Genomic DNA, 490,000 nt, shown 5'->3' on the forward strand with positions numbered 1-490,000 from the left:
AGGCTCCCCCTTTCCCAAAAAAGTTCACATATAAGTGAGATCACACAGTATTTGTCTTTGTCTATCTGGTTAATTTCTCTTCACGTAATGCCCTCAAGTCAAGGTCTATCCATGTTGCTGCAAATGGAAAGTTTCCTTCCTTTCTCATGGCTGGATAGTATTTCAGTGTGTGTGTGTGTGTGTGTGTGTGTGTGTGTACATATACATACATACACACATCACATTTTCACACATTCATCCGTGGATGGACACTTAGGTTGTTTCCATATCTTGGCTATGGTGAATTTGCTGTAGTCAGCATGGTGCAGATATCTCTTCAAGATACTGATTTTGTTTCTTTCAGCTATATATCCTGGGATTGCTGGGTCACCTGGTAGGTCTACTTTTAATTTTTTTAGGAACCTCCATACTGTTTTCCCTAATGGCTGCACCCATTTACGCTCCCACCAACAGTGTACAAGGTTCTGCTTTCTCTACATCCCCACCAATCCTTCCCTGTTGTCTTTTTGGTAAAAACCACCCTAAGAGGTATGAGGTGATGTCTCCTTGTGGTTTTGAGTTGAATTTCCCTGATAACTCGTGATGGTGAGCATATTTTCAGGTTCGTTTTGGCCATTTTATGTCTCCTTTGGAGAAGTGTCTATTCAGGTCCCTTGTCCATTTTTGAAATTGGATTACTTGTTCGCGTTTTGTTTTTGTTTTTGTTTTTGTTTTGCCATTGAGTTACAGAAGTCCCTTCCTCAGTTTGAATATTAACCCCTTATCAGATACATGGTTTGCAAATATCTTCTCCCAATCCCATAAGTGCCTTTCATTTTGTTGATGGTTTCCGGTGCTGTGCAGAAGCTTTTGAGTCTCGTGTAATCTCACGTGTTTATTTTTCTTGCTGGTGCAGCAATCAAGGACCCAGTGACCTGGTGTTTGTGATAAGTGCCAGACATTGCACTACCTGTGGGTATGATACAAGGTACAGTCTGCCCCCAAATATATATGGTGGGCATGTCTCAATGCTTTAAGGACAGACATTCATGCAGGTGGATTGAAACAGACCCAGAAACACTATGCTTGATGGAAAGAGGGAGAACAGTGCACCTCGCGAAGAGCGGCAACTTTTAGAAAGTCCGCGAAATAAACAATTCCATGTCCACCTTGGACAAATACTGCAGGACACGTGTTTCTCCCGGTGAAGACAGTGTCTATTTGATTTTCATCACCTTTCAAAGAAAAAGTGGTTCCCATCAGCACTATGTGATTATGAACCTTGCAGATACACTTTATTTGGCAGTGAAATTTCTTTAAAAATGAAAGTTGATGGTGGGAGAGGGTAAGAAATAGAAGATTGGCTACATGTACGCAGAAACCTATCAAGAAGGAAAAATGTTACTGGTACTACATTAAAGCAGTAATACAAAGCTACTGTTTTGCCTGCTCTCAATCTAGATGTTCATACAAGAGAAGCTGATTTCCCCTTTCCTTCTCAGTGATCAAATACACATTCTTGTGCATCTAACCATCCGGCCAAGACAAAACCAGGCGGAAATGAAAGCAAGACTTCTGTCTTCAAGGTAGGTTCTGGGGGAGGCCCACGCACCTTGCTTTCCAGCAGGTGGAGAGACGTGACAGTTTCTTATACTATAGTGACAGAGAGACCTGCCAGGGCGCATGGCTTTAGCCCACCGAGTCTGGGCAGCTGACATAACTGTGGTCCCCTTGGGCTCTCTTTCTGGATTGTCCTATCTCTGACGGCCTGGCAGGACCGTGGTCACTGGGACTGGGTATTCCAAGGCATCGCAGTCATCAGAGAGGAACACCAAATCCTGAAAAAGATGTGCAAGGAGCAAGAATGTTACCGAATGTGGCCCCAGAGCTCATGCATGACGATAGGACTCCTGGTTATCTTCAAAGACTGTTCGGTTATTTCTTTTTGTGTGAAAACTTCCGTCCCTTATTCTCCCGAGGAGAACCGGCCACGTCTTCACGCTCCCAAAGAACGTGATATCATACTGCATTAGAAATATAAATAATCCTGTATTATAATTGTATCTTCTCCCTGTCTTCCCCCACCCCACCCCACAGACCAAGGGCAGAGGGGAATGAGGACGGAAATGGGAGTGGGGAGGGAATCCATGGCAAATCTTTGATTCACGAACAAATGGAACCAAATAGCTAATCATGTATCCTGAGAACTTACCCTGGGCCCAGGCCTGGTGCTAGGAATTCTCTGAGTGATCACTTCGCTAACGTCTTAGGACCAATGGAGTTCCTACAGCGACCCGCACCCATGGTTGGGGAGTCGTTATTACCAGTATCCTTCCAATGGTGGCGTGAGGTGGGCATCATTGCGTCTCTGGTTCACAAATGGGGAATGTGTGGCTGAGAGCAGGGACGAGTGGCTCCCATCTGGGAAGCAGGAAGACGGACCCGAGCTCAGGTCTGTCTGATGCGGAAGCCTGTGCCCCCGGGGATCACACGACTCTGCTTTCTATGTCTAGTGCTCAGGCTTTGGTGTTCTACGTTTTCTGCATTTTTCTGCCTCCTTCCCCTCTCCTACCAGAAGCCTCCTATTACAGAGCATCTGAAGCCCCTCTTCTGGAAAGTCTCCTCTGACCCCAGTGCTCGGAGCTCCCCGAATTCATAGCCTTCTCTTCCCATCCCTGCCCCATTTGGCTCCTGGCTGAGTCTGTCTCATAGGTTTAGCATATGGCCCTGGATGTTGTCCCCACACCACTGTGACTCATGGAGGGGACGGCCTTGTCCTGAGTGCCCGTCACTTACCAAGGGTGACGATGGTAGAGGAAGGGCTTTGTGAACTGAAAGCACCCCATAAATGTTTCTCCTCCTTTCTCCTCATCTCCGGAGCATCCCTGTCCCCCACCCTCCTCTTCTAAGAGCCCTGGGCTGAGCATCTTGGCTGATCACAGGCAGAGAAGGAATTTTCAGTAGTGCCACCTACTCTCCTGCAGAAGGAGTTCATGATGGTGTACAGTTTCCGCACTTTGTCCTTCAAGGCATCCACCTGGGCCACTTTCCAGCACTGGGGCGAAGCCACAAAGTCCCGCAGCTTGGCCAGCACGCAGTAGTTCTGGGAGCGGACAGCAGGGGTAGGGTCACGGAGGCGTCAGCAGCCAGAGGGACAGGAGTTGCGCGCCCCTGCGCCCTTCTGCACAGGCTCTCTCCCCACCCCATGCCTCCCCCAGGCAGGAAGACCCTCTTACATGTATATCCAGGTATAGCCTGGGCAGGTACCTCACACACGCCTCCTGCGGGAAGGGATACGGATTACCATGATGCCCACGGGCACACAACATCGGCTGGTCACAGAAGGCTCCCTGCCACCCTCCCAACAGCCATACAACCCCATACACACCTTCCTTGATCTGATTTTACACACACACACACACACACACACACACACACACGCATGGATTTGATTACCTATGCATGGTCAGAAAGCTGTAATACTATCCACGAGAATGTTATGGCAGTTGTTACCGCTAGTGGTAGAATGGCAAGTGATATTTATTTTCTTCTCTGTCCTTTGTGCTTTTTCCAACTGTTCTATAAAGCACAGTATTCCCCCCCCCCGGCCCCACTTATATGTGGGAGATATATGCCAAGACCCCTGTGGGTGCACAAAACCGTAAATAATACTGAACCCTATAGATCATATTTTTTTTCCAATACATAAGTATGAGCCCAGATAAAGTTTAATTTATAAATTAGGCTCAGTGAGAGATTAACAGTTACTACTAATGAAAGAACAATGACAACAACATACTAGAATAGACTGACCCTCTGACCATACGTCAGAAGGGGGATCATCTGCTCTGGGGCCGCAGCTGACCGCGGTTGACCACAGGTAACTGAAACCCCGCAAAGCAAATCCACGGATGAGGGGGGATCTACTATATATGCCTTTTATAACTAGGGAAAAAATTCACATTATTTAAGTTTTAAAATAAAATAAAATAAAATAAAATAAAATAAAAAAGGTGTCAGGGTATCATAATCCCACATCTGAGAAACATTACATTTTGTTTGAAGTGTTTACGCTGGGTGAAGAGACACTTTATATTTTTTCAAAGCTCTTAATGAGGTTTCATTTGTTTCTCTACGGGACAAGCGGTCAGGGGACCCGGGTTCTAGCTCTGGGCAGCTCTTCTGGAACCTCCTGCCCCCACCGTGCCCTGGGTCTGCCTGTTGAAACAGCAGTGATAACAGCACTAACGTTCCTGGGGCGACCCCCGCCCCGCGCACTGCGCAAGCCTGTCTCATTCACGCCTTTACCCTCACATCGCCCGAAGAGGGTGGCGGGCTCTCTACCCGCCCCCCTCCCCTCCACAGCCCATCACACTGAGATTCAGGGGCCGAGCGCTTTGCCCAGGGTCCTGCAGCAGGGACCCGTTCTGGGGGTCACCCCCTCAGCCCACGCTCACCATCTCCAGGCTCGGTGAGGGCAATGAGCTTAGTTCTGTGTTCCTCCTCAACTCCGGAGCTCTAGGCTCCTTGGGGAGCTTTTATTTCATTTTACAACAGATCCTCTCATTGCTGCTGGCAACTTACAAACAAAGACCTTGTGAGGTCTTGGATAGATTTCCCTTCTAGTCAAAACACAAGAGATGCAAACCATTGTTATCTTACTTAGTAGGATGGGAATAAAATGCAAACCCTTGAGATAAACATTGACCAGAAAAGAAAGGAAAAAGAGCGTGTGTGTGTGTGTGTGTGTGTGTGTGTGTGTTTTCCTGGCCCAAAGGCACGTTTTGGGAGACTGGGTCTGCACGGAGCCTCCTGGTGGGCGGAGGGCAGGTGGGGACTCACCGAGGGCTCCATGGCCTGCAAGCGCTGGGCGTCCCCAGTGACCTCCCGGCTCAGGCTCAGCATCCTGGAGTAGCAGGTCGGGGGAGCGGGCTGTGCCGCGGGAGGTCCGGCCAGAAGCAGCAGCAGCAGTGGGAGCAGCCCGGGCGTCATGGTGCTAAGGCAGCCTCCCTGCGCCCCTGTGGCCGGCAGGCGCCCCTTTAAGCGGCGGCTTGGGGGTGGTCCTCCACACCTCCTCCGCTTCCTGTGGGCCCCCGCCAAGGCCACAGAGCACACCCACCTGGCCCTGGACACTGGATCCTTTCAGACCTGAAGCCCCCCCCACCCCCCACCGCCTTGTGAGAGGAGCGGCCCGCCTGGGGACACCTGGAAAGGATGGGGGTGGGGGGGCCCTTCCTCTCCCACACCTTCTCTGCTGGCAGGGGCGCTCCTGAAAAGGCAGGGCCGGTTGGTGAGGGGGTGGGGGAGCACAGGAAGACAAGGACGGAGTTTCGCTCGGGGTGACGGGTGGGCATTCGGGCTCCGCAGTTGGGGTGGGGACCCTGTTGTTAAACCAGAGCAGAGCCGGGGGAGGGAGGGGGGCCGGAGGTGAGGGATTGAGCACCAGTGATGCAGGGGCTTGGGGTCAGGCAGCCCGGTGTCGACGTGTCCACCCACCACTGACCACCCAGAGGAAGCCTAGGGGGTCACTTACCCTTGGAGTGGCTGCGCCTCTGCGTCTGCAAGACGGGCTCTTCCCGTGCCTGTGGTTGGGGGGATGTGTGAGCACCCCCAAGCCGGGAGCACTTCAAGCCCCTGGCCCAGGCCTCGGTACAGAGCAGACCCTCGGGAAGCGTGGTTTCTCCGAATGTGCAGTGGCTCCTTTAGTGACAAGGCTCTACGGGTGACGCTCCTGTACAGAGACCCAGTTAAGGATGAGCTCTCCCCTCAGAGAGGGGCCCACTTCCGGTGACGCCCTTGGGCAGGTGTTTTGGCTCTTGCCTCCCTCTCATTGTCTGTGAAATGAGGATGACAGGAGCGCCTAGCTCAGAGGCCCACGGTGAGGAATAAAGGACACAGACCTGGTGTCACTGGCTGAGCTAATGTCACTGTCTCTACGCACACGAGTGTCCCTGTGGGGGCGCGGGCGCCGAAAACAGCCCCATCTTCCAGGTGGGAAAACTGAGGCTCAGAGGATTCCAGCAACTGGCCCGAGGTGGGAAAGCTGGAAGCAAATGGGTCGAGGCGGGGCTTTGTGCCCTGTCCTCCTGCGAGAAGCAAGATCCTCGCGGTCAGAGATGCACTTGGGGCCCTTGGGCTGCCCAAGGGGGACCAGAGAACAGGCAAGGAGAGGAGTTGTCACAGAGAGGAAGGTACCTACTCGACACCGAGCGTCACTGCACACCGTTTCTGTGACAGCTATCCCGGCTGTTGTCACAAGTGCCATGAGCCCCACGGAAAGTCCATCAAGTGGGTGGGGTCATTCCCATTTCCCAGACGAAGAAACAGAGGTCTCGGGGGACATGAAACTGGTTGAGGTCACAAGGCTCATGAGGAACCCGGGCCTGTGTCTGTAGGTCTCCCAGGGCTCTCGGGCTGCAAGGGAGGGTACAAAGGAGTGTGGTGTCCTGCCCCTGCCTCTCCCTGCGGCATCTGCCCCGAGAAATCCCATCCTGACCGGTACCGCGCATCCCCTGTCCACACACAGAGTAGCACCACCCCTGTCCCTTCCAGGCCCGAGGTCTTGTTTATCTAGCTTTCCGGTGTGAAAGCCCTGGGCTGGGATCACAGCCACGCCTTCCTGTTTTGCAAGTGGGAGTGGATTCTCTCAACACTTTTATCGACATGACCTGGGGACAGTCTCTTGGGCACCCTCCCGGACAGGATGGGACTGTGTGGGTTTGGAGCTGGGCGGGCAGCAAACAGAGAGGTGGTTTTCTTCTGGATGAAGGAGTCCCTCACTCCCTGCATGGAGTGCCTACGGCGTGGGCCTCCCTGGCAGACCAGCGGGCCCAGCCAGGGACGCCAGGCCTGCTTTGAAAGGCTCCAGGGCTTCTGGATGGTTCCATCGAATGAGCTTCAGATTCAGAGCAGGGAAGAAAAACAAGCCCAGGCACCCAAACAAGTCCTTGGACCATTCAGATGGAGAGGATGGTGTGCTGGAAAACAGGAGTCGTCAGTGCGTTTGAAGTCCAGATAAACATGTCGCTAGGAGATCCAGCCTTGTCTCACTCGGGACACGGTGAGCGAGCGGTTGTGGATGGGGCCCCTCGGGCAGATCAGAAGCTTCTCCTGCACCCTGAGCTCCAGATGCTGAGCTCACCTTCGCCCCCTTCCTGTCAAGTGCGCCTCCAGAGCCTGCTTGCATACCTCCCTGGATGGGGAACTCATTGCCTGCTGGGGCCACTCTCCAGGCTCGGGGCAGCTCTGGCCGATGCAGATTTTCCCCAAGGTGAAGGTGAGTTGTGATGACTCCCCTGTGCTCCCATCTTTGGCTTAAAACTGCTTTCCCTTCTTCCGCAGAACAGCCCTGTCCCGATCCTAAGGCCACCCCTGTTCTTCAGTCTGTGCTCAAGCACCCATCCTTGCCCCTCCAGACAGAGTCGGCTCTCTTTCAGAGCAAACGTCTCCCGCGGAAGTGGCTTCCGGATCTTTTCCCACAATCGCATCATGATTAACGTCTTTCTGCCTGGAGTAGAAATCCTCTCTCGCCAGCCCGTTTCAAGGGCTCCCCTGGTTCCCCGAGGCCTGGAAGACCTTCTGAGGTCTCCGGCCTCCTCTCCAGTCTCTTCCTGGTGGCGATGATGATAACTCACTCTGGAAGTGCTGCCTTGCTCTGAGGCCAGGGCAAATGTCAGTGTATGTATTTTACCGTCGTCATTTGAGGGCACCGAGGCCCAGAGAAGCCGAGTGACTTACTCCAAACCACACAGCATTAGTAGTCGCAAGGGTCTGTAGTCACCATACCCAAGTGGCCTTTAACTTTCAAATATGCTATTCCCTCTTCTTGGAACACCGTTCCCTCACCTAGTGTCCCGGGTTTGCTACTTCTCACCCTTCCATTCACAGCTGCAGTGCCGCTTTCTCCAGGAAGCCTGCCTTGACCCACAGAGGCTGGACTGGGTCCCCTCTGCCCGACCATCTCCCCCAGACCCATCACCCTCCCCTGCTCTGCCACGGCATTGTCCTCTCTGGCTGTTGTCTGTCTGCTTACCCATCCCCATGGGCAGAGCAAGTGTCCACTGTGTCTTTATGTCCACAGCATGGGGTCTGGGGCCAACACGGAGCACATGTTCAGTAAACATCTCCCTCCAAGTGGAGACGACCACCCCTTTATTCACCCTGGTGTGTGTCACTGGGTTTCATACCATCTGGGACGCAGACTGGAACAGCCCTTCTTGAGAAGTTTGATCAAAATGAGGCTGTCACCTCCTTATTCTGGGTCCCTCTTGGGTCAGTTAGGACTGTAGGTGGCACGTTACAGAAGACACAGCTTGAGAAGCCAAAGGCTAAATTTCTGGAAAGTGTACCTGGAAAGTGCAATGGTAGCATGGAGCTCGGGAATGGTTTGATCTAGGGACTCAATGACATCATTAAGAAATCATCTTTTCCTGCCTCCCTATTCCACGCTATGATGGCCTTCTGATGGGTCAGCTTCTTGAGGCTACTGTTCCCGGTTATTCAGTCAAACACAAAACCAGGTGTCTCCGTGAAGATATATGTGGATGTGATTAAAGTCCATAATCAGTCGGCTTTAAGGGAGGGACATCGTCCGAGATATTCTGGGTGGCCCTGATTCAATCAGTTGAATGATATCAGGAGTAGAATGGAAAATGAAGAAGAACTTCCCTGAAGAAGAACAATTTCTGCCTGTGGAGCAGCCTCGGCCCATCCTGTGAGTTCCTCTTTGCCTTTCCTGATGGCCTGCCCTACTCCTTTTGGACTTTCTTGTCTGGCCTCCACAAGTGTGTCAGCCAACTCTTTATAGTGAATCCCTTACTATGTCTTTCTTCTGCCTCTTTGGTTAAACCTTTCCTGACACGCATATTGTCTGCTCCATCCTGAAGCCAGGCCCCCGTGTGGTCACAAAGTGGCTGCCGATAGAGTGCGGGACACATGGTACGTCATCCCTGTCCAGAGATGTAACGTCTGCCCCTGACTACTAAAGAAAGGCTGGAGCTGGTAGCCGACCCTGCCCTTGCTTGTCTTGTGACCTAGCACCTTGATAGCCTGGGGCTCCTTTTTTAGGACCTCTAGATAAAAAGGATGTAACCTTTTCCTTCTCGCTGTTCAGACTGGCAGATTCCGATAAGTGACGCAGGTAATAACCAGGGGAATGCTCTTTGTTCCTGGCCCCAGGGCTGATGGGAGATTCCTGAGCCAACTCGCTGTTTTCCTGCCCCCTTGTTACTTGGCTCCGATGCAGAATCGCACCTTTCCCGAATGTTCCCTATGTTCCTGTCCTGGGTCTGCGACGGCAGCCAAGGTTGAAATGGCCGTGGCCGTTCTCAAATCCCCGTTGCCTCGCGTCCAAAAGGAAGTGCCCAGGGACAGCTTCTTCAGAAAACAGAGTCTGAGATGCTAACTTCAGAGGCTAGCGTTGGAGGCCACTTCTCTGGCAAAGGGGCCACCTCTGGGTCTCCGCGCTGCCTGCCTGCGTTCTGAGGTCAGAAGCCAGGATCCGGGGACGCCCGTGCTGCCCTGACCCGGCAGTGACAGCCAGGAGGTATTTGAGGTGGGGGTGGGTTGAACGACTAGCCACAACGTTACCCCCAGCGTTCCTGTTGATGTCAGTTTTCCTTTGATTAAAAGCAACACTTGTCCCCCTGTTTAGGTGATGTGTTTTTGAGCGTGTTACTGGTGATCTTGGCAAACCCGAGAGGAAAGTTGGCCCGCAGGGTCCCGAGTGAAGGAATGAAGACAAACACTAAGGCAGGGCTTGGCTTTTGGGCAGTGAGTATAAAAAGAATCCCATGTTTTAGACAACAGACCCCTCTATAAGCCTCCAAGACATGGAATCAAATTTTAATGGGATCCAGTGTACCGGACAAGTTCTCCCAAATGTTTTCCCCGGGCCTGTTTACGCAGCAGGGACTCAGAAGGAGTCTTTTAAGGAGAGTCCCGGTTGGCTTAGCGGAAAGAGCAGAGGCTTTGGAGTAATACAGACTTTCAGTCTCACTTCTGCAATGATGTGAACAAATGGCATTATGTGTGCAAATCTTGTCATCCCTCGTCTGCCTCTGACGCGTGGGATTTATAACATTTACTGCCGAGTTTCCGTGAAGATTAAATAAACATGAAGCAGCTGGGGTGGCTGTGGGGGCCGGGCTGTTCTTTTTCTTTATCTTTCCTTTCTTTGCTGCTTAGATAGACCTTGCTCTTTCTCTCCGTCTTGGGCCAGCTCCTACCTCGCCGCTCTGGCGCTGGTGATGGGCATGGGACCCACGTGCTTCCCTGGGGTCGATGGGCGGGGACGGGGAGAGAGCCTCTCTCTCATCCCACCGAAGTTTCCACTGTGGCCGAGGCAGCTGTGTCTCCTGCCCTGGGGCCGGGGTCTCCACCGGAGGGGCAGGTGTGGCTAGAATGTGCATGAGCAGAGCGGGCAGGTGGACGGAGGAAAAGTCTGGACAGAGCTACATCCCTGATCCGGTTCCAGAGGCAGAGTCCTGCAATTCCTGGGTGGACTCTGTGAGCTGCCCGGGCTCATTTCCGGCTACGGACCAAGTATTGGGTTTTGCTAGCTCTGGCTTCAGTGAGGCTTCCTCTCTGTCTCGCAGATGGAAGCGTTCTGGCTAACACAGTCCCGACCCGAGTGCCCAGCATGGCGCCGATGCTCACGACCATTGCTCTCTCTCCATGATTCACTACTTACGGCTGTCACGGGTGCTGGCCGCCAAATCCGTCCAGGCTCCTCTCTCCCAGACCCACGCTGGGACTGAGCGTCCTGCCCCCTTCAAGTTGCGCGTGGCCATGTGAGTTATTGTGTGCATTGACACAGAAGAGGACGTGATGGGCTTTACTTCTAGGCAGAAGCTTTAGGAGCCAGTCCATGCTGGGTGACACTCTTCCTGTCTGCTGTGGGACCGCCCGAGTCATAGATGGACGGTGGCTGTTCTCTCAGGCTCACCCCGAGGTGGAGAGGACCCAGGGCGGCAGCCCAGCCCACCGTGGTGCGGACTAATGCTTGCTTGTTGCCACACAAGACCTGGCCCAGCCCGACCGCGGTGGGTGGGCAGAATCCTACGATGAAACCCGGCGACACCTAGGGACCCCCTCCCTTGGAGCCTGGGCAGAGCCTGGGCATAGGACCAGGCGTCACTCCCGTGGCTAGGTGAGTTACAGGGCCAAACAGGTCTTGTCGGTGTCCCGGAGGGGACTAACCAGTAGGCTGTGAGCTCATCAAAAGGAAGATTACCCAGGCGGGACCGATCCAATCACATGAACCCGCTGAAGGCAGGGAGTGTCCTCTGGTTGGTGGCCGAAGGGGAGGTCAGAGAGGTTCCAAGCGTAGGAAGGATTGGATCTGGCATTGCTGGTTTGAAGGCAGAGAAGGAACGTGGTGGCGTTAGGAGCAGATGGCAGCCGTGGGTGAAAGACAACAAACAGGAAGCTCAGACCTACAGCCACAGGGACTTGGGTTCTGGTGATAACCCGAATGAGCCTGGGGACAGCTTCTTCCCCAGAGGCCCCAGATGTGAGTCCCTATCTGCGAGACCCAGTGAAGAGATCCCAGCAGATTCCACCCAGACGTCTCTGTTCTCCTGAGCCGGGAGCTAATAAATACGGGTGTTGTTTTAAGCCTTCGACTTTGTGGGAATTTATTGCCCAGCAACGGGAAGCAAAGACACTGAGCAGGACACTATTGTTGAAGGTAATTCGTAGGGCGTTATAATTTTTCACTTAGTAACACACGTGTAATATTCCCCCCTGCTGGCTGCCTTACGATGCTTTTTCTGTCAACGTCTTTGCCAGACGCGGGCTTCCTGGTGGCCCGAGTGGAGCTGGTTCTGTCTGTATTCCCCAGGCGGAGCCCAGGCCCGGACAGGAGGCTTGGAGATGTGAGGGTGACCCTCGGCAAAACCGCGAAGCTGATGCAACTCTTCCGTCGGCTCCCACGTCCCATGGTGCCTGCGCTGGGGACCCGGGAGCGACCAACAGCAGACAGCTACGGAGCTTGCTGAACGCCCGGTGCCCGTGTTAGGGCGTCGTGACACCACGGCGATCCTCGTAAGAATCCTGCAAGGCCAGTTCTGGAATCCTCACATCCCCATGTTACCGATGAGACACTGGCAGGCGAGAGGTTAAGCAACTTGCCCAAGGTCACATAATGAATGAATCGTGTGGTCCGCGGGCCGGTTCGAATCCGTGTTCCTACACACCTCCCTACGCCACCGCCCGAGAGAAGGGCCTTGGTAAATATTTGTTGAGGGGCAGAGAAAAGGCAAGAAGGAAGAAGATTGTTTACTGAGATGCCAACAAGCTGTGTGACATGGGGCAGCCCCCCACCCTATCTTGGAACCTCGATTTCCTCGAGAAATGAGGGGTGACTTCATTTAAGGTGACGTTTGGGATTTTTCTCCATTCCAAATGAGGTGATTCACTGCTTACCAGGGGCCTCTCTGCCCCGGGCCGTAAGGCTCCTGTCCCCCGCCTTGCAAGGCGATTGACCCCCTGGCTGTCAGTGTCCTCAGCCCCCACACAGAGGCAGACGTGAGGATTCAGGCACAATGGGGGATGCTCCCTCAAGAGTCTTCTCCCTCCCCAGATGCTGTCTCTAGAGCACTTGGAAAATTCCCTGCTGCTAAAGGACAGCACATTGTATGAGAGCACGTTGTGTTACCTTCAGAGGCCCGGATTTTCCCCCGTGGTTTTGTCGGTAGGACCCTGAATGCTTCACTTAACACATTCCGCCCCCCCCCCCCCCCCCCACCAACAAATGAACAGAACTGACTCAGCTAGACAGGGAACTGGTTATATCGAGGGCTCCCGGTCTACGGAAAATCTATACCTCAGTTTCCAACGCTAACGATTCCTTTTATAATGAAGGAGGACCCATTGCCTGTGCAATGTGGCGAACATTTCTAGAGCTACGCTAGATTCCCCTGTACCTGTGAAAAAAAACCTTTTTCTATTGTGGTAAAATCTACCTCAGGTAACTTTTTTACCCTTTTAACCGTTTTGAAGCGAGCGGGTCAGGGGTATTAGGCGGTTTGTCACTGTGGTGTTGCCATCCACCTCCAGAACTGACTTTCCCAGCTGCCCAGACTCAAGCTCCGAACCCCCAGGGGGCCCTCCCCCCCCAGCTCCTGGTACCCACCACTCAGCGTTTCTCTGAGAGGCCCCGCTTGATTTGGAGGTTTGAACGCAAACCGGAGGGCCCAACTCCGGGCTCACACGCTAGAACTGGGGGGCCCAGCGCGTTTCTGGCTCGCAGAGGGGGCTCCGTGCCCCGCGTGGCTTTTACTCTCCGGCTACCTGACTCGATCTCTCTGTTTCCTTGCCTGTGGACAACGCTGGTGGACTCCAGGGCTAAGAGAGGATTAAATGGTCAACTATGCCAAGCCCTTAGCCCGCCGTAGAGTAAGCAGTGTGGGTTGGCCACGATTATAATTTATGGGACTTTCAGCTCCAGAAACACAGTGTGCACGCAATACACGGGTACAGCTGGGACCCCTCTCCACCCCAGGAAGCGGCCAAGGACGTGGGCCTAGTGGAGGACCGGGAATACAGGGGCGCTGAAGGAATACACGATGCCCTTTATTGTGCACACACTCCCCACCCCTGCCCCGACGTGGCAGGCCACTTGGAGTCCCACGTCCCCATCGCCAGCAGGAGCCTGCATCACCAGCCGGGCCTGGGCCCCCACACCCCCTCTGCCGTCCAGTTCCCGGGGCCTCCAGCTTCTGTGGAGTCAGGCTTCCTCCCTCGGGAAGCTCTCTGAGTGCTTTGGCCTGTCTCCCTTCAGGAAGCCTCACAGCCAACACGGCCCAGGCAGGAAGCGAGTGAGCGTAACTCAGCTCTGGGGCGGAAAGCGTTCCAGCCCCTTCGAAACCATTTCAGAAACTGGCTGAGCCTCCTGGCTGCTGGCACGGCGAGCCCACCGGTGAGCCGTGTCAAGGATGCCCGCCTCCTCCTTTTCCTCTTTCTTTTGAATAGTTCCCTTTTTCCTTCACGACGAGGCCCTCGTCTCCGCGAGCGGGGCTTGCTCAGGGCACAGCGCGAGGAAAGGAAGAGGGCAGACGCCGTGTGTGAGGCTTTTGGATGCTTCTCCGGGGCTTTCTCCCTCCACAGCCCGCCTGAGAGCTGAGCACCCGATCCCCGTTGACAGTCAGAGCTCTGAGGCTCAAAGTCGCGCTGGTGGTGACCCGTAAGCTGCTGACAAAACCCGGGCTTTCTGAATCCCAGAGCGGATGCTCTTTACGGGTGGTCTATGCACTATCTTCATTTGCACGTGGTGTCTACGCATCACTGGCGTCTAAAAGGCACGGGGTGTTTTGTGAATTGAGAAAAAAATCACTGTGGCACAGGAGAGGCAGGGCCCTAAGCACGCTATAAAATTGTACCATCGAGACGTTTCGGAACAAAGACGGGAAAAGGCAAAAAAGGCAGATTGAGGAGTATGTTTCCAGACCGGTCACGGAGATCTCACACTGTTTACGTTGCTTTTCCTAATTACATTTCATCTTGCTGGGGCGTCAGACTCTTGTTTGTTGCTAATTCATTCGTTCAGTAGGTAATTGTTCCATAGCAACCATGCCTCTTACCACTACAGAGTTGGTCTTTTTTTTTTTTTTTTTTTTTACATTTATTTATGAGAGAAAGAGAGGGAGAGAGCGAGGGAGGGGCAAAGGGAGAGGGAGAGAGAGAATCCCAAGCAGGCTCCGTGCTGACAGCGCAGAGCCTGATGCAGGGCTCGAACCCACACACGGCAAGATCATGACCTGAGCCAAAATCAAGAGTCAGACCCTTAACGGACTGAGCCACCTAGGTGCCCCCGGAATTGGTGTGTTGAGAGAGGAGCCAGAAAATGTATGGAAATTATTAGTCTTACGGAGGGCACTATAATAATATCCTCTTATTTAAAAAAGATTTTTTAATGTTTATTTATTTTTTTGAGAGAGAGACAGAGACAAAGTGTGAGCGAGGGAGGGGCAGAGAGAGAGGGAGACACAGAATCCGAAGCAGGCTCCGGGCTCTGCGCTGTCAGCACAGAGCCCGATGTGGGGCTCGAACCCACGAACCGTGAGATCATGACCTGAGCAAAAGTCGAATGGTCAACCGACCGAGCCACTCAGGTGCCCCATTATACTATTCTCTTACACATGGGTATCAAAAGTGTATAAAACACACCTCTCAAAGGTATCATTTTCCCTCTGACACCTGGGCTTCTGACATGCTGTTCCTGTGCTTGGAAAGCCGTTCCCGGCAACCAGACTCAGACTCCTGGGCATCTGGATCCTCCTTTTCCTGACAAGGCATTTTCTGACTTTAAATAGGACGAGCCACCTGCTGTGTTCTCCCCTAGATTCGGGCACTTACCTGTCCTAATGCAAGTCACGGACCTTTTCTTGTTTACAATTCTGTACCAGCACATCTACGCTGCTCCCAGCTGGGTTCTGAGCACCCAATACAGGGATTCACCCCAGGAATGGTCCAGGTGCTCCCTCCCTGCCAAAGAAGAATGAGTAACAGAACAGGCTTTCCCAATAGCCTTCGGAAGCACCACGCCCCTACGGGGCTTCCCCACACAGCTTTCTCGTTTTCGCTACCCACGTCGCCCTGGTTTCCCCTGACGCTTGCTAAAACTTGATCCTCACCCCAAAAAACAACTTGGTGTCGTGTCAGGTGTTCTCCGGGGGATCTTCACATTTTCCTGCTCGAACCATCCTTCAAACACACGCAAAGCTGTCCTCCTAGGCTCATACTGCTTCAGCCGGTTCTTGAGTTGGCCGCTACCCTTGACCTGACGCCAGAGGGGACTCCTGGGTTCTCCTCCCAGGCCCCATCCTCCGACTCTGGTTCTAGACGCATTTTGCAGCCTCATCACGGGAGTCTTAACAGTAAGCTCGGAAGCACGGGGCGTAGTGAACTTTTTTGTCTGCTGGAGTCACTCTTCTTCCCACTGGCCAGCCGTGGCCCCCTTCCACTGACGCTAAACGCACACCTTTGTGGTTAGACATGAATTCGGTTATAGAGTCCCAGGAGCACCTCCACAGACCTCTCAAAACTTCTGCTTCCCTTTACAGATGCCCCCGGGGAGAGACCTGAGCGCGCGGCTGAGCACGGGGTGGGGGGTCGGGGCTCCGACAGCCTCGTCTCCATCACTCGCCAGCTCGGGGATTTCAGAGCGAAGCTCTCATGTCACAAGCAGATCACACGCCTTTCCCTCTCGATCTGATTTACAGGAGCCTGCAGGGGCCACTTCGTGGTGGGTCACCACCCTTGTTCACCGGAGAGGTGGTGGGTGAGCCGGTTCCTGAGTCTCGCTGTTCACACCTTAAAAAGCAGTCTTTTTACAGGACGGTTACAATAATCACGTGAATGTTCTTAACGAGCTTCTTATGATGCTCAGCATGCGATGCTTGCTCAATGAATGGGAAAATGGTGGCTAATGTTCTCAGTTCCTTGTAGGGACCAGAGCAGTGAGAGCATGCCAGGCAGACAGGAGGGAGAGGGGACAAGGCTCCCTGTGTGCATTGGGCCTGACTGTGGGGTGTCCCCACGGCTGCAGGCAGGTAGAGGAGGAAGTCTGCACGTTGTCAGGGTAGGGGAGTAGAATGGGGGCCTTTCCAGATGGCTGAGCTGGGCGTTGGGGGGTGGGTAGGGGTCCGTGGTGGCTTGCAACCCTCTTGGGAATTTCCCGCGTGTGATGTGAAACATGGAGGGCGGGGACAGATGGAAGAAAGAGGCGGGCCACTCCAGGTTTTGTTTTAGGTGGCAGGATTTTGTTTTTTAATGTTTATTTATTTACTTGGAGAGAGAGAGAGGGAGAACATGAGCAGGGGAGGGGCAGAGAGAGAGAGAGAGAGAGAGAGAGAATCCCAAGCAGGTTCCTTGCTGTCAACCTAGAGCCTGACACAGGGCTCGAACCCACGAACCATGAGATCATGACCTGAGCCAAAATCAAGAGTCAGACACTTAAGTGACTGAGCCACCCAGGTGCCCCGGTAGGCGGCCGTTTTAATAAGCTGGGGAACTTCCATACAATGCTTGTCTTGGGCAGCAGCAAGACGAATGGACCCCTACACCCACCCATCAAATCTTAAGTTTATTTAACTAGATTCAGTCACATATACCGTGCAGGTATTCTCAACACAGCATCACTGTGTCACAGCTTTATCCTTGGAGCAGCCTCTGGGAACAGAGCAGGGAAAGCAAGAGGAACCCACATTTCAAGGACAGGGGAGGGGGTGACAAGCCTCTGAGTGTCCTGGGCCAGTTCATGGGCCAACAGTGATCATTCTTCTCAGCAACCTTCCCTATGGCCCCCCAGTCAGGGCAGAGGCGCTGGCCACTCCCAGAAGATACTTGGACTCATATTCACTGAGCTAAGGATCTTTGAAAATATTTGTATTCAAAGTATACAAAATTACCACGTATTTGCGTGAGAAACACAAATTCATGTAATTGTAATTTTTTATGATTTCTTTATTTCTTTTATTTTTTTAACATGTATTTATTTTTGAGAGACAGAACAAGACAGAGCGCAAGTGGGGGAGGGGCAGAGAGAGAGGGAGACCCAGAATCCGAAGCAGGCTCCAGGCTTCGAGCTGTCAGCACAGAGCCCGAGGCGGGGCTTGAACCCACGAACCGCGAGATCATGACCTGAGCCGAAGTCAGATGCTTAACCGACTGAGCCACCCAGGCGCCCCTGTAAAATTTTTAAAAAATTACTCTCCGTGAATGTTTTCAGTTTTATTTTTCTCCTATAATTCTCAAAATTGTCTATTAAAACTAAAAGGCAGAAAGTCCATTAAATGAAAGAATAAAATTTTTATTTTATTTTTTAAATTATTTTTTAAATGTTTATTTAAGAGAGAGAGAGAGAGAGAGAGAGAGCACATGAGCAGGGGAGGGGCAGACGGAGGGGAAGAGAGAGAATCCCAAGCAGGCTCTGCACCATTAACACAGAGCTCGACGTGGGGCTCAAGCTCATGAACCGTGAAATCATGACCTGAGCTGAATCAAGAGTTGAACGCTTAACCTACAGAGCCACCCAGGCGCCCCAAGAATAAAAATTTTAAGTAAAAATTTTGTCAATCAAGATTGATTCATTACTTTGAAAATGTAATGAAATCTCACTGAATACGTGTATAAAACGAAACTTTTCGGTAGGTAGCAATTCAAGCGTTCAATGCCCATCTAGTTGCCAATATAAAGAATCTGGATCATCCTTCAAACAAATTATACCTACTCTTACACATACCCAGATATAAGCGTAAGATGAATTTTAATAATGCAAAATGTTCCTGAACCATCCGGCCAGTTGTGGCTCGGTCCTGGCCGATGCATGAGTGCTTCTGGGTCTGCTTCTTGGAACCAAAAGGAAGCAAGGAAAAGTTACCCCGCACTGAAGGAAAACACTGCTTTGTTGTACAGGAATCTTGTTGTGCCCTTCACAGCAGAGAGTCCGCACGTTAACTAATTTATCTTTTCTTGAGACAAAATCCTTAGGCTGCTCCAATCCTCTTTACACTTCAAAGCGGTCTCTGCCTCTTACAAATCTTGGAAGCGTTTGGGTGCAGCCACACTTTGTGTTTAGGAGACGACGCTGGAGATGCCCAGAAGCGTTTCCAGGTTCCTGCTGCGTGTTTAGGACTGCGGCAAGCTGTGCCAGATCCCGAGTGACCGAGGCCCCCGCAACTTCTTTAACACGCTGAGAGTGTGTCTGTGAATTTTAGGCCCTCTGAAGAGGGGGGGGCAGTGCAGGAACCCCTCTTGTCTTGGCCGAAGGGGATACCTTCTTTTTTACTAGATTCTGATTGAGGGTAGTTACTGTATCCCTAGATCAGTCTATTTCAGCTTAACTGGGTGATAAGCGTGATTTGTTTGTCAAAAACAAACAAAAAAGACTATTTTCTACCCTCGCCTTTAGAGTGTAAACTCTAAGAAGGAAGATTTTGTTCTGCTTTCTTCCCCCCCTTGAACAGCCTGTAGTAAGACCTTGAAGAATATACAGTGAATGACTGCACAAATACACAAAGTATCTTGATGGCTCACAATGTGCCAAAGTGTGACGGCTGCTTAGGACCCCACGCAGAGCCTGGGATAGCCCAGAACGTGAGAAAGGGTCAAATACATTATCCCCACCATGGAGGAGTTGCCATTTTGCTTGTCTTGCGCACAAAAGAGCCATGGAGGTCAGGGTCCTTCCACTGGAGGGGAGACGCGGTCCAGCTGCCCAGTAGAGGACCCTGGCTCAGCACACCTCTCTGAGGATGTCACCTCTCGGGGCTGACCTTGGCTTTGTAAGTTTCTCTTTCTCCAATAAGGTCTGTTCCTTCACCCACACCATGTAGCTTTGTGGAACTTGTCCAAACCTGGGTACACAACCTTTAGGATCTACCTGGTATAACGGTCTGTCCATCATAAACCCCCACCCACCCCATCTTATCTACCGTCTCAAGAATTGAAGAAGCAAATGCTCTTCAAGAACTTAGGCTAGTGGTGCAGGGGGCAAGTGTGTAAGGCTGCACATTCTAGACAGCATGATAAATTCTGTAATATGGAAGTGAGCACGGTCTGGGGGGAAGCCATGAATTTGAGACAAGGACTTACTCTGTCCAGGTCAATCTGACAGGGCCTCACCAAGGGGGTGATATCTGAGTGTTCGCACCTGGACACCTTCTTTTCCTTGGTTCACTCCCTTATTCCCCTGTGAGGGTTTTCTGGGGTCACCTTCCCAATAAAACACTACATTCACGTCCTCTTTTCAGGATTGTTTCCTGGGGAACTGGCCTAAGACTTACTGTTTCTTAAACACCAAATTGATGTCATGGCCAACAGAGTGCCATCATCGAGAGCTGTGCTGCAGAAATCCAATTTGGAGAACACCTCTAAAGACCTTCCTGCCTGTAACACTTCTTACTGTGCAAGGCAGGGGGCCAGGCCATGCTAAGGGGCTGGGTTTAAGTTCAGACTCCGTATCCGACCAGCTGCATGACCTTGAGTGATGTATTTGTCTCCAGTGGCTGCCATAAAAGTACCACAACCTGGTATAAAAACTTATTTTCTTGCAGTTCTGGATGACGTGAGTCCAAAATTAAAATGTCAGTAGAGTTGGCTCCTTTCGGAGGTTTCTGAGGGTGAATCTGTTGCGTGCTTCTCCCCCAGCTTCTGGTGGCCGTTGGCAATCTTTGATATTTGTTGGCTTGTAGATACATCACTCCAGTCTCTGCCTCTGTCTTCACACGGACTTCTCCCTGTGTGTCTCTGTCTCTTAATTTCCCTCTTACAAGAATGGTCATTGGGTCAGACCTCAGTCCAGTACAACCTTAACTTAACTTAATTACAACTGCCAAGACCCTATTCCCAAATAAGGTTACATTTATAGGTTCCAGGTCCTAGGACTTGAACATATCTTTTAGAGGGCACGATTCAACCTTTAACAGGCAAATTGCCTAACCTCTCTGGATTCACTTTCCTGTTGGTAAAACAGCGATGAAAATAGGCTGTTAAGAGGATTGAATGCTCAAATTGTGTCAAATGCTTAGCTCAGATCCTGGCACACATTAAGCACTTGGTCAGTGGCGGTTGGGATCACTGGTGAGTGAAGGTGTCAGCCAGAACGTCCAGAGCCCTGGGTCTACCAGATGGTCCCAGATCTTTCTAAGGCTTTGCAATAAATGAGCTGTCATGTCAGGGGCTGTCACACAGACACGTAGCTCATATAGGTCAGCACTTCACTAATGATGATGGAAAAGCTCAGGGGTTCCCTTCTTTGAGTTGGGAAATGGGGTTCAGAAAGGAAGAGCTGGAGTTCGTTCCCAAATAGTCTTGGAGGCTTAGCCGAGGTTCACATGGAGAGAAAAAGGCATAGAACTGGGATCAAAGTGGTCAGGGTTTGAACTCTGTGCAGCCATTTACTGGGTTTGTGCACTTGGGCTAAAAGCACCCCCGGACCCTGGCTCCTTCCCCTCCCACACCTGTGATCCATCATCCATTCCATTATTCTCAGGCGGCCATCAGCCTATACATTGTTCTAATTACTTCTTTCAACAAACAGTGCCTTTTCAGATCAATGAAGAATAAGGAAAATAAAATATTTTGTGGGTTTTTTTTTTATCATTCGTTCCTTCTTCAATCTTCTTCATTTCTTTCTTTTTAAAAAAAATTTTTATATTTATTCACTTTTGAGAGACAGAGGGAGACAGAGCACAAGCAGCGGTGGGGCAGAGAGAGAGAGAGGGAGGCACAGAATCGGAAGCAGGCTCCAGGCTCTGAGCTGTCAGCACAGAGCCCAACCTGGGGCTTGAACTCATGAACTGCGAGATCATGACCTGAGCTGAAGTCGGACGCTCAACTGACTGGGTCACCCAGGCGCCCCTTCTTCATTTCTTTATGTAGAACTGGGTTTGTGACCTATAACATTTTCCTTCTCCGTGAAGATCTTCTTTTAACATATTTTGTAGGGCAAGTCTGCTGGTGATGAATTCCCTCAGTTTTTGTTCGTCGGAGAAAGTCTACTTCCTTCGCTTTTGAGGGATAATTTTGCTAGCTATGGAATTCTTGGTCGGTGTGGGTGGGAAATGCAGAAAAGCATGAACAAATTGGAGGCCACTGCCACAACCATCTACCTACTTAACCCCTAATGGCCCGTGCCTTGATCATCACGGGATTTGGGGCTCTGCGTTGTGGATGTGCCCTGCAACTCGACATATGTCATAGTGGTAGCTGCCCAGGACCTTTTGAATGGGGGCAGGAAACTTCCCCTTTATGAATCCTGCTTACGTCTCCAGCAGAGAATCAGAACTCCATTTCCCAGCTCCCCTTGCAGCTAGGATGGAGGCATGTGACCAGATCCCACCAATCAGGACCAACCAAAGGAGATTTGGCTTCAGGAGAAAGAAAATGGCGGCAGTAGTTGTACCTTCTGCTCAGCGTCTCCAATGCCAGAGCCTGGACGCAATGGGCTCGTGTTTGTAGCCTGTTCAATGGCGTGTGACAATCATGGCTCCTGGCTGCTTGGTGCCCTGTTCAATTCTCTCGGCATCCCGGCCGTTACGTAAGCTAATGACTATCCTTCAATACTTTCCTTTTATGCTTGTGGGACCTTGGGTTCGCTCTGTTCTTTGTGACAAAGAATTCTGATAGTGTGCTTGTCTGCAAGTGTAACTTTGTTACCTGTGACAAATACCCTCCCTGCCTATCTCAAAGGTTTGTGTAATTACAATAACACATGCTAAAGCCACCTGGAAGCAGCTAGGTGCAAGAAGCCAAGGGACCGTGTGTGTTTTATTCCTCACCGAATGCCCAGCACTTAGCATAGCGCCTGGAAGGTGTAGGTGCCCCATGAATATTGGCTGAAAAAGAAATGCCATAACCCCCACAACTCACGCTGGTAAGAATCATCCTAAACACCCCGCTTCTTCTCCACACAGCAGGCCCCTTACGGCTCTGATTATGTGAATCGGGTCCAGGTGTCTCTGAAGTCAGAAAAGAAACTCCCCAAGTGTGGGCCAGACTAGAAGATGGCGATGCATCTTGATGAGCAATCAGGTGGACCTTGAACGAGGAGGATCAGGTTCTGCCAGCACCAATTCATTCAAGGACAGAAGGAACTGAAGCTTGCGGCTGGCATTTTGAGGCGAAAGCTTCTAAAATTCCCATTGATGGTCACGGAAATACTGGTTTACGGTTATACATTCAATACCACGGCAAGGGGGGCATTTTAAATTGCGCACTACAGATCCCTAGCAGGAATGTGAATGTATCGTGTTGAAATTGGTGTTGAGATGGACACAGCAGAGTCACCCAGTGATGGGGCTGTCCTGTGCTTGTAGGGTGTTGCCCAACATCGCCGGTCCCTCTCCACTAGAAGTCAGTAGCACTGCATCCCCCCACTCAGGACAATCAAAAATGTCTCCAGATGGAGACAAATGTCCCCTGGTGGGAGATCACCTCTGTTGAGAATTGCCGGACTAGAGTAATATTTTTTTTTTTTATTTCAGACAAATGTGTTTTATAATTAAAAGGGAGGGCTGTTCCCAAAGGTGTACAAAGTGGCAAGCCATTTTGTTTCCATATGTAATGTTCTTAGACGAGACCTGCCATTTGCTTAAGTATGCATTTTTAGATCTGATGGATTGCGCTCATATATTTGTATCACCCTCTTATCTCACACATAATAGCCATGGCTACTTGCTTTTTACATGTTATATCAGAGTATTTGCATGTCTTTTTAGAATCATGGGGTAACCGAAAGCGTTTGAGTGAGCTTCCAGATTATCTTCCAAGTGTTATCAAAATACTTTCACTAATATATTGATCAGTATTTCAGCCTGTTCCAGTTTCCTGACAAGCCCATCAAAATGTCATCAAAACTTGAAATCTAAACCTCCTTTGTTTTGAATCCATTTCTCATTGCTTATTCATAAATAGTCGTATCAAGAACAGCTGACCTCTTTTACTCATCTTGGATATACTCTTTTTTTTTTTTTTTTTGACCAAATCAGGAGCATTTGTATGTCTTGAGCCTTGGGAGGTAGCAGGACTCTCCTGGGTGTTTTGGTTTGAAGTTCACAATGATGTTATAAGATAGGAAAAGTTATCCCCATTTGGCAAACAAGCTGAAAGGAAATGACTTGCTCAGGCTGAATGATGGAACCATGAATGAGCGGCCCAGCAGCTAGAGGTGGGTCTTACTCCAGCCTGGAACCCTGACCCTGCCAGAACCCCAGGCTCGCCGCTAACAGGTGAGCAGTGCAGAGAGAGGGAGCGGAGCCAGACCCGGACACTTTGAGGATTCTGAGAATGAGGTGAACTTCCCTAAAGCGAACCAGGAACTTCTGGTCATGTTAAAGTGGGAGACGATAAAGACGGTTCTTTTCTACAGACCAGCTCTGGGGAGGTTCTGAAAACTCAGAGCTGAAAAACGTCTCCACGTTTCAGCCTGTGTCAGCTTGTACTCAGTCATAGTAACACTGCTTTTATTTCGTGAGGGTTGGTATGGGGACTTGCCCCTTTCGGTACCTGCCGGTGCCTGACAGGTGTTTGTTGAGTGAACGAATGAATAACTGAAAAGGCTCAGGACAGATAGTGAGGGAGAAGAGTGTATGTGACGTCTCTTTGGTCTCTCTCAGAACCTCCCCTCCCTATCCTTCATCTGAGACAATGCCAGTCACTGCTGTGTTCCCGAGTGATCCTCAGTTCTGAGAAACAACATAACAGAATTCTAGCATTGGAAGACTACTTAGACATGACCTCATCCACATTCTATCCGGTTCGTGAATCATCCTGTAGCGTTTCTGACATGCCCGTTAAACCCATTCCCCGGTTCATTTGCTCATTGAATCTTTCCGTTTGTGGGATGCCTGTTATGTGACTAGCTTGTTCTGGGTGTGAGGATGATGATAATGACAACGATGACCGTGGCATTCATCCCGTCTATATTGGTTAAGTAATGAGCTAAACCAAAAGAAACCCTTCAATTAATTTAACTATGATAGTGTACTGTCCAGAAGTAGGCAGGCCATCCAAGTCCAGCAGGGCATTTGGACTACATGAGGTTACCAGAAACCCAGGCTTCTCCTGTTTGCTCTCTTACTTCCTAGGGCGTGGTCCTCTCCTGAAGCTGAAGTTGGCTCAGGCTACCGTGTCTGCAACACAGCCTACAAGAGGGCAAGGGGGGGTGCCGTGGTTATGCACATCGCTTCTCACATCCTATTGGCTGGGCCCTAGTCACATGGCCATTCCTACCTGCAAGGGAAGCTGGGAAATGTAGTCTCTTGCCTGGTAGCCACGTGCTTAGCTAACACTGGCTATGTGTGTTGTAGTTTTAAGAAGAAGGGACAGATGGATACCAAAGATCAAGTCATAGTCTTGGCCATACAGCCCGACTCCTTTATTCTTTCAGTTTACACATAAGGAAACTGAGGCCCCGGGAGGGGAAGTAGCTTATCTGAGGTCCCTCAGTAAGGTAGCGGCCTGTTCCCTGCCTTGAATGCCACACACTTTCCACCTCCATGATATACCTCTTTTAGTAAATCATTATTATGACTCCTGCAGCATGTGACTTCTGCTTTCTAGGAGAAGAATGTTTTCTCCCTGATAGAGATTATGGGATAGATCAGTGGTTCTCAGTCCTTTTCTTTGGTCGGAAGTGGTGGATTCGTGGAGCCTTTTGAGTAACTATAGAAGATTTTAACTGTCTCCCCATAAAAATACTCAAACGTGTGCCCGCACACACACAGGTTCAACTTCAGCTTCAGAGCGTTCGTGTTGACTCCCCTGAGCCTCTACGAATCCCTATAAACCCACGTGGGAACACAAAGAAACGCACTCCATGGATGCTGCATCTGGCAGCTACGGGGCTTCCTGATTCAGCCTGGCTCACATTACAGCTAGAACTCTCTGCAAATGCATAATTCGAGGTCACCATGGAGCTACTATGCAAATTGTTTTAACACGAGGAGGAGGAGCTCCGGCTTGCTGGTCTACCACGTTCCAAAGTATGAAAATGCCTGCAGGGAAGTTTTGCAATGCCAAGAACTGCAAACGTAACCACATTAGTAGCAATTTACGGACCCTTATTTTGTGTAAGCGCCCACAGACACACACCGAGACTCTTAACGATAAAAAGGTTACTCTGGAAATTACTATTTTTTTTTTAAATCATTAGGGATAATTTGCTCTCCGAGTGAGATGGTTCCCAACAACAGAACGGGGTGTGCAAACCATCCCTTATCTTGGTGTGCCACAAAACAGCCTTTACCATTCTTTTTTCCTTTATAATTTACAATGCTGCCAAGCAGAACATATTGAAACAGAGTGCAAGCAGACGGTATTTACTCTAAGTGAACCAGAATCAAGTTTTAAATAAAATAGGCTTAACAGAAATGATAACAAAATCTGATCTAGCAGACTCTAAAAAAAAAATGGCTTGGCGCATAAAACACATCGCCCCGGGGAATCACATTAGCCTCTCTAGCACGATTGTGTTACATAAAATTAAAGGTTACAGCCGCTGGATCCAACTATGAATGCTTAATCATGTTCTCAATGAGACGAATAGCAGCCTCAGGAATCTACTCATGAAAATTTAAGGCAGAAAACGAATCCCAGTTCTTATTTCTGTGTTTATATTCGGGATTCGAGAAGTAACATAGACTCGTGTGCTCAGCCCCTTGTCAGGTTCACGGGAGCATCCCGAGGACCATAACCGTCATGATCTTTTCACAGCTGACCTTCTGCGAGAGCCAGATAGGCTTGGCACAGAGAAGCAGATGGCTTTTATTTCATTTATTTATTTTTGCACGGAGTCAGAAGACCATACGAAGCCTTATCAGTCTGTGAGCCAGGCCAGAGGCAATACCCAGAGCTGGCTTCCTCTGGAACACAGCCGAAACCGAGTTCAGCCATCCTCTCTTGAGGGGACTGGACGGCACTCGACATTGTACGGGAGGAGGACGAGAAAAGTGCTCACACCAGAGTAATTCAGCCAGACCGTGTCGGTCGTACGTGACCCGTTCCTTCGGCGATGGAAGAGTCCCGACTAGGGTTTCTGGAATCTTCCACCCTCAACTGTCTGTGGGGAGCTGCGGGCCCAAGGCCAAGAATGCCTGCGGCCCCCCTCAAAGCCTCCAGAGGGATCCCATCCTGCTGACAACTTCATTTTGGATTTCTGGCCTCCAGAACAGTGAGAGAACATATTTCCGCCGACTGAAGCCAGCGAGATTGTGGTAACTTGCCCCGGCAGCCGTGGGGGGTGAATGCAATAGCTGGGGCATTGTGGACAAGCCATCTGATCCTCCCAGCTCCCCCTTTTTTGGTCTCTCTGTAAAGCGGGGATGACAGTAGCGCCTCCTGATGTTACACACTAAGTGCCGAGATCGGCTCTGAAACACGCCTTGCAAAGTCAGGTGCGAGTTAGCGTTTGCAAGACTGTTTTCGAAATGAAAATAGTGTTTTTTGTTTTTTTTTTTTTTTTTTACTGCTTATTAAAACAGTGTGATTATAGAATACTTCTTCATAATAGCAATTATACAGTAATACAAAAGCCCTTAAAAGAGAAAATAAAGGGGCGCCTGGGTAGCTCAGTCGGTTAAGCATCCGAATCCTGATCTTGGCTCAGGTCATGATCTCGCAGTTCGTAGGTTCAAGCCCTGCGTTGCACTCTGCGCTGGCAGCGTGGAGCCTGCTTGGGATTCTCTCTCTCCCTCTCTCTCGGCCCCACCCCCCTCTCTAAATAAAGTTAAAAAAATAATCTGCGCTGTACAACTCCAGAAATAACCACTATTCCATAGGTCCTTTCTCTCGGTTTTGATGTGATGTCTAACTTATGGATTTAAACCTTGGGGGCACCGTTTTGCGACCGGTGGGCCTTGGCATAGCTTCTCTGTCCTTCAGTTACAGGGATGATGGTAACGTCCACCTGCCAGGTTTGCGGCGAGGACTGAAAGGGGGCAATCCACAGAAGAACTTGACGTAACAGGGCCTGGCACCTTGCCCGCCAATGGGGAGAGGAACCAGGAAGGGCTGGCCTGGAGGGCCGAGGCTCCTTAAAGTGGAGGCTCAGAGCACGGCAAGCCGAGAGCACTCGATACAACACGCACAGTTGTTGTGATCCTGGCCATTCTGCACGCTGAGGCTGTGTTCCAGCGACGTGCTCGCAATTTCTGCAGGATGCCCTTCTCTCTCGGCCACGGGGACTCTGCAGACGCCGCCTCTCTTCTTCCCCTGTGGCCTTCCGGACTCAGCTCGTGCACCATGTCTTCTGGGATGCCCTCTTTGACCTGGAGTATGCTTCAGCTGCCTCCCTCGTGGCCTCACAGCCTATGGTTCTATAGCCTCTGCACTGCCCCCCATCAAAGTGTGACCCACTCTGCCCTTGTCCTTGCCCCACACTAGACTTCTAAACTTCAGCTCCAGGAAAGCAGATCCCCTGTCTGACTCATATCCCAGGGCCCGGCCCATAAGAGGTGCTCAGAAAGTGCCCACTCGACAGAGGTGGAAAGGGGAAAGAATGATGTCCTGACTCCTCTCCGGGAGACCTTCTGCCTTCCCTGGTTCTCAGGGCTGGAACCAGTGCCTGCTGTGTTCCCACAGCCTCCTGGGCTTCCTTCCACCACAACACAAACCCCAGTTGCAGCCTTTGCGTGTGGGACCGTTCGTATATGTATTAGTCAGCTCTCTCTGTGATAATGCTGTGGCACAAACATCCCTCACACCCAAATCTCAGTGGCTCACAGAAACACATATTTTTCTTAGGAGGCTTGCGCTCTGCTTTGGGGATACGTGTGGGGTTCAGGCCTGTTCCTTGGGTCTCTCATGCTGGGAACAGAGGATCCCAGGACCAGCTCTTCTCATGATGGATAGCAGCAGCACGAGAGAGCTGAAACATGGGCCATCTCTTAAGGCCTTCACTCTCTCAGAACTGGCACACTGACACTTCCTCCCATATACCACTGGCCAAAGCAAGTCCTATGGCAAACCCCACATGAGCAGTGTGGGAGAAGTAGGAAACACCTCCTTATCCCAGTGAGCCACGGAAAGGACAGGAAGAGCAGGAAGAATTGTGAGTAGTCAGTATTTACACAATAGCTCATTATTGGAGATAGTAAACACCTCTTGTGCTTATTATGTTTCAGGCACCAACATCAATTCATTTATTCCCCATAATAACCCTAGAAGGGGGAGGTAATATTGTCAGTACCCATTTTATAGATGAACAAACCGAAGCCAGAGGAGGCTAAATAATTTACCCAAGTTAACTCCCCAGAGAGTAGCAGAGTGGGATAAACCCTGAGCAGAACAGGGCCCGGAAGCCAGGCCTGTGAACATTTCCTCCGCTAGCCTGTTGACCTAGATAGAGGCTGTATCGCTTTATGCTGCATTCAGTCTGGTGCCTGGTTTAGACAGGCCAATCCGTGTTTGTTGGCAGAATCAAAGGCAAGAAATGTTTAGTGGTCATTTATTACATACCAGGTACCGTTACCTGCTTTTGTAAATCGTTTCTGACATAATCCTCGCAGCAATCCTGGGGAGTTAATATCAGTCTCCCCAATTCACAGATAAGGACTCCAAGACGAAAATGAGGCTTGTCTGACCCCAAGGCCTGGCAGTTTGGGCCAATCTTAAATCTAGCCGGGTCGTGCTGGATGCGGCGGGCTCCATTTTTCAGCTTTTGGCTCTTGTCTCTGGGGAGTTTTTCGCTGTATTAGAAGGGAGACAGCCCCTGGCCCCCAGAACGCCTGCCAGAGAGAGAGACAGAGCGCGAAAGATGGGGGTGGTCGGGGGAGAGAAGATTGGGTGGGGAGTCTCAAAAAGAACCCATTCTTTCTACCAAGGCCCAGACAGTGACCCAAGGCGGCCAGCAGATGGCAGGATGTGGCCAAAGATCCCCCGAAGCCAGGCGTGCTGGGCGGGCTGCGCGGGCTGGATTGCAACACGCGGGTAACCAGCTTGCCCCTCAGGGAGGCTCCCCGTGGGTCTGCGCTCTCCCTACGAGCCTCGGGGTGCACTCAGAGCACCCAGCACTTAGCACCCTGGTCCCAGGCTCGTCTCCTTCCCCGATCTGGGCTCCCCAGCTCCCGCCGCCAGGGACCCACGCACCCCGATGCGAACCCGCTCTTTCATCAGACTCCGAGGCGGCGCAGTCCCAGGGAATCCCGAGGTGCAAGCCCGGGCACGCGTAGGCAGAATGGTTTGGGGCAAACCACGCCCCTGTGGGGGCCTCAGTTTCCCCATGTAGAATGAAAGGGGCCCTAACGGGCCTAGGCTTTACTTCCGTTCATTAAATATTCAGAAACACATGAAGAGGAAAGGCGTCTGTTGGGGAGAGCCGGCAGACACCCCCACTGCCCGTGTGCCAGCTCGGACGGAAAATAAAGCCCAGTGGGGCGTCCAGGACGGACCGAGACCTCCTCTCCCTCCAAACCTCAGTCCACCTGACTCCACAACTGGCGGCAACGATTTTTCTAACCGTTGGGGTGTTGAGAGGTGACGTGGAGCGGTGTTTACGAGGCGCTCGGGCTGGGCTCGGCACACAGTAGGCGCTCACAAACCACTCCACGGCGCGTCGGGAGCGCCCCTCCCCCGGGATCGCGATTATTTCCCCCGCCGGACCCACCCCGCACTCCGCTCCGCATCCCCCGCCCCCCGGCTGCGCACCTCCGCCCGGCCGGCCGCGCCCCTTGCTCTGGGCGGCACCCACCCCCCCGGGGGCTGCGCTCGCCCCCCGCCCGCCCCGCCCCGCCCCCTCCGCCCGCCGCGCCGCCTCCCGGTCCCCCCGCCCGCCGCAGCCGGCGAGGGGCGCGGCTGGGCGGCGGGGCGGCCGCGGGGAGCTCCGGGTTTCCGGGAGGGGGCGGAGGGGGAGCCCGCAGGGGAGGGGGCGCGGCGGGCGCGGTCCCGCCCCTGCGCGGCGCTCGGCGCCCCCCCCCCCGACCCCTCCCTCCGGCTGGCGCGCGCGGCTGCAGCCTGGGCTGGGCGCTCGCAGCGCGTCCCGCGGCCGGTTCCGCGCTCCCCGCTCCGCGCTCCCCGCTTGGCGCCCCGCGCTCCCCGCCGCCCGCTCCCCGCAGCCGGGCATGTAGCGGCGGCCGGCGCCGCGGCGGAATATGGGCGGGAACCACTCCCACAAGCCCCCCGTGTTCGACGAGAATGAGGAAGGTAAGAGGCGAGGGGCGCATCCCTCGGTGCCCCTTCGTGGCGCGGGGTTTTGGGGGGGGTGTGTGCTCGTCCCGGGGGCCGCTGCCTGCCCCTCCTCCCCTCCCCCCTCCCCCAGGCCCCGCGCGGACGGGGTGTGCAGCCGGGCTTGGGGAGCCGAAGGAGGAGCTGGACGCGGGTCCCGGGGGTGCTCGGCTCCAGCTTCCCAAGCCCAGGTCTCTATCAGAACCTGAGGCAGAAGGAGGCGGCCTGGGTGTGTGTGTGTGTGTGTGTGTGTGTGTGTGTCCACGACGCGTTTGGTCCCTGCGCGGGCAGGTTCCACGCTGCTTCCCTCCCTCGCCCAGGACAGCCTAGGGAAACTTTTCTTGCTTAAACTCCGTGATTCCAAAGAAGGCGTCTCGCTCGCGGCAGCCTCCCTGGCGGGGTTGGGGGGGGGGGGGGGCGCTGGTAGAGGTTGTCCAGTCTTATCTCAACTCCAGGGCTGGGCTTCCTTGTGGCGCGGGCCGGAGGGCTCCGGATTGGAGCCGGCAGAACGCCTGTTTCCAGTGCTGTGTGGTCGTGGGCAAGTTGCTTAACCTCTCTGAAACCTTTGTTTCCTCGCCTGTGAGATGAGAGTGATGTTACCACCTACCACCGTAGGATAGGGGATTGTTTGAAGCTCAGCCAGTGGTCATCCGTGTGCAAAGTGCCTTAGAGATGTAATCAGCACAGTAGGGTTGGTGAGCTGTTAACTCTGCCTTTAAAACCCTGTGATGGTTTTCTCCAGGCTTCTCCGTGCCCCAGAAAAGAGCTAGGATGTACAGAGCACATACTATGTGCCAGGCACTGCCCTAGGCTTTTCTGTGGGTTCTCACAGTGTTCACAGCAACCGTATGAGGTAGGTACTTTTGTTGTTCCATTTTGCTCTTGTAGAAAGGAATGTGGTCGGGTTCCTAAGGAGCGGAGCTGGCTTGGGGGGTGGATAGTCTGCCCTGGAGACAAGTGGATCTCATCGACACCCAGGCATAGGCTTGTGGGCACAGATCGCGGTTTCTAGAATGGCCAAGGCTATGTGGGTGGTAGTCACATGCTGGTCCAGATAGCCCCTCTCAAAAGGATACGTGAAGACAGTTAACATGAGTTAAGCGGGTCAGGCCTGTTTGGTCCTTTTCTGAAGGAATTCCTAGTTTAGTGGCACTGAATGATCCATGACCATCCGTGGTGATAAGGGCAGGGAGTGGGGCTGGTGTAGGCACTTGGGCACCCAAGGACACCTGAGGCCTTCCCGGTTCTGTAGTCTGGGGCACAGGCAGGCCAGGCATGGACAGAGCAGAGGTAGGCAGGGAGGTGGCGGAGGCCCTTGGGTGTCCCAGGAAGAGTCTGGACACCATGCAGCTGACCCTGCGCCCCAGCCAAGTTCACACTGACCCTGAACTTCTCCATGGAAGTCAAAGCATTCTTGACACTGAAAGTGATTTTGACACTGTAGGAGTACTCTGCTGTGGGGCAGCCTGCTTGGGGTGGCTGTGGGACAGGCCTGTCCCCTTTTCGGAGCACTTTTGTCCTTCGAGATTATATTCGGGGCTGCTCGCATCTGGGAAGATATATACTCATTGACAGGTGGAGAGCATGACTGGCGTCAGAAACCTTCTATTTGCAACAAGTCAAAGCTCTCCCATCTGTTTTGGGGAAGGGATCTATATTCGTCTGCCCAGGCCTGCCATCACAAAATACCACCGATGCTTAAACAACAGAATTTGTTGGTGCTGGTGGCTTCAGTAACAGAAATTTGTTTTCTCGCTGTCCTAGAGGCCGGAAGTCCAAGATCAAGGTGCTGTCAGGGTTGGTTTCTGGTGAGAGCTCTCCCTGGTGAGAGCTTGCGGATAGATGGCTACCTTCTCCCTGTGGCCTCGCATGGCCTTTCCTCCGTGTGCTTGAGGAGCTAGAGAGAGATCTCTGGTGTCTCCTTCTCTTCCTTTAAGAATGGCAGTCCTATCAGATCAGGGCTCCGCCTTGATGACCTCACTTAACCTCAGTTATCTCCTTAAAGGTCCTGTTTCCCAAGGTAGTCACACTTGGAGGTTAGAACTTGAACATGAAGTTTGGAAAGGACAACAAATGAGCCCGTACCAGGAGCCTTTCATGAAAGCCATGAACTTCCTACATAGAAGAAAGCGCAAACTTAACCCATCAGCTCCAATTATAGGGGTTCGTGGTTCTGGCCTGGATCAAAGCTTGTACTTTAAGGCTGTACTTTAGGGTTCTTAGCATGTTTCTGTCTTTTTTTTTTTTTTTTTTTTTTTTGCCTCCCTTATATTGACGTCTGTGTCTGTCCTTTATCCCAGAAAATGTGCTGTATAATATTGATTGGCAAAATAGTTCTATCTGGTGTAACCAACCTTTTGATTTTCCTGCTGTTGTCATTCCTCGTTCCAGAAGCAGATTGGGCCCAAGGTCGACTGCCTGTTTCAGGGCTTGTTGAAATACAAGGTTAGGACTCTCCTCGTTTTGCCAGCTTCCAGCCCAGTGAAACATTAACTTGTTTGGTTTTGCCAATGTATGCCTCAATTATTTTCCTGTGCAAATAAAGCACTGGTATTTGCCACCGTTTGAGTCAAATTATCCTGGAGGCATTTACTGACCATCTTTTCTGCACCCACCCCTATGATGGGCACCAGGAATATGAAGAAAATGAAGGCAAAATCCTAACCCTCTGGGAGCTTCTAGGGCAAATAAATGGCCAGGACGATGCAGGGAGCTCAGAGAGCTATGGTATCTTAGAAGAGAGTCTTTAACCCTGGGGCAAAGGGGAGAGGCAAAGAAGACTTTCTCCTGTTGAGTCTTGTGAAAATGGTAGGTGTTACCAGTAAGGGTGGGTTGGTGGAGCAGGGAAGGGTGTGTTAGAAGGCTGGAACAGGATGTGCTAAGGCAGAAGGTGAAGAGTAAGCATGGCTCAATGGGGAGGTTGTGGGGCGTGGCTAGTACTCCTGCGGTGTGGCCTGTGAGGCTGGGAGGCAGAGGAGATATGAACCCCGAGTGCTGGACCAGCTTTAAAGGGCCAAGTGGCCAACGGCTCGGGCTTGATCATTTAGGCATCTGGAGTCACTGAAGAATTTTAAGCAGGGAGCGACATGGTTCAGTGAATGAGCACGCTGTCCCAAACCAGAGCTGGTGGGTGGTTGACGACAGAAACACCTACCCAGGCGAAGCAAGTCTGGTTTGTAAGTAATTTAATGCTACCCCCTGGCTGAAGCTTTGCTATTGCATAATTGTCCCACGGCTCGCTACATTCTGATGGCAAAAGTTTAACTCGCATCTAGGTAATATTAATGACTGTGACTTACTAATGCCTTGCATGGACTACTTTTCGTACCGAATTGAGAATCCTCACCAACTCGGCCCGGGAGGTCTCAGAATCTGCATTTTACTAGAGAGATAAGTGAGGACCTCAGGAAAATCCCCTGGCCTGTGTGTGGGGGGCAGCTGGGACTCACACCCAGGTCTATTTACTTCTAGAGTCTGGCACCTGACCGCGTTCCCTGTGCCGCCTGGAGGCCCAGGGGAAACTTCGCTCTCCCAGATACATACGGCCACGCGGAATGAGTCCAGCACTCAGATCAGGCTTTGCGACGGGGCTCTTTGTACAGACGTTGATAGGAAGATAGTAGCAGTATATTCTGACGGTACTTGCTTGTTTACAGTAATCATCTCACGTATCATCTTTGCAAAAAGCATTTGTTGGGCAGTTACGTCACAATACAAATTCTGGGAATGGAAACAAAATCCTCCCCCGTTCCAAATTCATATAAAAATTGCATTGAAGTTGTTTTTCCCCCCTCACTATCCTTATCCACATCTAGACGTTTTTATATAGGAGTGTATCTGCCGCAGAGACCAAGATTTCTGCTTTTTCTCCTAGCCTTGTGTTTAGAGAAGCTTAAATCGCAACAGTGTCTTCAAATCGATATTTTAATGGGCTGTGATATCCCACCAAATGGAACTATTATAATTTACTTACGTATTTTCTTTTTGTTAGACAATGAGGCTACTTTCATTTTTCCATCTTTATAACCTAGTTCTTGAACATTTTGCACATTTTTTCCTTCTTTTAAATGAATTTCTTAAAATAAAGCATAAGGGGAGAGATTATGGGATCAAAGGGACTGAATACTTTTTGGAACTCCAGAAACGTCAATTATGTTTCCGAAGGGTTTTTATCAACGTGCTATAAATTTATGGCCGGCATTCACATTTGCGGGGTATCGATTTAGCAACCTCATAGCCAGCTCTGGGCATGCTCATTTTAGAATATCATAAATTAGAAGGTCATTTAAGACTAAGCGTTACTTCGGGGCACCTGGGTGGCTCAGTCGGTTAAATGTCCGACTTCAGCTCAGGTCATGATCTCGCGGTCCGTGGGTTCAAGCCCCACGTCGGGCTCTGTGCTGACAGCTCAGAGCCTGGACCCTGCTTCGGATTCTGTGTCTCCCTCTGTCTCTGCCCTTCCCCCACTCACACTCTCTCAAAAATGAATCAGTGTAAAAAAAAAACAATTAAAAATAATAAGTGTTATTTCTATATTATTGGGTCAGGTAATTTCACATGCAGCTTAGAACGTGAACACATCTTGGTCTAAGTAAATACACAGCAAAAGTTGCTCTTTCTTCTGGAAATATTCAGACACCTAAGGCAATTAAATAATCACCCCCTAGAGTTACAGTCATGCTTTAGCTGGAGACACTCTTTTGAACCTGGGGTGTCTCAGTCATGTGTGATGCATCAAGTATCTGATGTCTGTGCTGCGGGGTTCACTCGTGAATTTGCCTCAACTTTCTTAGTACTTTAGGCCAACTCCTTCATGTTACAGCTTGGTTTCCATACTTGTAACAACGGTGGCTTGGGTATGAGGTGGAAACCAAAAAGATTCCGAGAAAGTTCAGCATTGCATGCAATGAACTTTGCTCTTCTAATTAGAGTCTCTATAGAGGTGGAGGCTAGACAGATGCCATGTAAGGGATGTGGGTTTAGGGGCTCCGTGTTCATACCTGTATCCGGCAGGTGCATATTTAATGCAGGAGTCTAGGATGTAAACCTTAGACTTGAAGGTTTTTAAGATCTGGACAATCATCTCGATAAAGTCAGACGTATGTATGCCAACTATTGTATTTCATTGCTTCTAAGGCATTCGTTTTTCCACGTTTTCAGTCTCTGAAATTGGGGGTGCAGTTTGGCTAACGTGGTATTTGTGATGGAGCGCTAAATTTTTTTTTTAACTTTTATTTGAGAGAGATAAACAGAGTGCGAGTGGGGGAAGGGCAGAGAGAGGGAGACACAGAATCCGAAGCAGGCTCCAGGTTCTCTTGAGCTGTCAGCCCAGAGCCCAGTGCGGGCCTTGAACCTACGAACTGTGGGATCATGACCTGAGCCAAAGCTGGACGCTTAACCGACTGAGCCAGCCAGGTGCCCCTGTGATGTGGCTTTCTTATGTGCATGGGGTCATAGCTGTTCACACTAGTGTGGTACATAATAGGGCTAACCGAGCTTTTTCAAGTGACTGGAAAGATTCACATCATAGATGAATTGGCCGCATTTCCTTCTTGGTGGCACATAAAACCATGTGTATGTTGAACGTGGATGGCACCTGAGATCGGGTGGAATGTGGCACGGTAGACGAGCCTCCTTCCGTAGTAAATGACAGAAAACCAACATGAGGTCCTTTGAAGGGAATGGATCGGCTCTGGTCACTTGTCACCACCTCCATCACTACCATCTGGTCCAAGCCTTGGGCTGGCCTATTACAAGAGCCTCCCTCACTGGTCTCCTTGCTTTCGCTCCTGCCCCCCTGAACATCACCTCAGTGCAGCACCAGAGTGATCCCATAAAAGTGGGCGTGGGGCACATCGGACCCTGCTCAGCCCCCTCTCCTTCTGCCGCAGCAGCAAGGAGAAGCAGGAGGTCTTACAGATGCCCATCAGGCCTGGCCTCTCTGACCCCATCTCCCTCCTTTCTCCAGCCCACTTGCCTCCCTGCCGCCCCTCGGACGCACGGGCGCCCTCCTGTCTCTATTCTGTCTTCACACAAATGTCACCTCCCAGTAAGGCTGTCACTGACCACCCTGCTTACGATGGCACTCCCAACCCACCCTCCTGGCCTTGCCTTGCTTCACGGCAATTGTCATCATCTGCCGTACGGTTTATTTTACTTACTTCCTTAGGTATAGTCTGTCTTCCTCCGTGCGGTCACAAGCCCCCTGAAGGTAGGGACGTGATTGGATTTATTCACTGCTGTGTGCCCAGGACCTAAAAGGGCATCTGATACACAGCAGGTGCTCAATACATTCTTGAAGTATGGATGAATGAAGGTGTGCATCTCATGGCGGAACCAGATGCTCAGCGGATGTCGTCAGGGCTCTGGATCCTTGGATTCTCTGCTCTCTTCTGCATGGCTTTGGGCCGGCTCTCTCATCATGGGGGCCCTACCACCTCTGGGCTCGGAGCCTCACGGAAGAGGGAGCATCTCTTTTCACAGCTATTGCAGAACAAAATCCCAGGGTTCATTCTGACCTGTTGTGGTTAAGTCCTGAGCATTCTGGAACGAATCACTGTGACCGGGGAGAATGAGGCTCCACGTGGCCAGACTGGGTTACATGTCCAACCTCAGGGCAGGCGTTGGTAGCACTTGGGGCATCTGGGTTACGAAAGTATGTGAAGGATTTTCCCAAGCATTGCCGGCTATCAGCAGGAGCAGAAGGGCAGCTGGACGAGGGGCAGGCAGGTGAAATGGCCAGAAGCATCTGTTATTAGCGTGTTCTTTGAAACAGGTGTGGGACCCTCTGGCTCATCTCATTTAGTCGTCTGTCTGATCCCATGAGACCTTCCGACGAGCAGCAAGCACTTCTTTTTCCCCTTTGTGCCTGCAAGGCTGAGGACAGGGCCAGTGAAGGCGCATAACAGCTATTTGTTGAGTGAAGGTAGAGGGAGGGGAGATGGCTTTCCCACAACGTGCGCTGGAGTGAAGAGGGTGTTAAGACGGAGACAGGGTTTCTGGTGAGTCTTGAGGGAAGGGTTTAAATGCCTTGAGAGAAAAAGGATCTGTATTTTAGGAGGATCAAACAGCATAAGCTAGCACTGAGCTTAGGCATTTTCCTGAGAGAATTGGGAGGAACAAAATATTCTTAGCAGTGCTCAGTTGTCTAAAATCTGGGCTCGGAACAATCGCAGATGGAAATGGAGAAAATGTTCCAGAAGGAGCAGCGAGGCTAGAGGATCGTGACACCCTGGAAGAGTATTCTGGTACAGAAAGCAACGGGGCTTCCTCTCCCTTGCGGCATATCTGGGAGTTCCTCGGGACCGAGCCCCTGGACCTCTTCCTTAGCCCCTTGTCCTGTCTCCCTGCTGATCTTGTCGTCGCCCGCCTGCCTCGTTATCAGTGACCCCGTATCATTCCAGGTACAGTCAGGAGTTTTCAGAAAGGAAGAATGTACTACAAAGGATGGCCATCTAGTAAAAAGGCTAACTACGAGAAGCAGTCAGAGAGGACTCTGGGAGTCCAGAAGTAGCAAGTTCAGCAGGACGGCTGCTCCCTGCGGGGCTGGGGGTGAGGGAACAGGGAAGGGGCTGGAATCCCAGAAGCCTTGTCTGGACAGGCTGTGTTTCCATCTTTGGAGAGGGCCCGGGGGCCAGAGGAACGGGCAGCCTACGGGGGGGCAGAGGACCTTTGCGGAGGGTGCAGCTCATCGTTGAGGGCCACCGAGGGGAGGGCCGCCAGGCCCCCTGCACGCTGGCCTGCCAGTTGCCAGGTGTGGACAGTGGCTGCAACACGCAAGGAAGCCCCGCCCCCTGTTCCGGTCTGGCAGTGCCTCTCGTGCGCCCTCTGTTGGCGGTTCCCGGCGCGAAGCACCGCCCCCGCGTCACAAAGCAGTGGATTTGGAGCCGAGACAGTACATTAATAACTGGTATGCATTTCTTTTTTTTAACGGTAACTCAGTAATTTATTTCCTTCATTCATATTTCTCCTCTGGGCTCCAAGTCTGTGTTTCTATGTAATCCCACTTGGATGTCTGGAAAGAATTAATGCCTTAGATTCAAAATAGCCTCAGTCGAACTCACGTGCTTCCGGAGTTTCCCGGCTTACCGTGTAGCGTTATTATCTAGCCGGTTGCAGAGGCCAAAATATCTTGGCTTGTCCTTGACTCTGCTACCCGCCTTATCCCCCCCGCACGTCCAGGTAGGCACCTGGCCGTGTCGATTTTACCTCCCGAATATCTCCCAAATCTGCCCCAGCTTTCCAGCTGTACCCCTGCCACTTCCCACTCAGACATCGCCCCTCATCGGGCCCCCATGCCGCCTCCTAATCTACCTCTTGCCTTTCAGCACATCTTCTACCAGCTTCCATGACCTAGAGCTGCGACTTCAGGTCCCAGCTGTGACGGTCAGCCCTCTTTAGTGGCTTCCACTGCTCTCACGGTCAAGACTCAGACTGTAATGTGGTCTCCGAGGCCCTGTGGGGGCCCGAACCTGTGTACCTCTCCCATCGCGTCGTGCGCATGCGTTCTCCCTCACTGCAGGAGTTAAATCGCTCCGCACCCTTAAAGGTCTCAGCCCCAAACCTGGCACGTGGTTACTTTATTTTTTTAATTTTTATTTCTTACGTGAAACTCATCGTCACATTGGTTTCCATACGACACCCCGTGCTTATCCCAACAGGTGCCCTCCTCAACGCCCCTCACCCACTTTGCCCTCTCCTCCACCTCCCATCAGCCCTCACTTTGTTCTCAGTATTTAAGAGTCTCTTACGGTTTCCCTGCTTCCCTCTCTGCAAGGTTTTTTTTTTTCCCCCCCTTTCCCCCTCCCCCCTGGTCTTCTGTTAAGTTTCTCAGGACCATGCAGATTGCTACTTTTCTTCCGCTGGTAGTCAGTGCTGTTGTTTACACTCCTGGGCCAGAGGGCATCCCTTCAGTCTCTGATAAGTTTCACTGCCACTCCTGCCCCAGGGCCTTACCACGTGCTGTTCTCTCTGCCTGAAATGCTCCCCCAGCCCACCCCGCCCCCTTGGCTTGGTTATCTTCCACTCAGTCCTTCTTCAAGGTTCCTTATCTGATTTCCCACACAGGGGGGTCACAACCCCCCTCAAATTACCGCATGCTCCTTTCTGGCATTTGCCACAGTTGTAATTCTACCTTCATTCCTGTGAATACTTCACTAGTGTCTGGCCCCCCCCCCCCCCCCCCCCCGTGGGACCGGAGTCTCCATGAGCACAGGGCCTGTGGCTCTTGTAGTGTCTGGTCCAGGTCCCACCGCTTTACGAAAGGTCTGTCCTCAGAGCTGCTTGTCCCTGAGCAGTTTTTAGAAAACACAAAGAGAAATCACTGTTGTAACTTAGCAAAGGCAACAGGTTCCCTCCTGGTATGTGAAGAACAGCGCTGTAAGAGAGGGATGGTTGGCTCCGTTTCATCCCTGGGGATGTTGTGGTTTGGAGAGGTTAACTTGGTGCCTTATGTGGTAACATAAGGGCTTGGTCTTACTTCTTTCGGTGTCACTGGAAAGCTGTTTCCCTGATACCAGGCTTCCCCCAACTTGATCATTTGCATCCCACTCGTGGAATTATTTAATTTTTTTAACGTTGATTTATTTTTGAGAGCGAGAGAGAGACAGAGTGCGAGTGGGGCTGGGCAGAGAGAGAGACGCACAGAATCCAGAACAGGCTCCAGGCCCCAAGCTGCTGGCACTGAGCTACCAGCACAGGTGGAGACTCGGGCTCCAGCCCACCGACTGTGAGATCGTGACCGGAGCTGAAGTCGGACGCTTAACCGACGGAGCCACCCGGGCGCCCCAGCTGGGGAATTATTTTTTACCATGGCCGTATCGAGCTGTACCGTCAGTGTGGAGCCCGACGCTGTGGGGGCTCGAACCCACGAACCGTGAGATCATGACCCGAGCTGAAACCCAAGAGTCGGATGCCTAACGGCTGAGCCACCGAGGCGCCCCATACTATCTTCTATCTTGACTGGTTTTACTTTAACAGAACCTTTTGCGCAGGAACTTTATATTTCTAGCTTACATTGCAAACGGATTAAGACTTCTATAAATAGGAAGCAAGATAGAGTAGTGGATATAAAACAGTGATGCTCAGAGTAGCAAGACACGCGTACCTTTTGTAGATCCTTAGCTTGTGACTTGCTCGCTGGAATTTAAAAAAGTTTTTTAAAATTCTTATTTATTTTTGAAGGGGAGAGAGAGAGAGAGAGACAGACAGAGTGTGAGCGGGGGAGGGGCAGAGAGAGCGGGAGACACAGAATCCGAAGCAGGCTCCATCCAGGTCCCGAGCTGTCAGCACGGAGCCCGACGCGGGGCTCGAACTCGTGGACCGAGAGATCCTGACCTGAGCTGAAGTCGGATGCTTAACCCACTGAGCCACCCAGGCGCCCCTCTGTGGATTTTTCTAATGGCTTTATAGCGGACGGGTTTTCAGCAGTGCCGGACGGCGGCTCTGTGGAGGCAGGGCCTGCCCGGCTCAGGTGCTGGCAGGTTCGTGGGAAGGTTACGTCAGGCCCCCGAGGACAGATGAGCACCACAGTCTGGCCGTCAGGCTGAAGCTCCAGCCTGATGCTCTCTCTCCGTCAGTTGTCCTCTCCTCTAGAGTCATGCCCCAGCTTCCAGCCCAGCGCAGAGATGGGGCGTGGGCCTCAGGGCTTGTGTGTGTGTTTCTGGGATACACCAGGCCCCCTGCGTGGCTCCATCGTGGAGTCTTCCAGCAGGGACGCCCCTGGCCTAGCATGGTGGTTAAGAGCACAGACCCAGGGTCAGCCTCCTTGGAGCCCCGAGCGGCACTGCTACCTACGGGCTGAGTGACCTTGGGTAAGTTTCTTTTCCTCTCGGTCGGTTTCCTCGTCTATCAGATGGGGATTAAATGAGCCTTGCTCCATAAATTGTTTTGAAGGGTAAATGAGTTGCTCCGTGTGAAATGCGTACGACGTCGTCTGGCAGATAATCAGTGCCGTATAAAATTTACTAGAGAAGGTTACACTCCGTGACCGAGGAAGGTCACTACCCAGAGGTTTAAAAGCAGGGATCGGGGGGGTGGGGGGGCACACGGGTTGAGACCCCGAGTTTCCTGGGTATTGTCTGGGTGACTGCGGGCCGGGGACTTCACCTCTCTAAGCCTCAGTTTCCTCCTCTCGAGAATGGGGCTGCAACGTGGGGTTGCCATGGGAATGGTGTGAGGTGATGTCAGCACCGGGCGGTGTAAGATAGGACGAGTCTGCGGAGGGAAGTCAGGTGAGGGCTGCTGCTTCCTGAGCCCGAAGGAGGCAGTGACTTCATCCCTGCTGGCTGTCCGTGCCTGCTGTCAGGACCCTCCTTCTCATTTCCATTCTCCTAGGAAACAGCCCATTCCGACAGCCTCTGCCCTCAAAGCTCCCTTGCCCGAGTCCTTATTACATGTGTCAGGAAGGGCCAGGCCTGTTTTCAGAAGCCTGACTCTGGCAAGTCGTGTGGAACAGCGACCGCAGACCAGGCCCCTCTGGCTGGCGGTCAGGGCCACCTTTCGTCTTCTGTTGGTTAAATCCCTACAGAGGGTTTGGGGGCTGGAGTGGGGTTTTAGGGAGATTAGACCTTGGGCCCCTGCCTGGTAGAAAATGTCCATCCTCTTAGGCGTTTGAGGGGAAAGAAGAAAAGATTTCCGGAGGCCTTAGTGGCGTGGGTTGAATGGAGTCCCGCAAAATGAGTAAACTGAAGCCCCCACTACCTCAGAACGTGACCTCATTTGGACGCGGAGATGCGATTAAGTTAAGACGAGGCTTTTAGGGGCGCCTGGGTGGCTCCGTCGGTTGAGCGTCCGACTCTTGGTTTCGGTTCAGGTTATGATCTCATGGTTTGTGAGTTCGAGCCCCGTGTCGGGCTCTGAGCTGAGCGCGCAGAACCTGCTTGGGGTTCTCTCTCTTTCCCTCTCTGTCTGCCCCTCTCGCACGCTCTCTTTCTCTCTCAAAATAAATAAACTTAAAAAAAAAAAAGAGAGATGAGGCCATTGGTGTGGCCCCTAATACAGCAGCATTGGTGTTCTTATAAAAAGGGGATATTGGGGCACACAGGAGACACGCACACGAGGTTAGAAAGCCATGTGAACTGAAGGCAGAAGTTGGGATGTTGGGTAATGTACATACCAGACCAAGGGGCATGGAAAATTGCAGGCCGTCTCCCGGAAACTAGGAGAGAGGCAGGGATGCGATGCTCCCTCACAGCCCCAGAAGAAATGGCACCTCGATTGTGATCTTGCAGCCTCCGGAACTGGGAAGGAATACACTTCTGTTGTTTCGAGCCCCCCTCAGTCTGGGGTGTTTTGTTATGGGGGCCCTGGGAAACAAATACACCTAGTTTTACCATTACATAGTAACTTCAATGTGTCATTTCAGATAAGGCCCCAAACCACGTCTGGGAAGCGTTTCCAGAAAAGCCAATTCTGAGACCAGTCCTGAGGTTAGGACAGGTAACTATGGGAAGGAAGGAAACCACCGGGACCGCTGTGCTGGGAGAGGCCCTTCCAAGGCAGACAGGCAGCAGGTGCAGAGGCAAAGTGGGCAGAGAGAACTGGGTGTTCGGTACCCCAGAGTTCGTGGGGAGCAGTGTGAGGGGGTAGGGGGCCATGGCCTTAGAGATGGAACTGGAGACTACGGCCAGCGCCAGGCGTTTAAGAGCCTAGAATGTGTCTTAGCTCCAGCTGCAACAACAAACACCCCACACTTGAACAACAGACATTTGTTTCTTACAGCTCTGGAAGCAGGGAGTCCAAGATCAAGGTGTTGGTGAGAGTTCTCTTCTGGGTTGCAGACAGCTGTCTTCCCCGTGTGTCTTCACTCTGTGGAGAGGGAGGGAGAGCCTGTCTCTTCCTTTTCTAAGGACCCTGATCCCATCCTCGGGGCCCCATGTTCATGACCTCATCTAATCCTGATTATCTCCCGAAAGCTCCACCTACAAATACCGCCCCATTGAGGGTCAGGATTCCCATATATGAATTTTGGGGGACACAATACGCACAGATCCATAACACTGAGGAATCTGACTTCTATTCTTAGCCGGGAGGGCTGACTACCTAATTTGTGGGACTCAGTGTGGAATAAAGGGTGGGGTCCCTTGTACAAGAACCACAACATCGCCATTAAAGGTACAAAAATCTGAAGCTTTTTCCTTTCTGTCATGGCCTCTTTTTCTCTCAGTTTGTTGTGATGTGTTAAAAAAGATTTTTTTTAATGTTTATTTTTGAGAGAGAGCGCACGCGAGTCGGGGAGGAGCAGAGAGAGAGGGAGTCAGAGAATCCAAAGCAGGCTCCAGGCTCTGAGCTGTCAGCACAGAGCCTCACTCGGGGCTCCAACTTGTGAACCACCAGATCATGACCTGAGCCAAAGCTGGACGCTTAACCGACTGAGCCACCCAGGCGCCCCGTGGTGATGTTTTTAATCTGCTATTTAATAACTTTCTAGGCAAACAGTATTTACAATTTTAAATTGTCACGGAAAGAATATTTGCAAGGCGGGTTTTAAATGCAAATACACACTTAGCCCATGGGTGGAACTGTGAAAATTGCACAGTTCACGTTTCAAAGCACGTGCGTGCATCTGTGTTTCGTTCTTAGAACAGTGGAAACACTATGCAACATGAGCTCAACAGTGTCGATCTCACTCCTGGCTGTGTGCACGCGTGCTGGCCCTCTCTGCCTTCAGCCTACCAGCGCGGAAGGAGAGAGAGAAGAAGGAACCGTGGTTGTCCCCTCTTTTCCTTTCCTTTTGGGTCTTCATCTCAGTGTCCGTGGTTGGCTCATGCGTGGACGTAACGCGGGGAAGAGGGTATGATCGCGTTCCTTAGTGGCTCATGCTCCTCAGAACTGCTTCCTTTCTGCCTCTGAAGCAAGGTAGTTCTGGTTGGAACAGAATGCGTGGTCTCAGGGCTGTGAGTGCCCCTCACTACTCAGGTGTAGACCACACACATCTACCTGGGTCCTGCTGAACCTGCACACATTGTGGTTCCATCCATGGAATTCTGTGCCCGTGTGGCATTACAGGTGCTTGGTGTGTGTGGGAGCGGGGGCGGAGTGGGGGGGTGGGTCCACATTGGGCGCGTAACCTCTGCTCATGCGCATGAGCGTGAGGGTCATAAATGCTTGCGTGAGTGTCGATGGTGAACTTGAATCACTGCGTATTGATGTACATGCTAACAGAAGTACAGCTAAAGATGCTTTACAGATCTTCTAGCCCCGTCGCCCCGTGGAAAGTGCCAGTGAGTTCCTGCTTCCAGGTGATGTAGCTGATCAAAGTTAACAAAATCGTGGCACAGCTGAATTTCCTGCGGTTCACTTAAGTGGTCTGAGATATTGATGAATTCCATTTAAAATGTAATTATTTTTAAGCACACTTTTTAAACAAAATCGAAAAGTCGCTGCATGCCATGTTTAATAAGTTCCAACACAGTTTCTTAACCCTCCTCTCTAGAGTATAATTACTCCATCAATCTTCCCGGAGAATCAAAGGGAGCTTAACAGGAACACACCTCTCATGCGTTAAACCAGAATTGTGCTTGCTTTGGATTTGCATTTGAAAGTGATTTGCATTGGCATTTATTTCTTCCCGAAAATAACAAATGTTTCTGTTCTTCCCTAGGTATCATGGTCTTAAACTGAGATCGTAAATCTTTCAGAGCTGCTATTTGCCAATCCCTTTAACTTCTGTGGGGTGGTGCGTGGGGAGGGAAAGAAAACTATGATTTAGGATTATTTTTCTTTCTGAGCCAGCAAATAAGATACAAGAGTACAACCCCCTCATCCTCCCCCCGCCCCGCCCCCAGTCTCAGGCTCTGTCTTGCAGACTTAAATTTTCAATTGCCAACCCAACCCAAGGGTTTTACGGGGTTGTCTAGTAGGACCCGTACCCTGAGTGCTTCTCAGTTGAGCTCTTGCTTCCTTGCCTGATCCCCAAATCCTCCTCTTCCCGACTTCTCTACTTCAGCAAATGGCATTTCCATTCTTCCAGTTGCTCAGGCCAAACCTTTGGAGTCGTTCTTGACTTACACCTGCTCATCCTTGACTTTTCTCTTGTTGGCACATTACACCTGCCCGCTGACCCATAGTCCTGTTCTGTGTCCACCATTTCAACACCAAGCCACTGAGAAATCTAGAGCAGGGACCCACCAAGACTCAGGTCTGTCATTTGTCTGAGGCTCCCGCTCCCAGTTCTGTTTTTCTCAGTCTTTTGGAATTTATTGAGACGTACTTTGGTGAACTTGCCATGTGTTCTTGAATACATGTCTTGTAGTGCTTGCTGCCGTGCTCTGGAAGTGTCGCTTAGGGACGTTCACATCTCTTGTATCTTTAATGAGTTGTTGCTTTATAATAAAAAATGATTGCTGAGAGAGGAGTGTCAACATCTCTAGATATGATGGAGAATTTTTCTATTCTCCATAGTTTTGTCAGTACATATGACTTTTGAAGTATGTTAATAGATGCACATTGAGGGTTATTTTGGTTTGATGAACGGATGCATTCTGTCTTAAAGTACTGCTTGCTTTGACTTCTATGTGGTTGCGATTAATATAATCAGACCAACTTTCTAGTGCTCAGTGTGTGTGTCATAAATCTTTTTCCATCCTTTCATTTTTAATTTTCTGTACCTTTGAATGTAAGCATCAATTTAAACAGCTTCTAGTTGAATCTTCCTTTTGTCTGAAAAACTATGCCTTTTACTTGGAGTATTTAGCTTGCTTACATTTAATGCAATTTTTGGTGAGGTTGGGTATAATTCTGTCACCTTGTTATTTATTTGTTCCCCCTGTTTTTTGCTCTTTTTTCCCCTTTTATATTGTTCATCTAGTATTTTAATATTGTACTCTATTTTGACTGTTGGCTTTTTAGCTAACCCTTTTTACATTGCTGTAAGGATTACACTATGTATTCTTAACTTATCATGGCCTGATTTGAATTAAGATTATATAACTTCATATATAATGTTAGAATCTTAAAACAGTTTGATTCCATCTTCCAATTTTTGTCCTGTTTTTATCATATGTTTTTATTTCTGCATATAATATAAAAACCATGGTACCTGGTTATTATTTCTCTTTATGTATCAGTTGTCTTTAAGAAAAGAAAAAATGTTTTGTGTTTGCCTACATGTGTACTGTTTCCAGTGTTCTTGGTTAGAACCAATCATGCAGATTCAGAGTTTTACCTTATATCGTTTCCTTTCTGCTTGAAAAATTACATTTACCCCTCTGGTAATTCAGGTCTGCTAATAACAAATCATTTTCACTTTTATTTAACTAAAATACCTCTATTTCACCTTCATTTTTGAAAGGTATTTTCATTAGATATGTAATTCTGAGTTGACATTTTTGTAGCACTTTAAGGCATCATTCTATTATTTTCTTGATTCTTGTTTCTGATGAAGAGTCAGACATCATTCAAATCCCCATTATTCTGTATGTGATTTGTCTTTTTATCTCTGGTTGCTTTGAGTATTTTTCTTTTTTTTTGATTTTATAGTTTGCCAGTGATATGCCAACATATACTTCTCCTTGTATTTATTCTGCTTAGGGTTCACAGAGCCTCTTGCTTTGTGGATTGATGTTTTAAATCAAATTTGGAAAACTTTTGCCCAGTATTTTTTCTGTTTTTCTCTTTCTATTTTCTAGCACTCATATAACGTTGCATATCATGCCACTTGATAGCATTCCACAGATTGTTCGGGAATCTGTTCATTTTTTTCCTATGTGTGTATTAAATATGTTTTCTCACTTTGTTTTGCTTTGGATAGTTTTTTATTGTTCTGTCTTCAAGTTCACAGACTCTTCCTTCTGCATTATCCAGTCTACTCTTTCAGTTAAATGAATTTTGAAAATTAAGATACTGTATTTTTCAGTTCTAGGATCTTCATTTGCTTTCCCAGATTTCCCATCTCTCTCCTGAAATTCCTCATGTGTGTGTTCACCACATTCATTTTTTTTTCCCTTATAAATTCTTTAACAGTTCTGCCAATTTCAACATTTTATTTGTGTGTGTCCACGTCTGTGGGCATTGTTTTTTAGACCATGGGATACATTCTCTTGTTTCTTTATGTACCTAGTAATTTTCTTTATGTGCTAGGCATTGTAGATGGTACATTGTAGAAGATGATACATGTAAGACACTAAACTTATCTCAGGCACAATAAATAGGAGCTAGCATTATTATTTTAAAATGTTTTGTGAATACGACACCATTTTCTTCAATGAACTTTTTATTTCAGATGCTGTATTTTTCATTTCTAGAATCTTTGGTGGGATACTTTCTTCCCATGAAGAATGTGAGTTTTGTTACATCAGTACAATAAATTGCTGACCATTCATTTTGATCTTTAGAGTTTTGATTTCAGACTGTGTTAGGATGGGTGTCTTTCGGTTTCATTTTTCATTCTGGAGTATAGCCTTTGCTTCTGGGACCCGGTACTTACTCTTCCTGGACCTCTCGGGAACTCCAAAATTTGTGTCCTCACCTCTGGGAAGCTTCTGGAATTTTTGTTCCACTCTTTCAGTTTTCCACCTGTTGTTTCACTGGGCTCCTTGGAGTCTCACTCCTGCCCATGTTGAGAGTCATCCAAGGACTCCAGGCAGGATGTGTAGGTACATTGTGGGGCATTGCAATTAATTGTGTTGTCTTATTTCTTGAATATAAATTCCACGTGTGATGATTGAAGTAAAGAGCTTGAATGTCTTTGGAACTTTATAACTCGTAAGGCCTTGGCATTCCAGAGCATTTGCCCTAAGTTTTGTTGCTGGTAGCACAGCACAAGCATAGCAGTTCCACCAGAATTTCTCTCCAAAAAGTGTCAGCATTGTTAAATTTGTTTTCTCAATTTAGTAGATTTGATACGGGACTTGAGAGTTTCATGAAAGTCCATGGTATTGATGCCTGAGAAGAATGAACCCCTTTTTCACGTCTTTATTTACTATTTATAAGTTCTCTGTGAAAATTGCCTTTTTATATGTTTGTCCATTTTTTTCCTGTGGTATTTTTGAGTGAAAGATACATCCAAATAGGCTCTTAATTCACGTAAGTTACTATTTTTTGTCCAATTTTATTTTCTCCTCCTTTTAGGATTAGATTATCATGGGATACATTGAAAGCTAACCCAATTCTGTTCTGGTGCATTATTTTAATTCTTTTTACAGTTAATACGTGCTCATTATGGAAACATTAAAAACTTTAGGAAACTTGAAAAAATGGTCAACAGTCTTTATTTCGATGGATTTCCTGGTGTTTTCTTCCTGAGCACAGGGTCCCCTGTCCTCCACCCTCAGACGGAAATAGCCATTTTTCTTTCACTTTTCACTTAACAATGTCTCATACACATTTTTCTCCTCTTTTAACAAATATTTACTACTGCATCGCTACCTGGCACCGTGCACGATTCCATGCAGCTACAAGTTTGCTTAATGTTACCAGTTTTTATGGTGTAACATACCAACCCATCATTCAAATGCATACAGCAATAAGCGTTCGGAATTCTTGCTCATATTTCTGAAGCCAAGGCTGGAGACGCAGGAGCGATACGGGCCAAGCCCTCATGGCAATGGCACAAGGGTAAGAGGTCAAGCTCAACGGTACATGTGCTTCATACTTCTGCTTGTGTAGGACACCTGTTACTATCTGCTAGCTGAAGCAAGTCACATGACCAAACGAACCCAAAGTCAAGGGGTGAGGGTACATTCTGCTAACCGTGAAACCAAGGCATCCGCATCCACGTGTCTGTCTAATGCGACTGTGGGGGAGTGAGAAATTGAGACAAATAATCCAACTTACAACAGTAAGAGATAAATGTTACATTTCAACCAGTGTATATTATCCTGTCATGTGGATATACTGTAATTTTCTTACGTTGTCTCTTATTTTTGGGTCTTTAGGGTTTTTTTTGGGACTGGGTTTTTTTTTTTCTTATTGGCTAGTAAATGAAATTTACCTGCATATTCACGAGGCTGATCCATACCGATATAACCTGCATTTGGCATCTACCCCTAATGCTGTGGGACAATGTGCTAGAAAAATGTTGACTTTTAAGCTGGTGAACTGTGTACACAGTCATTGCAGGTTGCAAGATGGTAATGATGCTCATCTCTGCATGTGTAAACCTTTGCCATGGTTACAGTGGCCACAGTTAGGGGAGGAGATATTGATATCATGGGCTTCGTGGAACTTTTTGATCATTAAGTCTGGGTCCGAAGGGAAATATTTATTTTTTCATCATTCACACTTTTCCTGGGCAGTGATTTTTCTTTCTCGGAATCGTTACGGGAGGGCGAGGTCCCTGGAGGAAGCAGGTCAAGGGGAAGGGAGAAAGGGGGGCTTACTTGCTCAGACCTCACCATCTCCACCGTCTGATGCTGGAGGGCGCTCATATTTCTGGGCTGCGGGTCTGGGCTCTCATTCCACCTCCATACAGTCGGCATCTAGAAAACTGCGTGGTGCTCTACATAGTAGTCCCCATATAATATTCATTGAAAGAATCAGTGAGCCTCCTCATGTTTGTTACATACACATTTTTATTTTTTTTTAGAGAGAGCGTGAGCATGAGCGGGGGGAGAGGGCCAGAAGGGGAGAGAGAATCTTAAGGGAATCTTAAGCAGGCTCCACTCAGCACAGAGCACAACACAGGGCTTGATCCCGTGCTCCCCGGGATCATGGCCTGAGCCGAAATCCAGAGTCGGACGCCTAACCCACCGAGCCACCCCGGCGCCCCTAGTATTTGCTATATTTAGTGTGGTCCCCCCATGTCAGTTTACCGATGGCATGAGAACGTCACAGCTGTGAGACAGGACACCGAGTATAGGCAGAATCCCAGCGAAAGTAAGAGAATGTGTCACTGTCCTGTTTTCCCGTCCTCTTGTTAGTCCTACCTTACTTCTCAATCTCACCCCAGCCACCAAGAGTCCTTGTGTGCCAGCTTCCCCAGCCGGCTGTGAGGGCAGACACGCCTAATTAATTATGGCACCACTCTCACCGAACCCACATGAGCTTCGGAATCTTCCCCAAGACATCTCCAGGTAGCTTCTCTCCAGGGACCAGAGAAGGCACTCCCTGGTCGCGAGCCTCTCCCTGGTTGATCCATTGTTCATCCTGCACTATGGGTGCACCTCTCAAGCTGTCTTCAAAAGACCTCCTCTCCTCTCCCTTCTGCCCATGGTTAAATGTTCAAAATTCCTCTTCCCGACCTATTTCTTCACCTAAGACATTGAGAAGCTTTGTACAATAACCAAAGTTTCGTGCAGTGCTTAGCAGGGAGGCTGCTTAGAAAACAGGAAATTGGGTTCTTTTCTAACGTCAGGGTGTCTCAGGGCCCTGGAGGACCCACACCATTGTAATAGTTTCAAGCCTACTTAAAAAAAGTTTTTTTCATGTGTATTTACTTTTGAGAGAGAGGAGAGAGAGAAGGAGAGAGAGGCGTGAGCAGGGGAGGGGCAGAGAGACGGGGAGACAGAATCGGAAGCAGGCTCCAGGCTCCTAACTGTCAGCACAGAGCCCAACGCGGGGCTCGAACCCACCAACCGCGAGCTGAAGTCGGACGCTTCACCGACTGAGCCACCAAGGTGCCCCTCAAGCCTACTTGAGAGCAGACTCTGTCGGGAGCTCCTTTTACTAAAGAAACCAAAAATATTCAAAGACACTTGTTAAATACAGTGAGGAGCACTGTGAGAGGTGGAGGTACCTTTGCACTGGGGTCTTGCAGTGGGAGAGAGATTGGACTCAACTCTGAATGTATCGCGGGCAAGCGGGAAGTGACAGGCAAGGAGCAGGGTGAGGGTCAGGGGACGGAAAATTACTGAGCGGAACCGTGCAGGCTGAGCGGGGGGAGTCTCACTGAACCAGGCTAACAGGACTCTTGCTGAAGGCAGGCCAAGGGGGTCAGACGTGCCCTGGAGGATGCTGGCAAGTGAGGAACCCCGCCAGGTACTGAGGGTGATCAGACGTGTGGAGGGTGGGGGATTCTAGCTAAACTTGGACGCTGCAGACGTGAACGTGACAGCTCAAAAGTCAAGCCTCGGTGAAAAGTTCAGAGGCGCCTGGGAGTTTGGCGAAGGAGAGAACCTTTGTCCAGTAGGATGCCTGTTAAGTAAGGAGAACTCAACAAATCGTAACTAGAACTGTAAATACATCTCTCGTGTTATTTAAGGGGAAGTCCAGAAGGATGTGGCCCACGATACAGTGACGTCATTGAGATCTTGGCTCCTTCCGTCCTCCCCCCCGGCTGCACTCCCAGCTCTTGGCTCCTTTTCACAGTCTCGTCTCTCAAGGTCTCAGGACGGTGGCTGAAGTGTATCCCCACATGACCTATCCCCAAATGGCAGTGTCTAAAGCCGAAGAGAGTGAAGGAGGAAAGGGGGCTTTTTCTCCTCTGGCCTCTTATTAGGGAGGCCGACCCATCCCAGAAGCTACCCGCACATTTCCCTTTGTAGCTCATTGGTCATAAGTAGGCCACATGTCCATACTCCGGACCACTCACTGGCCCAAATGCCATAGTGGTCCTGGATTCACAAAGATTCACTCCCCGGGGCTGGCTCACGAAACTGGAACTTTCTTCCAGGAGGGAGATGGAATGGCCTTAGAAAAGACAAACTGTTATGTCTGGCACAGTCTAAAAAAATATACTGTACCTGCCATGATGTGAAAAGTGGAGGCTAACAGTTTAACTGAGTCAAACGTAAGGCCACATTACTGTGAAGTTTTCCTTTAGCTATGTAGTGGGAAGTTCTGGGGGTCCAAATTCTGGGGTGGGGGATCCCCTCGGTCTGTGTCTTTCCAAGCTCCAGATTCCGTTTGCCACCCCCCCCCCCCCCCCCCCCCGCGGTGGCTTTTGTTTGCTCCGGATGAAATATCGGCCGGGACACTTCTGTTGTCAGAGTGAGGGCCAACACTGGGGGTGTCGGGAGGCACTTTCCACCTCCCAGTCCCAGGTCAGGGCCATCAGCATTCCCTGCCTGGCCTCAGTCTCCCCTCCAGGTCCCCCTGCCACCCAGTTCTCCGAGGAGGTCAGGCTCTCTCTGCCTTTGAGATGAGGGCCAGCATAAGGAAGGAAGCACTGTAGTGGAGACGGTATGACCATAGTTTAGTGTGCCTTGTTTTATTTCCCAGCAACTTCTGAGATTAGAATAGCTCTCTCTGGGTGGGGGGGCTCCGTTGGTGAAGCATCCGACTCTTGATTTCAGCTCAGGTCATAATCTCACGGTTTGTGAGATTGAGCCCCTTGTCTGGCTCTGCTCTGAAAGCACAGAACCTGCTTGGGATTCTCTCTCCCTCTCTCTCTGCCCCTCGCCTGCTTGCACGCTCTCTCTCTCTCTCTCTCCCTCTCTCTCCGAATAAATAAGCTTAAAATGCAAAACTGTCTCTGTTAACAATGAAATGTTTTTCCTTCGTGAAGTTAAAATAATGAAGAGACTGCAGTTAGAAGGAAATAACATTCTCGTCACCCAGAGACAACTGCTATGCCTTAGTAATTTTTTGCCAAACTTCTTTTTTAACTGGTCTTTTAAATAATGTTTTTTACACTGTGGCCGTACTGTATTACTTTTTATGCTGCCATTTGCTTTCAAAACTATGCTTTAAGCTCTTTATACAAACTTTTAATGGCTTCACAATATTTTATCGTGTGGCTGGGCACAAAAATATGTTTCACCACATCTCTGTTGTTGGACATTTGGGCTCTTTCCAGTTTTTTATTTTTAGAAATAATAATGTATACACTGGGTACCTAAATCTTTGCATTTTTTTTTTTTTTTACAGTTTTCTTAGACTAGATTACTTAAAGGAAAATTAGCAAGGTGAAATTCATGAACATTGCTAAGAGTCTTAATTTTTATTCCCAAACTATTTTTCAGAAAATTTAAGCCGGTGGTTTGTTTATCACATCTTAGCCAGCAAAGAAAATTATAGTATTTTACATCTTTGCTAATGAAAAGGGCAAAAATTCCATCTCCGTGTTTTAAATGGAATTCTCTTGCTCAGTGAACTAGAATATTTTTACACACGGTTGTTGGCTGTGCATCTAAAATTGGAATTTTGATCTTCACCCCTAAACAGCCCCTGTCTGCAGTTCAGGGCTACCCCCACTCTTCTAGATGCTTCGGCCAAAATGTTGCTGTGACCCTTGGCATTTCTGTTTTCTGTCCCAGACCTGAGCCCTCACCAGTCTGCAGCAAATCCTGCTGTCCCGTCCCCTCCGCTGCCACCTGGCCCAGGCGGCTCACCTCTTCTCTCAATCACTACAGCTCCTGCGGTCAGGCCTCAGCACGGCAGCCCCAGTCATCCCGTTAAACTGCAACTCCAGCGCACAGAGCCCTCTGTGGCTCCCCATTGCAGTCAGTGACAAAGTCAGAGGTTCAAATCCTGCAAGACCCTTCATGAATCAGACGACCTGCCACCCCTCAGACATCATTGTCTGCTACTCTCCCATCATTGTCTGTTTGGCCCTTGAGTATACCAAGGCCATGCCTACCTCAGGGTCTTTGCTTTTACTGCCTCCTTCTGCAACATTTGCTTTCTTGTATTTAAACAATCCAGCACAGCCTCAGGACCTTTGTACCTGCTGCTCTGTCTGCCTAACATGCTTTTTCCCCAGATACCTGCATGAGTTGGTTTCCTTGCTTCCTTTAGGCCTTTTCTGAAATGTCATTTTCTCAGTGAGACTTTCCTGGCCTTCTTTTTTAAACTTCCCATTCCTCCTGACACTGACCTCACCCTTATCACTAACTGGTATATGATTTACTTATGTTAATTTTATGTTAATTGTTGTTGGCATTCCCACCGAAACTAATTTACAGTAAGGCAGGGATATTTTTCTTTCCGATACGCCCCTGGATCCCAAGGATCTAGTGGCCGGGAATTTACTAGCAGCGCTAAGTATTTGAGTGAATGCATGTGAATTTCCTCTCCAGTGCATTGTCTACTCAGATCTTTTGCATTTGTTTGTTTGGGGTCCCCATTAAAATTTTTTTCTATCATAAAATTAATACATGTTCATGATAAAAAAAAATTGGGAATAGTCCAAAATTCACCGGGGAAAAAATTACTGCTGTGATCCTAACTTTGGGAGAAAACCAGTGTTAATTTTTTTTTGGTATTTTTATTGAATTTATTTTTTTAATTTACATCCAAGTTAGTTAGCATATAGTGCAATTTTTACTTTATTTCCTGGGAAGATTTTTTTTCTCTGCATAACTATTTACAATTTTTTTTAATGTTTATTTATTTTTGAGAGAGAGAGAGAGAGAGAGAGAGAAATAGAGCATGAGCAAGGGAGGGGTAGAGAGGGAGGGAGACACAGAATCCGAAGCAGGCTCCAGGCTCCGAGCTGTCAGCCCAGAGTCAGACGTGGGGCTCAAACTCACAAACCATGAGACCATGACCTGACTTGAAGTTGGACGCTCGACCGAACTGAGCCACCCAGGCGCCCCTCATTTTGTCACTTTGAAGGCATCCCTTGCGGAGTTCGAGAGACGACTAAAATTCAGCTTCAAGTAATAGTTCTCTTTCAAAACATGTTTAGAAATCTGTATTCTGGGGCGCCTGGGTGGCTCAGTCGGTTAAGCATCTGACTCTTGATTTCCTCTCAGGCCATGATCTTGTGGTTTATGAGATCGAGCCCTGCGTGGGGCTCTGCAGGGACAGCGCGGAGCCTGCTTGGGATCCTCTCTCTCTGCTCCTCCCCCGCTCACTCGTGCATTCTCTCTCAAAACCAAACTTTAAAAGTTCTGTATTCTGTTTGCTTCAAGTGCTTTTTTGAAAAAAAAAAAATGTTTATTTTTAGAGAGAGACGGTGCAAGCTGGGGGAGGGACAGAGAGAGAGGAGAGAGAGAGAATCCCAAGCAGACTCCATGCTGTCAGCGTGGAGCCGGACGTGGGGCTCAGTCCCACAGACCATGAGACGATAACACGACTGAGCCCAAATCCAGAGCCGGACGCTGAACTGACGGAGCCACCCAGGTGCCTCTTGTGCTTTTCGAGATGTTTTCATTTCTCTTTGTGGAGTTTGTCAAAGAGAAGCCACTTGGTGTTGTGGGAGTAACAGGCTCTGGACCGAGATGTGTTTTCGGCGTGGACTTTGCCACTTGTCACCGAGAGACCTCGGGCCCGTCCCTCAACTTCTGCATCTCATCTTGTGCCTTAGTCACTTGTGCGTTAATTCTGTCTGCTTTGTGGTGAGAGTGAGATGAGATGACCAATGAGTGACCAAGAAAGACAGACGGCACATTCTCAACAAGTAGACACGAGCACCTCCACTTTAGTTTAGACAGGTAAGGACGAGACTTAGCCCATGTCCGGAAATGCTAATTGGAACAGTGTTTATTCAGCGTGTATTTAAATAGCGAGAGGAGGGGCTGGCATCCCTTTTGCTTCCGTGGATGTTGAGACCTTCCGTTCTCTTACCTGGTTTGTTGAAGTTTTGTGTGTCCATTTCTCCAAAAGACTATACTTTCAGGTAATAGACGCCCCCCCCCCCCAACCTCTGCTCTTAAATCCTTGTGGTTTTGTGGGGTGTGTCATATATCAGTGGATTCTTTAAATATTTTCATAAATCTCTCACTGGGCTGCATTTGTCCTTTCTTCCTTTCACTGTGGCTGAAGACGTGGCCGCCACCTGTCACTTAGCTGGCATTATTGTGTGTGCTTTACGTTGTACCCGCTGCCTGGACCAACCCTTTGTGTCATTCTTAGATGCTTGTCACAGCATTATGTAAAGCAGTGCAAGATGGGTAACACCCTAAAGAGTCAACATTCGTGGAAGGATTCTGTAAATTAAGATACTTGGCTGTAATAAAATATTTAGAAGGCATGCAAAAAAGATATTTATGAAGACTTTTAATGGTATGGAAAGTAACTATAATAATGACAATTATATTCATGGCAAGATTCCCAGGATGAAATGAAAATAAGATACACAAAATGCTAGGGAAACCTATGCTGACAAAAATTGCACCTGAGTAGACGGAATTAAGATTTTTGTTTTCTATTTCTTTACCTATTTTTATTTTCTTTCTAAATTTCCCTGTGTTAACAGATTATTTTCTTGGAAAAAATAACGTGCAAAAAATTGAAGAAAGCCCGTCTTTTTAAGATGGACTCAGTTCACTTAGTTCTTCTCCAGTTTCATCAATTAAAATTCTATTCTTTTTTTTTTTTAATTTTTTTTTTCAACGTTTATTTATTTTTGGGACAGAGAGAGACAGAGCACGAACGGGGGAGGGGCAGAGAGAGAGGGAGACACAGAATCCGAAGCAGGCTCCAGGTTCTGAGCCATCAGCCCAGAGCCCGACGCGGGGCTCGAACTCACGGACCGCGAGATCGTGACCTGAGCTGAAGTCGGACGCGTAACCGACTGCGCCACCCAGGCGCCCCTAAAATTATATTCTTAAACCCTGCCTCAGGGTAGAATCCTCTGGTTTTGTTTTCGCTTTGCTTTCGGTGAAGGTCGACTTTAATGCCTACCCTGGAGGACACAGTAAAATTCAGAAGCTCCTATGTATTGATAATCTGTAGTGTGATAGCAAGGGTGTTGTGGCATGATTTATGACAACAAAAGCGTCGGGAAAAGCACAGACTGAGTCCCCGTTTATTAAGTGTGCTTTAGCTCAGCATTTCCCAGAATGTGTTGTGAGCCACACTACTTCTTCAAGATTCGCTGTTTCTCTGGTCCAATTAGAGGAATCCTTCGGTATGGTTTACTCACTTAGGGCACATGCGGGAAAGTACTTGGATTAAGCGCCCAACTCTGGCAATCACTAGTTGGAATAGTTTGCTTAAACGTCCTAGGTCTTCGTTTTCCATGTCTACAAAATGGGAATAATACATATGGTGGGATTCAAATGAGATGATAAATAGAACTGCCTAGCACTTTTCTTGGTTTACACGTTACCTGCTGTTATCATTTTTTTAATATCCTCCAATCTCCTATACGTGCAGCGTCTTTAGGAGAGTGTGTTACAGAATCTGAGGAATCCTGAGGTCAGGAGCCTATGTAAGCAGCCTGTCCGCAGAATGTAACACCGGCTGCCCTCCCGTGGAGCTGGTGTTCTGGGGAACATACATTGGAGACATAGCTCAGGATAATTCTGTGGGAACAAACTGTAAAATCCCAAGGCCACCTTAGCCACGTTCAAAACAAGCGCCAACGTGTCATGAGTGAAAGTGGCAGAGTCAGTTGGTGGGAATGGACACTGGTGCAGCCGCTCTGGAAAACAGTCTGGAGGTTCCTCGAAAAATGAAAAAGAGAACTACTCTATGGCCCAGCAGTTGCACGACTAGGTACTTCTCCAAAGGATACAGTAATGCTGATTTCAAGGGGCACCTGCACCCCAATGTTCATAGCACCACTGTCAACTACAGCAAATTATGGAAAAAGTCCAAATGTCCATCGATGGATGAATGGGTAAAGGAGATGTGGTATATATACACAATGGAATACTACTCGGCAATCAAAAAGAATGAAATCATGCCATTTGCAACAACGTGGATGGAGCTAGAGTGTATGATGCTAAGCGAAATAAGCCAGTCCGAGAAAGACAAATATATGACTTCACTCATATGTGGAATTTAAGAAACAAAACAGGTGAACATAGGGGGAGGAAAGGAAAAATAAGATAAAAACAGAGAGGGAGGCAAACCATCCGAGACTCTTAATGATGGAGCACAGTGGGGGGTTGCTGGAGGGGAGGTGGGTGGGGGGATGGGCTGGATGGGTGATGGGCACGGAGGAGGGCACTCGTTGGGATGAGCCCTGGGTGTCATAAGGAAGTGATGAATCCCTGGGTTCGACTCCTGAAACCCGTACTACCCTGTATGTTAACTAATTTGAATTTGAATTTTAAAAAGTGGCCGAGTAAGGAACTCTGAAATTCTGAAAAAAATAAAACCGGTCAAAAGCGTCCAACGTTTTGGAAGTCTGGAAATTAAGCAGAAATCTGTAGAACCCATGGGGGCATTTATTCAAAAAAAGAATTGAATCTCAGTAAGAACAGCAAGCTCTGTCGTGTTTTAACTTACCATAGCCCCGTTTCCCACTTCCCATCTCAGCACCAGCCTTGAAAATATCAGCCCGTGTTCCTGGTGCTGGAGGGAGCAGTCCAGACCTCATTTACAAAGAATCGTTATTTAAATCTGCTTTCTCCCCGGAAGAAGACTGGCTGGGATTACTTATCTTTATTTTACTTGACTTGGAACTTGCCCATTGCTACCTGGGGTGGGATCAAAATCATTTATAGGCAGATGTTGTAGTCGTGGCTGCATGAGGCAATGGAAAATGGAGTGAATAATAAAGATTAACCCAGAGTCTTGGGTGGAAATGCTGGACAGTGAAATGCTTTGGGAATGAGGGCTTTGGAAAGCTCCTACATGTTCCTGGGACTCTGGAAGGCCACACGCGCTTCCAGAGCTGTGCACATGCTCGAGGAGGACACGAGAAGGTCCTAAAATTCTTAGGACCTTCAGAGTCTGCACCAGCAGGAAGTGAAGGCTCAGGGAGCATCATCAACTGCATGGCTGGGTGTTGGAGCTGTGCTTCAACACACACACGGGGGCCCGTATGCAGAGACGGAGAGTTTTTTTCAGTCCAAGAGCGTAAGGAAATATTTTCCAATCGTTAGCTGACCACTAAACTAATGGGACAGAGATTTCATGCCCACACATGACGAAAGATACAGACTGTACAGAATTCGTTCAGAGGAGTCGTGAAACAGACAACTAAAACACTAACAAAAACAAACCTTAAGATGGTGAAAAGGGTCTGATTTCCGGTGTTGCCACAACATAGTATTTAGTGTCCAGTTTTCCACAAAAATTAGCAAGGATCGTGAGGAAATAAGAACGTAGAGCCCCTACACAGGAAAATAAACAAAGTAATCAATAAGAACTGTTCCAAGGAAGCCAACAGATTGGGATTTCTAGGTAAAGGCTTGATTTAAATCCAGCCTTTAAAATATGTTCAGAGAGCTAAAGAAAACCACACCTAAAGAACTACAAGGAAGTGTGAATATCATCACCAAACAGAAGTATGTTTCACCAAAGAGCATATCAATAAAGAGAAATAACAATGAACCAAGTAAAATTATGGAGTTGTGTATTAAATATAACAATTCACTAAAGGGGTTCAACATTGAATTTGAGTAAGTAGAAAAAAGAAACCATGAATTTGAACATAGGTCAGTTAAGATTATCTGGTCTGAGGAATAGGAAGAGGAAAAAAAATGAAGAAAAATGAACAGAGCCTCCGAGACCTGTGGGGTGCCATCAGGTGTATCAACATACTCATATAATGAGAGCCCCAGAAGGAGACAAGGGAGAGAAAATGGCAGAAAGAATATTTGAAGATCTGGGGTGCCTGGGTGACTCAGTCAGTTGTGTCCGACTTTGGCTCAGGTCATGAATTTGTGGTGCGTGAGTTCGAGCCCCGTGTCGGGCTCAGTGCTGACAGCTCAGCGCCTGGAGCCTGTTTCAGATCTGTGTTTCCCTCTCTCTCTCTGCCCCTCCCCTGCTCACACTCTGTCTGTCTCTCAAAAATAAGTAAACATTAAAAAAATAATAAAAAAAAGAATATTTGAAGGTCTGATTGTCAACAGTCTTCCAAATTTGATGAAAATTTTTTTTCAAATTTTTATTTAAATTCTAGTTAGTTAATGTATAGTGTAATATTGGTTTCAGCAGTAGAATTTAAATGGTTCATTACTTACATGGAACATCCATTACTCATCCCAACAAGTGCCCTCCTTAATGCCTATCACTCATTTAGGCCATCCTCCACCCACCTCCCTCTATCAACTCTGTTCTCTGTCATTAAGAGTCTCTTACGGTTTGCTTCCCAATCTCTCTTTTTTTCCCTTACCCTGTATTCACCTGTTTTGTCTCTTAAATTCCACATGAGTGAAATTATATGGGATGTCTTTCTCTGCCTGATTTATTTTGCTTAGCGTAGTACACTCTAGCTCCATCCACATCATTGCAAATTGCGAGGTTTCATTTCTTTTGATGGTTGAGAAATATTCCGTTATATATATACATATATATGTGTGTGTATATATATATGTATATACCAATATATTCCACAGTTTCCATACAACTTGATGAAACTGTTAATCTACACATATGAAGCTCGAAACTCTAAATAATATAAATTCAAAGAGATACACCTTAGGTTAATCAGACTGTCAAAGGTTTAAGATGAAGAGGGTCTTGAAAAGAGAAAAGTGATTCATCATATGCAAGGAGTCCTCAATATTAACAGACAGTTTGATCACAAACCATGGAGGCTTAAAGGCAGTGAGATGAAATATTCAAAGTGCTGAAAAAAACATGCTGTCAACCAAGCATTCTATATCCAGCAAAACTATCCTTAAAAAATGAAGGAGAAATCAAGATAGTCCCAGATAAACAAAAATTGAGTTTGTTCCCAGCAGAACTACCCTTCAGGAAACACTAAAGGGAGTCATTCAGAGTGAAATGAAAAGGGACGGCTGGGTGGCTCAGTCGGTTAAGCGTCCAACTCCTGGTTTCAGCTCAGGTCATGATCTCATAGTTTGTGAGTTTGAGCCCCCCCATTGGGCTCTGCATTGATGGTGCAGAGCCTGCTTGGGATTCTCTCTCTCTCCCTCTCTCTCTGATCCTCCCTGGCTTGTGCGCTTGCTCTCTCTCTCTCTCTCTCTCTCTCAAAATAAAACAAAACAAACAACAACAAAACAAAACAAAGTGCAATGAAAAGATGCTAGACAATAACTCCAGTCTACGTGAAGAAATAAAGAACACCAGCAAAGGTAACTATATAATGGAATACAAAGTGCAGTATAAATATATTTTGTTTGTATCTTTTTATTCCATCCATACTAAAATACAACTACTCAAACCCATTATTATAAATCTTTGTTGGTAGACACACAATGTTTAAAGAAATAATTTGTGGTAATAACAACATGAAAGCATGAAGGGGCAAGTGTATGAGCAAAGGTTTTGTATATTTAAAATTAAATTGGTATTAATCTAAGCTAGACTGTTGTAATTTAAGATTTTAATTATAATACCTAGGGAAACCACTAAGAAGTTGCTTAAAAATATATAGGAAGCAATGTTATCTTGATGATAGTCAGACCTCCAGGATTCTGTAAGTCTTCTTTAACATATGAAAATTCCTTTAGAGACTTTCTTTATCTCTATCTTCCTAACTTAAAAGTATATAATCACTCACTCCTCACAATTGCAGTACAACTCTTTCCTCCCATGGGTCCTGTCCCCACGCTTTACTCAAAACACCTTTTTGCACCAAAAAAAAAGTATATATATGAAAAGAAATGATAAAAAAAGTAATTATAGTACACTAGGAAAATCTCTTTAACAAAACAAACGCAGTAATGGAGGAATTGAAGAACAAAAAAAGATATAAGAGATATGGAAAACAAATATTAAAATGGCAGAAGTAAGTCATATCTTGTCATAGTTATATTAAATAGAAATGGATTAAACTCTCCAGTTAAAAGGAAAATATTGGCAGAATGCCTAAAAGATATGATCCTCCTATCTTCTGCCTCCTGCTTTCTATTCAAAGACATAAATAGATTGAAAGTAAAAGGGTCAGTCCAGCACGAAGATTTAACAATTGTAAACATTTATTCATCTAATAATAGAGACTCTAGATACATGAAACAAAAACGGGCATAACTGAAGGGACAAAGAGGCAATTGAACAATAATAGTGGAGACTTCAGTACTCTCTTTCAATAATGGGTAGAGCAACTAGACAGAATTAGAAAGTGAACTGAAGACTTGAACAACACCATAAAACAACCACACCTTCGAGGCATATATAGAACACTCCACCCAACAATAGCAGAATACGTATTTTTCTTATTGTCTATGGAACATTTTCTGAGATACACCACATATTGGACACAAAACAAATTTCAGTAAGTTTAAATGTATTTAAATCATACAAGTATGTTCTGGGACCACAACAGAATAAAATTAAAAATCAATAAAGGAGGAAATTTGGAGAATTCACAAATACAGAAAAATCAAAAAAATATACTCCTAAATAACGAACATTGGAAAATAGTTTGATATGAATGAAAATGAAAGCCCAACATACTAAAACTTATAGGATGCAGTGAAGACAGTGCTCAGATGGAATTTTAGAACTGTAATACCTATATTTGAAAAAAGAAGAGGGGCGCCTGGGTGGCTCAGTCGGTTGAGCCTCCGACTTCGGCTCAGGTCATGATCTCATGGTTTGTGAGTTCAAGCCCCGCGTCGGGCTCTGTGCTGACAGCTCAGAGCCTGGAACCTGCTTCGGATTCTGCGTCTCCTTCTCTCTCTGACCTTGCCCCACTTGAGCTCTGTCTCTCTCTGTCTCTCAAAGATAAATAAATGTAAAAAAAATTTTTTTTAATAAAATAAAAAAAGAAGAAAGATCTCAAGTCAGTAGCGTAAATTTCCTATCTAAAAAAATAGACAAAGAGGAGCCAACTGAACACAAAGCAAACAGAATGGAAATAAGTGAAATAGAGAATAGAAAAATAATAGAGAAAATCAACAAAAAATTTGTTCTTTGAAATGATCGATAAAGTTGTAAAGACTTCAGTTACAATGACCAAGAGAAAAAGAGGGAAGACTCAAATTTGTAAAACTGGGAATGAAAGTGGTGACATTACTGTTGACCTTATAGAAAGAAAAAGGATTATGGGGCAGTACTATGAACAATTGTGTGCCACCAAATTAGAAAATCTTGGTGAAATGGATAAATTCCTGGGAACACGCAAACTATAAAACTAACTTAAGAACAGATAGAAAATCCAGCTAGCCTTATAACAAGCAGACAGCATTTGGTAGTAATCAAAAATCAGAATCTTTGAATAAAGAAAAATTAAGGATCAGATAGCTTCACTGATGAATTCTACCAAACCTTTAAAGGAGAACTTATACAGTTGTCTCAAACTCTTTGAAAAATGTAAGAGGAGGGAATACGTCCCAACTCATTCTTTGGGATCAATATATTCTAATATGAAAGCTAGACAAAAACATCACCAGAAAAGCAAAATACAGACTAATAACTCTTGATGAATATAGATGCAGAAATCCGCAATAAGATACTAAAACCTGAATCCGTATAAAAAGGGTCATGCACCACAATCAAGTGAAATTTGCCAAAAGACAACAAGTTTGGTTCAACTTAAGAAAATCAATTAATGTAGTATGCCATATTCATAGAATAAAAAATGTCACACAGTCATGTCAGTAGACGCGGAAACATCATTTGCCAAAACCCATACTTGCTCATTATAAAAAACATTCAGCTTACTAAAAGCACAAAAGAACTTCCTCAACCTGGTAAGAGGCATCTATAAAAAACCAAAGCTAACATGGTACTTAATGGTGAAAGATCACACGTTTTCCTCCTAAAATTAGGAACAGAAAAGGATATCTGCTCTTAGCACTTTCTTATTAAGATTTTATTTTTAAGTAATCTCTACGCCCGGTGTGGGGCTGAAACTCACAACCCCATGATCAAGAGTCACAATATCTACCCGCTGAGCTCTTACCGCTTCTATTGAGCATTTTCTGGAGATTCTGGCCAGGGCATTTGGGAAAGCAAAAAATAAATAAATAAACAAATAAATAAATAAATAAATAAATAAATAAATAAAAAAGAAGTAAGCAAGCAAATAAATGGCATCCAGATTGGAAAGGAAGATGTAAACTTATCTCTGTTTGTGGATGACATGATCTTATGTAGAGAAACCTCCACAGAATCTACAAAAAAAGCTCTCAGCATAGTTGTATAGTACAAGTTGTATGGTACAATACGATGCATATTAAAACGTCCTTCGTACTTTTGTACACTAGCAATGAACATTCCGAAAATGCATTTTAAAAAACAATTCCATTTAGGGGCGCCTGGGTGGCTGAGTCGGTTGAGCGTCCGACTTCGGCTCAGGTCATGATCTCACGGTTTGTGAGTTGAGCCCCATGTTGGGCTCTGTGCTGACAGCTCAGAGCGTGGATGGAGCCTGCTTCAGATTCTGCGTCTCCCTCCCTCTCTGCCCCTCCCCCGGTCACACGCTGTCTCTCTCTCAAAAATAAACATTAGAAAAATTCCACTTACAGTCACATCAAAAATATAAAAATACTTAGGAAGAAGTTTAATCAAAGAAGTATAAGATTGCATACTGCACACTACAAAATGTTGAAAAAATTAAAGTATACCTAAGTAAATAGAAAGACGTTCTATGTTCACAGATTGGTATACGATATTGTTAAGATGGTAATAGTTCCCAAATCGATCTACAGGTTAAAGGCATCCCGTATGCAAAAATCCAGTTCTGCCTCTTTGGCAGAAATGGAGAAACTGATCTTAAAACATATGTGTCGAAAAGTGAAAGTTTGACTTATTTGCCAGTTTCACTTTACATGGAAACCCCAAAAGGCTGCACCAAAAAGCTGCTAGAAGTGATACATGAATTCGGCAAAGTTGCAGGATATAAAATCAATGTACAGAACTTGATTGCATTTCTATACATCAATAAAGAAGAAACAGAAAGAGAAATCAAGAAATGGATCCCATTTATAATTGCACCAAGAAGCATAAAATACCTAGGAATAAGCCTAACCAGAGATGTAAACGATCTGTATGCATAAAACTATAGAAAAAGTTATGAAAGAAATTGAAGAAGACACAAAGAAATGGAAAAGCATTCCATGCTCATGAATTGGAAGAACAAATATTGTTAAAATATCAATACTACCCAAAGAAATCTACACATTCATTGCAATTCCAATCAAAATTGCACCGGCATTCTTCTCAGAGGTAAAACAAACGACCCTAAAATTTGTATGGAACCACAAAAGACTCCAGATAGCCAAAGTAATGTTGAAAAGAAAACCAAAGTGGGAGGCATCACAGTCCTGGATTTAGCCTGTACTACAGAACTGTATCATCAAGACAGTATGGTATTGACACAAAAATAGACACATAGACCAAGGGAATAGAATTGAGGACCCAGAACTGGACCCACAAATGTATGGCCAACTCATCTTTGACAAATGGTGCTGGGATAACTGGACAGCAACATGCAGAAGAATGAAACCGGACCACTTTCTTACAGCATACACAAAAATAAATTCAAAATGGATGAAAGACCTAAATCTGAGACAGGATACCATCAAAACCTTAAGAGGAGAAAGCAGGCAACAACCTCTTTGACCTCAGCTGCAGCAACTTCTTACTCGACATGTCTCTGAAGGTAAGGGGGGGGGGGGAAGAACTATTGGGACCTCATCAAGATAAAAAGCTTCTGCACAACAAAGGAAACAATCAACAAAACTGAAAGGCAACAATGGAATGGGAGAAGATATTTGCAAATGACATATCAGATAAAGCGTTAGAATCCAAAATCTATAAAGAACTTACCAAATGCAACACCCGAGAAACAAATAATCCAGTGAAGAAATGGTCAAAATACGTGAATAGACACTTTTCCAAAGAAGACATCCAGATGACCAACAGGCACATGAAAAGATGTTCAACATCACTCATCATCAGGGAAATACAAGTCAAAACTACAATGAGATACCACCTCACAACTGTCAGAATGACTAAAATTAACAACTCTGGAAACAGCAGATGTTGGCGAAGACGCGGAGAAAGGGGAACCTTTTTGTACTGTTGGTGGCAATGCAAATCAGTGCAGCCACTATGGAAAACAGTATGGAGGTATCTCAGAAAACTAAAAATAGAATTACTCTACGACCCAGCAATTGCACTACTAGGTGTTTATCCAAAGGATACAAAAATGCTGATTCAAAGGGGCACATGCACCCCAATGTTTATAGCAGCACTATCAACAATAGCCAAAGGATGGAAAGAGCCCAAATGTCCATCAACTGACGAATGGATAAAGCCGATGTAGTTTATATATACAATGGAGTATTACTCAGCAACCCAAAAGAACGAAACCTTGCCATTTGTGACGATGTGGATGGAACTAGAGTGTATCATGCTAAGCAAAATAAGTCCGTCAGAGAAAGACAGGTATCATATGATTTCACTCGTATGTGGAGTTTAAGAAACAAAAGATATGGCAATATGGGATGGGAAGGAAAAATAAGATAAAAACGGAGGCAAACCGTAAGAGACTCTTAAATACAGAGAACAAACTGAGGATTGCTGGCGGGGAGGTGGGTGGGGAAATAGTCTAGATGGGTGATGGGCATTAAGGAAGGCACTTGTTGGGATGAGCACTGGGTGTCATAAGGAAGTGATGAATCACTGGGTTCTACTCGTGAAACCAACACTACCCTGTATGTCAATGAACTTGAATTTAATTAAATAAATTTGAAAAAACAAAAACAATCAGCTATTTATTTAGTATTCCTTTTTAAGAATTTGAGAGTGGTTGACACATAATGTTATATTAGTTTCCTGATGTGCGGCACAGTGATTTGACAAATTTATACCATATGTTCTAAATGTATAACAAGTGTATAACAAGTGTAGGGGCTCCCGTCATCTTACAGTGCTATTTCAATATCGTTGACTATATTCCCTGCGCTGTGCCTTTTATTCTCGTGACTTACTCATTCCGTAACTGGGAGCCTGTGTCTCCCCCTCCCTTTCACCCATTTTGCTACCCCCTACATTAAATATTTTTAATGGAAAATAAAAAGTGTCAGTAAAGTGTGGAGAATTGGAGCCCTCGTAAATTGTTGGCGCGATGTAAAATCGTGCAGGGGCTATCCAAAAACAGTTTGACCGTTCCTCAAAACCTTAAACGTACAGTATGACTCAACGATTCTACTCCTAGGTATATACCAAAGAGAACTGAAAACACATGTTCGCAGAAAAATGTGTACCTGGGTGTTCATAATAGCATTATTCTTAGTACGCAAAAAGTGGAAACACCCAAATGCTTATCGGCTGCTGAATGGAGAGACAAAATGTGGGCTATGCATCTGAGGAAAATACTATTCCAGCTTTGATGAGAACAAAGCACTGACCCACACCATGGGCAAACTTTGAAAACATTGGGCTCAGTGAAACAGATTGGTCACAAGAAACCACATCTGGTATGATTCCGTTTATTTAAATAATCCAGAATTAGCAAATTCATAGAGACAGAAAGTACTGAGTGTTTGCCTAGGGAATGGGGAAAGGGTTGTGCAGGGGGAGGGGAGGTCAGGAGTGACTGCTGATAGGCACGGGGTTTCTTTTTGGGGTCTTGAGATTCTCTGGATGTAGAGGTGTGGTTGTACAACGTTGTGAGGGTACTCCAGTCCATGAACTCTATACCTTAAGATGGTGAGTTTATGTTGTGTGAACTATATCTCAATAAAAGTATTGTAAAAAATAATCAGACGAGCATGATAGTTAATTTTATGTGTCAACTTGACTGGTCATGGGGTGCCTGGGTGTCTGGTTAAACATTTAAACGTTTACTTCTGCGTGTGTGTTGGTGAGGGTGTTTCCAGAAGAGATGAACAGCAGTGGAGTGAGTAACGTGCATTGCCCTGCCCTACGTAGTTTGGGCAACATCCAATCCAAGGAGGACGTGAATAGAACAGGAGGGTGAAGGTAGGATTTGTCCTCTCTGCTTGACTGCTAGAGTGGACATCAACCTTCTGGCCTCAGGATTGCAGGTGCTCAGGCCTTCAGACGCAGACTGGAATCTATGCCATCAACTCTGCGGGGCTCAAGCCCTCCCACTATATTGCCAGCCTTCCCGGGTCTCTAGGTTACAGAGAGCAGATTGTAAGACGTCTTAAACTCCATAATTGTGTGAGCTAAGGCCTTGTAATAAAATTTTGTAGAGATACGAATATAGATCTCATAGATTGTCTTTTTCTGGAGACCCTGATGAATGCAGCTAGAACAAAGAAAAGAAATCAGCAGCGGCCATATAGTATTTATTTTCTGCTCCCAATTATTTCTGAATCAATAGTGCAATCTTAGGGCAAGCCTTGCAATTAATTCCTTCAGCCGGCCTGCATTTACTGCGCTCACACTAGCTTCTAGCCCCTCTAGTGTAGACAGAAATGAGGCTTGGGCTCCCCCTGGAGGGGCTCACTGCTTGGCAGGTGAGACAGACTTAAGTTGGGTCTCACGGCCTGCAGGGCAGTGCTCTTGTTGACAGAGACCAGCTTGGTTTGGGTGGGGAGGGCTTTGGGAATGAGGAGTAGGGGCATTTTCACCAGGAGTGGGCAGTCTGAAGGCATGTGAGTGGTGTGGTTGGGGTCCACGCAGCCGCGGCTGAGGGCCCACTGGGAAAACATCATCCTGACCTCAGATGCCAGGCTGGGGTTTGAACTGTAACTTAATGCTAAGTTGAAGGTTATATGGCTTTAAGAACATTAACAGATACGGCGTTCTAAAAACATAATGGGGTTTGTTTATTAAGATAGTATGTATTATTCTAGGCTTCCGTACTTGGTTTGGGTAAACATTGGTGAGTAAAAGAGGCATCGTCCTTTTCGGTGACAGCATGATTTATGATGGGGAACATGTATAATATGTTTCAGTAACCCATTCTGTTTTATTTTTTTAATTTTTTAATGTTTATTTGTTTTTGAGACGGAGAGAGACAGAACATGAGCGGGGGAGGGTCAGAGAGAGAGGGAGACACAGAATCCGAAGCAGGCTCCAGGCTCCAAGCTGTCAGCACAGAGCCCGATGCAGGGCTCGAACTCACGGACCGCAAGATCATGACCTGAGCCGAAGTCGGACGCTTAACCGACTGAGCCACCCAGGCGCCCCTCAGTAACCCATTCTTATTAGAATGGTTAAGTAGCTAGGGGACGTGTTGTGATGAAATGCTATTAATCACTCAAAGCCATGTTTGTTGGTTATTTTTTTTTTAACTTTTTACGTTTATTTACTTTTGAGAGAGAGAGAGAGAGAGAGAGTGAGATCGCGGAGGAGGGGCAGAGAGAGAGGGAGACACAGAATCCAAAGAAGGCTCCAGGCTCTGGGCTGTCAGCACAGAGCCCGACATGGGGCTTGAAAACTCGCTAACCATGAGATCATGACCTTAGCCAAAGTCACACACTCAACCAACTGAGCCACCTGGGCGCCCCTTTGTTTGTTGGTAATTTTGATGGGAGATGTTTAAGATGTAAGTGACAGAGCAGGTTACTGAGAAGCACTGATGAAAAGAAATGACTGCCGAGAATTATATCACTTGTTTCCTTTTGGTGGAAACACAAATAATGTTCATCATCTTTTCTATACTTTCCTATAATTCTTTAAGTAGGAAACTAGTTTCTATAACACGTGCAGTCACATAGTTAAAAAAAAATCCGTTAACTCACTCAGAATACTAAAAAAGCTAGACCTTTGGATCTATACTACAATACTCTTCAAGAATTTTCACATGGCTGGTTTGAAGGATGGAGAGTACTGTCTTTGCACTTTTGAATTTTTGTACTTTCCTGTAAAAATAATAATAAGATCTCCTCTCCTCTCTCAGCATGGTTAGCTGTTTGTGATGCTGGAGGAACCAGCAGGTGATCCGCGTTTCTGCACACCCACCGTTGAGAGTGACCACGTTATCCAAGAAAATTGATCTGCGGGTTTCCCTCACTCCAGATGGCATTTTGACAATAAAGATAAAGCATCCACACCGTCACGGCACACATCCTGCTCAATTAGACTCCCCCATCTCACCCTGGATCTGTTGAAGGGGCTGCTTTATTTTTAGATTTTTCACTTTGAATTTGAGGAGTGCCTTATTTTTTTTTTTAAATCAAGCTATAGGCCTGAGTGGTGTTTTGTTGTGTCGTAGCTTTTGGAAACTTGGCATCTTGGCACTTGCGGAAGCCAGTTGGGAGCCCCCTGTGGTTTATCTGACACTGTGGGAAGAGGGAGGGTAGAGTACACGTGTCAGCCCATGGTCAAGACTCTGACCCCTTTGGAGATGGCCGCTTCTGGGCCACTGTGTAAAAAGCCTGGGTGACTGCCAATGGGCAGGAAAATAGCAAATATTAACACTCGTGGCAACTAAAATTACTTCCACGATGTTAGTGAATTTGTGAAGGGGGAAGGACTAACATTTATTGAGCTCCTGCTAAGCGCCAGGCACATTGCATGTGGATGCTCATTTAACCATCACGGTGGCCCTACAAGGTGTTTTTATTCCCGCTCTGTAGAAGGTGAAATTGAAGCTGAGAAAATAAGGAGTTTACCCACCTCGTAAGTGGCAGAGCTGAGATTTGAACCTCCGTTGTTTCAATTCTAAAACCCTGTGTTTTCTTCTTATCCACACTGTGCTTTATGTATATGAAGTCTTAGTTAATCCAATTGGCTTTCTTACCCAATGGTACTTTTATTGTGGGATGGAAAAGGGAACGTGAAAACCATTGTGTCGCTAACTGGGGAAGCCTGCCTGGTTTCTGCCTTAAGTGGGTGTGGTCACACTCCATCAATGTTGGTTGAATGAATGAATGATATACTTCAAAGCATAACCCATAAAAATGGTACAAATGTTGCTTCTTGTTATACTCATATACGTACGCATGTACGTATGTATGCATGCATACGTGTATTTAATTTTGTTGTTGTGATAACACTTCACATGAGAGCTAAATTTTAAACAAATTTTTAAGTGTATAATATGCTACTGGTGACTCTAGGTTCAATGTTGCATAAAGAACCCCAGAGTTTATTCTTCTGCCATAAATAAATTTTATGCCCCTTGCTTATAACTCCCCGTTTCTCTCCTCTCCCAGCCCCTGGCAACCACCATTCATTCTACTCTTTGAGTCTGTGGATTTGACAATTTTAGATACCTTCTAAGTCAAATCAGTCAGGATCTATCTTATTATGACTGGCGTGATTCACTTAGCATACTGTCCTCAAGGTTTATCCAGACTGTCACATATTACAGAATTTCCCTTTTTTTTTTTTAAAGGTTAGTATCCAAAATACATAAAGAACACATACCACTCAACACTGCCAAAACAAATAATCCAGTTAAAAAATGGACAGAAGACTATATGAATAGACGTTTTTCTGGAGAAGACGTACAGGTGGCCAACAGGCACCTGAAAAGATGCTCAATATCACTCATCATCAGGGAAATTCACATCAAAACCACAATGAGCTACCACCTCATACCGCTCAGAATGGCTGAAATCAACAACACAGGAAACAAACATTGACAAGGACGTGGAGAAAGGGGAACTCATACAGTGTAACTGTTGGTGGGAATCCAAACTGGTGCAGCCACTCTGGAAAACAGAATGGAGGTTCCTCCAAAAGTTAAAAATAGAACCACCCTGTGATCCAGCAATTGCACTACTAGGTATTTACCCAAAGAATCCAAAAATACCGATTCGAAGGGATGTATGCACCCCGATGTTTATGGCAGCATTATCCACAATAGCCAAATTATGGAAAGAGCCCAAGCGTCCATTGACTAATGAATGGACAAGGTCGATGTGGTATATGATATATATACATACACACACATATAATGGAATATTGGAATATTACACATAAAAGAATGACATCTTGCCATTTGCAGTGATGTGGATGGAGCTAGACGGTATGATGCTAGGTGAAATAAGTCAGAGAAAGACAAATACCATATGATCTCACTCGTGTGTGGAATTTAAGAAAAAACAAGTGAACACAGGGGTGAAAAAAAAGAGAGAGGCAAACCAAGAAACAGACTCTTAACCATAGAGAACAAACTGATGTCACCTGAAGGGAGGTGGGTGAGGGGGATGGGTGAATTAGGTGATGGGGATCAAGGAGTGTACTTGTGATCAGCCCCGGCTGTTGTATGGAAGTGATGAATCACTGTATTGTCCACCTGAAACTAATATTATAATGCATGTTCACCAACTGGAATTTAAATAAGAATTTGCAGAAAAAAAGTCTGAATAGTATTCCCTTGTACTTATATACGACATTTTGGTTATTCATCACTTGATAGACATTTATGTTGTTGCTGCCTCTTGGCTACTGTGAATAGTGTTGCAATGAACATGAGAGTGTTAATATCTCTTTGCGATTCTGCTTTCATTTCTTTTGGATCAGTGCCCGGAAGTGGGATTGCTGGGTCATATGGTAATTCTGGTTTCAACTTTTTGAGGAACCTCCATACTGTTTTCCACAGCAGCTGTGGTGTTCTGCATCCCTACCAGCAGTGGCCAGTGGTTGAAATTTCTCCGAATCCTCACCAGTCTTGTTTTTTGCTTTAGTGTAACGGCCATAGTGACAGTTGTGAAATGGTATCTCATTGTAGTTTTGGTTTGCATTTACCTCATGTTTAGTGATGTTGAATATTTTTTCATATATCTTGTGGACATTTGTATGCCTTCTATGGAGATATGTCTACTCAAGTCTTTTGCCCATTTGATAATAGGGTTATTAGGGGGACGCCTAGGTGGCTCAGTTGGTTAAGTGTCTGACTTTGGCTCAGGTCATGATCTCACGGCTCGTGAGTTTGAGCCCTGCATAGGACTCTGTGCTGACAGCTCAGAGCCTGGAGCCTGTTTCAGATTCTGTCTCCCTTTCTCTCTGCCCCTCCTTTGCTCACACTCTGTCTGTCTGTCTGTCTCTCTCTTTCTCTCTCTGTCTCTCAAAAATAAACAATAAAACACTTTAAAAAAGAAATAAAATTGGGTTATTAGAGTTTTTTTTTAAACTATTGAGTTGTAGAAACTCCTTATATATTTTGGAGATGAGCCCCTTATCAAAAATATATAGTTTGTGATATTTTCTCCCATTCTGTGGGTTCTCCCTTTTCACTTTGTTGATTATTTGCTGTGCAGAAGCTTCTTATTTTTAATGTACTCCCAATTGTTTATTCTTACTTTTGTTGCCTGTGCTTTTGGTGCCATATCCAACATCTCATCTTAAAGATTGCTGTTAAGAAGTTTTCCCCTATGTTTTCTTCTACAATCTATGAGTTTTATGTTTATGTCTACAATCCCTTTTGAGTTGATTTTTGTGTATGGTGTAAGATAAAGGTCCAGTTCCATTCTTTTCCATATAAATATCCAGTTTTCCTAACATCATTTTTTTTAAGAGACTGTCCTTTTCCAATCTCCATCTATTGAGATGTCATAGATGTGTATTCTTGTCCTTGTCAAAGATCAGTGGGTCATATGTATGGAATTACTTCTGGGTTCTCTATTCTGTTCTATCGTCTTTATGTCTGTCTTTATGCTAGTAAATTCTAGCTTTGTTCTTATTTCTCAAGATTGATTTGGCTGTTTGTGGTTTCATATGAATATTAAAATTGTTTTTTCTGAAATTATTTCATATGAATATTAAAATTGTAAAAACTGCCAGTGGGATTTTCCTAGGAATTTTATTGAATCTGTAGATTGCTTTAGATAGTAAGGACATTTTGATAATAATGTCTACCAATCCATGAAACAGATGCTTTTCCATTTGTGTCGTGTTTTATTTCTTTCATTCCGTGTTTTGTAGTTTTCAGGATACAAGTCTTCCACCTTCTTAGTTAATTTTATCCTGAGTATTTTATTCGTTTTGGTACTGTTGTAAATGGGATTATTTCTCGAATTTCCTTTTCAGATAGTTCATTATTAGCGTATAGAATCACAACCGATTCTTGTATATTGATTTTGTATTCTTTACTGGATTTATTAGTTCTAAAGGTTATTTTTACTATATAACCATAAAAACGTAGTTTACAAAACTTAAAATCTGTAAAACTTCGTTTTTTTTTTTAAATATATTTAAGAGCATGTCATCTGCAAACAGGGACAGTTTTCTTTTTTTTTTCAGTTTTGATGCTTTTATTTCTTTTTCTTGCCTAATTGCTTTGTCTAGAATCACCACTACTCTGTTGAATACAAGTGGTGATGGGGGGTATCTTTGCCTTGCTCTTGATCTTAGAGAAAAAGCTTTCAGTTCCCCCCCCACCCCCCCGCTTTATGTATGTATGTATCTTTTATTGAAGTATAGTCGTCACACAATGTTTCATGTGTACAACATAGTAATTCAACTTTATATATTATGCTACGTTTACAGGTATTGCTACTATCTGTCATCATACAGTGCTATTATAATACCATCGACTATATTCTCTATGCTGTATCTTTCATCCTCATGAGTTATTTATTCCATAACTGGAAACCTATGCTTCTCACTCTCCTTCACTCCTTTTTGCTTATCACCCACCTGTGGCAACCATGAGTTTGTTCTCTGTATTTATTGGTCTGTTTCTGCTTTTGTTTGTTTTGTTTTTTAGATTCCACATATAAGTGAAATCATACGATACTTGTCTTTCTCTGTCTGACTTATTTCACTTAGCATAATACCTACTGAATATTATGAGGATGATGTTAGCTGTAGGCTTGTCATGTATGACTTTTATTACATTGAGGTAGTTTACTTCTGTTCCTAGTTTGTTTATCAGAGCATTTATTATGAAAGAGTGTTGAATATTGTCAGATGCTTTTCCTCCATCTATTGAGATATCATGTGATTTTTCTCTCTCATTCTGTTAATCTGAAGTATCACAGTAGTTGATTTGTTTATGTTAATCCATTCTTATATCTCAGAAATAAAACCACTTGGTCATGGTGTATGATCCCTTTACTGTGCTGTTGTATTTACTGTGCTATAGTGTTTTGTCGAGGATTTTTTCATCCATATTCGTCAGGGATATTGGCCTGGAGTTTTCTTGTGGTGTCTTTGGCTATGGTATCAGGGTAATGCATGACTCATAAAATGAATTTGGAAGTGTTTCTTCCATTTCAGCTTTTTTGAAGATTTTGCGAAGGATTGGTGTTAATTGTTCTTTAAATGCTTGGTAGAATTGACCACTGAGGGGCGCCTGCGTGGCTCAGTAGGTTAAGGGTCCAACTTAGCTCAGGTCATGATCTCACGGCTCATGGGTTCGAGCCCCACATTAGGCTCTGTCTCAACAGCTCAGAGCCTGGAGCCTGCTTCAGATTCTGTGTCTCCCTCTCTCTCTGGCTCAGAGCACTTGTGCTGTCTCTCTCTCTCAAAAATAAAAAAAATTCAAAAAATAAAAAAAAAGGAATTGACCATTGAAATCATCTGGTCCTGGGCTTTTCTTTGTTTGGAGGTTTTGATTATTGATTCAGTCTGCATATTAGTTAGAGATTAGTGTCGATTTTCTGTTTTTTCATGACTTATTCTTGGTAGGTTGTATGTTCCCAGAAATTTATCCCTGTCTTCTAAGTTTATCCAGTTTGTTGATGTATGATTGTTCCTGCTGGTCTCTTACGATCTTTTTATTTCTGTGGCATAAGATGTTATGTCTGTTCTTTCATTTTTGGTTTTTTAATCTGACACTTCTCTCTTTTTTCATATTTAGTGTAGCTAAAGGTTTGCCAATTTTGTTTATGTTTTCAAAAAACCAATTTTAGTTTCATTGTTTTTTTTCCCTGTTTTGATCTATGCTTCATTTCATTTATTTCTGCTGTAATATTTGTTGTTTCCTTCCTTTTCTTAAATTTGGGCTTCATTTATTCTCCTTTGTCTTGCAACTTGAGGTGTAAAATTAGGTTTGTATTTCAGAGCTTTCTTCCTTTTTAATGTAGGTGCTTATTACTATGAACGTCAGTCTGAGTACTACTTTTTCTGCCTCCCATAAGTTTTGATATATTTTCATATTTGTCTCGAGGTATTTTCTAATTTCCTTTTTGATTTCTTCTTTAACCCAATGATTGCTCACAAATATATTGTTTAATATCCACATACTGGTGAATTTTCCAGCTTTCCTTCTGCTATTAATTTCTAGTTTTCCATTTTTGCCAGAAAAAATACTTAATATGCTTTCAGTCCTCGTAAATTCGTTAGGACTTGTTTTATGACTTAACATGGGATCTATCCTGGAGAAAGTTCTCTGTGTGCTTGGAAAGAATCTGTATTCTGCTGCTGCTGGGTAGAACATTCAGTTTATGTCTGGTAGGTCCATTTGTCTACAGTGTTACTCAAGTCTTCTATTTCCTTAATGCTCTTTGGTCTCAATTTTCTGTCCATAATTGAAAGTAGAGTGTTGGAGTCTCCTACAATTATTAGATGGCTGCCTGTTTCTTTCTTCACTTCTGCCAATGTTTGCTTTCCGTGTTTAGGTGCTCTGATGTTGGGTGTGTATACATTTATAATTGTATTTTCCTTGTGGATGGACTGTTTTATCATTATATAGTGTTTAATCTTTATCTTTTGTGACAGTCTTTGACTTAAACTTCATTTTGTCTAAGCACAGCCACTCCTGATTTCTTCTGGTTATCTCTTATATGGAATATATTTACCCATTTCTTCACTTTTAGCCTAAATGTGTCCTTAAGTGTAAAGTGAGTTTCCTATAGGCAGCATATAATTGTGTTTTTTTAATTATTCTAACTGAAATAGGTCAGAGAAAGACAAATACCATATGATTTCACTCATACGTGGAATTTGAGAACAAAACAGATGAACATAGGGGAAGGGGGGTAATGAGAAGAGGGAAACAAACCACCAGAGACTCTTAACAAGAGAGAACAAACTGAGGGCTGATGGAGGGAGATGGGTGGGGGATGGGCTAGATGGGTGGTGGGCATTAAGGAGGACACTTGTGATGAGCAGTGAGTGGGTGTTGTATGTAAGTGACGAATCACTGAATTCTACTCCTGAAACCAATACTCTACTGTAGGGTAACTAAAATTTAAACTAAAAAATTAAAAAAGTCATTCAGCTCCTGTGTATCTTTTGATTGGTGAGTTTAATCTATTTACACTTAAAATACCTATTGATAGGAAAGTATTTATTATTGAAAGTGTGTTGGTTTTCTGTCAGTCTGGCAATTCATTTACCTGTCTTCCTCTCTTGCTGTCTTCCTTTGTGTTGCGTTGATTTTTTTTTGCATTGATCTGCTTTGATTCTCCTTACCTGTTGTGTAACTCCTGTAGGTATTTGTGTGTGATGTAGTTACCCTGGGGACCAGATAAACTGTTTTACAATTATAACAGCGTTTTAAGCAAACGACTTAAGTTCAAGCGCACATCAAAAATGCTATACTTTAATTTGTCCCTCTCCATGCTTTATGTTATTGTGGTCACAATCTGTATCTATTCATACTGTTTACCTTTCAAGATGTTTTTTCATTATAGTCGTCTTTAATACTTTTGTCTTTTAACTTGTACTGGAACGGAAGGTGATTTACTCACCGCTGTGTCGTAGTGCACTCATCTGTATACGTCTATGTATTTACCTCTCCTGACAAGGTTCATACTTTCTCATGCCATGGTGTACTCTTAAGTGTCCTTTTGTTTGATCTTGAAGGACAAAAGACATTAGTATTTTCTGTAAGGTAGTTCTACTGGTGATGAACCTCCTTAGCTTCTGGTTTTTTGGGGAAAGTATTTATCTCTCCTTAATTTTTGAAGGACAATGTATAGTACTTTTGGTTGGAATGGTTTCTTTCCTTTGGACACTTTGACTATATCCTGCCACTCCCTTCTGACCTGCAACGTTTTTGCCAAAAAGTCTGCTGATTGTTTTATGGGAATCCCCTTGTACATGACAAGTCACGTTTCTCTTGCTTCTTTCAAAATGGTCTCTTTATCGTTGACGTTTGACAGTTGGATTATAATGTGTCTCAGTGTAGATTTCCTTGGGTTCCTCCTAGGTGTTATCTTTTGGGCTTCCTAGATCTGGATGTTCATTTCTTTCCCCCAGAGAGAAATCTTAGCGAGTTTTCAGCCATTGTTTCCTTAAATAATCTTTCCGGCCCGCCCTTTCTTCCTTCTGGGATTCCTGTAATGCATACATTACTTCGGGGTTATCTTATGAGTCTGGAAAGCTTGGGGAGCCTGGGTGGCTCCTGGGTGGCTCAGTTGGTCAAGCATCTAACTTCAGCGCAGGCCATGATCTTGTGGTTTGTGAGTTCGAGCCCTGCATCAGGTTCTCTGCTGTCAGCATGTAGCCCGCTTCAGACCCTCTGTCCGCTTCTCTTCCTGTCCCTCCCCCACCTTGTGCATACATGCTGTCTCTCAGATAAAAAAAGTTATAAAAAAAAATAACAAAAAATGGCAAAAATAAATCCCTAAGGCTTTATTAATACATACTCTTTTTCTTTCTCGCTTCTCTGATGGAATTATTTCCAATGACCTGTCTTTGAATTCACTGATCCTTTCTTCGGCTTTATCTAATTAAAGCTGTACCCCTCGGGTGAATTTTCAGGTAAGTTACTGTGTCCTTCAGCTCCGTGATTTCTGTTTGGTATTTAAAAAAAATATTTTCTGTCTCTGTTAAAATTCTCACATTGTGCATGTGCTGTTATCTTGACCTTGGTGAATATATTTATGACAATTAGTCTGACTTCTCTGTCAGATAAATCATCTAACTCTGCCTCATTATGGTCAGATTCTGGAGGTTTATCTTGCTACTTTATGTGGAACATCTTTGCCTGATTCTTTATTCTCCTTGACTCTCTGTTGGTGTCTGTGCATTACACAAAGCAGGCAGCTCTCCCAGTATTTACCGACTGGCCTCATACAGGTAGGAGACTTCACCAATCAGCCTAGGCAGATAATCTGGGGGTTTCTACCCATTCTTTCCCTCGACAGGGAGAAGCTTGCAGCTGTGGCTTTTGTCCAGTTGGTCTTGTTGAGCCGGGAGATGTTTACCAGTCCAAACCGCCGACTCTGTTCCTAGGTAACTACACTATACCAGACCTGTCAGGGCTTCAAGACTGGAAGGTCAGATGCCTGTTCTTTGGGGATCCCTGGAGAAGTTGGTGTATTTAATGCACACATCAACTGTTTCTCTCCCCAGGAGGAAGCAGAGAGATGGTTGCTCTGTTTGCACACTCTGTGCTGAGCAGAGGAGTGGGTCTCTGGTATCTACCAGCCCAAACCATTACCTTTATTTTCCCTCAGGTGGCTAGACTTGCCAGAGTGGTATTCAAGACCGGAAAGACAAAAGCCAGTTCTCCAGGGACCCCCTCCCACCCCCGCCTTGAAAAAGTTGGGGCGCTGGATATGTGAGTCAACCCTCCCATGGAAGAAACTGGGAGCTGGGTGGTCTCCCTGACCCTGTGGCGCCGTGGGGGAGGGGGAGGCATTCTGGGAAGAGGATGTCTCAGATCTCCCTGCCTGTTTCAGTGATTCTGGTGTTGCTTCTTCCCGGGGCACAGTCGCCTTTCAGTTAGTTTTTGGATATATCAGAAAGGCAGTCTGCCATGAATTATTGATGAGTCAGCTTGTCTGTGGGCAGAAAGATCCAGGGAAGGATGCAGGACTTGCTATTCTGACTTGTTGATGACATCACTTGCCGCGTTTGTAGAATGTAAATGGTACCGTCCGACTCCTCCCTTGCTCAAGAAGACGCGTTAGCTCCGCCTAGAAGGGGGCCGTTTCGGTGGGAATTCATCATATCCACAAAGGAAGAATCTCCGACTGCCCCCCAGTGGGCTGTTAGGGTCTTCCCAGGCACCCCCTGTTCCTGCCAATCCTGTTTTTGTCACCGATGCTCCAGACTGCAGGCACTAAAGTACAGGTGGAAGGGGAATCTGGGAGCTGGGCCTATTTTCATGAAGCGATACATGAATTTTCGTCTCTAACTTGGTTGATTCTGATCAGATTCTTTTCAGAGGAGTAGAGTTTATAGTTTCTAAAGGCTTTAAAGGTTAGTATGCCAGTGGCACCCAGTCACTCACTCATTAGTCATCTGGATATGCGATTTAGATGCGTCTCTAGTCACTAATGAGTAAGAAAGCGATGTGTATCAGTTAGCTATCGCTGCATAACAAACCGCCCCGAATCTCAGGGGCTTTTCACAATAAGCTTTTATCATTGTGTAAGAATCCGCAAGTTGGCTGGGCAGTTTTGCTGATTTGGACTAGGCTCAGCTCATTTTGTGTGGGTTCACGCAGGTGTCCGCATTCAGCTGGAGGCTCAGCTAGACAGTGGCTGGTCTGGGATGGCCTTGGCTGGGGTGAATAATCTATTTTACACGGTCTCTCATCTGTCAACTGGCTAGCCTGTGTTTGTTCATAGATCATGCAAGGTCCCAGGAGAAGGGGCTTTGTTGTATAAGGCCTCTTGGCCCAGCCTGGTGAGGGGCACACTATGATTATCACCACATTTCATTGGCTAAGTCAAATCCTCAAGCCCGCTCAGATGCAAGGAGGGGGCAGGTGGGCTCCATCCCTTCATGGGAGGAGCCAAAAAGTTGCAGTGCAAAAGGTGTGCATGGCGATGGGTACAATGGGTGTTCAAGTCAGTGACTTAGAGCAGAGAGTTGTTTTCGTCACAGTAGTGTAGGACAAGAGTCAGGGCGTTAAGATCTCCAGGTATTACTCATGTAACAGAAGGACCCATGGAATAAGTACAGCCCCAGGGCTAATCCACCACTAGAGCACGTCTTGGTTGAGAGCCAGAAATATTGCCCTGGTTACAGAGCCCACTGTCAGCAGCAGAGAGTGGGTTGAAATGCTATCCTAGGAGTTTACAATGAGTATGTGGTGTGTATGTGGACGTGTGTGTGAAGCATTTGAACTAAATCTCATGGGTGTGCCAGCTACGTATCACAGTAATTCTGTAGGGAGTGCTGCTGGCCCCCTTTTACAGGCGAGGAGACTGAGACTCACCAGGGAAGAAACTCGACCTGAGGTTACCATAGGTATGACGTGGTGGGCCAAGATTCTAGCCCCCATCTTCTGAAGCCACATTGCACACACTCCTCCTGTTTTCCGGCTGCTCCCTCTGTTCCGAGTAGGTCTCTCATTAGTTCACTTGTGTGCCCTGGGGACTCAACAGTGCGGGGTGAGGGCCAAAGCATCCTTGTCTTTGTGGGATTCTGGGACCCAGGGGAAGAAGATGTTGTCAGATTCAGCCTCTGTAGGCGTATATTGAGCACCTACCGTGTGTGGAAAGTGGGTGTATCAGGTTCCTATTGCTGCCCTAACAAATTACCATCACCACTGACTTAAAGCAACACAAATTAATTTTTCCAGTAGTTCTGGTCATCAGGCGTCTGGAATGCGTCTCGCTGGGCTGGTATTAAAGCGTCAGCAGGGCTGCTGCCTTCTGGAGGCTCCAGGGGAGGATCTTGTTTCTTGCCTTTTGCAGCTTCTGTGAGTTGCCTGCATTCCTGGGCTTGTGGCTTCATTCTCGTTTCAAAGCCAGCAGTGGCCGGTTGAGACCTCTCATGGTACATCTCTCTGACTTCCCTGCTTCCCTCTGTACATTTTAGGATCCTTGTGATTACCTCGGGCCCGCCCGGATAATCCAGAAAAAATATCCCTAACCAGATGTCAGCCGATTACCAACCACAATTCCACCTGCTACATTAATTACTCTTTGCCTCATAAGGTGACATTCATAGATTCCAGCAGGTAGGATGTGGGCATCTTTGGGGAGCCATTATTCTGCCCACCACTGACAGATTGTGCTACATTGGGGAACACAAATGAATTAGAGCCTGTACTGTCCAGAAGCCTGTAGTCTGGTTGTGTGTGTGTGTGTGTGTGTGTGTGTGTGTGTGTGTGTGTGTTCGTTCACGGTTAGGTGGGAGGTGAAAAGGGGCATAGCAGTGTTGAGTCTAGGAGTTAGAGGCAGTGAAAAGAGGGAGACTGCCTTGGATCTGGGGTTACAGGGATAGAGGAAGGCAGCGTGGAGGAGGCGGTCCGTGAACATGGTCTTGAAGGATGGCTATGCTTTCAAAGAGTAAAGTTAGTTGGGAGAACATCCCAGACAAAGGGATTGGTCCAGACACCCAGCTACTACCAACAGGATGAGGGTCGAGTGTATGTCACAGTCCCCAGCTCAGCTGCCCTCAGGGGACGGCACTCACAGGAATGAGGGGAGCCTCCTTCCTGGTGGTTGGTGCCTTTATTTTCTGGAGGCATCTGTCCCAGCCGGGGCGGGGGGCCACCCCCCAGCTCCAGCACATTGTCGCCCCTGCAGGAAACTGTCAAGAGTGGCCAGATCGTTGCTTTTCTGAAGAAGCCAGGAATCTGGGTTTTTATGTGAAGTGTTTGGATCTTACAACTGAATGTCTAATTCAGTTTTTTAAAAATGAAAACCCCGAGGGGCACCTGGGCGGCTCAGTCGGTTGAGCGTCCGACTTCGGCTCCGGTCACGATCTCGCCGTCTGTGAGATCTGCTCGTGCTCTGTCTCTCTCTGTCTCAAAAATAAATGAAAACATTAAAAAAAATAAAAAAAAAAAAAAACCACTGAATAGGCCAAAGAGAAGTCAGAGGGTTTCCATGTGTGTCCTCTGAGGTGAGGCACAGAGAGGTTGAGTTATTTGCACAAGGCCACACGGTTGTGAAGTGACAAGGCCGGTACAGCCAGTGGTCCCTGGGTTCTTGCTACCGAGGTCCAAATTACATGAGCGGAGCTAAGCATCCTCTGGAGAGCTGGAAGGACAGCCGGCATGGGCCACGGGAAGTGTTCAACCCAGAATGGCCGCTGATCAGAGAGGCGGCATTGCAGGAACACGGGTGCACGAGGATGAGGTTCCTCTCAATCCCGAGATGCTGTCGCGCCCGGGAGATTTGGGGCACGCCCCGTGGCTTCCCAGGAGGGTCTGCACCTTTCCGCAGCAGGGGATCCAGTGCACGGATTCCGGACTTCGTGTATTCATGTTGTTTCTCTGAAAGGTGGGGGGCGGGGAGGGAAGAAAGAAGGAAGAGAATGAAGAAAGAAAGAAACTAAAACTCCCTCTTTTGTGTATGCCGAAAGAAAAGGCATTTGGCTCACAAAAAGGGAGTGAGTAATTAAGACCATTATTGATATGAACGTTCATTGGAAACTCCGTTATCGTTTTCAAGAATGGAGCGATAGAAATGACTCCTTTATCATCATCTCTGGTAGAATACAAATTTTATCCCATCTTGTACCCCAATTACAGATCATAATGACTTAGCCTTCTCAAAGAGGTTTTTTTTTTTTTAATTTTTTTTCTTTAATTTACATTTCCACCCTCTTGAGCTGAATAACTGTCTGTGCAATGGTAGAGATGCAACAGAAATTCCTGTCTGATGGGAACTGCTGTCGATTTACATCCAGGAGCAGGCTTTTCTAGCAAAAGCCCCATGTGTTTGCAAATCCCATCTTGCTAAGTGCTATGTGGTGATTAAGCTCTGTACCCTCAAGTAGGACAGGTCCGAGTTCATTTCATTTGACAGATACTTGTTGATAAGGTAACCTTACGTCCCAGTGTGCCCAGAGCTGCACTGTTTTTCCAGTGTCCCCTCAATGCAGTGTCCCTTTTTATTACCGTGAGTGTTCTGCTTCTAACACTAAAAAGCACATGGCCAAAAAAAAAAAAAAAATTAAAAACAACAACAACAAAAAAGAGAAAGATCAGTCGGGCAAGCATCCGACTTCGGCTCAGGTCATGATCTCATGGTTCCTGGGTTCGAGCCCCACATCCGGCTCTGTGCTGACAGCTCAGAGCCTGGATGGAGCCTGCTTCGGATTCTGTGTCTCCCTCTCTTTCCGCCCCTCCCCTGCTCCCGCTGTCTCTCTCTGTCTCTCAAAATTAAATAAATGCCAAAAAAAATTAAAAAAAAAATAAAAAGCACATTGGCCGTGTTAATGCTGGAGTTCCTGCTGTGCCGCAGACAGTATCTAAGCCCAGAGGGAAGGGGTAGACAGGGCAGACGCATCCCTGCCCTTTGCCAGTATAGTCGCCCCACCGCTTTGCATGACTCTGGGCAAGTTACTGAAAGTCACCTTGACTCGGTTTCCTCACCTGTAGAACACTGCTGGTTGTATTTAACTTGCGAGGTTGTCGTGAGAATTAGATGATCCATTCCTTGCAAAACTCGTAGCAGAGTCCCTGGCACAGAGAGAGCGAGCTGGAAACATGTTAGTTGTTGTCATTCAGTACCTGTCTTGGATGGAGGGGACTGTGCTTGATCCAATGTGTGGAGGAGAGGAGGGAACACAAAGACGTTCTGTCAGCCAGTGAAGGAGAGAGGAATATGCACCAAAAATGACAGACTCCAAAGGCATTAAGCACTTTTCTTAATGTTTATTTATTTTTTGAGAGAGAGAGAGACAGAATCCAAAGTAGGCTCCAGGCACTGAGCTGTCAGCACAGAGCCTGACGCGGGGCTTGAACCCACAAACTGGGAGATCATGACCTGAGCTGAAGTCGGACGCCCAACCGACTGAGCCACCCAGGCGCCCCTCCAAAGGCATTAGAAAAAATTTACTCATTTGTTTAACAAACAGTTTACATGTTTTCTACCAAATCCAGGCTTTGAGCTGGGTTCTGGGGACTCACTCGTGAACAAGAAGCAGTCCCTCGTTAACATGGCCTGACCGTGCTATGATGTAGCTGAGGCCCCCATGCAGTCTCTGCTTTGGTGAGACAAGTCAGGGGATGTGTTGGATCGTATCCTCTCGAAATCCAAATGCTGAAGTCCTCACCTCCAAGGCCTCAGACTGTGACCTTGTTTGGAGATAGGGTCTTTACAGAATAGGGTTAAAGCGGGATCGGCAGGGTGAGCCCTAATCTGATACGTCTGTGCCCTCACGAACAAGGGAAATTTGGGCACAGACACGTACACAAGGGGAACCCCATGCGGAGATGAAGGCAGGGATTGGGGGGATGCTTCTACAATCCCCCCAAACACCAAAGATCACCAGCCACCTGCAGAAGTTGGGAGAGAAATTTGGGACAGATTCCCCACCCCCATCCCCAGCCCACACAGCCTTAGAAGGAGTGCATTCTGGGGCGCCTGGGTGGCTCAGTCGGTTCAGTGTCCGACTCTTGGTTTCGGCTCAGGACATGATCTCATGGGTCGTGGGTTTGAGCCCTGCACTGGGCTCTGCTCTGATGGTGTGGACCCTGCTTGAGATTCTCTCTCTCCCTGTCTCCCTGCCCCTCCCACGTCTCTCTCTCTCTCTCTCTCTCTCAAATAAATGTTTTAAAAAAAGAGAAGGAACTCACTCTGCAACACATTGATCTCAGATTTGAGAGAGTAAAAGTTCTGTTGTCTGAGCCCCCCAGTCTGCGGTACTTTGCTGCCCCAGGGCACTGACACACCCTCCCAGTGGACCCAGTGTCCAGGCAGGTGTTGCTGGAGGAGCCAGGAGCATCTTCGGTGACGGGACCTACGACCTGCCACTTGGCTAGCATTCCTGTGGAGCTAGTCCGCTCTCAGAGCTGGAGTCCGGCCTGGTCCCTTGACTCGACTCCAGATCAGTGTTCCAGTGTGACGAACGCAGAAATCAGGCTCCAGACATGTGTTCTGAAGGAAGAAGATGTAAATGGCTTTCCACAGGCAAGTGATACCACGGGAACAGCTGCGGGAGGAAGAAGCAAAATTTGGCTTCAAGCGAACCACAGAGTTGGAGTTCTCGGAAATACACCTGCTCTGTCCTAATAAGCCTTCGCCACTTTGGGTTTCTGTTCCCTATCCTTTACTCTTTCCAGCATCATCTGGGGTTGGCTGTGGTTCCACCGACTGGCTGACTGCTGTGACCAACTTGCAGAAGGGGAGATGTTCAAGGGTGTACCACTCTGTCTCTAGACCTGTGTGAAAACTGTGACGCCTAAGAGGTGACCAGATACAGCCGAGCCCGGACATTCCCAAGGGGTCTGTCTAGGGTCCTTCATGAATTTGAGGGCTCAGAAACAAGGTCGCTGTTTTGCTACTGATTTTTTTTTTATTTTGTTGGTGAAATGTGTCAAACACAGACAGGTATGGAAATAGTATAATGCACACCAGTGTCTCCTTCCCCAGTGTAACAAACGAAACATGGAGACACATTTGAAGCCCCTTGCCTGTCACACTGGACAGCTCCTCACCTGCCCCAGAGATGACCGCACACATTTCCATGGGGATTTGTATAATTTGCCTAAGGTTATGTAACCCAAAGCAATGTATCCTATTTTTAAACTCTACCCAAATGAAGTCAGATCATTCTGTATCTTGCTTTTCTTACTTCCCATTATGCTTTATGTTTATTCATATGATGCAGTTCACTTATTTTAACTGCTTTACAAGAGTGTTCCCTGCGATTATGCTACAATTTATTGACTCATCCCCTTATTGATGGGAGATGCGAGCATTCTTCCTTGGGTTTCCTTGTGCGCACCCGTGGAAGTTTCTGAAAGACACATTCCACAGGATACGCACTGAAGAATTCTCGAATTGCTGGGTCGTAGGGTTTGCCATCTTGGAATTTTTCAGATATTAACAGATCATTCCCCTGAAGGGTCATGGGCACTCCCACCCACAAGTCTTGAGAGTCGCCTACACCTGTCAACACTTGGTATTATCAAACCCTAAATTTTTGCCGGTATGGTGAATTTTTTTAAATGGCATGTTCTGGCGCTAGTGAGGTTGAATCTGTTTTGAGATATTTATTGTTTCTTCAGATACCCAAAATGAGTAAGTACATTGTCTATTCATACCCTTTGCCCGTTTTTCCCCCAATAGGTTGAATTGTTGCATTGCATCAGTAATAGAGGGCATTCTTGTCTTATTCCTGACTTCAGTGGAAGTGCTTCTAAAGATTTCACAGTAAGAACGATGTGTATTGTAGACGTTTGATCTTAAGTATGGCCAGGTTAAAGAAGTTCACTATATTCTGAGTTTGCTAGGACTTCCATAAAGCTCTATGAATGGGTGCTAATTTTAACTTTTTAAGATACGTTGGGGCACCTGGGTAGCTCAGTCGGTTGAGCATCTGACTTTGGCTCAGGTCATGATCTCACAGTTTGTGAGTTCAAGCCTTGCATCGAGCTCTGTGCGGACAGCTCAGAGCCTGGAGCCCGCTTCCGATTCTGTGTCTCCCTCTCTCTCTGCCCCTCCCCCGCTCATGCTCTGTCTCTCTCTCTCTCAAAAATAAACATTAAAAAATTAAAAACAAAGAAAGTTTGTTTGTTTGTTTATAGTAATTGCTACACCCAACGTGGGGCTAGAACTCATGACCCTGAGATTGAGAGTTACATGCTCTTCTGACTGAGCCAGAAAGGGCCCCTAATTTTCACTTTTTAATTGAAATGTGAGACCTACAAAAGTGCACAAGGCCTAAGTGGAAAGCTTGATACGTCTTCCGAAAGTGGACACACCCATGTGATCAACAGCCAATTAAGAGTAGAATATTAACAGTAGCCCTTAGGACCCCTTCACGCCTCTACCATGTGTCTGCCCCTCGAAGATAATCCTTATGATGAATTATAAAGCTGTAGCTTAGTTTCTCCTGTTTCCGAACCTTATGTACGTAGACTCAAGACAGAAGTTATTTTGTGTCTGACTTCATTTCCTCAACATTGTTGGTAAGTTTCATTCATTTTGGCTTCATGTAGCTGTCGTTTATTTTCATTGTTGCTATGTTCCATCGTGTGGCTGTTCTACTTTGTATCTTTCTATTCTGACTTGATACACATATGATAATATGATAATACACATATGATAATGACAGTGGTCATTGCCTGTCAGTTTTGATTTGGGCTGTTCTGGTACGTGTTCAATGACGTTTCATTGCAGATTGAATTTACATCGTCTATCATTCGCGATACGATTTTTTTCATCTTTTTTATGAGTATTTTCATCTAGGTAGCTTCTTTTGCAAAATACCTATTCAAGTCTCTTTGCCAATTTTTTTTTTTTTTGATTGAATTTGCCTCTTGCTGACCAATAGGTCATATACTCTGTATACTCTGGATATAAGGCTCTACCACGGAGGTTTTAGCTCTCTTACAGAAATAACTTCCCCATTCTATATTGTGTATTTTACCTCTTAATGGTATCTTTTGATGAATGGACACTCTTGAATTTAATCTAATTTATTAGTCTTTTTTATGGCTAGTGCATAAGAAATCTTTGCTTACTGTAAGGTTATGAAGATATTTCAGATGGCAAAGGCTATTGACCATTGATATCCTTTGTCCTTTTTTTCTAGTAGATTGAATTATTACATCAGGGATAGAGGACATTTTTGTTTTGTTCCAGACCTCAGTGGAAATACGTCTCAAGTTTTAACATTACAATTTATGTTTGTTTAAAGTTTTTAAGTTTATTTTTGAGAGAGAGAGAGAGAGGATGGGGGGGAGTAGAGAGAGGGACAAAGTTTTTAAAAGTTTTTTTTTATTTTTGAGACAGAGAGAGAGGGAGGATGGGGGGGGTAGAGAGAGGGAGAGAGAGAGAATCCCTAGCAGACTCTGTGTGTCAGCTGTCAGTGGAGAGCCTGACATGGGGCTCAAACCCACCAACTGTGAGATCATGACCTGCGTCAAAATCAAGAGTTGGACGCTTAATCTGCTGAGCTGCTCAGCCCCGCTAAAGTGTTTTATTGTTAACCTGTGATCACATTAAGGAAATTTAGTATAGTCCCAGTTTTCCTCTAGAAAATGTATGGTCTTACCATTTATGCTCAGATCTACAAGCTACTTGGAACGAATTTTTGCATAAAGTGGAAGATAGAGATCTTTACCACACTTAATAAAATTAACAGTCAGTACTTAATATCATTCAGTCCATATTCAGATTTCCTCCATTGCCTAAAAATATGGTTTTTGTAGATTGTTTGTTGAAATCAGGATCCAAACAAAGCTCCTCTTAAAAAATTACTTTTTCATGCTATTTACTCTTTGAAGGGGGTGAGTTGTCCTGAAAAATGCTTCGTGTATCAGGTTTTATTATTGATTCATTGTGGTGTCATCTAATTTGTCATTTAATTTGTTCCCCCTAATAGATCCCAAGTTAGATAGGAAGGGTGGATTAGGTGTAACTCTCATAATTTCTGGCATGGATTTTTCACCGGTGGTGCTATGCCCCGTATCCAGTTTGGAGTTATGTTATGTTTAGTGATGCTAAGCTTCATGTGGGTTGGGTAGTGACAGTCTTATCCCTTCCTTGTGAAAGTCCTTATTAACTGTCTACCTAGTAATTTTACCACCTGTCCATGACCCTTGCCGGAGTCCACTATTGACTGACGAATTGCAAAATTGTCAATTTTAGGGGTGCCTGGGTGGCTCAGTCAGTTGAGCATCCGACTTCGGCTCAGGTCATGATCTCACAGCTCATGGGTTCAAGCCCTGTGTTGGGCTCTGTGCTGAGAGCTGGGAGCCTGGAGCCTGCTTCGGATTCTGTGTCTCCCTCTCTCTCTGCCCCTCCCCTGCTCATGCTCCCTCCCTCTCTCTCTCTCTTTCTCTCTCTCAAAAATAAATAAACATTAAAAAAAATGTAAATTTTAATTCGACCACTCCTTCTGTATTTAGTAAGTGAAAGAACTTTCCTTCATTCTCTTTGATACTTGGTTACTCTGAAGTAACATTCATATTAGATGGCAGACAAAATGTGTAACTCCTTCCTTCTAGCAGATCTCAGAAGAGTTGGTGTCTTTGCAAGTTTCAGTGTTGTCCTTCCCGTGAGTTTTTTTTTTCTCTCTCTCCATTTTTATTGAGGCTCATTATGAACTCACTGCTTTTCATATATGCATGGACAAAATGCATGGACATTTTGTTCATCGCAGTCTTATTTTTTATGGCTGTTTTTATTGAAGCATAATCTACATGTAGGTGGTTGCATGAACCATTAATGTACAGCTCAAGGTGTCTTCACAGGGTGAACATACCTGTATGACACTGTTCATGTCCAGAAATACAAAATGGGAAGGCATCTTGTGTTCATGGATTGGAAGGCTTAATGGTACTGGAATGTCCGTACTGTCCAAAGCAACCTACAGATTCGTTGTTATCCCTACCAAGATCCCAGAGACATTTTGTACATAAATAGAAAAACAGTTCCAAAATTCATGTGGAACCACGAAAAGCCACAGATAGCCAAATCAGTCTTCTCAAGAACAAAGCTGGAGACATACTTTTTTTTAATTAAAAAAATTTTTTTAATGTCATTTATTGTCAAATTGGTTTCCATACAGCACCCAGTGCTCATCCCAACCAGTGCCCTCCTTAATGCCCATCAGACATTTAGCCCCTTCCCTACCCAGCTCCCCTCCAATAACCCTCAGTTCTCTATATTTAAGAGTTTCTTATGGTTTGCCTCTCTCTCTGTATTTATCTTACTTTTCCTTTCCTTCCCCTGTGTTCATCTGTTGTGTTTCTTAAATTCCACATATGGGTGAAATCATATGATATTTGTCCTTCTCTGACTTATTTCACTTAGCATAATACCTTCTGGTTCCATCCATGTTGTTGCAAGTGGCAAGATTGTATTCTTTTTTTTTTTTTAATTTTTTTTCAACGTTTTTTTATTTATTTTTGGGACAGAGAGAGACAGAGCATGAACGGGGGAGGGGCAGAGAGAGAGGGAGACACAGAATCGGAAACAGGCTCCAGGCTCCGAGCCGTCAGCCCAGAGCCCGACGCGGGGCTCGAACTCACGGACCGCAAGATCGTGACCTGGCTGAAGTCGGACGCTTAACCGACTGCGCCACCCAGGCGCCCCAAGATTGTATTCTTTTTGATCGCTGAGTAGTAATCCATCGCACGCGCGTGCGCGCGCACACACACACACACATCCACATCTTCTTCACTCACTCATTCGTCAGTGGACGTTTGGGCTCCTTCCATAATTTGCTCTTGTCGATAGTGTTGTTTTAAACATTGGGGTGCATGCGCCCCTTTGAATTTTTTTATCCTTTGGATAAATACCTAGTCGTGCAATTGCTGGGCAGTAGAGTAGTTCTATTTTTAAATTTTTGGTTTCAAAATGTTATAAAGCGACAGATCCGAATAGGATGGTGATTTTCAGAGTTCTGGTCTTTCACCTCTTCGGTTAGGTTTATTTCTAGATATCTTACTGTTTTTCGTGCTGTTTTAAATAGGATTGATTGCTTAATTTCCCTTTCTGCTGCTTCTTTATTGGTGTATGGAAATGCAACAGATTTCTGTACGTTGATTTTGTATCCTGCAACTTCACAGAACTCGTTTATCAATTCTAGCAGGTTTTTTTTTCCCTTTGGTGGCATCTTTCGGGTCTTCTATGTATAGTATCGTGTCATGTGCAAATAGTGAAAGTTTTACTCCTTCCTTGCTGGCTGGAAATGTCTTTATTTCTTTTTTGTTGTCTGATTGCTTTCAGTACTGTGTTAAATAACAGTGGTGAGGGAGGCATCACTGTCGTGTTGCTGGTCGTAGAGGAAGAGCTCTCAGTGTTCCCCCATTTAGGATTATATTAACTGTGGTTTTCTCATATATGGCTTCCATTATGTTGAGGTGTGTTCCCTCCAAACCTACTTCGTTAAGGATTTTCATCGTGAATGTAGGTTGTACTTCATCAAATGCTTTTTCTGCGTCTATTAAAAGGATCATAGGGTTCTTACCTTCTCTTTTATTAATGTAGTGTATCACATTGGTTGATTTGCAATTATTGAACCACCCATGAAACCCAGGAATAAATCCCACTGGGTTGTGGTGAAAGATTTTTTTCATGTGTTGTTAGCTTCGTTTTGCTCGTATTTTACTGAGAATTTTTGTGTCTGTATTCCTCAAGGATATTGGCCTGTAGTTCTCTCTTTTTTTTAGTGGTGTCTTTACCTGGTTTTGGTGTTAGGGTAATGCTGGCCTCATAGAATGAATTGGGAAGCTGTCCTTACTTTTCTATTTTTTTGGAATAGTTTGGGAAGAATAGGTACTAACTGTTCTTTATAAATGTTTGGTAAAATTCACCTGTGAAGCCATCTGGTCCCGGACTTCTGTTTGTGTGGAGTTTTTTGATTACTGATCCAATTTCTTTCTGAAAACTATAAAACACTGATGAAAGAAATTGACGATGACACAGAGAAATGGAAAGATACTCCATGCTCATGGATTAGAAGGACAAATATTGTTAAAATGCCCATATTACCCAAAGTAATTTACACATTTAATGCGGTCCGTATCAGAATACCAACATTTTTCACAGAACTAGAACAAACGATCTTAAAATGTGTATGGAACCACAAAAGACTCCAAATAGCCAAAACAATTTTTAAAAAGAAAAGAAAGCTGGAGGCATCACAATTCTGGACTTCAAGCTGTATTACAAAGCGGTAGTGATTCAGACAGTGTGGCACTGGTACAAAAACAGACACATACACCAATGAACAGAATAGAGAACCCAGAACTGGACCCACACGGACATGGTCAACTAATCGTCACAGCAGGAAAGAATCTCCACTGGGAAAAAGACAGTCTCTTCAACAAATGGTTCTTGGAAAAGTGGACAGCATCGTGCAGAAGAATCAAACAGGGCCACTTTCTTACACCATACACAAAAATAAACTCAAAATATATTGAAGACCTAAGTGTGAGACCTGAAACCATAAAAATTCTAGAAGAGAACAGAGTAACTTCCTTGACATTGACTGTAGCATCTTCTTACTAGACATGTTGCTAACGGCCAAGGAAACGAAGTCAAAATGAACTATTGGGACCTCATCAAGATAAAAATCTTCTGCAGAGCAAAGGAAACAATCAACAAAACTGAAAGGCAACCTCTGGAATGTGAGAAGATATTTGCAAATGACCAATCGGATAAAGGGCCAGTCTCCAAAATCTGTAACAAACTTGTAAGACTCAACAACCCCAAACCAAATAATCCAGTTAAAAAATGGGCAGGAGACGTGAATAGGCATTTTTCCAAAGAAGACATCCAGATGGCCAACAGACACGTGAAAAGATGCTCAGCGTCGCTCATCATCAGGGAAAGGCATGTCAAAACCACAATGAGGTATCACCTCATACCTGTCGGAATGGCTAAAATCAACACCACAAGAAACAACAAGTGTTGATGAGGATGTGGGGAAAGGGGAGCCCTCTTGCGCTGCTGGTGGGAATGCAAGCTGGTGCAGCCACTCTGGAAAACAGTGTGGAGGTTCTTCAAAAAGTTAAAAATAGAACTACCCGATGATCTAGCATTTGCACTACTAGTATTTATCCAAAGAATACAAAAATACGGATTCGAAGGGGCACACACCCCCCGATGTTTATAGAAGCATTATTTACACTAGCAAAATTACAGAAACAGCCCAAGTGTCCACCAGCCGATGAGTGGATAAAGAAGATGGGGCATATATATATATATATATATATATATATATATACACACTAGAATATTACTCAGGGGTCATTTGTAACAACGTGGATGGATCTAGAGAGTATTATGCTAAGCAGAATATGTCAGAGAAAGATAAATACTGTATATTTTCTTTTTTTTTTAAATTTTTTTTCAACGTTTTTTATTTATTTTTGGGACAGAGAGAGACAGAGCATGAACGGGGGAGGGGCAGAGAGAGAGGGAGACACAGAATCGTTAACAGGCTCCAGGCTCCGAGCCATCAGCCCAGAGCCTGATGCGGGGCTCGAACTCACAGACCGCGAGATCGTGACCTGGCTGACGTCGGACGCTTAACCGACTGCGCCACCCAGGCGCCCCAAATACTGTATATTTTCACTCACGTGGAATTTAAGGAACAATGAGCAATGGGAAAAAAATAGAGGAAAACCAAGAAATAGACTCTTAACTATAGAGAATGCACTGATGGTTATGAGAGGTGAGGGGAGTGGGGGATGGGTGAAATAGGTGATGGGGATTAAGGATTATACTGGTCATGATGAGCACCGGGTGTTGTATGGAAGAGTTGAATCACTATATTGTATACCTAAAACTAATATTATACTGTATATTAATTAACTGAATTTAAATAAAAACTTAGAAAAGAGTAAGTGGTTATTAGGGATTGTCAACAGATGAATAGATACAAAAATGTTTTGGGGGCGCCTGGGTGACTCAGTCAGTTAAGTGTCCGACTTTGGTTCAGGTCATGATCTCATGGTTTGTGAGTTCGAGCCCCACATTGAGCTCTACACTGGCAGTGCAGAGCCTGCTTGGGATTCTCTCTCTCCCTCTCTCTCTCTGCCCCTCCCACACACTCTCTCTTTATGTCTCTTAAAAGAAATAAACTTTCAAAAAACTTAAAATGATCTGTATACATACATTTGAATTCTACCAGCCTTAGAAAAGAAGGAAATTCTGTAATATGTAACAGCATGAATATACCTTGAGGACATTATGCTAAGTGAAATAAATCAGTCACAGAAAGACAAATTTTGCCCGATTCCCTTTATGAGTTATCTAACATAGTCAAATTCATAGAATCAAAGAGTGGAGGCCAGAAGGTAGGAGGAGGGGGGATTTGGGCGTTACTAATCAATGGGCGTATTGCAAAGTTTGACTTATGCAAGATGAGTGAGTTCTAGAGGTCTGCTACAACGTTGTGTTTGTAGTCAACAACAATATATTGTACATTTAAAAATTTGTTAAAGAGAGTAGATCTCAGGTGAAGTGTTCTTACCACAAAAAATAAAAACAAACAGAAGAAAAATAAGTTGAGTCTCTGGCACACCAAAAAATAATAGCATAAATATAATGTTACTGGCCCCAAGAACCCCCCCCCCCCCTCCTGCTCTCTTCCACTTGCCTGCTCCAAAAGGTGACCATTGCTCTGACCTCATCACTTTCATTTGGACCTTTCCGGGTTTGGAACTTTGTGTGAAAGCACACCTGTCCAGTGTCTTCTTTTGTATGTGACTTTTTATTCACCATTATGTTTCTGGGGATCACTGTTACTGTTTCACCTAGTGGTAGATTGTTTATTCTTGTTGGTGGGTAGTATTTCAGTGTTTGAGTATGTTACAATCTGTCTGTTCTATTGAAGGGTTTTGGATTGTTTCCAGTTTGGGGCTGGAACAAGCCTTGTATATGTCATGCGCCTGTGTTTTGATGTTTCTGCAACTTCTTGGATATTTACTTTGGAATGGAATTGGTAGGTCACATGCAAACGCTCAGCTCTGATTTTCCTGAGTGTTTTACCAATTTCCACTCCCAGTAGCAACATGTGAGAATTCTAGTTTTTCCGCATCTTTGCCAACATTGAGTGCGGTCATTCTTTATAATTTTAGACATCCTTATGAGTATGTTGTAACAGTCCACTATGATTTCCATTTATAGCTCCCTGATGCCTAATGAGCTTGAGCACATTTTTATATGTATATCGACCATCTTTTTAAAAGAATTTTTTAACGTTTATTTATTTTTGAGGGGGGGTGGAGAGACAGAGAGGGAGACACAGAATCCGAAGCAGGCTTCAGGCTCCGAGCTGTCAGCACAGAGCCCGATGCGGGGCTTGAACTCGCGGAGTGTGAGATCATGGCCTGAGCCGAAGTCGGACGCTTCACCTACTGAGCCACCCAGACGCCCCCGGACTCTACTCTTTTTTATTCTGTGTGTCAGTCCCTCTGCCAATAATATAAAGCCTCAGTTCCCCTAAATTTCAAAGTTTAGATGTGTCATTTTAACTTCTCTCAGTTACTCTTCAAGATTGCAGTGGTTTCTCTTGGCCCTTTACATTTCCACATAATTAGAAAAGCAGGTTGTCCATTTTTCTTTCAGAAATGGCTACGGTTTTGTTAATGGGTGGAAAAGTTTGGCAGTCGGTTGACATGTGTAAAATACTGAGTTTTCCAGTATGTGAACATGGCATGTCTGTTTTGAAGTCTTATGGTATTTTTTCCCACGAGGCTTGTAGAGAGATCTTGCCCATCTTTTTAAAGATGTGGAATTAGTTAATGCTCCCTGAATGTGATTTTAAAGTGACACATAGGAATATAATTGCTTTTTTGCCTATTGATCTATTCTCTGTCCTTTCTAAGTTTGCTCACTAAGTGTATTAGTCTGTAGATTATTTTTGAGTTGCTACATATTGTGACTCATGTGAGTGAGAATGTTTGATATTTTCTTTTCCAAACCTGTACCTTTAAAAAATGTCTTTTAATATATATTTTTTTTATTTTTGAGACAGAGAGAGACAGAGCGCTAGTGGGGGAAGGGGGCAGAGAGAGAGGGAGACACAGAATCTGAAATGGGCTCCAGGCCCCAAGCTGCCAGCACAGAGCCCGACACGGGGCTCGAACCCACAAACCATCAGATCATGACCTGAGCCAAAGTCGGACGCTTAACCAACTGAGCCACCCAGGTGCCCCCAAACCCATACCTTTTATGTGTGTGTGTGTGTGTGTGTGTGTGTGTGTGTGTGTGTGTGTGTCTGAGAAATTGTCTAGGACCTCTAGTAAAATATTGAATAGAAATGGTGGTGATAAACTTTTTTCTCTTTTCTAGCATCTTTAAATGCATAACCATTAAGCATAATGTTTGCTGTAGGTGTGTTATAGATACTCCTTATCAGATTCAAAGGCAACTCTTAGATTTACTGTGTTTTACCATGAATGGGTATTGGCCATTAGCAAACATTTTTTATTCGTCAAAAAAAATTCGTTCAAATGCCTTTTCCCCCTTCAGTCTGTTAGTGCTATCTCTTTCATTTCTGGGATAAACCGAATCTGGTCATGATGTAATAATTCTTTTACATGTTGCTGGATTCAATCTGCTAATATTTTGCTTAGAATTTTTGCATGTATATTCATGAGCCAGATTGACCTGTAATTTTCTCCTTGTAATGTTCATCTCATGTGTTTGCATCAAGATTATGCTGATGTCATAAAACACATTGGGAAATGTTCCCCCTTTTTCTGTTCTCTGGAAGAATTTACATAATTCTGGTGTTCTTTTATACTTCCATGGAATAATTCACCATTGAGGCCATCTGGACCTGAAGTTTTATTTGTGGCAATATAGTTAATTGTAGATTCAGCTGCCTGATAGATACAGGACTGTTCAGATTTTCTATTTATTCTTTTGTCTGTCAACCAGTCAAGTGACTTGCAGAAGGGGTGATTCAAGTTCATGTTCAAATTCAAGTTCGTGTGACATTACGCATCTTTACATGCCAAGGCTTCAGGATCACCTGCAAACCTGAAATGTGCCGATGCTGAGGGTGGTTGGCTCCCAGGAAGCACGGTCATCTTTCTACCTCCTCGAATCACAAGTAGAAATCACGGGGAAAAAACAGGAGAGCGACCAAAACAGTAATTAGTAGAGAATAGTTATGTTTAAGTCTGAAACACTCATTAGTCTTGAAGAATGGAAACCTTGAAAGGCAATTTATATGCAAACACTCCCAGTGTTCCTGCTCCACACGCCTGCACTCCATCATTAGCCACCAAAGACCACCTCGAAGGAGGGTTTTTTTCCCCTCTCTTTTTTCCCCTCCTAATTGCCATCCCTCCCCCCACCCCCAGCTTCCTTGTCAAATTAATGCAGACGAAGCCACGTTCTTATCCAGAGTCTTGTCCGGCAACAACACCATGTGCTTTCTTGTCTCGCCAGCCCCTGACATCTCAGAGTCTCAGGACGCGAAAGCCAGAGCAAACTTCCAGATGCCGCGTACGACCGTCTCATTGTCCTAATGAGGGAGCCGAGGTCTGGGAAGAAGGCACATGTTCAGGCTTGATCCTTCCTTCATTCACTTACTCGACAGATATTTATCAATATGTATTGAACAACTAATTCACCTCGGGCATGAGAGAAACAAAAATAGGCAATGCCCTTGTTGGGACAGACAGTGAGCTGAGAAATACATAAAAATGAGAGAATATGATACATGTTAGGGAGCAGATACACAGGGTGCTGTGATAGAAAATGGTGTGTATGGACCTTCTTGATGGGGTGTGGTTTAGTTTGGGTTTCTCTAGAAATTAACCCTGAAAGGAGGAACCTTGTGCAGGCGGTTTGTGTAGGAGATGATCTCAGGAAACCTGGGAGGAAGGGAAGTGAGGCGTGTTATTGAGCAAGTTAGCTACCACCGTGCGCACCTGCAGACGTTGGGGAGCAGCATAGCCCATGCCTCAGAGTCGTCCAGCCCTGTGTTGAAGGGACGCGGGATAGTGATCCGCCCATGCCCACCAGTTGTGGGTTGAGGGCTGCTCAGTTCTGGGCACTCCCCACCCGCTGTGCAGAGCAGGACAGAGTCTCCTCGCCCGAGAAAGCCCTCCAGCCAGATGATGCGGCTGTTTGCAGTGTGTACGTTGTGATGGTAAGGACCGAAGGGGAATGGGTGGGGCACCAACAGGGTCTGCTACAAGGTTGTATAATTCGGGGAACACAGAGCCACAGAACCAATAGGATGGACGGATAGATAGACAGACAGACAGATAGATACAGGTTGGTAGATACATAGAGAGACTTATAAGGAATTGGCTAATGCAATTATGGAGACGGAGACGTCCCAAGACTGCTGTTGGAAAGCTGGAGAGCCAGTGATGTAGTTCCAGTCTGAGTCAGAAGGCCGGAGAAACCAGGAGAGCCGATGGTTTAAGTTCCAGTCTGAAAGCTGGCGGGCTTGAGACCCAAGATCTGATGTATCAGTTTGAGTCTGAATGGAGGAAGGACTGATTTCCCAGTTCCACACTGTCATCAGAAGGAGTTCTCTCTTACTTAGGTGAAGGTTGGCTTTTTGTTCTAAACAGACCTTCACCTGATTGGATGAGGCCCACCCACATTAGGAAGGATAGGCTGCTTTACTCAGTCTGCTGATTTAGTTGCTAATTTCATTCAAAATCACCCTCACAGACACACCCAGAGTGATATTTGACCAAATCTCGAGGCACCTAATATCCCAGTCAGTTTAACACATAAAGTTGACCATCACAAATGTGGTCCAAGAAGGTTTTTCTGTGGATGAGAGATCTAAGATGAGACTGGAAAAATGAACCATAGGTGGAGTTCTCAGAGAGCTGGAGAAGAGGAATCTGGGAGTAGGAAGGGAGGAGCTTGGCTGGTTCTAGGGGCCACCTAATGACTGTGACCCACCGAAGTGAACAGGATTAATTTATTTAACAGATACAGTAGAATGCCTACTGTGTGCCAGCCACTGGGAAGAAGGGAATGAAGGAAACATGCAAATATGCTAGTTTTTAAGGACAGACGCAGACAATAGTGAAAGGGGTAGAAATAGAGTAGGTCAGACGCAGCTTCTGTCAGCCTAGGTCCCTGAATGAGTGCAGGAAACAGAGCCACTGGCTGATCTGTGTGGACACATATAGGTGAAAAAATACCCAACCCATTCATTGTTGTGAGACATCAAGATTTGGGGTTTGCTTGTTATGCAGCAACACCTAGCCCATGCTGGTGCGTGAGCCATCTTGCTAAATGACCCTTACTTCACTCCATCCCTTGAACACACACACACACACACACACACACACACACACACACACAGCCCCCTCTGTCACTTAAAACCCTTAGGGTTTCCCATCACCCTCAGGATGAGGAATAGCATCTTTGTCCAAGCCTTGAAGATCCGGCATGTTGGTCCCTGCCTCTTCTCCACGGCTGTCTCTCGCCACTCCCTCCATCTCAGTGTCTTTTGAACCCCCTGTTCCTTCTGCTTCCGGGAGTCCCCTACTCTCCCCAGTCCCACCCCTCCTGCCTTACTTTCACCACTGCCCAACTCCACGTATCCATCCAGTCTCGGTTTTAAACTCACCTCCTCGTAAGAGCCTTCCCTGCCCCTGTGTATATTCCTTCCCACAACATGTCTTACACCACTCAGAACTTCTGTGAACTACAGGTGAAATCCCTATGCAACGTCAGGACTCCTGTTAGATTTTAGGCTCCTGGAAGATGGGGATGATGTTTGTCTTATTTCTTCTGGCGTCTCAGCACAGAGCACAGAGCCCTGACAATGTCGAATAATTAGCGCCCAGTAAACACGTATCGAATGAATAAATAAAACATCTTCCTGACCTTTCCCCCCAGAATGCTTTTATTAAACGCCAGATTTTCTTTCAAAAGGAGGCTCGAGCAGAGACATTGGACTCCCTCTTGCTCTGTTCACATCTTTTCGAAGAACTCCCTTCCGGCTTCCCATAAAAAGACTTTAGTCTCTAAGAAGCACATCCTCAGAACATGCCGTTCCTCTTGCAGTGGCCGGTGGGCGCTCTAATTGGGAGCAGCGTAGGCTCGTTGTTTTGTGGGCTGGTGGCATGCTGCATGTCACAGGTTGGAGCTTGTCATTTGTCTGGGAATACTTGGCATCCCCAGCTCTTCCTACAGCCCCGACGCCGTATTAATGAGCCACATTAGGGAGGGACCCAACCCCTCCAGCAACTTGGTGAGGCCACGGTCTGCCAGAAACATACTCTGCAAGTAAGAGAGTAGCTGGGGATCTTCCTGAGCCGCTGTCACATGTTTTCAGGGATCATTATGCTTTAATTTGGTTGGGAGCGCAGGGATTTGGGGAGTTCTCAAGGCCACCTCTCTGTGAGTGTCTCATTACAAGCCGTCCTGTGCGGCTGGTTAGCTTTGTCATGTTGCTTTGCTGTCCGAATGGGCTCTCCTTGTGCCCCTCCGGCCTCTCCTGTTGATTTGCACACAGTCATCCAGTTGAGCCAAACCCAGTTCCAATCCCTGGACCACCAGATCTCCCCGACGGCCCCCTGCCCTGGGAGGAAACCGTGTGTAAGTCTGAAAGTTGTGTTCCTAGCTGATTCTAGAAAAGATTTAAGTTGGCTCAGCCGGCACCTGAAGTGCAAGAGGATGGCACCAGTGAAAACATGAGTGAAGACCAAGAAGAAAAACGAGGACAGGGCAGAAATGGCACCAGGGGCCAAGCTTGAAACGTGTACCTTCAAGGCCCCCATGCAGATTTCAGCTCCCTCACGGCCAGTGGGAAGGGTGCAACCAGGACTGGTACCCATTTCACAGATCTGTATGGGGAAACCAGACGTGGTGCTGAGGAGAAGCACAGGGACTCCTGGCCGGGGGCGGATGGCCACCGGGCTCTCACTGTGGTGCTGTGGCTTTGCTGGTCGCGGGAGCCTGGCCAGGTTGCCTGATTCCCCGTAAATCAAGGACAAGCATCTCTGCTCTGTCCCCCTCCCAGGGCTGCCATGAAGGTCAGACAAGGGTGAAGACACTTTCTGGAGCACAAACAACCATACGTGCGTGCGACATCATTGTCTATGAGAAATTGATGGTATTAATTCGCCTCTTCAGTTATCCTCATGTAAAACCAGTCACCGTAATAATAACCTCAGTGGGTTTTTTGAAGGATGTAAATGGTCTGATTCATGGCCTGACTTCACTCATCTTAATTCTGTCCCTCCCCAGCTTTCTCTCATGAAGCAGGAGGGTCAGCCCCTCAGATTGAAGAGGTGAATGCATCCACAGTATAAGGACACGGTTTCTACATCAAACGTTGATTGATTCCATTACTTCCCCTGGCATTCAGGTTCACTCCAACCTGTATACATGGTGGCTGGTGTGGCCTGCGTGGACCTGCCTTCCTGCCTGTTGGATCTCGCCTCTTGCCTGCCCTTCCCATCACTCTGCTCCAGACACACACGCCTTTTATCAGGTCCTCGGGAACACCAAGCTTGTTCCTGCTCTGGGCCTTTGCACATGCTGATCCTGGAGCTGGGCATGAATGTGCTTCCTTGTTTCTGGATGCCTGAGGCTTCTTTCCCTCTGGGTCCAGCGTCAGAGGCCACCTGCTCAAAGTTGGCCGCCCTAGCCACCCGGAGAATCACTTCCTCCGCGACTGGCTGACTGCGCCCTTGCTCTGTTTTCTTTATGCAGCGTTTTGCCACTGGCAATACTCCTAGTTATTTGCTCGCTTCCTCTCAGTCTTCCTGCTTGGAAGGTCAATCCCACAGGAGTGGGGGCCCGGTCTTTCCCACGCACCCGGACTGTCTGCCTGTCTAAGGACTTGTGCACAAAGAGCTAGCATGACTTACGGACGCCTGGCCAGATGGCACATAGCTTCCCCTCCCCCCACCCTCCCGTACCATCTGGTCTCCAGAGGCCTGTGCGTCTCAACCTCTCCTGCACTCTCACTTCCTCACCCCTGCCTTTTGGACATTTCAGAGGCTTTTGGCACGTTTGCTTCCGGAATCCCCTCTCCTACTCTGAACGTCTCATGGAATGTTGGTACCACACATGTACCGCAAACCTGCCTATGTGCTATGTACCGGCTGTGCTTTGCACGAGCCAGAGTAGGACTCTTTTGCCCCCAGAACCAACTTTGCCTTGTGGGGACTGCATGCGGTAGGCCTCCCTGGGGGCGGGGCGCTTCTGCGCCTTCGGCGGGCTCCATGCTTCTGTAAGCTTTTTTTGTGTCTTGTATAGGACGTCCTGTTGGCATTAGGAATGAGAAGTTTCGTGCCCTGTTAGCTGGGAGAGCTCATGGAAGGAACAGGAGCACCTCTAACCACTGGGGCGTTAGGGAGATTTTATGCCAGGCGGGAATGGTTTGCATTTCCATGTGGACAGGAAAGGAAATCGTTGGGTCTTTTTCTTAGCAGCTCTCTAAAAAGAAGGGCTTTGGAGCTCTGCTCGACAGTGGGAAACATGAGAAGTCCAGAGAGGTTTCCTTTTTTTTTGCTCTCAAATATTGTCTGGGTTTTTTTTTTTTTTTCCTTTCTGACTTCTGTTCTCAAGGTTTTATCTCCTTCCAACAATCTGATACAACCCAGGCGTAAGCTCAGCAGTTTGCGTTATGGCTGTGCGATTCTGTTACAAAATGTTCCATTTTTAAAATAAATTAGGTAAGGACACTTTCAGTTCTGAAGGAATGCACTCAGCTTCTCGCTGGGAGGCAAGAACGTGGTACATCAGGCGACCACGTCCCGAGTAATGTTTTTATATGCTGGAAATAACGTGGTGACTTGAGCACAGAAGTTGCTTTCTTTTTTGCACAGGCTCCATAATTTCCTTGAAGCTTAATGATGCCTGCATCCACGTGCCCGTGTTGCAATATGCAGTCGTTTGAGAATCCCCACACGTCGAGATGCGGGACTCACGTATGCGTAGATGCTCGTTGACTGGATGCGTGTAATGTCTAGGGATACTGTGTGAAATCAGGAGAAATTCTGAGATTGCCTGTCTGTTGGTGACAGAACAACTAAACGGCTAGGGACAGGGATTGGGAACCCGCCAAGTGCTATGCTTGGCTCTGAGTGCCCTATAGATAGTAAATAATTTGATCCTACAGCAACCTATTGTATAGCTGATGCTCTCATTCCCCTTTTATAGAGGAGGCAGCAGGCCCCAGAACTAGGGAGGGAAGCGCTGGCTTCACATTCTGTGTGTGTTGTCACATCGTTAGAATAATGAGTATCGAGGGGGCGCCTGGATGGCTCAGTCGGTGGAGCACCGACCCTTGATTTCGGCTCCGCTCGTGATCCCAGGTGGTGGGATCGAGCCCTGAGTTGGGCTCTGCACTGAGTGTGGGACCTGCTTAGGCTTCTGTCCCTCTCTCTCCCACCCCTACTTGAGCTCTTTCCCGCCCCCCTTCTCTAGTAATGATGCCAAGAACAAAGGACAACATAGAACAGGTCCCATCAGTCAGGCAGGATGCTGGATGTCAGCTTCCTAATTTTCACCGTGAGTTTGAAGGTAAATGATCTTATTTTGCGAACAGAGAAACAAAGCCCGCAAAGGTTAAGGGAGCCCCAGGCCAAGCCGTGTTGATGGAGGGGCTGGGTCTCGGGGTTGTGCCTGCCTGCACCGGAGTCTGTGCTGGGTCGCCTTGTGAGAGCTGAGGAGGCTGACACTGCCCCCCACCCCCCGCCCCGCCACCGACCACAGGCAGGAGACCGCCATCCGCTCAGGAAACGTGTCCTACACACCACGTTGTGGCCAGCCACATCAAGGGGCCAGGGCAGCTGAGAAGGACACGCCCAGGCCTGATCTCCTGGGCCAGTGGAAAGGCCAGCAGGAGAAGAGAGAAGCATCCACAGAAATGTGGCAAAGCGGCTGTGTGTTCCCTGTGGCTCTTCATTCATTCATTCATTCATTCATTCATTCATTCATTTGTCGGTCCATTTACCATCATTTGACCAGGGATGCTGACCAGCTCATGCCTTTGGCATTTGGCCTGATGGACCCCTCTGTGGACCCTCCTCCCCTGGGGTCTTTCATGGACTGAATCGTGTACCCCCACCCTGACCCCCAATTCATATGTTGAAGCCCTAACCCCTAATGTGATTTGGAGGTGGGGTATGGGGAGGTGATTAGGTGGAGATCAAGTCTGGAGGGTGGGGTTCCATGGTGGGATTAGTGCCCTGGTAAGCGGAGGGAGAGAGGAGAGCTCTCTGTCTCCACCGTGAGGCCATATGTGAGGCCGCGGTGAGGAGAGAGCTTTTCCTGAGCCAGGGAGAGAGGTCTCACCAGGAATTGAACCTGCTGTCCTCCTGATCTTGGACTTCCCGGCCTCCAGACCACGATTAGTATATGTCTCCTATTTGTGCCCCCGAGGCTGTGGGGTTGCTTGTAGCTGCCCAAGCTGACTACGACAGGTCCCATGACACTCTCCCGATCCTCTCCCACCCCTCTGGGCTCTGTTTCTCCTGGGGGTTCCATGCCTTCAGCTGTCAGCATCCTCCAGGTTCTGTCCCCAACCCCTGCTCTCGACTCAGCGTGCCCCACCGGGACCAGCTCATTCCTTCCAGTGGTGCTCCGGCTCCCTTCCAGGTGCATCCTCCTGCTGTTCTTTATTCCCACAGGGATCCCCGGGTCAGCGTCCCCCAAACCAAGCTCACTTCGTTCCCCACACGTGGTCCTCTTTTCTCCCCCGGTCTCTGCCTCCTCTGGAGCCTTCGCTGTCTGCACCTCATCAGTGCTGTGGAGCCAGAAATCATCATGGTTCCCTCGCCTGCTTCCCCTCTGGCCACATCCAGGGTTCTCATGATGTGGGTCCTGTGTCTTTCTCAGCTCGCCTTTTCTCTCCCCCGTCCTGCCCCCGTCCAGGCATGCCACTCCACTCCCTTGCCTGGGTGCTGCATGACTCCCTGCGCTCCTGGCTCTCTTCCGTGGACCCACTGTGGTGGGCATAGAGGATTACGGAATGCAGTTTCCCCTCCGTAAGCCAGAGTCCCTTAGGACGCCTCGTCCCGCGTTTTGCCAGCAGCAGCATCCACGTCACCATCGCTGTCGTACTAGCCTGCTGGGACCAAAATCACAAAGCACCACCGACTGAGGGCTGAAGCAATAAAAGTGTATTCTCTCTCGGTCTCAGAGGCTGGGGAGCCCTGGCCCAAAATGTGGGCACGTTGCTTCCTTCTGAGGCCTCCCTTCTCGGTGTGTAGATGACCATCGTCACTCTGTATCCTCACGTGGTCATCCCTCTGTGCGTGTCTGTGTCCTGATCGCCTCTTCTTACAAGGACACCAGGCCTGTAGGATCAGAGCTCACCCCAGTGACCTCATTTTATCACCCTGTCTCCAAACGTGGTCACATGTGCGGTGCTGGGGGTCAGGCTTCAACCCCTGGGTTTTCGGGGGGCATGGTTCAGCCCGTAACCGTCACCATCGTCACGATCATGCCACCTTTGTCACCATCCCCTTGCCTCCCCCACGACCATTGATGGGTCATGTAGTACGAGCTGGGCCTAAAGCCTTTTATGCACAATCTCATTGGATTTTCACGGCACGTGCATTTTTCAGGGATGGAGAAGAGAAGTGAGACCAGTCCCCCATGTTGCCTACTCAAGAAGGTAGCTCTCTCGTGCCCCAGCTCTGTCAAAATGTCATTATCTCCTCAGTCTGTAGGCCAGGGGAGCCGCCATGCAGCCCATCAGCTTGGAAACCAGACTCATTTTTCCGACTTATGTAATTTGGCTCTGTCAGAGGGAAACAGTCCTGAACTTTTGACTACGTTCACGAGATGTCTGAGCGAGCAAAACGTTTCCCTGTGCTTTCAAGAGATGCACAATCTCTATCCTGCTCCTTTAAAAATTTTTTTAATGTTTTCATTTATTTTTGAGACAGAGAGAGACAGAGCATGAGCAGGGGAGGGGCAGAGAGAGAGAGAGGGAGACACAGAATCTGAAGCAGGCTCCAGGCTCCGAGCTGTCAGCACAGAGCCCGACGCGGGGCTCGAACCCAGGAACTGTGAGATCGTGACCTGAGCTGAAGTCGGACGCTTAACTGACTGAGCCACCCAGGCGCCCCTCTTTTCTTCTCCTTTAAACCAGTCAGCACTTTCTTGGCCCTGAAGCCTCCCAACACCCTCTGAGGACAGTCCCCTCCCTGCCCCTACCCCAGAGCCTCCCAAGTTTCCCCTCCACCCCATTCTAGCACTTACAGGGTGCTTGCTCACCCTCTTGGTAGGGAGGCATGGTGACTAGCATCGAGTTTGTTTGTTTCTGGTCCAGGGCCTGGAATAGAACCGGACTTCCAAGAAGATCCAGAAGGAAATAACAAACAGAAGATCTTGTAAAGCCAGAGGCCATGGGTATTAAGAGTGTCAAGGAGGCTTCTCATCTCCTTATTCTGGTTTGTGTTAGGCTAATCAGGAAGCAAGACTGTGCACGTGTGTGTTTGAGGGGACATCACTACGCTTTAGCTGTTCGTGATGGCGAAGTCATCATTTATTTGGCCCTGTAGGAGGCAGAATTTTACGATGGGCCCATGACCTTCTTACCCCTCCTCACTTCCATGATTATGTTACATTATATCGTAAAAAAAGGATTGTTTAGATGGATCTAACCTAATCCCACGAGCCCTCTAAAAGCAGAGAGTTCTCTCCTGACCGGTTGCTGAAAGGAAAGTAAGAGAGATTTGGTGCATGCGAAGGATTTAGTCTACTATTAGAAACCTCTGGATGCGGGGCGCGTGGGTGGCTCAGTCAGTTAAGCGTCCGACTTTGGCTGAGGTCGTGACCTCACAATTCGTGAGTTCGAGGCCCACGTCGGGCTCTGTGCTGACAGCTCGGAGCCTGGAGCCTACTTGGGATTCTGTGTCTCCCTCTCTCTCTGCCCCTCCCCTGCTCGCACACTGTCTGTGTCTCCCTCTCTTTCTCAAAAATAAATAAACATTTAAAAAAATCTTGAAGGAGCCAGGAAAGAAAGAGGAACCTCCATCCTACAACCACAAGGAACTGAGTTCTGCAAGTCTGCCTCCAGGCCGCCCTTGCCCTTGCCCTTCCTCACACCTCCCTGCAGGGCCTGCCTCTTGTTCCTGTGCAGGCAAACCGCTCAGTGATCTGACCACAGCCCTTTGCCAAAAGGCTCTTGCCTTGCCTCAGACGGAGGGCCAGGTTTTGGCCTGTGGCCATCAGTTGGAGGTGTTTTCCTCCAGTGAGTTGCTTTTGCATGTTTGTCAAAAATCTGTTGGGCGGATGATGTGGATCAATTTCCGGGGTCCCTGTTCTGTCCCTCTTTCACTACACCTGGTCTTGACTTTTGTAGCTTAATTTTGTAGTGGGTCTTGACATGGGATAGACTGAGTCTTCCCACGTTCTTGCTCTTCATGAAGATTGTTTTAGCTGTTCTGTGGCCAACACACCTCACTCTTAGGATAGTCCTTAGTCCTGTATCTCTCTCCCTCCCTTCTTGCCTTTTTTCTTTCCTGCTCGCATCCCTCCCTCCTTCTGTCCCTCTTGGTTTCCTTGTCGGTAATGCCATGGAGCCAACTGCCCCCAAACCGGTGGCTTCCACCAGCAAGCCTTGAACGTCCTCGCTACCCTGCAGGTTGACTCCGTTCGACTCAGCTGGTCCCTCTCGCTCGTCTGGGGATTGGCTGGTTGTCACTCTGGGATGGCTTCACCTGGGTCCTGGGCTACTGGCATTGCCAGGGTGTCATTGTTCGGAAGGTAGGCCCGCATGTCCTCTGGTGGGGGTAGATGAGTAAGGGGGAGGCAGATGTGCACAAGCACTTTCTCGAGCCTCAGCTTGAATCAAGCCTGCTAACACCCCGTTGGCCGAATCAGTCCACGTGCTGTGGCTGAATGGAGAAGGAGCAGGTGGAGAAGGACACTTTACCTCGTGAGCCAGAAGGTCACCTTGCAGAGGACATGGGTACAGGGAGGGGTCAAAAATTGGGGCAGTCAGTGTCACTCTTCTGGAGCCCTCCGCTCCTCCCTGTGCTTCTGCCTTCTGAGAGCTATCCTGCACCTGCCCACCAGACCCTCCCAGCCCAGCCAACTTCGCCATTAAAAATCGGGCCCCAGGAGTTGGAAATTTAGAGTCTTGCCGTGGTGCATACCCAACAGAGGCACTGAGGACATTTAAAATTTCCAGGACCTCAAAGATACGCCCATGGAGAATGTTTGCTTATGTTTAATGAGAAGATAAATCAAACCATAATCAGCTGAGTGCAAATATTGGCTTGTTTATTCCTCCTGTCTGGGTAAGTTCCTTTCAGTGTTCATGATGAGCAAAGCAGTTAGGCAGAAGCAGTGTCCAGGGCGCCTTTATCTCAGAATTGAGCATGAGATGAGTAATACTGTCTTCTGTGTGAAAAGGAGAGGCAGCAGACATTTTCTTGATTATTGGCTATCACCCCCTCCCCATTCTGCCGGCCAGTAGGTAAGTTGAAAAGTATCCGTGGACTCTAAACCACAAGTTAGGCTTGTAATCCTGCACTGTTCTTTCCCTAAACAGATCAGGAAATTGGTAACTCTGTTTGCAGGAGAAATGGTCGTGCTTTAAGTACTTGGAAAGCGCCCTCTGTGGAGCATTGCCCTGAGAGCTGGCATGGACCTAACAGATGATCTGGTTGTGTCACATCTTCCCAGGGGATTTGTTCTAAGGTTGCACAGCTGGAAGTTACTTTGAGAGGTGACTGAAGCCTGGTTAGCTTTGATTCTGCCCTACCAGACTGAAGAGCCAAGATGACACAGTGTGCCCAAAATATATTTTTGTTTCTACAACTCAGACAGATACAAGTGTGTAGGTACAGGTACACATGAATGTGGGCTCATTTGTGTGGTCATTCATTCTTTCATCCTTCCTTCCTTCCTTCCTTCCTTCCTTCCTTCCTTCCTTCCTTCCTTCCATCCTTCCTTCCATCCATCTCTCCATCCATCCATCTTCCTTCTTTCCTTCCTTCCTTCCATCCGTCTGTCTGTCCATCCATCCATCCATCCATTCATCATCCATCCATCTATTCAGCCATCATTTATTTAACCTCTTCTCTGGGCCAGGTGCTGTTCTGGGTGCTCTGGGTTGAATATCATCCCTCCAAAATTCATGTCTACCCAGAGCCTCAGAATGTGACAGTCTTTGCAAGCAGGGTCTTTGCAGATGTAATTAGTTAAGATGAGGTCATATTGGACTAGGGCCCTAATTCAATGACTAGGGTCCTTGTAAGAAGAGAAGAAAGATGGAGACAGAGCAGCAGGAAGGCCATATGACAATGGAGCCCAAGCCCAGGCACGAGAAGGGTTGCCCGAGCCTCCAGGAAGCTATATAGGAGGCAAGGAAGGATTCTTCCCTAGAGCATTTGGAGGGAGCACAGTCCTGTCAACACCTTGATCTCAGACTTCCAGTGTCCAGAACTGTAAGAGAGTAAATCTTTGTTGTTTTAAACGCCTCGTTTGTGGCTCTTTGTTATGGTGGCCACAGGAAACTAACACTGGGTGCAGAGGAAGCAGATTGTCTGAGACAAGTACTGCTTTCGAGGAATTATTAACCTAGCTCTTAGTCTCCTCTCTCAAACGTGTGTTTGATGCTTCCCTTATCACAGATTCCACATTTCCACCAGCATCCAAATGAGCTTCTGTCCTGAGATTATTGCCATATAATATTTTCCTGTATGAATTAGGGATGTGATTTCCTAAATGTTTTTCGATACAGTGTTTTTGCTGATAACAGTGCAGAGTGAGGGAAAAAAAAGGCCTTTGGGCTTTCTGAAACACATTTATCAACTAGAAAACAAAACAGTTTTTAATGAGGCTAAAAGCAGTGACTGCAGCTCAGTTTAGCAGATGCCATCGTCACCTCTGTGCTGGGGACACAAGCAAGAGTGTGTGAGAAGTCTGTGGGAACAGCAGAATGTCCAGAGCGGATACTGGCCAGGACCTGGGTCTGTGTCTTAAGCTGACCGTGAGTCCTCTGCTTAATCATGGCTGAGACCTGCACCTTAGGGACAAGGAACCAGGGCGGCTGTGTACCAAGACGGTCCCACCCAGGCCCTGAGTGTTGGGACACACCCACGAATGGGATGCCATGAGAGTTCCCAGGAGCAACCAGTAGTCTTGGGTGTTTAAAGTGAATTATGTACACATGGTTCCTCAGTATACTCTTTCTGGGGAGGGGGCTGTCTGTCCCAGCCCTGGTGCAGCCTGTGAGCCTGTGGCCGTTGAATAACTAGCTTACCTGCTGGCGGAGGAGGTCACGCACGAGGGTGGTCACCTCCTTGAGTTATGGGAAAGAGGGGAGCCTGGTATATCCACCAAATGTTTCCTTTTCAGGCACTGAGCTTTATCGTTCGGGATATTGTTACATTGAACTCTGATTTGCTCAGAATATTATTTGGGGATCTAGTGAACAGAGAGGTATTCATTTGATTTTTAAAAATTAGAAAAAAAATGTTTTTAATGTTTATTTATTTTTGAGACACAGAGGGAGAGCCAGAGCATGAGCAGGGGAGGGACAGAGCGGGAGACACAGAATCAGAAGCAGGCTCCAGGCTCCGAGCTGTCAGCACAGAGCCCGACGCAGGGCTTGAACCCACAAACTGTGAGATCATGACCTGAGCCGGAGTCGGACGCTTAACCAACCGAGCCACCCAGGCGCCCCTAAAAAATTATTTTTTACCGTTTATTCATTTCTGAGAGACCGAGTGCGGGCGGGGGAGGAGCAGAGAGAGAGGGAGACACGGAATGCAAAGCAGGCTCCAGGCTCTGAGCCATCAGCACAGAGCCCAATGCAGGGCCTGAACTCACTGACCGTGAAATAGTGACCTGAGCCAAAGTCAGATGCCCAACCGACTGAGCCACCCAGGAGCCCCAATTTTGTTTTTGTCCAGCAAGTAACCAATCCCTCCAGTACTGTTAACAGAATAGCTATTCTTGTCTCTACTGGAGGCCAGCCAGTGTGTGTTAACCTGCAAGGCTGTGTCCCTCCCTCCAACCCATCCTGAATTCCTTGCGGACATTCTTGTGGCTCAGTTTTTAGTAGAATGCACATCACTGGGGGTTATGTCTTTGTTCCCTGTGGGCATCTTGTCATGAGCAACGTCTGTTTGTGGGAGGAGTGAATACACGGTGTATTGCTGTATCTGCTGGGAGAAGGCTTTGTTTCTTCCAAACTTATCTCATGGGACCTTTTACCCTATTCTCACCTATTTATTCTCCTAAGAGTGACTCTGTCAGTTTTGGGGAACCACCTCAATTATGATGATGTTACGTGTGAACGTGAATTTGAGAAGAGTGTCCTGCTACCTTCACTGTATTATTGTCCCATTGACAACTCTACAAGGCAGGTGGCATTGTGCCCATTTCGCAGATGGCTGTGGGAGAGGCTGAGAAGTGAAGGGCTGCCTCTTCTTGGAAGCTGTGCCTACTCCCCTGTCATTGTTCATGTACTCCCATGGACTTGTCCCTTGCAAGACTCATCTGTTCATGGTCAGTAGCTCTTTGCTGAGCACTTACTATATGCCAGGCACCGTGCTAGGCTCCAGAGATACTGTAGCGAACGAAACAGGCAAACGCCCCAGCCCTTGGGGAGTTGACATTCCAAAATGGAGGTATGGGCAACAAACAGGTGACACAAGAACAGATATTTCAGGTCTTGAGAATTACTAGGGAGGAGGTGACCATGTGATGAGGTAGGGACACCCGGGGGGGGGGGGGGAGGTCACCCAGGTGGAGTGTCAGGGAAGATCTTTTACTTCTCCAGGGGGGAGACACCTGAGGAGGGGAGAGAGCTGGTGTTGGGGTGAAGCAGGACCAAGCATTGCAGCAGGAAGAACAGCAGGACAGTGCCTGGGTGGGTGGGAGGCTGACGTGCTTCTAGGGAAGGGAGAGTGCACAGGGGAGGCCGGGAGGCAGGTGAGGCCCAGGGTGAGGGGTGGGGATGTGTTACCTCTGGGATGCCAGTGAGCAGCCTAAACAGGACTTGGGGTGGGAGCGCTCGGATGGCGGGCAGAGGAGAGAAGAAAGCATTTCTTTGGCTCTCGGGCCTGCGAACCATCTCAGACCCCGGAGCCGACAGGTGAGCTCGCAGCGAGGCTCTCTCTTTCCGAGGGCTGCGGTGATCTCACGTCCTGTCTAAAATACCCCTACTGGGGTGCCTGCGTGGCTCAGTTAAGTGTCTGGCTCTTGATTTCTGCTCAGGTCACCGTCTCGCGGTTCGTGGGTTCGAGCCCTGTGTCGGGCTCTGCACTGACAGCGTGGAGGCTGCTCTCGGTCTCTCTCTGCCCCTCCCGCACTCCCTGTCTCTCACACACAAAATAAATAAACATACTTTAAAACACCCCCTACTGGGGCACCTGGGTGGCTCAGTCTGTTGACGGTCTGACTCTTGATTTCGGCTCAGGTCGTGATCCCGGGGTCGTGGGATCCAGCCTCGCGTTGAGTTCCATGCTGAGTGTGGAGCCTGCTAGAGATTCTCTCTCTTGCCCTCTGCCCTCGTCCCCCGCTCTTTCTCTCTAAAATAAAATAAAATAAAATAAAATAAAATAAAATAAAATAAATAACATACAATAACGTAACGTAACGTAACGTAACATAAAATAACATAACATAAAATAACTCCTACTGAATGCCCTGTGAGCCCGAATCGGCCCCTGGGAACCCTGGTAAACAAGGAGATATGGGCCCTTTGGAGTAATGCTTTTCCAACCTCTGCTGAGGTCTGGTGCATCCTTGTCCTGAAGAAATGTCCAGTGAGCTAGTGCGTTAACCACCCTCCTCGTTCGTCTCCACTCACACCCTGGTCCTGCTGTTCTGGGGCCTCGTCCTGCTGGTTCATGCCACTGGGTTCTTGCTTTTCTGGGAGCTTTTCCTGGGGTCTTTCCTTCTCCTTACCCCCTGCAGAACGCTTGTAATCCCTCAGACCCACACTCGGGGTCTTGTGCTTTTGAAAACTTGCACAGACCGTCCCTGCAGCCCGGAGCACGTCCCTCCCTAGGGCCTGGTCCTCACCCTGCTACTGCCCCGGCGCCTCCATCAGTGTCTGCGGGACCTGGCCGTGTCCCCTGCTGGGCTGCGAGCTCCTCGTGAGCCCAGTGTGTCCCCTCCAAAGTCTCTGCTCCCACCAGGGCCAGCGCACCATAGACACAGAGGTGGTCCTAGAAGTGGACGCACAGTGGGCCAGAGTCTCGTGACGGGAATGCCCCTGTCCCTGGTTCCCACGTGTGGACAGGCTGCTTGCTTGCTTCTCCCTTTCCTGGGCTGCTGGCTGACCACCCACTCCATCTGGTTTTTTGTTTTGTTTCAATGGATGGAGGTGCCTCAAAAAATTAAAAATAGAGCCACCTTGTGACCCATCACTTGCACTACTAGGAAGTTATCCAGAGGATGCAAACATGCTGATTCGAAGGGGCACCTGCACCCCGATGTTCATAGCAGCACTCTCAACAATAGCCAAATTATGGAAAGAGCCCAAATGCCCACCGACTGACGAATGGATAAAGAAGATGTGGCATATATATACAATGGAATACTACTCAGCGATCAACAAGAATGAGATCTTGCCGTTTACGATAATGTGGGTGGAACTGGAGGGTGTTAGGCTAAGCGAAATTAGAGAAAGATAAAAATCATATGGCTTCACTCATACGAGGAATTTGAGAAACGAAACATGAACAGAGGAGAAAGGACGGAAGGGTAAGATAAAAACAGAAGGAGACAAACCACAAGAGACTCTTAGATACAGAGAACAAACTGAGGGTTGCTGGAGCGGAAGTGGGTGGGGGAATAGTCTAGATGGGTGATGGGCATTAAGGAGGGCACTTGTCAGGATGAGCCCTGGGTGTCGTATGTAAGAGATGAATCCCTGGGTTCTGCTCCTGAAGCCAAGACTATACTGTATGTTAACTAACTTGAATTTAAATTAAAAAAAAAGTTCAGGTTCACAGCAAAATTGAAGGGAAGGTGCAGAGGCTTCTCACATGCCCCCTGCCCCCACACATGCGGAGCGTCCCCATCATCAGCATCCCCACCAGGGTGGTACCTTTGTTGCGGTTGATGAGCCTATATGACACATCGTCACCCCGAGTCTGTAGGTTTGTGAGGTTTCCCTCTTGCTGTCGGGCATCCAGTGGGTGTGGACAAATGTGTGACGGGTGTCTGCCCTCATGGCATCCTGCGGGGAATCTTTGCTTCCCTGGAAATCCTCTGTGCCCACTGCATCTGCTGGCGAAGCTCGCTTTAATTTAGCAGGGCTGTGACAGCTGCCGGGACCCCGTGACCTGGATTACCATCATGTGGCAGGTTGGTCTCTCTGAGTTCACAACTAACTTGGGATCTTTCCCAAAGCCCTTACCGCAGCCCCGGGTGACCGGCTCCCCCACTTCCTCTTCTCCCCAGGCTGCGCTCCGCCCAGCCTTGCCTGCTTGCTGTGCCCGGGGACCGCCACGCACATTTCCACCCAGGGCCTTTGCGCTTGCTTTTCCCTCCACCGGCGGTAACCGTCCCCTGGGTATCCTCGGGGCCAAAACTCAAATGCTTACAGGGTCAGGCCGGAGGTAGAGATGCGTGAATGGAGCTGGCTCGGACAGTGGTGAATCAGAGAGGAGACTGTTGTTCTCTTGCCAAAGGGCATCACAGGGCCGTTTTTCATAGATCTTCAGATGTTTGAAACGATGTTGGAAATCAGCATTTTTGGGTGAAGGCATACGGCCCCCCGTTTAGCTTTTCAGGGAGGCAGGAAAGGGGACGGTTTCTTGCTGTCCCTGCCTGATGCGTGTGATACTGAAATGCATACATTTTTATGGGATGGTGATTGGGGGTCACCTGCCATTAGAGATTGTTTGAAAGAGTAATTAGCCATCTTGAAAATTCACATTTGCCTCTGAATAAACTGCTTCGTGAATATAGCGTGTTGAAAGAAAAACGTGACATTCCTTAGAAATAATCGGTTTGATGGGAATGAGAAAAGAGCCCACTGGCTTGAAAGGTACATCAACCAGGTTTACCCAGGGTGCTAGTCACGGTCAGTAACTAATGGGCGCTAATACAGCTCTGGCTTCATCACCCCTGTGATGTTCGGTCATGATTTAATGAGAGTCGTGTCTCATAAAAGCGAAAAATGGGAAAAAACCTCGCATGCAGAATTCTAACGGCGATCATACCTACTATTGGTTGCCTTTACTTCAGGGCTAGCACTATTCTAAATATTTTACCTGTGTGGATTCGTTGTATTTTAGTGTATCCATTTTATAAGTAAAGAGACTGAGGCACAGAGAGGTTAAGTGACTTCCCCAAGGCCACCCAGCTTGTGAGTGGTGGAGTCAGAGTTCATATCCAGGCAGCCTGGTCCTTATGTTTATATCCCAAACAACTTTCTTCTGCCTTTTAGTAAGGTTACAATGAGGCTGGAAATCCAACAATAAAATAGTTGGCATATACCGAACCCCTGTGTGGCTGGCTTTGTGTATCAGAAACGAATGCTTCTGGCTTCCATTAGTAGCAAACTTGACTCACAGGCACTTGAACAAATAACAATGTATTTTTTTAACGTAGTAAGTTGAGAGGTAGGCAGTTGCTGGTATGGCCTCAGGGACTTTACAACAGGGAATGGCTTCTCTGCACCTTTGGCCTTTTGCTTGTGTTCGTTGTCTCATAACCACAAGGTGGCTGCTGCAGCTCCAGACCTCACATCCATATTCATGGCAGGAAGAGGCAGGAGGGCTGAAGGGCCACTCCACTTGTAACGGTCCCTTTTCATCAGGAAAAAATGCTTTCCCAGAAATACAGCGGAGGATTCTCTGCTGAGATTTTGTTCACCAGGCCTGTGTCACAAGGTCATTGCCAGTTGCGCGAATGTCTGGGAAAGTGGGGTGCACCGTTGTCCAGATAAATGTGGTGGCCCCTGGACCATCCGTATCACCTGGGAACTTGTTAGAAATTCAGATGCTCCGGCCTCTCCCCAGAAGCTCAGGAGTGGGGGCATGATCTTTCTTGAGAAGCCTCCCTGTGATTCTGATGAACACCACTGGACTAGGCCAGTTGTGACTCATTGCCTGGGGCTGTCCACACTGATCCCTTAACAGACCTGAGGTTTCCTTATGAAGGAAGAAGAGAGAGTTGAGTTGAGCCGGGCAAACAACCAATTCTCTCTTTTTTTAAAATGTTTATTTATTTATTTTTGAGAGAGAAACAGAGCACAAGTGGGGAAAGGGGAGAGAGAGAGGGAGACACAGAATCCGAAGCAGGCTCCAGGGCGCTGGACAGCTCAGAGCCCGACTCGGGGCTCGAACCCTTGAACGGCGAGATCATGACCTGAGCCGAAGTCGGATGCTCAACCGACTGAGCCACCGAGGCGCCCCAACCAGCTGTTTCATGGCCCGTGTGCCATTTCATTGTCCACGTGACGTCTTGCAGGCAAATGCCACTGTTCTCTTGTTTGGCTGAGGTCGCGTGCACACCTTTGCCCAGCACTGTGCCCCTTGTTTCTACCTTAACCCCACACGTGTCACAGTGTCACCCTGGGCCACTCTGTGTCTTGTGGTCTGAACAGACACTCCTTTTTTAAGAGCGTATCTTACCGTCTCCGAGCTGGCTCCAGCAATGCTGTGACTTCTTTGGGGGGGGGTTGCAGTTTAATGATCTAGAAACGTGACAGGTGACCCAGCTATGCTGGTTTTCCTAGGGATGTGGGACTTTCAGTGCTGAAACCAGGGGGGTCCCAGGCAAACCAGGACAAGATCTGAACTCGCTCGTCAACCCCTCCCATCCCCCGGCCAAGTTCTCCTGCTCTGGGCCAACAACCCTACGTGACAATGCAATTCTAGGCCCGTCTTTGGCTTGACACGGTCCCTGAAGCCATTTCAGACTGCTCACCAGCCACTGCAAAGCCCTCCCTTCTTCAGAGTGTGTTCACGTAGGCACCATTTATGTAAGTACCAGTATACCAGGCCTCAGGGAGATGCCAGATAAATGGAGAACACAGGCCATATGCTCAAAGCCATTTAAATCCAATCTAGTCCAATAAGCAAATAAACATTAAACGAGTACCTGTTTGGCTCATGTTATTATGTTGGAAGCCCCCACAGAGCACCTGTTTTTGTAGGGGATCCGGATGAGTGAGGTTATTTACAGCACGGTTAACACTGATTATTAAAATGATAACGGGTTTTGGCATTTGCCAGTTGGCTCAGTAATGAACACCCCTCTCCAGTTAGGAGACGCGACAGAAGGAGAGGCCGGCGGAGAATCAAGTCTTACCTGGGGTTGAGGATTGGGGCCCAGGAGGGCAGCCGCGAGGGCTCCCTGATGCCAAAGCCCAGAGTTAGCCAGACTCCCCCCCCACCCTTGAGGGGCAGTTTTGGACGCCGCGGGCCCCTGCACATGGGGGCTGGCCCTATGAAGCTTCTGGCAAGAAGGAGCAGAGGAAAAGCTTGCTCCCTGAAGACAGTTTCCAAAGAGAGAGCAGGATAAGCGGAAATACACAGGGGCTGCTCCTTGTCTAGCACAGCACTGGGCTCACACCTCCTTTGATGGGCTAGGAGGCGGGGGGTGTGCAGGGAACGGCCTTCCTAGGAGGGCTTGGCTCTTTGGTCTTGTCTCCTAACTGGAGCAGGGTGTTCATTACTGAGCCAACCGGCGAATGCCTAAGCTTATTATTATTTTCATAATTGGGGTTATCACGCTGTAAATAATCTCACGCATCCGTACCCCCTACAAAAAATGCGTGTTCCGTGGGGGTTTCCAACAGAAGACATGAGACACGTCGGTACTTCCTTGCTTATTGGACTAGGCTGGATGGCAGGGAGGACCGCCCTTTGTCCCCCAGCACAAACAGCGAGGACTTCTTGAGACGTTGCACTGTGCCGGGCACGATTCTCTGCTTTTGTGGGAAGTGGGCACTGTCGCACCCACTTAACAGGTGGGGTAAGTGAGGCACACGGAGGCCATGTGACTCACCGAGGGCTGTGGCAGAGCCGGGTTCTGGACCTAAGCAGTCTGACTTGGGCTGGGTTCTCCTGATGCCTGGACAGACCGGTCTTGCGGGAGGTCCAGAGAGAAAGGGCTGCATTGGAAGAGGGAGAGGCTTCCTGAGAGAGCAGGTGAGCCATGTGCAGGCAGGAGTTACCCCCCAAACGAGGGGTGTTATCCTGATGTCGCAGGGAGTGCTCGGAGAAGCAGGGACGTTTCCTGCCAGGTGGGGGGTGGCTGGCAAACCCTGGCAGCGATGCCTGCCCCGTGGGGCCTCGGGGCTCACGAGAGGATGCGCCCATCTCCCAGCTCGCTGCTGGGCACCTGGCAAACGCAGTCCAGGCACCTTGTTTTCTCTTCTTTGACTTTTGGTGAGGGGGCAGGAGGTCAGAGCGTAGGCTTTCCTTTCCTGACAAGCTATACACGAAGGAAGCCAATCCAGGTCCAAGAAGCAAGGTTTTGCCAAGTTAACCATTGACTCTGCCTCTCTGTTCCAAGCACGCTGGGCACCGGAGGGCACGCTGGATTCTGACTGGGGCTCTGTAGGGACACAGTTCAACCTAATTGTCCTCCTTCGCGTCCTTTTCATACACAGGGAACCGTGTTCGTTCACTTCCCCGCATCCTCGCCCCCGCAGCAGAGTGAACGAATCAATTCACTTCATCTTTTGTAAATGACGCATCTCTCCGAGTTACTGGAAACTGGCTGTAATTCAGCCTCATTAAAAACTGTTTACCGAACACTCCTGATGCACGAGCAGTCGTGGCTGGCGCTGTGCAAGTGGACATCTGCTTTCACTCAGCCCTTGAGTTGATGAGTACTTGCTGTATACTGACTGTGTGCTCGCACCGTGCTAGGTGCCGGGGACGCGGTGGGAGACGCAAACACGGCTTTTGACCTCAGGGGGCTTAGCGTCTAGTGGGGAAGAAGTGATCTTAATCAAATCCATGTAAAGTAATACAGAACCAGGTGTTTTGGAGGAAAGCCCCGCTGGGAGAGTGGGCCAGGGCAGCCGAAAATCTGGCGGGTGAGCTCGGTTTGCTCTGGACGGAGAAGGGTGAAGAGAGGGCAGAGTTCATAAGCGTGCAGTCAGGAGAAGAGTGTTAAAAGCCCAGGGGATGACTGTCGTAGGCACAGAAAAGAAGCTTGTGTGTCTGGAGCTTGGAGGGTATGGGGAATGTGGGCGGTGAAACAGAAGAGGCAAGTGTCTGGATGGTCCCTGTAGGAATTTGCTCTTTTCTTGGAAAGCAGCGATGGGACATATTGGAGGGGAGTAGAGGATGGGCGAGACCCCCTCCCTGCAGCAAAAACATATCCCGGGACGGGAGGGTCAAGAGTGGGGGAGGACTGGACCACAGGTGGACATATGGGAGAGAGAACCAAGAGGTACAGCGGACGTAACCCGATGAAGGACTAATGGGGGGTTGAGAGAGAGGGGCAGGGGGTGTAGGATGAGTTCCAGGCTTTGAGCGCGTGAGGTCGGGTGCATGCTGAAGCATTCCTCCCATGCTCCGTTTTGGACCTGTTGGGTTCAAAGTGGCTTTGAAGCTTCAAGACTTGCTGTGGGGTAGGCATCCATCAGTACGTAGAGCCTGGAGGCCAGAGAAAAGGTTCCTTGGAGAGTCCCTGGCAATTAGGGGGTGACTGAAGCCTTCGGAACCGGTGAGAAGAGGAAGGTGGTAGATGGAGGCTTGACAGACTTTAGTATTTCGTGGCTGGGATGGTGAAGCGGAGTGCGCGTGAAGCATGAGCTGAAGCATGAACTGGAAAACTGAGAGGGTGCATTTCCGTAGGAGCCGAGCAGGTGCTTTGAGAAGGACAGAGTGGCCAAGTAAAAGGTGTCTGTGGCCATGTGTTGTTGGCCTGCTGTGCTGTAGGGATAGGGTGGAAACCAGACCAGAGTAAGGCAGTAGGGGTAGCAAGAATGGGGAGACCCCCCGAAAACTAAGGCGGGGTGCTGCCGTGACAAATATAAGGCAGATGAAACCAGAAGCCATTCGGAATAAATGGGTGGGAATGTAGGGCGGACTTTCGAGAACCAGTGACAAGGTGTGGCCAACCTGATCTGTTTCTTTCTTTCCCTCATTCTCTTTTGCAGTCAACTTTGACCATTTTCAGATCCTGCGGGCCATCGGTAAAGGGAGTTTTGGAAAGGTAAGAATGATGGATTTTTAAAAACTTCATTAACAAAATGTAAAAGTCCCGACCACTAGGCGCGTGCGCACGCGCGGGTCCGTGTGTCTGTTTCTGTGTTGGTTGCTGGGCCCTGGGAATTTCCTGCTTGACGGGAAGACGCGGGCTTGCCAAGTTTGAAATGCGAAAGGAAGTCTGAAGAGTTTCCTTTGGATCTGCTGTAATTGCATTTTGAAAATTAAATTACCCCGGCAGTCCCGGTTTAGGTGGATTACAATGGTAATTATTTCAAGATTGCTAATGCTGTTTCTTCCTTGAGGATCCACATGAGGAAAGCGGAAAAACAAAAGCCACGCATTTAGGAGATGGCCAACATCAATGCTTTCCTGCAATGTAGGCATTCTGTAAGGAAATTTTCTTGTGGAAGGAATACTGGATGTGAGATCTACCCTCCTAACAAATTTTAAAATGTGCAGTATATCATTGTTGACTGTGGATACGATGCTGCACAGCAGATCTCTAGAGCTTATTCATGTTGGGCAACTGAAACTTTATCCCCTTGATGAGTACCTACCTCCCCGCTTCCTCCGCCCCTCAGTCCCTGGCGACCACCATTCCCCCTCTTCCATTCTATGACTTTGACTTTTTAGATACCTCGTGTCTACGGAATCGTGCAGTATTTGTCCTTTTTTGTGACTGGCTTCTTTCACTTAGCATGATGTCCTCAAGATTCATCCGTGTTGTTGCAAATCGTAGTGTTTCTTTCTCTTTCAAAGGCTAAATGATATTTTATTGTACCAATAAACCACATTTTTTTTTAATTCATCCATCTGTTGATGGACGTTTACATCGTTCCCCCATCTTGGCGATCGTGACCCATGCTGCAATGAACACGGGAGTGCAGATATCTCTTTGAGATCCTGATTTCAATTACTGTGGATAAGTATCTAGAAGTGAGATTGCGCAATCATATGGAAGTTCTAGTTTTCATTTTTTGAGGAACCTCCATGCTGTTTTCCACTGTAGCTATTACATTGCCACCATCAGTGTGCAAGGGCTCTGATTTCATCACCAATATTTTTTGGCCAATATATTTTTTTTTTTTTGCTAGTGGCCTTCCTGACCACTTGTTGTAGTTATGATTTGCATTTCCCTGATGATTAGTCCTATTCAGCCACCTATTAACCTACCTATTAGCCACTTGAACATCTTCTTTGGAGAAATGTCTGTTAGAGTCTTAAAATCAGGTTCCTAGTTGTGGGGTTTTTTAAACTATTGAATTATAGGAGCTCCTTACATATTTTGGAGTTGAGCCCCTTATCAGATATATGGTCTCCTAATATTTTCTCCCATTCTGTAGGTTGTCTTTGCACTCTTGACTATTTCCTTTGCTGTGCAGAAGCTTTTTAGTTTGATATACTTGTTTATTTTTGTTACCTGTGCTTTTGATGTCATATCCATGAAATCATTGCTAAGACAGTGTCACGAGGCTTTTTTCTTTCAATGTTTTCTTCTGGGAGGTTTATAGTTTCAAGTCTTAACATTTCAATCTATAGCCAACTTTTACTTGATTTTTGTATATGGTGTGAGGTAAAGCTCAATTTCGTTCATCTGTGTGTCAATATCCAGTTTCCCAGCACCATTTGTTGAAGAGACTACCTTGCCCCATTGTGTATTCTTGGTACCCTTGTCAAAGATCAGTTGACCACGTATGCATGACTTTATTTTTGGGCTCTTTATTCTGTTCCATTGGTCTCTGTGTCTGTCTTTATGCCAACGCCATGCTGTTCTGATTAATATAACTTTGTAATGTAATTTGAAATCCGTAAGCGTGATGCGACCAGCTCCATTCTTGCCCAAGGTGGATCTGGCTGTTTGTGATCTTTTGTGGTTCCATGTGAATTATAATTGTTTTTTTTTTTTCTCTTTCTGTAAAAAAAAGCCATTGGGAGTTCGATAGGGGTTGTGTTGACTCTTTAAATTGCTTTGCTATTATGGATATTTTGATAATATTAAGCCTTCCAATCCATAAAATGGACGTCTTTCCATTTGTTTGTGTCTTATTTAATTTCTTTTGTCAGTGTTCTATAATTTTCTGTACACCAGTCTTTCATTGTATTATTTGAATTTTCTTTGATGCTATTGGAAATGTGATTGTTTCCCTAATACCATTTTCAGATAATTCATTATTAGTATATGGAAACACAGTTGCTTTTTGTATGCTGGTTTTGTAGCCTGCAACTTTACTGAATGTATTAATTCCAATTTTTTTATGGCATCTTTAAGATGTTGTATACATTAGATTACGTCAACTGTAAACAGAGACACTTACTTCTTCTTTCCAATTTGGATGCCTTTTGTTTTGTTTTCTTTTCTTTTCTTTTCTCTTCTCTTCTCTTCTCTTCTCTTCTCTTCTCTTCTCTTCTCTCCCCTCCCCTCCCCTCCCCTCCTCTCTTCTCTTTTCTTCTCTTTTCTTTTCTCTAATTATCTTAGTTTGTTTCGTTTTTCGACTAAGTGCTCTGTCTAGGACCTCCAGTACTGTGTTGAACGGAAGTGGCGAGAGTTGGTATCCTTGCCTTTTTTCCTGACCTTAGAGGAAAAGCTTTCAGTTTTTCACTATAATATTAATTGTGGGCTTTTCGTATATGTCCTTTGCTGTGTTGAGTTAATTCCCTTCCATTCCTGCTTTGTTGAGGATTTTAATCGGGAAAGTGTGTTCACTTTGGTCAAGTGCCTTTTCTGCCTCTATTCAGACAATCCTGTGACTTTTCTTTTGTTTTGTTGCCGTGGGATATCACGTGAATTGATTTCCCTGTGCTGGGATTTCCCTGTGTTATGTCCCAGGGATAAATCCCGCTTGTTCGTGGTGTGCGATCTGCCTAAAGTGAGTGCCTTCGGATTTGATTTGCTGGTAGTTGATTGAGGATTTTTATATCCATGCTCATCAGATAGATTGGCCGGTGGTTCCTTTTCTTGTGTCTTTGCCTGGCTTTGTTATCGAGCTCATTACGGGCCCATAAAATGAGTGGTTGTGTTCCCTCCTCTTCCGTTTTTGGGAAGAGTTTGAGAGCACTGGAATTGGTTCTTCTTGAAATGTTTGGTAAGATTCAACGGCGAAGGCAACTGTTGGGCCTTTCTTTGTTAGGAGGTTTGACATTTGTTTGTGGAAAGTACATGTTTGTAATCCTCAACTGTTTCCAGTGACAGGCTGTTGGGACACAATGAAAAGAAGGCAAGGACTTTCACAAAACAAGAAAGATTCCCCAGGCCCAGCCCGTGTGTTCCCACTTACTCAGAAATTTCCTTTGGCAATATTTGCTTTGAGTACGTACTGAGTGCCAGGTATCCTTATACATTCCCAAGCAAATATTATTATTTCCATTATACAAGTGGAAAAATCTAGACGGAAATACCCAGACTTGGTAACTCCAGAAGACAAGGTAGTCCACTCGTTGTCACACAGGCCAGCAGTGTCCCAGCTGGGATGTGAGCCAAAGCCTGTTTGATGACCAGGCACCTGCTATTTTAACAGCTTCACACTCTTGATTAGACCATTCGGAACTCAGAGTTAAACTGAGATATTGATCTAAGAAATTGGGTAGAATCAGCCTTTTCTCCCTTGTTCCCTCTCTTCCTCTCTTTTTCTCTGTCCCTCCCTTTCCTTCCTTTTTTCTTCCTTCTTTCTTCTTCCTTCCTTCCTTCCTTCCTTTCTTCCTTCCTTCCTTCCTTCCTTCCTTCCTTCCCTCCTTCTTTCCCTCCTTCCTTCCTTCCTTTCTTCCCTCCCTCCCTCCCTTCCTTCTTTTCTTGGACTTTCTTTTGTTCTTTAATTAATTCAATGCATGAATATTTTTAGAAAAATTTTTTAATGTTTATTTTTGACAGACAGAGAGACAGAATGAGAGCAGGGGAGGGGCAGAGAGAGAGGGAGACAGAATCTGAAGTAGGCTCCAGGCTCTAGGCTGTCAACACAGAGCCCGACTCGGGGCTCAGACCCACGAACCGTGAGATCATGACCTGAGCTAAAGTCAGATGCCTAACTGACTGAGCCACCCAGGCGCCTCTCAATGCATGAATATTAATTGAGTGCCTACCCAGTGCTGGGCACTGGATTTTGATCCAGTCCTGACCTAAACAGACCCGAGTGTTTTCCCTTGAGGAGTTCACATTTAGAAAGGAAAGGGATGGCAGACAGGTAAATATGGATATCTTTGGTAAGATAGTAGTAAGTACATTACAATATAGGGGGGTATAGTGTTTGGGGAGGTAGTGGCAGAGAGAGGTTGCTGATTTACGGAGCTGAGCTGTCATAGGGTGGCCCCTAACCACATGTGGGTATTTAAATTTAAATTAATTCACACTAAATGAAATGACAGAAACTCACTTCCTCACACACACTCGCCACAGTTTGGGAGTGCCTAGTGGCCACATGGGGCTGGTGGTTACCGTGTTAGACAGTTCAGGTTATAGGTCATTTCCACCATCCTGGACAGCGCTCTCACAGAGGGTGGCAGGAAGTCCTCCATGGTAAAATGATGTGTGAGCACAATCCTGAAGGGAGTGAAGGAGTAAGACACACAGGTTCCAGCCAGAGGGAACAGCAAATGCAAACACTCTAGGAGTGTGGTCGGTAGTTTTGAGGAGCTTCAAGGTGGGGGGGCTGCTTTAGCTGAGGTCGATGATGTCAGTAAGGACCGAATCACGTAGGACCTAGTGAACTGTGGTGAAGGTGGAGAAGGGAAGGCCCTGGGGTTTGGACAACGTGATCTGTTTGTAAAGTTTGTAGAAGGTCATTTTGGCCGCCATGCTGAGAGTACCCTTTGGCCACCATACCGAAAGTACCCTGTGCTGGGCCAAGGTACATTTACCATTGTTGACCATTTAGACAGGTCACTGAAGGCAAGGGAAACGAAAGCGAAAATGAGCGATCGGGGCCTCATCACGATAAAGAGCCTCTGCACAGTGAAGGAAACAATCAACAAAACGCAAAGGTAGCTGACGGGGTGAGAGAAGATATTCGCAGATGACATTTCTTATAAAGGGTAGTATCCAGAGTCTACAAAGAACTTCTCAAACTCGACACCCAAAAAACAACCCAGTTAAGAAATGGGCAGAAGACACGAACAGACACTTTCCCAAGGAGGACATCCAGATGGCTAACAAACACATGAAAAGATGCTCAACATCACTCATCATCAGGGAAATACAAATCACAACCACCATGAGATCCTACCTCACCTGTCAGAATGGCTAACATTGAGTACTCAGGAAACGACAGATGTTGGTGAGGATGTGGAGAAAGGGGATCCCTCTTGCACTGCTGGTGGGAGAAACTGGTGCAGCCACTATGGAGAACAGTATGGAGGCTCCTTGATAAATGAAAAACAGAACTACCCTATGATCCGGTAATTTCACTACTAAGTGTTTGCCCAGAGGATACAAAAATACAGATTTGAAGGAGTACATGCACTCCGATGTTTATAGCAGCCCTATCAGCAATAGTCAAACTATAGAAAGAGCCCAAGTGTCCATCGACTGGTGAATGGATAGAGGTGTGGTATATGTATACAATGGAATATTACTCAGCCACCAAAAAGAATGAAATCTGACCATTTGCAATGATGTGGATGAAACTGGAATGAATATGCTAAGCAAAATAAGTCCATCAGAGAAAGACAAATACTGTATGATTTCTTTCATATGTGGAATTTAAGAAACAAAACAGATGAACGTATGGGAGGAGGGGGGGAAGAGAAGAGAAGGAAATAAACCACAAGAGACTCTTAACAATAGAGAACAAACTGATGGAGGGAGGGGGTGGCGGATGGGCTGGATGGGTGATGGGCATTAAGGAGGGCACTTGTCACGAGCACTGAGTGTTATATGTAAGTGATGAATCACATCACTGAATTCTTCTGAAACCAATGTTGTACCGTATATTAACTAACATTTATTTTTAACTAACTAAAATTTAAATTTAAAAGTGCCAAAAATAAAAATTTGGTCATAATAAAAAAATAAATCGTTGACCATTTACATTATCAAGTGAACTGGGTTGTTTGTTAATTTAACAGACACTCAAAAATAAAGATTACGTTTCAATATTAAAAAAAAAAAAACATTTTTAACAGACGTTCATTGGGCCACTGAGCAGGGCCATGTGCTGCATTATACTGTGTTCCTGACAACACTGGGGGTTTCCTGAGGACAGAAATCTTGTTGAAAAAGCAGGTATGAAAAACAGTAAATTATGACATGGTGTGGGTTGGCCAATTTTATGTGTTCCATGGTTAAGCTGTGATACCCAGATATTTGCTCAAATACCAGACTAGATGTTGCTGTGAAGGTAATTTTTAAATCAGATTAGCCTTTAAATCAGTAGATTTAGAGTAAAGCAGATGACCCTCCATAATGTGGGTGGGCCACATCCAATCAGTTGAAGGTCTTAAGAGAAAGACTGAGGTTCCCCTAAAGAAGAAGGAATTCTGCCTCCATCCAGGTGGCAACTCCAGGTTTTGGCTTTCCAGCCTGCTCACCTGCCCTGCAGAATTCAGACTTTACCAGCCACAATTGTGGAACCAGGTCCTTAAAGTAAATCTGTCTGTCTCTCTGTTTTTCTGATCTCACCGGTTCCATTTCTCTGGAGAATCCTGATTACTACATGGTGCAGTAAGAAAGGCAGGAGTTGGGGCGCCTGGGTGGCGCAGTCGGTTAAGCGTCCGACTTCAGCCAGGTCACGGTCTCGCGGTCCGTGAGTTCGAGCCCTGCGTCGGGTTCTGGGCTGATGGCTCGGAGCCTGGAGCCTGTTTCCGATTCTGTGTCTCCCTCTCTCTCTGCCCCTCCCCCGTTCATGCTCTGTCTCTCTCTGTCCCCCAAAAAATAAATAAACGTTGGAAAAAAAAAAAAAAGAAAGGCAGGAGCAGGGGCAAGCGGTAGCCAAGGTGGGGAGAAGGAAGGTTTGGGAAGAACTTACTAGCAAGAGGCCAGAGCAAAACTAAAGCCATAGGAAACGGTTTCAGAGGCATTTACTCTGCTTGGGGGCACTTTGAACCCCATCTGACCGTGTGAATGATTATTTGGACATAGTGCTCTAGATGTGACATGTGCCGCTTTAGAAATCCTGGTGAAACCCTCCGTTCCTGCTCTTATTCCGGGGCTCACCCCCCCGCCCCCCTCCCCCCGGGCCCCCTTTCCATAACTTACACTTCAGGGCAGGCCTACAGGAGGGAGATGACCGGTCCCCCAGGCCTGGACTGTAGGGTAGAGTGTCACTAAGGTTGGCGCTGTGTCATGGGGGGAGCCACGTGGTCCTTCAGACTGACACACGGGTCACAGGCCAGTTCCCAGATACACCCCTGGACTCCTCTTTGGCCCGTCCCCACGCCCCTGCTCTCAGCCTGCTGTCTCTCTTCTGGTTTGCCTCCCTCCCTCTCTGTTTGAAACTATTTTCCCCTCCCCCTCCCCCATGGTCTTCTGTTAAGTTTCTCAAATTCCACGTATGAGTGAAAACATATGATATCTGTCCTTTTCTGACTTATTTCACTCAGCATAATACCCTCCAGTTCCATCCATGTTGTTGCAAATGGAAGGATTTCATTCTTTCTCATTGCCAAGTAGTATTCCATCGTCTTTGTAAACCACATCTTCTTTATCCATTCATTAGTTGATGGACATTCGGGCTTTTTCCATAATTTGGCTCTTTGAATGACGGGAATCTACTGCCGAAGCCAAGAGCACACTGTATACACTGTATGTTAACTAACTTGACGATAAATTATATTTTTAAAAAATAAATAAAGTACAGTTGCCTCCGGAAAAAAATCTTAAAACAAAACAACAATAAAGTTGTCATGAGAAAAAAACTACAACAGTATATGGTGATGGATGGTAACACGATTTATTGTGGTCATTTTGCACTGTTTACAAATATGAAATCATTAAATTCTATGCCTGAGACTAATACGATGTTCTGTCAATTAAAAATTTTTTTTTAATTTTTATTTATTTTTGAGAGAGAGACAGAGCATGGACAGGAGAGGGGCAGAGAGAGAGAGGGAGGCACAGAATCCGAAGCAGGCTCCAGGCTGTGAGCTGTGAGCACAGAGCCCAACGCGGGGTTTGACCCACGACCTGAGCCAAAGTCGGACGCCCAACTGACTGAGCCACACAGATGCCCCTGTTCAATCAATTTTTTTCAAAAGGCTGGGCTGGGCTCTGAGAGGGGTGTTCCAGGGCTGACTGATCCGTCTGTGTGCATAGGGAGCACCCCATCCTTGCACGACATCCTCGGGCAAACAAGGATCTCCCCTGGGATGGCTACCACCCCTGGGACGTCAGCTAGCCAGGGTTTCTGGGTGCACAGGGCAGCTCAGCGCAGACGCTCGGGAGTCAGGCACACAGGGTTCAAATGCCAGCCTTGTACGGTCAGGTCCTCTGTTTGCTCGTGTGAACTAGGCATGTCGTATCTTCCGTGTCAGGCTGTGGGAGGTCTCAACGGGGTGGCACAGTGGAGTACCCGGCACAGAACCCCAAATGCTGCTTGGTAGACGGCGACCCCTCAGGGCTCAGGCAGTGTTCCTCCGAGGCGACGGGGAGTCGAGTAGGGGGAGCTTTAAGCGAATGTGCTTTTTTGGAAGTAGGTGACACGGTTCTTGCATGAAGGGCCATGTGTTGGGACCTAAGTGTAGCACTAGGGCAGGCAGGGCTGGGAGGTACACTCATGTTCCCAGGACATCTCACCGCGCATGACATCTGTCACTGTTGACAAATGGTGGGACCAGGCTTGGCAAGGGTCATGATCTTGCCTGGCCGTCATTCTCCTGGAAACCGTCTGGATCTGGCTCTAACATGACCCTTGTCATTGAGTTTTCTCTTAGTTTTCTTGTCCCTGAGTCTTGTCCAGTTGTTGGCAGTTGTCTGGGGCTGAGAGAACCCTAACCAGCTTAGGTCTGTTTCTTCCGTTCATCTGTTCCCTCATCCGCTTTCCCACCAATCCACCTGCCCACCCACCCGTCATACGGGGGATTCGTTCGTTCTGGGACCTGGTCTAGATTCCGAGGTCGCAAAAATGGACCAGATGTGGTGCCTGCTTTCGAGGATCTCTCGGATACATGCAGGATGCAGAGAAAGAAAGCGATACTGAAGGTCCAGTCTGAAGAACACTAATGGAGAAAATCCCGGGAGGTACAGGTGTACAGGGGTGGGTTTGGAGGGTGCCGAATCCAGACTTCAAAAAGTACCCTTTCTGTAAAGGACAGGGTTGACTGGATGCCTGTATAATATTTTCTATCACTTTAGTATGAAAATCTACAAAAAAATACAGCATAGCCGAAAGAATTTGATTTTATTTTACTTTTTTTTTTGTTTTGTTTTCTAAATTTATTTCTAGAGAGACTGAGAGAGTGCTGGCAGGGGAGGGGCAGAGAGAGGGGGAGACACAGAAGCCGAAGCGGGCTCCAGGCTCCGAGCTGTCGGTGCAGAGCCCGACGTGGGGCTTGAGCCCACAAATCGTGAGTTCATGACCTGAGCTGAAATCCAGAGTCAGATACTTAACTGACTGAGCCATTCAGGTGCCTCAGGCTGAAAGAATTTTATAGTAAACGCTCATAGCCACCACATACGTGCAACCAGTAACGTTCCACCAAACGTATTTTAGGAAATACCTCTCCTTCCGTCCATTTATTAATCCGTCTTGTTTTCTTATGTGTTTCATAGTCCATTGCAGATACTGCATGTAAAGGGCAAACCTAGCTAGCCTCCTGTAGCCCGGGAGTAAACTATGACCTATGTAAGCTTAGAAGGACCCCAGAGTGTGAGATGCTGAACCAGAGTTTGTTTTGGGCTTTCCTAGAAGTGCTGTTTCTGTTCCCTGGGTATTAGTTCTGCTTAAAACCACATTTGCCGAGTTACTGAGAAATAGAACTTCCTCTTAACTGCTTGTTTGAGCTTCTGTAAACCTGCTTGGCGTAATCACCCTTCCCCATTCTCGGGCACCGCGTCTTGTTCGAACAGATAGAAGACTAATATCGTAAACCACATGATGCGGCATTCAACTGGCTAGAGTCAACAAGTTATATTTTAAAATTCTTCAGGACTGGGTGATTGGTGCCCGTCTTATATTTTAAAAAACCTACAACATTGTGTAATTGGTGCCCACCATGTCCAGCTGCCACCCTTTGCAACCCAGTTGGTCGATACAGCCTTTATAAGACATTCCCAAAGCTTGCTCAGGGCCAGACTGCCGGGACCTGTTGTATTTCCGTCTGGCCCGGCCATAATAAACTTGTTTTGATCCTGTTTTTTGCTGTCTGGAGTTCATAAGTGATCACGACCTACAACCCTGCACCCTTCCCCAATTATTTCAGCCAAGAGATGTGTCTAGTTTTTCGTCTGATGGAAAGCATACGTACAGTGAAATGCACAAATCTTGTGTGCGTTTGCCAAAGTTTGAGAGAGGCATGTATCTGTGTAACTTGAATCTCCCCAAAGATGTAGAAGATTACCACCGCTCAGAATTCCCCCGTTGACCGCTTCCAGTCAAAACTCATCTTCACGAGAACCACTCCTCCTCCATGGATTAGATCTGCCTGTTCTAGAACTTCCTGCAAATGGAGTCCTACCATAAGCGCTCTGTTGTGGAAGGCTTCCTAACGTTTTGCGCTTTGCGTAACGACGTTGCAGCCTCGCTTTGTGAGGTTTACCTGTGTTGCTCGCAGCAGTGCTTTCTTCCTTTTATGGAAAATTTTTGGTCCACTCTATTCATGGATCAGTTTGGTCATCCATTTTCATCGTGCTAGACTCTAGGACCGTTCCTAGCTCTTTATTATTTTTCATGCAGTTGCTGTGAACATTTGTGTCATCTGTTTTGGTAAGCATACGGCCTCATTTCTCTTGGGTAAATATTTAGGACTGGCTTGCTGGGTCATAGACTAGGTGTATGTTTGGATTTGTACACAGCAGCCAAAAGGCTTTTTCCAGCACGGTCGTGCCCTTTTGTATTCCTCCCAGAAGCTTCACTCATTTTACATCTTTGCCAACACATTTTTGCTTTCTCTCTTCTGACGGGTGTTTCGTAGTATTCAGGGCGCCTTCAGTTAGCATTTCCTGATGACTAATACTGATGAGCATTTGTCTCATGTGCTAATGGCCAGTCTTGTATCTTCCTTTGTGAAATTTCTTTTCAAAACATTTTGCTGTTAAAAAAAAAATAGGTTGGGGTGCGCCTGGGTGGCTCAGTCAGTTAAGTGTCTGACTTCAGCTCAGGTCATGATCTCACAGTTTGTGAGTTCGAGCCCCGTGTCGGTCTCTGTGCTGACAGCTCAGAGCCTGGAGCCTGCTTCGGATTCTGTATCTCCCTCTCTCTGTCTCTGCCCCTCCCCTGCTCGCGCTGTCTCTCTCTCTCTCAAAAGTAAATAAATTAAAATTTTATTAAAAGTGTTTTATTAATTAATATTAAATTTTAATTAATTAATTAAAATATTAAAATATTTATTAAAAATAGAAATAAAAAGATTAAAAAATATTTGAAAAAAAAAGTTGATTGTCTTTTTCCCCACTTCTCCAAGTATCTTTATTGCATGTGGTGTTTTAAGAAAAATTTCTGGAGATATAACTGGCATATAATATTGAGTAAGTTCAGGGTGTACATGTTGATTTGATACCTTTATATATTGCATTGTGATTACCATCTAGCGTTAGCCAACGCGTCTGCCATGTCACATAATTATCATTTCTTTGTCGTGATGAGAACATTTAAGATCTAGTCTCTTTGCAACTCGTACGTGCATAATATTGTTGACTATAATCACTATGCGGTGCATTAGATCTCCAGAACTTACTCATCTTCCAGTTCAAAGTGTGTATCCTTTAACAACATCTCCTTAATTTCCCTACCCCTAGCCCCTGGCAGCCACCGTTGAACTCTGTTTTCTACCAGGTCAACTGTTTTAGATTCCATGTGATCTCCTCCAGTATTTCTTTCTCTCTCTGGCTTATCTCACTAAGCATGATATCCTCAGGGTCCATCCATGTTGTTGCAAATGGTAGGATTTCCTTCTTTCTCAGCGTTGAATAATATTCCATTGTATTCCACATCTCTTTTATCCATTCATCATTGATGGGCACTTAGGTTGTTTCCACATCTTGGCTATTGCAAACAATGCTACAGTAGAAATGGGAGTGCAGATAGATACCTTTACGACACTAATATTTGACAAAGGAGCCAAAAACACTTAATGGAGAAAGGATAATTTCTTCAAATGGTCTTGGGAAAACTGAATAATCACATGCAGAAAAATTAAATTGGATGCCTATCTTATATAGCTCACACACAAAAATAACTTGAAACAGATTAAAGACTTACGCGTGAGACCTGTTACTGTAAAACTCTCAGAGGAAAACGTGGGGAAAATCACCTTGACGCCAGTCTTGGCGACAATATTTTGGGTAGGACGCCGAAAGCAAAGGCAACAAAAGCAAAAATCCACAAGTGTGACTACATCAAACTAAAAAGCGTCTGCGCGGCAAAAGAAACACTCAACAAAATGAAAAGGTAGCCTACAGAATGGGAGAATATACTTGCAAATCATGTATCACATAAGGTGTTAATATCCAAAACCTATAAAGGAACTTCTACAACTCATTGACAACAACAACAAAATCCTATTAAAAAATGGGCAGAGGGTGGGGCGACTGGGTGACTCAATCGGTTCAGCGTCCTACTCTTGCTTTTAGCTTGGGTCATGATCTCTTGGTTCGTGGGTTTGAGCTCTGGCAGCATGGAGCCTGCTTGGGATTCTCTTTCCCTCTCTCTGCCCTTTCTCTGCTCATTCTCATTCTCTCTCTCTCTCTCTCTCTCTCTAAAGATAAATAAATAAGCTTTTTTAAAAAATGGGCAGAGGAACTAAGTCATCATTTTTCCAAATAGGACATACGAATGGACAACGGGATCGTGAATAGGTGCTCAACTAATCACGAGGAAAATAGAAATTAAAAGCACAGTGAGATGTTACCTCAGTCATGTTAGAGTGGGTTTTGTGGAGAAGACCAGAGATAACAGGTGTTGGCGAGAATGCAGAGAAGAGAGAACACTTGTGCGCTGTCTGTGGGAATATAAATTGGTTCGACCACTATGGGGAACAGTGTGGTGGTTCCTAAAAAAATTAAAAATAGAACTGCTATATGATCGAGCAATCCCATTTCTGGGTAAATATCCAAAGGAGATGAAAACAGGGTATCAAAAGGGATTGATTTCTTTTTATCATTGAGTTGTGGGGCTATATATACAGATACCAGTCCTTTGTCAGATATGAGACTTTTTTTAAACCAGAATATGGTTTTCCTATTACTTCACTAGCGGTGCATTTTGAGACACAGAACTTTTAAATTTTGATGAAATCAGCTTGTTAAGTGTTGTAGCTTAGGAGGTTATTACTTTATGTGACTTGCGTAAGAAAACTTGGCTTAAGAAAACATACTGAAGTCATGAAGACGTTTTACTGTCTTTATTTTCTAAAAGCTTTATGGCTATAGTTCTATGATTTATCTTGAATTAAACTTTTTGTATGTGCGAGGTAAGTGATGAGGTTCATTTTCTTTGTCGATGGATGTCCGTGTCTTGGAAAGACTTGCCTTTGCTCACTGGATTGCTTTGGTGACCTTGTATAAAATCAGATACCTTGTATAAGTGGGAGGTCTAGTTGTAGGCTCTTTATTTTGTTCATTTCACGTATTTGTTGATCCTCATGCAAGCCTTAATTATTGTAGGTTTATAGTGAGTCTTGAAACCAGGTTGTATATATCCTCCAGATTTTTTCTTTTTTTAAGATTGCTTTGAATATTCTAGGTATTTGGATTTTCATAAAAATTTTGAAATTGCTTGTCAATTTCTACAAAAAAACTGGTGGGATTATAATTGGGATTACATTAAATCTAGGATCAATTTGGAAACAATTGACGTATTAACAGTGTCAAGGCTTTTAATCCATGAATATGGTATATGTTTTTATTTCTACTTACCACTACTTATTGTTAGATAATCTTTCCTTTCTTTTAGTAATACTTTGTAATTTTGTGGGCAGGGGCTGCCGTTTTTTTGTATTAAAATTATTAAAATTTTCCTGAAATAGTTCATGAGGATTTTTTAGACACAATTTTAATGGGATTGTTTTTAATTTAATTGGTTGCTGCTAGATATAAACGTACAATTGATTTTTATATCGTAATCTTCTATCCTGAAATCTTAGTAACTCAATTATTAGTTGTGATAGTTGCTTTATATTTTTCTGGGGATTTCCTGTGTCAACGATGATGACATCTGCTAGAGAAGTAGTTTTAATACTCCCCCTCCCCAATGTTTTTTTTTAATCTTTCCCTTATTGTAATAGCTATAACCTTCAGTACATTGATGAGGAGAAGTCATGAATGTGAACATCCTTGCCTTGTTCTTAATGTTAAGGGGTAAGAATCACTCAATATTTAATTATTAGGGTTTTCAGAGATGCCGTTTATCAGATAAATATCTCTGGAGATATTTATCGTATATGGTTGTTGAATTCTGTCAAATGCTTTTGCTGCATCTGTTGAAATGATCATATTGTTTTCTCCTTATGTTGTTACTAAGATGAATTGCACTGATTGATTTTCAGATTTTAAACCAATCTCCCATTCCTCAGCTCAATCCCACTTGGGTATGTTTTATCCTTTTACATATTGTTGAATTCAGTTTGCTAATACCTTAGTAGAGAATTTTTAATTTATGTTCAGTTGTTCAAAAGGCATATTAACCTGCAATTTCAGTTTTTTGTAATGTTTTTGTCAGCTTCCTTTAGGATTATACTAGTCTCATAAAATGATTCGGGACATTTTCCTCCTCTATTTTCTGAAACAGTTTGTGTAAAATTGATGTTACTTCCTTAAATGTTTGGTAGGATTGATGAATGAAGCCATTGGGTTTTGGGGTTTTCTTTGTGGAAAGGCTTTTGACAACAAAATCAATTTCTTTCTTTAAAAAAATTTTTTTTTAATGTTTATTTAGTTTTGAGAGAGAGACAGAATATCAGCAGGGGAGGGGCAGAGAGAGAGAGGGAGACACAGAATCCGAAGCAGGCTCCAGGCTCCGAGCCATCAGCACCGAGCCCGATGCGGGGCTCGAACTCATGAACTGTGAGATCATGACCTGAGCTGGAGTCGGACACTCAACCGACTGAGCCACCCAGGCGCCCCCCAAAATCAATTTCTTTAATAGATATAAAGCTATTCAGATTTTCTGGGGTTTTTTCCTGATGTGGATTTTGTTAAGCTGAAACATTCAAAGAATTTAGCAGCTTTCTCTAAGTTAGCAAATTTGTTGGCGTAAAGTAATTTATAATATTTTCATTATAATCCTTTAAATTTCTATACCATCTGTAATGGTAATTCCTTTTTTATTTCTAATATTAGTAATTTGTGTCCTTTCTCTTATTCTCTTGACCAGTTTCTATATTCTTAGATTGTTAAGATGGAACTATCAGTTACAGATTTTAGACATTTAAAAAAATATAACTTTTTAGCTATAAATTTCCCTCTAAGTACTACTTTAGCTATATCACACATAATTTGTGTGTGATATGTTTGAAATTTGAAATACCATATTTTCATTAGTATTTAGTTTATAATATTTCTGATTTCTGTTGTGATTTCTTTGACCCATGAATTATTTAGATGTGTTTCCTTAATTTCCAAACATTTGGGTTTTTTTCTAAACTTCTTATTTTTCTTGATTCTAATTTACTCCATTGTGGTCTAAGAACATATCTATCTATCTATCTATCTATCTATCTATCTATAGATAGATATACTTATCTATAGATAGATAGATAAGATATACTTATCTATAGATAGATAGATAGGTATGAACATATATGTATGAACATACACATATGTCTAAGAACATATATATTCACATATACACATATATATACATATATATTTTTTAATCCATTTACATTTATTGAGACTCGTTTTATGCCCAGTCTATGACTTATTTTAGAATACACCATGCCTACTTGAAAAAAACATGTACCTTAGAGTCACTGGCAGTGATAGTCAACAAATATCAGTTGAAGTGGTTAATGTTATTCAGTCTTCTGTGCCTTTAGTGATTTTTAAAACCTTGTTGTTTTATCTATTTCTGCGACAGTTGTGTAAAATCTCCAAGTTTCATCGTGGAGATATTTCTGCTTTCTTTAGTTCTGTCGGTTTTGCTTCTTATACTTTGACTGTGTTGTTAGACACACACACGTCTGATTGTTATGTCCTTATGATGAATTGACCCTCTTATCATTGTGATATGTTCTTCTTGTCTCTGCTAATAGTATCTAGTGTTTACTTTGAAGCTTATTTTCTCTGAGATTAATATAGCTGTTCTATCTTATTGGTGCTTACTGTTTCCATGACATGTATTTTTTTCCATGCATTTATTTTCAGGTGTAGAATTTAGTGATTCATCACTTACATATTACACCCAGTGCTCATCACAACAAGTGCCTTCCTGAATCCCTATAACCCATGTAGCCCATCCCTCCTGTCTATGTTTTTATATTTAGCATATAGTTAGGTCTTGCTTTTCTTCAAGTCCATTCTGGCAATCTCCATTATTCAGCTGGAGTATTTAGTTCATTGATAGTAAATGTCATTACTGATGTGGTTTGATTTAGGTCTACCATGATTTTACTTGTTTTCTGCTTCTCTCTGTCTTTTTTCTCATATTGTTTTGGATTAATTGAATATAAAATCCTCATTTAATTTACCTATTGACTTTATAGCTTTACTTTCTCTATTATGTTTTAAAATTATTGCTCTAGGGATTATAATATATATCCTTAATTTATTTCACAGTCTGCTTAGCGTTAATATTTTACACTTCATATAAAATGTAAAAATCTGACAATTGTATAAGTCTACTTACCACCCCAGTCAAACTTTATACTATAGTAACATGTATTATAGTGTCTTAAATTATAAATCTCCAATATAATATTACATCTTTTTGCTTTAAATATAAATATGCATATGTATAATATTAAAAACATGGGTAATTTTGGTTTTTTTTAATTAGGAGGAAAGTAGTCCTTCATACTTACTTATATCTTTCATGAAAGCATGAATTTTTCTCTAATGTCATTTCCATTCGGCCTGAAGAATTTCCCTTAAATATTTAATACAGTGCAAGTCTCCTGTCAATGCATTCTCTATTTCATTTTATCTGAAATGTACTTATTTCATTTTCTTTTATGAAGAATATTTCTACCGAATTACAGACTATTGGGTTGACAGTTTTTTTCTCATTACGGGAAAGATTTTGTACCATTGTCGCTTGGCCTGCATAGTTTCAGCTGAGAAGTCATAAAGCTTTGAGTCATTACCACCTGGTATGTTGTGTGTCTCCTTTTAAGATTTTTCTTCAGTCTTTGACTTTCAGATGTGTGCCTAAATGGAAGTTCGTGAGGTTTTAAGAAGTAATTTTTCTCTCTCTCTTAGATTTCCTGTATTTTTATTTATTTCGACTGTATTGCCCTTTGCTTTATGCAGCATGGCCACTGTAACTGCTTTAGTGTCCTTTATTCTAATTCCAGCATCTTGGTCATCTTAGAAAATATATGGTTAACAAGCAATTAACTTGGTTTGATTCATGTGTGTCTCATAGGAAGGCACACAAATCTCAGTCTGCCTGTTTTTTTCCTTCACTACAGCCTGCCCCATACAGCGATCCTTTGGGGTCGGCAGAGATTTGGACAGACCTCATGTGCCATGTTTGAGGGTCCCTTTCTCTGGATTTCTCAGAAGATGGGTTGTGGCTGAGAGAACTTAGGAGTTTTGCCTGTGATCTCATGGATAGCGGCTGAACTTCCGTAACAACAACAGGCGTTTACAAATCCTACTGAACCTTTACTTTCTGTGGTTTATCATCCTCATGCTGAGCATTTAATGGCTTAAGGAAAAAGGAAGCATAGCACGGTGGGCATAGAAGCATATCATTTTTACCTTCACGTTATTGACGGTTTGGTCTGGAATTGTCCGTACCCCTTCATGGCAGCCTACGAAATCTGTATGCGTGTGGCCCCATGGTTTCTGAATTGGTTATATCCTGTCATCATCCTTGAAAGTTTTGTCTACATTTTCTGCCTACACCTGCGCTGCTGTTTAATGCCTGCTGGTTTGGTTCTCAGAACCTGTAGTGCAGAGCATAAATGTATTAAAATAATGGTGATCATGGATCTTTTGAAAATGCAGGCTTTCTAGAGGCTCAGTTTTGAAGTCATTCTTGGGTTGCCTCAGTTTCTCGATGATACCCAAATTCATGCAGAATGTACACAAACATCCAGGATTCAGGATGATGTTGGTTTCCTTTCAGGCAATAGAACCTAGCTTTGTTCTGCTCAAAATACCGAATAATCACTGCCTTTCATGGTAGACGCAGATGAAGTCTGGGTGACTTGTTAACCTCAATATGGAGGTGGACTGGTGTAGGATAGAGAAAACCACCCTCCTCATATTGAATGGATATTTTGGCTTTGCTCCCTGCCTTTGGCAGCTTCGAGATCTGGCGTGAAGAGTTTTCAAGCAAGACGTTTCATTGTTGAACTATGTCAATAGCCTTGGTTATCAGGAGAGAGCACATGCGAAGGCACAGAAATCTCATTTTACTTTCGTGCTGGGAGGAGTTGTGCTTCTTCCATGCGGTACCAAAGTAAACAGCTGTGGCCGATCCATTGATCTTAGTGAGAATTTACAGAGATTTTTAAAAAATAATAATCCTTCTATGACTGAATTCTTGGACAGGGATGGTGCAACAGATTAATGTCTATCTACCCAGTGGAAACACTTTAGGTTTAGGGTCATGCTGACCCTGATATGTATTAGCTGTGGGTCCTGGAGACAGGAAACACTCTGAAGCTTTGTTTTCTCATCTGTAAGATGGAAGGAGAACAGTAGAACCATAGAGAACTATAGGGGCTGCAGTTTCTGACCGTCCAGTGTGCTTTTCAGCCCCCTCTGTTGCCATCGTAACATCCCTTTCTCTAAATGAGAACACCTTCCCACTCCACGTGCAGCCAGGGCACCCCGCTCACCGTCCAAGAGGGGCACGTGATGTGGCTGTGCCATCCACACGGACCATCTTCAGCTAGACCAGTGCTTGCTCTGAGGAGTAGCCTTGGGACCAGAGACCAACCATTCGTAACCGTGGAATCAGCGATGAAAGGCTTGTGCTTTGCCCCTCGTGAATGACGTGATGTAAGAAAACACGTCTGTGTTCGTTGGTGGTTGGTGAAGGCGAAAATCTATCTGCAGAAGGAAAGAATGAGGCCTGTGGACAACGAAACAGATACAAGAGGTGGGTGGAGAAGAGAGGGTCCTCCTTGGGTAGGGTCCAGACTAGAGTGAGCAAGTGAGGCACCTGGGTACAACGTTCAAGGAGGCATTGCCCCCAGGGCCCTGCAAGTGCAGGTGCGTACTTGCATCCCATACTTGGTACTCTAGGCTCCTTGCTCTCCTTGCCCTCGGTGGCCCTGCTGGCGACTGTCTGAGCTTGAGTCCTTCCAGTAGCTCATATTGAAGTGCAAGCAGGTTATCGGGAGGTGAACCCTAAAAAAGACCTATAGGAGAAGGGGAGTGAGACACGGAAAGAAGGGCAGCCGTTGAGGAGTGTGGGATGAAGCCACTTAACTGCTGCGGCACCTGGACTCGCCTCCCCAGGGGACCACCGGGAGACAACACAGAGTGTGCCCTGGGGGCAGCTGAACGTAGGGAAGGTAATGTTTTTTTATGCACAGTTCCTCCTTCTTCCTTGGTGGAGGGCTGCTCCGAGAAGCATTACGCCTCCTGCACCTCTGGCTTGTCCCATTCAGAGCCGGAAGAGTCATAGATGCTCACAGTGAGCAGCCTGGAGGGTGTGAAGGCAAAAGAGAGGGGACACGGACAGGCGCCATCTTCTGGACTCTCCACTGTCCCGACCAGCTACCAAGACTGGCATCCTGTTTCGCTTACTTGAGATCATGTTGGGTTCCCAGCGTTTGCCACCTGCAGAGTCCGGACTGGTCAGAAACTTGGAGTCATTGTCCTGGGAACCGGACACCTGCTATCCTCCTGTTCCCCCAAAGGCCAAGTGCACTGGGCATTACTGTCTCTCCCCTTTACATATGGGATGAATCGGAAGCCTGGAGAGGATACCGCGGCGACACACAGCCTGTCTTGTTTCCACACGTCCCTCCCCAGCACTGAAGTTGGATTGAAACCTGCTTGCCTCACATGCACACCAGCAGGAAACCATGGCGGTCGAGAGGGGAGTCCCCATCACTGTCCAGCAGCAATGATGTTTTGTTTTGGAAGCAGCAGAGCGTAGAAGAAGGAGTGAGCGAGGTGGAGAAGTCTGGGCCTTGCTACTTCTGGCCATGTGAACTTGGACCCATCACATAGCTTCTGCAAACCTCTGTTTGCCCCGGGATGTCCAGAGCGTTCTTAAAGGTTTCATGTGAAAATAAGTGACAGAGACCGTGCAGCCCCAGCACCGTGCCTGGCACGTGGTTGGCATTTTCAAATGCCTTTTGTGTCTTCTTGAAGCCAGCATGCCTGGAGTTTTCCTGTGTGACCTGGTCGGTTCTGGAAGGTTTGGGCAGCCACCTGGAGCGACATGTCGGGGAGAAGACCTGGTTTTCCTAGCTGTGCCTGGTCATCGCACACCACATCTGCCTTCACCATCAGACTGAGATTCCTGAGAAGTTGGGGCTGGTGGTATTCATTGCCCCGAGCTGTCAGCACCTGGCTCAGTGCTCGGCAAGCGGTAAGGGCCTGATAAATGCTGCCTAGTGAATGGATGAGAGAGAGAAGAGAGAGCCTGTCCACATGCAACTGGCAGGGTGTGAAGCATGAACCCGATCCCGTGGTCACTGCTCCAAACGTCCAGCAGCTGCCCTTCTGCTCAGGATGCACAACCAGTCTTTCCACGCCAGCCCGCAAGGCCCCACAGTCTTGCTCATGCCTATTTTTCTGACACCCCTCTCTGCCCCTTCCATCTTCTTGCTCATTCCACTCAGCCCTTCTTCCCTTCTTCTGGTCTCCGGAGCTCGCTGAGCTTAACTCTAACTCAGTGTCTGCACGCTTGCTGTCCCCTCGGCCTAATTGCTCTCCACGGGTCTCTGCAAACCTCACTTATACCATACGGGTCTCTGCCTAAGTGTGTCCTCCCTTGGGGTCTTCCCTGAGCACCCGCTGTACTTGACCACCCACCCCTGAGTTTTCCATAACCTTTCCCTGTGTCCCATATCCTTTACCTGTTCCAGTCCCTTTGCTTCCGAGCACCTGTTGCTACCTGGGACTCCATTGTGTATTTATTCATGTGTCCTCTTGGTTATTGGTCTCATGCACGAGAACATAAGCTCTGTGAGGGCAGCAGCGTTTTCCTCAGTTCACTCTTGTGTCCCCCACCACCTTCTAAATAGTATATATACACACATACATATGTTCATGTATACACATGCATGCCTAATGCATAGGCATACTATGCACACCCACTAAACAGTATGTATGGATACGTACGCACAGGCACTGAGCAGTGTATATACGCACACACATAAATGTACATGCGTATATGTGTGTGTATATATATACAGATACCAGCAAGCAGCATATATAAACACATGTGCACGTATAAGTGCGTATATACACATCTATAAATACATATGCATATACACACATGCGGTATATATATGCACACACATGTATGGACATGGATAGATATACACACACACCCAGTAAGCAGTATATGTACACACAGGTGCATATACAGGCACATATACACACATCTGTAGATACATGTGCTTATATATACACACAGTATATATATATATACACACAGACATAAAGTATGTGAAGATATATACACATATACAGATATATACCCTTTAAGCAGTAATATATACTTCTTGACGTGTATAGATATATATGTATATACATATACGTATGTGTGTATGTGTATACTATACATATATATATATACTGCTCTATGTTGTACGTTTAATACCGTATATGTGTACTGATATATATATACTGTAATATTTAATATTATATATACTAATATGTTTAATATAATTAATAGATATTTATTATTATATTATATATAATTTTATATATTATAGTTATATCTTTTAGACATCATATATAGGACATATAAAAATATATAATATGTAATTTTAATACTATATGTAGTATTAAAATGTACAACATATAGCAGTATATATATATGTATATACATACGCGTCTATATGTATGGGTATACTATACACGTATACGCCTCAAGCAGTGTATACACGTGTATACCCACATATATCCATAAACATATACACACACCCACCAAGCAGTGTGTATATGCCTGTACACGTAGGTGTATATATCTATACCTATATGTTGTGTATATGATACACACCTACGCATGAATACATATAAGTGAATGAGGAACTTGGCAATTAGCCAGATGACCGATGAGGTTGGCTGTTCACCTGCTTGTCTCTGGGTTGGGGTCCTCGGATGTGTCTCTGTCCCCCCAGCTGCAGATCTGTGTCTCACATCTGGCCCTCCGGCTACCTCGGGTCCCCTGCAGCCTCGTTCCCTGCCCTCCGCATGCTCCCCTGACGCCTCAATGGTGGAGCAAGCACAGGCTGCAGCAGCAGAGAGCATCCGGAAGTGTCTCGAGAGAGAGAGGGTGAAGTGTTCCGCTCTGAGTTCACTTCGAAGTCAGTGGGGCTTAATTGTTTTCAAGGAAGGAAGAGGAACCTTTGGCAGACCCTTCTGAGAAGTTTGCTTCAAAAGTGTCTTTCTCGGGTTGGCCATTGGGCCCTCGGCTTGAAGAACCGCAGGGTTGAAGCAAAATAAACAGGAGTTGATTAAAATTCACGGAATAGCCAGAGGCAGTCTGCGCAGAAAATAGCAGGAAGTGGCACCGAGTTATATGATAATAGCTCTCTGTGTCCCTCAAAGGAAGGTTCTGGAGAAGACTGGGCAGGAGAGGCACATGATGATTCCAGACTCCGCTCTGCCTTACTGTGCAACAGTGATCCTTTCCATACCCAAGCACATTATTAGTTGTCTCCTTCCACATTCCACACTTTCATCTACGTGTACATTCGTAGTGTAAAAAAAATATATATCCGCTTGTTACCAGACTAACCCCTTTAGTGACCAGACTGCAATAAATCCATGCAGGGATTAAACAGATGAGATTTTCTTTTTTTTTTTTTTTAACGTTTATTTATTTTTGAGACAGAGAGAGACAGAGCATGAACGGGGGAGGGACAGAGAGAGAGGGAGACACAGAATCGGAAGCAGGCTCCGGGCTCCGAGCCATCAGCCCAGAGCCCGACGCGGGGCTCGAACTCACGGACCGCGAGATTGTCACCCGAGCTGAAGTCGGACGCCCAACCGACTGAGCCACCCAGGCGCCCCAACAGATGAGATTTTCTATATGTAAACTTGAACGTGTAGAAACATTTGACTTAGGTTTTTTTTGTTTGTTTTGTTTTTTTTTTTAGTGTTTTAGATTTTTTTTTTTTTTAAATCTTTTAAGGTTGCTGGGCCTCCAATATAATGGTAGCATACACAGCAGGAATCCAACGGTAAATGTTTACGGTAACTGCTCTGTCCTGGCATTGTTCCAGTTGTTTGTGATGGTTCTCTGAACAAGCTGGACAAAGACTAACATGCAAACGTTAAACAAACACGGTGAGGTGGTGACGATAATTGTTCTGCGGAAAATGCACAGCGCAGCAACCCGGGGCGGGGGCGGGGGCGGAGGGTGAGACTGCTTTCCTGGGAGGAGAGGACAACAGGGAAGGGTGCTCTGAGAAGGAGACATTTAAGCCAAGACCTGCCGAGAGGAAAACAGACCATGTGAAGATCTAGGGGAAAGAACATCGTAGACGAAAGGGACAGCAGAATGCAAAGGCCCTGTGGCAGGGACAGCGGGCAGTGGGGCAGGTAACAGCAGATGTGTGTAAGATGCCCAGCCAGCACCGTGGCTGCCTCCATGAGGGCTCAGAGTATATCGTTGCTCTCTTTAGGAAAACGCACAAGTTAATCAATTTACAGCACAAGGGGGTTAGAGAGATACGACTCCAGGGTCTGACAGAGCTGAGTTGGAATTCTGGCTTACGCAGGTGATTCTGGGCAAGCTGCCTGACTTCCTGCGCCCGTGAGCTGTCCCTCTTATGTAAGAGTCATTTTTAGAATTCTTAAACACGATGCTTTTACTAGAAGCGTTTATTGTTTGTGCCGACATCTTTTATAAAAGATGGAATCCATTTCTTTTTAATGAAATATTTAGTCATTTCATATTAATTAGGTCGTGTTTGGCTTGAAGCATAGGTTGGAGGAATTTGCCGGCTCCTGGGGATCGCTTTATTAAGAGCTGAATATCGCAGGAAATGCAGGCTCACTCGTGAATGGCTTTCAAGCATCGACCAGAGCAAATGATCCATTACTGGCCCATCAGACAGACTTCCCAGCTATCTTGCATTTGCTGACATCTTCCCATAAGGATGTCTCATTCTGTCCTCTGGACGAGCGTTTTCCGGCCTTCTTCGTCCATGGAGTGGTTCCAAACTTGCTTCACCCGAAAGGCCACGTTTCCAGCAGTAAGGGTGTCCTGGGGCACTTGTTCCCATGACTTTTTTTGGCATTTCCTGACACTGTGGTCTCCCCTGTCACTCGTGGCGGGGGAGGAGGGGATCAGCGAATACATAAGCAGTGACATTGATTTATTTACAAAACACAGGATCCGCTCTTGGAATTATCTCCAAAGCCGCCTCCGCCTGCTGTCAGAAAGACTCCCCTCCTCCCCAAACCCAGGTTTTCCACGAGACTTGCTTGTTCTGTCCCTCATTCCGTTGGTCGCAATTGTATCCCCGGGATCCACTTTTGAGTTTTACCTTCAGTAGCACCTTCACCAGAGGATCCAGAATAATGTTTGACCACATACCTGAGCACCATGGCCCGGCCCAGCTGACACATAAAGTTCCCCATCATAACAATTGTGAAATTGTTCCCGAGGCCTTTCTTGGACCACTTCTGCCCATCCTCCCGGTATTCTCTGCTTTTGCCCTCAGAACACATATGAATGACGATCCTCATCACGATATTAGTAAATAATGTAGAAAGCGATTACCATGCAGCCTTCATAACCACTCCGTAAGATAAGTACACTCCTGTCCCCATTTTGCAGACAAGCAAGTTGAGGAAGTTGCTGTCATATGCTAACGTGCGCCGTGACACGTGCGGTTTCCTTACACCCCCAGAGGGGTTGTGGTGATACAGTTCCTCCTCTCTCCCTCACTATCCTCCATTCTCATGAAGCCAGCCCTTGATGGCTGAGACACAGCCTCTTCAGAATGCCTTTCCCCAGTCCCATAACCTGGTTAGGATCCCTCTTCTGGGTCTTTCTGCCTCATAACCTCCCCCACATCACTGCCTTTTCCTAAATGGTCATTATCTATCCATTTAGTCCTTCAGCGGGCCACCCATATCAACCAGGTGCCTGCCGTGTGCTGGGCACCGTCTGGCCACTGAAGACAGAGCCGTGAACAGAAAAGAGAAAAGTCCCCGTTATCCTGGGGTTTATGACACAGGAGTGGGGACTGACCGTGGAGAAACCAATAAACCAAGATGCTTGTTCAGCGACAGGAGCCGGGCAGGTGGTAGAGGAAATGGGGACTGAGGAGGGGTCTGCTCTGTCACAGAGAGAGGTCTGGGATGCCTGCCTGATAAAATGGGTCGTGAGCAGAGCCTGGGGGAGGTGAGGGCCCAAGACTGGGATCTGCAGGGGAAGAGTGTGGCCCATCCAGGAAGGGCAGGGAGGCCGGGCAGGGAGTAGAGTCACAGACGCGCTTGGAGAGAAGGTGGGGCCAGGCCACGGAGGGCCCAGTGGCTAATGGTGAGTGACTTTGGCTGTTGTTGTTGAATGTTGTCTGCTGGTCCCGTTTAACCTCGAGTTTGTGGAGGGTGCCACATCTTCATAGCTGGCATGGTACCAGGCCCATGGCAGGCATTTAATAACTGTTATTCATCCAGATGAGTATTTTTCTTGAGGCCAACTTTTGGTTACTCCAGTGAGGCCACCATTGGTGAGACGCCACATGAGCCTCCTGTGGTGTGAAAAGTGTCCACATCGTTTGTATATTAGATGGGAATGTTCTCAGCAGCAAGAAACAGAAAATCTGCCTTCCGGTGGTTTAAACAAAGAAGGTGCTGTTTTTGTGTGTGTTTTTTTCTCACATAACAAGAAATCTGAAGGTAGGTGACCCCATGATAACAGGGTTGGCATCTCTGAGATGCCCTTGGCCTCATGGTCACAAAGGGCTGCTGCAGCCCCAGACATTACATAGGTGTTCAACGTAGGAAGGACAAGAAAAGTGGTGAAGGACAAGAAATTGGGACCATCTGTAGCTATTTCCTGTTATCCCCAAAGCAAGACATCCTAGAAGCCTCCAGCAGGCTAATAATATCTAATTGGCCAGAACTATGGCATCCACTGGCTGTGAGTGTTTATGGATCACACTGCCTCCTTGAAGAAAATTGTTGTCCTATTATAGAGGAAGAAGGGGGAGGATGCGTATTGTGTCGTTCGCCATCATTGTCTGCCAGAGATCGTCTTCTTGTCACGTAGGGTGTCTAAACAATGGAATCCAGCATGATCACTATCTTTAGTGAATGTATTTCATCCTGATTTTTTTTTCTTGCGTTTCCCCAAATTGGTTGTTTCCCAGAGTGTTGCTTCTGCGAGCATAGCCAGTGTGCTTTAATGCACCGTATAACAATTTATTCACTCCACGGCGTTTACTAAGCGCGGTTTAGCTGGGGGTGGGTGGGCACATAGAGATTAGCGGAGTCTGGCGGGGGACTGAGGTGGGGGGGCGGCTTCAGGGTGGCTCACGGAAGGGCAGTGCCAACCTTTGTACCCGCACAGCTCAGAGTTCCCAGCTCGGCTCGGATCTCTGATTCTGGAGTCACCTGAACCCCAGAGGCTGGCTTGCCTGAGCTGTAAGGTAGAGGTTAGAGTTGCTGACCACGAAGGTCACTGACGATGCAGCCAGACAGGGACTTTCCTGGAGTCCAGCAAGGGGATTCTCCACCAGCCTGTACCTCAGACTTTCCGGGGGAGCTTTTTAAAAACCACAAAATCCCAGGACCCTCCCAGACCTCTGGGTTTGCTGCAGAACCCACATCACCAGCACTCTGAATGGGAAGTCGGGCTGGGGACCCCCAAGCCGGGGCTGTGGAGGTTTCCAGTATGCATCGGCCCCCTTCACCCCTGGATGGAGATGGTCTGCTGACATGTGCCTTTCTTCCAGCAAGTCCCCTGAAATCCAGTCTAGCCAGCATGTGTTTATTTGTCTCGATAAATTGTGATTCACAGTGATAACATCAGTTCCTAATCAAATTAGAATAATGAGGAACGTTAATTGGGTGCTTGCCTTTTGGCAGCTTGGGTGGCTTTGGCCAAATTGCTCACTCTCTGCCTCATCAGCTGTCATTTCTCCTGGAAAGGGTTCTGCGCCGCCCTGAGAGGGAGCACTGGTGCCACTGGGGACCCACCTCTTCTATTTTGAAGTTGGAGGTTCTTGGACCCTGGCAGTCACATGGTGGAGAGGAGGAGCGCCCACCTCTCCTCTGGAGCACCTGCCATGAGCTCATGAGGCTGAAATGCTGCGTCGGATTCAATAGATTCCCACCCCCCCCCCCATCACGTGGTTGCCATGGGATTTGGAGCTGGGAGGAACAGAAGCCCCTTGTCTTACGCTGCAAATGCAGTGGCACAAGAATGCCAACCTGCTTGCGGCCACATGGGGCAGGGTGGACACAGTTGTAAATGAAATCCAGCTCCCTTGTGGACTCTAACTCCGGCCTGGAGGTCAGGGCCAGGGAGGCCTTCGGATCAGGAGGTGGTGATGCCTGCAGGGACTGAGGCGATGGAGGGCTTGGCTTGCAGGAGAGGATTCTAAGCAGAGGGAATACAGTATGCTCCTGCTGGGAGTAGAGGGCCAAGATGACAAGTTCACATGTCTGAGCCCCTGAGAATTTAGGGTTGGATAGGGAACTGGGCAGTGTGGCCCCTGCCTTCATGATGCCTGGGTTCTGACTATCAGACAGTGAATACGGATTTATAATCCCCTGTATGGGGGCATCTGGGCAGCTCATTGGGTTAAGTGTCTGACTTCAGCTCAGGTCATGATCTCACAGTCTATGAGATCGAGCCCCACGTGCGGCTCTGTGCTGACAGTTCGGAGCCTGGAGCCTGCTTCAGATTCTGTGTCTCTCTCTGTCTCCACCCATCTCCCTCTCTCTCTTTCTCACTCACTCAAAACTAAATAAACATTAAGAAAAGGAGTTTCCAGGGTGCCCGGGTGGTTCAGTCAGTTAAGCTTCCGACTTCGGCTCAGGTCATGATCCCACATTTCGTGGGTTTGAGCCCCGTGTCGGGCTCTGTGCTGATAGCTCAGAGCCTGGAGCCTGCTTCGGGTTCTCTGTCTCCCTCTCTCTGCACCTTCCCCTGCACTTCCTCCACTCGCATTCTGTCTCTCTCTCTCTCAAGAATAAATACACATATGTATCTCTATCCCTATCCCTATCTCTATCTCTGTCTCTGTCTCTGTCTCTGTCTGTCTCTATCTCTCCTGTATGGAGGACCACAGGATTCATAATCCCATGTAGGACTCAGCACAGGGTTCGTAATCCAGGGTGTGGAGCCACATGTGATTCCTAATCCAGTATATGAAGAAGCAGCACAGGATTTATAAACCAGCATGTCAAGTAGCTTGATAAAAAAATAGGGACTTCGGGAGCCCATTGGGAAGAGTGCTAAATACAGTCTTTAAGGATAAAAGGAAGCTTCCTAAAGAAAGCAATGAATGGGCAGAGTTAGCAGGGGAGACGGTAGGGGAGGAGGCAAGAAGGATAAGAAGATGGCAGCCGGGGTGGAGGCATTCTTCGAAGAAGTTCTAAAGGGTTGGAGACAGTTGGGTGGTGTGTGTATTTGTGTGTGTCACATGTCAGGGGTCACAGAGGCAGGGAGGGCTAGGAATGCCAAGATACAGACCTTGAAAATTTCCTGAAGGTGAAAGAAAGCCCTTGAAGGGCTTCGAGTCCCATTTTTCAGAAGCCTCCACTAGGCAGAAGGACGTCTGCAGAGGTCAGAGCAGAGGTGGGACCGACCGGTTAGGAAGCTATTACAGTGAAATTTTCTTGTCTGAAATGTCACGCGTTAAACTCCGAATAGCAGGAATCGCTCTGGTCACAGGGACTCATGTAGAGAGGACGCAGGCCTCGGGGTTGGGCTGGAATGTGGGGTGCTGGGAAGCACAGACTTGGGGAGCTGAGTGCCCTCGGCCCCTCCTCTTTCTCCAGGGCTCAGGGTTGGATTCCAGCCATCGGTCTGTCCATCACCCACCTGCCCACGTTTACCGGGCGCCTGCGTGGGCCACACGCTCTGCTGGGCTCCTTGGGGAGCTGCCTGGAGACCTGGTCAGTCCTGATGCCCACGGGCGGGAGAGTGAGGGTCACAGGGGTGCTTGGCCGAGTCGCTCAGCCACAGGTGGATGGCCGTGAGGGACATGTACAGACCGTTTCGTGTCCTCTGGTTGCCATAACAAAGAACCACGGGCTGGGTAGCTTAGAACAAAAGTGGATCTCGCTGTTCGAGGGCTCAAGGGAGGGTCCATCATGTGCCTCTCTCCTAGGGGGCAGCCAGCAAACCTGTGTGTCCCTTGGCTTGTTCACATGTCACCTCCCCAAGCTCTGCCCACACGGTCACATCACGCTCTCCTCTGTGCCTTCTCCCTTCTCTTCTCTTACTGTAAAGACGCCAGTCGGTGATGGCCTGTTCTCCCACTAGCCCCTGCTCCCCCCCGTAAGGGGTCACTCCCGAGTCAGACTGTCTGGCTTTGGCTGTCTGTCCTGACACTTAGGGGCTCGTTGGACGCTGGGTGTCCTCATCAGTGCCCTCGGGGCCCTCCATCCCGCTCGAGGAAAGTTGGAGGCTTTACTGGAGAGGCCCTCGAGCAGATTACCAGGGAGAGCGTTTGCCCAGCGTCCGGCCTGCAGTCCAGCGCTCGGCATGGGGGGAGCTGCCGTCACTGTGTCACGCTCCACCGTCGCTCCCCCAGTGCCCACGCACCTTAGATTGGGGGTCGCCAGGAGCAGCCTCCGAGGCTCTCGAGTCCGGGGCACCGGAGAGGTGACAGCAGCACGGGGCAGGTGGGTTGGGAGGTGAGTCAGGGGAGGAAAGGCAGCAAACTGCCCGTAAAGGACGTTCCATCGAGCCAGGTGCCCCGTGGGCCAGCTCTCCCTCCGACTCCGGGAGCCTCAGACGTCCCCCACGGGACGGTCAAGGGGCCGGGGGCAGGGATGCTGCTCCTGCAGGACTTGACTGTCCAGTGTCGCCAGTCTGCTGCCTGGGCAGCAAAGCGGGCGCTTTTGGCGGAGAGCATCCTTGAGCCCAGAAAAGCAGGGCTGGCCGGCAGAGGTGCGCACGGAGGCAGGGAGGGCCCGGGGATGCGGGTGGGCAGTGACACCGCATTTCTGGGGGCTGCAGGCATTGGTGTGTGTGTTGTCCTCCCGGTCTGTGCGCTCCTTGAGGGCGCTCCTTGAGGCTGTATCCGCAGCTCCTTTGCCAGCACACAGCCCTCGCTCGGTCTAAGTACCTGCTCAACAGGTGCTTCTGGTCCGGGTCTCGTCTTACCGGTGCGGAGAGGAGAGGTCGTGGCCTGGCCAGCCCTGCTCCGCCAGCAAGTTTCCGGGACAGAGACTCAAGCCCAGAGGGAGGAGTGTGGGGAGGGGCTGACGTTTTTTTTTTTCCTTTCCATTTTGGTAAACGTTGGCCTGAATGTTCTCCCCGTTGGCCGTTGCCCAGGTATGCATCGTGCAGAAGCGGGACACAAAGAAAATGTACGCGATGAAGTACATGAACAAGCAGAAATGCATCGAGAGGGATGAAGTACGGAACGTCTTCCGGGAACTGCAGATCATGCGGGGACTGGACCACCCTTTCCTGGTCAACCTGTGGTGAGTGACCGCACGCGGGGCTCCTGTGCCAGCCTCACTGTGGAGCCACGTGCTCGGGGGAAGCTTCTGCCTGGTGGAGGCATAGCGAGGACACTTGCTGCGCTCGGATATTCTTCGGGGTATTTTGCGGAGCGCGTACTCCGATGGCTATCTTGTGGGGTGCATGCTCTCGTGAAATCTGGAAGAATCTGCTTGCTGTTCTTAATATGTATTTTTAAGTATATTTATTTTGAGAGACAGAGAGAGCGTCAGCAGGGGAGGGGCAGAGAGACAAAGAGAGGAGAGAGAGATTCCAAGCAGGCTCTGTGCTCTCAGCTCGGAGCCCGAGGTGGGGCTTGAACTCACGAAGCGTGAGACCATGACCCGAGCCGAGACCAAGGGTCAGTCGGACGCTTAACTGACTGAGCCATCCAGGCACCCTAGCACCTGCTCACTTGAATTTTAATTCTGGTCTCTTGTGTGATGGATCAGAGTTGAAAATAGATTTCGAAGGGAAGGGTTTTGTATTTCCAAGAAAACACGTGGAATGTCGTAAGAGAAGCCCGAATAGAGGGGAACTGAACTCTTTAAAAAAATAGCTCCCATAGTGTTGATGGCAAAAAAGCCTCAGGAGGGTTGCCCAGTGTGGATGTGCTGAATTCCAGGTTCCGAATATGGCGCCCAAGGCCTGCCTTTATCCATGTTCTAGAACTTTCTCTCCATCCCCTCCCTGGCTACTGTCTCTGCTCTAAATTGGCATCCTAGAAATGCTGCCTGCTCGTGGTTTCCTGCCCCTGTGTCTTTGCAGTGGTATCTCCTCTGCCTGAAATTTCCACGTGCGTCTCACCCCCGTCTGCCTCTAACCAAATCCTGCACATTACTTTCATCCTGCTTAGAGGTCACTCGGGGCGGGAGCCTTCCCTAACCCACGGGCCAGCTCAGTGCCCCTCACCGTCTCCACCTGCTCTGTGCTTGACCCACCGGCACAGCCTTGCCCGCAGTGAGCCCGGATCCAAATCGCTGGCTTACTTGTCTGCTTTCCGAGGAATAGCTTGCTCCCTGAAGGAGGGGGTGCCATCTCTTGGTTCTGCGTCTCTGAGAGTCTCACACGGTTGCAGACATGTTGGAGGCATTTGCTCAAGGTTCCCTGAGCGGGATTTTGTTGAAGGGACAGAACAGGCTGTTCCAGGAAACACATTCTGCACCTCCATTGGACATCCTAAGTGACCCCCGATGGGGAAGTCGAGTCTAGCTCGTCTTCCTCCCACGGTATCACCCATTATGTCCGTTGTGTCTCACGCGCAGAGCCCTCTGAACAAGGGTGATGGAACAAGGGGACATCAGCTGTCCTGCTTGAGAAAACCATGCAGGCCAATGCCGCACATCTCCATGGGGACAAGCCTACCTGTATGGTACACGCTAGAGCCTGAGTAGCAAGTACAAGTCTCCAGGGAGGGACCCAGACACTTCAGTCGTTTGGAAACAACCAGTGAACCCCCTCATGTTGCAGTCACTCTAGAAGGAAATTTTTCAAAAGGAAATTTCTAATTTTGTTTAATGTTTATTTTTATTTTTGAGAAAGAGCATGAGCGGGGAAGGGGCAGAGAGAGAGGGAGACACAGACCCTGAAGCAGGCTCTGGGCTCTGAGCTGTCCGCACAGAGCCCGACGTGGGGCTCGAACTCACAAACTGTGAGATCATGACCTGAGCCGAAGTCGGACGCTTAACCGACTGAGCCACCCAGGCGCCCCTAAAGAGTAAATTTCTAATCAGAAAAGCAACATACGTTTATTGCAAAACACACAAAATAAAATCCATATGAAGGCAACAGTGATTCAGAATCCCACCTCCCCTGGATTACATTTTGGTGTGTAATTCTCTTTGTGTTTCTTTTCTCGTATCGATATGACCGTATATGTTATTGGTATAAGAACGAATGCACGACAGGGTGCCTGGGTAGCTTAGTCAGTTGAGCGTCCGACTTCGGCTCAGGTCATGATCTTGGGGTTTGTGGGTTTGAGCCCCACATCAGACTCTGTGCTGACAGCTCAGAGCCTGGAGCCCGCTTCGGATTCTGTGTCCCTCTCGCTCTCTCCCCCTCCCCTGCTCACGCTCTGTGTCTGTCCATCTCTCAAACATGAATAAACATTAAAAAAAAAAAAAGACTGAATGCATGACAATTTTGTGTTCTGCTTTCTCAAATTAATAGTCCGGTAGGGGCGTGATCTGCTTATTATTGCGAATTCTTTGTAAGTGATTTTTAGTAGTTACATAACGTTGCATAACATTCCACCATGGACATGTTCATTGAGACGTCTAGCCTGTGTCCTGGCACAGGGGCGATTTAGGGCTGTTTCCAGTGGGAATGATGCTTAGATGGGTAGGTCTGAGCTGAAGCCTTTCCAGGGGACTCCTTACAGGGGACCACAGGGGTCGGATGGACGCCCGGACGCGCGATACGTGTTAGGTTCGGCCCCTCGGAAGGCACCACCTTTCCGTGCTGTGTTTATGTGCTCCGAGTCCCGGGTAAATGTCACAGCCCCACGACTACGTGAATGCGCAGGGTAAGAGAGGGAGCTCTGTGCAGTTGCTGGGCGTTGGTGGTGTTGCATTTCCATTGGGAGCAAGAGGCAGTGAATGGCTGCTGGACTTCGGAGTCACGTCTTGAACTATGTGCCATTAATGGCGATAATAAATGCCCTGGCTTACTGCTAGGTCTGTTTGAAGAATCCACTGAGGGAGCGCAGTGAAGGTGTGCTTTCCGTGCACGGAAATACCGCTGACAGTAAGAGAGTACGTGCGCGCGTATGGGAATACGTGACAGTAGAAGGATGATGGGTGGGCAGTGCCCCTTCAAGCTCCGAGTGAAAAGAAGTGCCATGCCCACCAGTCCGTTGGGCAGGACGGAGTTCCGAATGGCTCAGGATTTATGCAGAAACTTAACCTTGCCCCCGCGCGCGACAGAATCGCTTGGGTTGTAGAGCTGGGAAGTCTAGAATTCCCACTGCCTGTGGCCTCTACATCTCGCTTTCCCCCGGCTCGTGCTGCCCACGGGTTGCCCCGACTTCTGTCAGTGGAACCGCCCAGCAGAGGGCCGAGGTCATGGTGGGATTGACCTGGCTCGGGTCCTGTGCCCATTCCTGAAGCAGTGGGGCGGGGGGAGGGGGTGGGTACGTCTGGGAAGGGAGGACGAGGGAGGAGCTACGGAGACCTGCGGAGGGAGACTGGCGCCTGGCTCCGGAGACTGGTAGAGACCGTCCCTGCCGCGTACGGAGCCTGCCACCTGTGCTTCCTGTCAGCAGGCTGCCGTCGTCCTAACGTCCTGCAAGGTGAGGGCTGTGGGCTCCCTTTGTCAGAGAGGGAGAGCAGCGCTCAAAACAGCTCACTACCTCCCGGAATCCATCGAATGGCAGTTCAAACTCAAGACCATCCCGCCGTGCCCTGAGGTTTTCAGTTCCTGCCGGGGGATGACCACGAGCATGTCTTGAGGAGTTTCCTTAACTTTCCCAGTCCTCCGAACGGCCTCTGTGGTTTCCGACTATCATCCTAACGCTGTCGTCCCCATCATACCGGTGGGGTCACTGACTCATACCGCCAGTAAGTGGAGGAGACAGGACGGAGCCCCGGGGTGTCTGGTGTCAGCCCAGACCCCACAGCGGCTGTGAGAAGGCCCCGGCCCCCTGCCCGACACCCTCGGGCCGGGGCCTCTGTTTGGCTGGCTCTCTGGCCCCCGCTGGAAGGGAGCGCCGTGTGCAGCTGCTCGTCGGGGTCCTGAGGACGCCGCCGCTTTGTATCGATTACAGGTCAGCTTTTCATCTCGGTTACGAGGAGGGTGAAGTTATTGCAGCCTCGGGAATCCTCACTGTGCCCCCTTCTCACTTGCTGGCGTGTTCCCGACCTGGTGAGGTGAAGGCTGGGCACGGATTCTTTGCATGGCAGTTTTGCGTCCGAGGAATAAAGAAGGCTGTGTGCTCCCGAGCCTGGGGTGATCCAGGGTGCTGTCCGGGGGTCCTGAAGCGATGCTGTTCTGCTCTCTGGGGCAGGGCAAAGGGGAAAGGGGACGCTGGGGAGGAGGGTGCGGGAGGTGTGTGAGTGGGAGGCCTCAAGACGTGGGGAGGAGAGAGACGGGGGGCCACGTTTCGGCACCTGGGCTCCGGGTCTGGCCTCCTGGGTTCTTGGAGCGGCCCTGCCTCCTGCAGGCTTCGAGGCTGCAATGGACTGAACCGTGTCCCCCTGTCCCCCAGCCCGTGCACTGATGCCCTGTCCCCCAGTGTGACCGTATGTGGAGACAGCCTTCAGGTGGTTATTAGGTGACATGAGGTCATTAGGGTGGGTCCCTGGACAGAATGGACCGTGGCCTTAGAAGATGAAACGTGTCTCTCTGCCATGAGGACACAGCAAGACGGCGGCTGTTTGCAAACAGGGAGGAGGGCGTCACCGGAACCCAGCCACGTCGGCACCTTGATCTCAGACTTGTCTCCAGAGCTGCAAGAAAATGACCTTCTGTGGCCGAAGCCTTCCAGGTCCCGGAATCGTGTTGTGGTGTCCCTGGCAGGGGAATACGGAGCCCTTGAGAGCAAACTGACTCTCTTCTTTGTGTTTCAGTTTCCTTACTTGTAAAATGGGGAAGGAAGGATAACTATGTCGTACGGTGGTTGTAAGGGCCAGTGGGGGTCCTCCCGAGCAGGTGCCCACAGGCTCTTGGGTGAGAGGCGGCCACTGGGTCTCGGGTCTCGGTTGGCATTGATGTTCTTAGCACCTGCTCCCTCGGGTTGGCCTCCACCGCTTGGACTGCTTACCTGTGCCCTCATTCTATTTTCAAAACCCGTTCCCTCTCACCCGATTGCCTGTATTTACTAGAGTAGCTGTTAAAATGGGGCATTTACGATGTCTCCGGTGACTCCCCTGCCCATTTTACTGCTGACGTCACTGTGGGAATGTCCTGGCAGGACAGGATGAGGACAGGCAGCCTACAATTATTTTACTTTACTTTACTTCATTTTTTTAAATTTTGTTTTGAGAGAGAGAGAGCACACACGAACTTGGGGGAGGGGCAGCGTGGAGCCCGATGCGGGGCGCATTCCCACGACCCTGAGATCGGACCCAAAATCAAGCCAGACGCTTAACCGACCGAGCCACCCAGGCGCCCCATTTTAAACAGTCCTCGTAGCAAGTGTGGATTTCTAGAACCTTCCCTGAGTAGCCACGGACTGAGTCAAGACACAGGTCTCTGTGCACCACTCGGAGCCAAGAAAGGACCACTTGAAGTAGAAGCTGATACATCTTTGAGTGTTGAGACTTCGAAGTGAAACTGTGCAAGGTGTTTACATGTGGAACTGCCCTGGCTGAAGCAGGGGGGCGGGAAGGACTTTGCGGGGGGGGGGGGGGGAGGACAGAGACTGGAAGCACCCCCCCCCCCCGCCCCCACCGGGAACTTCTGGTGAAGGATACAAGCCCTTTATAGTCATCAGTTGCTGAACAGCCTCATTTCCATAAAAATAATCATCCTTGGCCTTGACTATTGCTACAGCCTCCCAACTGGCATTTCGGCATTTCTCCGTTCAGCCACGGTTATCCATCACCACTGTGCCGTCCTGGCGTGTCTTAGTCCTTCCCGGCTGCCGTCACAGATTATGACAGACGAGGCGGCTTACACAACAGAACATATTTCTCGCGGTTCTGGAGGCTGGAGGTCGCGGTCAGGGTGCCGGCCCGGGAAGGTTCTGGAGAGAGCCTTTTTCCTGGTGTGCTGCTGTCCGTCAGTGTTCTTGCTGGGTCCTCACACGGGGCGAGGGGGAGAGAACACGCTCTCTCTTGTTTCTTCTTAAAGGGCACTAATTCCATCATGAGGGCTCCACCCAAAGGCCCCATCTCCAGATCCCATCCCGCTGGGGACTGGGTGGGGAGGACACAATCGTTAAGCCTATAACACAGGGCAAATCTTATCCACGTGCAAATCCGAGGTCGCCATATCTCTGCGCAGAAGCCGGCAATGGCATCCCAAACCCCACAGGCTAAATGTCTCCCCGTGACCTCGTGACCTGGCTTCTGACACCGCATCAGCCTCCCCCACTGACGCCAACCTCTGCTGCCATCTTGGTCCATTTCTGTTCCAGCCAAACCTACCGATTAGTGGCACCTGTCATTTGTCTTGCTGTTTCCGTGTCTCCGGGCCTTTGCACATGCTTTTTCTTTCCTGCCTGGACCATCTCCCTTTGTTCACTGTGAGAACTGCTTATCTTCCCCCAAGTATCCGCTCATTAAATGGGTATTAATTGGACCCTTATTGTGTACGAGGTACTATATTACTTTCTGAGGGTCCAGGGATGAAGAAAATCTTGCCCTCTTGGATCCTGTAGGCCAGGCATCAAGCCTCCTCGGCACTGCTGGCCACGCCCACAGCTGGTGTCCTCCCGGACGCTGTTAGAGCACAGGACAGCCCTGTCCCATTTGTGTGCTTGTGTGTCTGTTTCTACCACCAGCAGCCAGCTGCCTGGGGAATGGGCCACGCCTCTCCCCAGCACCTGAGGCTCGCTAAGTTCATTCATTCAGTGTCAAGGGCCAACATGCAATACGGCCAACGCTGTGCCCGCCTTGGTGACGGAACAGTGAGCGAGAGTCACTCTGCCTTCACAGAACTTGCAGACGAGAGAGGACAGACATCAAGCCACGGCTGATGTGCTCCCCTGCCCTCTTCCTTACGTCTTGAGTAGCCACTGTCAGCCTTTGGGGACCTGGGATAACTTTAAAAAATACAGATTACTCATGTCCCCCGTGAGCTGGAGTCAGGTGATATCCTGGCCCACCCGGGACACGCAGATGGAAAATGTTCACAGTAGCTTCTTCAGTCTCCATCACCATGGAAACTCCCTTAATGAAAGGGGGCAAGAGGTGATGCTGTCTCGTCCTGGCTCCTTTTCACAAACTTTACTGTTCTTGGATTTGGTAACATCGCTTGTAACTTCGGCTTGTGCTTTCAAGGGGACACATTTCCCAGGTTTTATGTTTAAGGGCCACAGGTTTGCTCTTCTGAAGGGGACAGAGTTGGGGCTGTGCCTGTGGATTGCAGGATGGCCCAGGCTGCTCTCGGACATCCAGAGGGTGGGCACTGGCCTGTGGAGAGGGCGGAGTGAGGAGACGGAAGTCTTGCTGTGCAGACGCAGGGTTCAGGCAGGGAGGAGCCGGGCCCGGGACACTGACCCTGGCGTCTCAGACAATCCCTGTGGGTGAATGGGGGATCCTGCAATCCACCCAGAAGGTCAGGGGGTTGCCCAAGGTCATGGGAAGAGCGAAGACATGCCTCAGACCTGCTGATGGTCTTTGGGGTTCTCTGCTCTCCCCACCTTCTGACCCAACAGACACCTTCATGTGCCCATGTCTCTGACTGCCCCTCATGTGTTGTTCTGTAGTTAGGAGTGTCCTTGGCGTGTGCGGGAGTTATGAATTCAGCCCACACTTCTTCAGTGCCTGATAATATCAGTAATACCACCTTTATCGATCACGTATGGTGCATGGCTCCTTTCCTATTATACCTTTTTTTTCCTAATGTTTATTCATTCTTGGGAGAGAGAGAGAAGACCGAGCGCCAGTGGGGGAGGGCAGAGAGAGAGGGAGACACAGAATCCGAAGCAGGCTCCAGGTCCGAGCTGTCAGCAGAGAGCCCGACGCAGGGCTTGAACTCACGAACCGTGAGATCATGACCTGAGCCAAAGTTGGGCGCTTAACGGACTGAGCCACCCAGGCGCCCCCTATTATATCTTCATTAATCCTCAGCACCGTCTTGCAGGGTGGATGTTACCCTGCCCCATTTAAAGTTCGAGAAACCGAGGGCTAGGGGCCTAAATAATTTATGCAAAGCTACAGAGCCAACAGGAGGCCGCGTTGGGACTGGAAGCAAGAATGTAGCAGTCAGTGCTTGACATCCCGCTTTCCACGGGGAAACAGAGCAAGCCGTGCATTGCAGAGTTCGCTGATCTCCGTGATGTCACGGCGTGCTGTGGACTGAATGTTTGTGTCTTTCCCAAATTCGTATGTTGCAGCCTGACTGCCAGTGGGATGGCAGCAGGAGAGAAGGCCTTGGGGCGGTGATTAAGTCATGAGGGTAGAGCCCTCACGAATGAGACGACTGCCTTTATTAAAAGGGGCCCCACAGGAGCCCCCTTCCCCGTCTGTGTGAGGACGCCGTGAAAAGACAGGTACCTATGAGCCGGAAAGCTGACGCTCAGCAGACACCAGATCTGTCTGCGGCTTGAACTTCTGGCCTCCCGGACCGTGAGAAGGACATTTCTATGGTGTATAAGCCACTCTCTGTGATATTCTGTCATAGCCACCCGAACGGACTAAGACATGGCTGAGTTCACGCTGACAGCATGAAGTCAACCAGCTTGCAAAACTGCTGAAAACGTAGCAGGTCTCGTGAGCCGGGATAAACCAGCTCCAGCGCGATCCCGAGAGTCCCAGATCTCACAGCAAAGCCGGTGCCCTCTCCAGACCCAACTTCTGGGATCTGGGACGGGGGGGTAAGCCTCACACACAGGAATGAGTCAGTGGCGAGCCCCACCCTCAGGGAAAGGGATGTCATAAGAGAATTAGGAAGGGGAACGTGGCGGGGTGTATTACTGGACAAAAAAAATGGAAAGTGGCAAAAGTCCTTCTCCTCCTAGGATGGTGTTCTTGGAGAGCCTCAGTTTCCCCATCTGTGAAACGGGGACGGTGGCTCCCTCCCTTCCCTGCTTTGTGAAGGCCAAGGCAGATGAGGTCCGGCGGGTGAAAGCCCGGCAATGGTGTGTGCAGTTCACATCCCAGAGAGACACAAACACCGCCTTGCGATGTCATGCACGTTCGTGGCGGGGCGGGGCGGGGGCGGGGGGACTCACCTGCTGCAGGGAGCGTAACTAAGTCGGAGGCTGTGGCTCTCTAGCTCCTCCCGTTTGGGCAGGTCATGTGGCCTCCTCCCTGTTGTCCTTCCAGCAGCCGGGGGCCGCCCACCCCGCCACCCCAGGTGTTTGCTCTCCTGGGACAATCTCTGGACACCTGCAGGCACACTTCCTTCCGATCTTGATCGCGGTGACCTCCTCTCTGAGTCTTTCTCAGCCCGCCCTGCCTGTCCCTGGTCCACTAGCCCTCTTCCTTGCTTCACCCGCTATGACACCTGGTTCGCCTTACAACACAAAATGCATGTGATGTCTCTATCTTGCTTGCTTTCCGTGTCTGCGTCACGTGCACACGGGAAGGAAGGCTGGCTCCACGGGGCGGGGGGCCGGCGGGGGGAACATCCGTCTGCATGTTCCCTGCTCTGTCTCCAGCACTCGGAAGCCTGTCTTGGCGTCCAGTAGGGGCTTCGTAAGTACTTGTTGAATGGGTGAACTGCATGGGTCAGTGTCCCCTTCTCCCCCCGAAATCCTACACCGAGAGCCATAGGTGGCCAGCTCCTTTGGTTTTTCACTGACCCACCCTGACCTGGAAACCAAAATCAACGGTGAACACTTCAGCCCCCAGGAACACTTCAGCCCAGCAGGAATTATTTTGCTGATCTGTGCACCGGCCGAACACATGATGTTTCCATCCCCCTCCTTGTGATCCGGAGTGAGTTTGTGGAGCTAGGGAAGGAAGGTGACCTTTTTCTATTCTGGGGGTTAATGCTGGTGGCGATTCGGAGAGCTGACATCTATTAAGCGCTTGCTGGATACCTGGCATTGCGCCAAGTGCTTCACGTGGGTTATTCGTTCTTCCCCAGGACCCTGTCTGGTGGGCGTGCTGGTGATAACGTGCAGAGCAAAATAGACACGACCTCGCCTGCGTGGAACGTTCCCTTCCCCAGTCTACAGGGGGGGGGACACGAGCAAAAATCAAGTAATGATCAACGTATGCGTAATTCAAGATTCTGGCAAGCGCTGAGAAGGAGGCTCAGGCCACTGGGACTGAGAAGTGAGGGGACATTTGGCATCCCTTGGTGGCATCAGGGATGCTCCCCAAGGAGGTGGCAGCTTTGGGGTTTCATGGCCCTGAAGACTCACAGCAGCCCTCCCTGGCAGGTATTGTTACGGATGGGGAAACTGAGGCTCAGAGCAGCTGAGCGGCTCCCTGTGCAGGCCCCACAGTTCCTGGGGGTGGAGCCGGGATTCACGCCCAGCCTGTCTGACTCCAGAGGCGACACTGTCTGGAACATGGCGCTCCTTTCTTTTTTCTGGCTGGTGCCATAAACGTTGCTTGAAGCCATGAAGGGATTTTGAAGGGAAAAAGACCTGCCCTTGGGATCTTATCCACTAACTGGAAAACTGATGTGCTCCTCCTCCGGGCTGCAGTCTTCCCAGCTGTGGACTGGAAGCCAAGGGCTCCATCCACTGGTTTTCCCTTGGTTTCCACAGGGGGTCCAGGAAGTCCCTTAGGGGTCCTGGAGCTGATGGGGTTGAGTGTGTAGGGACCAGGCTCCATCCTGCCACTTTCTACATTCCTAGCCTTTATTGTTAAAGTTTATTTATTTATTTATTTGGAGGGAGAGAGAGAGAGAGAGTGCAAGTATGAGCACGAGCAGAGGAGGGACAGAGAGGGAGAGGGAGAGGGAGAGAGAGAATCCTAAGCAGGCTCTGCACTCACCCTGTGGAGCCTGACACGGGGCTCAAACCCACGAACCATTTGAGATCATGAGCTGAGCGGAAACCAAGGGTCCCACGCTTAACCACTGAGCCACTCAGGCGCGCCTGCTTTCCCTATACTTATGTGTTACTGTTTTACCTTTGGTTTCAGTCAAGGAAGGATTTTTGCTGCTTAATCATTTGACAGCCAGGAGTCCAGATTGTGTCTCCTGCTCTGTGAGTCAGCTTTGACAACCCACAGGCTGCTTTGTGGGCTAAGAGCTGGGCCCAGGCGCAGCCAGCTTTGATAAGCAGAGAGGCATGACCCAGACACTGTGTTCAAGTTCACAAAAGAACGGGTTTAATGAAAATGCATCCCAACTTGTAAAATCAAAGGCAGCTCGTCAGTGGTTGAAGAAGCGTGTTGTGTTCTGCACCCGTGCTAAGTAATGTGCCCCAGGCCAGTGGCAGAAACCACAGGGGACAGGAAAGGGCCACTGTGCGTGCTTCCCGCTCAGCCGGGTGCCCCGCGGTGCCCAAGAAGTCAAGAAGGAAGTGCGGGCAGTAGAGACCAGAAAACAGATTGTGATAAATGTCTGCTCTCAGGAAAGTGTGTTTACTGATAAACGGTGTTGGCGCTTCTGCTGGGGGAGCAGTTTCAGAGGCGGCAGTAAACGAAAGTATCAGTTTAAAAGCCGCACAACCCATGGAGGGCACAGTGGGGATTTACAGGGTCTCCCGTCCAAAACGGTGCTCTTTTCTTAGAACGCCCATCCCCGGGAACCGTGAGGGTCGTTCCTCCTGCTCCTGGATCCCCAGCCAGACCTCTGCTCTGCATGCCTGCTGTGGGACCATCGTGTCTCCACACATCTCTTCCTACAACATAACATCCTGGCCCCCAGGGCCCCGGAAGGTCAAGGTCGAGTCTTTTGCTCTCCCCTGTTCCCCACCACTGTGTCCCCTGCCTGGCTGATCCTGAAGAAGCTGTGCCCACAGCCGCTGCCCTTTCTAAGACTCTGGCTGTGGTTCCCTGGGTAACAGCCATGGGGTGAGCCCTTCCCAGGTCTCTGTGGGCCATTGTCCCCCTGCCTGCCTCCTGGCCTCCACAGTGCTGGTGGATCCTGCTCTCTGCTCGTGTCACTTCACCTCTGCAAGACTGGACCTCATTCACCCTCCCCGCCTCCCGAGCCCCTTCCCTCCAGTAGATCGTGAACCTTCTTCCCATGCAAAAGAGAAAAGAAGGACGCAGTGGTGGGCTCGGTCTGTAGATCTGTAGATGACATGACGGAGATACGGTGGGTACAGTAACGTCCCCGGCATCGTGGGGCCAGTAAGGTGGAGAGTCAGTGTTTCGAGCCCGGTCCATCTGACACATGTGCAAGAAGGGATTTCAGGAAGGCTGCTGACTCAGAAGCCCAACGTGTTAGCTGGATTGTTGATACGCTGAACGGCAAACTTACAAAAGCAGCCACTTTCAGAAAGCCTTATCCTTCAGAGCCATCCCTGCCGAGCGCCTCCTCTCAGAAGGAGAAATCCTTGTTCCCGCAGCACGTGGCTCCTGCTCGTGTGGCCGTGTCATTCTTCCGTCGGAGCATCTTGAAAGAGGGGTCCGCGGCTCGTTGGTTCGTACACGGGAGGCGGGGCCAGACCGTGAGCTTCTTGTAGCTCGAGGCTTTGCCTGTCGTGCTGTCCTGTTTTGTTTATAAATAAAGAAATATTCTGTCTGTCTGTCTCTGATGTTAGCGTGTTTGCTCATTTCTTTGTAGACTTTTTGTTTTTCAGAATGTCTAAAAGGCCCTAAACCAGTATTAGACATATGTGGGCGCTTGATAATAATGGGTTATGTTGAATTGGATGTTTGCACCCAGTCCATGGCTTGGGGCATAGCGGATTCTCAAGGGATTGGAAGAGAAAAGAGAGAGGGAAGTTTGCAAGGAAGGAGGGAGCCACCTGTCCTCCCCAGTGGGTCCTTGAGGACAGGGATGAGGCCTTTTCATGTCTTTACCCATAGCTCCTAGCAGAGTGCAACATGCTTTGCACGCATGATAAATTACCCCCCTAACATGCTGAGTTTAATACACAAAGCATATGGGCCACAGCAGTAGAACAATGCACTTAAATGCTTCTTGCTCTCAGAAATCTTTTTCCGCTTTTAGATTTAATTATTTCCCCCCCTCATTCATTACAGAATGGTATTTTTTTGGTCGGCAGGGCATGCACGTTTGATTTGCCACTGTGGTTTCTGAAAGATAGGTCTGAGGCCATTAGCTCACACTAAAGAGGGAAATGGGGCATTTGTAAAACCTATTTCTACCAGATTCGTGTTCCTCCAGCCTCTGGGCTGCTGTCGCCCTGCCCCCACAACCTCCTTCCTATGCTAGCAACCTGGCATGTTCCAGGCACATCGCAACCAGTAAAACAGTTGTTGAAATGCCCCCGCAAAGCGATTATCCACTTTCTAGCGGGTAAATTGACTCTGTGAGGTCACGGAAAAGGAAGCGAAGGCCTCGTGCTGGTTCCTCATGGACCCTTCACGGTCACACGCACACCATCTTTGTATCGGAGGACCATTTGCATGCATGTTACAGAGTTAACATTTTCATAGCCATTCGGTTTCTCGTGTAATGGGAAATACATACCATGAAACTTACACGCTGTCCTTAAGTTACGGCTAAGTACCGTCGTCTGCCAAGGGTGTGAACTGGAGACCAAGTGGTTTGTTGTTTGACTGATGGGTAGTGGCAGAGTGGTGGAGACAGGCCAGCGTTGAAGCCAGTCTTTCTCCTCGCGATGATCAGGATGGAAGCGCGATAGGAGTGGGACTGAGTGGGCTTCCTGTTCCGCCTTTGACGGCATTCAGTGCCGTGCCAAAGGCACTGGGGTCATCTCAGTGGCGGCACCTGCGATCCACGGCCCACAGCCCCCGTGACACTGGATGTTGAGAGCCTGCTGTGGGCCGGGTACCACTCTGCAAGGGTCTTCTCTTTCTTTCCCCCCATCCTTCCGTCTTCTTTCTTTCATTCCTTTCCCACCCTATGGTTTTGTCCCCCAAATGGATTAAAGCCACTAACACCACCTCTTAGAAATTCAACGTAGGATATGCTGTCAGGAAGTGAGAAAGCAGAAGGAAGAACTCCTGTGGGGAATGCAGGCAGCGTCCCGGAGGCTCCGTCCGGGGCAGACAAGCAGCCGCTCCTCTGCGTGGAGTTGGGCTGGGGTAGCATTGCTCTTCTTCAGGATTATCTGCAACACCCACAGTAACGGCGGGTGCCAAGGGAGGCATGCTTCTCCCTACGCCCCATTCAAACCTCTTTAGAAGCAGCAGGCACCCAGTCCCCTGGGACCTCAGTTGGTTTGGAAGAAACCATGAACAAGTGGGCTTGAGAAATGGTCTTACCCTCAGGTTCTTGGGGCCAGGAGCCATGCCAAGTCAGAACTTACACATTCGGATGCCTGCATGGGCGGGCACGTAAGAAATGAATGAAGGGATTGGGTGTGGGTGGGGCGATAGGGGAGGTGGGGAGTGTGGCAGGCAGAGAGCTCATACTGCGGATGGGCCTTGGTGCATTGTCGCCCTGTGCGAATCACACAGGGCAGGGTGGTAGGGGTGCCCGGCTCTGTAGATCACCTGCTGTCCGGGGCTGACCCTCTGTCATCACTGGTCTTCCTCTCGGTCGCACTTTGCTACAAGGCATGGGGGTAGGTAGACTGACCCATGGTTTTCACGCTGAACTTTGGGGAGCCCCTTTGGTCCCTGGAGGGAGAAGGAGAATGTGCAGTGGGGATATTCCACTGTGGCTGGAGTCCTTTGGTCTCTTTCTCACCACTCTCTACCGCTTTCTTCTGGGCATTTGTCACCGTCAGAAATTATCCTGTTTATTTATCTGCTCTGTTGTGTATTTACTTCCTTCTCCAAAATGAATGCATCATTTCTGAGCCACGAGAACTTGATCACAAAGAATTCACTCCGGAAATATCATGAGAATGAGTGAATAATTGACTGAGAAGTCAACAGAGTCTGGTTTTCCAATAGTTGTGCCTCTTGTCTAGTTCGCGTCTTTGGTTGCATTGATGGCCTTGAGGATATTATCCTTTCATTCCCGGAATCGATTTTGAATTTTTTTATCTTTGGAATCGTTTTTGAATTTCATCAGATGCCTTTTGAAGAATTACCAAGATGCTCAGAGATTTGGTTTTCTTGACCTAGAGGTATGGTTAATTGTGTTATTAAATTTACCAACAGTGCATGATCCCACCTGGGGGAAGTCCTGCTGGGTTATGTTCCATGGTAGAACACGTGTCGTTGTTTTCCAGAGGACATGAGTGACAATAATAGCCATGTCTAAAGCACACTGCATTCTTGCTCATGTCAGTTTCTCTTTAAGGTGGCTGACATATACTCGTCTGTGTCATCCTGAGCACTTCTCAGGATGGAGAGCTCACAAACTCTAGGTATAATGAGGCATGGTGCCCAACAATGGTTAAATCCCAAAGTTAGCTGTTATTGTGATTATAAAACATGGCATCTCTGATGGTTTTCTTCAAATACTAATTCCTAGAAGTGAGCACACTGGATTGAAAGGTTTTTGGAAAATACTGTGAAATTACAGTTTATTCTTTACTTATTTATTTTTAATTTTTTAAATGTTTATTTATTTTTGAGAGAGAGAGAGAGAGAGAGAGAGAGAGACAGAGCATGAGCAGGGGAGGGGCAGAGAGAGAGGGAGACAGAATCCGAAGCAGGCTCCAGGCTCCGAGCCATCAGCACAGAGCCCGATGCGGGGCTCGAACCCACGAACCACAAGATCATGATGTGAGCTGAAGTCGGATGCCTAACCAACTGAGCCAACCAGGCGCCCCTGTTTTTATTTATTTATTTATTTATTTATTTATTTATTTATTTATTTATTTATTTTTATTTTAGAGAGAGAGTGCGTGCATGACTGAGGGAGGGGCAGAGGGAGAGAGAGAATCCCAAGCAGGCTCCATGCTCAGTGTGGAGCCTGACACAGGGCTCGATCCCGTGACCCCGGGATCATGACCTGAGCCCACATCAGGAGTCGGACACTCAACCAACTGAGCCACACAGGCGCCCCCCCCCCCATAACTGCGTTTTAGCATGTGCCCTCTTGATAAGCAGTCTGCAGGAATGCCTCCTTCACCTCCTTCCCTGCAGCGAATTGGATGGTACATTGTTTGAGTACACGTCTCGGATTCCCAGTAAGACTGATCTTTTTTAGAAGATTATTGATCATGATTTCAGTAAAGGTTTTCTGAATATTTGAGGTGGGTCCTGCAGGACAAGTAGAAGAAAGCATTGAAATTCACCGTGGGGGGGAATGGTCAGTGTGGCAAGAGCGGGGGTAGGAATGGGCCCCACACTCCTACCCCAGCACGGTCAGCTCTGTGGTCCACGTTTATTCTGACAGTCCAGGGGGTGACGACGTTGCACTCCATCCTAACGACGAGGCAGGATTTCAGGAAGCAGAAAAGAGGAAGAAGGAAGCCCTGGGTGCAGGGGCAGCGTGAGCACAGGTTCAAGAGCTTGGGCTTCACGGCACGTGCACACAACACAACATGTCCTCACTTCGCGTTTAGGTTGAGTAGGTCATGTGGGAGACACAAATGGCAGGTCTTGGCATCAAGCTGGTTTAACGTTCCTGCCGTGCGCCGCGTTGACACAGAGGTGGTTAATCCTGCTTCCCCTCCGAGTTACGCACTTTCGTATGAGGTGCAGCGAGAGGGAAAATCAGCCTAAACCACTCTGACAATTTCCATTTTGCCCACACCCTCAAGGTCTGTACTGGGAGTAATGAGATTTCTCATGAACCATGAGCCAGTCCCAGGTTTTGTGTCTAGGTGTTAATCTCGAAGGACTCTGGAGCCTCCGGAGATCCTTTATGGGGCGGTAGAATTCAGATGCGTGGCGTGTGATACCTGTCTCTACCCCAGGCCCAGCTAAAGTCGGGGGCACGCAATGAGTGTCATTTTAATTAAGGATGCAAGGTGGTTGTTTGTACAGAAAGAGCCCCAGGGAGGCAGACCTATGTACATCAGCAACGTGCGGGAAGTAGAGAGCCTAATAAGGTGTAGACAGGAGCGGTAGTATGGGGACCTCTTTTAATGAATATCTTAAGTGTTTGTCATTAGCCTATCTTTGTTGCTATGTGACCGTGCACTCCCGGATATCTGAAAACCAATTACCAGCCTCTGCGGCTTTGAACCGGTGCCTCCAATCTTGCTTACGTTATACATCAGCTCTCTCTCTGATCTTGCTTACGGTATAAATCAGCTCCTGAAATGCTCCGTTTTACCTCGCTGAAAGACTGCCTGTTCCAAATTAGTGGAGCCTGCTGTAATAAGATTTTATTCCACTCCTTTAAATTAAATTTTCTCTCCGCTCCTCTTTGGTTTTCCAACCTGACTAGGCTTTATGACGTTATTAAATTAGGTAATGTCACATGGTCCGCCACCAGGGCTGGACTCCCCGGAGCCACGCGCCAGCATCGGGTGGTTCCAGACAGCTGTCCAGGTGTTTGTACGTGCTGTTCCAAGTCCCTGAATCCCTCCTACGCCTGTTCACCGGGCGAGCTCTCTTTTGTACCACAAAACCGCGCCCTTTGCTCGTTGGTGAAGCCTTCCCTGACTCTACCCGAATGATGCCTTTTTTGAAGTTAGTGCATGAAAAAGATATTTGCTTTTACCAAGGAGCTGGAACGTTCCCTCATTCTGATAATGAAAATTGTGCGTCATCCTCTCCCCTCTGACTAAAAGGAAGCTCAGAGCTAAACCACGTTTGAGAGGCCACGTGGTGCCATGACAGTAGAGAACCCCCAGACAGGCAAGCCTGAATTTGAGTCCCAGGTCACTGGCTTCAGGACAGTCTATTGAGACTCAGTGTATCGTCTGTAAAATGGGACTAATGTCCAGTTCTTGGATTTGATTTTATTCATTAAAAAAAATTTTTATGTTTGTTTATTTTAGAGAGAGACAGAGCATGAGCAGGGGAGGGGCAGAGAGAGAGGGAGACACAGAATCCAAATCTGGCTCCCAGGTCTGAGGTGTCAGCCCAACGCAGGGCTCGAACCCACGAACGGCAAGAACGTGATCCGAGCTAAAGTCAGAAGCTTAACCGACTGGGCCCCCCAGGTGCCCCTAGTTCTTAGATTTTAAATGAACATTAGTTAAGTGACACGGTGCTTGAGCTCTTGACATGTTGACGAACATTCATTCTCCAGTGGTTGTGTTCATTTCCTGCTCCAATTTGATCTGTATTTCTCCGGTCTCCTGTTAAAAATTGTCTTGCTTTCTCCTCGACATTAAAATTCCTTGGTCCCAAATTTCTATTTTTATCATTTTGTTTTCCGCATTTATGTTGTAAGCTACCTAAACTCACCTGTGAAACTGGCCAAGACTCCCCGAAATAGGCTGCTCTGTTTTTGAAGGGGTTGAAATGGTCCCACGCGGTTTGCGAGCGAGTCACGGTGCCCAGGCTCCTCCCACGCTGTTTTTCTCCCTCCAGGGCTGGGGCGATGATGGAGCGGTCCACAGGGATGCCGAGACAGATGGACGAGTGCTGCTTTATTAATATGTTGGCAGAAGCCCCGCGCCTCGTCACATGGTGCTGCGAAAAGCAGGTTTGCAAAGTTGGGCTTGGACTGGACTAGAGGCCAAAATGGGAACCTCTTCCTCTAGCTCGTGGAGATGTGGGGATCCGTGAGCTCGGACGTAGCCGCAGAAGTAGGAAGAGTCGTGGTGGGCAGACCCTGAGTATACTTGCCCAGACAGTCCCTCTGAGCATCGGATCATTGAGGCGCCTTTACCAGCTGTGGGTGCTGGGACCCCACTCGGCGGGCTTCCAGTTGACCAGGACCCAGACTTAAAGGGTGATTCTAAGTCCAGGCAGGGTTGAAATTACTGAGCCCCTAGGCCCCTTAACACCAGGTGGTGCGTATTGAAGGGGTACAGGAAGCAGAGGCCAGACCCTCTGTGGGACTCTGTGGATGGAGGAATAATCAAAAGAGGGATACACACAGGCTTGCTTTTTTGAGACCCATCGGATGAATGTCAGGGTCTGACCAGGTAGAAGGAGCCTCCCCACCTTTTAAGGAGATGGGAGTGAGTGGGGAGGAGAGAGACCAACGGTGTTCTTTGAGACATCCTGGAGTGGCAGGGGTGTGAGCTTGCTGTCCAGAAAGGTGACAGTGCTCAAGGGGGACACCTGTGTCTGAGGGTGAAGCGAGCATTCCTGCACCCACCTCGCCGCCGGCCTTGGGAGATCCCAGTCCTGTGGTTGCCACCGAGGAAGCTGTCAGCCCAGCATCTTGCTTGAGGAAAAGTTCTGTTTGATGTCCACGTGTGGCTTGATGATTCTTGGGGGGCCAACTTTACCCTCCCAGCTGAGTGTAGCCTGGTCATAAAGTACGAGGAAGGGCGAGAAAAGGAAGCAAAGTTCTCCCGTGCAGGACGCTTTGGGGCGAAAGCCAGTGTGGCTGTCCACCTGCTTCTGTTGCTTAAGCTGACCGGCGGGAAACGTGGCGCTGTCCCTACGTGTGGTGCTTAACGCTCCCCGAGTGGAGGATCTGCCAGGTCCTGCGCTTTAGCCACAGGGCTGTTTGTTCCTATTTGTCCCCCGATGTCTGTTCCTTCAGGACCCTCCTCTGCGTCAGTTAGCTCAGCTTCAACTATTACTGTTCATCTTGGGCATGAACACCTGAGCTTGGTGCTAAATTAACGAGGCCAATGTCGACGTCAGCTTCTGGCTCTGTGGCTCCTCATGGGACTGACTTATGTATTCCTCCCAGGCACACACAGATCGTTCTCCAGGAGGACCACATGTTGGGCCACGAAGCAAGTCTCACAAAGCTAAGAAGATTGAAATCATACGAAATACCTTTACCGTCCATGATGGTATGAAACTGGAAATGAATCACGGGAGGCAAATTCGCAGCTACATAGACGTGAAATAGCATGATCCCAGACAACCGGTGGGTCCAAAGAGAAACCAAAAAGGAGATAAAAGAATATATTGAGACAAACGGAAACACAGCAAACACAGCCGAACGTAGGTGATGTAAGCAAAGGCAGCTTTGTCAGAGGGGAATTTTACGGCAATAAATGTCTATGCGAAGACCAAAGTGAGACCTCAAACCATTTTAACCTCAAGGAACTAAAAAAAGAACAAACTAAGCCCCAAGTTTGGCAGAAGGAAGGAAATAATAAAGGTCAGAGCAGAAATCGTTCAAGTGGACACACACACACACACACACACACACGGTGGAATATTCTTCAGCCTTTACAAAGGAGGAAAACCTGATGTTGGTGACAACATCGTTGGACCCGGAAAACATTATGGAAAACATTATCATGAAATTAGCCAAACACAGAAGATTAAGTATGTATGTTCTCACTCACGTGTAGAATCTAAAAGTCAAACTCATAGAAGCAGAGGGTACGATGATGGTGCCGAGGGTTGGGCCAGAGGGAAAGGAGCAGGTGATTGTCAAAGTGGATAGAATTTCACCCATGAAGATGAATAAGTTCTGCGGATCCACTACATAGTAAAGCACCAGTAGCCAGCCATACTGTGTTGAAGACTTAAAATTTGCCGCAAGGGTAGATCTTACGTGTTCTAAACCCACATCATCATCGTCTTTGTTATCACCATCATCCTCATCGTCATCATCATCATTATCATTGCAGTAGGAGGAAACTTTGGGAGGTGGTGGACATGGGTATGTTCCTGATGGTGGAGGTGATATCACGGGCGTATACTTACGCACATACTTGTCCAGTTGTGTACTTTAAGTGTGTACAGCTTTTTACGTGTTGATTACACCTGAGTAAAGCGATTATGAAAAACACACACATGAGCTTGTTTTTAGCCTCAGCTTAGCATGCCCCCGACTTGCAACAATGCTTTGGTTTGGAATTGTGGAAAGGGCTTGGCCTTTTGGCACATGGGAAATGGGAAATGGCATCCTAGCTCTACTACGAATCAGAGTGGCCTTGGGTAACTAGTTCAACCTTTCTGGCTTCAGCTGCGTTTGTCCCTAAAAAGATGAAGCTATTGTTGGGATGAATAAATTAAATAATTTATACACGGTGTATCCGACCTTAGAGGTGTTTCGCAACCCGTAATCTCCCCGCCTTCCCCAGATGCATCTGTTCAGATGATCTTTTAGTGCTGTTTTTCCCTCCTGAACGATTCAGTGACCAGGAGTTTGGTCTCTGACGGTTTCTCGCTCAGTCTTTCATGTAACAGGTCGCCCGCTCTGTTCCCTCTGCCTGGAGGGTTGATCTGTCTCTGCCCACTGTGGTTGTGCTTGCTTGAACACACCTCTTCTCTCAAAAGGGAGTGTGCATCACCTGTTTCCCCTCCCCCCCCTTATGTGTTCTCCCTACACGAGTTTGCCTCTTCCTTACAGTACTTAACTGCTGTTATGACTTTACACGCATTTAGGTCACGCTTTCCATTAGTGCCTGCTTCTCAGTGTTAAGCTCCGTGAGGACAGAAACAAGATCCTTTTGTTGCCACGTCTGTATCCGCAGTGCCTGACACACTGCTGGGACACAGTAGGTACTGAGTAATTCTTCACTGCAACCTACAAATTCTGTGTTTCCTTTCTAACTTTTGTATTTATAGCCCAATCTTGTTGCTCTTCACCCCAGTTTGAGATCATTCTTGTCCGTTCTGTCTGCCCACCCCCCCAGTTTCCTTATGCGTCACCTCCAACCTTCTTCAGAGGGCTGTCCTTGTCCTGGAGTTGCTGTGGTGGCTTGCAGAGCCAGAAGTGCCTCCCCGGTGGCCCTGTAGCCTGTGACTGATGGTCCCAGGCCTGTGATCGCCCAGCTCTCTAGCACTGAAGTATGATGTGCCCTCTGGAGCTTCCCGTGGGATCAGGCTGGGACCGTACGTGCCTGATGTCACCTTGCCTCCCGGTCCTGCTGGTTTTCCTCGGAGCGCTCCTTAATGAATCACCTGCGGATGAATCCTTATCTCAGGGTCTGTATCTGGAAAAGCCCAATGAAGACAAATGTATATCTGAAAGGGTAGAATCATGGGTAGAAACCTAGAACTCGAGAGCTGGACCGAGTCCTAGATGTTAACCGGTGAGATTCCCATAATCCATCTCTTTGGACATCTTCTTGAACATGTGCCCTGGGCTGGGACTGTCATGGGCTACAGATGGGTAAGCTGAGGCCTAGAGAGGGGATGTGGACCACAGAGCACATGAGTGGTAGTGGCAGGACAAGAATCTGAGTCTCCTGGTTCCTGGGAAAAATACAGTCCTTGGCTCTAAGTTCTTCCTCCTCCTTTAGGAAACTCTGGTGGCTGTAGGTTGGGGGTGGGGCTCTCAAGATTCCTCCCCTCCCTCCCTCTCTCCAAAGGCAAGTCAGTGTCCGGGCCACATGGAGACATGGAAGAGGAGGGGTGTTGCCCATGGCCCCAACTCAGTGGCTGGAGCCTTGAGGGCGTCTCCGGCTGGCCGCTCTCTGCCTCCATGGGCTCTGGTGATGGCAGGAGTGATTTTTCATCTTAGTTGAGTTGTGATTTCAGAGGTTTGAGTGTGGAGAGATGGATGTGACCGTGGGGGACCTGGGGGCAGAGACGACAGTAGACCGTGTGCCTCTGGGTGGCTCGAATCCTCGGGAAGCCTAGGACTATACAGACCCCTCACCCTCCACCTTGGGCCTTGGGGAAAATCCCTCCTGCCTTAGACCAATTCCCTCCTGATGCTCTCACCATCAGAAGATACTGGGATACAAGGTTAGGGTCGGGTTGGGAGCAAAGGCTTCATTCAGGCCACCTGGGTTGTCTCTACCTAGGCCAAAAGGAATATTCTTAGCTCCCAGGGGCTCAGCTCCATCCAGGCTGTGAGGGACCGGGACTTTCCCACTGGGGGGTTAGATCAAAAGCGCTGTGGTGTTAAGCCAAATGATTGGTTCCGGAGTGTCCCCTTTGCTGTTTCCTTCTCAAGTCTGTGACCGTGATACAGAGCCGTTAGAGACTCTGAACCAAAGTCTTCTCATACCATCGTGCCCGGCAGAAGAACAACCACTCACATGAACAAATCCCTTATATTCCAGTGACAGCTCTGACCTTCTTCTCTTGTAGAAATTCACTGGAATCTTCCTTTTGATCTCAACATTTTCTCAACAAAAGGATAGCCTTAGCTGTAGGGCAGGTGGTGGCTTCCCACGTGCATGTATTTTCAGGAACATCCTATCAAATATGCACCTCCAGCATCCCCTGCCTCTGTGCTGCATCACACAGCTGCTTCTTGGAAACAGTACGGTGGTCAGTCGTTTATGGTGGTTATCGCGTGGAGACGTCACCACGGTTCTCCAGCCCTGAGCTAACAGCGGAGGCACGTCATCTCCCACCACAGTGATTATCTCTCAGTGGTAGTAGCTGGTGGCCTGGCGAGCAAGGGCCCTGGCAGATGGAGGAGCTGGCGGGGCTGGAGGATGGGGGCCTCGGTAATCGAAATGACCGACGGTGAGTCATACGCACACGAGCAGAGTGGGAGCAGCTGTGGAGGGGGATAGGAAGAGGCCCATCTGTGGAGCATTTTCATAAACCCAGATCTGTTTCTGCAGAAATAAGGCAGCATGAGCCAGAACCACTCTGTACCTACATGGGCAGGGACACTTGTGAAGGGGAGGCAGAGCCAGGGGTCTAGGAAAGGAGCAGGTTGGGGGGGCGGTGAGCCTGGAGCACCTCTGTCTTTGTTCCTTGGCCGCCTTCTCTCCCTTTCACAGGTTCTTCTGCTCTTTTCTTCTTAATTATCTTTAAATGTTTCCCACTCTGGCCAGCTACTGCCGGGGCCAACGTGCTACTGTAGACTCAACTCGTTCTTGATTCCAAACTGCTTTAGATGTTTCTGGTTTTCAGTCTGGGTATGGTCAGCCAACTGTGGCTCACAGGCCAAAACTGGGGTGCCTCCTGTGTTTGTAAATAAAGTTTTATTGGAATACAGCCATGTTCATTTGTCTATATATTGTATATGGCTCCTCTCACTTGACACAGGCAAAGTTAAGCAGTCATAACAGAGACCGTATGGCTGCAGAGCCTAAAATATTTGGCCTGTGGCACCTAATCTGGCCCTTCCCCTCCTTCCTCTGTCTCCCTTCTCCAACTTCGTGGAGGACTAAAGCCCCTTTGGATTATCCCCGGGCCTAGGACCCAGCCACCCTGCCACTTATCCCAACCCAGGCTGGTGGGAGTAGACCCAAGAGGGAAACGGACCTGTTATTTTTTCTAGCCAACAGCAAAGGGCTGGTCTTAGCTGCCTGAAGCACTGAGAAAAGGTCCAGGTCTACATAGAAAGAGGAAAAGAGGATGGTGATCACTTTTTCCTGCCTGTTCTGGGAGTTTGAAGAAGATGTCATGTGACCTTTGTCATACATTTGTTGTCCTTCATCTGGACATTTCCTTTCCTTTCCCTCCCCGCTCTTCTCTTGTCCCCAATTCCTTTAATATATATTTATTCAAAAAGAACACATTCTGATTTGCTGTTATGTTACAGGCACTGCTGTATCAGTCAGGAGGGGCTAAGCCAGGCTGCAGTAACAAACAACCCCCAGTTCTCAGTGGCTTAAAACAGCAAAGCCCTCTTGGTTGTTCACGCTACAGTAATCCAACCCGGCCTAGCAGAAGGTCCTGGTCGTCACAGTGACCCAGGTCTGTAGGTCAGTGGCACATCTGGGGCATTGTCCATGTCGGGGCCAGAGAGAGAGGGCTCAGCCCAGAAGCGACATACACCCATTTCTGCTGATAACTCAGAATTATCGGGCTCCTTTCCACCACAAGGAGAGCGAAAATGTATTTCTACCACATGCCCAGAAAGGAAGGAGGACCAGATACTACTCAGTAGAATGAATGATCACCAAACACACGTGATACAGAGATAAATATGAACAAACTGCAGTCTGTGCCCTAGAGCAGAACCAAGTTTTGTATGTGACTTACTGAGTTTTTACTGCAAACACAACGCTCTGTGGTTGTCATGACGTCTGATCTTCACACAGCCATGGGGAGTTTTCTTGCTTACAGGTGATAAAACTGAGCCCCAGCAAGACTAAATGACCTGACTAGAGTCACTCAGCTCATAGGTCTAGAAGGCATAATCTTGACTTCAGAGGGAGAGCTCTGTCCGTGATGGCACAAGGCTACTCAGTCTCACTGCCTATAGCTCTGGCTTTGGATTTCTGCCTGTGGTGTCCCAGCCACTGGCCATGGAGGTGGCGCAGGGGGGGAAGATCCACTTAGGAACTCACTGATCATGGTGGGTAATGAGGAGAGAGCCGAATCCTGGCTTGACTCACCTAAATCATCCCATCTGGTAAATATCATTTTGTTCAATGTCGGATAAATCATCGAAATGCTTCACAAACATCCTTCATTAAATTCCAGTTTTAGAAACCACTTCCTTCCCTCTGTGAGAACTGTTCATGACTCCCAATTACCTTCAGGAATAAAATCTAAATGTCTTTGTTTGGGTTTTGAGGTCCTGCTCAGTGGGGCACTCCTCCTCCTCCCCTCCCCTCCCCTCCTCCTTGTCCAGGGTGTTCTGTCTCTGTCCCAGCCTCCACCCCTCCATGTTTCTTAGATGCAGAAGTTCAGGGCAGAGAAGGTGCAAGGCAGGGCTGAGACATTAACAGTGGGATGGATGGAGAGAGAGAGAAACTGGGGGACCTCGTACGAGGAAGTGGAGTGTGTATTTCTTGACTGGGACAACAGGCAGTTGAAATGCTAAAGACAATGAAGAGAATTACAGGTGCAGGAGAGTGAGCTCATGAGGCTGTTTTATCTTCGCCTTATTCCCATGTCCCAAGGAGGCAGGGACCCACCTTTGCTTCCCCTTCTCTCTTGTATATGTGCCTGGCACATAATTCATCATGCCATTCGGTAAATAGTTGTTGAAGTGAACTGATTTGATTGGGGTGAAATGACAACCATAGCAGTCTATGTTGAACGCCTACTGTGCTCTAATCTCCATGCTGTTCCCTCATCTACATCATCTTACCTAATTACCATCCACCCCCCACTCCCCCGGGGCAGGTATAACACCCCCCAGTCTGCATATGAGAAAATAGTTTGGAAGCTTAAAAAACCTTCTCCAAAGAAACTGAGTCAGAATGTGACCCCACTACTGTCTACTTCCAAAACCCAGACCCTCTCCCCTGTGCCATTGCCTCTCCCAGGACCATATGTTTCTTGTTGCTGATGCAAGGAATTTAGGTCAAATATGTGAATTTTTAGAGGCCAACTCCCTGGTTTGCATGTAACAGCAAAATTCCTAGAAGGCTTAAATTATGCATCACTGAAACAGTTCCATTAGAAAGTTAAAATGTCAAACACACACCCACAGCTCAGCACATATGCACTCTAGCAGCCATTTCCTTGAAAATAGCATCTTGTTACAAAGGCATAATGTCGCAGACCGAATCCCCAGCCTACATATGCAAATTTAGGTGCATCTGAGGAAAGGAATGCAGTCTGGTCAGGACCAATGACCCTGTGAGGACTGAGGCACCCCTCCTTCCATAGCCACAGGCGTGTGGCGCCAGGGAAAGGGGCCTCATTCATCGGGGCAGCTCAGTCATGGGAAATATGGGCACGCCCCCCGGATCGCTCTTCAGCGAGCCATTTCCTTCATCTCAGGATGGGGAGCAGCTTGGAGCTGGACTCATCTCCTCATGTGTTAAGTGGATGTAATGACTGCACCTACTGAATTGGATGGTTGCTGAGATTAAATAAATACACGTGAGGCGCTCGGGGCAGTGAGCAGGCTCTCAGTGCGTATCGGCTGTTTGTCATCGTCGTCCTCGTCACCATCGTCACCATCACAGTGCAGAAAGCTCACTGTGGGGTGAGCACTGACTCTGGAGCCAAATGCCCACTCTCTCGTTGATGAGCTGTGAGACCTTAGACAAGTTGTTCCTGCTGTCTGGACCTCTGTTTCCTCAACCAATGCGCATTGATCTAGGACTTTCTAAATGTCAGGTACGTTGCTAAGTGCTTTCGATGTATTATCTGGCAGCTTCCAGCAATACTACGCAATAGATAACAAACCGTGTCTCGTGGAGACCGAGGTCCAGAGGAGCTAAGCACATTGTCCCATGTCATTGTCAGTAAATGGCGGAGCCGGGTTCGAGCCCAGGTGTTTCTGTTTCCAAAACCCATACTCCTCACCGCCACAGGGGAGCCTGTCCTACCCCAGAGGGTTCTTGAGAGCTCTAAACAGGATCTGAAATTGTCAAACACCTGTAACAGGTGTGGACTGTGATGGGTGTTCAAACATAGTAGTGGAAACACTTTTATCGTTATGGTTATCAGCTGCTCCCGCTCCTCCTCAGCCCCCTCCTCCATGTCTTTTCCCCTCCCTCCTCCTCCTCCTCCCCCTCTCCATTCCTCTCCCCCCTCTCCCTCCTCCCCTCCCCCTCTCCCTCCCCCTCCTCCCCCTTCGCCCTCTTTCCCCTTCCCCCTCCTCCCCCTTCCCCCTTCTCCCCCTTTCTCCTCCTCGCCCTCCCGCCTTCCCTTCCTCCCCCTCCCCTCCTCCTCCTTCTCCTCCTCCTCCCCCTCCTTCTCAGCATCATCAGGCTTTCTCTAGAATGCCCTTGACCCATCGTGCATATTGCCCCTCCTCGTGCGGCACAACCACCCGGGCCCTGTGTTCTCCAGTCCTCTTGCCCTTGTCTGTGCTGTTGTTCCCACTTCCCTGTCTTTTCCCGTTCCCACCTTAGCCAGATCACCTTTCATCCAGATCGCAAATACTTCCCTTCCACGGAAACCGTGTTTGTCCCGCCCTCTCCGCAAACTAAGCCTGAACTGTGGCCCATTTGCATCCTTCGTGTGTGTGCGTTATGAACTCCACTTGTGGGTTTACTGACTTGTCAGTCATGCCCTTACTAGACCTCAGGCTTCCCGAAGGCAGGGACCACCTGTTGAGTTCTCTGTCATGTCCCTAGCCCAGCAGGAGGTACCACAGGCATTCAAAGGCAGTAGATGGGCATTTAATACATTCTTATATCGGTTCCTCGGAACACTGTCGATCCACAGCGTGCAAAACTGTATTCTACCGAGAGGTGTGTGCCTGATCAAGTAAGCTTTAGAAGTACTTCTTATATTCCCATTCCCGAAGAGCCATGTGAATAGTGACATGCCAAAGGCTCTGACAAGTCCTGCAGTGAGAACCCACTTTGATATTCCAACCTAGGAAACTTAACTTGCCTATTAATCTCTTTTCCACAGATGCCCGTTACTCTGCAGACCTCTTCCTTGTATATGTTGTAAGAAGTTAAGCAGATAAGGCTTTTCGGGTTCAGTGCTAATGGAGAAGGTTGGTAATTCTGGTGGAGAGAGAAAGAGAGGGCTTCCTTCATCTTCAGCTTTCTGGCAGTACAGCTGTCCTGTGGAAAGATTCATATCAGCACCCATCAGAAGTGGCCTCGTCAATAGTGGAATGACCCGAAGAATTACGTCCCCTTCAGTGATTTGAGGTCAAACCATGGGGGTCACTAGGAGGGAGGAGGGAGGAGCAGGGGACCTTGGGTCCCTGGCTTGTGGGGCTCAGTCAGGGGAGGAAGACGGAGAGAGAGAGAGAGAGAGAGAGAGAGAGAGAGAGAGAGAGAGAGAGAGAGACAGCCATGGTTCCCTGGAAGACATTGTCTCTTGGTTTGTTTTTTGGGAAGGAGATACTGCTCAATACACAGCATCTCCTACCTGCCTGGCTTCTCTTGTGTTAATTCGCTTCCTCTGCATAATGACCCCATGAGGTAGGCATCATCCCCTTCCAGGGAGAAATCAACAAAAACAAATGAACACACAATCTCTGTGTCACAGTTTAAAATGCAAAGTCTGCTGTTCGGAAAGTAAACAGACTTGCGTTTTCAACACTGAATCAGGCAAGCTCTCAAGTAACCAAATGGCAGGTCTCCCCGATTTTGTTTTTAGTTCCGTGAGTGGGGCTTCTAAAGTCCATTTTATAAACCAGCAGGTATTTGTTACCTGCCACGTTCCTTCCCCCTTCCTCACGACCTTGGGGGTTAATGTTACTACTCCCTTTTACCAGTGTGGAAACTGAAATTGAGAAGGTCATGATCATTCAACCTCCGTGCAATAAACCATTGCTTGGCTCCTACTGGGTGTCAGGAGCTCTCATAGAATATGCCCTGGGTGGAGCTTCTTTAAAGATACTACCTGCTGGGGGCGCCTGGGTGGCTCAGTCGGATGAGCTTCTGCCTCTTGATTTGAGCTCAGGTCGTGATCTCCGGGTTCCTGAGTTCGAGCCCTGCGTTGGGCTCTGTCCTGACAACTGGGAGCTTCAGATTCTGTGTCTCCTTCTGTCTGCCCTTTCTATCTCTCTGTCTTTGTCTCTCTCCCTCTCTCTCAAAAACATTAAACAACTTTTTTTTTTAGAAAAAGATATTACCTGCTAGTCTTGGTTGTGCATACACGGGTATCAGGCACTCTTTTGATGTGACTGACTGTGTCCCTCCAAAATTCGTATGTTCAGACCTAATCCCCAGCACGATAGTGTTTGGAGGTGGGGCCTCTGGGAGGGAATTTGGTCATGAGGGTGGGGCCCTTGTGAGTGGGATTCGTGCCCTTATAAAAAGAGGCCCCAGTGCGCTCCCTCGCCCCTTCCTGCACCCGAGGACCCAGTGAGAAAGTGGCTATGAACCGGAAAGCAGACGTCGCCCAGACCCAGAGTCTGTCGGCAGCTCGATTTGGACTTCAGCCTCCAGAAGTGAGACAAGTAAACGTGTCTTGTTGAAGCCCCCTGGGCCGGGGTGTTTTGTTATCACAGCTCAAAGAAGTGGTGTTTTATATATAGGTCATCGTTTTTAATCCTCACAATTCGTAGGCACGCACATGGGATTCGTGTTGACGTGTAGCAGATGGAGAGACTGAGGCATGAGATTCAGAAAAACTTGCCCAAGCAGACACAGCTACCGGGTGGCAGACCAGGATCCAGGTCCAGGGGTTCAGGGTCATGTGCCCAAGGAACGCTCAGCTGTGACGCCTCTCAAAGCAAACCTTCCTTCTCTACAGCCAGTGGCCTTGCCGTCAGCCTAATAAAGAGCTCTCAGGACATGGTTCACGATTCTCTGCTCTGCAGGGGTGATGTGTAGATGGCACGAAGGGTGCAAAAGATGTGGGTGAACCCCAGCCCCTTCCCCGTGGCCCCTCTGAAGAAGCCACACAGTAGCTGCTTAATCAGTTAACTGGCATCTCCCCAAGTCCGAACGCCCTTCCTGTGATTTAATCCCAACTTTACAATTTTGTTATCTTAGCAAAGGCCACTAGGCAATTTCTCCCACATTTGTCATCGTCCCTTAAAACACGATATAATTGGAAGTTGCTGTGCGGGGCTGAGGGTAGGGTGACATTTTATGCACATTCAATTTGGGCATAAATGTCATATTTGCACTAGACCGGGGCTGCTGGTTGTAAGGATGAAATGTTCACGAGTGACGAGCAGACCCACCAGAGATTTTGGTGAACGACAGGAAAGCCGCTTTTGGTGACCCGGGCAGAGAGACATGAATTATTGCAGGCAGAAGGTTCGCCCTGGTTCTCTTACAAGCAAATGCTTCCTCTCTCTGCCCTTTCTTATTCTGTATCTACAAAGTATTTTCTATCGCCCTGCTCTGACAGATCAAGCCAGAGCAGTATTCATTCATGCCTTCCCTATACATAATCCGTATATTATATATGTAGAGATGTGATTTAAGAGCTATTGTGAGTTAGCGCCTCTGTCTTCAGATGCTTCATATCCATGATTTTGTTTGGTTTTGATTTCCTTCCAGAGCTCATCCTGGATGTTGTTCCCCTCCCCCCCGCCCCTCCCCCATCCAATGCCCCAGCAAAGCCTCTTGGCTCTGACAGGTTATTACTCCCGCACCTATGTCACAAAACCACCCTCACACCTGTCCTGGGTTGTGGCGAAAGCCGACTGGTGATCTTTGGGCTTCCACGATTGCCCCTGCTGTCTCTTCTCCGTAGAACCACCAGGATGAACTTCAGAAAGAAAGCTAAAGCCGGTCATGCCATCCCTCCTTGTTCAAAACCATCCAGACTAAAACCCAAATTCCTTTCTGTTGGGGTTTGAGTCTAATAAATAGTACCTCTGCCTCTCTTTTCCTGCCCTGGCTTCGAACGAATTGAGAAATGAAGCCAGAAGTGAGACTGATGAGATCCAACTATCATGTTTATTGCTGATCAAGAGGTCGTTGTTGAAGAGCGTAGCTGGCGTCTGCTCAGTGATGGACTTCTAAAACACCCCCCAGTTCCACTTTCTCTCTGCTCCTGGAAGCCTGCCTCATTAAAATCACAGGGCCGCCTTGTCAGGAAAGCCTTCTCTGTCTTGTTTCTGACTGTAACCCTCCCATCTATGTTCATCCCATTTGCTCATTAAAATTTTTTTTCTTAATGTTTATTTTTGAGAGAGAGACAGAGACAGAGTATGAGTAGGGGAGGGGCAGAGAGAGATTGAGAGAGAGAGAGAGAGAGAGAAAGGGAGGGAGACACAGAAACTGAAACAGGCTCCAGGCTCTGAGCTCTCAGCACAGAGCCCGACGTGGGCTTGAACTCAGGAATGGCGAGATCATGACCTGAGCTGAAGTCGGACACTTAAGTGACTGAGCCACCCAGGCGCCCTGCCATATGCTCGTTCCTAACAAGATCGTCTATTTCCTTATTGATTGATGGGGAAGGGGTCATATATGTTGAATATCTTCTTAACGTGTGTAGCTAGTTTTTACATGTTATGGTGACTTTTGAAAAGCTGATTTTAGGTTTAATGGAATTAAATTGTCAATCTCTTTCCTTTTTAAGGTTAGCGTACTTTATGTCTGCTTTGACAAATCTTTCCCAATCACAGGGTCGTAATGAGATCTCCTTATATTTTCTTCTGGAACTTTGAAGGTTGGCTTTTCACGTTAGATACTTCAAGCTAAGAGGTTTCCATGTATGGTGTGAGGTACTGATTTCGGATATGCTGGTATTTAGATCCAGTGACGTTTGGTTCCTTATAGAGAACCCATTATTACAGCGTTATTTATTACAGTCCCACATGGATAGAATGTCTGTCTTTCCCCCAGTGACCTGTGGTCCCTTTGTCCAACCCTTATCTCAGTCACATTGTATGAATTATTATAATCTGATAATAATGCAAGAAGATTAAGAAGAAATTACATCTTTGGGGCGCCTGGGTGGCGCAGTCGGTTAAGCGTCCAACTTCAGCCAGGTCACGATCTCGCGGTCCATGAGTTCGAGCCCCACGTCAGGCTCTGGGCTGATGGCTCAGAGCCTGGAGCCTGTTTCCGATTCTGTGTCTCCCTCTCTCTCTGCCCCTCCCCCGTTCATGCTCTGTCTCTCTCTGTCCCCCCCAAAAAAATAAACGTTGAAAAAAAAAAACGAAAAAAAGAAGAAATTACATCTTTCATGAGCCCACAGATAATGGCTGTCTGTATCACAGGGGTTCTTAGCATTTCTTTTTGGTCTTTTGCTTATGCCTTTTTCATACGTTCAGGAGAGACTATATATATATATATATATGTATTTGAATTTTCATTTCTTCACATTTGAATTTTGGTTTTTCCGTATGTTTTGCTGCATATTGGAAAATGCTCCAAATTTATGTTTTTATTATGAGAAAGATGTGAAGGAGGGTTAAAATTTTAAGGAGAAGCCAGAGAGTATTTTCAAGTCAAGCGACCCCACATCTCGAAAGGCCTCATTACATAGTACTTTTCTTGTTGGTTCATGAACTGTAACAATGCACAGAAGGGCTTGGGTCATCCATTGAGAAGCTTGACACTGAGGCGTATGGGGTAGCAGATGTATTCAGGTCTCAACATCTTTCAGATCCTTTCGGTGGAAGCAAGCCATTCGTTGTATGGGACCATCACTGAACTGTTTATTTCAGAAGCAACCAATGACACAAGAAGATGCTGAAGTCTCTTCAGCAGGGGGTCAAGAACTCAGGAGAAGCAGTGTCTCAGCTGAGTTCTGAGTCAGCAGGGAGCCATCCCAGAAGCTTTAGGGGCAATGGTGTGAACTGTGATTTCTAATTAGGGAGTTGATGTGTTGGTTGTTATGGGGGGGGGCAGTTTAAAGGTATTAGTCATGTCAGTCCGATTTTACATCTTTCTCTAATTTGACTGCGGGGCTTCCAACATCATTTCGTCTCCAAACGATTAGCTATTAAGTCCGCTCTGAATAGGAGACGAAGTGTAAACTCGGAGAACCTCTCATGTGGGAGCGTACTCCTTTCGGCGTGTGGGGTTTCTGGAAGAGGCAACTTCTCTCCTTCAAGTCTCCTGAATACAGGGCTTCCTTGTTCTGTCGGGTAGTTTCCTTCTTGGATTTAATCGGGGTTTTTATTTATAGCCATTTATAAAATCTTCATTGCCTGGTTTCTCCCGGGGTAGGTTGGGCCAGCGTTGGTGTTTTTGTGATCTCCATTCAACCGTAGATGTTGTTTTAACCCAAACGACTCCAAGCTTCGCGACATTCCTTTAAACCTTCAGAACATCACTGTGGTGTCCCTGAGAGTCTCCAGGGTCTTAGAGATGCTAGGAACTCAGAAAGTAGCTTCTCTTACCTAACTCAGGAATCTCCTCTCCAGCGCTCAAGCCGACATTTACTGAGTGCTAATTCCAAGCCAGAAAAGACCCCTGCACAATTAGGGGCCTGTTGTGCCCCGGTCACTTTCTCAGGGGTGCTCTGTCATGAAACTTTCCTCACTATGAGAAATTCCCTCCTGGCCCTTATCCAAAATCAGCAAAGACTATCCACATACTGGTTCTAGTCTGGCCTTTTGTGGTTGCACAGGTGGGAGTCTGACTTCCTGGATTGTGAGCACCTGTCGTGTTACAGACCCACTTCTCCAACTTCATGTGTTTCAGAGTCTCCTGGAGGATTTGTTGAAGACTGCTGGCTCTCACCTCAGAGCCATAAGTCTGGATGGGACCAGAGAAGTTTCATTCCTAACACATCTCCAGGAGATGCTAATGCCACTGGTCTGGGGACCACACTTGGAGAACTTCTCTTAAAGACAAAGCATCCCTTTCTCTAGGTGCTAGGCATCTTGTTAGCTGCCAGGGATAAGCAATAAACAGCACAGGTAGAGCTCTTACACTCATGGAGCTTATGGTCCAGTGGGACTTACTGGAAATACAAACAGTAAGGCGAGGTGTGTGTTATGACAGAGAAAGGTTCAGAAACTCTGGGAATATAAGGTGGGGGACTTTATCTAATCTAAGGATCAGAGTCAGGGAGGCCTCCTTGCAGAAGTCAGTTTTGAGCTGTGACCTAAAAAAAGAAGCTGGGACTTGTAAAACTAAAGGAGGAGGTTGGGGCAGGAGAAAGAGGGGTTCTCTGGAGAGAGCACAGCATGGGGGAAGATGGGCAGTGAGATGTGTAGACAGCCAGGGCCCTGGACACGGAGAAAGGAAGGGGAGGGCTACAGGAGTTGGAGATGCTTTCTGCACTAGTTCACGGGCATGTTTTTATTCCAAGGGAAATAGGAAGCCATTAAAAATGCCATGGGGTTTTAAACCAGGTGGAGTGGGTGTGATTTTGTTTTCATTTATACAATCAAGTCTTATTTAGAACTCTTTTCCAGTAGCTAATGTAGGTTCATGGAGAAGCTTAGATGCTCTTTGTGCATTGAGAGTAATCCAGAAATATTAGTTCCCCAAAGGTGGTGGACGCATGCGTGTGTGTGTGCGCACGCGCATGCGTGCATGTATGTGTGTGGGTGTTGAACGCTGCAGCTTTTTAGGACATCTCTATGTATGTATGGGCCAATGACATGGTAAATAAATAGCTTACGTACAACAAACCCGGCTTACATAGTAGTGGGAACTGCTAATGCTCAGGTTGCTTGAGGCTGATTGTGTTGTTCCATTAATAACACCATGGCACTGGTGCCCTTAAGCGGTCACTAATTCAAATTATAGGAGACATGGTTTTGCAGTCTTTCAGATTTAAAGGCAAGATGATGATTGTAGTGTAACTTACAGCTCATAACAATATTGCTGACCTACAAAGCCAAAATATTTTTTATTCTCTCTTACTGGGAGGTCATTCTGCATTTTATGAGAAGGAGGGGTGAGGAACATGAAGGTCATGGGGCAGTGGGGAAGGAAGCGTTTAAGAAGGTGGCACCGACCACAGATTTTGCAACTGAAACGATACGGGGATGCCAGTCCCTTTCTACCTCATTAGTGTGTTTTGAAAAGCAACAAAACTTGGAAAGAGGGGATGTGCAAATGTGTTTAGGGCATTGGTTAACATATGGCTTTAATTACAGGATTTGGCCCTTGTACTTAATGGGGAGTTTCTTAGGGTAGGACAGAAATCACAGACATACCATGTGGCATCTGAAATATGGTTTTAATAATTTGGAGAAAATAAGATCTCATCAACATTTGGGCTTGTCTCTCTCTTTTTTTAATGAAATTTATTGTCAAATTGGTTTCCATACAACACCCAGTGCTCATCCCAACAGGTGCCCTCCTCAGTGCCCATCACCCACTTTCCCCTCCCTCCCACCCCCCATCAACCCTCAGTTTATCCTCAGTGTTTAAGAGTCTCTTATGGTTTGGATCCCTCCCTCTCTTAACTTTTTTTTTCCTTCCCCTCCCGCTAAGTCATACAGAGAAAGACAGATACCATATGTTTTCACTCTTATGTGGATCCTGGGCTTGTCTCTTAATGTCACTGTCCGGACTTGGAGAGAGCATTTGCTATAACTTCTAAATAGAGAGGAAGAGTGACCTGAGAGCTGCTCCTTCAGGTAGGGAAGGTGGAAGGAGCTAGAGTGTCCGTGTCAGTTAGCCTTAGATTTGAAAATTACTCTACTGAGCCACAGCCTTTGCTTTGAAAAGCAAGGAAAGTACTACCAAACTCACAAGATTTTAAGACACAATGAAATTTGTATATCTGAGAAGGTCTGGGCTCTTCTGAAGATCCTTCTTAAATGGAAATTTTTATTGTTATTATTATTATTGTTACTATATTTTGTTGTTATCTTTTCCCCTGTGATGTATCAGTGGGTCAAGTGCCTTGTCAGCAACCTTTCAGGGCTCTGTAACCTGCTTAAATCTATATGACTGTTCTTTTTTGATTACTTTAATTCCAGTTAACAGACAGTGTTATATTGGTTTCAGATGTACAGTATAGTGATTCAGCATCACCCGGTGCTCATCACAACAAGTGTACTCCTTAATCACCATCACCTATTTCGCCCATCCCCCCACCTCCCTCCCCTCTGGTGACCATCTGTTCTCTATAGTTCAGTGTCTGTTTCTCAGCTTGTCTCTCTCTCTCTGTATTTTTTCCTTTAACCTATATGACTTCTTTAACACGTAGCTCTGGAAGTTACACAGAGACATTTTAGGCTGCATTCTGTTAGTTAACATAAGCCAATGGACCAGCCCAGACTCAAGGAAGAGGAAACGTATCACACCTCTTGATGGGAGCAGTGACAAAGTTGTGTCCATCTTTAATTCACCACGCTTATTTGTATTTTTAAAAGATTGCTCTGGCTGCTGTGTGGAAGACAGATAGGGATGCCAAAGCAAGCAGTCTATTTAGGAGGCTTTAGGGAGAGATGATTATATCTTGGATTAGGTGTGTAATAAATAAGTTGAGAGGACATACATTTGAATGTAGAATCAGATAATGGATTCGGTCTCTAGGTGAAGAACTACAAAGGCCAGTCTATGGGATGTGAGGGATTCCTAATAATTGAGAATCCCAAAGAGAAGATAGGATTAACCCCAGAACTCTGGATATTCAGAAAGCATTAGAGCTGAAATGCTCCCTGGGAACTGTCCAGGGTCCTGAAGCACTCCCTCCATTGTTCATCCATTAGTGGCCTCGGTCTTTGTGTCAGGTACTGTGATCAGCACTGGGAGTACAGACACCCATAGACAAAGATCCTACTAGAAAGGAGAATTACAGGCCAATATCCCTGATGAACACGGATGCAAAAATTCTCAACAAATTATCAGCAAATCGAATCCAACAGTACATTAAAAGAATTATTCACCACAATCAAGTGGGATTTATGCCTGGGCTGCAGGAGTGGTTCAATATTTGCAAATCAATCAATGTGATACACAATATTAATAAAAGAAAGAGTAAGAACCATATAATCCTGTCAATAGATGCAGAAAAAGCTGTATTTGACAAAATACAGCATCCATTCTTTTTTTTTTTTAATGTTTATGTATTTATTTGGGGAGAGAGAAATAGAGGGAAAGAGAGCACAGCAAAGGAAGGGCAGAGAGAGGGGGAGAGAATACCAAGCAGGCTCTGCACTGTCAGCACAGAGCTCAGTGCAGGGCTTGACCCCATGAACTGTGAGATCATGACCTGAGTCAAAATCAAGAGTTGGACGACTGAGCCACCCAGGTGCACCTAGCATCTGTTTTTGATAAAAATCCTCAACAAAGTAGGTATAGATGGAACACACCTCACCATCATAAAAGCCATATACCAAAGACCCACAGCTAATATCATCCTCAATGGGGAAAACCTGAGAGCTTTTCCTTTGAGGTTAGAAACAGGACAGGGATATCCACTCTCACCGTTGCTATTTAACATAGTGCCAGAAGTCTTAGCCTCAGCAGTCAGACAACAAAAAGACATAAAAGGCATCCAAATCAGCAGGGAAGAAGTCAAACTTTCACTATTCGCAGATGACATAATACTATATATCCAAAACCCAAAAGACTCCAGCAGAAGATTGCTAGAACTAATACATGAATTCAGCAAAGTTGCAGGCTATAAAATCAACGTATACAAATATGTTGCATTTCTATACACCAATAACGAAACAGCAGAAATAGAAATCAAGGAATTGATCCCATTTACAATTACATCAAACACAGTAAGATACCTAGGAATAAACCTAACCAAAGAGAGAAAAGATCTTCTCTCTGAAAACTGTAGAACACTTATGAAAGGAATTGAAGAGGACAGAGAGAAATGGTAAAACATTCCATGCTCACGGATTGGAAGAACAAACATTGTTAAAATGTCTATACTACTTAAAGCAATCAGCACATTTAACACAATCTCTATCAAAATAGCACCAGAATTTTTCAAGGAGCTAGAACAAGCAATCCTAACATTTGTACGGAACCACAAAGACCCCAAATGGCCAAAGCAATCCCAAAGAGAAAAGCTGCAGGCATCATAATTCGAGACTTCAAGCTGTATTAGAAAGCTGTAGTCCTCAAGACAGTATGGTACTGGCACAAAAACAGACACATACATCAGTGGAACAGAATAGAAAACCCAGAAATGAACCCACAACTAAGCGGCCAGCTAATCTTTGACAAAACATGAAAGAATATCCAATGGAGAAAAGGCAGTCTCTTCAAAAGATGGTGTTGGGAAAACTGGATGGGAACATGCAGAAGAATGTTGAAAGTGGACCACTTTCTTATACCATACACAAAAATAAATCAAAAAAAAAAGATGAAAGGCCTGAATGTAAGATAGGCAACCATCAAAGTACTAGAGGAGAGAACAGGCAGCAACCTCTTTGACCTCATCTGGAGCAACTTCTTACTAGACATGTCTCTTGAGGCAAGAGAAACAAAAGCAAAAATGAAGTATTGGGACCTCATCAAGGTAAAAAGCTTCTGCACAGCAAAGGTAACAGTCAACAAAACTAAAAGGCAACCTACAGAATCAGAGAAGACATTTGCAAAGGACACATCTGTCGGTATCCAAAATCTATAAAGAGCTTATCAAACTCAGCATCCTAAAAAAAAAAAAAAAGCAATTCAGTTAAGAAATGGGCAGAAGGTTCGAATAGACATTTTTCCAAAGAAGACGGCCAGACGGCTAACACACATGTGAAAAAGATGCTCAACATCACTCATCGTCAGGGAGACACAAATCAAAACAACAATGAGATACCCCATCACACCTGTCGGAATGGCTAAAATTAACAACACAAGAAACAACAGAGGGTGGTGAGGATGTGCAGAAAGGGGAACCCTCTTAATGCTGCCAGTGGGAATGCAAACCGGTGCAGCCACACTGGAAGACAGTATGGAGGTTCCTTAAAAAGTCAAAAGTAGAACCACCCTACCACCCAGCACTTGCACCACTGGTTCTTCACCCAAAGAATACGAAGATACAGATTCGAAGGGGTGCATGCACCCTGATGTTTATAGCAGCATAATCAACAATAACCAAACTATGGAAAGAGTCCAAATATCCATTGACTGATGAGTGTGTAAAGAAGATGTGGTATATAAATGCAATGGAATATTACCCAGCCATCAAAAAAAGTGAAATCTTAATTTGCGACGATGTGGATGGAGCTACAGTGCGTTATTATGCTAGGCGAAATAAGTCAGTCAGGGAAAGACAAAGATCATATGATTTCACTCCTGTGTGCAATTTAAGAAACCGAACAGATAAACATATGGGAAGGGGGAGAAAAGAGAAGAGTGGGAAATAAACCATAAGAGACTCTTAATGTTAGAGAACACACTGAGGGGTGCTGGAGGGGCTGTGGGTGGGGGGATGGGCTAAATGGGCAAAGGGCATTAAGGAGGGCACTTGTGATGAGCACTGGGTGTTGTATGTAAGTGGAGAATCACTGAATTCTACTCCTGAAACCTATATTGCACTGCATGTGAACTAGAATTTAAATAAAAATTTGAAAAACAATATGATAAAGACTCATAGGGCATGGTTCCAGCTCTCAGTAAGTTAACAGTTCTTCTGTGATGATTCACAGGTAGGCAAGAAATGCCAGGACGGTGTGATGACTGATCAGATAGAAGGTACAGGAAGGGGACACCTAGGTCACCCTGCTGAGGCCAGATTGGGCTTTCTAGTGAAGATCTCTGAGCCGAATACTGAACTTCTCACATTTTGTTACCTTAAAATCCTTTAATCTGTCTTGAAATTTAAGTGGCCCTCATAAGTATGCATGATTTTGTAACATAACAAACATTGGCAATTTGGCAACCTGCCACTGGTTTATTTAGAATCGCCATGTGTTGGCACCCTCCATTATATAATATTTAAAAATCACGTTTATTAGTTTCACTACTAAACTCACCAGCAGCATCTTTAACTATTGGAAAGCTGTCAAACATGTGACGGATGCAAGTTTCTCAAAAGTCTAATTTTCACTTGAGAACTCAAGTTTTATCATCGGCAACAAATACAGTCAGACATTTTTTTTTCCCTGCGATGACAGTTACCTCATTCATCCCCAGTCTTGTAAGTCAGTCAGTTTCTAAAGTAAAGGTGGTGTCCCTTGAAAAAAGAGTCTAGTTCAGCTTGCGATTGAGTTGCAGAAGTGTTCGGTTCTGTTTTTCTGGGAAGAAATGTATTACCCATACTTCCCGCTTGTCACACAGGATATTCAGAAGATGTATCAAAGATACTTTAGTGAGGTTAATATTTTTCCCTGCTTCATCAGTGCGCTCTTAAGTGAAATTGGCTTTTATTTGTGAGTGCATGGCAGTGAAAAACAATGAGAACGGCTACAGTTTGGTGTCACTTTGATTTGTGCCAAAGTGCCATCGGTTCTACACATCGTTACATTCGCACTGTTGGTGAGAGTATGTCCCAGGATTCAAAAGTGTTCCAGTGCTTACGATATTTCAGGACCACTGTTGCAAGGTCTTTACATCAAAGACGTTCTTGGATGATTAGTTGGTGCTGATACCAGAGGAATAGAAACAAAGCTGTTTTAAGTCCAGCCATGTCTATAGATCTCAGCCATTTGTAAGACAGAAGTACAGTCCTACAGTTGGTTGGTTGACTCCCGTCTTCATGTTTGCAACTAAATATTTAATTCAAAGGGTTGCTGTGTTGTTGGAAACTGGAAATGCTGCCTTTTCAGCCAGCAGGTGTTCAGTAATGTCAATGGCGTGAGGCTCCGTTAGCCTCTGAACCCTCGTCTATGTTTCCCCAGCCAATGAAATATGTTAACATATCCCGTAACATGCCTCCGTGGCTTTTTGATTTTAAGGTTTGGAGAACTTTAATAAACAGCCTTTTGGCTTTTGTGGAACTTTAACATAATTAGTTTAAAATAATTAGTTCTTCTTTCTTTCAACTCTGAATGAGTGGTCTGTAATGATTCCATAGTTTGACTGGCACCACAGTACTGTTCTCAAAATACTGTATTCCATCAAACACAATAAGAGGCATGATTGATATCTATGAACTTGAGGGAGTGAAAGCAGTTTTTTTTTTGTTTTTTAATTTTTTTTAACGTTTATTTATTACGGAGAGACAGAGAGACACAGAGCGTGAGCAGGGGAGGGGCAGAGAGAAGGGGGAGACACGGAATCCGAAGCAGGCTCCAGGCTCCGAGCTGTCACACAGAGTCCGACGCGGGACTCGAACTCAGAAACTGCGTGATCATGACCCGAGCCAAAGTCAGTCGCCCAATGGGCTGAGCCACCCAGGCGCCCCAGTTTTGTTTGTTTTTATTCTTGCCTCATTCCTTTCCAGTAGATTTTTTCTTCCATGAGTCAGAGCTCTCTGAAATGACAGCTTCGTCTTTTTTGGCGTCTTTAGACCTAGATGATTCAGCTAGGGGTTGAGGAGATGAGTAGCCTAAACTTTTTAAAGCTAATTATTTATCCTTAAACATAAGAAAAATACACAGCTGACCCTTGTGCAATGCAGGTGTGAACTTGTGTGGGTCCACTTACACGTCGATTTTTTACGGCACAGGACTATAAATGTATTTCCTGTTCTTTATGATTCTCTTAACATTTTCTTACTGTATTGCAGGAATACAGTATGTAATACATATAACATGCAAAATATATGTTGATCAACGTTTATGTTATTTTTTGAGGGGGGAGGGGCAAAGAGGGAGAGAAGGGGGGAACTGTTTTTCTTGTTTTTTTCTTTTTTTTTCTAAATTTAAATTCAAGTTAGGGGCACCTGGGTGGCTCAGTTGGTTGAGCGTCCGACTTGGGCTCAGGTCATGATCTCGTGGTCTATGGGTTCGAGCCCTGCGTCGGGCTCTGTGCTGACAGCTCAGAGCCTGGAGCCTGCTTTGGATTCTGTGGCTCCCTCTCTCTCTGCCCCTCCCCCACTCATGCTCTGTCTCTCTCTCTGTCAAAAATAAATACATATTAAAAAAAATTCAAGTTAGTTAACACATAGTGTAATAATGATTTTGGGAATAGAATGTAGTGACTCATCACTTACATGTAACACCCAGTTCTCATCCCCAAAAGTGCCCTCCTTAGTGTCCATCACCCATTTAGCACATCCCCTCACCCAGCTCCCCTCTAATAGCCCTCAGTTTGTTCTCTGTCTTTAAGAGGCTCCTATGGTTTGCCTCCCCCTCTGTTTTTATCTTACGTTATTTTTCCTTCCCTTCCCCTATGTTCATCTGTTTTGTATGTTAAATTCCACGAGTGAGGTCATAGGATATTTGTCTTTCTCTGACTTATTTTGCTTAGCATAATACACTCTAATTCCATGCACATTGTTGCAAATGGCAAGATATCTTTTTTTTTTTTTTGATTGCTGAGTAGTATTCCATTGTATATATAAACTACATCTTCTTTATCCATTCATCAGTCGATGAACATTTGGGCTCTTTCCATACTGTGGCTACTGTCGATAATGCTATATCAACACTGGGGTGCCTGTGCCCCTTGGAATCAGCATTTTTGTATCCTTTGGATAACTACCGAGTAGCGCAATTGCTGGCTCATAGGGTAGTTCTGTTTTTAATTTTTTGAGGAAACTCCACACTGTTTTCCAGAGTGGACATATCAGTTTGCACTCCCAAGAGAGAGACAATCCCAAGCAGGCTCTATGCCCAGCGCAGAGCCTGATTCAGGGCTCAGTCTCCCAACCATGAGCTCATGAGCTGAGCTGAAATTGAGTCGGAGGCTTAACCAGCTTAGCCACTCAGGCGCCCCTCAACTGTTTATGTTATCAGCAAGGCTTCAAGTCAACAGTAAGCTGTTAGTAGTTAAGTTTTGGGAGTATCAAAAGTTACACATGGATTTTTAAGTGCACGGGGGCTGGTACTCTAACCTCTGCCTGTTCAAGCATCAACTCTGTTGTAAATTCATGTTCCTTTATTTTAGAGCAAAATATTACAAAGTTACAAAATAATAGTTATAGATAAGGTTTAGAATTTTATATTTTTTATTTTCTAGAAACTACGTAGAAATCATTTTCTAAATACTATTCCAAAACAGGACAACAATGTATAGTGTTTTTTTTAATGTTTATTTTTGAGAGAGAGGGATAGACAGAGCACAAGTGGGGAAGGGGCAGAGAGAGAGAGAGAGAGAGAGAGAGAGAGAGAGAAAGAGAAAGACTCAGAATCCTAAGCAGGCTTCAGGCTGTGAGCTGTCAGCACAGAGCCTGATGTGGGGCTTGAACTCACGAACCATGAGCTCATGACCTGAGCCAAAGTCAGATGCTTACCCGACTGAGCCATCCAGGCGCCCCCAACAAAGTACAGTTTTTGTATTTCCAAATATAAGGAAAAGTTCAGGATTTCAAATGAACAATTTATTGGATGATAATGAGTTGCAGATTACCCAAAAATGGCTAATAAGAACATGGTAGAAATTTTTAAAACAAACTGAGACCATCTCTGAAAAGGAACATATTTCTACATCAAACCTATTGCCTTAGAAAACTCTAGAAAACATGAGAATATTCAAGCACACATTCATTTTGATTTGGCATCACTGCATGTCATAGAGCCTTTGGAAAACTTCACCATATGCTCATGAGAGTACGCTTCACCATACGCTCGTGAGAATAAAATTTTAATATTATGAAAATAGTTTTGACCTGAACAGACCCTGAAAGGGTATTGGAGGACCACAGTTTGAGAACGGCTGGTGCAGAGCTTAGAGAGCTTGTATGGGATAGTGATACGGGATTTAAGAAGTGTCTGTGGGAATGCAAGCTGGTGCAGCCACTTTGGAAAACAGTATGGAGGTTCCTCAAAAAAGTAAAAACAGAACTACCCTACGACCCAGCAATCGCACTACTAGGCATTTATCCACGGGATACAAGTGTGCTGTTTCAGAGGGACACGTGCACCCCCATGTTTATAGCAGCACTATCGACAATAGCCAAAGTATGGAAAGAATCCAAATGTCCATCGATGGATGAGTGGATAAGGAAGATGTGGCATATATACACAATGGAGTATTACTCCGCCATCAAAAAGGATGAAATCTTGCCATTTGCAACTACGTGGATGGAACTGGAGGGTATTATGCTAAGTGAAATTAGTCAGAGAAAGAGAAATATCTTATTACTTCACTCATATGAAGACTTTAAGACACAAACAGATGAACATAAGGGAAGGGAAACAAAAATAATATAAAAATAGGGAGGGGGACAAAACACAAGAGACTCCTAAATATGGAGAACAAAGTGAGGGTTACTGGAGCGGGTGTGGGAGGGGGAATGGGCTAAGTGGCTAAGGGGCACTAAGGAATCTACTCTTGAAATCATTGTTGCACTATATGCTAACTAATTTTGGTGTAAGTTTTAAAAAATAAAAAATAAAATTAAAAAAATAATAAAAGAAACTCAAAAGCAAAAATAAAAAAAATAACTGTAGTCCAATAAAGAAAAGAAAAAGAAGCATCTGTACGCACGCACGTATGTAAAACACTGAGAGCAGGTTCGGGCACAGAGCGCTCAAGAAACATTAGCTGCTGTTATTTCAAAGGATAGATTAATCCACAGAAAATTTTCCATAAGGTTACTTGACAATAAAGAAAGTACTCAGAATGGAACCTTCCGGATGCTCAGTGTTTAAGGAATTGATTAACTAGAAGATTCTGGAATGGCAGAGGTAGAGGACACTAGGAAAGAGTGTTTGGCTGTCACAGGGATGGATGGAAAACTGCCAACCCACACATCTAGAGTCCATGGAAAAGGATATAAAAACTTGTGGAGACAGAGAACAAAAAGTAAAAGGTGATCAAGCAAGCCTGCTGACGAAGGCACGATTTCCCAGATCCTCCAGAGTTCCCTGTGGGGTGTGCAGCAATGAACATACTTGCCAGAGTGAGGACCTGCCACCCATGAAAGTCTCTCTCTCGCAAGGGTTTTATGCCCGTCTTTCGTACCCCTCATCGCACCTGCCGTTACTGGTTTCATTTGTGCCTTTCCGAGCTCCGAGAAGTGAAAAGCCTCATAAATGACTTCTGCTGTGCTCGAGCTGCCTTGCCCCCCACACAGGAGACACTCGGTAAATATTGATCGATCAAAGGAATGGGTGGTTGTGACCTTAGAAAGACTAGTCCTTGATGGAATGCCCATGGGTGGAAAGGAGAAGCCGGATTAGAAAGCGCTGAAGACTGATGGTCAGGGAAGAAGCAGAGGAAACAAGTGTCCACAAATCTTTAAAGAATCGTGACTGGGAATAAGAAGAGGGAGAGAAATCAATAGTCTTATGAAGATGTAGGGACAAGAGAGGATTTTTTAAGAGGGGGAGGGACCGGTAGAATTCTATCTTGAGACAAACGAGCTGAGAGAGAGAGAAAGAACAAAGATACAAGGTAGAAGGAGTCCTTTAATAAGGGTGGTAAGAATTCATTCATTCATTCATTCATTCACTCCTCAGATATTAACTGAGCGCCTGCTATGTGACAGGTCTCGTGCTGATTGCTTGAGAGGGCATTGCTTGAGAGGATGGGAGTGTGTCCCTGTCACGCGTGGATGTGGAGGTGAGGTAGACTTAGTGCCATCTTTTAGTAGTGGGCAGCTTGGGGCCAGAAGCTCAGCCTCTGTAAACGTCAGATTCCTCCTGTATGAAGTGGGTACTTTGCTGCCTGTTGTGTGAGGTTGTTTTGCAGGCTGCTGTCTATGGCGCCTGACATCCAGCCGGTGCAGGGCGGCCTAGCCTGGTGGTCACGAGCCTGTTCTCTGGAACCGTAGTACCTGATTTTGAATCCCAGCTCTGCCATTTTTGTTTCCCCTTGGAAAGGGAATGATGACAGTGTGTCTCGTCTTAGTGTTCACGGTAGCATGTGGCAGGTGCTTAGAACGGTGGTAGGTATGGAGATAGCACTCTATAAGTAGATGACCTTTTTCTCGTGCCTTCCTCTCTCCTCTTAGAGGTTTTACCATAACACTGTCCAGTGCCCTTCTGGACCATCTGAAGGGTAGCCACAATTTTTGAATATTAGTGTAGAAAAAGAACATTGTCCTCCTTTTTTTTTTTTAATGTTTATTTATTTTTGAGAGAGACAGAGACAGAGCATGAGCAGAGGATGGGCAGAGAGGGGGGAGACACAGAATCCGAAGCGGGCTCCAGGCTCCGAGCTGTCAGCACAGAGCCCGACGCGGGGCTCGAACTCAAGACTGTGAGATTGTGACCTGAGCTGAAGTTGGACGCTCGACTGACTGAGCCACCCAGGTGCCTCTGTCCTCCTTCTTTAGATTATTCATCGTAGACTCCATGTCAAACAACTGAGCAGATTTATCTGACGTCTTGTCCCCACGACGAGGATTAAAGACGCATGGAAGGTGACACCTTAGCCAGATAGGTCAGAGATTTGCCCACACTTGGCATCATTATCTTATAAAGCCAACTTATAACACAACATGTTATTTGTACTGGATACACTATTTGTCATTGTGGAGGAGAGTCTGTGAAGAACAGTCTGCTCCCATCTCGTTTTCCTAAAAATAGAATCTTCAGTTTGAACCTTTGAACCCAACAGTACTTCAGATTCTTAACCAGACTCATCACATCAGGTCCTGGGTATATAACTTCCCCCTCTTGAAAGGGAGTCTCTGGAAGGGAGACAGAGAAGCAGCTGGACACAGAGGAGAGAAGACGGGCTGTTGGCAGGCGGACGTGGGCTGGAGCCCTGTCCTTGTCACACACGGCTGTTCCAGTGGGCAGGGAGGGCTGAGCATCCGACAGGACACCCAGGAGGCCAGTAGGAGGAGACAGAACAGAAGAAGACTCCAGGAAGACGGGGATGGGGCAGGGTGACTCTGGGGTCATCTGCACTCTTACTGGCCGTCCGCTGTGGTGTGGACAGAACCATCTCTCAGGGCCGCCTGGTTCGTACCGAGGGAGTTGTGATTCTCAAAATTTACACTTATCCTCAGCTGCGGCCTGTCTCTGGGCCCTTCTCCTTGTTCCACGTTCACTGTCCTGAACCTCATGCCGCCTTCTACCTGGCACTATCTCAGATAATGTAAAGACCTACAATTGTGCCTCCTCACCAACTCTCCCCTTTTCCCAGACGAATAGCCTTTGCTCTTTAAAACTGTTTAGGCTGGGGGCACCTGGGTGGCTCAGGTGGTCAAATGTCCAACTCTTGATTTTGGCTCAAGTCATGGTCTTGCACTTTGTGAGATCGAGCCCCACATCGGGCTCCGTGTTGACAATGTGGAGCCTGCTTGGAATTGTCTGTCTCTTCTCTCTCCCTCTCTGCCCTTCCCCCACTTGTGTTCACTGTGTCTCTCTCTCAAATGCAAATAAGCTTTAAAAAAATCAAATCAAGCTGTTTAGCTTTTAGAAAAATTAAATACATAACGCGTGCCCATGATAAGTTTGTAGCTCAAAGAATTTTCAAAAACTGAACAACACATCCGTATAACCAGCACCCAGAACAAGAAAGGACATATCAGCACCCCCCCAGGATCCCTTCCGGGCTCTGTTCTCCAACGATAGCTACTGTCCTAGCTTGGAAAAGCATAGACTGGCTTAGCCTGCCTTTGTACCTTCTATAAGTGCAGTCATACCGTGGGTATGAGATGGAGACTAAGTGCCCCCAGCACCATGCCTGGCACACAGGACGGAGGCTTGTGTCTGCATCACTTCATTCAACACTGTGTTTTGAGGCTCCTCCAGGCTGGTGTAGGAAGTCTCAGATGGCTCGTTCTCGCTGCCACGTAGTATTTCGTTGTGTGGGTACACCGTGATTTATTTATTCATTCGACCATTGATGGGCTTTTCTGGAGTTATTTCCAGTTGGGAGCTATTACAAACAGTATTGCTATTATCTTCTGCCACAGTCTTTTGGTGCAAACATCTACACGTTTCTGTTGGGTACATGCCCTGAAGTGGAATCAGTGGGTCACGACACATGGGTGGAAATGTACTCATGTTCAGTTTCAAAAAAAAATGCATAGGGGCATGTGCACCCCAGTGTTTATAGCAGCGCTTTTGACAATAGCCAAATATGGAAAGAGCCTAAATGTCCATCAACTGACAAATGGATAAAGAAGATGCAGTTTATATATACAATGGACTGCTACTTGGCAAGGAGAAAGGATGAAATCATGCCATTTGCAGGAACGTGGATGGAACCGGAGGGTATTATGCTAAGTGAAATAAGTCAGGCAGAGAAAGACAGAGACCATATGTTTTCACTCCTATGTGGATCTTGAGAAACGTAACAGAAGACCGTGGAGGAAGGGAAGGGGGAAAAAAGTTACAAACAGAGACAGAGAGAGAGGGAGGCAAACCAAAACAGACTCTTAAATGCAGAGAGCAAACTGAGGGTTGATGGGGGGTGAGAGGGAGGGGAAAGTGGGTGATGGGCATTGAGGAGGGCACCTGTTGGGGTAAGCACTGAGTGTTGTATAGAAACCAGTTTGACAATAAATTATATTAAATTTTTTTTTTAATGTTTATTTACTTTTGGGAGAGAGAGAGAGAGTGGGGGAGGGTAGAGAGAGAGGGAGACACCGAATGTGAAGCAGGCTCCAGGCTCTGAGCTGTCCACACAGAGCCCGACGCGGGGCTCGAACCCACAAACCAGGAGATCATGACTTGAGCTCAAGTCGGACACCTCGCCGACCTCACCCAGGCGCCCCAGCTTAAAGAGATACTCTTCCGCACTTTGTCAAAAGCAGCTGTACAACATCATCAGTTCTTTATGCCCTTTGGTAGGACTGCGCTGCCCAGGACGCTCCCTGGTGAACCTGGTTTGTCGGAGGAGACATGGAACACATAAGCGGGAAGAAGAAAAAGAATCACTCAGAACCTCCAGGGGTTGCCAGGGACGTCCAGCCTGAACGAAGGCCCAGTCCTGCAGCCCTCAAAAGGGCATTCTCTGGCCGGCCTTGGTCACGTGTCTTGGTCACCTCTGGGCCGGGCCCTGTGGCCAGCGGGATGGGATCACCCGAGTGGCTAGCCGTGCTGTCCTGCCAGCTCCCTGCTGCCCTGCGGGGGGCCGCACCCTGTGCCTGGCAGCCGCATCAGGAGAGAGGACTGCTGTCTCTTCCTTCGCATTAGCAAGTAGCCAGAGGCGACTAGGGGCCGTGCTGAGCAGACAGACCTCTTCTGTCACAGCCACCGCGGCCTCAGAGGGCCAGGGTCCTCCGACACTGCAGCGAGCCTGCGTCAGGCTGCCTGGGGTGGGGGGCACCCTCGGGAGCATCCCAGGAGGGACCAGATCCGAAGATGCTGCGTGAACAAGGAGAACATCCACAGGCGTTAGTGATTAACGTCCTGCTTCCATTCCGTCCGCGACCGTGAAGACTTTTCCTCCCCGGGAGGCGCATAAGAAAGAACCCGGCTTCTTCGACGAGGTCTGCAGGCGCGGCTGGGTTGAACTGTCGGGGAGCGAAGGGCATGCACCTGTTTTCTCGGAGGCCTTGCCGGAAATTGGGAGACTGCAAATGTAGGTGGATGGAAAGGGCATCTTCGAAAGAAAAAGGGAAATGCGGGCGGGATCCAGATGTGAGGGTTAATGAGAGATTGTCTCCATGGAGGGGACCAGGCAGCGGCACGCTTTGACCGAGGACGTGTCACAGCAGAGTCACCTTGCCCCCCAGAGATGAGCTTGTCGGGGTGGGGTCTCTGCTGGCTGTCTCTACTGCCACGTGGCGTGTTTGGCGATGTTGGGGAATTAAAGTGAGTTTTCTGGTGAAGGGCCCCCTGGAGTCTTCCCCGGGACAGGATGGAAAGAGAACCAGAATGACTAGGTCCACATCAGAGTCACGGGGCATCCCACACCCCACAGATTTCTTGTTCTAGGTCATGGCTTTCTCAGTAGAAAAGGAAAGAGTTTAATTTAGAAATATCCAAGGTCGGGGCACCTGGGTGGCTCAGTTGGTTAAGTGTCTGACTCTTGATTTCGGCTCAGGTCCTGATCTCACAGTTCGTGGGTTCAAGCCCTGTGTCGGGTTCTGCGCTGACAGTGTGGAGCCTGCTTGGGATTCTGTCTGTCCCTCCCTCTCTCTCTGTCCCTCCCCTGCTTGTGCTCGCTTTCTCTCAAAACAAACAAACAAACAAACAAACAGACTTTAAAAACTATCCGAGGTGGTTTTAAGTTCACATTCTGTGAACGTGGGAGTCTTTGATGGAAACGTGGAAGGAGACTTAAAACATTGGGTTGGTTTCCTCTGGCTGCCATAGCACAACCCGGATGTTGTAAAACAACAGACACACGTTCTCACACAGTTGTCAAGGGCAGAGTCCGAAATAAGCCTTCAGCACAGCTAGGCTCCCTCTGAGGCTACAGGGGAGGCTCCTTCCTGCCTCTCCCAGCTTCTGGAGGCTCTAGGCACTCCTGGACTCGTGACCACACCTCTACAGTCTCTACCTCCATCTTCCCATGTCTCTTAGGAAGATACTTCATTGGGGCGCCTGGGGGGCTCAGTCGGTTGAGCGTCTGACTCTGGCTCAGGTCACGATCTCACGGTTTGTGAGTTTGAGCCCTGCATCGGGCTATCTGCTGTCAGCACAGAGCCTCCTTTGAATCCTCTGTCCCCCTCTCTCCCTCTGCCTCTCCCCTGCTCGTGCTCTCTCTCTCATTCTCTCTCTCTCTCTCTCTCAAAAATAAATAAACATAAAAAAAGATGCTTCGTTGGATTTTGAGCCCACCCTAATTCAGGAAGATCTCACCATGAGATCCTTCACTTAGTTAAATCTGCAAAGAATCTTCTTTCTGCATAAGTTCGTGTTCACAGATTTCATGTGGACATGTCTTTTTGAGGGCCATAATTCAACCCCCTACAGAAATTTTAAGTGACACCCTTTTTAAAAGAACTGTTTACACCATGGCTAGAAAAATCGAGATTCACTTGTGCCTGCTTGGCTTAAGTCCTGGGTTCAAACCCAGCCATTTAAAATTTCATTGTGATAAATATAAAGTTCAGCACTTAGAATCAAACAATTAATTGCCCAGAAAATGGTGGGAAGACCTGACTTGGCAATAGCTCATAAAACATTTAATTTAACAAAGACGTCATCGCACACAGTCCTTGCCAAGTAGGTGTTGGTTGAGTCATTCATTGAGCAAACGTTCTGATGTCTGCTCTTGTCAGACACTGGTGACCTTCTAGAGACAGAAGAATTACATGTGAGCCCTACCTGCCGCGGAGGGGGGAGCAGGCACCCAACAAGGCTTCTTGGCCGTGGATTAAATTAAGGAGCCTCGTCTGGTGATGGATGCAGACGGGTCAGCAAACAGGTCAGCACACATCTGTAGCTGATGTTTGCAGGAGGCATTGTAAAGGCTCATACTTGTGCACAGAGGAGGCAGGTATCTATCCTCTGGGGAAGGGGTAGGGAAGTGGCCAACAAATCGAGGTCAGTGACTGTGCCCACAGCGTTCTGCTCTGTAGGGGCCTCCATGGCAGAAATAGAGTCAATTCTAGGGAGCCTCCTGGTAGGACATTGCACTGAAGGAAGGTAAAGTGTGACGAGGGGCTACAAGTCGTCTAAGAAATTGAACCCTCTCTTTTAATAACGGGAGACTGAGGCAAATCAGATGGCATAATAGCGGGAGGGGATGACCAGAACACCTGGTCTGTGGGCACAGTGGCCTCTTGGGCCGGTGTGAAGAGAGGAAGGCAAGCCTGGGCACCCAGGATGGGGTTGGGGAAATGGACATACGTCCGTCACTGGTCCTGGCGGTATGCAGTGAGTGTCCCCTGGATGTCACAGCTTCAGGCATGATTTCAGCAAGTGGAAGGAGGTAGTGTCCAGAAAGTGGAGCAGAATAAATCATTCATTCATTTATTCGTTCACTCAGCAAGTGTGTGCTCAGGTCTAAATGCGTGTCTCGGATTGTGCCAGCATCCGACGATGCGGATAGGAACATGCCCATGTCCCTGATCTCAAGGAGTTCAAATAGTGGGGAATATGGATGAGTAAGTAACTATGAGGAATAAATTGAGTGCGATAACAGAAAATGACAAAGAGACTATGGAAAACAGGTAAAGAACTGTTAATGCTTTGGGGGAAAGTTTGGATCTGTCTAGAAGAGATGATGTTTATCCCGAGTCGTGAAGGGTTGGGGTTACTGAAGCCAAGCACCGAGGACAGAGAGAGGGAGGCAGAGAGCAGGACAAGTGAGCAGGGATGGCTGTCTGGATTTTATTCTGGGAAACCATTGGGGGGTTTTAGCTAGCAAAGAGAGAAGATCGTATTTTCTTTTGAAAAGCTTTCTCTGGCTGCTGGCTGAATGATGGATTGGAGTGAGTTGGGGTTAAGGTTAGGTTTGCCGGGGAGACAGATGTCAAGTGACTGACAGGCGGGAAGGCAGCATCGTTTCTTTCCAGATGATGTATCCTCCCCGGGTAGAGCTGGGCTGGTACCCTGAGGATGGGGGGATGGTTAAGGGTAACAGAGCTCAGCCCCATGTGGAGGTATGGCCATGTTGAAGTACCAGCCTGTGAGTCCTGCTAAGCATCCTGGCGATAGGAGGTCTGGGGAGAGAGACTGATTTTAGGGCTCTCCAGATGGGATGCCGAGCACATGCAGGGGACATCCTGTCTGCTCATCTGCCAGGCAGGGCTGAGTCTGGAGGGGGCATCCATTCTCAGGCTGCCCCGAGGGGTGACGCAGGTGCTGTGGGAAAGAGACTCGAAGGCAAGTTAAAAAGACAAATACCATGCTCATGTGATATCTTAAAAAAAAACCCACAAATGAACAAACAAAGTAAAAGCAGAAACATCTATAAATACAGAGGACACACTGGTGGTGGCCAGAGGGGAAGGGGTGGGTATGGGAGCGGGGGGTAAAGGGGAGGGGGAGATATACAGGCTTCCAGGTGTGGAATGAGTAAGTCGTGGAGACAAAAGACACAGCACAGGGAATAGAGTCAGTGATCCCGTAATAGCGCTGTGTGGGGACAGGTGTAGCCGCACTTGAGGTGAGCACAGCATAACATAGAGAGGTTGAATCTTGTACACCTGAAACTAATGTAACATCGTGTGTCAACTATACTCAGATTTCTTTTTTTTTAAATTTTTTAAAATGTTTTATTTATTTTTGAGACAGAGAGAGACAGTGTGAGCAGGGGAGGGACAGAGAGAGAGGGAGTCACAGAATCTGAAGCAGGCTCCAGGCTTGGAGATGTCAGCACAGAGCCCGACGCGGGGCTTGAACCCACAGACCGCGAGATCATGACCTGAGCTGAAGTCGGACGTTTAACCGACTCAGCCACCCGGGCACCCCTATACTCATATTTCTTAAAAGTATATCCAGTCGTGGGGCGCCTGGGTGGCTGAGTCGGTTAAGCGTCTGACTTCGACTCAGGTCATGATCTCACAGTTCGTGGATTCGAGCCCCATGTTGGGCTCTGTGCTCACAGCTTTATATTCTGTGTGTCCCTCTCTCTCTGTTCCTCCCCACTCATGCTCTCTCTCTCTGTCTCTCAAAAATAAATACACGCTAAAAAAATTTTTTTAAGTATATCCAATCGTATAGTTGGTTTAATATCATAGACGAATATCCACAATTATCTGAAAGGTAATTTAAAATACTCATACATATTTATGTTAAGCTGGATTTTTTTTCAAATACATCCACCAAAATAACAACTTAAATACAAGCAGATATGAAAATCCAGCAATCTTATAATGAGACAGACAGGAATGCAATTTGCATAAATGCAAAATGTTAAAAAGATCCACTCTTCTCACTACATAGTTTTATTTTGGAAGATAGGTGTTTTTTAAATAAAAATAATTCGATTTCTGTTAACATGTAAAAAAAGAAGTATATACAAAATATATAATAAGGAACTACACAAAGTAGAAACCAAAACTGCCCTACAATTGAATTCCTAGGAAGTAACCGCTATTAAAAGATTGTTTTAGGGGTGCCTGGGTGGCACAGTCAGTTAAGCGTCCAACTCTATCTCGGCTCAGATCATGGTCTCGAGGTTCGTGAGATCGAGCCCCACATAGTGCTCACTGATGGTGCAGAGCCTGCTTCGGATTCTGTCTCTCCTTCTCTCTCCCTTGCTTGTGCTCTCTCTCTCTCAAAAATAAACATGAAAAAATAAATTAAAAATTGTTTTATAATTATGGATTTTTGTATACATATATGCATACCCATTTAAAATGTTTAATATGAAGTGGGTCATAAAATAAATATTATGCTACAGCTTAAAAAAACTTGGGTGCTGTCAACTTTATTTATATGGCTATAATAAATCAGAGGCAGGGTTTTCTTTTTCTGAGTGACCCTGAAGGTTAGACCCTGATCTCTTTTTCTCCAACTTCATTCCCCAACTGCACATCTGGTCCCAGCAATTTGAACTACATGGTCTGTTCTGATGCGTCATGACTTCTCACACCTCTGCACCTTTATCTTGTCTGTTCCCTCTGTCTGGACTCCCCCATTCTCTGTAAGGCTAACCCCCCACTCTTCACCTCCTCCTGGAGGCTTGCTTTCCCTCAGGCTGCTGCATTAGTTTGTGTCCTTGATCTGTGTATCTCTCCTTCACAGCACTTACACGGTATTGCATTTGTCTACTTTGTAAACTGCTCACTGGAGACAGGGGCCATGGTTCATGGAGACTTCCTTTTGTGGCTGGAACAGTGATTCAAGCGTAGACTCCCGTAAATGTTTTTAAATATGGGAATTTGTCTATGAAAATGGTGTGTCTCTCCATTTATTGAAGCCTTATTTGCTGTTGTTCAGTATTTTTTTTTGTAGGAAGAGACCTTGCACATCTTTTTAAAATTTACTCCTATTTTCATGTTTTTAAAATTGTTGTTATAAGTCCTCTTTTCCTCATGTCTCGGGAGGCAAAGGAAATAAAAGCAAACATGAACTGTTGGGACCTCATCAAGATAAAAAGCTTCTGCACAGCGAAGGAAGCAATCAACAAAAGTTAAAGGCAACCGGCGGAATGAGAGAAGATCTTTGCAAATGACATCTCAGATAAAGGGTTAGTATCCAAAATCTATAAAGAACTTAATCAAACTCAACACCCAAAAAACAAATAATCCAGTGAAGAAATGGGTGAAAGACATGAATAGACACTTTTCCAAAGAAGACATCCAGATGGCCAACAGACACATGACAAGATACTCACTCAACATCACTCACCATCAGGGAAATACAAATCAAAGCCACAGTGAGGTACATCCTTACACCTGTCAGAATGGCTAAAATTAACTCAGGAAACAACAGATGTTGGTGAGGATGTGGAGAAAGGGGGAACTTTTTGCTCGTTAACTTATTAGTTCTAGTGTTTGTTTTCATGCTTTTTAATTTCTGCACGGTTTTCTACACTACATGTCATCTGTCACTAAGGACGATTTACTACTTTTTTTGCAATCTATGTTTTTTTTTCCTGCTCCCTTTCATTTTTTTAAATTCATTTATTTAAATTGAAGTTAGTTAACACATCATGTAGTCTTGGTTTCAGGAGTAGAACCCAGTGATTCATCTCTTACGTATGACACCCAGGGCTCATCCCGACAAGTGCCCACCTTAATGCCCATCGCCCATTTAGCCCACCCCCCCTCCCTCCAGCAACCCTCAGTTTGTTCTCTGTATTTCAAAGTCTGTTTAACTTTTATTGTAGTAGTCGTGGTGGTGCCGGTGCTGGTGCTGTTTTGCTCTTTTGGACTGACGATAATACTCAGGCAGTGTTAAGGTGGTAATAGCAGACATCCTTGCCTTGTTGTTGATACTGGGGAAAACCTTCAGTCTTGTACCCTGAAGGATGGCGTCAACCATAGGTTTTTCATGCATGCATTTGATCAGATTGAGGATGGTTCCTTCTGCTCCCTGCTGAGATCATGACTAGATCCTGAATTTGGCAAATACTGTTTCCTGCATGTACTGAGATGATCATGCAGGTTTTCTGTTTTAGCCTGTTACTATGGCGAATTGCACTGATGAGAATTTGAATGTTAAATAAACATTGCGTTCCTAGGAAAACCATCCTTAATCTTGGTGTATTGTCCTTTTGGCTAGATCCAATTTCCAAATATGATGTTAAGTATTTTTGATTTTTTTTAACGTTTATTCATTTTTGAGACAGAGAGAGACAGAGCATGAATGGGGGAAGGTCAGAGAGAGGGAGACACAGAATCTGAAACAGGCTCCAGGCTCTGCGCTGTCAGCACAGAGCCCAACATGGGGCTTGAACTCATGGACCGTGAGATCGTGACCTGAGCCGAAGTCAGACGCCCAACCAACCGAGCCACCCAGGCGCCCCTATGTTAAGTATTTTTGTATTTATGTTCATGTGGATGTTTACCAGTAATTTCTTGTCTTTTATTTATTTATTTTTTTAAAATTTAGGTTTTTATTTATTTATTTTGAGAGAGACAGAGGCGGGGCGAGCAGAGGAGGGGCAGAGGGAGAGGGAGGCAGAGAATCCCAAGCAGTCTCTGCACTGCCAGCACAGAGCCTGATGCAGGGCTTGATCTCAGGAGCCATGAGATCATGACCTGAGCCGAAATCAAGAGTTGGACGCATAACCAACTGAGCCATGTGGGCACCCTCAGTAATTTCTTGTCTTTTAACATCTTTTAAAGTTCTAGAACCCAAGTTATGCTGGCCTCATAAAATTAATTTGTAAATGCTTCCTCCTTTGTTTGCTAAAGAATTTGTGTATGACTGGTGTTGAGTTTTGCGTAAATATTTGTACAGATTTACCTGTGAAGCCATCTATTCCTAGAGATTTCTTTGCAGGATTTTTTTTACATTAAAAAAGAAATTTATTTATGGATATTCTCCATTTCTTCTTGTGTCAGTTTTGGTAACTTGTATTTTTAAAGAAATTTTATCTAAGTTCTCAAACTTATTGGTATAAAGTTGGTCGTAATGTTCCCTTATTATCTTTTTTTAAATGTTTCTAGGACTTGTAGTATTCCTGTTTTTATTCTCGATGGTAAATTCCGCTTTCTGTCCATTTTCCCCTCTCGATCAATGTTGCTAGGAATTTTCCAATTTCGTTAGTCATTTCAAATAAAGGTCTTTTGATTTGCTTTCTCTATTTCATCTCCTTTATACTTAATTGATTTTTAAAATCTTATTTTTGCTATTTCCCTTCTCCTCCTTATGCTGGATTTAATTGGCTCCTTCGTTTCAGCTTCTTGTGGAAACAGCATGGATTTCACACCTTTCATCTTTTCTAATGCAAGGATTTAAAGCTATGCATTTCCCTCTAGACACTCCTTTAGCTGCACAAAGTAATGTGTTGGTTTTCATTTCATTTAGTTCAAAGTGTTTTAACTTCTTCCTTATAATTTCTCCTTTATATGAGGGGTTGAATAGTTGATGACTGCCTAGGTGCATTTAAGTATTTATTTATTTATTTAGTTAGTTAGTTAGTTAGTTAGTTAGTTTTTTGGTTTCTTTTTAAAAATTTATTTAAATTCAAGTTGGTTAACATACAGTGTAGTCTTGGCTTCAGGAGTAGAACCAATCCATTCTTTTCTTACATATGACATCCAGTGCTCATCCCAAAATGTGCCCTCCTTAATTTATTTAATTGAAGTATAATGAACATGCAGCATTACATTAGTTTCAGGTGTACAATACAGTGACTCAACAGTTCTATACATTACTCAGTGCTCATCATGATAAGTGCACTCTTTTTTTTGTTTGCTTGTTTTTCATTGGTGTTTAACATTTACTTTTTTTTTGAGACAGAGAGAGACGGAGCATGAACGGGGGAGGGGCAGAGACAGAGGGAGACCCAGAATCCGAAGCAGGCTCCAGGCTCTGAGCTGTCAGCATAGAACCCGATGCGGGGCTTGAAATCACAGACCGGACCACAAGATCCGGCCTGCTGAGCTGATGTCAGATGCTCAACCGGCTGAGCCACCCAGGCGCCGCACTCTTAATTACCCTTTATTTTACCCCTGCCCTCCCCACCTCCCCTCTGGCAACCACCAGTTTGTTCTCTCTATTTGAGTCTGTTTTTTCTGTTTGTCTCTTTTTTTTTCTTGGCTTGTTCATTTGTTTCTTAAATTCCACATATTAGTGAAATCATGGTTTTTGTCTTTCTCTGACTTACTCCTCTCAGCATTAATACCCTCTGGGTCCATCCATGTTGTTGAAAATAGTTTTCCAGAGAACTCTCTGTTACTGCCTTCTCACTCAGTCTGTGGTGATCAAAAACATAGCCTATTTAATTTCAACCCTTTGATATTTATTCAGCCTTACTTTATGGCTTATGATGTGGCCCATCTTGGGGGATATTCCATGTGCACTCGGAATGAAGACGTGTTCTGAGGTGTCGAACACAGTATTCTACAAATGGCCATAAGGTCAAGTTGGTTAGTTATGATGTTCACGTCTTCTAATCCTTGATTCTTTTGTCTGTCTGTTTTAAAAATTACTGAGGAAGGCTGTCAGAATCTCCACATATATTTGTGAATTTGTCGATTTCTCTCTTTCATTTTGTCAGATTGTTTCATGCATCTTGAAGCTCTTTTATTAGGTGCATACAGGCTCAGAATTGCCATGTTTTCTTGGAGAATTTGTCTTCTTATCGTTGTGAAATGTCTTCTGTATCTCCAGCAGTATTCTTTATCTTAACGTCTGCTTTGTCTGATATGATTAGATCTGTTCCATTTATTTTAAGGTGACGTTTTCATTTTATGTGTTTTCCTACCCTTTTACTTTAAACTTTTTTGGCTGTTCATACAAAGTGTGTTTCTTAAAATCACCATGTAGTTAGTTTTGCTTTGTTGTTCATTCTGACAATTTCTTCCTTTTGACTGGCATGTTCAGTGAAACTTGCATTTAATGTAGTTATTCATATGGTTGGATTTAAGTATCCCATTTTGGCATTTGTTTAATATTTATTCCATTTGTTATTATCTTTTTATGCTTTCTGTTGGGTGAATAACATAATTTTTTTATCCCACTCTATCATCTGTTTTTTACCCGTAGCTCCTTTTAATGGTTACTCTAGAGATGATACATTTTTAAGTTATCACCGTCTGCTTTCAAATTTTATTGTAGTCTGAATTAACAACATAAGAACCTTACATTATTAAATTATTGCTGACCCCCTCCTGCCCTTGGCCTTTGTTGGCCTAGAGTATATTTCCATATGTGGTCTTAAGTCCCACAGTCATTGTCATTTCATTTTAAAGTAGTTGATGGCTTTCAGGGTGCCTGGGTGGCTCAGTCGGCTAAGCCTCCAACTTGGGTTCAGGTCATGATCTAATAATTGTCTGTGAGTTTGAGCCCTGCATCTGGCTCTGTGCTGACAACTCAGAGCCTGCAGCCTGCTGCAGATTCTGTGTCTCCCTCTCTCTCTGCCCCTCCTCCACTCATGCTCTGTCTCTCTCTCTCTCTCAAAATAAATAAACAAAAAATAATATAAAAAATAGTTGATGGTTTTTAAAGAAGTATACCATATTAGATAGACAGGTAAGTATGCAATTATTTTGAAATTTTCCTTTATATATTTTATATTTACCAACGTGTCATTTTTTTAAGATTTAAATTCAAGTTAGTTAACATACAGTGTAGTCTTGGCTTCAGGCATAGAACCCAGTGTTTCTTCTCTTACATACGATACCCAGTGCTCGTCCCAAAAAGTGTCTTCGGGTGTTCATCCTTCCTTCTTGCTGATCTGGCCCTTCCATCTGGTAGGCATTTCCCTGGAGCTTTCTTTTAGCTCAGCTTCTTTTAGTGTTTCTTAGGTGCAGGTATGCTGAGGATGAATTCTCTCAGCGTTTTTCTGGGAATGTTTTTATCTCCCCTTTTTTATGAATGGTATTTTTATTGGATGTGGCTTTAGTTGACTTAGGTTTCTTTTTTTGCCACATGAAACTTGCCCTCCTGTCTTCCGGTCTCCGTTTTTCTTGGTGAGAAGTCAGCTGCCCTCATGGGAGAGTTAACTGAGTTGCCATCCTGTCTGCCTCCCCACCTTCTCTGACGTGTTTCTCTTTATCTTTGGCCTTGAGATGTTTGACTCTCTTGTGCCTAGACCTGGTTTCTGGGGTTTTTTTTCTTTCTTTTTTATTTTTGTGTGTGTGATTCTGAAGTAATTTTTTTTTCATTTTCTTCATCTTTCTCTTTTCTTCTTTCTTTCTTTCTTTCTTTCTTTCTTTCTTTCTTTCTTTCTTTCTTTCTTTCTTCTTTCTTTCTTTTCTTTCTTTCTTTCTTTCTTTCTTTCTTTCTTTCTTTTCTTTCTTTCTTTCTTTCTTTCTTTCTTTCTTTCTTTCTTTCTTTCTTTCTTTCTTTCTTTCTTTCTTTCTTTCTTTTATTCTCAAGTTGGCTAACAAACATTGTATGCAGTGTGCTCTTGGTTTCAGGGGTAGATTCCCGTGATTCATCGCTTATATACAACACTCAGTGCTCATCCCAATAAGTGCCCTCTTCAATGCCCATCACCCATTTCCCCCTCTCCTCCGCCCCCCTCCCATCAATCACCTACACGATACCACACCTCTCCTCACCTGGTAACTGCATAGACCTGGTTTCATCGTATTTGCCCTTCTCAGGGGACTTGGAACTTCTTACTCACTTTCTTTTCCAATACTTCCTTCCTGTTCTCTCTCTTCTTTTTTCTGTGACCCCTATTACATGTATGTTAATCCACTAACGTCGTCCCTCTGACCTTGAAGCTTCTGGTGGTATTTTAAAAAATTTTTATCCCTTGTTTTGCACATGTGTGTATTTTAGTCTGGATCTTCCTGTTGCCCTGACTTAAACTTAACTTGATTCTTTCCTCTACCTAGTCAGGTTTGTTCCTAGGCTCGTATAATGGCCTGTTATTTCTGACTTTGTATCATTTATATCCAACTTTTCCATTTGGCTCTCTGTTTATAGTCCGTACGTCTGTTCCAAGTCCCCATCCCCTCACACACATTGCCTATCTTTTACATGAAATCACTGAGCACTTTGACCATAATTATTTTAAAGTGTCTCTCTTATACTTCCAGCTTCTGGGCCATGTTTTATGTGCTGCCATAGACTATTTCCCCAACCATAAGCATTTTTTAATTTTTTGTGTGTTTTGTAGTTATTTTATTGCATCCAAAGAAATTTTACAGGAGCAGTAGATACTGAAAGTATTTACAAGAAATTGTTCCAGAGCAGGAGGTACTGAATTAACTAATATTTATGTCCGGAAAGGTGTATGCTCTTATGACAGGCCATCATAATTACAGCCTGGGTGGCTCCATCAGTTGAGTGTCCAACTCTTGATTTCGGCTCAGGTCAAGGTCTTGCGGTTCATGAGTTTTGAGCCGTGCATCAGGCTCTGCACTGACGGTGTGGAGCCTGCTTGGGATTCTCTCTCTCCTTCTCTCTCTGCCCCTCCTCACTCTCTGTCTCTCATAAATGAATAAACTTAAAAAAAATTACAGTCTGAAGTAATTTGGTCTATAGCTGAGTGGGATCTCAGCTTTCTCGGAGTTTAATTTGGCTCAGTGTACCCCTGGCGTCAGATGTTTTGGCTGCGGGATCAGGACTTGCCTTTCTGTTGTGCTTGGCAGCTGAGCACTAGTGAGATTCTGGAAACCTCTTTCCACTTCAGCAGAGCTTCCAGCTTTCTGGACAATGGGAGAGTTCTCTCTTTGCTTCACAGCCTGGCTTCTAGCTGTTTGTATCCCTGGATACAATAGTAGTGAACTTGGGGAAGGCCCCATGTGCCTCATAGAGAAAGGGCCTCGCAGCACCCATCAAGCTGTCCCCTGAGCTTGATGTAACCCCCTGGGACAGAGCTGGCGGGTAGATCAGACACGCTCGGTGGCTGGTGCTCCTTAGGTTGTAATGCATCGTACCAGCTCACACACATGGCTGTTCCAAGTTCCCTAAAGCTTCACTTCATTCCCCCCGACTCCCATCTGTGGGGGGGTCCTCCTCCTCCTGGTGCCCTGCCAGGCGTGAGCACAGCTGTGCTGTTTGCCTCTGCAGTGCTGACTCATCACTTTCTGGAACTTGGTTCACGTACGTTTCTTTACACCTCAGCTCTTTCTCACAGTTTAGAAAAGCCATGATGTTAACTGCGTCGCGGGATTATTTTTGACATTTGAGTCGAGGGAGGTCTCTTGGGAAGCTCTATATCCTACCGACCAAAGGACCTCCGAGACTGACCCCTTTGTGGTATACCCCTTTTATACTTTAAATTCTTTTTCTAGACCATTGTTTTTGTTTTTCCTTATTAACATAGAGTTCTTTATACAACCTGGATATGGATCTTTTGTCAGTCAGGGGCACTCCAAATGCATTCTTGAAGAATGTAACTTATTTTTTTTAACTTTTTAAAAAATTTTTCTTTTAATGTTTATTTCTGAGAGAGAGACAGACAGAGAGAGAGAGAGAGAGAGAGAGAGAGAGAGAGAGAGAGAGAGCACGAGTGAGGGAAGGGCAGAGAGAGAGAGACACACACACACACAGAATCCCAAGCAGACTCTGGGCTCTGAGCTCTCAGCACAGAGCCTGACGCGGGGCTCAAACCCACGAACTGTGAGATCATGACCTGAGCTGAACTCGAAAGCTTAACTGACTGAGCCACCCAGGCGCCCCTAAACTTTTTTACCCTGCATTTTGACACATAGAAATTTCAGGGTTTGTTTTTTTTTTTTAAGTTGATTTATTTATTTTGAGAGAGAGAGTGAGGGCATGTAGGGGAGGGACAGAGAAAGAGGGAGAGAGAGAACCCCAAGCTGTGAGCACAGAGCCTGATGTGGGGCTCGATCCCATGAACCATCAGATCGTGACCTGAGCCGAAATCAAGAGCTGGCACTCAATCTACTGAGCCACCCAGGCGCCCCAAGAAGTTTCCGTTTCAATATAGTAAATTTACCGGTCTTTTCCTTTGTTGGTTGTACTTTTCCACATCTGGCTTCACTAACCTATAAAAGGGACTAACCTTTGTCCCTTGTCACGTTTCCATACTGCTGGGGTCTGTTCCTCTGGTCTGCTTGTTTATCCCTCCACTAGGCACTCACTTGCTTTCTCGTTATAGCTTTATTTGTAAGAAGTTTCAGGTTCTGCTTGGTAACGACTTTCCATCCTGTCCATCTTCAGATTTTATCTTGGATATCATCATAATCCCATACAGACTTACAATCAACTTGTCAAGTTCCATTAAAACTGGTTTTGACAGGAAACACATTGAGTTTATAGATTAATTTGAGGAGAGCTGACACTTTTATGTTATTGAATCCATGAACATGTTCTTTCTCTCCATTTATTTATGTCTTTTATAATGCCTTTCATCCAGTGTTATAATTTTCTCCGTAAATAATTTTCACCACAAACAATTGTATGCCAATTGTGGAATTTATTCCTAGGTATCTCATATTTGTGTATCTTTTTAAAACTGTATATGTTCGAATTGCTTGTTGCTCGTGACAACAGCGCAATTTACTTTCCTTCATTGATCTTGCATGCAGAAATAGTCTAATAATTTATATTCGATGATCTTGGGTTTTTCTAGGTAAGCAATCATATTACCTGCAAATAATGATGATTCTCCTTCACTAGTTTTTATGGTTTTTGTTTTCATTTCTCATTATACTGTTCTTGGCTGGGATCTTTGGTACAATGTCTTAATCTGATCTTAAATAGAGTGATTTTAATATATCATACTTGTAGGTTCAGAAAAAAGAAAACCCTTCATCAGATAAATTCCTAGTATGTGGTTTGTGAGTATTATGAATGAGGGTTGGATCCTGCAAATTTTTCCTGCATCCATTAAATCTCTATCATAGTTTTCTCTTTTATTCTGTGAATATGGCCTATTGCATTGATTGATTTCATTGTTGTCTGTTTTATAATAGTTTCATTGAGATATCAAGTCACACATTTAAAGTGCACAATTCGGTGGCTTTTAGTGTATATAGTTGCACAACCATCATTATAACATCATTTTTTACATTTATTTATTTATTAAATATAATTTATCGTCCAGTTGGTTTCCACGCAATGCCCAGCGCTCATCCCAACAGGTGCCCTCCGTTGAGGAGGGCATTTGTTTATTTATTTTCATGGAATTATGGTAGACATACAACATTATATTAGTTCCAGGTGCAGTGCAGAATGATTTGACATTTATATATGTTGTGGAGTGATCACCACGATCAATATCATCATCGACAATAAATCAACAGATAAGCTAGCTGCCATATCGCCATAGGAAGTTCTTACGGTATTATGAACTATGTTGCCTGTGCAGTATGTTGCATGCCTGTGTCTTATTTATTTCCCCTCCACCCTCCTCCCCTCTGGCAACCACCAGATTATTCTCTGTATTTTTTAGTCTGTTTCTGTTCTGTTTGTTCTGCGTTTCACATGTAAGTGAAATCATGTGGTATTTATCTCTCTGTCTGACTTATCACACCTACTATAATACCCTCTAGGGCCATCCACATTGCTGCAAATGGCAAGGTTTTATTTTTTACGGCTGAGTAATATTCCAGCATATATAATATGTATAATCTATATGAACCACATCTTTATCCATTCATTTATTAGGACACTTACGTTGCTTCCATTTCCTTATTGTAAATAATGCTGCAACGAACATAAGGGTGTGCTGTCTTTTTGAGTTCGTGGTTTTGTTTTCTTTGCATAAATACCCAGAAGTGGAATTTCTGCATCATATGGTGGTTCTGTTTTTCACTTTGAGGACCTCCCATACAGCTCTCCAGAGCGGCTGCACTGGTGTGCATTCCCATCGACAGAGCAAAAGCGTTCCCCTTTCTCGACATCCTCACCAACGCTTGTTATCTCTTGTCCTTTTGATAATAGCCACTCTGGCAGGTTTAAGTTGACAGTGTGGTTTTGATTTGCATTTCTCTGATGATGGGTTACATCAGATATCTTTTTATGTGTCTGTGTACCTTCTTTGAAGAAGTCTGTCTTCAGGTCCTGCCCATTTTTTAATCAGAGTGTTTTTTTGAGTTGGAGTGGTAGGAATTCTTTATGTATTTTAGATATTGACCCCTAATTGGATGTGTCATTTGCAAATATCTCCTCTCCTTCTGCAAGGTGCCTTTTCATTTTGCTGATGGTTTCTTTTGCCGTGCAAAAGTTTTACGTAGTTCCATTTATCTATTTTTGCTTTTGTTGCCTTTACCTGAGGAGACAGATCCACAAACATATTGCTGAGACCATGTTCAACAGCGTCCTGCCTGTGTTTTCCAGCAGGAGTGGATTTTTATTATATTGAAACATTTGCATAGGGTCAATCCCAACCTGTTCCTGTGGTATTATTTTTCTGTGCGCTGTTCTTTTTGATTTCCACTTCAGGAAGTTTTTGCTAACTATGCTTGTAAACAAGAGTGCACTTGTCTGGACTTTGGTATCAGGATGTTACTAGCCTCATAAAAATGTTTGAGGATGGGGGCACCTGGGTGGCTCAATCGGTGAAGCATCCAACACTGGCTCAGGTCACGATCTCACGGTTCATGCGTTCGAGCCCCACATCGGCTCTCTGCTGTCAGTACAGAGCCGGATCCTCTGTCTCCTTCTCTCTCTGCCCGTCCCCTGATTGCACTCTCTTCCTCTCTCTCAAAAAGAAATAAACATTAAAAATACATACATACATACATACATACATAAGAGGCTACTTCTTTTAAAAAATATTTGAGGATTTCCCCCCACATCTCATTATTTTCATCTATAAACACTTAAATTTCACCTATAATTTTTTTTTTAATCGTTTCTCCCTCCAAAAGGTGTTCGTCCTCAATTCTGACAGGCACTAAAGAGTGTGAACAACTTAAGTAAGTTCTTGAACCTAGGGGGTGGCAATCACGAGGGGGAGTACCTTTGAACACCAAAAGTGTAGGAGGGCAGGCCTATCGTTCTACGCTTTCGGAGGTGCCTTGTTTCTGTCCTTCCAGAGTCCTGGCCAAGGAAGATAATTTTCCTTTGGGTATCCTTTCCCCGATGAATTCTGTGTAGCTCTTAGGTTTCTTTTTCCTATACTGCTATATCACTGAGAATGTAGCCCTAAGAGAGGCCTGGCTTTATTGGATCTCAGTTCCAACTCTTCTCACATGGGCCCAAGGCCTTGGCTCTGTTGGATGATGGAAACACATGTCTCTTTTTTTCTGAGATCAGCAAATGTGTCCGGGCCAGCCAGGGATTGAGTTTCAACCTACCTCTCTTATTTCCAACTATCTCGTCCGTGTTGGCAACCTCAGCTATGGATGTATTTATTTCATCCAGCATTGCTAAGGTAACGCCGTGGGTGTCTTTGGGACATGCAACCTGCCATATTGCTAAGAAGCCACATCTTGATGTTCCCATTTTACAGGTATGAAAATGAGGCCCAAAGTGATATAAAGTGCTTTGTTAAGTATAACAGCTGCTGACTGGAGTAGGTGGAACACAGACTTAGGCGGCTACGTGTCCAAAACCCATGCCCTCGGTGATGCCTGTTGTCTCCCACACTGAGGAATTCAGGTGTGCAAATGTCCTGTGCTTTCAGGGTCAGTTATGCCCCTGGGGCAGCTGCGATGCTCTTCTGGAACTCTCATGTTGCAAAGAAGGGGACCTGGAGACACAGTGTGCCCTTGTGTATCTTATGTTCCTTATTTTGCTATTTTGAGTCAGAGAAATTCAGGTGTTTCTGCTTTTTCTTTCTAAATATAGGACCGCCACCGCAAAATGATGCTGGTCAGTGTCATTGCTCATGTTAGCTGAATTGGTGATTTGGGAGACCCTCACCACCCCCCCTTTTTTTTGATGCTTTTATTTATTTTTGAGACAGAGAGAAAGCACAAGCTGGGGAGGGGCAGAGAGAGAGGGAGACAGGAACCGAAGCGGGCTCCATGCTGCCAGCAGAGAGCCAGGTGGGGGGGCTCGAACTCCCAAGTGATGAGATCGTGACCTGAGCTGAAGTCAGACGCCCAGCTGACTGAGCCACCCAGACGCCCTGAGACACTTACCCTTTCATGCAGTGAGTGCTAACGCTGGATATTTTAGAGGTTTTCCAAACTCCCGAGTATAAAAATACCGTGCCCTGTTACAATAGTATTTCTGTCATGCGTGGCCACCACTGCTCTTGCTTTTCCTCCTTCTATGGCTGCTGCTGCTGTAGGCAGGCTTTTCACTGAACTTTGTGGTTTCCAGAAGGTTCTACCTTAATTATCTCGTTCCCAAAAGAATTCAGGCCATTGGGTGGTACCCAAATATAACAGCTGCCAGAATGGGTCCCAGCGAGGTTGATAATTTTAAGGTCAGACATGTTAAGAGCCGAAGCTGAGACTCAGAAGTTTGTTGTATACGTGGGTTAATGAAGGAACTGTGACAAGCGGTCTGGTGTTACTGTCCCTCCCTCCTTCCTTTCCTTCCTGCCTTTCTGCATTCTTTCTTTTCTTCACTTAATACGTATCTGCAGAGCACTAAAGGCAGACAGTCTCTTGAATCTTTATTTTACATCTTCCAATCATGATGAAAAAACAAATAACGTGTACCATCTTAACCATTTTTAAGTACAGAGTCCGACATATTCACAATGTTGTACAACCCATCTCTAGAACGTTTTTTGTCTTGTGAAACTGGGATTGAAACTCTGTCCCCGTTGCACACCAACTCCTGATCCCCCTCTTCCCCCAACCCCTGGCCACCCCTGGTCTACTTTCCCTCTCTGTGAATGTGACTATCCTGGGGACCTCATATAAATGGAATCGCAGCCCTTGTATTTTTGTGACGGGCTTTATTTCACATAAGGTCCTCAAGATTCATCCATCCCATAGCAGATTGCAGAATTTCCTCCTTTTAAAGGCTGAATAATATTTGACTGCGTGCGTGTGTGCATATATATATGTGTGTGTACATGTATATACACAACATTTCGTTCATTCATTCATCCAGATGAAGTTTGTATTGCTTCTACATTTTGGCTGCTGTGCATAACGGTGCTGTGAACACAGATGCGCAAACATCCCTTTGAGATGCCGCTTTCAATTCTTTTGGATACATACCCAGAAGTGGAATTCCTGGATCCCACGGTAATGCTACTTTTAAGTTTTTGAAGAATCTCCATTCTGTTTTCCGTAGTAGTCCTACATTTTACATTCCCACCCACAGGACACGGGGCTCTGATTTCTCCACACTGTCGCCAATTTTGTCTCTCTCTCTCTCGTTTTAAATTTATTTATTTATTTTGAGAAAGAGAGAGAGAGAGAGAGAGTGAGGGTGTAGGGGAGGCGCAGAGAGAGAATCCCAAGCAGGCTCCGTGCCGTCAGCACAGAGCGTGACGTGGGGCTTGATCTCACGAACTGTGAGATCGTGACCTGAGCAGAAATCAACAGTCGGATGCTTAACTGACTGACCCCCTCAGGTGCCCCCTGTCTCTTTTTTAAAATTTAAAACATCGCTGGCATATAATGTTTCGAGTGTACAACATAGTAATTTGACAATTCTATACATTATGAAACGCTCACCACAATAAGGGCAGTTACCACCTGTCATCATACGCTGTTATTACAATGTTAATGATTATGTTCCCTGTGCTGAACTTTTCATCCCCCCGACTCATTGATGGCAGCCATCCTAATGGGTATGAGATGGTATCTTATGGAGGGTTTCATCTGCATTTATTCTAATTTTTTGCACACACTTTCTTTAAACCCTACAACAATTCTATGGGGTGCCTGGGTGGCCCAGTCAGTTCAGGTCGATTTCAGCTCAGGTCATGATCTCACGGCTCTTGAGTTCAAGATATGCGTCAGGCTCTGTGCTGATGGCTCAGAGCCTGGAGCCTGCTTTAGATTCTGTGTCTCCCTCTCTCTCTGCCCCCTCCCCTGCCTTGTGCTCTGTCTCTGTCTCAAAAATATATAAAACATTAAAAAAAATCTTTAAACCCTACAACAATTCTGTTCACTAAGTACTTCCATTTACATGGTATTTTTGAGGAAACAGAGAATAGAATGTTCAATGAGGTTATTTCTGTTAACCCTAGAGATGCCTACGGACCATAGTCTTTGGGGATGTGATCAGACCTTATGATTTTTAGATTCTTAGGGAAATGAAAAGTGGAATCAAATTACTTATGGGCTCGGAAGCAACTCTGTGAGGGGAAACACAAAGCTTTGCTTGGCTTAAGTCAACACGAAGAGAAAAGCATATCCCTCACAGCAGATCTCATATCCAGAGGCTCCATGGGCTTTTCAGGAGCTACGATCCACGATTCATAATTAACGAACCACGATCCACTGGGCCCTGCCTCTGGAGGCACAACAGGTGCCGGAAAGGGTAGATAAAATTCTTTCAAATCATTGGGAAAGGATTCACCCCTTCCCTGTCGGCCAGCTAGATTGCTTCTTGAAACAATGCTGGCAAAACTCCTTCCAAAGTACAGTTTTATCTGGAAAGTCAAATGGCTGTGGAGGATTCTCCTTTGCCTCAAACCTATACTCTTCAGCAGTGTAGAGCATTCAACCAGCTGAGATTCACCAGTAACTGTGACAGAACAACCCCCTGCGAAACAAACTAGGGCTTAAAACGGCTGCCGTTGATGGAGCTCATGATGCTGTGGGTCAGAACTTGGGGCTGACTTGACTGGGCTGTGGCCCGAGTGGTCCCAGCTGGGGGCTCTCCTATCTCTGCGCTCAGTCATCAGTCAGCGAAGTGGCTTTGCTTCCGGGGGTTGTTCTGGCTGTTGGCTGGGGAGCCTGGGCCACGTGTCCCCCGCCCCTCCAGCCGGCTAGCTCAGGATGACTCCCAGGGCAGAGTCAGTAGAGGGTGAGCCCCGGCACACGAGCAGGCTGCAAGTCCCACAGCGTCACGGGTGCTGTGGTCCCCTTGGCCAGTGCAGGTCACATGGCGGCTGGAGGTCGGTGTGGGGAGTTACGGTGTGGGGAGAGGGGATATCAACACAGAGGGGCCGTTGCTGCACCCAGTCCATTATAAAGTGCCTCTTTGCCTGTGGCAGTGGCATAAGGGATGGGAATGGGATTTCCAGTCACATAAACCTTTCCTTGGTCTTGGCTCTGCGGCCTGCTCAGCAGGTGACCTTGGCCACTTCTCCAAGCTCCACTTCTCTCCTCTGAAAAATAGTAAAGCATCACGGACAGTTTGCTGATGACATGAAATTGTAAGCTAGCAGAGAGGAAAGCACCTGTGGTCTGTGACCATAAAGCCTGCTTTCTTTTCTTCCTTCTAGCATCGGTGTGTAAACATCTGAAGCTAAATTGATTACATCTAACCTTTTTAAAATCTTCTTTTACTTGTGTGCCTCACTGGAAACTCCTTTCCCGATACTATCTCTGCTCTATCTAATGTACTCCTTAGTAAACAGTTTTGCAGATGTTGGGATGTGATCTTTTTTCTCCATTTCTGTGTAACATCCTTCATTAGATTATCAGCGCTCCAAAGCTTGTAATCCTTCCCAGTCCCAGGGCACTGAAATGTTTTCCAGTTTGGTCTCCAGATGCCTCCACGGTGACCCACCTCACTGACCACAATTGTGCTCATCGAATTTCACCCCCTCAGAATCTGCTGGGATACAGCAGATCCTGTCTTACAGGATAAAGTCCAAGCCCGGAGCAGGCACTCTAGATCCCACGTGGTCTGGTCATTGCAGCTCTTCTCAGCTGCAACCCTTGCTCAGATTCTTGCCTTTCAGTGTGTTCCTCCTCCACCCGAAATGCCTTGCCCTCTGTTTCTTTAACTTTTTTACTTATGATCACTTTTCACTGTTTTATTTATTTTTGAGAGAGAGAGAGCGAGTGAGCAGGGGAGAGGCAGAGAGAGAGGGAGACACAGAATCCGAAGCAGGCTCCAGGCTCCGAGCTGACAGCACAGAGCCCGGCGCGGGGCTCGAACTCACGAGCTGTGAGATCATGACCTGAGCCAAAGTCGATGCTTAACCGACGGAGCCACCCAGGTGCCCACTTTAGCTTTTTAAAAATATATATAATTTATTGTCAAATTGCCTAACATACAGTGTGTAAAGTGTGCTCTTGGTTTTGGGGGCAGATTCCCGTGGTTCATCACTTACGTACAACACCCAGTGCTCATCCCAACAGGTGCCCTCCTCAATGCCCATCACCCATTTTCCCCTCTCCCCCACCCTCCCCGCATCAACCCTCAGATGGTTCTCTGTATGTAAGAGTCTCTTATGGTCTGTTTCTTTTCCTAGTCCACTCCTGTTCATCTGTCCCTCACTTCCTCCAGGAAGACCTCCCTGACTGCCCACCCCAACCCCACTAACTCTTGTTTTCATCGTTGCTTCCACTGAACTCTCAGAGTCCCCTAGGTTCGCCACTGTCAGGTCACTCACCACACCTTCTAAAAACTACTGGCTTACCTATCCGAAACTTCCACCAGTTTCTGAGCTCCTTGAGAGCAGAGACCAATAATGAATAATCAAATGAATGACTCATCCTTCTCCGAATTAGAGTTCAACCAGGAGCTTCCAAGTCCGTGATCCATTCACTGTGATATGTGAGATGTCTCAGGCAGCAAAGAGCATGGTTTATTTAGAAGTAAGGAGCCAGAGGCGAGTGTTGTTTCTAATTTATATGAAACTTCCGTATAGTAGAGCTCATTAAAAGATGTCTTATTGTAATTGATGGGAAGGGTGAAAGAAGCAGGTGTCATCGTCACATTCGAAGACTTCTCAGCCTCATTATTCACTTTCAAAGGATGGATCGGAATGAACGAATGCGGTGTTTCTTGCCCATGGTCAGGAATAAAGGCATCAGTATTTCGTGTGCTATCATTTTGCTCCCAGGACTATCCTACTCTGATTCCTTTTCCTAATCCCAGCTGATAGAAGCAAGTACCTGGCCTTCTTCCTAAAATGAGTCACTGAAGACTTTCATGTTAAATTGAGTGGTGCCTTTATAGTGTCCCAAATATTCTGCTGTCAGCTGTGTCACTGGAGGTTTGGTCACCTTGGAAAACCTGCCTCCCCCAAGTGCAGTTAATGGAAAGGGTCTGTCTGTTTTCTACCGTAATTGGGGAGGCTGTAGGCTGAGATGGGGGAGCAAAGGCTTTGGAGCCAGGCTCCATCACAGCCTCACCATAAAACCTCAGTGTGTTCAAAATCCCATGAGCCTATGCCCTCGTCTGCAAGGTAGATTCAGTGGAGCGCATCTACAGTGCCGGTTGGAGGTTGGTCCCTGAACGTCTAGATCCTTTGGGCAGATAAGTGGCCTTTCCAAGGTTCCCATTGGTGAGAAATGGGATTCAGACTCAGGCATTCTGCTTCTAGAACCCAAACTCCAACAACTCTCCTTTCCTCGTTCCTTCTCTCCTTCCATTTTCCTTCCTCTCTCCCTTTTTCTTTCCTTTCTTCGCAAACTATTCAATGGATGCTGTGTGTCAGAGCCTATATTGAACACCAGGGACATAGTGTGGTTGAACCACTTAAGTGTGGCTCTGGCTCTTAAGGAGCTTACAGCTTAGTGGAAGTGAGAAAAAAATTTAATTACAAAATTGCAAGAAGATAAGATGGCGGTTATTCTATTGAAGTAAGGGGAAATATATCTGTATCTTCAGGGGCTAGCAAAAGCCCAAAGCGACATAAAACTCATAATAAATCATAGGCGTAGTGTTTATCAAAATAATTCTCACAGCATGGTTTCACTCTTCTTTGATCCAGATATCAAGCACAGGGGTAGGTTAACAGCCTTGTTTCCCAGGGTCTGAACACCTGAGTTCTCAGCCTGGCTCTCCCACTAACTTGTTTTGTGACATTTGATAAGAGGGCAAGCCTTACATAAGCACCAGTTCCCTTACCTGGGATATAAGACTGGTAATCCTGCCCTCGCTGCTTCTCAGTAGGTCATGCAGAGGGTAGGTGCTGTCCGTGGGGGGATACAAGTTGTAAATGGGTATGTTTAAGACTTATGTTATCAAGTTCACCCTCTTTGAACTTCTTCAGTCCGGACATCTCCAACCAGTGCTCCCTCTTCACTTCCAGGAACAGGACAGGAAAGGAGGAGTTTCTGTGGTGAGATGCTTTTCTATGCTCAGAGTCAATGCCCTTTATCCCTTTTCCCCTGACGTAAATTCCTATTGGACACCTGTTATTATTGATCACAATAGATCCATTTTGTGAGTGTCTGCCTTGTGCTGGGACCTGTACTAGACATGCTGGGCAAGGAATCTCTGCTTCTTACAAGAACCCTGTGAAAGCAGCTCCAGTCCTCATTTTACAGAAAGTAAAACTGAACTCATGGGTACAGTGTCCCATTATCTGTTCCCACTGGAAGAAGCTGCATCATCTTCTGTACCCATGGTAACAACCACCAGTGCTGCTGTACTTCATCTCCGAGAATGATACTGGGCAGGTAGATGATGTGTACCTCCTTCAGCCCTGTGTCTTCCTTTGTCCCTAGCCCTCTCGCTGATCTCTTTCCCTGCCTGTCCACTCTGTTATACTTACCCACGCCGTCTACCCTAGGCTGTTAATGTCACTCATTCACTTTTAGGAGAGGAGAAAAGAATGAAGAGAAAGAACCTGGGCTGGAGTCACCCCTGGATACCAATCTCAGTCGTCCCACTTCTAAACCTGTATGATCTTAAGCAAGCTCTTTTTAGCCCTTGACTTGGTCTCCCCACCTGCAAAACAGAGGCAGTAATATCATAGAATCGGTATGAGAGCTACATGCCGTGACTAATGCAGTGCCTGGTATATTGCCTGGCTTTCAGTAGGATCTGAGTTAATGTTAGTTTCTTTCTGTCTCACCCCAATTGTTGTAACCTCACGCCTGGTCACCATTTCCCTTTCTCTCTAATCATTTCTCCTTTTAATCCTTCTGCCACTGCTTCCACCTTTGTATTCCTAAGGATTTCCTGTTCTGCTCCTGGGCTCCAAAACACCTACCAAAATAATTACAGGCTCTTCACTCTAACTTGTCAGGATCTACAAAATTTGGTCTTAACATCCTTTTCCAGTGCTATCTCCTGGAAATCCTCTGGAGAACCCAGGACTCTGCACAGGGTTCATCCACTTGCTGTTGCTTCTTGGATGGTTATGTTCCCCCTGCCTTAGAGTGTCCTCCCCTCCACCTCTGTCTGAAGAAAGCCTTCATAGAACTAAGCCTGTTCCTCTGACTAGATTTATTTTTGAGACAGAGCATTTCTCTGGGGAAAGGGCAGAGGCTTTTTCATCTGGAATCCTCTGAACCTGGCACAATGTTTATAATTTCTTTCATAGATATAGGACTACTCAGATTTTCTATTTCCTCATGTATTAGTTTTGGTAAACTATGTTTCTCTAGAGTTTAAATTCATCTAAGATTTTCAAATTTATTGTCACAAACTTCTTTATGATAGTTTTAGTGTCTGTAGGATCTGTAAGGATGCCTCTTTCATTCCTGATGTTGTTTGGGTCTTTTTCCTACTTTTAAAATAAATGTTACCAGAGGTTTATCAATTTTATGTGGTTTCCAAAAACTAACTTTTATTTTCATTTGTCTTTAATATTGGGCATTTGTTTCTATTTCACTGATTCTGCCTTTTACAAAATTATTTCATAATTGTGACTTCTAATGCTCTTTTTCTGATTTCTTTAGCTGTATAGTGTATCATTGATTTTTAGCATTTGTTTCCCTAACAATGCACATAAGGCTGTAATTTTCTTCTAAGCTTTGCTTTATCTAAATCACAAATTTTATTATTCTTATTGAAGAATAATTGATAATATTATATTCATTTCAGGTATACAACATAGTGATTCTGTATTTATATACAGTATGAAATTGTCACTACAATAAGTCTAGTTACCATCTGTCATTATACAAAGTTGTGATAGTTTTATTGACTATATTCCCTATGCTGTGCATTACATCACCATGAATTTTCGTAACTGGAAGATTGACCCTATTAATCCCATTCGCCTATTTTATCCATTCTTCCACCTTCTCCTTTCTGACAGCCATCAGTTTGTTCTCTATATTCTATATAGAATATTCTCTACCTTCTAAACAGAATATTGTTTCATTTGTTCATTTTGGTCTTTAGATTCCACATATAAGTGAGATCATATGGTATTTGTCTTTCTCTGTCCAACTTATTTCACTTAGTATAATACTCTGTAGCTCTGTCCATATTGTTGTAAATGGCAAGATCTCATTCTTTTTCATGGCTGAGTAATATTCCCTCACACATATATACTACAGCATCTTTATTTATACACCTACTGCTGGACACTTAGGTTGCTTCCATATCTTGGCTATGTTAAATAACACTGTGATTATAGAGATGAATATGTCTTTTTAAATTAGTGTTTTCATTTCCTGAGGACAAATACCTGGAAATAGAATTGGTGTATTGTATGGTTGTTCTAGTCTTAATTTTCTGAGGAGCCTACATATTGTTTCCCACAGTGGCTGTACCTATTTTCATTTCCGCCAACAGTGAACAAGGGTTCATTTTTCTCTACAACCTTGTCAACACTTGTTATTTCTTGTCCTTTTGATACTAGTCATTCTGACAAGTGTGAGATGTCTCACCATGGATTTGATTTGCATTTCCCTGATGATTAGTGATGTTGAGCATCTTTTTATGTGCCTGTTGGCCATTGGCATATCTTTTGTGGAAAAATGTCTGTTCAGGCCCTCTTCCCATTTTTGAATCAGATTGATTTTTTATATTGAGTTATATGAGTTCTTTATATATTTTGGATGTTAACCTCTTATTGAGTGTATCATTTGCAATTTTTTTTCTCCCGTTCAGGAGATTGCTTTTTCATTTGGTTGGTTGTTTCCTTTGCTGTGCAAAAGCTTTTTCATTTAATGTAATCCCAGTTGTTTATTTTTTCTTTTGTTCTCCTTAGCTACGAAGATAGAACCAAAAAAATCACTAAGATATTACTGCCTAAGTTTTCTTCCAGGAGTTTTATGATTTGGGATCTTCCATTTAAGTCACTAATTCATTTTGACTTAATTTTTGCATATGTGTAAGGAAGTGGTCCAGTTTTATTCTTTAGCATGTAGCTGTCCTGTTTTCCCAACGCCATTTATTCAAGAGACTATCATTCTCCATTGTATATGATTGCCTCTTTTGTCATAGATTAATTGACCATATAAGCATGGGTTTATTTCTGGGCTGTCTCTTCTGTTGATCTCTGTGTCTGTTTTTGTGTCACTCCCATACTGTTTTGATTACTATAGCTTGGTAGGATTGTCTGAAATCTGGGAGCATGATACCTCCACTTTGATCTTCTTTCTCAAGAATACTTTACCAATTAGGCTTTTTGTGGTTCTGTACAAATGTCGCGATTATATGGTCTAGTCCTGTAAAAATGCCATTGGTATTTTGAAAGGAATTGCATTGAATCTGTAGATTACTTTGGGTAGTGTGGACATTTTAACAGTATTAATTCTTCTAACCCACGGACTGTTATGTAACATTCCATTTGTTTGTATCATTTTCAATTTGTTTCATCAACGTCTTATAGTTTTCAGAATACAGTTCTTTTACCTCCTGAGTTAAATTTATTCCTAGGTATCCCATTCTTTGTGATACAATTGTAAATGGAACTGTTTTCTCAATTTCTCTTTCTAAGTTCATTCTTAGTGTATAGAAATGCAACAGATTTTTGCATATTAATTTTGTACCCTGTTCATATGTTTTTGGTGGGTGCTTTAGGTTTTTTACATACACAATTATGCCATCTGCAATAGTGAGTTTTACTTCTTCCTTTCCGATCTGGATGTCTTTTATTTCTTTTCCTTGCCTAATTGCTCTGGCTAGGATTTCTAGTACTATGTTGAATGAAGTGGCAAGAGTGGGCATTCTTCTTAGAAAAAAATGCTTTCAGCTGTTCACCATTGAGTAAGATGTTAGTTGTGGGCTATGTCATATCTGCCCATAGTTGTGGGCATGTCTTTATTATGTTGAAGTATGTTCCCTCTAAACTCACTTTGTTGAGAGTTTTTATCATAAATTGCTATTAAATTTAGTCAAATGCTTTGTCTTCATCTATTGAGATGGTCATATAATTTTTACCTTTCATTGTTTAATGTGGCAATCACATTATTTGATTCACAAATATTGAAACATCCTTGCATAAATGGAACAAATCCCACTTGATCATGGTGTGTCATCCTTTTAAGGTATTGTTGAATTTAGTTTGCTAATATTTTGTTGAGGAAGAGTTTTGCATCTGGATTCATTAGAGATACTGGCTATAATTTCCTTTTTTTAATAGTGTCTTTGTCTGGTTTTGTTATTGGGGTAATGCTGGATTCATAGAATAAGTTTGTAAGCATTCGTCTTCTTTAAGTTTTTGGAATAATTTGAGGAGGATAGGTATTAACTCTTTATTAAATGTTTGGTAGAATTCACTTGTTAAGCCATCTAGCCCTGGACTTTTTTTTTTTTTTTGGAGCTTTTTAAATTACAAATTCAATTTCATTGCTAGTAATCAGTCTGTTCAGATTTTCTGTTTCTTCCTGAGTTACCCTTGGAAGATTTTATGTTTTTAGGAATTTATCCATTTTTTTCTAGGTGGCCCAGTTTGTTGGCATACAATAGTTCGTAGTACTCTCATGATTCTTTATATTTCTGTGGTATTGTTTGTAACTTCTCTTTTATTTATGATTTTATTTATTGGGGCACTCTCTTTTCTTTTTTTTTTTTTTAAAAAATTTTTTTTTCAACGTTTATTTATTTTTGGGACAGAGAGAGACAGAGCATGAACGGGGGAGAGGCAGAGAGAGAGGGAGACACAGAATTGGAAACAGGCTCCAGGCTCTGAGCCATCAGCCCAGAGCCTGACGCAGGGCTCGACCTCACGGACCGCGAGATCGTGACCTGGCTGAAGTCGGACGCTTAACCGACTGCACCACCCAGGCACCCCATGGGCCCTCTCTTTTCTTAATGAGTCTGGCTAATGGTTTATCAATTTTGTTTATTGTTTTGGTTATTGTTTTAACCAGCTCTCAGTTTCATTAATCTTTTTTCTTGTTTTTTTTTCTTTTAGTCTCTATTTCATGTATTTCTACTTTGATACTTGTTACTTCCTTCTTCCTATGTATGAGTTTTGTTTGTTCTTTTTCTAGTTCCTTTAGATGTAAGTTTAGAGTGTTTATTTGAGATTTTTCTTATTAGTTGAGATGGGCCTGTATTGCTATAAGCATCCCTCTTAGAACTGCTTTTAACTGTATCCCACAGATTTTGGAATGTTGTGTTTTCACTTTCATTTTTCTCCAGGTATTTTTTGGATTCCTCTTTGATTTCTGTTTTGACCCATTGGCTGTGTAGTCATCACATATTTGTGCCTTTTCCAGGTTTTTTTTTTTTGTAATCAATTTCTAGTTTCGTATCATTGTTGTCAGAGAAGATCTTTGATATGATTTCAGCCTTCCTAAAATTTATTGATACTTATTTTGTGGTTTAGCAAATGATCTCTCTTGAAGAATATTCCATGTGAACTTGAGAAGAATGTGTATTCTGCTGTTTTGGGGTGGAATGTTATGTATTTATCTGTTAAATCTGTGTGGTCTAATGTGTCATTTAATGCCAATGTATCTTTATCAGTTTTCTGTTTGGAATATATATCCAGATGATGTAAGTGGGGTGTTAACATCCCTTACTATTATTGTATTACTATTTCTCCCTTTGTGTTCATTAAATTTTCTCATATTTATGTGCTTCTATATTGGGTCCGTACATGTTTGAAATTGTTATATCCTCTTTTTGGATTGATCTCTTTATCATTATGTAATGCTCTTTCTTATCTCTTGTTACAGTCTTTGTTTTTTTTTTTTAACTTTTTTAACATTTATTTATTTTTGAGACAGAGACAGAGCATGAACGGGGGAGGGTCAGAGAGAGGGAGACACAGAATCCGAAATAGGCTCCAGGCTCCGAGCTGTCAGCACAGAGCCCGACGCGGGGCCCAAACTCACGGACCGTGAGATCATGACCTGAGCCGAAGTCGGCCGCTCAACCGACTGAGCCACCCAGGCGCCCCTACAGTCTTTGTTTTAAATTCTCTTTTGTCTGTTATAAGCATTGCTACCCTAGCTTTTCTTTTTTTTCATTTCCATTTACATGGAATATTTTATTTCCATCCCTTCACCTTCAGTCTGTGTGTATCTTTAGATTTGAAGTGAGTCTCTTGTATGCACAAAGGCACATGATTGGAGCATTTAGTCCATTTACATTGAAGGTAACTATTCATAGATATGTATTTATTTATTTATATGTATTTATTGCAATTTTGCTAATTGTTTTCTGGTTGTTTTGTAGCTCTTTACTGTTCCTTTTTTCTTCTCTTGCTCTCATCCCTCATCGTGTGATCACTTTCTTTAGTGTTAGGTTTGGATTTCTCTCTGTCTGTGTCTCTGTCTCTCTGTCTCTCTCTCTCTTGTATTTCTGTTATAGGTTTTTGGTTTGTGATTATCGTAAGATTCATATGTAACAACATATGATATAGCAGTATTTATTTATTCTCAAATTTTACATATGTAGAAAAATTACTTCAAATATAGTATTTCCAGTTGAATTGCCTTTGTGAAATTGAAATCGTTCAGAAATAATGGTGTCCAGTACTTTCTCAACTAATCTAACACAAACACTAGAACAAATAGTCTACTTTAAGTTGGAAATCACTTAAGTTCAGACACATTATAAAAGCACTACATTTTTACTCTCTCCATATTGTATGTTTTTGATGTCGTATTCTATATATTTTTATTTTGTGCATTCCTTAATTATTGTAGATATAGTTGATTTTACTACTTTTTGGCTTTGACCCTTCATATTAGCTTCCTAAGTGGTTGAACCACTACCTTCACTGTATGTTTACCTTTCGCAGTGAGATTTTTTCTTTCATATGTTTTCTTATTTCAAATAATGGGATTTTCCTTTCTACTTAAAGACATACTTTTAATATTTCTTATAAAGCCAGTTTAGTGATGATGAAGTACTTTAGCTTTTTGCTTGTCTGGGAAACTCTGTGTCCCTTGCAATTCTAAATTCTAGCTTTTCCAGGTAGTGTATTCTTGCTTGTTTTTTTCCTTTTTTTTTTCCCCCCGCACTCGGAGTATATCATGTATATATCCCTTTTGGCCTACAAAGTTTCTGCTGAGAAATCAACTGACAGTTTTATGGGGTTGGCTGATACATAACTACTTGCTTTTCTTCTGCAGCTTTGTGTGTGTGTGTGTGTGTGTGTGTGTGTGTGTGTGTGTGTGGTGTGAAATCAAAATATTTATTCAGATTTATGGACTCAGTCCATGGAATTAAGAATCACTGACTTTATTTTTTTTTTTAGAATTTATTTATTTATTTATTTATTTATTTATTTATTTGATGTAATTTATTGTCAGATTGGCTAACATACAATGTGTAAAGTGTGCTCTTGGTTTTGGGGATAGATTCCCGCAATGAACCACGGGAATCTTGCAACTTTTAATACTCTCTTCATACCTTTACTTTTTGACATTGTAATTATTATGTGTCTTGGTGTGGATCTCTTGGGGTTCATCTCTTTTGGGAATCTTTGTGCTTCCTGGACCCAGATGTCTGTTTCCTTACCCAGGTTAGGGAAGCTTTCAGCTATTATTTCTTCAAATAAGTTTTCTGCCCCTTTCTTTCTCTTCCTTGTCCTTCTGAGACCCTATAAATGTGAATGTTCTGTGCTTGATGTTGTCTCAGAAATCCTTCAAACTATCCATTTTTTTTTTAATTTTTATTTCTCTTGCTGTTCAGTTTAGGTGATTTTCACCACCCTGTCTTTCAGATTGCTGATCATTCCTCTGCATCATCTAATCTGTTGTTTATTCCCATTTCTCTTGTTACATTTTTCAGCTCTGATTGGTACTTTTTTATGTTTTCTCTTTGTCTGAACTTCTGACTCTGTTCACCCATTCTTGTCCCAACTTTAGTAAGCATCTCCACAACCATTGCTTTGAACTCTTTACTGAGTATATTGCTTATCTCCATTTCAATTACTTCTTTTTCTGAGATTTTGTTTTATTCTTTCATTTGGAACACATTCCTCTATCTTCTCATTTTGCCAGACTCTTTGTATTTTTGTGTGTTAGCTGTTTAGCTACATCTTCTAATCTGGAAGGAGTGGTCTCATGTAGGAGATGTCCTATGGGGCCCAGAAGCACTATCCCCTCTGTCCACCAGAGCAGGGTGCTCCAAACATGTCTCTTGTGTGGGCCACATGGACCCTCCTGTTGTGATGGAGTCATGAGTACTGTGGGTATGCTGGTGGGCAAGGGTGGCCCATGACCCAGCTGGCTGCAAGGCCCAGCTGTGGCTGCTGTGGGCATGCTGGTGGGTAGGGTTATCATCCTGTTGGCTGCAAGGCCTGGCCAAGGCACAAGGTCATGAAGGGCTCTCAGCAGGATGCACTCCTGGGCACTAGCAGTGGGAGGATTTGGAATAGCATCTGCCACCTCCGAGATCAGCAAGGCACAAGATAACAAAAATGGCAGCTAAAATGGCTGCTTCTGGAGTCTCAGTCCCCAGAGAGAGGCCCACTTGCTTTCTGCCTCTTAAGCAGGCACTTCAAGATTAGTAGGTACTTCTCCTTCACCTATAGCCTATGTACTTTTTGATACTTTCACTGGTTTCTGGGTCACGTGAATCTCTGCACAAGCCCTTGAAGAGCAGGATTTTCCTTTTCCTTATGTTCCATAGTTTTCCTGGACATTCTCCCCACTGGTTTTCAAAGCCAGCTGTTGTGGGGGCTTGTCTCTCCTGTGCAGGATCTAAGGGTTGGGGTGCCTACTGTGGATCTTGAATCTCTCGCTCCTCGGGGAAAGTTCTGTTCCTTTGAGATCCCTCGTGGCCATGGAATTCTGGGCCTGTGGTTTGGTTTTGTTTCTTAGCATGACTGTATCTCTGCCTCTTCTACCCGTGTTGGTCTGCCCCTTGTGCTGGGGGCTCTGTTCATCAGTTTCTTTGTTCCCTTCAGAGGGAATTGTTCCATATGTAGTGTTAGGTGTATTGTGTCTGTGGGAAGGGGGGAGTTCAGGAGCTTCCTGCGTGACCATCTTGAGTCTACTCTTCCCACACAAATTTTAATATGTCATATTTTCATTATTATTCAGTTCAAATTACTTTATAATTTCCATGGTAATTTCCACTTGACTCATGAATTTTTGAGAAGTGTATTTTTACATTTCCAAACATCTGGGGGTTTTCTAGTTAATATTTCCTTATTAAGATTGAGCTTAATTTAAGCGTAGCCAGCATGTGGTCTATATGGTTTCGGTAGACTTAACCAGAGTCGGGTGTTGCCGTCTGACCTCACATGTGCTATGTTCTTTGATAGAGTTTTTCATATTTTTCCCCACTTTTTAAAGATTACAAAAAATAAAGGTAAAAGATAAGACTCATGAAATGAAATGGGTGTTATGATCCTGGCTTTTCTTTAATGTTTTGTTCAAGCCTCGCTAAATGTTCCATATATAGACTTCTCAGTTTATTCCTAGTTGCCATCATTCACTAAATACATATTTATTGAGCACCTTCCACACCGTAGGCACTGAGTAAAGAGGTTGGAGATCCCAGGGAGTAAAATCAGACGTCATCCCAGATTTCACAGCCCAGTGGGGCAGACTGACATTAATTAAATAATCAGCATAATGGTGTGCTACTTTAAACTGAAGTAAGAGCTCTGAGGAAAATGCACACAGTTCTCTGGGATCATATACCAAGGGAATATTGCCTGTTCAGGGTTGGTTGGGGAGGGGGCAGGTCTGTTACATATCAAGTTGTCATTGTGTGTAGAAAAACTAATGAGATTTGGTGTGTAAAAGACAACATTAATAGCTTGCATCAGCAAAGGTTTTGTATTATTTTGAGACCATTACAATCATATGCTTTTCTCCTTCTGTTAATTAATAATCACCTTATAGAATTTTTAAAAAATTTACTCTTAAATTAAGGGATAGCAGACATAAAGCAAACTACGTTAATCTTAACCGTACAGCTGAATGAATTTTTACATATGTATGTACTTCAGTGACAATCACCCAAATCAACATGTGGAGTAGGACATCTGGGAGGCTCAGTCAGTTAAGCGTCTGACTTCAGTTCAGGTCATGATCTCACGGTTCATGTGTTTGAGTCCCTCATCAGGCTCTGTGCTCACAGCTTGGAGCCTGGAGCCTGCTTTGGATTCTGTGTCTCCCTCTCTGCCTCTCTCTCTCTCAAAAATAAGTACAAAAAAAATTAGAGAAAAGATGTGGAGCATTATCACCATCCCAGAAGTTTCCCTCAAGTTCCTTTCCAGTCAATAACTCACTAAGAGGTTATTGCTTTCCCAGTCTGTATCATTAGATGTTTGTGTGTCCTCTTTTTTACACTTATATGATAGAATCATGGGATACGTATTCTTTTGTTTGCTTTTTTCTCTAAACATAATGTCTTTGAGATCCACCTGTCATATCACAGTTCTTTTCCACTGCTGCAAACTGTTCTTTTGTATGATTATTTGTTTAATGATTCTACTACTGATGGAACTTGGGTTGCTTATAACTTGGAGCTGTTGTGAATATTCTCATCCATGGCAGACACGTGTGTTCATGTCTCCTGGGAAATTTGTACATCATAGGGTGTTGTTGAAAGGAGTGTCGTATGCATGGTACGTAAGGCGTGTGAGGATGTTGTGAGCCCCAGTGTCATGTGGTATGTGAATGTTACTGCAGTTGTCTATTACTCTGAGATTAGAGGAAGAAAACTGGAGACTTTGAGCTCTGGAGATGACACTTGATCTCATTAGTCCTCCCATCCGTGTTTTAGGTGCAGTCATGGAGCCAGAGAGAGAATGTGCCAATTCCTGGGAACACCCAGGAATTTGCCGATGGTTCACCTCGCAAACTTGTCCTTTGTGAAATTTAATTGACAGAAAGTTTTGCAGACTGAATACTATTGACAGAGTGTCCATACTTGGACTTCCAGGAGGAGGACTTGAGGTTTTCTAGGGAAGTGGGGGGCATGGAGCAGGAAGGAGTTTGATACATAGAAGCGTGGACCCATGGTGAGCGTCCATCAGGGGCCCTCCTTCTGACCCCACCCTTCTTTCCCACCTCCCCACCAAATCCTCCAGCAGTGTCCTTTGGTGCAGACTTAGATTACCACAAATTCTCTGGCGGCCCAGCTGCTCTCTGAGTGCTTGTTCACGACTTTTCTAACTTTACCTTCGGACATGCTGTCCCCTGAGTGAGTGACTCTCTCATTGGGTTCCTACAAGCCGTATGTTAGCTGAACTCAGTTTGGACACACAGTGGATTGGCTCCCCTGATGCATGCCCCATTGAACCTGACCTCCTTCAGAATGCATGCATGTAGTCGTTAGTTTCCTGTCTCCTTCTTGGTGAGGTGGTAAGACCCGTGAGGGTGCGGGTTGTGCCTGTCTTTACCCCACTCAATGCTCGGCTGCTAGTACAGAGCCTCATGCAGGAGGGAATGGGCCTCTATGAATGGCCCAAAGCAGACACCCAAGGAATGAGTGAGTGAATGAATGAATGAGCAAGTGAACGAATGCCAGGTGCTGCCCAGAACATGCAGCTCCTCTCCAGTCCACCATAACCATTCTCTTCTAGGCACCATCACCTCAGCCTTTAGTGGTCTCCCTACTTCTGTCCATGGCCTCCTGCAGTCTCTTGTCAACACAGTAGCCAATGGGACCTTTTTACCTCATATCATGTCAGTCTTCTTCTCAGAATCCTTCAGTGGCTCCCATGTCATTGACCCAGCAATAGCACTGCTAAGAATCTACCGAAGGGACCCAGGAATGCTGATGCATAGGGGCACTTGTACCCCAGTGTTTATAGCAGCACTCTCAACAATAGGCAAATTATGGAAAGAGCCTAAATGTCCATCAACTGACGAATGGATAAAGAAATTGTGGTTTGTATACACAATGGAATACTACGTGGCAATGAGAAAGAATGCAATCTGGCCTTTTGTAGCAACGTGGATGAACTGGAGAGTGTGATGCTAAGTGAAATAAGTCAGGCAGAGAAAGACAGAGACCATATGTTTTCACTCTTATGTGGATCCTGAGAAACCTAACAGAAGACCATGGGGGAGGGGAAGGGGAAAGAGTTAGAGAGGGAGAGAGCCAAACCATAAGAGGCTCTTAAACAACTGAGAATAAACTGAGGGTTGATGGGGGGTGGGGGGGAGGGGAAAGTGGGTGACGGGCATTGAGGAGGGCACCTGTTGGTGAGCACTGGGTGTTGTATGGAAACCAATTTGACAATAAATTTCATATTAAAAAAAACTATATATATATGTATATATATATGTATATATGTATATACATATATATATATAATGAGGACGAATGTGGGCCAAGGGGTCAGACTTTGAGTTCAAATACCCGTTCCTCTGTATTGGCTGTGTGACTATGCTAAGTTACTTTGCGTCTCTGTGCCTATGGATGAGTTCACTGAGAATACTAAATAGGAAGCACTTAGAGCAGTGCCACAGCATAGTTAGTGCTTAATAACTGTAGTTATTGGCGTGGAGAGGATGGAGTCAGAGAAGAAAAACAAAAATGGTGACATTATTGACAAGTATCAGAGCTTCAGGGTGAAAAGTACAGGCTGTACAATGCTGGGCTCAAGTCCTGGTTTGCCATTTACCTGCTGTGTGACCTCAGGCAGGTTATGTAACCTTGCTGAGTCTCAGTTTCCTCCTCGAACTTTGGAAGAATCATAGTTTGTTCCTTGCAGGTTTGGGGAGAATTGTGTAATTTGAACAGTGCGCGACACACACCCAGCTCTCAGTAAGTGTTGTTGATTTGTGTCTGTTTTACTAGCTTCCGTATGCTAGCCAGGCTTACAGAACTTGCCTCCCCGCCCCCTCCTGGTTTCCTGTCTCAAACTTTACACATAAAAGATAAATTCTTGAACTTCTACTGGAACAGTTTCTTTTGAAGGCACCTTTCTCTCAATAGAGGCAGCCTTGACTCCCCCATCTGAGGCCCCACATGTCAGGCTTATTCTTGATTCTTTTCTTTCGCACCTCACACCCAATCCATAGGAAACCGTGTCTTTCTCTTTATGATGTCCAGAGTCCAGTCACTTCTCACTGCCTCCCAGCTCCCATCATCCAAACCACCATCATCTCTCCCCTCGGTGGTTGTCACAGCCTCCTGCCTGTTTGTCCTGGTTCTTCCCTGGCCCGTGTCGGTCCATTCCCAGTGCAGTGTGCAGAGCAATCCCATTAAGACCTCAGCCAAGTCACGTTTCTCCTCTGCTCGCCACCCAACGAGCTAAAGCCAAATTCCCTGCAGTGCTCTGCAAACCCCAGCATGCTCTGGCCCTGTGGTCGCTCCAGCTCATCTTCCATTTTGCTCAGTCTCTTCCAGGCTTGCTGGCTTCTGTTCCTCAGGCATGATAAGCACATGCCTGCTGCAGGGCATTTGCACTTGCTGTGCCTTCTTTCTAGAATGCTCTTCTCTCAGTTGTTTGCAGGGGTCCCCCCCCCCTTCCTTCAGGTTTTCACTTAGATGGCACCTTCTCAAGGAGACCTTGCCTGGCCACCCCAGCTAAAACGGCAACCCCAAAATTCTGCACACACCCCTTAAATTTTTCCCTATAGCACCTAATAATGACATATTTAGTTTCATCTTTTTACTGACTGTCTACCTTATTTAGAGTGTAAGCTTCAGGGCGCCTGGGGGACTCAGTCAGTTGAGCATCCTGCTTTGGCTCAAGTCCTGATCTCATGGTTTGTGGGTTCGAGCCCTGTGCTGACAGCTCAGAGCCTGAAGCCTGCTTTGGATTCTGTGTCTCCCTCTCTCTCTGCCCCTCCCCCGCTTGTGCTCTATCTCTCTCTCTCTCTCAAAGATAAAACATTTTTTTAAAAATTAAAAATATATATAGTGCAATCAACACTGTACAGAGACGTAAACAGGCCTTCCAGACTCAGAACTTAACTCTGCCTGGGACAATCAGGAGAGGCTTCTCAGAGGAGGTACCGTTCATTCTGAAGCTATTGGAGAAGTTGGAGCTCTTTAGGCTGCCAAGTTTCTTTCTTTCTTTTTTTATTTAATAGTGTTTATTTACTTGTGTGTGTGAGAGAGAGAGAGAGAGAGAGAGAGACGGACAGATGGAGTGTGAGCGGGGGAGGGGCAGAGAGAGAGGGAGACACAGAATCTGAAGCAGGCTCCAGGTTCTGAGCTGACAGCACAGAACCCGACGTGGGGCTCGAACTCACGAACGGTGAGATCATGACCTGAGCCGAAGTCAGATGCTCAACCGACTGAGCCACCCAGGCACCCCGAGGCTGCCAAGTTTCAAGGGGCCTCTGGTACGGGTGACTGTTAGGATATAACAGCAGAGAGTTGGGGAAGCAAATGGCTTATTTGGAAGGAAAGATGTTTCACACATGTCAGACAGCCGAGGTGGTGCACAAGTCAAGAGAGGTAGTCTGTGTTGCAAGTTGTTTCTTAGGTCACGGAGTCTGAGGTAGAAATTAGCAAGGGGGAGCTTTATTAGGGAGCACCTGATTAGGGAATGCCCTGGGGATCAGCTTCTGGGGAGGGGAGCAGATGGAAGGAAGGAAGGAAGGAAGGCAAGAAAGGAAGGAAGGAAGGAAGGAAGGAAGGAAAGAAAGGAAGGAAGGAAAGGAAGGAAGGAAGAAAGAAAAGAAAGAAAGAAAGAAAGAAAGAAAGAAAGAAAGAAAGAAAAGAAAGACAGACAGAAAGAAAGAAAGACAGAAAGAAAGAAAGAAAGAAAGAAAGAAAGAAAGAAAGAAAAGAAAAGAAAAGAAAAGAAAAGAAAGGGCTGAACAGAGGAGCATCTGGCTTGGGTGCAGGCCTAATGAAGCCTCACGTGACCCGCTGGGCATTCTGAAGCTGGTCAGCTCTTCGGAGGTATCCCGAGTTGGGCGTGACAGGGCCAGGATTTTATGCCCACGCTTTGGCCCGTCAGTGGTTGTGGGCTCCCCCAGCAGGGGTGACTTTGGTTAAAGCAGCTCTTTTTAGCTGAGGCAATTCTAAAAACAGCTGATGGTTGGTGGCAGACAGCAGTTAGAGGGGAGAGTGCTGTCCTCTGTGGGGGTCTGTGTCCTGGCCTCCATCACTGCAGCCTGGCCCTGCACAGGAAGACTCTGCCCTGCAGGCTGCAGAGAGCCATCAACAGCCTGTGAACATGGAAAAGACATGCTTCCAGATTTATTTGTTAGAGCCTCTGTGGCTCAGGTGGAGGAGAGAGGAAGGAAGCAGTGAGATCGGTTAACAACTTATGGCTTCTTGGGTGAGTGCTGATGAGGCCCTTAGCAACGCTGGCTCCAGTGGAAACACAGGTTTCTGGATAAATGAGAGTACTAAGTCACCATTCCTTAAGGGCCTGCCGTGCATCAGACTCTTGAACCTGTTGTCAACTTTCACAGTAATTATGCCAAGTATGCGTTTTTACACAGGATAAAATTGAGGATCAGAGTGGTTCCGTTTCTTAAAAAAAAAAATCACACAGTAGTAAAGAACCAAGCTAGGAATAAACCCCGATTTTATCGTGCTTAACATGCCTCACTGTTTGTTATGAATCAGCACCTAGGACAGCTCCCCAAACATGGTAGAGGCTCAGAGTGGTAGTCATTGTATTGTTCTCGTCACTGCTCTCGCCAGCGCGTTATCTGGATAAAATGTAGCAGATGTGCATTTCATTAGCAGAACCAGCACTGAGGATTGCTGACAGCTAATGATGATCCTGACGGTATTAGCAGCACACATATTCAAATGCAATTAAAAACTACAAATATAATAATCAAATGTAAATGAGCAGCACCAACAATTACTCGTGCATATACAATTAGTACACACAGTAATTTAGCGGAAGGCATAACGCGATCCTTTTCATTGCCTCTAACAAATTGCTGATTCCCCGTCCCCCCCGCCTCCTTACCCTCCTCTTCTCTGCTAACAGTTTCCTCTCAGTATTTGTCCACTCTCTCTGTTGGCAGACACGAGTCTAATTAGCTGGACTCTTTCAGAGCCAGGAGGCATCCTGTCACAGCTCAGAGGAGGGGCTGGCACTGTCGCCCGCCTAGAGCTGGTGGACAGAAGCACTGGAGAACGTAGTATCCTCTCTTGCTGGAAAGTAATGCTGCTCGTGGAAAATGTTGACCATCCTCTTGAGCAAATATTTGTTGAACAACCCCTGTGTGCCAGGCCCTGTGCTGGGTACCGGGAAGGCGGAGGTGGAGGTGCATTGGTTCATGTCTTTGGTAATTTATCTGCTAATTACTTGCTGACCTCCTGGTGCATGTTAGCATCTGGGCCAGGCGGCGGGGACACAGAGAGGAATAAAATAAGGCTGATGTTTTTAGTGAACTCACGGTCTTTTGGAGGAAAGCAGAGAATCAAATAGGTAACTTCCACACAGCATGTTGCGTGAACAGTAGAGGTTAGGATTAGGTACTAAGGTTGTGTGTGCGGTGCACCTGCCAAAGGCTTGAGCTGCCTGTGATAGGATCCTAGAACTTCCTCTTACAAGTTGGGTGACAGCGGCCACACTGACTACCCACTCTGTGCATATTTACAGTAGTGATGTCAACAGAACTGACTCACAAAGGTGGGTGTGAGATTAAATGAGTCAGTACTCAAACAGCACTTAGCACAGAAGCCAGCACATGACAAGTGCTCAGTTAATGTGATCATGTCCTTATCACTGCTTTTGGAACTCAGAGGAGGGAAGGGCTGCCCCTCTACCCTAGGAGTTACTGAGTTCAGAAAGGCAAGAGAACGTCTGAGACAGGGCAGTACCTTGCGCTTGTCTTGTGGAAGGAACATACTCTGCCACTTACTGGGTCCGTGTCTGAAGCAATTTGACCCTGAATTTTTGCCTGTGTAAAGTGTGGATGAGAATACAGGCAATCCTCATTATTCATGGATCCTGTATTTGCAAATCTGCCTACTCACTAAAATTTATTTGAAACCCCCAAACCCATATTTATGGCACTTTCATGGTCCTTCATGGATATGAACAGAAAGAAAAAAAGATTGAGTCAACCTGGCATGCAAGTTCCCAGCTGAGGTTTAACAAGGGGACACTCTGCTTTGTGTCCGCTTCCATACTGTCAACAAGTGTCCTTCTTGGAGTCTCCTTTGGGCCACACTTTTCACAGGTGTATGCTTTTTATTGTTGCTGTTGTTATTTTAAATGGCCCCCAGCCTTGTGCTGCAATGCTGTCCAGTGTTCGTAATCACAAGAAGGTTAAGATAGGACTGACAGATTGTTGCCTGTGTTAGAGAAGTGTCATTCAGGCATGAGGTATGGTGGGCTTGGCTGTGAGTTCAGTGTTAATGAATGAGACATATTTGAAAGGTATCTTTAAACAGAAACTCACAAAAGCATGGTTATGAATTGATTGGTTGCTGAGAATGTTGTGGCCAGAGGCTCACAGGAACCTAACTCTGTAGAAGCAGTGCTTTGGTATTCATTAATTCCATGTTGACAGCAACTTCATAAGGACCACGAATGATGACAGTCGGCTACATCTTCTTTGCAGCCATATTACAGGGACTAGTGTGGTACAGAAAGCACCCAGCACAGTGCCTGGCTGGGATCAGGCTCTCAGGGAGTCTGTTTAAACTGACAATAGCTTTACACATAAAGGAACTGAAATCCAAAGAGCCAGTGGAGTTCATAATAGCTCCCAAGCTAGAGCTTCTTTCCCAGCTCAGTGCTGGTTGGGGAATCTATTATATGCTTTACCTATTAAAACCTATAGTTTCCAGCAGACATATAATTTGTTTAAATGTTTTAGGGAAATATATATATAATTGCACCTATTGTAAATGTACAGCTTGATTAATTGAACACATTCATGTAACCAGCATTCAGATCATGAACGAGATATTACTGGCATTGTGGGAGCCCTTCTTACAGCCCTTAACCTCGCTGACCCTTTCCCAAGGGCACCATTAGCCTGACATCCAAAGCATAGACAACTTCTATCCGTTTTGTGCACTTTATATAAAATGGAAGCACAAAGCATGTTCTGTTCAGTCTCTGGCTTTTTTTGTTTAACACTACGTTGGAAAATTCACCCGTATTGCTGCTTTAACAAGCAGCATTCTGTATTTTGTGCAGCAAAATGTATTTTGTGCATTTTTATTGCTGAGTAGTGTGCTATCATGTGGACATGCCACAGTTATTTTACTATGAAAATTCTATAGGTGGTTTCCAAATTTGGGCTATTAACAGCACTGCTATGTGCTTTCTGGTATGTCTTTGATTGAACATAAGTACAAACAAAAAATTCCATTTAAAAGTATAAAAGTCAAGATTTCTGGTCCAGATAAAATGGCATAGACTCATTTATTCCCACTTAGCAAGGACTAAGTACAACTATAAGTCCTTGGAATAATAGAAGATAATTAAAAGATATCTCTGAAAAGTGTTAAGAAGAAGGAAAACTGGTTTGGGAGCCAGGGAAAAGGAACAGCACAGCAGCAGAATGTCTTTTGTTCCTCATCCAATGAACAAGGTGACCCAGACTCTGTCTCCTGACCTCCAACCTAGAAACAGCAGGCATTCCAGGCTCATTTCCCTCCTAGGCTAAATATACACAGTAACCACAGCAGAACTGGTGAGGAGGAATCAATCACCAATCAGAAGCCCCACTAAGATAAGTGGCCAGGAGAGGTGCTTTCCTTCACTGCAAGGCCTGAGACTCATCCCTGGAGGAGAAGGACCAAACTGCTGGGAGCAGCAGGTAGTCTGGTCCAGTAAGTCTCTTTATCTTTGTGGGCCCAAGGTTCCCTCCCTCACCAAGAGACACCCAGTTTCTGGTCTAGAGAAGCTCCTTCTATCCCCTCAGGAACCACAGCAAGGAACCATGGGAACCCCAGCAGCATCAGATGAATCAGGCAGACCCAAACATTGCAAAGGCTCTGAAAACCAAAATGTCACTGGAATCACAGTCTGAGAAAGAATACCAAGACCCGCCTGCATGCTAAATCTAAACAGGGTGACGATCTCCCAGAATAAAATATTTAAATACAACCCAGAGTCTCCTAGTAAAAGATGACAAGTATAAGACGACATGCCCATGATACAATCGGAATTCTCCCATTGTACCAAGAACCAGGAAAATTACAACTTGAATAAGAAAGACAATCAAATTATGCCAAAGGTGAGATGAATCAGATGTTGACATTATTAGATAAGGATATTAAAGCAGCCTTCATAAAAATGCTTCAGCAATCAATGACAAATTCTCTTGAAACAAATGAAAAGTAAAATAGAAAGTCTTAGCTAGGAAACAGAAGTCATGAAAAAGGACCAAAATAAATTATAGAACTAAAAAATACAGTAACACAAATTACAAAGTCACGGGGTGGACTCAAGGTGTCAGAGATTAGAATCCCTGAACTCGAGGACAAATCAGTAGAATTCACCCAATCTGGACATCAGAGAGAAAGTAGACTCAAACAATGTTTTTTAAAGAAGAAAAAGACAAGGTTCCAGAAGGAAATGGGAAAGAGAATGTGCCTGAAAGAATAATTGAAGAAAAAATGGCTGATTTTTTCCAAAATTTGACAAATGACCTAAACAATGAAACTGTGAGAACCTCCAAATAGGATAAACACAGAGAAACCCACACCAAGGCACATCATGAATTTCTGAAACTAAGACAAAGAAAAAATCTTGAGAACAGTGAGAGAACAATGTCATATTACCTATAGGGAAGCACTGATCAGAGTGTCAGCAGGTTGGTCCTCTGGAACCGTGGAGGGGAGAGGGAAGTGGCACAAGTTTGTTCAAGTGAAGAAAGGAAAAAATGGTCACTGCCAATTCTATAACCAATAAAGCTGTCTTTCAGGAATGAGAGGGAAAGAAAGACTTTTTCAGATGGAGTAAAACCAAAATAATTGTTAATGAGCAGTCATGCCCTTAAGGGTTAGCTTAAGAAATTCTCCAAACAAAAAGGAAATGGTAAAAGAATTTTTGAGCACCAGGAAGAGTTAATAATGCAGAAATATGGGTGTGTATAATAGGTTATCCTTTTCCTCAGGAGTTTTATAAATCATATTTGGTGATTATAGCAAAAATTACAACACCATCTGATACTCAAGACAATGATATTTAAAATGGGTATGGTAAAGGAGCCTAAAAGGAAAGTGTGAGGTTTCAACCCTACACCGAAGTAGTAAAATTATGATAACAGTAGACTGTGAGAAGTTATGTATGTATATTATACTAGCCAGAGCGACCAGTAAGAAACTATGCAAAGAGGTACATTCTTTAAAACCATACATATAAGTAAAGATGAAATATTTAAAATGTTCAAGTAAGCCACAGGTAAACAAGAAAAAAGGTAAACAAGAACCAGAAGTAACCCGAAAACAAAAATGTAGACTTAAGCATGAACATCTCAATAATTACCTTAATTGTCAATAGTTGAAGTACACCACTGAAAATGAAAAGGATGACAGAGTGCATAATAAAACACAATTCAACCATCTGCTGTTTTAAAGAAACTCATTTTAAATACAGCAAAGGTTGGTTGAAAGTAAAAGCATGGCAAAAGATGTACCTGGCAAACATTAATTAAAAAAGAAAGAATGACTATGTTAACATTTGATAAAGTAGACTTTAGAGCAAAGAATTTTTTTTTGCGTCAAGGAGGAGCCTGACACAAGCATAAAAGAATCAATCCAGCATGAATACATGACAAACTTAAATATGTATGCACCAAACAACAGAAACTCAAAAAACACGAAACAAAATCTTATGTAGCTGGAAGGAGAAATGGACAAATCTATAATTATAGTTGGGGACTTCCACATCCCTCTCTTACTATAACTCCCTTTCAAAAATCAGGAAGGACATAGAAGATATGAACAAAACATTTAATCAGCAGAATCCAATTGATGTACATAGAACATTCAACCACTAACAACAGCAAAATATGCTTTTTTTTCAAGCACTCATGGAAAATTTACCAAGATAAACTATACTTAGGGCAATGAAAAAGAATTACAGTCATTTTGAATATAATTTGATTGTAATGGAATCAAACCAAAAATCAATAAAAAACACAAAAGGAAAATCTCAAACACTTGGAAGTTAAACAACAAACTCATTTATAACCCGTGGATCAATTAGTGAGTCTCAGAGACAACTTTTAAAATACATTTAACTGCCAATCCATGAGCACGGAATGTTTTTCCATTTCTTTATATCTTCTTCAATTTCCTTCATAAGCTTTCTATAGTTTTCAGCATACAGATCTTTTACATCTTTGGTTAGGTTTATTCCTAGGTATTTTATGATTCTTGGTGCAATTGTGAATGGGATCAGTTTCTTTATTTGTCTTTCTGTTGCTTCATTGTTAGCGTATAAGAATGCAATTGATTTCTGTATATTGATTTTGTATCCTGCGACATTGCTGAATTCATGTTATCAGTTCTAGCAGACTTTTGGTGGAGTCTGTGGGGTTTTCCGTGTATAATATCGTGTCATCTGCAAAAAGTGAAAGCTTGACTTAATCTTTGCCAATTTTGATGCCTTTGATTTCCTTTTGTTTTCTGATTGCTGATGCTAGAACTTCCAGAACTGTGTTAGACAACAGCGGTGAGAGTGGATATCCTTGTTGTGTTCCTGATCTCAGGGGGGAAGCTCTCAGTTTTTCCCCATTGAGGATGATATTAGCTGTGGGCTTTTCGAAAATGGCTTTTATGATGTTTAAGTATGTTCCTTCTATCCCGACTTTCTCAAGGGTTTATATTAAGAAAGGATGCTGAATTTTGTCAAATGCTTTTTCTGCATCGCTTGACAGGATCATATGCTTCTTATCTTTTCTTTTATTAATGTGATGTATCACATTGATTGATTTGCGAATGTTAAACCAGCCCTGCATCCCAGGAATGAATCCCACTTGATCATGGTGAATAATTCTTTTTATATGCTGTTGAATTCAATTTGCTAGTATCTTATTGAGAATTTTTGCATCCATATTCATCAGGGATATTGGCCTATAGTTCTCTTTTTTTGCTGGGTCTCTGTCTGGTTTAGGAATCCAAGTAATGCTGGCTTCATAGAATGAGTCTGGAAGTTTTCCTTCCCTTTCTAATTTTTGGAACAGCTTGAGAAGGATAGATATTATCTCTGCCTTAAACGTCTGGTAGAATTCCCCAGGGAAGCCATCTGGTCCTGGACTCTTATTTGTTGGGAGATTTTTGATAACTGATTCAATTTCTTTTCTGGTTATGGGTCTGTTCAAGTTTTCTATTTCTTCCTGTTTGAGTTTTGGAAGTGTGTGGGTGCTTAGGAATTTGTCCATTTCTTCCAGGTTGTCCAGTTTGTTGGCATATAATTTTTCATAGTATTTCCTGATAATTGCTTATATTTCTGAGGGTTTGGTTGTTATAATACCATTTTCATTCATGATTTTTATCTCCCTTTTCTTTTTGAGAAGCCTGGCTAGAGGTTTATCAATTTTGTTTATGTTTTCAGAAAACCAACTCTTGGGTTCATTGACCTGCTCTACAGTTTTTTTAGATTCTATATTGTTTATTTCTGCTCTGATCTTTATTATTTCTCTTCTTCTTCTGGGTTTGGGGTTTCTTTGCTGTTCTGCTTCTAGTTCCTTTAGGTGTGCTGTTAGATTTTGTATTTGGGATTTTTCTTGTTTCTTGAGATAGGCCTGGATTGCAATGTATTTTCCTCTCAGGACGGCCTTCGCTGCATCCCAAAGCATTTGGATTGTTGTATTTTCATTTTCCTTTGTTTCCATATATTTTTTAATTTCTTCTCTAATTGCCTGGTTGACCCATTCATTCTTTAGTAGGGTGTTCTTTAACCTCCATGCTTTTGGAGTTTTTCCAGACTTTTTCCTGTGGTTGATTTCAAGTTTCATAGCATTGTGATCGGAAAGCGTTGATGCTATGATCTCAATTCTTCTATACTTATGAAGGGCTGGTTTGTGACTCAGTATGTGATCTATCTTGGAGAATGTTCCCTGTGCACTTGAGAAGAAAGTATATTCTGTTGCTTTGGGATCCAGAGTTCTAAATATATCTGTCAAGTCCATCTGATCCAATGTATCATTCAGGGCCCTTGTTTCTTTATTGGTCCTGTGTCTAGATGATCTATCCATTGTTGTAAGATGGGTATTAAAGTCCCCTACAGTTACCACATTCTTATCAATAAGGTTGCTTATGTTTGTGATTAGTTGTTTTATATATTTGGGGGCTCCCGTATTTGGCACATAGAAGAATAAATATTGTTGAAATGTCAATACTATCCAAAGCTATCTAAACATTCAGTGCATTCCCAATCAAAATTGCACCAGCATTCTTTTTGAAGCTAGAACCAGCAATCCTAAAATTTGTATGGAAGCACAAAAGACCCCGAATTGCCAAAGTAATATTGAAGAAGAAAACCAAAGTGGGAGGCATCACAATCCCAGACTTTAGCCTCTACTACAAAGCTGTAATCATCAAGACAGACTGGTTTTGGCACAAAAACAGATACAGAGACCAATGGAATAGAATAGAAGCCCCAGAATTGGACCCACAAAAGTATGGCCAACTAGTCTTTGACAAAGCAGGAAAGAATATCCAATGGAAAAAAGACAGTCTCTTTAACAAATGGTGCTGGGAGAGCTGGACAGCAACATGCAGAAGAATGAAACTAGACCACTGTCTCACACCATTCACAAAAATAAACTCAAAATGGATAAAGGACCTGAATGTGAGACAGAAAACCATCAAAACCCTAGAGGAGAAAGCAGGAAAAAACCTCTCTGACCTCAGCCGTAGCAATTTCTTACTTGACACATCCCCAAAGGCAAGGGAATTAAAAGCAAAAATGAACTATTGGGACCTCATGAAGAGAAAAAGGTTCTGCACTGCAAAGGGAACAATCAACATGACTAAAAGGCAACCAACGGAATGGGAAAAGATGTTTGCAAATGACATATCGGACAAAGGGCTAGTATCCAAAATCTGTAAAGAACTCACCAAACTCCACACCCAAAAAATAAATAATCCAGTGAAGAAATGGGCAGAAAACATGAATAGACACTTCTCTAAAGAAGACATCCAGATGCTAAACAGGCACATGAAAAGATGCTCAACATCACTCCTCATCAGGGAAATACAAATCAAAACCACACTGAGATACCACCTCACGCCAGTCAGAGTTGCTAAAATGAACGAATCAGGAGACTATAGATGCTGGAGAGGATGTGGAGAAATGGGAACCCTCTTGCACTGTTGGTGGGAATGCAAACTGGTGTAGCCACTCTGGAAAACAGTGTGGAGGTGCCTCAAAAAATTAAAAATAGATCCAGCAATAGCACTGCTAGGAATTTACTCAAGGGATACAGGAGTGCTGATGCATATGGGCACTTGTACCCCAACGTTTATAGCAGCACTTTCAACAATAGCCAAATTATGGAAAGAGCCTAAATGTCCATCAGCTGATGAATGGATAAAGAAATTGTGGTTTATATACACAATGGAATACTACGTGGCAATGAGAAAGAATGCAGTCTGGCCTTTTGTAGCAATATGGATGGAACTGGAGAGTGTTATGCTAAGTGAAATAAGTCATACAGAGAAAGACCGATACCATATGTTTTCACTCTTAATGTGGATCCTGAGAAACTTAACAGAAGACTGTGGGGGAGGGGAAGAAAAATAAAAGGTTAGAGAGGGAGGGAGCCAAACCATAAGAGACTCTTAAAAACTGAGAATAAACTGAGGGTTGATGGGGTGTGGGAGGGAGAGAAGGGTGGGTGAGGGGTTTTGAGGAGGGCACCTGTTGGGATGAGCACTGGGTGTTGTCAGTTGAGTGCTGACAGCTCAGAGCTGGGTGCTGACAGCTCAGAGCCTGGAGCCTGCTTCGGATTCTGTGTCTCCCCCTCACTTTGCCCTTCCCCCACTCACACTGACTCTCTCTGTGTCTCGAAAAAGGAATAAATGTTAAAAAAAATTTTTTTTAAAGAAGTCCCCAGGCCCAGAAATTTACACTGGAGAATCCTACCGAACATTAAAGAAAACTTAACACCAACTTTACACAGTCTTTTCCAGAAAAATGAAAGAGTGTAAAACACCTCCCAAGTGACCTTATGAGGCCTGTATTACCCTGATACCAAAACCAGACAAAGACAGTACAAACAAAGAAAACTACAGATCATTATCGCTCATGAATGTAGACTCGAATGTCCTCAACAAAATAGTAGCAAATTGAATCCAGCAACGTCTAGAAAGAACCATACACTGTGACTAAGTGGAATCCGTCTCAGGCATGCACAGTTCAGCATGCAGCATTAAATTAGTCAATATACCTTACCATGTAAAGAACCTAAAGAAGAATGATTTTATGATCTTTCAACTGATACAGAAAAAGCACTTAAGAAAGTCTCGTATTCATTCATAATAAAGACCATCAGCAAGTTAGGAATAAAGAGAAACTACTTGACTGGATAAAGAACATTTATAAAAAACCCAGCATCTAACACCAAACTCATGGCAAAATGGATTCAGGAACCCACACATAGAATAAAACCATATAGAACTAAATATACACACAGATGAGTACAAGTAAAGTAGGTGTTTTATGTCAATGTCTCCACCAGGTTTTGATATCACACTGTAGTTTTGTAAAATGTTACTATTTGGGGGACACTGGGTAAGGGCCACATAGGATCTCTCCATATTTTATCCCTTAGAGCATCATATAAATCTAAAATTATCCAATAAACTTTAAATTAAAAATTGCAAATGTCATCTAATGATAGAATTCTCTGGAGAAGACTCTGGGTTTGTATTGTATTGAGAAGAAGCTATTTCAAGCTTAAGAACAGAAGAGGTTGGGACATCAAGGACTTAGTTTTGCTTACGAAGGTGTGGCTAAGCAATCTTGATGAAATTCTTGTGAAACGAGTACTTCTCCTTCATGCCTGCTCAGTGTGCCCTGTGTCATACCCATGCCACCAAATATCCTCCTGTTTTTCACTCACGGGCTGTAAATGCGTCACGTATTTAATTTTATGTTTGGTCAATGTACATGTCCACTGGTCGTAGTACAATCAAGTGGCATTGAGCACTGCTGAAATTACTTTTTATGTTTGTTTCTTTGGGGTCGCCCCCTCCTAAATGAAGGCTCCCTGAGGACACGGTTTTGTCTTTTCCGCTCAGAGATGTATTCCCATCATTCAGAACAGTGACCAGTACAGAATATGGGCTATTTCACTATCTTTCAAATGTATTTGGATTTTTTAAATCCTCAATTTCTTTCATTTTTTGGATGTATAGCTTCTATTCTTTCTTTAGTTTTTAAAAATATTTTGAAAATACCTATCTTCAGCTCCTTTTCAGGTTGTTCCTTTATCTCCATTTTCTGGGATGCTAATTTTTTCCAATCTGAGGTGCGGCTGAGGTTTGTGATAGGCAATCTTCTGCAGATTCTCCCTGCGTCTCTGAGATGTAGAAATGTTTCACCTTTTCTTTTGCTGATGTCTTAGAGTTTTCACTTGTTCAAGTTTTTATGTTAAATTCCTGTGAGACAAATAGTGTGAATTTAGGCTTCCAGATACATTTGATACAGACTTTTTTGGTTCTTGCAGACTTCTCCCACTTTTCCAGAGTGGATGGCAAGGTTTTTGGGTTTTGTTTGTTTGTTTATTTTATTTTTGTTGTTTTCATTTTGGTTGGGTTTTGTTGTGGGTTTTGTGTTTTTTGGTGTTTTTTTTTTTTGGCATTTCCCCATGTGTATGGGAGGTGATTTAACTGTTTTCCTTAAATCATGCAGCCCTACAAGACTCCCTGCCTCATGGAACATTCCATCCTATTTTCTTACATTTAATGTGGGCCTAACACCCCATCTCCTTCCCCCATTTGGACTAATTCTACCTTACCTTGAAGGTCTATTCTTTGTGAGCCTTTTGACTTCATCTCCCACTCAGCCCTCTGACGTGGAGATCCCACTCGGTTTCTGGCACTTGCCTTCTTTAACTTTCTTCCTTTTGAGCTTGTGCAGATTGTTTAGAAGTTTGGGTTATTTTTTTTTATTCAGAACGTACATCTCCTTGGGTTGGGAGAACATTCACCCCATGTCACCTTAGTCTCCTGGCTCTTTCTCTCAGTCTTACTTCTTACAGTTGTCCCCTAACATAAAGAGTGTCAGCCAAAACCACATATGCCCAAACCTCCAATACGTCTCTGAGCCAAGCAACCCGTGAGCCAGGTGCTCAGGCTTAAGGAAAAAAAGCAGAAAACTGAGCCAAGCCCCAAAGTACAGCTGTTCAAAGGCCAAGATGTCCACAGGGAACAAAGCTCAATGAAAGGAATTGTTGGCTGCCTCTGGCTTATGTTCAGTGCCTATGGTCTTGAGTGGGAGGTGTTTCCTGAACTGATGAGAATAGATACCCAGGATTTTAATTAGTACATAAGGCAACAAAATTCTCAGCAAGGAAAGAATGACCTTTTAAAACTCAAATATGCTGGTGTCCCTTCACTGATTCAGATTTTTGATTCGCTCCCCATGGCTTTCAGGATGTGGTACAAATCCCTAGACTGGCCATGAAGGCCCTTCATGTTTTGACCACATCCACCTCTCCTGTCTTGGCTCCTTCACTCCACTGGCATCCTGTGCCCTGGCCTCAGAGGATGGCTGGTGTTCCCCAAATACCTCCCCTGTGCTTTCTCCCCATGGCTTCATGTCTGCTGTCCTTTCTGCCTTTCCCCTCTCACGTCATAAGGAAGCCCCCCTTTCTCCAAGACCAAGCTAAATGTGTGTAATAATATAAATGGTTTTAAACAACTTAAAACAATTGTGAATGACCCACGAGGTTGGTTAAACACAGGATACAGCTTCTAGTGTGGAATCCAACACAGCCATTAAAGATGGCCATGTGGACTCATAGAGAGGCGGGAAGACCTACCAGCAATATCTGGTTAAGTATTTTTTAAGTTTATTTATTTATTGATTTTGAGAGAGAGAGAGAGAGAGAGAATATCCCAAGCAGGCTCCACACTGTCAGTGCAGAGCCCGACATGGAGCTTGAACTCACGAACTGCAAGATCATGACCTGAGCCGAAATCAAGAGTTAGGTGCTTAACAACTGAACCACCTAGGCGCCCCTCTGGCTAAGTATTTTTAACAGCGTGTGTCATATGATCCCATTTCACATCAAACACATGGAAAGCGTGTAAGATGGGAAGATCTGACAAGAAAGACACAATCGTAATGGTTACAGAATGTATCTCTAAATGGTGGGGGCTAAGTTCATGTTCACTTAATACTAGGTACTTTCCTATTTTCTGTTACTTTTTTTTCACAATGAACCTCTGTTATTTTAGTAACCAGGGTAAAACCATTGAGTTGTATTGTTGTGCAGACTTAGCACAAAGATCAGTTTTGCCCCGAAGCCTTCTGTGACCACCCCACCTGCCCTAAATTGTTGATGATTTCCTACCCACACCCCTGTTTTAGACCTTTATCTCATTAAATTGGATTGTGGAGCTCTCTTTCCACTAGACTGTGTGCTTTTAAAGGGTAGGAGCAGCATCAGTAAAGGTCAGAATATGTATGAGGCACCTGGGTGACTCAGACAGTTAAGCGTCCGACTTTGGCTCAGGTCATGGTCTCACGGTTCATGAGTTTGAGGCCCTGCATCAGGCTCTGTGCTGACAGCTCAGAGCCTGCAGCCTACTTGGATTCTGTCTCCCTCTCTCTCTGCCCTTCTCCCACTTGTGCTGTGTGTGTGTCTCTCTCTCAAAAATAAACATTAAAAAAAATGTTTGCTGATGTGAGTTGTGCTCATTACGGTAGTCAAGAAGGGATCTTCTCCCTAGAGGAGGGTCCATGGGCGTTAATTCAGGCTCATCTATTTCATCCATATCATCATGGAGTGCCTCAGACTTAGTTTGGCTTCCACCAGGCAGTGGTTCTCGCCGATGACAAGATCATATTCTGTCCAGCTTCCTAAGGCCATGGCAGGTCTCCTGGCTGATGTGTGCCCAGCAGCCTCCCACTGCAGATATCCAGCATTCTGCTGGAGTGGTGTTCATGTCCACCTCTTCAGAGGCATGCAGAGCTGGTATCCCACTTTCTGTCCCTAACACACGAGCATCTCAGAACTACCTCCGTCCATCTGTGCAAAAGCACTCAGACTAGCAAATCACCACATGATGGAAAATGAAGAGTTATCAGGAGAGCGTGTCTTTGTAGGGCATGACTTGTTATTTTTCCAGAGAGTTGATTTTCCATATGCTATATGCACATGTCTTAGGGGCACTGTTTGACTTTGACACATGAGCGAGTTTGAACAGTTTTAAGAAAAGTGCCCACGTAGCCCACACTTTTATGAAGATATAGAACGTTTCTATAACCCCCAAATTTCTTTTTTGTACCTCCCTTGTCAATCCCCATCACTGCTTTCCAGCAAACCACTGTTCTTATCTCTGCCTCTATGGATGAGTTCTGCCTTTTCCAGAATTTCATGTGAGTAGAAAGCGCCTGGCTTTTTTCCATCAATGTTAATGTTTTTGAGATTCAAGCATATCCGTGTGTGTAGCTGTAGTTCATTCCTTCTTGTTCCATGCAGCACTCCACTGTATGAAAATACCACACTTGATCGTCCTTTCTCCCGTTGGTAGACATTTGGGTTGTTTTCCTTGTGGGGCTATTATGAATTAGGCTACGATGAACATTCCTGTAGAAGTCTTTTAGTGAACATATGCTTTTGTTTCAATTACGTAAACACTCAGAAGTTGAATTACTGAGTTGTAAGTAGGTGTGGTTAACTCTGCAAGAAACTATCAAAGAGTTTTCCAAAGTTATCATAAAATTTTACACTCCTCATGGTAATTTAAGAGAGTTTAGGTTGCTTCACATCCTTATTAACATTTAGGGTTGCCTGTCCTTTTTAATTATCGCCATTCTAGTCAGCGTGCATTGTATTTCTCTGTGGTTTTAATTTCCTTTTCTCCAATGAGAAATGCTAAGATGCTGATGATGCTAAGAACTTTTCATCTACTTATTAGCTTTTATATAATTCCTTTGTGACGTGCCTGTCCAAGTCTTTTGCCCATTTTAAAAATTAGGATGTTTTTAAAAAAATTGTTGCATTGTAGGAGTCGTTTCTAAATTCTTGGTGAAAGTTCTTTGTTAGTTCCATATTTTGCGACTACTTTATACCAGTCTGTGGCTTGCTTTTCATTTTCTTTATGGTGTCTTTGATGAGTAAGATTTAATTTGGACCAACTACAGTTTACCAAGTTTTCTTTATGTTCATTGCTTCCTGTCCCCTAAGACTTTTTACCTACTCCAGATCACAAATGAGAGTCTTCTGTGTTTCTTCTATGAAATGTATTCAATTCCTAGAACTGTTACCTATCTCAAATGATCTTTTGTGTATGGTGTGAGTCAGTAATTGATATCTCATCTATCTCCTGTGGTGGACAACAAGTTCTTGTGGTCCTAAATGTTAGAAGAACATTTCTCCAATGACTTTCTTTGGTCTTTTGTTAGAATCTGAGGAATGATGCAAACCAGCCATCTCAGAATTATAGCACCTGAGAACGTAGGAACATTTGTAGGACTCTACGGGTACTCAAGAGCTACTCCTAAGAAAGTATTAATTCTTTGGTTCTTCCCACGTGTTGCGTACATGGCCTTCTGCAAGTCCAGATCAATGTTTTTTGGCACAGAAATGTAGATACTGGCAAGTAGAAGTACCTCAGAACTGAATTGGTGGCTCCAAGGTTCATGGGCAGATACCTTTGCTATTGAGATCTGCTGCTACAAACATCCTGGACCACACCACGAACACTAAGGTACTTCTGAAATATTTAGAGCTGGGGCAGTGTTACTTTTTTTTTTTTTTTTTTTTGGTATATATACTAACCTTTTATTTTAAACTCTCTCAATGTATTTATTTATTTTATTATTTTTTAATGTATAATTTATTGTCAATTTGGTTTCCATACAACACCCAGTGCTCATCCCAACAGGTGCCCTCCTCCATGCCCATCACCCACTTTCTTCTCTCCCCCACCCCCCATCAACCCTCAGTTTGTTCTCAGTATTTAAGAGTCTTTTATGGTTTACCTCCTTCCCTCTGTTTTTTTTTAATTCTCTCAATGTATTTATTTATATTTTTATGTATATATACTAACTTAAAATTAAACATGCATTAAGCCTTTCCACAGTCTTGTGACTCTAAATTAACCGTCTTCACTTTTTTGCTTCTGGTCATTTCAGTCTTTGTCCGCACTGACCTATTTCTATATAATGTAATTGTTGTAGATTTTGCATTTTTTTGTCCTCATTAGTTTCCACTTGGTGTCATACCCCAAGTGTTTTCTCTGTAACTACATAGTGCTGGTTTTAATAGCAGGATAATATTCCATAATATGGATGTACCAAAACCTATTACCCATTTTCCTATTGTTAGATAATAGAATCAGTCCAATATTTCATATAAAGTGGTGAACATCTTTGTACATAAACGTTTTCTCCTTATTTTGACTTAGTTCTTTAAGGTAACTCTCTGGATCTTAGATTACTGTGGGAAAGGGATGGGTGGATAGGTCATTTTTGTTTGCTAATATACATGTAGTCCCCTGGTAATACCTGTGTATTAAATACGTTTGGGGTTTAAACCAAGAGGATGCTACAGTGAATTATTTAACAATTTTTCTAATTACCTACAATTAGTAGTAACAAAAGCAACAACAACATATAGAGGCAATTTCTTGTGTTTGGATTTTGACAAAACATGTTCAGAGCTGGCTCACAATCTGTCCCTGGAGAAATTAACTTTTTGAGATAGTGCACTTATAAAACTCTCTTTTGCAAACTGAGCATATAATGTGGGGTTAAAACAAATAGTTATCTTCAGAGCTGTTGAAAGTGTCTGGGGGATGGCCGAGGGTAAAGGGGTTAGGTCTGGTTTCAAAGAAGATCTTAATTAATGATCTGGAAGACTGGGACAGCAGCTGGTTAATTAAATTCACAGATGGGACTCAGCTGAATGGTGGTGTGAACTCTGGGGAAAGGTGAAGAAATTAGATAAAGAACTCTGTTGTAATCACCACGGATCACAAAGTGAAAGTGAAAATTTTCAGTAGGCTACATCAAAATAATATGGTCTCATATTAATCTAGTGTTTTACCTCAATCACAGCTCGCTCCTAGCATGGCTGGCTTAGAGGACGTTGAGTTTGGAATGGCTGTCTGGGTGTGCATCCTTCCCCTCTGTCTTTGTGACCTTCCACAGTTACCCTTGACATTTCTGAGGCTCATGTCCTGTCTGTAGATTGGGAATAATAGTTATACTGACCTTGTAGAGTGAAATAAATGAGACAAAGAATGTGAAAATGCTTGCTCAAATCTAGTTACTTTCCTTGTTAATCATTATATTGTGTACCCTAAAACTAATATAACACTGTATGTTAATTATACTTAAGTAAACATTAAAAAAACTAAAGTTACTTGTAATTCTTTCAACCTCCAGCATCTTTTGCCTGAACTTGGATCATACATCCACTTTTAAATGTAACAACTCAGGAAACAACAGATGTTGGCCAGGATGTGGAGAAAGGGGAACACTTTGGCACTATTGGTAGGAATGCACACTGGTGCAGCCACTCTGGAAAACAGTGGGGAGGTTCCTCAAAAAGTTAAAAATAGAACTGCCCTATGACCCAGCTATTGTGCTACTAGGTATTAATCCAAAGGATACAGGAGTGCTGATTCAAAGGGGCACATGTACCCCAATGTTTATAGCAGCACTTTCAACAATACATAAATAATGGAAAGAGGCCAAAAGTCCATCCACTGATGAATGGATACAGATGATGTGGTGTGTATATATATATATATATATATATATATATATATATATATATATACACACACAATGGAATATTACCTGGTGATCAAAAAGAATGAAATCTTGCCATTTGCAGCAACATAGATGGAACTATTATGCTAAACAAAATAAGTCACTCAGAGAGAGACAAATACATGATTTCACTCATGTGGAATTTAAGAAACAAAACAGATGAACGTAAGGGAAGAGAAGGAAAAATAAGATAAAAACAGAGAGAGAGAGACAAACCATAAGAGACTCTTAAGTACAGAGAACAAACTGAGGGTTATTGGAGGGGTGCTGGGTGGGGGGGATGGGCTAAATGGGTGATGGGCATTAAGGAGGGCACTTGTTGGTATGAACTCTGGCTGTTGTATGTAAGTGATGAATCACTAAATTCTACTCCTGAAACCAATACTACACTATATGTTAACTAAGTTGAATTTAAATAAATCAGGTCAGTCTTTATATTTTCAGAATTGAATGAAAGGAAAAATATTTGTTACAGACTGTGACTTTGATTCCTTCCCTGTCCCCCACCCCCCACCCCCCATTGCCCCTAGTTTTCTCAGCTTAGCAACACAATTTCTTACGTGGAGGATTGTGTGTGCCTAAGCCTTAAGTCTGAGTAGGGAAGGATCCTGTACCTTGAACATGCTTAATTAACAGCTCCCCAGGGAGAGAGTGGGAAGATGAGAGCATCCTCATATCTCAGGAAGGAAAAAATATATTGAATGACTTTGAATGACTTGTCCAAGGTCACAGAGCAAGTAAGTCCCATGGCTGGGACTAAAATCAAGTTTATTCACATATTCTGGTTGTGTAGTTCCCTGGATGTCTCATCCGTTTCCATAGCCAAAGTGGAGAGAGAGAGAACACATTGCACCAGCGTGTGGGGAAGGAAACTGGAAAATGGTCTGCTTGTTATTGTAAACGGCAACCTACTCCAAAGAGATGCCGTCTGTGCCTCTTTTCCTAATGAGAAGAGAACACTTGAATACCTCATCCACCCTGAGTTCCACCATCTTTGGGAGGAAATGTGGCAGTTGCCAGACGGCTTGCATCTCTGCAACTTCTCTCTTGGGATGGAGAGTAAGGAGCGTGGTGATGGGCTCCGCGGGGACAGCTTGCCAGCTGTGCTCAGGGCGTGCATCGGGAGGTTGCCTTGGCTGAGGTGCAGGACAGCAGTTGCTTTAGGAACCGTTCTGTCCTGACTGCCAGCAGCCTGTGGGCTGAAAATGCTCTGCAGCCGCAAGGAAGAGTGAGCCAATTTCACTGCTGTTTGCTGTTCATCATTCTAGAGGGAGGAAGGTAAAGAAAGCTTCACTTTGATATTTCTCTGTGTGCTGGAGCCCTCCACTCCACACCTCCCTCCCTTGTGTGTAAGACTCCAGCTGATCTGGCCCCTGCCTGCCCCAGCAATCTCACAAGAGCCAGCCCTCTGACATTCATTTTGCACTGCAACATGCTAAGCTAATTCCCCACCCGGGCCTTTTGTACTTGCAGACTCTCTGCCTGGAATTCTCTTCCCCAGGATCTCTGCATGGTTACCTCCTCTTCAACACTCAGCTCAAATCCCTCCACCTCAGGGATGTATCCCCAGACCTATATCTATGAAGCGTTTTCCCTCACTCACTCTCAGCCCCTATCATATCACTGTCATTTGCTTAACACTATCCGAAATGGTCTCATTTCCATAATTTTTTTTTTCCTTCGTGTTGATTGGCTGTCATCTCCAACCAGACTGTAAGTTCCATGAGTGCAGGAGTCTTTCTGTTCTGGTCACTCTACCTTCCTGGCATCTAGAGAATTTTACAATTAATTCTATAAACATTTCTTTTGGAAAATCTATTTTATCAGAAAGTAAACTAAGGGCTTTGGCCGTAGTGCAGTAACAGGGACCAGATTTATACTCTTGCCTGAAACAATCAAAGATGGGAAAAATGATATAAAGCATAGAAGGACATTAAAAGTTATAATTGTATTCACTATGTTCCACAAGTTAAGTGGACACATGGAAGATATAAAAAAGGCCTGTTTCAAACTTCTAGAGATGAAAGCTGTAGTATTTATGTGGAAAATACATTGGATAGAACAAACGGCAGATGAGACATTGCAGGAAAAAGGACTTAGAGAACTTCAAGATATAGCAGAAGAATAATTCCCAGTTTATTCTGAGTCCAACCTTACCCTGATATGAAAAATAGACAAATGCATTATAAGAGAAAACAGAATATATATATATATATATATATATATATATATGTACATATATATATGTATGTATATATATATATGTATGTGTGTGTGTGTGTGTGTATATATATATATATATATATATATATATATATGAGCAGATCACTATTCCTCAGTAGTATAAATGCAAAAATTCTTCACAAAATTTTAGAAAATCAAATCCAACAATATATGAAAAGAACCGCACAATATTTCGAAGTGATATATATCCCAGGAATTCAAGATAGGTTTAATATTTGAAAACCAATCAAGCAATCAGTGTAATCCACCATATACACAGACTAAAGAAAATATGATCATCTCCTTGCATATAGAAGAAGCATTTGACCAAATCCATTTCTGGTAGAACCTCCTAACAGACTTGGAGTGGAAAGGAACTTCATCAAGCCAATAAAGGGCATCTACAGAAAACCTACATATACCATATTTAATGAACAGTGATTGAATGTTTCCTTTTAAAATCTGGGACAAGAAAATCCACTGTCACTGCTTCCATTAAACATTGTACTAGAGGTTTCAGCCAGTGCAATAGGGCAAGAAAAAACATACATAAAACATTCAGATTGGAAAGGATGAATAAAACTCTCTTTATTTGCAAATGACATGATTATATTGTTTATATAGAAAATTTGTTAGAATCTACAAAAAAGTCCAGAACTAATAATTGAACTTAGCAGGGTTTCAGACAAGATCAAGATATTAAAATTAACTATATTTTTATATGCTAGCAATAAATAATCAAAAATTTAAAAAAAAATTTAAAAATGTGTAATATCAAAATGTGAAATACTTAGAGATGAATCTGAATAAGCATGTAAAAGACCTAACACAGGATACCACAAAACATTGCTGAGAGAAGAGAAAAGACTTCAATAAGCATACCTTATTCATGGACCTTAAAATTCAGTATTGCTAATTGTCAGTTCTTCCCAAGTTGATGCACAGATAATACAATCTCAGTCAAAATCCAAGCAAACTCTTAGGGTAGGAATTGACAAACTGATTCTAAAATACATGGGGAAATGCAAAGCACCTAGGATAGTGAAAATAACTTTAAAAATTAAGAACATAGTTACAAAGCTAATACCATCTGATTTCAAGACTTATTATAAATATACAGTAATCAAGACAGTGTTGACATCAAGATTGACAAACGGATCAATGGAACAGGATCAAGGGTCCAAAAATATATCTGCAAATACAGGGTCAATTGATTTTTACAAGGCCCCTGCCCTCATGAAGCTAGCTTTCAATGGGTGAGGAGGGACAATATTCAGAAAAAATAAATAAATCAGTTAGGTGCTATTAAGTGGTGATTAGTTGCTGCTACCTATCCTTAATGTTCTTTCATTATCACAAAGAAATAGAGTGAATTGGTTCTGTTCCAATTTGTCAGATCATATTTTATGGTAGATCGTTGCTTTCCAGTTATGACTTCAAGAGTCTGTCATTTTCATTTTATTTAAAACTGCCACTAATCAATTTTTATGCAAGTACCTTCTAATTGCAAATACTTCTGTCTCAGTACCTGAGCTCTCTAACCAGCCTGTACAGGGGAGTAAGAAGATGCCTTCTCAGAGAAGGCACACTCTCTTCCAGGATTGTTTTGCCCCCTCCCCATCTCCTGAACCCCCATGAATCCCTTGTTGGCTCGTGTTCCCTCTTCATGTTCGTGTTCACTCCTCAAATCTTAGCTTTGATGTTTTGCTGACTGCAGTCATTGTCCCTCCATCCATTTTGGCTTGCGGGCTGAAGTGAAGCCCTTCCCTATGGGAAGAACCACCATGTGAGGGGTTCACACTGAGTATAGCTGGGGCCCAGAACACTGGTCGTGTGAGGACAAGAAGTCAGCGCTCACATTCGAGAAGTCAAGAGGGGCCTCGTGAAGGATTTCCAGCATTTTAAATAGGACCAGTTTTGTGGCCATGTGTTGGTCCCCCCCACCTCTTCTAGGTGCCCCGGCACATCATATCTGTCATCTGTTATAGTGGTCTCAAAGCATTTTTTTTTCACCTAAGAACAAAGTGAGAACACAGTCAGCCTACATTTTAAAAGACATTTTATAATTCTTATCAAGTTTGATGCCTTTTGAAAAATTGAACGCACTTGTTAAAATTCACATCCTACCTTGGGGAGTTCAGGGAGGGACCCTCTCTTAATATGCTGTCTTGTCACAGAAGAGTTCTGTTTCTCTGGGGCTGCAGCTGGAAAACAGAGAATTTGATGTTTCCAGAGTCTCTTATGTCAAATCATGGAGGAACTCAATGAAAGGATTGTTAGACATCATACTTCTTTGCTGAGAAGGACTTAAAATGCAGGCGAATTCTTTTTTCTGTCATTTATTGTTTTAATGAATAGTGATTTCATCTGTTTTTCAGACTATCTCCACATATGCATCTTCTCATATGTTTCTCATAAGCACACTGTGATTTGTTAATATTTTTATAATAATCGTACTACAAATAAGGGAAATGCAACTCAAAGACTTGATGTACTTGGCCAGAGAGGTACAACTGGCAAACGGTAGGCTGTGATCTCCCCCTCTGCTCTATCCAAAAGCCCAGCTCTGTGTTTTTCTGCAGCACCACCCCTTGCCTCACAGTGAGAACAGAAGCCTGTGGGGTTTTCCAATTTCCTTGCTAATTGACTCATATAGAGGATTCTCTATAAATACTTGTTTAATTGCCATGCATTTGGACTAGTTCCCACTGAATATGAGTGCCAGACTTTGGAATTGGCATGGATCTCTCCAAACTTTTATCTCACTGAATTTCTTCTCTCCAACTCTAAATCCTTGTAATAAATGTGGGGCATCAGAAAGGCAGCAGGTTTACTTGTTTTTGTTTTTAAATAGGGTATAACACACACGTTCAGTTTTGTACTGGAGGACTGTCATGTTGTATATGCAGACTGTGACATCGGTGCTCATTCCAGGACTGGCTTCAACCTGCTGACTTCATTTGAATTATTGTTTGTACAAGTGTATATCTCAGTTTTTATTTTCAGTACAGGGCATCAGAGGAACTACTAGGAAACAAGTCATTTCCAGACCAAAAACAAAACAAAACAAAACAAAACAAAAACCTGTCTGGAGTTTTTGTCTTTGTTTTTACTCAGTTAATTCATTCTTCTTAAATTGCTTTCAAAGCATGAGAGCATCACAATGAGACAGTAATAATTTTAGTGGAGTGCCAGCAGATTGGTTAAAATGGACGTTAAGATGATGACTTTGATTCTTCATTTGCTTGCAAGTCCATTCTCAGACACACTGTCTTCCATTTGTAACGTGGATGAATCTCTTTTCACCTGCCTACCTGGCTGTGATGCGAAGATTAACATGAGGTGTTTTACTTGTCCAAAAACAAAAAAAAAACGATACAAAGAGCTGATATGAATTTTCTTATTGTAGTAAAATACACCTAAAAGTTACCATCCTGACCATGGTTAAGTGTACGATTCAGTGGTATTAAGTGTATTCACATTGTTACACAACCATCACCACCACCATCCATCTCCAGAAGTCTTTCCACTTGCAGAACTGAAACTCTTTCCCCATTAAACACTATGTCTCCATCCCCTCTGCTCTAGCCCCTGGATCCCAGCATCCTTCTTTCTATCTCTAAGACTTTGACTACCCTAAGTATCTCTTATAAGTGGAATCCTATAGTATTTGTCTTCGTGTGACTGGCTTACCTCATTTAGCGTAATGTCCTCAAGGTTCAGCCCGGTTGTAGTAGGTGTCAATATTTCCTTCCATTTCAAAGCTGGCTGATAAGAAGGTATTTCTTTCTATTATTTTGGTATTTGCTCTCTATGTGCCTTATAGCTCTTTGTGTCTCCTTTGGCTGTCTTCTTTTGTGTTTAACTTTTGTAGTAAACATTTAAGTTCCTGTTTCATTGCCTTTCGTGTGGTTACCATAGGGGCTACATTTAATATCCTAGAGTTGTACTGCTCTAATTTGGGTTCATACCAGTTGCCTGTAGGAGCACACACAAAGTCTGCACCTTTACACCCTCCCCGCCCTGCCCCTTTCAGGTGTTGCTGTCCCCAAATCACATATTTATACATGGTGTGTCCAACAACTTAATTTAATATTTTTTAATGTTTATTTTTGAGAGAGAGAGACAGAGACAGAGTATGAGCAGGGCAGGGGCAGAGAGAGAGGGAGACACAGAATCCAAAGCAGGCTGCAGGCTCTGAGCTGTCATCGCAGAGCCAGATATGGGGTTCAAATTCACAAACTGTGAGATCATGACCTGAGCCAAAGTCAGACACTTAACCAACTGAGCCACTCAGGTGCCCTTTAAAGTAATATGTTTTTAAAATACATCGGTCTCTGAAAAGATATAGAATACAAAAGGCAGAATTGCCAATTCCAATTGTAATAATACTAGCTTTTAGGCTTATAATTGCTTTTCAAAAATGTATTAATCTCTTATATTGTTTAGAAAACAGAAGTAGGGGTGCCTCGGTGGCTCAGTCAGTTGAGTGTCCAACTCTTGATTTCGGCTCAGGTCACGATCTCAGGGTCATTAGACTGAGCCTTGTGACAGATTCCGTGCTGAGCATGGAACCTGCTTGGGATTCTCTCTCTCCCTCTGCCCATCTCCCCAGCTTATGCTCTCTCTCTCTCTAAAGTAATTAATATTTTTTAAAAAGAAAACAAGAAGTAGAATTACAAACTGTTACAATTCCAGCTTTTATACTTACTCATGTATTTACTTTATTGAGCCTTTATTTCTTCATGTGGGTACAAGCTACTATCTAATGTCCTTTTATTTCAACCTGCAAGACTATCTTGATCATTTCTTGGAGGAAGAGTCTAGTGGTAATGAACTCTCTCAGCTTTTATTTATCGGGGAATATCTTATTTTCTCCTTTACTTTTTGAAGGATTGTTTGGCTGGATATAGGATTTTTGGTTGGCAGTTTAGTGTTTTTTTTTATTTATTAGCACTTCGAATATATCAGCTGCCTGACTTCTGGCCTTCATAGTTTCTGCTGAGAAACCAACAGATAATCTTATTGAGGATCCTTGAATGTGGCAAGTTGCTTCTCTCTTGCTTTCGAACCCCATCCTTATCTCTCAACAATTTATAATGAGTCTTGGTGTGGGTCTCTTTGAGTTCATCCTACTGGAGTTTGTTGAGTGTTTTGGATATTTATATTCCTGTGTTTCATCAAATTTGGGAAGTTTTCAGCCATTACATCTTGAAATATGCTCTCTGCCTCTTTTTTCCTTCTCTATCTGGGACCCCCACATTGTGTTGGTCCACTTGATGGTAGCCCACAGGTCACTATGTTCTGTTTGCTTTTCTTTTATTTTCTTTCTGTTTCTTAGACTCCATAATTTCCATTGTCCTATCTTCAGGTTTACTGATTCTTTCTTCTGCTTGCTCAAATCTGCCTCTGAATCCCTCCAGTGGATTTTTCATGTCAATTATTGTATGTTTCAGCTCCATAATTTCTTTCTGGATTCTTTTTAGGGTTTCTGTCCCTTTGTTGCTATTTCCATCTTGTCGTATAGTTTTCTTGACTCCACATTTTCCTTTGGTTCTTTGAGCATCTGTAAGGCCTTATTTTAAAGTCTTTGTCTAGTAGGTCTGCCACCAGATCTTTTTACAGGGACAGTTTCTGTTGTGTTTTATTTTTTCTCTTTTGATGGACCATAATTTCCTGTTTCTTCATAAGCCTTGTGATTTTTTGTTGTTGAAAATTGGACATTTAAGTCTAATGATGTGGTAACTCTGGAATCAGATCCTTCCCCTTCCTCAGGATATCTTGTCCCCCAACCCCCACATAGGCTGTCTCTGTGCCAACGATCAGCCCCAGGTGTAAACTTAAGGTTTTCTCAGGTTTGTTTGTTTGTTTGTTTCTGAGCCTGCACCTTTCCCTGTGCATGCATGGTGACTTTTCAATGTCCCCTTGCGTATGTGGTTTTTAAATGGCTAGTCTTTAATCTCTGGATCCCAAAAGAGGAAAAGAGAAAAATAAAATGGGTGGGGGGGGAATGGGCACTGGCCCTTTAAGTCCCCTGTAAGTCACTTCAGTCACTGGGGGGCAGGGGGCAGGTGCTGAAAATAATGGGGGAAGGGGCAATAACAGTGCCACCCACCTCTTCACACCTCTCTGATTTGAAGCAGCAATCAGCAGTCAGAGCACAGATCTGCAATATTTGCAGAACAGGCTCCTTGTTGCCCATCTTGGCTTTTGCAAGCCCTATGCATGTCACTTCTGGAATGTGTGAGCAGTGGGGTGGGGACTCTGGGGCTGGGGCTAGGGGATGGGTAGCTACTACTGTGATAAGAGCTAAAATTGACTGAAATTAACCACAATTTACCATCCAAACCTTCTCCTGGAAGTTGTACGTTTTCATGAGACTCTAGAGTTCCAAAATAGTTCCATTAGGTAGATTCTCCCATCGCAACTGTTGTCTGGGTGGGGATAGAGATTTCTGGTTCTCCATATTCTACCATCTTCCCAGAATCAGGTTCTGTTTCTTAAGGTGGGTAGTGGCTACACGGTTTATTATTCACCAATCACAGATACATGTGGTATATATATTTCTTAATTATTTGAAATATTTTTATGTGATGAAAAAATTGAACAAGATTAAAATAAAAATAAAATTTAATTCTAATAACTAGACTTTTAAAACAGACTAGGTAACAATAGTATAAAGGATATAGAGGAAGAGATAATTATAGTGAAGCTACTTCATATAATTCAGTGTTTTGTTAAGTAAGGTATGGATGTTGAATTTAAATGTAAGCACTAAAAGTTTAGAAATAGACCATATAGCCAAAAAGAGAAAGAAAATCAATAAAGTTCAAAGCAGACATAGAGAAGAAAAAAGTATGAAAAAAAATGATAGAAAACACTGTACGAAAAGATCACAATGATTCAAAATGTATCAGTTACCACCATAGGTGAAAGCAAGCTGATCTCACTAAATATTCCCTAACCCTCCATTTGGACATTTAAAAAATCTACGTATAGCCTATTTACAAGAGTCACAGAAAAAAAATGAAGATAGTAAAAAACTGAATATACTAGGATATAAAAAGATAGACCAGGGAAAGAATATAGGAAAAAATTGATATCCCAGCACAAAACACTTTTTTAAGGATAATGGTAAGAAACGTTCACGTTTCTGAACTTGTATGCTCCTGATATAAAACTGAAAAATATGTGAAGCAAAAATTGCTGAAGTTACAAGGAAAAATAACAAACCCAACATTTGGTGAGAGACTCTTAGCTCACCTCTCTCATTGGTGAATCAATCAAAGGGTTAGTAAGACACAAATTAACGAGTAGAGCTAATGCATAGAAATAGAATTCCGCAGGAAACAAAGGGAAGAGTCAATGCATTGGATGGAATAAGGCACTATCCATGTATGTCCATGTCACGAGGTTGGTCTCCACTATATAAATAGCAAAGGAAAGATCAAAAAGTCCTGTAAATAAATGGGCAGCAAGTAAAGACAGTCAGTGCACAGAGGACAAGGCCCAAGTGGCAAATGAATCTGTGGATAGATATCCGCTTCATTCGTTGTTATGGGCTGCCTTGTGTCCACTCAAAATTAATGTGTTGACGTCCTAACCCCCATTATCTCAGGATGTGACTGTATTTGTAGATGAAGCCTTTGAAGAAGTAATTAAGGTTAACTTAGGTCATTAGGTTGGGTTGGTATCCTGATACGATGAGGCAGTCTGGAAACAGACGTACGCAGAGGGACGGCCATGTGAAGACATAGAGAGAAGATGGCCGTCGACACACCAAGGAGACCCCAGAGGAAACCAGTTCTGCCCACACCTTGATCTCCTTCTTCTAGCTTTCTAAATTGTCAAAGGATAAATTTCTGTTGGTTAAGCCACCCAATCTGCAGTATTTTGTTATGGTAGCCCTACAAACTAATACATTCATAGCCATGACTTGCCAATTAAAATGACATTGAGGAACATTGCACAACCAACAAATTGGCAGTAAAACTAGAATGTTTAATCACATCAAGTGATTCATAAAATGTGGGAAAGCAGAGAAATTAACATAAATTGTATTCAAGTATAAGGCCTGTGAAGAAGTACACAAATTTTGTCCACATTGATTTTCACATGAGAATGTACCTTGACTCTGCAGCCCTCCAAAGTCCTGTTTCGCTTCTAGTTAGTGTCCCCTTCCTCAAAGGCGACCACTTTGGGGACTTCTAAATTTAAAAATTAAATTGCCTGTTTCTTAATTTTTTAGAAACAGAATTATGTACGTATTCTTCTTGCTTCTTTTTCTTAATATTATATCTGTGAGATCCAGTAATTTTGTTGTGTATAGCAGTATTTCCATGATATATTTACACTACTATTTATTGGGGCATTCCTCTGTTAATGGACGTTTAGTCTATTGAAATAACAAAAATGAGACTGTTTCCCCTTTCTGGCATTTACAAATACTCTTGCTGTGAACATTTTGGTGCATCCATTTTGGTACAGACAGGTAAACATTTTTGCTGGCACATACGAAGCAATGAAGCTGCTGGATCATTGGGCTTATGGATGTTCAACTTGAGCAGTTTTCCAGCTTACACTATATTAGTAGTATGAGAGACAGCATTGATCCCCATCGTCATCAACTCTTAAGTCTTAATATTGCCAGTAGTTCCTATTTTAGCCATTTCGTTGAGCGTGATGAGATGTCATACTTTAATTTCTCTAATGAGGCTAAACATTGTAACATTATACACACACACATACATATATATAATTATATATAAATACAATAGTTACATATATATATATATATATCTCTCTCAATTGTATAGTCTCACTTTTTTTGAAGCACCATTTAAGTCTCTGACCCATTTTTACTTCCACTTAAATGGATGAATATGATTTTATTCATTTTCTTTTTAAAACTTTTTAAATTTTTAAAAAAAAATATTTTATTTTTTATTTTTTAAAATGTACATCCAAATTAGTTAGCATATAGTGAAACAATGATTTCAGGAGTAGATTCCTTAATGACCTTACCCATTTAGCCCATCCCCCCAGCCACAACCTCTCCAGAAACCCTCAGTTTGTTCCCTGTATTTATGAGTCTCTTCTGTTTTGTCCCCCTCCCTGTTTTTATATTATTTTTGTTTCCCTTCCCTTATATTCATCTGTTTTGTCTCTTAACGTCCTCATATGAGTGAAGTCATATGATTTTTGTCTTTCATTGACTGACTAATTTCACTTAGCATAATACCCTCCAGTTCCATCCACATAGTTGCAAATGGCAAGATTCCATTCTTTTTGATTGCCGAGTAATACTCTGTTGTATATATATTCCACATTTTCTTTATCCATTCATCCATCGATGGACATTTGGGCTCTTTCCATACTTTGGCTATCGTTGATAGTGCTGCCATAAACATGAGGGTGCATGTGTCCCTTCAAAACAGCACACCTTTATCCCATGGATAAATGCCTAGTAGTGCAATTGCTGGGTCGTAGGGTAGTTCTATTTTTAGTTTTTTGAGGAACCTCCATACTGTTTTCCAGAGTGGCTACACCAGCTTGCATTCCCACCAGAAATGCAAAAGAGATCCTCTTTCTCCACATCCTTGCCAACATCTGTCGTTGCCTGAGTTGTTAATGTTAGCCATTTTGACAGGTGTAAGGTGATATCTCATTGTGGGTTTGATTTGTATTTCCCTGATGATGAGTGATGTGGAGCATTTTTTCATGTGTCAGTTGGCCATCTGGATGTCTTCTTTGGAGAAGTGTCTATTCATGTCTTTTGCCCATTTCTTCACTGGATTATTTGTTTTTGGGGGTGTTGAGTTTGATAAATTTTTTATAGATTTTAGATACTAACCCTTTATCTGTCATTTGCAAATATCTTCTCCCATTCTGTCGGTTGCCTTTTAGTTTTGCTAATTGTTTCCTTCACTGTGAAGAAGCTTTTTATTTTGATGAGGTCCCAGTAGTTCATTTTTGCTTTTGTTTCCCTTGCCTCTGGAGACGTGTCGAGTAAGAAGTTGCTGCGGCCAAGATCAAAGAGGCTTTTGCCTGCTGTCTCCTCGAGGATTTTGATGGCTTCCTATCTTACATTGAGGTCTTTTATCCATGTTGAGTTTATTTTTGTGTATGGTGTAAGAAAGTGGTCCAGGTTCATTCTTCTGCATGTTGCTGTCCAGTTTTCCCAGCACCACTTGCTGAAGAGACTGTCTTTATTCCATTGGATAGTCTTTCTTGCTTTGTCAAAGATTAGTTGGCCATACGTTTGTGGGTCCATTTCTGGGTTCTCTATTCTGTTCCATTGATGTGAGGGTCTGTTCTTGGTGCCAGTACCATACTGTCTTGATGACAGCTTTGTAGTACGGCTTGAAGTCTGGGATTGTGATGCCTCCTGCTTTGGTTTTCTTTTTCAAGATTGCTTTGGCTCTTTGGGGTCTTTTCTGGTTCCATACAAATTTTAGGATTATTTGTTCTAGCTCTGTGAAGAATGATGGTGTTATTTTGATAGGGATTGCACTGAATATGTAGATTGCTTTGGGTAGTACTGACATTTTAACAATATTTGTTCTTCCTATCCAGGAGCATGGAATGTTTTTCCATTTTTTTTTTCTGTGTGTGTGTGTGTATCTTCTTCAATTTCCTTCATAAGCTTTCTATATAGTTTTCAGCATATAGATTTTTCACCTCTGGTTAGGTTTATTCCTAGGTATTTTATGGTTTTTGGTGCAGCTGTAAATGGGATCGATTCTTTGATTTCTCTTTCTGTTGCTGTCTTGTTGGTTTTTAGGAATGCAGCCAATTTCTGTGCATTGATTTTATATCCTGCAACTTTTCTGAATTCATGAATCAATTCTAGCAATTTTTTGGTGGAATCTTTGGGGTTTTCCATATAGAGGATCATGTCATCTGTGAAGAGTGGAAGTTTGACCTCCTCCTGGCCCATTTGGATGCCTTTTATTTCTTTGTGTTGTCTGATTGCAGAGGCTAAGACTTCCAATGCTATGTTGAATAACAGTGGTGAGAGTGGACATCCCTGTCTTGTTCCTGACCTTAGGGGGAAAGCTCTCAGTTTTTCCCCACTGAGGATGATACTATTGTTGGGTCGTTCATATATGGCTTTTATGATCTCGAGGTATACTCCTTCAATCCCTACTTTCTTGAGGGTTTTTATCAAGAAAGCATGCTCTATTTTGTCAAATGCTTTCTATGCATCTATTGAGAGGATCATATGGTTCTTGTCCTTTCTTTTATTGATGTGATGAATCACGTTAATTGTTTTGCAGATATTGAACCAGTCCTGCCTCCCAGGTATAATTCCCACTTAGTCGTGGTGAATAATTTTTTTTAATGTATTGTTGGATCCAGTTGGCTAATATCTTGTTGAAGATTTTCGCATCCATGTTCATCAGGGAAATTAGTTTATAATTCTCCTTTTTAGTGGGGTCTCTGTCTGGTTTTGGAATCAAGGTAATGCTGGCTTCATAGAAAGAGTTTGGAAGTTTTCCTTCCATTTCTATTTTTTGGAACAGCTTCAAGAGAATAGGTGTTAACTCTTCCTTAAATGTTTGGTAGAATTCCCCTGGAAAGCCATCTGGCCCTGGACTCCTGGTTTTTAGCAGATTTTTGATTACTGATTCGATTTCTATATGGGTTATGGGTCTGTTAAAATGTTCTATTTCTTCCTGTTTCAGTTTTGGTAGTGTATATGTTTCTAGGAATTTGTCCATTTCTTCCAGATTTCCCGTTTTATTGGCATGTAATTGCTCATAATATTCTCTTATTATTGTTTTTATTTCTGTTGTGTTGGTGGTGATCTCTCCTCTTTCATTCTTGATTTTATTTATTAGGGTTCTTTCCTTTTTCTTTTGATCAAACTAGCTAGGTTGATCAAACTAGCTAGTGGTGTATCAAGTTTGTTAATTCTTTCAAAGATCCAGCTTCTGGTTTCATTGATCTGTTCTACTGTGGGTTTTTTTTGTTTGTTTGTTTGTTTCGACAGCATTAATTAATGCTCTAATCTTTATTATTTCCTGGCTTCTGCTGTTTTGGGGTTTTATTTGCTGGGTTTTTTTTTTCCAGCTTCTTAAGCGTAAGGTTAGGTTGTGTATCTGAGACCTTTCTTCCTTCTTTAGGAAGGTCTGGATTGCTGTATACTTTCCTCTTATGACCTTTGCTGTATCCCAGAGGTTTGGGGTTGTGGTGTTACCATTTTCATTGACTTCCATATACTTTTTAATTTCCTCTTTAACTGGTTGGTTAGCCCATTCATTCTTTAGTAGGATGTTCTTCAGTCTCCAAGTATTTGTTACCTTTCCAAATTTTTTCTTGTGGTCGATTTTGAGTTTCATAGCATTGTGTTCTGAAAAATATGTATGGTATGATCTCAATCTTTTTGTACTTACTTAGGGCTGATTTGTATCCCAGGATATAATCTATTCTGGAGAACGTTCCATGTGCACGGGAGAAGAATGTATATTCTGCTGCTTTAGGATGAAATGTTCTGAATACATCTGTTAAGTCCATCTGGTCCAGTGTGTCATTCCAAGCCATTGTTTCCTTGTTGATTTTCTGATTAGATGATCTGTCCATTGCTGTGAGTGGGGTGTTGAAGTCTCCTACTATTATGGTATTACTATCGATGAGTTTCTTTGTGATTAATTGATTTATATATTTGGGTGCTGTCACATTTGGCGCATAAATGTTTACAATTGTTAGGTCTTCTTGGTGGATAGACCCCTTGATTATGATATAATGGCCTTCTGCATCTCTTGATACAGTCTTTATTTTAAAGTCTACATCGTCTGATATAAGTATGGCTACTCCGGCTTTCTTTTGTTGACCATTAACATGATAGATGGTTCTCCACCCCCTTATTTTCAATCTGAAGGTGTCTTTAGGTCTAAAGTGGGTCTCTTGTAAATAGCATATAGATGGATCTTGTTTTCTGATGCATTCTTTTACCCTGTGTCTTTTGATTGGAGCATTGAGTCCATTGACATTTAGAGTGAGTACTGAAAGATATGAATTTATTGCCATTATGATGCTTGTAGAGTTGGAGTTTCTGGTGGTTTTCTCTGGTCCTTTCTAATCTTTGTTGCTGTTGACTTTTATATATATATATATATATATATATATATATATATATATATATATATATATAAATTTGTTGCTGTTGATATATATATAAATTCATCTTTTCTCCCCTCAGAGAGTCCCCCTTTAAATTTCTTGCAGGGTTGGTTCAGTGGTCACAAACTCCTTTAATTTTTGTTTGGGAAACTTTTTATCTCTCCTTCTATTTGAATGACAGCCTTGCTGGATAAAGAATTCTTGGCTGCATATTTTTCTGATTCAGCACATTGAATATATCCTGTCACTCCTTTCTGGCCTGCCAAGTTTCTGTGGAGAGGTCTGCTGCAAACCTCATCTGTCTTCCCTTGTAGGTTAGGGACTTTTCTTCCCTTGCTGCTTTCATGAGTCTCTCCTTGCCTGAGTATTTTGTGAATTTGACTGTGATATGCCTTGTTGATGGTCGGTTTTTGTTGAATCTAATGGGGGTCCTCTGTGCTTCCTGGATTTTGATGTCTGTGTCTTTCCCCAGGTTAGGAAAGTTTTCTGCTATGATTTGCTCACATAACCCTTCTACCCCTATTTCTCTCTCTTCCTCTTCTGGGACCCCTATGATTCTGATGTTGTTCCTTTTTAATGAGTCACTGATTTCTCTAATTCTTAAATCGTGCTCTTTTGCCTTAATCTCCCTCTTTTTTTCTGCTTCATTATTCTCTATAAGTTTGTCCTCTGTATGGCTGATTCTCTGTTCTGCCTCATCCATCCATGCTGCCGCTGCATCCATCCGTGATTGCAGCTCAGTTATAGCATTTTTCATTTCATTCTGGCTATTTTTTACTTCCTTTATCTCTGCAGAAAGGGATTCTAATCTGTTTTCGACTCCAGCTAGTATTCTTATTACCGTGATTCTAAATTCTGGTTCAGACATTTTGCTTGTATGTGCATTCGTTAAGTCCCTGGCTGTCGTTTCTTCCTGCTCTTTCTTTTGGGGTGAATTCCTTCATTTTGTCATTTTGAATGGAGAAAAGGAATTAATGAGGTAGAAAAATTGAAATTAAAAAAAATTAAAATTAAAAAAATACTAAAATTAAAAATTAAAAACACACCCACACACAAAAATTGACTAGATGATGCTAGATTCTAAGTGTGTTTTGATCTGGGTGTTGAAAGTGGTTTGACAGATTAGAGAAAAAAAGGGGATGGAGGGAAAAAAAAGGAAATCATTTGAGAATTTGAAAAAATGAATGCACTGAAGTAGACTAAAATGCGATGAGGGGAGTAAAGTAGAATTTGAAAAAAATATACACAAAAGTAAAGAATATAGTAGAAACAAAATAAAAATATTTTAATAGAAATTGAAAATATGGATTTTTTCTTTTTCTGTATTTAAGAAAAATGAAAAGAATCAAAAAAGAAAAATACTAAAAAAGAAAAAAAATCATTTGAAAATTGGAAAAAGTGAATACACTGTAGTGGACTAAAATAAAATGATGGAAGTAAGATAGAATTTGAAACAATTTACATAAAAGCAAAAAATACAGTACGAAAGTTAAATGAAAATATTTTTAATAGAAATTGAAAATAAAAATGAAGTTTTTTCTCTTTCTGCATTCAAGAAAAAGAAAAGAAACAAAAAAGAAAGAAAGAAAAAAGGAAATTGAAAATTTGAGAAGGTGAATACACTGAAGTAGACTAAACTAAAATGATGGAAGTAAAATAGAATTTGAAAAAATGTACACAAAAGTAAAAAATATAGTAATAAAAATTAAAGAAAAGTGTTTCTAATAAAAATTGAAAATGAAATGATTTTTTTCTCTTTCTGTATTCAAGAAAAAGAAAAGTGTAAAAGAGAAAAAAAAAAGAAAGAAAGCAAAGTGAATAGATGAAGCTGCTAACAGATTGAAGTAGGACTGAAACTGCTTCGTTTTCCCCTAGAGGTCAGTGTATGTAGCTCTTTATACTCAATTAAGCTGGTGGTGAGGCTTGTGTTCTTGAGGAGAGAAGTTGGCCCATTTGGGCGGGGCTCGGTGTAACTCCTCCGCTCTCCACTAGATGGCGCTGCTAGCCTACTGGGGTGGAGTGTCGCGGCGCTTGTAGGTGCGTATGCGCATGCGCGGTAAAAATGGCGCCACCCAGCCAGCCAGTCTGTTCTCTCGGATCAGCAATCGCGCGCCCGTCCTCTGTCTTCAGCTCTCCTCCACGCCCCGCTTTTCCATTCTCCGTGACCAGGCCCCAGGCAGTACTTCTCTCCCGAGTTTTGTCTCAGATGTGGCTGTTTTCCCCGGCCCCTTACTTCCGAAGGACGGTGGCTTTGACCGTCTCCGCCCCTCTGCGGGAGGGTCTCACCGAGCAATGGTCTAATGTTGGCTGCACCCAGGAATGCCCTCTGGACCCTACTGCTGCCGGTGCCCCTAGACTGCAGCCAGGTGCCGGCCTGTCCCAGAAAATGTTCGCGAGACAGTGTAGCAGCAGCGTTTCAGGGACTGTGCAAAATCACAACATACGTCTGGCACGAGGCTTCGCCCTCCACGACCTTGTTCCGGCACCAGCGAATGTGGCCGTTCTCTGGGGTCTGCTGGCACCAGGTGGCTTCAGCAGCCTCTACCAAATGTCCTTCCAGCGGTGGAACCGCTTTTCCCCGTGTGGCCCGAGAACCTCCCGGACCCCACTCTGCTCCTGGGGATTCGCCCTTCCCACCAGAGCACCGCCAGGTATGGAGCTGCGGAGTTGCAGCCTTTGCGCTCCCCTTGTTTACAGTCTTAATGGAATTTAAACCCTCTCCTTTCTCCTTTCTCCCTTTTTAGTTTCGTCCCTGCGGCTGTTTCCAATGTTCCACTTTCTCTCCAGCTGCTTTTGGGGAGGGGTGCTTCACCCGTATTCTCCCCCCTCCCCAGTCTCTGTCCTCTCTCTGCCCGCAAAAGTGGTTCCCTACCCTCCGCGCCTTCTTGCTCCCCAAACTCCCCTCTCCACACCCCGTACCTGCTCAGGAATTGTCTTCTTAACTTCATTTTCAGACTCTTCATTTCCAGCATGTAGAAATACATTGGAGTTGTTGTCTGCTGATCTGTTCCATGTGACCTTCGTGATCCCGTTCATTCTGAAAGAATTTCCTTTTTGTAGATTCTTTAAAATGTTCCATGTGAGGTATCAGGTAATTTGTGAATGGAGATAATTTCACTTCCTTTCTAATATAGGTATCTTTTTTCCTTTCCTAATCGTCCTGACTAGAGCTCCAGTACAGTGCTGAATAGACGTGGTGAGAGCCGATGTCCTTATTCCTTATTCCTTAAAGGGAAGGCATTCAGTCTTGCCCTGTTAAGTCTGATTTGATTGTGGGTTTTTGGCAGATGACTCTTATCACGTTGAGGGAGCTTTATTCTCTTCCTAGTTTGTTGACCACTTTTATCATGAAAAGGTGTTGAATGTTGTGAAATTCTTCTGTGGCTACTGAGATGATCATATTCGATTAATATCCTATTTCATGTTGACTTTTGTATATGAAACCAACCTTGCATTTCTGCCATAAATTGTATTTGGTCATGATGTATAATTGTGTATGTGGCTGGATTTCTGTTCATAGTATTTTGTTGAGGATTTTTGTGTCTGTATTTATAAAGGATATTGGTCTGTGGTTTTTCTTCCTTGTGATGTGTTTGAGTTTAGTACCAGGATAAAACATGCCTCCTACAATGAGTTGAGAAGTATTCTCTCCTCTTCTATTTTTTGGAAGAATCTGCAAAGGATTGTTGCTCATTGTTCTTTAATGTTTGGTAAAATTCACCAGTGAAGCCATATTATTCTGAACTTTACTTTGTGGGTGGTTATTATTACTATTGCTAATCCAGTTTCTTCACTCACTAAAACTCTAAATAAAACTGAATAAAAATGTTCAGATTTTATATTTCTTTTTGAATAAATTTTATACTTTACATATTTCTATGAATTTGTCCATTTCATCTAGGTTATCTGATTTGTTGATATAAAATTCTTCATTAAGTTTTTTTTAAGGTTTATTTATTTTTGAGAGAGACAGAGACCGAGCGTGAGCAGGGGAGGGGCAGAGAGAGGGAGGCACAGGATCCAAAGCAGGCTCCAGGCTCTGAGCCGTCAGCATAGGGCCCGATGCGGGACTCGAACGCACAAACCATGAGATCATGACCTGAGCTGAAGTCGGACGCCCAACCGACTGAGCCACCCAGGTGCCCCGATATAAAATTCTGTATAGTATTCTTTTATAATCTTTTTATTTCTGTAAGGTTGGTAGTGATGTTTCCTCTGTCATTCCTAATGTAATACTTTGTCTCTTTTTTCTTTCCTTCCTTAGTCTAGCTAAGGATGGCAATTTTGTTGCTCTCACGAAGAACCAATTTTTGTTCCTGTTGTTTTTCTCTATTGTTTTTTTACTTTCCCTTTCATTAAATCCTGCTCTAATCATTATTATCTCCTTCTGCTTGTTTGGGGTTTATTTTGCTTTTCTTTTTTCAATTTTCTTAAAGTAGAAGCTTGGGTTATTGATTTGAGGTTTTTCTTCTTTTTTAACGTAGATGTTTATAACTAAAGAGTGTTTAAGCTGCATCCCGATTTTTATATGTTGCAATTTTGTTTCCATGCATCTCAAAATGTTTTCTGTTTATAAACTTAAAGATAAATTTCCTTGTGATTTCTTCATTGAACCACTGGCTGCTTAGCATTGTGTTGTTGACTTTCTACGAATTTGTGAACTTCCAAACTTTTCTTCTATTTATACCTAAATTCATTTCTTTGTCATCATGGAACATACTTTATATGATTTCAGTCATTTTAAGTTTATTGAGACTTGTTTTATAGTCTAACACATGGTCTAGCCTGGATAATTCTTCATGTGTACTTCAGAAGAATGTATATTTGGCTATTATTGCCTGGGTGTTCTATCAATGGTACTGGAGTTTTTTGTTTTTGTTCTTTAGGATCTAATGCAGTTCAAGTCTCCTATTTCTTTATATTTTTCCTATTTTGTTTATTCACTAACATTTTTTTAAGTTTGTTTATTTGTTTTTTATTATCTTAAATTTAAATCCAAGTTAGTTAACATATAGTGTGATAATAATTTCAGGAATAGAGTTAGTGATTCATCTCTTACATGTAACACCCAGTGCTCATCCCAACAAGTACCCTCCTTAATGCCCCTCACCCCTTTAGCCCTTTTCCCCACCCAACACCCCACCATCAACTCTCAGTTTGTTCTCTATGCTGAAGAGTCTCTTACGGTTTGTCTCCCTCCCTGTCTCTATGTTATTTTTGCTTCCCTTCCCTTATGTCCATCTGTTTTGTATATTAAATTTCACATATGAGTGAAATCATATATTTGCCTTCCTCTCACTGACTTATTTTGCATAGCATAATACACTCTAGGTCCATCCACATTGTTACAAATGGCAAGATTTCTTTCTTTTTGATAGGTGAGTAATATTCCTTTGTATATTTATACCACTTCTTCTTTATCCATTCATCCACCGATGGACATTTAGGCTCTTTCCATACTTTGGCTATTGTTGATAGTGCTGCTATAAACATTGGGGTGCATGTGCCCCCTCAAATAAGCACACCTGTATCCTTTGGATAAATACCTACTAGTGCAATTGCTTGGTCGTAGGGTAGTTCTATTTTTAGTTTTTTGAGGAACCTACGCACTGTTTTCCAGAGTGACTGCACCAATTTGCCTGCCCACCAGCAGTGTGAAGGAGATCCTCTTTCCCCTCATCCTCACCAACATCCATTGTTGCCTGAGTTGTTAATGTTAGCCATTCTGACAGGTATGATGGGGTATCTAATTGTGGTTTTGATTTGTATTTCCCTGATGATGAGTGATGTTGAGTATCTTTTCATGTGTCTATTAGCCATCTGGATGACTTTTTTGGAGAAGTGTCTATTCATGTCTTTTTCCCATTTCTTCACTGGATTATTTTTGAGGAGGATGTGGTCTTTGATAAGTTCTTTATATATTATGGATACTAACCCTTTATCTGAGATGTCATTTGAAAATATCTTCTCCCATTCCATCAGTTGCCTTTTAGTTTTGTGATTGTTTCCTTCACTGTGCAGAAGCTTTTTATTTTGATGAGGTCCCAAGAGTTCATTTTTGCTTTTCTTTCCCTTGCCTCCAGAGACATGTCAAGTAAGAATTTGCTGTGGCTGAGGTCAAAGAGGTTTTTGCCTGTTTTCTCCTCGATTTTGATGGCTTCTTCTCTTACATTGAGGTCTTTCATCCATGCTGAGTTTATTTTTGTGTCTGGTGTAAGAAAGTGGTCCAGGTTCATTCTTCTGCATGTCGCTGTCCAGTTTTCCCAGCACCACTTGCTGAAGAGACTGTCTTTATTCCATTGGATAGTCTTTAATGCTTTGTCAAAGATTAGTTGGCCATACATTTGTGGGTCCATTTCTGGGTTCTCTATTCTGTTCCATTGATATGGGTGTCTGTTTTTGTGCCAGTGCCATACTGTTATGATGATTACAGCTTTGTAATACGTCTTGAAGTCTGGGATTGTGATGCCTACAATTTTGGTTTTCTTTTTCAGGATTGTTTTGGCTATTTGGGGGGTCTTTGTGGTTCCATATAAATTTTAGGATTGTTTGTTCTAGCTCTGTGAAGAATGCTGGTGTTGTTTTAGTATAGGTATTGCATTGAATATGTAGATGGCTTTGGGTAGTATTGTCATTTTAACAATATTCTTCCAATTCATGAGCATGAAATATTTTTCCTTTTTTTGTGCTTTTTTTCAATTTCTTTCATAAGATTTCTATAGTTTTCAGTGTATAGATTTTTCACCTCTTTGGTTAGGATTATTCCTAGGTATTTTATGGGTTTTGGTGCAATTGTAAATGGGACCAATTCTTTGATTTCTCTTTCTGTTGCTTCATTATTGGTGTATACGAATGCAACTGATTTCTGTGCATTGATTTTATATCTTGCCACTTTGCTGAATTCATGAATCAGTTCTAGCAGTTTTTTGGTGGAATCTTTGGGGTTTTCCATATAGGGTATCATGTCATCTGCAAAGAGTGAAAGTTTGACTTCCTCCTGGCCAATTTGGATGCCTTTTATTTCTTTGTGTTGTCTGATTGCAGAGGCTAAGACTTCCAAAACTATGTTGAATAACAGTGGCGAGAGTGTCCCCCATTCTCCTAATCAGCATGCCTTAATGTCTCCTATGGAGATCCCACGGAGACAGGAACATGGTTTCTGTTCTGTATGTGCATTATCTAAAACACATAGACCTGTGACTGACTGACGTGTCTGACGTGTCATGGGTGCTCAGTGAATATTTGTTTCGTAAAGTATCTTGTGTCTGTAAGCACAAGAAGAAATGTATCGAGAGCCTCATTGTAGCATTACTTACAACAATGAAAAAGCAAAAACAATTTATGCATGATAATATGATGTAGGATGATACCATATTAAAAATGAGCCAAGTAAGAATGAGTTGTGAATGAGTCAAACATCACAAGTTCAAAATACATGAAACGCGAATTGATACAGCTGAAAGGAGAAGCAAAAAATATCCACAATTTTCGCCGGGGACTTGGACATTCATTCCTAGGTAGAAAGTCAGTGAAGATATAAGAACTGAAACACTGTCAATCATTAGCACGTGACTGACATTTACAGATCATTTAACAGTAGGATATGCGTCTTTTCCAAGGGCCCAACGGATCATTCATACAGATATACCAATTCCTGGGCCGCAGAAGGAACCTTGACAAATTTTAAGAAATGAAATGACAAAGCATGTTCTCCACCCATAACAGAAACAAAGTAAAATCAGTAACAGAAAGACAGCAAGCAAATATCTAAATACTGAGAAGTAAGCACAAACCTCTAACGATTCTTGGGTCAAAGAAGAAGGCTTAAAAGAAATAAGGATACATACGTGTATGAAAATGAAAACACAACATATTAAAATTTGTGGAATCCAGCTACGACACGGATGGCAGTGTCAATAGCTCTAAATGCTTGCATTCGAAGAGGGAAAGGTCTCAAATTAATCATCTAGTGTTGATCTCAAAAAAAAAAAAACAACTTGAAAACAAAGAGAAAAATAAACCCAAAGCAAGCAGAGGAAGGAAATAATCAAGAGTGGAATCAATGAAATTGAAAATAGGAGAGCCATAGGAAAAAAAAAATCAATGGAACAGTCAGCTGGTTCTTCAAAAAATAATTAAAAAGACTGATAACCCTCTGGCGAGACTGACATATATAAGCTGAGGGAAGAGACAAGTCACGAACATCAGAAATAAAACACAGGCGATCACTGCAGATCTCGCAGCCATGAAGAGGGGAGTAAGAAGCACTGGGAACAATTTTATACTCATACATTGGACAGCGTAGAAGAAACGGACCAATTCTTCAAACCCCACAAAGTACCAAAACCGAGCCCAGAAAAAAAATTAACCCCATAATCCTGTAACGAGGAAATAAATTGAATTCATAATTTAAAAGCTCCTGAAAACAAAATCCCCTGCCCAGATGGTTTCACTGGATAATTCTATTAAATATTTAAGGCATTAGCACCAATTTTTTATGCGGTCTCTTCCAGAAAATGGAAGAGAAGTAAATGCGTCCCAGTTCATTTGATGAAGCTTGTATTCCTCTGACGCCCAAAGCAGATAAGGACAGTACAGTTAAGAGAATGCTGCAGACCATTCATGAATACAAATGTGTATGGGAAGCCCCCCACGGTGTGAATTACCATAATTCACTTCCCATTCTTTTACTCAATGCCCCTTTTTTAAAAAAAAATGCAGGTTATACATTTCTTTTGGAACTCCCCCGAGGGAGAGGTTTGGGTTCTGCTCTGCCCTGTGCTTGCTTGCTCAGACTGGGGAGGTCAGGGCTACCTGCTCACAGCTTGTCCGGGTGCTCAGCACACGTACTTCTCCATTCCACAGTTTTCCTCTCTGTCTCTTCCATCAGTCTTGCTTTGTTAGCCACTGGCAAACCTTGAGAATCATGCGGGATACAAATGACATGAAATGATGCAGCTACAGCAACGGTGTTCTGCATTTACACAGGTCGACACACGGTATGGTCTGCAAAGCTCTGATGCTTAGCGGCAGCTGGTAGGAAACCTGGGCTTCCCTTCACCTTTGCATGGTCCTAGGAGTCCTCCTGCCCCAAACTGCCTGGACCTGGGGAGCCGGATGGCGTTTGAGAGTGTCCCCTTGCTGCCACTTGGCCCGCAGGGGGCAGGTGGAAGCCAACCAGCAACACTGGCTTCTGGGAAGGGGGGACAGGGACAGAATCAGCTTGATGTGGAGAACAGTGGGGGCCAGGATGTATGAATGGCTTGAGCTCTTGTGTGGCTCAATTCAAATTTTTTTGTTCAAAAAAAAAAGGTTATTGTGGATGTTATTAAAGACTTCTGTGTATCAAGCACAATTCAGATTTGATAAGCTCCTTGTTATGTGTACAGAATGAGCGGACGGAAGGCCCAGCATCCCATTATTGGATGCCTGAGCCTCAGACGGCATTTTTAGCCTTCTCTTGCTGCACATTCAGTCGCTGAGAATCACCGGCAGTGAGCGTGGTCGGCGAGCCCTCCTCCCTGTCTGCTCCCCCTTGGAGACTGGACTGCGAGGAGACGGTCTGAGAGATGCTCGGCTCCGTGTCCTGGCGGGTGCCACACAACAAGGACGCAGGAGGTAAACGTCAGAGACACGCGACTCGTCCCGGCCGCTAGGGCTTCCAGAAGACTAACCCACAGGGCGTCCCCCGGCTTGGCCCCTTTAACCCAGGGAAGAAAAGTAGAGAAAAGCGTGTGTCTTAAATGGCTGAGTGGCACCATGGTGCTGGGGCACTAAGAAAGGTTTATGACTTCCTGCCCTTTCCTTCCCATGCCTCCCCTGCCACCGGCAACACGTGGTCGGCTGGTGGCCTCCTGGCGCCAAGTAAGAGCAAGGTTAGCTGAAACAAGAGGAGGGGGTGCCTGGGGGGCTCCGTCGGTGGAGCATCCGACTTCGGCTCAGGTCATGATCTCGCGGCGCATGAGCTTGAGCCCCACATCGGGCTCTGTGCAGACAGCTCGGAGCCTGGAGCCTGCTCCAGATTCTCTGTCTCCCTTTCTCTACCCACCCCTCCCTCGCTCTCTCTCTCTCTCTCTGCCTCTCTCAAAAATAAATAAGCGTTAAAAAAAAAAAAAGAAAGAAACGAGGAGGAGCTGGGTCAGGTGTTCCCACTCGGATTTCCCCCTGGACACAGCAACTCTCGTATGCACTCATGTGTCTTCTCACCATGGTTAACGTGGCTGACCTTCAGTGCACAAGCTTCCCGACACCGGTTCTAGAGGACCCGACGTGCTATTGACGAAAGGGCATCACCCAACTGGGGACAGGTCAGCCTCTCTTGGCCTTGGCTTCCTCTGTTGGAAAAATGAGGGGCGTAATGCCCACCTTGCATGGTTAAATGGGGTGAGGGCTGAGGGATGATGGGAGGTCCATGGAGAGCACCCTTCCTTCCCACCTGAGTTTGGGACCACTCAAGAGACGCCCTGGGGCTCAGGCACGTGGAAGTGAAAGTATCAGCTTTGTTGCAGACACAGTTGATTGAAGAACTTGGCTTTCGTTCTGCACCCAAGGGCTCGCTAACACTTTGGCTTTGAAATGGAATCACCCTATGGCTATGGGGTCACCTTGCAAGCCCCGTCTCCATTGGCTAGGTCTCTGGCCATTACAGGGAGCAGACCGAGTATAAACCCTCTGTGGGAAGACCCAGAAGCCCGGCGGGATCCCAGAAGGAGCTGAGCTGAGCCCACTGGCAGCTGCTTCCCAACAGCTCACCAGACGGTTCACTTCTGCTCCCTGCACAGGAGTGAGGCTTTGGAGGGAGACTGGGAGAGTCGCTCTCAGGCCAGTGGGAGGTCCTGGTCTCTGGGAGGAGGGGGGAGGCCAGAGCAAAGGAGGCTCCAATAAGCAATGACTTCGACCAAATGCAGAGCCCAGCACCCAGCAGAGACTTGCCTCTAGTCATCCCTCCACCTTCCCTGTCTCCTTCCGTGCTGCCTTCCCCCTCGCCCCAGCCTCCTGTGGAGGGAGTACCAGATTAACTTAACGTGCCACCCAGGCCACGGGTAATCTGTTTGTGACCCATTCATTCCGAGTGTATGATGCTCTGGGCAATGTGCTAAACGCAGGGGGACAGTGTCAAACAGGCCTGATCCCTGTGCACGGAGATGGCTGGCTGGTGGGGAGAAGAGACCAGGAGACAGAGGGTCCCCGAGCCACGAGGAAGGTGCTGCCAGAGCCTCAGGCAGGGATTCTAGATTCTGGAGATGGGTTGTGTTAGTTCAATTCCCAGCCCTTCCATTTCCTGGGGAAATGTTCTTTAACCTCCCTGAGCCTCCGTGTCCAGGTCTGTCCAAGATGGCTCCTGCTAGTACCTACCTCAAAGGGCTGTTGGGAGGATAAAATGAATTAACACACATAAAGCACGTAGAACAGTACCTGGCCCATGGTAGGCGCCTTATCAGTGCTATTATAGGGCACCAAGGACCAAAAGGAGTGTCCCCCAATTCAGTCCTCCAGGGTTAGGGAGGAGGGCTTCTAAGAACATGAATCCACACCATGGTTTCTCAACCACAGCCCTGTGGACATTTGGGGCCAGGCCATTCTTTGTGTGAGGGGCCACCCTGTGCCTTGGAGAAGGCTTAGCAGCGTCCTTGGCCCCTACCCCCTAGGTGCCAGTAGCACTGCTCCCAGTTGTGACAACCCAAAGCATCTCCAGACGTCGTCCTATGCCCCCGGGGAGCAGCGTTGCCCCTGGTTGGGAACCACTGCTCCGCCCTGAGAAGAGAAGGGTGGACGAGAGCAGAGAGGTGGTGGCAGGGACCACACTGAGCTCCTTGGGAACGCGGGAGCGCGGGGTCCACGTCCAGGGTGAATCTGGATCCGCAGCAGTGGGTTGATCCAGGGCACTAGTCATGGCCATGACATCAAATCCCAGCCCCCTTCTGATGACCCCAAACTCAAGCGAGCCATCGAGGGCGACCTCTTCCACTGACTCCCAGCTTCTGGCACTGGGCTGATGCGTGAGAGAAGCCTTCTGAGGATTCGTGGATGCGTGGGCCATCCCACACTTGGGACGCGGTCCCTGAGGGCATTCACCGGGTGTCTCCTCTAGATGTATCTTTCGGTTAAGAAAGCTCTTCTGTGAGCATGACACCAGACCACCTCTCTTTTCTGCATGAGGTGCTGCTTTTACAGACTCGGACCTTGATGCCTTCAGTGTCTCTTGAACATCGTACAAAAAAATCCCTGTTAAGCGTGTTACTCTGTAGAGGTACTTCATGCAGATCGTTGTTTGCCACATTTCAAAATGCCATCGTTGTAAGAATCTAGTGGGAGAAAGTTCCTTCTGGCTTCGCACCAGGAATAATCATGCTTTTCCTAAACAACTGATTTCTTGTTTCCACGTTGACCCTGGATCATAAGGCTGATCGTGTTTCTCTGCTTGCCGGAAAGGTTAGACACACATTTATGGCCTGTTTGGGGCCAACACATGAGCTCGCTGACCATGAATTGGGGTATTTTTGCCTGCTTACAGTTTCTTGAATCCCTTTTTTATTCTTTGACCTGATCTATGGCTTACTTACTTTTAATTTTGTTAAATGATATGAATTTTGCAAGAAACCTTTAAAGCTTTTTGGAGCAAGATTGGAAATTAAGGAACAAATTTTTTTTAAACCAGACACAGGGTTCTGCGTGCTGGTATATTTCCGCATCCAAGCCAAAACTGGTGCCTTCCAAACTCCTGAACTTCTTTGATGTTGGAAGGAGAGCCTAATTGATTTCTCCATGGCTCAGGGTTACCAGGATAGAGTGCAGGTTTCTCATTTGTGATCTCCATTTCCATGACAATGTGCAGCATTATTGTGAGAACATACTTATCATTCCAGCCCAAGAGGAGGCAAAAGGAAGCATTGCACAAAGCTGCAGAGATAAATGAAAGGTCATTTTCTGTTCTCCAATAACAGTGCTGAGTCTCCTTGGGGATGTAGAGTCCATGGCCCAGGGCAAAAACTGGATCTGTGGCGAGAGAAAGCCACAACAACCTGAGTTATTGCTTAAATTTCTGTTCTCTTCGCATGTTGGATTTCCTCTTAAAATTCACTCCGGTCTGCAGGTTTCTCTCCTAGAAATTCACGTTGCCCCTCCAAAGAGTTCTGACGGAATATCGAATGAGATGCCCTTTGACAGTTTAGCTGTGAACAAGGGTGCAGAACTCAACTGGTTATTCATGTGATGTTTCAATAGTCCTTCAACTCTCAGAATACAAATTGGGCATCTGTAGGAGGCATTTAGAGCTAATTCCTGTGGTTCCTTTTTGAGCATCTGAACCCTCCTCTCCAGTAGCAAATACGCAGAGAGATGTACCAGCTGACTCTTTGGGTTCCAAATGACAGAAAGACCGTGTCAAGTAGCTTAGGTCAGAAGGCGCGTCATTGTGCATGGTGAGTGTAAGGTTCAGGCTTCTGTCCAGGCTGGAGCCAGCATCTCCAACAAGGCTTCTCTCTGTGTTTAGCCCTCACCCTGTTTGACCCTCTGCCGCTTCCCGCTGCAGGTGGGTTGTACCCCCATTTGGGGCAAGAGGGTTTCACAGCGTCTAGCCTGGCAAGCCCAGAGGAGAAGGCTTTTATTTCATCCGTCCCAGGGAGCACCCCAAGGGGTCCTGATGAACTGACACCAGCAGCCAGGGGACGTGTGTAAATACCTCCTAGTCAGCCCAGGCCATGGATCTGCTCATCTCTTTGCTGAAGGGGAGGAGCAGGAGTCATCAGACAGCGCCAACAGGAGCCCCTGAAGTGAGAGGGAGAATCCCCAGTGAACCCGAAGTGTGGGCATGACAGGCATTTTGAGACCAGACTTTCCACAAACTAGCGATGCTTTTCACAGATGCTTCTTGAATGGAAACAAAGAGCCCCACTTCATCGTAGAGTCCGGTATTACCATGATGCCAAATCTGGGCCAGCGCAGTGGCAGGTAGGAAAATGTGGGCTAGTGCCATCGGAACACTATGCGAAATCCTAAATGAGATATTGGCCGCTTGAATCCAGGAAACACACCCAGGTTGGGGGAGCACAGTGCGTGCGTCACAGCACCACCTAGTGGTGTGTGGTTGTAAATGCGCTGGGGAGAGACTGGGTCTGGGGTTCGTGTGCCCGTCTTCTTGTTGACTCGCTGGGTCCCTTCTTCCCTCTGGGCCCCAGTTTGCTCTTCTGTCGAACGAGGGGAAGAGCCTGGATGGCCCAGGTCTCCTCTTGTTGACTCGCTGGGTCCCTTCTTCCCTCTGGGCCCCAGTTTGCTCTTCTGTCGAACGAGGGGAAGAGCCTGGATGGCCCAGGTCTAATCTCCGAGGGTCTGAGTCAAAGGTCTAAGCCCCCATGAAAACAGTCTGTCATTCTGTGGTTATATCTCAGGATTCCCTTAACTTCCCACGGTTCTGTATGGAATGTGAAAACATTTTACAAGGGTGAGATTCCTCTTTCGAGGTTTGAACACCATTCTGAGGTTCTATATATTGGCTCTTTAGTCCTGAAGAAGCCTGAATGCATTTTGTAAACACGAATTGAGTAATGTGTCATTCTCTGTTGCTGAAACAAGCAAAGGGACAACACCCCCAAAAAAACTCCCAAGCTGCCGGTCACTGCTGGCTGTCCCTGGTTGCTCAGCCAGGGCGGTTGGCTGGAGCTCCTGTTTTCCTTCTCGTGGCCTCTCCGTGGGGCTTGGGCTCTGGCCGGGTCCTGGAAGGCAGTTCGAGTAGAAGCTGCTGGTTCCCTTCAGGCCTGGACGCAGACTTGCCAGAACATCACTGCATTCAGTGGGCGCAGAACCAGGCTCCGTGTGGGGAGTCACGTGTGGTGGGAGGGAAGAGAGGGACGTTGGGGAGGGGGGGGGGGTGCAGCTTTGCAGAGTACCTACCTCAGGTCCCAAAAACACCTAGTTAAAGCAGGTACTAAAGACAAAGTAATGTATACACTGGACTATTACTCAGCCATTAAAAAAAAAAAAAAAAAGAATGAAGTCCTGCCATTTGCAACAACATGGATGGGTCTAGAAAGTATTATGCTAAGTGAAATTAGTCAGGGAAAGACCAGTACCATATGATTTCACTCTGATGTGGAATTTAAGAAACAAAGCAAACAAGCAAAGGAAGAAAAAAAAAAAAAAGAGGGAGAGAGGCAGACCAAGAAACAGACTCTTAACTGTAGAGAACGAACTTACGGTCACCAGAGAGCAGGTGGTTGGGGGGCTGGGGGAGATGGGGAATGGGGATTAAGGAGGACACTTTGTTGTGATGAGTACCTGGTATATGGAAGTGTTGAATCACTAGATTGGACACCTGAAACTATCACTACACTGTATATTAATCAACCGGAATTTAAATAAAAACTTTAAAATTTTTCTATTCTATTTTTAAAGTTTATTGATTTATTTTGAGAGAGACAAGAGAGAGTGCTCAAGCAGGGCAGAGAGAGAGGGAGACACAGAATCCGAAGCGGGCTCCAGGCTCCGAGCTATCAGCGCAGAGCCTGACGCGGGGCTCGAACTCACTAACTGTGAGATCATGACCTGAGCTGAAGACGGCCGCTTAACCGACTGAGCCACCCAGGCACCCAGTTTATTTACTTTTGAGAGAGAGAGAGAGAGAGAGAGAGAACGTGCACAAGTGGGGAAGGGACAGAGAGAGAGAGGGAGACACAGAATCCGAAGCGGGCTCCAGGCTCCGAGCTGTCAGCCCAGAGCCCGCCGCGGGGCTCGAGCCCACGAACCGCGAGATCGTGACCGGAGCCGAAGTCGGACGCCCAACCGACGGAGCCCCCCAGGGGCCCCTAAAACATCTTAAAACTTAAAGTCATGTGTTGATGTCTGGCATTGGTTAAAATGCCATTTGTCTGCGAGAGCCCTGTGACTTCGGTGACACCAGTGCCTCTCTCTGAGCCTCAAGTTACGCTTCTGTAAAACGGGGGCATCGGTCCAGAGGACGTTGGAGCACCTCTGTCCCCTAACCTGCTCTGTCCCTCTGCACTCCTAGGTACTCCTTCCAGGACGAGGAGGACATGTTCATGGTGGTGGACTTGCTCCTGGGCGGAGACCTGCGTTACCACCTGCAGCAGAACGTCCACTTCACGGAGGGGGCGGTGAAGCTGTACATCTGCGAGCTGGCGCTGGCCCTGGAGTATCTGCAGAGGTTCCACATCATCCACAGGTGCCTGGGCTGCCGGAGGGGTGCCTGGGGGCCGTGGCCCGCTGGGAGGCCGGGCGGGGCATTTCCTCACCGACGTCTGTCCGAAGGGGCAGCAGGTGGAGCTCAGGAACATCAGAACAGCCTCTTCCCGCCCTGGAAGGCAGCCCACTCCCTTGTCACCTGCATCTGAGGCAACCACCCCGCTGGGGAGAGACGTGGCTGGTAGTTGGCCTTTGCTTCTCCGTTGCAACGTGACTTCAGGAGGCTGGAATGTTCTGGTCCCCCAGTGTCACGTTAGAAAGGTCACGTGGCATTAGTTGGGAGTCTGAGGGAATGTACTGTCTTCCTTTCCATACGTGAAATCGGTGCTGTGCCGCGGGGAGGATTTCTTTCTCCTGGGAACGCCTCGGGGCTGGCCCTGGGCTCTGGGTATAAGCTCTGGGTTTCTGCTCCTTGCTCAGAACCCTTGCTTCCCGCTGCCCGTGCACAGCTCCGCCATTCCAAGCAGGCCGGCAAAGCAAGTTTGTCTGCAGAGGCAGGAGGCCAGCCAGAGGCTTCCCAAAGTGATGGTGTCCCAAGCAAAGTCTTCTCGCTCTTTCCAGAGGAGGGGGCTGGCGTGAGTGGCTCCAGATTTGTTCACCTCGGGTCTTGCGCCGTGCCTCACTGCTCTTCTTATGACGTGTGATTTTGGAAGACATGGCAAAGAAAGACTTGACCTTCTAGGTAATGATGGTAGACTAAGCATGCACACACACATACACACACAAACACATCTACAGTGTGTTCCTCCTGGAACTCCAGTAAAACGGCAGCAAGAAGGTTCGGTAAATGACAAACTCACAAAGATGGGGAAGACTAAAGAGGAGACTAGAGAAAAACATGGCGGGGGGAGGTTCTGAAGGAAAACGGAGAGTGGTGGGTGATTAGTGTCCAAGAACGTAAATTCCAGGTTGTCACTGGGGACAGCCGAGCGCTGATGGACGCTGAAGAGTGCTCCCTAGGGGCAGGGACTGACCGTCATCAGTATATATGGAAGGAAGAAGGGAAGTAAAAAGGAGGCTAAAGTAAGGTGAACTGTTTGAAAGCCTTTTAGGAAGTATTGAGAACCCAGAGCTGCTTGTCCATTGTGAATAACTCGATGGCTGAGGAATCGTCTGAGTAATTTTGCCCAAGCAGACAAATAATGTTTGCTCCCTAAAGATGCAAAAATTAGCGAGGGTTTGCACTGAAGTACACCAAGCTTACTTGAGTTAGGACATTGTATTGAAAAGAGTGTATTGGGAGACCTGGGTGGCTCAGTCGGTTGAGCGTGTGGCTCTTGATTTCAGCTCAGGTCACGATCTCGCCCTTGGTGAGTTCAAGCCCTGCGTCAGGCTGTGTGCTTGACACCGCGGAGCCTGCTTGGGATTCTATGTTTCCCTCTCTCTCTACCCGCCCCCACTCGTGCTCTCTCTGTCTCTCCAAATAAATAAATAAGCTTAGAAGGAAAGAGTATACCAACCAGATGCTAAAATATACAACCTCTCCCCATGCCAGCTGGGCTCCAAGAGTGGCATGTTCAGACCTTCCTCCAGGCAGGAAACTGTGATTTCAGTAAGGGGTGATCCAAGAGCAAAGAGACTTGACTTCACAGCTTCCCCAGCACCACTTAGCACGTAGTTCACAGCCAACAAGCCCCACTCATTTGTCGTAAGCTGCCAACTAGGTAACCGATGACCAAGGGTTATAAGACATATGGAAATCTCCTGGCACAAACAGTGAGGTCCAAACAATGAAATGGAAAGAGGAAAAACAAATCTTGGAATAAATAGACACCATGCGAGGAGGAGAGAATAGCAAAATAACCGTGGTCAGTATTTCCAGAGGGATAAAAAGATTTTTGCAATTGTATAATAAGAAATGTATATATAATAAGAAATACATAATAAGAATCACCATGTTTATTTAAAATTTGGAAAACATTGGAGCTCTTCTAAATTAAAAATATGACAGTAGAAATGAAAAACTCAAAAGATGCGTTAGAAGACAAAGTTGACATCCCTCATACTATAGAAAGATAAATAGAAAATACGAGAGGGGTGCCTGGGTGGCTCAGTTGGTTAAGTGTCTGACTTCGGCTCAGGTTATAATCTCACAGTTTGTGAGTTCAGGTCCCACGTCGGGCTCTGTGCTGACAGCTCGGAGCCTGGAGCCTGCTTACGATTCTTTGTCTCCCTCTCTCTGCCCCTCCCCTTCTCTCTCTCTCTCTCTCTCTATGTGTGTCTCTCTGTCTCTCAAAAATAAATAAACATTAAAAAATTTTAAAAAATGAAAATACAAGAGGAAATAGAAGAAAATGAGACAACCGTCTGGTAATCCTAACCTCAGATGAGAGAGAGACAAGAGAGAAAACATAGTGGGAGAAATGATCAATGAAATAATTATTGAATATCTCCTGTACCTGAAAGAGCTGAGTTTCCAGATTGAAAGATGCCCATCAGGACAAACCCCAGGTCCCATAAGCTTCCACAGATGAACAGCAGGCTATAAAGGCTGAGGAATCAGACGTGTTTGGGGTTTATCAGGTGCTAGAAGGCAGCAGACACATGTTCTCAATCAAGTGTGAGGGTGTACATTTCCAGAAGTTCAGGTCTCCAAAAAATGTACCTTACATTTCCTTTTTCTCAAGGAACTATCAGAAAAAGGTGGACTCCACTAAAATAAAGGAATAAATCAGGAAGGGGGAAGGAATGGAAAATGTGTGGCTCCAGCAGAGGAGAGAGGCATAGGGAGTCTCCAGGATGGTGATAAAGGGAGGTCCCAGGATGTCGGTTGTGCCCACGGTGTAGACCCTGACCAGTGCTGACTGGAGTGGATCGAAATACCCTGGGGCAGACTTCTCCAGGAATCATGGGCTGGTGGGATTCCTGATGCCTCTGGATGCCTTGAGAGGAAGTTATTTAGTTGGTGAAACATCTGAAGTTGAATAAATGAGAAGTTTAGGAAAAAGCTCAACAATACATAAAAGACAGTTATTAACTCTAGGGAATGGAGGCATTGTACAGGATGTTGTCTGTTTGTAGCACAGCTTATTACGTGAATTTGCTCCATACAATCATAATCAGTGCAGCCCTGAAGGTCAGTCTAACCAGAAGTACAACACCCCACTGGGGAATGGCTGGAGGGGAAGATGACCGTGTCTTCTGGGGGCTGGGGGCATGGGGGGGAAGAGTGTTACATCCTCATTTTCCACAGTGGGAGGCCAATAGATGGAGCCTGAAATGCAAAAGTTATCTATTATTTAGAGAAAAGGAGCTATGTCTACCAAAATTGTCACCTGGACAAGATGGATGGATGGATGGATGGATGGATGGATGGATGGATGGAGAGAGAGAGATGGGGAGAAAGTGATAGGTGTTGTTTCTATATTAGATCACTTTCAGAACCATTGATTCCTTGGTTATTTGCATCCCTAATTTTGATACAAATGGCTAACATCACACAACGAACAAGATCAGGAAGGAGGAAGAGGAAGTTATGGTAGTAGTCGTATGTAGTCGTAAAGGGGTTGTTCAGTGTAATGCCGCGTGTTCGCTGCAGGCCCGCTGTCCATTTATGTGGCCATTCATCGGCCTTTGCATGCAGCAACCCTGGCTCCAGACTCTGTAAGCACTGTGCTGTATTTGTTGAGGAAGGTCACCCCATGCCGCCGTCGCCTCTGTGCACCGGCAGGGTTCTTTGAAGATGCTCAAAGGACCACGTTCTTGGCCGGTCCGTTTTACAAACGTCATTCGTGAATTATCACAGCCGCTGCTGTACTAGTGTGCAAAAGATGATCAGTTGGCCTCGTTTGCCCCAGACACGGAGTCACGTGGACGTTGGTGAGATACGGGTACCAGCCTCCCAGAACAGAGCCAAAGATAGGCAGGAAGTGGAACTGTGACATATGAGCGTGATGGTGGGAACCACGTTTTCATTTCAGCCAGTGTTTTTAAGTCACTGTACTTAAAAATCAGATCATCTGCCCTCAGACTCCAGATCTGCCCTGGAGAAAAGGAGAGAGCTCACAACTTAGAGAAATGTTTAAAAATCCACCTACCTTACCATTTCTAAAATGGTAGACTTGGCGGGGATTTGAGTCCACTTTTTTCCCTCCTGTGTAATTCAACAAGTCCCTTCACCGTGCGTTCAGACTTGAAATTATGGGCTGTACACGCTGGGCGTAAGGATATATGATAATGCTGTGCAATGTGTTGCGTTCATTCAACAGATGAATTTATGAATCCCCCGCTCCTTCCGTGCTAGACATTGCCATCGCCACATTTTTTTAAGTAAGCTCCCCTCCCAGGGTGGGGCCCAAACTCATGACCCTGAGATTAAGAGTCGGCAGATGTGCCGCCTGCCAGCTGAGTCAGCCAGACGCCCCCTGCTGCCATATTTATACAGACAAATGGATGTTGCTTTCTTGAAAGTTGCCACACGTGGAAGTTGTAGAATCATTCTGCCAATGCAGGCCTCGGTTGGATCACCAGAAACTTGTGTCTTCCGTCTTGGTGGCCTTGGGCAAGTTACTGAACTCCAGCTGCTTATTTGGACCTCAGTTTTCAAATCTGTAAAACGGACCTGATGATGCCGACTTCATTGGGCCGTTGTGCAAATTCCATGAGCAAGAGGTCATAAAGCATTTAGCTGTGCCTGGCAACTTGTAGCAGCTTCATTCTCTTTGCTTTGTCTGGAGAAGTGACTATGGAACCTGGTGTTTACTCTTTTCTCATATACTCGGTGGTGACAAATCTTCCACCTTTGAGGATGGCGTTATAGATCTATAGAAAGCACAAGGTATTTCGGAGTATACCCCTTGAGTTGGAAAGTGTCTTGCGTAGGGGAATATCATTTAGTGTTGAAAATAAACCATTGTTCTCAAGCAGTTAGAGATCTACTTTTTAGAGTGTATGTGTCGGTCCTTCGTTCTTCACCCAGGAAGATGGCCAGCCCTTGGGAAAAAATGATGAGCAGCCCTCCTAGATGGAAGAGGCAACCATTCTGGGGGTCAAATTATTGCAATTCAGGATGGGGACCCACACCAGGGGCCACACAGTGGCTACGGGAGCCCCGAGGAAGGCACCCAGCCCAGACTGGGATGCAGGGTGGGGCAGGGGACACAGAGGAAGCTGGGGAGGCTTCCTCTGGGACATTCGACTTGTAGTGATTTGAGGACAAGGAGGGATTAGCCCCAAGGAGGAATACAGGAGGCACCGGGCAGAAGCACCCGGATGTGGGAGGCCTGGGCAGAGGTGGGGGCGGGGGGTGGGGGGGAGAGACTGCCCTGCTCAGGTTGGTGAGGAACACACCCTGAGGCCCTTGCTGGTGTCATCCACAGATGGGCTGAAGCTTGGCAGTGACATGGTCCAGCTGGTAATTGAGAATGGCCTTTCTGAAGGCCCCAAAAGCACTTCCCAAGAAGGATCTTCAGCCAGGGCAGGGTCACTGGACGAGGTGTCCAGAAGGACCAATCATACAAGGTCAAATGAATGGCAAAAGTCACAATGAATCAAGTTTATTGAACTTCTGTATGTCGGTACATAAATACATATATACACACATATGCACACACGTGTGTTTATGTGTACGTGTGCATATGTATGCAAATGTGTGTGTTGGATAGATAGATAGATAGAGCACACACAAATATCAGCTTATTTAATCCTGGCATCAATCAAATGGGCTAGGGGCACCTGTGTGGCCCAGTTGGTTAAGCATCTGACTCTTGGTTTCAGCTCAAGTCATGATCTGAGGGCTCGAGGGTTTGAGCCTCACTTTGGGCTCTGTGCTAACAGCACTCTCTCCCTCTCTCTCCCTCTCTCCCTCTCCCTCTCCCCCTCTCCCTCTCTCCCTCTCCCTCTCTCTCTCAAAATAAACTCTTAAAAAATAAAATGGGCTAGGTACTACAACCAGCATTTTGCAGAGAGATTGGGTGATTTGCCCCCTGCCCCCAACTGGAGATGGTGGAACCAGGGTTAAGCCAAGACAGTCTGACCCCAGATCCCATGCCGATCCCCGCCACGCCATTTATTGTTCAGATTGCCTTGAACTGCTTACAGCGTGCTGATATGAATGAGTGTTCATGCACGTATAAGCGTGAACATAAGCACTTGAGAATCTAATGACAAATGCCCCCAAGGCAGGCTCTGTTCCATGGGTGTGTGAAGCTTCTGGTGGTTGAGCTCCTACCCCCAAGTCACACTGTTAAAAAGCAGCAGGATTGTGGTTCGAAGTTGGAATATGGCTTGTAGTCAGAGTCTCTCTCCATCACACCTTACTGCCTTCCCAGACGCAAGAGGCAAGCCAAGGTTATGTCCTGACTAACTGATGTCCTGTCTGAGTGACCCCTAGACAGAGCCAGAATAAGGACCAGACCCTCCCTTCCTCAGAGGGCGTCCCCACTGCCTTTATCCCGTGCCCCACCCTGCTAAGCCCACCGTCCACTTCTTTCCTAGGATGCAATCCCAGCTGGGTGACCGAGTCATTTACCATGTTTCTGGGTAACCAGAGAAGAAACCTGCCTGTCTGCCCACTCCCTGGAGGCAGATATCTTTTCTACCTTGTTCATCTTTGGATTTTCAACACCTGACTCGTTGCCCAGCATGACCATTTACTGAATCAGTGAAGTAATGAAGAAAGGAAGGAAAGACAGACTTCCTTGAAATCACTCGCAAATACAAGTTCCCGTTCGATAAGTCCATCTCCATTCCTTGCTCTGCTTCCTGTAACTTTTCTGCCCGTGGGTCCCTTGACATCTGAGACGCCAGCCTCTCCAAGGTCTCTGCTGGGGCCCAAAGTCGTGGGCCACAGACGTGCAGCTCCTTTGAAATCTCATGTTTGAAGGTAAAAACGTCTTGATGTTTTCCTGTCTACCCCATTATGTAGTCGTGATTCTTTTGATGTATGATAGTTTACTTTTCATCCAAAAAAAAAAAAAAAAAAGGAAATGAATAGTAATGGCTTCTTAGAGTCTCCATGGTCCGTGGTAGGAGCTGTGGCATTCCGTCCATCCACTTGGGGAAAATGAGCCGATTGGAAGGGAACTTGTGGCTCAGGTGAGGGTCAGGTCATCAGGAATTCTCTCCTCTTCTGGCTGTTTTACATCCAATTCTGTGGCACAAATACGAGCCTATGAAGGGCAACCCTTTGATTGGTGTTTTGAACCAAGAGTGGTCTAAATGCTGACCAGAGTGGGTTTGGGGCAACATCTTCAAGCTCCTTTTGGAGAAAATTTTCTCCAGTGGGGTGACTTCTGTCAGATTTTGCTCTGCCTGCCTGAAACCCCCAGGACAGGGGGTTTTCTTCCCTTGGGAAGCTCTCCGGATGAAGCGTGGCTGGCCTGTACTGTGCATTCCTGTGCTTTTGGCCCTGATTTTGCCTCATGTGTAAATGAATGTACAGTCTCAACACTTAGCAGTCCCAGCGATGGCTCACCTCATCGGGCCCACAGTTGTCCTTCTTCCCAGGACAGGAGTCCCATCAGGTGCTAGAGAAACCTCTCCAGCCTTGCCTTGGAGTTGGGGGCTGAATGGACTCAGCCTTAACAAAATACCTGCTTACTGTCAGATTTTTCCCAGGAATAATTTGTTTGTAAAGTTTTTTACTTTGGGAAAAACCTTTTATCTCTAGGACCAATAATAGTTTAATCCTGAAACACCAGAAAGCTTCTTCCTTTAGTTAAACTAGCATTATCAACCCTTTTTGCTACAAATTGCTTAAAAGTATACAAATACTGATTTTTATAAAATGTATCTTTTTTTGTCACTTCGTTGAATACACTGAGGAAATAAAGAAGTGAATCCTTTTTTTTTTCAATTTTTGTTTTTACTTATTTGTTTTTGGTGTGGAGTGTAGGGTTACACCCAGATCTTATTTTTTTAATAAATAATATGTGTAATAAAGTTCAAAAGATTCAAAAGAATGTGCGTGAAAGATAAGGGACAATCCTTCCATTAGTGTGAGCATTTCCACTGATTTAAAGCACATGCCTTGGGGCACTTGGGTGGCTCAGTTAAGCATTCGCTTCTTGGTTTCGGCTCAGGTCATGATCTCACAGTTCGTGAGTTCAAGCCCCACGTTGGGCTCTGCGCTGACAACACAGAGCCTGCTTGGAATTCTCTCTCTCTCTCTCTCTCTCTCTCTCTCTCTCTCTCTGACACTCCCAACTCGCTCTCTCTTTTTGAAAATAAAGAAACCATTAAAATAAATCACATGCCTCAAACTCCCTCTTTAAGTTCACCGTTCATGTTCGCCACGGACAATTTTATCTTAAAAATATTAGCATGTAAGAAGGCACATACCCATGGGATTTTTGACATTTTGTGTCTTTGGGTGGGAATAAGATGAGAAAGTGAGTCCTTTCCAGGGCGGGGCTTGGAACTGAGCCTTGTTCACATTTATGTGCAGTTAGCATTTAAATGTAGTGGGTAGTCCCCATATTTAGAACACGTCATTGGAAGTTACAAAACAGAAACCAGCGTGCTTCTCGGATGCTACCCCCATCATGGCCATCAACATTTGCCAGGCGCTTTGCATGTGCCAGCTCTGTTTAAAGTGCTTTGCAGGTGTGGCCACATCTAATCCCCAAAACAGCCAACTGAAGTGGGTCCCGTTATCAACTGCCTTTATACAGGCGAGACCACTGGGTCTCATGGAGAAAAGTAACTTAACCTGGGAGCAAACAGTAGGTACCCCCCGCCCCGTCACCACACTCTCACTGATAGCCCACTTCTCCACTCATTTACAAGTAAAATCTGTCCACTACCCAAGCTTTCATGAAGGAAACGTCCTGTGACTAACGGATAGAAAGGCGAAACTCTTTGGCTTTTGCTCGCACATGCAAATAAAACTTTTACTTTAAGTGACCGTATGCAACCTCCTTCCTCCTTGAAGTTCTTGGCATTCCCTGCGAGTTGCTTATTTTCTTGTGCGCACGGCACCAGCATCCAGTAGGTTTTGCATGAATTGATGGGGAGAGAAAGTGTGCCCTTAGTTTGCATTGCTTGTGTGTTTATGGTTTAAAAAAAATTTTTTTTGGTAAATAGACTCACGGTCTTAGGTTTATACCTTCTGAATTCTGTAAAGGTGAACTGAGAATTTGGGAAAATTGCCCATGTGCCTTTCCCAAGAAACTGTTTGCAACATGAGGCTGGGATGATGCTTTTCATCGGCCAATCCCAGTGAATTGGGAAATCAAGTCTGTCCAAGTGATAGGAATAGAGATTATGCCAAGTGTGGAAATATGGCTGGGCTGCTCATCCCATGTCCTCCTTTGGCAAAGGCTCATAACTCATGTCATGGCAATGTAGGTGAAAGATGGGAAGAGCCAAGATTTTCTGAACCAGTGGCTTCAGGGGCTTTAGTTGAGTTGTGGGCAGTAGACTGCCCTTCTTGGCTCCCAGTTTGGATCATATCTGATGACCAGTGGAATTTGTAAACAAACAAACCAAGCCTCTGACCTAAGCTTGCCGAGTGGTTGGACGCGGGAAATGTGATTGTGAGGAAGAGAAACCCAGACTCTGCACCTGACCGTAGGGTGAGGGGTCAAGGGCACCCCATGTGTAGGCAGGATCGTGGTCCCCCACTCACCACCGTGAGGGCTGGCGCTGAGAGGTCTTGTGTCATGTGCCAGGTGCAAACAACCTTGGGCAAGTCCATTACCTCTCTGATTTGAGCTTGTCTCTCTTTTTTTTTTTTTTAATTTTTCAATCTTCATTTTTGAAAGAGAGAGACAGAATGCATGCAGAGGCGGGGCAAAGAGAGAGGGAGACACAGAATCGGAAGTAGGTTCCAGGCTCTGAGCTGTCAGCACAGAGCCCGACGCAGGGCTTGAACTCACCAACCATGGGATCATGACCTGAGCTGAAGTCAGACACTTAACGGACTGAGCCACCCAGGTGCTCCAGGGCTTGTCTGTGTTAACAGGAGGAGTGATCTCCTCCCACAGGGTTACCGGGAAACTGAAAGATGTGGGGCTCACCTTAAACCCAGGGCAATCACATCTCGAATTACTTAATTGAATTACATCTTAAAAGACCTTATTGCTGAATAAGGTCACATTCACAGGTACCAGGGTTGGGACTTGGATATACCTTCTGGGGGTGGGAGGGCACAGTATAACCGACCACAGTCACGTTCCAGCTCCAGGCCGCTCCCATGTGAAGACACCACCTTTCTCTGGGTGACTTCTCCTCGGGGCATCCACGTGAGCTCTGTTCATACTTCAGTGAGGATTTTTCTCAGGCTAATTAATGTGTACAGGGCACCTGCTCCACAAGATGCTTTCGGAATCACCTCTTTCCTGGTTACCTAAAATAGGTCCTGGCACATAGTAGGTATTTATAAGTGTTTATACCTTCAATGAGAGAGTGAGGCCCAAGGAATTGAAAGAACATATCCTGAGACTTGGTTCTTTCTGCCCTGGCAGGCTTTGAAGTACATCGAATCTCTGGTTGACATTCATTGAGTTAGTAAGTACAGTAAAACCTTGGATTGTGAGTAACTCGTTCTGTGAGTGTTCCGCAGGACGAGCAAACATTTCTAATAAATTCTAACTTGATAAACGAGTGGTGTCTTGTAATACGAGTACTACGTGATGCCGAATGTCACATGACCACAACTGAGTCAATGATTCTCTCTCTCTCTCTCTCTCTCTCTCTCTCTCTCACTTACTGTGGGATTGTGGGTGATCGTCTCCCATGCTTGGATGCTCAGTCTCAGGTGTGGTGTTTGGCAGAAATCAGTGATTTTTCAGAGCGTTGGAAGGTGCCCACAACTGACACTAGTGTATTTTTTTTTTTGGTCACTTCGAAGCACCTGTGGACAGTCCTTTGCTTTTCCAGACAAGAGTGAGCTTAGAAGTGCTTTGCTCCGTTCTAGGTCAGGCTGCCTGCAGATAGAGACCCTTTCCTCTGCTGCCTTATTGCCAGTTACATTAAATGCAGTGTATGACAAGAGTTTATTAATACTGTAGTCAACATCCACGAGAGCATAAACAAGGGCCCCCATGCAGAAGAAGATTCCATTGAGCTAATAGACAGCAGTGATTCCGTTAGTGATGCTGAAAGTCGTCCTACACAGTAACCCTCCGCTCTTGTCTCCCTCGCACCAGCCACAAAGGTTTTCAAAGGTAACTGCAGGTCAATTTATTTTTCTTTATATTTTGTATTTTCTTTATTATTTTGTATTGTGTTACAGTATTGGAACCATTTTTATGTGAATATTTTTGGGTTGTGGGACGAATCATCTGAGTTTTCATTTTTTCTTATGGGGAAATTCGCTTTGGTATACAACTGCTTTGGATTACAAGCATGTTTCCAGAACGAATTACGCTCGCAAACCAAGGTTTTACTGTATTTAATTGGCACTTACTGTGTGCGGGACAGTGCGATAGAAACCCTGATACATAAGTATGTGGTCCCTTTCTTCAGAACCCAAATGCTTCTTAATTATGCACTGAGCACCTACTGTGCGCCTCCCCCCTGGCTCACAGCTGGATTAGGTGACAGATGTAAATAATGACCATCTCAGCCAGTGTGGGAAGTGCTCGGTAAGAGCCATGTGGAAAGCGATTCAGAACACAGAGGAGCCAGGATAAAATTTGTCCCTGAGGATCATCCAGACTTTTGGGGGGATGATGGTACCTAGGTTGGGCTTTGCTTTTGGGTATTTCCCAAGACAAAGCATTCTAGAAAAACGTTCTCTGGGAAGTCTGAATCTATATTTGCTGGTGGCAAAAACTGTAACAACCCTTTTGGAAATATATTTGAGAATAAGTTTCAAGCACTTTGTGAATATTCATACACTTCAACCCACTGATTTCACTTCTTGGAATGTATGGTATGGCTCCAGTCTGGCCTGCATACGAGGTGTGAGGATATTTAACACAGCACTACTTATGATAATTGATCATTCTAAAATAACCCAAAGGAAAGAAATTGGCTTCATAAACGGTATACCTCCCCTTTGAAGACTTGAGACGGTTGTGCACCCGTATGTATAACACGAACTGTGAAAACCCTGCAGTACTGGGGAGCCTGGGTGGCTTAGTCGGTAAGTGTCCGACTCCTGATCTCAGCTCAGGCTTTGATCTCAGGGTCGTGAGTTTGAGCCCCGTGTTGGGCTCCACACTGGGCATGAAATATACTTTAAAAAAAAGAAAAGAAAATGAAGCAATATTAAAAGCAGTTATTGTTATGATCTTTAGAGAAAATTTATAGTTTATGAAATTGTGTAACACTGTTATCAAACAGAAAAAGATTCGAAGAAGGTTTCCCCTTGTGCTGGCATTGAATGGAGATTTCATCAAATCCCTTTCCTTCTTTTCTCCATTTTGAAATTTTCTGCAATGAGCTAGTTACCCTTCTCTTTTTTTTATTTGTATCTGGAATCTTTTTTTTTTTAATATGAAATTTATTGTCAGATTGGTTTCCATACAACACCCAGTGCTCATCCCAACAAGCGCCTTCCTCAATGCCCATCAACCACTTTCCCCTCTTCCCCACCCCCCCACCAATCCTCAGTTCTCAGTATTTAGGAGTCTCTTACGGTTTGCGTCCCTCCCTCCCTCTCTAACTTTCCCCCTTTCCCCTCCCCCATAGTCTTCTGTTAAGTTTCTCAGGATCCACATAAGAGTGAAAACATATGGTATCTGTCTTTCTCTGTATGGCTTATTTCACTTAGCATCACATTCTCTAGTTCCATCCACATTGCTACAAAAGGCCATATTTCATTCTTTCTCATTGCCACATAGTATTCCATTGTGTATATAAACCACCATTTCTTTATCCATTCATTAGTTGATAGACATTTAGGCTCTTTCCATAATTTGGCTATTGTTGAAAGTGCTGCTATAAACATTGGGGTACAAGTGCCCCTATACATCAGCACTCCTGTATCCCTTGGGTAAATTCCTAGCAGTGCTATTACTGGGTCATAGGGTAGACCTATTTTTAATAGTTTGAGGAACCTCCACACTGTTTCCCAGAGTGGCTGCACCAGTTTGCGTTGCCACCAACAGTGCAAGAGGGTTCCCGTTTCTGTACATCCTCGCCAGCATCTGTGGTCTCCTGATTTGTTCATTTTAGCCACTCTGACTGGCGTGAGTTGATATCTGAGTGTGGTTTTGATTTGTATTTCCCTGATGAGGAGTGACATTGAGCATCTTTTCATGTGCCTGTTGGCCATCTGGATGTCTTTAGAAAAGTGTCTATTCATGTTTTCTGCCCATTTCTTCACTGGGTTATTTGTTTTTCGGGTGTGGTTTTTGGATGCTAGCCCTTTGCCTGATATGTCATTTGCAAATATCTTTTCCCATTCCATTGGTTGCCTTTCAGTTTTGTTGATTGTTTCCTTTGCAGTGCAGAAGCTTTTTCTCTTCATGAGGTCCCAGTAGTTCATTTTTGCTTTTAATTCCCTTGCCTTTGGAGATGTGTCCAGTAAGAAATTGCTGCGGCTGAGGTCAGAGAGATTTTTTTCCTGCTTTCTCCTCTAGGGTTTTGATGGTTTCCTGTCTCATATTCAGGTCCTTTATCCATTTTGAGTTTATTTTTGTGAATGGTGTAAGAAAGTGGTCTAGTTTCATTCTTCTGCATGTTGCTGTCCAGTTCTCCCAGCACCATTCGTTAAAGAGACTTTTTTCCATTGGATGTTCTTTCTTGCTTTGTCAAAGATTAGTTGGCCATACTTTTGTGGGTCTAATTCTGGGGTTTCTGTTCTATTCCATTGGTCTCTGTGTCTGTTTTCGTGCCAATACCATGCTGTCTTGATGATTACAGCTTTGTAGCAGAGACTAAAGTCTGGAATTGTGATGCCTCCCGCTTTGGTTTTCTTCTTCAATATTACTTTGGCTATTCGGAGTCTTTTGTGGTTCCATACAAATTTTAGGATTGCTTGTTCTAGCTTCGAGAAGAATGCCGGTGCAGTTTTGATTGGGATTGCATGGAATGTGTAGATAGCTTTGGGTAGTATTGACATTTTAACAATATTTATTCTTCCATGAGCACGGAATGTTTTTCCATTTATTTGTATCTTCTTCAGTTTCCTTCATAAGCTTTCTATAGCTTTCAGCATACAGATCTTTTACATCTTTGGTTAGGTAAACCCCACAGACTCCACCAAAAGTCTGCTAGAACTGATACATGAATTCACCAAGTCGCAGGGTACAAAATTAATGTACAGAAATCAGTTGCATTCTTAATACACTAATAATGAAGCAACAGAAAGACGAATAAAAAAACCGATCCCATTCACAATTGCACCAAGAATCGTAAAATACCTAGGAATAGAGCTGGTTACCCTTTTAATGAAGAAAATCAAGATGTAAATAACTTTCTCCCTAAAGGGAAGGTGCTTCTCAAACCGGAGCTTTATTTTTTGTTAGTTGTATTTTTATAGCGGCAATGTTTTATTTATGCATACGTCAATCTGTGAATTCAAATGCAGTGTCCCTTTTTCCTATAGAAATTAGTGTATTTTTAATGCTGATTAAAATTATGTTTCATATACATATATTTCCAGTTCTTTGCTGAAAACTACATGATTGAGGAGAGGCAGTATCTTGGAAGGAAAGAAAATACATTTGATAAAAATTCAGAGTTATAGAAATCACTTTAACATCACCCTAAATTTTGGCACTTTGTGCTTGGACTCAGCTCTGTCCCGTGTCATGTCTGTCACCCATGCGCGTTGGATTGGACTGCCCAGTTTGGAGTCCTGACGCCACCACGCATGCCAGCTGTAAGAGCTCAGAAAAATTCATCTCATCACGCCTCAGTTTTGTCACCTACAAAATTGGCTTACATGGAAATGGAATGAACGAGCCATTTAGAACTCCTGACATAGTGCCTGTCTGGCACACTCCAAGCCTTCGGTGAGATCCATAGTAAAACAATAATGACCAATAAGCCTACGATAAAACCGATAGGACCTGTTTTTGTTGGTCTAAATGTCCTCCCAACCCTTCCCTGCCGTCACTGTGCCAAGAACAACCTGCCATCCTCCTCAGGTCCAAGAGGGCCCACATCAGCCGTGCCTCTTCATTACTGTGGTACTGGGGTCTTAGCAACTGGAAAGAAATCTTCCGATGGAAAAAACTGGAAGGCATGCAGAAGAGTCACTTGGGATGGAAATTCCAATTCAATTTCAGGAGTAACCTGGTTATTTCCGGGCACGGAGCTTGGTTTCCCTTCTGTTACAGGCCAGCATTGTGAGAATTTATGGCTCCGTGATGATATAAAAGTGATGTACAAGAGAATCTAATTTATCCCTTAAAGGGGCTCTTCCATCTGCTGGGTGTAAATTGCTCCTGCAGTTGGGCAGAGAGTGTTTATGTTCGATAATAAATTTTTGAAATAAGGACCTGGGTCTCAACTTAATGTCAGAGAAACTGGAATGAAATCTGGGAGCAGAATATGAAAGCAGAAAGCAAGCCTCCAAATGGATTCAATAAATTAGAGGCTGTTTTACAGAAGAAGTTCAAAACCAATTCAATGAATGCAGTGTCAGGAAATCGGGTCAGCATCGTTGGAAATGTCAGCACGCAGCAAAAACACGAAGATTTCTGAAGCCTTGTTCCCATGCTGTTCCCCTCAGCTCTGAATCCCTTCCCTAACTGGTATCCTTCATTCAGTCAGTCAAAAAACAGTACCAGAGAAAGGTCAGAGCCTGGGCATTAAGGACAGAAACAAAACTCTCAAGAAGCCTCAGTCCTATGGGAGGAGCACATTGTTATTAGTAAGAATAGTTAGCATGTTTGGGACCTCACCACCATGTGCCAGGATATGTGTACGTATGTATATATGTATATGTACAAGCACACATATACACACATATGTACACACAGTTGCCAGTGCATGGATCTTATTACAATTCAGTGTAGTCCCTCTCCCCTTTTACACATGAGGAAAAGACAGGGGTGGGAAAGATATGAATCATAAGAGAGATAGGTGGGGACACAACGCAATAGTTCTGAGAAGTGGGAGATCACGTATGCTTTATGCCTTGCTCGGGTTTGGGGAGGAAATGGGCTTTGAAGTCTGAACAGCATTTTAACAATAGGGACAGATGGCGGAGAGCATGTTTCCAGGAGGACTTAACACAGAAAACAGGTTGGTTTACTTCAAGTCTCTTTGTGCAGGACCTTGAGTGCAAGATTATTAAATGTGGGCTCTATCTTGTGACAGTTACCACAAGGGTTGTTGAAATCATTCCTTAATGTTATGTGGGGATTGAGATAAGGAAAGAAGAAAGGAAGATGGTGCAGATTTTCCATATTTACAGGTTGGTGTGGCATTACTCCTTTGTGCTAAACCTGACAACTATGCAGTCACCACAGGTATTCATTCATCCATCCATCCATCAGTCCATCCATCCATCCATGAGTCCGTCCATCCATCAGTCCTTCCTTCCTTCCTTCCTTCCTTCCTTCCTTCCTTCCTTCCATCCATCCATCAGTCCATCCATCCATCCATCCATCCATCCTTCCTTCCACCCATCCATCAGTCCATCCATCCATCCATCCTTCCATCCACCTTCCTTCCTTCCTACCTTCCTTCCTTCCATCCATCCATCAGTCCATCCATCCATCCATCCATCAGTCCATCCATCCGTCCATCCTTCCTTCCACCCATCCATCAGTCCATCCATCCATCCATCCTTCCTTCCATCCACCTTCCTTCCTTCCTACCTTCCTTCCTTCCATCCATCCATCCATCAGTCCATCCGTCCATCAGTCCATCCATCCATCCATCCATCCATCCATCCATCCTTCCTTCCATCTACCCATCCACCCTTCCTTCCTTCCTACCTTTCTTCCTTCCATCCATCAGTCCATCCATCCATCCATCCATCTATCATCCATCCATCATCCATCAGTTCATCCATGTATCCATCCTTCCATCCATCCATCCACTCAGTAGTGACTTACCAAGTACCTACATCATGTCAGGCTATGGATGCAGCACTAGCAGTGCATTTGACCTGATCAAGTTTCTGCCTTCTTTGTGCATGTGTTCTAATGGAGTGATGCAGAAAATGAATAAACAAATACATATGTAACATGTCAGAGGATGACAAGTGCTGTCAAATTCTGTGGCAACACAGAGTGAACCACGGGTGGGGGTCTGGCTTGCTTCGGCTTTAGGAGAGTGGTCAGAGGAAGACATCTCTGATACAGGGGCGTGTGAGCAGGGAGCTGGAGGAAGTGAGGGGTGAGGTGTGGCAATCTTGAGGTACCCTTTCGAAGGCAGCGGCATGGAGGCCCCGAGATGACAGCGTGCTGGGTGTGTCTCAGGAACAGCGAGGAGATCGGCATGACCGGAGCAGTATGAGGACAGGGAGAGTGGTGGAGGGGAGGCCAGGGAGAGAGGTGAAACAGAGGGTAATGGGATTTAGCAGCTTCAGCTTTTATCCTGAGAGAGTGGAGAGCTATTGCTGGGCTTTCAACATAGCAGCGGCATGACTTGATCTATATGTTCAGTGGAGGTGGGTGCTTGCTGCTCTGTACAGGATCATTCTGGTTGCTATGTGGGAGCTGGACTGGCGGGGGGGCAGCCTTCCCTCCTATAGACAAGGAGAAGGCAAGGCTCTTGTTGGACATCAGAGAAACAAGTCGATGGAGGCTCAGATGATCTGCCCTAATACCCCTGTTGGCCACACCAACCACAGTTCAGTTACCTGGAAAGAGAGACTCAAAAGAACACTTGTGGTCCATTTGGCAAGCCCTGCTTCGAGATGCCAGATCCAATGCCTCATTCTGGGGTGACAGAATTGGGGCAGAACCACGCCAGTCCTCAAAGTACTCCACACCTAGTGCGGGGAAGATCCGACAGGCTCACAAATTACAACAAAACAAGGCAGCGAGCTCCGCATGCTTTGCAAGAAGAAGCTCTAAGTCAGGGACAGTGTCACTGTGGGCCCACCCTAGGGAGGAGGTGTCGGCTGAGATCAGACAACCCTTTGCGCAGTAGGAGGGGGTGTGCTCTGCTGTGAGGGGCCGGCTGTCTTCTGATAATTGCAGCTGTTGCGTATGGGAGGGCGTAACCAACGCAGGCAGAGCGGGATCAAATGTGCTTGGAGGCTCCGGGTACTTTGGGTGGGTGTCAACCAGATAGCTTTAGAGCCAATAGAGGGTGAAGCCGGAAGGCTGAACTGGAGTCCTTTTCATGGTTTTTCTTTCAGTTGTAAAATACTCAGCATGTAAAGTTTACCATTTTAGCCATTTTTAGCTATACAGTTCAGTAATGTTAAGTACATTCACACTGTTCTACAACCAATCTCCAGAACTTTTTATCTTCCCAAACTGAGAATCCAGAGATATCCATTAAATAACAACTCCCCATTCCCCGCCCCTTCCCCCTGCCAGCCCCCAGCACCCCCATTCTACTTTCTCTCTCTACGAAGTTGACTGCTCTGGTTGGTATCTCATGGAAGTGGAATCATACAGGATTTGTCCTTTTTTGAGTGGCTTACTTCACTTAGCGTAATGCCCTGCGTTTTCATCCATGTTGTAGGAATTTCCTTTTTTTCTTTTTTTTTAATGTTTATATTATTTTATTTTTCTGAGAGAGAGGGCACGAAAGGGGAGGGACAGAGAGAGAAGGAGAGAGAGAGAATCCCAAGCAGGTTCCACACTCAGCACAGCGCCCAGTGCAGGGCTCGATCCCACAACCGTGAGATCGTGACCTGAGCCGAAATCAAGAGTTAGATGCTTAACCAATGGACGGAGCCACCCAGGTGCCCCAGGAGTTTCCTTTCTTTTTTCTAAGGCTGAATAATATCCCATTACATGGGTAGACCACATTTTGTTTATCCATTCATCTGTCTGCGGACATTTGGTTTGCTTCCATCTTTTGCCTATCGCTAACAATGCTGCTCCGAGCAGTTTTGAGAGATGATGCCCAGGAGTGGAATTACTGGATTGTGGGGTGACTCTGTTTTTAATTTTTTGAGAAACTGTCTGGGCTGGAGTTTTCTGATGAGGAGCCTCACTGCTGGGCTAAAGGATTCAGGCTTTCTTCTGTAGACCCTGGGGAGAGGAATAGCACACTCAGGAAAGATGCGTGTAACAGCCACATGCAGCAGACATTCTAAGAGAGAGAAGCTTAGGTCAGGGCAGCCGGGGATATGGCCACGAGTGTTAAAGTCGTGTGATACTTCTGTGAAAGGAAAACTTGAAATCAGTGTGTCAGTTTGCAGGATACTAACCATTAGAATTAACCTCTGGTACTCACACTAATGAGATTGCTTCCTTCTACCACCGTGGAAGGAACTTGCAAATTCTCAGTGGTTTGAGGCAGGAACCGGATTTTTTTTTTTTCCTCTGCGGTGGTAAACAGACTTCCTTTTAACGTGACAGATTTCATCACCATCAAGATATATGGAGCCCTGTGAACTATTTTTTCGAAAAAGCAATAAAAATTGTATATCGCAGGGAGCAACTTTCAGAGCTGAAAGCAGGAATTTTACGTGGGTTCCTTGACTTCAAATGGGTATCGCAGATACGAAGGCGCAAACAAATCATACACGGTCAGTGAAGCCCCAGAAGTCGAATGGATACATTTAAGCCCCTATCTGCTCATGAGCTGTTTGCACATTAGCAGGTACTGTCATTGTGGGAACCCCCCACCCAAATCTCTCTTCCATGTTCACTGAGGTTCAAAATCCTGGTTCACCTCTCTGCCTCCGTCTGTTATCATTGTTCACTTGGCCTAATTGATACATACATACATATATATGTATATATAGGTCAGGATGCAGGCAGAAAATAGAGACCACCTGAGTATCTCAAACAGAAGGAACTTAATTCAGGGAATTGGTGACATGGATGTATTTCTTCTATATTGAGGGGCAAATGGATGATGAGGCAACATGGAAATTAGCAGCAGCAGGAAGTTGCTACATACCCTGAAGCTGGAGGGACACAGGGACAGAGGGACGGGGAAGGTGCTGTCATGGAGCCCTGGATCCAGATCTCTGCAGTAGCTGGGCCCTCAGAGGACCTGCTCGGTGAGAGCTGGAGCTCAGCAGTACCATTGAGGCAGGGACTATATGCCACAGGCTGGGATGAAAACACAGAGAGAGGCAGCTCTGCCCAGAGTGGTATCCTGGCTTCTCCCCAACTCCCACTCTCCAGTTATCCCTAGAACATTGTTGTTATGATGTCACTTCCAGCTCAAGTGTTATCCTTTTCACAATGGCTGTGATTTTGGAGGGAAGCACATGGCTTTGAAGCTCCATGTTTTGCCCTCTCTGCTGCCAGAATACCTTGTACAGTCTTCCACTATCACATGTCCATCCTTATTGTTGGTTGATGTCTTTCTCCCCCTTGGTTTCTGTCCCCACAAGCTTGGAGCCATGTTCCCATTATCAGTGTAGCCCCGAGGCCTAACACAGTGCTTGACTACCAAGAATGTGTGACACATGACCCTAGAATCCCTGAATAATATTGTACACATTTTCCCACCAAAAAAACCCACTCAAACTGATAAATGAACCCAGAAATGTTGCAAGATACAAAATTAATATACAGAAATGCATTGCATTTCTGTACAGTAATAAGAGTAGCAGAAAGGGAAATTAAGAAAACAATCGCATTTACAGTTGCACCAAACAAAATAAAATATCTGGGAATAAACTTAACCTGTACTCTGAAAACTGTCCAACATTGATGAAGGAAATTGAAGATGACACAAATAAATGGAAAGATATTCCATGCTCATGGATCGGAGGCACCAATTAATATTAAAATGTTCATACTACCCAAAGCCATCTACAAATTTAATGTGATCCCTATCAAAATACCAACAGCATTTTTCACAGAACTAGAACAAATAATCAAGTTTGTACAGACCCAAAGTTTGTATAGACCCAAAGTTTGTATAGACCCAAAGTTTGTATGACTCCAAATAATCAAGGCAGTCTTAAGAAATAATAACAAAGCTGGAGATGCCACAGTCCTCTATTTCAAGATATACTACAAAGCTGTAGCAATCAAAACAGTATGGCACTGGCACAAAAATAGATCCATGGAACAGGATAGAGAGCCTAGGAACAAGCAATTATATGGTCAATTAATCTATGACAAAGGAGGCAAGAATATGCAGTGAGGAAAAGACAGTTTCTTTAACAACTAGTGTTGGGAAGACTGGACAGCTACATGCAAAAGAATGAAACTGGACCACTTTCTTACCTCATTCACAAAAATAAACTCAAAATGGGTTAGCGACCTAAATTTGAGACCCGAAGCCATAGGCAGGAATTTCTTTGACATCGGCTATAGAAACATTTTTCTAGGTGTATCTTCTGAAGCAAGGGAAACAAAAGTAGAATTAAACTACTGGTACGACACCAAAATAAAAAGCTTTTGCACAGTCAAGGGCACCATGAACAAAACAAAAAGGCAATCTACTGAATGGGAGAAGATATTTGCAAATGATATATCCAATAAGGGGTTAATGTCTGAACTATACAAAGAACTTCTACAGCTCAACACCAGATAAAATAAATAATCCAACTTAAAAATGGGCAAAAGACCTGGATAGACATTTTTTCAAAGAAGACACATAGATGGCCAACAGACACATGAAAAGATGCTCAACATCACTAATCATCGGGGAAGTGCAAATTAAAACCACAATGAGATGCCGCTTCACACCTGGCAGAATGGCTAAACTCTAAAACACAAGAAAGGACAAGTATTAGCAAGGATGTGGAGAAAACGGAACCCTAGTGCACCGTTGATGGGAATGTAAATTGGTGCCGCAACTATGGAGAATAGCGTGGAAGTTCCTCAACAAATTAAAAATAGAACTCCCATATGATCCAGTAACTTCTCTACTGAGCTTACCCAAAGAAAACTAAAACACTAATTGAAAAAGAAATAGGCACCCCTATGTTTACTGCAACAACCCAAGTGTCCATTGACTGATGAATGGATAAAGAAGATGTGTGTGTGTGTAATGTGTATACATATAATATATAATGCATATATATACATAATGTATATTACATTGTATATATATACAGTGTGTGTGTGTGTGTGTGTGTGTGTGTGTGTGTGTATAATAGAGTATTAGCCATAAAAAAGAATGAAATCTTGGCTTTTACTACAACAGGGATGGACCTAGGGTGTATTATGCTAAGTGAAATAAGTCAGAGAAAGACAAATACTATATGATTTCATTCATCTGTGTAATTTAGGAAACAAAAAAGAAAAAAAAAGGAGACAAACAAAAAACCATACTCTTAAATACAGAGAACAACCTGGTGGTTGCCCGAGTGGAGGTGGGTGGGGGAAGGCATGACGTAGGTGAAGGGAAATTAAGATTACTCTTATGATGAGCCCTGAGAACTGTATAGAATTACTGAATCGTTATATCGTACACCTGAAACTAATATAACACTTGCTGTTAATTCTAATTGAATTAAAAACAATTATACACCTTTTATATAAATACATGCTTTACATAAATGTTTTCATAGCTTGAATTTTAACTTTAGAGAATCTTATATTATTTCATCTAATTCATGCAACAATCCTTCAGCTTGGGCTAAATGTTATGATTCCGCTCATTTTGCAGATAGAATGGAGGTTGAGGGAGAGGCTGTGACTTGCCATGACCACGGAGTTAGCCAAGGCTGGAAGCAGGTCCTGCCACTCGTGTGCCGGCTCCGGGTCCAGGGCCTCGGTGACGTGTCTCCTGTGGGCTCTGGGCAGACTTTGCACATTAAACACGGACTCCAGCCTCGGAGCCAGCCCCATGGCCTTGGCTCGGGTTCTGTACCTGGCATTGCCTCTTTTAGAAACTATAAGAGTTGTCAGAGGTTGAGGCTTTTAGGCCAACACAGAATGACTTCCGGTTCAAGGCTCCGAAGAAGAAATCATGCAGAGCAGAGGTGCTGCAACCTGCCAGAGTTAGACATGGAGAAATGCAGTGGGCCAGCCCCCCCTCTCGTGACTGTTCTTCGTTTTCTTTATCGTTTGATGTGCTTGCTAATTGTGGCACATGTCCCATCACCTGCGAGCTTTTGTGGCGTGAGAGACGCTGCTTTGAAGTGTTTACTCCATCATTTAACATAGAAAAATTCCACATTCCTTGCTAATTAATCTCAGTTACTAAACCGGAAAACTGCGTCCTGGCACGAATCAGAAATTATCAGTTTCGAAATACGCATCCTTCTCTCTCCACCCCATCTCGCTAAGTGGAAGCTCCCCCAATATTTGTGTGAACGAATGAATGAATGAAAGATACCCTGACTCATCCCCCTGCTGGAGATGTCTTTTTAAAACAATAGAACCGTGGAGGTGCCTGGTTGGCTCAGTCAGTTGAGCAACTCTTCATTTTGGCTCAGGTCCTGATCTCCCAGTTCGTGAGTTCGAGCCCTGCATCTGGCTCAGTGCTGGCAGCATGGAGCCTGCTTGGGATTCTCTCTCTCTCTCTCTCTCTCTCTCTCTCTCTCTGTGTGTGTGTGTGTGTCCCCCCACCCCCACTTGCGCTCTCTCAAAATAAATAAAACTTAAAAAAAATCAAAAAACAAATAGAACTGTGTCACTGTGCTTCTCAAAATTGTTCACTGCCTCCCCCTGCCTTCGGAGTAAAGTCTGAATGTCTTGTTACCGTCATGATTCGATCCTAATTCGCATTTTTTCTTCTAGTCCTGTTAAGCCCCTAAGGTATGGCAACTTGTCAAAGTTGCTTTGAGTTCAGACTGATAGAAGCCCAAACCCAACCAGTTTGAGAAAAAATGGAAATTTGATTTAAAAAATCTGGAAATTCAGCATATCTGATGTTGTTGAGGCTCAGTCTGAGAGAGAGGGAGAGAGACGGACAGAGAGAGAGAGACAGACACAGAGAGATCTTGCTCTGTAGGTCTCTGCTAGCTTCATTTGGTGAACTGGCTCTTTTCCATGGGCAGCAACCCCAAACTACCATCTGCCCAGCTGGACCACCACAGTGCAAGTGAGTCTTCTCTTTTTTTTTTTTTATTTTTTTAATTTATTTTTTTAATTTACATCGAAGTTAGCATATAGTGCAACAGTGATTTCAGGAGTAGATTCCTTAGTGCCCCTTACCAATTTAGCCCATCCCCCCTCCCACACCCCCTCCAGTTACCCTCTGTTCTCCATATTTATGAGTCTCTTATGCTTTGTCCCCCTCCCTGTTTTTATATTATTTTTGCTTCCCTTCCCTTATGTTCATCTGTTTTCTAACGTAAAGTCCTCATATGAGTGGAGTCATATGATATTTGTCTTTCTCTGACTGGCTAATTTTACTTAGCATAATACCCTCCAGTTCTATCCATGTAGTTGCAAATGGCAAGATTTCATTCTTTTTGATTGCCGAGTAATACTCTGTTGTATGTGTATACTATGTCTTCTTTATCCATTCATCTGTCAATGGACATTGGAGCTCTTTCCATAATTTGGCTATTGTTGGTAGTGGCGCTACAAAAAATTAGGGTGCATGAGCCCTTTCAAAACAGCACACCTGTATCCCTCGGATAAATACCTAGTAGTGCAATTGCTGGGTCATAGGGTAGTTCTGTTTTTAGTTTTTTGAGGAACCTCCGCACTGTTTTCCAGTTTGCATTCCCACCAGCAGTGCAAAAGAGATCCTCTCTCTGAAAGCGGTCTTCTCTTTTCACCAAATTCATATATTAATCCCAGAGAAACATCTGATTGGTTCTGCTTGAGTCACATGACTATCGCTAAGTAATTCTGGTAGCCAGAGGGATGGAAGACTGTGATGCAGCCAACTTGAACCATGCATCCACCCCCTCTGAGCTCTGTGGGCAGCCCCTCTGGGGCCACAGTGGGAGGGGTAGGAGCTCCCCAAAGCAACCAGAAGAAGAGGGCAGGAGGCCATGCTAAGCAGAAAACACATGGTTCTCTAGTCCACACGCACACACACATACATACACACAGATACATACAACGCACACATGCACACACATACATACACATTTGCACATATGCGCACACACATACACAAATATGCACACACATACACACCCATACGCACATATACACATGCACGCACATATACACATACGTGCTCACATACTCACATTAGCACATATGCACATACCCACACATACACACATATACACACATACACGCACACATATGCACACATACACGTACATACACACACAGACCATTAGGGCTTGTTCACAGTGTTCTCAGCCTGAATGCCTCTCTTCCATGAACGCTTCCTGGGGAAAAAATACTGCCTCTTCTGGGAAACCTTCCAGATTCTTTTCAACAATGTAGTTATTCCCTCTTCTTTGTTTCCACTGAACTTTTGCATATTTCTATGACAACAATGACTTATTTACATATCTGCCTCCTCCACCAGACTGGGGGCTTAGTGTGAACCCTTTATGCACCTTGCTCCCTTCAGGGTAGAACACAGTGCCTGGCATACAGTAGGTTCTAGAAAGACCTAGAAAGAGTGAATGAATTGAACAGTAAGACTCTCAAAGATTTCTTGAAATTAAATCCTAAATACAAGCTATTTTCATTCTCATTGAAAGATTCCTTACTTGTCTGCACCATTCAGCTTGCTTATGTGCATTCTGAAAAAGCTGCATATGAAGTCACATTCTGTTCTCTACAGCGAAATTCGATGCTGTGCTGGGGAAGAGATTTTCATGTTTGAAAACCTTCCACTTCACCAATTGCATGAAAATCCAGAGAATTCCCATGGCAGGGGGCGGGGGGACAGGCAGCAGGTGCCATTCCTAACGTTTTAACACAGATGTCCCCCGAGGGTATTGGAACATTAACCTGGGAGCTCCTCCCAAGGTTGGCACTACTCATTTTTCGAGATGGATTGGTGAGTCAGGGGGGAAAGAGGAAGTTCTTAAGAGTGAGGGAAAGAGCGGGTGTGTGTGTGCGCGCGTGTGTGCGCGTGTGCTCACTGCAGAGGTGTGTTTCTACACATTAGACCGAGGAGGGCGTGGGACTGTAAAGGGCAGCATAACAGGTCTTGATTTAGAACTTGGGACTCCACACTGTCGTGCTCAGCGATGTTTGCTGATGTGTGCTGACTTTCTGGACAGCTCACAGTCGTACCGATGTGGACGTATCCTCTTGCTGTGTATTTATTTCTGTAAGATGTATGCATCCCCCGAATCTACTTCCAGAGGAGGCTGGTGGCTGATAAATGGGAAGAGAACATGAGAAGCCATGAGCAGGGGATCCAGCCTCGGAGATTGAACCCAGTGGTGCGCTCCACGGAAAATTGCTTCAGTCCCGAGCCTCGAGCCCATTTTCTTCCTCGAAAGTGGGTATGGTGCTGGGAACCTCAGGGTTGCCGCAAGGACATTCCTAGCATGTGTCCTGTCCGCTGCTTGGTCCAGTTGTTGAGTTAAGCCACCTGTTACCTTCCTGAAGGCTTGGAGAGGCAGATAGATTAAAGCAGAGTGAAATCTTTATTAAAGAAAACTGAGTTTGGAGGTTGGTTTTCCAGTTTCTCCCTGGGTCACGGGAACAAGTTTATCAATCTCTTCAGTCCTCGTTTTCCTCATCTTCAAAACGGGGTGAGTATTGGTTACTCCTGGCTGGTGGTGGAAATGAAGTGAAATCGTGCGTGAGGAGATGCTCAGTGCCTGGGAGGTACCCAAGCAGCACGTGCAGGAAAAGGAGGTTCTCATATCAGCCCCACTAAAGGGGACAAGAAGCACAGATGGCCCCCTCCCATGGCCCAGGTGACAACTCAAATGGCATCAGTCGTACCTGACTTCCTGGCTGCCTCTTGTAGTGTTTTGCATTGAGTAGAAGCACCTGGCCTTTCACATAGATGGACCGGGGGCCAGATCCTGACCGTGTCTTTGTCGAAGTTGATGCCAAGTTCCTGGACTACTAATTTCAGAAGACAGGTTGCAATAAGCAATACAGATGGTGGTCCTGGTGACAGCTGCCCATGACAGCACACCCGGTGCACCACGGGGCCTGTTGGCTCTGTTACGTGCGCCATCTTGTTAACCCTCGCGCCCACCATGTCTGTTGGGCGTTAGTTGCCACTCCCCTCCCTTAAGGAGCTTTGAGCATGGAGGTTCAGGGAGCTGAAGTAGCTTGTGGGAGGTGATGAGGCTAATTTAAGTGGGGGAGGAGTTTAAGCCCGCATCTGCCGATTTCAGTGCAGGGACTCTGCCCTTCCCCTTCCCTCCATATTTAGATGGTAGTTTCAGAAGAATAAAGAAAAGCACCCTTTTCGCCTGGAAATAATTCACATTTCCCCTAGAACTAAGATTTAAAAAAAAAAAAAAAGCAACACATGGGCTTTTTGTAAGACATTGACGATGTTTATTTTGTCGATGCCGGTCAAAAGGCCCATGATTCAGAAATGCTCCAGGGGAGCCCCAGGATAGCTCTTTATGCCCTTCCATTTGTCAGATGGAAGATGCTTAAATTGTGTGGTCCCAGGGGTCAGAAGTGGAACACGACAGTGAACATGGCAGGAGGCTGGTTGGATTCTCCATCACGTAAAGAAGGATTTGGAGCTGTCCAGCCCTGTGGCCGGCAGCCTCACCCAGCAGTAAGTATGTAGTTGGCTTTCACTGACCCCATTTCATCGGGGGCTGGAGGACCACCGAGTAGGATGCTGGAGAGAAGGCGCATCCAGGGATAGAGACCTAGGCGGGAGGGCTGGCAGCCCCCCTGTACCAACAATGAAATGCTAGGTGACTTGTCCATACCCACACACTTCAACCACAGACTATGTAGGTTCCTTCTTTGATCCCACATGCTGGAGACCCAGGAAAGAGAGGAACTGGGGGTATATCAGAGGCAGACCCTTCCCTCCACCCTCACATTCCTGGGCAGAGAGGGAAAACAAAGGACAGCACAGCTAAGCCCCTTCCTACCTCGGTGTCCTTCAGTCACGCCTACAGTGATGGGGGAAGGCAAAGCTCTGCATCTTATATGAGAATGGAGTTTTAAACTCTAGATTGGACTTTGATTGTCAACCTTTCCTGGGACGTAATGGAATTTCCCCAAAATGGGAATCTGCTCTGCAACAGAGAAAGGACATTCGCTATGGCACAAATGGACAAGGGTTTGAGAATAAAGACGACCTGACTTAAATAGCCTGATAAGCGGAGATAGCATAAGACACTGGCCGTGCTCACATTTCCCTCCAGAAGTTGACTTGTACTTGGCCAAATGCAGCTCATGGCAGGAGAGGAAAAAGCACAGCTCCCTTCTCCGTGCAGGCATGTTGCACCTGATGACTCCCCCACTCTGCTCTCTTCTGTTGCTTATGTGAGGATTTGGTAAGCCCAATGGCTGTTGGTGATCAGAACAGTTGTGCCAACGGGCACATCCACTCCTTGGGCCTGGTGGCCATTTCTCAGGCAGCATGAAGATCTCAATCCTGATCCCATGAGGGGAATTCCCCAGATATGGGCCAAGATTAATGCCTATGTAGCTGCGAACCAGCACAGTGAATAGGATTGTGTTAAGCAGATCAGTGGTGGTTCTTACAGGCATCTTCTCCCTCACTGGGGCACTCTCATGGCTAACTCAGCACCTGCTATATTGGAGGCATGCCACGTTTCTGAAGGAATAACAAGTGAAACCCTTTGGAAACCCTTGAGGGAGAGTTAAATCCTAAAGAGTGACTGATGGCATCTGACGGTAAAGATTGTGATCTGGAGAGTGAGTCAGAGGTTGGTTTACACTTCTGGGGTGAGAAACAACCTTTTATTCAAGCAGAAGTGACCCTGCAACTCAGTTCCATAGTTCAGGATGTGCAAACAGCTGCTGAGCTTGGATTCCTACCTGGAGAGGCAGGTGCCACAGGGTAACGTCACTGGACTGGCCGCCGTAGAACCTGGGTGGGGACCCTGGAGACACCACTTACTGGCCGTGGGACCTCAGGTGAGGTGTTCATCTCTGTGAAAGAACAACACACTTGTTAGAATGGTAAAAAAGACTCTGGGCAGGTCTTTTGTAAGAGGCCAAGGCTATTGCAATAAAGAAGAAGGATTGGGCTTAACTCCAAATACAGGAAGGGACTGATGGGGACTTCTAGCTAAGAAGCAGAATGGAGGATCATGGATGAAAATTTGCTAAGAGGAAACATGAAACATAGATTTCTGTCTGAACCAGCTCAACGATATTTTCGCTGAAGACAGATGAGCATGATCAGATATGAAGGGTGGGCATGAAGAGTTGGATCAGCTTTCAAGGATGGGAGTTATTGCCAAACTGTCTCAGCAGAATTCCTGCTGAAATAGGACCCTGTGGGCCAAACACAGGGCCCCAGGACAAGGTCTGGTGCAAAAGAGGGCTCAGAGGAGCCAATCTAAAGTTGAGTCAAGAAGACAGTCTTCGTCACTCTTGGGCTGTCTCTTGTCTTACGGCCCTCACAGGGTGGCTGGGAAGATAACACAAGGCGGGGCAGTAGATGGGAAAGAGGAGGCTGGATTCCAGCCCTTAGGTTGGAGGGGCTTTGTCATGACCACTCAGCGCCTCCACTGTGCTGTGGAGATACTCATAGACCACCTGACAACTGGTGGAAGTCACTACATTCCAATAAACCTTGATGTACAAAAACAGGGTTTGTGCTCCCAGAGGTAGGTTGCTGACCCCTGTCTGTAGAGGGAGGGGAGCCTTTCTAATTAATACAAAAGTGCTGTATAGGTGCAGTGTTCATAGGGCTCCCATTCTGTTTCCCCCACATTATCATGATTATCAGTATTTCTTTTATAATCCAGTCCTAATGTATGTGTAGTAGAAGCCACTTCGCAAACCCTTATGCAATAAAGTGGATATAAATTTTTTCAAACATATTATCTTGTGGGATGATCCCAGGATTCTGATCTCTGGAACTTGGGGCATGGAGAGCAGGGAGGGCAGGGAGGGGCAGTGTCCCAATAGGTGACAGTACCCTACAGGGATGACATCCCCTCCATGCAGAACACAGCCAGATGATGATAGAGCTGTCCTCTGGGAGCCACAAGACACTTCTCTCTGTCCTTGGAAATAGGCCAACAGGTGGCTTGTACTTGAGTTGACCCCACTCATCCCTGCAGACAGGGAAGCAGATAAAGCAGGTGGTCCAGAATGAGAGGACTGACCTCATTGAGGAGAGGTGAGCACTGGTGGTCAGAAGGACTTACATTTGAGAATGGAAGACAAAGCACTGGGGACCATGGTAGCCAGCATGAGGCGGAAAATGTGGAGGCAAAGGGTAGGGGGCCGATCTCGGTGAATTTCTGGCCGATGAACAAGACTTTGAAACTGCCACCTGGTCCTCCACCCCCACCCCACCCCCCAGGTTCCTGCCCCCTCCGTTCAGCCAGGTTGTGCGTGGACTTGGTTAATTTGCTGAGAACACCACGGTGCCATCCATTCTTTGTGCAGGAGTCTTGAAGCTTCGGGCAGGCCAGGACTCAAGGCATCTTGCTCTCTTAGCTCTAGTTCACATTTGAGACCTTGTCATCGCTGTTCTATATTGGCGTCCTATGGAGGGAATTGTCATTAATCTAATGTTTCATCCTAGGCTAGAACAGGACATTCGGAGTGTTTAACTGGGAGAAGATGATAGCTCTGCTCTCATCTTTTCTGGGTCAGTGGACTATTTAATAAGGTTTCGGCTCCATCCCTATCATTGCTGCAGTCACTGCATCCAACTTTTAGCTCAAGCCTCGAGCAGGAGAAAGGAGATTCCATCAGGCTGATATCCCAGCTCTTCCTCTCCACCACACATCTGTATTTCTTTCCTGAATTCAGACTGATTTTGGCAGGGCGTTTCATGCTCCAGAGCATGAAAGCAGAGGGGTTTTTTTGCAATGAGCCCGATAAAGCGTAAGATTGGGTTCAACAGAGTTGAGCTCCTTCAAGACATGAGACCCACAGCTTGTGTGGTGAGCCCTCGTTTCACTCACCTGAGGTCAACAGAGATGAACTGAATGCTGCCTAGTAGACCCACATTTTGTTCACACCAACTGAGAGATGTGATTAGAGCTTCGGTAGGGTCAGCCCTGGGGACAGGAAAGGCTTTCTTGGCGGGGGGTGGGGAGCTTTAGCTGTGGCTTGAAGCATCAGCAGGAATCACCCAGGAAACAGAGAATCATAAGGAGGCCTCAGTTTGTGAGTACTCTTGCATATAACTTGCCCATCTGTCTCAGTCAGGGCTCCCAGAGAAACAGAGCCAATAGGATGGATGGATGGATGGATGGATGGATGGATGGATGGAGAGAGAGAGAGAGAGAGAGAGAGAGAGAGAGAGAGAGAGAGAGAGAGAACTGGCTCGCATGACTACAGAGGTAGGCAGGGCCTCACATCCATAGGGTTAGTCCTCAAGCTGGGCAGCCAGGAGAGCCAGTGGTATAGTTAGCATCCAGAGGTCAGCGGGTTCAAGACCCAAGAGAAGCTGATATTTCAGTTCAAGTTCAAAGGCAGTCAGGTGGGAAACAGTTCTCTCCTAAAAGGTCAGCAACCTTCTTGCTGTAGTCAGGCCTCCACCTGATTGGAGGAGGCCCTCCCACATTGGGGAGGCAATGTGATTTACTCAGTGTATGGGTTCAAATGTCATTCTTCTCCAAAAACATCCTCACGTGCACACCCAGAATATCTGGGCACCAACTATCTGGGCACCCCATGGCCCAGGCAAGTTGACACATAAAATTAATCATCATAGGCCCTATAGCCAATGACTGGTGTCCTTACCAGAGACAGAACTGAACACACAAAGACACAGGGGAGAGAAGGCCATGAAGACAGAGGCAGGGAGTTCAGTGATGCAGCCACAAGCCAGAGAACACTTAGAGCCACCGGAAGGACCCTCCCCTAGAGCCCTGCTGACCCCTTGTCACCTGCTGCGGAAGGCAGTGGTCCTGCTCTCTGCTCTTTGTTAAACAGAGATTAGCAGGTGTCTGATGTTAAAAAGATTCCAGATCCAACTGAGAAAGCTTTTTGACCTAATGAGAATTGGTAGAGAAGAACTTTATCACCCCGTGATCCAGTGCAACAGAATGAGGTCACGTGTGCGCCTAAAGTCACCGCCCAAGGCCTGTGGTCCTCATAGCCTTGCGTGGTGGATGTCTGGGCTGCACTGGCCCAGCCTACACCATCCTGCCTGCCCATTTCCAGCCTCAGTGCCAGCACTCTGCGCCCGCATCAGGCCTCTCTGCCTGTGCAGATCGTTTATCCGTGGTCCCACAGGACACCCTCCCCCTCCCTCCCCATGCACACCTGTTTCCCCAGCCTCCTCCCCAGGAGAACCAGGTCCTACTGTATTCACCTCCTGTCTTCCTGGAACTCCTATCAAATATTTGCGTGTCGGACTTGCTAGAATTATCCCCTGTGCTTCTCTTTCTCCCCTTATTTTCCGTCTCCAGGACTTCTTAGGCTCCTCCCTGGGAAATGTCCTTGACCTCGGAACCTTCCGAGCCCGACTCTTGGTTTGTTTTTCAGTTCTCCGACGAGAGCCTCTCTCATTTGCTGATTGTTCCTTTTCCATAGCATCTTGTGTTTTATGGGCGCAATATCTTCTTCTCCCTCTCTGAGGGTATTAGTTACGGTTATTTCCAAGTTCCCTCTCCCCTACATTTGTTCCTCTGTCCTCTGAGGGCCTTTTATCTGTTTATTTTGGTCATTGTCTTTCATTTTAAAGGTTTTCCTCTAATGACTGCTGGCCACTGGTAAGTGCTCCCTCATAATAAAGGGCAAGGTGGGAAAAGGCTGGCTGGTGGCAGGGGCCGTTCGGGGGGGGGGGGGCGGGCCCACAGTGCAGCACAGACAGGTGCCTCCCGGGCCTGGTTAGGCAGCAGCTGGCCATGCCCGTGTCTGCAGGTATCACCCCAGCCCACTCCTCATCCCAACCCTTCCCCCATTGCACCTGCGTCCCCCTCCACCCCGCCCACTGCTCATGGGGCTCCCGGCATCCTCCCAGTCTACCCAGAGTCCCCTGACCCCCTGCTTCCAAAATGCAGCAAGTCTCCTCTGAGTTGTCCACCCTCGGAAGGGGCTGTGAACCCCCCCCCCCCAGGCACACCCACAGCCCCTTTGCCTCCGGCCAGCTTTTGGCATCTTTGTGCTGATGGAGCATGTGGATGGCGTTCCTCTACGTACCGCGGTCAGGCTTCATTCTAGGAGGTCGCGGGGCTTCTGCGTGGTGTGGGGTGTTCAGAAATACCTTCACATTTAAAAACATGTCTCCGATGCCTAAAATTTCACCATTAAAATTCATACTTCTTATTGAGGCATAACAGAGAGTTCTCAAATTTGAAACATCAGCAGAAGGGGTAAAACATGAAGAGCTCAGCTTCGTGGGGTTGAGCTTCTCAGACTGCATTCCAGGCTGATAGAGAAACGGTTCCCAACCTCAGATCCAGTGTGTCCTGTCACACCTCCCACCAAATGCCTCCTTGGTATTTTTCTTTGCCGATTCTTTGTCTTTCATTTAATGCACGTATTTTTAAAAAGACTTTACATAAGTATCTTAAATGGCCAATATTACTTGCTTTTAATATAAATGTAAAGAAAATAAATGAAAATGAAATAGTACTATAAGGTTTGGGTTAGATTGGGAACCCACCAAGAGTATAAGCAGAGTCCTACTCTCTCTTTCTGTGTAAAAAGGGCACAGGGTGGCACCTGGGTGGCTCGCTCGGTTAAGCATCAGGCTTCAACTCAGGTCATGATCTCATGGTTCATGAGTTTGAGCCCTGCATCGGGCTCTGTGCTGTCAGTGCAGAGCCTGCTTTCAATCCTGTCTTCCCCTCTCTCTGCCCCTGCCTGTCTCTCTCTCTCTCTCTCTCCCTCTGTCTCTCATAAATAAATAAACATTAAAAAAATTTTTTTAATACTGCAGATATAGGGCCGCCAGGTTGAGTCTTGCTTCTTGACATGATCAGGAGAATCTAAAGAGCTAAAATGTCTGGTAGGGTCCTGTCCACATAGCACCCAAAATAATCATACTGGCCACTGGGAATGTTACACACTTTGTGAAACACTGGCTAAGTGGGAATGGAACACAGGCAAGGAAAAAAGTGGTGAAGAGGAGAGTAGAACCAGAGGTCATTGTGATGGTTCTCAAACTTGAGGGTGCAAATCCACGCTAGGGGAGCAGACCACCGGCCAGGTCTCCAGATCCAGACTTCCTGTGTCTGGGTTGGGGTCCCCGAGTGTGCATGTGTGATCAGCATGCCTGCAGCTGGTCGGTGGAGCCTTCTTTGAGAAACACTGGTCCAGCAGGTGGGGTTGTGGCTAGGAGTCTCCGTGGAGCCCCATTCCAAAGCCCCAGGCTTCATTTCCGTCTCTGGCCCTCTCCGGCATGGGCCCTCAGCACCTTGATGCCCGTCCCCAAGTGGAAGATGCTTCCCCTACAGGAGTATGACAGTTCTGCCCAACCATTGGGAGATCTGGGAGAGGGCAGGTGATAGGCTCTGTGCAGCCAAGTGAAACCACTGGGTAGCTCTGGGCTGTGCTGGCAGACCTCAAAGAGACTTCAGGGGTCAATGCTAAGGTCAGTAGGAAAGGAACACCAAGAGGAAGAAACCTCTGGATTCAGCCCGAACCAAGCTCTCTCCTCCCCACGTTTGCTGGTCAGTGATAACCATGAGGCTGAGAGTACCCAGTTATTGCGATGCTATATGGATCTTTCACTATTCCTTATGAGATAATTACCAGTTGTCATTACCTTATGAGATAATTACCAATCTCATAGGCTGGATTCAAACCAGCCTGTGGCGTTGGCTTCTCTACTAGCCTGGCTGCCCCCCACTCTCTGTTCTCCATCTTCCCAGACCTCTCACCAGGGTCCCCTTGAACTCCACTACTCAGTCTACAATTCTCTGTGATATCTTTATCCTTAGAGCTCACTGCATGCCTCCTTCCTGACTTCAGGGAAACTGGCTTTTCCTGAACCCCTATTCCTCTTACAACTGTCCAGAGTAGGCAGCTCCCACCCCCATTTCTGTACCCCAAGGTCAAGAGGGCCCTCTCCTCTTCACATAATCCCATGAGAGGGTGTTTGGGGCTGAACTGTGTTCCCTACAAAATTCATATGTTGAAGCTTTAACCCCAGCAGTTAAGAATAAGTCAGAATATGACTCTATTTGGAGATCAGGCCTTTAAAGAAGTAATTGAGGTAAAATGGGATCTTCAGACTCAGCTCTAATCCAGTCTGACTGGTGTCCTTATGAGAAGAAGATATTTAAACACAGATGCACACAGAGGGATGACCATGTGAGGACACAGAGAGAAGACAGCCATTTACATGCCAGGGAGAGATGCCTTAAGGAAGTCGACCTGCCGACACCTTGATCTTGGACTTCTAGCCTCCATTCCATAATGGGGATATGAAGACACTCCATTAGGAGGACATAAGTTTCTGTTGTCAAGCCCCCTGGTCTGTGGTGTTATGTTGTGGCAGCCCAGCAGACCTAGACAGAAGGCTGGTGGTCCTCTGGCGCGTCCTTAGGATGATCTTGGAGCTGAATCTGATGCTGGGAACCACTCAGTGCATGTTCCAGGGACTGATCGTGTTAGCACCACTGGGAGTACAGCGGGAGCCACCATCGTCCCAGCAGGACGTCACGAAACTGCTCACCATGAGGCTGCCTGAGTCACACACCCACATTCTCATGCCCAGGGCATCTCCCAAGCCCACTTCTTGGTTTTCAAGGACAAGTTGGTTATGTTTATTGTAGTAAAGCCATCCCAAAATAGATCTGTCCTCCAGCTGGTCACGAGCAATTTCATGGGCTCTTCTCTTATCAAGTAAGATAGAAAATGGAATGAGGTAGGCTGCTTCTGAGCCACCATGACCCTGTGGCCACACATCCCTCCCCTATGTGTCTAATCCAGACCCTCCTGGCCCCCTCCCGAAGTTCTCCAGTGCTAGTCAAGAAAACAAGAGGCCAAACTTTTGCATTGAAATTATACTATGAGATAGAAGGATGTTGCTCTGAAGATATATGGGAATTGGGGAATTGTACTGATGCTTTGTCTAATTGTGTGAACAGATACTGTAGAGAAAAGCTTCATGTCTAAGGTGAGGGCAACTTAGGCAACCACTCACTAATCAATATGACCTTGAGCCAGCAACTACTCGCCAAGCCTCATTATTTCATAGGAAGCAGGAAGCGCAATTCCCACCTCACAGTGAGACTGGCATCGACTGAGAACCTACTACGTGCAGGTGCCTTTACCTAGGGATGGCTGGGCCACACGGGGCACCATATTCAGTAGTGCCTGTGCTTGGTATAACATTCTTCTGTAGCCACCTTGAAATTCTTGCTAAGATTTGGACAAGGGCCTTGCATGTTTCTTTTCACACTAGACGCCACCAATTATGTAGCTAGTCCTACTTTTACCTCCAGTCATGTAATCCTCACAGTATCCTGCAAAGTGGAGCTTAAGGTCTTTGTGGTAAAGAACTTGAGACTTGGAGAAGTTCAGAAGCCTGCTCAGTAGCCCAACAGCCTGTTGACAGCATCACCATCACCACCATCATCATCACCATCATCATCACCATCACTATCTCTGGTAGCTCATGGTCCATAGCTCATCATCATCATCATCACCATCACCACCACCACCACCACCATCATCATCACCATCATCTCTACCATCACCATCATCGCCATCATCACCAACACCATTAACACCATCACCACCACCATCATCACCATCACCGCCGTTGTCACCATCACCATCATCTCTGGTAGCCCACCCCTTCCCCAGCTCTCTGCCCCATTGCCCAGGACAGATCTTGAACTGCAGTGACACAATGTGAATGACCATATTTATCACGTGTTTTTATTTCTTGTCTCTCCCTACTGGCAGGCAACCTCCATGAGAGTAAGAACTTGCCTGGGTTTTGTCCATTCTAGTCCGAGTAGAGAGCAGCACCTGGCACATAGTGAGCTCTGAACACGTGTGGTGAGTGCAAGGAATCAGTGATTTCTCAAGACTCCATTGCCAGGAACTGTGCTGTCACTTTAGGTCTTTGATCTTAATCTTTACAGCCATCCCTCAAGGAAGGACAAATGTCCCCAACTGATGGGTGAGGATTCTAAGACTTAGAAAGGTTAAGTCACACTTCTCATCAGTGGCAGAGCCAGACTTTGAACCCACATCTCTCTGGTGCTCGTGAAGGATCAGTTGCTCGTGGTATGCTGGGTCACCTGGGGGTCACAACGAGCAGCAGCCTTGTCATCTGTAGCATGAACCCGAGAAAAATCACCCCACCCCCAAGGGATTTTAGACTAAATGAGATGATGTGTGTACAGCATGTAAAAGGTGGTCAATACAGGTTAGATGCTGACCACCTTTGTCTCCTGCACCCTTCCCACCATCCTATACGGAACTCTTGCCTCACACCTGCCTTGCCCAGAGGTATAGATTTTAGGAAATGGCACCTACCTGGATTATTTGTAATCAAATTCTGAATTCTTTTTCTGAGAGCTTCTCTGCCCCTGCCTGCCTCCACCTTGTGGCTCCCCGATGTCCTTGGGACCTTGCTAATATGGTTACTGGCACAGGTTCTGGCAACAGGTGCCTAGGTTTGAATCAGGGGGCTAATGGATAGATAGGTGGATAAACAGATGATAGATAGATAGATAGATAGATAGATAGATAGATAATGTATATATTTTAAGGGATTGCCTCAGACAGTTGTAGAGGCACAAGTCCAAAATCTATAGGATGGAGACTCAGTAAAGAGTTACAGTTCAAGTCCAAAACTGTTGTGGAATTTTTTTTTTTTTTTTTTTTTTTTTAGCCAGGGGAAGTCAGACTTCATTCCATTCAGGCCTTCAACTAATCGGATGGTTTTCTTATTTCTAAATTACTTAAAATTTTTTGATATATTAATTAAGCTCTCACCATGGTGCCCAGATTAGGCTAATTCTTTTGTATCCATTTTCTTTTTTTGAGAGAGAGAGAGAGAGAAAATCTTAAGCAGGCTCCATGCTCAGCACAGACATGGGGCTTGATCTCACGACCTTGATATCGTGACCACCAAAATCAAGAGTTGGACGCTTAACCGACCGAGTCACCCAGGTGCTCTTACCCTGTGGCATTTTCAATACTCACAGCAATCCCGAGAGGGCGTGATGACTGCCCAACCTTACAGAAGAGGAAACTGAGGTACAGAGAGTTTATGAGCCCCAGGGCCAGCTTGTTTCAGATAGATTTAGGGTCCCTTCCAGGGGTGGCAGACTCAGCCCCTGTGGCTCTTACACCTTTTGGCTGTATGCCCCCTTGGACAAGATACAGAGAGACTGGGCCCTAAAAATAGTAACTCTTGAAATACTAATTCACTGTAATGCTCCTTGTGTGTGCTGCTTTCTACCCAGGGCTCCCGCGTTCCTAGTGCAACCAGGGAAGGGAAATCCCTCCTCCTCTGTTTCCACCCTGAGCCCTGCCCTCCCCTGTGGGTGGGTGTCAGTGCTGTATGGGATTCCTCTGCCAGCGGATCAGCATTGCTTTAGAGCTCCGGGAAATCAGTCACTCCTGCATCCACTGTCACTCGTGCACCCCTGCCTCGAGCCAAGGATCGCCTCCCCAACCCCCAGCCCATCAATCGAACTGAACATTCCTGCTCCCAGAGAGCCCCAGGGCTCAGCAGCTGTAACACCAGCATCCCAACTGGTTCCCAAAGGAATCAGAGCCCACCACCGGGGCCCTGTGTTTTAGTGACCCTGTGCCGACGCGCCAGGGCTCGTAAGACTAAAAGTTCCCCCACAACCTTCCCCTGAACTCAGCCCCCCACCCCCCCCCCCCCGCCCGATGCGAGCCAATTCAGATATCTGAGTTGCTCCTTTAGCAGAGCAGGGCTTTCAAGCCCCAGGAGGCATCAGACCCCCCCCCCCCACCCCGCAACTGGGGCTTGTCCCCAAAATGCAGGTTCCCAGGCCTCGCCCTCGGAGGCTGAGGCTGCGCCTGGTCTGGGATGGAGATGGGAGGCTGCGTTGGTCCTAAGGATCCTCGTTCCCAAAGTTGCCAGACTGAGGGGCAGTGGTGAGAAACGAGGAAGGGGAATCCGCGGAGGCAGGTGGTCGGGAGCACCGGGGCTTGCGTCCGCTCCGCCATCCAGACTTCTGTTAACCGAGTGCGTTTTGTGGCAGACGCTGTTTTAGGTGCTGGTGACATACCAGCGTGGGAGGGGAGGGGGGACGTCCTGCTGTGAGGAGGGGGGGACGTCCCTGCTGTCTGAGGTTTACATCGCAAACAAGAAAGACACACCGAGAGCAAGTGGGTAAGAAGGTCAGGTGGTGATGGGGTATGGAGAGGAATCAAGGAGGGTGAGCGGGAGGGGCCGGCAGAGGGGGGGAGTCACAGGGTATGGGGGACGGTCCTCCAGGCAGGGGACTGCAAGGCCCAGGCTCGGTGGGACCTTGCTGGGCAGGCAGCCCCCCTGGCCGAGTGCAGGGAAGGGAGTGGAAGGGGAGCGGGCGGATCCTAAGTGGTCTTGCTGCGGGGGAGTCCGGAGAGGGCGGTGAGCCGAGAGCGCCTCCTGTGGCTGCTACAAGGCAGTGCGCGGGGAGGCGGGGCCTCAGTGTTGAGGAGGCGCTCACGTTGGGGGCGGGTGTGAGAAACCGCAGAGCCAGTGGCGCCCCCCCCAACCCAGGCTTTGGGGCAGAAGGTGTTGGGGGTTTGAAGAGAGAAGCACATAACGTAGCCCCGAAGAGCGAGAGGGAGCAGGTGGGGAGGGTGCCATCAGGGGCCAGGGGGCCGTGGGAAGGGAGTTGCGAGCCAACCCTGGGTCCTGGTTGCGCTTTCCTGCAGCCGTGTTCAGCCAGACGGTGCAGGAGGGCAGCCGTCAGAAAGCAGAAGGTAACTAGGGTCTGGGTTTGACCTGCTGTACCGGGATCAGGAACCGAGGGTTGGGGGAGTTGGCGTGGATAAGGACGGAGGACTTCTGGCTGTGAGAGCTGGGGATGCGGGGCCTGGCGGGCGGACAGTGAGGGGGCAGCGAGATCATGAGACTGTGGATGCGGTGGGTGAAAGACCCAAGACTCCGGGCACCCAGCCAGAGTGTCAGGTGCGCTGGAAGGTGGCCATGGGTGGTCCAGAGCGTGGTGCCCGAGAGGTCGGGGGCGTGACTGTGGGGTGAATGGTGGAGGCAGAGTGGGCACCGAGACCTTTGCGGGACGGGAGGTCAGGGACTGAAGACTCTAGGTGCCCGGCCACGTGGCTGCTGCATCAGGAGACTCACACCTGGGGTGCGTGGCACGGAGGCAGGAAACCAGGGACTGAGTCCCACGCAGGGGCCTAACGCAGGGAAGGGAGGAGACAGAGTTGTCAGATGGCCCCAGTTTCAATGGCGGTGGAGTTGAGGCAGAAGGAGGGACAGGACAATGGGGAGCCAGGGGACACCTGCCCTCCTCCAGCCTGGAGCCCCCAGGGGTGATGGGAAAGTGTCCACTAGAGAGGACTGGGGTGGGGGCAGTGTCCCCGGTGGATAGCTCTTGGGATTACAGCAGGCAGTGAAGGACATGTTCCAAGGAAGAGCTGAGCTGTGAGTTCTAGAAGGGGCAGCGGAGGGACTGGGAGCCAGGCAGGTTCTGGGGCTCCCTCTCCACTCTTACAAATGGGGTGATTACATCAGGGAAGAGGGACTTTTCCAGAGGCCCGCCATACTCTGGGCAACTTACCAAACACTATTAGGTTCCATGTTCTTCAACCAGAAACTGGGAATAATGACCCTTGTCCCAGGGCTGTGTGGGGACAAGCTGTGAGGTGCAGTCAGATCACAGCCTTCTTGTTCTCGAGGATCCCCGGGTCATTGTGTCACACTGAGACTAAAGATAGAAGGTTCTGGTCCCCCCCCCACCTTGCTGCATCCCCCCCGTGCCATCCCCCCTGTTGTCCACAGTCTCCAGAGATCCCCACCCAACTGTCTCTCTCAAACAGGACCCTCCACTGCTCTCCCCTGATTTTCCCCCAGTGCCACGGTGCACGGTCTGACTCTGCCTGTTTACCTCCTTATGGCTACAATGTAAGCCATTGTTTATTGACTCTGGGTACCTTGTTTTGTTCACTGCCGTACCCTCAGCACCCGGACCATTGCTGTCAGAGGGTGATGTCGATAAATGTGCTAGAATGCCCACAAGAGCTCACATCCGGTGTGACCCCAGAGCCCGGCCCGCTGTGTGGTGGTAAACTGTGGTCTACAGGGAGGTGGGCTTAGGAAAAGCAAGTTCTCAGCGGTACAGAGAGCACTGGCCTTGGAGACAGATCAACCCTGACCTGAGCCCCATTGAAATGCACCTATTTGTGATTTAGAGAAAGCAGTTGAGCCTCTCATTGTAATAAGAAACACAATTATTTCTTAGGTGTCTTTTAGCCCTGAAATACCTTTGTCAGTGACTCAGATAAAATCCACGCTATTAGTTTTATGACAGTTGGGAAAACAAAGTTCAAATCCCACTTGCGGTGCCCTTCACGGGGGGACCCATGGAAGTCGGCAGGCAGAGGGCTGACCAGACGGAGACTCAGCAGTGCTCCAGGCACGGGAAGCGTGTGCAGACACGGGGGCAGGTGGGTCAAGAGGCTCTGCTTCACCCAGAACGTGGACCAGAAAGAGCCAGAGGTGGGCATCAGAGGAGCTGGGTTCAAATCCATTTGCTACTTTTTAAAATTTTTGTTAACATTTATTTATTTTTGAGAGAGAGAAAGAGAGGCAGAGCGCAAGCAGGGGCAGAGGCAGAGAGAGGGAGACACAGAATGCGAAGCAGGCTCCAGGCTCTGAGCTGTCAGCACAGAGTCTGACGCAGGGCTCGAACCCACGAACCACGAGATCATGACCTGAGCCGTACGAAGGGGGAATTGCTGGTGCTCTCTAGACTTCAGTTCCTTGTTCAGAAAGAGAAGATAATGCCAGTTCTCTAGGGCTGTGAGGTGGATTAAGTGAATTACACATGGGAAGGGCTTTCATGAACTGTAAAACCGAGCACACCCGAGAGATGCTCCTAATCGTGTTGGTCCGCTCTGCTGTCTTCCTTTCTGCCGCATCCTGTTTCCTCTGAACTCCCTCGGGGTGGGGGTAATCATCACCATTTATTGAGCACCTACTATATGCTAGGGACTGAGCCAGGTCTTTTGTGTACATGATTTCTTTTTATCCCCATTTTACAGATGAGGAAAACTGAGACCCAGGTGGTAACAGAGTAAGGATTTAAACCATTGTCCGTGTGTGAAGGGCCCAAAGTTTTATCCATCGGCACAGGATGTCTGGGCAAGCGTCCTGTCCTTTGTCGCGCTTTTCTTGTTTTCCGTTTGCCGTGCAGTGGCTCTTGCCTTGAGTTGGCAGTCTGGCGGAGCGTGCTGACTCCGGGACAGACTGTTACAATTTGAATTCTAGGAGCAACTGGAAAGTGATAACGCTGGGTTGGGTGGGTCTCCAAGGTCTTCGTGGACCCTTCCTGACCTGACCGGGAACGTGAGCCCCTCATTGCGTCTAGGGTGGCATGTTGGGTATGTTGTCAGGCTCACCCGTCCATGAAGGAATTAATTGAGCCCGGTGCATCCTTGACCATGTTTGTGAACGCTGAAAGCCTCAAAAACCTCCACGAGATATACTTGGGGATAATTAGCTGGATGCAATTGCCGTAGTAACCAAGTTTACATCGAGGCCCCATGGAGAGACACAGCTCTTGAACTGGATTAATCAATGTCAACCATGCTGGTGTTTGTTCTTTGCAGGATTAAAGGGAAACGAACAACCCCCACGCACGGTTTGACCGGATGCTCTTTCTCCCCCAGATAATGAAGAGAAAGGAAAATGGCTGGGGTCGCAGCATGAAGTTTTAGCTAGATGCCAGACAGAACTCCCTTACGAGGCTGTGTGCACATTTAAAAAATGCTTCTGTTAAACCAAGACGTGGGTCTCTAACTGGTCTATCCTGGCTCTACCACGGACTGACTGTGGCTCAGGGAAACGTCTCACTGCGCTCAGCCTGTTTGACTATCCGGGACCAGAGGGATCACAATATTGCCCATGAGTATGAGTTCGTGGGGGCTGCCATAGCAAAATAGCCCCAGACAGCGTGGCTTTAAAAACCAGAAATTTACTTTCTCACGGTCCTGGAGGCTGGAAATCTGAGATCAAGGTTGGTTGTCCTGAGGCCTCTATCTCTGGCGTGTACGTGGTTGCCTTTTCCCTGTGTCTTCATAGGATCGCCCCTCTGTGCATGTCTTAATCTCCTCTTATAAAGACACCAGTTCAATTGGATTCGGGCCTGGCCTCGTGACCTCATTTTAACTTAATTGCTTATTTACAGACCCTGTCTCCAAATACAGTCACGCTCTGAGGTCCTAAGGGTCAGTGCTTCAACACCTGACTCTGCAGGGGGACACAACACAGACTGAATCATGCCCCCGCCCCCACAATGCCATGTCTTAATCCCCCCAAACCTGTGAGTGTGACACCTTTATACAGCAAAAGGGACTTTGCATGTGTGACTAAGTTAAGGATCATGAGCTGGGAAAATTATCCTGGATGGTCTAGGTGGGTCCAATATGACCACAGGTGTCCTTATGAGGAGGAGGCAGGAGGTTTGGAGTCAGGAGAAAGGGGTGTACCTGCGGAGCAAGAGGCTGAGGGGAGGCGAGGAGGGGGAGCCAGTTAAGGAACGTGGGTGTCTCTAGAAGCCAAAGGGCAGGGAAACAGCTTCCCCCCTAGAGCTTCCGGAAGGAACACAGCCCTGTCGACACTTGATTTCAGCCTTTGAAGGCTCATTTTGGACTGCTGGCCCCCAGAACTGTACGAGAAAGAAATCCATTTTGTTTTAGGTCACTAGGTGTGCAGTAACTTGTTACGGCTGCCCCAGAAAGCGCATCAGGTTTATGAGGGCAGATGGGGCCGCACGTGCTACGTGCCCGGAAGAGGCAGCCAGACTGACATCAGTCTGGGGCACGGGGCAGCAGGGAGGGGCCGTGGGCCAACGAGACACTACATCCCATAAACTGGGTGGCCTGAGGCATGAATTGATTCTCGTACGGTTCAAAGTCCAAAATCGGGGCGCCTGGGTGGGTCAGCTAGTTAAGCATCCGACTTCGGCTCAGGTCATGATCTCATGGTTCATGAGTTCGGGCTCCACGTCGGGGTCTGTGTTGACAGCTCGGAGCCTGGAGCCTGCTTCGGATTCTGTGTCTCCCCTCCCTCTCTCTCTGCCCCTCCCCTGCTTGTGCGCTCGCGCTCTCTCTCTCTCTCTCTCTCTCTCTCTCTCAAACATTAAAAAAAAAAAATTTTTAAGTCCAAAATCAAGATGTCAACATGTTTGTTCCTTCTTGGGGCTGAGAGGGAGAACCCAGCCCCTCCCTCTGTCCCGGTGCCTGGCCGTCCCGGGCGACCTTGGCCTGCAGATCTCCTCTGCAGTCTTCACCTCTGTCTTCACACGGCCTTCTCTGTTTGGATGTGAGTCTTTCCCTCTCTGTATACGGACACCAGTTGTTGGGTGTGGGGCTCTCCTCAAGCAGTGCCCCTTCCTCTTCATGACCTCTGCAAAGACACCATTTCCAGGTAGACACGAACTTGGGGGACACTCTTTGATCCACGGCAGTAGTGCGGGAGGGGATTGCAGTCAAACCGTGTCCTAAAACCTGCGGGTTGCTGGGTATGGGGGAGGCTGTGCCACTGAGAGACAAGACCGGGGACAGCTGGAGGACACAGGGTGCCACGGGGGTCTGCTCTGCTGGGCCCTGGCCTCTGGCCTCTGGTAGGGCATGCTAGACGCGTGTCCACGCATGGGCCTGGGTCTGTGACAATCACGCTGTAAGTTGTGTCCTTACGACTGACTTTTCTAGGTTAAAATGTCTCCCCTTCTCCTCCTCCTGCTGTTCAACTACACTGGGGTCCTTGGTAGTTTTCTTTAATGCCCTCGGCTGATGGATGCCCACGTTGACAACCACATCTCAGTGTTCACCTTTTATTTTTGAGATTATGTTAGAACTGGCCAGTGGCACTGGAGGTACCAGAGGGCCATTAAGGGGATTTATGTCAGAAGGGACAGAGTCAGATTTATGCCTCGTAAAGCCATTCGGGTCATAGTAGAAAAGAAGTGCGTCCTCGTGTGCGGGCGTTGTTGTAAGGAAACGTATCCTGTAATACCAGTAACGTAATCGTATTTATCAAATCAGATGTTTATTACGCGCGTGCTTCTCCGGTTATTACTTACTACTGCCTAGTATCGATTCTGGAAACTCCTGCGTGGTTTTTTTTTTTTTTTTTCTTGAGATTTGTTTTTTTCCTCTCTCAGGCAGAGAACATTGATCTACAGATCAGGCCACATGCAACTGGGGTCTTATCTGCTAACATGTGAACTCTGACCTTCTGTGAATAGTTCTTTCTTCATCAGTACGATGGGAGCAGTGACATCCGCTAGAGATGTGTCAGAACTAAGTGAGGTGACATACGAAACGCTGCCATTGTACTGATGCAGAGTAAGCGCGGTCCGTGTGAAAGGCACGAAATGTGCGTGGAATTGCCCCCGGCATGCCGCTAGCTGGGGGGGTGGGTGCAGGCTCCGCTCAAGCCGGCTAGGACGGAGGTCAGCAGTCAGGGTGAGCCCCACCTACCCACCCCGAGCCCCAAAGATGGCTCCTTATCTGCCCCCAGGGCCTGTTGTGTTAGCCCAGCCTGACCTTCGAAGCGTCTGGGCCTCACTCTGCTAACAAAGAGCATGGCACCCATGGGGATGGCCCTGGGCTGACCACTCCCCTGAATCCCCACCGAAATCAAGTGGGTCACGAGTGTCCGGCCAGACCAGAAGGAAAGCCCAAGAATTCGCTTTGCGTCCTAACCCACCTAAAGTTGGCTTCCTCCTCAAATAATGCCCCTCACAGGTGACCCCCGCCTGCCTCTGTAAGCTCGTCTCCCCTGACCACAGCCTCTGCCGACCCCCCCCCCCCCCACCTCCCGGGCCAGGCCAGGTCTGTCCTCCCTGTGCCCAGAGCTGCCCAGACGTCCTCCGTGGTGAACAGCGGGGAGTCACAGGAATTTCTGGATCAGACGACGGGCTTGTTGAATTTGGGTATTACAATAAAGGGGAGTTCCTGCAAGAGGATGTACATTGAGGTGCTCTAACGACACCAAGAATGCAAGTGACTGAAGCAGACAAATCCTTGCCGTAACTACGCGGATTGTGTGTCGTCCGACTTGGAGCGAGGAAAAGCGGGCCCGCGGTGGCGGGTGGAGCGCCGGGGCCATGGGGCCGGCGAGAGGGGCGCTCAGGACTCACTTGTTCCCACCTCCACCTGCCACCTCTGTGCACACCTCCCGCGTCCGCCTCTGGCGGTGAGATAGCCGCAGCTCTCATTCCCAAACGTGGCCCTTCTTCCATCCGGTTTTTCTTCGTTGCCGCGGAGGATTGCTGACGGAGGGCCTTCTGAAGTCCCTGCAGAGGGACACATGCAGAAATGTCCTTTCCGCCCTCCTTTGCAGTCAGGATCAGAGCCACTTCTGTGCTGGTTTTTTTTTTTTTTTTTAAATAGACGGTAAATTTCGTATTAAAAAAATAAATAAAATAAAATAAAATATCCCAGCTGACATTTTATGCTTTGTTTTATTTGGGGGCTGGAGAATAATTCAGGAGCAAGAACCAGGTTTTATAGCCTCGCCTGCGTCCTTTCCATCAAAGTGCCATTTTGCCCGGCTCTGAAATTATGGGCCTGTCCTCAGAAAACATCGTCACGGCCTTCCCATCCACGCAGAGCTCCTGACGCGCGTTCCGAACGCCCGAGCCCATTTGGAAGGGGATGATGTGCTGGCACGGAGATATCATCAATGAGAAAAACAGAGCGGGAGGGAACGGCCCTGAGTCCCGCGGCCCTACGGCTCTGATAAGACGCTCTGCCCATAAAATGCTCTTATTAAATCCCAAGTGACTCGGGCTCTCTGGCTCCTCTGCGTGGCTTTGCCAGAGTCTGCCCGGTGATGCTCCTCTGAAAGACATCGCATTCACTTTCCCAGAAGCCAGGCGACGGGCCCGAGTGCTCCCCAGCTCCATTTAAACAGCAGGGATAGTGACCTGCCGCTTATTTCTGCACTCCTTCGGCACAGGGAGGCCTGCCGTCAGTAGGGCCGCGTTGGATTTTTCCAGCAGCAGTCAGAGAGGGGGCGATTTGCATCTTCCCGGTGAGGGAGCGAGGCTCATGTTGCCCCAGATCATAGTGTGTTGGTTTTCCATTGCTACTAATTTAGCAGTTCACATGGTTCACATTTATTCCCTCAGCTTCCGTGGGTCAGGCCCCCGGCACGGCCGAGCTGGCCCGTCTGCTCAGGGTGCCACAAAGCTGCAGACTAGGTACCCACGGGCTGTGCTCGTTCCTGGACCTCCGCCAAGCTCCCACGGTCGTGGACAGACCAGAACGCGTCCCTGCGGCTGCAGGCTGAGCTCCCGTTTTCTCGCCGGCTCTCAGCTGCTGGAGGTACCCGCGACTCCCGCCCTGGGTCCCGCGCACATATGACAGTGCCCATCCTCAGAGCCAGCGAGGGAGGATCCCTCACTCCAGCCTGATGGCAACGGAGTCGGAGAGAATGGAACCTTGGGGGTGACACCTGTCTCCTTCGTCACATTCCCTCGGCTGGACCCGCGTCATAGGTCAAATGATCCGCTCTCTCTCGGGACAGAGTCGGCCACCTCACCTGCAAAATGAGGGCTTGCTCCCAGGTTGCCCATGACTGATGCTTTCTTGATGTCAACCTAACGTCAGGTCTTCTGGAAGTCCTTCTGTGACCTCCCACCAACAGCAGGACCGCTTTTGGTTTCTAGATGTTCAAAGCACTCGTCCCAACTTGTGACGGGTCATTTATTCACGAGCTTCCTGGCCCGTCTCCCTTCCTGGAGCTCAAGCTCCATTCAGCTGGATCCGTCTTGTTGGCTCTTGTGTCCCCCGTGACCACAGAGGGGACACCCCATAAATGCTGGAGAACCATTGATTCACCTCCAGGCTAAGAGCCGGCACAGAGGGAACGTGTGCATGTGTCAGATTTACCCCGCAGCATGAAGGGCGTGGGAGCACAGGCAGGGGTCGTCCTGGTGGGTGGCCCCAGGGGGCAGGGCTGGGAGCCCAGGCTGTCTGCTCCTGAGAAGGACTCACCGGACAGATAGCCTCTCTCTCTAGTTTTCCAGGCTGCTCACCTCTGTGCCCTGTTCGGTCCTCTTGATGTGAGAGATGGTGAACAGGGATTTTCAGGGGTGGCGGCAGACTCTGTGGGCAGGGGCCTGTCTGAGGTCAACCTGTGGTCTGTGGGGGGACCCTGGCTGCCACTGGAGATCGGCCAGCCCCCTCCATCAGCTCCCCTTCTGCCGGCTGTGTTAGCTTCCTAATTACCACAAAATCTGTGGCATAAAACGACATGAATTTATTATCTCACACTTCTGGCCAAAAGACTGAAATTAAGGTGTCAGCCACACCGAGACTCTCCGGAAGCTCTGGGGAGACATCGTTCCTGCTTCTTCCAGCTTCTGGTGGCTCCTGGTGCTGCTGGGCTTATGGCCACGTCTCTCCAAATGCTGGCCGTGTCTTCACAAGCTCTTCTTCTGTCCTTCATGTCTGTGTGTCCAAATCTCCCTCCCCTCTCTCCTGAAAGACAGAAGCCATTGGACTGAGGACCCACCCTAAACTCAAGATGGTTTTATGTTGGGATCCTTAACTAATCCCACCTGCAAAGGTGGCGTTTCCAAATAAAGTCACATTCTCAAGTTCTGGGTAGATACGAATATTGGGGGGGACACTATTCACCCCACTCCACGAGGTGACGTCTCCTTAGGTCTGCCCCCATCTCGCGTTGGCTCTGACACCCTGATCCCTACTGTCTGAATGTACCTGGCTGTTGCTTCTCCAGCAGCCCCCTTCAGTCTTCCCGGCTTCGTGGCCTCACTCACTCCTGCACTACAGCATCTATGCCGCTGAGGCACGTGGCACCCAGCCCACGCGTGTCTCAGCCCCGTGGATTCTGAGCTTCGTGTGGGAGGGACTGTGTGCTGAGTCCCTGCAACCCCAGCTCTCGGGCGTTTGCAAAATGTTGGTGGGAAGAAAAGGAAGAGGAGGAGGAGAGAGAGAGTGATGAAGAGAAGGGGGTAGGTGCAAAGCCCCGAGAGAGCACCTTTAGCATCAGAGGAGGCCATGGTCCCTGCAAGCATTTTGGGGCTTATGCTCCGTGGGCCACGGCCACCTCCTCCCCCATCCCCACCCCCCAAACAAGGTCACGCCAGGCCTTACAGGATCACTTTAACATTCACTGTTCTGTCTCCATTCTTTTTTTTTTTTTTTTAATTTTTTTTTCAACGTTTTTTATTTATTTTTGGGACAGAGAGAGACAGAGCATGAACGGGGAAGGGGCAGAGAGAGAGGGAGACACAGAATCAGAAACAGGCCGCAGGCTCCGAGCCATCAGCCCAGAGCCTGATGCGGGGCTCGAACTCACGGACTGCGAGATCGTGACCTGGCTGAAGTCGGACGTTTAACCGACTGCACCACCCAGGCGCCCCCAAGAGTTGTTTTTTTGACAAAATAAACAAAATTGATAAACCTCTAGCCAGGCTTCTCAAAAAGAAAAGGGAGATGACCCAAATAGATAAAATCATGAATGAACATGGAATTATTACAACCAATCCCTCAGAAATACAAGCAATTATCAGGGAATACTATGAAAAATTATATGCCAACAAACTGGACAACCTGGAAGAAATGGACAAATTCCTAAGCACCCACACACTTCCAAAACTCAAACAGGAAGAAATAGAAAACTTGAACAGACCCATAACCAGCAAAGAAATTGAATCAGTCATCAAAAATCTCCCAACAAATAAGAGTCCAGGACCAGATGGCTTCCCTGGGGAATTCTACTCTACCCGACATTTAAAGCAGAGATAATACCTATCCTTCTCAAGCTGTTCCAAAAATTAGAAAGGGAAGGAAAACTTCCAGACTCATTCTATGAAGCCAGCATTACTTGGATTCCTAAACCAGACAGAGACCCAGCAAAAAAAAGAGAACTATAGGCCAATATCCCTGATGAATATGGATGCAAAAATTCTCAATAAGATACTAGCAAATCGAATTCAACAGCGTGTAAAAAGAATTATTCACCATGATCAAGTGGGATTCATTCCTGGGCTTCAGGGCTGGTTCAACATTCACAAATAGTTCCCCTTTTCTTGAGAGCCCTACTGGGAGGTGCCCTCCGTGGGGACCAAGTGTTTGTTGGTTTGAAACACAAACCCTTGACCCTGGGTCTTCTGCCCTTTGTTTTAATTTCATAAGTTTTCAAGCTTATCCTTCCCGTGGGGACTCCATGAATCATCTCTGTCCACTGTGGATGTTTTGTGAACTTGGCAGTGGTGGGGGCAGGGCAGTGAATTCCATTTTCAGAATGCTCATCAATATTCAAGGCTCGAAAAGTCACAGTGGAACTAAAAGTTTAAATATATAGGTTGAGTGTTTCTTTCATCCCCAAAGCCATAGGCACTGTACCGCATGATTACAAATAACCAGCGTCTCTATTTTCAGGTACAGTTACTAGTTGATAAACTCAGGAGCAAATGTTTTCTATTTTGAAGCAAGTTGTTATTAGTCTCAGAGGATTGGACATTTGTTATAAATGAATGAGTGGGGTTTGCATTTCTAAAGGCTGTGGTTTCAATACCGAGCTTCGGGGAGTGTATGCATGTTCATGATAAGTACATGGGGGCTGAAGGTGTCAATTGAGTTTCTCAAAGGCTTTTGTTGTTGTTGTTACATTTATTCTTCCATTCCTCCCTCATCCATGTTTCCTGTGTGTTGACAAAGACTCCTCATCCTCAACCAAACTTCATGCAGGCTCTTCCGAGTTCTTCTGCAACTCGTCCTCCGCTTTCGGGCTTTGTTGTTCACCTTTGCATTGTCCAGTGTTAGGGAGGACCGTGATGTTGGTTTTGCCAGAAGCGTCCATCCTCCACATCTGGTCAGGTGCCTCATCCCCCAGGTGATGTCCAGTGCCCCAGCCTGCCTTTGGCAAGAGTCCTCTAGCAGGTGGCTTTACCCAGAATCCCCCTCCCTTGATGTTTCCAGTTAGTAACTTTGCATCCATGACCCCCACCTGCTCCTTGGCTGTAAATTCCCACTTCGTCCGTGATGCGTTCAGAATTGAGGCCAGGTCTCCCCTGCTGCAATTGTCCTGAGTATAGTCTGTTCTTGCACTCTGGCTACTGTCCAGCTCTGATTTTTCTCTGACAGAGTCTACTGACAACAGGCATCGTGCTAGGCACGTGGTGCAGAGGTGAAGAAGGCAAGCTCCTGCCTTGAATAAGCATGACTTGGAGTAGGAAGCCCTCCGCTCTAATGGCGATGTTCGGCAGAACTTTCCAGAAAGTCGCCCGCCCCCACCCTAAAAAAGACCAGCAAACTTTCTCCCCAAAGGATCAGATAATAATTATTTTAGGCTTTCGGGGCCACATTAGTCTCTGTAGTACATCCTTTTGGTTTTGCTTTTTGTGTGTGTTTTGTCTTTATGACTCCTGAGAGATGTAAAAGCCCTTCTTAGCCTCTCAGGCTGCACAAAAACTGGCTGAGGGCTGGGTGTGGCTGATCTCTGACCTAAACAAGTTGACAGTCTTCCTGAACCTCCTTCCCGTGTCTGTAGAGCAGAGACCGTCACCCCCAGGGGGGTTACATAACCAGGTGGGAGGGCTACAGTCCATCAGGAGGATGGGGAGCGTCGATGCAGGTGCTCAATGAGCAGATACTCCTAGGAGTCTCAAAACCAGAAGTTGTCAAGAACATTCAGGAAGAAGGTATTCCCACAGTCGACTTGCAGTTCCAGGAAACGAGAAGGAAGCAAGAGCACAGGTGCTCTGTCATCATAGTAATTACTCCCCTGCTCCCTGAGATGTCGTGCCAAGGGAGAGACAGGCATGCTGGGTGTTGTCAGGCGTTTGTCCCCAAGTGTCATGTTTGTTATGTGCTCATCAATAGACTCCAGGAATCACATTTTCAGCCTTTTTGTTTTCTCTTACAGAGACATCAAGCCAGACAACATATTGCTGGATGAACACGGTAAGCCTGTTACGTGTGTTTTATAGGGACACTTGCAGCGGGGAGTTTGAGGCTCTGGGAAACCGGGGTCCTGGGGCGTTGGATTTGAGGGTTGGCTGGAAAGCCTTTTTTTGGTTTAATTCTGATGGGTGAACATCTGTGTAATTTCCGGTCCGTGTCCTGAGCAGTGAGCCGAGCCCAACGTATTTGAAGGTTTCATGGCCGACCGCATAGCTGTTCTTGTCCTGATGTGAGGAGGACGGGGCAGAGGTGGGAATGAGATGTAGGGCTGGAGAGCTCCCCCACCTGTGGACCTGTGGCTTCAGGAAATGTGCTTACCTCTCCGAGCCTCAAGCTCGTCTTCTGTAAGACATAAAATGGTGTCCGCCTTCCAGATTCTCACGGAGATCAAAGGGCATCATATGTGCCTCACAAGCCAGAAATCCGTAATCCGTAATCCGCCACGCTTTCCCTCATCCCGGCTTCTCGAGCTTTCATGTGCGTATAGACCCTGATTCAGTAAGTCTCAGGTGGGGCCCGGATTCTGCATTTTAAGAGCTCCTGGGTGAAGCCAACGCTACTGGTCAGTGGACCCCATTTGGAGAAGGAGGGCTGCCTATGTCCAACTTTGGTCTCCTGGGAATCTCTGCGGGGACTTGGTAAGAATTAAAGGCCATTCCCTGTCTTGCTTCGGCAGGCCTGGGCCTCTGTGCTTTGGCTCACTCCCAGGGATGTGACGCCCATCAGAGTCGGGCCGTAACTCCAGGGCGTGGCCCAACAATGCACAGTCCGGCGGCCGATCTGACAGTCACCTGTAGCCTTGAACACTGACTTTGCTGACGTGGCTTTGGGGCCTCAGCCCCCAAGGGCTTTGGGGAAGACGGGGTGGAGTCAGCAGCTGGGGAGTTTTCTGAGGTGCTCCTGTGTCGTGCAGGGGTGAGACTGCTGCCTCTTCTACGCAGCTCCTCCCAGCCTCCCTCCCCGACCCCAGGAGGTGGAGGCTGTGGCTCCTTCTAGAAGCCTCTCTGGAAGCCTGTTTGTGTCACCCGTGAGGCTCAGGGAATCCTACCTCATTGTGTAAGCTCCTTGGTATCAGGAGGTGGAGAGCAGGAGTGGTGGAACCTGGGCTCGAACCTCCTGCCAGAAGCTGAAACCGGCCTGGGTGCTTTGGGGCGGTGGGTTGAAATGCTGTGCTCCGGACCGGAGGGTCAGTGATGACCTCAGGACACCAGGGGGCCTGGGCAGAGCTGAGGATACAGGTCGCGGCTCCAGTGAGCGTATACAAGTCAGGATCCCCGGATGTGGAGCTCAGCTGACCCCCCCCCCCCCCGGCTCTCCGCGTGTCTTCGGCAAGTCACTCCACCTCTGTGAGCCCTGGCTTTCCCAGCGGTAAGGCAGAAGCGGGGCGGCGTGGCGGGCACGGCGACCGTGGAAGACAGACAGTGAGGGTCCACCCCTGTCACGCCAGCAGGACCTAAAAGGTGCTCCCTCAGCTGCTCCCTGCCCCTTCTCTGCTCAGGGCAGGGTGGGTGGGATCACAGAGGCAGGTGAACACGACTTAACCGGAAGAACTCAGCCATTTTATCTGTGAGGAAATGAGACCCAGGCCTGTGCGACTCCACAGTTCATACGTGATCCGGCCACTGGGTCCTGTGGCCACTGCACGCAGAGACACAGGCATGCAGCCGTCCCTGTGTCTCCTTGTTCCTGAGCTCTGGATCTCCATCCATCCCTCTCCTCCTTCCCTTTTACACTCATTCTCAGCTCTCCACTCGGCCCCTTTCCCCTCTCCTTCCAGACCAGACCTACCCCCCCCCCCCCAGATCTCTGAGCGCCCCATTCTTCACCCCTCCCACATGGTTTCACGTGTCCTGACCCTGCCTCTGGCTTTGCAGCATCCCACACACTCCCCAAGGGCCTGTGGACCGACCTTCTTGACCCTTCTCTAAGCTCCTGTTTCACAGGGCCGTCCCCTCTTGGTGTTGAGACCCAGCGCTGAAACACTACTTCATACTAAAGAGTGAATGACACCTTCCCCCACCTCCAACTTTTAACATTCCTTTTAACTGCCTTTTCAGGCAGTGCAGGAGGGAAATCGAGAAGCAGGGAATTCTCTACAAAACACACAGGTCTTCTCTCTAAGAGCCTGTGGTCATGGTCCCTCTTTTCCTGATTTACATTAGGAGCCACTCATCAGCTTTTTTTCCCTCTTAGTTATTGTTGCCTTTAACTGTACTGAGGTGTGACTGGCAAAGAAGACTTGTATATGCTGAGGTTGCACAATGTGATTTTTTTAAAGGTGTACAACATGGTGCTTTAATGTAGGTATACATTTTGAAATGATTAGCCCAATCACGTTAATTAACATATCCATCACCTCATCTTTGTATTTTGTGTACGGTAACATTTAAGATTCACCTTCTTAGCTGAGTTCAAAAATACAATCGAGTGTTCCGAGCCACAGTCGCCAGGATGAACATTAGATCCCCTAACCTTGTGCTAATTGCATTACAAAAAAAGTTTACAAAACGGATGCTAGTGTTGCTATCTAAAGAGTCTGACCGTGGATCTCATCGACTGTTTTCCCCGTTGGCTGTGTTTACAATGGAATATAAACATAATGAAATACACACATTCACAGTTTCTTAATAACGTTCAAGTTGCTGGTTACACAAAATCCGAGGCTCTCAGACCAGCTTTTCTGCTCCCTCAGTGTCTCCTATGCTTTCTGATCCTTCAGACTGGGTTTAATCCTTCCAGACAGGTACTGGCATTCTGTCCTGAGACTTGGGGTCTCTTGGCCAGCAGCAAAGGCAGAGACAGATCATACCTGGAGCAAAACGAAGTTGAAGGCAGGTAGAACATCTTAGGGGGGTGCGGGGAGGAGTGTCGGGCGTGCGTTAGGCCTGAGGACAAACAGCTCAAGGAAATGGGGTCTTAAAGTTGCAAAGGGGACGGGGAGGGGGAGGGTTACGTCCTTTTCTGTTGGGAAAATAATGCTGCGCAATCAATAACTGCATGACTTTAACGCACAAACAGGAAGCATCTAGTAAGCTCCCAGGTCTGCGGGGGTTAAGCTCTTACAGGCAGGGATCCATCCTAAGACTGAGGTCAGGTGGGGTCAGCCAGGCTGGTGACGTTGGCCGTGCTCACGCCTGAGGGTTGCCTGCTTCCGGCTGGCACATCCCGGCCTTGGCCGGGCAACTCAGCCCTGCCCCTCCCGGCTCTCCCTCCAGCAGCCCAGCCCTGCGTGGCCTCTCAAGGCTGCAGTAGAAACAGGGGCACGGAAAGCCCGGCCCCTCGAGCTCACCCCTGTGTCACATTTGCTCCCGTCCCAGTGGGCAAAGCGTGTCATGGGCTGACCTAGAGTAGGGGTGGGGGCACTGCACGGCGCATGGCTACATGGGTGAGACAGCAGGGGAAGAGCTGTGTGAACCGATGCCATCCTCTGGAGGAAGCAGGTGAAAACGGAAAAGCTGCCGGCACAGGTGGGCCAGTGAGTCTTGCCACCTGAGTCTTTCCCAGGCTTCGCCAAAGACGAGCAAAGAGTCAAGCGTCAGAAAACCCTGCCTTTCTGCCTGGGTGGCCCTGAGGGCCCTGGTTCAGCATTCGCTGCTGTCGACTGAGTTCTGGAAAGCGACACCTTCACTTTTGCGCACCTGCCATAGGCTGCCCGTCGTGCCAGGTGATCCAAAGGACACAGGCCGAGCCCCACCCACGGAAGTGATTCCTCTTGCAGGAGACGGTGGTGCGTGGGGGGATTTTCAAGGTACCTGGTGGTTCTGAGGTCAGTGCTGGGCCAGGGCAGGGGCCGGGCCGTGCGAAAGCAGAGGGACTGGGCTGCGGGCTTCCTGGGTCCTGCTGTGTGAGGGGGGGGGTTCACAGGGCACTTGGGGGCGAGTGGGGACGCTCCGCTGCAGGAGGCCATGAGACCCCACACAGTTCACGCTTTCACAACTGGTGGTGGAGGGTGGAGCTCGCGTGGGCAGGAGACACCTGCCCTCAATCTTGGGCATCAGGTGACACAGCAGCCACGGCAGCCGAGCTTGCTTTCCTCTCCTTGTATTAACCGTGCCTTTTCTTCCTGACTTCTGATGCCCGACTTCTTCACATTCAGGGCCACTATCCACCTGCCCCAGTCACCCCAGGGCCAGGCCCCAGACGAGCAGAGACGGTCCCTGCACCCCAGAGCTGCTGAAATCATGCAGGCTGACCAGTCCTAACCCTACCTGCCCTGCCTCACTCACTCCTTCCCACAGAAACCACCAGAAAGCCCCCTGCCCACGTTTTCGCCCTTCTCCCTCAGCCTCGTGGCCGACCCTGATCTCCTCCACGCGGCCCCCATGACGCAGTGGGCCCCCTTCTCTTGGGTATGTCCGAGAACAAACTATCCTTTCAGTGGCAGTTGTCTCCTGGTCTGTTGGCCTTACTGTACCTCAGGTGTCCCATTAACTGATGTATTTTAGAGCAGTCCTCAACTGAACTCGTCTCAAAGAATTCACCCTCCATTGCTGACATATTTATTGATGATTGTGAGGGGCACTCCCCGAAACGGTAGCAGACAGGAGCACAGACTCTCCCCCTCCCTCGTCAAAACGCTTTCCAGGCTTCCTCCGTCGCCCCTGGAGGCAGAGACCCCAGGGCAGCAACAAGGTGGGCGCGCATTGTTTCTGAAGCCTCGGATCCAGGGACTGGAGAGTGGAGAAGGAAGTGTGGGGGGCCGGGGGTCTTTCCAAGTCGGAGGGGCCACAGCGTGTCATTATGTAGACAGGGTCCCGAGCGTTTCAGGACGGAGTGCGGGAGTGGGGTTGAGATCTGCTCTGGGGGTCCTTGGGAGGTGGTAGGTAATGCGCTTCTTTTCAGAAGGGCCGCAGGGAAGGGTCGGTCCTCGTGCAGCACGATGCCAGGGGAGAGTCGTTTAGCCTCAGTGCGGGAGTCTCTGAAAGCCCCCAGTACACAGCCCCTGTCTCAGTTTCCTACGGCTGCTGCAACAAAGTCCCACAGATGGAGAGCTCCAACAGCAGAAATGTATTGTCTCCTACTGTTGGAGTCTGGGAGTCCAAGGTCAAGGTGTGGACCGTGAGCTTCTGCCGGTCCCCGGGCTGGGGCAGCGTAATTCCAAACTCCGCGTGGCATTCTCCCCAGGTGCATGTCTGTGTGCAAGAACACCAGGCTTACTGGATCAGGGGCCCACCCCACCCGCTTCCGTGTGACCTCGTCTTACCCAGTTACATCTGCCATGGCCCTACCCAAATGGAGTCACCTCCTGAACTAACGGGAGTTAGGACTTCAACATACGAATTTGGAGGGCGGGGGAACATCTCAGCCCCATCGTCTCCGTATGGGATTTTAACAAACGAAAAATAAAGCAAGGAGGTGGCAGATAGGGGCCAAGATATCACCTCTTTGCTGACAAACGCTTGGCTTTGTGTGAGTCAAAAGGGCTTCCTTCTCCAAGACCCCAGCGAGGGGAAGATTCACCTCCCAGATCCACACCCACGTGGGGTAAGAGACTGTTCATATAAGACCAGCAGAGGGGCCCGCATCTGCCCAGGCAGAGCTAAACTGAGTAAAGCTAATTTGTTCATCCCCACATGACCCTTCACATAACCTCTCTTCCTCCTTTGGGGGACAGTGAGGAAGGGGTGGAGAAGGGCCAAGGGTCTACGGACGTGAGATCCTTCCTTGTGAAATCATGAGTTTCTAGGTCTCTGGGGACACAGAGTCCAAATTCCTGCTCTGCCTGATGATCCCCTTAATTGCTCCTGATTTCCAGAACAGTGTTGGACACCGGGCTGGAGGCCCATGTGGCCTGGCCCCCGGCTTCAGGGTGCACATGTGTGTGGAGGGGAGGCTTTCATCCTGGAGGGAGTCCAGGAGGGTGACCTGTGGGGATAGCGGCGACCTGACCATCCCCTGACCTGGAGGGAAGGCAGTTCCATCACTGGCCAGCAGCACACCCCTTGTGCACACACCGGTCTGGGTGGCAGTGCCCTCGCGAGAAAGCGGCTTGGTGAAGAAGGGGGGTGGTGAGCCTCGGGGTCAAACCCGCCTGGGGCTTGGATTCTGGCTCTAAGACCTCGGGCTGGACACTCAGTTCCTAGCTGCTCACACCAGTGATGAGGCCACCTTAACAAAAGTCCTGCCTCCGCGAAGACCCCTGTCTATCCAGCTCGTCCATCCTTTGGCTTTGCCCCAAACAGCTGACCTCTGCTTTCTTTCCACCTTCCGAACCTCTCCTGAGCACAGCTCGCTGGCAGAACACAAATCTCACCCAGAACCCAAGGTGTAAGAGAGTCAGGAAATGTGGATCTCCCCTTCCTCTGGCCCTTGGAATACAGGAAGTGGCAAAGGACGGAGTGGAATGTGGTGAACGTAGCACAATGTATGCGCTTGGTGAACCGCTAGTTGTACGCCTGAAACGAATGGAACATTGTGTGTTAGCTATGGGGAGGAAGGGAAGTAGGGAGGGAGGAAAAGAGAAGGGAAAGGAAGGGAAGAAGAAAAGCAAAGAGAAGAAAAGAGAGAGGGAGAGGGAGAAAGGAAAGAAGGAAGGAGAAGGGAGGGAGAGAAAGAAAGAAAGAAAGAAAGAAAGAAAGAAAGAAAGAAAGAAAGAAAGAAAGAAAGAAAGAAAAGAAAAAGAAAGAAAGAAAGATGGAAAGAAAGAAAGGAAAGAAAGAGAAAGAAAGAAAGAGAAAGAAAGAAAGGAAAGAAAGAGAAAGAAAGAAAGGAAAGAAAGAGAAATAAAGGAAAGAAAGAGAAAGAAAGAAAGAAAAAGAAAGAAAGAAGGAAGGAAGGAAGGAAAGAAAGAAAGAAAGAAAGAAAGAAAGAAAGAAAAGAAAAGGAAGGAAGGGAGGGAGGAAGGAAGGAAGGAAAAGAAAGGCTGCTAAATGTCAGGAGATCGTCGCCAGCCTGGTCCTACAGAGTCGTACAGAGCAGATCACAGCTGGAAAAGCACTATGAAAACCTCCCTATGAATGGTGTTCATTGTAATTAATTTATGTGATTGCATGAAATTACATGCCCAGCCAGAGTGTGGAAGGAGAGTGTTTTGGCCAAGTAGCCTTGGCTACCCTGCAGGGACTCACCCAGAAACCTGGTGGCTGGAGAGAAAAGAAGAAACAGAACCATGGAGAACCCCTCCCACAGAAGCCTTGGGCGAGGTGGATTCCCTGGGGCATCAGATGAACCAGGCTGCAAATGCCGGGGAAGGCTTTACGAAGTCCCAGTCTATCCTGGGGGAAGTCCCTGAACTGGTCGGGGCGTGAGAGGGCCCCACATCTCCGCCACGGGCTCAGGAAATCCCAGAAGGCTGTTGGCTGCGCACAGCAGGGCCTGGAGCACACAGAAGGTTCTATGGCCCTGAATCCCCGCCCCGTGACCAAGACACGGGAGGAGGTCAAATCAAAGAAGAAGAAAACCACACTTCTCATCAGGCAGACATGTTCTGAAACAGTCAGTCTTCCTGCTGCCGTCAGCCAGATGAAGCCTGGATAAGCTCGTGCCCTGGGATTTGATTTGGTTTCTTTTTCTCCCTTTCTTTCTTCTGTTGTCCTGCAGTAAGTCCGCTATGATCTCTGTGAAGATAAGGAGGAGGGGAGAGCGCACGGGGTGTGTGATCCCAAGCGAAAGGTCAGGGCCAGCGTTATGTCACAGTGACATCTCAGAAGCACAGTTATGATTAGCGGGTACACCGGAGCCTGCCCTGGGGAGGGGGCTGCAGCCCACGGCCGTGGCTTCATCCGGCGGCTTCTGTTCCACAGCCCTAGTCTGGCCCCTGCTCAGGCATGATGTAGACCTTGTAAACCAGCGAAGGAAGAGACATGTTCACAAGAGACTTTGCTCCAAATCCAAGTCTCATGAAAGGGAAACGGGGGGGAGGTGGGGGGGGGGGGTAATGTGGAAGGTGATCCCCTTTTGTGGACTGGACTGCCTTCCATTCTCTCTCCAGGTCTATCTCCCCCTGGTGGGCACTGCCTTAACACCCACTCCCGGGAATTCACAGGGAGGTATGGTGTCCAGGAGACAGATCTAGAGAGAAGTCACTGTGCTCCCAGACACAGCCTGCCATTCGGGGGTTGACTGTCCCCTCTGAGCAGCACCCCCAGGCATGGGCTCATAGGTCCCAGTAAGATGAATGTGCTGCCCGGGTGCATTTGGTTAATACCCACGTGGGGTCACTTCATTATAGGGGCCGAGAGGGGAGAAGGGAAGCAAGGGGCATGGCGGAACAGAAGTAGAAGTTTGTGCAGTGTAGCTGCGGAGGGGGTAAATGAAAATGCAGCGCATTTCACGAAGACTTTGGGTGCCTTTCCCCGGAACGGATCGGGAAGGTGCCAGAGACAGCTTGCGAAGCAATAGTCATGGCACTGGTAACGCTCAGGTGACTCTGGGTGGTGACAAGGCAATTATGGCCCCAGTGAGGGACTGTGGGTGGGACGTCAGCACCGCTGACCATCCCCACCCCTAAGTTCATGACACAGATAACCGACATTGGGGTTTCAAGCCCCTCCCCGAGACATGCAGGCAGGGTGCGGGCCATAAACAGTTGCTGAATGAATAAAGAAATGAGTGAGACTTGAAAGTGACTTGAAAGTCACATGGCTGTTGTGTATTTATACTCAGAAAATAGCCCCGGTTACAACTCCTTATAGCACCAGCTCTGACATTAGCACTTGTGTTTACGGAAGTCATGGAGGGGGTGGCTGGTCCCACCAGCTGAGGTCAGGCTGAGAAAGTGACATTGCTACAGTCATAGCAGCCAAAAGTTGACATGGAATGTCATCTACTCCTGTAAATATCACTCTAGGCAGTAAGGGGGGGAAAAGGGAACAGGATTTACTTACCGTATCTCTTTCATTCAGTCTCTCATTTGGTCAATCAGTCAGTCAGCAAACACTTGATGGGTTCCTTTCCCAGGACAGCCCTTTGCTAAGGTACTGGAGGCGGAGATGAACAAGGCAGGATTCCTGGCCTCAAGGGGACGGTCAAAGTGACAGATACAGTGTGGTGGATGCTAGGAGGGACGTGACAGTGGAGGGCCGTGGAGGGCCGGGGGGAGAGGCCTGAATCCGTCTGCTGTGGACAGAATGCTGTGCCCCCCACCCCCTGCTTAGAATTCATATGTTGAAGCCTTAACCCCAATGTGATGATACTCAGAGCTGGGGCCTTTGGAAGGTAACTGGATCTGGATGAGGTCATGAGGTTGGAGCCACCACCATGGGATCGGTGCCCTTATAAAGGGAGGAAGAGGACAGAGCTGTGCCTCTCCACCATGTGAGGTTACAGCAGGAAAGCAGCCATACAAACCAGGAAGAGGGCCGTCACCAAGAACCCGACCGACCGTGCCACCACCCTCGCCTCAGATTTCCAGCCTCCAGGACTGTGGGAAATAAATGTTTGATGTTTCAGCCCACCCCCCACCAGCCTATGATATTCTCATAGGAACCTGAGCAGACAAGACACAGTCAGAGATGCCACCCCCTGTGGTAGTGAGCTTCCTGTTGGTGGAAGGATACAAGCAGAGGGTAGATGCAAAGTCTCGGGGCAGGTTTTGAAGGATGAATGAAAGTCTACAAGGCAGAAGAGAGGGCCGAGCATTCCAATGGTGTCAAATGTGTGAGCTCCCTTGCATTCAGAGAAAGGAGGGAACCTTGGCTGCAGCATGGCTTCTGATTGTTGCTGCCACCATTAAAACTTGTGCTGATGGGCCTCACACAACATCTTGAGCTCCTTCTCTTGCTGAGTTTTGAATGTTTTCGATTTAAGGAAAGCAAATAGCCTGAAACTCAGTTCATATTTGCCAAGTTTCTCGTAAATTTCCATTCTCCTGGGAAGGAACCCATAGGAGACCTCATATGGCACTAATTTTCACTTTCCCACATCTTTACTCGTTTGTTAAAGGAAGCCCAGTAGGGAGTAACAGCTCATCAATTAGCACTGTTGGGGGCTGGGAGGAGGGACCAGAAAGTGGAATTTGCTGTCTGTCGCACCTGCTGTGCGTGAGTCCCAGGTGAACCTCAGCAGGCCTGCCCAGAGCCCTCGCCCGCCCCGCCCCTGCAGAGGGCTGTCTGGTGCAGCTATGCAGGGGGCAGCGTGGGGCAGAGGTAAACGCTCACCGACCAGGATGAGGCCTGAGACCAAGTCCAGCTTCCTCCCAGATCAGCTGTGTGACCTTGCACAGCACACTGGCCTCTGGGACTTAAGGTTACTCTCCTGTTAAAAAATGAGGGTAGTCAGACCTTCCTGACAAGCGTACTTCAAAGCTTACCGTGAGGTTTGGCACCAAGTCTGTTCCAGTCATGCGACCCTAAAAACCAGTGGCTCAAACTAGACAGGCTGCATTTTTCTCTTCCCCACTTTGGTGCTTGGCCCCATGTCCATTCACAGCAAAGCGATGTTCAAAAGTGAGTTGGATATGTGGCTCCTTCTCAAAACTCCCTCACTTGGAGTAAAAGCCACTGTCGTCTCCCCAGCCCTGGAGTCTTGCACAGTCTGCCCCACCCTGCCCTGTCTGAGCTCCTGTCCCCCTTTCTCTCTCAGGCGTCCTCGCTGGCCCCTCGGAGGGGTCTGTATGTGTCTCAGCTTCTGCCAACTACGGTCTTCCCCTGATGGTCCAATGGCTTGCTTCCCCCTCAACCCCTGTCTTCTGGCCTTGTTCAAATGTCACATTCTCAGTCCCTAACTGCTCTGTTTAGTGCTTACAGCTACCCCATGATGTACTTACTAATATTAGTTCCACTCACCAGATGAGGGACTGGAAGCTTCCAGAGTGAAATAACTTGCCCGAATCTCATAAGTGGCTGTGTCAACCGTGATGCGCAGCCAGTCACGTATGGCAAAGAGGAACTCAAATAGTCCCAAGCAATGAAGGGTGTTTTTCAGCTTATACAGCTGAAATCCAGTGGAATGCGGCTTCAGGCAGGGTTTGATCAGGCTCTGGCACCATTTCTCATCTATGCTTGCAGCTCTACCTTCTCCATGGGTAGGCTTCATCTTCAGACTACCTTTCTTTATGGTAGCAAATGGCTTTTAACAGTTCTGGGGGTCATATCCCCACCTTACACTGGCCAAAGACAGAATATTACTTTAGGTACCTCCTGAAAAAAAAAAAAAAAAAGAACTGAAAAGTTTTCATTTCTTGAACTCCCTGGAAAATTATCTCCCCAATTTTTAGGTCATATGCATAATCCTGAGTCAAATGCTAAAGTGGAGGGTAAGGTCAACTTGACCCAAAGCCAGATGTACCAGGACCAGTAATTGCTAAGACAGGAGATAGGAGTGACCACAAACAGCATATGCCTACCAAAGGAGCCCAACCACTGGTTCTTAGGCAACCCAACTCCCAAGGCTATGTTCTTAACCACTCTGCTCCAAGCCTCTTAACAAGGGAAAGAATGCCATCATTGTGTGCAGATAATGTGCTTCTATGCCTGCAAACACCAAGACTCCACTTCAAGAGCTATCATTAAGAGACAAATGAACTGCTTTCCCAAGACTATAAAATAAAACAAAATGGAAGTTCTTTTTTCTCTCTGTTAGAAGTCCATGATGTTCAGAGGGGCGGAGCCTCCTTCTATCTTGTTCCTCATCTGTGTGGCAAAGGATGTTCTCCCAAACCCACGTAATAGGCAAATGGAAGGAAGGTGGGAGGAAGGAGGGAATGAGAATTCTTTCAAAGGAGATATCCTGGAAGTTCAAATATCATTCTGCTCGCCACCCTTTGGCCAGAAGCTGGTCCTGTAAGCACAGCCAGCTGCAGGGGGGGCTGGAAGTCAAGCCTTTAGCGGGGTAGCCCTGAACCCAGCTACCAATCCTAGTGCTGTCTGAGAAGGGAAGATGGGATTTTGAGAGATAACCAAAGCTTTTGTGATGGAAGATTGACAGAGAAGCCAGTTGGAGATGAGGAAGCAAAACCCAGTAGCTTTTCATTCTACCGAAAACAGCCAGGGAGAAAAAGAAATGGAAAATATCCTCGTTCAAAAAAGTGACCAAAACTACGTAATACCTGTCTACAAGCGAATGTACCCAGGAATTTACAGAGCGTAAATGAAGAGAACACTCAACATATTTTGAAGGAATCAAGATCTGGATGAAAAGCCGGGCATGACCCTGGGTGGAAAAACGACGTGTCCACACTCCTCAAATGAATGTATACGTTAATGGAATTCCCGTCACACTTCATGGAGGGATTTCCTAAAACCGGGCACAACTCGTCTCAGAAGAATAAATGCCTGAGAGTCACTACAAAAACACTGGAAGGAAACACGAGTGCAGGGGAGGCACTCCTATCGAACATTGTAACAGCCTACACATCTACTGTAATTAAACTGATAGAGTCCTGGCCCAGCGGTAAACAGTAGGTCAGTGGAACACAAGAGAGAATCCATAATCCTATCTTTGTATATGTAGAACTTGATAGAAAATGAGGGTCACATTACAAGTTATTGGGAAAGGTGAAATATTTCAACAAATATTGGTGAGACAACTGGCCATCCATTTGTAAGAAATAAAACTAGAATGTTACAACAAATTATTCTATATGATTGGGAGATTTTTTTTAATGTTTATTTATTTAGAGAGAGCGCAAGTAGAGAAGGGATAGAGAGACACACACACACAGAATCCGAAGCAGGCTCCAGGCTCCAAGCTGTCAGCACAGAGCCCGACGCGGGGCTCGAACTCACGAACCGCAAGATCATGACCCGAGCCGAAGTCGGATGCTCAACCGACTGAGCCACCCAGGCGCCCCTGGGAGATTTTAACACAAAAGATCTAGAAGTATTCTAAGAAAATATAGAAGGTTGTACAAAATATTTGGGGGTGGAATAGGTTTCTGGAAAATTAGAAGGACAATATACTCAAACTATAAAATTAACTTATTATTATTTAAATTTTTAAAACTTTCATGTGGCAAGAGGTACTGTCAGTAGAGTCTAAAGACAAACAACAAGCTAGGAGCAAATATTTGCAGTACACAGAGCACAGTGTAAATGTGTCTAATAGACACAGCTCTTGTTGAAAATTGATTATTGGGCCTGGATGGCTTAGCCGGCTGAGCGTCCGACTCTCGGTCTCAGCTGGGGTCATGATCCCAGGATCATGCGATGGATGGAGTCCCACATCAGGCTCCGTGCTGAGCGTGGAGCCTGCTTAAGATTCTCTCTCCCAATCTCACAGCTCGTGAGTTCGAGCCCCACGTCAGGCTCTGTGCTGGCGGCTCGGAGCCCAGAGCCTGCTTCGGATTCTGTGTGGGTCTCTCTCTCTGCCCCTAACCCACTCGCATTCCGTCTCCGTCTCTCTCAAAAATAAACATTAAAAAAAATTGTTTTAAAAGATTCTCTTTCCCTCTGCCCCTCTCCCTGCCTCTCTCTCAAAATATTTTCAAAAAAAATTTTTTAAAAGAAAATCATTCAGGATTCTAGACAGTTCCCAGGGAGTTGGTAACTGATCATGTGAGAAATGTTCAGCATCGGAGCACCCGGGCGGCTCAGTCAGTTAAGCATCCAACTTCAGATCGGGTCTTGATCTCACCATTCGGGAGTTCGAGCCCAGATCGGGCTCTCTGCTGTCAGTGCAGAGGCCTCTTCCGATCCTCTGCCTCCCTCTCCTTCTGCCCCTCCCCTGCTCATGCTCTCCATCTCTCAGAAATAAATAAAAACATTAAAGGGAAAAAAAAAACACCTTAAAAAAATGTGCAGCCTCATCTTCAGTGAGATACTACTATTCCTTGCCATGTGATTTGCAACAAGTAAAATCATTGAGAACAGTGCTGGTAACAATGCACGGAAATACTCACTCCCATATCCTGTTTAGGGTACCATAAATGACAACTTTAGAACATAATATGCAAACCCTTTGATCCTGCAGTCCCACTTGTGGGGATTTATCCGGTCAAATGAAAGTATCTGTATGTATGTAACGCTATGCTCAAGACCGCTAGGGCCGATACAGTCACAAGACAAACAAGTAAGCAACCCAAACTGCAAACCTATAGGGCGATTGGTGAATAAAATATGATACAACCACACTATGGGATGCTTTGCAGTTATAGGGCCACAATTTCTTATTTGAAACTCTTGGGGCCAGGTATGTTCTCGTATCTCGGAATTTTTCAGCTTAAAAATATATTTATGTTAAATAACATATACCTTAGTAATATGAAAAGAATATATGTCTAATAGATAAAAATACTTAAAAGCAACACATAGTATGTATTTTGTAACACCCCCATAGGGGTTAAATGAATCACCAAGGGGGATCAAATATATTTGGTAATCAAATATATTAACATTTTATAGCAAAACATGAATATTCACCGTAAGTGGAATAAATAGAACTATGAAGGGAAGTTTCAGGTCAAGTTTTATCACCAAGTAATCATCAAAATTATTGGATTTCTTTCCAATGGAGAACAAGGGTAAGGCCGTTGAGGACAGACCTATGTACATAGACCTGTGAATGGAAAGATGTCATGATGCATGGCTAAATGCAAAAGTAACTTCTGGAACAGCCCATGGACTTTGATCTCATGACTGTAAGGACAAACCAATATGTGTGGAGACACGTATGCAGAAAAGGGAGAAAGGACAGAGAACCAGGTGACTCCTGGTGGTTACGAGCGGGGGCGGGGGAGCGGCTCAGATGCACATTTGCAGTCTTTGACTTACTCTAATCAGCTGGTGTCACTTTCATAATGCAAATACTAATATTTTTTAAAGAAAGGGAGAAGTGAAGGAAAACCAAATTAAAGCCATACTGGAGGGTTTCAGGGTCCTCTCCGTGTGGTGGCTCTGCATGGAAGCCTACAGGTGTGCGGGCAGAAATGACCGAGACCCTCCCGTGCCTCACTGTCAACAACGGGACTGTGGATTTGTTTGTTAGTATTAGAAATGGGCCTGGGAGGGGCACCTGGATGGCCCAGTTGGTTGAGCGTCTGACTCTGGCTCAGGTCATGATCTCGCAGTTCGTGAGTTCGAGCCCCGCGTCAGGTTCTACACTGACAGCTTGGAGCCTGGAGCCTGCTTTTGATTCTGTGTCTCCCTCTCTGTGCCCCTTCCCTGCTTGTGCTCTTTCTCTCTGTCTCTGTCTCTGTCTCTGTCTCTCTCTCTCTCTCTCTCTTTAAAAAATAAATAAAACATTAAAAAAAAAAGAAACGGGGCCTGGGCAGGTGCGGGGGGCGGACCGGCCCTGGCTGCAGAAGGTGGGGTTTGAGCCACACCGAGGCGGGATAACACAGCTATGAGCAAACACATACGAGAAACCACCCAACGTGTGTGCCAGCCGCTGTAGCATTTTGCTTTTCTTAATCCCTGCCTCCTCCCAGCCGCTCTCTGGGGTGGGTATTTCGCTGCCACCCTCCCCACTTTACAGACGAGGAAAATGAGGCCCAGGGACACTAAGTGCCTCGCCCAAGATCAGACAACTAATCACAGCCCAGCTGAGACCCAAAGCAAGTCAGTGTAGCTCAGAGTCTGTGCCCACCGCTAGGCCGCGCTGCCTCCCTGCGGGTAGGACGTGGCACGGACGCCAAGTCCAGCCCCAGAGGCTGCGGCAGCTGCATGTTCTAAGGAAGCCCCCTGGGTGGGCACATGCTGCGTCCGGCCTCAAGGGGTTCCCAGCAAGGGCCTGGCTAGATGACTTAAGCTTCACCCACAAGCACCCGAAGGGAATTGGACATCCTCACGGAGTACCCGGCTGCCGCATCCCACTCAGGAGCTCTGGACACAGCGTCTGGCAGAAGCCTGCCCACACATCAGGGCTGGCAGCTAAGCCTGAGATTGGGGATTTGCACGTGAACCCACTGGTGCTCTCTCTGTCCACTGCGTCCGATGCTATCAGGCGCACGTCTCGAGTGAGCCTCATGGCACCTGCTCTGGCGGGTGTCTGTGCACCTCCTGGGGGTTCCCCCCAGGCCCTCCCAACGTCAGTTTTCTGTACGCAAGCCACTTGGGTGTTTAAGTCCCAGCATCCCGAACACAGCTTTCAGGTTTTCAAATCCAACCATTTTCACATGATGTGATGACAAACAGAGAAATGTGATTGCGTTTACGTCTGGCATTCAGGGGTCTCAGGGTTGGCTCTGGTATGTACCAAGTTCCCCGGGAGGCCAGTACTAACTGTCAGAATGCTACTCTGTCCCTCTCACCCCCTTCCTTCCCTGCTTCTCTTCACCCCCTTTACCCCACATCTCCTGTCTCCTTCCTTCTCGGTCCTTCTTACTTCCTTCTCAGGCTTCTTAAACACTTACATATGGGTGCGCCCAGCCTCTCTGTGTCCCATCTGCTGCCATTACTTTAGGCTCGATGGAAGGTGGTCTCAAATACCCAGCCACCTCCCCACTGGATTCCTCAGGCCCCCACTGACCATAGCAAACAGCAGAATGAGAGTGTCCTCTGGGCATGAAAACCCTCTCTCCACCCTCTCTCCTCGCCATGGCCACTCAACTTCCTGGGTGAGGGAGTCCAGACTGACCCTTTTCATTTATTTACCGTGAGCTTTTACTCTCTGGGTCAGTGCCTCCAAACTTTTAATCCATAAACGTTTGCATCATGTCCTCATTAGATTTGTTTACTTAAAAGTAATATGCATATGTCACCAAAAATTCACATTGTTAAGACTGGCAGAGGGGCGCCTGGATGGCTCAGTTGGTTGAGCGACCAACTCTAGCTTTCGGCTCAGGTTGTGATCCCAGGGTCATGGGATCGAGCCCTGCATCAGACTCCACACTGAGCGTGGAGCCTGGTTGAGATTCTCACTATCTCTCTCTCTCTCTCTCTCTCTCTCTCTCTCTCTCTAAACAAACAAACAAGAAAAAAAAAACTTGCACATCACTGAGACATTTTTTGTGTGTATGTGTATATATACCTACACATTCAAATGGTATTAACTGTCTCCATGTTATTAATTAAATTCTCAAAACTTATTCATCTTACAGCTGAAACTTTATACCTTTGACCAAACTCTCCCTATTCCTCCCAACCCCAGACCCTGGCAACCACTTTCTATTCTCTGCTTCTGTGCGCTTTTTTTTTTAATGTAGATTCCACATAGAAGTGATACATTCTGTATTTGTCTTTCTCAATCTGGCTTATTTCATTTAGCATGTGATATCCTCAGATCCATCCATGTTGTCAAAAAAACGCCAGGATGTCCTCCCTTCTCATGGCTGAATGGTACTCCATTGTTTATACACACCACATCTTCCTTATCCTTGCAGCCATTGGTGGACCTTACATTGTCCTAAATTTGTCTAAGTTTGTCTACTGTGAATAATGCTGCCCAAACTAGACATTTTCAAAGTATCAGATAAAAATAGTATTCTGTATAGAAGTTCTAATATGTTCTTGTACCCACCATACAGCCCACAGCTTTAAGTAGACAAGGAAATAGCCCAGCCGTCTGCAGCTCTTGCTAACTGGGGTTTCTGTTTCTCTATCTCCAGGACATGTTCACATCACAGACTTCAACATAGCGACGATCGTGAAAGGAGCAGAAAAGGCTTCCTCTATGGCTGGGACCAAGCCCTACATGGGTGAGTGTTCCAGGCCCCTTTGGGGTGTTGTAGGCCCAGTGCCTGAGGCATCAGCATTCCTGTGCTTCACCCCCACCCCACCCCCACGCCTACCTGCCACCCCCACACCAGGCCCCATCCGCTCCCGGTAGGTGCCAGGCACTCTCACACTTTTGTCTTTGCTGTCTTCCCTGCCAGGAAGACCTTCTCCTCCTGTGATTTCTAGAGGACTCCTACCCAGATAGAAAACCTTGCTTCAGGGGAAAAAAAAAAAAAAAAGGCAGACAAAACCATTTTTTTCTTTTTTATTAATGTCCAGTGGTGTTGCCAAAATATAACTTTGGTATTGGTCATGTGGGGTCTATATTCTTAGGTACACAGTGTTTTTCCAATGTGTTTTTTCAAGTTGGTTTTTCTTTAAGACCTTTGATGGAAGTATCATTTTTAGTAAGCATGCTATCTCCTTACTTTGTTTTCTCCAGGGACACCTACTGTCTGAATGTGGGGCCTTTACAAATCTTCAATATTTTGTGATTTTCAAATATTTTGTATCTCTTCCTTTATTTGTTTAAAACTTTCCTCATTTTTCTCTTTCTCCTTCTTTTAAAGATTATCTGTTGTGTTTATTTGCTTTGTGTGCTTTCTAGGAAAATATTTATTGCAGAAGTAATTTTCCCTTTATTTCTATTTTTTTCCTGAATTTTCTTGCCTGATTTCTGAGTTTTTTAAATTCCAATTTATGTTGTTCTTTCATGTCTTGCATAGTTTTCTTAATGTCTATATTAATTATTAATTCTTAATGTCTATATTAGTTATTGATGACTGTGTAGCAACGCAAGTCAAAACTTAGTGGCTTATATCATGTTCACTGATTGGAAGAATTACGACTGTTCAAATGTCCATACCACCCAAAGCAATCCACAGATTCAGTGCAATCCCTATCAAAATACCAATAGTGTTTTTAATAGAACTAGAAGAAATAATTCTAAAATTTGCATGGAACTACAAAAGGCCCCTGAATAGTCAAAGCATTCGTGTCAAAGAAGAAGAAAGCTGGCAGTATCACAGTCCCAGATTTCAAGCTATACTGCAAACTGCAAACTGCAGTAACCAAAACAGTATGGTACTGGTACAAAAACAGACACAGAGGTCGATGGGATGGAATAGAGAGCCCAGAACTAAACTCACACATACACGGTTAATCAGTCTATGACAAAGGAGGCAAGAATACACAATAGGAAGGTGACAGTCTCTTTAACAAATGGTGCTGGGAAGACTGGACAGCTACGTGCAAAAGAATGAAACCGGACCCCTTTCTTACATCATTCACAAAAATAAACTCAAAATGGGTGAAAGACCCAAATGTGAGACCTGAAACCATAAAACCCTTAGATGAGAGCACAGAGAAACACTGGCCATAACAACATTTTTTTGGATAGGTCTTTTCAGGCAATTAAACTATTGGAATTACATCAAAATAAAAAGCTTCTGCACAGTGAAGGAAACAATGAGCAAGATGAAAAGACAACCTACAAAATGGGAGAAGACATTTGCAAATGACATATCTAATGAAGGGTTTGTATCCAAGAACTTCTATTGTTGTATAATGATAATAATTCCATTAAAAATGGGCAGAAGGCATGAATAGACATTTTTTTCCAGAGGAGACATCCAGATGGCCAACAGGCACATGGAAACATGCTCATCATCACTCATCATCAGGGAAGTGCTAGTCAAAACCACAATGAGATGCCGCTTCACACCTGTCAGAATGGCTAGTAACAAAAAGACAAGAAATAACAAGTGTTGGTGAGGATGTGGAGAAGGAGTCTCGTGCACTGTTGGTGGGAATGCGGACGGGTGCAGCCGCTGTGGAAAACAGTATGGAATCTCCTCAAAAAAAAAATCAAAACTAGAACTACTATATGATCCAGTAATTCCAGTGCTGGATGTTTACCCAAAGAAAACAAAAACACTAATTCAAAAACATATAGGCTCCCTTCCTGGATTGCGACATTATTTACAATAGCCAAGATACAGAGGCAACCTAAGCGTCCATCGATGGATGAATGGATAAAGAAGATGTGGTGTATATACACAATGGAGTATTACTCAGTCATAAAGAGGAATGAGATCTCACCATTTGCAACCACATGGATGAGCCTGGAGGGTATTATGCTAAGTGAAATATAGAAAGACAAATACGATATGGTCTCATTCATATGTAGAATCTAAAACACAAAACAAATAAACAAGCAAACAAAAGGCAGAAACAGACCCATCATTCAGAGAACAAGCTGATGGTTACCAGAGGGGGAGGTAGATAGGGGGAGGGGGAAGTGGGGGAAGGGGAGAGGGAGGTACACACTTCTACTTAGGGAAGAAATGAGTCACGTGATGAAAGGCACAGCATAGGGAACATAGTCGATGGCACTTTCATAGCGTTGTATGGTGACAGGTGGTAGCTATACCTGTGGTGAGCACAGCATAACGTGTACAGCATAACGTGTATAGCATTGTGGAATCACCTGAAACTAATGGAACACTGGGTGTCAACTGTACTTCAATGAAAAACAAAGAAAGGATGTTTGGAGATGACAAAAAATACGTTTGGAGAATGATAAATGAACATTGTTTTAGAAAACACTTAGTGGCTTAGAGGAGTGACATCGTGCTGTGTCTCACAACCCACCATTTGCCTGAATGGTTCCTCTGCTGGCTTAGGCTGGGCTCACTCATCCACTGGGGGCGGAGCTCAGCTAGGACAGCTGAGTTCAATGGGTCTTTCTCTATGTGGCCTTGCATCACTGGGGGGACTGAGTGAGCTTGCTCACGTGGTGGCAGTGGTTTCCAGAAGGAGAACCCACTTCCCACATGCTTTCAAGCTTCTGCTTGTTTCACATTTCTTGACATCCAATTGACCAAAGCAAGTCACATGACCACGACCAGAGACCATGTGGGAGGGGACTGCAGGGGGCATGGATACCAGAAGGGCTGACTCATTGGGTAACCATTAATGAAACAACCAATCACATCTTTTAATGCTTCTGAAATAGTAGGTCACGGTTTTCCTCTGTTTTGATATAGAGGGTCGTGCATCTTTCTGATCCATCGTCATTGTTAAGTGAGTTATTCTGCTCTTTATTTTCTTTCCTCTTAGGATAACTTTGCATGGAATTTGACTTTGATACCTTTCTGTTTCTTTATTTTAATGTGAAATTAGTTTTCCTAAACTTTTGGATGATGATGTGGTTCAGGCGAGCTTTTCTTTTCTTTCTTTCTTTTAATTAGATGTTTATTTATTGGGGCGCCTGGGTGGCTCAGTCGATTAAGCATCCGACTTCAGGTCAGGTCATGATCTCGAGGTTTGTGAGTTCGAGCCCTGCGTCGGCCTCTGTGCTGACAGCTCAGAGCCTGGAGTCTGCTTCAGATTCTGTGTCTCCCTCTCTCTCTGCCCCCCCATCCTCTGTCTCTCTATGTCTCTCAGAAATAAATAAAAACATTTGAATTTTTTTTTAATTTATTTTAAGAAAAAGAGCGCAACCAGGACAGGGGCAGAGAGAGAGGAGAAAGAGAATCTTAAGCAGATTCCGTGCTCAGCACAGAGCCTGATGCAGGGCTTGATCCCATGACTCTGAGATCACGACCTGAGTCAATATCAAGAGTCAGATACTCAACCGACTGAGCCTCCCAGGTGCCCCCAGGGTAGCTCTTCTAATCGAACATCTTCTGTTGTTTTTAAGAGTGTCCAAATCCACTGGGACTTGCTATCTGGGACTTCCTGATCTGTTCTCCTTCCCCACTTTGATCTGGAACATCTCTTTCTTTAGTCCATGGGGGCCCCTGTCCCACTGAGCTTTGATTCCACTTTCAACAGTTTCTCCTTGGGGCTCCTTCTAGAAGGAAGCTCCAGCTGGACGACAGACATTTGGGGTCCCAGACTGACCTGCCCCCACAGAGCACTGGACTGGATAGGCTCTTCCATACTGTAGCCACTGTTCTCAAACTGGCCAGCTAGGCCTTCCAGGAAATTCTTGCAGGCTGTGTTGGCGCTCTCTGTTCTCTAGCCCATCATATCCAGTCCTGTGTCTTCTCTGTTTCCCTCTGTTCAGAAATCACTACCACGGGAGTCTCGTCACTATTGCTGGTTTGTTTTCACGCACTTACACTTAGGGACTTGTGGGGAGACAACTTAGTTTTGTAGGAAGTGTCACGCATGGGTTTTGGCTTAGCTGTTTATCTGCTCTGTCAGTTCACATGCGTCGATGTGTAGAGATTCAAAACTATGTCATCACCTCCGAGAATTCACTACGTGTGTCGTTCATCTTTTACTTATTAAATAAGTGAAGTTTGGCCACAAATAATGGTAAAAATAGTCCTTCTTAGTATTTGCTACGTGCCCAGCCATTGAGCTAAGTGCTTTCCATCCACAGTCTTATTTAATGTCACAAACAGGCACAATTATTCATTCCCATTTTAGAGCTGAGGAAAGACGTCGGTGATGAGAGTCAGACCCACGTCAGCGTGAACACCAGAAGGCATGCATTCAAGGGAGCCTGTTCACTTCAGTTAGTCCCCTTGGGATGCTGAATCTTCACACCGATACGGCTTTCACCGATACGGTCTTTCTGATATCCCTTTACAGAAGGTTCCAGAGCTGAGGCTAGTCTGTCCAAGGAGGCCACTGACTTAACAAATGGCTGGGAGAACAGGAGTGGGAGGGATGTTAGGGCTGCCTCCCAGGCTTCCATCTTGCACAGCGATGTAGACTATAGTGATGTCCTCTGTGTGGGAAGCACAACGGGGCCCACAGGTGTGTGGGGTTCCAGGAAATTGAGTTTGAAATTGAGGTGTCTGGGAAATGCTGTCCAGGCTCCTGGAGTGATGTGGACAGGATTGCGGACTGGGGAGTTACCAGCACTGAGATTCGGCAGAGCCGAGGCAGTGACAGGGTCCCCCAGGGAGGACACAGAAGAGAGGAAGAGTGCCAAGCCTGAGGCCCAGGGGACACCATGCCAGGAGCAGCCAATAGAACTGAACGAGCCATCATCTCCAGAAGGGCAGTGAGGAGGCAGAAAGGACATAAGGAGAAATGTGTCCCATTTGGAGCCGCCTTCGTAACCCTGTAAGTTAGTTCTGACTTCCTTTAAGCTATTCCCCAAAAAGCAGACTGATCTCCAGGAGTGTAGACCGTAGGCCACAGGAGAAATTCAGGTTAGTATTGTACCAGCCCTTTCTTCTCTGCCTCTGCTCCATCGCCATGCATAGCAGACTTTCCGGCACCTCCTCAGAGATGCCACCGGGCCTGCCCCAGCCTCATTCCCTGACTGCCCAGTGATGTCCTGGCTCCCAGCCTCTGGGGAAGCAGGCAAGTGGTGACCCAGCTGGCCACTCTCCACAGGGGCCCCACGTCCAAAAGGGAGAAGAAAAGCAACACGTATTGTGACCCTGCTACATGTTTGTCATTGCAATTATCTATTTATTTATTTTGAGAGAGAGCGAGCACAAGCAGGGGAGGGGCGGGGGGGGGGGAGAGAGAGAGAGAGAGAGAGAGAGAGAGAGAGAGAGAGAGAGAATCCCAAGCAGGCTCTGCACTGTCAGTGCGGAGCCCAATGCGGGGCTTGAACTCACAGACCGTGATATCGTGGCCTGAGCCGAAACCAAGAGTTGGACACTTAACCACCTGAGCTACCCTCGGAAGATCCATGTGAGGTTTCTACATCTCTCCATTGTATAGATGAGGAAGCTGAGGCCCAGGGAGGTTGATTCACCTACCCAGAGTTACACCGCTGGCAAGTCAAGGAGCCAGAATTTGAAGCCACGTCTGTTCGGATCCAAAGTCCACACTTTTGCCACACACCAAGCTGCCTTTTGACTCGGAGTTCCTGCGTTGCAAAGCCGTGTTTCTCACACAAGACAAAAGTCTATCGTCCCAAGTGTATGTGGGATTCGGGGCTCCTGGTTTCCTTCTATTTAAAGGAGCTTCAGCCCTATGTTAATGAACACGTGAACAGGAGAGAGTTTTACGGGATTTAGCAGGCACAACTGATTTACCCAGTGGATCTATTTTCGGACACCATGGGAGTTTACTGGGGAGGACGGGGTGAGGGAGAGAGCTCTCTCAATAAATTCAAACCCTACAGCTCCCACGGCTGTAAACTCCTGAGGTCAAGTGGCAGCTTGGTCGATTTTGTTCACTTGCGTGATTCAGTTCAAAGGCCCAATAACAAGCTCCCAGAATGTTCCAAACACAGATTCAGAGAACAGGCTGATGAGTAAGCTCCCAGAGGTTGCTCATGAAGGATGATCCTCGAAGAGGCATTTGCATGGAACTGAATTTTCATTAATTAAAAGAGCAGATGGCACTCACAATCAGGGAAAAATAGAAATCTCTCTGAAATGTGCCAGATTAGAAGTCAGAAATGTTCCAGCGGCCGCCCAGGGCTTCAGAGTTTATTCATCTGTGGTGAAATGAAGAGTCAAGTGTTCATTCAGCGAATATTTACAGAACATTTAGGAGATGAAGGGCTCAGAGATGAGTGATGTTCTCCGGGGCCTCGGAGGCTCCCCGGCTAGTGGGGCAGACAGACGCGTGGGCACAGGTGTAAACAGGACCCTGTCAAGACAGATTCCTGGAGAAGGTGACAATCTGAGTTAGACTCTGAGGGTGCGTTCTGAGTTTGCCTGTTCGGTAAGGACAAGGAGAGGCCGTTTCAGGCAGGGGCAACAGCCAGGGCAGAGGCACAGAGGAGGCAACAGCATGGTGTAGGGGGGAAATATGCAGTTTTATTTTTTTTATAGCTTATGGAAAAAGACAGGGTGGGGTGGGAACCAAGATGAGGGTCTTGAGTTGACAGTACTCAGGCCAAAGATGAGGGTCTTGAGTGCCATGGTAGGGACTGCGGAACGAGCTGAAAGCCAGGAGTGGGCCCAGGTGAAGTGTGGCCTCAGCGTGGGGCAGTCTGGGTGTCTCACACTAGTGGCCGATCTCGTTACCCAACATATGCACGTTAACATGCTCAACATGGCAAGTCCTCAAGAAGTGTTGGCCGCCAGACCAACTGATAGTTTCCTCATCTGAGAGATGGGGTGGACGGTTCTCAATCTGCCTCAGTAAGTTGTCTGTGAAGATTTTGTGCCGTGGCTGTAGAAGGCACGTAACGTAATGCCTGACAAACAGTAGATGCACACAACTGGTAGCTGGTAGCGTTATTGTTATTATTTCCATTATTTCTATCGTTATTGTTTAGATGGTTGATTATTTGGTATCAGCTTAGCATTGGGAATCCAGAGCCTGGATTGGGAATCCCCTTGCCTTACGGAGCTCACAGTCAAGCGGGGAAAACGGACCCTAAACAGCTCCTGGTTCACGATCAGAGCAGGGTTGGCTGGAGGACGCTGGGTGCACTGGGGGACCAGTGCCAGCACTCACCAAATGTTAGTTCCCTTCCGCAGGAGGCTGCAGTGAGCAGACAAGTGTGGCTTTGGAGCCATCATGATGATGGGAGTATGTTTCTTGTTGAAATGATTGAGGCTAGTGAAGTTTGCTGACTCTTGTGTCAGAGGGAGTAACAGAGCCAGCATTCAGACCCAGGCCAGTGAGGCTCCAGTGCCCAGTGTCTTTCCTGAGAACCTGTCATTCATTCATTCATCCATCCACCCACCCATCCATCCATCCATTCAACAGAAATCTGTTGAGCACTTTCTATGTGCCAAATAGTGTTCTATGGCTCTAAAATACATCTGAGAACAAACAGATAATTTTCCTGCACGCATTGGCTTGGCTATTTGTAAGGTAGATAATCACTTTAAAAATCATCAACCTGATAAATCTGTAGTTCGAGATGTTTACTTTTGAGTAACAATATTCATGCAGGAAAATACACTCTTTTAATGTACAGTTCTGTGAATTTGGACACAGACAGTCATATAAGCACCACCGCAAGAGAGTCTAGAACAGTTCCATCACCCCCAAAATTCCCTCATCCCAGTCCCTGGCAACCAGTGATCAGTTTGGACTATTCCAGAAAGTCATAGAAACGAAGTTGTATTGTCTATAGCCTTTCAAATCTGTTTTGTTTTCCTTTTTTTTTTTTCACTTCAAATGATGTATTCGAGATTTATCCATGTATCAGTAGCTTTCCTTTTGATTGCTAAGTAGAATACCACTGGATGAATATACATGATTAGTTCATCCATTCACCAGCTGAAGGACTTTTGAATTGTTTCCAGTTTTACATAATTATGTATAAAGCCACTGTAAACATCGGCATTCAGGTTTTTATATGAACTTAAGTTTCCACTTCTCTAGAATAATTAGTTAGAAGCAGGATTGCCGGGTCATATGGTAAGGGTATGTTGAACTTTCTGAGAAACTGGCGAGCTGTTTTCCAGGATGACTAGACCATTTTACATCCCTCTAGATCCTCACCAGTGCTGGTTATTATCCTGTGGTTATTGTTGTCCTATTAATCATTCTATTACGGAGGTGGTGGTTCTAATTTACAATTCCCTAGTGACTAATGGTGTTTTACATATTTTCATTTGCTTATTTTCCACCTAGACACCTTCTGTTCATATCATTTGGCCATGATTCGGCCATAGTGACTTTTCTTAATCAAGCTTTTTTGAGAATTCCTTATATATGCTGCATATTAGTCCTTTATTAGATATCAAGTTTTGCAGAAATTTTGGCCAGTCAGTAGCTTGTCTTTCTATCACCTTAATAGAATATTTTTAGAAGCAGAGCTTTAAATTTTGATACAGTCCAATTTAAAAAAAAAGTGTGTTGATTGATTGTGTATTTGGTGTTGTATCTAAACATCTTTTCCTCACATGAGGTCACAGAGATTTTTTTCCCTTTGTTTTCTTGTAAACGTGTTATACTTTTGGATTTTCTACTTAAAGCTACATGCATTTTTAATTTAGTTCTTCATATGGTGTGAGGTGTGAATCAAGCTTCATTTGCATCCAGCTGTCCAATAGTTCCAGCATGCTATGATGAAAAGACTGTTCCTTCTCAACTGGGTTGACTTTGCAGTTTGTCAAAACTCAATTGGCCATAAATGTGTACATCCGTTTCTGGATTCTTTCCTGTCCCATTGGTCTATTTGTTTATGCCCTACCTGAGATCATACTTTTCCCCATACCTTTACAATAATCCTTGAAATCAGGTAGGGAGAGTCTTCCAACTTTTTTCTTCTTTTGAAAATCATTTTGGCTATTCTAGATCCTTTCCCTTTTCACTAAAACTTCAGAATACACTTGTTAATTTCTACAAAAACAAAACAAAGAAACCTCTGGGTTTTTGTTAGAATGGCACTGAATCTACAGATGAGTTTAGACAGAAGTGACACCCAAACAGTGTGGAGCCTTCCAACCACAGAGTATCTCTCCATAGATTTAGGATTTCTTGGATTCTTCCATCAATATAGTTTTCAATGTACAGATTTTGTACATATTTTTTTACACTTATACCTAAGTATCTTATGGATTTTGGTGCTATTCAAATGGTACATTAAAAAAAAAAAAAAACCTAGTTACCATCTCCATTCACCAGCAGACGGACACTTGGGCTGTTTCCATAACTTGGTTATTGTAGATAATGGTGCTATAGACATGGGGGTGCATGTAAGATGTGGCATATATATTTACAATGGAGTATTACTCAGCCATGGAAAAGAATGAAATCTTGCCATTTTGCAATGATGTGGATGGAGCTAGAGAGTATTATGCTAAGTGAAAAAAGTAGGTCAGAGAAAGACAAATACCATATGATTTCACGCATGTGGAATTTAAGAAACAAACAAACAAAAGAGCAAAGGGAGGGAAAAAAAGAGGGAGAGAGGCAAACCAAGAAACAGACTTTAACTACAGAGAACTAATGGTCACCAGAGAGGAGGTGGTTACGGGGATGGTTGGAATAGGTGATGGCGCTTAAGGACTATACTTACCATGACGAGCACTGGGTGTTGTATAGAATTGTTGAATCACTATATTGTACATCTGAAACCCATATTATGCTGGATGTTAACTAACTGGAATTTAAATAAAAACCTTAAAAATTAGTTATCAATCATTAATTACTGATCTATAGAGATACAGTTGAGTTTTGTATGTTGACCTTGTATCCTGTAACTTTGCTGAACTCACTTCTCAGTCCTAGCAGCTTTGGCAGTAAATTCTTTGGGCTTTCTATGTAGGTAATCATGTTTGCAAATCAGGGTAGTTTTATTTCCTCCTTCCTAATCTGCATGCCTTTTATTTTTCTCTTGTCTTGTTGCTGTAGCTAGAACATTCAATACACTTGGCCTTGATCCTGATCTTAGAAAGCATCTCGTTTTTTTACTGTTATGTTGGTATTAGCTATAAGGTTCTTTGTAGTTCGTTATTCTTTACCAGGTTAAGGAAGTTCCATGTATTTCCAACTTCCTTGGGGTTTTTAAAAATCATAAATGCATGTTGAATTTTGTGAAATATCTTTTCTCAACCCACTGAGACACTCATGTGGTTTCTATAATCTGTTGAAAGATTTTGACTGATTTCAGAAGGTTGAACTTTCCTTATATTTCCATAATAAATCTCACTTGGTCATAATGTATTTTCCCTTCTATATAATGATGGAATCAGTTTGCTAATGCCTCATTTACAATATTACCCCTAGCTTTATGAGTTTTTTAGTTTTCTTTTTCTGGTAGCATCTTTGTATGATTTTGGTACCACAGTAACACTGGCAGTGTAAGTTGGGAAATGTTCTGTCCTCTTCCACTTCTGGAAAAACTGTAGAATTGGTATTCTTTCTAACATATAGAATTGGTAGAATTGGCCAGTGAAGATATTTGGGCCTAGAGTTCTTTACAGGAAGCTTTTAAACTATGAATTCAATTTCTTTAATAAAGATGGTCTATTCTGTTTATTTCTCCTTAAGTCAGAAGAAGAAAGTAAATATTGGTTAGGATTTGGTCATTTACATCTTTCAAGAAATTTCTCCATTTCATGTAACCTTGCAAATATTTGGGCTCACAGTCATTTGTAATATCCCCTGGTTACCTTTGTAATGAGTGTAGATTCGGCAGTGATGTCTCCTCTTTCATTCTGGAATTGGTCATTTGTGTTTTCTCTGTGATTTTCCTGGTCATTTTGGTTAGAGGTTTATCACATGTATTCATCTTTTTAAAGAACCAGTTTTTAGTTTCATTGATTTTCTCTGTTTTATTGATTTCAGCTCTCATCTTTTTTATTAACTTCCTTCTGCTTGCTTCGGGTTTAATTTGTTCTTTTTATTTTTTTTAAATGTTATTTATTTTTGAGAGAGAGAGACAGAGACAGAGCATGAGCCAGGGAGGGGCAGAGAGAGAGAGGGAGACACAGAACCCGAAGCTGTCAGCACAGAGCCCGACATGGGGCTCGAACTCACAAACTGCGAGATCATGACCTGAGCCAAAGTTGGACGTTTAACCAACTGAGCAACCCAGGCGCCCCTATTCTTATTGATTTTCTGTCTATTTATCATTAAGTGTTGAAATCCCCAACCGTAATTGTGAATTTGCCTATTTTTCTTTGCATTACAGTTTTGTCTCACATAGTTGGATGCTCCGCAGTAAGGTGTGTACATTTTTAGGATTACTACATCTTCTTGCTAAATTGTTGCGTGTGTCATTACATAACATCTTCTTCCATGTTCTGAAGTCTGTTTTTTTTTTTTCAGTTGGCCTTAAATGAACTTTTTAATGTTTGTTTATTCGGTTATTTATTTTTAAATATATTCATTTAAATTCAGGTTAGTTAACATATAGTGTAATAATGGTTTCGGGAGTAGAATTTAGCAATTCCTCGCTTCCGTGTAACACCCAGTGCTCATCCCACCAAGTGCCCTCCTTAATGCCCATCACCCATTTAGCCCATCGCCCCACCCTCCTCCCTTCCAGCAACCCTCAGGTTGTTCTTTGTATTTAAGAGTGTCTTTGTGTGATATTAATATAGCCACTTCAGCTTTCTTTTGTTGATGTTTGCATGGTATTTCCAGTGGGGTGCCGGTAAATGTTTAACAACTAGCTCTCTGGTAAAGAGGAAGAAAGTCACTGATTTGTAGATTTTGCTGATTTTTGTGATGTAAGTCCACCCACCATGACTGACTTCAAGTTATCAGTGTGACATCATCGAACACAGAGTAGGAGAGAGATGAGCTGGGATAAGCCTGTTCCAGAACACCCCTGATAATATCTTTTTCCATCCATTCATGTTTAACCTGTATCTTTGTATTTTAAGTACATGTTATGTAGGCAGCCTTTTTTTAAGCCAATCTAATAATTTCTGCTTTCCATTGATATTTAGACCATTTACACTTAATGTAATTAGTGAGACGGTTGGATTGAAATCCATCACCTTGCTTTTTCTTTGTTCCACTTGTTCTCTGTTCATTTGCTGCTCTGCTGCTTTATTTTGGATTCGTTCACCATTTTGTATGATCCCACTTTAATTCCCTATTGGTTTACTATTCCTACCTCTTTTTAAAAAATCATAGCTAGAGGTTGTCCTATATTTATAATATACACCATCAATTAATCTGCATCTACCTTGAAATCATACCGCTTCATGTGTAATGTAAGAATCTTACAGCAGGGGCACCTGGGTGGCTCAGTCAGGTGAGCGTCTGACTTCAGCTTCTGGTTCTGATCTCACGGTTCATGAGTTCAAGCCCCACATCAGGCTTGCTGCTGTCAGTGCAGAGCCTGCTTTGGATCCTCTGTCCCCTTCTCTCTCTGCCCCTCCCCCACGTGCACTCTCTCTCTCTCTCAAAAATAAACATTTAAAGAAATCTCACAGGGGTACCTGGGTGGCTCAGTCGGTTAAACGTCTGACTTCAGCTCAGATCATGATCTTACAGTTTGTGGGTTCAAGCCCTACGTCGGGCTCTGCGCGGACAGCTCAGAGCCTGGAGCCTGGTTTGGATTCTGAATCTCCCTCTGTCTCTGCCCCTTCCCCACTCATGTGCGCTCTCTCTCTCTTTCTCTCTCCCCCTCCCTCCCTCCCTCAAAAATGAATAAATGTTAAAAAAAATGGTTTAAATCTTACAGTAATATACTTCCAGTTCCTCCCACCTATCTTTTGTTTTATTGTGCTGTAGATATATTATTAATTGATTTTATGTTTGCTTCAGACAGTAAATTATATTTTAAAGTGGTTAAAAATGAAAAATACTGATTTGACATTTACATTCCTTTTACCCACTTCCGGTATTTTTTGTTTCTTTGTGCAGCCTCAGTTTCTACAGGATATCAAATTCATTCTACCTGAAAGGCTTGCTTCACCAATTCTTATCGTGAAAGTCTGCTGGTAGTGAATTCCTTCATTTTTTTATTGTTTGCTGCAAAAAGTCTTCATTTGTGTACATTTTTCTTTAATTTTTTTTCAACGTTTTTTACTTATTTTTGGGACAGAGAGAGACAGAGCATGAACGGGGGAAGGGCAGAGAGAGAGGGAGACACAGCATCGGAAACAGGCTCCAGGCTTCCAGCCGTCAGCCCAGAGCCCGACGCGGGGCTCGAACTCACGGACCGCGAGATCGTGACCTGAGCCGAAGTTGGACGCTTAACCAACTGCGCCACCCAGGCGCCCCTTGTGTACATTTTAAAAAGAGATCTTAAGAGAATTCTGGATTCAATTTTTTTTCCTCTTTCGGTGCTTAAATATGTCACTCTCTCGCTTATGGCAATGTTTCCGACAACAGATTTGCCATAATCCCTATCTTTGCTTTCCTGTGGGTCATATGCCTTTTTTCTTCAGCTGCCTTCAAGATTTTCTCTTTCTCTTTGGTTCTAGATACGATGTGCTTATGCATGTTGTTTCTATTGTCATGTTGTGTTTATCCTGGTTGGTGTTCTTGGGGCTTCTTAGACATGTGTGGTTTGGTGACATAATTGTTTGGACAATTCCTGATTATTATCTCTGTAAACATTTTTTCTGACCCGTTCTCTCTCCTCTCCCTCGGTCTCTCTCTCTACTCTGTTTCCGAGATTTCAGTTACATGTATGTTAGACCTTCCATATTTCCTCTTTATATATTTTGGTTACTAACCCTTTGTTGGGCATATCATTTGCATATATCTTCTCCCATTCCATATATTATCTTTTAGATTTGTTGATTGTTTCCTTCATTGTGCAGAAGCCTTTCGTTTTGATGTGGTCCCAATTGGATTCTCTGTTGTTTCTCCCACTTTTTTTTCTCTTATTGTGCCACTTTGAATACTTTCATTTGACTTACCTTCAAGTTCACCTCTTTTGTCCTTGGCTGTTTCAAGTCTATTGGTGAAGCATGTTGGAAGCATGCCTTATCTCTGGCACTATGTTTTGATTTGTTTTTATTAGTGTTAGAGTTTCCATCTGATTCTTTTATAGGTTCCATCTTTTGATTGAAATCCCCATTTTTTAATGTGCACTGTTTTGTCCACTAGATCTTTGAGATGTTTTCAGTTCCCTGTCTGTTAGTTCTCACATCTGATTCATATCCGAACATGGTTCTGTTGAGTGCTGTGTCTCTTCACACTGGGTTTTTGTTTTTTCTTTCCATCGTGTGTCTTACAGCTTTTGGTGAAAGACTGGACATTTCACGTAGGACAGTGTTTATACCTGGAAATGGATGTGTCTCTCCCACGACTGTGCCTTTAGTGTTGTGTGTATGGAAGAACTGAGTCAGCCTAATCAGGGGTTGAGCTGAGTCAGGGTCGGTATGGTTACTCTCAACACACCTCCTCCCGAGTTAGTGTTCCCTCAATGTTCCTGTTCTACCTTCCGCTTCAGGCTTTCTCTATGGGCCTGTGCCTTAGAGAAGGTCTCACTCCTGTTCCTTCTCTTCCTTCTTGTTACTCGATACTTGGTCTGGTTGGGGGCAGCAGGGCACAGGTACATGTTCCCTGTTGTCTTGGCTCAGCCAGTCTTCGCTGGGCTCTGTTTCGCCCAACATCTTGTCTCGGGGATGGGTCTTTCTCATTGACCCTGCCTCTCTCCCAGCAATGGGAAACCGTGAATTGTCTGAGCCCAGGATGATTTTCTGTCCCTTCCCAGAGGTAGAGATTTTATTTTTCTGTTCCTTGCCTCTCACGCTCAGTGAGAAGTCACCTGTGCCCTTGTGGTCACAGAATCTTCCGCCCTTCCTGCTTTATAAGGCTTTTGTTCCAAAGGGGCATGGGGAGCTGGACCTCGGAAGAGCTCTGTGCCCTCCGGAAGCAGTTGCTTTCTCTTCCCCAATCCTGCATCAAGGCAAGCTTTCAACAGCCTCCTTGTCTCTTCATGAATATACAGTGAGGTCAGCAGAGAAGAGCCTGTGAGGAGAGGTGAATTCCCCTTGCATCTGGAGAGTGGTTCTATTCTCTTACTTAAGCCTGCACACAACCCTCAGCAATTCGGTAATCACTGTAACAGAAGTCTCTCACCCTATGGTAGGTTCGGGGGGGCATTTTAAAGAGCATTCATTTTCAGGGCGCCTGGGTGGCTCTGTCAGTTGAGCGTCCACCTTTGGCTCAGGTCATGATCTCAAGGTTCCTGAGTTCGAGCCCCGCATCGGGCTCTGTGCTGACGGCTCAGAGCCGGAAGCCTGCTTTGGATTCTCTGTGTGTGTGTCTCTCTCTCTGCCCCTCTCCTGCTCACACTGTCTCTCTCTCTCTCTCTCTCTCTTAAAAATAAATAAAACATTAAAAAAAATTTTTAAGAGCATTAATTTTCGTGGATACACAGAGAATCTTGGAATCCTTTAAGGGACAGACACTATATAAATGAACTTTTCTTTTTTTAAGTTTATTTATATTCTTGAGAGAGCAGGAGGGCCAAAGAGAGAGGGGGAGAGAGAGAGAATCCCAAGGAGGCTCCAAGATGTCAGCACAGAGCCCAACGCAGGCTTGAACCTACAAACCATGGGATCATGACCTGAGCCAAAGTAAAGAGTCAGATGCTTAACCGACTGAGCCATCGAGGTGCCCGTGAACTTTTCTGTCAGCATAACGTGCTGTGAGATCCCCAGTTTCACATACTGACTGTGTAAAATGCCCCGAGTCTAATTCTGTGCTTCCAGTTAGAACACCATTCTCTAGGAAAACTTCCAAAGTCCTTTTTCTTTTTAAGCGACTAGTTTACTCTGACATGTTTAGCATGAAGTCGTTTTCTGGTTCTGGCACGTCATTTATTTTCATATTTCCTTATTAGCCAATCACACCTCCCTTCTCTTCCTTCTTGTGTAGACTTACGAAGTCCTAATGGTCAACACCTGAACAGTGTCTCAATGCTTTCATTTCAGTTGCTAATAATGCTGCTGGTGTTTCCAGAAGGAGAGAATTGATCAGACTTACGCCGTAGTTTTGTTTCTTCTCGAAGTGTGTGACACCTGAATTCATCTGGCTAGCTTGAGAGCCAAAGAAATATAAATGACCCCCAAGGGATCCAGGCAAAAGCCGGGGATGCTGCTTATCTCTGCTTCCCACAGCTTTTCAGCACGCTTTAACGCAAAGAATTAGGAGGAAGCTCTTGAATCATTTGGGGAACACGTAAAACATGGACCTCCGTGAGCTGGGCTTTCACTTTCGCAAGCATTTCATTGCTCATGCAATAATGAATTGGTATAACGATAACTGGGTCCCGTCTGTTGAGAACTTGCTGTGTGTCTGTCCCTGTATTAAATGCATCGCTTATGTTAGCTCACCATGGGGTAGGGGCTTTTATTATTCCACGGGATCTGAGACTCATACAGGGGTTGAGTCCTCGCCCAATGACAAACAGCTGGCAATGGTAGCCACTGAGACTGGAAGCTAGGACTCTGACCAATTTCTCTGCTACTCGGATGCACTGAGCATCCACTTCTAGACCACCTCCGTGCTAATCCCTGAGCATCAGGGGCTGACTTAATCATATATCCCTGCCCTCCAAGGGCTCACATCCCAGTGAGGAAGGTGGAAATGCATGCCATTAATTAAAATATAGCATGATCAGTGCTGCAGGGAGGTACAGACCAGGGTTTGCTGAGACCCTAGAATAGGAGAGGGTAATAGGGAAGAACAGAGGAACAGCATGGTACTCAATGAACATTCCACAGGGGGAGTCAAATTTGGTCTGGGTCTTGAAGGATAAGTAGGAGTTTGTGAGTATAAAAAATAGAATAAAGATTATGAGACAAGCCACAAAAAATTAAAAATAAAGTATATCCTATTTTTTGCAGTTGGGCAAAATGAGCAGAATCAAAACAGGGCCCCAGGACGAGGTCGGGGCCGGATTTTAGGAATTCTCGTGCTGGGGCGCTTGAACTTTATTCTGTAGCAAATAGAAAACTTGGAGTGATTTTAATTCAGAGATTTGAACTCATGCATAACGACAAGACAACAATAGTAAAATTAGGTGGCATTTATTGGCACTTAATCTGTGCTCAGATGAAACTTCATTCTGTCATCACGATAAGATTATGGAGCAAATACTGTTTCTCCTTGTTGCCGATGAGGGATGCTGAGGCACAAATATGAGGTGACGTAGCTTGTACAAGGCCACTGGACCCATAAGTGTGGGAACTGAGGTTCATTGTCAGGCCTGAAAAATTTCTACACTCACACCTTTAACCCCTCTGCTCCGTTGGTTCTACTGACTCAGATGGAGGTGGGATTCGAATGCCAGGCTGGAGTGGGTGAGGGGCCCTGGTGAGTCCCTGTAGAGACAAAACAAGAACAGAGTAGAGAGGAAGTTTCTGGAAGAGAAAGTGACAAGTCTTGAGCCAATCAAATGATCAGAAGCAGAGACTGAAGGAGGCACAGAGCCCGGGGACTCCGCGGTTCTGACTCGTGCAACTGAGCCGACCGTGGGCTGGAGCTGAGACCCCAGGAGGAGGGCAGTTGGAGAGGAAAGAGCTTGCTCAGGTGGGTTGAGTGTGCAGTGCCCGTGGGACCTCTAGGTGGAGGTGTCCAGGAGGCAGTTGGCTGCACAGATCTGGCCATCCCACCGGCCAGGACCTCCAAGCTGGAGACGGGGTCTTGCCAACGAAGAAAGGACCAGTGGGCAGGACACCTGGGTTCTGGTCCCAGCTGGACTGGAAGTCACTGAACCCCTCCAACTGGTTTCACCTCCTTCATCTAGAAAACGTAGGGGAGGGAGGAAATTACCGCGAAGGTCCCCTCTTGGCAGAAACGTGGCAATTGTATGTTCCCAGTCAAGGAGGCAGTTAGGTTTAGGAACAGATCCCGGAAGCCCGTCGGCTTGTGGGCTAGACATTGGCTAGTGTGTCACACTCCAGGACAGCAGTCCAAGCCTTCAGCCATACCCACAAAGCTAAGCCAGCAGGGTGATAATTATAACTTAGGAGGTTATGGTATTTTTTTTTCCATATTTTTAGTCTGCGTGGTTCTCGTGGGGTGACAGGTCCCACCACATGCGTGTTTACATTGCCGGGGAAGGGGAGATGTTAGCGGGAGGTGAGGCTGATCTTTCCGAGCCACTGGGCTGCGTGGCTCCCCAAGCCTGCCCAGCGTGCTTCTTTGTGCGCTCACAAGTGTTCATGGAGTGTGCAACACGCTCTGGGCTTGTGAAAGCTCCTGGGGATGTAACAGGAAAGGAAACAGACGCTGTCAAGGAAGGTGATTCGAGGATTTTAAGTCCTTTTTTATCAACGTGCAGGTTCACGGTGAACCATTTATTTATTTTTCTTTCGGGTGAAGTTGTAACCCTAATTTCCTCAAACATAGAATCCCAGGATCTTCATAAACGCTCTTGGTTTCAGTCCCGGTTGAATTAACAGATTTAATGCAATGACCTTGTAGAGATTTTGGAATATACAACACATAAAGTAGCAGCGCCTGGGTGGCTCAGTCGGTTGAGCGTCTGACCTTGGCTCAGGTCCCGATCTCACAGTTTGTGGGTTCGAGCCCCACGTCGGGCTCTGTGCTGACAGCTCAGAGCCTGGAGCCTGCTGCAGATTCTGTGTCCCCCCTTCTCTCTCTGCCCCTCTCCCACTCACGCTCTGTCTCTCGCTCTCAAAAAATCAATAAACATTTTTAAAAGTTAAAAAAAAAATTTTTAAACATATAAAGTATACATTATGCATGTGGATGAATGCATGTGGATTATTTTTATTTTCAGCATATTTCAGCATAAACGTGGTGTAATTTGGTGGAAGATGTCTGGATTTTGAGGGAGACCCAGCAAGGTTCCGATCATCGTTCTGGATGACCCCAGAGAAAGGGGGAGGGGACGCTGGGTTCAGATAAGGCTCTGAGTCTCCCGGCTGTGCCCCCAGGCCCGTTACTTAACTACTCCAAACCCCAGCTTCCAGGATTGAAGATCCTAATAGCGCTGCCTCCCAAGGCCCTTCCAAGGATCAAGTGGAGTGTGAAACTATAGTTCATGCCCTGTAAATATTAGCTTTGCTGAGGAGTAAATAATCTATGTGAAAAACCTTGAAGAACTTATAGCACGTGGTCGATGTTCAGTCAATGGCCACGTTCGTATTGCAGCTCTCGGTGTCGTAAGTAAAATCACAACTCATGGAAACAAACGAACAGCTGTACCGCGCCCTGGGCTGGAAGTGGTAGGGATGGTGATCCCGTCCGGGCTTTTCCACTCACCATCTCCACGGCCCTGAAATTACCCCTTTACCCACTCAGTTTCTCCATCTGTGGCTTGGGTGCTTTGGGGCTGGGTGGGGATAACGTGTGAAGGAACTTTGCACCCTAGAAAGCTCTGCGTGACTGATTTGTGCATCGCGATGGTGGTTAGAGGTGTCGCTTCCAGTGGCTGAAAATAGATTCGGGGGTGGCCCTTTCCCCACCAGGTCATTGCCAGAAGTTTTAATCAAGAAGGACTTGAGGAATTTCGTTCATCTCTTAAAAAAAAAAAAAAAGTTTATTTATTTTGAGAGAGAGAGTGAGTGAATGAGAGCAGGAGAGAGGCAGAGAGAGAGAAGGAGACAGAGAATCTCAAGCAGGCTCTGCGCGGTCAACACAGAGCCTGATGCAGGGCTCGAACTCACACACCGGGAGATCGTGACCTGAACTGAAACCAAGAATCAGATGCTTAACCGACTGAGCCGCAGAGGCACCCCCGTTCATCTCTAATCCAATTTAGGGGTACTCAGACTTTGGATCCTGGACATCCTTTCTAGGCAAGGTCATAACCAACTCCTCTCACCTGCTTGGTTTGTCATTTGCTGTCCCCGGGAGGCAGGGCTGCCCCTCCACGGGGCTGTCATCACTCACTGTCCTCCAGGGAAACCCCAGTCCTGGCTGTGGCAGCGTTGACCCATCCCATTCCTTCCTGAGCCAGACTCAACAGCAGCTAGCTCAAATTCTGTGCTCTTTGAAGATTAAATAACTTTATCCTTGCCAAATTCTTAAAACAAGGCTTGTTGGGGGTGCCTGGGTGGCTCAGTCGGTTGAGCGTCCAACCTCCGCTCAGGTCATGATCTCGCGGTCTGTGAGTTTGAGCCCCGCGTCGGGCTCTGTGCTGGCAGCTCCGAGCCTGGAGCCTGCTTCGGATTCTGTGTCACCCTCTCCCTCTGCCCCTCCCCTACTCATGCTGTGTCTCTCTCTGTCTCAAAAATAGACATTAAAAAAATTTTTTTAATAAAAAAATAAATAAAACAAGGCTTGTTGGTACAAGCAAATGCTCCGTAAAGATTAGCCGCTTTTATTAGCAATGTTTTAAGAGCTTAGAACAGTGCTTGGCCCGGCGCCTGGGTGGGTCAGTCGGTTAAGTGTCCGATTCTTGATTTCGGCAGCTCAGGTCATGATCTCAGGGTTCATGAGTCCCAGCCCCGTGTCGGGCTCCGCACTGATAGTACAGAGCCTGCGTGGGGTTCTCTGTCTCCCTCTCTCTCTGCCCCTTCCCTGCTCACTCTCTCTCAAAAATAAATAAACATAAAAAAAAAAAAAAAAAGAACAGTGCTTGGCACATAGCAAGGTACATAGTTTGCTGTTTGTATTATAATCATTCCTTTATTTGGTCAGTCAACACACCCTTCCCACGTGTCTTCTTCACGCCAGAGATCCAGGAAGACCAAGGCCAGAGACCGTGACAGGCCCTGCCCTCGGGGAGCTCACAGTCTCCTGAAAAGCAGACAGATAAGCAAAAATGCATGGCGGGTGGAAATGTTGTCAAGGAGAAATGCCTGGGGAAGGTGGGGTGAAGAGGAAAACCAAATCTAATCTGGGGGGGTCCTAAGAAAGAATGATATCAGAGAGGTGTTTTGAGGAGTACAGGACGCATGTAAAGAACTTTGCAGCGTCTGGTACCTAACAGCTTCCTGGAGGCAGTGTCTCTGGAGCTGCACCCTTTGTGGGAGAGCCTACTGAATGAGGGGAGAGAGCAAGAGACAGACAGACAGACAGAAGGGGAGTTCTAGGAACATCGAGCAGCATGCAGATGAAGGCCGGGGTGGTGTGGGCAACCCCAGGGGCATGGTACAGCTCAGAAGATCTCCGGGCAGCACTAAGAACCCTGAGTGCCAGACCCCAGAAGTCCGGCTCACCTAACCGCACAGGTTCCAAGCCCTAGTACCTTGTCTCGCTCCACTAAAACTTAAAAAAAGACTCCAGGATCAGGTCAAATTTCCAAGCCACGTTTGCTATTGAGTTGGTCCCCTTCGAGAGCCAGCAAAGCACATGAGCCCATTAAAGGCTCTGAGAAGTCCAGCAGGAAGGAACGTGGTTGAACCTCGTCTTTTCCCGGACACGTTTGACCTCAGAATCCTTCCTCCTCCAAAATGTATTCGCCTCACGCGGAGCTGATGGTATTCCCAGGAGCACAGATCATAAGACAGCCGTGAGGTCAGGGAGACCTTTAAGCTGGGTGCAACTGTGGCCTGCGTCTCGGATCAGAAAGCCAACTCCCCCGTCAGAATTGAGAAGGACAGACTGGAGAAGACGACTCTGGAGGCCTGAGGACTGGGGGGGAGGCCGCTGCAGGAGATCTGAGCAAGGGCTGTAAGTCCACACAGAGGAGGAAGCGGGTATAGGAGCTGTGCCTGGTGGAGTCACCTGGCTCTGATGGTGGAATTTAACTGTTACAGTGGTGCGTCCCCTGAACCTGGGAGTCAGGATCAGGGTTCTAGACTTAACAGCAGGGCTAGCGAGGGGGTGGCTGAGGCAAACCATTCCTCCCCCTCAAGCCCTGTGGCCAGTTCCAAAAGGGAGGGGACGATGCAAGATGGTTTCCAAGGGACCCTTCGCTTCTGTTGTGCTGACACTCTAAGGCCACCAGCCATCTCTACTTCTGAGGCATGGTCCGGCTTTATGGCATCAGGGGTGAAAGAGCCAACGGATGTGCATTTATTAAATGCCTACTGTATACTTGGCTGAGCGCCAGGCCCTGGGAGGGAAGGAAGGCGTAAGGGAGCATCAGGACCCGTCCTCACATAACTCCTGGCAGTCACCTTAGTACAGGAGAAAGGACTCTGGAGTCAGAAGACCGAGGGAGGCGAAGCCCAGCTCTGCCACACCAGCTAGATGGCCTGGGGCAAGTCCATGGCCCCTCTTAGTGATCTCCTTGGGCTGTACAACAAAGTACACAAACACAAGAGAAGGTCACTCCCTCGACGTTCTGGAGGCCAAATCGTTACCAAGACGTCAGCAGGGCTGTGCTCCCTCGGGAGACTCTAGGGGAGGACCCTTCCTTGCCTCTTCTGGCCTCCAGTGGCTCCAGGGGTTCCTGGGTTTGTGGCCTCTCCAGTCTCTGCCTGCTCCCATGGCCCTCTCTGTGTGTCCAGCCCCGTTCTTTTCTCTCCTATAAGGACGTCAGTAATTGGGTTTAGCGTGGGCCCTACAATTTATCTTGAGATGATTTTATCTTGAGGTCCTTAATTATATCTGCAAAGAGGCTGCTTCCAAATAGAGTCCCATTCACAGGTACCAGAGGTTAGCACTTGGATATAGCTTTGGAGGGATAGTATTCAACCCACAACACCCCTTCATGCCTCTACTGTCTCCTCTGAAAATGGAGATCATTATAGCACCTGCCTCATTGGGTGCCTGGGGCATCATAAGACCCTCGGCCTGGACCCTGGACAGCTGGTTGTTCTTTTTCCCCCATCCACATTCAGGAGGAGTCTCGTACCTGACCTCCAGCTTTACATCTGCCCGATGCTCTCGCTTCGACGCACTGTGATTCCGGGCCACCAAAGCGCTCATTTCGGTGGCATGTGGATTATGACAAAAATGTTTTTCATGTTCTGTCGTCAGCCCCAAGCGTGCACGGGAGGCAAGAATGTCACTGTCTCTGGGAGTGCAGTCACGGGCCACAGACATTTGTCGCTTGATGGGTCATGACAGCCAGGACGGAATGCTGCTTGTACCCTGAATTCTGAATGGGCTGGGGCTGCTGGACCTGTCAGGGATTTATGGGGAGCACGTCCGTGCACACAGCCATCACTGCAAGTCGTGGGCGCGTCCCTGCCTCCTGCACTCACTGAACCCACGGGCTGGGCCAGGAGCTGTCCAGGCCCTGGGAACGCACAGACAGCGCGATGTTCCAGAACACTCAGCACAGACAGAAGAGGCCAGGTGCACAGACTGAGATGCAGGGAAGGAAGTCCCTCAAGATCGGAGCCCAGCCTCAGGCTCATGGTCGGATCCGGTGGGTTACAGAGGAGCACAGCTCGGTGCTAGCACCTGCGAAGGAATTAAGTATCTGCTCACAGGATGCCTAATGAACAGGCAAGATCCCCACCTCTGAAGGCAGGTCGATCTACAACGGAAAGAACGAGCAGACACAAAGATGCTAAAAATGTGCAAGTCAGGGTCTGGAGACCAATAGGTCATGAGGATGAAGTTTAGGGTGGCCCCCAGGCTTCGGGGTGACGGAGTGGACGGCGTTGAGGCTAAGCGTGACAGGGAGAAGAGATTTGAATGCCAACTCTACCAATGCAAGCCATGCCTGAGATTTCCGGAGCGCTCACTCTGGACCAGCCAGGCATCGGGCTGAACCCTTGGCACATCGTGTCGTATTTAATCCTCATCACGGCTCGATGAATAAGCCGTTCTTATTATCCGCATTTCACCAAACTGAGACAGAGACGCTTAAGTCACTTGCTAAACTCCTTTCCAGCCACACCGACCTGCTTTCGGTTTCCCAGCACACCACATCAGTTCCCTCGTGAGGCTCAAATAACCCAAGGGGACATTTGCTCAGGTTCCCAGTCCTGCCTCCCCCCAGTTTAGGCTGAGTGACTTTTTGTGCTTACAGAAACATCGATACAAACGTTACTTCAAACAGGGATTCTGCCAGTGTATAAGGCACACCTCAGCTTGGCACCTCCTGGCTGTGGGACTTCCTTCATGCCTCCGTCCTTCTCTGAGCCTCATCTGGAAAATGGGCCCCATGCAAACGTGACCCTGGGGGCTCTTGTGAAGAGGAAAGGAGAACCCATGGGTGAGTGTGCCCTCTAAGATACGAAGCAAGTGGAGAGCATCGCCGGGGCGGCCGGTGTGTGGCGGCTGGTTGGGGGCAAGTGTCCAGCAGCCCAAGGGCCCAGATTCCAGCGTCCGTGTCGCCTGCCTCGTCCAGCCCTCCCCGTTCCCATGCTCACTGAAGGCCATTCTGAAAACTGAGTCGCGACCTCTTTAATCACAGCACATTGTGGTTCCAAGGGACAGATTTCGGCTGCTGTGACGACTGTAAAATGGAATTACGTCTGCAAATTAATTTGCTGGAAAGGATCCACATTTCCCAAAGTTTTTCTGGAAGCCGAGACGAGCAATCACAGCATAGATGCCCTCCTGGCCTCGTTGATTTTGGGGCGAGGCAGTGAGATGACCCCACCACTCGGCACGTTAGGGCGCCTCAGGGCCAAGGGACCCCCCAGCACCACAGCAGTGCCCTGAAGAATAAGAATCAGGGCCCAGCACACTCGGCCGTCCAGCCTTCACTTTTCGCTCAGCTGAGGTGAGATGGATTCACAGACCAAAACTTGCCGTTTTAAAGGAGCAATTCTGTCGCATGGAGTACATTCTCAGCACCACCCAGCCACCACCTCTGTCTAGTTCCAGAACGTCTTCATGTCCCCCCGAGGACACCCATTCAGTGGTCACCCCCCATCTGCCCCTCCCCCATCCTGGGGCACCCGCGATCTGCCTTCTGTCTCTGGATTTTCCAACTCGGGGAGGTCCTCGTAGATCCCACCTATGCTAAACTAAAACGGTTTCCTGAGATTGGCAGCAGGCTCAAAGGGTCCCAAACGTCCCCGGTTGTCGGCATGCCTGACCCGGCGTCAGTGCCAGAAGCAGAGTGACATTTGTCAAGGTGCGGTTTCTTCCTCTTAGCTGAGATCTTACCCCACCCGTGTTCGTGCTGCCTGGGATTCCCGCTCCCCCAACCCACCTCCCCCCAGCAGACCGCCTCCACCCCGCACCTGGTGCACCCCACTTGGTTTTTAATTTTTTAATTTTTTTAAATGTTTCTTGAAAACTCCTTTTATTTAAAAAAGTTTTTTAACGTTTATTTATTTTTAAGAGACAGAGCATGAGCAGGGGAGGGGCAGAGAGAGAGGGAGACACAGAATCCGAAGCAGGCCCCAGGCTCCGAGCTGTCAGCACAGAGCCCGACGCAGGGCTCGAACTCACGGACCGCGAGATCATGACCTGAGCCGAAGTCGGACGCTCCACCGACTGGGCCACCCGGGTGCTCCGGAGCACCCCATTTGGGTACCTCCCCGGGGGACACACCTGTGTTTCCGGGGATGCCCGCATCTTGTTCTTGAACCCGCTTGTGGCTTACAGAGGGCAGGAACCACGTGGTGCAGTGGACAGAGTCCCGGCTCCGCCCTCCGAGAAGCTGGGTTACTGTCCCCATGTCCCCTCTCTGAGGGCTGGTGAGTGTAAACTGTGACGTGCAGTGACATCGTCTTTGTCCTGTCTTTGGCAGCCCCGGAAGTGTTCCAGGTGTATGTGGAGGGAGGCCCCGGCTACTCGTACCCCGTCGACTGGTGGTCCCTGGGTATCACGGCCTACGAGCTGCTGCGGGGCTGGGTAAGATGTGTGCCTGCACGGGGAGCACGGGGAGCAGGGGCTCAGGTCCACCCGGACTGGGGTGCTGTCGGCCAGCCGTTCGGCTGGGGAGGCGCGCACGCGTGAGGAGTCAGAGGCCCCGGGTCTCCGCCCTGATCGTCCGTGTGCCTGGGGTCCCTGAGCATCAGAGGGGCCCCAAGCGAGCTCCTGGTCCAGCCGCCTCACTCTGCTGGCAGGAAAAGGACGTCCCAGCGGGGAAGATCTTCCGTCAAGGCCAGCAGCTCAAATGCCCCGAGCACCTCGGCATCGTGGTTTCAGACGCTGCCGTCTTTCATCCCACGACCCTGCATCCGTGCCTGGCCCTCCAGCTCATTTCGAGGCTCTTTCAGTATAAGGCCCTGTTCCTTTCCCCTTTATGTGTTTTCCCTGTATCTGCCCTGAGCACAGAGGTAGATGTCCCATAAAATCGGGGCGTTCGGTACGTACTTTTGTTTGTATTTCACTGAATGCGATAGCCAAAGACAAGTAACGGCGACTAATAACTCATTTTTACTTTGGCGGACAGAATTATGACGAGCTCATTTCGAGGCGTTTGTTCTCTGCACAAGAATCGTTTGCCAACAATGCCCCTTGACCTTGGTTTCCCTGTTGGTGCAACGGGGTAACAGCCTTCGGTCGGTTTCATGGAGCTGCGGTTACCGCAGGGTCTCTCAGTGCTGCCGGAAGGAGACGTGGGATTTGCGTGTCACTTGCCTTGTCCAGCAACAGTGTCCCTGCCCAGAGCCACGATTTTCAGTGCGTCACAGTCATTTGTGTCCACGCACATCCAGGCCAACGGAAGTGCACTCCCTGAAGGCAGGGGGCGCCAGTGTGTGTGATACAGGGTGAGGAAGGAAGGAAGGAAGGAAGGAAGGAAGGAAGGAAGGAAGGAAGGAAGGAAGGAAGGAAGGAAGGAAGCAGTTTGCAAGCTGCCAAAGCCATGGGAATGCAAATATTATTATTTTCCATCCTGTAGTTTAAGCAACTATTGTGTGCTCCCGATCTCCGTGACCTCCTCTGAATGCCTCAAAAACATAATTACTATATGTGATGTGTCTAGAATTTAAAATATATATATGTGAATATATATGAACTTGTTAGTTTTCTCAGGCACTGAATGAAAAAAATCCATCTTATTTTTGGGTGGTTCCTTGGTCATCTGCCGGTTTCATTGGTGCTGGTTTCATTGAGAGTCCCTAACGCTGTATGACCACAGGACACAGGCATCCTTCAGATGCTCTTTGTCTGATATCCTCAGTCACACAGATAACCCTGGGTGAGCGGTTGCCCCAGGCATGATTGGGTGTTCACCAGCGGAAAGTCCATTGTCTGTGTTAAATAAAAATCAGTCGGGTACATTTGCAGATCTAATTGGCTTTATCGTTTTCTAAGTGACGACATTTTGGGCCCGTGGGGTTTTTTGTTCTTTTTCTTTTTGTTTTCATTTTTGTTTAACATCTGTCATTCCTCACGGGTCAGAGCAGTCAAAGATGAGGACTTGACAAAAAGGCCCAAGGATAGAGTGGCTCTTGCTGGTTCCAAGATGAATTGTGTCACTTTTAATTCGACTGAGTTTTCTACTCAGAGATTCAAATGCCATGTTCAGGAGAAGAAGGACAGGCACACAGTGGGATTGGAGCCTTCGGCACGGGGACAGAGTGGTTGGTTCAGTGAAAGGACACCTGTTATGTGCTCGTGTAAACCTTTCTCACAGATGTCTTGGTCTGGCTTCACCTTGGAGAGGTTTATGCAAATACTCGGCTGTTTTTCTTTTTTTTATTTTTTCTTTTTCCATTTTTTTAAATTTATTTATTTATGTATTTATTTAATATGAAATTTATTGTCAAATTGGTTTCCATACAACACCCAGTGCTCATCCCAACAGGTGCCCTCCTCAATACCCATCACCCACCCGCCCCTCCCTCCCACCCCCCATCAACCCTCAGTTTGTTCTCAGCTTTTAAGAGTCTCTTATGCTTTGGCTCTCTCTCCCACTCTAACCTCTTTTTTTTTTTTTCCTTCCCCTCCCCCATGGGTTTCTGTTAAGTTTCTCAGGATCCACATAAGAGTGAAACCATATGGTATCTGTCTTTCTCTGTATGGCTTATTTCACTTAGCATCACACTCTCCAGTTCCATCCACGTTGCTACAAAGGGCCATATTTCATTCTTTTTCATTGCCACGTAGTACTCCATTGTGTATATAAACCACAATTTTTTTATCCATTCATCAGTTGGTGGACATTTAGGCTCTTTCCACAATTTGGCTATTGTTGAAAGGGCTGCTATAAACATTGGGGTACAAGTGCCCCTATGCATCAGCACTCCTGTATCCCTTGGGTAAATTCCTAGCAGTGCTATTGCTGGGTCATAGGGTAGGTCTATTTTTAATTTTTTGAGGAACCTCCACACTGCTTTCCAGAGTGGCTGCACCAATTTGCATTCCCACCAACAGTGCAAGAAGGTTCCCGTTTCTCCACATCCTCTCCAGCATCTATGGTCTCCTGAATTGTTCATTTTGGCCACTCTGACTGGCGTGAGGTGGTGTCTGAGTGTGGTTTTGATTTGTATTTCCCTGATGAGGAGCGACGTTGAACTTCTTTTCATGTGCCTGTTGGCCATCCGGATGTCTTCTTTAGAGAAGTGTCTGTTCATGTTTTCTGCCCATTTCTTCACTGGGTTATTTGTTTTTTGGGTGTGGAGTTTGGTGAGCTCTTTATAGATTTTGGATACTAGCCCTTTGTCCGATATGTCATTTGCAACTATCTTTTCCCATTCCATTGGTTGCCTTTTCGTTTTGTTGGTTGTTTCCTTTGCAGTGCAGAAGCTTTTTATCTTCATAAGGTCCCAGTAGTTCATTTTTGCTTTTAATTCCCTTGCCTTTGGGGATGTGTCAAGTAAGAAATTGCTACGGCTGAGGTCAGAGAGGTTTTTTCCTGCTTTCTCCTCTAGGGTTTTGATGGTTTCCTGTCTCACATTCAGGTCCTTTATCCCTTTTGAGTTTATTTTTGTGAATGGTGTGAGAGAGTGGTCTAGTTTCAACCTTCTGCATGTTGCTGTCCAGTTCTCCCAGCACCATTTGTTAAAGAGACTTTTTTCCATTGGATGTTCTTTCCTGCTTTGTCAAAGATGAGTTGGCCATGCGTTTGTGGGTCTAGTTCTGGGGTTTCCATTCTATTCCATTGGTCTCTGTGTCTGTTTTCGTGCCAACACCATGCTGTCTTGATGATGACAGCTTTGTTCAGCTCTCTGTTTTTCATACCGGAAACAATCACATTTAGTAAAAAAAGCTATCCCAGAAAACACTCCTAAGTTTACCTCTGGAGTGTGTAAACATAGGGGTTGTCCTTCCTTCTCAAATTCCAACACTGGGTCAGTGTCAGTGACACTGTCATTATCCACCTGTTTGTTCCTTGATGGCCTCCAAAGCCAGGGAGTTTTTCACCTCCAAAAGATGGAAGTCGTGATGGGAACTTTCCAGTGTGTGCTCTCCGATCTAGAGCTGGAAAGGATGAGATATGTGGGTGGGAAATGGATAAGACCAATACAGCCTGCTGGCTAGGGACCCAGAAATACTCTAGACCCAACCTGGGAAACAGCTGTCTCTCCCGCAGTGCTCTGTAGGGAGAGCCCAGGAATCGAGTGTCATTAATCGAGTGTCATTCTCTGCATAAATGCAGAGCATCCGGGAGCCTGGTTGGATCTTGCAGCCTGGACCAGGATCATAAGGAGGCTCTCTCAGCCTGATCCCAGTCTTCACCCTGCAGGCACGCTAAGTGAAAGAGAGATCAAGAAAGTGTCACCCTCTTAGAGCACAGGCACCTTGGTCACCCCAGACGGTGACCACACCCTCTGATTAGAACAGGGGGAGGAGAGGTGTGAGAAGGAGGTTTCCTGCCCACAGACTCAGAGAAGGGACTGAGGATCTCAGCATGGCCGATATCCCCAGGCATCCCTGACAGGTGATTACCACCTACGGGCTGATTCCCCTCTGCATCCAGGGAGCTCATAGAACCTGTTTCATTTTTTGACAGCTTGCAAGGCTAGAAAGTGTTTCCTCTCACCCACCTGAAAGCCGCTTTGTCCTAGCAGATAAAGAGGATCCTAGAGGAATTCACAGGGTCACACCCTGGCCCTGCCAGGTGCCTCGTCTGTGATCTTAACCAAAGCCAATAAACAGATCAGGTGCTTAGAATCCTCATGTCTCAACTGGGAAATAAGAAATTAATAATATCTACCCAACAGGGTTGCTTTGAGAATTAAGTCATTTCGGTGATGCAAATTACCCTGCATGTGCCTGATGAATGTCAGCAACTGTCTGCTTCCTGCTGTGATTCCTGCCCCGGGTGGGGGGCGGGGGGGCTGCCAGCAGCAGGCCTGCGTCCTCTCTGACTCAGCCCCTTTACAGCCGGAGACGGGGCACGGGGAGTGGAGGCTGGGTCCCGCCTGGTTGGTGAGCCCCGGCCGGAAGGCCCAGGGGCCCGGGGAACAGAGGTCCGCGTCCCTTCCCCACTCTAGGCGCCTCAGTGCTCTGATTCCGGCTTGGTCACTTCGCTCCTCTGAGTCCCAGCTTCCTCCTTCATCAAATGGGGATTATGAGGCCGACCCACAGGGTCACGGCGGGGATGACGTGAGAAAACGTGGGCAGAGCACACGCAGAGTCTGGCACCCAGGAAGCTTGCTGATTATCACATAAGTATGCTCCTGAGACAGGTCGATGAAGATAAAGTGCTGAGGACTTGCTCAGAGGAGCGTGGGAGAGTGTGTGAGGGAGCAGACGCTTAAGCCGGGTCACATAGGCGCCGCTGGAGGGAACAGTGTGAGTACAGATGGGGAAGGGCCGCTGAGGTGGACACAGCAAACATCTCTGACTGACCAGCAGTCAGGACAGTCAGAGGACGGCCCGTAAAAGACCCTGAGAACAGCCGGAGGCACTGGGCTTCACCCTGTAGGCATCATGGTGCTGTCTGTGGCCGCGTCAGCACAACGGTTGAGCGAGGGTGTCCTTCGGAATCACACGTTGCTGGGCTCACCTCCCGGCTTCGCTGCGCAGTCTCTGAACGATCGGCGGTGAGCCCACTTCTCATCTATCGGGTGAGGGGACAGGGTTCCTCGACTTCGGCCCTGTGGACGCTGGGGGGCCGGGAGTGCTCTGTGATGGGGGCCGTCCTGGGCAGCGCAGGACGTTCAGGAGCACCCGGGGCCTCCACCTAGCAGAGGCCGGCGGAAATCTCCCCTCTGCCTCGCGACAACCAAAAACATCTCCAAACGTCAGCCAATTTAAATCGCTCCTGTTTGCGAACCACTGCCGTGTGGTAACCAGAACCGAATGAGGCTCCGCGTGCACTGCATGGCACGGAGAGGGCTCTCGATGTGGGCAAAGGGTGAGCCCCCAAACCCCACCCGTGGTGCCATCCCAACCGCCTCCCTGACCTTGTCTTTGACCCCTGTCAGCACTTCTCCCTGTGGCCGGGTAGAGAGAGAAGGTTGGGGGTGCAGAGAGGGGATGAATAAAGAGGGAGGGTGTGTGGAGCTCCCCTAGGGGGTGGGGTGCAGAACTAAAGAACTTGGGGTACGCGGGACGGGCAGGCTCGACCGCAAAACCGGGGAATTACTGGCACGTGAACCTGAAGGAAGGAGGGAGGTGGTCCTGGGGTTGAACGCTGACGTCTTGTCCCGTGGTAAAGCAGAGAGAGCACTGTGCCAGGAGTCAGGACCTGGGAGGAAACAGACTCTGTGACCTCACTCTCCAGGTTTTACGTCTCCATTAAGGGAGGGGAAGGAACGGGGGTTTCGCGTGGTTTTCAGGCCGAGTTTCCCGGACCTCTGGCACCCAGCACAGGTAGTTCAACAGTTCTGAGGAGGGGGACGTGATGTCTCTGGCTTTGGACGTTTCATAGCCCGAGGACCTGTTCTTTGCTTTCATCTGGTCCGCGTTTGAGATCTGGAGGGAAGAGGTGTGGGGGACACACACACACACACACACACACACACAAACATTGGATTGGACGGTCCCTAAAGCCCAGCTCAGCTCTGGCTGTCCAAATAACAAGTCTGCAACAATTCTGTTCCCCCCCCCCCTCCACTTCTCAGTCAATTGGGGTTTTCTGTAAACCGGGGGTTCTGGAATGGAGACACACATGCGCTCCATAACGAGTCTGTCCGGTGTCCCGCTGCGAAAATCACTTTCGCCAGTGGTTCACGTGATTGCTTTACCTTAGAAATGCCACTTGCTTTCCTGAGTCAACACATCCTAAGGCCGGTGCGTGCGAACTAAGCTTCCATAGAAGTCTTTACCCCAAGCAGATGGAATATCGATCTGAGTATTTGCCGATATCCTTGTAGAGGGAGCTGGGTTTCTCTACAGCCGTCTGAACGGACGAAGGCTGAACCTAAAGCCGCTGAGCGTATTCTGCGCACGGTGTTCCGCGCTTAGCTGGGAACGTATTGAACTGCTGTGTTGGCCTCGTGGCTTGTCGGGGTTGCCATTATTATTGGTCTGGCTCCCTCCAGAAGTGGAGAGAAGGACAGAGCTAGAGAGTGACCGGCTTGGAGGTCGGGTGGCGAGGCAGATGGATCACGCTTGTCGCTGGCTGGTTCTCCGGTGGGGCACTCGGCATGGTGAGCTCTGGTGGCATCGAGGAAAGAGCAGCAAAGGAGATCCTGCATCTCTGTGGGACGCGGCAAGGTCCCCGTGGGTCTCGCAGCCTCAGTGTCCCGACTCCTAAGATGCGGAGGTGGGAGTGCTCCATCGCCTGAGGTCCTCCAGCCTCCAGCAGCTGGTTTTCCAGGTGCGGCTGGGACAGGGTGGGAGGCATGGTTTTCTCCAAAGGCAAAAAGATGGGAAGAAGCGATCCTGAACCGCCCAGAAACCGACATCTCCGCTCTCAGTTAATGCTCATTCCTGCGACTTCTAATCATGGTAGCCGTTATGGGGGCAAAGGCAGAGGCAGGCAGCAGCCTCGGGAGGAAATTCTGAAACGTCCATTACTGGAACTATCCTCCACTTCCCATTAAATTGGAAGACGGTGTTTGAAGACATATAGTAAATAATGTTAGCACATCTAGGTAGCCGGCCTTTCTAGGCAGCCCCAGGTTTTGCTTTTGATCTACATGTTACAGGGCAAAAGGGAGAGTTCCCAGCTTGATTGGCAGATGAAAGAGGAGGCAGCCAGTCCGGAGAAGGTGCCCTTCTGGGTGGACACATCGCAAGTCACAGGCACGCTCCCGTGGGCAGGCGTGTTCCCCAGGGGAGCCCCGTTTGGTGAAGATAAAGACGTTCCAGGGAACGGTCATGCACCCAGGGCTCAGGACCCCCTCACCTTCTTGGCTGGCGGCTCCTAGTGGCAGCAGCCCCGTGGGAATTCAAGTTCCACGGGATTGGAGCCCACACCCTGTGAGCCCAGTACGGGCTCTGACCCACAGCCGGTCTCTAGTCAGTGTTTGTGGATGGACAGGCTCATCATGCCCGTCACTGGGCTCTGAGGTCTGCTGGACGGCCGGGGCCCACCTTCAAGGACCCCACCCCTACAGGAATCCCACAGCAGTCAGGTTCACGGGGACGGCGATGAACTCCTTGCTCTCAGTTTCTCTAGTTGTTACACCACCCGTGCTCCGAAGTGACTGCCGATGCCAGCCCTGAGCCTTTGACCGTATGCAAACCTCAGAGCATCTTGGCCCATGAAGCTGGGGGGAGGGTAAAGAAGGGGAGGGAATTGGGAGGGGGTCGAGGCAGAGGGAGTGAGCTGATGTTCAGACACTGTCCCAGCCATGTCCCCAGGGTCCCACTCAAGAAAGACTAACCAAGTTCCAGGTCTTGAGAGGTTCTTACAAGCAACAAACTGCCCAGGGCAATGTTTGGAAAACAAGTCAGGAGGTTTGATGCTCTGCTGAGCTGGTCAGTCGGAGAACAGAGTTAGGCCTCCTCACTGTCGGGGTGGTGCGGGGGGAGGGTGGTAGATAGAAGCCCTGCCTCCCCACATCCATCCACCCCACCAGACCCAGACCTGGGTGATTCCAGCCCGCTCACTCCCAGCTGGTTCAGCCAGCACAGGGAAAGGTGGAGGTGAGGCCCACCGGCAGGCAGGGATTTCGACCGGAGGTGAGGCTGGGAGTCCAGTGGATGATGAGAGCCACCCCACCCCCAAGCCTGGCGTCGGGACTCGGGAGTTAGGCTGTTGGATGCGGATCCTGCCTTTGTCACTTAGTGGCTACGTGACCTCCCTCGCCAAGTCATTTAACCTCCTGTGGCCATAACAAGAGCACCCACCTGCCGGGTTCGGGCACTACCCTACAGGTCTAATCCCTGTTGGCACGTGGGTCTGGGCCACCTGCTCTGCCGTGAAAGAGGAACACCCACTGTTCCGTAAAGGGAAAGAATAAACCACCCCCTTGTAAATATACAGGTTTAACCACATGGGCGGCGTCTTCCGGTTGGCCCTCTCTCTGATTCCCTCTCTGGTCCTTTGGTTGCAGAGACCGTATGAAATCCACTCGGCCACGCCCATTGATGAGATCCTCAACATGTTCAAGGTGGAGCGTGTCCACTACTCCTCCACGTGGTGCAAAGGCATGGTCGCCCTGCTGAAGAAGGTAAGGGGACAGCCCCCAGCCTGCCAATCCCAGGGGCAAAAGTCATTTAGTGCAGAAGCAGGCATCCCACCAAATTCTGGAAGGAGAGAGGGAACAGAATGCCAGTGGTGGAGTTGATCAAGTCAGTAGAGCGCTAACGCCACAGCGTGAACGTGGGCACCCATCCAGTGAGTTGGAGAACCACTATCCTGAATGGGGATCTCCCATGCGGCACTGGAGTGGAGTATCCGTTTAAAGTTTATGTATTTATTTGGGGTTTTTAAAAATTTTTCTTAAATACTTATTTTTGAGAGAGAGCGAGTGTGTGAATGGGAGAGGGGCAGAGAGAGAGGGAGACACAGAATCCGAAGCAGGCTCCGGGCTCCGGGCTGTCAGCCCAGAGCCCGACGCGGGGCTCGAACTCACGGACCGCGAGATCGTGACCTGAGCTGAAGTCGGACGCTCAATTGACTGAGCCACCCAGGCGCCCCTATTTATTTATTTTGAAAAGAGAGAGAGAAAGAGAAAGAAAGAGAGACAGAGGGAGCACAAGCAGGGAAAGGACAGAGAGATAGGGAGAGAGAGACAGAGAGAGAGAATCCCAAGCAGGCCCCGTACTATAAGCGCAGAGTCCGACTTGGGGCTTGATCTCAGGAACCGTGAGATCACAACTTGAGCAAAAATCAACAGATTAATTGCTTACCGACTGAGCCACCCAGGCGCCCCTACAGGCTCTGTTTAAATCTGCACCCATGGTTTGGGGCAGCCCTGAGGAGGAGGCTGCCATGACCAGCAGAGGTGACCCTGCCAGGTGCCCTCACACTGGTGTGACCGCAGCCCACCGGCTGGGCGCAGCTGGGACATTTCTACAGTGTCGGGGGGCGGGGCGGGGCAGGCGGCAAGCCGGCAGTGGAGTTCCGACTTCCAGCTCCCACCTGTGGGCAGCCGGGTGCCAACCCCCCCCCCCCCTTAGCACATGCCACGTCCTTACAAATCTCCTGGGGTCCCACCCTAATCGTGATCTGCAAGTGGAAGAATTGCGTGTGTTTGCTCTTCCTAATCTGAGAGGAGGAAACAGGCAGGCAGCCTCCTGCAGCCCGCCGGAGTTCTTTGTGCAAGGCAAGCCGGAATGTTTTCGGAAAAGCTGAAAGCCCCGTGTGGGTGCAAGGTCATAACCCTGGGGCTGCTTTTTATGCCGCACCACCCCTTAGTAGTAGAAACTCTATTTGAGGAGACACTAAAAATCATACCCTTGGCCACAAATGAGGCCACGCCATCAGGCCACAGAGGCCACCGCTTAGCCGTCCGGGGATAAATTTTATTACAGTTTCAAACGCTCCGCCACCAAGCTGACCCTCTCAAGATGAGGTGGCCAATTCTCTTTCTATTTAATTGGAAGCCTCTGCAGGCATCAATGAGCATGGGCTGTGATGGGGCGCCAGTCCTCGAGGACCGCGTGGTGGCTGAAATCCAGTCCCTGCCAAAGAGCCCCTTGCTGGGTGACCGTGAGGAAGCAGCCTGACCTCTCGGTTCCTCCCCGTCACTCAAAGAGGTGAGTGTAGGTGACGCTCCCGGCAAGAGCAACCCAGAGCACAGTGTTGATGGCACACGAAAAGCAGAAGCACCTTCAGGGCGCCTGGGGGCTCAGTCGGACACAACTTCTGCTCAGGTCATGATCTCAGAGTCAAGGGATGGAGCCCCAGGTTGGGCTCCGCACTGAGCGTGGAGCCTGCTTAAGATTCTCTCTCTCTCTCTCTCTCTCTCTCTCTCTCTGTCTCTCAAAAAAAAGAAAAAAAAAGCAGAGGCACCTTCATTTTCCCAGGATTCCTACCTTCAGAGTCCCCGCTAACCTCAGCGGGGCGCACACCTCAAGCAAACATGTTTAAGCACTTCTGCCTTCTGCCCGCAGCTCCTGACCAAGGACCCTGAGAGCCGTCTGTCCAGCCTTGGTGACGTCCAGAGCGCGCCCTACTTGGCCGACATGAACTGGGATGCGGTGTTCGAGAAGGCGCTGACACCCGGCTTTGTGCCCAGTGTGAGTGAGGGTCTCATCCCATGCCACGCCATCCCTCTGCAGGGTCCCCTGCCCTGCTCTGAAGGAACACCCAGAAGCTGGTCCGGGAGGCCTCTGCCGGCCGTGGCCACAGGAGTGCCGGAACGTTCCCATTGCAGTGAGACTTAGTGTGGATTTGGACCTCATCTGCCAGGTTTCTCTCCTTGCAGAAGGTCTTTGTGGGCACGGAGTGTTCTTTGTTTTATGGAGTCACACCCACCGTGTGCATCACCTACCCATTCATCCGGCCACCCACCGCCCCACCAGCCTGTACCCGCTGAGCGCCTACGGACGCAGGCCGTGTGTGTGGCTTGAGGAGGTGACTGGAAAGAAAACACTCTTGGTGCCTGTTGTCAGGGGGCTTGCAGATGAGAGCAGGGCTCCTCAACTGTGCTGTTGGGGGCATTAGGGCCAGATGATTCTTTGGGGGGGGGGTGGGGACCGTCCTGTGCATCCCTGGACTCCATCCACAGATACCGGTAGCATTCCTCGGCTGTGACACCGAAAACATCCCCAGACCTTACGGGGCATCCCCTGGGGACAGCTGCCCCCCACCCCCTTGACAGCCTGCGGGCTAAGTAAGGGTTTGTGCAAAGAAAAAGCCAATAAACCTACAAAGGCACATTTAGTGACCCAGAGCTGGGTCCTTGAGGGACAGTGCGGGGTCTCGGCCAGGAGCACAGGCTGGAGACTTGGGTTCACTACCACGTCTGTGACCTCGGGTGTGCTCGGGAGTGGGGTTCTTCACCCAAAATGAGGAGACGAGAGGGATCCATCCCACGCTTGGGCGGAGTAAATGCCAAGAGGCCTCCAAAGGCTCGGAGCAGCGAGCCCTCGGTCCACACCGCCCTCGGAACCGCTATTTTATTAACAGATCGGCCGGGATTCTGGTCTCGGCTCCCTCGGTTGGCTCCCTCAGAATGTTCGCTCTGGATGTGCCAGAGAAATACACTAGCATCCTTGGTGGTCCCCTTCCACCATGCTCAGGCCAGGTGGATGAAACCCAGGGATCTTGATGTGGTCCTTTATACGGAGCACACATTGCCTCAAACAGCCTCCCTGTTGCCACGTGAGCCATCCCCAAGGCTGGGCGCAGGATGCCCGGATGACCCTCGGGGCCAAATGCCTGCGATCGCCTGTCAGCCTTTGTAGACCTCACCTGCTGCCCTTCCCCAGCCGCACACAAGCACGGTCGTGCACACTCACCTACTCACATGCACGTTTACACTCGTGCATACTCACATGCACCCATGCACACTCACACTTGCACACACTCGTGCAAATCTCATACTCATGCATGCTCACACTCATGCACACTCCCACACAATCACAGGCAGAGGACCCTGCTTCAGCCACACCCAGACGCCTACGGTTGTCCCCTGTGGCCACACTGTTTCGTAGCTGTGAACCTGTGCTCATGCTGCTTCCTCCTCTTGGGGGGACAGGGGCTCCTCTCCTTGTCCCCCTGGCAGTCTCCTGTCCCTTCTTCCAGACAGCATCAAACCCAGGGACTGGCTCATTTGAGGGTCTCAGTAACTGCCTTCTGGAAGAGAGAAAAACTTAAGCATTGTCTCCGATGGGACATCCCCCAGGCCAGTCCTCCTCCCCTCCCCCCCCCCCCCCCCCCCACTTACCTGGAGTGAATCGCAGCCTCCCTGGTCCTGCACTACACAGAGGCCTGTCTACGCTGGCCGCTAATATCATTCTATTACAGTGACTCTGCCGTCCCCCCCGAGAGCTTCAGAGGGCAGGGCCCACTTGCCTCGGCTGGCCTCTGCCTGAGACACACTCCAGAGCAATGGGTAGCCCTAGAAGGCACTAGAAGCTCTCAACGTGTCATTGTCTTAAGTGAACGAGTGATCATAATCCTCCAGGACTCAGTGTGCTGTGTGTTCCAGGCACCGGCCTAAAGTTTCGCAAGCATTATCTCATACAGACTCCATAACAGGGGAGTGGTCTTACTAGAAGTATTCTCATGTTGAGGAACTTACCCAGGTTTACTCAGTGAGAAATTAACCTCAGGGATCTGTATCCAGAGCCTGAATTAGAATGAATGAATGAATGAACGAACGAACGAACGAACGAACGAATGGCAGATAAATCAGGCCAGGAAAGACTTGGGCCTAAAATCCGAGCGGCTTTTTGGGGAGAAGTCCCTGTGCACCTCCAGACTGTGGATGATATAACCACTAGGCTGTATTGCCTGACGGGACTGGCGTCCTGAGCGACAGCCACCAGCTGGATCTTGGGTCCACGGCCCAGAAGTCAGGGGCACAAAACTCCTCCTGACCCAAGTGGGCGAAGCCCCGCCTGGCTCCAGCGGAGGGGCAGGCGGGAGCCAGCTTGGGGAATTGGGCAGATATGGGCCAGAAATAGCATTTTAAAATTAAATTATTAAAAATTATATTTATAGAAGAGGTAGTCCTGACATGAAGATGTGTGTGTGATAAGTGAATAGCATCAGATTGGGAGACTGAACTGGGCCCTGGCAAAACACGAAGCTTCGCGGGAAGGGGGCTGAGGAGGAGTGTGGATGTTAACAGGGCCGGGGGAGGAGACATGGGGATAAATGAACCATGTCTGCCGCGAGAAGGTGTTGCTTCTCTTCCCCAGAAATAAAACGGAAGCAGCACACCCCACACTGGTAGTTAGCCATTACTTGTTGAATGAACGATCGACTGAATGAATGAATGAATGAACACAATCCAGTGGTGGGAGCAACCAAGACAGACCGTGTTTGCTTTTCCGCTTCCTCTCAGAAGGGGAGATTGAATTGTGACCCCACATTTGAACTTGAAGAAATGATCCTTGAATCCAGGCCACTTCACAAGAAGAAGAAGAGGCTGGCAAAGAACAGGTCCAAAGACGGCACAAAGGACAGCTGTCCTCTGGTGAGCGGATCCCCCGGGGGCAGGAATCGCAGGGTCCAGGGAGCCTAAAGGAGGGAGGGGCTGCTGTTTAGCCTAACGGAGGCAACTCACTTCGCCTCTCCAGACGCCTCCATTTGCAGTCACTAAGATGCCTCCGCGATTGGGTGGCTTTTCATAGCACAAAACGGAAAGATCGGGCGCCTGGGTGGCTCAGTCGGTCATGCGTCCAACTTTGGCTCAGGTCTTGACCTCACGGTTGGTGGGTTCGAGCCCCGCGTCGGGCTCTGTGCTCACAGCTCAGCATCTAGGGCACCAGGAATAGCGCCCCTGTGAGCACAGAGCTGTCTGGCATCTGTTGTCAAAGAGGATGGGCACCTTGGCAGGACGTTCTTGAGATTCTCTGCTCCGCCCGCCATCCCGCTTCTTCATCAGGTCTCATGAACATTCAAGCGATTAGGAAGCCACTTCGTGATTTTCCACCCCTATTCCATTCTAACCTGACTTTCAGGTTGGATGTAACGGCTGCAGACTTAGGTCGAGACGAACATCCTCATCGACCGGGTTCCCTTCGGCACAGCCGCCCATACAGTCAGGGCCCCTCCAGGCACGTCGCTCGTGCCCCGCCCCCGGCATCTGCAGCCCCATTGAGGTCAAGCTCTGGTCGTCACGGCCTTTGTCGTGTGGCTCCCTGGATGGTGCCCCGTCATTTACTCTCACCTCTCTGCTCTTTGGCAGAACGGACACCTGCAGCAGTGCTTGGAGACCGTGCGGAAGGAATTCATCATATTCAACAGAGAGAAGTAAGTCCCCCTCCGGCTGCTGCTGGGCAGAGCCCTCCCAGATGGCACGAGGGCTCCCCGGAGAACGGTGGTCCCTGGAGCCCAGCGAAGCCAGCCACGGTGCTGGAAGGGAAGCAGCAGGTGGCCCCGAGTTCTAATCCCGCCTCCGCCGTGCGAGCCGGGCGCCAACTTCACCTGTCTGGGCCCCGGGGTCTTCGCGGGAAGGGGGGGGGGGTAGCGCGCTGAGCTGGCACACAGGGAGGCTGGTGCAGAGGGCGCAGGCTCTCCCGACGGTTCGGTGCCCGAGCTCTGGATGGAAATCGCCCCGGGCCTGCCACCTCCAGAGTAAACTGAGGCAAGTCTACACCTCACTGAGCCTCATCGTCAGCACTGACAAAATGGAAATCCCTCCTTGCGGTGTGGTTGTTGGCAGATTAGATGAGATTGTGGATACGAAGCCTGACAAGGTCGGAGTCCTCTTGCAAAGATTACCGTTACCGTTATTATTCAATGGGGTGAGCTGGTGTGGGCCGGACGGGGACTCTGGCATCACGGGCTGGCGGGAGCCGGGACGACACCAGGTTAGGAGGGGCTCTGGTGGGTTCTGAGCTGGCGGCATGACCGGGGCCGGTCAGCAAAGGACGCAGACGGCTCAGGCTCGATCCCAGCAGGATGCTGTCAGGAGCTCATGCAACTGGGACTGATTAAAGCAGGATTTGGGCAGGAGTGGGCTCGTGGGGTGGGGACTGAAGCCCCACACGTGGGACTGGACGCAGACCCGTTCCATGTGACCGACACCGAACGAGGCCTTGGGCTTGCAGAGCCTAAGGGACGCGCTTCCCACGCTCCGGGAGAGCCAGGTGGGGAAGTGCCAGCTTGAGCCCTGGACATCACAGGACGGCGCCACGTTTGCTCCCAGCAGGTGACAGCAGCAGGAATGTGTGCCAGAGGGCAGCCCAGGCAGCGGCTCTCACACCAGGTGCCAGGCTCAGCCGGGCGTCGGGGAAGCTTCCCAAGCTGCCATGCCCCGCTGAGTCCTGAGGCGGGGGGGAGGGGAAGGGCACGGGGCCCCAGGAGTGAGGACGGTACACAGAAAGGCAAAACGGAGGGACACAGCTGGTGAAGAAGTTTGATCTCCCGGGACATCACGGTGTCAGTGGAAGGTGAGGGACTCCGCCCAGGATTGCGTGGGTTCCGGCCAGTGGGCCGCTGGGCAGGGCAGGGCCCCATCCTGCACGGAGCACCGGGACGGGCGAAGGAGCAGCAACCCGACATTTGTCCCGGGCGGCCACAGCTCTCCGACTAGCGGCCGGGTGCCCAGGTCAGCCCAGGCGGGCACACCAGGCCAGAAGAGCAGGCCTCGCCACTGGGGGCCCATGTCTGTCCAGTCCCCCTGTTCTGGCCAGCAGGACGCGAAGGGCCTCTGTGACCACAGTCCGTCAGACCTGGGGAAGGTGGCAGCCAACATGTGGGTGCTTTCCGAGCTCACCACCCTTTCCCTGCGGTGGCGCAGGGTCCCTTCCCCGGCCTAGAACTCTGGCCCCAGGAACTTCTGCTCACACCAGCTCGAGCACATTGGACCGGGGCTCCAGGCAGCCTCGTTCTGGACCCTTCCTCCACTCAAGCATGGACTGAGGCGTCCTCAGAGAGCACCCGATGGCAGACGGGAGCCCGTGAAAAGGCTGAGCGGTGGCGGACCCGAATAGGCAGCCGTGGCGGCCGCACTGTCCCGTGTGCCGGGAGACGCTTCATCTGGAATCCAAAGAACCCAGATCATTTCCTTTCAAATGAACATGAAAATGAGATACCCCTCCTTGGGTTATTTACGGGTCACATCTGGCTGCTCTTAGCAGAACCACCACCCTATAGTGGCTTTGACCAGTAAGATGTTCTTTCTCACGGGGAAAAGTGAATTGATGGGGGAAGTCGCCCGGCCATGCAGAAGACCCCTCAGAGATTTGTGGTCATGCATTTAAAGGGAGGCTGGCGCGGCTGACAGGAGTTGGCAAAGCAAAGAGAGAGAACAGAGTCATTTTCCAGATGGGGCGGGGGGGCGGATGGGCGTGTGCAAAGCAGGAGACAGGAAAGTAGACGGCTGGCCTCAGGGGTGGCTACAATGCACCCTGCCTCCCTGCTCACCTGGGCTGCCCACCCTCTCCCTCCCCAGGCCCCGAAGGCTCTGCCAGGCTAGCTCCCACCTGCCATGTGCAAGTATCCAGATGAAGGGCCCGGCTGCGTACCCCGGGATGCTGTCTGAGCACCGCGTGGGCCCCTCCGGGTCCAGCCGCATCCCTGCTCCACGATGAACGTGGGAAGGGGACCACGTTGCATCCACCGCCACCCTCTCTGCTGCAGTTTCTCATCTGTACAATGTCTCCATTCGCGAGCACGGTGTGCCCCAAACCAAGAGTCTTCCTTCTAAACCAAGAGAAAAAAATGGGACCTGTCTGTCGCCCACCCCATTCTGCAACCCCGTGTTTAAAGCACCTGCCATGTTGGCACAGAGGACCTTCCTGTCTGACATCAGCCAGTGGCCAGTGGCCTGACTGGGTAGGGGACCCGGAGATGCTGAGCCAGGCTCCCCGTCACATCCCCTGGGGCCTCACCGGCCCCGGCAGCCTCCAGCGGCTAGCGGCTGTCGCTTTCCTTGTCGGCAGACCAGGCCATCCGCTCACAGCACACTGGGCCAGGCTGCCGCTGTGCATTGGGCTGCAAAGGGAATCAGCAGGGAGCGCGTGGTCACATCGGAATCTCCCGGCTGGGGGGGGGGGTCGGTGAAGCATCTGACTTGGGCTCAGGTCCTGATCTCATGGTTTGTGAGAGTTCGAGCCCTACGTCAGGCTCTGTGCTGACAGCTCAGGGCCTGGAGCCTGCTTCTGTGTCTCCCTCTCTCTCTGCCCCTCCCCTGCTCATGCTCTTTCTCTCAAAAATAAACAAACATTAAAAAAAAATTTTTTTTTAAATCCCCCAGCCGGGGGTAGGGGGTATTAGCATGTAGGGTTGCCACACCTGTTATGTGTTGAATTGCACCCCGCAAAAAGATATGTTGGAGCTCTAGCCCCAGTATCCTAGAACGTGGCCTCATTTGGACCTAGGGTTGTTGCAGATGTGGTCAGCTGAGATGAGGTCATGTCAGAGTAAGGGGCCCATCATCCAATAGGACTGGTGTCCTGATAAGACGAGGCACAGACACAGGGAGAAGGGCACAAAGTTCGCCAGCAGCCTCCAGAAGCCAGGGGAGGGGCCTGGACCAGACGCTCCCCACAGACGCTGGCGATGCATTACAGCTGCCTTAGGGAACGGATACAGTGCCCTCTGAGCCAGAAGCTGAGAGAATAGGCCTGGCGATCTGCGTTTTAACATGTTCTTGGTGTCATGCTGATCCGTACTTTGAGAACTTCTGCTAAGAGAGACCAAGCGTGCCCACACGGGGCCTCTTCTGGTTGGTTCTGAGCTGGCCACAAGAATCCCGATCTAAAACTGCAGACCTTCCCAGCCGTCTGTCTCCCTTGCTCTGGGGTTGGTGACCTGCATCTCCGAGCCCTCACGGGCTTAAGGGCGCTCCCGGGGGCCTCACCCCTGCACGGCTGCCTGGACGTGTGCTTCGTCAGCTAGAACGAGCTCTTGAGCAGACAAAAGTTCCCCTCCCCCCATGCGATGAGGAAGCTGTCCTCAGCAGGCAGCCCCCGGGGGCATCAGCCAGCTCCTGGAGGAGATTCGCACTCAGTCCTTTAACAGATGTGCCCTAATCTCGGCCTGGACCCTGAGACACCAAAGTGGGTCCAGCGGGCCCTGTGTCCTTGCCTGCTCGTAGCTAGCACAGGCCACCGTGGGGATGCGGAGGACGTGCCCCTGGGCCTGACCTCTCTGGGCCTCAGTTTCTAAAGAGAGGGCAAAATTCAAATTCGCACTGCCTAATATTCTAGAAACACAACTTTATTGCTGAGCTGAGACCTCAACTGGCAAGAGGCCGCCGAGCCAGGTGGAGCATCTGTTTCAGGGACTGGTCCAGGGATGCGAAGGCCTGGGCAGCTGAGGCTCCCATTAGTTTGAGAAATGGCGCCGTGGGTCCTGTCCTCCTATTTCTGGCCAGAGATTCGAGCTCAGTCTTTCCAGAAGGTCTTTTCAATAGCATTTGGCGGAGGTTTGCAGAATAAGGAGCCCCTGGTGAGAAAGGAGTTTCAGGAGCTGAATTGCCTATCTATCTGTGTCATCTTGTAAAGAAATCAGCATTTTAAAAATCACATTAAAGCCACGTCTGGAGGCCCTAAAAATGTTGTATTTAAAAGATGTGGGCTACTGCATGTGTGGTACTTAGTGATACTGTTAACGATGGTCAGTGACGTTGGTGTAGGACTTTATGGCTTCAGATCATGTTCCTTTAATCCAGATTTGTCAGCCTCGGCCCTGTCAACGTCTGATGACTACTGACGTCAGTTGTTTGATGTGGGGACTGCCCTGCCAGCTTTCGTGGCCTCTGCCCATTAGACACCAGTAGCACGACCAAAACTGACCCCAGACACGGGCTGATGTTCCCCAGCAGACCAGTTGCCCCCAGTTGGGGGTCACTGCTTACTCCTTACTTGCCACACTTTTCCTGAGGGGCATATTAGCGTTCCCAACGTCTGCAGGTCTGAACTGGGATATGAAGGATTTGAAATCTGATCTTCCAACCCCAGACCCTGGGCTCTTTCTGCTGCGTGTGTGTTCATCCAGCTCTCCGGGAGAGGTTTACTCAGCATCTCCCGGGGGTTGGATACAAGTGGGCATAGCCGGGAGCAAGGCCCTGTTCTCGTGGGGCTCACGCTCAGGTGGATTGAGGAGCTGAAGGGAGGGGGTACTTTCCCTAAGCGGCGTCTTTGAGGTGTGCCTCCAGCGCGTCCAGGCGGTGCAGCGGCTCGCGTGTAGCGACACCTTTTTATTGGGCACCTGCTCCATGCGATGCAGTCAGTACGTCCATCATGTGGGCCAGGCGCTTTTACTCCCCCATGTAACAGGGGAAGAGGAGCAGACGAAACGTGAGTCGAGGGCACATGACTAAGAGGGCTGGGGTTCCATGGAGGTAATCAGGCTCCGGGGTCCAAGCACTAAATCGAAATGCAAAACGGTCCATCGCCCTGCACATTTAATGTGGAACAAGGAGTTTCCACTAGCTCTGTAGATGGCGTGTGTTGGTGAATCCGGACACGTTCCAGGTGCAAGATGGTACAGGTTAACGTGACAGCGGTCTGTCCTGCTTCCCCATCCTGAGAAAACACAACAGCGAGCCACTGCAGGCTCGACTGAGGACGAAGGTGGGAGGCCTGGAACAATGACAGATGAATAACCAAAACATGATTAAAGTTTGGTGACCTCATCTTCCTCGGGGAGGGGGGCTCCCTGGAGACCCCAGGCAGTGAGATAGGGACCCTCTATTGCGGCCTGGAACTGTTGGGGGAATGGAGGGTAAGCAGCGTGAAGTTACGATTCACTTCAGGCTTGGGAACTGGATGAACGGGGCAGGCCCTGGTCCTGCTGCCCTCGGGGCTGTGAGCATGGGGGGCAAGTGGGGTGGGGCGGGTCCCAGCCTCTCTGCCCCTCGGCCTGCGCATCAAGGGCTGGCCTTGACTTTACAAGGTCTGTGCCATTTGCAGAGGACTTTGACTCCCCTCTGATCTCCTCCCCATGGGGAAGGCAGGAAAAGGTTATATCTGCATCTCGTGAATTAATCAGTAAAGGAGGAACCTTCACCTTCACCACTGGCATGTCCTCTACCCCCTTTGCTAGGAAGAGGTGAACTTCAAGGACCCCGCATTCCAAAGTCAAGGCCAGTGCATTTTGGTTCTCTCTAGTCTTCGGTCCAGTCTGTGTGGCCCCGACGTCATTTATAGGTGAGCATAGCCAGGACAGGGAGCCAACAAAGAGCGGAGAGCACCTCCTTTCTAAACCATGGGGTGGCGGGAGCACCCGCAGCCCTCTGCTCATTCTGTTCTCGTCACGGCTCCATTCACGGGATTTTTTTTTCATACCATTTCACAGTCAGAGAAATCGATGAAAGCCTCACTCTGACTGTTGTGGCATCTCTGAATCTCACAAGAGTCTTGAGGCTTTACTGCCCACTGAGGCAGAGAAGAAGAGCATAGACGACTGTGGCGGGTGAGGCCAGGCTTTCCGGGATCGCTGCTCCGTGAAACAGGGTGGCGCCTTTCCAAAGCCCAGGAAGACGGTCAGGGAAGATCAGCTCAGCGACCTGGAACAGCGGGAGGAATTTCAGCCACAATTGAAGGGGGCCCGGCAGGTGCTTGGATTGCAGAATCCTGATAGTTGCATGAAAACTCTGGATCAGGAAGTCACACGGGAGGCGGGGCCCTCTGCCAAATCCTTTAAGAGAAACTGAAGCCTGGTTTAAAAAGGGCTACTGATCCTGGGGCATGTGGGTGATGCAGTCCATTAAGCGTCTGACTCTTGATCTTGGCTCAGGTCATGATTTCACTGTTCGTGGGTTCAAGCCCCGGGTCGGGCTCTGTGCTGATGGTGTGGAGCCTGCTTGGGATTCTCTCCCTTTTTCTCTCTGCCCCTGCCCCACTTGTGCTATCTCTCTCTCTCTCTTTCTCTCTCCAAAATAAATAAACATTTTAAAAAAATTTTAAGGGCTACTGATCCTGACACATTCACCCCCCAGTGAAAGACCCCGGAAAATACAGCATGGCAGGTTTCCAGTGGGCCAAGAGGCAACACACGGTCCCTCACAAATAGCTGAATCCATACAGCCCTGTTTCTCTTAGAAGCACATGCTGTCACTGGTCTCCTCAGACTTCAATTATTTAAAGTCCCATCTTCTTTCACCTGCAATTAGTTCTCCAGAGTAAAATATGCCCATTTTGTATGGGAATATTTATAGGCCTTATTAAGTCCTTTGTGAAAGGAGGCTGTGTATGAATTTGAAAATTAGGAACAGGGATCTAATGGTCTGTTTTGAAGTAAATACTGTTGTTGTTTTAATCCTGGTCTAATTTTCTCTCTGTGCCATCTAAGAATCTCATTGCCAGCCGATTAAATGAAAGAATACTATTGCTTTGTGAATATATTGAAAACCTGTTATATGCCATGTGCTGGGCTTGGTACAGTTACATTTCATCTGAAATAAATCCTCACCATAACCTTGATTTGTAAATGTTGACATCTAGAGAGAAGGAGTCAGGTGCCTGAAGTCAGCGGTCAGTGTTTTTGCAGAGTTGGGATCCCACATAGTCCGGGGTTTCTCAAGCTCGTATTCTTTCCACTGACTCTTACCTTTAACTGTTTTAAATGTCAGAACTTTAATTAAAATATCCAAGGGAAGCAAACAAATGGTGTCACTCAGAATGTATGTAAAAAACAGAATACAATGGAGGAGGGCACCTGTTGGGATGAGCACTGGGTATTGTACGGAAACCAATTTGACAATAAATTGCATAGTCAGAAAAATAATAAATAAATAAATAAACAAATAAACAAATAAATAAATAAAAACAGAATACAAACAGTAAGATGGTCTGAAATAAGTGCTTAGAGGCAACTGGCAACTTCTCTGCGGGTCCTTAATGTTAATGCCCTCCGCTTTCTCTAGCTCTGGGCCGCCCCCAGAATCCTTATGAAAAATCCTCATGTTTTCCGCCTGAAATGGCTCTTTTGTTGGTTGCCTTGTGTCCCCCAAAGGGGTATGATGAACTCCTGACCGCCCCCCACCCAGTACTGTATTTGGAAATAGGGTCTTTGCAGAAGTAATCAAGTTAAGATGATGTGAAACTGGACTAGGTATATCCAATGACAGGTCTCTCTAAGGAGAGGGACATTTGAAGACAGAAGTGGCCACAATCTGAGGGATGCCAGGGATCGCTGGCAAACACTGGAAGCCCGAAGACACAAGGAAGGATTTACCCCAGGCCCCTGCGGACACCTCGGTGTTAGACGTCTGGTCTCCGAAACTTTGAGGGAATATATTTCACGCAGTTGCTGGTACATCACCAGGGAGCCGTGAGGAGCATACACGCCTTCCAGGGACCAGTGAAGGCTCCGTGCTCGGCAGTCATTAACCCTTGATTCCTCCCAAATTTTTAAAAAAAAATTTTTTTTCAACGTTTATTTATTTTTGGGACAGAGACAGAGCATGAACGGGGGAGGGGCAGAGAGAGAGGGAGACACGGAATCAGAAACAGGCTCCAAGCTCCGAGCCGTCAGCCCAGAGCCTGACGCGGGGCTCGAACTCCCGGACCGTGAGATCGTGACCTGGTTGAAGTCGGACGCTTAACCGACTGCGCCACCCAGGCGCCCCGATTCCTCCCAAATTTTAACCAAAATGTTAAGCGTGCCTATTAGTCTCAGAAAAGTTATTTTACAAAGAGTGCAAACTAAAAATTGTAGTGACTTCTGAAGTATGGACGTTTGACATGTAAATGAATTAGTGATATTTTAATACATTTAATAACCATACACTTATGTGCCATTGCTTCCCCTGGAAGACTTGTGGCCCTGGGAGGTCACAAAGACAGACACCAGCATAAATGGTGAATTCTCTTGAGGCCCTCGTGGCTGCTAGGGTTGGAAATAAAAAAAGCAAATGGCTTAGGTGAAATGGGACTCTCGCTCGTTCCTCCTTCCAGGGAGTCCTGCTTCTCTGTACATTGAGGTCGTTTTCTTTTATGGTAAACCCGTTCTTTCCACACAGTGGAAGACACAGTGCGGAGACCTCGAGCCTCCCACCTCTAGCACCAGACCCAGGAAAGCAGACAAAAGAGGAAGCTGAAGGAAAGTCACCAAGGAGAAAGCTTGCTGGATCTCAAATGCAAGAATCCCAGGACATGGCTCTGATTGGCCCCACTTGGGTCAGGTGACATTCCCTGGACCAATCAAGTCTGGCCACGGGAGGAGGATTCTGATTGGCACCGCTTGCATCAAGTGCCTGCCCTTACCCCATCAATAGCTAAGAGGAGGAAGGTAAGGTCTATAAAAAGGCGTCAGCTCCTGTCTCGGCCGAGTTGTGCAAAGGCAAAACAAAGGCAGTGCTCTCCACTTGGAAAATGGATTGATAGGGTGGAGTTAACTGAGGCCGGCAGAGGAGAGAAGAAGGAGTGGCGCATGTTGAGGGCTAGGGCAGATTAACAAAGAAAGGGCAGGTGATCCCCCTTGACTTCCCATCTGACCTCCTCTTCCTCTGGGAAGGTGGAAACATGGCGACCGTGCATGGATGGGGGTGGGGAGGATAAGCGGACAGACGGAGCTGATGGCCCAGGCACGGAGGTGAGCGGCCCCAAAGTGTACCTCTCCCTCGGGCCCCTCAACTGTCAAAGAGTTCATTCCTGTCTGGAGCCACAGGGTTTCCAACCATGGCAACTCTGCAACCCAGAACCAGACTGAGGCCATTATTCACCAACAGACCGGTGGCTGGACCTCCAGATCCCCTCTCTGAGCCTACACCGCATCTCGGCGGCTCATAATGAGGGTTTGTTTCTTATCTGCACCGAATGTCTATGGCAGGTCGGGGCGGGGGCGGGGGTGCTCCTCCCACAGCGCCATCATCCTCCTCACTCAGGACCCAGCCAGCAGCAGCATCGCTGGAGCATCACAGTGACAGAGGAAAGAGACTCTGAGAGGGTCTGGCAACAGCACTGCTCCAGTCTGTTGGTCGCACTTTCTACTCACACTCATTGGCCAGAATGAGTCACACAGCCCGCCCAGCCCCGGGAGCCCCGAAGCGAGATCCTGCCAGGCGCCTGGAAGCGGGCAGATCAGAACGTTTGGTGACTGTCCATCCACTAGGCTGCTGGCTCAGGCCTTTCTTGTGCACCCAAGCCAGTGGGGACCCAGGAAGTCTCTCCCGTCAGCCTGCTCAGACACAAAAGATCAACCTCACCTCTAGACCCAGAGAGGAATCTGCTCGGGCAGGAAGAAGCACGGGGCTGGGAAGGCGGGAAGAGCGGGGTCCTTCACTGGAGTCTGGGCTCAGGTCTGAAAAGCGTGTGACCTACCACCAGCTGCTATAGCTTGACGGCCCTTTCTCCTCACCAGGGGTGCTGTTGGTTCTTCTCCAGAAGGTGGATGCAGGCACTGAATGAGGAGGTGTCGAATGAGAACGCACACCCGATACATCTCAATCCCCATCACCCCCACGGGATGGCTGTCCCTGCTGTTTGCCCCAAGCCGATCTGCTTGCAAAGGGGTGGAGAGAGGGGGAGGATAGTAAGACAATCCGCTCCACTTTGCTATCTCACACCCTTGGTGCACACCCTACGTTTGCTTCAGGCAGCGGCAGATAAAACAGAATTGTAACAGCTTCTGGCCAAAGGCTGTTATTGAATGTGTGAGATAAGAATTGCAGAGAAGGCTGTCTTCCCAGGAAGTGATGAGATTTCAAAGTAGAACAGCCAGTTACGCTGAGTTTTTACCGAAGGAAGAGACACCTTACAGAGACCGGAAAGCTGTTTTTTCAGCCCGAATCCCAGAGGAAATACTCCCAGGAGACTTATTTGAAAAGGCCCCTCTGTATGTCCCACCGCTCACACAGTGCGGCGGATTGGGGCTACACGGAAGCCACCGCGTTTCCACCTGGACACTGGAAGAAGGGGGAAGAGGGGACACGGCCACCTCAGCTGGAACAGTGACCTTCCAGTGTTCCCAGCTGCTCAAGGAGACGGTGCAGGGAGCCCCTGGGGAACAGATACCCCAGCTTGACTCCCCCTGCTCCTGATCTCTGCAGCCCCCCACCCCTTGGCTAAGCTCGCTTAAGCCAAGGGCGTGGGAGCCTTCAATATGCACCACCCCCACCAGATTCCTAGGCTGCAGATTCCCAGGCTCCCAGCTGGGTTGAGTGGATCTGGGGGGACAACGGGAGATGGTCAGCCCCGGGGGCTCCTAAGAATTGAAGACAGAGAAGAATTCCAGAGAGCGCACCAACGGCCAAAGGAGAGCAGCTGGCATACGGCAGATCTGTCTTGGTTCTAGGTGGGAGAAGGTTCTAAGGGTCTGAGCTATTTCCCCGTGCAGGAAATCTCGGGCGGGGTGAGCAGCAGGGTCCTGCCCAGAGTGGACTCTGCCAGGGATGCCAGAGAAGGGATTCTTGCGGAGTACACGCCAGTGACTATTTATCTTCCTTTCCACATCCACCTCCCAACCCCACCCGATAACCTTTGTTCGGTTTGGCATGGGCTCTTCCAGAACTTCCCTGGAACTTCAACTCTGGTTTTCAGGAACCACAGAGAGGCAATATACATAACAGCTAAGAGCACAGGTCCTGGAGTCAGACTCACCGGGTCTGAATACTGATCCCTGCTAGCCTTGTGACCTTGGGCCTCATGCCAGGGCACCAGTGTCCTCATCTGAAAAATGGGATGTAAATGCCAACTTCCTAGGGTGGTTGTTAGGACAAGTGAGTTCACACGTGTTAAGTACTTAACGGCCTCTGCTACGTAATCCGTGCACGCTACATGAGTGCTGGCTAATGTAATTCATTACATACAGAATTACCAGCCCATGTCCATTAAGTGCTGGGTCAAACATGATTTTGCCATAATTTTTAATTCACACACACACACACACACACACACACACACACATAACAACCTGTCCCAACTCCCTCAGCTACAAGAAAAAAGAGCTTCATGCATGTTAACTCAGGTGAACTGTTGCCCACAAGGGCTGAGACTCACCAGTTCTGCAAATGACAATCCAATTTGTGTCCCGTGAGGACACTTGTTGTTTCATTTAATTACAACTGGCCTTCTTTCCCCCTTGTTGATGGTGACACAGAGCCTGCCAACCGCTGGGCAAGCACCCTGCTAATGAAGGGTGGCCATTTATTCCTTTGTTTGGCCCACCCATCCTTCCGGCACGTTGACCGTGTGCCGGGTACTGTGTAGACACAGACGGCCGTCTCCAGTGGATGAGAGACAACATAACAAGGCAGGAAACCTGGTTCCGGTCTCTGGTTCCACACCCTGGTCTTCCCTGGTTTGTGGACCCCTCTGCACCCCGCCGTGACTCCTGGGCCTGGATTCTGTCTTACTCAGCCCGTTGTCCTGTTTCACCCACTTTCTGGGTCCTGACGCTCAGCCATTCCGTGTGTACCCCATCCCAGTATCCTCCACTCCTCCAGTTCTTCTGCCCTGACCCCCTCCCCACCCAGGACGTGGCCTACAGAACCATCTCTGGGGGCCTCCATGCTTGGAGGCTTCCATCAGAACTATGACAGGCAGTTAACTTTTACTTCCTGATCCTCAGTTTCCTGATCTGCAAAATGAGAGTATCTCCACAATGCGATCATCATCATCATCATCATCGCAAAAATAGCTGCCCTTTAGGGATGCCTGGGTGGCTCAGTCGGTTAAGCATCTGACTTCTGCCCAGGTCATGATCTCGCGACTCGTGAGTTCGAGCCCCACGTCGGGCTCTGTGCTGGCAGCTCGAAGCCTGGAGCCTGCTTTGGATTCTGTCTCCCTTTCTCTCTGTCCCTCCGCTGCTTGTGCTCTCTCTCTCTGTCAAATGTGAGTAAACATTAAAATTTGTTTTTAAATAGCTGCCCTTTATAAAGTAGCTGCTATGGGAAAGACGGATGGCACACAGTGGTTCATCTTCTCCTGTCCCTGTGCTGCAGATGAAGAGAGAGAGAGAGACTTGAAGAAGTTGCAAGTCCCCAGCCACTCGGCCAGTGATGGCGAAGCTTGGCCTCTGATCTAATTCTGCTGAGACTCCTAAGCCTGCACTCTCCTGATACACCCCTTTGCCTCTCCATCCACCTTTCTACACAATCCAGGAAACATACATGGGGAGAACCAGTGGGATGATATCAATAGGTGTGAAAACGCTTTAAAATGGTTTTCTTTCTCGAAGCTGATGGCACAAACGAAAACCCGGCTCTCATGTCAGAGGCAGGGCCTTACCTGCGGAAAGCCCGTACTGGATGGATGTTGGGTATTAAGCCGACTGCATCCAGCCTGTGTGATATAGCTTGATTTTAAATTACTCTGATTGCTAATCATTTTATTTTACTCTCTCAGATGCTTTGCCTTTGAAAAATGCCTCCAGCCCGATTTATTACGAATTTTAATGTGTGTCCTCCTCTCCTTGGGCAAGGTTTGCTATCCTAGAGTGCTTCCTTCTAGCATCTAATGGTGGAGTTCGGGGTGGGGGGGGCGGGTTGAGGGAACTTGTGTCTGTCACTCGGAATTCCGGCCACAAAGCTGACAATTAATTTGATAAGTTGGCTGAGAAAATTAAATGTTCCTGCCATTGCAGGGATAACCAGCCAATTTGCATCAGCAGACTTGAGCTCTGCCTAGTAGGATATGTAAAAGCCTTTTTCATTTCTTCCCATTACAGATAAAACCGGGCTGTGGGCTAGTCATAGAAGTGAGCTCTCAGGGCCACAACCATATGGTTTCGTATCTCTTTCTCGGTTCACGGATTCCTATTTCAGCAACACGAGCCATTCTAATTCCTTCAGAGCGTGGAAAAATCATTCCACGCTCTCTTCCCTCCAGGTCCAGATTGGACGGCATAGGAGTCAACGGAAAGAGCATGGGTCTTGAAGAACGATAGCCCTGGGAGTCCAGCCTCCCAAAGTCACGTAGCTCGTAAGTGGCAGCCCCAGGGATGGAGGCTGGCTCTAAGCCCAGACCCTTGGTGCTACGCTGTGGCACTTCCTTCCAGCAGAGACTTCATCACAGTGAATGTTCGCTGTTTTCTCTCTGCCCTGCTCCACAGCCCCTTCAACTGTGAGCCACAGACCGTGCTAGTGGAAGGGTAGGGGGATGCACGGGTTGGTGGTGGGTGGGTAGGTGGAAGTGTATTGAGCAGATGGGTGGGTGGCAATGATGAATGGAAATATGGGAGTGGATGGATAAACGGATAGGCAGAAGGGTGATGGGTGGATGGATAGTAGATGAATAGGAGATAGATGGGAGGGGGGTGGATGGGGAAATGGGGGTAAATCAGGAGATCGACAGATCAGTGTATAGTGAATGGATGAAGAAATGGATGGATGACTAGATAGATAATTAGGTGGATGGGGGGATGATCAATGGATGAGGCAGATGGATGGGTGTTGGGTGTTTATAGGGGAGGTGAGTGGCTGGGTGGTAAATCGGTAAGGGTGTGAGGGGTGGACAGGTGAGGAGGGATGAATAGGTGGGGTTGGGGGTGGGACAGATGGGTGGACATAATGGAAGTGGATGGATGGATGGGGGATGGATGGATGGATAAACAGATGGAAGGGCGGATGGATGGAAGGGTGGATGGATGGATTGGTAGATGGATGGATGGAAGGGTGGATGGATGGATGGATGGATGGATGAACAGATGGAAGGGTGGATGGATGGATGGGGGATGGATGGATGGATGGATGGATGGGGTAGGTGAATAGGCAGATGAGTAAATAAGTGGATGAATATATGGATCGGTGGGTGGAAAATGGATGGATTTTCCTGGGTGGGTGGAGAATGGATGATGAATGTTGGTGGGTGAGGGGCATTGCAGATGTAGTTGGAAGAATGCAGGCTTTGGTGTCTCCCGGAACTCGAGTAGAATCCCAGCTCCACAGGCTCTAGGTGGATGGGGGGATGCCCAGAGAAGGGTCCCTCTTCCTTGATTCGGCCACCTTGGTTCACAATGAATCTGATGGTAGGTTGCCAGGGGCACGCATGCCCCGTACTTCATTCAGTTAGTGCTGTAGGGTCCAGTACTCACGGTCACAGTATTTTATGTATGACGCTCCACAGAAGAAGGCGGACTTGAAGCTGCTGGTTCTACTCGTAAATAACTCTGGCCAAAAGAAGGGGCCAGAGTGCCTAAACCATCAGCTCCAGAGAGGATGCTGGTCCACACAGCAGTGTTCTGTTTGTTCTATTTCTGTGCCTTACCTCACTCCTGTCCCTTCATTTCAGAACCCCTGCCTCCCTCCCGCTACCCCCATTCCATACAAATCCTTAAAGCCCAGCTCAAACAGGAAACCTTCCCTGCCCCAACAAGATTTCCAAATCCACCTCTCCCTCATCTGCTCCATTCTTTATTATGCAACTTTTGAAGCTATATTTTGTGTTATAATTAGAGAAGGACTGGGGTGTAGAGACAGCAATGCTACCTCTGCTGTGTTTGAACATTTAACAGAAAGTGGTAATGGGATTCGTGTTTATCTTGTGATACACCCAGAGAATTACATGGTATTATAGTTATGAACCAAAGAGGAACGTCCTGCTTTGGAAGTGCAGGCATCTGCCATTTAGGTTCTTAGCCATTTGAGTTTTCGACTTTTCCCTAGTTTTTATCTGATTTTCTTTCCAGGAGTGCCTGAGAGAGTCCCTTAAAACAAAGGAGAGGAAAGAGAAGGGACAGGGGAGGAAGGTTCCCGGGAAGTTCCCAGCCCTGCCCAGGAAGTCTGACCACCCCCTCTCCGCATCCTAGAAAGACTCTCCCTGCCCCACCCACTTTGTCCTCTAGACCCCAGGCCGCCCTCTGGGTGCTGACGCCTCCTTCAATAGGATGATGACTGCGAGCCCTAACCATCTTTCCCAGGTGTGCTAGCTGGACAGCTGCGAGCCACAGGGGCACAGGGACCGCACACCTGCTCCTCGGCCCTGCGGGTGGCCCAAGGGTAGGAGGCAGTGGCCACCAAGTTTCCCGTCTTAAAAATACTGTGTTGTTGCTGGTACTTCAGCATTACCTGAAGAGCTCACTCCAGCCCTCACATTGTTGCAGACACTAGAAGACCCCACCAAGCGTGCGCACGCACTCACACACACACACACACAAACACACACACTGTGACCTGTCAAGGCCATGACTGTGTTGTAGTCACGTGCATGTTTGCCGAGTGAAGTGGCTGTTGTTTACATCTTTCATAGGTCCACACTCTGCTGGACGGAAGCCACTAATGTTAAAAAGTAAATTCAGTCTGAAACCTGCGTCCTTCAGAACAAGGAGAATTGTGGCAATATGGGGCACCTGGGTGGCTCAGTCAGTTAAGCGTCCGACTTCAGCTCAGGTCATGAACTCGCAGTTCGGGAGTCCGAGCCCCACATCGGGCTCTGTGCTGACAGCTCAGAGCCTGGAGCCTGCTTCCGATTCTGTGTGTGTCTCTCTCTCTGCCCCTCCCGCACTCACACTCTGTCTCTGTCTCTCTCAAAAATAAATAAACATTTAAAAAAAATTTAGAGGCACCGGGTGGCTCAGTCGGTTGAGCGACTGACTTTGGCTCAGGTCATGAACTCGTGGTTCATGAGCTCGAGCCCCACATTGGGCTTTGTGCTGACACCTCAGAGCCTGGAGCATGCTTCAGATTCTGTGTGTCTCTCTCTCTGCCCCTCCCCCGCTCGCACTCTGTCTCTCTCTCTCTCTCAAAAATAAATAAACATTTAAAAAAAATTTAGAGGCACCGGGTGGCTCATTCGGTTGAGCGACTGACTTTGGCTCAGGTCATGAACTCGTGGTTCATGAGCTCGAGCCCCACATCGGGCTCTGTGCTAACAGCTAGGAGCCTGGAGCCTGCTGCTTCGGATTCTGTGTCTCCCTCTTTCTCTGCCCCTCCCCTGCTTGCACTCTGTCTCTCTCACTCTCAAAAAAAAAAAAAAAAAAAAAAAAAATTGTTTTTAAATAAAAATTTTAAAAAATTTAAAAAGAATTGTGGCAATATTATTATTTCCAGCCCCATAGTGGATATTTCACACACATGCTCTCTGATTCCCTTAGCCTCCTGCCAAGTGAATGGGATAATCCCAGGTTTACAGAGGGAAACTGAGGCCCAGAAGAAGACAGCAGCTTGACCCACGGTGCCCAACTAGCAAGTGCTGAGAGCTGTGTTCTTCCTGGTCTCAGACTTCTCCCTCCCTCCCTCCCTGAAGGTCTCCATTTTATTTTTTGCCTGCACCATGCACGCGGTGACAGTTCTAGGATCATGCGTGAACGTGAACTTGAAGGTCACAAAGAGAATGATGTTGACGTCTTAGATGCTGTGGAGGGTGGCCAGCTGTGAAGAAATGCAGGGCTGAGACTCATGCCCCCTTAACAGTTTGTCGTGGGCCATTTTGTAAGGCTGGGTGCTCATCTGTTTGGATATGTATTTGGGGTATAAGTTGATTAGTGGCCATTGCCCGTTTAGATGGTAAACTCCGTGAGGACAGACAAGAGGACTACTTTGCTGGCCAGGGTCTCCCCTGCTCCCCTGCATGGTGGCTGATACATCAGTGGGCATTCGATCACAGGCGTGAATGAATGATGCGCGGGGGCTCATCACCAACACCGACGGTGTGAGCTTTGCAAATCGCATCCATGATCTCCCGCAGACTTCGCAGGGAGTCATAAGGCAGGAATCATTATCCCCATTTTCCGGAGATAGGGTAACTGAGGCTCTGTGTGTTAAGTATCTCACCGGAGTGCACCCGACCCAGGCTTCGATCCCAGGCCCGCCTGGGCTCCAGGGCGCCACACTCTGGGCCCATAGCAGCCGTGCCTCCCAAGCCAGGGGACGGCGTGGGCGAGGGCTTCCCAGTTGCCCTGTTTGTCCAAACGCGTCTCCCGGACCTCCCGCCACCCTCCGTTCTATGCCACCAACTCAGGTCTGTGCTGTGTTTATTTGCAGGCTGAGGAGGCAGCAGGGGCAGACCAGCCAGCTCTTGGACACAGAGGGCCGAGCTGGGAGCCAGACCCAGGGCAAGCTCCAGGACGGCTGCAACAACAACATCCTGGGCCACGCCTGCTCCCGGGGCTGCAGCAGCTAAGCCACCGCCTGCGGCCGCCTGACGGGACTGTGCGCATTCCCGTCCTGCCCACCGGAAGCCCCTCTCTGTGCCACGATGGTCCCTATCTCACTCCTGGTAACACCAGATGCAGAGACAGCCCTGGGCTTGGAGCTGGGAAGCCCGGGTTCTGGTCGCAGGTGCCTGACGGATTCTCTGCGTGACTTCGGACAACCTTGCCCTTCCTGTGCCTCAGTTTTCTGCATCTGCCAAAGGGGTTAAAACAGCTGTCTGTCCCACTTCTACAAGGTTATTGGGAGAAACCAAATAGGTAGGAGACATGCAAAATCTGTGACATTTATGAAATTGTTTACACAGGCAAAATAGAACCTTGATATTTGAAGTCCACTCCCATCCCGCAAGGCAACTAGGCACCCCCTCCATTCCCACGATTCCCACATCCTGGAGCAAAACCGGAAGTGTCTTCATTTGCCGCCTCTGGGAGGCCGGTCTTTCTGACCCTCTAAGGTGGCGTGGCCGCGCACCAGCCTGGTCCCCTAGGTCCTGATGCTACAGGTGCGTGTCTGCCCTTCTTCACAGAAGACCGCCTCCCACCTGTAATCCCAGCAGGCCCCCCCCCCCACCCCGCACTGGCATGGCAGGTGGATGCCCTTCAGAAGGTCAAGTCACTGACCACCATTTTGAGAGTTCCTCCCAAACCCAGTCCCACCGCCAAATTCTGAGTCCCCGTCCCCTTTCTGGGCGTCTTTCCTGTGAAGGGTGGGAAGTGGCCTCCTCAGCATTGTCCTAAAGAGGGTCCCCAAGTGCCACGGATGAGGTGGCTCTGTATTGAGGAACAAAGAAGCGTGGGTCACCAAGAAGTTGAGTCTAGGAGGACAGTGGAGTCGCACAAGGAACAAACGGCGGTGGGACCTGTGCGGGCAGCACTCTGCCCTCTGGATGGGGAGACGCCGTAGCGCCGGGGACCGAGCTTCCGCGCGGCGTCAGGCTCGTGCTCGGAACCCAGCCCTGCTGTTTACCAACCGGAAGACCTTAGGCAAACGGCATAATCACTTCGGTGTCGTTTCCTTGTTTCAGAGCGGCGGTGATGAAGCCAGCCTTGCAGGGTGGTTACGGGAGTCGGTGGCATTCTGTGTGTCCCGTGCCCAGCACAGGGCACCCACTGCATGGTAGGCACTTTGTGCCCGCGTCACCGTCATCGTTTGCAGAGACTTCCCTACGCCACTCGTTTGGCAGGTCACTTTCCGCAGAAACGAGTCCGGTGGTTTGGCTTCCTTGAGCTTTTGTTCCCGGAGTCTTGGAACTCCGTCCATCCCTGTCGACATTCCGCTGTGGTTTTAGTTTTCCTTCCAACTTCCGGTTTTTACTTTTTACATCATCAGTCCACCCTCGGGGCCGTCCGTGCCATCTCTCCGAAATCTTAAGAGACGTTTTAACGGAGGGTGTGGTTTTCTGTCTTTAACCTTCAAAAAGGAGATGCTCCTAAGAGTCCTCCTTTCAGCCAAGCCTACTCCTCGATTCCGTTGCCCACGTCAGTCTGCTTGTCTTGCGCACTCGTCGTTCTCCGTCCCCCACCGGCACTGTCCTGTTCCCTTCAGGCAACCGCAGGGCTGCTTCTCTCTTCACTGTGACCCGGGCAGCACTTAGGATTTCTTGCTGGGCTGAGTTCATGAATTAGGGGGCAGGAGCTAGAAGTAAGCCCAAGAGACACCAGATTTCCTGGCTGTGTTTAAGTTGATGTTGTTTCTTGTTCAGAATAAACTATTTCTTGGGCATTCCTTCTTGCGACGTTGTTCCTGTTCGGGGTTGGGTGGGGAGGGGCCGTGTTCCTCTTAGAGCCAAAAGGCTCTAGTTGAATTGGAAACATAGAGACAGGAGGGGGAAGGACACCAAGTTGGTAATGTGTTTACTTGACTCCCAATAAAATCAAACTCGATCCCAATTTGTATTATTATCATCGTTATTACTCTCATCATCACCATCATTATTTTACACTATAAAGGTGCAATCCGTTTATTAGAGAAAAAATACAGAAAGTTTTCCACCTAGAGCAAAAAAACTCTTAAAATTTCAAATTACACAGCTCAAACCTCTATACAGCACATGTGCGGGTGCTGATAAACCATGTACTCTAAAGCACAGACTTCTGGATTTCCCGCCTCCCTGCTTTTGCCCACCCCCTTGTCCCTGCCTGGGATGCCTTTCAACTCCCACACCCGCACATCAAAATACATGCCTCTCCGGGGTCAATTCCACCCCTTCCACGATGGCTTCTGGTCTCCTGACCACACTGACTAACCCGAGCCAGACATGACCTTTTCCACGTGCTTGCTCACGCACTTTCACTTTCCCTTGGCTCTGACGGCCATTAACTGCACAGTAAGGCGACTTTTGCCCATGGCTCATCCTCCTTCAAGCCGAGAGAGGCCAAGACCTATTCGTGGCTGTGTCTGTGTCTCAGCCTCCATATTCCAGGCCCAACTCTGCTGGCTCATAAGAGGTCATCAGTAATTTTGGAATGAATGAGATGAGAGCAAGCCCAACGCTAAGTGGGGTGGGGTGGGTGAAGCTTGCTTTGGGCATCCTCCTGCCTGCCGTCTGGCCCCACTGTACTTCCTGGGTATTTTTCTCTCCACTCTCCAGTGCACTCCCAGGGGCTGCCCTTCTCCACCCTCCACCCAGTGGAGTACGCAGTCCCTACCCACCCCCTCAGAGCCATCTCCCCTGAGTTCCAAGTTCCAAAAGACTTTTCCCTTCTCCCTCATGCAAACACCCATTCCCAAGGAGTAGCCCAGCCCAATACTGCTGAGCAAGCAATCTGATCAGAGAAATTTGCACCGAAGCAAGAATTTGCAGGAGGATCGTGATTTGCAATCTGGGCATGATAGGACAAGCTGGAGACGGGCGGTGGCAACAGGGTTTCCTTGCCTCCCTGGAAATACCTCGTAGGCTTCTTGTGCCAGTGAGTAAAAATGGTGCATATTTAGAGTAATAGTAAAGCCAAAGCTGGATGGTGTGAATCCCTTCCTGTTCACTGGCAGATATTACAGTATCTTGTCCCAAACCCTCTTTCCCACGCCAGGTTCTGAATCCATCAGGGCGGGCTGTGCTCTGCTGGCCCCCAGCACCGAACTGCCTTTCAGCAGGTTCTCAATGGATGTGGAAGGAGTGCAGACGCTCCCACCTCGGCGCCCAGCTCTGGCCACGTTTAGCAAATGCCTATCGCTCTGATGATTCAGCCCATGCGCTGTGTCTCTCACCATTTCCTCTTCCTACCGGGAGCATGAAATCATGATGAGGCCTCTCTCGTGTTTAATTACTGACTGTCAACAAAACACACACAGCTTTTTCTTCCTGGGTAAGCACGGACAAACATGATTAATGGATTTCCCTCTCAGTGTCTCTGCACCTCGTGTTGATTCCACGTTCCCCAAACACACACTTTCTAATCCTTTCCTCTCCGCAGCGAGAGTGACACATTACACGCAGACTCTTCCCAGGCGTCAAGGCCGCCATTTTGTATTGTCCTGATTCTTGGAAGCTATTTGAACAACCATGTTCTATACTTAATGGCATTTCCTAATAGAAATTCATTTCGCAGGTCACATTTAGCCAACTCTTAACAATTAAGGGTGAGAGTGGGGCGCTCTCAGATGATGTTCTGGGCAGGGTGAGAAATACCTGAATCCTGTTGTGCTGACAGCCCTTCGCCATGTCCCCAAACCCCATTATAACAGATTCTTAAAGGAGCTCATGAAACAATAGCAAAATAGGCATCAGTGAACAAGCGTCCCTATCAACACCAAAGCCCCAGTGCAGAGCCCTGTGAGAAGCTCAAGTTGAAGCAAGAAGACCAGGATTAGGGTCTTAGCAAGACCCTCGACTCTTCTCAAATTTTGACCTTGGCACCATCCAATTCAAGGACGCCAAGCACAGCAGCTCCAGCCATTAGTAATAGTGGCCCTATCAGTGACTCAGATTCTAACCATTCAGAAGAGAAATTCCTCCTTCTTTGTGGGGGAAATGGGCAGGCTTTGATCACAGCCACACCTAACAGAGGAGAGTATGTGAAAATCACCTTTGGACAGTCCTACTCTATCGGAGACCAAAATCAAATAAGCCCAAGTTTTACTCACTAGCCTCCTCCACATCTCTTTTGATAGAATTTCCCCACTCTCACCTACTTCCCACTCTTTGAGGTCGCAACCAGAATGTAATGGCGGACCTGCTTTCTTGTATTATGCTTTATGTCTATACCTCTTGAAGAATTAGTTCCATGTCCTATAGGTTGTTGCTAAGGTCTTTTTTGCCAAGTCCCAAAGGCATCAAAGAAATCTGGTCACCTCCCAAGAAGAGCAAGTAATTCAATATGGCTTAAGCAGGAAATTACATTGCCACAATAGGTGATTTCCTCTTTCCAACCACTTTTAATCCACTGGGCGGTTGCCACAGTGACTGGTAATGATTCAGCTATAGGCTACTTCGTCAGTCTGGGTCCCAGAGAGGAGACGTGTAGCAGCACGGCAGTCCACCCGTGATGGATGTGTGCTATGTGTAGGTCTTTGCTGTTTGAAGCCACTGAGATTTGGGGGATATTTGTTACTGCCACACAAGCTAGTCTATTCTGACTGGTTCGGTGCTATCGCCTCTCATCAGTCCTGGTCTCAGAACAATGATTATCGAGAACAGAGACCCAGAAGCTCAAGGAAAAGCAGATTTGTGAGAAGGACCAGGAGGAATCCTACTGATGCCATCTGGAGCACTTCAGATGCCCTCGTGGGAACTGGGGGGTCAGCCGGCAGCCACAGTTGCCACCTTGCTCTCTGAAGCTGCAAGAGCTCCCCCCTCAGCCCCACCTTCACATACGCATGCTGTGCTCTTGCCCTGCTCTGCACACTTGCTTTTCCAGCCGTTTCATCACCCTGCGCAGCTCCCAAGATTCATCATCTCACCGTTTCGGAGCCTACGGCCACCTGTCTGAATCCTCTGTATCCCTTGGTACGAGTTCCCCAGCGGAAGAGTGCGACAGTCCAGCTCAGTTCAGAGACTCCTGGACCAGTCAGGTGAGGCCGTGTGGGCACGAAGGACAGATGTAGGACACTGTGACATTTACTAATGGCTTTATTTAGCTAACAGGGACCCGAGAGACAAGATTAGGCTCATTTTTGAGAACAGCGTGGCGTTGAGTATCTGGTGTTGATCTTGTAACTTAATTTCACCATTTCTCTATTTCTCATGTTTTATCTTGTAAAGTCTATTTTTTAAGCAATTGGGTTTCTTCCATATGAGCCACCTCGAAACCTTTGTGGAACAGAAGAGCAAGACACAAATGCAGAGGACTTGCACACTTGCTCATGCATTCAGTAAACTCTTACTTGAGAAACCCGACTTTAACCGCCTGGCACACAAAAAAGTACTATCCCCAGAGAGTCCAGGGGAGGGGAACTCCTGGCACAGAACGGTCCACAGATCAACGATACCACCAGGGTCCAGGTTTCGTCCGCCCTTCTGCACGGATATCCCTAATGGGTTGGCATCATCTTCAGGCTGGTGACCCCACAGTTGAGCACATCACACCAGACACAAGAGCATTCAGGGAGGTAGGATGGATCCTGTGTTCCCGGAGCTTTCTCTCAAAAAAGGGAAGTCTTTCCCAGAATCCCCCAAGCTTTCCCTGATGACTCATTGGTCAAAATCTGGTCTCATGCCCATCCTGAACCAAGCGTTGGCATGGGCGAAGGAAGTGCTGTGAGTGGTTTAGGCTGGATGAAGGAGTGAGCGACATGGGTGAACAAAAGGGAAAGTCCATTAGGAAAGAGGAGGGGGGAACGGGTTTGGGCTAAGCACAGGGCTCTTAGCAAAGGGAAACTCAAATTTCACTGGATTTGAAGAAAATATTATAGTTTTAATATTTAAACACACACACGCGCGCGCACACACACACACACACACACACACACAGAACTTTCTGGCTCTGATTTGCCAAAGAGAGACAAGAGGGGCCATAAATAGTGATCTCATATTTCATTCTTCCATATTAAAATTCTATCCTATGAGGGGCACCTGAGTGGCTCAGTCAGTGGAGCATCCAACTGTTGATTTGGGCTCAGGTCATGGTCTCACGCTTGGTAGGTTCATGCCCTGTATCGGGCTCTGTGCTGGCAGTTCGGAGCCTGCTTGGAATTCTCCTGGTCCTCTATCTCTCCCTGTCCCTCCCCACTTCTCTCTCTCTCTAAATCGATAAACAAACATTAAAAAAAAAGATTGAAAAAATTCTATCCTGTGAAAAGCACTCCTCAGAGTCGTTTGTCCTCTGCAGTGACAGTAAACTGCAGGACTTTAAAATGTTAGCGGTGATAGACAGCGCTGATGGCTGGGGCAATGGGGGACCGGCATCTGCTGAGAGCCGACCACCTGCCAGGCCCGGGGCCAGCCCCTCTGCCCAGACCGTCCCACTGGGTCCCCAGATCTCTGCAAGGCCAAAAGCATCAACCCCTTTTCAAAAGAGGCAAACTGGGACCCAGAGAAATCCTATTTTGTGGCCTCTTCCCAAATCACAGAGTAGCTTTCCATGTGATGAACTGAAAAAGTGCCCCTATACATCTCCAATGCTAAAGATGAGTTGGAGGAAGAGGTTGCCCTGACATTCTGCATCCCCCAAGCCCCAAAGCCCTTGAGAACGCACCAAACTTGGCTGAGACCCCAGTCTGCCCCCAATGAAGACAGCGGCCAGGGGTAGGTTATGGGTAAGCATGGCCGTTATCCTGGAGCGTGATGCCCTGAACCTAGAGACTCACTCCTCACAGACGGGACACGGAAAGGGAAAGGCAGTGATGTGGTGGAGGAGAAACCTGACAGGCACCACCTAAACCAGGTGGTTAGAGAACACCTGCAAAAAGTCACACTGGTATCAGGTGACACTGGCGGACGTGATGAGAAGCGCACTCCGTTCCCACACTGGACTTCCCCCAAATCCATAACTCCAGTCTGTCGCAGACTTTGAGTCTGGAGTTGTCTTGTCCGGCGAGAGAGCGGACGCAGAATTAATTGCGAGAGAGCCTAATGTCCAGGGGGAGACGAGAGCCCAGAGTAAGGGTCCTTGCTCTGTTTTTATTAGGATCAGAAGGCTTACAAATGTGATGGACGTACCGAAAGAGACAACGAAACAGTCAACGTTAACTCGTGTGTGTGAGAGAAGGGGGGTTTCGAAGATGTCCGGCGTGAGGGTTTAGGGCAATACAAAACAAAAGCGCAGGGCCCAGCAGATGGTTGTTTACGGCAGGCACGAGATGCCACGTCTGTTTACCTTCACTTGCCCACGGAACAAGGCAGATAGAGCATGCTACCTCAGGGTCCACAAGGCTCCCTTCTTTCACTGATCAGCTCTGCTCTGGGCAACTTTGCCCTGCTGTGGTCTCTGGCCCTGTTTCCCTGTTTCCCTATTCTGGACCCTCCGTCCTGTGAAAGCAGCTTTCTGCTTTTGTACTTTGCTGGGGACGCTTCTGCCCTGTTTACCTAATCTCGGATGCTTTCATCCTAAGTCTTGTTAACTCATTGGTGCAAGCTCAGAGAATTCCTAACTTATTCCCCGCACCAGTCTAGTCATAAAAAAACACCAGACAAACCACAACTGAGGAGCATTCTACAGAATGCCTGACCATCGCTTGCCAAAGCATCGTGGCCGTGAGAAATGGGGAAATGTCACGGATCGCAGGAGACAAAGGAAACGGGGTGCCCTCAGCTGGCCCATGGAACAGAGGAAGGACATTAGTGGAAAAATTGGTGAAATCCAAAAAAAACCCCAAAGGCCTATAGTTTCGTTAATGGTAAGGTAGCAATGCTAATTTCTTAGTTTAACAAATGCAGCGTGCGTGTGACATTAGGAAGAGGCAAACGGACAGTATACAGGAATCCTTTTATGTCTACCATCGAAGCTCTTCTATAAATCTAAAATCATTATCTGAAAAATGTTTAGGGCGCCTGGCTGGGTCAGTCGGTTAAGCGTCCGACTTCAGCTCCGGTCATGATCTCACGGTTCGTGGGTTCGAGCCCCACGTCGGGCTCTGTGCTGGCAGCTCACAGCCTGGAGTCTGCTTCGGATTCTGTCTCCCTCTCTTGCTGCCCCTCCCCCACCCATGCTGTGCCTTTCTCAAAAATAAACATTTAACAATGTTTTAAAAAATGTTTAGATATGTCAGCAAAAGAGCTGGGTATCAGCACCCCCAGCATTGTTACCTCCACACCCACCCCACTAACTGCTGCATTTATTTCCAAACTGCAGCTGACTTCCACTTTCCAAAGAAACAGAAAAGCCCGACGAGGCTACACCTCCTAATTGCAGATGGCTGGTGCTTAGGTAGAGTTTGCCTTCGGAAGGAGGGGCGCTCTGTCTGCACCAGTGCATACAGACTGACGTCAAGCCGCTGGCCGACAGACCCCGCGCACAGGTGAAAGCCCGCCTCAACCTGCCCTCCGTGGGGGAAGCCGAAAGATCAAACACAGTCACACACGCACCCGGCAGAGAGCCGCGGAGCCCCCTCTATCCGCCAGCTCGGTCCTTCACGGATACACCAGAAGGACAGGCGGGATCGGCAGACCTTGGGGAAAACATCACCCCGGGGGGGGGGGGGGGCGGGATAAACACAGACCCCCCCCCAAAGGAAAGCGCCCACTCAGAGAAGAGAAGAGACCCCTGAAAGGCTGAACTCGTATCTTCAGAGAGATTTGAGATGGTATCGCAGCCACAGAACTTGAGAAGAAGCTATTCCGAAAACACGGGAGGAATACGGAAGAGTTCCTGGAAAAGAAAAATCATTGCCAAAATAACAAATTCAACGGGGGGCTGGAGGAGTAAGCGGAGGAAGCCTCCCAGAGCTGAGGGTAAAGAGAATTGGAGCAGGATCGGGTGGAGAGGCTGTGACACACGGGACCTGTCACTGTGGTGACAGCGAGCGTGCAGAGCGATCCCTACACGCGGGACAGCCTGCCGACACACGCTCACACAGCTTTTACAACCCAGTGAGGGGGACGCAGTCACTTCCTGTCTTACGGGCGGGGACACTGAGGCACGGGAGGGGGCGTGACTTGTGGAAGGCACGCAGCCAGCGAAGGAGACAACCAGACCTCAGACCGAGGCCAGAATCCTTCCCCCCCCCCCCGCCCCGCCCCTCCCCTCCCCCTCGGCTACCGTCGCAGCTGGTCACCAAACCACGTGGCCTCATAGGACGTTACAGTCACAGAAACAGAATCAGCGTGACTGCGTTGGTTTACAGATTTTAGAATCACACCACGGACAGAGCACAGCCGCCTTCCCTACGTTCAGTCAAGACAACCGACTGCGGTGTAGCCGACAGAAGTCGGACGTGCAGCGGGGGGGGGGAGAACTACAAGGGGCTAATCAGCTCATTTCCATAACGAGAGTCTCCAGGCACAGTGGAACATCGATAAAATACGCAATAGGGCTTACTGGCATCCTCGCTCCGTCCGGCGACATCTCAGGATAGTTTATACTCGCTACCTACGTACACGTACGTACGTGTGCGTGCGTAACAGATACCCCGTGAGGCTTAAGCGGGGGTGACGCAAGCTAAGGAAACACGCCGTAGCCCCGGGGAGTTCCGGCCGCGCTACTGTGGTTTCTAAGGCGTTGCTGTCACTGTCCTTGCGGCCGACGTGCCGGTGACGGTGGCGGCGCCAAAATACCCTTCCGCCTTCCCTGCCTCTGCTACCGACTTCCGCACCGACCCGCGTTCCGGCCAGCCGGGATTTGCTAGCTTTGCGAGGGGTTGGTGCCCCGCGCCTGGTGTTTGCACAGGCAAGAGAATTTCTCTCCCACTTCCCAAGAGGTGACGTTATGGCAGCAGCGTCCAGCGCCTCTCCGCCTCATCCCTGAACCAGGCAGGCTTCCCGGGGACCTGAGCTGCCCACGGTGCGCCCTCCGCTCAGCACCGCTGACCGGGTCTGGGTTAAATGCACACCCGTCTCAGATGTGTGAATCGCCGTGTAACGTGGCCGGTAGGGTAGGAGGAAACCCGTGGGGCCACTCAGCTCAGGGACACGGACCAACCCGGCCTTTGAAGACACGTTCTCATTGCCACCTGTCACACTTCGGGAGCTTAATTCATTCAAAGTTGGTTGTGAATTTTGTCTTCAAGACACCTACAAACTCATCATGATATAATTCAGTTTAAGTTTCACCTCCCCAAAGAGGCTCTTCCCTTATTTCTACGACCCACAGGGATCTCACCTACCTGTGAATGTTGACAGCAGCAGACTTATTTGTATACCCATATATACCGTGAGATACGGGAGCCCAGCTACACGAGGAGCTCCCTCAGGCTGCAAGCATATTCTAAACGTCATCTGTCCCTTCATCTGCTATCGGAAGCAGTAGGTGTTCAATAAATGCTTATAAAATAGGGGCGCCTGGGCGGCCCAGTCAGTAAAGTGTCCAACTCTTGGTTTCGGCTCAGGTCACGATCACAGAGTCATGAGACGGAGCCCTGAGTCAGGCTCCGTGCTGAGTGCGGCGCCTGCCCAAGATTCTCGCTCTTTCCCTCTGCCCCTCCCCCACCTCATACACGCGTGCGTGCACGTGCACACACACACACACACACTCTCTCTCTCTCTCTTAAATAAAATAAACGCTTATAAAATAAAATACACTGAGAGCCTAATAGTTACAAACATTCTCACATGGCTCAGTTTTTACACCACTCTGCCTCTTTGAAAAGAAAATATTAATTGAAATATGCATTCCAGAACTTCTATAGGATGCATGGATGCCCTCGATGGAGACAGAAACGGGGAAAGCTGATTAAGGCTTCATAAAGATGGCCCTAGGCCATCTTTTAAATAGATTTAAAATTCTTTTAGTTTTCAAGATCCATCAAGTCCCCTGCGTTTGATATTAACTTCTTGCCATTACATGCAATTCAACAGAAGTGTAAGTCCTTCCCATAGGACGGGCACTGGGCTGGGTACCAGGATTCTAAAGCTGAACAAGATGAAACGCCAAGGGGCTGAAGGTCCATTAATTCTCCGATGCTTTACTTTACACACGACACTGATCCGGCAGCCTGGGGGCCCAGGGACCTGAATACCTTCCGGGACGCTTCCCACAGAACCATTTCTCTGGCTTTGGATTGTGTGTTCCCGGCTCCCCCTGCCCCACATTTCCCTAGGATCTCTCAATTCCTGGATTTGCCAGGAGGTTCCACGTGACTGAGGTTCCCAGACACCTGGCCACCTCAAAAAGTAAATTCCTATTTTAAAAAGTGTGTTAGACGTCTTACGGTCTGAGCTACATTTGTGCTCATCTTGTGAATCAGATCCCACCAACTGACAAACGTTGACGATGCCATTGACCGGCACTGAGAACTCGCAGCGAGCCTGCCGCCCTCACGTGCTCTCCGCCACATTTTGTGGTTTCGTGCACTATCTCAGGCCCCACGCGCTCGGGGGCGGCCCTATCCTGCTGGTAGTGGCCCCCGCATCTCCGGCCGCTCAGCACGCGTGCGCACCAGCTCATAAGGGCTCATGCTAGCCCCGCGAGGGTTACCACGATTACCGGCCCTGTTTGCAGAACCTAAGACACCCAGCGGGGAGAGAGACAGCCAGACAGACAGAGTGTGAGTGAGTGAGGAGCAGAGAGGGGGGAGTCACAGATCCAAAGCAGGCTCCAGGTTCTGAGCTGTCAGCACGGAGCCCGACCCGGGGCTCAAACTCCCGAATGGTGAGATGGTGATCTGAGCTGAAGTCGGACGCTCCACCAGGCGCCCCAAAGTCCACTGATTTAAACGTCAATATCATCCAAAACTCACCCTCACAGAAACATCCAAGATAATGTTCAACCAAATACCTGAGTACGTGGCCCAGCCGAGTCGCACATAAAATTAACCATCACACCAGATGTCACATAGTAAGATCTAGGACCCAGGCTCCCCAGGCACAGCACAGCCGTGTTCTTAAAAGCTGCGGGGGGCGGGGGGGGGGGGGGAGCCTCTGTTTTCACCGATTCTGCTGCCCAGCCGCTCCGCAGGTGAACAGGGATTGATTATGTCCTGCTTCTTTCTCAAGCGGAGTGTCCCTGTCCTTTCTCCCCGGGGGGGCAACGTCCGTGTGACCAGTGCTGTCTCCGGACTAACCTAGTGGACTGACTTCAGCTGCTCATAGTTACTGGCCTCAAGACTTTTTCAAACACAGCCCTCGGGCCGCTCGAGGCAAAGAGTGTCAATCAATCTGTTTCCTGGGCTGCTCGTCCTGAGTGGGTAGCCACGCCTGCAAACCGCACGGGGCGAGCCCGGAGACCGCCAGCTCCTGCAGGCGTGTGCCAGACACTCTAACGACTTAAGCCCTTCCGTCCTCACAATCCTAACGGCGGGGAGGGGCTCTAATCGCCCACCGTGCAGAAGAGGAGAAAGCAGGTGAGCCCTGCTCACTCATTCACTCACCGGATCTGCATGCGCCTGTGTTCCAGCTGCCAGAACACCCTGGTGACGAAGCATCCTTTCTCACGGAGCGGTCACTGTGCGGAGGGGAGACAGGCAAATAAGCCAACAAGCCAGCGACACAGTACGTTGCAAGCTGACGAGTTCTGTGGAGAAAAATAAAGCAGAGGTGGGTATGGAGGAGGTAGGGACGGGGTTGCAAATTTCAACCAGGGAAGGTTTCACGGAGATGACAACATTTGAGTGAAGTCGTAAAAGGAGTGAGGGAGCAAACCATGTTGATGTTCAGAGCAGAGCCTTGCAGACAGCGTGATCAGTGAGTGCAAAGGCCCTGAGGCAGCATTAAGTCTGACTGCGACAAACTGACTGGAGCAAAGCGAAAGGGAAACCATGGAAGAAGAGGTCAGGCAAGAAATGGTCCAGTTGGTATGGCTTTCGAGGGCAGAGAAAGGAGCCTGGCTTTCTCTCTGTTTGAGATGAGAAGGCTTTAGAGGACTGAGCAGGGAAAGCACGCGTCCTGACTCACATCTTTATAAGATCAAAGAGATTAAGAAACTTGTCTCAGGCCATTGCAGCTGGTAAGGGACACAACAGACCAGTATGTCTAACTGGGAAGGCTGATTCCCTCCTCACCACAACATCAGCCAGAATCGGTTTCCATTGCTTGTGACTAAGAAAGCTGACTGGTAGCGCTATGTGAAAAATAAAACAAACGTTGCAGGAAAGAACGATGGGTGTGAGTTCATTTAAGGTAAGGTAGCCAAGTCTCAGAAGGCCTTCTCGCAGAGGTAGTATTTGAACTGAAATCTGAATGGTAACAAGGCAATTCATGGAGGGTAGAGTGTTGACGAATAGGTGGTGCAAAGGTCCTGGGGCAGGATCCAGCCTGGCACACTGGAGGGATAGAGGGAAGACAACCGTGACTGAATTATGGTAAGCAAGTTGGGGAGAGGTTCAAGACGAGGTCAAAGAGGAGCCAGATCCTTCAAGGCCTCACAGCCCATGTTAAGGAATTGGGATTTTACTCTTACGAGTGACGAGGAAGGAACTGGGGCGCCTGGGGTGGCTCAGTCGGTTAAGCGTCCGACTTTGGCTCGGATCATGATCTCGTGGTTTGTGGATTCGAGCCCCACGTTGGGCTCTGTGCTGATAGCTCAGAGTCTGGAACCTGCTTCGGATCCTGTGTCTCCCTGTCTCTGCCCCTCCCCTACTGACGCTCCGTCTCTCTCTCTCTCTCTTAAAAATGAATAGAAATTAAAAAAAAAAAAAAAGAAGAAGAATGATGAGGAACCAGTGGATTTTAAGCAGGGAGTGATTTGCAGTTTTTAAAAGATCAGTCTTGCTGCTCTGCGGAGAACAAGCTGGGGAAGGGCTTACAGGCTGCCTGACCTGAACCTCAAGTTTCCATAAGGAAAATGGTACATATTTAAGGGAGCTGTTTGTGGTGTGAGACACTGATGTGAGTGTGTTAACCCCACGCAGGGAGGAATCTGTAAGCAGTCTCCATTGCCGTTCATGGACTCTGGGGCAGTGCCTGGCGTCCATTAAGTATTGGCTGAAGGAATGGACGAATGCAGAAGCTTTAAATATACAGGCGCCAGATAACGGTGAGAGGACCGTTAAACCCTAAAGCCTTTCCCAAGAGACCCTACCCCTTGACAACAGAGCCAAAGCGTTCCGGGGATATCACTTCCAGGGACTTCTCTTCTGTGAAGCATTCCCGTTCAGGGCTAACAAATTCCCTGTGATCTTGCCGGGGGGGCTGGAGGGAATCGCTTCCCACTAATTGATCAAATTCACATGGTCGGGCTTCATGTAATGTCAAATACCCCCCTGCGCACCCCGCCCACAATTACCTTCCAGACCAGACCGCACGGAGTGGTGGGTGGGGGGCTTTTGTCGTTTTGGTAGCCTCGCTGGTCACCGAGTTTTGATATCCCGGTTTTCCTCCTGCATCTCACGATCATCTGTCACCAGGCACAGCATCTGGTGCGGGGGGGAAAGGCTGGACTCCTATTCCAATGAACAAAGGGAAGCGTTGGTGGCCATTAGCACAATGGTTTCACCGTCTGCCAACCCGATTCTCTACGGCAAACAAGGAGAGATGTTGATTTCCCTCCCCCCCACCTTTGCCAGCGGTGAAGAAGCTGCAAGTTTCAACCGTGTCTCCCTCCCGACAAGCCTGAAAAAACAGGCAACAACAGCCAGAGGTTCCCCCAGCACCAGTGTAAAGGTATTAGGGACCTCCCGGACGAGCCCCCACAAAGGGCCTGTGGATCAGGGGTGGTGGCTAAATGTCCCAGTCCCCCCGCGGGTCACCTCCAGTGAAGGTCCCCCAGTGCCACGTCCACGCTGAGCACAGACATCTCGGCTCACAGGGCGGACGGGGGAGGCCGGGCCCCGGGACCCCAGCGCTGCTCTTCCGAAACGCAGCCTCGGCTGTAACTCTCACGCGCAAGCGGATTTCCCGCAGCGCGTGCCTCCTCCAATCACTTCGCTCCTCCAAGTCAGAGGGTTGCGTCCGTGCATCTGATTGGTGGAGCCGGATCCCGCGCCTGCCCTGAATCGCAAGGGGAGCTGGGAAAGCGAGTTACTGACTTCCAGTGAGGGGAGGCGGGGGTGGTAAGGAGGGAGGGTTTCCGAATTCAGGAACGGTGTCCCCAAGACGAGGCAGCAGCAAACAGCACGATATCCGCTGCATCCGCTGCAGCCCTTCTCTTGGACAAACGTCGTCGTCCACAGTGGCTGCCACATAGCGGGTGCTCAATAAACGGTGGCACCTCTTTCCCCTAGCCGTGCTTCCCTGCTCCCACACGGGGTCTTAGCTGGATGGGAATCTTCTGCTTCCCTTCCTGCGCTTGGAGTTTCTTCCCAGGGACTAGTTCTCCAAAACTAGAGCTTGGAGGTGATGAACAACCGAATTCAGCATACGGAGCTCCACCTTACCCAACTTTAGCAACTGATTTCAAATATAGACACGTGCAGATAATCAATGCAAGTTTATTTCAAAGACATTTTCCCTGAAAAAAAAATCTGGGTACTAAGAGTCCGGCTATTAGGTCAGAGCCTTAGTGCCACTCACCCAAGGTTGGGGGGCTTATAAAGCTCATCTGTATGGCTTGATTTTCACCGAATGTGTTTATTTATGTTGTTTGTTTATTTTAAAAATCTATCGAATCATTTAGACGCAATAAGGAAAAATAGTTTTACATAAAGGCCGTTTTTTTAAGAAATACATTTAATAATTGAGAAGCAATTCGGGAAAATATTTTTACATAAAAATCAAAAACATGTGCATGACAAAACCCATAAGAATTAAATGACAAATGTTATACTTGGCAAATATCTGGAATTTAATTTCATATTAATAACAAAGAGTTATTATCTCTAGTGTATAAATCTCTATAGAGTTCACCAAAACTAGAGGAGGAAGAAACACCCTAGGGAAAAATGAGCCAAGAAATGAATATGTAATTTACAGAAAGACAAAAAGAATCATAATTGTATGAAAAGATGCATAATCTTGCTGAGATGAGACAGGTAAATTAAAGCTACTTTAGTCGAAAGTTTACAACCAGGCTATAGTAACAAGGACCAGATTAGCCTACTCGCTTGGAAAAAAAAATTAATAGGCAAAAGGTACAAATAATAGTTTTCAAGGGCCACCTGGGTGGCTCAGTCCATTAAGCACCGGACCTCAGCTTGGGTCACGATCTCACCGTTTGTGGGTTTGAGCCCCACGTCGAGCTCTGTGCTGACAGCTCAGAGCCTGGAGCCTGCTTTGGATTTTGTGTCTCCCTCTCTTTCTGCCCCTCCCCTGCTTGCACGCTCTCTCTCTCTCTCTCTCAAAAATAAATAAACATTAAAAATGTTAAACCAACAAACGGACAATAGTTTTCAAGACAAGGGACACTAGGCAATGAAGGACAGTGACCTTGACAGATAGGAAATAAATGAAGTTAGCCCTATAATTGCCCTCAATTTCTGCCTTGAGAGACATGCTAGGCACTGCTGCAGGGAAGGGAATCCAGGTGGGGCCCTGGGGCTCCCCGAGTTAAGGAGGCAGTGCTCAGAAGCCAGACAGTTCAAGGTGTCCACAGATTCTGGGAGGAGTAGAGGAGAGGAGAGAACTCCAGAGATTTGCAAAAGGTCACTTTCAACTACTCAGTACAGTGCTGTCAGCAGGTGCCTGTGAGAAAGCTATTTGAGGCCAGAGAAAGAACCACCCAAAAGGATTAGAGGGATTAGCATTCAGTGCCCACAGGGGGCTGGGAATAGTGCCAGCCAGACTTGAAAACTTTGAAATTCAGGAATCATCCTGTAGAGTACTTACATCATATGATGTATTCCCAATGATATGGGAATAATTAACCCTAAACTAAACACCATTGTGGCCCCATCCAATAGATCTTAAAAACCAGATGGAAAGGATCAAAATATTTCCAAGTGCGTAACTGCATCTTAGAACAAATCTTAAGGGTTTTTTATATGAATACAAAAATATTTAGCACCTAACAAACTAAAATGATTGTCATTCAACTAAATAATACCAGGCATGTAGAGAAGCAGGAAATGTAATGTAAAATGAGGGTGAGAAGTAAGAAATCAACTGGACTCAACATTCATTAGGGGGGAATTTATAGCGCTAACTTCCTAGATTAGAAAAGAAAAAAGATCTCTACTCCAAATCTCCCCTAAGGAACTGGAAAAAAAAAAAAAAGAGCAAATTAAACCTGAAGTAAGTGAAAAAAAAAAAAAAAAGGAAAAAAGAGAGAGAGCAAAACTTCCAGACTCATTCTATGAAGCCAGTATTACTTTGATTCCTAAACCAGACAGAGACCCAGTAGAAAAAGAGAACTACAGGCCAATATCCCTGATGAATATGGATGCAAAAATTCTCAATAAGATACTAGAAAATAGAATTCAACAGCATATAAAAAGAATTATTCACCATGATCAAGTGGGATTCATTCCTGGGATGCAGGGCTGGTTCAACATCCGCACATCAATCAACGTGATACATCACATTAATAAAAAAAAAAAGAGAAGAACCATATGATCCTGTCAATCGATGCAGAAAAGGCCTTTGACAAAATCCAGCACCCTTTCTTAATAAAAACCCTTGAGAAAGTCGGGATAGAAGGAACATACTTACACATCATAAAAGCCATTTATGAAAAGCCCACAGCTAACATCGTCCTCAATGGGGAAAAACTGAGAGCTTTTTCCCTGAGATCAGGAACACGACAGGGATGCCCACTCTCACCGCTGTTGTTTAACATAGTGCTGGAAGTGCTAGCATCAGCAATCAGACAACAAAAGGAAATCAAAGGCATCAAAATTGGCAAAGATGAAGTCAAGCTTTCGCTTTTTGCAGATGACATGATATTATACATGGAAAATCTGATAGACTCCACCAAAAGTCTGCTAGAACTGATACATGAATTCAGCAAAGTTGCAGGATACAAAATCAATGTACAGAAATCAGTTGCATTCTTATACACTAACAATGAAGCAACAGAAAGACAAATAAAGAAACTGATCCCATTCACAATTGCACCAAGAAGCATAAAATGCCTGGGAATAAATCTAACCAAAGATGTAAAAGATCTGTATGCTGAAAACTATAGAAAGCTTATGAAGGTAGTTGAAGAAGATATAAAGAAATGGAAAGACATTCCCTGCTCATGGATTGGAAGAATAAATATTGTCAAAATGTCAATACTACCCAAAGCTATCTACACATTCAATGCAATCCCAATCAAAATTGCACGAGCATTCTTCTCGAAACTAGAACAAGCAATCCTAAAATTCGTATGGAACCACAAAAGGCCCTGAATAGCCAGAGTAATTTTGAAGAAGAAGACCAAAGCAGGAGGCATCACAATCCCAGACTTTAGCCTGTACTACAAAGCTGTCATCATCAAGACAGCATGGTATTGGCACAAAAACAGACACATAGACCAATGGAATAGAATAGAAACCCCAGAATTAGACCCACAAACGTATGGCCAACTCATCTTTGACAAAGCAGGAAAGAACATCCAATGGAAAAAAGACAGTCTCTTTAACAAATGGTGCTGGGAGAACTGGACAGCAACATGCAGAAGGTTGAAACTAGACCACTTTCTCACACCATTCAGAAAAATAAATTCAAAATGGATAAAGGACCTGAATGTGAGACAGGAAACCATCAAAACCCTAGAGGAGAAAGCAGGAAAAGACCTCTCTGACCTCAGCCGTAGCAATCTCTTACTCAGCACATCCCCAAAGGCAAGGGAATTAAAAGCAAAAATGAATTACTGGGACCTTATGAAGATAAAAAGCTTCTGCACTGCAAAGGAAACAACCAACAAAACGAAAAGGCAACCAATGGAATGGGAAAAGATAGTTGCAAATGACATATCGGACAAAGGGCTAGTATCCAAAATCTATAAAGAGCTCACCAAACTCCACACCCAAAAAACAAATAACCCAGTGAAGAAATGGGCAGAAAACATGAACAGACACTTCTCTAAAGAAGACATCCGGATGGCCAACAGGCACATGAAAAGAAGTTCAACGTCGCTCCTCATCAGGGAAATACAAATCAAAACCACACTCAGATATCACCTCACGCCAGTCAGAGTGGCCAAAATGAACAAATCAGGAGACTATAGATGCTGGAGAGGCCGTGGAGAAACGGGAACCCTCTTGCACTGTTGGTGGGAATGCAAATTGGTGCAGCCACTCTGGAAAGCAGTGTGGAGGTTCCTCAAAAAATTAAAAATAGACCTACCCTATGACCCAGCAATAGCACTGCTAGGAATTTACCCAAGGGATACAGGAGTGCTGATGCATAGGGGCACTTGTACCCCAATGTTTATAGCAGCCCTTTCAACAATAGCCAAATGATGGAAAGAGCCTAAATGTCCATCAACTGATGAATGGATAAAGAAATTGTGGTTTATATACACAATGGAATACTACGTGGCAATGAGAAAGAATGAAATATGGCCTTTTGTAGCAACGTGGATGGAACTGGAGAGTGTGATGCTAAGTGAAATAAGCCATACAGAGAAAGACAGATACCATATGGTTTCACTCTTATGTGGATCCTGAGAAACTTAACAGAAACCCATGGGGGAGGGGAAGAAAAAAAAAAAAAGAGGTTAGAGTGGGAGAGAGCCAAAGCATAAGAGACTGTTAAAAACAGAACAAACTGAGGGTTGATGGGGGGTGGGAGGGAGGGGAGGGTGGGTGATGGGTATTGAGGAGGGCACCTTTTGGGATGAGCACTGGGTGTTGTGTGGAAACCAATTTGACAATAAATTTCATATATTGAAAAATAAATAAATAAATCACTAATATCTGGGTTTTTCTCAGTCTCTGAAACTATGATTGTCTACAGAGCAATCACATCTCCCTATGCAGTCCACGGTGCAAGAATTGGTAAGAAGACTTAATTTTATGATTTATGATTATTATGGGAAGTGGGTTTTAGATACTCATAAACCAGGAAGATGATTAGAATGTAAATTATGGAAACTATTTTCTTTATCCCAACTCTCTGATTTTAGATACCATTTTTGTACTCTGAGCTGATTCCAGAGGCAAGAGAGGCAAATTTTAACAAATTTGGAAGCTCCTGAAAAGCACAAGGGGAAAAAAAGAAAGAAAGAAAAGAGGGGCGCCTGCATGACTCGGTTGAGTGTCTGATTTTGGCTCAGGTCATGATCTCACGGCTCATGAGTTCGAGCCCCGCGTCGGGCTCTGGGCTGACAGCTCAGAGCCTGGAGCCTGCTTCCGATTCTGTGTCTCCCTCTCTCTCTCTCTGCCCCTCCCCCGCTCATGCTCTTCTCTCTGTCTCTCAAAAATGAATAAATGTTAAAAAAATTTTTAATAATAAATAAAAGAAAATCATCTGTAAAGAACTCTCCAGGGACAAGTCATTTCTCACAGCGATAAAAGGAAGAAGGACTCCTTGGAGACAAGGCTGATTCTAAGACTGGGCCAGTTTCCACGATGGGCCAGGAGAATCTTGTGGTGCCAGAAAGAAAGGAACTGCACCAAAACAAACAAACACACCCGCAATGATGGGGGGGTCTGTCAAAGGGACACAGCAGCCAATGGAAATAGGTCCCGGTGGCCAGGGCCAGAGCTGGAACGATCTGACCAACAAAATAAATACAGGAGCACTGTGTTCTAACCCAAAGTCTAAAATAAACATCATGAGTCCAAAGGGATATTAAGACATACTCAAAGAAACAAGTAAGTGGGAGAGAAGAGATAAATCTGCTAGCACAAGAACTCCCAATAATTTATACGAACACCCCACCTTCCAAGAGCACCACTGTCCACTCCCTAAGTGTGGTCTGTGCCTAGTGACTTTCTTCCAAAGGGGACAGTATGGAAGGGGCAGAACAGTGACTCTCTCTAGTGGAGAATCCTGCCAAGCCCTCCCCTCCTCCAGGCAGGCGAGGGCAACACGAACAGCGAGAAGTCGAGTGGATGGTATCTCCCCTTGACGTGATGTGATGAAGCGGTATTTTACCCCTGTGGTCTTCCTCTCAAGAAACCATAGCCCCGGTCTAATCATGACAAGACCATCAGGAAAATTCCAACAGAGAAAAATTCGACAAAATATCAGACCGGTGCTCCTCAAAACTGCCACAGCCATCAAAAACAGATGAACATAAGGGAAGGGAAACAAAAATAATATAAAACCAGGGAGGGGGACAAAACAGAAGAGACACTTAAATATGGAGAACAAACAGAGGGTTACCGGAGGGGTTGTGGGAGGGGGGCTGGGCTAAATGGGGAAGGGGCACTAAGGAATCTACTCCTGAAATCACTGTTGCGTTATATGCTCACTAATTTGGATGTAAATTTTAAAAAAATAAATTTAAAAAATATATAAATAAATAAAACATCAGAATAATAAAACAAATAAGGAAAATCTAAGAAACTCATAGCCAAGGGGAGTTTAAAGAGACATGATGATGGCAAGTTATGTGATATCCTTGAGTGAAAAAAAAGAACAGAGCCGCAGTGACGTTTGGGACAACATAAGGCAGATCAGGTGGCACTGAAGCTCCCAAAGGAGAGGAGAAGAAAGGGGGACAAAAAATTATTTGAAGGTATAAAGACCGAAATGTTTCTAATACTTGATGAAAACTGTACAAGTCCCCCAAAGGCCAGCAAACCCCAAGGAGAAAACCACACAAGGGCAGCCATGGCCAAATTGCTGAAAACCTCTGATTAAAAAAAAAGAAGAAGAAAAGAAAAAAAGAGGCTGCTCTTACATTAAAAAATTTTCAAACAGGCAGAGGGGAAAAAAATACAGATTACGGAGAGGACCATTAAACCAACACAACAAACGTTTTGTCAGAACCAATGGAAGCCAGAAGACAGAGGGATATCGTTAGAATAGCGAAAGAGAACATTTTAAATGCTGCAAACCTAGAATTCCATACTCAGTAAAAATATTTTCAAAAATGAGGGCAACAGACTTTTGACATAAAGGGTGAGAAGATTCATCACCAAGCAAACTTGCACTAGAAGAAATGTTACAGACATTATGTAGAGGGAAAATGATACAAGATGGAAATATGGATCTAAATTTTTTTAAAAATTTTTTTTCAACATTTATTTATTTTTGAGACAGAGAGAGACACAGCATGAACGGGGGAGGGTCAGAGAGAGGGAGACACAGAATCTGAAGCAGGCTCCAGGCTCTGAGCTGTCAGCACAGAGCCCGACGCGGGGCTCGAACTCACGAACTGTGAGATCGTGACCTGAGCCGAAGTCGGACGCTTAACTGACTGAGCCACCCTGGCACCCCTGGATCTACATTTTTTAAAAAGCACCAGAAGTTGTAAATATTGCATGAACACAAAATACAATTTTCTCATTTTATTTATTAAAAATTTTAAAAATGTTTATTTTTGAGAGAGAGAGATAGCGTGTGAGTGGAGGAGGGGCAGAGAGAGAAAGAGAGAGAGAGAGAGAGAGAGAGAGACAGAATCGGAAGCAGGCTGCAGGTCCGAGCTGTCAGCACAGAGCCCGACGTGGGGCTCAAAGTCACGAACCATGAGATCATGACCCGAGCCGAAGTCGGACGCTTAACTGACTGAGCCACCCAGGCGCCCCCAAAATACAATTTTCTCATTTTAAATCTCCTTAAAAGATAACTGCTTCTGCAAAGTAAAATGATATTGGTGTATATGGGAGTTGAACACAGATAGAAGCAAAATGTGGCAAATAGCATCAGAAAGGATGGAAAAGGGAATCCTAGGTATACAGTATAAGATTCTTATATTATTCGTGAAGGCAGATAGGACTATTTGAAGGTGGAAAATCATTAGTGAAAGAGTATATTGTAAACCCTTGGGCAGCCTCTAAAAAAAGACATACAGAAATTCAATAGAGAAGATAAAACTGAATCATAAAAGATGCCCAACTCAAAAGAAGGCAGGAATGGAGGAAAAAGAGAGTAACATTAAAGACTGAAAAACCAAACAGCAACTCGGTAGACTGAAGCACAGTCACAGCTGTATCAAAGAAACACATGAAATATAATGGTCCTCACATCCCAGTTAGAATTCAGAGACTGTTGAAATTCACGGTCTGCGGGGAGCCAGTGTGGTTCATCTCCTGGGGCTGGGGGAAGAAACCCCTTTCCCTGAGGACAATTCCCAAATGAAGGTGAACTCCGTGGTAGCGGTCAGTGTTGTGGTTGTCCGTGGTGTGGCGGCTGGCATTGCCTTTGGTGAGCGAGGGCCAGAGAAGCAAGGGCGCGCACAAGGCAGGGACGGGACCGGTCCTTCTCGCTCCCTACCTGCAGCTGCGTGTTGGAGAACGGAAGTCAATGAAAAGCCTAAGCAACTGTCTCTACTTCTGGTCCATCCTCCACAAGGCCTTTACCCTCCTGAAACACATTGGATAACGGCACTCCTCTGTTTAAAAACTTTCTAGGACAGGGGTACCTGGGTGGCTCAGTCAGTTAAGCGTCCACCTCTTGCTTTCGGCTCAGGTCACGATCCCGTGGTTCGTGAGACTGAGCCCCACATCGGGCTCTGTGATGATAGTGCAGAGCCTGCTTGGGACTCTCTCTCTCCCCCTCTCTCTGCCCCTCTCCTGCTCTCACACTCTCTCTCTTTGCCTCTCAAAACAAATAAACAAACACTAAAAAAACTTTTTAAATAAATAAAAACTTTCGGGGCGCCTGGGTGGCTCAGTCGGTTGAACGCCCGACTTTGGCTCAGATCATGATCTCGCAGCCTCTGGGTTCGACCCCCATGCTGGGCTCCGGGCTGACAGCTCAGAGCCTGGAGCCTGCTTTGGATTCTGTGTCTCCCTCTCTCTCTCTCTGCCCTGCCCCTGCTTGTGCTCTGTCTCTCTCTCTCTCTCTCAAAAATAAATTAACACTAAAAAAAAACTTTAAAAAGAAAAGCTTTCTATGACAATAACAATACCTAACGTTTATTGTGTGTTCCCTGTGTCAGGCACATTACAGGTATCATTTCATTAACTCTTTAAAATAGGTGAGGAAACAGATCCACAGAAGATCGGTGGCTTCCCTTGGGCCACCCAGTGGATGGCAGATCCAAACCCAGATCCACCTTATCCTTTGTCATACTGTCACTCAATGGTTCCTCGGAAAGTAGGGGCTCTTTCTACAGACATAGCCAGGAAAGCAGTCAGAGGACAATTCATGGAGGTCTTAGAAGAAACAGAGTCTTTGGAGGTCTTTCAGCAATGGAGTGACTTAGATATGGCTACCATGGAGCAAAGTGACTGGGGCCAGCGTGGAGGGAAGGAGGTGCTAGTTCCAACCAGGAGAGAGGTGGTGATACCCTGGCCTGGGCAGAATAGGGGGCAGAAGAGGACACAGATGTCAAGGCTAATGCAATGATACAATCAGCACGATTCGGACACCATAGCTGGGGGCTCAGAAATGGGAAGGTGTCTAGGCTGACAGCTTGGAACCACCCGCCCAGAGAGGGGACATCCATGCGGAAACGGGTTTTATAGGAAGCTGATGAGTTCAGGGTTGGACATGCTGAGGTTGAGACATCTACGAGGGGTCCAGGAGGAGATGTCCAGCAAGCAACAGACGTAAGTGTCTCAAACCCAAGAAGTCTAGCCTGGAGACAAAGATTTGGGGTCATAAACATAAAGCTGTTCCCAAATATCCCCGGTCAGGTTGGCTCTCAATCCCAAATCCCACGGCATGGTTCTCATATATCTATTTAATCCCTTGTATTTAATACTTATTTATTTTTGTGTCTGTTGACTCTCTCAGACTAAACTCGTCATCGTAGACAGAATCCACAGGGCGCCGAGCTGCAGGCAGGTTTAGCCGTTTTCTCAATTTCATGCAGCTTATAAGTAAAGGAGCTCAAACTTGAACTAAGTCCCCTCAATCCAAGTTCCCTGGAGCTTCTCACTCACGAGTAAGTTTCCATGTATTGTGGCAGGAACAGCCCTTCTAGCGGGGCCACTGTCTTCACCTAGAGAGTCAACAGGAATGAAAGGAGCCACAAAGCTCAATTTTGTGAGCAGGTAAAAATATAATAAAACAAAGAAGCTACATGTATTGTGTGCCAACAGGGTATTGGACGCGATAGACCTAAGAGCCACTATGCGCACTCTTTACGGCATCTTTACTCTAAGGTAGGTATTAGGACCCCTGCTTTACAGACGAAGAGGCTGAGCTTCAGGGCAGTAAAGTGACTTGCTCAGAAGTTGCCCGGCCAGGGTTTGAATCTGATTTACCTGATCACAGAAGCACAGGCTTCCCCTAGCCTGTCTTCACGTTTGTCACGCAGTAGGTTTAGAGAAAGTACATCCAGTAATTAGTCTTTCTCTGTTGGTTACAACAGGGAGTTATTATTAGGTGGAAATGCTTTATTTTAAACAGCTTGGGCTCGTCCCGTTGTTGCCGATAGCCTCTTCAATCAACCTTCAGCCCATAATTTTGAGCTCTGTTTGAGATCCTCGTGTGCAACCTACTTTCAACCATGCACACACCTGGGAGAGTAGATGCCGGAAACTATTAGAAAGTCAGATGGGTCACCTTCAAGGGGTAGAGGAGGACACTCGCGCGGCAGGCCCATGCCACAATCAAGCGCTTTATGGATCCGGTTCATCTAATCCTCAAAGGGATTTGCGTCACCATTTTGTTGGTGTGGAACAAAGGGCTCTGAAAGGTCAGGTGACTTACCCAGGGACACACAGCTCCCAAGTGGCAGGGCGGGATGGACTCCAGCCATCTTACACCGAAGACCGTGCGTTTTCCACTCCACTACCCTCTGCGCGAAAATCACTGTTCTCTGTCCTGTCTCTGCTCACCGGGCCTTCTGATGGGAAAGCTGGCCCCATCAACTCTCCTCTCCTACATCTGAACTGCTTGCTCGGGCATCTCCACGAATGCAGCGACATGGCCACGTGGCGGCTCGTGATGGAGGTACGACCCCCAGCAAAGGTTCACCACGTGACATGCCTGCTGGTGGGAAAGTGCAAAGACTTGGCTTCACCAACCCACAAAATGTCTCGTGGCAGATAAGGGTTTGGACGTTGGGAGATCTGGTTGCCAAACCAGACCCTTCCCCTGTAGTGGTGTGATTAAACTCTGAGTCTCAGCTTCCTTGGTTGTGACCGGGGAGTAGTGATGCCCACCTTGTTGGGGCGCTAGTGAGGACTAGAAGTGGGCTGAGGTAGCTGGAAGCAGCAGCAATGCTCATGCAGCAAATGCTTCATCAGGAGCCCTTGTCCTCCCCTTGCTGGTGACAGGATCCCCTTCTCAGTCACTTCCTACCCTCGGGAAAGCTCATGGGGTGAGCCAGTCCCACTGCAACCAGACATCATCGGCTTGACCACGTGTGACGGTAGGAGCGGTGAGAGCAGATCAAAGATTCTGTGAAACACGAGGACCCGTGGGCAGTGTGCCCACTGAGCGAGTCCGGGGCAAGGGCGAGGATTTGGGGCCATAAAGCGTAGGAACCCCGATTCTGCTACTTACTGACTTTGTGAGCCTGCACACATCACCTCACCCTCTTCAGCCTTTGGATTTCCTCATTTGCAAAAGGCGGAAATAACTGATTCGAGTTGGAGATCGTCTACCCCAGGGCTGGCATGTTTTCCGGCCGCTGGCACGATAGAGGGCAAATCTCTGCTGTTCACGACGTCCAGCCAAGACCCAAGAGGTAATTAAAATAAAGGGTTCCTACACAGAGCAAAACCAAGTTCCACCGAGAAGAGCATTGTGTAATTTATTTTCGAGAAGAGTTCTGTGTAATGTGTTTTCGAATGTTCCCTTGATAAAAACAGAATATGTAACAAACACAAAATGCAAGAACAGAGAGCCCCCTTGGACACACAGCCCATAAGCAGCCAGGCGGTGCCGGGGTACAACCTGGGGGCTGGGGTCTCCTCCACACCCTCAGAGGGGTAGCGCCACAGTGCTCAAGGCTGGCCCTGTGTCTCGTCACGTCCCTTGTGATGCTAAGGACAGAGAACCTTCTGGAAATTCGGGAGACCAGCTTGAACTGAGTCCTTGAAAGTCGTGGATGTTGGGGGTGTTGGTGTCTTCTGCATGTGCAATTTCTATCTATGAGTCGTATGTTTCAAATGTGTGTGGACGTGGGCATGTACACGCACACACACACACACACACACACACACACACACACACACAGGTGCGCAGGGGAAAAAAATCTGTCTTCAGACTCCAGACAGCTCCCTTTGGATTAGTCCAGGCCCGAGGCCCAAGTGGCCTTTTTGGCATTCAGAAAGTTCTTCTTCTTTCTCCTGGGAGGAAAATGTAGCGAGATCTCTGGCTCCTTTGGATTTCTGAATATGAAGAGCTTCTCGCCTGTGTTCAACAAATCGATGGCTTCTGCCCCTACGATGGGCACAGCGGCCACTTCTCCGACCGACTCCAGGGACAGGTGTGGCCAGCTTCCTTTTCCAGGCAATGCCGCCCTCTCTCTGAGAGGGGGACATGGCTTCCGCAATACGCTAGAGAAAGAACAGATGATCAGATGTGTTGTTTTTGGCAAGTGGCCCTCCTGAGTGCCCTGATGGAGCTCTCCCCGCCTTGGATCCTTAGGTCCTCAATCAGAGGTCATTTAATTAAGTAAGTAATTTAAAAAGTTTTATTTATGTATTTGAGAGAGAGACACACACACACACACATGCACAAGTGGGGTAGGGAGGGGCAGAGAGAGAGAGGGAGAGACACAATCCCAAGCAGGCTCCATGCTGCCAGTGCAGGGCCCGATGCATGAACCGTGAGACCATGACCTGAGCCAAAATCAAATCAAGGGTCAGTAGCTTAACCGACTGAGCCACCCAGGCACCCCCAATCAGGGGTCATTTAAAAAATTTTTTTTAATGTTTATTTTTGAAAGAGATAGAGAGAGAGAGCAGGGGAGGGGCAGAGGGAGAGGGAGACACAGAATCCGAAGCAGGCTCCAGGCTCTGAACTGTCAGCACAGGGCTCGACACGGGGCTCAAACCATGAGATCATGACCTGAGCCGAAGTCAGACGCTTAACCGACTGAGTGCGCCCCGATCAGGTGTCATTTGAATGGAAGACTTTCTCCCTGTGATCACGAGACTGCCCCTGAAATTAGCCGAAGCCCGCGGCAAATGGCATGACTTACAGACGACTCTTCCTGACTCATGACTGAACTTTGCAGGAGTTTTGTGAGCCCGCTGTTATCATGTCACTAGCTTGACATCAGCCCTGGTCAGAGTAGGGATAGCACGGAAACTGGTAAATGGCACAAAGCAGAACCCCACCCTGGCTGTCTCCCCACCAGTCAATTATTCAACATTTACCAGGGCATCATGGCCCGTGAGCCTCATACCAAAAGCAAGCTGATGAGATCTGACTGCGAAACAAGAGTCAGCAGTCAGGCAGACTGTGTCTGAAACAGGAGTTACACTTTTGGGGGGAATGTCCCATAACAGGATTGCTGGAATCCTGTCCATGAGCGGTCCAGCCCCTAGATCCCTGGATACTCTTGACAACGGCCAGAACTACCACCTAAAGGCCACAGGGTTCTCTTCATGCCCACGTAGTGCATGACGAGGCCATATCCCTGGGGGTCACCTCCTGGAAGTCACTGACAGGCTTGCCGGCCCTTCTGGGACAGATGTGACAGATGAGGCTCCCTTGCCTCCTGCCTTTGCAGCTGGTATGAATCTGAGCAAGGATTCCACCCAGCTCTGTGTGATCCAGTCTCTCCTCCTCCTGCCATGGCTCCCCAGTGCCTCCGGGCAGGGCAAAGGCTGGCGGAATGAGCCGGGGCGGGGCGGGGGGGGGAAGTATTCCCCCTGATCTGTACTCACCCCACTTACATCAATGCAGCCTGGGAGTGCCTTCACTTCCCATCCTTATCTGGAGGAACTGATTTGCTCCTTCGTGGGGCACTTCATGTTTACCCAGCTTGCATTTGATTTTCTTGGCTTGAGCTCAAAACCCTGATCTAAGTTCTATGGGACTAAATTCTGACATCCAGACTATCAACAATGGCTCCAGGATTTTTGTCATGGACAGTTCTTGAAGCTTGGCGTCGGCCCCTTTACCTCAGTCAAGAAATTACGGAAGGGATAGGACTCAGGGTACACACTTCCCTTGGACATCGACCATTTCCGGAGCACACACTGGATATCGTCACTTTCTACCCTGTTATGAATCCACCTGACCTCACTCTTTCTCTAAAGCTTTTCTAGAAAGAAACACGGGAGGTACTTGTTCAATTGGTGGGAGCAATCTAAAACCATCCTGCCCCCAACTTTCCTCTGACATCCAGGTGTGAGGAAACCACAGCTAAAAGAGAAAGGTGCTTGATGCTCTGGAAAAATCACCGGCCTGGAAGCCTACGGGTTAGCCAGATGGTCCCAAATCCCATGGCCACTGAATCACTAGTTAACGTAACTACCGTCGTTAAAGCGCTAATAAGTGATAAGAGAACGTTCTCTGACAGCTAGAGGCTTATCTTCAGCTCCTTAACTAAGCCCATTGAGTAAAAATTGTAGTCTTTAGGGAAGGAATGTGGGTAGCTTGGAGTCACCCTCCCCCGGGTTACTCGGGGGCCCCTGGCCTCCCGTCCTGCTCACAGGCGCAGCCGGGCGGACCCGCTGCCCAGCCCACCGGAGCAGGTGCCCAGTGTTACCTCTCCTTCCTCTCGCGGGCCCAGAGCATCTTTTCCAATCCTCTGCTTATCAGTTCTCCCCGTAGTCTGCTTTCCAGGGCTTGCCACCAGCCCTGGTGCTTCCTGAAGCCAAGAAAGGAATGTCTTACGTTATCTAGAAAAATAGGCTCCTCCAGTGACCCACGATCCCCAAAAGCACGATGGCACGCCATCCCTCAACGTGACCTTGAGCGGACAGGAAGAACTCATTTTCACGGCTCTGTCTCTCTCTCAAGGCACGCTGATCGAGCACCTTCTCTGGGCAAGACACAATCTCTGTCCCCAGGAGGTTCCCGGTCCGGGGGTCAGAGCCGGGCAACGGGCGACATCAGTCAGGCAGGAGAAGGCTGCCGAGAGGTGGAGACACTTGAGCGGAGCGTGGCGTCCCCACGGAGGGAGCACACAGAGCGTTCGTGGAGGTATGCGTTCTCTGTGCCGACGTATGGACTGCCCATCCCTGGAGGGCATGCTCCATGCGGAACGACTCTGTCTTCCTTACTCTCCCACGGCTACTAGTGCTACAACAGCGGACATGCTAGGGGCTCAGTAGTGTTTTACGAATATATTAAGAGAGCTACAATGGCCCGGTGGAAGCTTGGAAGGAGGGCTGCCCAGGGAGCGCTAGTGTCCAGCAGAGGACTGTGATTCTCTGCTGTAGAAAGGACATTGCAGTGTCACACAGGAGAGGGACAGGAGGGAGATGCTGGAGGGCCTTGGGCTCAGGTCAGTTCACTAAAGCACACTGTGGAGCTGAGAGTCCTGTCCGTGCTCCGCTCTGGCCAGGCTCTTACTCTGCTTCTGCTGGTGCACACTGCCTGGCTGGGGGTGGAGACAGACCCTCTCCCATGTGTCAGACTCGCTCTCCCGGGAGCGAACTTCTGGGCAGAGAAAATGGTCCTCTGAGGGCAGCACCCCAGAGAGCAGGTCTTTCGTACTCTCCTGGTCCTGCCCATCCCGGGACCTGGGGATTCGGCCCTACCTGGATTCTCACAGGTTCCTCTGCCACATGCCTTCTTGCTGAGATCAGTCCATCAGATTTGGTTGCTTGAAACCCAAGACCCTGAACTTGTGACCAAGTACTAGGTGCTCGGGACTCCCTTGACCTCAGAGACAGTGACAAGTGGCCTAGAGCTCCAGAACTGAGTCCAGTTGGCCACGAGGCCAGACAAAGAAATGGCATGCTCTTGTTCCACACTCATGGTGATGGCCGCTCTGGATTCTCTTGCCTTGTCTATCAGCAGTCGCTGTTCACCAGCCTCCCAAACTGAACTGGCTGAAGGTGCAGCCCAGTAGGGTGGCCACATTCAGGTTCAGGGTCACTTCCAATACCTGCCATCTGCATGTCCCTCCCTCTCTGTGCACTGAGAGAAACCACCCTGCGCAGTGCAGCTCTCTGACCACGCCCACACACAGCCCTGACCAGGCCCCCACCCATCCCTGGCCACACCCACATCCAGCCATGAACACGCCCACACGCAACCCTGACCACACCCACACTCAGCACCGCCTTCACCCACTCAGCCCTGACCACACCCACTCAGGCCTGACCACGCCCACACCCACACCTGCCCTGACCACGCCCACACCTAGCCCCTAACTGTTGGGCCCCGCTGCCCTGAGGGACTCATCTGGCCCCCCGTGGACTCACACCCCTACCCCACAGCTCCTGTCCCCACAGTCCCACCCTGCCTCTCACCCAGCCCTATTCTTCGCCCTTGGCGGTGCTCCTTCCTTTTTTTGGTTGAGATGGAGAAAAAGACACTGCCCCCTTCTTCAGGAAAATAATGTACATACACGTGGGTGAGCACTTCGGCGGACTCGGGGGTCCTGGCGGAGGAGGCTGGCTTCACTGCCCGGCGTCCAACACTCTTTCCGGGTGCGGCCGCGGCTTTTCTTGCTACCTCGTCCCCCTCAAACTCTGTTCTTCGGCGGCACCGCTGGCTGCTCCCCACACCCCCTCGCTCCACAGCCCTGCTTCCTGCCTTGCCTTCTAAAGAGCCCGTGATGCCCAGATTCACACCTGGCACCTGCTCCTGAAGGGAAGCGTCTATGCATCGTTGTCCATAATTGAGCAAAACAGGAGTCCAAACCAAACCTCTTACGAAGGTGTTTCAAGAACTGTGGAAGGTACGAATTTTAAACTAATAAACAGCAGAGATCATAGCCTAAAGGGATCACGATTGTACAGAAGGACGTCTGCACGCGGCCAAGAGAGAAGGCAGTAGGCCCCCCTGACTGTGCCATTCGGCTGCGAAGGGGGAGGTAGGTGCCACATACTGGGGTTGCTGCACACTCAGACGTACTCCGACATGTCTCTAGATACTCGCACACACACCCCTGCGCACACCAAACGCACTCCTAAAACCCTGCAAGGAAACTGCAAGAAAATGCTAATGGCCCTTTTCTCCAGGTATTAGAACCATGGGTATTTCTTTTCCTTCTTTTTCCTTTGATGCATTTATTTTTACACTTTAATGTGTGTGTGTGTGTGTGTGTGTGTGTGTGTGTGTGTGTGGCATTTACGGCTGGGGAAACACCTTAAGATTCTACTTGGAAAATAAATTGGCGATGGAAATAAAAGTCTGGACGAAATACTTAGGCCTACCATGACTTCAAAAGGATTCGCGGCCCCTGGTCTGGGTGTCCTTTGCTCCGTGAGCGATGAAGTGCGGACCGGGAAGGTGTGTGCGTGTCCCGGGCCTGCTTCCTCCCTCCATTTGTTGCCTTCGTGGCATCTCACCCCGTTTTCCAAAAGCAGCCTGGATACCGCACTCACCCCTTCCTGCCCAGGTCGGCCTGCTCCCCACCACCATCATTCTCCGCCGAGTGGTCCGGATGCTTCTGGCTGCCCGAGTCCAGCGCGGCCAGCAGCTCGGCCGGCGAGGCCGTGGGCAGAGCCACACTCAGGAGCCGGCGCAGCGTGCCCCCTGGCACCATCGCCAGCCTGGACAGGTACGACGCCAGTCTCAGCTCCTAGAAGGGTTAACAGGAAGCTTGCACCTCACCGCGCGGACCTTGACGAACAACACGTGCTAACGGATGACGGTCTTAGGACTTTTTGTCCCAGGGAGATAAATATTTTAGCAGCTCAGTCTTGAAAACACATTCCCAAATTCACAGAGCTGTCAAGAAGAATCTATTCGGTCATCAGGACACGTCCAAAACCTCCATCTATCCTCCCAGATGCTCTCAACTCCTGCTCCGCGGCCACGGCTCTGGCCTGTAGTGAGGCCAAGTGGGAATGGTCCCCAATTATGCCATGGCCCACCCCTGGATGGATGCTGCGTGAGAGGAACCAATCTCCACGAGTCATATCCTGTCGTGCATCTTTCTTTCCAGAACCGACAAAATGCAGAGATGGAGAAGCACTCAGTGGTCACTGGGGGTTGGGGATGGGCGGGGGGGGGGGGGGGTGGGAGGGACAAAGGCAGGTCTTTCTGCCAAGGGAATAGTTCTGTATCTTGATTGTGGTGCCGGCTACATGGATCTACATGGGATAAAATGACACAGAACTGGACACTTTGTAATTGATGTCAGTCTCCTGGTTTGATATTATATGAGTTTTGTAAGATGCAGCCATGGGGGGAAACCAGTGAAACGTGGCGGGGGGGGGGGGTACTGGAGCTCTCTATACTATCTTGGCAATTTCCTACCAATCTAAAATTGTTTCATATCTTTTTTCTAAAGCTTATCTATTTATTCTGAGAGAGAGAGAGAGAGAGAGAGAAGCCAAGAGAGACGGAGAGAGAGAATCCCAAGCAGGCTCTGTGCCGTCAGCACAGAGCCCGACTTGGGGCTCGATCTCATGAACCGCGAGATCATGATCGGAGCCAAACTCAAAAGGCAGATGCTTAGCCAACTGAGCCACCCAAGCGCCCCTAAAATTGTGTCAAAATAAAAGGTTAAGAGAGTCAGAGTATGGGTTCTGCATTCTGGCAAACTCGAGCTGGCTTCCAGCCCCACTGCACAGACAGGACTATGTGTGTCCTGGAGCAATGCCTTTATTTCTCTCTGTCCTCGGCGTCCTTATTTGTAAAGTGGGGTGACAGGAACCCTTATGGCAGAGGATTCTGTGAGCACAAAATGAGCCGGCGCGTGTAGAACCAACCGTCCCACACTGGGGAGACGCAAACAGCAGCTCCAAACAACGCTGCAGTCTGGGGGACGAAAGTCTGAGGTCACTTCCACTGGGCTACAGTCAGGATGTCAACAGGGCCCCTGCTCAGGCTCTAGGGGGGCCACACGTCTTCCTGCCTCTTCCAGGTTCTAGCTGCCACCCGCCCGCCTTGGCTTACAGCCTTTCCGGCATCTTCACAGTGTGTCCCTCCAACCTCTGCTTCCGTCACTGTCACCCAGCCCTCTCTTCTCACCGTGACTGCTCCTGCCTCCCTCTTACCAGGACCCTTTCCCTCCTTCCTGCATGGATTTCTGTTGTGTATTAGAGAGTGAGCCAGCAGGGGAGGGGCAGAGAGAGAGGGAGACACTGAATCCAAAGCAGGCTCCAGGCTCTGAGTTGTCAGCATGGCGGGGCTCGAGCTCACGAGCCGTGAGATCTAACCTGAGCTGCAGTCGGACGCTTAACCGGCTGAGCCACCCAGGCGCCCCTCGTACACCTTTCATTTATATGCCTTGATTTATTTTCCAGCTCCTGAGAGCGATGGACTTGATCTTTGTGTTGACTGCCGAAATCCCAGTGTCCAGGATAGTCCCTGGTACTTATTAGGTGCACAGTGAATATTTATTCAGGAACAAAACCTCTTCAGAGGATGTCAGGGTCTTTGAAGTTAAGTGGACTCTAAGTCATGCCTTATGTGATGAAGAAAAAAATCCACTTTGTATACAAATGGCTGCGGTCACGCTGGAGCCGCGAGGGGGTAAGGAGTTCGGTGAGGAATGCAGGTAGGGTCCCGGCCCCTCCCACAGCACAAGGAAGCCTCCCGCCTCGCTGGGTTGGAGCCCTTCGTGTCTCAGGCGGCATCCCCTTCCCATTTTATTCGCGAAGCAACGAGGTCGCGTCTTGCTTTAAAGGGAATGTGAAGCAGCATGAAATGGGAAGGCTAGAGCATTTAAGGAGAGTAAAACCTGATTTCATGGCCAGCTCTGCTCCTGGTGGCGCCTGCTCTGTGCAGGTCACACTTGTGCCAGACCGAGAAGAGGAGAACAGAATGTCTGGGAGCCCTTTCATTCTCGGAAAAGCACCTGACCAGGGAGGTCGCGACTACTGTCACCGCTGCTGCCACTATGCCCGATGGGACGTCCCCGGCCTGCTGGCCCTGGGCCAGGCACCTGTCATAAATCCATTCAAGCAGTTCCCTGGGCTCCACTGTCACCCCCCCCCCCACCCGTGCTACAGGTGAGGACACGAGCACTCGGAGGAACAGGTGACATGATGCGCTGACAAGGGCTGGCCCAGAACACGGCTAATGGGTGCTCACCTGGCTGTACAGGGTCGTGAAGGTGTCAAACTCCATATTTTCCAGCAAATCTTCGAGCACGACGCTGTGGTCTCGCTCCTCCCTCCAGCTAGAGTGCAGACAAAATCTACATGAGTCCACTTTAGTTAAAATGTGACCCTCGGAGAAGATCATCTAGTTATTTAAATAACGATCACAAGGGGGGCCTGTGTGGCTCAGTCGGTTGAGCGTCCGACTTCAGTTCAGGTCATGATCTCACAGTTCGTGGGTTTGAGCCCCACATCGGGCTCTGTGCTGACAGCTCAGAGCCTGGAGCCCGCTTTGGATTCTGTGTCTGCGTCTCTCTCTGCCCCTCCCCCACTTGCATTCTCTCTCTCGTTCTCTCTCTCTCTCTCTCTCTCTCCCCCTCTCAAAAATAAATAAACATTTAAAAAATCATGAATCTGATCTACATTATATATTTTTAAATATCTATTAAAATAGATGGCCACAAGAGGCTAAACCTCTTCTTGCCTAGAACACTTTGCAAATAACATGTTATGGAGGCCCACCAGGACAGAGGGCTCCTCAAGGGGAGAAGTTTTGTGGGAGACTTTTCTGTGGCTCTGCTGGGCCATCTGTGGTCCTACTTGGAAAAGTCTTAACATTAGCTCTCACGCTCAAGAAAGACCCAGATCTGGGGTCCTAGCCCACCACGTTCCCTGTGTGGCCATGGACCCAGAACCATGTTCCTAGCCTGGTCCTGGCTCTGGCCACAGAAGCTGGTGCCACCTTTTCACGTGAGGGTCCCTCTCAGGCTTTCTGACTTCCACACGAGAACTGCACTTTGCTGTTGTGTGTATAGGCAAGCAAAGTCGGATAAATTAAAATAACCCAGAATCTCGCCACCCAGGGGTCACGTCCGTTACAATTTGGTCTGTTTCCTTCTAATTAATTTCTGCCCTGTGCGTTTTCATAAAGGGAATCACACTGTGTCTATAGTTTGCACCCTGTCTTTTCCACATCAACATTCTACTCATGGTGGAAAATGATGAAGCTGTTAAAAAGTTACGTTTCCCAAGAGTTCTTGGCAAAGGCCAATGGTCTGTTAGGGAAGAAGAATGCAAAGTGCAGCCCTAACAAAGACCGGGCTTCTGTCTGTTCCAAAGCAGGATGCAAACGGTTACGTTTACCGTGAGATCGGAGTCAGGCCTGCATTCGCTGTATTGAGCCAGTGTTTGGATAACCCGCTGTGGTTACCAACGATGCTGCCACTGGGGGAGGCTGGGGGAAGGGCACACGGCGATTCCCCGCACTATTTCTGCCCCCTTCTTGTGAGTCTATAACTATTTAAAAGTAAAAAGTTCAAAACATATGTTCAGTAAAAACTTCAATGAAACCAAGTATAAGAAGATGTCAGGGACCAAGTGAGCTAAGTTAGCAGCAGGTGTCTGAGCGCTGGAGGATGCCTGACACGGGAGCATGACAGCCCGGGGACCGCGTCCGGCAGAGCTGGGAGGCCGGGTGCCAACCAGGCCTACAGGGGACCGACGCCACACGGCGCCACAGGGCGCTGGGCTCACCTCTGCTGCTGGTGTTCCAGTAACTTCCGGCCCTTGCCCAGGGCTTGCTGCAGGACAGTGGAGACCTGCCGATCGGAATCCGCGTCCTCGGGCTCGTTCAGAAGCCCGGGCCCATCGCCGGCCCACTGCTGCCGACTGGCCAGCGCCTGCTGCAGCTGCGCGGCCTCCTGGTTCGCCAGCCTGCCCTCCAGCTTCCTCCCCAGCTCTTGGAGCTCCTGTGTGCACACAGAGGGGTGGCGGTGAGCACAAGGCAAGTGGGCCCGGGGTTACATCCGACCTCCCGGACCCATGTGACCTGGCCTCCCGCACTCGTCCGGCCGTGCAAACAGCACAAATCGACTGCACCGGGACCCCTCATGCCTCCCGGCCTTTGTGCACGTGGTTCCTGACACCCGTGGGGCCCTCCTCTGCTTGCCTGGCCAATTCTGGGTCTCCTTTCAAGCCCTGGCTCAGGAGCCCTTCTTCAGTGAAGGGCTCCTGAGGTCCCTTGGAAGATACAGACTCCCCCTCTCCTAAGGCGCCCACTCACCTCCCCTGTGCGACGTGCCCGTCACAGACCGAGTGTCTGGGGCCTCTCACAATTCATGTGTTGAAGCCTTAATCCCCATGGGATGGTATTTGGGAGTGGGGGTTTGGGGAGGCATTTGGGTTTAGACGTCGTCTAAGGTAGGGCCCCATGATGGGATTAGTGTCCTAAGAAGTGGAAGGGAGACACCGGAGCCCCTAATCTCTGCCACGTGAGGAGTCACTGAGTCTGCCGGCCAGGAAGAAAGCCCCAAGCAGCAGGTGACCGCTGGCACCTTCATCTTGGACTTCCAGCCTCCAGAACCGTGAGAAAAGTGTCTGTTGCCTCAGCCCCCAGGCTATGGTGTGTTGTTATCGGGACCAACATGCTGCCCCATGTCTGCAGCTGCCTGAAGTCCCTGCACCTTTCTGTACAGTGTGAACCCCAGAGGGCAGGGCGACGTCCCCACCTCCCTGACTGCAGCACTCAGCACCGTGTCTGGCGGCTGGCACCTGCCACTGACATACGTGGGGCATCAGCACACATCCGTCCGCCCGGGGGCGAGGCCTGCACGGGGGCACAGCACCCCAACAGGACCCACGGCGTGCTGGGCGCCGTGCTAAGTGCTTCCAGAGATTGGTCTCACTGAGTCCTGTAATGGCCCTATAGAATGCATAGTCTTCTTGGCTTTTTTAATTGCTTAATTTACGTCCAAGTTAGCATATCGTGCAACAATGATTTTAGGAGTAGATTCCTTAATGCCCCTTACCCATTTAGCCCAGCCCCCCAGCCACAACCCCTCCAGCAACCCTCAGTTTGTTTTCCATGTTTATCAGTTTGTTTTCCATGTTTTGTCCCCCTCCCTGTTTTTATATTATTTTTGTTTCCCTTCCCTTATGTTCATCTGTTTTGTCTCTTAAAGTCCTCATATGAGTGAAGTCATATGATTTTTGTCTTTCTCTGGCTAATTTCACTGAACATAATACCCTCTTGTTCCATCCACATAGTTGCAAATGGCAAGATTCCATTCTTTTTGATTGCCGAGTAATACTCTGTTGTATATATATTCCACATTTTCTTTATCCATTCATCCATCGATGGACATCTGGGCTCTTTCCATACTTTGGCTATTGTTGATAGTGCTGCTATAAACATGGGGGTGCATGTGCCCCTTCGAAACAGCACACCTGTATCCCATGCATAAATGCGTAGTAGTGTAATTGCTGGGTCATAGGGTAGTTGTATTTTTAGTTTTTTGAGGAACCTCCGTACTGTTTTCCAGAGTGGCTGCACCAGCTTGCATTCCCACCAGCAGTGCAAAAGAGAGCCTCTTTCTCTGCATCCTCGCCAACATCGGTTGTTGCCTGAGTTGTTCATGGTAGCCATTCTGACAGGTGCAAGGTGGTATCTCAGTGTGGTTTTGATCTGTACTTCCCTGATGATGAGTGATGTGGAGCATTTTTTCATGTGTCGGTTGGCCATCTGGATGTCTTCCTTGGAGAAGTGTCTATTCGTGTCTTTTGCCCATTTCTTCACTGGACTATTTGTTTTTTGGGTGTTGAGTTTGATACGTTCTTTATAGATTTTGGATACTAAGCCTTTATCTTAATGCCATTTGCAAATATATTCACCCATTCTGTCGGTTGCCTTTTAGTTTTGCTGATTGTTTCCTTCTCTGTGCAGAGCTTTTTATTTTGATAAGGTCCCAGTAGTTCATTTGTGCTTTTGTTTCCCTTGCCTCCGGAGACGTGTCAAGTAAGAAGTTGCTGCAGCCGAGGTCAAAGAGGCTTTTGCCTGCTTTCTCCTCGACGATTTTGATGGCTTCCCATCTTACATTGAGGTCTTTCATCCATTTTGAGCTTATTTTTGTGTCTGGTGTAAGAAAGTGGTCCAGGTTCATTCTTCTGCATGTCGCTGTCCAGTTTTCCCAGCACCACTTGCTGAAGAGACTGTCTTTATTCCATTGGATATCTTTCCTGCTTTGTCAAAGATTGGTTGGCCATACGTTTGTGGGTCCATTTCTGAGTTCTCTATTCTGTTCCATTGATAGGGGGTCTGTTTTTCTGCCATAAGTAATGCATAGTCTTATTTTCCCCATTATGGACAAGGAAATTAAGGCAGACGAATTAAAGCAGGCTTCTGTTTCATGCAGTAATTAAGTGGCAGAGACCACTTAAGACCATTAAGTGGCAGAGAATTTGAGGCCAGTCCAGGGGAATCCAGAGTTTGTGTCCTTAATCATTGGCTAATCTGCCTCTCATTGGCCGAACAGAAGAAATCTGCATTCTTAGGCCACCAGAGTCGGATAATCTGGCTACAAGAGACTGTCTACAGCTCAGTGGGTAAGGGGCACAGGGGAGACTGGAAGGTCCCACGACTCGTAGAAGGCAGGCACCTTGAATCCGTTACTCAGCAGACAGGCCAGTGTTCTAAGTGGGGTTGGAGGGTAAGGCTGGGTTTTAGTCCTAAGGGGCCTCGGATGGGCTCCATGAGACAATGGTGGTCCATCATCTTCCTAAAATAAGTGTCAAAGAGTCTGCTTTCCTACTGAGGACCCAAAGTTTGCATCTAATTTTCAAAAGGTTTTCAAAGCATCCCCCCCCCCCCCTTCCAGCTCAGGAATACTCAAGAACTAAGAGAGAAGAAGAAAGGGCCAGAGAGGTAAACCAAAGGCAAAGTGTGGTGAGCACTTGGGTTTTGCCCGCCAGGGCCATGGAAGACTACGGACACTTCCGAGGAGGGTCCTCTAAGGCGCACATCCTTAGAGGATTTCTTAATTTCTAATTATGGCCATCCATCTCGTTGCGGCATCCCATATGGAAAGAGAAACCAGCCCAGAGCTTCCAACAGCGTTAATGAGTATCCGACAGTCTGTTGTGTCAGCACATCTGCAGCCTGGTCCCGGACCAGACTCTCGCTGAGATGCCAGCCCCGGCCACCACATGGGGAAGGAAGGCTCGAACCCGCCCCTGCCTGTCTCTCCACAGTATGAGGAGAGCACAGAGAGCACCACACGTGTTTTCCAAGACCGGGTGAGCCCTGGCTGGCCACAGAACGTGAATGGACTGTGTCCTAAAGGTTGTAACTGCCATTGTCCAGTTCTCCCAGAGGCCGCTCCGTCCCCCCAAACGCCTTCCGCCACCCGTCCGTCCACCTGCCAACTTTGCACAAATGGAGTCCAAGGCTCGGTTCTGGGGCGGTCTTCCCTCATGCCTGCTTTCCTTACTGAAGTTGAATTGCTGAGGGCAGGGGGCACAGGGCCTGGCTGGTAGAAGGAATAACGGTCAGCATCAGCGTCACTGTCTTCATTATTCATAATAGTAATAATGGCAGCAGCACGTACCCAACGCGTACATGGCCAGACTCGATTTGGTACAAGGTAGGAGGGTGCTATCACGCCATTAGAGATAAGGCGGCGGACGCACAGAGAGTATAGGAAAATCTCCTTGAAGGCACAGAGCTGCCTGGGCGCCACGCTGAGGGGTGATGTCACGTTGTTCTGACTCTGGGCCGTACCCCTCAGCTCAGTTTCTCTGGGACCCACTCCACAGGTATCTGCTGAAGGAATGGGGAGATGGATAGACAACGAGATGATAGACAGACAGACTGACAGACACGTCCAGGCCTTTCGTTGGGCACCGGAGATCAGGAGTGCATGAGACACGGCCCCCAGACTCTGGGAACTTGCAGTCCAGCGCAGGAGACAGCTGTGCGGTTATAGTGACAGGAAACAGACATCATCTGCTATCGCCGAGACTCAGGAGGGAGGACATGGGAGCGCAAAGCTGAAAGAGACCAACTCTGCCCAAGGGAATCACGGGTGGCTTCACAGAGGAGGCAACATGTGGCTTGTCTCAGAAGATGGATAGGAGCTTGCAAAGGGTGAAGAAGCCAGACAGAGGTGATTCAGAGGAATGGAGGCCTGAATGTCTCTCAAGTGTGCAGAAGCAACAGGAAGTCCAGAGGTTTCAAACGCGGGGTCCGTCCCCAAGTGGTGGAATGAGGCATTTATTTATTTATTTATTTATTTATTTATTTATTTAATAAATGTTTACTTACTTATTTTGAGAGAGAAAGAGAGAGAGAGCACGAGCAGTGGAAGGGCAGAGAGAGGCGGAGTGAGAGAGAATCCCAAGCAGGCTCCACACTGTCAGCATAGAGCCCGATTCGGAGCTCGATCCTACAACCCTGGGACCATGACCTGAAAACCAGGAGTCAGAGGCTCAACAGACTGGGCCACCCAGGCACCCTGAGGTGAGTTTTTTAAATACAGAGCTGGGGGTGGGGCTGTCAATGATCGGTTTTATGTTTCAGAGATTCCTTGGCTGCAGGGTGGAGGGGACCAGAGTGGGGGGGGGGTGGAAACTGATGTGCGTACAGGAGCCGGGCTTTGCGGGAGAAGGGGTAAGCCCTACTTGCCAGCTGCTGGAGCTCGGTGAAATGATGTAACCTTCCTGAGCCTCTAGAATGGGTAGAATGGGTATAAGAGCATCATGGGGTTGGGACACCTGGGTGGCTCAGTGGGTTGAGCGTCCGACTTTGGCTCAGGTCTGCTGTCAGCACAGAGCCCGACGCGGGGCTCGAACCCACGAACCTTGAGATCATGACCTGAGCCGAAGTCCGATGCTTAACCGACTGAGCCACCCAGGTGCCCCAGGAAACATTTTTAAACAATGCATCATGGGATTGACAGAAGGTTCAAACGCTTAACAGGATGCTTTGGACTTAATGAGAGCTCGATTAATGTGAGCGACTTCCCAGTAGTGTTATTTTTCTTTTTCATGTCTAGATTCATGCCAGCAGTGAAGCTGGGCGGCAGACGTCAGAAGTGAGGGAAAGAAAACAGTTCAGGCAGAATCCGCAGACTGGGTGATTGACGGCAAGAGGGCAGTAAGCCAGAGCATGAACAGAGGAAGACACCGGCTTCAGACTTGGAAGAAGGGAAACACAGCAATTTAAGCTACGGTGTGAACTCGGTGGGTACAGTCAGTCCGGGGTCCCATGATCTGTGCCGAGGAAGTCCGTCCTATGCAGACTTGCCCGTTGCACCGCTTGTGATTCAATTATGCCTCGTACATAAGTCTAAATCTTCCATCCAAGGAGGTGCACCTGATACACGATACACTTTTCTTAGGACTCATTTCTTTCACGGCATTTCATGCCATGCTTTTTTTTAAGTCCCCTGAGGGTTTAACAGCTTAGAAGCCCATTCACCAGGGAAAACGGTTTTGACAGAATGATCCACTGTGGAATGAAAGTCTAATATCTGGAGCCAAACAACAGGTTTGTCTTCCCTCCAAACGCAAATCGAGAAAACGCTGGCATCACATCCATTGCCTTACCACCAACTTCATAATTACATCATCTGACTCAGGACCCGTGGTTCCAATTCGGGATACCCAACTCTTGCAAACACGTTCAAGAATAAGGAAGCTTTGGTGCTTACCCCCAAAGGCTGTGAGATAAACAGAAAATGTAAGCGTCACATCCAACCCAATGACTACAGAAATCAGGGTGGTCTCAAATAAAAAGAGCCACCGAGTATCTCAGGGCTGAGTTGACGGGCTGCCCACGGCACCCAGAAGGAGCAGACACAATATGAACCTAACACCAGAGGCTCTTCATATCTACTCTGCCCCTAATCGATAGACGACCTTGACCTGCCCCTCCTCCGAAGGCTTCGCATCCTTCACCTATAATTCAGGGCCATGCCCATCACCCCTCAGCCATACTTGCTGTGGATTTTGGGTAAATACCCTGTGCAGATTCCCTCCTGTCACTAATTTGCCAAGAAGTTTTTGTCTGTTACGCTGAGATGATCGTGCGAGAGTTTTTTCTTTTCTCCTTTAATCTGCTAATCTGGCAAACTTTGTAAATGGAGATTTTAAGGTTACACCGACCTTCTATTCCTGGGAAAAACTGAACCTGGCCATGCTGTACTCATTATTTCATGGCTGGCTGGCCTATGTTAATTTTTGTTTACAAACTGTACATCCAAGTTTGCAAGTAAGGGTGAAGGGTTCGTTGTTCTCATACTACCCATGTCTGGTTTCGGTGTAAAGGTTGTCTGAGCTTCACAAAATGAGGAATAGTCCCTATTTTTCTAACATCAGGAATATTGTGTAGATGAGGTGGAAAAATTTGTTGGAGCTCACCTATAAAACTATCGGGGTAGGTGTATTTTTGTGTGTCTTAGAAGACTTATTAATTACTGAATCAATTTCTTTCATGGCAATAGGATTATAAATAGACGACTTCTACTTGAGTCAATTTTGATGATTTACATTTTTCTAGAAATTCTTCCATTTTATTTCAGTTTGCAAGTCTATCTACATGAAATCGTTGGTAGAGTTTTGTTTTTAAAAACTCTACTTCATCTATAGTTATGTTGCTTTTTATTATTTACTTGTCCCAGGGGTGCCTGGGTGGCTCAGGCGGTTGAGCATCCCGACTTCGGCTCAGGTCATGATCCTGTGGTTTGTGAGTTTGAGCCCTGCATCGGGCTCTGTGCTGACAGCTCAGAGTCTGGAGCCTGCTTCGGATTCTGTGTCTCCCTCTCTCTGACCCTCCCCACTTACACTCTGTGTTTTTTTTTTTTCTCTCTCTCTCAAAAATAAATAAACATTTAAAAATAAATTAAATACATACATACAATATTATTTACTCATCCCTTACCTCTTTTTTAAATGGTCACTTGTGTCAGAGCTTTGTATATTTTATTAGACTTTTTTTTTCCCAGAAAATTCACCTCTTCTCTTTATTGATCTTTTCTATCATAGTTTTGTTTGGTTGGATTTTGGCAGTTTTTAAAAATTTTATTAATGCAACCTTCCTTCCTTCTTTCTACAGATTAATTTGTCACTGTTACCCTCTAGCTTTTTATATGATTGTAATTGTGAGCTTTTCTTCTCTAGTATAAGTTTAGAGCATTCATTTCTCTTAGAGCTGAAAAGCTGCGTTAGCCAAATCCCACAAATTTTGATCTGTTTTATTTACATTATTACATTATTTTTCTGTTCTACAGTTTTAGAAGTTTCCATTATGATTTCTTTGACCAATGACTTATTCAGAGGTAAGTTTTAAAACTTCCAAAGTATGGGCTTGGAGTAATGACCTTTTCTTAAGTGGATTTAAACCTAATTGGTCTTTTTTTTTCAAAAAAGGTGGTCAAAATGATATTATATAGTCGTTTCCTTAACTGTTCCAACATGTGCTGCAGAAGAAGACGTGTTTGTTAATTGCCAGCTGTAAGATTCTGTAGGTGCATATTAAATACAGGCTGATGAATGGGTTATTCAGTTCATTGGTATCTTTCCCTATGTCTCGTCTGATCGCCCACAGAAAGAGGGGGGTGTGCAGAAACCCCTCACTATCATGAACGACTCATCAACGGTCTATCAAGTTTTCTTTTCATTATCTTGGGTCTTCTATCACATATACGCAACTGGAGACTTGCTTTGCTCTCTAGGTGAATGAAACTTTAAAATCATTTTGGTAGCACCTTTAATTTTTAAGACAATGTCATAAGTCGTGATTTTATAGTCTAGGCTGCTAATCCGAGCATCCGACGTCTTTAGGGATTTTAATCTGTTGGGTTTTGTTTCTCCGACACATACATCATCTTGTCTCGCTTACGTGTTTGGGGACTCCGAAATTCAATTGAGAATACTTATTTGGCTGAAATTTATCTGTGAAAATCCCGAGTTGCCCAGATTGAGGCTATTTTTCTCTGGCGAGGATGTGCCGTGGCTTTGGCCATGCACCAGAGGCGTCATTCAACCTACAACCATTTTATTTTATTCTATTTTTTTATATGAAATTTATTGTCAAATTGGTTTCCATACAGCCAGGGCTCCTCCCAACAGGTGCCCTCCTCCATGCCCAGCACCCACTTTCCCCTCCCTCCCACCCCCCCCCCCCAACCCTCAGTTTGTTCTGTTTTTGAGAGTCTCTTATGGTTTGGCTCCCTCCCTCTCTTTTTTTTCCCCCTTCCCCTCCTCCATGGTCTTCTGTTAAGTTTCTCAGGATCCACATAAGAGTGAAAACGTATGGTATCTGTCTTTCTCTGTATAGCTTATTTCACTTAGCATAACACTCTCCAGTTCCATCCACGTTGCTACAAAAGGCCGTATTTCATTCTTTCTCATTGCCATGTAGTATTCCATTGTATATATAAACCACTTTAATTTAATGTATCAGCTTAGAGATTTCCTAACTGGAGGGCTAAAGTATTTTTGGATTCCTTCCTCACAGCAGCAAGAGCCTTTGACTACAAATTCACGGGGAGACTCCCCTCCACCCCACCCCACCCCCACCCCCGGAGCAGGGTTGGGGAAGGGAGGGAAGGACAGGTTTCCCTGGTAACACCTTTGACAGCAGGTGACTTTCTCTTCCCACTCCCTCGCTGGGTGTCCTACCTCCTCGAACACCCCCAGCCTCATCTCCTGTCTCCCCGAAATGAACCCCAAATCCCTGGGTTGTAGATTTCAGTCTTTTTCCCTGGATCTGAGCCTCTGGATTTGCCTTCCCCAGGATATCCTTGGCCTTTGGGAATTTTCCACATTCTCTTGTGAACTCACAAAGCACTAAGAAGTATGCTCATTTTTATTTATTTAGCATCCAGATGTTTTGTGCTGGAATGCCAACGTTTCCACATCTTTCTATCCCTAACAGAAATAAACGTCATAATTGTGGTCACAGTGCAGGACGCATGATGTTTATGGGAAAAGTAGTTCTGGACTCTTCAGAATCTAATGTTATTTATGACTTTTAACCCCCACCGGCAAGATCAAGGTGGACAGTCCATGAACGTGACCTAGAGAGTTTAAGTCAGAAACAGACTGCATTCCGCTCCTGGCATTTCTTTATTAGCCGCGTGGACTTCACAAAGAACTTGACATGCCACCTGCCGGGATCTCAATTTCTCTACCCGAGAACTGAACAGCAGTACCTACTTCACAGCACAGTGCTATAACTAAGCGATATAATGTGTGACAGGGAGCATAAAGGTCCAGCAGTAAGACCGCAACTTATACTTAATGGGTCATTTTTAGATGCATGCTTACGAATTATTAACGCTCAAATGAGAGTATGCCCATTCACAGCTTGTTAGCGCTTTTGCTCGCATATACTCAATAAGCCTGAATTCCTTTTCCTCTCTATAGGTAGGATAATAGCATATGAAATTCCAAAAAACTCTCCTAAAGGATCTAAGGTTAGTCCTCAGTTACTTCCGTGGCTTTTGTTTTATGAATACACCCCTCGCACCTTGAAAAAAATGCGGCGTGCGGGAATAACCGTACAAATGTGATCATAAACGTAAACAACAGTGCAGTATTTCATTGCATCTAGGGCGCCGTTAATTGAAAGCCACACTGTTATTTTTCACAGCTCTGTGATGGAGCTCCTGATGCCGCTGTGGATGTGGGAGACGCATCCCAGTTTCAGAGGTGTTAAAAATGTTATAATTCAAAAGGTTACTTCTCAGGGGCAAGGCAATCGAGCAGCCTCGGGGTTGTAAGTTCCCTCACTTAGTCCTCAATGCGACCCTGAAACATACACAGGGCAGGTGACCACCCACTTGCCGGCGGGGTGTTGGGGGGGAGCCAGAGGAGCCCATCCCGATCGTCCCCTCTTCCTTCCCGAGCCCCCGCGCTCACCAGGCTGTGCGACCCCAGGATCTGCTCGCAGGCCAGCTTCGTCAGGGTCTCCGACTCGCTCAGCTCCTCCAAGAGCAGGTCCTGGACGCTCAGGAGGGCGGTGTAAGCCCACAGGGTCTTAGCTATCCTGGCGGCCTTCTGGAACTGCAGGGAGGCGAGGGACTCTGCGAAGCGTGCCTCCTGGGCCTCCAGATGCTGCACGCGTTCCCGGAGCAGCTCCCCGCGGACCTGGGGACGGCAGGCCACAAGCCACACAGGTGAGTGGCGGGGGGTGTGGAGAGAGGACTTCCAGACAGCACCCCGCTAGCCTGAGCTCAAGCACCCATTCACTGGGGGTGGGGGTGGGGGGGCTCGGGAAGGGCCTCCACGACTTGCAAAGAAGCAAGCACTGGGAGGTGCAGCGTGCAATTTAGGACCACGGGGCGTCTCTGTTTGCAAACACTCGCCTCGCTGGGGCTTCTGGAGTCTGGCCGTTCCCTCCACATTTATCACTCTGGAAGGTACAGGGAATTACGTGGCTACCCAGCGTGAAATCCCATCCAGAGGATGAAAGTTTAAACTTCGGAACAGGCTCTGAGCCCCTTCCCACCCTGCTCCCAGCAGAGGTACACCTGCAAAGTCTCATCTGTTCCTCTGCTCCCCCCACCGCACCCCTGGGACTCCACCCTTCCTGGGTGCCTGGGGGCTCCCTGCGGGACTGAAATGCCCGGCATCCTCGTCTTCCTGAAGATCCTCTATTTGTCCTTCCGTCCCTGGTTCCAACCACTGTGTTAGAAATGTGTCCTCACCGAGCACATGCTTGTCACTCTCGTCTCTGCCTTTCCTCCTCCTGCTGGCCCTCACCGCACCATTGACCCAGTGGGGACCCGAGCCCCTCGGGGGGAGGACCCAGGACCTGAGGAGCTCCAGAAACCCCAGACAAGGGAATGCCTCCACTCCTCTGGGTCCCACAACCAAGCAGTTCATTCTGACATCAGTACGTCTTCTCTATGTCCCCACTGTCTCTCCTACTTTCTCCAGAAAAGATGCCACATGAACAAGGGGGCCTGATGCTTCTCACACGTGGCCCCCCGAGCCCCTGATGGCAGCTCCCTTTAATGTGCACCCCCTCCCCTCACAGGAACGCCACAAGCCAAAAAGCGGCCTGCTTGAACACGTGTCTTGGTGAAGTCTTGCCTTTAATCCTTAAACGCGTGTGGAATTTCGGGGCGCCTGGGGTGGCTCAGTCGGTTAAGCGTCCGACTCTTGGTTTTGGCGCAGGTCATGATCTCACGGTTAATAAGTTTGAGCCCCAGGGGTGCCTGGGTGGCTCAGTCGGTTAAGCGGATGACTTCGGCTCAGGTCATGATCTCGCTGTCTGTGAGTTTGAGCCCCGCATTGGGCTCTGTGCTGACAGCTCAGAGCCTGGAGCCTGTTTCAGATTCTGTGTCTCCCTCTCTCTCTGACCCTCCCCCGTTCATGCTCTGTCTCTCCCTGTCTCAAAAATAAATAAAACGTTAAGAAACAAATTAAAAAAATAAATAAATAAATAAGTTTGAGCCCCGCGTCGGGCCCTGCGCAGACAGCACAGAGCCTGCTTGGGAACCTCTCTCTCCCCCTCTGTCTCTGCTCCTCTCCCACTTGCCCACACACACACTCTCTCTCAAAATAAATACATAAACCTTAAAAAGTTACTTAAAAAAAAAAAGCGCGTGTGGAATTTCATTTGCAAAACCAAAGGTAAAAGTAACCCATACGGACGGGGTATCACACAGCGTTAAAAGGAAAGGAAATTCTGACACAGGCTACAATTTGGAGGACGGCGTGCTCCGTGAAATAGGCCAGTTACAAAAGGACAGACACTGTAGGATTCCTAGAGCAGTCAAGTCCATAGACACAGAAAGCAGATGATGTGTGCCAGGGGCTGGGGGTAGCAGACACGGGGAGTTGGTGTTTCGTGGGGACAGAGGTTCAGTTTGGGAAGACGGGTGGCGGGGACGCTTTGCACAACAGGGTGCACGTACTTCATGGCACTGGCCTGGATGAGCAGAAGCGGTTAAGACGGTAAGTCTCACACCATCTATATTTTACCACAATGAGAAATATTGAAAAACTTTGTGGAATTGTTTTCTGCCATGTCACCGATTTTTTAAAAATTTTTCATGCTTATTTTATTTTTGAGAGAAAGAGACAGAGCGCAAGTGGGGGAGGGGCAGAGAGAGAGGGAGACCCAGAATCCGAAGCAGGCTCCAGGCTTCGAGCTGTCAGCACAGAGCCCGACGCGGGGCTCGAACCCACGGACGGCGAGATCATGACCCGAGCTGAAGTCGGTTGCTTAACCGATTGAGCCACCCGGGCGCCCCTTCATGTAACCTATTTTTAATATTCATCTGTTTATGTTCGGAGAGGCCTCGGGTGGCTGACACAGGGAAGAATACTTATGTGATGTGGGGGCCGGCGGAGGATGCCGACCCCGGATCTCCCGTGGCTGCACAGCCCTACCATGTCCATCCATGTGTCCCTCGGAAGCAGACAAGGCCCAGTTTGAAAAGCGCAGATTTCACCTCTACAACCTGACCTTCGGGAAGAAGTCTGATGGGGGTGAAGAGGGAAGAAGTCCCCCAAAGGAACAAACAGACAGCTTGCTGGCTGGGGAAGAAACTTCTGTCTGGGGGGGGGGGGCCCTACAAACGCTTCTGGGAGAGGCAGGGACTCTGACCAGCCTCAGAGAACGGAGAGGAGCCACCAACGGAAGGCAGGGTCTGCAAAGATACACAGTATAGGCACCTGCATATCTGGTTCACGGCAACGCCCACAAACATCGGGGGGCCAGAGGCAAGAAGGCACAGAAGTATGGCAGACGGACAGAGCTGGTCTGGAAGACAGACGTTCATTTCCCTGCTCAAACGGGAGCAAGAAGCCTCGTTCTCAAGAGGGTGCTACTAGACCCCCACCTTGCCCTAATGTGGACAACCAGGTGACAGTCACCTGCCCACTGATGGGTTCCCATGGTGACTTCGGATCACACCTGGGCCTCCTGGGTTGGCTGGCAGTCACACCCAGCCTGAGGCGTGCACACAGTTCATGCGGTGCCCCCACGTCCCTCCAAGACTGGGCAAAGCCTCGGGAGAGTGGGACCCAAGAGCCGTGTCTGATGGCTTCTTCATGGGGACGCAGGGTCTCTAACGTGCTTCAAGGATCTTCGCAGTCTTCCTGCAAATGCCTTTCTCCCACAGCTACTTTCTTACTGCAAGTCTGCAGACAGAACATCCCATTTATGCTTTCATTCATCAATCCAAAAACTAATTACTGAGCACCAAGTAGGTATCATATAAAGGAATGTGTGATGCACTTAGGAGAGGGGGCGGGGGTAGAGAAGAGGTAAAGATGAGTGAGACAAGAATCTGACCCTGAAAGAGCTCCCAACTGAGGACCAAAGTAGGCACAGGGGTGAAGGGGGGCCAAGGGCTCCAGAGCCAGAGGCCCGAGTAGTTTCCAGCTCTGTCACTTACTGTCACTCACTAGCTCGTGACCTTGGGCAAATTCATTCAGCTGCGTATGACTCTATTTCCTCATCTGTAAAATGGGAATAATACCTCCCCACGCATGGGTTTTTTTTTTTAAAGCTTTACGGAGGTATAATTGCCATATGATAGGCTGCACATATTTATTTTTTATTTTTTATTTTTTTATTATATGAAATTTATTGTCAAATTAGTTTCCATACAACACCCAGTGCTCATCCCAAAAGATGCCCTCTTCAATGCCCATCACCTACCCTCCCCTCCCTTCCACCCCCCATCAACCCTCAGTTTGTTCTCAGCTTTTAAGAGTCTCTTATGCTTTGGCTCTCTCCCACTCTAACCTCTTTTTCTTCTTTTTTTCCTTCCCCTCCCCCATGGGTTTCTGTTAAGTTTCTCAGGATCCACATAAGAGTGAAACCATATGGTATCTGTCTTTCTCTGTATGGCTTATTTCACTTAGCATCACACTCTCCAGTTCCATCCACGTTGCTACAAAAGGCCATATTTCATTCTTTCTCATTGCCACGTAGTATTCCATTGTGTATATAAACCACAATTTCTTTACCCATTCATCAGTTGATGGACATTTAGGCTCTTTCCATCATTTGGCTATTGTTGAGAGTGCTGCTATAAACATTGGGGTACAAGTGCCCCTATGCATCAGCACTCCTGTATCCCTTGGGTAAATTCCTAGCAGTGCTATTGCTGGGTCATAGGGTAGGTCTATTTTTAATTTTTTGAGGAACCTCCACACTGTTTTCCAGAGCGGCTGCACCAGTTTGCATTCGCACCAACAGTGCAAGAGGGTTCCCGTTTCTCCACGGCCTCTCCAGCATCTATCGTCTCCTGATTGGTTCATTTTGGCCACTCTGACTGGTGTGAGGTGGTATCTCAGTGTGGTTTTGATTTGTATTTCCCTGATGAGGAGTGACGTTGAGCATCTTTTCATGTGCCTGTTGGCCATCTGGATGTCTTCTTTAGAGAAGTGTCTATTCATGTTTTCTGCCCATTTCTTCACTGGGTTATTTGTTTTTTGGGTGTGGAGTTTGGTGAGCTCTTTATAGATTTCGGATACTAGCCCTTTGTCCGATATGTCATTTGCAACTATCTTTTCCCATTCCGTTGGTTGCCTTTTAGTTTTGTGGGTTGTTCCCTTTGCTGTGCAGAAGCTTTTTATCTTCATGAGGTCCCAATAGTTCATTTTTGCTTTTAATTCCCTTGCCTTTGGGGATGAGGCTGCACATATTTAAAGGCCACAGTCTGATTAAACGGTGACATATTTACACACCCCGAGGAAGTGGGAAGGGCTATGGCAAACCTACGGAGAGTTCCTCGAGAGGAAAAACACGAGTGACGGGCAGGCGACCCAGAAAGGGAGGAGCGGTGCCCTTCTCCCACACCTGCCATGAGCTCAGATTTCCTGTCACCGTGACCTCCGAACGGCCTCCTTCGGCCCCATCCTTGGACGCGTGGTGGCCCAAATGTCCTGAAAGCCGCGTCTCCTGCAGAAGGGCAGGGCAGGGTGAGGCGGCCATGAGGGGATCTTGAGTTTTCTGTACGCAAATTCAAACCTAAAACGTGGGGGCAGCGTAAAGCTTTTCATGTGTGCTGCACGAACCACGTGGACAGCGGAATTAAGACAAGAAAGATTCTCCAAAATCCTTTTCTCTTCTTTGGAAAGTTTACTTTGTTAATTCCAGCACCATAAGCATGTGCCTGCAGGGAGGGATTCCATCCTGGTCTAAAAAAGTCTCTGGGAAAGGATACGGGTTTGCATTTCTGTGACAGGTTTCATTAAATATTCAGGCTACCTAAAGTAATAAAAATTCATTTTAAAAATAATATGCTGCTAGGTACTCTCATTTTAAATGGGAAGTTTAAACTGCCTCCTTATGCGTGTCTCTGACTCAGTGCATTTCAAAAAAGTAGTTTTTTTCTAGGGGCTGTGATGTCTTTAAATGCAAAATAAAATAACCAACCCCCCCCACCTCCATCAGGGGTGCCTGGGTGGCTCTGACTTTGCTCGGGTCATGATCTCATGGTTCATGAGTTCGAGCCCCACATCAGGCTCTGTGCTGACAACTTGGAGTCTGGAGCCTGGAGCCTGCTTTGCATTCTGTGTCTCCTCTCTCTGCCCCTCCCCTGCTCATGCTCTGCCTCTGTCTTAAAAATAAACAAACATTAAAAAAAAAGAAAGAAAATAGATAATACCCAAAGTAGAGAAATCAAGAAATAGCAAGATAAGCATGTTATTTGGAAATACGGAGGTAAATTCCAAAAGATCAAACTAAAAAATTAGAGGTCATTACCTCTGGGACTTGAAAATGTATGTGTGTGTGGCTCCTGGGAGTTGGCTCCTTGTTCAGCACAAACCTTGTAGAATTATTTGATTCTAAAAGAATGCATGCCTACATTTTATAAAAACGAAAAGTAAAGCTTTAGCTTTTTAAAAAATATTTATTTATTTTTGAGAGAGAGAGACAGAGCACAAGCAGGGGAGGGGTAGAGAGAGACACACACACAGAGTCCAAAGCAGGCTCCAGGCTCTGAGCTGTCAGCACACAGCCTGACGCGGGGCTTGAACCCATGAACCATGAGATCATGACCTGAGCTGAATTCAGACACTCAACCGACTGAGCCACCCAGGTGCCCCCAAAGTAAAAATTTTTAAATGGACAATGTAGAAACAAGTTACTACATTCAAGCCATCCAAAGATAACGCTAGTAACCTACTGGTGAGTGAAAGGCAGAAGTGGAACAGATTAGAAAGGTAAAATGAAGCCTGTGAGGCCTGAATGCCACATTCAGGAATCTGGATTTTGTCTGGGGATGGTGGGATTCTAAGAAGATTCTAAGCAACTTCCCTTAGAATCGTGCTTCAGGACAGGACTTCGACAGAGCCTGCCTCAAAGGACAAGACGGGGGTTGAGTAGACGCAAAGGGAACCACGTACAAGATTTCCCAGTCTTTGCTGGATGGGCGGATGTTCTCTCCCCTTCCTAAAACGCCTCCCCGGGCAACGCACCTTCTCTTCTAAGCTTCGTAAGAACCTGTGCCGTCACCGTTCTCCCTTGTCAGGTCATCGGAAAATGAGCACATTAGTTTCATGCTTGAGCTCTAGTCACTTCTGAGATGACAGGGTGTGGAGACGCGTGCCTGACAGAAGTCCCGGCCAGCTCTGCATGACTGGCGCGGCGGGTGCAGAAACACAGCAGGCTGCACGGGCGATCACAGCGCGTGAGTCCCACTCCTGAATGAAGGGGCTGCTAATGGACTATGCACACGTGCGTGTCACGAAACCCGGAAACAGTGGACACACAACGATTGGGTGAATGGGTATCACTCAGGTGGAGGACAGCATCCTTCAAATAAGACCACAAATAATGGGTGAGCAGGAGGCACGGTCACGTCATTTTCCTTCACATCTAAGTGTCTGCAAAGGAGATTTATGAGAAATTTATATGAACTGTGTTGCAGAACAGCAGCAGACACATCGAAGATCAGCTGAAACATCCCCCTCATTTCTGGATCTGCCAAAGCGACACAGGGATGGGCAGAGAGACCTGTGGTTTGGGGCGCCTGGGTGGCTCAGTGGGTTGAGGTCCGTCTTCGACTCGGGTCATGATCTCATGGTTTGTGAGTTCCAGCCCCGCATCGGGCTCTGTGCTGTCAGCATGGAGCCTGCTTCAGATCCTCTGTCCCCCTCTTTCTTCCCCTTCCCCCCCTCAAAAATGAATAAAGGTTAAAAAGAAAAAAAAAGAGTCCTGTGCTTTGGGCACCTGCCGGCGACGTGACCTTGGACAAGCCTCTCCACCTTTCCGAGTCTCAGTATTCTCATCCATGAGATGGAAATAGTAATTATTGCCCTTACCAGTATTATTGTCTCACCAGAGTGAGACGATATACGAACAGAGTTCAAGATGGTTTGAAATATCAAGCGGTTGAAAAGAATCTAAATGTCTTATGAGCTGAGCGTCAGCTACATCATTTAAGCGTCACATGCACCACGATATGTTAAGCTGCTGTAAAACACCACGAGGGAACTCTCATGTACTGATAGGGAAAGTCTTCAAGCTTCAGTGTTGGGTAAAAAGCAGAGGCAGGTGGGACAGAGAAAGAGATATGGAGAGAGAGAGAGACAGAGACAGAGAGAGAGATGTAGACAAACAGACTGACCTATTTCTACTAGCTGGAAAGTAAAAATGAGTCCCATAATTTGTGCTATGAGTTTACCTTGCTCTGTGGATTGGCCCAGGCATGGGGACAGGAGGCACAGACACATTCTCTGTCCTGGCCAAGGCATTCAGCAGGTAAAATCTTGGCCAGGCAACATTTTGAGGGGCAGCCCTCCAGTCCTACAGATCCAACCAATGGCACCAAGCTGGTCAGAGTCTCCTGGAAGTCAGGGAAGAATCTCGCATGTCCCTTCCTCAATCAGGCACCCACCTCTGAGAAGCCCTCCTTGGTTGTCCTCCAGGAGAGGGTAGTGGGACTGACATAGCTGACCCTTGTAGGGTGACTCTAGCCACCAAGCCCACAGTGGACCCTTAGCCTTGCAGAGGGTCTGGCCGTGGGGCCTTTTAGTTCACAGAAATCGAGAAATTTCTTAATGGGAGCGGGGACTGGAGGCTTAGCTTCTAGCTCAGCCCTATGAACACAAGGGAAAGAGCAGGTCAGACGAAGACAAGGCCCACATCCCCTAGAGTCAAAGAGAGCAGAGACCAGGCAGGAAAGGAGGGGCTCGATACAGAATTAAAAGTGAGTATGTCCCCCCAAATATTCTCTACAAAGTGACTAAATTTTGCCTCAAAGGCTCGGTTTCTTAGTGTAGCCTCCAGACTTCCCAGGTCCTGGCTTTTGCCTACCTCTTAGGGCTTCCTTCTCCATACCTAACAGAAAACACCCAGCCTTTCCGAAGACAAATGAAATATCTTTCAAAATAGGACTTTTATAAAGCCGCAGTGGAACCACGATAAATTCCAAAGCATCATTATCATACATACTTTATTCTTTAACTAGAATATTAAAAAAAAAATGAAAATCAGTAACAAAACTTTTTTTTGATTTTTTAATGTTTATTTATTTTTAGAGAGAGAGATACAGACAGAGTATGAGCGGGGGAGGGAGAGAGAGGAGACAGAAAATCCCAAGCAGGCTCTAGGCTCTGAGCTGTCAGCACAGAGCCTGACGCGGGGCTCAAACTCGCGAACCATGAGATCATGACCTGAGTTGAAGTCGGACGCTTAACTGACTGAGCCACCCTGGTGCCCCAGAAAAAAACTTTTTAAAAATAGGGTAAAATTCAAAACCTATGACGAAGGGATAGGTCAAAATTTTCTACTTCTGGCCAGGATGGAAGAACCAAAAACAGATTTACTTTCCCACCACCAGAAAACCAGATCCCATATACGATGCCATAGTTTTCAGATACTGGGCAGAACTGGGGTACCAGAGAGGAAGGAAATAGACAAGGTGGCCCCACAGCTGCCCCAGCTTACTGCTTGGATGCAGTTCCTAGGGTGCACCATCGGATGGGGACCTGGGGAAAGCCCAGCAGGTGCACCGGGTTAAGAAAAGAAAACCAGAGTTTGGGAGGTCACTGTGTCTAGAATTTGTAGGGCAGAGTCCCAAAGAGGAGGAGCTGCAGAGAGAGACAGAGAGAGAGAGAGAATACTCCAGAGACCTCCAGGGGTGTTCTCAAGGCTTTTGCTAAGCGTTGGGCATGCTTGGGATAAAAAACAAACAAACTGTACCAGATCAGGAAAAGAACCACCAGAAATAAGAGGCATAGCGATTTCTGGAGCCCACAGAGAGCTGGGAAGAGTCAGTGTTCCTATTAGCCTGAGTGAGAAAAGCACACAGGCATCAGGGAGATGGGTAGTACCTCAGTAATAGTGATAAATTAGCTCTTGACTAAAGGCAGCTCTTAATTCCAACCTAACAAAACTTAAAAGCATGTCTTGAAGGGATAAAACGAATCCTAAACAATGTAACTACATGTCCAAACGCCAACACTATTAAAGAAAATGCCACAAAGTCTGGTACCCAGCATGTAAAACCTACCGTGCCTAACATCTAATCAAAAATTACCATGCACACCAAGACGCAGGAAAATGGGATCCACAACTCAGGGGGGAAATCCATCAGGGGAAACAAGAGAGATGATGGAACCGGCAGACAAGGACATGGAAACACTGATAACAAAGAGCGATGAGGCACAGGCTGGGAAGGGAAGCAACGAAATTGCAATTGTTTGTCGACATGGTGACTGACTATGCAGAAAATCAACAGAAGCAGCAGGTGAAGTCTCACAAGAAGAATCCTAAAAGACAGGTGCTTCTAGTATCCACCTTGAAGGATGAGTATAATAGGGCACAGAACAGTTAAGAAACTTGTTCAAGGTCACACAGCTGGCAAGTGGCAAAGCTAGGACTTGGACCCCGATGTCCGGCTCCAGAGATAGAACAGAGACAGTCTGGAAAGACTTATAAATAAAAACTGGTAACGTTTCTTTGCACCAGTACTGAATATGTCAAAAATACAATTGAAAATAGGTCACCATGGGGGGCCTGGGTGGCTCAGACGGTTGAGCGTCTGTCTGACTCTTGATTTCAGCTCAGGTCATGATTCCAGGGTCGTGGGATCAAGCCCCGCATCAGGCTCCGCGTTGAGCGTGGAGGCTGCTTAAGATTCTCTCCCTCCCTTTCCCTCCTCCCCTTCCCTGCTTGCATGCGTACATACTCTCTCTCTCTCAAAAAAATAAAAATAAAAATAAATAAAAGGTTAAAAAAGAAGAAGGCAGGTTACCATTCACAACTGCGAGCAAACCTATATTGTATCTAGAAATCGCACAAAGAAATACCTTTCATCTAAGGTGACCATATGGTTTGTCACGAAGTTGAGAGTGAAAAGGAGCTAACGGGAAGGTCATTGGGACCGTCCCAAGAGACTGAGATATAGGGTCACCCTACTTACAGAAACAATTGCAAATCTTCTTCAAGACCCTAAGAGAAGATCCAAATAAAAAAAGAAACATTCTGCCTTCTGGGGGATGGAATGCCAATTCTCAAATTCACCTGTAAGTTTCATGCCATCACAACAGAAAGTTATTTAGGAACTGGGTTAACTTATTCTAAAATGTATATGCCCTCCAGAGTCTTTCAGGTTTAAAATGATGCACCTGTGAGCTTACAGTGACCCCCCCCCCCACCCCCATCAGAAGGCCCAGGTGTCGCTGCCTGAGTCCCATTTCTGATCACAGGCACACTCCAGCCCCTCCCGCAGCTGCCGGTGACCAGAGCAGACTCCTCAATCCATTAGCTCCTCAGCTGTAGAGGAAAAGTGGTCAGGCAGGAAGCCCATCCTCGTCTGTCTGTCTGTCTCCCTGCATCATTCACACTACTCTCTGTGAACCAGTCAAACAGCCACTCACCCACGGCGGAGCCCGGGTCAGCGGGGTGGGTTTTCTATCTCAAAGCAGGAGGCGAACCTCCAAATGGCTGGTGCGCAAAGTGGCCGCACGCCTGAGGCTGTGAACATCTTAAGAGCAGAAACCAAGACCAGCCGGGCCCGGAGAAGGCAGTCCACAAGACGATCTCCGAAGGAGGAAGTGGAAGGAGACAGAAGGATAGGAGAAAGACGAAAAAGGCAGGGAAAGAAGTGGAGGAAAGGCAAGGGGGATGCGGGCAGGGCACGGGAGAGCCACTTTGGGAGGCTGAACCTCCTCGCTGTCGCAGCTGGGTCACAACACGGCAGATGTGCCTCATCCGACCCCCAGCTCTAGTATGCACTGACGTTGGGCAAATCCCTTCAGGTGGAAGCGTCCAGACGAGGCACATAGCCACCTGGGATTGAGGGTTACAGGGATCGCTGTCTCGGATTCTAGCAAAGAAAGGGGGCACCCAGCAGGTGCCTCCAGTGTGCTTGGCAGCCCCAACGAGTGAAGCCAGGGTCCCTTTGGGAACCCCACACTGCCGGCCAGACTGAGGCTTTGTGACGGGTCTCTGACCCAGTCCCTCTTTCCAGCCGCACGAGCTGTGAGGGGTTTCCCAGTCCTGGAACACGATCAGACCGCTCTCAGCTGCTGGCACTCAGACCGAGGGCTGTCATCTCCATCCGAAATTACCCTGCAGATGGAAAATCTGAACAATTCTGGCTCCGGTGCTAAAAGACGCGTGGCCGATCGATGTCGGGAGGAACGTCAAAGCCGTTGGCTTGAGAGCGCGCATTCTATCGGCACTTGCCACAGTGAGGTGGCCGGTTGTGAGGATGGCCTGTCATTAAAAGGTTACAGCTGACAAAGGCCTCCTGCCTTTCTCTGGGTTCTGGCGCACACACACGGGGCTGCTGCATCATCGGGCAAAGCCAGCACTGTAGCCCCCTCAGAGCTAGGAAGTACCTTTCTGTCCGTTTGCTCCTCCCAATGACCCCGTTGCTACTAGGTTCTGATTGTCCCAATCCTCATGTGACAGATGCGGGAGCCGAGGCGTGTCTGTCCCACACTGAACAACCGCGGGAGGTAACCACATCCGGTGAGAATATTCCCCGTCAATCCTGACCAGGGCCTTCGACGCAGAGGCAGCACCAGGGCGAGGGGCCGGAGGTTCAGAAGCTGGAGCCCCACCCCCCTCCCGTCCCCCGTCCCTGGACACTCGTGGGGCTTCTTCTACGGGACGTGGGGTGCCCAAATGCACGAGCACCTAGCTCTCAGATGGCTTAGCTCTTACCTATCCATAAAGCGTGTGCCTGATTTGTATTATATGTATTTTTAATTATTTTATTTTATTTTTTAATATGAAATTTATCCTCAAATTGGTTTCCATACAACACCCAGTGCTCACCAACAGGTGCCCTCCTCAATGCCTGTCACCCACTTTCCCCTCCCCCCCACCCCCCATCAACCCTCAGTTTATTCTCAGTTGTTTAAGAGCCTCTTATGGTTTGGCTCTCTCCCTCTCTAACTCTTTCCCCTTCCCCTCCCCCATGGTCTTCTGTTAGGTTTCTCAGGATCCACATAAGAGTGAAAACATATGGTCTCTGTCTTTCTCTGCCTGACTTATTTCACTTAGCATCACACTCTCCAGTTCATCCACGTTGCTACAAAAGGCCAGATTGCATTCTTTCTCATTGCCACGTAGTATTCCATTGTGTATACAAACCACAATTTCTTTATCCATTCGTCAGCTGATGGACATTTAGGCTCTTTCCATAATTTGCCTATTGTTGAGAGTGCTGCTATAAACATTGGGGTACAAGTGCCCCTATGCATCAGCACTCCTGTGTCCCTTGCGTAGATTCCTAGCAGTGCTATTGCTGGGTCATAGGGTAGATCTATTTTTAATTATGCCCGTCACGTATAAGCAACATATATGTATACAGAAAGTCCTGAGTAGGGTACCCAGAGACGCAGGCATTCAAAGGCAAACAAAATAAATGAGCACTATTCTTACTGGAGGGTTAGTGTATCTCAAGAAGGGAGTTAAGTTCTTAAATCAGTGCACAGGACAAACATGAAATGTAAACTGCCCTTGGAAATGCCAGCGATCGTCCAGAGTGGGGCAGAGGGCTGCGTCTTCCACACACGCGAAGGGCCTGGCTGGATCTCAGGACAAATGCGCGACTCACACGGAAACGATGGAGGTGAGCTCAGGGCAGGGCGGGCTGCAGAGTCTGGCTCAGGGAACCGCGGGACAGGATGTCATCTGTCACCACTCACGGCCACCCAGTAGTCATCCAGCCTGTCCCTCTCCTCCGTCGACGGGACCGGCGAGGTTCCGCTCACCTTCTCAGCTTGGCACGTGAGACCCTCCACCGTGGCCGGCTGTCCTACCCTTGGGACACCCTGTGCTCCCACAAAGCAGCCTTTTCACAGGGCTGCCAATCCTCTGGGCTCCCCTGAACCTGCACCATGTCCTTGGCCGTGGTTCAGGCCACCCACTCTCCCTGCCAAAACAAACCTCAAGTTTTCCTTCCGCAGCGACATCCACCTCGAGCCTGATGTGTTTGGGTCGCGAACTGGCCCGTGTTGGAGGAAATGCCCCACTGGGCCCCCAGGCTGCCCCTCAGCACCCCTCTCCTCTGCTGCTCCTTGGTGAACTACAACCACAACCCACCCGGCGGGCTAGCTCTGCCTGAGAGCTGCCCTCGTGTTCACCTCCTCCAGGAAGGCCACCCGGAGAGCCCCAGGGAAGCCTGTGACCAGGTAGCCGCTCAGCAAGCCCATCTGGCTCTCACACTAATTTCCATCTTCAGTGCTAGCCTTTAGCAACGGGGACGCTGACGTTTTCGCCTCTACCCGCCTCAGTCTTCGTCCTACCTCTCGGGTTCGCAGAGAACCTGGGTGGGAACAGGGTGCTGCCTCCTGTGTCCCTTGAGACATCCCAGCCTGGTCACCCCTAGAAGGAGCCACTGACCTCTCACCCTGTGCGGGCTCTGCGGCTCCCGGCCAGGTTATGCTTTTGCGATCTGAAAGATACACCTGCACTAAATACACCTAGACAAGGACACGGACAGGAGGTAGGAAGAAAACGGCCGCTCAGAGATGGTCTGATAGACCCACCCACTGAACCCCTCCTCGCAGGAACCCACCCTTTGCGAGGGGCGCTGGGGACACGGCGGCACCCAGGCAGCGAAGGCACAGTGTCAACTCTTAAGCGTCACCTCCCCAGAGAGACCTGACCTGACTCGGCCGCCTCTGGTGGGTCTCACTTCCCCCCAGCCCCGTCTGGTCACTGTCGCATCACCTCCTTTGCGTCCTAACGGCACTGATCAGGGCCTGTGGTTTTAAGTGCTTTCTGTCCGTCTCCCCCAACCACGAGAGTGAGGCCAGGACGGACCGTCGCCACTGAAGTCCTAGAGTTTGTCGACACCACACCCGAGCCACTGCATCATGCCGCCTCAGGGTCCCAGCGCAGTGAACGCGCAGTGGGGTACGTGTCAGGATAAGAAAGGAGGAAGCAGGGGGAAGAACCGGGTGATCCGATCAGGCTTCTTAGGGGAGGGGACACCTGAGGACAGAGGCGGTGCCTCAGGAGGGCCAAAGACAAGGTTCATCTCTCCGGGTAAGGGAAGGCGGCAGGGTTCATCCAGGAGCAGGGAAGAACGCGGAAGGCACCGCATGTTTGTGCGTGGTACACGCAGGGACGTAAAGTATAACACGTGCGAACGCCTGGGCGCAGAGCCAGGCACAGCGACGGCGGCCACCGCGGCAGCAGCTGAGACGTGGGGCCCGAAGGACGAAGCAGAGATGGAACCAGAGACCGGGCGGGGAGGGAGGAGAGTTCCAGGCAGGATGGGCGGAAGGGCCTGAGGGGCAGGGCTGGGTCCCAGCTGCGGGACCACGGCGGAACAGAGACGGGCAGCGAGGGCCCCCGGGGACTCCGTGTGTGCTGGGAACTGGGTGGCATCGGCCCCGTGTGTGCGGTGAGAGCAACAGAGGAGGCAGGAGGACTGACCTTTTCAACCAGGTCTTCGGGGGCTTGCTCCTCAAAGAGCTGAATTTTATCTTCGATGCACTTCCTCAGAAGGTCTGTCTTGCTTTTACTCTTGGAGCGCGGCTTTCTTGCCTTGGACTGTTGCTAGAGCGGGCAGGAGAAAGCACGGGCAGGGGAGTGACTGCCAGTGGGTTTGCACAGCGCCCCCCCTCCTTGTCTCCCAAAGCCGAGAGGAGCTCCCGCAGCATATGCACCTGCCCAGGTGTCTGAGGCCGGCAGAGGGGGGGAAGATGGACATTTTCCTGAACAAGCTCAGTGCGTGGGCCTTTGGTCCACCAAAGGCAGAAAAGGGGCTCCGGAGGGCACAGCCAAAGCGTTGAGGTCAGGCCGCACAACCAACCCAATGCCCCTCCTCCCAGCCGTGGGACCCGGGTCCGGCAGCCTCTCTGGGCAGGGGACTCGACAGAAGAGGTGTCCCTGTGCTTGTGAAGATACAGAAAGCAGCTCTCGCCGCTGGCACCAGCAGAGTCCTCCACCACCGGCCCCTCTGCTTTCCCAGGACCGTCCTCGTGACGGGAGTCGGGCTCAGCCAACCGCAGCCACCAGCCTGTGTGTGCATTTCTCGCAGGGGATCGAGGAGCACGCTTCACGGGCGGGGCCTCTGCCCCTCGGAGGCAGGACGCAGGGCCACCTCTGTCTCCAAACCCAGCACCTTGAGCAACTTTAGAATCCAAAACTTAATTCCTGCCAGCATTGGCCCTTGGTCAGCCCAAAAGCAGGGGAAACACACCTTGCTTCACTTACGTGGAAATATGTTTAGTCGCTGTTCCAAAACTTGGGGGGGGGGGGGGAACACTTTGATCATTTGTTCCTTACTCTCTAACTACCATCATCTTATGTATCCTGTACCCTTCTAAGAAAAGAAATAGAAAGGAAAGAAAAAAACCTTTTTTTTTAATGTGAAAGAATATGAAACCTTCCAAGCTGTTTCTGCGTTGTACTGCTTTTTACTCAGTGAGGATATGTCTGATTTTTTTGTTGTTTTCATTTTTTTCTTCCCGTAAAGAAAAAGCAGTGGGTTTAAAGTCAGGAAAAACCAGCCCAAGCCCAGTTCTCCCACCTCCTGCCTGCCTCAGTCAACTCACTTTTCCTTTGCTGGGTGGTTTTCTCTTCTGGAAAGTGAGCTTGGAAACCTGCCTCCTGGCATTGCCGTGAACTTGCAGGAGACAGTGTCGGCTTAAGCGCTTTGAATAGGTTTTGAATCTCAACACAGCATCGCCTCAAGAGAAGATTGACCTCTTGTGTTCACCTGGTGATTGGCTGGCTCAGTCAAATGAACTGCACGCCTACTGTGCGCCAGGCACTTTCTAGGTGGTGGGGACGGAGTGGTGAAGGGGTTAGAGAGCTTGTCTGCGGTGGGGACGCAGGCAGGGCGCAGGGCTGAGAAACCAGGGCGTCTCAGGCAGTGGCCGATTATGTGGAGTCACGGACCATAGCCACGTGAGGAATGCCTGGGGAGGGGGTTCTTCTGGACGGGTGCTCAGGGTGGGTGTCTGAGCTGGGATGCAAACGGATCACAAAGGGCTGGACCTTCGAGGTTCTGGGGGAGGCGTGTTCCTGGCAGAAGAAACAGCAAGTTCAAAGGTCTCGTCTTGGGCTGGGTTCCCCAGCGGCAGAGCCAGAGATGGGGATGGGGAGACCTTGGTTTCCTGACAGAGGAGCCGGGAGCATGTAGGCAGTGAGGGACCAGGTCAGGAAGGGCAAAGGGTGGGGCTCTCAGGTAAGGTGTAGCCTTGATGGCTCCGTGGGGGGGGGGGGGGGGGGGGGCTCTGGGGCAAACATGGCCTCCAAGAGCAGTCTATCTTCGAGGCACACAACAGGTGCCCCCAAAAGGCAGCTGCCCATCATCACGCTACAAGGTCGAGCGTGGGGGGTTCTCCTTCCCTGACCCCACCTGAGCTAAGCATCCTCCTTATGCCACTTATGGAAGGGGCCAGCCTTTTGTACCCCGAGCGGGTCACTATGTGTGGCTGGGGGAGCGCGTCTCAGGCCAGGTGGTGCCCATCTGTCCGGAGCCACGCCCAGAAGGAGGGAGCAGGTGTGAGCCTTGAGCGGCTGCGGTGCAGGGCCCGGGCGAGTGGGTCTGGGCCGGGCACCGTAAGGTCAGGACGAGCTTGGCGGTGCTACGAGTAGCCGGATGCCGACACGGCTGCAGAGGAGAGCGACGTGGGATGAACCCGGTGGGGGGCGTCGGGGGCTGAGAGACGCCCCACGTCCGCCACCAAGGAGCCGCCGGGCATCACTCTCACCTGCATCTCAGGGGCAGCCAGCGCCTGGTCCAACTTCTGGAACTCTGCTTCTCGCCAGGCGGTCTGAAACTGCTGCAGCAGGACGCGGGCCCGGATTTTGGGGAGGGCCAGGCTCCTGTCCATCTGGGCGAAGCAGCCGTGAACCTCCTGCCTCATCCTGAGCAGCTCCTCTTCAGACTGGGAGAAGGCCGAGGAACAGAGCTTCCTGGAAAAGCCAGAACAGAGATGTTCTTATGCGGAGGAAGCGGGCCGGGGGGCTGGCGGGGGTGGGGGGATCCAGACAGCAAAATGCACGCGTTCAATCCACACCTGGAAAGGCTCATTGTGCCTTCATTGGCGCATTCCTTCCGCGGCGATCTCTCAAGCACCGAGTATATCTCGTGCTGGACACTCCCCTGTCCCGGAGCTAAGCTACAGTGGGACGAGGCTGTGAGGGTGTCTGCGGGGCCACAGCAGACCTTCCGGCCCCTCCTGACCGGGGACAGAGCCTGCTCTCGCTTTAGGAACACATGAAAACGCAGCGTCGTCCACTGAGCCCACTCAGCAGCATGCAGTAGGTCCCAGCAGCCTGGAGAAGCGGTGGCCAGCTCAGCTCAGGAGGACGAGGGGAAAGGAAGGCCGGGGCCTTGCCCTGGGTCTTAAGAGGTGATGACCGACAGCCATCACTCAGAGAAAACCCGTTCCATGCTGGGAACGTGCTGACTGATCTCCTGCTGAAGGCTGACCTGTGTGTCCCCCCAAAAGATACTCAAGTCCCAATCCCCACTACCTGTGAACGTGATCTTATTTGGAAACGGGGTTTCTGCCGACGCGAAAGTAGGGTAAGACGAGGTCATAGTGGAGTAGGATGGGCCCTTAATCCAACATGACCGATGTCCTCATAAGAGAAGAGAGACATACGCAGGGGAAGCCTGGGGACCACAGAGGCAGAGACTGGAGTGACAGAACAAAGCTGACAGATGCCAAGGGCAGTGGCATCACCAGAAGCTGAGAGAAACCAGGAACAGACTCTGTCCTCGTGTCCTCAGAGGGAGTCTGGCCCTGCTGACGCCTTGACTTCACACTTCCAGCCTCCAAGGCAGCCAAGCATACCCTCCCGGTTTGAGACACTTTGCTGTGGCAGCCGCAGGAAAGATCCATTTACCTCCATCACTGCCAGTCCTTCCAGCAACTTGATCCTCAGTTTACAGGTGAGGAGGCCGAGGAAAGTGCCCACCCTTCCTTTCTGGCAAGGCCCATGGCCCACTCCACCGGGCAGACAGACCACGAGCTCACTTTCCCACGTCTCTGGGGAGATGTGAGGCTAAGTCTGCTGGGGACCCCGGTGCAGAAGAAGTTCCTGCCGGGCCAGGAGCGAGCAAGTGGGGGAGAGTCCCCTTCTGCTTCCTGCTTCGGGCAATGCATGTCTGTTCACTAGTTCATCTGACAAACGTTCTCTGTTGACAACCGCGGCTTTCTTTGCTTCTTCCGGTAATGTGCAATCCACACGGGCTGCATAAAATATGCCCTGTGCTTGCTTTAGAAAAACCTGCAGGACCACCGTGGGAGGCCGGGGCTGGCCCTACCACGCCCAAAGCTCAGTGAGGGAGGCTGGGACCGCAGCTCAGCTAGAAAGTTCTCTTCTGGAAATAGAATAGGACTTTCCGCTGACGTGGGCCTCCAGCCAGAAATAGTGCGAAGGCCCCAGGCCCGTGTCTTGACATCCTGTCTTGGGTTTCTCACTTCATGGGGTCCATCAACTTTTTTAAAGGAATGCCAGGAAGGGGCGCCCACGTGGCTCAGTCGGTTAAGCGTCCGACTTCGGCTCAAGTCATGATCTCACAGTTCGTGAGTTCAGGCCCCTCATTGGGCTGTGTGCTGACAGCTCAGAGCCTGGAGCCTGCTTCGGGTTCTGTGTCTCCCTCTCTCTCTGCCCTTCCCCAGCTCACGCTCTGTCTCTCTGTCTCAAAAATGAATAAACGTTAAAAAATAATAATAAAAATAAAAGATTGCCAGGAAGCTGCCAGCTGCTCCTTGGTACCTTACCCCCTGGAGAACCTTTTCCCCACTGTGTTTGCGGGGCACGCGGGATCCAAAGTGAAAGTAATCTTGAAATGACTCTGAGTCACGATTCTTGCCCATCCTCAAGCCCATCGGCCCCGGGGTGGCCCGGCCTTAATGCTCTGCTGTGTAGGCAAAAAGATAAGACGGAAACACAGGAGACAGGGAGGATCTGTGCCCTAAAGGAGTTTAAAATGAAGGCAGGAGCTCAGGAAAGAAGTCTCAAAGACATGCTTTCCCTGGCAAAAAAAAAAAAAAAAGCACATCCTTGTTAATTCCTACTTTACCCAACCAGGTTTACAGCAACTCCATCCTGCTTGAAATCAGAAAGTTTCTAAAAATGTGTTTTAAGACGACGGTGCAAAGCCATTTTTTCAGAATGCCTCAGTAATAAAGGCTGCAACCTTTTGGAATCTTGAATAAGCAAAGTAGACAAACACATGTGTATCGTGTGCATCGACCCTCCTCGACCCTTAGAAAAATGATAAAGCGTTTTCAGACAGCAAGGTGAGAATTCTCTTTTCCTGGTGAATGACTAAACCAGAGGCAGCTTTGGTCATACTCTCCACAAAATGGATCCACATGATGTTGAAGGCAACGGCCATCTGGTAATGGGGATGTCAGGTCTAATTTATACGCCTCGAAGAGTCCAAAGCGGGTTGCAGCGTGCGAAGGGACTCTGGGGGAATACAGAGTGAATCACCGAGAACAATTCGTGGGACCAGGAAGTGGTGCGTAAGGGTCTGCTTTTTACCGGCTTGGAGAGGAGACGGCGTCTTGTGTGTCCAAGAAAACAGACGCTAACAAAGACTGGGAAATACATGAGAACCATAAAGCAGAGATGGGGAAGAACTGAGAGGTTGTACTCCTTGTAGACACCCGGGGACCCGTTCTCCCTGGTGGTGAGGTCAGTCCCGGGCACCAGCACTGCGTAGGAGGAGGCACGAAATGGTGGAAGCCGGACAGATCCCATTCCACGAGAGGTAACTGCCAAGGAAGGACGGGCATTGGCAGGAAGATGCCCTCCGTCCCATGCCCATCAACAGGGGGGCAGGTGGGAGGGACCACCGATGCCCAGTGCGCAGCCTGCCGGCCCAGCAGAGGGGGGACACAGACGGGCTGACCCGATATGCTGAAAAGGACTCGTTCCCCTCCGGCCTCCGCCACCCCCGACCCACAACACCCCCTCCACCCTCCTGTCCGTGCAACAACTTCCAACAGTCAGAGCTCTGGATTCAGAATTAAGTTGTGCCTAAGAATCAGCTCAGACGGTGAAGCGTCTATACCAAGAAAAGTATCCTAAATGGGGTTGAGTTTTGTTTATTTGCTCGGATGGATTGTTTGGGTTTGCTTATTTGCTTAAATTTCTGGGCCAGCTGGTTGGTTTGTTGAAAGGAAAGGCAACTTTAAGGAATATGGATTGGTAGGTCCATTTGTTAAGAGGAAAAGAGGCTCTCCGTTCCTGCCAGATGGGCACAATCACGTTCATACAGGCAAACGGTTACTTCATTACTGGAAATAAATGGACCCAGTGGAGGGTGGAAATTGTTCTTTCCTCCCGCGCTGCTGATTTTTAACTTTGTTCCTTCACACCGGCCACACCGGTCTCTCCGTTTCACCCCCAGATAAGGACCACGACTTCTGTCAAGCTGCCCCATCCCTGCTCGTGCCCCCTCACCGCAAGGCACCGGGGGCCCACGCCCGCTCGTCTCTGGCTCCCAGTGCCAGGCCGGTGGTGGGCGCACAGAGCATACCTCCCTCGGAGCCTGGCAAAGATCTGGATCCTGCAGGGTGCCCCGTATGGTTACCTGCCTGGGCATCGTCTGTCAATGATCGCCTCTCTCTGTGTCTGCTCTCCCGATAATCTGAGCTCTTCCAGCACAGGAATATTAGAGGTAAAGCTACTACTCATTTTCCGCTTCCTGCAGATCAAGGGTTGTGTTAAAGGATTTAAATATATTAACCCATGGACTCCCTCATCGATGCCGTGAAGGTGGCATCTTGTTAGATGTGGTTGACGACCTAACCCGGGGCCACTACCTTGCCCCTTGTCAGCTCAGCTTTTGTTTGGAGGGGCTACCCTACATAACCCTCACAGCCCCAGGGTGGGGCTTCTGCAACTGGTCTAAGGCAGGGACTGGCAAACTACGGCCTGTGGACCAAGTCCAGCCCCCTGCCTGTTTTTGTTAATGAAGTTTTATTGGAACGCAGTAAAGTTCATTAGTTCATTAAACAAACGTTTACTGCCTCTGGTCTACGACAATCATGGCTGTGTCATTCTCCTTGCCGGTGAGTGGGTTAGGCATGGGCTTGTGACCGGTGGTATCGGAAGGATTGATGCCTGAGATGTTCAAAAGGGATAATGAGCGTGACACCTGGAGCTGCAGCAGCCATCCTGAAACCATGAGGGGATGAGCCCAAAGACCAAGGAGGCACACGGAGGGCAGTGGAGCAGAAAGACGGTGAGAACTGGGTCCCTGACAGAATCACTGAGCCACTGAATCAAGCCTAGAAACATCTACCGCTGACTCCTTCTTATAAAATATTCTCTTCACCTTTTGCCGATGCGATAGTATCATGTGCTACGGACAGCACCCTAAGTGATTTACTATTGTCGCTTAAGGCAAGAGAAATGAGGCTCAAGTTGGTTAGGTGACTTTCCTACACTCAGCTGGTGGGATTTAAATCCAGGCTTTCTGGTCTGCGCGGTCCACACTTCACTCCTCTCTAAAGCCCCACGCTGGCCTTGTTTGGAGCTCCTTCTCTTTCCGATCTGATGGGCCAGCCCCCAACAACTGCCAAACGCTTTGCTGGTCTCTCTGACACCACAAAAGGTGCCCCATTTGGGCCACACCACATCTCCGTCTGTGCAGACAGCTGTCAAACACTGCCGGGAAGCAAAGGGCCGTGGCGCTCTGGCCCCTGAGGCAGGCGACTTGGGCTGGTCCTCATCACTTCCACAGCACCCCTGCGTCTTTAAAAACAGGAGGGGTGCCATTTATCTGCTGTTTTCCAGTTATTATATGAGAAGTGGTGGCCAGCTGTGGCCCAGTACGTCCTACTCACAGGCGGATGTCATTACACGGTTCTCGAATTAAGAATGAAATCAAATAGCCCGAATCGGTGACTGAAGGGAGGGGCCGGGTGAAGAGACAGTGAGACGTGGAAGGCCTCAGAGTAGGGGCCAACATCGCACGTCGCTGACATCTGGTGAAACCGGGCGGGCTCAGAATGGCCTCGAATGAGCAACGACATGTGATATGTCCTGCATGGGCAGGAGCTGTGCCTGGTCCCCTTGGTAAGAAGGTCGGCCGACGAAGGGCCTTGTCCCTGGGAGCAGAGAGGGGAGGGTCCTGTTCGCCACCAGTCACCTCCCTCCATGGGAACCTCACCCTCTTCTTGCTACAAAGCCTGCCTCTCACTGGCCCCGGCTGCGGCCCTGGGTGACCCCGTCCCCTGGGCCGCCGGTCCTTGTGACTAAGGAACTGCCGTCCCCGCTCCCGTCTATGCAGTGCCCGCTGTCCCCACGATCACGGGCGGGACCCCTCTTGCGGGGGGGTGGAGGAGGGGGAGGGCTCGCAGGGCACTCACGCGAAGATCAGGTGCTCCCAGCGTCTCAGCTCCGCCTGCTCCTCCGTGGAGGCCTCCGGGGCGTCGTCCTTCAGTCTCTGCCTCACGCTCTGGACGCCCTCCTGGTCCCTGTCCCTCTCCTCGGCCTCGAGCTGCCGGGCCCGGGCGGCCAGCTCCCGGCCGTGCTCTTCCAGGATCTGCTGCAGGAAGAGCCAGGGCACGCCGTGCTTGAGCAGCTCCTGGGCCACCCCCGAGCTCTGCAGCCGCCGCAGCTCCTCGGTGGCCTTCTCGGACAGCGACAGGGTCAGGGCCCTGAGGTCCTCCAGGGCGGCCTGGTCCAGGCGCTCCTGTAGCGCCTCCAGCGCGGCGCTGTGCTCCGCCAGCAGGCTCCCCCAGCGGCCCAGGAACTGGCCGGCGTCCTCAGCGGCTCGCAGGGCCTCCCCGACGGACAGCAGCTCCTTCCGCTGGTCCTTGTGCTGCGGGGGTTTCAGGCAGGAGAGCTAAGTGAGGGCAGGGTCCGTGCGCACAGCCCCCTGGGGGATCCCGTGCAAACCGGCTGCAGGAGGCACAGGACGCTGACAGGTCCTTTCCCGACGACCACGCTTGGAAAACTAGCCTCAAGAAAGGAACCCAAACTAGGGGCGCCCGCGTGGCTCAGTCGGTTGAGCGTCCGACTTCGGCTCAGGTCATGATCTCAGGGTTCGTGGGTTCAAGCCTCACATCGGGCTCTGTGCTGACAGCTCGGAGCCTGGAGCCCACTTCGGATTCTGTGTCTCCCTCTCTCTGCCCTTCCCCCACTCCTGCTCAGTCTCCCTCTCTCTCTCTCAAAAATAAATAAACATTAAACAAAATTTTTAAAAAGAGAGTAACCCAAAATATAGTGAGAGCTTCATTTGTTCAAGGCTTGTATTATCATTTTTTAATTTTAATTTTTAATGTTTCTTTTTTTGAGAGACAGAAAGCAAGCAGGGGGACGGGCAGAGAGAGAGGGAGACACAGACTCCAAAGCAGGCTCCAGGCCGAGCTGTCCGCACAGAGCCTGACGCGGGGCTCGAAGCCATGAGCTGTGAGCTGATGACCTGAGCGGAAGTCGGACGCTTCATCGAATGAGCCCCAAGGCTTATTATTGAGTAGGTAAAGCCCACGAGGCAGACCACCTGGGTTCCCATCCTGGCACCTCCATGGCCAAGAGGAGTGACCCAAAGAGAACGTCTAGTCCTCTCTGTGCCTCCAATATCCTCATCTGCGAAATGGGGGCAAGAGCAGGATGTATCTCCCACAGCATTTGTGAGGATTCAGTGAGTTGCTTCACCATGTGTAGGACTCAGAGGAGTGCCTACTGCAGAGCTCACGACAGGGAGTGTCTATTACCCTCACCATGTCCCAGGCACACGGGAACCCCAGCTCCGGATGGGGTAACGGGAAAAAAAACACCCTGAGACCCAGGACAGACAACTTACGTGAGGAGGTCAGGGGAGGCCTTCAAGGCAAGAGATCCGAGTGGGACCCGAGGGAAGAGGTCACACTTCAGTCGGGTTAAGATGCGAGGAGAGAAGGGGTGCCCGGGTGGCTTGGTCGGTTAAGCGTCTGACTCTCGATTTCAGATCAGGTCATCATCTCACAGTTCGTGGGATTGAGCCCCACGTCATGCTCTGTGCTGATGGCAGGAGCCTGCTTGGGATTCTCTCTGTCTCTCTGTCTCTATCTCTCTCTCTCTGCCCCTCTCCTACTCGCACTGTCCCTGTCTCTCTCAAAATAAATAAACTTAAAAAAAAGATGTTGGGGCGCCTGGGTGGCTCAGTCGGTGAGCGTCCGACTTCGGCTCAGGTCACGATCTCAGGGTCCATGGGTTCAAGCCCCGCGTCGGGCTCCGTGCCGACAGCTCGGAGCCTGGAGCCTGCTTCGGATTCTGTGTCTCCCTCTCTCTCTCTGCCCCTCCCCCACTCATGCTCTGTCTCTCTCTGTCTCGAAAATAAATAAAAACATTAAAAAGAAATTAAAAACCAAAAAAAAAAAATGTGGCAAAAGCACATCCCTGGGGAGAGAGCGGGAGGGGTGAGGGCCCTGTGGTGGAGGGCGAGCGGACAAGCAGAAAGATGTCCGTCCTGCTGGGACTTATCACAGCACCTGCAGACAGTCTCTGTTCTGTTCTGTGAGGACACGGGACGGTCCAGAAACGATATTCACGGAGGCCTGCTGGAGTCCCTGGAGCCCGTCCACCCTTCCAGATCCTAACCCAAAATCAGGCCAGACCATCAGAGAAAGGTGGCCTTGGGCCCCACTGATTTCATCCTCAAGCCAGTGGAGACGCATGAGGCAACGGTCAAGGATGGGGTGGAGTTGAGCGGTCAAGGAGAAAATTAGCACTTGACGTTGGGGCCAAAACTTGATCATGAAAAGCAGGGTTTCCAGTGATCAAATTACGAAGTTGGTCTGCAACCCCTTCCCTCCCTCCAGAACGGGACCAGACGATACTAGGTGTCACCCCGTATGCCCCAGAAATGCTCTGAATCTGTCCCCACCCACCGTGCTCGGGGACACTGCGTAGGCCCCGGTCAGCTCCCACCTGCCCAAGCCTCTCGTGGGTCCGTCCCTCCAGGCTCCACCGTCTCTCCCCCACAGGGTGCTCCTAGGTGGGCTTCCTAAATCCCACATCCGATTATGTCCCTCTCTGTCTGAAAACCCTTCAGGGCTCCCCATCGGCCTGGTGCAAGGCGCCCTCCCCGGGGAGCCCCCTCCACCCCCTGCCCTCACCCTGTCTAGCTGGTCACAGCAGAGTGCACTCTCGCCTCCCTTTGAACACAACGCCCACCCACCACCTCCAGCGTCCATCCCGGCCTCCTGCGCATCGAGCACATTGGTGCTTCCGGACTCAGTGTACGGGTGAGGTGAGCCCGTCGGGAGGCATTTTCACATCTGCCTGTGGGTCTCGCCTCTCCCAAGGTGGGCAAAGATCAGAGGAGGTTAGTGATGAGGATAAAGCGTAGGCCCTAAGTCACACGGGCCTCAGTTCAGCCCCATGTCTGCCACTTACTGGGTATCTCGCCGTGGCCACACCACTGAGCGTTATGACCCGAACGTGCACATCCCTTCGGGCACTGGTGCGTTCAAACCTAACACCTGATGTGACGGCCTTCGGAGGCGGGGTCTTTGGGAGGTGCCGGGATCACGAGGGTGGAGCCCTCGTGGATGGAGTCGTGCCCTCACAAAGGAGACCCCACAGGGCTCCCACCGTGGGCAGACCCAGAGAAGAATCGGCTGTCCGCAGCCCACACCAGGATCCTCGAGAGTTCGAGCCCCACCCTGAGCTCAGGCTTTCAGCCTCCGGAGCCGCGAGGTATGAGTGTCAGTCCTTCACAAGCCCCCGGTCAGCTCGAGCTGCCACACTTAGGCTCTCTCACCTTCCGTGTTCTCATTAAAAAAGCAAAACCAGGGGCGCCTGGGTGGCCCAGTGGGTTGAGCGTCCGACTTTGGCTCAGGTTCATGGTTCTCAGTTCATGGGTTCGAGCCCCGCGTCGGGCTCTGTGCTGGCAGCTCGGAGCCTGGAGCCTGCTTCGGATTCTGTGTCGCCCTCTCTCTGTGCTCCTCCCCCATTCGCACTCTGTCTGTCTCTCTCTCTCTCTCAAAAATAAACATTAAAACAAATGTAAAAAAATAAAACTAACACAAAAACAAAAGGAGCGAGCGCTAGTACTGACCTCACAGGGTTAATGTAGGGACTCAGTGAGACATCTCCTGCAGCAAACTTAGCACAGGGCTGAGCAAGCCCTCAGTGAGCGCGAGGGTTCCCATCGCTCACTCTTTACTCCCCCTGCCCTCACTCCCGGCCCCGGTGGACGGGACCAACACAGCAGGACTCTCTGCTCTGCCCAGGCTGGACGGCACCTGCAGGACCTTCCGGACACTGCGTTCTAGTGAGTCTCCGCCAGGCACGGCACGTGGCTCTGGGAGATCCTCGGCCGCACTCTGGGTGCCCAGCGCCCCGCGAGGGCTCGGGAAGGTCACACAAAGCGTCAAGGGCGCGAGTCCTTACATACCTTTTGCAGTATCTCTCGCCTTCTCTTAAGGATTAATTTCTGGTGCAGCTTCTTCTTCTCCTGCTTCAAGTCATTGTCCAGCTTCTGTTTGATGGAAAAGACTTCCGTCTGGGTGCGCTCCAACAGGGCCTCCATCTGGTCCTCGTCCAGGTACCCTGCTCTAGGAGGGAGAGAGAGAGAGAGAGAGAGAGAGAGAGAGAGGTGGCTGAGGCACGCTGCAAACCCACTCTCAGCCCAGCTGTTGGTGTGGCTGGACGGTCATCTCTGCATGAGT

General features: G+C 47.3%; 2 protein-coding genes and 1 long non-coding RNA gene across 17 annotated transcripts in view; 2 read left to right on the forward strand and 1 right to left on the reverse strand.

Annotated features, from left to right (window-relative positions):
- LOC128314593 (uncharacterized) overlaps positions 1-11,595 on the forward strand; it is a 14,576-nt gene extending 2,981 nt beyond the window's left edge. The window contains exon 2 of the long non-coding RNA XR_008296427.1: positions 1-11,595. This exon is cut by the window's left edge and continues 2,304 nt beyond it. This is a non-coding gene — a long non-coding RNA (uncharacterized LOC128314593).
- Positions 11,596-30,413: 18,818 nt separating this feature from the next.
- Positions 30,414-417,838, forward strand: STK32B (serine/threonine kinase 32B). 8 transcript variants are annotated; one of them, XM_053217583.1, is made up of 13 exons: positions 30,414-30,621; positions 120,415-120,470; positions 151,378-151,529; positions 288,420-288,593; positions 340,559-340,596; positions 358,019-358,108; positions 383,965-384,068; positions 392,561-392,677; positions 394,566-394,691; positions 397,469-397,600; positions 398,315-398,379; positions 411,852-411,944; positions 415,943-416,079. In XM_053217583.1, exons 1-12 carry the CDS (start codon positions 30,570-30,572, stop codon positions 411,907-411,909), a joined length of 1,164 nt encoding a protein of 387 aa, XP_053073558.1. In that variant the 5' UTR covers positions 30,414-30,569; the 3' UTR covers positions 411,910-411,944; positions 415,943-416,079. The 8 variants fall into 8 exon arrangements, with proteins under 8 accessions (XP_053073558.1, XP_026889585.1, XP_053073559.1 ...); XM_027033784.2 differs by lacking the exons at positions 411,852-411,944; positions 415,943-416,079 and adding an exon at positions 400,526-406,436; XM_027033772.2 differs by lacking the exon at positions 411,852-411,944 and having other exon boundaries at positions 30,415-30,621; positions 415,943-417,838.
- Positions 417,839-442,738: 24,900 nt separating this feature from the next.
- EVC2 (EvC ciliary complex subunit 2) overlaps positions 442,739-490,000 on the reverse strand; it is a 132,030-nt gene continuing 84,768 nt past the window's right edge. For 5 of the 8 annotated variants that reach the window (XM_027033388.2, XM_027033446.2, XM_027033323.2 and 2 more), the window contains 10 exons: positions 489,727-489,886; positions 485,711-486,165; positions 480,080-480,284; positions 477,792-477,914; positions 462,836-463,063; positions 452,672-452,886; positions 451,131-451,218; positions 448,472-448,668; positions 445,678-445,779; positions 442,739-443,512 (listed from right to left, as the gene is read on the reverse strand). In XM_027033388.2, coding sequence (XP_026889189.1) covers positions 443,242-443,512; positions 445,678-445,779; positions 448,472-448,668; positions 451,131-451,218; positions 452,672-452,886; positions 462,836-463,063; positions 477,792-477,914; positions 480,080-480,284; positions 485,711-486,165; positions 489,727-489,886 — 2,044 coding nt within the window. In that variant the 3' untranslated portion in view covers positions 442,739-443,241. The remainder of the gene's footprint in view (positions 443,513-445,677; positions 445,780-448,471; positions 448,669-451,130; positions 451,219-452,671; positions 452,887-462,835; positions 463,064-477,791; positions 477,915-480,079; positions 480,285-485,710; positions 486,166-489,726; positions 489,887-490,000) is intronic. The other 3 variants (XM_053217587.1, XM_053217588.1, XM_053217589.1) reach the window with 3 other exon arrangements.

This window comes from Acinonyx jubatus, chromosome B1 (assembly GCF_027475565.1).
Source record: "Acinonyx jubatus isolate Ajub_Pintada_27869175 chromosome B1, VMU_Ajub_asm_v1.0, whole genome shotgun sequence".
NCBI classification, from domain to species: Eukaryota; Metazoa; Chordata; class Mammalia; order Carnivora; family Felidae; genus Acinonyx; species Acinonyx jubatus.

Excerpts from the sequence above, each read along its gene's own strand:
- STK32B (XM_027033784.2), top strand. The coding sequence starts at position 30,570 with ATGGGCGGGAACCACTCCCACAAGCCCCCCGTGTTCGACGAGAATGAG. Across the intron at positions 288,594-340,558 it reads AGGTTCCACATCATCCACAG|AGACATCAAGCCAGACAACA; the intron begins GTGCCTGGGCTG and ends TTTCTCTTACAG. Across the intron at positions 392,678-394,565 it reads TGGTCGCCCTGCTGAAGAAG|CTCCTGACCAAGGACCCTGA; the intron begins GTAAGGGGACAG and ends TTCTGCCCGCAG.